Consider the following 469,904-nt stretch of genomic DNA (forward strand, 5'->3'; position numbering starts at 1 on the left):
ATAGTCTCGTAACCTCATGGCTTGTATTCTCGTAGTAATGATGCAATGGAGCCTCGTAGACTTGATGCTACGTAATCAAGTAGCCTTGTAATTCTTATAACATAATGCTGTTGGAGCAGATGGATCAAAAGAGAAAATTCCGACGAAGACAGATGCGTCAATTGGAGCCTTGTAGATGAGTAGCTTCGTAGTCAAGTACTCATGCAGACTTGTAGTCCTGTATCCTCGCAGTCACTTAAACTTGAGTTCTAGAAGCTTCGTAGCTCTGTAGCCTCGCAGGCATGAATAACTCCTAACCAGCTAGATCCTTTTAGACTTGTAGTCTTGCGGCTCATAGTCTCTTAGACTCGTAGCATTCTAGCCAAATATATTTGACGCTGACGAGACAAAAAGCAGTTGGATCCTATGACTTTAGAAGCTAATGACTTTTGGAGCCAAAATACTGTTGTAGTCAATGACTTTTGGAGCCAAAAGACTGTTGGAGACAATGAATATTGGAGCCAATGACTATTCGCGTCAATGTCTATTGGAGCCAATGTCTATTGGAGCCGATGAATATTGGAGCCAATGAATATTGGTGACAACGAATATTGGAGCCAAAAGACTTTTGGAGCCAAAAGACTGTTGAAGACAATGAAAATTGGAGCCAATGAAAATTGGAGCTAATGAATATTGGAGCCAATGAATATTGGAGCCAATGAATATTGGAGCCAATGAATATTGGTGCCAACGAATATTGGAGCCAAAAGACTGTTAGAGCCAAAAGACAGATGGAGCCTTTTGGAGCCTGTTGGAGTATTTGGAGCAATTGGAGCCAATTGATAATGTAGCCCATGAATATTGGAGCCAATGAATATTGGAGCCAATGAAAATTGGAGCCAATGAAAATTGGAGCCAATGAATATTGGAGCCAATGAATATTGGAGCCAATGAATATTGGAGCCAATGAATATTGGTGCCAACGAATATTGGAGCCAAAAGACTGTTGGAGCCAAAAGACAGATGGAGCCTTTTGGAGCCTGTTGGAGTATTTGGAGCAATTGGAGCCAATTGATAATGGAGCCCATGAATATTGGAGCCAATGAATATTGGAGCCAATGATTATTGGAGCCAACGAATATTGGAGCCTACGAAAATTGTAGTCAACGAATATTGGAGTCAACGAATATTGGAGCCTACGAAAATTGTAGCCAACGATTATTAGAGCCAAAAGACTGTTGAAGTCAATTACTTATGGAACTACTAACTGGTGGATACATAGACTTATGTAGACATTATATCCTAGCTTAACACTGACGATCGCATCCTATCGAGTTTAATGTAAGTGTGAATGTACCTCCTTTTCGTTAAATGAGCTTTCGTTTTGTAGAATGTGCTTCCTTTTTATTGACGGCGCGTCCAAAATGTGCTGCCTTTTTGATGGTGCTTCTATTTTTAATGTAGATTTGACTCTAGTATTATTGTACATGGTTCTTGATTTGACTAACGTATTATTCCATACGGTGCATGTATATAAGCGAGTCCTAGACATCGGGTCGCTCAGTTTGTTACTGACGACGTTGTAAGGATCACCTAATTTGATTCACTGGTGCATAAGTCACGTAATTACTTGATCTTGCGAACTCGATGGCATCTTTACCGACTTTAACGACGAATATGATGGACGTTGTAGCATCGTCTACGGGAACCTTGACGTCAGCGACGACTAAGAAGGTGCAGATCCCGTTGGCAACGAGGACGACAACATTGGAGGAGACTTCATCAGTCGTGGTACCACCAGCAGAAGAGAGCTTAATGACTACAGAGCTGGCTGTGCAGGAAACCACGACGAACAACGATTCGAACTCGATGGAGACTTCAATGGATGCTGATTTGACAACTAACGAACATCGGTGCTGTTACTGCGACAAGATTTTCTCAAACAACAGCAATGCTCGACGCCACGAGAGGAGCGAATGTGCCAAGAACCTATATCGCAAAATGTTTGTTTGTGAGAAATGTCATAAGCAGTTTGCTAGAAAAGATAATATGAAAACGCACATGAAGGCATGCAAAGGTCCTGCCGTGCGGCAGAAAGTAAAGGTTTCGGCGCAACAACGATGCATCGATGTGCATAAGAGTATGCCTGGAAATGGTACTACTGTTGCAACGCCTGTATCTGGATTAGGTCTGAAAGGCTCGTCTATATCTCCACGGTATCCTTGCAGCTACTGTGATACGTCGTTCGCATTTTCGCATGGCGCACGAAGACATGAGCGGAGCAAATGCATGAAGAATCCTTCTCGCATGAAGTTTCGCTGTGATGAGTGCCTTAAATGGTTTACTCGAATTGACAGTTTGCGACATCATGCGAAGAAATGTAAAGGTGGAGTCTGTGCTCCTACTGCTGAACTACCTGCCGACATTTCGACTCCTCGCTTTAGATTGAAGGCTCGTGAGCGTACAATCAAAAAAACAGATGCGCAGCAACCGATTGCTATGACGACTGAACATGGACCTAAACCTAAGACTGTGTTCGGAGCATTACAAGTGAACGATAATGGCTTCTACTTGGCGCAGACTGCATTTCGTGGAACGTTGAAAGACTACTATTATCTAAATACGTTCGGTGAGTCGAAGGATATTTGTACTTTTCTTGATGATATCAGACAGGACATAATCAATCAGCTTACTGATGACGTAGCAACAAACGGACCATTAAAATATAACTTGTGGTTGGACTGTTTATATGGAAAGCCATATCCGTTAGATGACAAAGTGAAGAAGTGTGCATTCAAGACATCGGCTGCAGTAATTTACAGTTCTAACGATGTGAAGCAAACTGTTAAAAACGGTATCCAGAAACTCTGTCAAGAAGAGGAGAACTATGTCAGTAAAGGTTCTGGTTGGACTCTGTCTAGTATAAACCGATTGGAGCTAAGAATTAGTCATTTCACACCGATGCGGAACTAAATGATTGATTATAAAGTTGCTGGCTTTCGTAAGTGATCCTGTAGTAGAATAGAAATTATGTAATAAATATTATGTTTGTAAAAGAACTTGTGTTGCTTTATTTCTCGGACCTGCCACTATTATATTTAATATTTTTTTCATCGATCAGAATCATACCAAGGACCTAAGTCGATCTAATTAATCGGTACATTGATTGGAAATTTATTTAATGATTTCTGAACGTTTTAGCGAATCTCTAGCAATATAATTACGAATTTTCCAAGATGGTGGTGTTGATGGCTTATAGGATGATGGTAGTAGAGGTTTTAAAGTCTCTTTAAGAATGATGAACATGGTTTATTGAAATTATTATTTTTTTACATAAAATTAAACATTATTGTATCGATCGGGTATCGAACCAAGGACTGAAACTGAACGAATCAATCTGTAAAATGATGAGTGATTTATTTAATGAATTTTGGAATTTTTCCCAAATTTATAGCTAAATAATTATGGATTTACAAGATGGCGGCCAAATGACAAGATGGCGGGTGTCACAGCAATAATAAATGATTACTGCACTCTGGCGGATAAGAACTAAACTAACATGGCATCATCGCACTCTCGCCGATGAAAACAAGATGGTGGTCTCCAGCAATGAAGACAAGATGGCGGACATGACGTCATACTAGGTGACGTTATATATGCTTTAAAAAAAAAAGTGTTGGGAGTCAGTCTGCCTGCAGCCACTGTGAGGAAGGATCGGTCGCCATTTTTAATTTTTTTTGCCCTCGTCGTGATCGAACCGAGGACTCCGAACTCCGTGTCTAAAAAGTACAATTTTTAAAAAAAATATATTAAAATTTTATTAATTTAATTTTTTTATAATTTTTAAAAAAATTTCATTAAAATCGAATAATAAATAAAAAAGTTAAAGATGGCGGGCGTAACGGAAAATGCAACGGTGACGTCATAATCCTATAAATGGCTTAACTGAGGCTTGAGTTAAGGATGCTTAAGCCAGTTTTAGGAATTTTCAGCCGCTGGGATTTTTAAGGACTAAAAACGGGAATTTTTCCCTCGAAACGGGAAATTTTTCCCTCGAAAAGAGAAATTTTTAATTTGTGGAATTTTTTGAGATTTTTTGGCGGAATTTTTTTCCACAGAAATGGAAATTTTGGCGAATTTTGAGGAATTTTGGGCAAATTTTGCCCAATTTTGGCGGATTTTGGCGATTTTTGAGGATCAAATTCAAGGTCAAGGTCAAAGGTCAAGGTCAAGGTCATCCAAGATGGCCGCCGTGACGTCACAATCCAAGATGGCGGTCGGCACCACAGGCACCACAGCCAGAAGCCATGTCCCAGAAGCCCCATTCCTATACTACTCACCTATGATTATGTTTAAGGGGGTGAGGTGGAATGATAGATTGAAAAACAACAGTCTGCCCAATTCTCTTGTCAGACTTTCCTCAAAGGGTTGGATAAACTCAGAACTGTTTATTAAGTGGTTCCATTTTTTTATTAGTTCTATTTCTGATGCAAGACCAACTGTTCTGTTGATGGATTCCCACAGTGCTCATATCGGACCAGAGGTAATACAAGTTGCTAAAGACAACCAAGTTAATCTTATGACATTCCCTCCTCACACGAGTCATTTTCTACAGCCGCTTGATGTGGGAGTTTACAAGCCTTTGAAGAGCAAATGGTCAAAAGAGCTCAATGAATTAATGCTATTGCATCCCAATGACAAGCCAGATCGTTCTAACTTTCATGAGATTCTAGGCCCAGCATTTGTTAAAGTTTTTCTCCTTCAAATATTGTAATTGCTTTCAGGAAATCTGGAGCATGTCCTTTTAATGCTGACACTGTTGCAAGTGAGACTTAAGCTCCGAGTAGACTAACATAATTTCCTCACACACGCACCTTCAGTGGGAAATTCTACTAATTGTCCACATAAGGAAATGGCTACAGATAGTCCAACAGAGTCACAAAGCAGTAGATGTGATGATTACCAATGCATGCCTAGGACTATTTCAGAGGAAGAAGAAATTAATCGATTACTGAAAGTGCCACATTTTCCAAAAATGAATAGGTCAGCAGAAGAAAGTCAATCTAAAAAAAAAAGAAAGACTGTAGCGAAACACCTTATCAAAGATAAGTCGGCTAAATGTCTCAACCCACCTGAGCCTCAGCCTGGATGTTTTGGACTTCAGAGTCGACCTAGCCATAATATCGAGAAGACACATCAGTTGATCACAGATGATTGGGAGTGTGGTGTGTGTTCTCAGTTCTTTTCAATGGACGTTTCGAAGAAGACTGGCGCAAAATTGATTCAGTGTTTTTTCTGCAGAGTACCATACCATGAAAATTGCCAGAAATGTCCTAACGACGACGTAGTCTACATGTGCGACATTTGTGGTGGAAAATCTGACTTCGATGATTCTGATTAAACATCTGCATGTTGAAGTAATTTCAGTATGTGTGAACAATTTTATTGTTGCGAAATTACCTTACCTGTGTTGCAAAATTACCTCCCTTATTGCAAACTTACCTTACTGCACAAGTGTTGACTTTTTCTTAATAATTAAAGAAATTGGGGTATTAAGGCCGTCATTTTGTTATATGAGGTTTATTATATATGTTTGTTGTATGAACAAGTGTTCTTGTATTTTTTAAAATTTATATTACAATTATAATTCATAATGTATTAGAATTACTGCAAAATTACCTTACTTTACCCTATCTCATGCAAGATAAGTCAGTGTAATTCTTAATTTTTGGAAACTATATGTTTTAAATTTAAAACTAAGCAATTTTATTTATTTATTGCATTATAGATAGTCTTGTGTCGGCTTAGAATCTCCTAAACTGATTGTTCATAAATAGCAACTGTCGAATCCTGATTTGAGACGTATGTATTATGGCATCATTCAGCAACTGAAATTGTATGATGCGTTTCTCCGGTTTATACTGCTTAAATACTACATAAATATCTACATAACTATGTACGGTATCTGTAACATACAATAACAATAGCTACAGTTTAAACGTATTCAATTGTGAGTTACATTGTGAAAAGTTAATGAGTAAGCTATAATTATGTGAACTTTTAATTGTACTCAAATTCATGATTACATCAGTTCATAAGACTAAAAATGTAGTTTTGTCTAGTGTGAACTCGAGTGAGTTCGAATAGCTCCCGGACTCCGCGGGTCCTCACCAGCGTGCAAATTGCTAACGCATACACTATAGACGCTCAAAGTTCGAAAGCAAACCTACCGATAAAAGCAACTGAGGTGGGTTGTTAAACCTGTAGCGGAGTCCCTCGGCCAGTTTCCATCTGGGCGAATTGTCAGTGATTAATGTCTCATTTCGAAACATGTCTTCTTCCTAGATCAGTCTCACTAAACTGGGTATAAACTGTGTAATAAAATTTAAAAAAAACTTAAATGTAAGATTTTACTACCTTATTTTTAATAATGAATGTTTTAATAATGATCGTGATTATAATTATTAATAGATATATATATATATGACGCTTCCATTTTTGGTGCAAAAATATCATGTATTATATAAACACGTTAAACAGGAATGTAATCGCCATCATGCAGACTAAGACTAAGATATTGTTACGAATGCGAGAGACCGGACCGCGAAGCTAGTTTTGTAGTTTTGGAGCTGGCTGGTGGCCCCGCACAGTCACTGACGTCATGCGCCCTCCATTGGCGTAAGACATGCCACGCGTGCTGCCTGGCTGGATTACAAGGGTCTTCGCTAACCCCCACGTCAACCACCACCCGCTCCCTGCGCGGCGCTGTGACTCGCGCGAGCTACCGATGCCCTTCTCGACACTTGGGCGTCGCCGTCGGGTCGGCATAGGATGACGTGACTGTCCCCAGCCGCGCTCGTCACTTCTAGAAGGGCGTCAGGGTCTATTTAAGCCTGGACGCCGGCCTCCACGACAGTGGCTCGGCGAGTTGGAGTGAGCTCCTCGGCGAGGAGAGGTGCGATGGCGGTGACGGAGTGCGACGAGAGTTCGGCGACGGAGGTCCACGAGGAGTGCTGCGGCGAGAGTTGCGCGAGGGGTGCGGCCAGTAGCGGCCGGTATTAAAGAGCACAAGTGCACGTGCACACCCAGTTTTCTACAGAACATTTATTTATTTTGTAGAGTTAAAAGTTCCTTTTTATTTAATTTTACCAGTGGCAGCTACCAGAGTTACACTCGTCGCTTTGTTTGCATCTGTCACGGACGTCTGTTTTTATTTTTTCGATTGCGGCGATACGGCAACGCTGTAGTGTTCACAATGGATCTGTGCACGAAACGCGCTGCCTGCATGCCTGCCTCGGTCCTTTTGCGCATGCGGACGAAGGAATTACGTCACCTCCTACAGGACATTCAACACTGGACGAGTGCACGACTCTGGTGTTCTCGTGATTATCTTCGTGTTTCGTTGCTCATTGATGTAGTTCCAAATTTCAGCACGCACAGCAGCACTGATCAGAGAAGTAAGTCATAACATATGAATCAGCCCGGTAGATGCCAGTATTGTCCACTCCAATACTATCACCCCTAGCCAAACAAACTTTTCGTTTTCAATTTTTTACGTCCAGTAGAAACAAGTATTTGCGTGTGGTTCAATGCGAGCGTAAATATCTTTAAATAATTAGTGTGAATGTGCGTTTGTAAAATATTTTTCTGTGCCTTACGCAGGACAACATTTTTCTGAGGTATGTTATAAAGTTTCCCTTTGTTATAAGACTTTAACTGTGAAAATGTGACTGCGTTATTTGGCGCGTATAGCAAACGTGTACAAGGGCGCCCATATGATAATTTGTAGGGGGGGGGGGGGGCCAGACTTAGGGGTATGAAGTATTTTTAATATTTTGGAAGACTAACTGCGGCTTGTTACTAGCCATAAAATAGTTCCAGTTCTGACCCTGTTAAAAGTTTTTGTCCTGTTACTAAAATACTACACCACAGTACTCATTCGCCATAAAAAAAACTTTACTGGCTACTTTATTAATTAAATATTAACTATTTTATGAAACAAATGATTTTTTAGCAACACAAATGCAGGAATACAGTCCTTATATTTTAGCAGCGTCTCGGGTACACGAATATCATGAATACAGTCTTTCAATTAATTGCTCTCTTTACCCCTAAATAAATGTCGCGTACAAATTAAATTAAAATAATTACAAAGTTTAAAACGTGTTGGTCAAAAGATTTAACTTTGGGAGAGTAACGATTTAAATCACAGTCAGAAAATAGTTGTTTTTAAATGTAACACCTGAACTACGCTTATGATTTTAGTCAAAAATTGTTTCACAATTAAATGAATATTACTATGTTTCGATATGAATCATAATTGCTTATCAGTAGTTGGAAAAGGGGGGTTCAAGAACAGGCGTAGGAGCCAGGAGCCGGCCGCCATCTTGGATGACGTCATCGGCGGCCATCTTGGATGACGTCATCATGACCTTTGACCTTGACCTTTGACCTTGCCAATCTATGCTAATCTATGCCAATCTATGCCAATCTATGCTAATCTATGCCAATCTATGCTAATCCGTATGCTAATCTATGCTAATCTGTATGCTAATCCATGCCAATCTGTATGCCAATCCATCTGCCATTTTGTATTTCTAGAAATTTCCACCAACTTCGAATCGTGACGTCACCGTTGCACTTTGTGTCACGGACGCCATCTTGGATTTGAATTTTTTTTTTCGAACTTTGAAATTCGATGTAAACATCAACCGCCATCTTGTTTTCGTCTGCTGGTGGCCGCCATCTTGTTTTCGTCTGCTGGTGGCCGCCATCTTGTTTCCGTCTGCTGGAGGCAGCCATCTTGTTTTCGTCTGCTGGTGGCCGCCATCTTGTTTCGTCTGCTGGTGGCCGCCATCTTGTTTTCGTCTGCTGGTGGCCGCCATCTTGTTTTCGTCTGCTGGAGGCAGCCATCTTGTGACGTCATATAGTTCTGTTGGTCGCCACCAGATAGCACCAGGGATTATTTTATTTTTTTCTTTAACTAAAATATTTTCAGTGCCGAGGCTGGGATTCGATCCATGGGACGTGAAAACGTCCAGGATGTCGTGGTTACGAGGCGGACACCTTGACCACTAGACCACGAGACCAATTGGGATATGGTGGAATAAATAATCTATATATGCTACGTACTGACGGCAAGTTTATGATAAATGGGGGGGAGGGTGTTTTTGCCTTCCTTAATGCATACCTAACGCGCCACATTTGAAATTAAATTATTATACAGCCGCCATCTTTAATTCCAGCACAGACTACCAGATGGCGCTAAATTCAAAAAATTAGTTGACAGAGGCGCCGCCATCTTGGTTCTCAAGTTGGCTGGTAGATGTCGCTAGTATCACGCGCCAAATTCAAAATTAGTTGCCAGAGGTGCCGCCATCTTGGTTCTCAAGTTGGCTGATAGATGTCGCTAGTATCGCGCGCCAAATTCAAAAATTAGTTGCCAGAGGCGCCGCCATCTTGGTTCTCAAGTTGGCTGGAAGATGTCGTTAGTATCGCGCGCCAAATTCAAAATTAGTTGCCAGAGGCGCCGCCATCTTGGTTCACAAGTTGGCTGGTAGATGTCGCTAGTATCGCGCGCCAAATTCAAAATTAGTTGCCAGAGGCGCCGCCATCTTGGTTCTCAAGTTGGTTGGTAGATGGCGCCACCGTCGCCATATTTTAGTTAATATAATCGATACCAGATGACGCCACCGTCGCCATCTTTAGTTCCTAGTGTTGCTACCAGAGTGTGCCACCGTCGCCATCTTTAATTCTTAAAGTTACTGCCGGATGGCGCCAAGTGTTATGTAGTCAGTCGAGACAGGTCGGGAACGAGTCGAGACAAGTCTAGACAGTCGAGACAAGTCGGAGGACAAGACGAGACAAGTCGGTAGCCTGTATTCACCAAGTTCTCCGTTGCCGTCACAGCCACCCGGGTATCTGACGAGTCCTAATTAATATACTCGTACACATCCTACCTCTATGACTTCTACAAACAGACTGACCATACCTACTCCAAAAGGACATGTATATATATTACACCCACATACAAAAATAAATTAACCATCGCTGAAACAAATTTACCAACATTAATTACAATAAAAAAAAGTCCGGTAAGATACTGTATTTTGTCTATAATTTAATAAATGATGATAGAGTATTAATAAAATATTGGTGTTGTGTAGAGTCTCTATCTTCTTCTCGTAGTGGCGGAAGACATCTCGAAGGTAGTGTTAGAATTTATGTATTAAAGCAATCACTCTAGCTGAGGAGGTTAATAACTTATAGTTACAACTTTTTAAAAATACTCTGAATTTAAAACAATTTTTATTAAGAGGGACCATTAAATGGTTTTTTGAAATTAAAGCAAACAATGTAAATGTTAAACACATATTTATTTAAATCTTATTACAAACAGCAAGGGATAAGAAAAATCACTGATTTAAAAGAATTAAATAATGAGTAATAAAAATACATAATATTCACACACTGCACATCATAGTGACAAGTCAACATAACCTATTTACATAAACCAGAAATCTAATACCTAAATATTAAGAATAACTACAAGTTACATAGGATATAATATACTCTGAAATACATATTAAAGAGAAAATTCATATAAATAATATTATACTTTGCTCAATAGTTCCAGAAGTAATGAACGTACAGCTACACGAGCAATCTCAACAGTTCTTTCATCACTAGTGTTTTCTGTGGAACATACTTGAGTGGTGTCTTCACTGATCGGACCTAGATGACTGAGATCTCGGGTTCGACTCTTGCGAGATGTAGGAAGGCGAAGCTGACGCCTGCGTTTATGCTGGACTGCTACTGATGTAGTAGGTGCTGGCGATGTGGGACTCATCTGGGTACAGCTAGATGATGTCTGGACTGACGAAGTCTGACCACATGCAGATGCTGGCGGTGACTGAATAGTTGAGGCACTGAATGTTGCAGAGAAATAATGTCATTTTTGCCAGTACTCACGATAACTGATGTGTGAAGCTGTGCTAGCTCTGCAAGGCTGATGCTAGTTCTACAGGTATGGCTGCAAGGCTGCAGTGCTGATGTTGTCTCTAGGATGCTGAATGTCAGACTGGTTGTAACAACCTTTGGTGTCGTAGTACACACAAATTTATAATTCGTCTTCATCACTATCCCCCAAGCCACTATCCGTTCCTTCATCCACATCTTCGTTCGCCTCTTGCGCTTCCTTTGCGGCCTCGATGCAGGTCATAACAGCCTGATATAAATAGGTAATAAATTCCTCTTCCTCAGGGAACTCAGCGAGAATGTTGAGGGTGGAGGATGTAAGGTGGTAATGTATATCATTAAAGTCCATACCTATGTAGCGACGTACTACCTCCATTACAAATTCCCGAACATCGTCCATCGTAACACTGTTTAAATTACAATCGCAAACACTCTCCGCGTAAACACTGGTGGAAGCCATGATGATAGGAGCGTGGTTAGAAGCAGACTACCACGTTAGCATGGAGATGTCGTCAGAGCCCCCCACACCACTGGGTGACAGTTACGGTGACTCCAGAACTCGCTCGAAATATCCTGCACAACACATTCCAAAAACATGATGTAGCCTATGGTTGACGGCACAAACACCCTGAGTGGCTCTGTGTGTTTCCTCCTGCCCGAACACGCGCTGCTGTGAAAGCCTCTTCCCAAGCACAGACGTCACTCCCGCAGCAGACAAAACAGGCGTATGCTACAGGAGCTAGAACAATTGAATAACCAAATATATTTAGACTACCCAACTACATAAATGACATGAGATAATTCCTGTGCGATAATCGTACTTTAAATGTTGTAATGTATGTATAAACATTAATCATTCCGAATTACTTGAAAAAAAAATGTAAGTGAGGTGTTATTCACCTTTAGTGCTTCTCGATTTCTGTATCTGCTACCCACGAATTAAATTGAGACGGGAAACCCCACCATTTCACAAAAGACCGGCCATTTCTTCGTTTGAGAACTTTCTCCACCAAATATGTGTCCGGATACATCGTAGGCTGGATCTCTTCAGCATAGAAGCCACCACGAATAGGCTTGTGGTCCAAGTCTTCGAGGTAGTAGGTCCTGGGTTCCGATTCACGAACGTGTGTCACACGGAAAAGTTCAGAACTCCAATTCGCCGTGAAACCTTTCTCAAAGACACCTTTCTGCTTGGAGATTCTCACAATGTCACCAACATTAGCTTTATGCTTGCGTGTATCTTTCTTCTTCGTGTTGGTGAATACAGTCCCAAGTAGACGATCATCCTTTACATCTTTAGGCTTCATGTTCGTGGTAGAATGCACTGTGGAATTATATTCACTTATAAGTTTCGACAAAAGATCCAACCAAAAACACCTCAAAGTCTTTTACAAACATAATATTTATTACTCAATTTCTATCCTACTACAGAATCACTTGCGAAAGCCAGCAATCTTATAAACATTTAGCCCTGCATAGACGTGCAACGACTACTTCTTAGCTCCAAATGGCTCCAAATGCTCCAAACAGCCTTCAAATGCTCCAACAGCTCCAAAAAAAGGCTCCAAATGCTTGACATTTCCAAATGGCTCCAAATGCTCCAAACGGCTCCAAATGCTCCAAATGTCTCCAAATGGCTCCAAATGCTCCAAACGCTCCAAATGTCTCCAAAAGGCTCCAAATGCTTCAAAAGACTCCAAATGCTCCAACAGCTCCAAAAAAAGGCTCCAAATGCTTGACAGCTCCAAATGCTCCAAATGGCTCCAAATGCTCCAAATGGCTCCAACAGCTCCAAAAGGCTCCAAATGCTTCAAAAGGCTCCAATTGTTCAAAGAGCTCCATCTTCAATTGGTTCCAACTGATTCCAATTACTTTTCTTATCGAACTTGGCATGATTACTAACATGTCTTTATTAGTATACATTTTGACTGGCAGTGGTAACGTATTTTGCACCTTTAAGTTATAAGTTTTATTTAGAAATCATATTTCGATAAATGGTAGATACCATTTGGAAAGAAAATATATTAATTTATCTTCAAGTTTATACACATACATTTAATTTAAGCCATTATTGTATGTAGCCAGCTTCCCTCAGTTCTTTGAGTATGAAGGATATTTCTTTAATGTTCGAATAGTTTCCTGCACTAAGCGATCCATGTAGTAGTCGTAGCCTGTCAACCAATATGTTAGGATCTTCCCATGAGGTATAATCAAACTCTTCTGCTGCGTTCATCATCCTTGCATGTTTATAATAAATATTATCTCTGGTGTCTATCGTTTTAACACCAACCTCAAGGTCACTTTCGTCATCGTGCCAGTGATTATCACAAGCTTGATCAGGATAATTTATTTTATTACGACGTTTCCATCGTTTTGGTCTCAAACCACCATCACAGTCTTCACTTTTGCATGCTTTTGGTGCTTCAGCACAATACTCAATCATGTCAGCCTTAGATGTGTCAGCACAGTCTTCGTTCACGCCAGCTTCTGATGTGTCACCACAGTCTTCAATCATGTCAGCACCACAAACTTGATCAGGATAATTTATTTTATTACGTCGTTTCCATCGTTTTGGTCTCAGACCGCCATCACAGTCTTCGATCTTACCTGCTTTAGGTGCTTCAGTACAGTACTCAATCATGTCAGCCTCAGATGTGTCACCACATTCTTCAATCATGCACGCTTCAGATGATTCATCAAAGTCTTCGACCTTGTAAGCTTCAGATGGTTCTCCATCTTTCTCATTTTCATGGAGACGACTAGATATTGGAGTAAATATATTTTCATTTCTAATGTGGTTACAACTACCTTCGTTTGTTTTAAATTTTAAATTATTATCTTCATCTAGATCAGTAATTTAAGCATTAGCTTTTTCGCCTTCGTTCCTCTTCCGCGATGTTGTAGCCCAGTCTTCGTTATCTTTATTCATCTTAATTGTACAGGTCTTGTAATGTCTATCCAAGTAATATCTTCTACCAAAGGATTTCTGACACTGACTGCAATGAAACGGTTTTTGACAAGGACCCAAATTACACTCGCTTCTCTCATGTCGTTTAGCATTCTTTCTCAAGGTAAACACCTTGCTACAGTATCTACAGTGATGACGTTTCGATACAGCATCAAATCCTAAATCGGAATTCATATTAGTTACCGAGACTAATGCCAGATGCAAACTAAGAGTTTTAAATTACCTAGATATATTACTTAAATAGAATTTTTTAATTATTTCATCAGCGAGAATTAATTTATCTCATTCAAAGGTACTTGTTGCAAGTAGTTCTGCTTTTCAACAACAGATGTCGACACGTATTGCTTGCAGGTAAATATTATTTCTTTCTTTCATGCGGGATGCAGGTTTCTCACTAACGATCGCAATAGAGGGATGGCATCGCTATACTCCAAGGAGAAGGTAGTTTGTTCTTCCAGTTAGTGTTTCTCAGGGTATATATTATTATTTGACTGAATAATGATTTTTTTTAAATTCCACCTAATAAAAATAAAATAGAAGCACTCAGAGAAAACCATCAGGGATGATGTCGTTTATAAACATCATAAATTACCAACTTTTTTTTTAAAAAAAGTCCAAATTTAATCCTACTTAAGCAATGAGTTCACAAGCCCGCTTGTGCTAGAACTCTCAAGTTGCTTAAGCAAAGAGTTCACAAGCCCGAGCGGGCTTGTGAACTCTTTGCTTAAGTAGGATTAAATTTGGACTTTTTTAAAAAAAAGTTGGTAATTTATGATGTTTATAAACGACATCATCCCTGATGGTTTTCTCTGAGTGCTTCTATTTTATTTTTATTAGGTGGAATTTAAAAAAAATCATTATTCAGTCAAATAATAATATATACCCTGAGAAACACTAACTGGAAGAAAAAACTACCTTCTCCTTGGAGTATAGCGATGCCATCCCTCTATTGCGATCGTTAGTGAGAAACCTGCATCCCGCATGAAAGAAAGAAATAATATTTACCTGCAAGCAATACGTGTCGACATCTGTTGTTGAAAAGCAGAACTACTTGCAACAAGTACCTTTGAATGAGATAAATTAATTCTCGCTGATGAAATAATTAAAAAATTCTATTTAAGTAATATATCTAATTTAAAACTCTTAGTTTGCATCTGGCAATAGTCTCGGTAACTAATATGAATTCCGATTTAGGATTTGACGCTGTATCGAAACGTCATCACTGTAGATACTGTAGCAAGGTGTTTACCTTGAGAAAGAATGCTAAACGACATGAGAGAAGCGAGTGTAATTTGGGTCCTTGTCAAAAACCGTTTCATTGCAGTCAGTGTCAGAAATCCTTTGGTAGAAGATATTACTTGGATAGACATTACAAGACCTGTACAATTAAGATGAATAAAGATAACGAAGACTGGGCTACAACATCGCGGAAGAGGAACGAAGGCGAAAAAGCTAATGCTTAAATTACTGATCTAGATGAAGATAATAATTTAAAATTTAAAACAAACGAAGGTAGTTGTAACCACATTAGAAATGAAAATATATTTACTCCAATATCTAGTCGTCTCCATGAAAATGAGAAAGATGGAGAACCATCTGAAGCTTACAAGGTCGAAGACTTTGATGAATCATCTGAAGCGTGCATGATTGAAGAATGTGGTGACACATCTGAGGCTGACATGATTGAGTACTGTACTGAAGCACCTAAAGCAGGTAAGATCGAAGACTGTGATGGCGGTCTGAGACCAAAACGATGGAAACGACGTAATAAAATAAATTATCCTGATCAAGTTTGTGGTGCTGACATGATTGAAGACTGTGGTGACACATCAGAAGCTGGCGTGAACGAAGACTGTGCTGACACATCTAAGGCTGACATGATTGAGTATTGTGCTGAAGCACCAAAAGCATGTAAGAGTGAAGACTGTGATGGTGGTTTGAGACCAAAACGATGGAAATGTCGTAATAAAATAAATTATCCTGATCAAGCTTGTGATAATCACTGGCACGATGACGAAAGTGACCTTGAGGTTGGTGTTAAAACGATAGACACCAGAGATAATATTTATTATAAACATGCAAGGATGATGAACGCAGCAGAAGAGTTTGATTATACCTCATGGGAAGATCCTAACATATTGGTTGACAGGCTACGACTACTACATGGATCGCTTAGTGCAGGAAACTATTCGAACATTAAAGAAATATCCTTCATACTCAAAGAACTGAGGGAAGCTGGCTACATACAATAATGGCTTAAATTAAATGTATGTGTATAAACTTGAAGATAAATTAATATATTTTCTTTCCAAATGGTATCTACCATTTATCGAAATATGATTTCTAAATAAAACTTATAACTTAAAGGTGCAAAATACGTTACCACTGCCAGTCAAAATGTATACTAATAAAGACATGTTAGTAATCATGCCAAGTTCGATAAGAAAAGTAATTGGAATCAGTTGGAACCAATTGAAGATGGAGCTCTTGGAACAATTGGAGCCTTTTGAAGCATTTGGAGCCTTTTGGAGCTGTTGGAGCCATTTGGAGCATTTGGAGCCATTTGGAGCATTTGGAGCTGTCAAGCATTTGGAGCCTTTTTTTGGAGCTGTTGGAGCATTTGGAGTCTTTTGAAGCATTTGGAGCCTTTTGGAGACATTTGGAGCGTTTGGAGCATTTGGAGCCATTTGGAGACATTTGGAGCATTTGGAGCCGTTTGGAGCATTTGGAGCCATTTGGAAATGTCAAGCATTTGGAGCCTTTTTTTGGAGCTGTTGGAGCATTTGAAGGCTGTTTGGAGCATTTGGAGCCATTTGGAGCTAAGAAGTAGTCGTTGCACGTCTATGCAGGGCTAAATGTTTATAAGATTGCTGGCTTTCGCAAGTGATTCTGTAGTAGGATAGAAATTGAGTAATAAATATTATGTTTGTAAAAGACTTTGAGGTGTTTTTGGTTGGATCTTTTGTCGAAACTTATAAGTGAATATAATTCCACAGTGCATTCTACCACGAACATGAAGCCTAAAGATGTAAAGGATGATCGTCTACTTGGGACTGTATTCACCAACACGAAGAAGAAAGATACACGCAAGCATAAAGCTAATGTTGGTGACATTGTGAGAATCTCCAAGCAGAAAGGTGTCTTTGAGAAAGGTTTCACGGCGAATTGGAGTTCTGAACTTTTCCGTGTGACACACGTTCGTGAATCGGAACCCAGGACCTACTACCTCGAAGACTTGGACCACAAGCCTATTCGTGGTGGCTTCTATGCTGAAGAGATCCCGCCTACGATGTATCCGGACACATATTTGGTGGAGAAAGTTCTCAAACGAAGAAATGGCCGGTCTTTTGTGAAATGGTGGGGTTTCCCGTCTCAATTTAATTCGTGGGTAGCAGATACAGAAATCGAGAAGCACTAAAGGTGAATAACACCTCACTTACATTTTTTTTTCAAGTAATTCGGAATGATTAATGTTTATACATACATTACAACATTTAAAGTACGATTATCGCACAGGAATTATCTCATGTCATTTATGTAGTTGGGTAGTCTAAATATATTTGGTTATTCAATTGTTCTAGCTCCTGTAGCATACGCCTGTTTTGTCTGCTGCGGGAGTGACGTCTGTGCTTGGGAAGAGGCTTTCACAGCAGCGCGTGTTCGGGCAGGAGGAAACACACACAGCCACTCAGGGTGTTTGTGCCGTCAACCATAGGCTACATCATGTTTTTGGAATGTGTTGTGCAGGATATTTCGAGCGAGTTCTGGAGTCACCGTAACTGTCACCCAGTGGTGTGGGGGGCTCTGACGACATCTCCATGCTAACGTGGTAGTCTGCTTCTAACCACGCTCCTATCATCATGGCTTCCACCAGTGTTTACGCGGAGAGTGTTTGCGATTGTAATTTAAACAGTGTTACGATGGACGATGTTCGGGAATTTGTAATGGAGGTAGTACGTCGCTACATAGGTATGGACTTTAATGATATACATTACCACCTTACATCCTCCACCCTCAACATTCTCGCTGAGTTCCCTGAGGAAGAGGAATTTATTACCTATTTATATCAGGCTGTTATGACCTGCATCGAGGCCGCAAAGGAAGCGCAAGAGGCGAACGAAGATGTGGATGAAGGAACGGATAGTGGCTTGGGGGATAGTGATGAAGACGAATTATAAATTTGTGTGTACTACGACACCAAAGGTTGTTACAACCAGTCTGACATTCAGCATCCTAGAGACAACATCAGCACTGCAGCCTTGCAGCCATACCTGTAGAACTAGCATCAGCCTTGCAGAGCTAGCACAGCTTCACACATCAGTTATCGTGAGTACTGGAAAAAATGACATTATTTCTCTGCAACATTCAGTGCCTCAACTATTCAGTCACCGCCAGCATCTGCATGTGGTCAGACTTCGTCAGTCCAGACATCATCTAGCTGTACCCAGATGAGTCCCACATCGCCAGCACCTACTACATCAGTAGCAGTCCAGCATAAACGCAGGCGTCAGCTTCGCCTTCCTACATCTCGCAAGAGTCGAACCCGAGATCTCAGTCATCTAGGTCCGATCAGTGAAGACACCACTCAAGTATGTTCCACAGAAAACACTAGTGATGAAAGAACTGTTGAGATTGCTCGTGTAGCTGTACGTTCATTACTTCTGGAACTATTGAGCAAAGTATAATATTATTTATATGAATTTTCTCTTTAATATGTATTTCAGAGTATATTATATCCTATGTAACTTGTAGTTATTCTCAATATTTAGGTATTAGATTTCTGGTTTATGTAAATAGGTTATGTTGACTTGTCACTATGATGTGCAGTGTGTGAATATTATGTATTTTTATTACTCATTATTTAATTCTTTTAAATCAGTGATTTTTCTTATCCCTTGCTGTTTGTAATAAGATTTAAATAAATATGTGTTTAACATTTACATTGTTTGCTTTAATTTCAAAAAACCATTTAATGGTCCCTCTTAATAAAAATTGTTTTAAATTCAGAGTATTTTTAAAAAGTTGTAACTATAAGTTATTAACCTCCTCAGCTAGAGTGATTACTTTAATACATAAATTCAAACAAGTAGTATAGGATAGCCGGTCCGGGCGCAGGCTTTAAGGCTGTGGTGCCGGTGCCGGTGTCCGCCATCTTGGATTGTGACGTCACGGCGGCCATCTTGGATGGTTGTGACCTTGACCTTTGACCTTGACCTTGAATTTGATCCTCAAAATCCGCCCAAATTGGTCAAAATTTGCCCCAAAATTCCTCAAAAATCGCCAAAATTTCCATTTCTGTGGAAAAAAGTTCCGCCAAAAAATTTCAAAAAATTCCACAAATTAAAAATTTCTCTTTTCGAGGGAAAAATTTCCCGTTTCGAGGGAAAAATTCCCGTTTTTAGTCCTTAAAAATCCCAGCGGCTGAAAATTCCTAAAACTGGCTTAAGCATCCTTAACTCAAGCCTCAGTTAAGCCATTTCTAGGAATAAGGATACCATGACCGCCATCTTGGATTATGTCGCCACCGTTGCAATTTTAGTTACGGTCGCCATCTTTAAAATCTTCATTTACTATCCGATTTTAATGAATTTTTTTTAAAAATTATAAAAAAAATCAAATAATAAAATTTTAATAAAAAATATTTAAAAAGCATACATTAACGACACGGAGCTCGGAGTCCGCGGTTCGAACCCGGTGGGTGCAAAAAAAATTAAAAATGACGACAGATCCTTCCCCCTAGGTGGCTGCTGGCAGACTGACCCCCACCACTTTTACCAATGCACATATACCATCAGGTAGTATGACGTCATGTCCGCCATCTTGTCTTCGATGCTGGAAGCCAACATCATTGTATCGTCGGCTAGAGTGCGCTGACACCATGCTAGTTTAATTCTTACCCACTAGAGTGCAGTAATCATTTATTACTGTGACACCCGCCATCTTGTCATTTGGCCGCCATCTTGAAAATCCGTAATTATTTAGCTAGAAATTCGGGGAAAGTTCCAAAATTCATTAAATAAATCACTCATTAATTTACATACTGATTCGATCGATTCCCGTCCTCGGTTCGATACCCGATCGTTGCAATAATGTTTAATCTTATGTAAAAAAAATAATTTAAATAAACCATGTTCAACATTCGTAAAGAGACTCTAAATCCTCTACGACCACCATCCTATCAGACGTCAAGACCACCATATTGGAAATGTGTAATTTTAATGCTAGACATCCGGGAAAAAGTTCAGAAATCATTAAATAAATTTCCGATCAATATACTGATTAATTAGATCGACTAAGGTCCTTGGTACGATCTAGGATGATGCAAAAAAAATTAAATATAACATCAATTTAACATAAAAGTAACAGGTTCGAGGAATTAAACACCGCAAGTTCTTTTACAAACATAATATTTATTACATAATTTCTATTCTACTACAGGATCACTTACGAAAGCCAGCAATATTATAATCATTTAGTTCCGCAGCGGTGTGAAATGACTAATTCTTAGCTCCAATCGGTTTATACTAGACAGAGTCCAGCCAGAACCTTTACAGACATAGTCCACCTCTTCTTGACAGAGTTTCTGGATACCGTTTTTAACAGTTTGCTTCACATCGTTAGAACTGTAAATTACTGCAGCCGATGTCTTGAATGCACACTTCTTCACTTTGTCATCGAACGGATATGGCTTTCCATATATACAGTCCAACCACAAGTTATATTTCAAAGGTCCATTTCTTGCTACATCATCAGTAAGCTGATTGATTATCTTCTGTCTGATATCGTCAAGAAAATTACAACTGTCCTTCGACTCACCGAACGTATTTAGATAATAGTAGTCTTTCAACGTTCTACGAAATGCAGACTGCGCCAAGTAGAAGCCATTTCGTTCACTTGTAATGCTCCGAACACAGTCTTAGGTTTAGTTCCATGTTCAGACGTCATAACAATCGGTTGCTGGGCATCTGTTTTTTTGGTTGTACACTTTCGTGTCTCCAATCTAAAGCGAGGAGTCGAAATGTCGGCAGGTAGTTCAGCAGTAGGAGCACAGACTCCACCTTTACATTTTTTCGCATGATGTCGCAAACTATCGATTCGAGTAAACCATTCATGACAATCATCACATCGAAACTTTATACGAGAAGGATTCTTTTTGCATTTGCTCCGCTCATGACTTCGTGCATCATGGAAAAATGCGAACGACGTATCACAGTAGCTGCAAGGATACCGTGCTGATGTAGACGAACCTTTCAGACCCGATCCAGATATGGACGTTGCAACAGTAGTACCATTTCCAGGCATACTCTTATGAACATCGATGCATCGCTGTTGCACCGAAACCTTTACTTTCTGCCGCACAGCAGGACCTTTACATGCCTTCATGTGCGTTTTCATATTATCTTTTCTGGCAAACTGCTTATGACATTTCTCACAAACAAACATTTTACGATATAGGTTCTTGACACATTCGCTCCTCTCGTGTCGCCGAGCATTGCTGTTGTTTGAGAAAATCTTGTCGCAGTAACAGCACCGATGTTCGCTAGTTGTCAAATCAGCATCCATTGAAGTCTCCATCGAGGTCGTATCGTCGATCGTCGTGGTTTCCTGCACATCAAGCTCAGTAGTTATTAAGCTATCTTCTGCTGGTGGTATCACATCTATTGAAATCTCCTCCAATGTTGACGTCGCCGTCGTTGCCAACGAGATCTGCTCCACCATTGTCGTCGCTGACGTCAAGGTTCCCGTAGACGATGGTACAACGTCCATCGAGTTCGACGTTAAAGTCGGTAAAGATGCCATCGAGTTCTCAAGAACAGGCAATTACACGACTTATGCACCAGATGAAATAATCTAGGTGATCCTTACACCGACGACGTCAGTAACAAACTGACCGACCTGCTGTCTAGGACTCGCTTATATACATGCACCGGATGGAATAATACGCTAGTCAAATCAAGAATCATTTACAATAATACTAGAGTCAAAACAACATAAAAAATAGAAGGACCAACAACGAAAAGGCAGCACATTCGGAAGCACCGACAACGAAAAGGCAGCACATTTGGAAGCACCGACAACGAAAAGGCAGCACATTTGGAAGCACCGACAACGAAAAGGCAGCACATTTGGAAGCACCGACAACGAAAAGGCAGCACATTTGGAAGCACCGACAACGAAAAGGCAGCATCGACAACGAAAAGGCAGCACATTTGGAAGCACCGACAACGAAAAGGCAGCACCGACAACGAAAAGGCAGCACATTTGGAAGCACCGACAACGAAAAGGCAGCACCGACAACGAAAAGGCAGCACCGACAACGAAAAGGCAGCAAATTTGGAAGCACCGACAACGAAAAGGCAGCACATTTGGAAGCACCGACAACGAAAAGGCAGCACCGACAACGAAAAGGCAGCACATTTGGAAGCACCGACTTAGAAAAGACAGCACCGACAACGAAAAGGCAGCACATTTGGAAGCACCGACAACGAAAAGGCCGCACCGCCAACGAAAAGGAAGCACATTTGGAAGCACCGACAACGAAAAGGTCGCACCGCCAACGAAAAGGAAGCACATTTGGAAGCACCGACAACGAAAAGGAAGCACCATCAACGAAAAGGCCGCACCGCCAACGAAAAGGAAGCACATTTGGAAGCACCGACAACGAAAAGGCAGCACCGCCAACGAAAAGGAAGCACATTTGGAAGCACCGACAAAGAAAAGGCAGCACCGCCAACGAAAAGGAAGCACATTTGGAAGCACCGACAACGAAAAGGCAGCACCATCGATGAAAAGGAAGCACATTAATTTGTCATTGACTCCAATATTCATTGGCTCCAATATTCATTAGCTCCAATATTCATTGGCTCCAATATTCATTGACTCCAATATCCATGAGCTCCAATATCAATTGGCTCGAATTGCTCCAAAAGGTTCCATCAGCCTTTTGGCTCCAACAGTTTTTTGGCTCCGATAGTCATTGGCTCCAATAGTCTTTGGCTACAATATTCATTGGCTCCAATAATCATTGACTGCAATATTCATTGGTTCCAATATTCATTGGCTCCAATATTCATTGGCTCCAATATTCAATGGCTCCAATATTCATTGACTCCAATATTCATTGGCTCCATCAGTCATTGACAACTACAGTCTTTTGGTCCCAAAAGTCTTTTGGCTCCAAATATATTAGGCTAGAATTCTTCGAGTCTAAGAGACTATGAGACCACATGGTTACAGAACTACGTGACTACGAATCTTCAAGTTTACGAGACTGCGAGGCTACAGAGCTACGAAGCCTCTAGTACACAGGTTTACGTGACTGCGAGGATACAGGACTACCAGTCTGCATGAGTACTTGACTACGAAGCTACTCGTCTACAAGGCTACAATTACAGCATCTGTTTTCGTCAGAATTTTCTCTTTTGCTCCAACTGCACCACCAGCATTATGTTATAAGATTACAAGGCCGTCTGCTTACGTAGCTTCAAGTCTACGAGGATACTTGGATACGTAGCTTCAATTCTACGAGGTCCTAAGACTTCATGACTACGCGACTTCGAGCCATGAGGTTACGAGATTACGTGACTACGAATCTTCATGTTTACGAGACTGCGAGGCTACAGAGCTACGAAGCCTCTAGAAAACGAGTTTACGTGACTGCGTGGATACAGGAATACAAGTCTGCATGAGTTCTTGACTACGAAGCTACTCGTCTGCAAGGCTCCAATTGACACATCTGTCTTCGATGGAATTTTCTCTTTTGCTACATCTACACCATCAGCATTATGTTATAAGATTACAAAGCTACTTGCTTACGTAGCTTCAAGTCTACGAGGCTCCAATACATCATGACTACGAGACTACGAACCATGAGGTTACGAGACTATGCGATTGCAAGTCTTCAAGGTTACGTCATCGCGAGGCTATAGGACTACGAAGCTTCCAGAACGCATGGTTACGAGAATGCATGACTAATTGACCGCATGGCTACGAAACTTTATGTCTCTAACTGACTACAATAGCACTATTCAGTGGTGAGAGTTAATTTATTTCATGCAAAGGTACTTGCTGCAAGCTGTTCCGCTTTTCAACATCAGATGACGTCATGTTTTGCTTGCAGGTAAAATAATATTTATTTATTTTATGCGGGATGCGGGTTGTTCACTATCGGTCGCATAAGAAGAATGGCATCGATTCTGGCTTGTACTAGAACTCTATCTTTGCTCAACAATGATAAGTTTACAAGCTAGCAGAATCAATTTATGTATTTTTTGTTTTTATTTTAAATTTTTTTATTAATTTATTTTTATTTTTATATATTTTTTTCCTGTAATTTTATGATATCAAAGAAAACATGTGTCGTTTTTCTCCGTGTGCTCCTGATTATTCTTGCCAATATTATGATGGTTTTCTCCGTGTGCTCCTGATTATTCTTATCAATATTATGATGGTTAATCCGTGTGCTTGCGATCATTCTGCGGTTTCGGTCAAAGGTCAAAGTCACACCCATCCAAGATGGCAGCCGTGACGTCGCAATCCAAGATGGCGGACCGTGAGAAATCTGAGAAGCACTAGCAGGAAGGACGAACTTCCTTCTCCTTGAAGACTATCGATGCCATTCTTCTTATGCGACCGATAGTGAACAACCCGCATCCCGCATAAAATAAATAAATATTATTTTACCTGCAAGCAAAACATGACGTCATCTGATGTTGAAAAGCGGAACTGCTTGCAGCAAGTACCTTTGCATGAAATCCACGCAGTCACGTAAACTCGTTTTCTAGAGGCTTCGTAGCTCTGTAGCCTCGCAGTCTCGTAAACATGAAGATTCGTAGTCACGTAATCTCGTAACCTCATGGCTCGAAGTCGCGTAGTCATGAAGTCTTAGGACCTCGTAGAATTGAAGCTACGTATCCAAGTATCCTCGTAGACTTGAAGCTACGTAAGCAGACGGCCTTGTAATCTTATAACATAATGCTGGTGGTGCAGTTGGAGCAAAAGAGAAAATTCTGACGAAAACAGATGCTGTAATTGTAGCCTTGTAGACGAGTAGCTTCGTAGTCAAGTACTCATGCAGACTGGTAGTCCTGTATCCTCGCAGTCACGTAAACCTGTGTACTAGAGGCTTCGTAGCTCTGTAGCCTCGCAGTCTCGTAAACTTGAAGATTCGTAGTCACGTAGTTCTGTAACCATGTGGTCTCATAGTCTCTTAGACTCGAAGAATTCTAGCCTAATATATTTGGAGCCAAAAGACTTTTGGGACCAAAAGACTGTAGTTGTCAATGACTGATGGAGCCAATGAATATTGGAGTCAATGAATATTGGAGCCATTGAATATTGGAGCCAATGAATATTGGAGCCAATGAATATTGGAACCAATGAATATTGCAGTCAATGATTATTGGAGCCAATGAATATTGTAGCCAAAGACTATTGGAGCCAATGACTATCGGAGCCAAAAAACTGTTGGAGCCAAAAGGCTGATGGAACCTTTTGGAGCAATTCGAGCCAATTGATATTGGAGCTCATGGATATTGGAGTCAATGAATATTGGAGCCAATGAATATTGGAGCTAATGAATATTGGAGCCAATGAATATTGGAGTCAATGACAAATTAATGTGCTTCCTTTTCGTCGATGGTGCTGCCTTTTCGTTGTCGGTGCTTCCAAATGTGCTTCCTTTTCGTTGGCGGTGCTGCCTTTTCTTTGTCGGTGCTTCCAAATGTGCTTCCTTTTCGTTGGCGGTGCTGCCTTTTCGTTGTCGGTGCTTCCAAATGTGCTTCCTTTTCGTTGGCGGTGCGGCCTTTTCGTTGATGGTGCTTCCTTTTCGTTGTCGGTGCTTCCAAATGTGCTTCCTTTTCGTTGGCGGTGCGACCTTTTCGTTGTCGGTGCTTCCAAATGTGCTTCCTTTTCGTTGGCGGTGCGGCCTTTTCGTTGTCGGTGCTTCCAAATGTGCTGCCTTTTCGTTGTCGGTGCTGTCTTTTCTAAGTCGGTGCTTCCAAATGTGCTGCCTTTTCGTTGTCGGTGCTGCCTTTTCGTTGTCGGTGCTTCCAAATGTGCTGCCTTTTCGTTGTCGGTGCTTCCAAATGTGCTGCCTTTTCGTTGTCGGTGCTGCCTTTTCGTTGTCGGTGCTTCCAAATGTGCTGCCTTTTCGTTGTCGGTGCTGCCTTTTCGTTGTCGGTGCTTCCAAATGTGCTGCCTTTTCGTTGTCGGTGCTTCCAAATGTGCTGCCTTTTCGTTGTCGGTGCTTCCAAATTTGCTGCCTTTTCGTTGTCGGTGCTGCCTTTTCGTTGTCGGTGCTGCCTTTTCGTTGTCGGTGCTTCCAAATGTGCTGCCTTTTCGTTGTCGATGCTGCCTTTTCGTTGTCGGTGCTTCCAAATGTGCTGCCTTTTCGTTGTCGGTGCTTCCAAATATGCTGCCTTTTCGTTGTCGGTGCTTCCAAATGTGCTGCCTTTTCGTTTTCGGTGCTTCCAAATGTGCTGCCTTTTCGTTGTCGGTGCTTCCGAATGTGCTGCCTTTTCGTTGTTGGTCCTTCTATTTTTTATGTTGTTTTGACTCTAGTATTATTGTAAATGATTCTTGATTTGACTAGCGTATTATTCCATCCGGTGCATGTATATAAGCGAGTCCTAGACAGCAGGTCGGTCAGTTTGTTACTGACGTCGTCGGTGTAAGGATCACCTAGATTATTTCATCTGGTGCATAAGTCGTGTATTTGCCTGTTCTTGAGAACTCGATGGCATCTTTACCGACTTTAACGTCGAACTCGATGGACGTTGTACCATCGTCTACGGGAACCTTGACGTCAGCGACGACAATGGTGGAGCAGATCTCGTTGGCAACGACGACGACGTCAACATTGGAGGAGATTTCAATAGATGTGATACCACCAGCAGAAGATAGCTTAATAACTACTGAGCTGGATGTGCAGGAAACCACGACGATCGACGATACGACCTCGATGGAGACTTCAATGGATGCTGATTTGACAACTAGCGAACATCGGTGCTGTTACTGTGACAAGATTTTCTCAAACAACAGCAATGCTCGGCGACACGAGAGGAGCGAATGTGTCAAGAACCTATATCGTAAAATGTTTGTTTGTGAGAAATGTCATAAGCAGTTTGCCAGAAAAGATAATATGAAAACGCACATGAAGGCATGTAAAGGTCCTGCTGTGCGGCAGAAAGTAAAGGTTTCGGTGCAACAGCGATGCATCGATGTTCATAAGAGTATGCCTGGAAATGGTACTACTGTTGCAACGTCCATATCTGGATCGGGTCTGAAAGGTTCGTCTACATCAGCACGGTATCCTTGCAGCTACTGTGATACGTCGTTCGCATTTTTCCATGATGCACGAAGTCATGAGCGGAGCAAATGCAAAAAGAATCCTTCTCGTATAAAGTTTCGATGTGATGATTGTCATGAATGGTTTACTCGAATCGATAGTTTGCGACATCATGCGAAAAAATGTAAAGGTGGAGTCTGTGCTCCTACTGCTGAACTACCTGCCGACATTTCGACTCCTCGCTTTAGATTGGAGACACGAAAGTGTACAACCAAAAAAACAGATGCCCAGCAACCGATTGTTATGACGTCTGAACATGGAACTAAACCTAAGACTGTGTTCGGAGCATTACAAGTGAACGAAATGGCTTCTACTTGGCGCAGTCTGCATTTCGTAGAACGTTGAAAGACTACTATTATCTAAATACGTTCGGTGAGTCGAAGGACAGTTGTAATTTTCTTGACGATATCAGACAGAAGATAATCAATCAGCTTACTGATGATGTAGCAACAAATGGACCTTTGAAATATAACTTGTGGTTGGACTGTATATATGGAAAGCCATATCCGTTCGATGACAAAGTGAAGAAGTGTGCATTCAAGACATCGGCTGCAGTAATTTACAGTTCTAACGATGTGAAGCAAACTGTTAAAAACGGTATCCAGAAACTCTGTCAAGAAGAGGTGGACTATGTCTGTAAAGGTTCTGGCTGGACTCTGTCTAGTATAAACCGATTGGAGCTAAGAATTAGTCATTTCACACCGCTGCGGAACTAAATGATTATAATATTGCTGGCTTTCGTAAGTGATCCTGTAGTAGAATAGAAATTATGTAATAAATATTATGTTTGTAAAAGAACTTGCGGTGTTTAATTCCTCGAACCTGTTACTTTTATGTTAAATTGATGTTATATTTAATTTTTTTTGCATCATCCTAGATCGTACCAAGGACCTTAGTCGATCTAATTAATCAGTATATTGATCGGAAATTTATTTAATGATTTCTGAACTTTTTCCCGGATGTCTAGCATTAAAATTACACATTTCCAATATGGTGGTCTTGATGTCTGATAGGATGGTGGTCGTAGAGGATTTAGAGTCTCTTTACGAATGTTGAACATGGTTTATTTAAATTATTTTGTTTACATAAGATTAAACATTATTGCAACGATCGGGTATCGAACCGAGGACGGGAATCGATCGAATCAGTATGTAAATTAATGAGTGATTTATTTAATGAATTTTGGAACTTTCCCCGAATTTCTAGCTAAATAATTACGGATTTTCAAGATGGCGGCCAAATGACAAGATGGCGGGTGTCACAGTAATAAATGATTACTGCACTCTAGTGGGTAAGAATTAAACTAGCATGGTGTCAGCGCACTCTAGCCGACGATACAATGATGTTGGCTTCCAGCATCGAAGACAAGATGGCGGACATGACGTCATACTACCTGATGGTATATGTGCATTGGTAAAAGTGGTGGGGGTCAGTCTGCCAGCAGCCACCTAGGGGGAAGGATCTGTCGTCATTTTTAATTTTTTTGCACCCACCGGGTTCGAACCGCGGACTCCGATCTCCGTGTCGTTAATGTATGCTTTTTAAATATTTTTTATTAAAATTTTATTATTTTTTTTTTTTTATAATTTTTAAAAAAAATTCATTAAAATCGGATAGTAAATGAAGATTTTAAAGATGGCGACCGTAACTAAAATTGCAACGGTGGCGACATAATCCAAGATGGCGGTCATGGTATCCTTATTCCTAGAAATGGCTTAACTGAGGCTTGAGTTAAGGATGCTTAAGCCAGTTTTAGGAATTTTCAGCCGCTGGGATTTTTAAGGACTAAAAACGGGAATTTTTCCCTCGAAACGGGAAATTTTTCCCTCGAAAAGAGAAATTTTTAATTTGTGGAATTTTTTGAAATTTTTTGGCGGAACTTTTTTCCACAGAAATGGAAATTTTGGCGATTTTTGAGGAATTTTGGGGCAAATTTTGCCCAATTTTGGCGGATTTTGAGGATCAAATTCAAGGTCAAGGTCACAACCATCCAAGATGGCCGCCGTGACGTCACAATCCAAGATGGCGGACACCGGCACCGGCACCACAGCCTTAAAGCCTGCGCCCGGACCGGCTATCCTATACTACTCTAACACTACCTTCGAGATGTCTTCCGCCACTACGAGAAGAAGAAAGAGACTCTACACAACACCAATATTTTATTAATACTCTATCATCATTTATTAAATTATAGACAAAATACAGTATCTTACCGGACTTTTTTTATTGTAATTAATGTTGGGAAATTTGTTTCAGCGATGGTTAATTTATTTTTGTATGTGGGTGTAATATATATACATGTCCTTTTGGAGTAGGTATGGTCAGTCTGTTTGTAGAAGTCATAGAGGTAGGATGTGTACGAGTATATTAATTAGGACTCGTCAGATACCCGGGTGGCTGTGACGGCAACGGAGAACTTGGTGAATACAGGCTACCGACTTGTCTCGTCTTGTCCTCCGACTTGTCTCGACTGTCTAGACTTGTCTCGACTCGTTCCCGACCTGTCTCGACTGACTACATAACACTTGACGCCATCCGGCAGTAACTTTAAGAATTAAAGATGGCGACGGTGGCACACTGGTAGCAACACTAGGAAATAAAGATGGCGACGGTGGCGTCATCTGGTATCGATTATATTAACTAAAATATGGCGACGGTGGCGCCATCTACCAACCAACTTGAGAACCAAGATGGCGGCGCCTCTGGCAACTAATTTGAATTTGGCGCGCGATACTAGCGACATCTACCAGACAACTTGTGAACCAAGATGGCGGCGCCTCTGGCAACTAATTTTGAATTTGGCGCGCGATACTAACGACATCTACCAGCCAACTTGAGAACCAAGATGGCGGCGCCTCTGGCAACTAATTTTTGAATTTGGCGCGCGATACTAGCGACATCTACCAGCCAACTTGAGAACCAAGATGGCGGCACCTCTGGCAACTAATTTTGAATTTGGCGCGCGATACTAGCGACATCTACCAGCCAACTTGAGAACCAAGATGGTGGCGCCTCTGACAACTAATTTTTTGAATTTAGCGCCATCTGGTAGTCTGTGCTGGAATTAAAGATGGCGGCTGTATAATAATTTTAATTTCAAATGTGGCGCCTTAGGTATGCATTAAGGAAGGCAAAAACACCCTCCCCCCATTTATCATAAACTTGCCGTCAGTACGTAGCATATATAGATTATTTATTCCACCTTATCCCAATTGGTCTCGTGGTCTAGTGGTCAAGGTGTCCGCCTCGTAACCACGACATCCTGGACGTTTTCACGTCCCATGGATCGAATCCCAGCCTCGGCACTGAAAATATTTTAGTTAAAGAAAAAAGTAAAATAATCCCTGGTGCTATCTGGTGGCGACCAACAGAACTATATGACGTCACAAGATGGCTGCCTCCAGCAGACGAAAACAAGATTGCGGCCACCAGCAGACGAAAACAATATGGCGGCCACCAGCAGACGAAACAAGATGGCGGCCACCAGCAGACGAAAACAAGATGGCTGCCTCCAGCAGACGGAAACAAGAAGGCGGCCTGCAGCAGACGGAAACAAGATGGCGGTTGATGTTTACATCGAATTTCAAAGTTCGAAAAAAAAATTCAAATCCAAGATGGCGTCCGTGACACAAAGTGCAACGGTGACGTCACGATTCGAAGTTGGTGGAAATTTCTAGAAATACAAAATGGCAGATGGATTGGCATACAGATTGGCATGGATTAGCATACAGATTAGCATAGATTAGCATACGGATTAGCATAGATTTGCATAGATTAGCATAGATTGGCATAGATTAGCATAGATTGGCAAGGTCAAAGGTCAAGGTCAAAGGTAATGATGACGTCATCCAAGATGGCCGCCGATGACGTCATCCAAGATGGCGGCCGGCTCCTGGCTCCTACGCCTGTTCTTGAACCCCCCTTTTCCAACTACTCTTATCATTTAGAATTAGCACAGATGGATTCAGTAGTCGAGGACTATAAGTTTATTTAGTGATAGTAAAGCGCAGAAAAAATTAGTTTATTATTAAACTAGACAATTTAACCAAAACAGTATTTAGAGGTTAAGGAATTAAGTGACACCAAAACCAATGAAATTAATCGAAAATTACTAAATACTGACACAACTCATACATCAGCTTTCCACAGAAGAGTTTAGTTCGGCGCAATTAATCCACACAAAACAACTGAACACTATGTCAACGCGTATTTTAAGAATATAAGAAGATCCAAATCGCAGTATAAATTTTTTTCGTGTCGTGTGGTGCGGGCCCCCCATTTGTGGTGCGGGCCCATAGGGTACAGCCTAGATAGCCTGCGCGTAAATACGGCCCTGATAAACCCTTAAATAACATGTTCAGTACCTAACTTCAGAATTAGTAGTACACTAGAACCTCGATTTTACGGAACCCGGACTCAACGAAGCCGCGATTTTACGAATACATTTTTCAGGAACCATCTAAAATTCGGAAAATTTGACACCAAAATATATTTAATAAAAAATTTAAATAACGCAATGAAAACATATAAAAATATTAATTTTTAATGCACAGCGTGCTCATATTTTAAAGCTAATACAACAGCCATTTACCGTTAGTGAATATTGTATAAGTTATTGCGGCATCAAACACAAAATCGAAAAGAAAAAAATGGACTAGGTACACTTTATTTGTCGCAAAGTTCAAAATTTCTTCGATTGAAAAATTATGTCAAGGCCGTAAAAATATTTATTTTACCGCAAATGAACTATACTCAACATTCCTTGCCCATTCCAACATTTCCAGCTCGTGAGCATAGCAACTTAGGTTGAAACCTTGTGAAGCGAGAGAGAAAGAAACGATATTGAGTAGCTACTTCCTCTCCTTTCCCGCTAATCTCCAGCAACCCATGCCATTATCTTGACATGTGTCGCATTCATTACCTTCGCTGCATCGGTTTCCCAGTTAACAACGCTCAAAAATGGTATAAGTGACGCAGCAAAGACGTGACGAGCGGATTTTCAACTAAGCTTTTTTTTAACTTACTATACAAACAATTAATTCCCTATGGCTATCACAAATTCAAGGGCTTCTCGCACTAAAATGTACTGTGTTTTTAATGAATGTCTGTCGTTACAGAGCAGCGTTTTTCTTCACCAAATAAGCCTATGATGCTATGATCACTTTTATGAAACAGTACAGGTGTGCACTGAACTGTGTGCTTGTTCTCCTCGATTATGTTACTAAAAGTGCGTTCACTAATATTTTCAAGCCGATCTGTTAAAGATTAACTGATAAATATGATAAGGTGAAGTCTATAAAAATGCAAGGTAGGGAATTCTTCCAGCTCATCAACCCGACTCTGGAAAGTCTCATCTGTGTTCAGTCGTCTCTGGCAAGGAGTGGACAAGTTTGCAAACTCAAATATAAATTAATTTTAGTAGCACGCGTCTTACGAAAAAAAGATATCCAAGAAAGGCATGTCGGACAACCTACTGTCACCACACAAAAGTTAACATGATGCAATGTGTGGTGCAACTGTGTTTAGTCGCTGTGATGTCACTTTTATATCACTCGTGCAATGAGGCAAGTTGTGGAATGTTAAAAAAAAATAAGGGGAACGCAGGGGAGGGCAGAGGGCAGACGGCAGTCTTGTTTTTACTATTTAATATTATATATATTCCGTTCAATAAATTATAACCTATATCTTCAGGGGGTGGGGTGTTTAAAATTTTATGAAGATAACGATTTTACGAATGCAATCCAAGCGACCGTGAGCGTACGTAAAATCGGGATTCCAGTGTAAATTGCTTCCGAGTCTACTAAAGGTAGCGGAATCCTTATACCTTTAAACACTTTTGAAGGGAAAAAGTGGTTTTCCTCTAAATTCAAAATTCCAACATAAATTTTACGTTGTAGACTTTTCTGAGCAATAATTATTATTTGAGTAACTTTAAAGGTGTAAGCTTACCTTAAAAATTGTGAATATTCTGAGCGGATGTGACGAATGAGGAAAACTAAGAAACACTACATAATAACAATGGTTTTTATCTTTACACTTTTCACTGATTTATTTACACTTAAGTTATTTATACTGACTGAATACACTAAACAAAATCTAGACCAGATGCATAAAACTGTAGACCTAAAGACTATTGAAAAATCTCTTTTTTAAGATATTATTTGTGAACATACACATTATTATGACGAAAAAGTAGCAAAACATTTCGCCGTCTACAAGCACATGTCAACTGTCGCGTCGTCTAACTCTGACTGGTCTAAATACTCTAAATCTGTTGTGTTGTGTTATCGCGTGAGCTTGGGTAGCATTACGAAGGGGAATGACTCGCCACGGGCGTTGCGCTTGAACAGCGTTTTCTCCCTGTACACAACACCTTATATCGCAGCAGCATAAACTAATGCTTGAACTAACATAAAAAATGAAGTAGACGTGTAAAAAACGATATACAATAACCACTTGAACCACTTCTACATAATACCGAATTTAAATAATTTTCTTTAAGTAAAACACCTGACTACACTAATTTTTTTTCCTTCCCTGAAAGCTAGGTGGGGGGGGGGGGGGGGGCACGCCCCCCCCCCCCTGCCCCCGGGTATGGACGCCCTTGAACGTGTACAATTTTTAAAAATCGCCATAATGAATTCCTTACAAACAATTTTAGCGAACAGAAAACTTACTACAAGGAAAAGTTAACAATTAAAAATTTAGGAACACTATGTCAGAAGAAAGACTTACTGCTTTAGCAATGTTGTCAATAGAAAAAAGACTAATAAATAGCATGCATGATTTTAATCATAGAGTCATCAACAAGTTCGCTCAGCTGAAAACCAGAAGAATGGATTTTTTTTTACAAATAAATAATGGTGCAATACCTTTGTAGCATTTAAGTTTGTAAAATCATATTTTTTAGCTTCACATTGCTTTCAGGCGCAACACTTTGATAAGCTTAAGCCCAGCCACAAATTTGAAAAATCAAGAACATCAAACATAATTTTTTATTATTTAATGTGAGGCTTGATCAGCGATCTACCATTTTGAATTACAATTTAAAATCTCTTTAAAAACAACTAGTCTGCTCAATAAGCTTCGTTGTGTTAATTCGGGCTACAATTACAGACATGAGTTTGTGTAATAAAGAAAATATATCTTTCACGACTCCAAGATAAGCAGTAACTGCTACGGTGCCGCACCAACACAGATAATGACACCAAAACAGGCTTCAAGAACGCAGTAAGGTAGGAGGTCTTTTTTTTTCTTTATGAGTGCATATGTGTTAGCATGTGTGTATGTATGAGTGTGTGAACACCCATAATTTAACATCACCGGCCGCTACTGGGTGCGGCCCAGAGAGTTGTGCGGTGTGTAAGGAATTGAAATACTGAGTGCGAGTAATTGATTAGTAGGCATTTTAAGTAATATTATGTATTAGCGTTGTAACTATTAGCAGTCAATAAAACTGTGCAAAAAATAAATAAATAATTGGACTATCCCTATACGAACCCAGTTCTTCCCAATCAACGATTATTAAAATCGTAACAATATGTTACCATTTACACAATTTTCCTTATTTGCGCCAATTTAATATATATTATGTTAAACACACGTAGTACTGACGCCGACCGCCAATGCTCCTCTGTCGCATAGACCGCTATGCCTCATCCACGTCTCGCAAAAGCGTGTGCACCGAACGCGCCCGTGCGCGCAGCAAAGTGCAGTTCGTGCAACGAGGCGAACGCCATACAACGAGTGCTACACCGGCGCAAGGATCCGGCCGGGTGTGGCATATCCTTCCGCCGCACTACAACAAATTGTTATAATTATGTTTTTCCACAGGATTTTATTAAACATTATTTTTTATTAATTAATAATTAAGTCTTTGCAAAATCATGTTTCAATGTGCGATTTGTCCCGAACCTGGCCGGTTCAGTTTCCCGCGAAATTCACACGTTTCCGCGGGAGGGCTGGCGGGGGAGGGGGGTCGTGCGCGGCGACACCTGCAGTGTCCTTCGAGAGCTCAACCAGGCCGGCAGCCTGCGCGCAACGCGGAACCTTCAACCTTTGCATTCACCGACATGTAGTTTTCCATAGTGTAATTTCTTTTCAACCTTTTGTATAGTTCCGCGGTCGGCCTAAATTTACCATGAGGTACTTAACTTAATTCAATCAGTGCTCCGAGATGAGTGTTTTACGTCATACGTAAGTACTGTGGGGAGAGTATGTGTTTGTACGTCGGCGCTTCACGCCCAACCTAGCCTACAGGCTACTTAGTTTTGGCCCGCACGGGGCAGCCAGCAGGCAACACGTGCCATCCAACTTAATAACGATTCAGTCCCTGGGACACACCTAGTCACCACGTAGAGTCGCCGGAGACACGGGCCTACGTGTTGCTAGCCCAGTTTATCAAGTGTAATGTGTTAGTGGAATAGTTGTTCGCCTAAGTGTAATTCGTCATGTCAGGGCTTATGTATCACCGTCGTACAGCAGTGCGCCACCAAACTTAATAACGATTCAGTCCCTGGGACACACCTAGTCACCACGTAGAGTCGCCGGAGACACGGGCCTACGTGTTGCTAGCCCAGTTTATCCAGAGCTAGGTATTAGTGTAGTGTATTGTGCTTCAAAATATCGTGTGCCATGTCAGTGTCTTTTGTAACTTTCGCGTCACGTATACGAGTCTGCCCCTCACGCGCATAAGAATCGTGAGCCGCCACTGAGGAAGTGAGCTGCGCGTGTGACTAGTCGCGTTGGGCAAACCGTTACGGCCAGAACGGGCAGCACCATGTATTGGGCTGTGCTGTATTAAATTCACCAACTATCTGAAGAGGTTTTGTGTTATTATTCAGGCGTCCCGAGTGGCCTCAACAGCTCGGGGGGCCCTACTGCGTTGACCCCTACCTCTAGCCACAAGGCCGAACCTTCCCTGAGAACACGAACCTAACAAAATCACGTCTATATAATCGGAGGTAGCGGGGACGGTGTCAGTACAATGAATCGTGAACATTGTTAAAAATGTACATTACTCACGTATATTATAATCACTCCTAGGTGCATTACCCTTCTGGATAAGCCCTAATTTCAATTACCTAACTGTTTTATTTAATGTAGACAAAACACATCCATATTCTCGGATAGCTATTTCTAACTATATTTTTCGTCGATATCCATTGGGTCCAGACTTATGTACGTCTCGTAATGACGCTATCAAGATACATACTCCTAACAACTAGTTTTTAATTTAAGTATATTTGGAAACTGTTCAATTGTGTAAGCTGGCCTCTGATTGGTCGAGAACTCAAATCACAAGCGTAAATTTTAATAGATTAGCCATTCCTGCCCTAGCATTTGGAGCGAGCGGACCTGTCCCTCTGCTACCATGCCTCGAAGAACTAGTTTTCAAGATCGCTACGAGAGCGGAATCTCCTCCGACTTCAAGGGCCCGATTTTCGCCGCGGAACTTCACGCACCAAGTGGATTCCCGGCAGACCTAGGCGCGCAGCTCTCGCAGCATCCATCACTGTGCAAGGCCCACTTCTCGCCCTACCTGGAGGACAGCAATAGGGCGAGAATCTACATGTGGAACTCACAGCAAATGTACAGTCTGCAGATTCTTGTGACGCTCTCGCAACCTCCGCTGCAAATCGACATCGAGGAGCAGGCGGTGCGCGTGTGCTCAGGTCCCACCAAATATGTCTCGTGGATCACATACCAGAGCATGCTGGCGGTCAAGCTGGACACGGCGCCGCGCGGCCAATACAGCCCCCTAGTAGTAACACCGAAACCGAAGATTGAAGTCTGGACGCAGACTGCGCCCCCGCAGCCTGCCCCAGAGCTGCGCCACAGCAGCTGCCAGACGGACCCAGCTGTGCGGAGTCGGCACCAGTGGTGCCAGACTCCCGCCCCAGCCAAGTGCCAGGAAACTGGCACCCAAGCAGCTGTTGTAACAGCTCAGAAGAGCACCTCTGCAGCTCTTCACGTGGCACAAGATTACTCTCCACTGCTGCCGCCGCCGTTAGCTTCTGCAGCTACACAGACTGCCCCCAAGGCGGCCTCGGCTGCGGGGAAATCGGCGCGGCAGCCAGCACAGGAGCAGCCCAGTCAGCGCCCACAAGATCACCGCGCGCCCTGGCACTTTGTCGTCCTCAGGGGCGGCAGAGGAGCTGGGGCACCTGCCGAAGAAGTCGACGCAGCCTTGCGCTCGGCCGGCCACAAACCGACCAGGTGCTGGCGCGTCTGCAGCAGGGCAACAGGGCGCCTCACTGGCCTCTACAGAGTGGCCTTCGCCACTGTTCAGGAGGCCACTCGCCTGCTGGAGGCCGGCCTTACCACCAGAGGCGCCCACTGCGCAGCTGAACCAGCCCACACCAGACAGCAGCTCCCCAGGGCCTGGGGCCCCACCGAGCTGCAGTCTACTCCGCGCGGCGCAGTGCTGCAGTTGGCAGAAATGTTAACTGCGGTGCTGAGCCGCGCTAGGTACACACCGAGCCAGCCGTGGGCAGAGGGGACTCGTCCCCTCCGCCGGCCTAGCCCCTCTTCCCGTTAAAGGGAGGGGGTCAGCAGCCCACGGTCTAGGAACCTCGCCACACACACAACACACTAGCTAACACAGTAAATCAGTCCAGCCTTTGCCCACACGCAAATAAATAAATCAACACGTTTTAATAACAACATATAAATCAAAACAAACTGAGCAGCCAAGGCCAACTGCTCAGCTTAAATTAATATTCACCCCCCTTCCCCCCCCCTTTGAATTTAAATTTTAAACTTAAAGGGAGGGCTGGACAACACACGAGTTTAAAGTAGAGTCACCACACGAAATTAAAGTAGATTATACCAGGTCATTTGCAACAAAACACAGCTTCGCAGCTTATTTAAAAGTCATTCACAAAAAGTCAAAACCGAATTCACATTAGGCAAAACAGGAGGTTATGGGTCGGCAGGAAGCCACCTGGTACTCCTTGACGTCGTACCTCCGTGCCTCTGGGTTAAAGCCCGGATCACAGCCCTGTCCGCAGCGCGCCGCGGCTTTGGGAATGACGTCACTTCCGCTCCGTGCGCGCGAGAGCAGTGCGCCGGCGTCCTGGTCTCCAGTCCCGTGCGAGCCACCTTCGAGGCTAGACGCGGCCGCGAGACGCTCCATAAACTCGCCGCTATTATCGCTTTTGGATTCTGTTCTATAGTGTGTATAATCTCTTTTATCGTTGTCTTTACCGTGTGCGTGAGTGTTGTTTTGTATCTGGCGTGTCCGCGGGCCAAAACACGTGGACTAACACAACTAGCCTGCACCGCACATTTCTCCAGCGCGCGACGTCCCTCGGCAGCTACACGGGCCGGACGGTCCACCCCTGCCTTCCCGCAGGAGGCTGCTCTACGCGAGAGAGCTGGCGCCGGGCAACACTAGAAAACGGCCGAGCGACGTCCGCCACGTCTCCACGCATTCTACGGAGGCGGGTACGCGACATTTGGCGCCCGTATGTGTGGCGAACTGCAAGTCCACAGGAGAGCGCGTGCAGTGCGGGAAAAGAGTGTACAGTGAGTGATCAGACAGCGTGAAAATCCACCTGGGACAATGGATGGATTCACTTATTCACCTAGACAGTACTTCTGATCTCATCAACGCGAGGACGCAACCATTCCTTTCCCACGTTTTCAACACCTATCAGTTTCACAGTTCAGCTGATAACGCATCGCCGTCTCCCGTCCCGCAACCGGATTATATTTCCCGTCGATTCACCACCACCCCCCTCCAACGGGATAACGCACCGTGGTACCCCCTCCTTTTTCACCCTTTCGCCGTTCTGCCATCGGTGATCTTCGGGGCGCGCCGGCGGTGTTCGGGCGGGCGCGGTGATAGCCTTTGCGGGCAGGCTGCGCAGACGGAGCGGCAACGTGGGCCCCGTGTTTGTAAACAATGCTGCCGCGCGGGTTGACAGTTACGTGCGCGACGTGTCAGCTACCGAAAGGAATGGACCTTGTGACAGGAGAGTGGCAGTGTCGGAACACGTGTACGTGCGCGCCACTGAGGCGCAGTGAGGTGAAGACAGAAACTGCTGAGGGTGTGTTGTTATGGGACAGGGATACATCATCAGAGCAGATGCATAGGGTAGCCCCAAACACAGCGAGTGCCGTGTACCGGGAAAAAGGGGGATGTGACGAGTGTAGAGGCTGCTCGGGCAACCGCGTCGGGTCGATGTTACCGAACCAGAATCCACCGTCGCCGAACCTAATTGACTGGGACACACCTACGAACTCGGCAGCGCCGCCAGTCGCGTACGCTGTGCGGGTTGCCACAGGGGCTGGGCGCATAGTGCTGCCAGAGTTTAGCGGGCTCGTGCACGAAGACCCACGGGAGTTTGTGCGGTGGTGTGAGAGGCGCATGTTACAGTGCAGTGTGCCGGTAGAGGAGTGGACCCAGCGCACAAGCGAACAGTTGCGTGGTCGAGCTCGTGAGTGGTGGACTCTGTGGGGGCGATACGATATGCAGTGGCGGGAGTTCTCCACGCGTCTCATGCAGCGATTTGATGACCGCCAGGCAGTCTTGAGCTGCAAGGCCCGTTTCTACGGCGAGGCGCAGAGGGACACGGAATCGGTGGAGAGATTCCTGGCGGGCAAGTTGCAGCTATATCGTCGCATAGCCCCAGGGGAAGCGCCGGAGCAAGCGTTGCCGGACGTGACCGCGTTAGTGCAGGAAGAATTACAACCCTTCCTCAGGCCGTATTGCAACGGGTCTGTTGAAGAATATGTGCGACAGGCCGTAGCCACGGAGGGCAACCTGCAGCGCCTTCTGGGGCGATGGATAACTATGACCACTCCCGGACGAGAGCCCAGACACGAGTACAGAGCGCCCTCTCTCCCAGAGGGAGACATGCAGCTCGAACGTCCACGGCAGATGGTAGCACGGGCAATCGAAGGCCCACCGAGTGGCAGACGACAGACCACCGCACCAGAGTGGCGGAACGCGGGGAATCGGCGGGACGGAGGCCGACCACCCCAGTGTCGCCTTGGATGCCCGCAGGACACGTTCCATTGGCACCAGGACTACCCAAGACAACAACAAAAACAACAACAACAACTGGCGGGAAACGGGCAGCAGGGGGTGTAGGACCAACAGTTCTGCCCCCCACACCACCTAACCTCCTTCCCGAAGCCACGGCCGAGACACGCATAACACTGGGACAGCTCACTACCCCAGACGACCGGCTGATGCGGGTACCCGTAACTCTGAATGGGAGACCGACGGCTGCTCTCGTAGATACAGGTGCGAGCCACGTGTTCGTGGCCCAACACTTGGTGCCGCCAGCGGACGTCACACTGCGTCTGGCCACGAGCACCGGAGTCGGGACAGCCATCGGGGACGCCATCATAACGGTGAGTGTGAGGGAGCTGGTTACCCAGACGGCAGCAGTTGTAGTAGAGGGACTCAGGGAGGACCTAGTGCTGGGACAGCCTTGGTTGGTAGAGCATGACACAGTGATAGCGCCGGCCTCTGGGCTAGTGAATGTTGGCAAACATGAGCGCCTGGCAGTGTATGCACTAGGTAGAGCACCACCTCCCCCGAGAGAGCCCACGAAGTTAGAAGATGTGGACAATGATGTACCCCCAGAGTATCAGGATGCATTCAGGCGGCTCATAAGGGAAAGGCAGAGCATCTTCGCCACTGCCGACCCACTCAGGCGCACAACGGTGACAGAACACCGAATCCCCACTATGCACGACCAACCAGTGTATGAGGCCCCCAGGGGATATGGTTTCCGCGAGCAACGGGTGATACGTGAGCAAGTGCACGAAATGTTGCGAGATGGTGTCATTGAACCCTCCAACAGCGCATACAACTCACGCATCGTCCTTGCTGCCAAGAAGGATGGGACCATGCGCTTCTGTGTGGACTTCCGTCCCCTGAATAGTGTCACCATTAGTTCTCCACCACCGCAGATCAGTGTGGACGAGGCCTTGGCAGGCCTGGGCAATGCACGAGTGTTCACGACTCTTGACTTACGTTCGGGGTATTGGCAGGTGCCAATACACCCAGGTGACAGAGAAAAGACTGCGTTCACGGTGCCCGATGGTAGACGATTTCAGTTCTGTGCCATGCCCTTCGGGCTCAAGTGCGCGCCGGCCACATTTCAAGCTATGATGGCCCGCGTACTGGAAGGGTACATTGGCCAGTTCGTGACAGCCTACCTCGACGACGTGATTGTGTACTCCAAGACCTGGGAGGACCATGTGCAGCACCTGTCCCTGGTCCTGGAGCGGCTCCAGATGCACCACTTGACCTGTGCCACACAGAAGTGTCACATTGGACGGAGAGAGGTGGAGTTTTTGGGGCATGTGGTGGATGCTGAGGGAAATCGTCCGCACTCGATGCACCTGGCGAAAATTACAGAAGCTGAACCCCCTAGAACCCGCAAGCAGTTGCAGAAGCTCTTGGGCCTCGCCAACTGGCTGCGGAACTATATCCCGCAGTTCTCCACGCTCTCTGCCCCTCCGACAGATCTTTTGTCACCACGACAGCGCTACCACTGGACACCGGCTGCACAGCAGGCGCTGGACAGCTTGAAGGCGGCTTTTCTCCGATGCCACACTCTGTCACGGATAAACCCCGAGAGGACGCTGTACGTGCAGACGGATGCGAGCGCCGAGGGGGTGGGCGCGGTGCTATATCAACGAGACGAAAATGGGGACAGGTGCATAATCGACTACGCCAGTGCCAAGTTCGGCCTCGCGGAATGGAATTACCACAGCAATGAACAGGAGTGCCTGGCTGTGGTATGGGCACTGAAGAAATACCGTCCCCACCTCGAGGGTAGGCAATTTGTATTGCGCACGGACAACCAATGCCTCACATGGTTGCGGACCCTCCAGGGGCGGAATGGCAAACTCGTGAGGTGGGCGCTGTTTCTACAGTCGTTCGACTTCGTTATGGAGCACGTTCCAGGAGTAGAAAATGAGCTGCCGGATGCCCTGTCACGGGACCCTGAGGAGGGATCGTGCCTGAAGGACGAGGTATCTTGGGACGAGATACTGCCACCTGGCCGTGAGACGGATCACCACCACCCAAGGGACCCAACCTGCCGCCTGCTTGCTCTAGGTGTAGACGACGACCCGCCTCCTGCGGACATGGTCGAGCTGAAACGTCGGGTGCACGATGCCCAACGCACCTCTCAGGATGCTGAGCGCAGACGCGCGAAGCAAATAGCGGAACCATGTGAGACCTGGACTACGAGGGACGGTGTGCTCTACATACGAGGACTGGGACCCGATCAGGAGTGGCGCACCTATGTCCCACCGGAGGCACGTGAAGCGGTGTTGCGCTTTATGCATGATCACGACCTGGCCGGACACCCTGGGGCAGACCAAACACGGCGGGCGGTCGGTCAGCACTACCACTGGCCCGGCATGGCCCGGGACGTGCGGGAGTACGTGAGGACTTGTGAGATGTGTCAAGAGCGTAAAGCGCGGCGGAGCGACGGGATGGAGCAACAACAGCCTCGCATTCCCACTACCCCTTTCCAGTCCGTCGCGCTGGATATCATGGGGCCATATCCCCGCACAGCCCGGGGCAAGAGATTCCTGGTGGTAGTGACCGATCTCTTTACCCGTTGGGTAGAAGCTTACCCCACCAGCAATGTACGGGCCAACACCATTGGGACAATATTGCAAACGGAATTCTTCCCACGTTGGGGCTACCCGAGAGACCTGCTGACGGACAATACCAGCCAGTTCGTCGGGAGGCAGTGGCGGGAGATGTGCAACTCGTGGCACGTCGAACACCGGACCACACCTGCCTACCACCCCCGAGCCAACCCGACGGAAAAGCGAAACCAAGAGTTGAAAGTCCAGATGCGCATAAGGCTGGGTAGCGACCATACTAAGTGGGACAACCATCTTGCAGAGGCTCTGTTTTGTATCCGTCGCAGAACCAATGCAGCCACAGGAATGACCCCGGCGGAAATGGTCCAAGGCCACAATTTGCCCTTGCCAGGAGAATGGACAGCCCACGGGGTAGCCGATGAAGAAGAAGATCCAGAGGAGCGCCGTCAACGGCGAGAGGCAGAAATGACAACAGCGCTCGAACACCAGAGAGCCTATACTCGCCAGATAACACCGCAGACGACCCGAATGCCACCGGAACTCCAACCTGGAGAACTGGTATACGTGCGCACGCAGCCTCTGTCCAGCGCGCCGAAGAACTACAGTGCCGGGTTGAGCCCCAGATGGTCGGGACCACACCCGATCCTTAAACGGCTAAGTAGGAGCACCTACCTAGTCCGCCTTGATGGACGGCGGGCGCGAAAAGTGCACCGAGACACCATACGGAGAACATCAGTCCCAGGAGAAAATTTGGTCTCTGAAGATGTCACCCTGGTAGAAGTGGACGAAACGCCTACTTCCGACCACTCGATCACACCCCGAGGCATGCGGGGCCTGTTCCATGCCACCCCCAGCCCCGAAACAGCGACCCTGGAAACAGCAGGAAGCTCGGCCACAAGTCCGAGGCGACGCCGTCGGAGACGCACGACGCGGACACAGATCGATGACGTCACCGGGATGCCCGAGGCGGGCGCCGATGCGGCGGGCGAACAACCTCTGGTGACCGAGCCGGACGAGGAGGAGGCAGATGAGCCACTCTCCCCCACCCGAGGTGGATGGGGACATGGTGCCTCCCTCGCCGATGCAGAGTTCAGAGTCACAGTCGAGGAGCCGGCTGAGACGACCCCGAGACGCAACCGGCGACGTCGGCGAGCCCCACGTTACTTGGCAGACTATGTCACAGGCTCGGAGCTGGACGCGTTTGTGTACGACAACCCGGCGAGTACGGGGCGAGAAAGGCGGCCCTAACTCCAACGACCGCCGTGGGAGAGGGCGTCCCGATCCTGCTGCCTCGGGTGGAAGCACGGATGGCATTGACCCGGGCTTATCCAGGGGGGGGCATCTGACGTCGTACCTCCGTGCCTCTGGGTTAAAGCCCGGATCACAGCCCTGTCCGCAGCGCGCCGCGGCTTTGGGAATGACGTCACTTCCGCTCCGTGCGCGCGAGAGCAGTGCGCCGGCGTCCTGGTCTCCAGTCCCGTGCGAGCCACCTTCGAGGCTAGACGCGGCCGCGAGACGCTCCACAAACTCGCCGCTATTATCGCTTTTGGATTCTGTTCTATAGTGTGTATAATCTCTTTTATCGTTGTCTTTACCGTGTGCGTGAGTGTTGTTTTGTATCTGGCGTGTCCGCGGGCCAAAACACGTGGACTAACACAACTAGCCTGCACCGCACATTTCTCCAGCGCGCGACGTCCCTCGGCAGCTACACGGGCCGGACGGTCCACCCCTGCCTCCCCGCAGAAGGCTGCTCTACGCGAGAGAGCTGGCGCCGGGCAACACTAGAAAACGGCCGAGCGACGTCCGCCACGTCTCCACGCATTCTACGGAGGCGGGTACGCGACATCCTAAAGGGTCGCGGAGTTTGATGCCAAGTTGCGGCATTAGGCCCCGCGGCCCTCATCGGCGATGATGTTATCCCTTTATCAGTCAGACGAGAGTCTGCTGAGGGGGTGCTTCATTAAGCACTGATACTGAGCCAGAATAGATTAGCCACACAGGACTATCAACAATAGAATTACACACCTAAATATACGTTACATTCAAAATGAGAAACTATTACAATTAAACTTTACATGAATAAATTATACATAAAAAGTACAAAATTACGTTAAAATCTCAACTCTCCCTAGAGCGGTCTCTTGAATTGCTACAGTTTGAAAGTTTTGACTCTGCCTAGAGCGTAGCTCACGTAGATACGTCTCTAAGATATGCATAAACTGTTCCTTCCAAAGTAAACAAATCTGTAAAACTGAATATTATTAAAAATAATCATTATTAAATTCTGGGCTGGGAATTATAGTTCATGTAACAGTACAATTTTAAGGTTTCTAAACCTTTGGTTTAAAATAATTGTTTGCCTACAAATGTGTTTGTAATGTCCGTATTTTTTGCTTCTGAAAACATTCCCTGCAAGAATTTAGGGAACCAATATTTACTTTATTATAAGCGTAAATACGTTTTTCTGGTTAATTTATACGGCCTAAATTGTAATAACATACTTTCAGGAAGGAATGCAGTTTTCTTGTAGCAAATATTTACTGTATTTAAATGCACACACTTCATTTTATGTATAGGTACAGGAAGCTTAGCTTACCACACAAAGTTGACATTTTCAATCTCAGCATCTCGCAAAGAAAAAATATAGATATCTATTAATTATTAAACTACAGTGCAGTGATAACATTAAGATATTAAAATAAACAGTAACGTTAAAAATTCAAATATTTAAATTAAGATAACATTTATTTATACTTTTTCAAAGGCCTGTTATTGTAGTGTACAGTATAGTGATGGGCAGAACGATTCTTTTGACCGACTCGATTCATTTGAATCAGTTCCATGAAATGATTCGATCGGAACGATTCGTTCATTTCGTTCATTTCGTTCTTTTCTGGGTATGGAGTCTGGTTCTTAGAAAGAGTCGTAACCGCATCATCCTTTCGATTATTAGTTACGCCGCTACTATTTGCAGTTTCTTAGAAGTTTATTAAAATTAATTTATTACTACTGTGTATTAGTTTGACGAGGCACAAATGAAGTACAGTTTAAAAGCAAAAAATGGTAAGTGTGGTGCACATTTGTAGTTACTTTACTGTCATTTTTAGTTCGCATGGTTTTTTAGCTTTTCATTTCCAAAGTATGTAGCTATATGTGAAAAATAAATTTTAAAGTACCTACATCGTAATAGTTCACATTTTTAGGTGTAGATGCTTTTCGTGTTAACCTGTTTTATTTTATTATAGTTTGTTCTCGTAAACACGCGCGCGCGGCGGTTACTGATTCTTCTGACTCCACTATGAAGCGCGACCTTGACTGACCCTTCGTTTCTTCGGCCGCCTCTCTGGTCCCCCCAGACATTCTAACCCTCTACACCCCATTCTTCCCCCTCCCCTCCCGCAGGCAGCGGCCAGCCGGCCAGAGCTCCGCCGGACTACCTGGTTCTGACAAGCGCCGCCCCTCAGTGCCACGTCGCGGGGACATTCTTCCCGGCGGCGAGAGTTTTACACGCAGCACTAGAACTGCAAATCCAGAGGGCGTGTTTTGATTCGGATCGTATCAAAAACTAAATGATATGAAAATATATACATAACTCAATAGTGGTCTGCCAAGTATGTTTTCATTTTCATTTAAATTTATTCTTTAAATCGCTCCTGATGTAGTCCAGCAATGATCAATGGAAATTGTCAATATTAAACTGTAATTTTGACGATCAAAAAAAAATTTCTTACTTTTATAGGTGCATAAACCTATTCGTACACTCGTTTCTTGAACTATACTTAAGTTTAACATAATTATGTGTTTTCTAAATAATTCTGGCTTGGAATAAAAATAAATGCATTTAAAATGACATTACTCAGATTGGTGCATGGAAAATATTACGACAAAACTAATTTAACTGTACATATTTATTTTTCATGCTTCTTTTTAAGACATAATATACCTAGGATCTTTTTTAATATACTTTTTTTGCAAACATCTATGAATTTAAATTGGTACAATCTGCAGCCACCTTGAGTAGTAAAAATTTGCTATGCAATAAAAATCACATGATTCATCAAGGTATCTGATAATACCCATCAAATATGTATAACCATGTTTTTTTCTAGGCTGGAAAATAAAGGTTGTAAGAATAACTGGAAAATTACTTTTCTAGTTCATTTGTTACACAACCACCTTACACACTGTTGAAAAACCTGTCATAATATTAAGTATTAAAAAAATTTATCAATTACAAAAAAGTATTGTGCTGTAACAAGAACAACATAAAAATCTCACTGTGGTTGCAATGTGAGCAATGTCATACTGATAGTATTGTTTATATTGGTAAGCCAGGGGCGTAGGAACCGGGGGGGACAGGGGGGACGTGTCCCCCTGAACTTTTTGGGTGGAGGGAACTGCCCCCCCCCCCCCCAAACTTTCTAGACCATGATATTTTTATTTTATAATATTATTCTTCCCAACTTTATTTGTAATTTCTTCACTCTCAAATTTTATCTTAAGGAAACAATAATAATTTTAACATCGATGTATCCAATGGTTAGATACAAAAACTGCTTAAAAAGTGCTATTTTGCACTTTTAAAATCAAAATTTTCCCGTGGAGGAGCCCCGGACCCACCGTCTTAGTAAGAGGGGAATGGGTTTACATGACATCAAAATCATTATTTGTACCCCCCAACTTTATGAACACAGCTACGCTAATGGGTAAGCCTGTGTTTTTTATTCCGCCTGAAAAACACTTGCTTAAAAGTATTGCAATTTTCTAAATCACACACATTTGTTTGAGGTACAATGTAATGCATGGTATTAGGAAAGAGAGAAGGTAAAGGCGCGCGCATCTTCCCCCCTCCCTAAGCCAGACGTCACGTGGAAACATCGTCTCCCGCCGAGCCGGGAAGGGAGCGCTGAGCGACTGCGGATACTTCCTCGCTGCTCTGTGGCTTACTCAAGTCTTTGCAGCGGGAAAATGTCATGTTATGCTGTGTTCGGGTGTAACAATAACAGAAGGAACACTACATATGGCATCAAGTTTTTTCGTTTCCCTACAGAAGAAAAAACTGCCAAGAAGTGGGTCGTTTCATGCAGGAGGTCAGATTTTATAAACACTAAAACAGACTATAGCCAAACAATGTATCAGAAACCATTTAAAATATTTGTTTTCTTGTTTTTTAATAATGCTATATTTCCTTTCTATCATTTCAACACGTATATGTTCAGTTCATTTCGCAAGTGATGCGTTTTACAAAACTCTTCAACAGAAATTGCTGAATTACTCACCAGCAAATTCGAGGAAAATACGGAAAGATGCGGTTCCGAGTTTGCCGTTGCCTAACAATGTTGTAATGAATTGCGACTATACTGTAGTTGCTGATTATATGAGGCATGAAAATACACCGTGCCCGATTGTTTTCTACAATAATAAATTGTTTGAATGGAGAATAATTTCAATAAGTTTATCGTGTAGCACAGTGTTATGCAAAGTCAATTTCATTTGTAATCACTGTTGCAGTCCACCATCGAAGAAGCAACAGGAATGCGAGACTTCTGTAATAGCTCATATTACAGATAGCGAGGCACCAGTGATATCAAAGGAGACTACGAAGAAATTGCATCTGCGCATCAAAGAACTGGAGAAGCAGGTAGCACAAGTAATTGTTGAGAAGGAAAATGTCGAGAGACATAATGTAACCTTGCGCGGAGAGGTCGAGGCATTAAAGAGGTGTAATGTGAAAGAACGTCAAAGTAAAATTCACGATATTCTATCACGTTTTTTTACATCAGGGCAAATTCATTACATATTGCATCCTGGATGTCGCATTAGTTGTTCACCAGAGAATATAGCATCAGCAATATCGCTTAAAAGTGTAAGTTCAAAAGAGTAGTATACGAATGTATGTTCTGGCACTGGCTTCTGGCTGTGGAGCGGGGAGCCGAGCCACATCTCTGACGTCACGTCCATCTCTGACGTCACGGCGGCCATCTTGGATGACCCTGACCTTGACCTTTGACCTTGGCCTGGAATTTGATCCTCAAAAATCGCCAAAAATGACCAAAATTGGGCAAAAATTGCCCAAAATTCCTCAAAAATCGCCATAATTTCAATTTTTTTTTAAAAAACTTTCCGCCAAAAAATCTCAAATAATTACACAGTTCAAAAATTAGGATTTCGAAAATCCTCAAAAGTCGCTTTGCCCTAGAAAAAACGAAAACTCCTAAAAGCGGCTTAAAACTCCTAAGAGCTAGCCGCTTATAAGCCGCCGACCTTGAAAATAAGGATGTCATGGCAGCCATATTGGATGATGACGTCACCGTTGCAATTTCCGTTACGTCCGCCATCTTTAACTTTTTTATTTATTATCCGATTTTAACGAAAATTATTTTAAAAATTATAAAAAAATCCATTTAATAAAATTTTAATATATTTTTTTTTAAAAATATACTTTTTAGACACGGAGTTCGGAGTCCTCGGTTCGAACCCGACGAAGTCAAAAAAAAATTAAAAATGGCGACCGATCCTTCCCCCCGTGGTGGGTGCTAGCAGACTGACTCCCACCACTTTTTTTCAAAGCATATAGATCGTCATCTAGTATGACGTCATGTCCGCCATCTTGTCTTTGATGCTGGAAGCCATCATCAATGTATCGTCGGCGAGAGTGCGCTGACGCCATGTTAGTTTAGTTCTTATCCGCTAGAGTGCAGTAATCATTTATTACTGTGACACCCGCCATCTTGAAATTTGGCCGCCATCTTGAAAATCCGTAATTATTTAGCTAGAAATTCGGGAAAAGTTCCAAAATTCATTAAATAAATCACTCATTAATTTACATATTGATTCGATCCGCTCCTGTCCTTGGTTCGATCCCTGGCCGATACAAAAAAATTAAATATAACATCAATTTAACATAATAGTAACAGGTTCGAGGAATTAAACACCGCAAGTTCTTTTACAAACAGAATATTTATTACATAATTTCTATTCTACTACAGGATCACTTAAGAAAGCTAGCAAATTTATAATCAATCATTTAGTTCCGCATCGGTGTGAAATGACTAATTCTTAGCTCCAATCGGTTTATACTAGACAGAGTCCAACCAGAACCTTTACTGACATAGTTCTCCTCTTCTTGACAGAGTTTCTGGATACCGTGTTTAACAGTTTGCTTCACATCGTTAGAACTGTAAATTACTGTAGCCGATGTCTTGAATGCACACTTTTTCACTTTGTCATCTAACGGATATGGCTTTCCATATAGACAGTCCAACCACAAGTTATATTTTAATGGTCCGTTTGTTGCTACGTCATCAGTAAGCTGATTGATTATGTCCTGTCTGATATCATCAAGAAAAGTACAAATGTCCTTCGATTCACCGAACGTATTTAGATAATAGTAGTCTTTCAACGTTCCACGAAATGCAGTCTGCGCCAAGTAGAAGCCATTATCGTTCACTTGTAATGCTCCGAACACAGTCTTAGGTTTAGGTCCATGTTCAGACGTCATAGCAATCGGTTGCTGCGCATCTGTTTTTTTGATTGTACGCTCACGAGCCTTCAATCTAAAGCGAGGAGTCGAAATGTCTGCAGGTAGTTCAGCAGTAGGCACACGGACTTCACCTTTACATATTTTCGCATGTCGTCGCAAACTATCAATTCGAGTAAACCATTCATGACAATCATCACATCGAAACTTTATACAAGAAGGATTCTTTTTACATTTGCTCCGCTCATGTCTTCGTGCATCATGGGAAAATGTGAACGACATATCACAGTAGCTGCAAGGATACCGTGCTGATGTAGACGAACCTTTCAGACTCGATCCAGATATGGACGTTGCAACAGTAGTACCATTTCCAGGCATACTCTTATGAACATCGACGCATCGCTGTTGCACCGAAACCTTTACTTTCTGCCGCACAGCAGGACCTTTACATGTCTTCATGTGCGTTTTCATATTATCTTTTCTGGCAAACTGCTTATGACATTTCTCACAAACAAACATTTTACGATATAGGTTCTTGGCACATTCTCTCTTCTCATGCCGTCGAGCATTGCTGCTGTTTGAGAAAATCTTGTCACAGTAACAGCACCGATGTTCGTTAGTTGTTGTCGATTCGGCATCCATTGAAGTCTCCATCGAGGGCGAAACGAAGTTCGTCGAGTTTTCCTGCACAGCCAGCACTACCGGGATTAAAGTCTCTTCTGCTGGTGGTATCGCGTCTGTTGAAATCTCCTCCAGTGTTGTCGACGTGGTTGTCAACGGAATCTGCTCCTTCTCCGTCGTAGCTGTCGTAAAGGTTCCCGTAGACGATGGTACAACCTCCATCGAGTTCGACGTTAAAGTCGGTAAAGATGCCATCGAGTTCGCAAGAACAGGTAATTACGTGATTAATGCACCAGAAGAAATAAACTAGGTGATCCTTACACCGCCGACGTCAGTAACAAACTGAGCGCCCTGCTGTCTAGGACTCGCTTATATACATGCACCGTATGGAATAATACGCTAGTCAAATCAAGAAACATCTACAATAATACTAAAGTCAAAACAACATTAAAAATAGAAGGACCATCAACAAAAAGGAAGCACATTCTGGAAGCACAATAAAAAAAAGGCAGCACATTTGGAAGCACCGTCAACGAAAAGGCAGCACATTTGGAAGCACCGACATCTAAAAGACAGCACCGCCATCGAAAAGGCAGCACATTTTGGAAGCACCGACAACGAAAAGGCAGCACCGTCATCGTAAAGGCACGGACCGCAAGTCCGGGTCATGTCAATATCAGACATATAGACCATAAACTCAGTACACGCAGGAAAAACGGAACGTACACGCAGGAAAACGGAAGGTACACGCAGGAAAACGGAATTTACACACAGGAAAACAGAACGTACACGCAGGAAAACGGAACGTACACGCAGGAAAACGGAACGTACACGCAGGAAAACGGAACGTACACACAGGAAACGGAACGTACACGCAGGAAACGGAATGATCACAGGCTCCAAAATTCATTGGCTCCAATATTCATTGACTCCAATATTCATTGACTCCAATATTCATTTACTCCAATATTCAATGGCTCCAATATTCATTAGCTCCAATATTCATTGGCTCCAATATTCATTGGCTCCAAAATTCATTGGCTCCAATATTCATTGACTCCAATATTCATTGGCTCCAATATTCATTTACTTCAATATACATTGACTCCAATATTCATTGGCTTCAATATTCATTGGCTCCATCTGTCATTGTCACCAACAGTCTTTTGGTTCCAAAAGTCTTTTGGCTCTAAATATATTTGGCTAGAATTCTTCGAGTCTAAGAGACTATAAAGCCACATGGCTACGAGTCTAAAATGATCTAGATATTTACGAGTTATACACGGCTTGCGAGGCTAGAGCTACGAAGCTTCTAGTTCACAAGTTTACGTGACTGCGAGGATACAGGACTACAAGTCTACATGAGTACTTGACTACGAAGCTACTCGTCTACAAGGCTCCAATTGCAGCATCTGTCTTCGTCAGAATTTTCTCTCTTGCTCCAACTGCACCACCACCATTATGTTATAAGATTACATGGATACTTGCTTACGTAGCTTCAAGTCTACGAGGCTCCAATGCATCATGACTACGCGACTTCAAGCAATGAGGTTACGAGACTACGTGAATACGAATCTTCAAGTTGACGAGACTGCGAGGCTACAGAGATACGAAGCCTCTAGAAAAAGAGTTTACATGACTGCGAGGATAGAGGTCATCAAGTCTACATGAGTACTTGACTACGAAGCTACTCATCTACAAGGCTCCAGTTGACGTATCTGTCTTCGACGGAATTTTCTCTTTTGTTCCAACTGCACCAACAGCATTATGTTATAAGATTACATGGATACTTGCCTACGTAGCTTCAAGTCTACGAGGCTCCAATGCATCATGTCTACGCGACTACGAGCCATGATGTTACGAGACTACGTGACTACGAATCTTCAAGTTGACGAGACTGCGAGGCTACAGAGCTACGAAGCCTCTAGAAAACGAGTTTACGTGTCTGCATGGATACAGGAATACAAGTATGCATGAGTTCTTGACTACGAAGCTACTCGTCTACAAGGCTCCAATTACTACATTTGTCTTCGACGGAATTTTCTCTTTTGCTACATCTGTTCCATCAGCATTTTGTTATAAGATTACAAGGCTACTTGCTTACGTAGCTTCAAGTCTACGAGGCTCCAATGCATCATGACTACGAGACTACGTGCCATGAGGTTACGTGACTATGCGATTGCAAGTCTTCAAGGTTACGTGATCGCGAGGCTATAGGACTACCAAGCTTCCAGAACGTATGGTTACGAGACTGCATGACTAATTAGCGGTGCGGCTACGAAACTTCATGTCTCTAACTGACTACAATATCACTATTCAGTGGTGAGAGTTAATTTATCTCATGCAAAGGTACTTGCTGCAAGTAGTTCCGCTTTTCAACATCAGATGACGTCACGTGTTGCTTGCAGGTAAATAATATTTATTTCTTATATGCGGGATGCTCACTATCGATCGCATAAGAAGGATGGCTTCGTTAGTCTCCAAGGAGAAGGAAGTTCGTCCTTCCTGCTAGTGCTTCTCAGATTTCTCACGGTCCGACATCTTGGATTGCGACGTTACGGCGACCATCTTTGATGGGTGTGACCTTGACCTTTGACCGAAACCGCAGGAATGATCGCAAGCACTCGGATTAATCATCAAAATATTGATAAGAATAATCAGGAGCACACGGAGAAAACCATCACAATATTGATAAGAATTATCAGAAGCACACGGAGAAAAACGACACATGTTTTCTTTGATATCATAAAATTACAGGAAAAAAAATTAAAAAATACATAAAATTCTGGCTTGTACTAAAACTCTATCTTTGCTCAACAATGATAAGTTTACAAGCTAGCAGAATCAGTTTATGTATTTTTTAATTTTTTTTCCCCTGTAATTTTATGATATCAAAGAAAACATGTGTCGTTTTTCTCCGTGTGCTTCTGATAATTCTTATCAATATTGTGATGGTTTTCTCCGTGTGCTCCTGATTATTCTTATCAATATTTTGATGATTAATCCGAGTGCTTGCGATCATTCCTGCGGTTTCGGTCAAAGGTCAAGGTCACACCCATCAAAGATGGTCGCCGTAACGTCGCAATCCAAGATGTCAGGCCGTGAGAAATCTGAGAAGCACTAGCAGGAAGGACGAACTTCCTTCTCCTTGGAGACTAACGAAGCCATCCTTCTTATGCGATCGATAGTGAGCATCCCGCATATAAGAAATAAATATTATTTACCTGCAAGCAACACGTGACGTCATCTGATGTTGAAAAGCGGAACTACTTGCAGCAAGTACCTTTGCATGAGATAAATTAACTCTCACCACTGAATAGTGATATTGTAGTCAGTTAGAGACATGAAGTTTCGTAGCCGCGCCGCTAATTAGTCATGCAGTCTCGTAACCATACGTTCTGGAAGCTTGGTAGTCCTATAGCCTCGCGATCACGTAACCTTGAAGACTTGCAATCGCATAGTCACGTAACCTCATGGCACGTAGTCTCGTAGTCATGATGCATTGGAGCCTCGTAGACTTGAAGCTACGTAAGCAAGTAGCCTTGTAATCTTATAACAAAATGCTGATGGAACAGATGTAGCAAAAGAGAAAATTCCGTCGAAGACAAATGTAGTAATTGGAGCCTTGTAGACGAGTAGCTTCGTAGTCAAGAACTCATGCATACTTGTATTCCTGTATCCATGCAGACACGTAAACTCGTTTTCTAGAGGCTTCGTAGCTCTGTAGCCTCGCAGTCTCGTCAACTTGAAGATTCGTAGTCACGTAGTCTCGTAACCTCATGGCTCGTAGTCGCGTAGACATGATGCATTGGAGCCTCGTAGACTTGAAGCTACGTAGGCAAGTATCCATGTAATCTTATAACATAATGCTGTTGGTGCAGTTGGAACAAAAGAGAAAATTCCGTCGAAGACAGATACGTCAACTGGAGCCTTGTAGATGAGTAGCTTCGTAGTCAAGTACTCATGTAGACTTGATGACCTCTATCCTCGCAGTCACGTAAACTCTTTTTCTAGAGGCTTCGTATCTCTGTAGCCTCGCAGTCTCGTCAACTTGAAGATTCGTATTCACGTAGTCTCGTAACCTCATTGCTTGAAGTCGCGTAGTCATGATGCATTGGAGCCTCGTAGACTTGAAGCTACGTAAGCAAGTATCCATGTAATCTTATAACATAATGGTGGTGGTGCAGTTGGAGCAAGAGAGAAAATTCTGACGAAGACAGATGCTGCAATTGGAGCCTTGTAGACGAGTAGCTTCGTAGTAAAGTACTCATGTAGACTTGTAGTCCTGTATCCTCGCAGTCACGTAAACTTGTGAACTAGAAGCTTCGTAGCTCTAGCCTCGCAAGCCGTGTATAACTCGTAAATATCTAGATCATTTTAGACTCGTAGACATGTGGCTTTATAGTCTCTTAGACTCGAAGAATTCTAGCCAAATATATTTAGAGCCAAAAGACTTTTGGAACCAAAAGACTGTTGGTGACAATGACTGATGGAGCCAATGAATATTGAAGCCAATGAATATTGGAGTCAATGTATATTGAAGTAAATGAATATTGGAGCCAATGAATATTGGAGTCAATGAATATTGGAGCCAATGAATTTTGGAGCCAATGAATATTGGAGCCAATGAATATTGGAGCTAATGAATATTGGAGCCATTGAATATTGGAGTAAATGAATATTGGAGTCAATGAATATTGGAGTCAATGAATATTGGAGCCAATGAATTTTGGAGCCTGTGATCATTCCGTTTCCTGCGTGTACGTTCCGTTTCCTGTGTGTACGTTCCGTTTTCCGGCGTGTACGTTCCGTTTTCCTGCGTGTACGTTCCGTTTTCCTGCGTGTACGTTCTGTTTTCCTGTGTGTAAATTCCGTTTTCCTGCGTGTACCTTCCGTTTTCCTGCGTGTACGTTCCGTTTTTCCTGCGTGTACTGAGTTTATGGTCTATATGTCTGATATTGACATGACCCGGACTTGCGGTCCGTGCCTTTACGATGACGGTGCTGCCTTTTCGTTGTCGGTGCTTCCAAAATGTGCTGCCTTTTCGATGGCGGTGCTGTCTTTTAGATGTCGGTGCTTCCAAATGTGCTGCCTTTTCGTTGACGGTGCTTCCAAATGTGCTGCCTTTTTTTTATTGTGCTTCCAGAATGTGCTTCCTTTTTGTTGATGGTCCTTCTATTTTTAATGTTGTTTTGACTTTAGTATTATTGTAGATGTTTCTTGATTTGACTAGCGTATTATTCCATACGGTGCATGTATATAAGCGAGTCCTAGACAGCAGGGCGCTCAGTTTGTTACTGACGTCGGCGGTGTAAGGATCACCTAGTTTATTTCTTCTGGTGCATTAATCACGTAATTACCTGTTCTTGCGAACTCGATGGCATCTTTACCGACTTTAACGTCGAACTCGATGGAGGTTGTACCATCGTCTACGGGAACCTTTACGACAGCTACGACGGAGAAGGAGCAGATTCCGTTGACAACCACGTCGACAACACTGGAGGAGATTTCAACAGACGCGATACCACCAGCAGAAGAGACTTTAATCCCGGTAGTGCTGGCTGTGCAGGAAAACTCGACGAACTTCGTTTCGCCCTCGATGGAGACTTCAATGGATGCCGAATCGACAACAACTAACGAACATCGGTGCTGTTACTGTGACAAGATTTTCTCAAACAGCAGCAATGCTCGACGGCATGAGAAGAGAGAATGTGCCAAGAACCTATATCGTAAAATGTTTGTTTGTGAGAAATGTCATAAGCAGTTTGCCAGAAAAGATAATATGAAAACGCACATGAAGACATGTAAAGGTCCTGCTGTGCGGCAGAAAGTAAAGGTTTCGGTGCAACAGCGATGCGTCGATGTTCATAAGAGTATGCCTGGAAATGGTACTACTGTTGCAACGTCCATATCTGGATCGAGTCTGAAAGGTTCGTCTACATCAGCACGGTATCCTTGCAGCTACTGTGATATGTCGTTCACATTTTCCCATGATGCACGAAGACATGAGCGGAGCAAATGTAAAAAGAATCCTTCTTGTATAAAGTTTCGATGTGATGATTGTCATGAATGGTTTACTCGAATTGATAGTTTGCGACGACATGCGAAAATATGTAAAGGTGAAGTCCGTGTGCCTACTGCTGAACTACCTGCAGACATTTCGACTCCTCGCTTTAGATTGAAGGCTCGTGAGCGTACAATCAAAAAAACAGATGCGCAGCAACCGATTGCTATGACGTCTGAACATGGACCTAAACCTAAGACTGTGTTCGGAGCATTACAAGTGAACGATAATGGCTTCTACTTGGCGCAGACTGCATTTCGTGGAACGTTGAAAGACTACTATTATCTAAATACGTTCGGTGAATCGAAGGACATTTGTACTTTTCTTGATGATATCAGACAGGACATAATCAATCAGCTTACTGATGACGTAGCAACAAACGGACCATTAAAATATAACTTGTGGTTGGACTGTCTATATGGAAAGCCATATCCGTTAGATGACAAAGTGAAAAAGTGTGCATTCAAGACATCGGCTACAGTAATTTACAGTTCTAACGATGTGAAGCAAACTGTTAAACACGGTATCCAGAAACTCTGTCAAGAAGAGGAGAACTATGTCAGTAAAGGTTCTGGTTGGACTCTGTCTAGTATAAACCGATTGGAGCTAAGAATTAGTCATTTCACACCGATGCGGAACTAAATGATTGATTATAAATTTGCTAGCTTTCTTAAGTGATCCTGTAGTAGAATAGAAATTATGTAATAAATATTCTGTTTGTAAAAGAACTTGCGGTGTTTAATTCCTCGAACCTGTTACTATTATGTTAAATTGATGTTATATTTAATTTTTTTGTATCGGCCAGGGATCGAACCAAGGACAGGAGCGGATCGAATCAATATGTAAATTAATGAGTGATTTATTTAATGAATTTTGGAACTTTTCCCGAATTTCTAGCTAAATAATTACGGATTTTCAAGATGGCGGCCAAATTTCAAGATGGCGGGTGTCACAGTAATAAATGATTACTGCACTCTAGCGGATAAGAACTAAACTAACATGGCGTCAGCGCACTCTCGCCGACGATACATTGATGATGGCTTCCAGCATCAAAGACAAGATGGCGGACATGAAGTCATACTAGATGACGATCTATATGCTTTGAAAAAAAGTGGTGGGAGTCAGTCTGCTAGCACCCACCACGGGGGGAAGGATCGGTCGCCATTTTTAATTTTTTTTTGACTTCGTCGGGTTCGAACCGAGGACTCCGAACTCCGTGTCTAAAAAGTATATTTTTTAAAAAAAAATATATTAAAATTTTATTAAATGGATTTTTTTATAATTTTTAAAATAATTTTCGTTAAAATCGGATAATAAATAAAAAAGTTAAAGATGGCGGACGTAACGGAAATTGCAACGGTGACGTCATCATCCAATATGGTTGCCATGACATCCTTATTTTCAAGGTCGGCGGCTTATAAGCGGCTAGCTCTTAGGAGTTTTAAGCCGCTTTTAGGAGTTTTCGTTTTTTCTAGGGCAAAGCGACTTTTGAGGATTTTCGAAATCCTAATTTTTGAACTGTGTAATTATTTGAGATTTTTTGGCGGAAAGTTTTTTCAAAAAAATTGAAATTATGGCGATTTTTGAGGAATTTTGGGCAATTTTTGCCCAATTTTGGTCATTTTTGGCGATTTTTGAGGATCAAATTCCAGGCCAAGGTCAAAGGTCAAGGTCAGGGTCATCCAAGATGGCCGCCGTGACGTCAGAGATGGACGTGACGTCAGAGATGTGGCTCGGCTCCCCGCTCCACAGCCAGAAGCCAGTGCCAGAACATACATTCGTATACTACTCAAAAGCATATAGGTATTTACATAACAAGTTAAAGTATCCATTGCCCGACATTAGTACTTTGCGAAGATGGGCTAGGTAGTTTAATTGTGATCCTGGCATTTTACTTGACGTTATGGCCCTCATGCGAGCAAAAGCCAATGAACTGACTGATTTTGAAAAAATCACAGTGTTGTCTTTTGATGAAGTGAAAATTTCCAGTAAGATATGTGTTGACAGAGCGAAAGGACAAATTGTGGGCCCCTACAAATACGCGCAAGTTGTCATGGTACGTGGCTTGATCGGTAAATGGAAGCAGCCAATATACTATGATTTCGATCAGTCCATGTCCGAGCATATATTAAAAGAAATTATACCTAAAGTACAAGAATGTGGTTTCCAGGTTGTAGTAATAATAAGCTAAATGGGTGGAGGAAACAGAGTGTTATGGAAACAGCTAGGAATTAATACTAAAAATACTAGTTTCTCGAACCCCAGTGACAGCAGTACAAAAATTGTCGTATTTGCAGATGTTCCGCACCTACTGAAGTTGGCAAGAAATCACTTTTTAGATAAGGGATTTGTTACAAATAGTGACGGGGAAGTAGATACAATATTTGTTGAGCAACTGCTAGAAAAATCAGTGCACGATTTGAAATTAGAGCCTTAGTTAACACAGCATCATTTAGAGGTGAAAGGCAGTGGCCGGCAAAAAGTTAAAACAGCAGTTCAGCTCTTATCGAATGGCGTATCTCAAGCTTTAGGTTACTTAAAGGAAAATAATTTAGGGACAGGAGATTCCACCGCCACAGAAAATTTTTGTAAAATTTTCAATGACTGGTTCGATGTAATGAATTCATCACAGCCTGATAATGCTTATGGCTCACATAAAAACCAGCAGGACAAAGTTTTAAATGAAATGACAAAGCTCATGGAAACTATCAGGGCAAAGGAGTTAAATTGCCTTTCCAAGAAGGTATACACATTTGTAATAAATCCATGCAAGATTTATTTCACTATTTAAATGAATTTTTACGTGTTCGAATCAGAACATCCTAGAATGTCTTTTTTTCTTATATAAGTGGCATGGGACACAAGAATAATCATCCGAATCCAGTGGACTTCAAATGTAGAGTGCAAAACTATATTCTCGGGAAACACTCTGCAGCAGTATTTTCTACCAAAACAAACACGGAAGACAAAATTCATATGCTGGAATTACGAACTTCGACGTAGCGGAACCGACACAATTACTGTTACATAAGGAAATTAATTTAACCTGCAAGTTACAGAACACAGTCAGAGTCAATACTTTAACTGATTCACTGGTTACATTCATGACTGAAGTAGAACTACCAAGCGAGGATATAACTTCAAGAGAAGGGGTAAAATACATCGCGGGTTATGTGGCATTTCGTTTCAAAACTAAGTATCCTGAGCTTTGTAAACTTTCATTAGAATCAGATAGCAGTAGCTGGATTAGTTACCTTTCATATGGTGGCCTTCTTATTCTGAGTTCCGAACTTATGAATGCCATCAAAATTTCGGAAGATAGATTTATTGCCATGCATGGCGAGTATGTTGGCAAGCGTATTAATGTTTTTGAAACACTCACTCACTCACTAATGATATCATGAATGCAATTGATGGGAAAGTGCCACGAGAAGTGATCCACTGTTTCGTCAGAACTAGGACTTACATTAGGGTTAGACAGCTGAACACGAAAGCAAAAAACCCAGAAGACGAAAAAAGGAAACTAAGAAACAAAATTAAGAAAACTACCACATAATCATGATGGTATACTAAGATAAGTTTTAGTTAACCGTGTCCATGGTGGAAATATGTTGTACAGTGCACAATGCCTAGTGGTATTGTTTCATTTGTACAGTTATAATGTTCAAGCATAACATATAGTATCATACTAAGACAGATAGTTTGTTAGCTTCATCGTGTAATTGAGGTGGATCTTTAATAATTTTGTCATTTATATAAAATTATTTTACTTTATTTATATTTTAAATTTATATGTATCAATTTTGAAAATTATTGTGTAAAGTTGTATTGTGACTGTCGTCTATATCTTAGTTTTTGTAGTGATTTGTATATAAAAAATTTTGCCATTATTATTTTGTCTCTGTTTAACATTAATGAACTAGTTAACTTTTTTTTTTTTTTTTTTTTGTTTTTTTTTTGTGAATTCTTGGATCAAAACTGTTTAAATATATCATTTTCAATAAATAACTTTGCCGTCAGCCGCGGTCTCGTGTTCGAGATCGGGCGCAGGTCCTAGCGGGGTGGCTGGCTTTCTTAGCGTTTACTGCTCCGGGAGGGCGCCAGGCTAGCTCGGTGTCTAACCGTGTGATGGTCGTGGGTTCGCTGCCCCAGCGTGGTCCGCTAGAACCGTCGGCGGAGGTGAAATTTGTTTCCTGATTGGGTTGGGTTGTTTAAGTTAATTTACATACACTGTTTTGGTTGTTCTACGGGTCGCACGTCGCGCACGGGGGGTGCGGGGTGGACTTTTAATTGTTCACGATTGACACTGGTTCATTACATTGGGCGCGAGGTTTACTCGGCGGTACATGACTGCCAATGGGGCGTCGGAACACGTAGAAGTTTTTATTACACTATGATTACAATTACACTTGATAAAACGGCACTCTGTGGTGCTTTTAAGTACACGATTACACTGCACACGTTATTTGAGAGGAGCACCTGCGTGCCTCTACATGCGTTTACTTAAGTCCTCACGCCAGTTGCAGTCGAGGGAGAGCGTTCAATTAGCATCAGCTAATTTCGTAATCTGTAATTGGCGACGCGCGGGCCCACCTGTGTGGACCGCGGCTCGCTACTAAATTAAAACACGTTTAATCTTGAAGGTAGCCTGTGCCTGTGCACTAGGCGATTAAATAAAGTTCTGGGGTGGCGGGAGACGGCCCGTACCGAATACTTCACGGCCCCACGTAATGCTTTGTGTGGGGCGTGTTAAATTGATGCGGCTGGGTTAGGCCCTACACCGGAAAAAGGACCGGGCGCACACGGGGAGTATTAAAAAGAGGTTTTGGTGGTGACTATAATTACCAGATGGACGTTCGGTGAAACAAAGAGATGCTGGCTCCCCGTGGGACGTGCGTCCGTCCCGGTCCGCGAGTCGCGCTGTACTGGCGTGCAGCCCTGGCGCGAGGGGAGGGGTGAGCTACCGGTCGCGCCAGAGTTTCTAAAGTCCGTTATTCGTAAAAATCTATATAATTAACTAATTTTAAGTGGCTCTAAATTCACATAATAAAACTTAATGATTAACTTAATCTCTATATATGTTTTAGAATTGACATTTAATAAGTTTGAATATTAGAGTCAAGCTGGAGACTGTCTGTTTCTTGAAAACTACTCCAGTGGCGAACGATAATGCTAATTTGGGGTGGTTTGAATTACGTCACATGTTTCACTACTAAATTTAGGCTGAAGGCCGCAAGGGTTGCACTCACAGCTGTTTTAGTAGAAAACTACACGTGAGTGACCCGGGCACTCCTACGTCGCACTTTATTAATTAGGGGCTTTTGTTTGTTTTTGATTACGTTATTATTGTGTGGGGAATTTTGTAGGCACGGGGAGTGCGTTGCATGCGTAATTAAAATGGTTCGCTATTCTCTACCTTGGGCTGCGGTCCGCTCACTTGACTCGGGTGGGCCATGGCTAGGGGTGCTTTCTGTTAGTGGAGCCGAGTACTGGCGGGTGCAGGTCGGGCTTTGGGGTGGCATTCTGCCGTACGATGTCAAACGCCCCCCCCCCTCGAGAAGCCCGACCTTGCGCCGCGAGTGGCTCCGCCACGTGAGGGGCGCCCCTAGCTTCGGCAGCAGCACTGCTTCAGCGGTGTCTGTGATGGCCGCAGCTGGTAGGCTCTGTTTCCTGGGCCCAGCATGGTCCCGCGTAGAACACCCGGGTGCTGGCCTGTTGACGTTGGCCCTCGGCGGCTGCAGTGGCAGGCTGGCCGAGGGGCGGCGTCGTGGCGCCTGTAGAGCGCAGAGTGCGCGCCTCCCTGGCGTGGCAGTATCAGGCCGGCTAGGGGTAGGCGTCGGCGATGGAGACGTGGGTGTTGCCGCATTAGGGTTGGCAGCACGTCCGTGCTGGCGGGGGCTGTCGCGGCCGCAGCTGGTAGACTCTGTCCCTCGCGGGTGGGTCGTTCCGGGTTGGCGACTCGGAGTTGTGAGTGGGGAGGTTTCTCCTTGGGGGCCTCCCGAGGTCGTATTCGGCTAGGTATTCCGGGCGTCGCCGGTCCCTCTGGGGCCTCCCCGTCCGTGGTGTTGGTGTGGGCGGTGTTTCGGGTGGTGAATGGGTCCGTGAGACTGCCGGCCTGTTTGGTTTGTTGTGCCTCAGTCGTTGGTCCATGGCGTCGGCCGCTTGCGGTCCGCTTGCGTAGGGCTGTCTCCTGCGCTCCGGGATACCTGGAGCTTCACTGGCCTTCGTGTCGTTGGGGTCGAACAGTTGGCGTGGCTCTGGTTCCATGCGCGGCGCAGATGTTCCCTCATCGGGTTCTTCTACGAACATACTGAATGTGGCGTCCGCGAGAGAGGCCGAGTGTCCCCATGCTCCGCGTGTTGGGCTTACCCAGTGGGTAGCGTCTGAGTCCTCTGGCTCCTCCAAGACTGCCGTCACGTCGTCCGGTTGGGGTGTCAAGTCCCCTGTCGCCATTTCTGTGATTGTTGCATGCTCGTACTCTGTCGTCCGCCCTTGTTGGTGAGGCGTCATTGCCTCGTGCAGGTTGTCTGGCGCGGGTGGTTGTTGGTCTCTTGAATTTTGCGCGCTTGTATCTAGTGTTGGGGGTGCGTCATCGAGGTTATCACTTGCGGGTGTTGAACTGGGACCCTCCTCCGGGTTGTCCGGTTCCGGGGGTTCGTCATGGCCTTGGTCTTCTGGTGGAGGTTCCCCGGGGTTGGAGGCGAGGCGTAAGTCGTCGCGGTGAATTTTTCGTACTAGTCTGCCTCCGAGTCGAACCAGGTACGACGTCCTCCCTAGAGGTCTCTGCACGGTGTAGGCCCCCCCCCCCCCCCAGCGGGGTGCTAGCCCAGCGCAGTAATTGCGCGGTGATGCGGACAGTGGGTGGACGCGAGCGTATACGTGATCACCTGCTCGTACCGCGGGGGGCTCCCGCGCGGTCTTGGGGGTGATTTGTTGCGTATAATTTGCCTGGCGCTGCCTGGCGGTCTTGTGCATTGCGGTCAGGCGCCGTGCACGCTCCCTCTCTCCTTCTCCCGCGTGTGGTACGCCGTGTGTAGCCCATTCGCCTGGCAGTGGCAGGTTGTTCCCATGCACCATCTCCGCTGGAGTTCGACCGGTCGCGGCGTTAACGCGGCGGCGGGTGCAAAACAATGCGTCGGCGACATGCTGGTCCCACTGGGTGTGGTCCTCGCCCAGTCTGAGGCGGAGTTGGACCTTCAAGTCCTAGTTCCTGCGCTCAGTGGGGTTGTCCCTAGGGTGGTAGGCTGGGGTGGTGTGGTGCTGGATGCTCATCCGGTTGCACCAATCTTGCCACTGCTTGCCCAGAAATTGGCTGCCGTTATCCGTCAGTGCTGATTGCGGGTAGTCCCACCGAGGCAGGAACTCGCGAGCCATGAGGTGGATGATGGTGGTGGCCCTCGCGTTGCTACAAGCGTACGCTTCTGTCCATCGCGTAAACATGTCAGTTACCACGAGCAAAAATCGTTTGCCCCTGGGTGACCGGGGGTAGGGCCCCATCACGTCCAGTGCGATGGTCTGGAATACTTGTGTCGGTTGGCGGGGTTGTTGTTGTTGCTCGCCATTCCGCCGGCGCGCTTTACGTACTTGACACACCTCGCATTCACGAACGTATTCCCTGACGTCCCTTGCCATCCCGGGCCAGTGATGGTGCTGTGAGGTTGCTCTCTGTGTTTGGACTGTGCCTGGGTGGCCTGCAAGGTCATGGTCGTGAAAAAAGCAGAGTACCGCCTCGCGCGCTTCGGGTGGCACGTATGTCTTCCAGTCCCCCGCGCCCCCTGGGGCGCGATTTAGGATTCGGTTCGCCTCGACTTTCCAGTTGGCGTGGGGTTCCTCTCCTAAACGACCCCGACGTCGGTTGGCCTCGGGAGACTGTTGTTGGGCTGCCAGTACCCTGCGGTCCAGGTCAGTGGCGGTGTTAGGTGGTGTGTCAGCCCCTTCATCATCTGTGATTATGCGTGTGCAGGTGGCAGGTAGGTGGTGCCAGCCGTCCTTCGGGGAGGGGGGTAGCATCTCCTCCCACCCCTCGGCATCCGTCACTTCGTGCTGGTCGCTCGGGTGCCTGGATAGCATGTCTGGCAGTTGGTTTTCGTCTCCTGGTACGTGTTCGACCACGAAATCGAACGACTGGAGTAGGAGAGCCCAACGTACCAGTTGCCCTTACGCCCTTGCATGGTCTGGAGCCAGGTGAGGCAGCGGTTGTCCGTGTGGAGGGTGAATGTCCGTCCTTCGAGGTGGGGACGGTACCTTTTGACGGCCCATATCACGGCCAGGCATTCCTGCTCGTTGCTATGATATTTTCGCTCGGCGGACCCAAATTTCACGCTGGCGTACTCAATGACCTGTTTGTTCCCCTGGTTGTCCTCCTGAAAAAGTACTGCCCCTACCCCTAGTGCGCTGGCGTCGGTCTGGAGTATTAAGGGGCGTTCGGGGTCAATGCGTGCCAGCGTATGACACCTGGTGAACGCGACCTTTACCTGTTCAAACGCCTGTTGGGCCCAGTTGTTCCAGCGGTAACGTGTCTGGGGGGACAGCAGATCCGTGAGGGGTGAGATTATGTGAGAAAAATTTGGTATGTAGTTTCTTAACCAGTTGACCAGGCCTATAAATCGTTGCAGTTGTTTCCGCGTACGCGGAGCCTCTGCCGCTGCGATTTTTTGCAGGTGGGATGGTTGCGGGTGGCTCCCTTCCGCATTGACCAGGTGTCCCAGGAATTCTACTTCTCGCGTGCCCAGATGACATTTCGCCGGGTTGGCCGTCAGGTGGTGGGTGGCAAGCCGTTCGAGGACTAGGGCAAGGTGGCGACAGTGGTCCTCCCACGTCTCCGAGAAGACGATGACGTCATCTAAGTACGCGAGAGTGAATTGGCCGAGGTACCCCTCCACCACACGGGTCATCATGGCTTGGAAGGTAGCCGGCGCGCACTTTAGACCAAAGGGCATTTCCCGGAACTGGAAACGTCGGCCGTCGGGGATCGTGAATGCCGTTTTCTCTCGGTCCTGCTGCCGTATGGGCACTTGCCAATAGCCCCATTTAAGGTCTAGTGTGCTGAATACCCGGGCCCTACCGAGACCGGCGACGGCGGTCTCGACGCTGACCTGTGGGGGTGGCGAACTGACTGTCACGGCATTTAGTGCGCGGAAGTCTGCGCAAAAACGTAAGGTGCCGTCCTTCTTGGCTGCCAGTACTATGCATGCGTTATATGGGCTGTTGGAGGGTTCTACTACTCCGTTGTGCAGCATTTCCATCACCTGTTCGCGTATTATTCGCTGTTCGCGAAACCCGTATCCGCGGGGCGACTCGTAGATGGGTTGGTCGGTGGTGGTGGGGATGGAATGATCGGCTACTGTTGTGCGCCGTAGGGGCTCAGTGGTTGTGAACACGTCCCGTTGTTCGCGCAAGATTTTGTTCACCGCGTCTTCGAGCTCAGGTGGGACGTTATGACGTAAGTCAGTGAGGGTCACGCCTCCGTCTGCCGGTGTAGGGGCCCGCCCTATGGCGTAGACTACGAACCTTTCGGACCGCCCGACATTTACTTTGGCGGGGCCTAGTTCTAGTACAGCATCGTGCTCGGTCAACCAAGGTTGCCCTAGCACGAGCTCCTCACTTAAGTCGCTCACAACGATAGCAATCGCATTAGTAATCAGCTCCCTTAGGCTTATCTGGACATCTGCGTACCCCATCATCTGACCAGCGTGCATGGTGGTGGCCAGGCGCAGCTCGCCCCGGTGTGGGCGGAGGGCGCCAGGTGGTACCAGTGAGGGGTGGATGAATACATGGCTCGCTCCCGTGTCCACGAGTGCAATGGCTGGCCGGTTGTAGATTTCCACTGGTATGCGAAGCAGGTTGTCCGGTGGTTGGGTCAGTTGTCCCAGTCTGGGTGGGGGGTGCCCACCGGGGGCCGTGTTGGTCGTCGCGTTTGGTTGGTCGTTGTTGTGGTTGGTGGTCATGTGGTGGGTTGGGGGACTCTGTTTCAGTTCCCCCTTGGTCCGTTTCCCGTGTGTTCCTCTGCGCGTTTCCCCTCTGTGGACACTCATTGTGCCAGTGGAAGGTGCCCCTTGGGCATCCCAGTTGGCAGTGTGGTGGTCGGGGGGCCGCGTTAGCGTCTGCTTGAGGTGACTCTGGCGCATAGAGAGGGTGTCGTCCGTCGGGGGGTGGTGCCCTGCGTTGTTGGGGCGGTGGTGCCCCTTGGATGGCTAGTAGGCGCCTGTCATTCGGTGGGGGTGGTCCTCCCGGTTTGCCCTACGAGGGTTCCTCCACCAGGCCCTCTGGAAGTTTTGTTCGGTGGCCACTGCCAGTTGGACGTAGTCTTCGACGGAGGTGGCGCGGCTTATGCGTAGGAAAGGCTGGAGTTCGTCTCTGAGTAGCAGTGTGATCGTGGGTAGTGCCCTGATCGGTTCTACGAGTGGTGATATCCGGCGGAATAGCTGTATCTTGTGGGCTATGAATTCATCAACTGGTTCCCCTTCCCGCTGCGTGCTACTGTAAAATTGTGAGGTGCATTGTATCAGTGTAGACCCGGCGTTGAAATGGTGGTTAAGGGCCTCGGTGAATTCTGACCATTCCATGTCGGCCCGTCCCCATCGTTGCCACCATTCGTGGGCGGGTCCCCGCAACCGTTCGCTGGTCCTCTCGGGCCACTCGTCGATGGTTATCCCACTGCGCGCCAGGCGCACTTCGCATTGATGTGTGTATGCTAGGGGGTCTTCGTGTGGTGCTCCGCTAAACTCCGGTAATTTTGACATGTAGTTCGCTGTCCGTGCCGTGCATGCACGTGTGGTGTCGGGTCGGGCGATTATCCCGCCCTCTGTTGTGGTGGTGGTGCGGGTTGCGTGTCCACACTCCTGGCACGGTTGCGGTTTCGTATCGGTTGCCGTGGTTGTTGGCATAGGTTGTAGTGGCATGGCTAATCCCGTCTCTATTTTTCCTTTCCATATCTGATCCCAATCTACTTCCCATGGTTCGTGTTCCATGTCTGTCCCCGGTGGTGTTTTGTTCAGTGGTGGGCACTGGCAGGTGCTCCGCCAAGGTAATGGGCCTGTCAGTAGATCCATTGCTCTAGGCCGTTGGCATTGTGTGCATGTCGCGTGAGCTACGTATGGCAGCATGGCGCGTGGTTAGGCGCGGTGTTGTTGACAGCTGAGCTCTGTTGACGGGGTGGGCGCACGTTTTCGCGCGCGCGCTGTGCAAGTCTGCGCGCGGGGTCGCGCTCGCCGGCTGGGCAGGTGCCCGGACAGCCGCACAAAACAGAGGCCGAGAATGGCCGCGGCTGTGGCGGGGGTGCGGATGGGCGTGTGAGGCGACGGCCGAGAGCGCCCGGACAGCCGCACAAAGCGGAGGTCGAAACTGTCCGCGGCGGAGAAGGAGGGGGTGCGGATGGGCGTGTGAGGCGATGGCCGAGAGCGCCCGGACAGTCGCACAAAGCGGACGGGTGGAGGATTGAAGCAGAGGGGGGGGAGGGTGTTCGGCCCTTCACACGAAAGAGAAAGCGGGATGGTGTGGAAGTGAAGAGGGGTTGGGGGTGGCCGCTGGGCTGTGACGTCGCTCGCCTGCGTCGCGCCTTCTGTTGGAATGTCGTGCGCGGGGGCAGGGGGAGGGGGGTTCTTTGTCCGCTGTTCCTGGCGCGTCAGCCTGTCTGACACTCGCGCGTCCAAAATGGCCGTTTTCTTGCAGTTTGTTCGGCTTTCACGTATTTTGTTCAAAATTTAGCCACACGCAGGAGCGCCATTTGCCGTCAGCCGCGGTCTCGTGTTCGAGATCGGGCGCAGGTCCTAGCGGGGTGGCTGGCTTTCTTAGCGTTTTCTGCTCCGGGAGGGCGCCAGGCTAGCTCGGTGTCTAACCGTGTGATGGTCGTGGGTTCGCTGCCCCAGCGTGGTCCGCTAGTACCGTCGGCGGAGGTGAAATTTGTTTCCTGATTGGGTTGGGTTGTTTAAGTTAATTTACATACACTGTTTTGGTTGTTCTACGGGTCGCACGTCGCGCACGGGGGGTGCGGGGTGGACTTTTAATTGTTCACGATTGACACTGGTTCATTACATTGGGAGCGAGGTTTACTCGGCGGTACATGACTGCCAATGGGGCGTCGGAACACGTAGAAGTTTTGATTACACTATGATTACAATTACACTTGATAAAACGGCACTCTGTGGTGCTTTTAAGTACACGATTACACTGCACACGTTATTTGAGAGGGGCACCTGCGTGCCTCTACGTGCGTTTACTTAAGTCCTCACGCCAGTTGCAGTCGAGGGAGAGCGTTCAATTAGCATCGGCTAATTTCGTAATCTGTAATTGGCGACGCGCGGGCCCACCTGTGTGGACCGCGGCTCGCTACTAAATTAAAACACGTTTAATCTTGAAGGTAGCCTGTGCCTGTGCACTAGGCGATTAAATAAAGTTCTGGGGTGGCGGTAGACGGCCCGTACCGAATACTGCACGGCCCCACGTAATGCTTTGTGTGGGGCGTGTTAAATTGATGCTGCTGGGTTAGGCCCTACACCGGAAAAAGGATCGGGCGCACACGGGGAGTATTAAAAAGAGGTTTTGGTGGTGACTATAATTACCAGATGGACGTTCGGTGAAACAAAGAGATGCTGGCTCCCCGTGGGACGTGCGTCCGTCCCGGTCCGCGAGTCGCGCTGTACTGGCGTGCAGCCCTGGCGCGAGGGGAGGGGTGAGCTCCCGGTCGCGCCAGAGTTTCTAAAGTTCCGTTATTCGTAAAAATCTATATAATTAACTAATTTTAAGTGGCTCTAAATTCACATAATAAAACTTAATGATTAACTTAATCTCTATATATGTTTTAGAATTGACATTTAATAAGTTTGTCTAAAATAGGTTTGAATATTAGAGTCAAGCTGGAGACTGTCTGTTTCTTGAAAACTACTCCAGTGGCGAACGATAATGCTAATTTGGGGTGGTTTGAATTACGTCACACGTTTCACTACTGAATTTAGGCTGAAGGCCGCAAGAGTTGCACTCACAGCTGTTTTAGTAGAAAACTACACGTGAGTGACCCGGGCACTCCTACGTCGCACTTTATTAATTAGGGGCTTTTGTTTGTTTTTGATTACGTTATTATTGTGTGGGGAATTTTGTAGGCACGGGGAGTGCGTTGCATGCGTAATTAAAATGGTTCGCTATTCTCTACCTTGGGCTGCGGTCCGCTCACTTGACTCGGGTGGGCCATGGCTAGGGGTGCTTTCCGTTAGCGGAGCAGAGTACTGGCGGGTGCAGGTCGGGCTTTGGGGTGGCCTTCGGCCGTACGATGTCAACTTACACAAACAAGAAGAAATTTTGTACGTGACTAAATCATTTTAATTGTATTCCATTAAGAAATATCTTAAACTATTTAACTATTAATGTGATCATTAGATTATTTTTTGCATCACACTATTTTTGACTATTTTGTACGTTAACTAGAGTTTAAGTATGGAGGTATGAAGTAGAGGAGTAGGCATGTAGAATCATTGCCGTGTTATTAGCTGAAACCAAAAACGGTGGCTACCAAAACAGTGGCGTTGTCATAATAAAAGCATTGGAAATTGCATTGTTGTTATGATAGCCAGAATAGCCTCAGCAGATAGGCAAAAGTGACATCACTTTATGGACTACATGCCTCCTCCACCTCTTCTTCTTATCACCATATGTTTAAGACTACACAAAATTATTATCTTTGAAAGATTTGTGCAATGGGAGTGCATAACTTGATGTAAGCTTTTGGACATACGCCATTGCTAAGCACATGTATGTCTGTAGAAGAAAACTACAAAAAACCAAAAGTCAAAAAACACAAAAAAAAAAAAAGCAAAAAAATTGCTGTTGTCAACAGGATAAATACACCACATTATATTCCATTACAGGAATATGGTCAACAAACTAAGAAAAAAAAAAAGAAAAATGGACAAAGCGAACGAGCACAATAATATTGAACCCCAGAAAAAAATTAGCACATCAGTTGAGACGTGACAAAAACACACCAAAACGAGAAGACGAAAAAATCACAATAGTTTTCCAAAACAGTAAAAAGCGACGTTTCGGGAACTGCGATCTGCTCCCGTCCTCAGGCTGAGACGCATATGGTACGAAAACAAAGGTGCGACTGAGTAGGGGCTGGAAAATTGAAGGTACATCAAGCTTACATCAAGTCACAAAATTATTGTCTGTGCTGACCAGCGAAATTTACTGTGTCAAGCAGGCGGGTGAGTTAGTCCGTTTTTATCCGAATCCCAGCGCCCTGCATTCAACATGACGCAGTGCGCAGTAGCACGAGATTCCAAACCGCTTATGCCTGCCCCCTGAATGTAATGTACTTACTTATGTACACAATTATGAACTGAAAAAAATTCAATACATTAAATGAAAACAGAGAGAGATATACACGTACACATATCAAAAACTATGAATTGATAATTATTAAGCCCATACAAATATTCAAATTCTGAATATGAATACAAATAATAAACTATCCACATTCGATTCAACCTCGAATGCTAACACTTCGAAATAACGAGTATTTGTATGTTTACGAACATTGACATAGCATATCTCGTGTGTTTGTCATAATGTTCACGGTTGAGATAAGTCATTTGTGTAATACAAATACCCTTTTTTGATGTTTTCATGGGAATTCATAATCAGAAACATAAACAATAAGCAACATTTTAAACATGCATTAAGTATTCACAGTTTATTACGCTATTGCCTCACTAAACAGTAATGGAGAAATTGTGCGAACTATTCAAAATCCAGCATATTTGACATTTAAAATTTGAAAGCAAAATATAATTTGTACTCGTCATACGCACCAGAAGTGGTAAAACATAAATAAAATGTCAACAACCATGAACTACAACTCCACAGAACATGAAAACTCCATTGCAATGGCAAATAAATCAATAGTCACAATCAATTTAACACAACGTGATAAGTGCAGCTTACTTGCTGTATGTATCTATTATGCAACTGACGTCAACCAGGGCTGCGCCCTCCCTTGAGCCTGATGTGTCTCCTGTTCCGCCAGCGTCACCACCCTCCCACCATCACCCTCTTTTTAACCGCCCGCCACGGTGACGTGTGCATGCGTGTGTGTGTGTGTATGTGTGTGAGCCACAAGAGGCGTTAGAGGCAGTGCGATGGCCCGGAAACGTAAAATAGTAATTAATTAATAAGTAAAGAAATAAAGGGCTATGTATTGTGTGTTTTTATCATTTCGCCCAGTGTTTAGTCTTAAGTCAAAGGAAGGACGGCGCAGCGCCACACGTGGCCGCTACAGGAACTACCGACGAATAATCTTTAGACAATAAATAATTATGTATATTGTTAGGAAATCAGATGGAAGTCTCAGAAATTGTCGTTTAATTATTACTAATTTTTAAAAGGGTAAACTATGTTAGTAATTAGATTAATTATAATTTAACAAGCTAGCTGGAACTCGAGTGTTGGAAGACGCCATGACAGCCTGTTGACCGGCCAGTCTTGTTCTTCCGCCGCCCGGAGTTGGACGCTCCCGCACCTCGTCGACATCATTGTTTGGTTAATATCTGATCCGTTAGCATCCGTTTATCATATATGAATCTTAATCACTTTCTTTCTGTCTTCGAGGCCTACTCCGGGTGGTAGACTGTTTCAATAAGAATTTAAGCTCCTCGAGCATTTTAAATTTAACTTCGTTACGTTTCTTTGGTCAGGCCACGTGGTGACTTGGCCCACCTCATAAATCGATTGTTTGCCGTTGGCTTTTTATCCGCTTCGCATGAACAATGTAGAGACGAGGAATGTTAAATAAATATCAGTTGTGAATCACGAGTGTATATTATTTCGGTCACGGGTGCCCCGGTGTAGTCCCCTGGCGTGTGGGATGCCTAGGGCCCACCTAGGTAAAGATTAGGGCATTACACGAGTGTACCAGCGTGCCTGCCGCTGAGAGCGTGTGTTAGGGGCCAATGAAGTGACGCCGTCCCCGCTGCCTGATTGGAATTTACGTGAATTAGAAATGTTTTGATTAATTTTGATCTCAAGGGCGGGGTTCCTGGCCTCGTGGCTGCAGGCAGGGACGCGTCGGCAAAGGGTTCCCCGGGCTGTTATGGCCTCCCGGGACGCCGTATTAGTAAAAACACACACGTAATTTTAACTGGTTTATTCCGTCGCACACGTTACACTTGACATGCTCACGCGACTGGCCGCTTCATCGTCGACCTATGCTCCACCTACACCACCCTCTCTTGGCGGTACTCGTTACGGCCGCTCAGTGGCCCGGCGGCTAGTACATTAAGAAGGGTAGTTACCCGGCGAGAGGTGAGACGAATGCTCAGGTGAGCGGCAAGCCTGGTTCTGCGCCCGAGAGAGTCTGGGCGGGGCGTGATATGAAGTACGCTTACGGCGGGTTACACAAAGTCACTAACACAGAAACAATACAATAAAATCACGAGGGCTAGTCCCGGGTTCGGACCAAGTCCGGGTGTCCCACACAGGTGGTTACACAATGGCGGCTACTCCGCGTGGTGGCGAGGGCCACATTATGCTGGGCGCGGGCACGGCGGAATCCGGCGGGATATCACGTCCGTGACCGTCGCATGTCCCAGTTGATGACTCGTCCGTAAACTTATTCTCGCGTTTGGCGCAGTGCCGCCCCGCGTGGGCGAAGAACTAATTCCCCGTGGGGGCTTTGATAGCGTGAGGCGCAGGCGCCACGGCGGGTCGCCTATTTAACTTATGTATCACAAGAAAGGCTCGGTGGCGAGCCACACATTATATTTAAAGACCGTACGAAATCTCATACGGCCGGTTAGGGCCGACCGGGAAGCTGTTGAAACGGTTTGACTATAATTACCTATTGTAGTTAATGATGAATTGGCGCGAGAGGTGAGTGCTTCCCGTGCGCGAGGCTGCCGGCCCTGGCGAGTCACCGATGACGACTGACTAACCTCCCTGGCCACCGGAGCCAGGGAGGGGGGAAATTCCGCGGGAAATTGCAGAGCGCGGGAAGATGATTTCGGCCAGTTTTGTGAATGATCCCAGTTTACAAAATGATTATTGAATTCACATTAATTATTAGTTATTTTACAAGTATTAGTTTTTGTTTGTTTTATCAAATGTATGAACAAATTATTTAGTTGCGCAGTGCCACACCCGGCCGGGCGCTTTGCACACGTAGGGAGCCGTGACTGACGTCACGTCGTTCGGGGCACTGCACTACATTGCACGCACGGGCGCGTTCGAGGCGCGGCACTGATCAGGTGTTGAGGACACATAACGGCCTGTGCTCTCAGAGGGAGCACTGACGGCGGCGTCAGAAGCATCAATAGGGTTGTGTGCCTCGTCGCACATGGGTGACGTCACGGCCCGAGAAAGGAGTCTCACCGGGTCCACGTGCCCACAAATCACGTGGTGGCGCCCAAAAGCGTGGGGCGAGGCACAACGCGAAACGACACAGAAACCCGGAGCGCGTGAGTTGTGTGGTTTTGCGCCGGAGCGCAGCGGAGCGGCCGACCGGTAACGGGAATTCCACCAGGTCACGTGGCCACGGAATGCGCGCAAACAACAGGTACGGACAGTAAGCAGTGACGAGCAGAAGTGACTTTCATACCGCAGGTACTAACATCTAGCATGGCATCAGTCAACGTAGAGAACTTGTTTAACCTAAGTGACTTGTACTGTATTGAGTGCACACGCCCGAGACACGTGGGTGGTGTGTCGGGAGCCACGTGGTCCGACACGTGCGTATGCTTAGAGCCGAAGGGCCCACCGGCAGATGGAGGGGTGTGTAAGACAGGAACGACCGTGGTAGAGTGCCTCAAGGGCACTGTCGAAGGATGTAGCGGACAGGCACACGAGGGAAGCTGGTGCCGGAACTTCAGAGCGTGTAAACACCTACAGTGCGCGGATGGGGTGGAGGCGGAGTCGTACAATGGCGGACAAGTTACGTGCAAATTGTGTCACAATGTACAAAGCTCGCACCACAGGAACACGGCTCACGTGCGCGACAGCAACGACCACGCGGCTCTCATACCACGTGGGAGGGCGATCCCGGTCGGGCCAGTCGACCTGCCGGAGTTCGTGGGAAAAAACTGTGACGACCTGGGGAAGTTCGTGCGAGTGTGCGAGGACCAGCTGAGGTGTTACGGGGTCCCGGAGACCAAGTGGTCGGAGCACCTTTTGGCGGGTCCCGATGGGGGACGCCAAGACCTGGTGAGCGCTCATCAGCGAGTTTGACACGGAATGGATGGAGTTTGTACGGAGGTTCTGGGCACGCTTCGCCGACATCCGCGCCGAGATGAAGGTGCGTGCTGAGCTCTACTGCTCGGTGCAAGGAGCCGCAGAGTCCACGGAGGCGTTCGTGATCCGCAAAGCACGTCTTCATCGACGCTTGTATCCGACGGGCGACCCCGACGAGATCTTAGCACACGTGGTCGAGGCCATGCGACCCGAGCTACGCCCGTACTTGTGCCAGGCGACCCAGAGGCCCTTAGAGGAGTTCATTCGGCACGCAGACGCTGTGGAGCAGGACTTGAAGGCGACCAGAACATCCCGAACGAGCCCAACGAACAAACGCTGCCAACCGGAGCATGAGACCCTCATCGTATCTGGTGCACTGGTACCTTACAGGCCGCCGAACAACAGCGTCAGGACCACTGGCAACACCCAAAGAGAGAACAGGGCCATGCCAGCCTGGTGCGACCGGACCATCGGAGAAGGGCAACCATCCAGGTGCCAGACGTGCCCGGGGCCGGTGTACCACTGGCACGAGGATTGCCCGGTGCGCAACCAGTTCCGGCCCGGAGGGGCCCGTGACGAGCTGGCGGGAAACGGGCCGCAGGTGGCGGCCAGGTAAACCGACCCACCCCTGTGTGGAACCCAGAACACTCCAACCCACCAACGCCAACTGGCTCCTTCTTGGGGCACGTGACCGTCACCGAGGGGGGCCTTATCTGGGTGCCCGTGGTGATAAATGGACGTGCCGTCAATTCCCTGGTGGACACGGCAGCCAGCAAAAACTGCGTCGCTGCAAGACTCCTCGAGAGAGACCACTTCGTGGCCCGTGTGGGCCGACTCCAGCTGGCCACCGCAGGTGACGACTGCGACACGCAGGGCATCGCGATGCTGCACGTCCAAGTCCGCGACCAGGAATCCACCACAACCATCCTGATAGTCCTGGGACTGCAGGATGACATCATATTTGGCCTTCCTTGGCTTAGCGAACAGGACGCCCACATTGAGGTGCGGACGGGATGCCTGCACTTCGGGACCCAGAGGAGGCGAACACTGCACGGCGTCGGACGAACAGCACCGCTGGCGAAAACCAAGGTCAGTCTCAACCAGTTCCGCCATGGTGTTCCCCCCAACCACCATACTGCGATGCAGTGTATGCTCGATCAACAGTGTCGTGTGTTTGCCTCGGCTGACCCCCTGAAACGCACGACAGTAGCAGAGCATGCCATACCAACTTACCTGCACGAACCCATATTCATAACCTCAGGGAGTTACGGACACACAGGGAGACAGATGATCCTGACGCAAGTACGCGTGATGTTACGTGACGGAATCATAGAGCCCTCCGAGAGCCCTTATAACTTTCAAATTGTTCTCGCCGAGAAAAAAGACAGCAGCCTGTTTTCTGTGTGAACTTTAAACCGATAAACAAACTAACTGTCAATGCACCCCCCCCCCCCCCACACACATGTTGAACATGGCCACCACTGTCGCCAGATTAGGGAGCGCATAAATGTTCACATCTCTTGACCTCAAGTCAGGATACTGGCAAGTGCCAATTCGCCAAGAGGATAGGCCCAAGACCGCGTTCACCATTCCCGATGCCAAGACCGTGTTCACCATTCCCGATGGTCACCGATTTCAATTTTGCGCAATACCCTTCGGCTTGCAGGGCACACCGGCCACATTTCAAAACATGATGACACGGGTACTGGGGGACTATTCGGGAGACTTCGCCGCAGCCTATTTCGATGACGTCAAAGTATGGTCACACACCTGGGAGGACCACGCCCACCACCTGGCGTTGGTACTAGAGCCGCTCGCAACTCATGGGCTTACCTGTAACCGCGAAAAATGTCACATCGGCACCAATGAATTAGATTTCCTCGGGCTGTTGGTAAACGCGGAGGGGAACCGACCTACCCAGCAACAGCTAGATACCATCCTAGACAAACCCTCATCCCGGACGCGTAGAAACTACAGCGGTTCCTCGGGCTGGTGAACTGGCTGCGTGCCTTCAATCCTGAGTTCTCCACGGTCGCAGTGCCAATGACAGAGCTGCTGTCCCCGAAAAAGCCGTTCAAGTGGACCCAGGCCGCGCAGGATGCATTCCTAGAGCTGAAAGACAGTTTCCTACAAAGTCACTTGCTGGCCCGACTCGATCCGAGCCGCCCAGTAACCGTATAAACGGATGCGAGCCAGGAGGGGATAGGCGCCATCCTGTTGCAGACCGGGGACGGAGGGGAACCCAGGATCATTGAATACGCCAGTGCTAAATTCGGCGAGGTCGAGAAGTGCTACAGTGTAAATGAGCACGAATGTTTGGGCATGGTTTGGGCGGTGAGTAGGTACTGGGCACACTTGGAAGGGCAGCACTTTACACTCCGAACGGACAGCAAGTGCCTGAAGTGGCTAGCGACAATGCAGGGGCGTCAGTCAAAATTAACACGCTGGGAAATGTTGCTACAGGCGTTGGATTTCACAGTGAAGCATGTCCCAGATAAAAACAATGAGCTTGCTGACGAACTGTCCTGCAACCCCGATGAAACCGTAGCGGCCCGGGACGATGCGGATTGGGACGAGCTGTTACCCCCCACTGGCGGGGACAGGGGTATGGACGTCCGAAACGACCCCCTACCCGCAGTGCTGTACAGTGTCGGCGGGAAGAATCCACCCACCCTCCCCCCTGGCGCCGAGTTGGATGATCTGGACGAGTTCGTGCGAGGCACGCAGCAGTTCGACGAGGACACCAGAGACATCATACGAAGGTGCGCGGAGTCGATGTGTGAGGGATACCGAGTGGTCGACGGGCAGGCAAATCTTTCAGCTGTTACACGTAAATAAAATCGCCGGTCACCCCGGCATGGATGAAACAATGCGGGCTATTAAAGAACTGTTTTATTGGCCCGTCATCGGCAGGTTCGTGCGCAACACACCTTACGGAGTTGCCGGCACTGCCAACGGTGTAAGGTGCGGCGGCCGGACGGTAGGGAACAGGTGCCGCGCTGACCTACGGAACCGTTCCACACGGTCGCACTAGACCTGATGGGGCCGTACCCGTGCTCACCTCGGGGCAAAAGGTTCTTGCTCGTGGTCACAGACTGCTTCAGTCGGTGGGTGGAGGCGTACTCCTTGCCGAACTGCAGGGCGGGGACGATACGTGGGCCTTGGAGACGGAGTTCTTTCCTCGATGGGGGTACCCGCGGGTATACATGCCACACAGTTCTCAGGGTGCAGGTGGGCAGAGCTATGCGCGAGGTGGAGAGTCCCACCACACACCACCCCGATATACCAACCCCGAACGAATCCCACTGAGGCGTAACCAAGACTTCAAGACCCAGCTGAGACTATGTGTGGGAGACGACCACACTCAGTGGGACCAACTCTTACCGGATATACTGTACTGCCTGCAGCGTCGAGTCAACATAGTTACCGGTGAGTCCCTGGCCACGCTGGTGCAAGGACGGAACCTCTCCTTACCCGGACAATACCATGTCGAGGGCTCGACCCAGATCGCGAGACAGTCGGCCCCGAGGGGCGAGTCAGAGACCTCGATGGAGCCCGCGAGGCCGCGCGACGTAACCAGACAGACCACTCAGAGAGTACACCCCGCACGACGAGACCCCCGGCCAACCTCGAGCCAGGCCAGATGGTGTACGCCGACACCACCCCGTGTCGGTCCGGAAACAGAACTTCTGCGCCGGACTTGCACCCAAATGGATCGGCCCCATCCCGACCGTGGACACGATCGGCCCCACAGCCGTGGTGGTCAAGTTACAGACGGGCCGCAGAGCAAAGTATCATCGGGATGCAATGAGGCTGGCGGTCGAGGAAGGGAATGAAGCGACACGGACCGAAGCGACACAGAGGGCCCGACCACGTCAACCCCCTCGAAAGGCGCCGATGCTGCGTTCCGGGGGTTCCCGGAGGAGGGATACACATCACCGATCAGGGCAGCAGAGGACACGCCTCAACCGAGGCGACTGGCCACAATTCCTGGAGATCAGCTGACACCCTTCCACGGGTTCCCACGAAATGCTGTGACAGGATGGATGGGGGAGGGGCACGAACCACAACCCATCGTCTGGGAGCCGGGAGACGACAAAACAGAACCGGTGAAGGCCGAGGAGGAATGACTGAAATGGCCACTGCACCTATCCTTGGCGAACTCGATGTTCCGAGTAACGATTGAGGAACCAGAGGAACCCGAGCAAGAACCGCACCCAGAGACCCGAGGGGGGAGCATCACGGGGGCTACGGCGGCCGGACACCACTACAACAACAACTTCGTTACGTTTCTTTGGTCAGGCCACGTGGTGACCTGGCTCACCTCCTAAATCGATTGTTTGCTGTTGGCTTTTTATCCGCTTCGCATGAAAAATGTAGAGACGAGGAATGTTAAATAAATATCAGTTGAAAATCTCGAGTGTATATTATTTCGGTCACGGGTGCCCCGGTGTAGTCCCCTGGCGTGTGGGACGCCTAGGGCCCACCTAGGTAAAGATTAAGGCATTACACGAGTGTACCAGCGTGCCCGCCGCTGAGAGCGGGTGTTAGGGGCCAACGAAGCATCATTAGGGTTGTGCGCCTCGTCGCACATGGGCGACGTCATGGCCCGAGAAAGGAGTCTCGCCGGGTCCATGTGCCCACAAATCACGTGGTGGCACCCAAACTCTGTATCCGCCGCCTTAGACAACCCTGTGCGATAGCAAAACAGATGATGCAATTTAAAAATATACATATGAAAAAATGTAAATAATTGTATTTGATTCCAGATGAAATTAGCATAAATCATGTTGAGGGCTGCGCGTACGTTCCCGGTGACTTTATGATGTTATACATGGGCGCCACCACGTGTAAGGGCACATGGACCCGGCGGAGTCTCTCTCTCAGGGCGTGACGTGGCCCAAGTGGGGACGAGTTACCAGCCCTTTCTACCCTATCTATCCAGACCTGGCCCGCTCTAGGCGTCGGGCACGCCACACTCCTAGGCTAAGTAGGCTCACTCACCACGTGGTTAAATAAAATACTCAGTTTTATTTATTTATACCCAGATTTAATTCCACTAACATGCTTCCCTCCACGCACGTTACACTTTACATGGTTAAAAAGCCTGAGGCACGAATCGACTTAAGTGAAGGCATGGTCCACACACGTGGCCATGCTATAGAGTATGCTTATTACACGATGGTTAAAAAACTCGACTGAGACAATTAATTATTAATGCAGCCCGCCGACCGAGAGCTGCCCCGAGGAATGACGGACGAAAGAGATTTAAGAATTAATTAAGATACAGAATTACTTGATCAGTGGTTCACAACGGTTGAGGTCCCCGGGGTGCTGGCGCGTCTGCTCTCGGTCGGTGATGAAGATGAACTCGGCGAGAGCTCTGCTCGTCTCGACCAACATGGCGCCTCCGCGCCAACACAATTACCGTTATTACATTCTGTGATTCCGTGCACCGGCGAAAGTTAAGTAAATTACAGATTAACATTAAAAAATATATAAAAATTACTGGCAATTTAAAGTTCGTTAATATTTACTTAGTTAATGATAATTTATATAAAAACATTCCTACTCTCGTCCAAGTCCGTGCCTATTCGGGTCCGCCCGGGCATAGTCTGTGGTTCTTTCAAGTAACATATTTAAATTAAAGAATACACAAGTAAACTGCACAAACACTGGGGCAAAGATGACTGAAAACAAAAAGGTTTACAAATACATTAAAACTTAGCAAATTAGGGGGTCGCCGCACTGCTTCTAAGCGCCCTCTTGCCGGGCTAGACACACACGCACACACGCACGCACGAGCGGGAGGTTTGAATAGAGATGGTGGTTGGGCGGTGTCATATCGGACTCAAAGGGGCCGCAGGCCCGGACGACGTCAATGTTTATAATGTTGCTGAACTAAAAATTTATCTGCCGTTAACAATGAAAACTCGTAAATAACTAGGGTTTAAAATGTAAATATGAAATTTTATTTATTAATTGGCTGACCCGGCAAACGTTGTTTTGCCATATAAATTATTTCTAGGGAATTTCTAGTGTAGTAAAAAAATAACTAATTGTAAGTTTGTAAGGATGTGGTATATGGGGATGCGGTGAAAGAGGCATGGAGCGCTGTGAACGATAAGGGAATAAAAAAATAACAAAACAACAAAAATGAATTTTTATAATTTATTTTAATTTACTATTTAAAATTATATATATCATTAATTTATTACGATAGTAACAGTAACAATCAATTACAATCTCTTAATGCTATAGCGTGAACAATCTTTTTGTTAGCACATCTTTAGCTAACACAAACAAACTGGATGGTTTACCCACTCGAGAGTATGCCACGTATAATTGTCCGTGAGAAAAACATGGTGTGCTCAAATCTAAGCCACAAATAGACATTGTTTGGCCTTGGGACTTATTGATAGACATTGCAAATGCCAATCTAATCGGAAACTGAATACGTTTAAATTGAATTGGCACATCTGTAGGTATAATATGGATTCGCAGTATTAATATATTTTCACATCGGAACTTGCAATTTAAAATGCTGGCTTCGATAACGGTTTTCATAATTTTTTTAATGACTAATCGTGTCCGTTGCCAGCCGTGGTGGGTTCAAATTACGAAGTAAAATAATCTGAGATCCAACCTTCAATTTTAAATTATGCGGTGGAATGCCTGGCAAATCCAGTGAGTTCAAAAACTCTGTTGGAAAATTTACATCTTCATTGGTCACATAAATAAAACTAATTGAATTACTTAATGATGAAAAACATTATAGTAATGATGTATTTAATCTTTGATTGTACACACATAGATATACATATACATGTAAATATTAGACTGTTTTACGAAAGGGAAAAATTTTATTTTGCTTAATTATATCAAAAATATATTGTTAGAAATGGTGGGGAAAAAAAAATTCTGTGGAAGTTACAGCTCTTATAAATGAATAAAAAGAGAAAAAAAATTACCCAATTATAATAAAAATCTAACCTAACTTTCACCGAATTTATTTTTGACCATTTCCAACAATATATTTTCGATATAAATAAAAAAAATTTATTGATTTTATAATAAATGTATAAGAATAATTTATACTTACAACACAAAAGCCGTTGTTGGCGGGAGCTCATGACACGTGTTGGGCACTTTTGAGGTTATGTAAATCATTTAATTAACTAATGGTGCGAATTACACTCAAAATTAATAATTTTATTAATTATTAATAAAATATGTATAAATAATTATATTCCAGCAAATTAATAATAAATTTACTTGAGAATATAGTTAATATGAGAGTTACACTGAGATAGTAAAATTATAATTGTAAACGTTACTACTACGCTTGATGCATAAACAATAATAAGGTCCGAAAACTGTGGAGGAAGTGAGAGAAGGCTTATTGTGTGAGAGAAACAGGAGACCGGCTTCGGTCTCATCCCTACTCCGTGCTGTTTACGGGGTGAGAAGTGACACGGGTAGACCCCTGGCTGGGAAGGTTGATCAAGTGTTAATTGATCAGCTATCGACCAGAGTTGAAAAATATAAAATTCTATTAAAAATTAGGGGATGGTGATAGAAGGGTGAAAATTTAGGGTTGTGTGTATTTTTTAATGCCACATTATAAAAAAATAAAATAATTTTGTCCAAAAAATAAAAAAGTTAGGGGTGGACAACCCTTATCACTTAGAGGTATGAAAAATAGATAGTAGCCGATTCTCAGACCTACTGAATATGCATACAAAATGTCATAAAAATCGGTCAAGCCGTTTCGGAGGAGTATGGTAACACTGTGACACGAGAATTTTATATGTAAGATTAATTTCTAATTTGTGACTACAACATTTGAAAAAAGATTCACATTTAACAAGAAATTTATTGCATTGGTTTTCATGGTATTTTGCTGTTTGCAAAAATTTTCTGAATCGATATGGAGAGTAGCACGTATTGGAAAATAAGGCAAAATGGAAGGTTGGTTGGTTAAGATAAGTTAGGTTAGATGTATAATTAAAAATAATTTTTATTTCATGATTTAAATATGTTAACAAACATTTTCGATATAATTATTGTAACCAACCTTTCACTTTAGTATTATTTGCCTAATTTTCCAGAAGTTGTTACATGATGTAAAAAAATTTTTTTTGTTGGATTTAATTCTTATTCTTACTATTAAAATTCTATTTTCATTTACGAGTATAATTTGGTATTCGTATTCGATTCAAACTAAAAACCCTAATATTCACACAGACCTAGTATTTATAAAATTGAAGCCGTAGGCAGCAATCAGTCTCAACAAGCCCCTTCCCTACCCCTGCATGACAAAACATGTTAGGGCCTATGCCCATGGCCGATTGTCCCTTACATGTTCTGCACATCAATCACAACTGCTTGCTCCCAAGAGGGGCCTCCAACGGTAAGAAGGGCGGAAAAAGTACTATAAAGAGAAAACAATAAATTCAAAAATGCTCACATTTAATAATACATATTCATAAGCATGGGTGAAACAGTATCTAGTCTCATACATAAAATGAGACATTAAATTCTTGCAAATATAAATAAAAATAAGTCTCAAAAGCACCTTGAACAAACTTCACTAGAATAGAAAATGATAAACATATGTGCCATGTGAACACCTTCATTAAGCTCTTTTACTAACTTTCTCTAGACTAAGTCCATTGCACCTGCAATAACGTAGATAAATGCACATCTTTGTCACATTACGACTTAATTCTTTACAAGATATAAGAACAAGAAACATTCATGTAACACCAAAGACTCAGTAGGCAGTGATACAAAATTACTTAAGGACAAACACGAATGGCCAATTATGAAACACCTAGTAACATACAGAAGAATACGTGAAAAATAACAAGCTGGAGAAATTAACATGAACTCATTGGGTATGTTTCACGAATCAATTACCCTAACTGGAGCTAAAATTTCCAAATACAAGAAAATGAACAGTCAGTCCTCAGCTTTCAAAATTGCCTGTGAGCTGTCTCACATTACTATAAAGGTAGAAACTGTTACCTTTAATTTTTCTAAGAGTAATGAAAAGTAATGTTTTAATTCATGATCTCAAGAACTACGAAGTTAGGTAAAAATTGTAAAATACTGACTGAGAATACTGAGTAGTTCCAAAACAAGAGTTACTGCAGATTTCCCAGAGTCCATACTACTGATGGCGCTGATGTGCAACAATGACGACGGTGAAAGACACTGATCCAGTTCCAGTACGATGAGGGGTCGCTGGTATACTCGATTCTGTCCACAGCTGTCGTCATAGACTTTTTCATAAGGTGTCTCTGGATTAAGACGGTGATTCAGCTTCGCTAGCAACAGTTCTTAGAATTGAGAACTAATTCAAGGTTGGTTTTCTTGTAGCAATTTGAATTTTTGTGTTTCGCCAGATCAGAATAATAATTTAGCTAGAGTGAAACTAATGATTTAAATTGACTGTTCGCATTATGGTCCTAGTCCACTACTAGTTCAAATTTTTTTTATGTGATCTAAATTTATATTTTATTCTTCTGTCATTGATAAGAAACTTACGTTCGAAATCATCTATTCATCGAAGTTAAATGTTATCAGATTTAAAGGTATCACAAGTTGTCTAAAGTTACTTTTTGTCCACAACTTGAAGTAAATTTTTTTAATCCCAGAGGTCTAGTTACTCCTTCCGTGTTAGTCAAACTTGGTAAAATAACAAATATATTATCAAACAATTTAACTATTGAAATATTTACACCTATTTTAATGGAATGAATTACTCTTGTTACTACTAAGCTGAATATACGGTAAGATACTGTAATTAATAGTCTGTGATTGCTGACTTCATATTAACAGTCAAAAAAATTATTCTGGTTTGTTAATGTCATAAAGGTGTAACTGCTATAAAATTGAAGTTAATATCAAATAATTATACCTATGCATAAAATTTTTCTGATATTAGTTTAGGTTTATGGCACTCAACATAGCTAGTTTTTATTTGCATGAGTTGGAGATTTAATTATTTTTTAAGAATTAAAGTTTGGCTCCTAGTATTGGCCAACTGGTGATATTGGTTTACACAAAATAGTATTTAACTGTTATGACTTACCCTTCCTTACAGTTCTTGAGAATCATACAATACAAACATTAATTTAAGCATACTTGTACATGTTCAAATAGCTGCCACGAACCACAGCCTGCAAAACATGAACAAAGCAACTCCAAAGCATAAACAGTGCTACAGGCTCTCATGTTACTTTAAGACGTGTTTGTTCACAACTCAAACCAAAAAAAATGCTGTCTATCCTCTCTTATGTCAAAAATTGCAACATTTTTATAACAAGAACAAAACATGAACAGGAAAAATTATGTTTTTTTACAACTACAATCTAACCATTGTGATGGCAAGCATCTGCCTCACGTAGCAGTGACCTTCTAAGTGCTCACTCTTGACGCAAGCCCGTAACACAGCGTTAAAATGTGCCAGTGACATCAACCAAACATCGCCATAATGTGCAAAGGTACAGCTATGTCCAAAGAATAAGTCTCTTCAGGTACCATAGCCCTTACCAGAAGCTATGTAAAAAGTGTCTCGTCCAACATGAAAAGACAACTGCTCTAAGAAACACGATCCGCAAAGGCTATAGCAAAACTGTATAGGCCCGACATTACGAACGCAAACACAAACCGCAAAGGCGTGAATACACCACTCATGGCTAGATGAGTCTGAACCAAACAAACAAGAAATGACTCTACCAAGCACGTGATAGCCAAAGGGAATTTTCTAGAGCAGAGCCAAAACATGAAATTTGTCTAAATGGGAAATTTAAAACCACTCAGAGTACTCACAAAGATGCATTGGCTGACCTTGCCCCAATGAACTGGGGAGCATATTGCTCTTCAGTGACCAGACCAAGAAGCAGGGTTGGTGCAAGACTCAACTACCAGTGCGCAGGCACAGGAGGGGAAGAGAGGGTAAGCCAAGAAAGAATCACTGGGTGAAGGGGGAGGGGAGGAGAGGAAGCATCTCTTAGCCTGGGTGAGGCTCTACGGAGTGCGGACACAAATCAAATCTACGTGGCTGGCGACCCCACCGCCGGCTCAAAATTACACCACCTCTTCCAAAACTGAAAGAAAATGGCATCAACACTGAAAGGATATATCACAGTGACTTGTGAACTACCTTTCTCACTAAATAAACTACTTGAGTACCCACATGACAGTGTCCTTTCAAATACTTGCATAACAGCATTCTAAATACCTATCATAGTGTGTGGTAAACTGAAACTGCAGGAACTCCAGTGAGAATGTTAGGTATTGTATGTCAATGTTAAGTAGGACTTGTCTTGTTACCATCATCTGTCTGTAACTCCCATTCCTTGTGCAGTTCTGACGACACTTCCGTGAACAACTGTTCCCACGTCCACACTTCATCCACCTGTGAAAAATATAAGTGACACTTAAAAGACAATTTATACATTTCAAAATAACAAAACAGTCATCAACAATTGAACAAATAAGCTATGCAGGTATTGCAAGCATTCAATTTTTTTTTTCCATTTGCCCATAATTATTTCATGTCTTTAGAGTACTTTCCCACACAAAGAAAGGCTAACAGTAGTTTTTTTTTAATCACAATCCTAATAAAGATGCAAATATTATGGTATTAAACTAAATAGAGACTGATCTCAAAATCAGACCAACCCCTACTTTTGGATGTCCCCTCTAATGAAAAATAATAAATTTATATATATATCAGAATTACTTTCACCAATTCATTAATATAAAATTATAAATTGCTACATTTTTATTCTATCATAATCTATATTGGCATGCTGCTGCATAGTTGTCTGTTTGGCACAGTGTACAACTTTGAGGTTTTAATTACTATCAGAAGTGTTTCTATAACCTTATGGAAAGTGAGATATAGATGTACCACATTTGAAAAAATAACAAACACCACGTAAATATTGTAAATTTTAAGAATGACTAAAATGCAAAATTCCATTTTGCTTAATGTGCCTACTACACAATTTACGTTAAAGTTACATCTAAGGTAAATATTTGGAACGAAAACAAGCACACCAACATGAGAAATAAATATTCACATGATGTATTCCTTTAACCACATATTTTTCAGAATCGTAGGCAGTCAGAAGTAATGAAACACTACTGATTCAGTCACTATATTCTTTTCTTTGTAAGCTGGTTAACCTGTAACCAAATATTCTGTTTACATTTTTCACCCGTTTGGTAATGGAGAAAAAAATACGTATATGGAAATTCATTTTACTGCAATATATTGTTACACTCGCCGACATGACCGCGATGCCAGGTTCGGAGCTGGCTAGCAGCCCTGCACGACCACGTGCGGTCCACTGACGTACGACATGCCATGTGGACCTGGCCACCGGACCACAAGGGTTGTCGCTACCACTCCTCCCCCCCCCCACGGCTACCCTTGTATCGTCCTGCCTCAGCGGTGTTATCTACCGCTGAGTGGCCTTGGGAATTCCGCGGGCCGCCACGCGGAATGGCGCAAATGGACTCTGCCCTTCTGGACTGTTCGGGCGTCAGGTCGGCCCGGGATGACGCGACTCATCACTGCCACTCTCGTAAGTTCTGGAAAGATGACCCACTAGTACTTAAGCAGCGACAGCGGCCTCCGCTGGAGTTCCGAGCGAGTCCCACAACAGTTCCGGAGTTCCGAGAGTGAAGGTGCAACTTATCAGTGAAGAGGGTGAGACACACACCCCCACTCCCCCGAGAGTGGCGCGACGCGTAGTTTGACGGGATCGTTGAGAGTGCGGAAACTGAGTGGCGCAAGACTGTTTGTGTGGTCAGGCGCAAGGTAAGGGGCGAATCACTGTTGAGCCTAGTTCTAGTGAGGAATGCGAACTGTGGAACTTGACAGACATTGAGTGACTTGAGGACAAACATTTTTAAGTGCCAGTGATTTGTGATCAGACATTTTTACGTACAATTACTTATTATTAATGTTAATAATAGTCCCGTTTTTTATTGCATAATTGTTGCACATTTTATACTAAAATCAAGTTTGAAATGTAGGGGTGCGACGATTAGGTGAAAAAAGCATTTTTTTTGGTTAGGTAAAGTTAATTAAAACAAAACCTATTCAAGGAAAGTACGTTAATTTAAAAAGTAGAGTATACAAAAGCACGACAAACAAATTAAATTAATAAGTCATGCAACAAAAACATTTTGTTCAACTTTAAATATAAAAACCAAAACTGTGATGCAAACGTAGTTCGGAGCGCATAACTATCGAAGTACACACCACGAGAAAGCGTGGGCTATCAAATGTAGTTAACTCGACACCAGACAGAGTGCGCTCGTTGCATGCAATTGATGAGCTGTCTGTATCGATATTCGACTACGTGCGCACGCTCTATACGGTAATCAACATAACCAAACATGAATGTCAACTAGCGCTGGCTACATTTTTATAAGCGGTACACAACGGCGACGAAGATGAAAAGATAAAAGTTATAACGTTAAAAACATCTTTAAAAGAAAATTTACACACTAGACAACTTCGTATTTCGGTTAATGCTCAGAATCTAAAAACATCATGCAACATTTATGCGAGAAATTTTTTTTCTCCAAATTTTTATGTCCTAAAATAACAGTGCGACGATTATGTGATAAACCACGGTAATTAATAAAACTGTAATAAAACTTAATTGGGCTATTCCTTACGAACCCAGTTCTCCCCACATAGGTCATAACAATATTAAATAAAGGTGCTCAAGACACATAACTAATGAAAGAAATTATTTTAACATTGTTTTATGGACGATATAACTAATGAAACACTTCTAACACAAAGTTGTTGAAAAAAGATGAATATAACAAACACTTTAATTTAATATACATCAAATGTTTATTAAAAATTCAATTTCTTTTAACACTGTGCAAATGAAAATTACTATATGAAATGATAAAAAAATATTTGACAAAAAAATTGTTTTTAATGAAGAACCTCTTGAAAAACTACATTGCATGTTAACTGTCTCTGGTCGTTCAATAATTTTCCTTGCTGTGGATTCAATTCAATATACCGTATATACTCGTGTATAGCGCGCCCTTTTTTCCCCTCAAGTAAAGGAAAAAAATAAGGATGCGCGCTATACACGGAAAAAAAAAAGTGGGGGGGGGGGGGAGGCGGGGAGGAGTGGAAGTCGTTAACTGCCGGGTGACGGGTGACGTTTCTGGCCAGCCCCCACACATACGCACAAGCAACGAGGCCTCTCTTTCTCTCTCTCTCTCACACACACACACACACACACGTGCGCGCGCAAGCTTGCACATCATGGTCTCTTGATTATTTTTAGACCTCCCCCCTTTACAGAAAGCCAGCTCTGAAGCTAGTAAAAAAAGTTCCCCCCCCCCCCTTGTCCACTTTTTTCGCTTCCTCCATTCCTCGTCCCAGCAGCGACCGGTGAGTCATCTAGTTCTCCGCGCCAGCTTAGCAACGTAGCGCAGCACACCTCCCTCCCTCCCTCCCACGTACCAGTTGTGACGATACAGCGCTTCATTATCTTCCGTCTACACAGCAGAGTTTAAGTATTTTCCTGACGCATCACCACACATCAATTTAAATAATCAGGTACCACAAAATGTTAGTAAAATTTACTCATGGGGAAAAAAATTTCAATTTTTTTTCTTTGGAATTTGTTGCAAAAATCGTGGTGCGCACTATACACAAGGGCGCGCTATACACGAGTAAATACGGTAAACCAGGACAGCAACCATATTGGCAGTGTGATTCTTACGAAAATGCTCAATTGACTAGAGTATGCAACAACATTGGCATGCTACAATTCAAATGTGCCATAAAATCTATTTGCGATCAATTAAATATTACCATTATGGCTGGAAAATTAACCCAACAGTGGTTGGTAGATTCATATTTGCAAGTGGCAGCCAACAACTTGAAATATATCAAACCGATATAAGCGGCCAAAACATGGAACACTAAGCCACGGCTCGCTACTTTATCAATGAAAAATGCTGAAACAATCGGCCTCATCAAAATATGATGCTATGCCCCCTTTGCATATTATCTTTGAGTCACAGACTCGGCAGCAATGCTAGGAGGAGTATGTTAGCAAAGATCAACGAAAACATTATAATGTAAGTGCATCAAAACCGAATTCATACAGCATTACAGAGCCCATCAGTGATTCAGTCAGTGATGAGAATATTAATGGTATATATGTATATACTAGAGACGCGCGAGTCTCGGTAATATCGAGAAATTATCTAGAGTAAAATATTCTCGATTTCGTCTCGAAAACATGTTAGAATTTCCGAGAATTTAGAGAATTTGTATTGCTTAGCTCTGATTGTCTACTTATGCATTTAAATAAAGCGAAGTTTTTACTTACACGTAAAAAAAGAGCTACTAGGTACGTAAAATAAAAACTATAATTAGTTACCACATGCCGACATAACACAGTGTATGTTCTATTGTTTATTTTCCACGTTCACGTAAAATTTTTTCAAAACAGTGACGTTTCACAATTCAAACGAACACCAATACATGTCGCACTTTAAAAATATACCATATTTTGAAAGAACGTCGCTTGGATTGCTAGCAACAACGGCACGGATACGGCAAGAAGTGAACACTCACTGTTTGTGTGTCCCGTAATCTATGGAAAGAGATCAATACTTTTTTATTTTCTTTTTGGGGTTAAGTTTAGTTTAAATTACCGGGAAATAAAGGATTGTACCAGTTTTTTTTTTAAAGTGATTTTCAGCGCTAATACATGTAATTATTAGAGTGGCTGATAGTTCTGGGAATGTTCAAGACCGTAAATTGTCGCACATTTGAAAATTTTATGAAAAACGAAAGGGTGAGGGTGAGTGCAAAGTGTGCAAAAAAACGCATTCAGACGCCGACTTGTTCAACAAGTAGTCTCTTGCGGCACTTGAAACTTCATCCAGCCGCCGAAAAGGATTATTTGGAACTAACAAAGGAGAAAGCTACAAAACAAAAAGTAAATTCTTATAGACAGTTATCAATCCAAGACTGTGTCACAAAGAAACAAAAAGTTAGCGAAGCTAGAAAAAACATAATTGACAGGAAAATAGGTGTAATGATTACATGTGATTTTCAGCCATACAGCATTGTAGAGGATCGCGGATTTAAAGGACTGCTCAATAAATTAGAACCAGGTTATCAAGTACCATCTTGCACTACATTTTCCAGGTCTATTTATTTACCGTGAAGAAAAAGCCAAACTTACAGAAGAAATAAAGAGAGATGTTGATGATGGACTTCAGTCTGTTTCATTTACTACTGACATGTGGTCATCCGCAAGGCAGGACAGTTTTATTTCTCTCACAAGTCACTATTTGACAAAAGACTTTGAGTTGAAATATCATGGCCTTGGAAATTACCACTTTTCAGGTTCGCACACTGCTCTGGCAATACAAGAAAAGCTGACAGCAGCTATAGACGAATGGAATTTTCCCACCAATTCAATTTCATTGTATGTAGTTACAGATAATGCTAAGAATTTCACAGCTGCCATAAACAAAACATCATGGATTCACACATGGTGTTTTGCCCACACACTACAGTTGGCAGTTCAAGATGTTAAAAGTGAACACAATGTTGCAGACCTTCTAGCAAAAGGCCGGGCAATCATCGTGGGACATTATCGCCACAGCAATATTGCTCGAGAAAGGCTTCATGCTCTGCAGCTAAAGTTGATTAAACCTGAACACGATCTGTTAAGAATGGTGCTGACAAGATGGAACAGTGAGTTTACAATGCTCTCCCGCCTTGTTGAGCAGCAGGTACCCTTATCTGCAGATCTAGGAGATTCAATGGCAGTAGAAAATTTCACATTGAGTGAGTGGAAGCTTGCTGCTAATGTAGTAAGTGTGTTACAGCCAAAAGAACAAGCCACAGGAGAGCTGTGTTACTCTAAATTTCCCACTATCTCTTCCAAAATACCTTTGCTGTATGGCATTGAGGCAACACTTTCTAACTATGTTGAAGATCAAAGAAACCCTGGAATTGCATTTGCTATCTCTCTTCAGAAAAGTATTAAATCTAGGTTTCCATTGTACATAACAGTAAAAGAAGACATGATTGCAATGGTACTTGACCCACGCTTCAAAAACATTTTTCTGCAAGACCACGAAAATCTTATTTGTGTGCAGCGTATTACTTCAGATCTCAAAGTGGTTGTTGGTGGCTGTTCCAGAAGAAAATCCATCAGATACAGTTGAAGCCACCTGTTCTCTGTGGAATACTTTTGAACATCTGAAGAAATCAAGCTGTTCCTCAGTAAAGTCACCAAGAGTTGAAAATGAACTTACCATTTATCTTGGTGAAAATGTTATCCCCCGATCAAGTGACCCTCTTGTGTGGTGCCAGCAGAACCAGTCACGTTTCCCTGCTCTTGCCAGAGTCGCAAGAAAATATTTGGCCATACCAGCCACGCAGGTGGAAAGCGAAAGGCTTTTCAGCAGTGCTGGTAACACTGTTACATCCAGAAGAGAGAATCTGTTGGCCGAAAATATAGAGCAGCTTGTCTTTTTAACAGCAGATTTTAAATGTGAGCTACCAAATAAAGTTGACTGTTTTCAATAATAGGCCTATTGAAATGCTCATGTGACTACAGTGCAGGCCTATTTATTTTTGTGGATTCATTTTTGTAAATTTATATTCTATAGTGTATATGTAGACCTTTCATTTTTTTCATTAAATAGCTTATACATGTAAAACTGTTGATATTTGCACATCAAGAATTACAAAGAACTCTAGAGGAAAGAGTAGGGTGGGCCCAATTTATTGTATCTAAAATATAGTTGAGGAAAACTTCACTGACACCAAATTGCAATTTTGAAATAAGAAAAAAACTTAATTCTCGATCTCGTCTCGATTCTCGAGAATTTTAGTATTTCTGTCTCGATCTCGTCTCGGTTTTTGAAAAGGACTTCTCGCGCATCTCTAGTATATACGTAACATATAATTTGGATGAAAGTCAGTCCACAACAAGATTACAGGAGACAAACAAATATGACACAAGACAGGAAAACTGGGGAAGGAATCCACCACATCTGTAAGAAGCCTGAAATTAATCTTGGAAATAATGGAAAACTGAAATCAGAATGGATGGGGAGGGATTCAAAACCAGGTCTTCTAGAATGTGAGTTCAACATTTTACTGTTAAGACAATTTGCTTTGTCTGATCAGTTGCTAGTCACGGATCAAAAATGTTTCACTTTTGTGAGATTTGTGATATAAATATAAAAAGTGAGCTTCGTTCATGCAAATATCAGGATATTGCTTATAATTTTACTATAGTAAAAAAGTATAAATAATAAAGTTTAAATAAAATGTTGCATTTATTTAAAACCTAATTCACAAAAAAAAATCTTTAATGTTGAAATTTCTTAAGTGTTAATGCATAGTAAGCCTGTTAAATTTTAAAATACATACATTAATTATGCTGAATTAACCTTGATGAAATCACACCTACTTACTATTCATTTCATAAAGAAGAACTTTAAAGAAAATTGTCAAACAACTGTCTAGCTCATTTCCATTTAGATTTTTGTAATATTTTACTTTTCCACTTTATTTTAATTTAGTTTAATGCACAGACTAATTAAAATCAATTTTCTACCTGTTTCACTTCATTACAGATACCTAAATTAATTTAAAAATTAAAAAAAGGCTTTATTTTAAATAAAGAAACCAGGTATCAAATTTATTTCATTATATATTAGTAGATTAGTAGCTATGTTTAGTACTAATGAAAAAAATTATCTTTTCCCCTCCCGTCTTTTACCACACGGATGATTTTGTGAAAATTCACAAATACAGATTTAGTAAAACAGCTATAGCTGTTCAAAATCATCATGTTTTAATTACATCAGGTGTAAAATTCCAAAAAAATTTTAATAACATTCATTTATGTTAAATTTTAATATTTTCTACCAAATAAAACATTATAATTTAGTGAATTACATAATTATTTTTTCTTAAAAATACTCACCCCTGTTACAACTTTAGAGGTGAAAGTTTAAGATACATTAATTAGGTAATATTCACCAAAATCTTTCATTATTTGATAAGATTATTAGATAGGACTAGGGTTAAATTTCGGTAAGTGGTAAAAAATGAGTTGGTAGATTTTGAATATTAATTAAATAAACCTGAGTACTGTACTGTACTTTCCACTTGATAAGATTCTGGATTATCAATTTAATAATAAAACCAAAAACTTTTTTCAACCCCTTAGCAGTCTATCTAAAAATGGTATAAAAACATGGTATGAAACTCATTATGTAGGTTATTCTTGCTTATTTTTTTATTGCCTGCTTGATTTGCATGTGATCTATTATTATAGATATGAGTTAATTTCCATTCACCCTTTCTTACCTTTTGCTTAATTCACTTAGAGATATTATTTAATACTGTTACGATTTACCGCGGGGTTCGTAAAGGATATCCCAATTAAAGATTTTATCACTATACAGATTTATTGATGGCCACTACTTATGTCACAATTAATCTTATATAATTGCCAAATAATCAATTGCACATAAAAATGTTGCCTCCTCCAGTCACTCGTTTCTCACAATCCACACACCTCGCTGGGCCGCACCTCTGGCGCAACTCTCGCCGCAGCGCCCCTCATGGATCTCCACCGCGGGACTCCGTCGCCGCACTCCGCCCCCGTCGACGCACTTGCCTTCGCCGAGATCCCACTCGACGCCTCGCTCGGAACTTCGCTTGGAACTCTGCCGCGCCCGCGACACTATAACCCGGAACTGAACTCTTCGCCCTGGAACCTTCATACAGGGACTTCGCTGCTCTATAAACCAGAAACTCCGCCGCGGGAAAACTCCCAACTCCACTGAACTCACTCACTCCCTGCCCTGGAACCTTCGTCCAAGGACTTCGCCACTCTGCCGCACCCGCGGCACTATCGCCCCTGAAGCTCCGCCGCGGGAAAGCTCCTGCCTGTACACACACACTCTCACACACTCTCACACACACACACACTCTCTCTCTCTCTCTCTCTCTCTCTCTCTCTCTCTCAACTCTCTTGCTGACGCCAACGTCCTCTTTTCATATATCAGCCGCCATTTCTGGAACTCACACGAGCGTGGCTGGTGCCAGTCGCGTCATTCCGCGCCGACACGACAACAAAAATCTCTTGAAACACGTGTTGGCGGCTCGCGTTACTCCGCAGTTGTCAGGTTTCGGATGTCAAACTAATGGCGCCTCGCGGGGTGTGAGGGCTGGAGGGAGAGGAAGCGGCGACCCAGGTGCGCACTGCACATCTCATGTTACGGCTAGCTCTGCACCTGCGCGTGACGTGGCCTTGCTAACGTTCGTAACAATACTATAAAAAAAAATAACATGCACACTTTTCACCCTCTTTGCAGTCAAATTTCAAAAAATTATAAATCCACAGTTTTTTGCACTTGTTGTAAATTCAGTGCTAGCCGAACAAACTAAATTTAGTTGGGAATGTCTGGTCTACAGAACTAACAATGCTAAAGAAATGTGTAGCTAAGGCAAATATGGCATTTCTCAACACTATTTGGATTTCTTCAAAAAATCTTTAGTTTAACCAAAACTGTTCCCAACACCTTTTCTCACCAATTGGAACTCATGGTTCAATTCAGTGACCTACCTTTATGAGTACTTAATTCACCTTGTTGAATTTTTAGACAGCAAGATTTTGAGGGTGGTGATGCTAGAGTACTTCATAAAATTGAGCAATGATGAGATTCTAGTTTTGCAATGCCAGGCAAAGTTCGTGGTAGAGAACTACAAACAAAAACTTTTTATTGGTTGGCATCTCTGGAAGGGTGTGCAAAACTCTCCGATTTAAAGACAAGGTTCAAGCTTGTCAGTGACTAGGTTCAAGCTTGTCAGTGACAGGAATTTTGCTGGACAGACAGAAAAACTGTTGAATTCTGCTGCATTTCTAAAAGCTGCAACAGGAGTGAAACTTGCTGTGACAGGCCAGAAATATTTTCTGAAACTGTCATCTTTGATGTGAGGGGATCCTGGAAAATCATTCTTGGAGAATTTCTTGTTCAATACATAAGAAATCATTTCAACAGCTCCAGAAATTGATGCTGTTAACTTACAGGATCAAGTCCAAGATGTGCCTTTACTTCGAGATCTGACATTTCAATAGTTTTCGGAGGACTACGCAACAAAACAAGCAGTTATGAAGTTTGAAATTAGGGAGTTTTGCTGTCGAAGAATGACTTTCTAAAATTCTCCAACATTGCAGTCAAGTATGTCTGGTTTCCAGTGTCCAACGTTGACAGTGAAAGTGCCTTCTCAACATAAAGCAGTACAATGAGTGACAAACACACATCTTTGCAGGCATAGAACATGGCGATAATGCTAGCAATGTGTTTTGGGGAAAACCAGTTTGCAGCAGGTAAACGTAAACTGATTTACTGAGATAGAGGTCGAAATTAATTTGTTTACTTTTTTCAACTAAATAAGCATGTGTTTCAGATCAATTCTGACTTGTTTTATAAATATATATAATCTTTAGAACTTTAACCTGAATCAATGCAAACTCAGTATTCCAGATTTAACTATAAGGTGTCATAGTTGTGTTTAAAATTATTTTTCTTGATAAATTTTGACCTAATAAAACAATTATTTACACATGTTTTAGTAATTTTTGCTCTTCTAAAAATACAGCCAAAAACAAAATACGGAAACTCATTCCCCATCAGCGCATTCCTAAATGCTTTGTGTAAACAGACACCACTGTGGTGGCAGGAGCACGGGGCCCCGACAGGTGGATGGAAGCTGACCTCCTTCACGTCTGCCTCGCCACTCAGCCTCTTGGTGAGCAGCTGCAGGTTGATGCCGTCCAGCGTGGAGAACACAGAGTGCTTGAGGAGATCCGAGTTCAGTTCCTTGTACATGGCCACTCTGTTCACAGCCATCCTGCACACACCAACTGCACTTCTGCACTCGTGTAAGCTGTGCAGGCAACACGTGGAACCCAGTGCCAGCAGTAATGTTCCAAGGTTGGCTTTTTTAAACCACAATGCTTTAAACCATGGTTTAAACCAAGTGGTTTTTATTTTAAAACAACACATGGTTTTTAAAGATATATTTTTAAATAGAATATCTTAATAAATTTTAATGAAAGGTCTAATTCCACTCTAATAACAATAGTTTGCTCATTGTGACTTACATAAACAAAAAAATATACACTAATAAAGATCTTACCAATTTAAATTATCTGAGTAAGTTGTAAATTATACCCAGCTAAATACTCCTCTAAAATTAAATTAATTAGTAAATTGTATTCAAAAGTGTAAAAAAAGAGAGGAAATTAATAATTTTTTTATTTTAAAATAATATATTCCTATTCTGTGGAAAATCCCCGACAGTACTGTAAATCCCCAATCTGTGGAAAACACCCATTCTATGGAGAATCCTCTTCCTGTGGGGAAATAACTTTTCTGTGGTTAACTCCCAGTCAGATGTGCTGATTTTCTGGACTTCAGTTCTTTGAGGTTATAACTTTTCTGGTTCAACATGAGCGGCAAAAAGCAGGCTGTTGAACATGTCAAAACCCAAAATATATAATGTACTAAAAAAAAAAAGATGGTTTCAACAAAAAAAAACACGTTTGGTTTTTTAAAGAATTTTTTTTTCCCAACCCTGAGTATAAACATCTGTTGTAGAGCTCTTATTACATCCCTAATTCCATTTCATATCACACAGCTTGTAGCATTGCAGAACCCTGCCCTCCCAAATAAATAATTTTCTTTTAAACTTCTTTCTGTATAAGTAAATATAAATAAGTCAATGTTTTTAGGGTGGTGTGTATGTTATGAGAGAGTATAATCAGACGCTATGGCTATTAATATGTTATTTTCGCTTGCTATGTGTTTTAAGAAGGTATTTTGTATTTTAACAGACGTTTTCTATCATTAATTTTTATGTAATTATTCACAAATGAGCCGTTGTTCTAGATTTTTGCCTGTTTAGGCCTAATTTTTCAGGTTATTTCTAAATGATTTTAATTTGGTAAAGTAATTTTTATTATAATTGCTGTTTATAATGTGCATTAACATGTTGGATGTTTCTAGAACATGGTACTGTGTCTGGGCTGGTGTTATGGTTAGAAAGAGAGGCATGAGAGGCCTGTAAGTGTAAGTGAGAAAGGAACAGTGCTTCCCCGCCAACCGAGATAAAGACGGTAATTCCCCCCCTGCATGGGAACTGTGTGATAACTGCTCTCTCACGGTGTGGGAGAGAGAACGAGAATGTAAGTCCCCGATTTCGATGTGAAATTGAAAAGAGACTGATCAGGGGAAGCCCATAGTTCTGTGTGTAAAAGGTTTTCTCATGTATTGTAACTCGTTCTCTGATTGGCTTGTATTTGTAAGAGTGTAAGGAGCGTGCGTGTGATTGGTCGGTGAGGTCATGTGACGTCTACTCCCTGCGTGGAGGAGAGTGTGGCAGGATTTCACCAGTCGTCTGTCGAACGCTGGACGAATAGGTCGCGTTCGATGGCTTCTCGCTAAATTATAATGTAATTTACGAAGAGATAATTTCACGTTGGTGGTCGGAGCCAGGCCTATTATTAAATCAACCTAATTTTCTTTTTTTTCGTTTCGGATATAACTTAACTAGAAATTGCGGCCACCTTCGTAGGCATTTTGGCTCGGGGCGAGATTCGTTTTTCGCTGGGTGCGGCCCTGTTTCAGGTCGCACCATCTTCGTGTACTTGCAGTAAAACATTACTGAAGGACTTCAATCTACGCTATTATTTTTCGGTAATTTCTCATCATGCGAGCTACCAGCAGTTTTTCGACGGGCAGATGTATGTGTGAAACGAGTGAATGAAACATTGGGCTCAATTTGTTTATGCATTCTAGTTGAAAAAATAAAACAACGAAAATAGACGCTTTAAATCTTTTTATTTTTGTAAGTAACGAACCGTTACAATTGGCGCCTGGCCGCGCGGCTTGAATTTGGACACGACCCTGAGATTAAGACGAACATTTCGGCAGCAGAGAAGAAAATATAAACATTCGTGAAACAGTTGGTGACTATGATAACCTCAAAGGACAAAAAATTCTACGACAAGTCTTGAACAGTTTAGAAGAAAACGGCGACGTGTTTCCAGAACTTTCGGCGTAGCTGAGCGGCGAATGCGGCAAGAGACGGCGCGCTGTTTCAGCGAGTGAAGTGTTCCAGAGAACCGGCGGAAAGCGGTACTTCGCGGGACAGAGCGACCCAAGGCGTCGTGGGACTTCAGGCCTGTCTCATCGCGGGACATCGTGATCGTCGCATCGCGGGACAACGTGGGATGAGTCGCCGATAATAGCAAGTGAAAAATCTAAGAGAAACTATGTTATTTATATTGGTTTTGTGAATTTATCTTGTATTTGTGTAAAATTGTGTAATTTGTGTATGTCAATATGGATAACACTAGTACCAACAGTAGCGAATCAGATTTTATAGGTTTTCAGGAAAATGTAGATGATTCTGAGCAGTCAAATCCAAATTTTGAGACAAGTTTAATTGAACAGGATTTTTCATGTCAACAGGAAGTAACTGGAAACATGGAACATCCTGCCGAAAGTAGTCAACAGAGAACAAATCAAACTGTTCATAGCCCAGTTGAGGTTATGGGGGGGTCAGACCAAATTATGCAATTACTATTGTCGATGAACCAGAAAATTGAACTGGGACAACAGAAAAACGAACAAAACAGTCAGGAAATGGCAAATAAAATTGAACTGGGACAACAGAAAAACGAACAAAACAGTCAGGAAATGGCAAATAAAATTGAACAGATACAACAGGGACAGCAGGAATTAAAACAGGAAATTTCACAGGTTAAAGATGAAATTCTTAACCAGGTACGGCAGGAGTTAGTGAATACAGAGGCCAAACTTAATAAAGTACGAACGGAAGTAAACGAAAAAATTTACAATTGTACACAAAGGGTCGAGAAATGTGAGTTGGTAATTGATAACTTACAGACTGGCCTAGAAAGCTTTAATGGGGAGGTGGGCAGTGTAAAGGAAAGTGTAGGAATAATTAAACATAATATACAAGAACATGTTGAAAAAATATCGGCATTACAGGAAAATATCAGTCAGGTTCAAATTAACATGGATAGGGACCACAATGAGCTCATTGAAGTACATGGTAAAGCGAATGCGAATGCTCGGGGTATTCTATTAAATGAAAGAGAAATTGAGGATGTCAAAAGCAAGTTTGAGGTTAACGTTGAAAAGGTTTTGATGGAAAATAGGAGGATTGGTAACCAATTTGAAAAGTTTCGAGACGAGGTTGGGCAGGAGTGTTGGAAAAAAGTAGAAGAAAAATTGGGAAAAATACGGGGAGATTCTAGTGGAGGGATTAGGAGTACAGTGCTTACTGTTGACGAAGTTAACATTTTTGAGAAAAGCGTACCAAAATTATATGGGGATGACAGAGGGGCAACCCCAATACAGTTCATCACAAAGTGTGAAAAGGTTTTTGGATATTTAAAGGGTTCAGATGAACAGCAAGTAGAATTGTTTGTATCAAAATTGGCAGGTGATGCATTGCAATGGGGAATGCAAAAGGAAAATGAGTGGAACAATTTTGCAGAGGCAAGGCAAGCCTTCCTGGAAAAATTTTGGGGAATTAATGTGCAGGATGATTTTTTTGCAATATTTGTTTTCAGGGAAACACCGAGGAAGGGATGGTCCCATGGCTAATTATGTTCGCAAATTACACAGTCAGGCGAAATACCTCAGTAATCCTATAGCGGATGAGCGGTTCATTTCTCATGTGGTACATCATTTCAACCGACAGGTACAAAATTGCATCCTAGGATTAAGAGCCAAAAGTGTTGAGGAGGTAGTGACGCTGCTCGAAACTCTCGATCGACGAGATGAGCGGGAGGAGGGGCTCCGTGGCAGGGACCCAGAGTACCAGGGCAGGCCGCAGGGACCACACAGGGAGAGGGCCCACCAACCAGGTTACCAACAACAACCTCCTCGCCCAGAACAAGGTAATGAAAGGGTACCCAGGTGGAGGCGAGAACAACAGCAAGAAGGGAGGGCACCAGAAGGGCAGCGACAACCACCACAACAGGAACGACGAGACAATAGGAATTTAAACCAATAGGGTGGGAGGATCGAGCCTCAGACCCACAAGCAAATGCAAGAGGGGCAGTATCACAATGCCAGGTTTTGCAAAATTGTAATAATAAAATTACCTCACATGATAGAAATGACTTATTACATGATGTTGAAGAATTAGGTAACCAAATTGTTCAAGGAAAAATGGGTACATGTCCTTATATTTTGGGGGAAATTAGTGATGTAAAAACAACAGTAAAAATGTTGATTGACACTGGCAGTGAAGTAACTGCGATGTCTGAAGAATTTTTTGACTCATTAGGAAATAAAATCACTAAATCTTTAGCAGTGTTAGCAGTATCTAATGTCACTATAGTAGGGGCTACCGGGGTTAGAAACAAAAATGTGAAAAAGCAGGTCCTGTTAGAAGTAAAATTAGGTGATATTAGCATGTGGATTGTATTCCTTGTTATAAAAGGGCTAAGTGTTAAAATAATTTTGGGAGCTGATTGGCTGCAAGGAAATGAAACTGTTATTGATTATTCACAACAATGTATATGTTTGATGGGGACTAAAATTGCTTTTGAGGTAGATGGGAAAACACAGTCATTTCAGTTACAAATGTTAAAGGGAGAAGTGGGTGCAAATGAACTAGAATTGGAATGTAATTTTTTAGAAAAGGCATATATTACAGAAACTGAGGTTGAACAAATTTTGCTTCAAGGGGGTACAAATCAGCAGCAGGCAGAATTAAGGCAGATTTTACAGAAACAACATAAAGCATTTGCTAATTTCCCAGGTTTAAATAATAAATACAGATGTGAACTAAAAGTAAGAGAGCATAAACCTTTTGTGCAGAGACAATACCCAGTCGCTTACAATTTGAGACCTGCAGTAGAAAATGAGATTCAAAACATGATTAGTATGGATATTATTGAAAGGCGTAGCTCGGAATATTCAAATCCCATGGTAGTGGTAAAAAAGAAAAATGGAGGGGTTAGGTTATGTTTAGATGCTCGAAAATTAAACCAAATAATAATACCAGATAGGGAATCACCAGCACCTATGGAAGAATTGTTGCAAAAGTTTGAGGGTTGTAAATATTTTTCAAAAATTGATTTAGTTGCATCATATTGGCAGATACCATTAGTTGAAGATTCTAGAGCCAGTACAGCATTTTTGTATCAAGGGAAAACATATTGTTTCAAAAGACTGCCATTTGGTTTAAATGTTTCTGTGAGTCATTTTATTCGAGGATTGGAAGAAGTTTTAGGGCCAGAAGTACTGGAATTAGTAACAATTTATGTGGACGATATCCTAATTGCTACAAAAACTTTTGAAGAACACAGCCATGTAATACAATTAGTCCTTGAAAAACTACAGGAAGGGGGCATGACCGCTAACTTGCAGAAATCAGAGTTCTTGAAAGATGAAATTACTTTTTTAGGAAATGTTGTAAATGCCCAAGGAATTCATATTGACCCTGATAAGCTGGAATCAGTCAGGAACTACCCTCCACCAGAAAACCGCAAACAATTAAAGAGACTAGTAGGGTTTTTCAATTTTTTTCGTAAATACATTCCAGGTTTCAGTCATATTTGTGGACCATTAAGGAAACTTCTTCAGAAAGGTCAGTGCTGGGAGTGGGGTGAAGTTCAGGATCAGGCATTGGAAAGGCTTCAACAGGAATTGGAAAGGGAGATTTTGTTATATCATCCTAAATTAGATGAAAAATTTTACATTTCATGTGATGCATCTAATGAAGCAGTAGGTGCCATGCTTTTTCAGATAAATCAGGAGGGGGAACAGATTCCAATTAGTTTTGCCAGCAGAGCTTTAAATGCAGCTGAAGTAAATTACACGACCACAGAAAAGGAACTACTTAGTATAGTATTTGCTGTTTCAAAATTTAACACATATATTTATGGAAGGGAAACCACAGTGTTTACAGATCATAAGGCCTTATGCCACATGAGCTCTTGTAAACTTTTACATGGGCGTATTACCAGATGGATCCTAGCCTTGCAGGAGTATAATTTGAACATTCAACATATACCAGGCAAAGAACAAGTAGTTGCAGATGCCTTATCCAGAGTATAGTCGCCGCACGGTAAGTTCGTACTTTTGGGAAGAACTGTTGAAAAATGGAACTAAGAATATTTGGTTTACTATTGTGCAATTTGTTTGACAAATAAATAAACAAAATAGGACGACATAATTTATCAAGCTATTACGTTTCCGTACGTGTGTATGAATACTGAAATAATTTGTATTTGTTAATTTTATATGTAAGTTTTTAAACACGCGTGGCAACGATATTTATCGGTATGTTGGCTACACACTTGAAGAAATAGTTCCTTAGTATGTAATTTTGAACAGCTGAAATAACGATAAATATTGCTGAAAATGTTTCACATATGTTTACTTCCAGATCCTGGAGTAATATTGTTTAATATATACGAAAGTTAAGTTATTTTGTTTACAGATGACGTTGCAAGCTGTTGCGGATGAATCACCTACGTAACTGTGTGTCGGCCCGAGCCATGTTGAACGCTTGTTTTTGTTTGCTCAAAACGACTTCTGATTTTCCGAAAACATCCAGTGTATTTGTGTACTAATTAATTTTCTAATTTTAAAGGGTTGTCTTAATTGTTGCTTGTAGTGAACTATTGCTTTTACAGTGTAATTTTGTGTTAGTTATTACGGTTTGTTAGGTTATTAAAATGAATGTAAAGAAGGAGACAGCACGATATTATCGACGTGGCACGAAGAGTTACGATGTTAATAAATACAGGTCAACTGGAACAGGGTGATGTCGCAGAAATGACAGCATTTCTTCTAGATCTGGGCGTCACGACCGTGAAAAAGTGAGTGACTAATTAACACGTTATGAAAGTATGTGCGTGAAAACGTTCCGTTAGGTTGGGGCGTGTTTGTAAAATAGTGTAAAAGTACCTTCCTCGCAGCTTTCTTGTTTTGAATGTCGGGCAAATTACAAACAGACACGTTCTTATATTTTCGTTTATATATTAGGTAATGTCCCACAAGAAAAACATATTAAATGTAAGGGCATGTACACAGATACTAACCTAACATAACCTATCCTCAACCAACATAATGTAACCTAACCCAACCCAAATGAGGTTTATTTACATGAAATTAGGTTTGGTAAATTTTGGTTAGGTTAGGAAACATAATTGTCAATAATTAGAATGCATTTTAAAAAACTTAAGTAGAAATTCAACTCTACGTAGGTTGTTGTCATGACTTTTTGTTAACACCTGTAACCATAAAAAAATACAGCATTTGAATATATGCTCAGGGTAAATGTGCTAATGTATGCTTTTTAATTACAGGTGTTCTGGATAACGTGTTTAGTGATATGTAATTTCTCTGCTGTGTTTATATGTGATTCTTAAACATTAGTTTCATTACAGGATATAACATAATATTGATGGTAGTGATAATTTATTGCTCAGTTTCGATTTATTTAATATATTTATTTTATTACAGATTCTTAAGTTAAGTTTTTTATGGCAACAATTTCTTTTCTGCATTGTACATACTTAAGTGATATAGTTTTTATATGAGACAAACCACATACACATAAAAATACACACTTACAGAAATGTTTAATGTATAACTTAGAATTTGAATTTAAAATTTATTCTGCTTGATAGAAAATAATGCCTCTAATTACAAAACACATGTTGGTTAGCCATAACCTTTAACCGATACTTGACTCGGTTCGTAGTGCCAGAAAAGTGTTACTAACTTGGGTAAATATGTAGTTGGGCGGTATTTGCGAAAAAAAATGTTAAAAATCCGAAAATACTTTTATTTTATGCTCTTCAACGTCCTCTTTTCATTAAAAGCGGCGGAGATAAGAAATTCAAAATACTTTAGGAGATATAGAATTTTTTAATTTTGCAATACAAGACCTGTGGAACCATTCGAGCGACGCCATTTTTGTTATTTTGCTGTGTGTTCGTGAATACGCGAATCGTCAATGCGTAATTAATAAAATGGTTGATTAGGTCAGGTCAGTTACATTACTAATACTTTCAAACTAAGCCGACATTAAAAATAATGTGAATTAATTTTAATTATTCTTTAGTTTTAAATTATTTATAATGTAACTGACCTTACATAACAAACTCGTAACAAAGGATGCACAGTAATAACTCAAGTATTTTTTTTGTTACTTATTACTTGCGCAACAATATCAAAATAACAAATAAGACTTTAAAATTAGAAACGTTAAAAACTCACCTAAGTTGGAGGCGGTAATTAAACACCGTTTTAAACAATAAATGAACTAAATAATCACGTATTGGTTCGTTTGAATTCTGGCCTATCACGAACAATCACGTGACATCATTATCCAATAAAAAAAAGTAGATACTCGTACGTAAACAAGAAACAATGATAATCGCCACACTAATGCACTGGTATTGTGATGAAATTTAAAAATTCGATATCTTCTAAAGTATTTGGAATTTCTTACCTCCGCCGCTTTTAATGAAAAGAGGAAGTTGAAGAGCATACAATAAAGGTATTTTCGGATTTTTAACATTTTTTTTCGCAAATACCGCCCAACTACATATTTACCCTAACTTGTTATTTTCTATTCACAAATGACCTCTCGATGTAATGGCAGTGATGTGCCTGGCACTCACGGCTTTAGGAAACTAACAGTTTACATAGCTACCTCATACTGAATAATTTCTTAAAGTTAAATTCTTCATAAATGATACTGACTTAATTTTCATGCTTTCAACCATAGCACTTTGTGATATAGTAATCTCGAAGCAGCAAAATTTCTTTTGTAAAACTTAACATCAATTTTTATAGATATTATGTGAAGACACAGCACCACGCTGGGTTTAAACTCTAAACTATAAAAATTTGCTTAGATTTTTTTATATTTAATATTTGAATTATTAAACATGGTGTTATGACATTTTCTACTGACATTTAAACAATTATAAAAATTGCAGTGTAATTTTATTATCCATTAATTACATCCCTATTTGACAGTTACCCAACCAAAACATTGCCATGTGGTAGTCACATGGTTTTCCACATGGCAATGTTATTGTTGATATTTGGCGGAAGGATACATAGTCACCTTGAAAATAGATCCCAGCTTGAAGCAGGGCTTCCTAAAAGTATGAACTTATCGTGCGGCGACTATAGTAACAGATTCCCAATCAGCAAGAGTAAAAGAGTTTCAAATTCGCAATTTAAGTAAACAGATAAAAGAAATAGAGGAGGGTATAGAGGAATTTTCTAAGAAATTGGCTGAAGAGGTAAACAAGAATTCCCGGTTAAGTAAGGTAATACAAGAATTAGAATCTTCAGATTGTAGAAATGTAATCAAGGAAAAATTTGTAATCAAAGATGGTCATTTGTTTCAAAATGTAAGTAGTGATATTCCTAAATGGGTACTCTGTGTTCCGAATAATTTGAGAAATGAAATATGTGCTCTAATGCATAATGAATGTGGTCATTTTGGTGTAACAAAAACTGTTAAATATATTCAAGAGTTTTGTATTTTTAGGGATATGTATAGAACAGTGTCTAAGTGTATCAAATCATGTTTGTTATGTGCACAAACTAAGGTAATGAATCAAAAATGTCAAGGTTTGATGGGTAATATTTTGGCAAGCAAGCCATTAGAAGCGGTGTGTGTTGATTTATTTGGACCTTTACCTAAAGGAAGAGGTGGTGTTAAGTATATTTTGGTTATGGTAGATGTTTTTTCTAAGTACTATGTAAAATTGTATCCTATTAAAAGGGCTACCCGCTCAAGTGGTTACTGAGAAGGTAATGGACATGTATGTAAAAGAGGTAGGCATTCCAGAAAAAATAATTTCTGATAATGGACCTCAATTTCGAAGTGAGCAGTGGAAAACATTGTCTAGTATTTTGGGTATTGAGTTAGGATACACTGCGGTATACCATCCAGCTGCTAACCCTGCAGAGAGGGTGATGAGAGAATTGGGACGGTTGTTTCGAGTGTACTGTAACGAAAATCATAGCCATTGGGCAATTGTTGTAAGTCAAGTGGAAAAACTGATAAATAATTGTTGGCATGAGAGTACAGGGTACACACCTGTTGAATTTATGTTACAGGTTTTGCCTACCACGAGATTGCAAAAGGCAATTAATTTTCCTGAAAATGAGGAAATGCAGTTAAAAGACAAGTTAGAAAATGCTAGGGAAAAACTCATGTACAAAGCTAGTGTAAGAAAAAAGAAATTTGATAAAAATATTAAGCAAATTAGTTTCAAGGAGGGTGATGAGGTTTTGATTGCTTCACATAAGTTGTCTTCGCTGATTGATAATAAGATTCATAAGTTTTTCAAATTATATGATGGACCATATCAAGTTGAGGCCATTGTAGGCCATAATGTGTACAGAGTGAATCATACGAATTGGCATGTGTCATTGCTAAGACCATGGAATATAAAGTAAAATGTTGTGTAGAGAATAAATGATGTTGAAATGTTTGTATATAAAGGTGTAAATTAAGAAATATGTTTTAATACAGTCTGAAACTTTACTGTAATATCTGTACCATTTAGTTATCGCTACCATTGTAAAGTGATACTTGTATTGTGGTGTGAAGTAGGTTAGCCGAGCTGACTAGCAGCTAAAAGGGTTTTAGTTGGGCGCCCCTTACCTGTCGGCTAGCTCAGGAGTTAGGAATGATAGGGAAGTGGGATCTCTCGGTCTGTTGGACCTACATGTCGTTCTATAGGTTCGGCAACACACATTCCTCTGCCTGGAATGACAAATGGAAACCCTGCTGAGGTTTCGGGGCATTGCTTGTCTGCTTGTAAAGCCATGGGTTCCCTGCAGAGATTTCTAGACGTGTTAGTGAGGTTTATGACACAGCCCTGTTGAGATTTCTGGGCATGTTATGTCAGGATGGGAGAAGATGGTACGGCTCCGCTAAGAGTTCCAAAAATATTACTGGATGGAGTAGTCTTTCCGCTGAGATTTCCAAGCCCGTTCTCTTCATAGAATAAAAGAGTCTGGTGATCTTGGTTCTGTGGAGTATTTTACCCCTAAACCATACCGTATAGTAAGACCCTGGTAACAGGATGGCCAAATGAAATGGAGGTTTGGTTGCGTCTTTTTGAAGACGGGTCAACAACCTGCCGTATGAGGGAGATAATGGATTCACTGTTGAGAGGGGAAGGAAGTTTAAAAATGTATTTGTCATTTCTATTCGTCGTATTGTTTCTTCATATATATATTATTCATGAGATCTTCAGTAATTATTCTATTAGAAAAATCTTCATAATAATCATAATAATAAAATTAAAGGCATCAGAAGCAGAAAGGTCAAATCAGAAGCTTGGTCAGCAGTCTGAGTTAGCAATGTTGTTAAAGTTTATTGGTGCAAGTATGAAGGGTGGAGGAATTTATTGATTCATAAATGAAAGTGAGGGGGTCCTGGTAATAGAGGAGTTATCCGTCGTCGTGCAGTTGTCTTGAGAAGGCGATTGTTGTTGTTCATCGTCAATTGGGGTTAGATGTGCCAGCTAGTGTCGAGGTGCTCCACAGCTGAAGTAGGTTGTCGTCGAGATTGGTTTCAGGTGGTCAGAGGGACGTAATGCCTGCAGTCCTTGTTTCAGCTAGTGCAGCTGAGATAGTTATGTTGTCGAGATTTAAGTTTGTCAGAGTTGTTGCAGTTTGTGTAGAAGTGTCCACAGCTGTTCCAACCAGATGTGAAATATGTGATAGGAAGATTATTCGTAAACCAGGAAACACTGCTTGAAATTTGTGAAGAGATTAATTTTGAAACTACTTGTATTTTGTATTAATAAAACTAAGAGAACATTAGGGATGAGGATTGTTGACTGTATCAAAACTGAAATATCATTTTTAAATTTAACAGAAAATTGGTATTAATCTTTGTAATTTAAAAAAAAAAAAAATTGTTTTTGAATTTCTTTTATTAACAAGAGTGTAATGACAGGATGCATTGATGTCTAAAGATGTTTTGAATGTATTTTGTACAGGTTAGTTTTTCACTTTTGTAACTTTTCAATTAAATGTAGTGTTAATTTAATTGAAAAGTTGGGGGGGTTATGTAGCATTGCAGAACCCTGCCCTCCCAAATAAATAATTTTCTTTTAAACTTCTTTCTGTATAAGTAAATATAAATAAGTCAATGTTTTTAGGGTGGTGTGTATGTTATGAGACAGTATAATCATACGCTATGGCTATTAATATGTTATTTTCGCTTGCTATGTGTTTTAAGAAGGTATTTTGTATTTTAACAGACGTTTTCTATCATTAGTAATTTTTATGTAATTATTCACAAATGAGCCGTTGTTCTAGATTTTTGCCTGTTTAGGCCTAATTTTTCAGGTTATTTCTAAATGATTTTGATTTGGTAAAGTAATTTTTATTATAATTGCTGTTTATAATGTGCATTAACATGTTGGATGTTTCTAGAACATGGTACTGTGTCTGGGCTGGTGTTATGGTTAGAAAGAGAGGCATGAGAGGCCTGTAAGTGTAAGTAAGAAAGGAACAGTACTTCCCCGCCAACCGAGATAAAGACGGTAATTCCCCCCCTGCATGGGAACTGTGTGATAACTGCTCTCTCACGGCGTGGGAGAGAGAATGAGAATGTAAGTCCCCGATTTCGATGTGAAATTGAAAAGAGACTGATCAGGGGAAGCCCATAGTTCTGTGTGTAAAAGGTTTTCTCATGTATTGTAACTCGTTCTCTGATTGGCTTGTATTTGTAAGAGTGAAAGAAGCGTGCGTGTGATTGGTCGGTGAGGTCATGTGACGTCTACTCCCTGCGTGGAGGAGAGTGTGGCAGGATTTCACCAGTCGTCTGTCGAACGCTGGACGAGTAGGTCGCGTTCGATGGCTTCTCGCTAAATTATAATGTAATTTACGAAGAGATAATTTCACGTTGGTGGTCGGAGCCAGGCCTATTATTAAATCAACCTAATTTTCTTTTTTTTCGTTTCGGATATAACTTAACTAGAAATTGCGGCCACCTTCGTAGGCATTTTGGCTCGGGACGAGATTCGTTTTTCGCTGGGTGCGGCCCTGTTTCAGGTCGCACCATCTTCGTGTACTTGCAGTAAAACATTACTGAAGGATTTCAATCTACGCTATTATTTTTCGGTAATTTCTCATCATGCGAGCTACCAGCAGTTTTTCGACGGGCAGATGTATGTGTGAAACGAGTGAATGAAACATTGGGCTCAATTTGTTTATGCATTCTAGTTGAAAAAATAAAACAACGAAAATAGACGCTTTAAATCTTTTTATTTTTGTAAGTAACGAACCGTTACAAGCTAGTCATGTGACTAACACAATGGAAAAGTACCCAGTTAGATGGCAATTAGGGGTTTGCAAAGCTTCGGGAAATCAAAATCAAATTTAAGACAATACTTTTGACTTCAATTTCAGAAAAATTCGAGAAATTTGCAAGATTAGAATACAGTATAAGTCCAATCTAACATGGGTGTTTGGGGACTTAACACCTGAATTATCTTCTATCTTCTAAACACATTTTATGAGTAAGTTTACCAGTCAAGTACATAAAAAATTGATTAAAATTGTCAGCACACCGATAAGCTTACAAGGGGTACGTACGAATTGTAAAATTCATTTCGGATGAGACTCAGTGTAATAGTAGTATACCTTTAGGGGGTTCACACATTAAAATAATAAAGTGCACTGGCCAGCCAATTCTGAGAAAAAACTTTAAAAATTTAAGCACAGTTTACATGTTAGTTAAGTTTCATTCTGGCCAATGACGCAGTTGCCCAGGTGGTATCGTACTTGCTTGCCGCCTGGGCGCTCCGGTTTCAAATCTTGCGGTAATTTTTTTTTTAATAATTAAAAAACTAATTAAATAATCTGTTTACAAATATTATTGATTTAAAGATTTCTTTTTCATTTTTTTAATAATTTTTTATTAGATATATTACTTATATTTAAATAACAGTAATAATTCAATCTTTCTAATAGAAAATAATATAACAATAATATCTAATATAAAATAATAATGGGTAATATAATAATTTTTTAAAAGGGCTTATAATAAATAAGTTAGATTTTTATTCATAAATTGTATTCATATATCTTGTTGTACAAACCAGAACCTGGATATCATCTTAAAAACAATGGGGAAAAATTTTTTTTGGCAATGTACAGTTCACAAAAGATTATTGTTTACATGAACAACGTTGTTGAAGTAGATCTGTTGGAAAACATAGATAAGATAATCAAGATAAACTGGGGAAATTGTTCAAAGTTTGCAGAGAAATAAGAATGATCAAACTGTAGAAAAATTATGTACAATAGTGGGGAAAGCAAAAGAATTTACCCCATTATCATTTTCAATAAAAACCATGGAAACTGAAAGAAACGCGACTATTCATTCAGATCATGTCATAACCGGTTTCAACCAAATATTTTGTAACTGTGTGAATGGAATATTTTAAAACTTGTAATTACATTTTAATGACAAGAGTCATTATAATTTTCACGCTTTGAATGCTACACTCTAAGATTTAAGAACAGAGTGGGAATTGTCTATACAACTGTATGGAATCTGTGAGATGATACTGTCCAGAGTTGGATACACACAATTATAAATAACTTTAAACAAAAAATGTATTCAACGTCAATGAATGTGGTACGTTTTTCAAAAATATGCTTCCGGACAAAACCTATGTTAACTGTAAAACATGCTAAGGAGGTAAACAAAGTAAGGCAAGGATGACAGTGTAATTAAGTGCCAACATGGATGACTGAAAAGTTACCTTTCATGGTAATTGGGAAATCAAAAACACTACAATATTTTAAAAACATGAAGGCATTACAGTGCAAGTATGCAAATAACAAGTCTGCATGGATGACAGGTAGCAATTTTGAAGACTATGTGAGAGCTTTGTATGCAAAAATCAAAAGATTGTGCTTTTCATGGATCACTGCCCTGCTCATCCCAAAGAAATGCCTAACCTAAGAAATGTTAAAATTTGATTTTTTCCACCAAATTCAACAGCCAGGTTACAACCAATGGATCAGGGAATCATGAAAATTCTAAAACAACATTTACGTTTTAAGCATCTTGTGTTAGGACTAATAACAAGGATAAAAAGTGCCAAAACTAGTGATTACAAGATCAACATCCTTGATACCATGCATTTCCTAGTTGCTTCATGGGAAATGCTTGAATCAACCACCATTGGCAAATGTTTCAGGAAAGTACGCTTTGGTGCTTAGCAAGTTGATAAGTTAATGATTGTATTTCTCCTCACAACTCTTTTGAGGACAGTGAATGAATTGCAGGTGCTTCTACATGCAGTACTAATTGGAAAACAATTCAATAGCAACTGAAATTTTAATGCACTTTAGAAGATTATGGTACAGCTGAACCAAAAACTAAACACGATTCAAGTGCACAGTACAAAGCCTGTTTAGCAGAGAACGAGATTGATGATGAAGGTGACTGTGCTAAAGGTGAAGCTTAGGTTATTTTTTCATGGGACTCAAAATTTTCCAGATAGTGTGTGATAAGAATTTGTGGGAATGTGACCATTTTTTCAAGCATCAGTCTGAAAATGTCTTAAAACAAACAACTCTGAACCAGTATCTAACAAAACAGTAACAAATAGTAACAGCTTTTTATTGCCTAGAGTTGTTTTGTTTTGATAATGGGTTTTATTTGTGCTTATTAAATTAAAATCAGTTTACTAATATAATTGTACAGTTTTTCCAGCTTTCTGGCAATAATGAGAATAGGTAAGTTAATTTTTGAGTTAGTTCAGTATGTCATTTGAGTGAAATTTGTTTTTATATAGCAATTGATTTTAAACTGTTTCCCTCTTAAGAAGTTTTCCCTGATAATAAGCTTTTAGCATCCATTCCATTCAAAAACATCTTAAAAGGATTTAACTGCACTACTTCCTAAATTACGACCATGATTTCTTCTGTTGACAATGACGCTGTAGGCTCAAGTACCAGAAAACAGATGCAAGAACATGCAAAGTCAACAAATCTTCAATGTTGCACTGGAGCTAACACATGCGTGCGCAGTAGCACCATCACAGGGGAAGGGGAACTACTAAGAGTTATACACTAGAATGGAGCAAAAGAAAACCAAGGAGATATGTAATGAGGCACCACCAAAGGATATTCAGATATATCTCACAGTGATCATCTACACTATAATAAAACTGTAGAACCGTTGTCTGTACATTGAAAATATTTGGCAAAACTGATTGCAGGTAGGTGATGTAGGGAGTGTAACACAATACAATAAGACTATTTTTCAAAACTTTGTCTGTTTGAACACACTAATTTCCAAAACTACTAGACCAATTTTCATGGGATTTTTACAGGTAACTTGAGCATAGCTTGGGGCAACATATAGGCTTTATTTCATCAAAATTGGGTCACTGAAAAAAAGATATCTCAATTTAAAGTTTTAGGAGTTTTCTCAGCTTAGTATAGTTTGTATAAATGACAAAAGATGGAGCTTCATTCGTTGATGTTTAAAAGGCGCTTACAAAAGTTTTTGGAATTTTACCTCATTGACACAATTACCATTTAATAGGGTATTTGATTATAGTTAAAATATTGACTTAAATGTTGTTAGCTTTACAGTAAACATTTTTCAAAACCAATTTAGCCAACACATTATTCAGAAATATATATGATTATTATAAGAAATCATTAATAAAATAATTAAATTCTCATGTTTGACCACGTGATTGAAAACGCACGGGATTGGTTGAATCTGGCATGACGTCATCTGCTTGCAAACAGTAAATGCCAGTCGAAGTTTTGTACGGTGCATCGGTGTTTTCTTCAAGGTTTTTTCGTCATATTAAGTAGTATTCTTATCTAATGCTGACTAAAAGTAAGAAATTATTGTAATTATTAGAAAAAATATGATGGAGACCAACTTCATTAAAGCTGACAGTGGAAACCTCCCGAGAATAGACGCAATAATGGTCGGACTATTTTTTAAAAACAATCCCGATTTTTATGCTGCAGTTTTAAAGAACGTGAAAGTAGCGTTGTAAGTGTTATTATAAATTATTAAAATATACTTTTAAATAATTAAGTAAATTAGAAAAGCCTAAAAACATTTTATTATTGCAAACATTTTATATAATGTTGACAGATTTATTGGTTTGACCATTCAATAACAAAAGTAGGGCTCCCGTTAGAACTAATTTAAAGTGAATAAAAATGAAATGAAGTATGTATTTCAATGTATATAGATATAAAATTATTCACCAAATTATCGTTTTGTGAACCACAGTTATGTCAACATTACTTTAATAGGTAAGAGTTCCGTATCGCATATCCAAATTGGTCTCTTGCTATGGATGGCATGACCCTGTACATTTTTGTTACTGTGGTACATAATTTTTCTGTTTTAGTTCGTCGAAAGATCCTGGATATAATCAAAATTTGTGATAAAATAATTACTAATGGTCGTAAGTTGAATGCACGATATATTTCACTTTTTATTCAAATCAAGATCATAATTCATTGGTAGATCACAAGTTTTTGTTTTATGCAGTATATTTCCAAGTACTAAATTTAAACAGCAAGCATCATTTACCACAGGATCAATAAATATAGGATCATGCCATTAGGGATAAACCTGGATACGTGATACGGAACACATGAAAGCATTAGTACTTGCTGCTATATCTTTCGGGTCTCTGCGAGCGAGCATTAACCACTTTTGTACGATCTTACAGTTCTTCGGAATGCTCACAAATATTTTCTCCTGTGTTTTAACGGACGTGTTAGTGCATTGTGGCACTATGCACCATTTGTAAGCCATTTCACATAGTAAGAATATCAAAGTTCTCACTAGCCGCATTGCGACGTGAAAGCTGACAGTTTGTTTACAAGCATGTGACGTCATGACATCAGGTGATCTGCAAACATGGCATCTCACCGTTTTGGTGGCTTTTTTATTCATTTAAACTTTGATGGTGATTTTCATAGAAAATAGATAACTTCACAAAGAATTAATCAAATTGCTTAGGTATTATGTCATAATGAACAATTTTAGACATTTACCTAAAACCTGTCAAATACCCTATTGTTTTACCTCAGTAAAAGAAGTATTTTCATAAGTTTACATCACAGACAGAATTAAGTGAATTTACAAATAAAATTAACATTGAATTTACTTGGCTAGGATATACGGATTTACTGATTTTGCTCTGAGTTTTGCATATTAAAAACTTAACAAATTTTCTTTGCTTCTTTCAATAGGTTTTATTTCTATTTGACTTCTTGTCTAACAGAAAATAATTTACTGAATTTGCTTTGTGATTTGTGTAGCTACTTATTACATTTTGAAACATTTTTGAAGTTAGAAATATATAAATTAGTGTTTAGGGTTCTGTTTATAAATAAAAGCCAGCTGAATGAAGTTTTTTGAAAGTCATTAAGAAATGAGGATGGGAAATCCTATACGGCACACTGTTATTTCAAATAAAGATGTGATTGTATCAAATGTCCTTAAATAAAGTTAGGTATGTATTTGTAAAAAGATGAAATTATTTCATTATTCTTAGCATTGCTTTAACCATAGTAAATAAAAGTGTAAAAATGGTATAAACTTAGTTGAATAGGCACAAGTATAATTTTTTTAAATTATCTACCTAATAAAATGAAAAGGAGGCAAGTGTGATTTCATTAAAGGTAAAATATATACTCTCTTATACAGTGTAAACTCTATATAACGACACTTAACGGACAGAGCATTTTTCGGCGTTATAGAGAATGGTCATTAAATGGAGAAAAATAAAAGATATCATTTTACTATTCTGTAATAATATGTATTTACTAATATAGTACACATTTTACATGTCTATAAAACCATGATAGCATCGCTTGATCTAGATCTTCCTATAGAGGTTTCTTTAATTTCTTAGCCATCCTCCTCTGCTTGCAGAATTTTTTCTTTGTTTTTCCATATTGTAGACACGGTAGAGCGGCTAAATCCAAAGCGTCTTCCAACATCACTGATCTTTTCTCACGCCTCTATTGAGCGTATTAATAAAACGTTTTTGTCAATACACAAAGATTTTCATATACTCACCATCAGGGGCGTAGCCAGGGGGGGGTTTTAGGGGTTCAAACCCCCCCCCCCCCTTAGCACCAAATCTTTAATTAATTTCTTAGTCATCACTCAAACAAATTTCATATTAAAATTAATAAAATTTTTACCATTACAATATTTAAATTTAAGTACCGAAAACTGCTAAAATAGCACTATTTTACACCTTAAAATCCAAATTTTCCCGGAGGAGGTCCCCTGGACCCCCCACTTTAATACGGGGAGGGGGAGGGGGGGGGCATGCTTCTTAACACCCCCCCATACACAAATCCTGGCTACGCCACTGCTCACCATGTTTACAGTTCGAAAGTCTGTAAGCAACTGCGATAATGGTAACGTGTAACAACTTGACAAAAGTCTAGTGACCGAGGTAAACATGTGCAAGTTCTTCATACAAAAACAAGAGACAAAATTTCTTAGAATCTCCGGTACGTCAGTCGAAGTAAACACATGCTAGATAATACAACAAAACAGCAAACAAAATAACGTACACAGCTGCAGTTCTTATCAACTTCGGTAAGTTAGAAAGTACTGCTTAATGATTTATAATGTTGTATTGTTGTCGTTAAATAGTGAGCGTGACGCTATATAGTGTATTATTGTATAGAAAAACCAACCAGTCAAGCAATTGCAACGTTTTAAGGAGTTTGTCGTTAAATCGAGTGACGTTATAAAGAGTTTACACTGTATATACACTCTAAAACATAAAACTTTAAATCAGATAGTTGATCTATACTAAAAATTAAAATGGCCTACACATATCCCTTTAAAAAAATATCAATCTTAATTCATTTGTTATGAAAAAAATCTTTTATGCACCTGACAAATTTATTGTGTCTTAATTTTTTTTGTAAAAATGTTTGGAATTAATCACATACTTTTCTTTCAAAAGTAAGATTATAGCAATATACTCTGAAATCGTGCATGCAAACCACTGGTTTAAAGCTAGTCATTCATATAGATCAAGGTGAGCACTGTTTCACTATCTGAGACACAACATATTTTCTTGGATATTATTATGCCATTGTACTGAGATTGCCATGTCACTGAAAACATGCAAGTGAGCCTGAACCTCACATGTCTGCAATGTGAGAGACCAGCACTTCGAGAGGACACTTACGATGGAGCATCTGCCACCTGCAGACCCAGCTCTTCTTCCTGCAGATCATCCAGGTCTGGGATGACAGGAATGTCTGGAACACACGACGTAGCTAGACAGAGACAGCAGAGTAGCAGGAGGGATGAGTGTGCTGCGGCTGGCCAGCTCAGCACGTGGACCGAGAGCAGGGAGGACATCACACCCTTTAAGGCCATTCTGCACCCCACCAGCTCCCCTTCCAGTCTAGTTACATGCACATCCCACCATGGAGCAGCAGGTATCCACATCATGTTTAGTTTAGCCTGTTTGGCAAGTCGATTTAAACCTCAACTATAACAGTTTGTGTTTTCTACCTACGAGTAAATATGGAGATAAACTTCAAACAGATAATTTAGGCCTAAAGTATTATTAGCATCATACTAGCAAGTGTCACATGCTGAACAAGTTGCAAAACATGAGAGGAGGAAATGGTGCTTATGAGTAAAGGCTGAAAACTATTTTTTACACTACAGCCTTCCACAGAATAAGAGTGGCCACTAACTTGTTAATTGCAGAGATCATCCCACTATTTTATAACAGTATCACATCTCCCTGATGTTGAAGGTATAAAGGTAGAAGTCTAGTGTTCACAGAAAAAATAAGACAATTAATTTTGGCTAAAAAATTCTTGAACATACATTATATCTGTAAGTGTTTGTGCTTCTTGTTTGGTATTATTTTTTTCTTTGGATGATATCTTTGCCTATTAATTCAATTATACTGAAACCACCACTTTGTGTTTGTTTTTTTTAAGTTTTAACATATATTTCATGTTTTGTTGAACGGGCAGTGAATAGGAATGGCAGCTAAAGGACTTACGCAGGTATTTCGCATTAGCTAAATATAATGAATTTTGGTGTATTAATAATTTTCTACCAAATTATGTAATTGTTCTGAACTTGTAAGCCAATCTGTGTGTAGCATTGCACAATGAGGATTTGTTATATACATATATTTTTTTGGGTCATAAGAATATTGATTAAGAATAACTTTGATATAAAAGATAATAATTATTTAATATGTAGATAAGGATTGTTCAGATCTGTTAAGAATTGTTAATTACTTTGGTTAAATTTCATGGAAAGCCTTAAAATACTTATTTCCTTGAGATACTTAATTATTAATTTGAGGGTTAACTCCAGTTCATAATAATTAATTTGGATATTTGATAATTAATTTCAGTAATTGTTTTGTTTAAAGCAGTATAGATTATAATTTTACAGGACATCATTTTTAAACAAAAGTTTCTAATATGGTATGAATTTCAACTTTGTTTACTAAATTTTGAACATTGTATTTGAATTTGTTGGGTAATTTTAAATTCTATTGGATATTGCTAGTGTAATATCTTAAGAATAGTCTGGAAGGTACAGAAGGAAGAGCGGACAGGCGTGACACTCTGGTGGCAGAAAGTTATTTTTCACTTTGTAAATGTGTGTTTGGGATTTACGCGTCAAGTTGTACGCACAGCTGTAGCGACCGTCTGGAAGGGTCTCTGGAGGCTACCACTAGCCAGCCAATCAGGGCGAGCGCTGGCGTCAAGTGATGTGCCCGTACGAATTTCCTTATATGGTCATGTTATGGAATTATGTGCGCTGATTGGTCAGTTGGCCCACGGGGTTGCCTCCCTTGTTTTCACCTTTACAAGGGAAGGAAATCTCGTTGACCAAGTCACTTGTTGCTCAACCGTCGCCGAAGCCGGTTGCGTCGTCGGCAAGTCACGACACAATGTGAGAATTAACTAAGGGACAATTTAACGCCTAGGGGCTGGGGCCAGGCCGTATTTTTTTAACTTAAGTTCTTGATTTTTCGGACAAATGTACTAGAAATTTAGGCCCTAGGCGTCGGCATCGGCCCGACTTCGTGTGATTTCGGTCCGCGATCGACGGTACCTTGAGTTATGTAATTAACCAAGGGACATTACTAAGTTTTTTTTTTCTTTGGCGAGTGACAAGACTCCTCGACCATCAACGGCAAGATGTATGGTGCTGTGGTATGTATTTGGACCTCATCCTATCAAAATTCAAAGACATCGTTAAAATTTGTATAAGAAAAGACAAAAAACTGTGCAAGTAACAAAGTTTTTCTAACTAAATTCATTTGTAAAATTGTGTACTGAGGCCATGTAACGATGAGAAAAAACATTTTTTTTTTAAAAGAAATAAACAAAGATAATTTAATAAACTCTTTTATTTCCAAATAACGTAGAACCATCGTAATGAAAAATCCCTAAGGAACATTGTTTGTCTTTGTTTTGTTACGTTTCTCTGTGTGCTTAGCCGGGCAAAACATACAACGTAACATGTGATTGGTCATTTCACATTAATTACATAGTATCAATTCACTCAAATTACAGTTTTTAAAGACTAAATTATAAAAAAAAAAAAACACAAAGAGTCACTTTAGCAACGAACAATTTGTTTTCCGTAAAGAACCTGAGCATTTGAATCTCAAGCTCCATCAGGAATAGATGCATTTTACGTGTTGTCGAAGAGCAGCGTCATTTTCATTTAGATATCATCAAAACATTGATCAAGTCTACTATAATTTAAAAAGTATTAATATTAATACTTCAAGAATATGAGAATTCTACGGACATTATAAGGAGTTAAAAAGTAAACATTTACTGATTTCAAACCACACAAGTTAATTGTCCTATGTAAAGAAACTTACTAGAGACTGATAATTTACTAGAATACTACTGGTGCCGCCTAAAAAAGGCACTATTTACAAGGTTAAAAGAACAAATTACATCAAATAATTTTGAAAGAAGAATCAAGGAAGGAACTATCCATACTGCCAACCGAGGGTAATGCCCGCTGCATAATCCAGAACAAGAAAGGAGGGCCAACAGCTCCTGATCGGACTTTGGGAGTCCTGTGTTCGAGGTTGCAGTTTTGAGATCATCCTACATACTTACCACGAGGCGTTCCCAGGATGAAGATAGGAGGTTGGTCACACACTTTCCAATCTACCAGGATACGTTAAATCTACTAAATTGTCACTCAAAGGTTGGTTTGTCACAAGAGACTGCTTGCACTCACATGTCCCTTTTTGCGGTAACACGAAGTACATTTTCTTATTAACTGATGAATTGAATAAATTTAAAGACCAACACAATTTCCACTTCTCAGTTCCCTAATATACACTATAATCCGGCAACTTTGTTTTCGACCTGCGCAGACCCCAATGTCAGGCGGCGGTCACGTGATTCTCTAGCGGAGTGGAGTGGAGGGGATCAGTTGACGGTTGTGCTTCCTGGATACGCCGCTCCCGAGATAGTTCTTCGCAGGTCGGTTTACACGATACGGTTTGCGTTATGGCTTCAACTTCAGGAATTAAGTCACGCATTTCAGCCGGTACACCATTACGTGGACAAGCAAGGGAAATCGTTTACAATGTTGTAACACATTTAAAAGAACAGAAACGTTTATATACATTAAATTACAACATCACAGAATCTGCAAGTGCGGCGACAGGTGTTTCGCAATCAACCATTAAAAGTATAACTGCGGAAGGTAAAATTAAAAGTAAAAGTAGTTTATCATTTTCCACACCCACGGGTAAGAACAAAGACCGAAAGAAAAGAATTGAAGTTGATGACTTTTCCGAATGTGTGATTCATAGGAAAATTCATGAATTTTATACCGTTAGAAAAACAGTACAGACATTGAAGAATTTGACAAAGTCCTTACGAGATGACGGTATTGTGAACTGCAGCAAAGAATACTTGCGCAAACTGTTGAAACGTCTCGGTTTTCGATGGAAAAAATGTCAGTCTAGAAGAAAACTTTTGATAGAGAAACCTGAAATTACCGCATGGAGAGGAAAATATTTACAAGACATCCGTGCGTACCGAAATGCAGGGCGGAATATAGTATATATAGATGAAACATATCTACACGCTACTCACAGTGTAAGTTCTTGCTGGCAATCCAGCACTGAACTGGGGGGCACAGAATCTATCGGTAAAGGGCAATGATTGATAATTGTGCATGCTGGTGGCGAACAAGGATTTGTCCAGAATGCGTTATTGATTTTTAAATCAAAACAAAAATCCGGTGACTATCACGATGATATGAACTATGCAAATTTTTCGTTATGACTAGAACAAAAGTTACTACCAAATTTGCCAATGCACAGTGTCATTGTTTTAGACAATGCTAGTTACCACAATGTTCAAAATAATAGAAAACCTTCATTAGCTACTATTAAACATGAAATTCAAGATTGGCTTAGGGAAAATAGCATCCAGTTTTCTCCTGACATGAACAAAGCAGATTTGTTGTGTTTGGTGAAACAGCATCCTTCCCCAAAAATATTCAAGGTAGACGAAATCATAAACAAATATGGGCATGACGTGATTCAATTGCCTCCCTACCACCCGGATCTAAATCCGATCGAGCTAGTGTGGGGGGACATCAAGAGGAAGGTCTCTGAGGAAATGGGTAACTCGTTAGACGAAAAAAGAAAACTATGTGAGAAATTGTTTGCTTCGTACTCCGTCGAACAGTGGAAAAAGTGCTGCGAACATGTTAAAGGTATTGAAGATGAATATTTCAGAAGTGATCGAATCATGGACATCGAAATCGACAAAATTATTGTAACCCTTCAATCATCATCTGATGAAAATTCAAGTGGAACAGATACTGCACATAGCTTCGATTCGGAATTCGACTCTAGGTAAGGTTAATATTTTCTATGGTTATTCAAAATATTAATTACTCTTTCTAATGGTTCTTTTGCAGCTGTATGTGATAACTATGCAGGTTGCATAGCCTATGCGAATTAATGTTCTATTGGCTTGATATATTAATATTAATTATTAAGGGGAATGGTGTACTTATACATGACAGCAAACATTTTGACCTAACTTGGTTGTCAATTTTGTTTAAGTTTAATTGACACATTACGATTCCGGGTGCATGTAATGTATAGTTTTTTTATGTCCAATTCCCTAAATAGACATGCAGTTGTTTCTCAGAGGTTCCAATGTCATATGAGACTTTCATCGGTGACAGTGACATTTCATTAATGGGATATATTTAGAAAAGTTAAGTGCATGCTTCTATAGATGTTCCCGTGCATCTGATCAATATGTTCATCTAGATATAGAAGTGTGAATGAATATGTATTTTTCGTAATTTTGAGGGTTTCCAAAATATGTTTCAGGAGTCTTTTCCCCCTCGATTACCGATATCGGACGTAGATTTCATTATTGCGTCAACCAAATGACCCCCATAATGCTGCGTCAAATGCAACAAATATTTCGTTAGCACCTTAAAATCCAAATTTTCCCGGGGGAGGACCCCCGGAACCCCCGGGGAGGAGCCATGCTTCTTAACACCCCCCATACACAAATCCTGGCTACACAACTGGTGCGAATACCTTTCAGCCTCATTGCGAAGCGAGTGAAGTGCGTTCGTGTAAGTTGTCCTTGAGGGAGGAGTGGCCCTCCCCTACCAGTAGACAATTCGGAGGGGTAGGAGGGGTGGAAGTTAGGGAAGGAGGAGCTGCGCGGAACAGAAACGTGCAAGGCCAATTACTAAGTTGCCGGGCTATAACGCTGTTTTTTTATGTCAAATGTTTGAAAGTATTGACTTGTAGAGATTGTAAGTTTTGGAATCACTGTGTGGGTTTGTTAGTTAACAATTTCAATTTAATATTTATTGTTTTACCTAATTTACAAGTTGCTTAGTTTGTCTGTCCCCACAGTAACTTGTATGCACCAGTAGTCCAGCTTAACCCACCGAGCTAACACCCATCTATCCAAGGAAGGCAAAAACTTTTAAGATATTTGCTCTTGTATTATCTAATGCTATTTGTATATTGTGTTCAAGATTGAGTTGAGACTTTTATTTGTGAAAAAGGTTGATCAAGCAAACAATTACATTGCTGACTTAACAGTCCGTAAAACCAAAACATGCGCGGAATTCAGTGTAGTATTATACTCCAAACTCTATGGTACTCGATTCATTGTGACTACAAATTTAATTTGTTAAATCATAATCTCTAAACAGGTTGTTATATGAAGTTCATAGTTTTCGAGGTTTAACAAATTATAACATTGAATTTGAAGAGATCTCATGAAGTTTTTGTTTTTAAATGCAATATTATGTAAGGCATCCACACTTTATTTTTAACATTTTATTAGTTTGTACAAATGTTTTATGTATCACCTTTTAACACAGTTAATTTTTGCATCAGATATTCTAGAGTCAACACTTAACTGCATTAGCTTGATAGTTTGTAACACCCAATCACATTATGACTTGAATATAGTGGATTTGAAATCTATCAAACAAAATTCATTACAAATAATTACTTACCTTATAAGGGGTGCCTACATAACATCACAATGTCATAACTGTCGTCCTGATACATTATGCTGTAAAATCACATGCTTTTGAAGAAAGAACTTTAATGCAAGTGCATGTTAAGATGGGTGAGCTGACCAAATTGATGACATGTACAAATCATATGTGAATTGCCACCTAGGTAATCAAGATTCAATTATGCATATTTAAATGCACTCATGGTGGTAGCAAAAAGAAATAGCATAGTAGTGACAGGCTACTAAAGAAATGGGGTACCCAATTGGAGCAGTGAATAGTGACAAATGAAGAAAACCCATTAATTAGCAAAAAATACTATTATTTATTTGTTACTCTACGTTTCAACACTGTACCAAAACTCACCATCATCTGAATCAACCTTCTTATCTTCAACATCACGAAAGCGTTCCCTTGTAAAAAAAATACACGTAATATCAGTGCTGAATATAGAAGGCAAATAAGGTACAATATCAAACACGCTAGTCACAAACTAAAATTCTCAGTAGTATTTTATGCAAAATTCAGTAGAGCTATGATAAACAAAACTAAGCTATTCTTATATGACACTGTACACCTAGCTTCGTTTGCATCGTTGCTTTGTGTGCTTTCTACTAAAATATAGTTTGTAATTAAGTGAAGTGAGCCAGTAGTTTGTGCATTTAAATGAGTCTGATATTGAAACAGCATCTACATTTCTTTCCAGAAATGCCATTAAGATAATACTACAGATCAGGAGCATATGAGCAGTGTGTGCTAGGTGTGTGGCACATGCCCTGCTGAAACTAGGACAGTTAAAATAATTAAAATAAAATATATTTTCTGCACACTCTGCCATAAACATGAGTGCCTTCAACTGTTTCAACCAGCCTAGCACATGTACAATGTAGCTAGACAAAGACAGCAGAGTATCAGGAGGGATGAGTGTGCTGCGGCTGGCCAGCTCAGCACGTGGACCGAGAGCAGGGAGGACATCACACCCTTTAAGGCCATTCTGCACCCCACCAGCTCCCCTTCCAATCTACAGTTACATGCACATCCCACCATGGAGCAGCAGGTATCCACATCATGTTTATTTAGTTTAGCCTGTTTGGCAAGTCGATTTTCATCTCAACTATAACAGTTTGTGTTTTCTACCTACGAGTAAATATGGACATAAACTTCAAATAGATAATTTAGGCCTTATAACTAAATTTTCAGTTAACTTATTTAAAAGACAATTTACTTTCTGGTGAAGCTTACAATGATCGTATAAACAAAGAACGTAACTCCTTCAGAGGAAAATTCAACCTGCTGAGGAGTTAAACCATGACATATTGAACTAAGTGTTACACATTATAAAGCATGTACGTAGTTTTGCTCCTTATGTTAGGAGCACCAGATAAGCAGTGAATGTTTCTACCTAGATAAAAAGATGACTTTATGAAGCACAACAATATAAATTTATTCATATATAAATTATTAAACAACTTGGTAACCCATCATTCACAAAGATGATTACAATAATGTATATTCTCAATATCAATTGAACAAGACATTCACATGCATTTAGCGTGCAGACTAGCTCTTAATGTACTCACCATCAGTAAATTACAGTTACCAGTTAAGTCAAATACAAACATGACAAATCTGAACGTGAGGCTATCATAAAGTGTTAACAAGATCTTATTGGGAGTGCCGCAGAGAAACCAAACAGGAAGACGATCATGGACGGATTCTTGTTATACAGAAAGCAAAAAATACTTAATTGAAGCAGAATTTGGAACGGGCGAAAGAAAGACGATACAAACAAAATCTAATCTACATGCCACTTAAAGACAACTAACACGTAAACTCCCCAAGTACTCACTTGTCCATGATCGTTTCCACAGCACTCCGAGTAGCTTACTGTCAGCCTCAAAAACTAAAGGCAGAAGAAGGAGCCGAGTTAAAACCAGAGTATATAAGGTGTAAAGAATAAATACATCCGCAGAAGGAAAATAGTTCCTGAAAGTGGAGGGGAGGGGAGCATGCGCACTACCAGACAGAATCAGGGGGAGTTTGGAGGCACAAAAATGGAGTGGAGGGAGAAAGGAGAGGAAGGGAAGTGACACTCGCTACCTAAGAATCAACCCGACGTTAACGGAAATAAAAACATAGCTCATGCAGTATACTGCACTGGATTAAATAAAAGGACAATAATTATATTTTATTATGTAATACCAGAAGACTTGAATTTACTAAGCAAAACATTACTCTTTGCATTTTAAATGAGAAATAATTGTAACATTTTGCATTGTGTGTGCTTTGCTTTATATTTAATTTTACATTCAAGTAATGTTCAAAATAAGTGAAGTTAAAAATTTTTTGGTTCTTCAGAACATTCAGGTAGAACATTTTGGAGAGAGATAGTAAGCCTGTCATTGAAGACTTACGTCGCTGATATGTCTTGAAACGACTACAATTTTTGACAAGACATTATAAATGCTAAAGTGTGCTGTGGACAAATATTCTCACAACTATAAATTTTGATTTAATTATTTTTCTTTCAAGTTAAAGTTCATAGAGTAATGACAGGTTAAATTACTGATGTGTAATAGTCTCTGAAGCATTTTTTTTTTTCACTATGGAAACTGAATTTAACACTGCTTGTTATATTGAAATTTATTGGACCTATACCATTTTGTTTTGTTAAATTTCACTTTTATTTCTCTTACTAAAAAAAACTAAGTGGGGAGCAACCAAATGGAATATTTCTGTTAGGAATTTTTGAATGGAATACTTACTTATGGTTGAACAAGAAGTGCTGCTTATTTTATTCATAAATAGTTTAAATAGGTAGTTATACAAATGGTTTGTGCGAGAAATTACAAATAAATAGCTTGAACATATTTTTTTAAGAAGATTGGTCATTATTAGTTAGTAGAGCCCACTCTTAAGTGAATTTCGTCAAAAAAGAGTTACGGAGTTAGTCAAGTTATAGACTCCATCAATTTAATGTTTCGTGACATGTGGATAATCCAGTCAAGAGCCACATTCTTAAACTACGTTTGAACTACAATATTTTGGAAAAAGGAAAACAACGACCAATCCAAGTGCTATGGATTCCTCGACGGTTCCTTCGAGAGGACTCTGGGTGATTGCAGCGAGACACCTCTCCAAATCATCTTCAGCTTTGTACACACATCTCACTGGACATTCATCACTACTGTGATTCACCAGATCATAACTAGTTCAGACAGCTGAACTCTCCACCAAATTCCCATTGTATTGTGGCATAATAAGGTATGGTCCATGGTATTTAAAACTTGTCATTTTGTTTCATGGTATATGTTGTGTTAGATGATATTAGTAACTAGTAATCTCTTTCGAATACTAGTCAGTTTAACTTGATGATTGCTGCTTTGATTTAACTCTTTACGTAAATTGTTAATAGATATTTGAAACCATATTTTAACATTACCTCTTTTACTGTTTCTCACTTTATCCCAGAGATGATCCCCCTAATATTAACTTCTTTTTTTTTATATACTGATTGAATAGCTGTGTAAGGTAACTTGTAATATTTGAACACTATCACACTTAACTAGATTTAAAAAAAAATTTAGTTAGTTAATATGTAAACATGAAGCCTACTGATTTAATTATTTAATACGAAATTGAATGCTAGTTTCATCCGTAACACTGGTGTCAATAGATTGTGTTTACCAAATTGTTTAATTTGTCGTTTAGTTTTTCGTAACTAAGTTGTTTTGATGAACTGGGAATACTCCTATGCTGATAGAGTTGTCATTTTTTTCAGATAATAAATAGATCAAACTACACTTTTATATTGTGTTTTAATCTTATACATATTTTAGTTTTACTTCAATAGTAGTTTGATTTGAGCTTAGTGTTTATTAAGTTTTCTACGGCGCCAAGGCTTAATGAATGTTATAGTTTTCTTTTTGAGTGATGATAGTAACCCAATCTTTGGAAATATTGATGACACTATTTCTTAAAACTTGAATTAAACTAATTTAAGACCGTAAAATATGTGTAAGGAGCTATTTCAAGAAAATAGATGTATTTTGATTGAAACAAAAAAGTTCTATGACGAGTAGTAGAAGCAACTAGGTTCTTACTGTTTAAAGTACATTGAACACAATTTGTTAATTACTATTATTTGAATACTTCAAACCTTGAAACTCAAATAGACATGATTTGTGAAGTTACCAAGAGTCTCGTGGTTTAGACGTATGACCCAAGAAAATTCTGATCTACCGAATATTTGGTGTTGAAAATTAAACCATACGAATTCTGAAATATGTGGTTATTCAAGATAAACTACAACCATGTTTTCTTTGTCAAGGTGAAATAGATTTTTAGAGGATCAAGATTTAAGTGTTGTTGGTTCTTGAAATCAGAGACTATAATTAGGGGATTAGGAAGAGTCGCCATGTGCAGTAAACCTACTTCTTGCACTCCTACTCATTGATGCATGAGAATTCTACTGTACTTCGCATCGGTTATGAAGACGTCTACAGCAGTATTAGCAATTTCATCGTGGTGATCAGCTACTGCAGCCTGTGGAATTAACAATACATCAAAAGATGTAGTGGTAATGAAAGAATTCTGCTAAAATGTATGTATAAAAAGCAGATTTGAGTGTATAACTAGGTACATGTTAGTTTGTAAGATTACATTTTATGGATAATTGTTTATAGTACACAAAATTTATATGTTATCCACCAACTAAATTTTCAATACATATGTGGTAAAGCCTGACATAAACTATCATTTTGTCTTTTACTAAGATCAGTACTTCCTACATTTAATGTTTATTTTCCCCCAGGAATCCTATATAAAGATAATAATTTCATTTTGATTTGCTCTGAGCTGAACTAGTTGGTTTTTCATGAAATAATATTCTTGAGTTACAAGTCTCTTGTTTAAATTAGATTTTCTTGTTGGATTTGTATGGTTTAACTTGTATATTATTACCAATTCAAAAGCCACTCCATTTTTGATACCATGAACAAAACTTAGATTACTTATTAGATTCATAGTGCTTTGTTGGTTGTGTAATCTGTGTTTGAGCGTTGAGTCATTGGGAACTCTATAATGTCATATTCGTTCTGATGGTGTAACCAACAACCAGTTTTTATTTTCTTCTAACCTTTGACAAATATTTTGTTGAAGTAAAGTAAAGTAAAATTTCCTGATTGGTTGGCACTAACACAAACATATACAAGTGATTACTCTTAAGCCTGAACTTGTTACTAGTTTTCAAGAGAATTATTATTTTACTGGGCATTTTTCTGACTGTGAAGATAGTCTCCTTGGATAAAATATGTTCTACTATTGCTGCTAACCTTATTTGGAACATAGGTACATTACAGTCTCTCACTGAAGCTGAGATAGGATTAGACAACAAGATTTCTTTACAGTGACTACCACTAAGTCTCACACATTTAGAAATCTTCTCAGCCTTAAGTATTGCAAGCATTGAATTGTGTTTGAAACAAAACAAATACATTAAAACAATTTTAAAGTAATGAACAATAATTTGAACAACTTTAAAATGTAAGATTTGGATGAAAACGTGATTTAATATGTTTTAACCACATAAGCAACAGCTCTCAATGATCCTTTGTTGCAAAATAGTTTTAGAAATAATGATATTAGTTTCTGCCCTAATGTAGAATGTAAATACTTATCAGCTTACTTATTTTTTGTTAACATAAAAGTAAAGCAAAATTATGAACAATAATAAATAGAATTGTAGCTGTACTGTATGCCAATTGATTTGAAACAGAGCTGCAACATTTTGAATGGTTGTAAATTTTTTTGTTTTGTGAAGTAAATCTTTTTGTTTTGTGAACATTATAACTATCATGGCTCATATTCTTGAGCACTTCCTATTTTGTGTGACTGTTGGATATATTAGTGCAAAATTTTACAGAATCATATTTGTCCACTGTATATGACACTGAGGGACATTATTGGTTGGTTATAATGAACACTTTTAAAGACATTGCTATACTGTAAATATATCAGCATGATTTTGGCTATGGTACCTGTAAAACAAAGTTTTAAGCTTAATAGAATATCAATAATTTTGTTTAAATTATCTCCACTGCAAAAAAGTAGCATTCTCTGTGTATTGGCTCAAGAGACGCTACTGCTACAAATGACTTCCTTGCCTCATCAAACAAATGAAACCAGACATAAATACATAACTCCAGCCATTTTTTATTATTGTTCTGGAGATAATCTGATGATGGATTTTCATTGTTGTTTAAAAGAAATGTAAGTACCTAAAAGAGTGTGTTTCTCGTGATTGTCACTAGTGTTGTCAGCCCAAGGTGTTTTGAAATACGGTGACTGCCATCCTGCAAGAGGTAGATTTGAGCATGCCATACCTTTCCAGTTATTCACCAAAATCTTAAAAAGAAGGCTACTGAAACTTTTTCTATAACTTTTCTGTAGCTTGATTTGTCTTCATCAAACATTTTGATTACTTGATTAGTTACCAAACAGACAGGATCCACCATAAACAACCTGAACGCGAGCTGCTTTATCGATGCTGGATTGCAGAATATTTCCCACAGCAGACTGTGGGATTAAAGAAAGACCTTTATTGTACTGTGTAAGTTGCAGAGACACTGTATAACCATGCCGTGAAAACCGCAGGTGTGCAATGGGTTTCACCACTGCAGTGTTATACCTGGGAGCTTTGTGCTAAGACACGAGTACCAAGGACTACTGTAAGTACAGTGAAACTATTCATTAGGCCTACATAAAATACTACCCCTGACTCTCCTCAGCAAAATATGTCAAATATGTATCTCCAGTATAATTAAGGACACCCTCAACATTCATTTATATAAGTGGCCTGTACAATGTGTTTGAACAACTATTGAACAAAAAAAAATCAAATGATTGTAATGCAGTAACAAAGTGAAATAAACAAAATTTTCAATACTACAATAAAAAATACTTACTGTTCGATCACATTGACTGCACTGCGACGCCTGAAAAATAATTCGATAAAAGTGATTATTTTACTTTTTAAAGTGTTAGTTTTAAAGGTATTGCTATGTATGGTCCATAAACATAACGCCCTGAATTACACCTATTATGTTTTAAAAGTGCTGATCAATTACCAAGCTTGCAGTGGGCAGAGTATTGAAAACCTCACAGCTCTCTGCAAATGAGGTAAGCATGAACCACCCAACAAGCAATTCAGTATGAGGTAATATACTTACAGCGTGGCTGTCCCATGACGTAGTAATAAAATTTCTGAAATACTTTTTTCAAACAGTAGGCACGTTCCTCTATTTACCCTGAAAACAGCGTTTCTGAATTCAAATTGGTTTCTGAGAAATCACTGTTTAAAACTTACCTTACAATGCGTGGCTGCCGCCATTTTTGTTTCCTGTGTGGGTCTGTGTGTGTATATGATTTAGAGAACGAGTTAAATCATGAGAATAGTTAATTACTTTAGGTTAGCTACGAGTGTGTCTGAAAAGTTTCCGACTTCAACAAGAAGATGGCAGCACTCAACAAAAATTGGAGAATGTGTTTGTACAAGCTTTGGAATATACTCTCTGAAATTTCAGCCATTTTGGACATGCAGTTTTTTTTAACAACTGTTTGCCTGAGTGTCTACAAAATAATAGTTTAAGAAGCTGATGGCGGCCTCATCAACAAAAATCTCTGTTCTCAGAGCACAACTTTTATCCTAGGGATCAAAAAAAAGTCAATTGGGTTTAGATCTGGTGAGAAAGGAGGGTGGTCAAGCAGTTCAAACCGCAATTTGTATCATCATGGCAACCGCTGAGATGTGAGCTGTTGCATTGTCTCGGTGAAACAAAATGTTTTGTTTCTGCAAAACTTCACTTTTTCAGCAATTTCTGCCTTCAGTTTGTCAAGTAATGATGCGTAGTATGCTCCTGTCACGTTTTTACTTTTTCAATTTATCACGACTTTCCCAGGCCTAAGGTACAGGTGTTTGCCTTTTTTGGAGCTGATTCCTCCTTCACAATTTTTGGTGTCGTAAATGTTATACATCACCTAAGCTGGTACAGCCATGTTTGGATTAAGCTTCCCAAAATATCATTGTGGTAAACGATGGTGCAGAGTCCTAGTACACAACGTCCAACTCATCTTTAATTTGCATAGGCATATTGCCTTTCAAAAACAAATATTCAATGACAGTTTGATACTCAATTTTTCATTTACACAAAAACATGCCCATAGTCTATGCAAACAATTGTTAAAACAAATACTACTCCAAAATGGCTGAAATTTCAGAGAATAGGTACATTCCAAAGCACACACATTCCCAAATTTTTGTTGATGAGTGCTGCCATCTTCATGTTGAGGTCAGAAACGTTTCAGACAACCCTCGTACATTAAAAATAGTTCAAAATCTTGATGGTTAGTTGGATTTAGTATTGCTACATTAAAAATACTGTAAAATATTTTTTATGGTTGCTTAGAATTAACCAATTTAATATGTAGCTATCCTGACCTAACGTACTGTTCACATGATTTCACAGTATTTTTTATGTTGCTATACTAACTCACTAACTGTCCACATTGTTTTTAAGTTGTGAAAATGGTTGATTATGTTTGGTTACCTACACTAAAAATAGCTAACCAAACATAATTGACTATTTTCACAATTTAACTAAAGCTCTCCAATCATATACACAAACCCACACGGAAAAGTAAACAAAAGACAGCGGCTGCATCAATGCACAGTTATTGTATCTATTAAATGTAATTTCTCATAATCCAGTAGAAATATATAAACAGTGTTTTCAGGGTAAATAAAGGAAGATCTCTTAGTATTCAAAAAACAGTATTTTCTAAATTGTATTATTACTTCAAAGAAAAGCCGTGTTGTAAGAATATTAATACATATATCTGATTTTGACATAAGTGTTCAGCCACCTGTTTCATGTTTCCTAAAAGATAGTCTTTAGATTCATTAATATGTTTTTAACAATAATACCTACTATATCATAAGAATGTTTTATAAAGGTGTGGACAAATTAAGTTTGATGTATGTTGACTAATATAACTTATTAGTTCTAACTAAAATATGAATTTTAACAATCTGAAATAACGAAAGTACTAAAATACAGAGTCCAATTTAAATTAAATTTAAAATTCACACACACCCGCACATTACTTTATTGTAAATAAGACATAACCACTCTGAAATAATTCATCCACTCAATATTCAAACTTAAGAGTCAGTAATACCCCTGGAGAAGAAGTTATGCGAGAGGTGATGTAACTTCCATTATAACAGAAAAACGAAGCTACCTGAAATTGTATAATTTTTTGTGTGTGTGCATGCATGCCCAATAAATGCTTCCATTTTGATAAAAAATATATATATATTTTAAATTGTGCTTTAAAAAAATAAATAAAGTTCCCTTAAATCGACAATTTTAAGTACAATAATTTTGCACTTCTGCAACTGGTAGATAAATTTTGCCAAACAAAGAGCAAAGTCAGTGAATTTTAAATAATGAATTACTTAATGGGAACTCTTAATTTTTTTTTGTTAAGTCATAATGATGGAAGGAGTAAAGTTCAACACCACCACTAGTGTCATGCTGATGTTCGTGGGCTACTCTCCGTCCGCATTCCTGAGCGTTGGTCAGACAGGGTGGTTGGGGGCGGGGGAAAGAGGAAGAGGGCACAGAGACAGGACAATAATAGCTGTCAGCTTTGAAGCAGAGGGAGGCTAGAGGTCTTTCCAGGTAGCAGCTTTGAATATTGAAAGGTAGCAGTAAAGATCGGAATCATTGGTGTTAGATGTGCCAGTGTCTTGGTACACTTACAAGTTTTCAAGGTGTCGAACTAGTGTAAAGATACTTTCATCATAGTATGCAAAAATACCACTTGTAATAAAAAGCATCACCCCTTTAGTTTCAGATCAGCGTGCTGACCACTTGACTCCATGATGCGAAAGATTTCGTAAATTCTAATTACTAGGCGGAGTTATAAAGCAAATTTGGGAAAGGGGTGAATTTGTGGAGATGAGATTTATTAGATCATTAACAAATAATAATTAGCGGAGAAATGTACCACTTTTTATAATACATTATGTGTACGCTTCATAATAAAAAATAATAAAAAATAATAAAAAACTAATTCCAATTTCATTTGCAAAATTTTCCTCTTAAATGACTATTGGTACTTTTTTTTTACATGACTAAGTATTCTGTATTATTTATAAAATCATTAACAAATAATAATTAGCGGAGAAATGTACCACTTTTTATAATAATAATAATAATAATAATAATAATAATAATAATAATAATAATAATAATAATAAAAGATAAAAACTAATTACAATTTCATTTGCAATATTTTCCTCTTAAATGACTATTAGTAGGGTCAGTTGGGGTAATTATGAACACGGGGTAATTGTGAACAAGCGCTACTAGCGCTCATGTGACAGTGCCTGATACTAAAAGGAAGTTGAAATCAAATGTTTACATTCCTGTTTACTGAATTACAACATTCCCGCCATTTTTTCTTTGAGGTTAACTGCATGATTTGTGTATTTCAAATATCTTACAGTTTAAAGTGATAAACAGTTTTTTAGTGTATGTGAATATCCTATGTTTCCATCATATTAAAACAAGATAAGTCTTTGTTTGAGTAAATATTTGACAATATATGTTTACTTTAACAGAATATCAATAATATTTTGCTCCAACACATTTTCAAGGACCTGCAGAACCATGTTCATAATTACCCCATACTTTTCATCATACGGGGTAGTTATGAACAGTTTGTTTTTGTGTTTTGTTGCATAGTAGGCCATATTAGTTAGACATTACTGCTTGCAAAATTTAAATTTTGAGCATTACCTATTAATTTACAGAGATTTTAACTCTAATAAACATGGTAGCATCAAAAGTATAACCTAACATTACATAACATAGAATAGGTAATAAGCAAAAAAACGAGTTAAATGTCCGATTCAAAGATGGTAAGCCAGGTGAAGACTGGTACTATGGGTTTATGAAGCGACATCCTAACATTTCACTAAAAAAAAACCAGAACACTTTCAAAAAGCACGGAAGAATGCAAGGAATCCGTTTGTTGTTTACCATTTTTTTGAGATGGTTAAGGATGCTTATGCAAAAAAACTCTGTAGAAGATGATTCAGGAAGCTTCATTTTTAATGCAGATGAAAGAAACGACCCATCCCGCATGAGAGGAATAGGGGAAAATGGGAAACCTCTCAGCAGGGTTTCCGATGGTTCTGGAAGGGATAATACTACAGTACTTGCATGCGTTTCTGCTAATGGTGAGGTTCTACCCTCTCTCATAGTATACAAGGGACAAGCTGTTCAACAACGGTGGATATCACCACAACCATATCCTGGAACTATGTATGTTGCAACCACTAACGGGTGGATGGAAGAGGTCTCGTTTTATGAATGGTTCACTAAGATGTTCATCACCTTTGTAAATGAAATACGTAAAAAGAAAGACATGGCACATAAAACTGCTTTTCTTTTTTATGATGGTCATGCAAGCCATATAAGCATTCGCATTATTGAGCAGGCAATCATCAACAATGTGGAGCTGATAAAATTTCCCAGCCACCTTACAGATCGTCTTCAACCACTAGATAAGTGCATATTTGGTCCAGTTAAGACTGAATGGGACAATGTTTTAGTTGTCCATGGTAAAACCAAGATGGGAAGTGGTCCTTCTCGTCTGAAAAAATCTGAGTTCGCGACATTACTGGGGAACGTTTGGGCAGAGATGAAAATGGACAACATTGTCAAAGGCTTTCAGTCAACTGGGCTGTTTCCTTTTGATAAAAAAAAACTACCAGAATATTTTTTTGATCCACGAGACCTGTCCCGATACAAACAATTTATTTTAGTGGAGAATGACAAATTCACCATCACTAAAAGCCAGGTGAAAGCTATTCTGCCGTGTCCAAAATACAAAAAAGCAGGAAGAAAATCTGTGTACAAGTTTAGTGGCAGTGTTAATGTGAAAGAGAAGTAAAAATTAGAAAATTTTGATTCATTCTGCATATTTTCAGTAATTTGCTTCTTGATTTTAATAAAATATGTTAATGAAATAAACATCCAATGTTGTCCCATTGACACGTTGTTATGGTTGTTGTAGTAGAATATAATAATTTCCTGATAAAAAAAACTCAAAAAGTAATCTTTGGATCATTGTGAAGTTCGTATTGGGGTAAATAAGAACAACGTAATTATCCTCTTGAATGATATCTGCAACTTATCCCTGCCAAATGTTTTTGTGTGAACTTTATGATTTTTATAGTCTACCATCCGTACACAGAGATAGATGTTCATAATCACCCCATAGTCTTCGGGGTAATTATGAACATCTGGGGTAATTATGAACAAGCATTTTCGTTACTTTATAATTAATCCACAGCAGTAATAACCAATTTTAATTGAGGTTTTGGAGTAAAACAATAGTTTTATGGAGGTTCTAAAAGGTTTTTCATGGTTCATATGCTCCTAAAAGCCATCAGTAATTGAAACTAGTAAAATTTGTTCACAATTACCCCAACTGACCCTACTTTGGTTGGGAAAATACTGCGCATCACGAGATGGCAGAAGCTGCCAAGCTAGAAATACAAGAAGCCATCAAAAGAGGACATGTTGATGAAAATGGAATTGCACTGTTGACGGTGGTTGTTGACGGTAGTTGGCCCAAACGTTCATATCGCACTAACTACAACTCTCTTTCAGGAATGATAAGATATATCAAATTACGTCTTTACATTCTCATTTCAGTATTTTAGTCTCGACTTCAGTGTATTTCAGACGACGCCGCTGATTGGCTTGTTTTCTGGGAGATTTTTGCATACATTTTCCCCCCTTCATTTTGGAGCTGCTTTATTAACACCTCATTTCACCTATATGGGTTTTCAAGCCTTAGATATCAAAACATACCCAAACATCTTCACTCTAGAGTATTATGACAAAACTATGAAGTTCTTATTGAACCTATGTATTAAAGTTATGATAACACTATATGTAGTATGGTTGTTGCGGTACCAACTGTAGACATATTTTTCTGCAAAGTTCATTGTTGAAACTTTACATCTAATAAAAACATAATGTAAGTAATTGGATACCGGTGTCAAATGCACACTGAATATGCGTTTGTATATGATGGAACGAATACATACATTGTTGCTCTAATAAAATATTTAATTGAGCACAATTACCAACTCAATGCTCAGCACTCATATGCTCTTGCCTCAGACTACATGTTAAAATGTTTATTGTCTCGTATCAATGAAATATAATATGCAAATAATATGTTTTGTTTCAGTATTCTTATGCATTTGATATTTTTCATTTTAAAAATATATTCGTATTAAAGTTTCCGGCAATTCTTTCACATATATCTATAAATATTCACGTAAGAGTTATATCATGCGTTTTATAATTTTCTTATGTACTTAACAGTCTACAAGTATACTTATGGTTTCATTTTTGAAGATACTTTGATTACCATTCGAGATAACATTATGTTTCATAAATCCTAATTATTATTAAGTACAGGGCATTCTGCTAAAAATAAACCTAACTATTTTTCTTCGTTTGATTTTTCAGGCAGCTTTCGTGGGTTTTTACATCAAAAAAGTAATACTTATAGGTGTCAAAAATAATTATTGCTCATTCTGTCACCGTGCAGAGGTGCGCAGTGAAACACCAAAGGAACATACCTGTTTCAAAAACTGGAATTCTGACCAGAGTTCTAGTAGTATGGAGGCAGCAATTATCGCCGAGGGGTTCTTTTCTAGTATGGACATGTACGGATGCATATATGCTAAAGTAATTGCAGATGGAGACTGTAGTATATACAAGTTGTCACACAAGTTGTGAGCGTCTAGTGAAACAAATGTATGGCTATTCGCCCAATACACCTCCTATACAGCATGGGAAGGTTAACGAAGAACGTGCACTCAGGGAGGTAGAAAATGAAACCGGGCTGAAAATAAGTCAGAGTGGACTTTTTGTACATGCTGATATTCCGTTCCTAGGAGCCACACCCGACGGATTACTGGACAACAGTTCAGGAATAGTAGAAGTGAAGTGTCCGTATGGTATGATGTCTGCGCACCCTACCGATGCCATAATGGCGGGAAAATTTAAAGCTGTGAAATTTTTGGAAGGAAATTACAGTATGAACCAATAACATAACTATTACTATCAAGTTCAAAGACAACTTCAGATCACAAAAAAATATTACTGTATTTTTTCCATTTGGACTCCTCTCGGGTTGCAAACCATTCCCGTAGAACGTGATGACAATTTCTGGGAGAACGAAATTAAAGAAAAACTTTGTACATTTTACATGGAATGCCTTCTCCCCGAGATTGTTGATCCCCGCTTTCCGCGCTCAATGCCAATTAGGAATCCCAAGAGTATCGAGGAAGCACAGAGAAATCGTTTGGCCAAAACTGCAAGAAAAAAATAATGAAAATCAAATGTATTTGTAGAAGCCACGTGATTTTGTTTCATTGTATTTTAAATATTAAATTAGCTTACTTTAATTAAAAATAATAAATAAAATGTGCTCATCATACACTACTGTATTCTGCATATCTTTTTAATGCATTATATGAACGACGACTTGTGTGTATAGCCACACAAACGCATTTCAGTTTTTTTATGTCAGTTATTGTTAATATGCACTAGGAATAAATAATTATTATTCGTAGCTGTAGTATTGTTGCGGTTAACTGATGAAGAATAGCATTTCTTTTCTCATTGTGTGTTATATGCTTGTAAAATTGTCATAGCTTAATACTTTTAATTTAAACTTTTGCCAAGTGCTGGAAGCAAAGCGACCAATTTATTTGTCTATTAAGATATTAATTACTAGCTGCAGTACCCGGCGTTGCCCGGGCTGAACACAGGGTGAAGGGGACATTTTTCGAAATCAGATGTAGTTAGTAATTGTCTTCTTAATTTGAATGTCAAGTGTGCAACATAATTTATATCACTTTCAGATCTCGACAGACGTTCTGCCAGTGTATAATTATTTACCTGTATATAATCTGTATGTAATCTAGACTCTATAAAGCACTATAGAAAAAAGGTGAAAAATAAGAGATTACTAATATTGAAAAGATTCCATTATCTAGCTAATGCTCGGCATGGATTGCAATGCCTCAATCAGTTTTGTTTCGTAATATGTTTGAAGTAGTTACACATATACAAATCATCTATCCATCTCTCTAAACATATATTTATCTCTATCTACATCTTTATATATCTATGTATCTCTCTATCGCTATTTATCTCTTTATATCTACATATATACATATATACCTCACACTATCTCTATCTCTTATATATATATAAATCTCTATATAGCTCTATACATCTATATATCTCTTTATCTAACCCATTTCATTCTCTATAGCTCACTCTATCTCAACTTATCTCTGTCTCTCTCTATCTAACTCTCTCTCTCTCTCTCTCTCTCTCTATATATATATAATATATATATAATATATATATATATATCACTCTATCTCTGTCTATCTTTTATATTTAAATAAATTGTGTCATGCGTGCGCACTTATACAACAAAAACAGACGAAGTGTTGTACAGGAATTAGCCTGTATATGAAGTGGTAATTGAAAAATCATAAAAAATTCCAGATATTTTCAAGGAAAAATATACGAAATCGCACACAACCGTTGCGTAGGGAGCCGACCGCGCGGCACTTTATTTCATGACATTGACTCCCCTCCAACACCGCAGTGACACCTAGCTGCAGAGCGGAGTGTGGGCGGGGCGCGGGAGCAGAGGCAGGCGGTGGTGGGAACGAGAGCGTCAAGAGAGACACGACGACGACGGACAGTTGCTAGTTACTGAATTACAAAGATAGAAAAATTAAAATATGTTGCTTAAATAATGTGGTTAATAAATAACGCGGTAAAAAGTAGCCCATCTTCATCAGGGATAATGTCGGCTTCTAATGGAAAAATAATTTTTCAAATTGGTCCAGTAGTTTCGGAGCCTATTCAATACAAACAAACAAACAAATCTTTCCTCTTTATAATATTAGTATAGATGTGGTTATGGTACTCAAAATTACCTGTTTTATATAACAGAAAATTTGCTATTTTCGTCTACGAAAACGTTCATTATGCTGAAAACTAACAGTACATACTCGTATTGGACATATTTTATTTGTGTTTTGTTTGTGACATTGCTTTTTATGACTCCTACATTTATAAGATTTTTTCCCGTTTAATTTGGTTGTGCCATACACATTTCTTACTCCTAGTATATAACTATTACAAAGGATTTACGAATTTGCCAACTTTACTACAAGATGTGGTTATTCTAACAATAATATGTATTTGTTTTACTGTGTACAGTTTAAATATTTGATCTATGAATTAACTATATTATGACTTCAAGATTTGTTTACTGTCAAAATAGGGTACCTATGTAATGTTTGGCAGATTTTTTGGGAATTTATATGGAAATGGATATGCTGACTTGTTTTTTTATTGTTAGGCTAAATTAATTTAAAGTGGTTATTACAATATTTAAAGTACTTTATATCAATACAGAAAATAAAATTTTTGCGATTGTGTTAACATGTTTTTATGTATAGGCTACTTAGATAGCCAATTCCTACCCTCTTTTTTTAATATGGTATTCTTAGTGCGTACACTTTATCCAAATAATTCTTTATAAAATAATTAATTATACAATTAAATAACGAAGGTGAACGTAAAAAAAGGCAGTCAATGACGTAAAGTTTATTGGCGTAAAGCTGGAAATAAATAAAACTTAAAAAATGTTTTCAAGTAAGCTAATGAGGGCTAGAAGTTTTTAGAATTCTCCCAGAGATCCTTTCGGTTAGGTAAGGTGCATAAGCTCATGGCGTGAACTGGGTTAAAAGCTGGTTTTCAAAATCTCAAAGAACACTAACTATAATAAAGCAGTGCTACTCTAAAAATCAATATAGTCTTACAATCTATCAATGTTTTCTTTTGCACACACTGCTTTATTATTGAAAAACACATACCTCAACGACGAAGTTATTCAGACGTTTATTAATAGCAACACATACCACACTAAACTCAAAGAACGCTGATTTACATAGCGCTATGTAAGCTACAATGAAAATTATTAAAAATAAAATCAATACCATAAGAAAATAGCATTGCTTGTAGAAAAAAAAATGTGTACATCACTAATTTTTAGAGTCACATATTATGGAATTTTTAAATAAATAAGCATAACTATCCATCAAAATAAAAAAAAAGGACTCGCAATTTATGAAAATTTTAAGTTCTGTCAGTTTATATTTAACGTTTAGCAAATCATAAAATAAGAGCAATTTTTATGAGTAGCCTTTACGTCGTCTCGTTGACGGTGAGGTGATTATAGATGGTTACGCACAACTCTAATCAAGAACAGGGTTTGGAGAAATAATCGGCCACGGCTTGTGCTAAGGAATCAACCCAACATTTGTCTAGAGTAATTTATGGAAACAATGGAAAAATTAAAGCAGGATGGCTAGACTGAGAATCGAACCCGAGTCTCCCTAAATGCGAGTCAAATGTGTTACCGTAGCGACATCTCTCTCGGTATATAAATCCCTTCATCAATGTCTCACGCTGTGTCCAGCCCCTGCCCCGAGCTCCCGGCAGGACGACAACTGTCATTCATAATGGCCACTCAAGTTTGTAGGGGCAGACAACCGGTTTGAGGATGGCTGGTCAAGGAAGAAGTGGAGATAAAGAAACAGAAGAAGCAAGTCTGCAAACTAGGTCCCCACCACCCCCTACCACCCTGTCACATTCCAGTCCCGCCATACAGCCACGCTTCGGAGTTTACCTGGGTAGTGTTACTGACTCTTAAGGCTATCAAAAGGAAAATAAACACACTCACTTGCCCGACTTGGTGGTGTCCTCAGCCCAGCCGCCAGTACGGCGGGCTCTCGGGGGGGCCACCGGCAGCGGAGACTTGGACTTCTGCAACCAAGTCAGCACTTAGTGGCGTACAGCTGAACACACTCAAGGCCTGCAATAACACACTTCACTTCCACTCACCGGCCCTGTCCCAGCAGCACTGCCAGGTGGGCTGTCCAAAACATCTTCTGCTACCGACGTTTCACTCCTGCTGGAAGAACCAAGCGCATTGGCAGCCCTGCGACCCTTCTGGGGTGGTACCTGCATTCAAAACCCCTTCACATTTAGGTAACCTAAACACTAGTTTACTTGCAGTATTACAAATACCTAACTGTGGTACAAATGTGTGAATTATTTATAGCTGAGGAAAGATATATAAATCTTCATTAAAACTCAAGTTATTTTTAAAATATATATATTTGCAACTGTCTAAGTGCCTTACTAATGTGTTGCTTATGAAATTACTGTGGTGGCAAACTGGCAAGAAGATGACAAGTAACCCAATCCAAGCTATGAACAGTTTATGGGGTAAAATGAATGAATAGGGTTCAATGTGGTGAGTGTATTGGAAATGCCTCTGGAAAAACAATCCATTTCAAGGCAACTTCTAATAGGTTGTGGCAGGGCAGATGCAGTGCTAGTGAGACCTGTGGAGGCAGTATGTAATACATAGTTGTCGGTGGAGCAGACTGGCGTGCAGGATAACATGACAAGTTGAAGATACTCACTGAGAAAACAGATAAGCTCTGAGCACAAGAATGTTTGAGTTGAGAATATAACTGGTATGTTGGGATAGAGGGACTGCAGAATAGTCGGGATGTCCTGGTGGACCGAGTGGAGTAGACAGTACAGTGATAGGAAAGTGGCGAAAGAAGGTAATATTCCTCACAATGGGAGAGAGAGAGATCAATTGTAGGTGCAGAAGGATGCATAACGAAGTCAGATGGCTTGAAGGAGATTCAATGACAATGGCGATGAGCACAGAGGAAAGCAGCACGGAAGGAAACAAGAGAGGCAAAGCATTGATGGAGGAAAAGCTGGAAAAGAAAATTTGGGCTGACGTTTTTGCAGATATTAACCTGGTGGTAAAAGTTTTGTATTGCATATCCAAATCTATCTCTTGATCCTAATGGCATGATCCTGAATACATTTATCCTGTGGTACATGATTTTTAGCCTACTGTTTTAATTTAGTACATCGAAAGATCATGAATATAACAAAAATTGTGATGTTACAATGAATTATGCTTGTATTATCAGATCAAATAAAAACCTGAAAATGAATTATTTTTACTTCCTAACATTGTAGTATAATATTTTTATTATGCCCAGGATCTTTCGACATACTAAATTAAAACAGCAAGCATAAGTACCACAGGATCAGTCATACAGGATCATGCCATCAGGATCAAGGGGTAAACTTGGATACATGATACAGAACAATTATCCAATTGGTTCCTGTTGGAAGAAATTGTGTTTGGTTCCATCAGATTTTAGAGTGTTCCATTGGATTCTCTAGGATTATGTTGGTCTCTGTTGCAAGATATTCTGTGTTAGTTTGTATTTCAGTTTATATCACTGTATTATTTACAGGGTCATCGAGAATGAATGCTGGGATTCCAAACTGTTAAAATATTTGGCATATTAAAATGTTAAGAAAAGTCAAATGTTTTAGACTTAGCTTATTACATGTCGATATTGGTGCCACTTTTAGTTCTGGTGATGTGTAGACAGTATTCAATCTCCTGCCACTCTCCTGACAGCCCAGTGTTCCGAGCCGGTGCACCTAATGACCTCTGACATCATTCGTCGCCTCGTCCGTGTGCAACAAAGAAATTCCCATGCGTAGCCAACTTGCAACTCAGCGAATGAAACTACACAATTATTTTTGAAATTAAAGAAATATGACAAATGACCACAGCTACAGTTGCAATTGCTGTAGCGACCCCTCTTTAAGGTGATGGATGTTTGTCATGTTTTCTGCATATCCAGTGTTTTTAACTTATTCCTACAGAAGACAGTAAAGTTTCTGTGTAAACTAATATGACTGCCGCGAGGCTTAAAACAATGAAGTGTTAGGTTATCTAAGCTAAATTACAAATATTGTGTAAAATACAGTGAAGGGTGGTAAGGTTAGCTACATTTAAAACACTTCAAAAGAGTATATACAGTTTAGGCTTGGTTAGCTAAATAAAACACTTCAAAAGAGTATATACAGTTTAGGCTTCGTTAGCTATATTAAAAACCAAAAAGACGGATTCCCGGAAAATTTTACTACCGTGTCTCTGCTGCTTCCTCAATACATGGAAATGTAATAATGGCAACCAATGAAATTGCATTTCAAGGTTACAAAATATTAATTTAAAAATATATTATGCTGCAAAACCCTAGCACGGGCAGAATTTACAAACATAAATAAAAAAAACGACATTAGTAAAACAATCAATAGTCATGTAAATGGAACAATTTTTAAACAATTTTTAACATAAACAAGCATGGCTACAAACACAGTCAAGTACTAGGCTCCTATTGGTTGCACAGAGCAACGTGAACGGAAGGGCTCAGCACTGCTGAGTTAATCCGTATGGGTCTGTCTACGTCTGTGTGCTATTGTGAAAACTCTGTTACGTCTTTGTGCTATTGTGAAAACTCTGTTCCGTAAGATCCGTCTCCATTTACATGATCCATCTCCGTTCCTGTGTCATTGTAGAACGGGCCATAGAAATCATGTTTAAAATGTAGCGAAAATAATCTAACTCACCACTCTCACATTATACCTACACTTTTTTTAATGTACTTAACCTTGACTAACCAGTTGTTAAAACTGTGAACAATTGGTACACTTCTTTTCTTAAAGAATTATAACGTCCTCTTAGAGAATAATTCTAAAATACAGAATATGAACAAAAAAAATTAAAACAATTTTTTTCGTAAGTCTTTATTCGGAATTACACAAAAAAAAAATTTGGGATATATTTTATGAATGCATCTCTCCCTGAAACAATTTAGTACACTTTTAAAACCCACAATATCCCCTACAATAAAAAAAAAATTGCCCCGTTCATAACACCGGGCGGAAACTTAAACACAAGTGTACGCAATCAATAAATGCATTTATTATTTGCACTTACGTACAAAGGTGCATTGGCATTTCGTCAAAAAATAAAGGAAAAACTGAACGACTAAATGCAGTAAATGCGTCTAATTTTTTAAGTTTCAACTCATTTTTATCATGTTCGAATGCCTCTCCACAAAAATTTAATTTCACTTTTTCTGACATAATTAATTACCTTCCTACTGGGAGAAAAATCAAAATTCTTTTTCCAATCCATTTTGGTGTTTATTAAGTTAATTATTTCACCTTGGTCAAGTTCTATATGTATATTACCAACACCAACAAAATGCATACTGTAGGATTCCATGATGGTTTTACACTAAAAACATCTAATTAAAAACATAAACCCAAGATAATAGACACACTTTTTTTAATTAAAAAAATCAGAAATGAATAAAAATAACTTAAATATGTAAAAAAAAAGTTCAAAAAATTGTTTAACCGGAACATAATTTTGTTTTAAATAAACGTACTTTAAATATACTAAATATTAACCTCACAAAAACAATAAGTATTTATTAATTCATAGGGATAAAAAAGAGGATTTTCCGGAAATAAAAATAATTCGAGCGTTAACTAATTGTTTTATTTACAATAGGTAAAAATCCATTATTTAGCTAGGCCGTAAGATCTTATGTATATACTTTTACCAACAAAAAAGTGCGCCGAATGACTGAAGTAGCTGACGCAAAATGTGCTTGATATGAATAATTTTTTCTTCATTCTCAATCAAAAAAAAATGTTTTACAATAAGCATACAAAAGTGAAGTTCTACTCAGCAATAAACAAGAAAAATTTAAGTTTTAAAAAAAAGTACCTACTTAAAACAAAAATACTAACTAAACATGGACAACTGCAGTACGATTTTTATTATAAATTTTAATTCATAGGGATCAAACTAAGGATTGTCCACACATAACTTATTGTTCCAGGGTTAGCCCAAGGCTTTCTTTACAATTTGTACCATCCACAATTTTAAGCTGGGCCGTGAGATCTTCTCTATATACTTTTACCAACAAAAAAGTGCACCGAATGACTGAAGTAGCCTGCGCAAAATATGCATGAATTTAATAATTTTTTTCCTTCATTGTCAGTCAAGAAAATTTTTTTTTACGATAAGCATACAAATGTGAATGTTCTACTCAGCAATAAACCAGAACATATATAAGTTTTAAAAATAAGTACTTAAAAAAAACACTTATTGAACATGGACCACTGCAGTCAGATTTTTATTATAAATTTTAATTCATAGGGATCAAACTAAGGATTGTCCACACATTACTTATTATTCCAGCGTTAGCCCAAGGCTTTCTTTACCATATGTACCATACACAATTATAAGCTGGGCCGTGAAATAATCTGTATATACTTTTACCAACAAAAAAGGGCGCCGTATGACTAAAATAGCCTGCGCGAAATGTGCTTGAATATTATAATTTTTTCCGTCATGCTCAATAGAAAAAAAAATTTATTTACATTACGCATACAAAAGTTAATATTCTACTCAGCAATAAACCAGAAAATATTTAAGTTTGAAAAATAAGTACTTATAAAAACACTAACTAAACATTAACCACTGAAGCCAGATTTTTATTATAAATTTTAATTCATAGGGATCAAACTAAGAATAGTCCGAACATAACACATGATTCCAATGTTAGCTAAAGGTATCATTTACAATTTGTACCATCCACAATTTTAAGCTGGGCCGTGAGATCTTCTGTATATAATTTTACCAACAAAAAAGTGTGCCGAATTGCTGTTGTAGCCTGCGCGTAATGGGCAAAAAAAAATAATTTTTTTCTTCATTATCAATCGAGAAAGAAATGTTTTACAATAAGTATACAAAATTGAAAGTTCTACTCAGCAATTAACCAGAAAATATTTAAGTTTGAAAAATAAGTTCTTCAAAAAACACTAGCTAAACATGGACCTCTGCATTCCAAATTTTTATGATAAATTTTAATTCATAGGGATCAAACTAAGGATTGTCCGAACATAACGTATGATTCCAATGTTATCCCAAGGCTTTCTTTACAATTTGTACCATCCATAATTTTAAGCTGGGCCGTGAGATCTTCTGTATATACTTTTAACAACCAAAAAGTGTGCCGAATGACCGAAGTATCCTATGCAAAATATGCTTGAATTTGATAATTGTTTTTCTTCATTGTCAGTCAAGAAAAAAATTTATTTACATTAAGAATACAAAAGTGAATGTTCTACTCAGCATTAAACCAGAAAATATTTCAGTTTGAAAAATAAGTACATAAATAAAAACAAACAAATCATGGCCCACTGCAGCCAGATTTTTATTATAAATTTTAATTCATAGGGATCAAACTAAGGATAGTCCACACATAACTTATTATTACAGCGTTAACCCAAGGCTTTCTTTACAATATGTACCATTCACAATTTTTAGCTTGGCCGTGAGATCTTCTGTATATACTTTTACCAACAAAAATGTGCGCCGAATGACTGAAGTAGCCTTCGCAAAATATGCTTGAATTTAATTTTTTTTTTTCTTCATTGTCAGTCAAGAAAAAATTTACTTACATTAAGCATACAAAAGTGAAGGTTCTACTCAGCAATAAAAAAGAAAATATTTAAGTTTTAAAAACAAGTACTTAAAAAAATACTAACTAAACATTAACCACCACAGTCAGATTTGTATTATAAATTTTATTTTATAGGGATCAAACTAAGGATTGTTTACACATTACTTATTATTCCAGCGTTAGCGCAAGGCTTTCTTTACCATATGTACCATCCACAATTTTAAGCTGGGCCGTGAGATCTTCTGTATATACTTTTACCAACAAAAATGTGCGCCGAATGACTGAAGTAGCTTGCGCAAAATATGCTTGAATTAAATTTTTTTTTTCTTCTTTGTCAGTCAAGAAAAAAATTTATTTACATTAAGCATACGAAAGTGAAGGTTCTACTCAGCAATAAATAAGAAAATATTTTAGTTTTAAAAATAAGTACTTAAAAAAAACACTTATTGAACATGGACCACTGCAGTCAGATTTTTATTATAAATTTTAATTCATAGGGATCAAACTAAGGATTGTCCGAACATAACACATGATTCCAATGTTAGCTAAAGGTATCATTTACAATTTGTTCCATCCACAATTTTAAGCTGGGCCGTGAGATCTTCTGTATATAATTTTACCAACAAAAAAGTGTGCCGAATGACTGAAGTAGCCTGCGCGAAATGGGCTTGAATAAAATAATTTTTTCTTCATTCTCAATCGAGAAAGAAATGGTTTACAATAAGTATACAAATTTGAAAGTTCTACTCAGCAATTAACCAGAAAATATTTAAGTTTGAAAAATAATTTCTTCAAAAAACACTAGCTAAACATGGACCAATGCAATCCAAATTTTTATGATAAATTTTATTTCATAGGGATCAAACTAAGGATTGTCCGAACATAACATATGATTCCAATGTTATCCCAAGGCTTTCTTTACAATTTGTACCATCCATAATTTTAAGCTGGGCCGTGAGATCTTCTGTGTATGATTTTACCAACCAAAAAGTGTGTCGAATGACTGAAGTTGCCTGCGCAAAATATGCTTGAATTTGATAATATTTTTTCTTCATCGTCAGTCAAGAAAAAAATTTAGTTACATTAAAAATACAAGTGAATGTTCTACTCAGCATTAAACCAGAAAATATTTAAGTTTGAAAAATAAGTACTTAAAAAATACTAACTAATCATGGCCCATTGCAGCCAGATTTTTATTATAAATTTTAATTCATAGGGATAAAACTAAGGATAGTCCACACATAACTTATTATTACAGCGTTAACCCAAGGTTTTTTTTACAATATGTACCATCTACAATTTTAAGCTTGGCCGTGAGATCTTCTGTATATTCTTTTACCAACAATAATGTGCGCCGAATGACTGTAGTAGTCTGCGCAAAATATGCTTGAATTTAATTTTTTTTTTCCTTCATTGTCAGTCAAGAAAAAATTTATTTACATTAAGCATACAAAAGTGAATGTTCTTCTCAGCAATAAACCTGAAAATATTTAAGTTTGAAAAATAATTAATTTGAATAAAACCAACAAAAACATTAACCACTGCAGTCAGATTTTTATTATAAATTTTATTTTATAGGGATATAACTAAGAATTGTCCACACATTACTTATTATTCCAGCGTTAACGCAAGGATTTCTTTCCAATTTGTACCATCCTCAATTTTAAGCTGGGCCGTGAGATCTTCTGTATATAATTTTACCAACAAAAAAGTGAGCCGAATGAATGAAGTTGCCTGCGCATAAATGCTTGAATTGAATAATTGTTTTTCTTCATTGTCAGTAAAGAAAAAAAATATTTACATTAAGCATACAAAAGTGAATGTTCTTCTCAGCAATAAACCAGAAAATATTTAAGTTTGAAAAATAATTCATTTGAATAAAACTAACAAAAACATTAACCACTGCAGTCAGATTTTTATTATAAATTTTATTTTATAGGGATCAAACTAAGAATTGTCCACACATTACTTATTATTCCAGCGTTAACGCAAGGATTTCTTTCCAATTTGTACCATCCTCAATTTTAAGCTGGGCCGTGAGATCTTCTGTATATAATTTTACCAACAAAAAAGTGAGCCGAATGAATGAAGTTGCCTGCGCATTAATGCTTGAATTGAATAATTGTTTTTCTTCATTGTCAGTAAAGAAAAAATTTATTTTACAATAAGCATACAAATTAAAGGTATACTCAGCAAAAAACAAGAAAATATTTAAGTTTGAAAAATAAGTACTTAAAAAACCACTAACTATACATAACCCACTGCAGCCAGATTTTAATTATAAATTTTAATTTATAGGGATCAAACTTAGAATTGTCCACACATTACTTATTATTCCAGCGTTAACGCAAGGATTTCTTTCCAATTTGTACCATTCACAATTTTAAGCTGGGCCGTGAGATCTTCTGTATATACTTTTACCAACAAAAATGTGCGCCGAATGACTGAAGTAGCCTGCGCAAAATATGCTTGAATTTAATATTTTTTTTCTTAATTGTCAGTCAAGAAAAAAATGTATTTACATTAAGCATACAAAAGTGAAGGTTCTACCTAGCAATAAACAAGAAAATATTTAAGTTTGAAAAATAAGTACTTAAAAAGAAAACTAACTAAACATTAACTACTGTAGTCAGATTTTTATTATAAATTTTATTTCATAGGGATCAAACTAAGGATTGTCCACACATTACTTATTATTCCAGCGTTAGCGCAAGGCTTTCATTACCATATGTACCATCCACAATTTTAAGCTGGGCCGTGAGATCTTCTGTATATACTTTTACCAACAAAAAAGTGCGCCGAATGACTGAAGTAGCCTGCGCAAAATATGCTTGAATTTTATAAATTTTTTTTCTTCATTGTCAGTCAGGAATAAAATTTATTTACCTTAAGCATACAAAAGTGAAGGTTCTACTCAGCAATTAACCAGAAAATATTTAAGTTTGAAAATTAAGTACTTAAAAAAAACTAACTAAACATTAACCACTGCAGTCAGATTTTTATTATAAATTTTATTTCATAGGGATCAAACTAAGGATTGTCCACACATTACTTATTATTCCAGCGTTAGCGTAAGGCTTTCTTTACAATTTTTACCATCCACAATTTTGAGCTGGGCCGTGAGAATTTCTGTATATACTTTTACCAACAAAAAAGTGCGCCGAATGACTGCATTAGCTGACGCGAAAAGTGCTTCAATTGAATAATTTTTTCTTCATTCTCAATCGAGAAAAAAAAATTGTTTTTCAATAAGCATACAAATGTGAAGGTTCTACTCAGTATTAAACCAGAAAATATTTGGTTTTCAAATATAATTACAAAAAATAAACACTATCTTAACATGGACCACTGCAGCGAAATTTTTATTTTAAATTTTAATTTATATGGAACAAACTAAGTATTTTCCACACATACCTCTTTATTCTATCGCTAGCCCAAGGCTATCTTTACAATTTGTACCATCCTTAATTTTAAGCTAGGCCGTGAGATCTCCTGTATATACTTTTACCAACAATAATGTACGCCGAATGACTGACACGGTCTCAATTTATATTGATATTCCATGTGTCGCAGTCATTCGCTCCCAGACGACGATATCTGACTGTAGATTTAAGGCAATATAATATACGTTTAATCACTAGCATTTTTCTTTTCAACAAGCATAAAGTTCTTAATGATTAATTTATCATATATATTATTGAGTGAAAACTATTTTATGCATGGCCTAAAATGTAATTTATGAAATGATTGTAGAAACTTAGAAGTTTCTTATACATTCATGTGTTTGCAATTGAGTGTACAATTTTACTATCTTCACACATATATGTGCTGACATAAAAAATTAAGTTTTGAAAATATAGAAATTTATTTCTTTTGTAGCTGGCTAGTAGTGTAGAGGCTTAAAATTAATCCCTTCCGTATTATTCAAGTACTCCATATGGGCAAATTTTGTACGCGAGGACACAATTACACTACTGCCCACTTGAATTTGGATACGGTCTTAAATGGATTGGATGACAATGAATCTACAAATCTAACTAAAGAAGCAAATTTACATGTATCAAAAAATAAATCATAGTTGTGCATACACCTACTGAAATGTAACAAAGGGTATGAAATCACTCGTTGCCTAAATAAGTTAATAAGAGTTAGTTACGCACATTCATACACAGATTCACGTTGTAAGCAGCCCACAAAATAATAATACATTTTTTGCATATTTCATTTCATGTTCGGACGGCACTTGTGATATGATTTCCGGGGACAAATACATACAATATATATTTAAGGCGAATAGCTAAGTTTTCCGAATGCATAGAAGTCTGGACCAGAGCCTGATTCTCGTCGCTGCAATATGTTGATAAACATTTGGAAGAATGCACGGGGATTGCTAGCATAGAGTTACTCGTGGCTCGTGTGAAATTACTATGATAACTGTGTAGGTAATTTATATTGTCGACACACAATAAGGTGATCCGGGCTGCATTTCCATAAAGGGAGAACTGTAATTATGCTAATTTGCAATATCTGCTACTTCCAGGTGAGGACTGTTTTTATCAGAACTTAATGTTTTTCTCAACGCTGTAGAGAAATTAATTTTAACTCATTCAAGCGATAGCCTTTGTTTATCATATAAGCGGAACCAATTCATATAGCCTGGGGTTTCTCTGTTTACAGCATAAGGTTTTTTTTTCATGTGTTCGTTTAGAAATGGAAGCAAGACTTTAACATTACTAATTGAGTAATCAATATGAATTGATTAAGTATTAAAATATACATGTACATCAGCTTGATTGTAGTATTGGAATTAATATAAATCATTAATTAATAAAGAAAATAACAGTTTGAAAAGATTCGAACCCTAATGGATACGAGCTATTATTGGTAGCCATCTATGTGGTTAAGTGTTGTTTAATGTGTAAGAAAAGACGCATCGCCGAAAATTCGCCACCAACAAAGTCGACAAACAAAATAAAATACATCGCCATCAAAGACTTTACTTTGGTAAGGACCTCTCTGATAGAATTTCCACCAAATACTAACTAATGATGGCCCGTTATCAGTTATCGTAATCATCGGCAATTTTTCAGATATGGCCTATTGGTAAAATAAACCTTATCGTTTAAACATTTCTTTACAAACTGGCCTGCTTTTGACATGGCGTCACGTCAGGCTGCTACAAGGACAAAAGCAGCAGAAAAACTGTTCTTTCGTAAATGGGAGAAAGATTTGGGAAGTAAGTTTATGGTGCTCAATATTTTTAACTGGCCGTTCTTAATTTACAGTGATTTTACGGCAAGAGCCTCTTTGCTCCTAGAGCAATAAATCTAACCCGCCCGTCGCTGCCAGGAAGTAGCGGGTTTGCTTGTCCCTTCCCCGCCCCCTGCTGACAAACCTTCCAACAACACTGCTGCGACCTTCCCCGCATGTTTTATTACCCGAATGGTAGAGTGACAAAAACACAAGCGACCGAAATCGTTCCTTGCCCACCGGCCGCTTAGTCGCGCGCGTGCACGCGGAGTGCAAAAACACAGTCCTTGCAGTTCATACTATTAAGTTTAATTAAGTATAATCGTAGTTTAAAGTGACTCATACAATGCCCAACACCGACGCAGCCATCTAAAAATACTGTCGTGCTTTGGCCCAGCGGGGCTCTAATTATGGTCTGATTTTTTTCCCTTTTTGGGGTCCCGAGACCCTAATTGGCGAAGCGCCCAAGAATAATCTCCTACACATTTACAATTCTTACTGATCAAAACCGCGGCCGTCACGGCTCCATCGCCGAGTATCACCGCGCGGTCAAGGCGCCCAACAATCGGGCCCCCTTCAGAGGGATTCGTGCTGCACAAATAGTCCAGGAAACCAAGACTTAAAAAGGCACAAACCTGTGAAAAATTTGTCCAAAGCTGAATTTTTGCACAGTTGTAGATTTGACTATGCTTAATAACATACCGAAAGTTTACCGCTGTAGACCTTGTGCGTATCACCGAAAATTTGCATTTAAGTCCTAGATGACAGCGACTTACATCAGTCCATTAAAATGCTACCCATTTGTACAATTTTTAATTTAGACTGTCCATAAAATTACCAAAATAATCTTGAGACTCTAATACAGCCATTAATGTTCTAAAAGCATAAATTGTTAATGTTAAAGATATGATATTAAGCGATTAATTCATGACATTTTTTTTTATCTTTGCCACCCAGATAAAAATACTATTTATACCAATTTGAAGAGTCCATTGCGAAAAATGTCCAAATAAATGTTTTAGGTTATACCTTTAGCTTTAAGACAGTATATTTATAAAGAGTCTAACGTAATTAGTTGGCTCATTAAAGCGGCCCGAGCGTTGCAGTGTACTGCGGCTGGACTGATTTCTCACGGCCACCGCCGTTCCGGCGCGGCATTGCGACACACTGCGTACTGCGACACTCATTCAACTTGGTATTATTTAGGGATTACTTAAAATATAGCTAAGTCATATGAGAAAGTGTATTTGTGTTACATGTAATGAGATATGCATTTTTTTCTTATATGAATGTTTTTTGATACAATAAAATTAACAATAAACGATTTCTGCTTGGAACTTGTAAATGAAAAACTCTAGAGGACCTCTGGTTTTATATCTGCATGGATTTATTCTGTTTCAAAAATTTTATTATTAAAAATATTTTTTTTGAAACATTTTTTTTATTTCTGATACATCGTTTTATTTTAGATCAGAACAATGCAAAACTTTTAATGTAGCCTGTATTCGACAAAATGAAAAATTATATATTTACTTCTTTAAAATCAGTTTACTACATAAAAATGGAATAAAACGATACATCGTAAATGTACTCTGAGTTTTTTTTTCACTTTTACAACATAATTCCTATAATAATAGGGTTTTTTTTTTCCAGAAAATAGATAAAACACGAGTTGTGTTATAAAACGTATAGGTAGCATTACATATTAATTTTTTTTAATAAGTTAATGTATTTGAGTGCTGCGCCTAGCTGACGTCGTTGGATTGCTAGTGGCAAAGAGCAGTGGTGGATGTTTTTGCAAGATTTTGACCGTATTTTATGACCCTACCTGTGAGAGGGTGTTCGTACTAGAAATCCTAACGGTTAGGGAAACTATCCATTCTCTGTAGTCACGTACGGGTGTGCTACTCGCGCAATATCGTCAAATATCACAACTTTCCGGGACGTTCGGTCATTTCTCGGTTACACCATAGTAAACGGAACAAAATCTTGTCTGTAGTCATTTAATATTCCTATTACCGTAGCAGTATGGCGTTTGAGGGCAAACCAAGTTTGCTGTATACTGAGAGCCTACTTAAAAAAAGTATTTATGGAGTTATTAAATTATTTACTAAACACAATTTTGTGGATCGTTTGGGAAATTATCATTTAGGACTTAACTGCTCGTTATTGGTGTGATCACAAGGGTTACATCGGTAAACTTTTGACATGTTACTAAGAAACGTTTATTCTACAACAGTACAAAGTTTCTGCTTTGGGATAATTTTCCAGGTTTCTTAACAGCGAAATTCGTCCCGACCCCAAGCCGACTTTGGCAACCTCACAGTAGTACACACTACACGGCTCGGATCGCTTCAGCGGTTAGACGAATTGTATGAGACACTTAAAAAATATACCAATTTAAAGATGAATAAATATGCAACAACTTTTACTTAAAGCGATTTCCATGTTGGGCTCTTTAAGTTTATGTAAAATGTATTTATATTTCCTTAAAATTGAATGAAAGTGAATTCGTTAACTTTTTTGATTTAAATTGTCTATTTTATAGAAAGATGTTTAAACTTTGTACTTTTTATCACTATCCTCAGATAGGGCAATGTTTCTAGATTATTTTGAATTCCATACTGTCAGTCTACTCCATAAACTGCATTTGCAATATCCATTATTGTGGATCGTTGCAAAAAATTGTCATTTTGGGCTTAACTGCTTTTTTTGGCGTGACGCACAAGGTTTGCATCGGTAAACTTTTGACATGTTACTAAGAAACGTTCATTCTACAACTGTACAAAATTTCTGTTTTGGGATAATTTTCCATGTATTAAAAACCTTTGTTTCTTTACAGCGAAATTCGTCCCGACCCGAGCCTACTTCGACAACCTCGCAGTAGTATACACTACGCGGCTCGGATCGCTTTAGCGGTCATACACATTGTACCAGGCTCTCAAAAAATAAACTAATTTAAAGTTTAAGAACTTTGCAACTACTTTTATTTAATGTTTTCACATCGTGCTCTTCGTGTTTTTGTAATACATATTTCCATTTATTCCTTTTTTTTATATATATAACACCTCTCCTCTAATATTATTGAATAAATAGCATATTTAGTCAAACGTAGTGAAAGATTTTTCAATTTAATCATTGAGAATAATGTTTTGAGTAAGTTTTGGTTACGTTATAGTACCATATTGTTGAGTGGTTAATAAAGTATTATTTAGGACTTAACTTCTCGTTTTTCGGTGTTCCGCACAAGGTTTGCGGAGGTAAACATTTCAAATGTTACCAGAAAACTTTAATGTTACTACTGTTTTAAATTTAAGTTAGGAGCAAATTTTACAAAAATTAAAAATCTTCGATTTCGTGGGAGTGAGAGTGGCCACAGCGCTTGCGGCTGTGGCTCTGTCGCAGTGCGTAGACGACATTGATAAGCTCAGGAGTCTCTAGTGATCCTATAAATTAAGCTAGACTTTTGAGAGATATGTCCCTGTTAAGCTTAAGAACTATACAATAACTTTTTTTCAAGAAATATTTGCGTAAGACCCTTTATTTTTAAGTGAATTGTCTTTTTATTGCCTTGACTGATGTAAAAAAACATATTTCATTAATTAAACATTTTTTTCTTACCTTTAATATTAACACTTAGAACTTTATTCATTATAAATGTGAGAATTAGTGCTTTAAGATTATTTTCATATAGCTATCGAGAGTCTACGGTAAAAAGTGCGTAAATGGGAAGCATTTTAATGAACTGCTGCAAGTCGCTGTCATCTAGGACTTAAATGCAAATTTTCAGTGATACGCACAAGGTCTACATCGGTAAACTTTCGGTATGTTATTAAGCATAGTCGACTCTACCACTGTGCAAAAATTCAGCTTTGGACAAATTTTTTACAGGTTGAAACCTTTGTTTCCTGGGCTAAAACCCCGACCGACTTCCTCCAGGAGGAATTCACAGCCCTACGACTGTCTGTCCATAACTTGCGGTTTCTGGAAAACCGCGGGACCAGGCAGAAGAGCGAGGGCGCCTCAGGCCTGCGATCCTGAGCGCATCCGCGCCCTACGCGAGCTCGCAGGCGGCTCATAAGAGTAGGCTAGACGACTACAGGCGTCCGGCGCCCCACGCAGTGCAGCAGGTGCCAGCGCTTCGGCCACTCACAACAGAATGGACTCGAGCTAGTTATTATTTCAACCATAACAATACAAACAATTTAAACATAATTTCCAACATGGCCTGCATTCCCTTTCTCTCATGTTTGCTGGCGACTCGTTGGCCACTACTCTGGTAACAAAATAAACTCAGTTCAGGCACGAGTAGGAAAAAACCATACACTGCTCCCAGTCCACGACAAATCTCTCTCATACCTTGGCCATAAGATAAACACAACAGGTCTTAAAGAACAATCATCCTCGGTGAGCTATTTATTAAACCTAATGTGTAGCTAGTATTAAAATACATAAACCACATGAAAATTACATTTATAACTAATATATTATTACGACAGGCTGCCCTCTGAACACTAACAGTCCTAATAATACAGGCAGCCTCAGTCCTTTTTAAGTTCGCTAGTTCACGAAGAGACCAGTCAGTCGACGCCAATATAGGTACTCGGGAGGGCAATGGGTACTACTGCCTCTCGGTCCGCGGCTCAGCGATATGGCCGCATCTCCAGGCGATGGTTCATCTCGTCCAGGAATGCCTGAGCTTGTGCCTGGTCCTCTCTCCTCATCTGGGTCCTGGGCGCAACCCCAGGATCAGCCACGACCAGCGGCCTGGACTGCGACTCGCTCGCGGCTCTGCTACTCGCTGGTGACCCGGTACCAATTCCAAACCTCTCCCTGGACTCCGGGTGTAGGGTACCCACTGCTGATCAGCAAACAGCGCTTTAAGTTGTGGTACTCGCCTTGGTCCTCAGGCGAGTAGGGACTCACTAGGCAGGTGGGTAGTTGGCAGACCTGGTTCCAATCTCCAACACTCGCTCAGTCTTCTCGGTCGCTATAGCACGGCCGTTAGGTGTCACATGAAACCAAGCCTCACGTAGCCAGACCCACCGACGCTCGTGCAATGTAACTTAGCCTCACACTAGAAACTGAGTGAATCACTCCGACGGCAAGTAACTGTCCATGGTAATGATGTGACCGTAGTTCACATCTTACAGGTCTGAAAGAAGACGTAAGTTATAAAAAAAATATTTAATAGCAAAATAATTGGTTAAATTCACTGTTTATTTTACAGTTTATTTTCAGTGATTGTGCACAATAGTTTTCTCTCAAAACCGCTCGCTTGAAAAGAGACTTATTATGAAAGCAATTATTTATTTAGAATCGTTAACTTGCATTAATGACTTCGGTTGTTTCCTAAAAATAGTTACATATAAGTCCAACACTATAATGATTTTCTATATTACACTTTGTGTCTTACAACTGTCGTTGCTTATAATGTGACGAAAAATACTAAAGAACAGCAGTCGGTATTTATTCAGAAGATCTCACGGCCCAGCTTAAAAATGTGGATGGTACAAATTGTAAAGGATACCTTTAGCTTACATTGGAATAATGTGTTATGTTCGGACAATCCTTAGTTTGACCCCTATGAATTAAAATTTATCATAAAAATTTGGAATGCAATGGTCCATGTTTAGCTAGAGATTTTTTAAGTAATTATTTTTCAAACTTAAATATTTTCTGGTTTATTGCAGAGCAGAACTTTCAAATTTGTATACGTATTGTAAAACATTTCTTTCTCGGTTGAGAATGAAGAAAAAAATTATTTTATTTAAACACATTTCGCGCAGGCTACTTCAGTCATTCGGCGCACTTTTTTGTTGGTAAAAGTATATACAGAAGATCTCACGGCCTAGCTACAAATTGTGGCTGGTACAAATTGTAAAGGATACCTTTAGCTTACATTGGAATAATGTGTCATGTTCAGACAATCCTTAGTTTGATCCCTATGAATTAAAATGTATCATAAAAATTTGGCAGGGAATGGTCGATGTTTAGCTAGAGTTTTTTTTAAGTACTTATTTTTCAAACTTAAATATTTTCTTGTTTATTGCTGAGTAGAACCTTCACATTCGTATGCTTATTTGAAATATATTTTTTTTTTTAGATTGAGAATGAAGGAAAAAAGTATTTAATTCGAGCACATTTCGCGCAGGCTACTTTTGTCATTCGGCGCACTTTTTTGTTGGTAAAAGTATATACAGAAGATCTCACGGCCCAGCTTAAAATTGTGGCTGGTACAAATTGTAAAGAAAGCCTTTGGCTAACATTGGAATCATGTGTTATGTTCGGACAATCCTTAGTTTGATCCCTATGAATTAAAATGTATAATAAAAATCTCGCTGCAGTGGTCCATGTTCAATAAGTGTTTTTTTTTAAGTACTTATTTTTAAAACTAAAATATTATCTTGTTTATTGTTGAGCAGAACTTTCAAATTTGTATACGTATTGTAAAACATTTATTTCTCGGTTGAGAATGAAAAAAAAAATATTTTATTCAAACACATTTCGCACAGGTTACTTCAGTCATTCGGCACACATTTTGTTGGTAAAAGTATATACAGAAGATCTCACGGCCCAGCTTAAAATTGTGGATGGTACATATTGTAAAGGTTACCTTTAGCTTACATTGGAATCATGTGTTATGTTTGGACAATCCTTAGTTTGATCCCTATGAATTAAAATTTATCATAAAAATTTGGAAGGGAATGGTCGATGTTTAGCTAGAGTTTTTTTTTAAGTACTTATTTTTCAAGCTTAAATATTTTCTGGTTTATTTCTGAGTAGAACCTCCACTTTCGTATGCTTATTTGAAACATTTTTTTTTATATAGAGAATGAAGGAAAAAAATATTTAATTCGAGCACATTTCGCGCATGCTACTTCAGTCATTCGGCGCAATTTTTTGTTGGTAAAAGTATATACAGAAGATCTCACGGCCCAGCTTAAAATTGTGGATGGTACAAATTGTAAAGGTTACCTTTAGCTTACATTGAAATCATGTGTTATGTTTGGACAATCCTTAGGTAATTTTATTCCCATGAATTAATATATTTATATGATTTCATTTTCAAGATTTTTTATTTAGTTTGACCATTATCTCTTAATTATTTTAATAAAAAAAATGGTTGCGGGTTTTAGTAATTATACTACGTGCTTATTAAATGATTTGCCATTGTTTTTTTTATTTTTTTTATCATTTCGCTATGATGTTTTTGGTTGCGGTAGTATTTTTCTTTGCCCATGACCCTGCGCCATCTTGTTTCCGGTGTTGGTGTTGGTATATACAATATAGAACTTTACCGAGCTAATTATTTCAAATTATAACTAGAGCACATTTGTCGAAGCATTAATTTGCTTCAACACATCATAGAACACATGTAACCAAATATTGTATAAGAACAATATAGGAAAAACAGGCCATTTAACATGGCGAGCGCTGGCAACACATGACTGCAGCGATCCTAGCGGCTTGTCCTGCAGAACGCCCGCGAAATTCAAATTTCCGTGTATTATAATGGGAGATTTCGGCACATTTTTTCTCTCGTCTTTTGAAAACTTGTCATCGTGAAAATGAATTAACCATCCTTGTATTGGTATTAAAACAGTGTTTCATAACTAGAACAAGTTTTTTTTTACAATCTACAAAGATTTATTGACTAAAAGATCTGAAAAATTATGTCATTTCAAACATAACAGACAAACTAAAGGACACATATGTGACACAAATTAACAATTAAATATACACTATATCTTTTACTTCGTAAATATTCCGCAAAAAAATTAAAAACATGTAAATTCCTAAAGCTGGGTTTACGATTTATTTCCTTAAGAATTATAACAACATCGAGCACACGATTAAGTCAAAACTACATTTTCCAGTTTATGATTGACATAGAAGTCGTTAATTCTAACCAATCACAGCACAAAACACATGATCGGCAATTGTTCGAAACGGAGAAGCAGGTTTGAAATAGGTTATTGACATATGGGATATCTATTTTTCGAAATGGATGATGATTACAAATGACAAATATACGAATTCTAACCAAAAATACTGCCTCGCTCGGTCCAATAATAAGACAACTTCCGGTTGAAAGGTTCCGGTTTGTTGTGATTGGTCGCTTCCCTTACATCTTAACGAAAAATATAAAATATAACCATTTCTGTTAAGTCTTAAGTCATCATATGGTTCGCACACAACCCGTCAAAATTCACACACGACAATCATAAACCATTCCACTAGTTTACATAGAGTCATATGGTGAGTACACGACTAAGTCTTAAGTCTTAATTCATAATTTTCAATCGTAAACCCACCTTAAGGAAGAGTTCATCTGGGAAAAAAAATTAAACACATACAAAAAAAATCATAGATACTTGTTCCAAAAACAAAAGTGAAATTTCTCAATATCGCTAGTATTACCAAACCATTTACAAAATTAAAGTAACTTAAATGTAGCTAACACAATGTAAGTTACTGTTCAAAAAAATTTTACAGTATAATAAATGTAGCTAACCTAACCAACTATTTAAGTTTTTTTAATGTAGCAAACAAAATTTTCACAACTGTTGAAATAAGTAAATACTGATGAACTCTTGAAATATAGCAGCAGGTCCAGATTTAGAGGTCTGGAGGCCTCGGGGAAACAGAGGAGCGGAGGCCCCCTGGCCACAAATTATTTGCCAAATAAAATGAACAATTTTTTTCAGTCGAGCACAATCAAATACGACATTCGGTTTATGTTGTAGATTACAAGATAACGATGAAAATACTCACGTCCGTAAAAATTCGAAAGGATTTACATTTATTGCACAATGTTCGTATGTTCGTAGCTTCTCAGACGCACGAGAATGTATCAAATTCCGGGATTCCCTGCTACAAGCACGCCACTCAGCGGACACTTGTCAATGCTACAGACAAAAAACAGATGAATCAGATACCATCGTATCTCATATCGACACGCAAATACGGGGAATAGGCTGAATAGGCATTTCAATATTTTACTGATTGCCTGATTGGAGTGAACAAATATAGATAAATTATTTCTGTTAATATTTAACAATAATATAATCATGCATGTACAAAGTACTGTAGGTAAAGATAAAACAGAGAAAAAAGAATATCAAAAGAAAAAATGGTTACTAGTGTGACGCCGTCCCCGTTGCCTGATCTGAATTTTAAGTGAATTTAAACTGTTTAATTAATTTTGGGTCTCAAGGGCGGGGTTCCTGGCCTCGTGGCTGTAGGCAGGGACGCGTCGACAAATGACCCCCCGGGCTGTTATGGCCTCCCAAGACGCCTTATTAATAAAACACACACGTACTATTAGCTGTTTTATTCCGTCGCACATTTTACACGTTACACGCTCACGTAACTGGCCGCTTCATCGTCGACCTAAGCTCTGCGCACGCCACCCTCTATTGGCGGACTTGTTACGGCCACACAGTAACCCGGTGGCAAGTACGTGGATAGGGGGTCGTTCCCGGCGACTTGCGAGTGGGGTGCTCAGGCGCACTATAACCTGTTCCGGCCTATGTGAAAGTCCGCGGACGCAACGTGAAAGGCGTGGGCGATAGGTCCCGCAAAATTACTTACGATAACACACTACACTATAGTCACTGTGGTTAGTCCCGCACAGATGGGTATACAAAGGCGGCTACTCCGCGTGGTGGCTGGGGCCACGTTATGCTGGGTACGGGCGCGGTGGAATCCGGCAGGATATCACACGCACGACCGTGGCACGTCCCAGTTAATGACTCGTCCTTACACTTAGGTACGCGTTTGGCGCAGTGCCGTCCCGCGTGGGCGAAGAACTATTCCCCGAGAGAGGATTTCACTGGCGTGAGGCGCAGGTGCCACGAGGGGTCACCTAATTGATTACGTATCACACGAAAAAGCCCGATGACGGGCTACACATTATATTAAAGGACCGTGCGAAATCGCGAACGGCCGATTCGGGCCGACCGGGGAGCTGAGTTAAACGGTTTGACTATAATTACCTATGGCAGTGACTGGTGATGTTGGCGCGAAAGTTGAGAGCTCCCCGTGCGTGGGCTGCCGGCCCTGGCGAGTGCTGGATGGAGACTGCCTAACCTCCCTGGCCGCCAGGGAGGGGGAAAATTCCGCGGGAAACTGCGGAGCGCGGGAAGATGATTTCGGCCATTTTTGTGAATGATAACACTTTATGAAATGATTATTAAATTAACATTAATTATTAATGATTTTATACTTATTAGTTTTTGTTTATCTTATCAAATGCATGAATAAATAATACCCTTGCGCAGTGCCACACCCGGCCGGGCGCTTTGCACACGTAGGTGGCCGTGACTGACGTCACGCCGTTCGGGGCACTGCACTATGTTGCGCGCACGGGCGCGTTCGAGGCGCGGCACAGATCAGGTGTTGAGGACACATAACGGCCTGTGCTCTCAGAGGGAGCACTGACGGCGGCGTCAAGTGTTTACTTGCCGGAATTTTAAAGATTTTTTTTCAGAAGTCTCTATTGTGGGGGCCCTCCGTTTGTGAGGGCTCTCTGTTTGTGAGGGCCCTCCGTTTGTGGAGGCCCCGGGGCTTTCGCCCCGGTTGCCCTTCCCTAAATCCGGCCCTGTACCCAGCCTAAACCTAACCAACCATTCAGATAAACTACAGTAGGCTATATACTGTAAATGTAGCAAACCTAACAAAATTTTCAATGATTTAAAAATTAACATATATTTGTTACGCCACCACGAGGACGAGCCTCGATTTACGTAATTCCCCTGAACAGGGGCCTGAAACCACCCCGAGCCCAGGACTTGCACATAGTGACTTTAGTGTTAGATTTCCGTGTTAGTGTTAGTGTTCGCCATCAGTCTTACATACGTGTCCATTTCAGTGTTATGTGTAAATCACCATTCAGTTATTAGTGTATCTTCTGTGTTACGCACCATACAGACTGCCACGTGCTAAGCACTATCCTTGTCGCTCACCCGAATCATCGTCACCGTAGCTCTCATGGTAGCCTGCACCCCTCGATGTGGTAGCCACCCGGAATACCGTCAGACGCTAACCAGTACCGCCATTCGAGGGCCGTGTGGGCGGAGTGAAGGTCGACGATGATACGGCCAGTCACGTGAAAGTGCCTTATGCTAAGTGAAGTATTGTAACGTGTGCTTCCGTAATAAATCAGTTAAGTTCACGTATGTCATTTTAATAGCATGGCATCCTGGGTGGCCTTAACAGCCCGGGGGGCCCTTTGTAGACGTGTCCCTGCCTGCAGCCACGAGGCAAAGAACCCCGCCCTCGAGACCAAATTTCCTTTCACGTAATTTAATTATCATCTTTTCAAGGCAGGCAACGGGGACGGCGTCACAATATCGAACTCACAAATATTTTAATCGAAGGACATTAAGCAATTAATGCATTAAATGCATTTAAAATTTTATATTTACTGTAACTGCTCAGATTTGAAAGTTGATAAGTACAAAATTACATTATCTTTTTCTATGGAATTAACTTAAACAATTTACCTAACTACAATGTGATTGTGATCCCACAAAGTAACTTGCCAAAACTAATGTTTCAAAACCTAAATTATTATAAAGTAACAGATAAACGATGAAATTCCTGGTTGTTATTTAATATTAGTTCTTTTATTCTCCTAGTTTTACGATCCACAATTTGCTGACCTGATTAACAGTCTGTAGCTGCAATTTTTACTTTATTTCCTTTCTTCCATTTCTGAGGTGTTCTACATAATTCATAGTTTTATTTGTAAATTATAATCGGTATGTACATATTTCTTGCAATTTTATAAAAATTATATAATTATATACATTTTGAATAAATGATAAACCTTTAATATTAAATAACTATTTCATTAATGACACTATATTTGCCCTTAAATGTACTGATTATAGATATTTGTTATTGATTATTCGAATAATACCAATAGTACATTGTGAACAAACATAAATCCTTTGAAATAATGGCTTCCATGTCATTATCTGCTTGTTACGAAAGTTATTGCTTGTTATTTACTAAAAAAAAAAAAACTTGTGTAATATGTGGATATGAAAACAAAAGATACCTCGAAACACTTGGGCATTGTTGTCTCATGGTCTTCGAGGATGGATCTAAATAACTTCGTTCCATTCATGAACTCAGGGCGAGAGTTTGAAGGATGGCATTCTAACTTGTGACTAAATTAATGCGTACAATTTCCGTGTCTTAGCTGTTATTATTCTTTTAAGAAAAGTCAATGTAAGTTAATAAACATTAATTCAATATGTAGCTTAATTTATTAGACTGGACCTTATTTCTGCTAGTTACACCGAACAAAAAAAAAACCTGTAATAATGAAGAAACAATATTAAAATAAAACGACATCTAAAAGTACACAATTCTGTTTTTATTTTTTAACCCTTTAAACTAGCCAATATCAGCCAAGTTCCAATTAAAAGAGCCAGCATAGGCAACAAAATGAACAAAAACCTGTGCAAACCCTAAATCTGATATGCTGAATTGCACGCAACAGAGCGAGATCCATGGTAATTTGTACAGTGTCTATTTGAAAGTACACAATTTGAGGTGGACGACAAGTTGATTTTTACTATTTTCAGTTGGCATGATAATCTGGGATCTGAAAACATCTCATTCTTACTCGACGTATTTAGCTTTATCTTTTCTAATTTCAAAAACAATTTTATTTTTTCATTGCTGGCTTTATTTCTCCGTGTCATTATTTCCGGGCTTATTTTTGAAAGAAGAACAAAATCCCTAAGTTGGCGAAGGGCTTGTTTAAGTTTGGTCCTTTGTATTTATACCTTTTAGCCTTTCCATCTCAGTTTGTTTCCACTGTGAGTCGCATCTCTCTCCTGGTTCTATGCGATAGGTGAGTTACATCAAATATTGTAGAAGAACAATATAGGAAAGTCGCCAAAAAAACGGGCGACACCTTGTGCAGCACATTCTATTGGCATGTCCTGCTCCTACAATATAAGCGCATTTGGGACAATGTTATTTTAGCGATTTTTATTTCACGTCTTTTAAAAGTTTTCTTCAATAGTTGTAATTTATTATGGCTGGAAAAATTTGTTCAATGTTTGGTTGCTACAATTACGATGTTGCTAACTGTTCGAAGTCGTTTTTTAGATTTCCGAAGGACGAACACTGTAAGTATCCCACTCCACTACTTCATAACCATGATAACCTTTGTATTGCCGTAGTCCGGGTTCTCGTGTTCGAGATCCGGAGTGGTTCCTAGCGGGAAGGCTGGTTTTTTAATGAAAGTGTGTCCGGGAGAGCGCCAGGCTAGCTCTGTGTCTAACCACAGGTTGGCTCGTTGGGTGCGAATGCCCCTGCGTGGCCCGCTAAGACCGGCAGCGGTGGACATTTTTGTAGGAATCCCTGGCTATTGATAAGTTACGGGCCCTACACAGCATAACACGCTGATTCCTGACTGGGTTCGGGAAGTTCACACAATAACGTACACGAGTTCAGTTTTGCACTGTCGTAAACACGTCGCGCACGGAGTGTGCGGAGTGAACGTTTAGTTAAACGAGTAGTTACACTTGCAGTTTTACAATTACACGATGCACATTAAATTTCCCAACAAAAATTACACTAAATTGACACTGGGCACTTTGATGCGCCGTCACTAATCTTAAATTCTCACGCCAGTCGAGGTTGAGGGGAGGAGGTCGAGTGGAGGCAGCCAATCCCGTCAATTGTAAAACGACGATACTCGGGCCCACCTGTGTGGACCGCGGCTCGATATTAAATTTATAAAAGTCTTTACGTCATTGTTGCCGGTGCCTGTACACTCGGCGATTATCCAAAAGTATTTGGTGTCGGGAGTCGGCCCGTGCTGTATGCTGCACTGCCCCACGTAATGCTTTGTGTGGGAAGTTTACATATTTAAGCGGCTGAGTTAGTTCATACACCGTAAAAAGGATACGCATGGGGAGTTTAAGCACAAAAGGGTTTTGAAGAATGACTATAATTACCAGTAGTGAATTTCGGTGAAGACAAAAGATGAGGACTCCCCGTGGGACGCAGGTCCGCCCCGGTCCGCGAGTCACTCGGTACTGGTGTTTGCCCTTGGCACGAGGGAAGGGCTCGGCGTTCTCTCGCGCCAAAGTTTTTAAAGTTCCGTTATCCGGAAATTATTAAACTAACAAGAGATTGAAATTGGCTCTAAATTCATACATTAAATAATAAAAATTAACCTAGTTTACAGTTGCTCTCTAATAATTATTTTTAGCAAGTTTACATTAATTAAGTTTGAATAATACGAGTCACACTGGAGACTGTTCGTCACTTGTTGACTGCTCCGGTGGCGACGTGCCATAGCTGTCTGTGCGGGCTCACACACACACACACACACACACACACACACACACACACACACACATATATATATATATATATATATATATATATATATATATATATATATATATATATATATTGGTGAGCTGTAACGATACCACCTATGAAGTCACTACAATAAATTGTGATATGGGAAACAAATGGTTGATGTTGCCACAACAAGAGAGCAACTCATATAGTAATACTTTGTCTCGTTTGATTTTTAGTAACTAGGTACTGAAAAACACATACAAATATGTTGCAAAAGAAAAAGCTATAATTATGAATAGTTTTTAGTAAGAAAATGATTTTATCTAAAGTTAAAGTAATTGATTTGAAATAAAATGCCCTGTTATAGAATTACAGTAATCAAGAGCTTTTTAATTCTTAAATTATGGGTATTACATGTGTTATCTGGTTTTAACTCTAGAAAAAGGCGGATTTTTTCCTTACATATATTATACATTGTCTTAACTTTTATAAATCATTCCCTAATATTTACGCCTGATTTAAAAAAATAAATAAAGTTTTTAAAGTTCGTATAAATTCTGGACAGATCTCCTTACTGTGTGTCGATCTGATTATCATGAACTTCTGACAAAATCAGTTCATTAGAATTTTTCAATGTTATGTATTCAGCTCTCAGCTCTCAAAACACAATGATGCAACACCATAAAATGTGATCGCAGGTATTTATATATTTTAGCGAGCAGCGAAGTAGCACGAACCAGACCTTAACTTCGGGTGTGTTCGGTACCGATCGGGGGTCAATCTCAGGCGTTTCGCCATCTTTGGTTTTTGTAGTTCAGTAAACGGTGCGAGATCGCGTGTGTTGTCGTTTGGATGGTGCTGCTGTTGTGCAAAGCTGGTAGAAATATTCTTTAGTGCTTTTAGGTAGTTGATTGTTGTTACTTGATGATACGTGGTGTATGGCTTGTTTGGAGCGTGTGTTTGTGTTTCTACGTGAGAAAATATTTCAAAGTGATATAACATGGAAGGAATGATTAGCCTGGTGCTCAAGAACAGTTTATGATGATTTTTAAATATTTGCTCTTTTGAGTTGTTTTGTAAAATCTCGCTTTGCCTTGTATGACAAAATAACAGTTAGGTGTTACAACTTCGTAATACGTACTCCGTTTTGCCTAGCGGAGTGTATTCAGTGGAAAATAATTTTACTGACATTCAGTTAAACTGTTTTGTGTTCAACGCCAACGCCGTGCCTTGCAGTCCACAGAGAATGTAAGTATTTATTTTTATGTAGAAAGATTTTAAGTTTTCTTATTAAATTAGTACGCTAATGATTTTTCTTTAGTATTATAACATTTGATCTTGAAGTTAATTCACCATACGACAGTTTACAAGTGATGTCCGATCTTTTTCAGCGAGGTGCCAACCAACTTAAGTTTCAGGGTGAAGGTCGCTCGCTATCTTCGTTCTTTCTCATCCCCACTTCATGCTCTTAAGACCTGTGATGCTAGCCAACATGCCGCGAGTAGTAATTGCAGTGACCTTGAAAGTGGGCACCGTTTCCGGTCCATTGTATGTGTGCACGGATAGGCGTATAAGTAACAAAACAAAAGGTCCAGGTGAGAAATGTCAAAGCTGAGAGCTACAGCCTTTGTGTCCTGTGGACTAGCACGTGGGGGGCAGCAGATGTAAGCTGCCGTGGTGATTTGGTCTCTCTCATCGCTCTTTGCCTTTGTGGCAAACGCCGTTGCCTCTACTCGGCTCAGAAAGCAGCTGGCGTGCCCTTTCGCATTCCAGACATTCTTTTCGCCTTCCCTCTTAACAGGCCGAACCCTCTTTTGCTCTACAGCGCCTACATTGTACCGTCAACGGCTCCCTCCTGGTAGATGTATCATGGTGCCGTACGTTGTGAGAGTTTGGTAAAAGGGTATATACTGTTAAATATGCAATTTATGCGTCTTAAACAAATACCAATAGAGCATGCAACTTACCTAGCATAAAATTCAAAGAGAGAAATTACGCAACGAAAGAAAGCCGAAGAATAGCGGTGTTGTCCGATACCAATCTCATTCATAACATAGATAAATCGTAAATATTTTACTTTTTAAGGCCAATGCAAAGTACCGTTGGTTGCAGCAGATTGAAATGAAGGGAAGCGGCCGTTTGTAAGTAAAATATGTGTTTTCTGTAATGACAAATGTCTTTGGAATCGAACCTGGAGGATGTGTACTAGTGATTAGGTAGCCGCGAGTTTGGTATGAAATGAGGAAAGGGAAATTAAATTGGAAGTGTGAATAAATATTTTGACATCAACCACGATTGTGTCAAAAATCAGAATAGGCCTATAGGAAATTAGTCGAGTATTGGCTTGCCGTATAATAATTAAACACTACTCGCATTCAGAAGGAAATGGGCTCGAATCCGCCCCGGCTGTCCTGATTTCTGATAAATCGTTTAATATGAGATGTTTGAAATGTATTATAACCCTTAGCGCCGGGGCACAGAGACGCTACTCATGTCCTCTCAGAGAGTGTACTCTCCTTCAGAGGTCGCCGCTCGAGTCCCTGTCACGCCCTGTGTTTTTTTCGTCGGAATAAAAATCAATAAATAGTGAGAGTTTTGGAGCGAAAATAGCTGCTTGTGTACGAGTAGGAATGAAGTTGTCATATTTGAATATATTTGGAATATAAAATAAGTGAAATTGTATCTACCTCTTTATAATCGGTAATGGGCACAATTTTATTCGTAAAAAAAAATTACGAATATGAATATATTCATATTTCCAAGTGTGAATACGAATACAGTAGTGTTCGTGTGAATATTCGTATACGCATGTTATAGAATTCGAATACGTACATAAATAAAATATTCCTATTTGCGTACTCGTATTTGAAAATATGTACAAAAATATTCAAATTCGCGTATTTGTATTCGCGTATTCGTATTAGCCTGTAGGCGTATTCGCGAATTTACCCCCTTCATTAAACTTACACAGTTTTCTCGAGCTCTAGACCACAAGTTTTTCTACATAATTCCCCACGTCCTAGAGCAAAACTTATAGTAAACACACCACTGGTCCATCCTCTACCTAAATTATATCAATTTAAAAAAATTAACAAGTTAATTACTCAAAAAACTAAAAACATATGCATTGTTATCTCGTAGGCAAAAGTATATTATGTGTGACATAACAAAGTGTACTATAAACAAAAATATATTATATTAAAGTTTAATTGGATCAGTTTCTTAAAAGTATGTATGTGTAAACCATCTAATCTTGGTAACGAACAAACTCATGTGTTCTTGTGGTGTTCATGTTGCAAATAAACTTATAATAGAAACTCGGACACGAAATTAAACGTAGAATGCCGAGCTTGATAAATAAATTATTCACTTTTCAGGTACATACCAATATTTCTGAATGCGAATCTCTCACGTACTTTCTGCTCCCGCCACAATAATTGTCGCTATCAAAAGCAGATACCTATTACCTGCACGAAACAACAGGAAATTTTAAACTATTAGAAACAGCTTCGTTAAATCCTCGGTTTTTGGCTTCATTTTCGATTATGAATTTTATTAAAATACTGTCCATCTTGATAAAATGCAGTTAATACTATAAAATTTCCGCACACGTTAGAAGTTATACTTTTGTGGTATTACTAAAATATGAACCTGAAACATTTTAAAACACATTGTAGCACTACATGTTTGTATATTTGTTTTTTCTTAAACGACTGAAATCAGTCTGTAAATACTTCTTACAAACAAACCTTAACATTATTGAGCTGATTCAACGTCATTATAGTAATAATATAGTTACTAGCGAACAGACGGTTAGACAGCCGAGATACCTCAGAGGCAGAATTGGAAGGGAACTTGTTATTTGTTTTGTTTAGCCTGTGGACCTTAGGAAAAAAAAAATTAGTGATGAGATTTGAACCATGTCCCTTAAGGTTTAATAGCGCATGCTCTACCGCTGTGCTACTAAGCCTGTTGATAAATTTAAAGGAAAATTATTTATTGTACATTGAATGCCAGTTTTCTTACCTACCTTTTTTAAAACTTAGTATTATTTTTTACTATAATTATTTTAGTTTACCAAATATATCCCAGGGTAGTTTCACTATCATAAAGTTTAATTTGGCACAACAATACGTTTTGTATGCAGCCTACTGTACTCAAATGTTTACGAAAGTGACTATATACGGGTTTATATTGCTGCTCGTGTGTTTGCCATCTTTGTGACAAATTTACTTTCATCGACTTCCGTTCCCTTTTCACGAAATTAGTCCTACCAAATAATTCTGAATACCGAAAGCTAAGATAGTTACACATAAAAACCTTAATGATTTTTTTTAAATACAAACAATTTTCCAGTTTAAATTTGCCGTAGTCTGTACCTTATGTTGCACAATTGAATACCAAAATAAAATAATATATATCTGATCCGGTTTGTTTGGAAATAACTATGATCAATTAATATAGGGTATTGTTATTTACTTCTAATTGTAATGGTGTGTCATGAAAATGATTGGCTTGTAAAATAGAAGGTATTATACAATATTTTTGTGTGAATTCCATAATTCACACAATTTACTACTGGGTCCATCATTTTTTTTTAGGATGGACTTGTGACATAGGTTTTCTTGCATTTCAGCTGTAGTTGGCAGTTCTGTAGTGAAAGAAATCTTAGTAGTGTAGAATGTTCCAGGTCCGTTAATTTTTAAAAATTTAATACTGTTACTGTTTTTTTTAGAAGGCGAAGTGCAACAGGGAAAGTATTGGTTATCTAGCCAGCTTCTACAAGCAAAACAGTCAGTTGTATGTTCTTACGGTACAAGCACGGGAATAAGGCCATTTTGACGGAGAACTTGCAATGCATGTTTAACACAAGGTGTGGTTCTTGAAGAAATGGCATAAGTAATATATTGTCTTTATCTGGTTATATACTAGAAAATGTAGGGCTTTAGTATACTTTACGATACCCGAGAAGATTAAATCATTATAAAAATAAAAAAAATTATGAATGTAGTTTCGCAAAATATATTAAACCGGGTGGGGTTGTAGTGTATAATAAGATGCCCGAAAGTTAGTTTCATAACGAAACATATTGTGTGCAAAACAAGCGTGTGAATTCCTCGCCCAAAACCCTCATATTCTCGCGCCTGTACCCTAAGAATGTAGGGGTGGTAGTGACGTCAGCACCGCCGTGTTGGCGACGTTATTGATATGGTTATGGTATCGCGTTGTAAACTACTACGAATTGCTACGTTTACAATGACTCTAAACCTTGAGAATGGTGTTGTTGAATGTGAGTGTTTGGCAGTGATCTCGCTGTGCCTGCACTTGGCGGCTGTCCTGACCCCCCCTCCCTCCCTACCTCACTCTCTCCCCATTGACTAGCAGCCCCGCCCAGGCTTCGCAGCTGTAGACAATCGAAGAAGTGGACCGATTACAAGGCCCCTTATCGTTGTAAGTTATGCCAACAGAACTGCCAAAACAGCTTATGTAAGCGATGGTCGATAATGCACGTGAAGTCAGTTTCGGTATTTTAATATGCTAGTCACGAAAAATCAAACATTTCTGCACTAAAGATATTTTATAACTTGTTACTGTGGGGTCCATAAAAAGGTATTGTATTGCGCAGCTTGTGCGCGCGGCATTGCTTTTCATTAGTCAATTTAGTGCCCACACACACGTGACACATTTGCTTGACCAATCAGCGTCAACATATGGCTGAAAGAAATTAATCAATGAATTTTGATACAGGTTTTTTTTTATGAAAACTTACCTATGCCGACAAACTACGATACAGTATGTATTAGGTCCATGGTCGGAAACTATTGAACAAACCAATCTAACAATAATATACTAGTCCCAACAATTTATAGGAATTTTTTTGTTGTAACAACTGAATTAACATTGAGTTTAATTGTGTCTAGTGCATTTTACGATTCCATAACGATAATGACGTTACAAATATGGCTTCGCTTACGTCATTTCCTATCTACATTCTTGCGGGATAAGCGCGGGGAACTATAAACACACTTTTATCATGTATTGCATTTTTTAAAATGTTATGTTTTATCGGTATAGTAAACTACACTAAATTCCCCTCCCCCGGATCTAGTCTATTGTACGATACCGATATTTCATTATCAAAGACACTATTTCTGTACATGATATAAATTACATTGGTATCATGAATTATAACAAAGTGCCCTATTTATTAGAGAACTTCATGATTCTGAAAAATAAATGTTGTGGGAGACGTTAATAATACCGGTATCGCAAAATTCACTAGAACGGGTGGGGCTGTAGTCTACTTCACGATACCGCGATAATTTTTCCTATAATTTATTACTTTCAATACCGCGAATATATTTTCAATTAATTATTACTATCAATAAATTATTTAATGGTATCGCAAAATGCAATAGACCGGTTGGGACTTTAGTCTTGTTTGTAGGAAACATATTCGCGGTATTGTAAATTATTACCTTCAATATATTAATAATCGGTATCGGAAAATACACTATACCGCTTGGGACTGTATTTTACTTCACGATACCCATGAAATATTAGCTCGAAACATCTCAATAGTAATTATTTAAATAATGGTATCGCATATTACACTCCAGTATACTTAATGATACCGTGAAATTATTTCTTATAATATTATTACTTTCCATAATTTATTTACGGGTATCCAAAATTATACTACACCGAGTAGGATTATAGTCTACTTCACGATACCACTAAAAATTTATTGGGAAATGTCTCTTTTTCTCCACATTAAATACCAGTATCCCTGAAGAACCTAGTTTGAAATTATATCTACTTTATGATTACCTAAACTAAAATTTCACCTAAATTAAATACGCAACTGTCACCTAACACACAGCACGACGTACACACAAAACAACTACAAAACACAAAAACTTCACATCCATTCAACCCCTTATCTTTTTGTTTTTACTGCAGTGGTTCTATACTATCAATTTGTCTCTTACAGTTTCAACATTCACTCCAAATACAATTGCCGTTTCTCAATTTTATTTTCTTATCTATGAAGCTATATTCAACCTTGTAAATACTATCCAAACAGCATTAGATAATAAACTTCATGTAGTTAGTATATTTTGTGACCTAGCAAAAGCCTTTGACTGTGTCAATCATAGTATATTGATTAAAAAATTGGATTTTTATGGTATTGTTGGTCAGCTTCAAAAACTTCTAATCTCATATTTATACTACAGACAACAAAGTGTAATGTTAGTGGATACCTGTTCCAATAAAAAGTTTGTCTCTCGCTCAGGTTGTATAGAGCATGGTGTGCCTCAAGGATCGGTATTAGGTCCCTTGCTCTTTTTTTTTTATGTTAATGACTTACCACATATGCTTGATGTAAGAGCTTCTGCTATTCTGTTTGCAGATGATACTAGTATCATAATACAAAACCTGTCTCGCACCCAGTTAATTGAGGAATCTGAAAATGTACTCAATCTAATGATTTCTTGGTTTAAGTCTAATAAATTAACTTTAAATTTTGATAAAACAAATTTTGTTAACTTCATAACAAGAAACCAAATGTATGAAGATATTAATATTTCTTGTTTAAATAAAAATCTACATCAGTCTCATTATGCGAAATTTCTGGGATTAATAATTGATGAAAAAATAAATTGGAAAAAGAACATAGAGGTATTATGTAATAAACTAACATCTGCATGTTTTGCTCTTCGCTGTATGGTTGGGAAAGTTGATGTTGAGGTTATGAAATTAATGTACTTCGGGTATTTTCACTCACTAATGCAATATGGTATAATTTCATGGGGAAATAGCTCGGAAGCTATTAAAGTCTTTATAATACAAAAAAAAGCCATAAGGATTATTTGTAATAGCAAGCAAAGAGATTCATGCAAACCACTTTTTAATAAACTATGTATTCTCCCATTGCCAAGTCAATATATCTTTTCAGTTTTAGTGTTTTTAAACAAAAATCTGAATATTTTTAAGCCAAATTCAGCAATACATCCATACGAAACTAAAAAATGTGATGACTTGCATATAACTCGGGCAAGAACTACTTTACAGCAGAAAGGCATATATAATACTGCTTTGAAGTTATTTAATAATCTTCCATTAACTTTAAAACAACTATGTAAAAGTAAAAATCTTAAATATAAATTAAAAGAATATCTCATCTCAAAAACATTTTATTCTGTTGATGAATTTTTAAATTGTATTGATAATCATAACTTGTGTGTTAACATCTGAATTATATATATATATATAAATATATGTATATATATATATAAATATAATAGTTATGTTATGTGTATATTCGTGTGTTTATGTTTAAAATATCTTTGTGTACGGACACCTTAATATTATATGTGTATAATACATGTATGCTATACCCCTTTAATTGTGATATGTGTATTTAATCATGATATTGTTTATAACTTTTATCTTACTATGTTATGGATTTAATTTTTATTTTGTATTGTATTGTATATACTGACATGTTCTACACCATTGAGCAATTGCTCATTCATGGTCGACGGAACGTAACTATAAATAAATAAAATAAAATAAATCTCGCGAAACGCTACCCGTTGTTCGTCCATTTACTAATATAATCTAAATCCACACATTCTTTCTCTCCACTGCACCTTTATAACAAACTGTTACAAATAAACACCTTGCTCTTCACTAGATACAATTACCTACACTTATTTGCACACATATTCACTACGATTCTTATAAAATTCTTAATACCTATTGTGTAGTTAAACTTATTTATTTTCTCAATGTGTATTTAAAACACTTACTTAACACCACTACCGCGTAAAATTGGTTTACTACCCCTAAAATTACAAACAAATGAACACACAAACATCAAAACACTTACGTCCGGTACTACCAACACCTTCACTTCTGTTCCAATACTATAATCCAATCTCTTTGGCATACTAAAATGACGTCATCGTTTTCCCCTTCGTTATTTTCAACCATTTGGAATCCGGTATCGTAAAATGCACTTGAACCACTCGGTCTTGGGAAAACCAGACAACCTCTGGCCATGCTGACACGGCATTCGATCAGGATCTTGTAGAATATGGAATCGAAACTGGATTCGTACTGCGATTCACCCCGATATATTCAGACTATTTTACTTACCTTGATATTCAGAAACTCCGTCTCTGCGAAGTTCCGATGTCTTCCTTCGGCTGGTAGTAGTCCTCGATCCAGCTCTCGTCGAAAATAGTTTCTTCTTAGAATTTTGAGACCCGTTGATTTCAAAGAATATTATATATCGTGTAGTCTTCTTTCCAAATTATTATAATCTTGAAGCTGTAGAGTCGATAGGATGATTTGTATCTAAATCTGGTTTAATTCTCGTGACGACGAAACTCTTCATTTAAATTTAATAAAATTTATTTTAGTATTAAATTTAATTAAAGTCGCACATATTTGTAAGAAATTTAAAATGATAAGTGCCTAAACAGTCAAAATCCAACAGAAAATAAGTGTCTCAGTTTTACTAAGACACAAAAAATTTTCTGTAATTTCAGCAAAAATTTTTAATTAATTTAAATGTATACTGCCTGCAAAGCATAAATCCCAAAATTAAATAAGTATCGTCATAGTTATACAGAGACAGATCAAACACACTTTATCAAACCTTTTCTATAATAATCATCTCGTACACGTTATAACAGGAAGCAAACTCTTAAGATATTTAATAAAAAATATAGCCTAACGTAAGTTCAAACATTTTCGTTAATGAAAACTCTTTCTGTAAACAACGTAATTCATTAAATAAAATGTAAATGTACGAACAAACGCAAATAGCATTAATTAAAATTTACTATTTGCTAAAATATATAACTGAAATATTCATGACTGCAAATGAAAAAAATATAATTTTTGAAATAGCTCATAACACTTGTAACAAACCCGTCTTTTGCTCTAATAATTTATAAAAATCTCATGATAAACAGTTGTCTGTTGTTTTTTCTTTTGTTAAGTACTAGGCCTAATATAACATTAACTGTTGGTAGCAGGGCCTTACGCTCACTTATTTACATAAAAATCTAACCCTATTTAATGTTGTTTTACTTGAAATTCTTTTCTTTTGCTTATAAAATACTTTTTGGTTTTCGAAATTACGTACTTTTTTTCATGCTGCTATCTATCGTGCCAGCTTTGGTAGCATCTTTTTCAGCAAAAACTGTTTACTTATCTTGAAAAATGGTTTCAACACGAGATCGCCATACTGTTGTTTGAAATGTTAAGTTTTCCATGAATTTGGTAATAGAAACTGTCCTGTTTCATAGATAACTCAATGTAAAGTTGATTTTTAGTATTCGTGTCAATAATTACAGCATTTAATAATAATAATGTAAGTATAAAAAATGGTGTATTTTATAAACAATCGAACTGTCTTAGTGTAAGTGGCTGTCATAGTGTTATTTTTTGACAAAGGCTGCTTAATATGTGTTACTTTTAAGAACATAATTTATTACTTTGTTAAAATTTGTGTTTCGCAGTTTTTGGGAGAAGTGTTTAGAACAGCACTTGGTAACATAGTTTGACCAAAAGAATGTATTCACAGCAGGAACATGATGCTATAGAATTTTTATACTTCTAAATACAATCTCAGTTATATGATTAGTAAATTAATTCAGGCAATGATGGAGTTTTAAAATTGATTCAACATTTACTCATTTATATTTAATATTTACTCATTTATATTTACTACTCAAAAACTAGTATATTAAAAAGACGACTGGTAAATGTTTGTTTGCAACTCTCAGCATGAAAAAATTTTTTCGATATGATCGGTACCTACAACTTACCGAGTTCGAGACGACATAGCCATCAGAATAACAGCTACAATTACAGATGGTGGTTATCACTAATATCATTTGTATCAACACGTTTTCAAAACACTGCTGCTTTTTAGATTGGATGGGACAATTAGATACTTATGACACAGATTAGCTGGTTGAAGACTAATCACGTACACCCACTGTAATCAAAGAATTAGCTAAGATAGTGTTAGAAAAGCTTATTTTAAGAATTAAATTTCTTAAAATATTTTAGAATGTAGGCTTAGTAAAAATTTTGCATTGTTCTGATCGAAAACAAAATGATGTATAAAAATATATATTTGATATTAAAATAAATTTCAATTTTTACTAATACAATTTTTGTAACAAATTTTTCAACCACAGGTAGAAAACTAAAGTTCTCGTAGAGTTTTAGATACACAAATTCCAAACAGAAATAATTTAGTGTTAACTATTATGTTGTACCAAAAATCGTTCATATAAGAAATTCAATAGAAAATATATCTTGTTAGAGGTAATTTAAATATACCCTATCATATGAATTAGATATATTTGTAATAATCCCTAGATAAGACCAAGTGTAATAATGAGTGTCGCAATGTCGCGCCGGTCGTGAGAGCTTACAGCCGCCGCAGTACGACACACCCTGCGACGCTCGGACCGCTCTAGTGAGCCAACTCATTACGCTAAACTCTTTATAAATATACTCTCTTAAAGCTAAAAGAATACGCAAAAACCATTATGAAGAAACTTTCGCATTGGGCTCTTCATTTATATGTAAATCGTATTTTTTTTTTCATCTGGGAGCCTGAGATACAAATACATATTTCATAAATTAATCGATTTATATCTTATCTTTAATATTAACATTTGGAATATTTTTCAACATTAATGTGTAAACTAGCGTTTCTAGATTATTTTGGTATGTTTATAGAGAATTACGTTAAAAACTACATAAATGGGATGCATTTTAATGGAATACTGTAAGTCGCTTTTATGTAAGACTTAACTGCTCGTTTTCGGGGATACGCACAAGATCTACAGCGGTAAAATTTCAGTATGTTGTTAAGCATAGTCGACTCTACCACTGTGCAAAAATTCAGCTTTGGACAAATTTTTTACAGGTTTGTGCCATTTTATGTCTTAGTTTCCTGACTTTTTTACTTCGTGGCGATGCTCACTCTGCATCTTGAACCTTAAGTGTTTTTTTGTGTGTGACTAATCTTCAAGGTCAGGCATCAGCCTGTTTTTTTAGGGAGGGGGAAATACAACTCCGCGCGGCCTAACTGCAGGAGTGCCAACGGGTGCGTGCAACACAGGCTCAACTACTGTACAGTCAAAGAGAAGAGTGTTGTTGGCAAATGCAATATAACAAATTCAGTGTTGCAAAACTGGATTTTTTTGGGTGTTGCAATTTACTAAAAAAAAAAAAAATTATTTTACAGATTAAGTTTCAAACTATCAAGTAACAAAATCTGAACATTTTCCATCGAGAGATTAGTTTGGTGGTTTTTACCAAATTATTAATGACTTATTCAAGCGACACTTATGACTACAAAACACATTCGACAATTGATTAATCGCTTTCATAATAAGTTATTTTGTTGTACCACATCAAATACAATTTATTAGGGAAAATGGATAGATAATTAATCAAAAATGGTTCTCCAAAACCCTAAATTATAAACTTTGAAGTGATATTTTTGCGAAATTATGCTTGTTAAACAACAAACAACTACAATTTTAAAGTTCCATGCTCAGCTATTTTACATAGAAAAATATAAAAAAATCGGTGAAATATGGCTTTAAACATTTGAACGGAAAAAATATCAAATGAGTAATACCTATATTAAAGTATTTCCGAGCCCAGGAGTAGAATTTAGTTGCTGGTGTAGAGGTCCGCCATCTTGGATTGTGATATCCCAACGGCCATCTGGAATAACCTTGAACCTCAGTCGCCATATTGAATTCAGCCATATTGAAATCGATTGCCCCACTCCGCAAACGTTGAACTTTTAGTTATGATCGCCATGTTTAATTTTTATGTCACGTCCGCTATCTTGGATGTGACACATTTTTTTCGATTTTGACGTCACATCCTCCATGTTGTTGTGTGCTGGAGGCTGCCATCTTGGATACCGACATCTTTGTTTCTGCTGTTTGTGCCTAGAGAGCATCAGAACCGCTCTTTCTCATGCACGTAAGGTCGATATTCCATTACCTGCCAATGTTGATGTGGTCCTTATAGACATATTAAATTTAATTTTTGTACAAACACATTGGAAGCGTGGTGATTCGAACCACTACAGCTCGGATCTCTGGGTTAGAAAACTTAAATTTTAACCGCAAACTTTAATCGAGACATTTACTAGACTAGAATTAAACTAGTTAATTTTTGCAGATGGGTATGATAATGATGTAGCAATAAAATACTTTTTTTTTTATAATTATCTGAGATAGCATGTTTTGAGGTATTCTTAGTCAGAAGTTACAGTAAATGACCTTGAAATCGTAATCTACGGGAAGGCCATGTAGGGTATTTAAGAAAGCCACTTCTCTTTAGCTTTTCAATGGATTTTGCATTTTTATCGTACTAAAATTAGGAAAAAAAGTTACAGCCATTCATGAGTGTGTCATTTTTAACGAAAAGTTCGATTTTTATTATCTGTATCTTGAACAATTTCACGAAATAAAAATCTGAAATTTGGCAGAATTACTTACCTTGTCACATGTCATTCTACCAAATTTTATCAAAATCAGGTCAACATGGTGATTGATCTAATACACAATTTCTCAGCATAAACCTAGGCCACAAACGTGTATGGCTATCGCAAACTGAATGCTAAGAGTATTTTGTTTTGTTGGCATAGGTATAGTTTTGGTGTCGCCATACAAATTTTGCCTTAACATGCCTAATGTGTAATTTGGTTTCGTTAGGGAAGGCCCCTTTGCTGTAAATTTCACCCCACATACAACACGTCGCATTTTTAACAGAATACGAACCACTGTATACCAACTTCCCCTCACATTTAAATTTGGCGCTTCCACTGGCCGTTACTTTCCAGATTCGGGCCATTGAGCACAAAAGTTTTAGATACAACTTTATAATGTAGTGAAACTGTTTTGAAATGTATTAAAAATAAAAACTATTTTGAAAATAACAGTTTGGAATAAAAAATTTTAAATACCTACATTTTCTGTTCATATTATATTTTTACTTCTAAGGAGACGTAACTGAAAACCTCCATCTTGATTTAAACAATTTATGCCATCAATTTTTATTGTATCAATTAATATAAAAATAAATTACTGTTTGAGCATAGCACGTAATGGAATGGGATGTCTTGCTTTAATAAGGACAGGCTGTTTTAAACAGGTTATTCTGTGAAATAGTATTTAGCATTAAATTATTTTTTTCTCGCACATTGACTACAACTTCCATAATATTTTTAATGGACACTATTTTATTGTCTTGGAAAAATCAACAAATAGTAGAATTAATTATTGAAAATATTATTTTCCAAATTTGTATATTCACATAATATTGTGATTCATCTCCACTTAACTATAAGCTGCACATTGACCTGATGTATAAATAAAATATACATTATAATTGACAATGTGTGCATCAATCTGGCAACAGTGGGAGCCATTCACTCTGGAGTGCGAACTAAAAGTGACACACTGCATAATCAGCCACCACTTCTAAGAAGCTCTCAGCGCTCGGGTTTGTTTTCCCCATTCATCTCGACGAGTGCATGTTAACACGAACGTCAAACGTAAAAGTTTAAGTTTTTGTGATGGCAGCTCCTTCACGAACTCTTCTTCTGAACCTCTGTGATGGAGTGACTATCGAGCTGTATCGATTGTTGGTGTTGAGCGTGAAGCGCAGATAAGATACCACACGGCGCGGCAAACAGCAGGCTTCAGAAAACAGCGCCGTTCGAGCCGTGTCCCGTTGCGTCTGACACACTGGGCCCGGGGCAAATGTTCAAACATTTCTCTGTCTCTCTCTCTCTCTCTCTCTCTCTCTCTCTATATATATATATATATATATATATATATATATATCTATCAATATCAATACTAATATTATAAATGCGAAAGTAACTCTGTCTGTCTGTTTGTTAGTTAGTTACCTTTTCCCGGCTGAACGGATCGTAATGAAATTTGCCAAGGAGATAGATTATATCCTGGGGATGGACATGGCTATCTTTTGTCTAAAAAAATAATATTTAAACGGGTTAAAAAAATATATCTTAATTTTATGTAATGTGAGTCATAGATATACAAACTGTTAAGTGTCATTCCTCTATGTCTGCCGAGCAATAGCTTTCAAGCAATTACGTTACGTTTTGCTGTTGTAAGGAATTTAGTAGAGAGTAAGAAAAATTAAAGCTCTGCATCGTAGTGTACCTCAATACACCCGTAGATGTCACAGGCAGTTTTTTTATTAATCGTTTTATAGTTTGCACATCCTAACTAATATTATAAAAGCGAGTGTTTGTTTGTTACGCCATGAAATTTTGCATAGAGATAATTTATGGGCTGGAGATTGACATAGACTCATTTTTATGTACGGTTCCAGTGGAATTTTGTAAACACCTCTAAAAATACGTAATTTTCTATTGTTACATTTTGTTTGGTTGATCGCAAGGTAAATTTATTTATACCTATATGTTTTTTTTTATTTAATTTCTTCTATATAATATTTTCTCCCTACCTAGGGCACCCATAATTCTTTTAAATTTCATATGTATGTTTTCAATGTCATTCGAGTAGTACAATTTTTTTTTGTCAAATTGGTCATTATTTATACTTTCTGTTTCATTTTGGAAACATACGTTTTTTTTAGGTATTATGACAAAAAAAATAGTTTCACTAACATTCTTAGGATTTTATTGTGTGGATAGTTTCAAGTTTTATATTATGTAGGTACTTAAATTCTTAAACTTATAAATGTCTTCGAAATTTATTCATAGGTTGGTAGGGCCTACATTTTTTTCTATTTGTCAATATTGTTATTTTTTTACAGTATTTGCAAGGAGTTTGGTTTAGTGTTTATAATTTATCTGCTGAGCGTCAAGCGTCTCTTATAGGCTGCCGAGACCGAAGACCAGAAATATTTAACAATTATGTAATATATTGTTGAAAATTTTGAATTTTACTATTTCAGGTAGGTTGATTTTTTTTATTAATTAGAGTAGTTACGTGTAATTGTCTTCTTCCTTTATTTAATATTAAACATTATGTTTGGTTGAGTGTGAAATAATTTTATTTATATATGTTTTATTTTCATTTAATTTCTTATATATATATATATATTGATTTCTATACTCCTTGGGATAAGCGGAATATGGCCACCACAGTTTTACATATAAACAAATCCTACAAATGTTTTAAACATTATGACTTAAATAAAAAATAGTTTCACAAACATCCTTAGTTTTTTTGGTGTGTATTTATTGTTTGTAGTTTAATATTATGTATGTACGTAAATTCTTCAACATAGTTATTTATTAATTTATTTAGAAAATTATTCATAGGTAGGTAATAAAAGTTTTTCAATTTGTCAATATTGTTATTATGGTAGATGGAGTACAGTAAATGCCTACATTCTTATATTCCTTTATATCTCTTTCGATTTGGAGTGTTTCCGAGCCATTCGGGGTCCTCAACATCACCCACCCCTCCTCAGAGGTCAAAGCCCCAAAATTACGAAAGTTCAAAATTTTTAAAAATCTTTCTCTTTCGATTTTTATTGTTTCCCAGCCATTCAGGGTCCTCAAAATCAGGAATTTAAAATATCTATTCTTTCGAGATGGAGTGTTCCGAACCATTCGATGTCCTGAACCTCCACCCCCCTTCCTCAAAAGTGCAAGTCCCAAAATTTCGAATAATTGGAGGAAATAATTATATTAAAATTAATTCATTATGAACTTAAGTGTCCGGGGCATGGTGGAAAATTTACCCAAAGACGTCTTCTCCATCAAAATTTTGGGAAGGGGGGGGGGGGGGGGAAATGCAAAAACCCAAAATTTAGAAAAATTTCAATTTTTTATTTTTATATTTTTTTTTTCGATGTAGAGTGTTTCCTAGCCATTCGGGGTCCTCAAATTAACCTCTCTCCCCCCCTCCCCCCACAAGGAGTCAAAGCCCCAAAATTTCAAAGTTTTAAAAATCTCTTTAGTTTTTGAGTGTTTCCGAGCCATTCAGGGTCCTCAACATATCCTCTCCTCTAGGGACAAAACCCCAAAATTTTGAAAATTTCAGAAATTTCAAATATCTGTTCTCTTTCAAGAGATAAATAAATATATATATATGTAGATAGAGATATATAAATAAATATATGTAGAGAGATGGATAGATTATTTGTATATGTGTAACTACTTCAAACATATTACAAAACAAAACTGAATGAGGTATTGCAATGCGTGAAAACAAACAAAACTAGTGTTAATTAAAATTAACTATATGCCAAAATATATGTATGGAATGTTTATGGCAGCAGATGAAAAAATACACACAAATTCTTGCAATAGTTCGAAACACTTCTAAAAAATAATTTTATATAACAAAAAAACTATGATTTTAGGATAAAGCAGTCGCCTTTTATTATTACTATTATTTAACTTTTGTAAAGTACTAGGCCTAATATAGCATATTAGTATGTTATCAAAGACTTATGTTCAGTTATTTATAGAAAAAACTAATCATCTTTTAATTTTGATTTACTTGCCATTTGTTTCTTTTCTTGTGCTTTTAAAATATATTTAGGGTCTCTGCATTTCATTTTCCTCTTTATGCGGCTATCTATTATTTCAGGTATCATCTTGTCAAGCCAAAATTGTTCATCTTTATAAATTCTTTGACCAAAGAAGTTATTGCTGCTGTAGGCAATGAAATCGCAATACTTTTTTGTTTGAAATGTTAAGCTGTCCCTGAATTTGGTAATGAAAACTGTGAGTTTTCTTGAGATGACGACTACCGTCTTGTTCTTCTAAACAATTCAAGCGCTTTCCTTTAAGTACATCTAAAAATTCATTTTCATCAATAGAAGGAAAACACTTTACCTCTACAATGCCATCACTGCCTACTAGAGCGTCTGGAGAAGCACCGAGGTTGTCTGAGACACAAATATTCCACACTTTTCTGTAGTCACACCAGTGATCTCTTCATATGTGCGCAGTGCGGTTTTTTCATGTAGCCTTCCAAATTTAACCGCCTCAGTATGTAGTTCTTTCTTGAAGAGAATGTTCTTCACAAGACTGTGGCAAGAAGTATGATGTAATCTTCGAATTACTAATCCAAAACTGGATGCTGTTAGACGATTCAGACGTGTTTTTCTCCAAAGTGCGTTGTCGTGCTGGCCTTGCGTATTCCTTTCATCACGTAATTTATTTAGTAATTCTCCCGCCTTCTTCTGCATTTCAACTTCAGGTATGTCTGGCTCTAAGCTTTCTGCTCCGTAATCGCTATCTAAAGCAATTGTACCTTTCTTATTCTTTTTAGACCATTTGGAATTAATGAACTTGTTGTTCAGACATTTTCTAATTTTTTCACGCCTAGAACACAATATTTTCAAAGTTTTTCCTGGACTTCTTCCGCACATTTTTTTTACACGCAATGGTGCCACGATGGACCTGATGAATGAGCGATTCCTGCTCCAATGACAACTGCAAGGGGTTGAAAAAAAAGGATTGGCGGACAAAAAAAAATCATAACTCTGTTCGTAGGCATAACATCGAATTCGTACAAATTATGTATTTTTCTAATAATTTGTATCTAAAACTTTTGACTGAAACAAATTTTGATTAGACGAACCATTATGGAAGGGGTTGAAAAAATAAGGGTTAAAATTTAAACAAAAATTCATAACTCCCTCAATAGAGACAATATTCAATCCTTTCAAATTGTTCGTAAATATTATAATTTTTGTCTAAAACTTTTGTCTGAAACAATTTTTGATAAGATGAACCATTGTTGCAGGGGGTTGAAAAAATAAAGGGGTCGAATTAAAAAAAAAGCATAATTAATGTACCATGTACTCTGTTAAATCCTCTCTGTTTTAGTGTGAAACCGTAAATTATTATGTACATGTTTCGTCTGAAATAATTTTTATACGACCAACCGCAACTGCAAGGGGTTGAAAAAACAAGGGTTGGCGAACAAAAATAAATCACAACTTCCTTCGAAGTCACAACATCGAATTCGTAAATACTATATAATAATTTTATAATTTTTACCTAAAACTTTTGTCTGAAACAATTTTCGATCGGGCGAACCATTGCTGCAAGCGGTTGAAAATAAGGGGAAGAATTTAAAAAAATTCATAACTTTCTAAGTAGATACACTATTACATCCATTCAATGAGTTTATAGAAGTTAAAAAAAATATTTACATAAGTAATAGTTACTTTGAAATCTACCTGTACATTGTTCTTCAACCCCTGTTTTTTTTTTTTTTTTTTTCATCCTTTGCAATTATAGTTGGCTGTATAAAATATTAGTTTAGACCAAACAAAAAAAATCGTATTTTCACTACAATTTATTAGACGCTCTAGCGGATGTGATATTCATCATGTTATGGGAGTTATTGCGGTTTTTCTGTTTTCGGTAACCCTTCCCCACTTCTACCCATTGGGTCGTATTTTACCCATTAACTATATTTGATGTATCATTTTGGAAGTTATTTGTAAAAAAATTGTGGCTGTTATTGTGTTCATAAAAATTTGATGTGTATATGTGTATATATATATATACACACACACACACACATATACACACATATATATACATATATATATATTTAAACTTTTGAGTTGACTATGGTTTTGGGGTCTGTGGACCATAAAACGAAAAACTATGTAAAATTTTTCCGGAAGTCGCACCGTGAGAACGGCTACAATAGGTAGCCTTTATTCGAAATCTACCTAATCATGGCAGGCGGGTAATATCAATTATACAATGCCATACTAAGTAATATGGACAAATGTTAAATAATGACTTAAAAATATATATTTTAAATATTATTATAAAATTTAAGGCAATCTTATATATATGTTTGTTTATTTTGAGAAAATAATTTATTATGTTGTGAAACTTTGTGCGTTGAATTTTGGAGACTCGTTGTAAAAAGCACTTGGCAATAAGGCTTGACACTATGAATGTATTCAGAGCAGGAACTTGATGCTATAGTATTTCTATACTTCTAAATACAGTCCCAGTTATATGATTTATAATTTTACTCGCGCTGTGATTGAGAGATAAAAAATTATTTAACTAAGTTAAATGTACTGCTCAAAAGCTATAAAAACAGTATAGAAAATTTCCCGCGATATGTACTAACATAAATAGCCAGATTGTTTAAGCATAACTGAAATCAAGATTCACCTGACCTTTACATTATCTAGCTGTAATACTTGGGTTTATAACCTGCATTGCTAATGGAAACGGCTAAAGTAACTTAAATTTTTGACCACAAAGAACTAAACCTGGCCGTTGTTCAAACCCGCAACCTCTTGCACCATTAGCTGGCAATCTACTGAGTACATAATGATAGCTAGTTTCAGTACCTATGTTAAAAAAAATTGCGTTTATTAAATGTAAAACTGAACATACATAACTACCACAAAAAACAAAGTGAAATACCAATTAAAAATTAGAATTGAACACTTTTTAAAATCCGTATAGGAAAATAGGTTTCCACCTTTAAGTTTGAAGCAACATATTGCAATACTCAATTTGCAAAAATATGCGCTTAATTTTACATTTTCAAATCAAATTCGCAATGGGGCTGACATTAACATTAATATATTTCAAATTCTAAATTTCGACACAACTCAATTCAATAGAAATGTATTTATTACCTCAAATATGTAACTATATTGTTTCATGTAAGAGTAATTGTTATTCTATTCCGATTAAACTCAGATTATTAATATTAATATATATATACATATACATACATGCATACATACATATATATATATTTATTTATTTATATTTGCTTGCCCCTCTTCCTCATTATCAATGTTACTTGTTTTCTTCTTTTCCTCCATATCTCGTTCGCAGCTTTCGCGTGTTTATTTCGTTTCCGTGGACGAGACGCCCGAGGTTTTCCCGGGATTTGTTTGCCCATCAATATTAGCATTTAAAAAAAAAACTCGATGAGCAAGTTTAATACATAAAGCTAAAATAGTATTTATTTCCACAAAGTTCACTTCACTTTACGTCTTCCAGCTGATGCTCACTCTGCCAGTTGAATCTTGGAAAGTGTCCTTGTTTGTGTGACTAATCTTCAAGGTCAAAGACCAGCCTACTGCTGCCCGAGGGGGGCAGACAGTTCCGCGCGCCATGGGTGTCAGCGGGTGGCCGGGTGCGTGCAACACAGGCACAACTACTGTACAGTTCGAGAGAAGAGTGTTGAAGACAACTGACTTATAACAAATTCAGTGTTGCAAAACGGGATGTTTTTTTGGGAGCTACAAATTACTAAGAAATTCGAAACAGATTTTATTTCATAGATTAAGTTTCAAGCTATCGATTAACAAAATCTGAAAATTTTCCGATGAGAGATAAATGGCGATTTTTACCAAAATATTTGCGCTTATTTAAGCATCACTTAAGACTACAACACACATTCGGCAACTTGCTTTATCGCTTTCATAATATGTTATTTTGTTGTGCAGATGGTACGGATCACATCAAATACAATTTAGTAGGGAAAAATGGATAGTCAATTAAAAAAAACGGTACACAAAAACCCTAAATTATCAACTTAGAAGTGAAATATATTGAATAATATGGTTCTTAAACAAAAAACGACTCCAGTTTTAAAGTATCCATGCACAACTCTTTTACATATAAAAATAAAAAAATCTGTGAAATATGGCCTTAAAGTCGTGATCCAATGCTAACGTAACGTCACGAAAAATTTTGTGATCGCCAGACAGTGTTTTCAAAAAAATACTCTAATGCTAAATTATTAGGTCGTTTCCAAATACTGTTTTTCAACAGGTTATAAAGTATGTAAATATATTTGTTTAAAATGCAAGATGTCCTTTTTGTAATAATAGCCAAAGTGGAGTAACAGACGATTTGCCTAAAGGCGGTTTGCCTAGACACGAATTCGTTACGGCGATTTGCCTAAAGTCATTTCGCCTAAAGGCGTTTTGCCTAACGTCGAATTGCCTAATGGCTATTTTCCTAAAGGCGATTTGCCTAAAGGCGATTTGCCTAACGGAATTTTCCCTAACGGAGTTCTGTCTGACGGCGATTTGCCTAACGGCGTTTTGCCTAAAATGTTACTATGATGACAAAACCTTGTTTTGCCCAACTACGATTTGTCCAACGGCGTTTTGCCTAATGGCGATTTGCCTAACGGCGTTTTGCCTAACCTAACCTAACGGCGTTTTGCTTATCGGCGTTTTGCCTATCAGAGGTTTGCCTAACGGCGATTTGCCTAACCGCGATATGCCTAACGGCGTTTTGCCTAACACCGAATTGCCTAATGGCTTTATGCCTAAAAGAGGAAAAATCGTTTTGCCTAACAGCGAATTGCCTAGTGGCGATTAGCCTAACGGCGTTTTGCCTAACGGCGTTTTGCCTAAAATTAGGCAAAACGCCTTTAGGAAAAAGACACATGCCTGAATTGGCGTGTATAAAATGGTTTGATTTTTTTTTTTAAACATGCTCTAATTTAAATATACAAACACAAGTACAAACACAAGTAATTTACAAAAATACAGGTTATCATATCTCTTCTTAGACTCGCTTGATGAATGCTCAAAAATAATTACTAGCTTATAGTTTTAACAATTTTTTTGCACATAATAATTTTTGCTATTTTTTAAATATTTAATTTAAATATTATTAAATATATTTTGAAAAGACTGATAATTGTTTGACGATAAGTTATAAAGTTGCACTTTTTTTCTTTATATGCAGTTCTGACAAAAAATCACAGTCAAAACGGGAACAGATAAAGAGAATGATGGTAAAATAATTTAGTGACATGGATTTTAAATATTAAGAAAAAAAACATTATGAAATAAATTTTTATCTAAAATAACCAAATGAAAAACTATTCACTTACTCCTGACATTTGTGTAATTTGTCTGTCTGCTAAGGGGACTCACAAATCATTATCCAGTTTAAGATAGTTTTTCTCACCATAATGTGGAAATATTTTTCAAATATCTGACAAACCAGTGAAAATTTTGGAAAAGGAAGAACTTGATTTATTGGAAGATTCCAAATGACTTTTATTTTAAAGCCATTTTTTAAAATAAATAAAATAGGTTTACCATAAAATATTACGGGAATTTAACAATATGGTGTGTGGATAAAGCCGCCACATACGAGAAGATCAGAAAAAAGACTATGTTTATTATACGAAATTTTAATTCATCAAGCATTAATAACTGTAGCCTACTTAATGTATTTCACTCGTAGTTTTCTGCAACGTAATTTATTATTTATTTTTTGAAACCTAAGCGATAATTGATTACCAGGTCTTCAAACCTATAAATCGTGATAATAAAATAATAACGCCCCAACTGCCTTGGCCATGAAGTCTGCTTTCAAATTTTATTATAATGAGAGTTAATTTATTCCTGTTGAAACTGGAGTTTTTAAAGTCAATCATCTCTTGCCATTCCATTTTCCAAGAATGAATTAAAGGGTGGTTTATAATAGCTATAATATACAATAATCTACTGGATACTTTTGTACAAATTTTCACAATTCTTGTGCCATTAAAATTAATTTTTAAAGAAAAGTGTTTGCTGTTTCCATTGTAAATAAAAATGCAGTTGTGCAGCGTCGCTTCACCAACGCTCGTCCGAGAGTGAGGAGTGGGCACTCAATATTACCCCTCCACCTCACCCTCATCGAGTGACCCAATATTAAGTCCCCTTCCCTTCTCCAACATCGACTTCCCCATTCCTGAACGTTGCACTTTTTTGTTACATTCTGACGAGTCATTGCCTCCACTTATCCACTTACTCTATCGGCTGTCTCGTTTCTGTATATCGAACCGTCTCGACTACTCTCCTGTGTACCAAAGAGTAAGGAAATTTAAAACATGAAATACTATACTCCTTGCCATATAGGTAAATGCATTCTACAAGTTTTATTTCGACTTGCTTGCTGCCTAGAAATACACACACACTCAGATTATATATATATATATATATATATATATATATATATATTTAAACGGTGACGACATGCGTGTGGATACCAAATATACCAAGAAAACCCACCGACCGACGACACTTTTCACAATTGCGGAAAGAAAGACGGGTTTAACTACGCCATGAGTATCCTAGTTGGGTCGGACACTTCTCAGGAACTAAGGCTCAGAATTCCTCAGCATCAAGAAGCGAAACCATTCTGTTCGTCACAAGCTCCAGCCGTCCACGCCAAGACAGCCGAGCTGGACAGCAATCACAAATCGCCAATCACTACCCAAAAATAAACAAATAAACGATCTGCCACGCCTTCATTAAAAGACAGGCCACGACGCGCTGTTACATTTTTAATTAATGTCACTAATTCAGCCTCCAGAATAATCGTCTTTCTAATTTATCGTTGAATTTTAATTTCTGGAATACACATTAAAAAGTTAAGGAAACAGCGCAATTATTTTCACAAATATTTCTAGCAGATATTGTGTTACGTTCGTCAGTTAACACAATAAAGGCCATGTTTGATTTTTCCAACCAAATTTGGCGAAAGGAAGAACTTGTTATACTGAGAGCTATCAAGTAACTTTAATTTCTTCAGTTGTTTTTTTTTTTAAACAAAAAATAAAAGATAAAGGAATTTTTTTTCCTGTAACATAACACTCCCGCAAAAAACAACACGATCTGAAAATAGACTGTATTCCACATTCCAATACTAATGACTCACAAAGTATCGGGGGGGGGGGGGGGGGGGAATATTTAACAATTTTTTTTTGTTGCAGGACTTGAAAAACCACTTTTGAAAACCTTAGACTTGAAACTAAGTTAAATTTAGATCTTTACGTCACACGTTGTGTGCGCTACAAAATTCTTGTTTTACGAACTAAAATCGTTGAACACGTTGGGCACTTGTTACACTTATTTACTACTTGTTCTGCAGTGAACAGCGAAAATACTATATATATATATATACATATATATATATATATATATATATATATGTATATATATATATATATAGTATTTTCGCTGTTCACTGCAGAACAAGTAGTAAATAAGTGTAACAAGTGCCCAACGTGTTCAACGATTTTAGTTATATATATATATATACATATATATATATATATATATATATATATATATATATATATATATATATGTATATATATATATATAGTATTTTCGCTGTTCACTGCAGAACAAGTAGTAAATAAGTGTAACAAGTGCCCAACGTGTTCAACGATTTTAGTTCGTAAAACAAGAATTTTGTAGCGCACACAACGTGTGACGTAAAGATCTAAATTTAACTTAGTTTCAAGTCTAAGGTTTTCAAAAGTGGTTTTTCAAGTCCTGCAACAAAAAAAAATTGTTAAATATTCCCCCCCCCCCCCCCCCCCCCCCCCCCCCCCCGATACTTTGTGAGTCATTAGTATTGGAATGTGGAATACAGTCTATTTTCAGATCGTGTTGTTTTTTGCGGGAGTGTTATGTTACAGGAAAAAAAATTCCTTTATCTTTTATTTTTTGTTTAAAAAAAAAACAACTGAAGAAATTAAAGTTACTTGATAGCTCTCAGTATAACAAGTTCTTCCTTTCGCCAAATTTGGTTGGAAAAATCAAACATGGCCTTTATTGTGTTAACTGACGAACGTAACACAATATCTGCTAGAAATATTTGTGAAAATAATTGCGCTGTTTCCTTAACTTTTTAATGTGTATTCCAGAAATTAAAATTCAACGATAAATTAGAAAGACGATTATTCTGGAGGCTGAATTAGTGACATTAATTAAAAATGTAACAGCGCGTCGTGGCCTGTCTTTTAATGAAGGCGTGGCAGATCGTTTATTTGTTTATTTTTGGGTAGTGATTGGCGATTTGTGATTGCTGTCCAGCTCGGCTGTCTTGGCGTGGACGGCTGGAGCTCGTGACGAACAGAATGGTTTCGCTTCTTGATGCTGAGGAATTCTGAGCCTTAGTTCCTGAGAAGTGTCCGACCCAACTAGGATACTCATGGCGTAGTTAAACCCGTCTTTCTTTCCGCAATTGTGAAAAGTGTCGTCGGTCGGTGGGTTTTCTTGGTATATTTGGTATCCACACGCATGTCGTCACCGTTTAAATCACTGTGCTACCATTCAACCGTCTCTAAAGACTTAATGTCGGCTGGACTTTATAAATACAAATCATAAATTGTTCATTCCATAAATTGGACCCAGCCCATATCGGGCCTCGAACTTCCCTCTGAAAACGGCTCATGACTTTCACGGCCAAACCAACACTAAGCCTTTTTTCGGGTGCGCACGGCCATGCAGAACTGAAAGTCTAAATACGTACAGGAACACAAATGCAGTTCGAATGACATCTGTACCGACTACTTCTACTTTATCATACCCTTCTGTCAACCAGTTATAATGAGCTCATTCAATTTTTACAGTTTTAAAACACAAACTAGTTTGCTATCAAATATCACCTATATCTTTCATACAATATTTCAGCAAAGCGCAAGGAAAGAATGCTGAAAATAGCTATTTATTTTATTTTTTTACTCGCGTGGTGTTTAGACAGAGAAAGGCGATATTTTAAGGTAATTCCCCTGCCATTCACACAACGGCGCCACTGGCTTGACGAGGCGAGTACAATGCCATCTCGTGTCGGGTAGGCCTACTAACTTTAAAAATGCACAAATTTTTTCTTCCTTGGCGACTTCTATAAGTATTTATATTTAATGGTAATGCCTACCTACACGTGGAGAAAATATTTGCTTTTTTTAGCTACGAAATATTTGTTTATTCATTACATTCCGGCTATGGAGCAATTCAGTGTTGCATTGGACCGTTGTGGTATTTAAAATTACATAGCAAACAATACCACAGTTAAAAGACATTAAGAAAGTGAGATACACATTTGGAACAAATTATTAAGAGTTACTTACGTTATGTAAGACAACTAGTTTAAGGATTTTTTTACATTAAGTTTGTACAGCTCCCTTAAATCACTTTAGGATACGCATAATGTTTTTAATTTATTGCTTGGTTTATAAGTAATATAAGAATATATAGTCATAAAACTTAAACAATTCCGATATGCTAATAAGTACTTTATTGTAATATATATTAAGTTTATAAAAATACTATGTTAGGAGATACCTTTGGGAAATATGTTTTTTTTTGAAGCTCTTACACATCGCACGGGAGAAAGATAAGAGTACGTTTCTAAGCGTGCGATGCCCCAGCGCGCGCTACGTAAACGTGCGTTGCTCCGAGCACAGAGCACAGGGCGTTGCCTTGTGCCTCCCGTCCCCTTCCTTTTGGCTGCCTTCCCCTCCTTCACTTCATTTCCTCTTTCCCTCCCTTTACCAACCACCCCCTCCCCGTCCCCATAGCCATCGTCTTACTGTGCCGTCGCCATTCCGCGCTTTTCGGTCTGTAATATATCAACTTGTGCTATCAACCTCTTTTCTTGTTAAGAGACCTAACCCGTCAAAGTTACTATTATTTAAAAATAACGTTTTAGTTATCTACTCATAAGTGCAACTATAAGAATTCATAATTAATAATTTTCAGTATAAAAATTAACAGTTACGTTGTCAGATATCACTTTCTTGCAATAGGTTTTAACATGTTCATATTTAATGTGTGCATAATGCAATGTTTACTAAATTTTGGGTTTCTTGTGGAACTGAACTAAAAACAAAAATATTGACTTGCTGAAGACATACTTATGCTTGTGTGTATATGCAATCATTGTTTTGCAATTATATGTCCGCAGTTCCTTCCTTTTAGCAGATTTTTTTTTTCTGCTGAAACTTCGTGTTCCTTCCTTGTTTGATTTCATCAGTTTCATCAGTTTGTTTGTTCTTATCCTTCCTGGCCTTGCTTTCTTCCAACACACACTCATACAATAGTTATATTTCTTATTTGGCCTATTAGACTTCATTATTAGAACCATAGACGGAATAATTAAAACGTGACACACGTTTATGCCAACGCATATTAATATTAACTGATATTTTATGATTGCGAAGTTTGTGTTATAATCGGGCGATTGATGGGAATACTTACGTTGTTAGAATTTTTAACGTTTGTCAGTAACTAAACATCACGAGTATAAATTTTATACCATGTTTTGGGACTCGAATGCTACACTGTAAAAAAAGTTGTGTGATTTCAAACAAAATGAATAGCAGTTAGTATAATGTTACACGCACACGCGTAACATTGTTACACTATCATCAATCAGCACAGACTCTTCTGTCACATACATTTAGCGTAAAATTAAAATTATGCAATGGTTTGGTAAACATGCCGTAGCTGTTAGTGTAGTTTTACTCCCGTGTTATATAAATTTAAAAATGCCTGCATCTGTAGGTAAATTTACCACAATTGTCAGTTAATTTTACTGCATCATTTTTTAAAATTTGAACTAACAATGAACATGTTAGTTTGCACTTCTTCCAAAAACATTTTACTTTTTGTAGCTTATAGCTATTATTGAACAATGTGTGCTGTGGATTAATTTTTAATTATCAAGTAACTACTTTCGATAATCTGAGTGAATTAGCGGAGGATCAACCCACAACCTTTAGATTATTAGTCAAGCATCTTAACCTCTTGACTATCGTGCATAATAACACTCATGAAGAAATGTGAATACGACTTTTGTAACCTAATGTATGAATATTAAAATACAGTGTACTTTTGCAGTTCCTTGGTCATTGTAAATATACTGTTACAAATTGTATACATCTAAAGTGTACTGATTAGAAATTGGGTATTAATTAATTTAACACTTGTAGGCTATGTGTAATTTCATATATGTATCCAAATATGTTATTTATCGAAGGAGTTATTGAAATAAAAGCATATTAGATTATGTAGAAATAATATTGTTAAATCACACAAACTGTACTTGTTTTTAAAATTACACTAGAAAAAATTTAAAATTAACAAAAGTTTGTGTATTTAATTTTACGAAATATTTTTACAGTGTGGGGGGAAACTTTAAAATAATCTGTAATTTTATCAGCAACTGTGTATTTGTACACATATCTTGAGTTTTTAGAGTATCAACTTACATTTGGTGTAACATTATACGATTTAATAGTAATTTTGAATAAGGAATGTGTAAAAAATACACCAACATAGAATGTGTAAATTTACACATTCTTTTACATTATATGTAAAGCCAAACAAAATATATTATGCTAAATCATGGCTGGGTATTTAAAAATTCCAAGAGTATATGTACGTAACACTATTCGCAAGTGTATTCGTCCACAGACCATTAATTGACAATGAAAGGAACCATGAATAACGTGAGTGCAACAAAGAAAGTGCATGTTGATACACATTGTCTGGTTTAACAGACAATGTAGAGATTATGATGTTACTATTAAAATTAATCTTTTAAATAGCTCAGAAACGAAAAAAAAACAAAAAAAAACCACAAACCCGTGCATAAATGGACGATGTTAAAATATTCGTCCAGAACAATAACAAAAACAGTTAATGTTACACACAGCAATTCAGTAATTGATGACATTTCCTTTTGAAGTGATCACTGCATTCATTCTTCTGAGCATGAACTGAAGTTTCTGTGTGGATCTTTCGGTTTGCTCAATTCTTCCGCAAAACACTCTTTAAGATTTTCTTTACTTGTAATCCTGTTTTTTCTCAGAATCTGTTTTATTATAGCCCGTAAGTGGTCCGACGGGTGGTGTTTGCAGGGCGTGAGGTGTATTGTACAACAGTCTTTCCTTGACGATCATTATTTTGTGAACTTTCGGGGTTGTTGCTGGGTTTTACGGTGTGGATGTCACCGTGAAAGTCGACACTGCCAATAATTATTATAAAATATTTATATTCTCAGGGTTTTTGTCACTTCCTCTCTCTCCAGTAGCGATCAGGAACACTGCTGCTGGTGTAATTATCCAGGCCGTTAGTCCAGCTAACACGTCACTGCAATGTGTTCCAGCTGAGAGAGTAATCATTCAAAAGAAAGTTGGTAGTGTTATATGATGTGTGAAGTGTGAACAATTACGTTAACTATAACCAGGTCTGTTTTAAAAGTAATTAAAAATATCATGAATAAAATAAAAATAGAAATAGCTGAAAAAATGTAATTTTAATATGGTCTTAACTGTTTGTGAAATTACTATCAATATGAAATTCACGTTGATTAGAGCCAGAGGATCAACCAAAGACAATAAAGTGAATGTTAGATTATTTGCCAGATCTGTATGTTTGTAAAGAAATGTTAATGGGGTCACGGGAACACATCAACTACCATGCCGAGTCTAGCTACAAGCTGTCGGAGGCTTGCTTCTCTCTTCTCTGGACCACCAGGTGGTCTACCGCGACACTGGAACGCTGGAAGGGCAAGCTGAAAGTGGTGAACTACTGAAGTTCTGGTACAGCCGGAGGTCTGGTAGAAGATCAGCTTCCCTCTCGTCCTAAAAACTCTGTTCAATTAGGATCGGTCTCACCAAGTGTAGTGACAGATCGTAGGTGGTGCTGCATCAGTCGTCAGGAACCACTACGAGGACGGACGGGACCGACGCGGAAGTTGGCACTAGATCGCCGATACTCCCTTTCTAAGACTTGTGCCGTGTCAAACTATTCTCCCAAACAGTGGGCTGGAGAATACTATTTAACATACGACCGCGGATGACGCGATTCTTCGATTTCTCGGGCGGCAACCAAGGCTTTGGTTCGCCCCAGTCCCAGAAACGTCTTCCCGCTGCAATATGGCGATGGTCTCTCTTCTCTTTTTCCTTCCAACTATTTACTGTCCCTAGAAACCAAAGAGCTATTGGGCAATCAGCAAAAAAAAAAATTAACTGCATAGTGAAATAAAGAAATGAATATCAGCATGTAAGTGTACTGAACTAAGGCAAATGAATAAAAATTCCAAGGAATAATACTTAGAAGACCCTGAGGTTAAAATGTGTTGTATCTGGCAATGAAGTGTGGTCTGTATGGCAAACTATGGTTGTCCTCTTAGAATAAAATATTTAAATACATTCAATTGGCTCACAAAATATACAATTAATTTACAATAATAATCAAAAAATTAACAACATAACTGTAAACAGTTTGAATGGTTACAGTTATATGTGCTATTAATGCCTAGTTTCTGTATGCTAGGCCTCAGTTTCTGCTGTAATATATTCAGATACATCATCTTATTCATAGTTTCAGGTATTACTTGCTAGTTACCAGTCCCAGCTGTCAACATACATTTGGATACCATTAGCTTCCCTGCCATACTTGATTATAGGCATCAGGTTTTTACTGTGTAGATATTCGTATTTCTTTCTCCACGAGTCGTTTGTCCGGTGAATCCAAGTAACAGTATTGGCAGTCATCAGTAAAGAACACCCACCTCCAAAACTTCGGTGGCTTGCTAACACACTGTTTTGCAAGAGCAAACATCTTTTCCTTGCTTTCTTTGCTTATAAAGAGCTTCTTCAGCCTAATGCGCCTCATTAGTCCTGCTCTGTACACCTGTCATCGTGTTTCGATGCTTATGTTCTTCCCCGTAGCAGCTTCTGCGTTAGATCGACGCACAGGACCAGGAAAATGAGGATTTTGCTGCACCGATCGCACAATGCTTCTTTCTTATCGTCGATTCAGCTTCCTTGGTCGTCCTGCGTCTTGGTTTGTTATTCACAGACGAACTAGTTTCATATATCTGGATAGTACTAGCTACTATTCCTGCAGTTTCAGCAAATTTTCATTGTGACTGTCCGTAAATATGTAGAGTTTCAACAACAGTTCATTTTCTTGTTTTGCTCATTCTACCGTGCAGGTGGCAACTCGCACACACTCAAGTTAACACTGAATCAGTGCACCCGATACGTTTCTGCCTCGAATATACCATTGAATATATATAATGTATATTCAATGATTATACACTCGTGATTCTACACAGACAACGAAGTGGACGATTACTATTGCGTTACTGTTTCCGACAACTTTTTAGAACACTTCACTTATTTAGTTCAATTTCACGACAATGAAACATATTTTATTTATTGCCTTATTTTAACTTACACTTAACCACATACATCTTTACTAACTAGGTACATGCAAAATAAACCTGATACATATTATAGCCTAAAATTTTCACAAATACATTTAAATAAAAACTGAACTAACATCAGTACAAATATGAAAATAACAAAAAATTAGCATAAAAGATACACATGAGCTACCTAAAATATAATATATTAAAGAAATATTATTAAAAAAAACATTTTTAAAAATCTATTTAATGCTAAAGTTATAAAGATTTTTAATAACCTAAACATTTATGAAAAAAAATAAGACACAAGCAATTTAAATATAATACCAATACATTATATTACAATAAATTATACGTATACACGTACATTCACACATATTAAATCACACATTCTGATACCGCAGGTAAACCTGATTATCAGGTTTAAGCAAGTACCTTAATAATGTTTTCTTAAACTCAGAAAGGGAATTTTGAAGTCTGATTGACTCGGGTAGTTCATTCCAGGCACGATCAGTAGTCACAGAGAAAGATTTTGAGTATACAGCTGTCTTATGTTGGGGGATGAGCAAATAACAGTTGTTTTCACGAAGGCAGTTGGACCGACGACTTGTATGAAACATGGAGTAGAGGTGGTGATATAGTATTTTTCTTGACTCTAGTCTCAACCAAGCTCATGGACGAATACTTTTGCGATTTGCGTGGGAGATATTTTCTAGTCAAATCTTTTCTTTTGTAAATTTTGCTGAAATGTTTACTCCTGTTTCCGGTTGGTGTTTATTCACCTCAAACCAGAATAAATCTATGATCACGCGTAAGACTGCACGGTTGCGCTTGGTGGAAGCCAAAAGACCAACAGCTGCTTTATCTCAAGGCTGTTGAAACTTTCACCGCGTTGCGGGTGTCTGCAGACCGCACTCGTAGACGGCGAAGCTTTGTCTTTGGCAGGCGAGCTGTGCTGCACTTTGGCTCTCGTTCACTCGCGCTCTCTTTACACTAGTGCACTCGTGCACTATGATTCTCAGATAGCTTACTAACCATTAACTTTTGAAATGAATTAGTATTGGAATTACAACATATCCGGACTCGGTCAGGTTGGCAACGAAATTGGGAATACAGTAAGAGGTGTTTTTTTCTCCAGAATTTTACGGGGGTTCCCATGAAACTGTGACCTCATGCTGTTTTTGCTACTAAACCTTCAAGCATCAATTTATCAATGTAATTCAGAGATAATTATTGTAAAGCTACAGAATCAGTATCATATGAAATTTAATCTTAATTTATGCATTTGAAAATAAACACCAAGAAGTTACGGTATTAAGGTTCTATTTATGTATCTTGCCAACTCATATAATTTACTTTTACTGGAGGACTGCCAAATATTGTTAATCCTGAGTTTAATCTGTGAAAAGTAACTGATAGTCATTAGGTTTAATTTCATTGGTGTAAATAATTCGTGAATATCATCACGTGCGCGTGTATGCCTACTGCCTTGTCGCCGGTGTTCGGGCTGCTGCGTGGGCGGCAGTAGGTCACGGCTGTGTTGCCGAGGTTACCCTGAGACAGGCTGGCTGCCAACTGGCGGGACACGCCCGTCTGGCGGTCTTGTTTAGTACAGTGTTTCGTCAAGAAATATGTATATGTGATAGGAAATAAACTTTACAGGTTTAATATTGTATCATGCATCACCTAGCTGTTACAACAAAATAAACGTGACTATGATGCAGTCTGACTTTTACTAATATTAGAGAGTATTAGATATATTAAATATATTTGGTGGCAAAATTGGCAACCAAGCGTAACAAGTAAAACATTCGTAGGAATGGCCCAAAAACAAAAATGAGGACTAGAACTAAGTCACCGACATGGTATTCCGCCATGATAGCAAATAAGCCCGTGTTATAAATATGTATTTTAAAATTAATGATCTGTGAACAAGTAGGCAGGCTCGCTCGGTGTTCAGCCTTCCGGCGCATGTCAGCGTGTGCCTCACTTGAAGTGAACATAGCTAACTGCAACATGGCACTACTTGCTTGCCAAAAGTAGTGACGCTTGCAGCTGGCACACGACTGAGGCTGTGAAGTTGCATATTCCGAGTGTTGATACCTACAGAGAGCGTTTCAGGGTTCGGGTTTATTACATTAAAATGTGATGTGCTCTAAATAACAAATTTTAATTAAATATATTTGGGTCTGCTCCACTACTCAACGGACTGAGGTTACCATGAAGTTTCCAGAGAGGACAGAACACACGTACTATTGTTACCATGAATTCAACGCCTATCGCCAGAGAGGACACAACACACGGAATGAGGTTTCCTCGAGGTCGTTTGTCGACAGAGAGGACACAACACGCGGACTATGGTTACCATGAGTTCAACGCCTATCGCCAGAGAGGACACAACACACGGACTGAGGTTTCCTCGAGGTCGTTTGTCGACAGAGATGACACAACACGCGGACTATGGTTACCATGAGTTCAACGCCTATCGCCAGAGAGGACACAACACACGGACTGAGGTTTCCTCGAGGTCGTTTGTCGACAGAGATGACACAACACGCGGACTATGGTTACCATGAGTTCAACGCCTATCGCCAGAGAGGACACAACACACGGACTGAGGTTTCCTCGAGGTCGTTTGTCGACAGAGATGACACAACACGCGGACTATGGTTACCATGAGTTCAACGCCTATCGCCAGAGAGGACACAACACACGGACTGAGGTTTCCTCGAGGTCGTTTGTCGACAGAGATGACACAACACGCGGACTATGGTTACCATGAGTTCAACGCCTATCGCCAGAGAGGACACAACACACGGACTGAGGTTTCCTCGAGGTCGTTTGTCGACAGAGATGACACAACACGCGGACTATGGTTACCATGAGTTCAACGCCTATCGCCAGAGAGGACACAACACACGGAATGAGGTTTTCTCGAGGTCGTTTATCGCCAAAGAGGACACAACACGCGGACTATGGTTACCATGAGTTCAACGCCTATCGCCAGAGAGGACACAACGCACGGACTGAGGTTTCCTCGAGGTCGTTTATCGCCAAAGAGGATACGTGTCATTGTTTACATCATGTAATGTTGACAGATTTACGGGTGAATTGTCAGCCCATGTTAAGTACGTGCGCGGAAGACTAAGGTCTGCGTCATCACTTCTCCACGGTGCCTCGCCGAGTGAGGTAGCCCGAGGGCTGAGGCAGGAAGGACTTCGCAGTGACCTTGACAATGGTGGCGCCAGGTGGCACGCGACCCCTCTCATGCCATTCTCCTTGCTCGTTCAACCACCCAACATCCGGAGTGTCTACAGAAATAAAACAACAGTTTATTTAGCCGTGTTCAGGAGAGTAAATATTTAGCTGCGACGAACATTAAAACTTAAAATTAAAATGTCCGAAAACATTAGTTACATTAAAAAAAAATCACTTTCTTCATCGTTATATAGTAATGACATTAATATAAAACGCTTCTAATGTGTCTGCATTGTTTTTTAAAACTTCGTTATCATAAGAGTTTCAGGTGCTATGAGGCATTTAACAATAAACCACCAGTGATTTAGCAAACCAGCTCACGTAACCGAGATTTACGAGACAACTCAACTTGATTATTTGATAAACGAGTAATTATGTTGTAAGCAACACGTTAAAAGTAAAGGTGGTTAGAGTGAAAGAATGGTACGAAAGGCGCTGACATGTCTGAGGTTAATAACTACATTTCAAGTGGTAAATGCATGTTTGTATCATTCAGCTGTGACCTTAAGAACTGGAGAAGTTTTTGTGTTCATGAGTTATTTTAACTCTGGCAAGAAGACCTGTTTAATATTCTGATAAAACCAGCTATACCCGATATTAGGGTTAAATCTCGTATCATGTTTGTGGGTGAATGAATAATTTTTTTAGTACGTGGCATAGTTTGCCAAAAACAGTGAAAATAACTAGTGTATTGGTTGTAAGCAGAAAGAATGAAATTAGTAAATAAAACAGGCAAATAAAACACTTTAAATTGTTTCTTCTAGTAGTACTCATAAGCGAAGTGGACCGTTTTGAGTGTAGAATCGAATGTAATGTTAATCCTGTCTCCCCTCTGTCCATTATGCTCTGTATCTTCATAACGGCACATTTTGTGGTCACTTATTGTGGTCGTGTGCCATCTGTACTGCGGAACTGCCAATCACAGAGTCTTATCTCGTAAATGGGATAGTATAACAAGTCGAAATTTTAAGTATTTTTCATTTCTATGTTCCTAAACTCAAAATTGTGTTTTAATTTTTTTTAAAGTGGACTCCTGTACTAGTGAAATAGTACAGAATTTTTTATTCATCAAAACACATGAGAATTATTTTTCATAGCTCGCTAAGAAGACGTATTGAATATTTTTATGGATTGTATCGATCGTTGGTGATAAAGCTCTTTACTGGAAAACAACGATAATTTGGGATATTGTATTTATGTTCAACCCAGAACAAATTTATATTCAAGCAAATACTGCCTGTCTAACAGTTGACAAGTTTAGACGAACCTATGTAATGTTTGAAACGGTACCCTCGGGACGGATTCCAGTTCGCTTTTGCTTGATTTAGTCTACACTCTGCTTAGTGCTCTAAGCGTTTTAAATACTGGTGAAATGTTACTGACCATTTTCAATAAAAATTGTGTATGCATGTGTGTTAACTTCATATTGAAAACGTCGGTGTTGCAGCTTTTATAGGCTTTCCTTGAATTTAATCCAGATATATTTTTAGCCCTACAAGCAGTTACTTTATCTTGACCTATTTTTGCGTAAACTAACCTCGCCCAGACACCAGCCCGTGCTGCTGAGTAGCTGATAGCCTGTATCGTTTGAACGGAGTCGAGAATGCATCCCAGAATAAGAACTCTGAGGCCAACCTTAAATAATTTTCTTCCTGAGTACGTATCATATGTTTAGTCTGATTTAATTAGTAGCAACAAAAAACGCCCTATCGACAAACTAAAATAAAAAAATGTTCTTTGAATGGTTTGTTTGCATTTATATTAATTTTCTTATTTATTTTCCTGATATATTTCCATTATTTTGGACATACACTATGTCAAGCGTACAGTTAGACAACAAAATTAATTTTACCTATTTTTTCAAAGCAGTAGAAGATACAGAAATTTGAAGAGTGGGTTTGAAAAAAGGAAAAAAAAAAAATATAAAACACAATAGTGTGACACTGTCAGCTGGCACATGGGTATTCAATAGTAGCTGTAGGCAACGTGGCTTCTCACGCAGTAATATATTGTCTTCATAAATAATTTGGAATTATTTTCATAACTTGGGGGAGGGGAGATTGGGCTATATTCCCTCCCTATTCTCCCCATGCTTCCGCAACTGATTAAAACAAATGTTTATTGTTAAAACAAATATTACTAATTGGCTTTGATTATTGACATTTGTGCATCCTTTAGGAGAATGACACATGAAAATGTTGTTAAATGAAAATTTCGGTACTGATGGCTGAAGTTGGGACTTATTATATGAGGAAAAGTAGACGTGTTCGTAGCAAGCAGTGATGTCTCCAATCGCCTGTTCACTCTCCCGTTGTGTCCGCTGGCTGAGTTGGCGTCCACGCGACTCGGGCTTTATGGAGCCAGATAACGTCACCGACGAGCGCGCGTGTGAACCTTGTACCACAGTTACTCACGCAGTGAGGCGCACATTCCCTTGGTTAAATAATGCTCCAGCAAAACTGTATATCTCGTTGCAGTAGTACTGGAAGTATACTTTCGTCCAGGCACTGCTATAGACAAGGGGTTAGACATTTGTATAGGCAGTATTTTGGAAGTGAAATTTCTTTGCTGAGGGGGTAACAATTTACGAGCTTTACACGAAAATTTCGATCGTATGAGGGGAAATAGCTAGGTTTGTGGTGGGGGAACTGGGAGAGGAGGGGAATAGTTAGGTACGTGGTGGGGGAACCGATAGAGGAGAGGGCACGGAAAGGTAGATATTATGTAGCATACTTGCTCTCTCGCTCTCTTGCGCTCTTGCGCTGTTTCGCTCTCTTGTGCTCTTGCTCTTTCGCGCACTTGCGCACTTTTATGTGCGCGGTTGTTTCTTGGGGGTGGACGTCGTGCTATCCGCACTCCGGGGCCGTTGGCGCAGTCGTGATCGCTGGAACAGCCTTGGGCGGGCCCCACGTGGTGGCGTGCGGCTCAGGTTGAACACTGCCATGCTGCAGGGCTGCGGGCTGATTACGAACACCATCGACGACTTGCGTTATTCTTCACGCGGTAACGAAACACGTATCGCATTTGGTGATTACGACCCACCTTGCGATATGCGTTTCGTTATTTTCCACGGTAACGCTAACCTGCGATACGAATCCATGACGTCAGAGGACAAGCAACAAATGAACAATTAATATGTTCGTCGAACAGACTATTTTGTCAGTGAATCATGACTACTCAGTGTTACTGAGAACAAAATAATCTTTTTCAATGCATTAATTTCTTAAATAAAGTCTTTAAAGCTTTTTTGCGGCCTTTTTTGTAGAAGTTTGAATTAAAAATGCAGTTAAAGATTTCGCGTCGTCATTGTGGCTAACTGCATCTTGCCATGTAAACATAAACATCGAACGAGAAGCATGTATAAATACTTCAATAGAACGAAAATGAGGCCACTATACAGGTTACAAAATTAAAGGAACAACTAATTACCACGAACCCGTGATTGTTTTTATTTTACCTATTATTGATATAATATGAAGAATGCAATTTAAAAAATATTTCAAGTTTGGTGTGCTTGTATAAAAACATAAACTTATACTTCAAAGTTATACATATATATGTGGTTAATGATATATATTAAGTAGTTATTAGCATACCTAATAAAAACAACACTTTTTAACATATTTCCAGTGGTGAGCTTTCTAGTTTATGTAATCTGTTCAGTTGAAATGTAATAAATATATTTTAATACTCATGCGCTTTCGTGGATTTTATATACAAGTGTTTTGAAACAATGTTTATAAGATATTTGTACCATTCGTAAATAAAAATAATTTTGCTAATATTTATATCAAATATTAGTTTTCTAATTTTTTTTCTTTAGTTAATATAGCCTTACAATTTTTATGTAAGCAGCAGCCTTCAATTACAATGGAGAAGGTATAGGCTACTTTTTTTTTTTTTTTTGTATTTTCATTTTTTGAAGTCTGTTTTAAACTCTTCAGTGTGTTGGGTTGCATATTCTAAGGATAAAATTAGGCCCATAATGTTTCAATTTAAAAATATTGACATTTTAAACAGTTATTAGATGCTCTTCAACTTCCTCTTTTCATTAAAAGCGGTGGAGGTAAGAAATTCCAAATACTGCCGTTCTTATTTTGCATAGAAGACCTGTGTTTATCATTCGACCGAGCCTTTTTTTATTTATTTTGCCGTGTGTTTGTGAATGCCTAATTAATGAAAATGGTCGATTAGGTCAGGTCAGTTACGTTATAAATACTTTGAAACTAAGCGTACATTAAAAATAATATGAAATTATTCAATGGTTCTTTAGTTTTAAAGTATTTCTAATGTAACTGACCTGACCTAACAAACCGGGACAAAGGATGAACAGTTACAACTCACGTAAATTTTTTTTGCGACTTATTACTTTCGCAACAATAAAAAAAAGACTAAAATTAGAAACGTTAAAAACTCGCGAAGTTGGAGGCGGTAATTAAACACCGTTTTAAAACAACAAATTAACTAAATAATCACGTATTGGTTCATTTGAATTCTGGCCTATCACGATCAATCACGCGACATCACTATCCAATAAAAAAATAGATACTTGTAAACAAGAAACAATGCGGAATGCCACATGAATGCACTGGTATAATTGTGATGAAATTTAAAAATTCGATATCTCCTAAAGTATTTGGAATTTCTTATCTCCGCCGCTTTTAATGAAAAGAGGAAGTTGAAGAGCATCTACTAAAGGTATTTTCGGATTTTTAATTCCGCAAATACCGCTCAACTACATATGATGAAATTTAAAAATTCGATATCTCCGAAAGTATTTGGAATTTCTTACCTCCGCCGCTTTTAATGAAAAGAGGAAGTTAAAGAGCATAGAATAAAAGTATTTTCGGATTTTTAACATTTGTTTTCGCAAATACCGCTCAACTACATATTTACCGATATTAAAAAAAATTAAAGTTGTTCTACTCAGAAGTGTATGCAGAATTTGGTTATGAGGGAGGAAGGGGGATGGGGAGGAGGAAAGTGTTATAGAAGCACTTAGCCTGCTGTTGGCTCTATTTTGGGGGGGGGGGAATATAGATTTTTCTTTTAGGATTTTGGGGGAGGCATATATTCCTCTTCCCCCTGCATATACCCCTGGTAGGTTCATTATTAAAACAAGACCGCTTATATATACCTTGTGTTTTCATAAGATAGCCAAGAAACCTAAGAGTTTTTTTATGCATATTTGTTATAATGGCCATCAGTCACAATCAATTACATATTATTTTACTTAATATAGTTAAATAAGCTGTTCAAAGGCTTCATCACATATTTTCAGAAACATTTGATTTGATCTCTAAATACTAGCTCAAAAATTGCTTCTGGTTAAACTTTTATAAAAATTGTTTATTTTAATATTCACACACATCTAAGCACAGATTTAATGGTTATTGGTTATTCTGATGATAAAGAGAAAGATAAGAACAGTGAATGATTATAACAATTCATAAGATGCAGAGTGTTGACTGGGGAGGTGCAAGGAATGGCGCAAGATGAATCATACTAAGTCAATATTTGTTCCTGAATTATCTAGCTAAATGCAATGTGTGTCATTTGATTTGTTTATACTTGTCTCAGTCTCAATAAACATACCTACAATGATTCTAAACTTACAATAATAAAAATTAGTTCAAAATCTTTTTTTTTATATTCGTCCACATGAAAAATGTCTATACTGTATACAAATGGGCTCACTGGCAACAACAAGCAGTTGTACCTGCTGGAACTTGCATTGATAGTCAGCTAGTCTAATGAAATTCTTCCATGTTATATCTTGTTTACACAAAAAAAAAGTAAAGAATGGTTATATACAAGCATTGTGAAATCTTTGACTGGAAAAACCTTGATAATACTTTTAGTCAGCATACTTTATAGAATGTGTATTTTGTTATTAGCACCTCCTTTATTATAACTCTGCCTCTATGATAGTGTTACCTATACAATTCATACTGGTAATGATCAATAGTACAATTTAAAAATAATAAAAAAATATTTGATCAGTTGAGCAGCATTCAAGAAAGATAGCTGGCAGTTGATAAGCAACATTCAAGAAAGACAGCTGGCAGCTGATGAGAAGCATTATGAATATGTGCTTCTGAAATGGTAACCAGCAATTTTATTAAAAATGCATCAAAGAACTTAAAGAAAAGTTAAAAGGCATGCTGGAGGCACGTGCTAGAAATTGCCAATTATGAGAAAAATGTTGTGTTAAGAAATCATTTTTTGTATACATGATTCCTTACAGACATGTGCATTGATTTTTTTTATTGGACAGGATATTAATAGTTAATATTAATAATTGTTTAATTATAACCATCCATGGAAAAAATTGAGATATTAAATAATACACTCTTTGTAAATATTTTTCGTTTAAAACCAAAACAAAGTCTGAAATTGCAAAATTTTAAATTAATAAACTTGTAATCATGAAGCAGCACACAAGCAATTTCCCATGTATGAGATTTACTTGAAATAACAACCTATCATTAAATGATTCATAGTATCTATTTTTTTACACACAAAAAAAACTATGGTTCAAAAAAGCCACTGCCAACTCTCTCAGGAGAATGAGATCATCTGCTCAAACCAGAAAACAAAAAGTTAACATGTGTTTAATAATCCAAGTTATACTCAAAAGTAACATGGAAATGAGTGAACACTATTTTCACAATTTCTTTAATAAATGCAACAAACTTGATAAAAAAAATGGATTTACACTGCTAAATTTGCAGCATAACTGCTTGGAATAGGATTATTATAAAACATGATTATTTTTTTCTTATAAGAAGTATTTTGATGATGTAAGTATAGCTAATCACAACTGATTGTGATTCCAAACTTAAAGTGTTTTTGAAGTTATTTGCTATAATAATAAAACTTGTTTTTGATATACTAACATGAACCAATATGGAAACAAAATCTGTTAAAATGCATGTTGAGAAGAAAAGAGACACACTTATCTTGCTTGTTAGATTATGTTTTTATTAATGTATATTGTATCTAAAGATAGCATTTTTGGCAAACAAACAGGTGCAATGTGGTTGATTGTACGATTGTAATGTATTGTAATGTATGCATACATCTTTCATTTTGTAGTTTCAAACTATTACATTTGATGAAAAAATATTCATCTCATTTGGTGATCTGCATGACATTTAAATGTCAAAGTATTTATTAAATTGCATAGCTCGTTTCTTCATATTTCTTCATTTTCTAAGGTTTTCCAACTGCTATGAGGGTGCAATCTGGCAATTCGAAGGGATTTTGATGGTTTCTTAACAATCTTCTCTTCCTTCTCCTCCAGTTCGATAGCTAGCAGAAAGGCAGCAAAGGCCATTGTGTAGAACCTGAAATATTTTACAAACATTAACTAAATTAGTGTAATATAGTTTGGTAGGCTACTAATTGTTAACACGAGGGCCTGATTAATAAAAATAATTTTTAAGATGGTATTATTGAGCTAATATTCTTCGATGTAACGCATAACTGCATTCATTTTTCTTTAATTTCTAAAAACAATTTTAACTTTTCGACTTCTTTTCCAACAATTCTCCATGAGTGTGTTGTAATTCTTCAAGCAGTTAAACTAGAAATATGCCATTTTAATAGCTTGTTAGGTTAGGTAAATCAAAAAATTTAATACATGAGAATGTTTGGTTGGCTTAAGTAAGCTACATTAAAAATACTGTGTGATTTTGTGAACTGTTTCTTAAGTTATGTTACCAACAAAAATAATAGGTATAAACTGTAGTGTGGTTGGTGAGGTTAGAGTTAGCTGTGTTACAATATATAATTCTTAAAAACTGTTAAAATGAGTTCACAGTATATTTAATATAACTATCATAACCTAATAAACTGTATACACTACTTTCAAGTATTTGTAGTTAACCTAATCAAACCAGCCATTCCCACCATTATGTTTGTTAGATAAATTAAAAATAACCAAAAAATAGTGTGGATCTGTATGAATGGTTAGTTAAGTCAGGTTAGTTACATTAATTATACTACAAAATATGTGTAGATGGTTGGTTAGGTGAGATAAGCTTAATTTTCTATTAGTAAAACAATGTTACAGTATTGATAGCCTATGTTAATTATTGGAATTAATGTCTGAAAACTAATAAATAAATTTAAAAAAAAAGGACAAGTAGCTTTTCACCAGATTTAAAATTTAAAATGTAGCTAACCTAACCAACTGTAAACATGAATAGGTTTGCAATACTATTTGAAGTGTAGCTAACCACACAAAACCAACAATTTAAACAGTAAACAACTTGAAATATCTCAACAGAAATAAGTATCAAGGTTAATAATAGGAACTCAAAATTACCGTTTTCATAAACTTATTTTTATAATAATCGGCTCCATTTGTTTTCAATTAGGTACCAAATGTTAAAAGTAAAGTTAACAAAAAAGTGCAAATGAATAAGCTCAAAGACAAACTTAAGTTTAACTACAGGTTTTCAAGCATTTAGGTAATGTTAAACGTGTAGGACAAATCGTCATAAAAAATATAACTAATCAAACATTGGGTAGCCATCAATTCCAAATTATTTTTTTCATTACATAAGCATACTGTTTCAACAAATACGGTTGTTGGGCAAATACATAGCTCTAAACATAAACTACACTTCAACAGCCTATTGTAACTTAGATAATTATTGGAATTAATGTCTGAAAACTAATAGGTATATAAATAATAATAAAAAAAAACATGGTCAAGTAGCTTTTCACCAGATTTATCACATTATACAATATTGTTAATGTAGCTAACCTATCAACGTACTTAAACCACACAATATTAATTTTAAATATAGCGGATTTCAAAAAATAATATTTACGTGGCAGAACTAATAAAACAGTAACACTAACCTCAAACATTTGTTTATGTTAAACTTCGCTTTTGGCTTATAATTCTGCTTGAAAATAACATTGAGTAACTATAATTTCGTTTTCAGATATCAAAAGGATGTTATTTTAAAAATTAGTGATATCACATACCTTAGTCCCTTCGTATCACCACTTGAAATGCTCGTGATATAACGTAGCTCCGGTGCGATAAATATCACTTGAAAAGTGTGCTCGCAATCAAAGTTTGCGATATATACCGCCACAACGTCATCAATATTCGAAGTTTAACGAAACAGGATGTGTTCGTAATCACGTTGCTGGTTCCTGCGATATTCTTCGCAAACCTTCGTTATTTATCGCAACTTATAACGCAAAGTGTGTGCTCGTAATCAGCCCGCTGGGCAAGTCACGGTGGTAGGGACACGCCTGTGCCTGAAACCACCCTGACTTTAGAGAGTATTTGGGCTGAGGGCAACACAACGGGGTTCAAGCTTATTGTTGTGCGATGGACCATATTCAAAAGAAAATATTGTTCTTTAATGTATGTCATATTAATTTCATTACTTGTGTAAATAAGTATTGTTAAACAGTGTTATATGAGTATTTTTGAGCTGTGTAAATAAATATTTCTGCTGGTATAATGCTTTTCACGCTTTAGTTTGACGTGGGTAATTATTTATTACGAATTATTATTTGATTAACTCAATCACACACCGTATTATAGTTAACGAACCCAATGAGTGTGTAACTATGTAAAGTTCAACTAAGAGGCGTGAATATTTCTCGATCGGATTGTAGCTGTGGGTGACTGTGGCTCAACAAAGTAGCATTAGGCTAGGTCCTATTCGTATGCCATGTTGTCACTTTCACATACCTACCTCAGACTACACACGTCAATTTGGACAATTAATTAAGCTGCATAAACTACCTAATTATTGGCAAGCTTCAAGTTTAAGAATTATTTAAAATCAAGTTTGTTTTAAATGTACTAGAAAAGTTTTAGTATACTTTTTTAATTCAAATAATCTACTATTTATTTGTGTGGAAAAAAGTTATTTAATTTACGATAATACCCGCTTCCTTACTATTCTCAATTATCTCTTGTTCTATTAAAAATATGAAATAATATCCATAGCTACTAAGCAAGAAGTTTCACTTCTGTCGCACGTGGATTCAACGCTCACAATTTTTTTTTTAAATACAAGTCCATATTCCCCTGTAATATAACGTAGCACTCATAATGTGTACAACAAACACCATGGATTATCAATCAGTATATTCAACAGCTAACAAGTTTCTGAACAGGTAACTTGAGAAATGTTTAACTAGGGGTGCCCACAAGAGGGGGTAACGACGCAGACTGCGTCATTAAAATTTCTTGGGGGGGGGGGGGGGGGTGAGGGTGGTTAAAAGACGAGAAAAAAGTATATATTATTTACATAATGATAGCTTCTAATGTGAAAATACGTTTCTGGTGCTTTGATAATTGAAAGGAATCTTGTCAATCAAATTGGCAACCCCGCACTTTCCTCATCAAAAGCAGTTATCTGTCGGTTCAGGCTGGAAATATTAGGCTACCTGATATGACCAAAATTATTATTAGAAAATCAGTTCAAATTAATGCAAAATGTGATAAAATATAATACTAAAAAAGTATAATATTATAAAATAATTGAGTAAATCATTGATAAAATGGCATAAAAAAATTTCGGGGGGGGGGGGGGGGGGCACCTCTGGTTTAACGACAGTCGTAATGGTCAACAAAGGGAAGGAAAGGTTTGTACCCTGTTTAAATTTCGTGCAGAATTAGGGGACAGAATTCTAGAAGAAGATAGAAAGCAAGCAGTCGAAAGTTTTCATGCATTCAGTAACGAAGTATTCCAAACATTGAATATTTCTTACATACACTGGCAATACTGCCAGTACCAACATGCTCCGCATTGAGATCAGGACATTAAAACATACCTCCGGTGTGCTATCACACAAGAGAGTGCGCGACTGAGTCTGCTCCATAGTTACCAACATATCGAAGTAGAACCAGAAGTATACTGAACAACCTCTGCACAGAAACATGCACTTTTTTGCACTTGCCTTATACATACATCGTCAAGTTAAGTGTAAATAAAATAAACCCATCAACAATATATTTTTTCTGGAATTGGTAATGTATGTATGTAAGTGCAATTTTTGTATTTATTTGCATGTTTCGCCATCGATTGAGAAATCCCTTAGAGTTAAGCTGAATTTCATTATTCATTTACAGGTAAAGAAACAAACAAAAAGGACAGCTCGATTAATTGTTATGCCTACCTTTTGATGATTCATCGAAACGAGTACAATCACACATTGAAATGTCGCAGATTGTTTCATCAGTTCGCCATTGATACGTATGTCAAAATCGAAACAGAACATCTGACATACGTTTTTTTTTGTTATGTTGGTTAACGGCTTTCGCCCACAACCAGAACTATACTCGCACGTGGTCAACACGGCTTATGGTCCCTCACAACCAGATGTCTTCAATATCTCGCTGCAAAAACCCGCCTCGTCTAGAGATCAATACATATGTACGAGTTCGTTAATGGGCAATAAATATCAAACCAAAGAGGTAGAAATTAAAAACAAAAAAAAAAACAGAAAAATCGCTGTAACTGTCATCATGTGGAAAATATCAGATCCGTTTGAACGTTTTACATCTTGTAGGAGTAATATCAAAATATTTAGTCTGAATAAATTTTTGATAACGACCAACCGTAACGGCAAGGGATTGAAAAAAACAAGTATTGGAGGACAAAAAAAATCATAACTCGCTTCGTAGACAAAAAATCAAATCCGAACGAGTTCTTTAAAATCTTACAATATATATATATATATTTATATATATATATATATATTGCTTTTCAAATATGTATTGTGTTTTATCGCATACAGTAGAACCCTGTTATAATGTTTTTCAAGGGAGCACAAGAAAAAAACATTATAAGCAGGAAAATGTTATAGGCAGGAAATCTCAATTTAGTACTTAACAATGTTCGAGCTTTGTACCAATGGACTCACCATATATATATATATATATATATATATATATATATATATAAAACTTTGGTCTGTAACATTTTTTTATACTACGAACCATTTCCGGGGAAAAAAAGGGGGGGGGGGAGACAATAAAGGGGTAGAATTAAAAAAAAAACTTATTTCTGTACCACGTGCACTATTAAATCCGTTCTGTTTTATTGTAAAACATTAAATTGTTATCTACAACATTCATCTAAAATATTTTTTTATGCGACCAACCAACCAGGGGTTGATAATCGTAATTCCCGTAGGAGGCACACTATAAAACCCGTTCGAATTGTTTGTAAACCAAATAAATATTATCAAAATTTTTGTCTGGAATAATTTTGATACAACCAACTATTGCTGCAAAAGGTGGATAAAGAGGAGTTAAAATACAAAAAGAAATTAATAAATCCCTAAGTAGATATACCATCAAATCCGTTCACATTGTTTGTAAATCTTATAATTTTTATCTTAAACAATTTATCTGAAACAATTTTTGATAATACAAACAAACCACTACTGCAAGAGGTTGAAAAAACATGGGGTTGAAATAAGAAAATAAATAAAACTGCCTTACCATGTACTCTATCGAATTTATGTTTATTTTTGTTTAACTTTTAAAATATTGTTCAAAACTTTAGTCTAAAGTAAATTTTATGTAACAAACCTTTATTGCAAGGGGTGGAACTATAAAAGTATAAATACAAAAAAGTCATTACTTTTTAAATATATATTATCAAATCCGTTATAATTTATTGTAAAACTCCTAAACTGTATCTAATACTTTTGGCTGGAACAATTTTTTTAAAGAAACTATTACTGTTAAAACAATGTTTGAAATTAAAAAAATTAAAAGTTCTAAGTATCAAATTCGTTCGAATTTATTTTTAACCATCTTGATATTACCTTAAACTTTTGTCCGAAAAAATTGTAATACGACCACTTATTAGTACAAGGAATGAAAAATAGTGTTTGAAGGTAAAAAATAATTGCATAACTACTTTAGTAGGCATAATATGACATCCGTTAATACATTAAATACTGGAGTTAAAAACATTCAAAATATTTTCGCTGCACGGAGTATGAGAATATGTTTAATAGATTTTTTGAATATTGGTGAACATATAGGATGTTAGGTAGGCTACATTCAGTTCTTAAAATGTTCTACGAGTTTATAGAAGTTTCCAAAACATTTCCAAAGAAATAGGCCCTTTAAAATCTACATTCGCGTATAGACTGTGCCAAAATGGATTTTTTTTTTTTTTTTTTTTTTTAACTCTTATAGCTTTTATGAACTAAGAAGAAGCTGTTGAATTATTGTCTGATGGGGAAATAAAAATGTGTTTTATTTATGTTTAGTAAGGGTAAGGCCGGGTTTATAAACAACGCAAGGAACAATAAAGTTCAAGGACTTTTAAAATACTCGTTTATAAACCAACCAACACACAAAAAAAGGAAAGCAAGCATCATCCAACCTTCAACTTCTTGCGTTGCGGCTTGCGTTTACATCTTCCATATTTGAAGAGAACAGTTTCTAAGACTTTTAAAGACGCAGACGTTAAGTACACAGAAGATCACGATGTTGTTTTTATTATATGCACATGACGTTTTCACTTGTTAAACTTCATACAGTGAAAGAAAATAATTATTTAAAAATAAATGATTATTTCTTATTGTTACTATTTACCGCGGGTTCGTAAAGGATAGCCCAATTAAAGATTTTATTACACTACACAGTTGTATTTGTTGCCACTACTTATGTCACTTTCAATTAATCGTATATAATTGCCAAATAATCAATTGCACTTAAAAATGTTGCTTCACCAGTTACTCGTTTTCACACACCGCACACCTCGCCCGGAAACTCCGCCGCGGAAAAACTCCCGACTTCACTCTCTCTCAACTCCGACTCACTCTCTCGAGGCCGCCGTCCTCGTTTTATCTATCAGCCGCAATTTCCAGAACTCGCGAGCGTGACCGGGGCCAGTCGCGTCATTCCGTGCCGACCCGACGGCAGAAATCTCTCGAAACACGTGTCGGCGGATCGCGTAACTCCACAGCTGTCAGGTTTCAGTTACGTGTCAAAGGCATTTTGCCGCGCGGGGAGGGGTGGGAAGGAGGGGGGGAAAGCGACAATCCTTGTTATCTTTCAGGCGCGCGCGGCGCATATCATGTTGCGGCAGTCAGCATGCACGTGTCCCGGCCTTGCTCACGTTCGTAACATTATGTTTTCATGATAAACATGAATCATCAAAAGAAGCCCGGGATTAAATTAGTTTTCTACTGTTTTACAAGTTAACATTGTAGTATTGGTGACTTCTTGAGACTTAAGTGCTTTATAAGCGACCGTAATTTTATTACGTTGATGCTTGTTGAATTTTGCGTTATTGCTTTCCTTACGTAGTTTATAAACCCGACCTAAAGCGATCATTCAGGAGAATAAAGACGAGTTCATTGACACGTGTTCAGGAGGGGGGGGGGGAAGAGATGGTGCAAACAGCTCATAGACGAGCGCCACTTGAGCCGGACATCGTGCAAACAAACCCATAGTCAGTGAAGCGACTACGTTATTTCAGGAAGACAGCGGAACACGCACTGAACAGCTCTTTTTTGCCCGCGAGCAGTGACGAGTGTCTGGCGCGGAGTAAACGGGCCGCGGGCACCAAACTACGAGCCAAGAAATAATAATAATAAAAAACGAACCGCATCGATGAGGTGCAGCGGCCTGGAAGATTCATAAAAAGACGGGTATTTTAACAGATTTACTTCATAATAACCAAGGTAAATAGCTATTACTGATTATTAACTACCCTCTGGATTAATTGTAAAGAAAAGTTCGTGATGGGGCTTTTTACGTCTCTCGTTTATTTTCATGGTACAGTGAAAGCTCCTTAATCCGGCACGTTTGGACCCCAAGGCCGTGTCGAATTATTGAACGTCAGTATCGTTTTAACGGAAATATCAAAGAACCAATAAAAAAAATAATCCTCAAAGTTAATGTTAATTTTAATTTAAAGTTCATATTGTTACGAACGTGAGAGACCAGACCGCAATGCCAGGTTCGGAGCTGGCTGGCGGCCCTGCACGGCCACTGGCGTCACGCGTCGTGTTACGTGCCGTTCACTGACGTAAGGCTTGCCACGCGCGCCTGGCCGGATTACAAGGGTCGTCGCTACCCCCTCCCCTTCCGCTCCCCGCGCATCTTCTCGCTTCGAGCTATTATCACCTTTAGCGGCCCGGGAATTCCGGGCTTACAGAGGCCGCCGTGTGGAGTGGCGAGAACAAGCATCGCCATTCTCGTTGTTTCGGGCGTTGGGTCGGCCCAGGATGACGCGACACGTCACAGCAGCTCTCGTCGGTTCGAGAAGGGCGCCACAGAGCAGCTACGCCGACAGCTACTGGCAGTTCTGCGACGGGTTCCGCGAGTTCCGGAGCTCGAGAGTTCAGAGAGTTCCGCGAGTTCCACGAGTGAAGGGAAGTGCGACATCGGCGAAGAGGGTGCGAGACGTCCTCAAGAGGGGCGCGACGCGGAGCGACGGGATCGAGCGAGTGCGACTGAGTGGCGCGAGGCTGTGTGGTGGACAGGCGTGAGGTAAGGGGCGAACCACTGATGAGCCTAGCTCCAGTGAGGAGTGTGAACTGCAGACTTTGACACTGAGTGACTTGAGGATAAATATTTTTAAGTGCCATTGATTGGCGATCGGACATTTTTAAGTACAATTATTTATTCGTAATGTAAATATTAGTAATTAATAAAACTGTAATAAAACTTATAAGGGCTATCCCTTACGAACCCAGTTCTTTCCACATATTGTGTAACAATTACAATAATGCATTTTATCTCACACTGTTGAAATATTTTGTCTGACAAATTAGTGGCTACTTACGGAAATGCTGGACGATTTGATAGTAACACGTTGATTTATTTATTATGGTTCTTCCTAATATACCGATACTTTAAAAGGGTCTCAATGTTACTATATTGTTTTTCGTTATGCGGCAGTTGCTGTGTATGTCTCAATGTATTTTATGTTTTGTTGTAAACATTTTCACCAGATTTTTGCTACAAGTTTTCTGCTAACTGGCCGACATGTTGACTCAGTGGCTGAAGCTGCTAGTTAAAAGCCGCTGGCAAGGAATCCATTGGGCAGCAATCAGCTGGCAAGGAACGCGTAAAAAGGATGCAGATGGAAAGGAAACAGTTGACTAGGAAGCAGCTGGCAAGTAAGTCATATACAAGGAACCCTCTGCCAAGGAAGCCATTGGCTAGGTAGCAGCTGGCGAGAGAGTCATTGGCTAGGAATCAGCTGGCAAGTAACCGTTGGCAAGGAAGCAGCTGGCGAGGATGTTATTGGCTAGGAAGCTGCTGTCAAGGAACCCTTTTTTAATACGTACAGCTTCAGTGAGAAGTTCTTCGACGGATGTTCCTTCCATCTTGGCACACACATATCCTGCCAACAACCAGTAGTCATGTATCTGTCCCACAGAGACAACACTTTTTTTTTTTAATAACACTGTTTAGCTTTCAGAGGTTAAAAAGTGTGACAACCAAACTGTACCAAAAAGGTATACTGATAATCAGCAATTTATAATGTCTATATATAATGTAAAATCTTAGAATAACATTTTGCAGTGTAGTTATATTCGACTTCTTACCGCAAACAAACAGCAAGTTGTTCTTGAGAACCTAATATTTTGCGCCAGTTTGTACTAATTATAATTAGGTATATCAGCAGCAATAATATTGTGAACAGTGCGAGAGAACCTTATGGCGCACGCGTGTTTGCATGCGTGCGAGCGTGAGGCGGAGCGGCAGCTGTGACGCTCCCCGACTGTCGTCTGGTAAAAGCCCTGACGTCATGCAACTTGATCCCACCCTTTTATTCCTTTATTGTTGAATCATCCCCTGGTCTGGCCCCATTAGGTTATTAGCAGACCGGCCCCAGATTATTGCCCATTAACGATGCGGGTTCGTCATGCTCCTGTCGATAGTGTGCTCTCTCTTCCTCTCTCTCCTCTCTGCCCTCTCTCCCCTCTCTCCCCTCTCTCCCCTATCCTCTCCAGCGGAGTAGCTGCAGCGCATATGTGGTCTGTCGCTTACTCGTCACATTCAGCACGAGCAGGACATTTCGGGTTCCTTGGCTGATAATAAATTTTCTGGTTAATGAAATAACCGTTTTCAGACGACATTTTTCCAATGCCGCAGAATTTCATGAAGATCGATAGAATGGTACTGGCATATTCGTTATATTAAAAAAAACTTACAGAATCGGTCAAAGAAACCTTTGTCCACATCTCCATGGCTCGTGGATTGGCACCAGACTGATGCACCTCCATCCCGCTGCAAGCATTGCTCACTGAAGTGGAGCCGTCATCCCTGACTGCAACTGGGCTATCCTTGTCGCCACGGCGGTCCCGAGGGGAACACCAGAACAGGGCCCCGCCTACCCGGGCACACACACGGTGTGCAGAGCTTCCGAGTGGGGTCTGTTTACGAAAAGCATTTAAGAGTTCGCTGAGGGCCGATAAGTAGTTTGGTTTCCAGATAACTGTGTTTTTATACCTACGAGTGAAAATTCCTAAAAGGCGCGTTTTAAGAGTAATTTTTAGGCATAAAATAACCGGTACAGATGATTGAACTTCATTTCCTCGCCATATAATGTTACGGTACCGCTCAATTTTCACAGTTTTCCTATGCCGGACGAGAAGACCGCGCCAGTCCAGAGTGTCGTGCTTAGAGGTGATACCGCACTAGAAGCACTTGCGAGCGTGGCATTATCATCCCGCCTCACACAGATACGCCCTCTTAACTCCGAGGCGCAGTCGGGAGCACCAGGCGGCCGAATGCCGCAGCCTCCAGTTATGAAGCTAACAAATTAGGGTGTAATTTTAGTAAAAAAAAAAAAAAAGTTATGGGAACTAAGCAGTTTTAATAAATATTATATCTCGGCCGTTGCACGAGACTAAGATATATTTAATTTAATAAGTGAAGTAAGCAAGCATGTCAGTGGCGTAAACCAATCAGAGCGCAGACTCATTATCCGTGCGTGTGACGCCACAGACATTGCTGAAACCCAACATGATAAGGCGTATACCCTTCGGCCTGAGATGCACTTATACTCTTCCCCTAACCTAGACCCCTCGCAAACAAAACTTAGGTGACTGTACTAAAGTTTTTTCGTAAGATTCTAACATTACTGATATTACCATTACAACTTAATTTTGTAAACATATACATATTTAGCTAATTTTGCAACCGTAATTGAACGCATTGAAAAATTGTAAAGGGTCCGTATTGAACCTGTGACTGTACAAACGTTCCACTAGTAAAACCAAGGTATCCCTTGTTTAGGTCCCATAGTTACAAGTGGCACGACGAAATTCCTTTAATTCGGTTTTTCCAGTGTTTTCATAATTCACTTAAAGCAAATGCTGGAACTGGTGTCTAGGATATGCCATGACCAGTCCTGCATTTTGTTCGTTGTGTGCGTCACACGAGTAGAACCATGCTCTGAAGGTATGGCGGTAGTGCCATCCTCACTCTACTCTAACTAACTAAAATAACTGGTATGATAATATCTTAAAAACCTCCCCCCCTCCCCTCTTTACTTTCAAATCTAGATTCCCACGAATTTAAAGTAACTACTAAACGTTTCAAAAGTTCACGTATTACCACGTTGGAACTAATTACAATAAAGCTTCTCAGCTCTTTCTCTCCTTCATTAATCACCCCTCAAAAACTAATCAATACAGGTGAAAAAAAAGGAGGTTGTGGACAGCCTGATAATGTTAAACCGGGACTCCGGAGTTCGATGCCAAGTTCGGGTATTTGGCGCTTGGGTCCGATATGGTGCTGATGAAAGCCCTGTGGCAGCTAGGAACTGCTTCTGAGATAGAAGAGAAACCCCTGGGACTTCTCCGGGTAGGCAAGTACTGCCGTCTTCGTCCGACCCTCTGCAGGGAAGCAGCATGTCCAACCTGCGTTTAAGAGTGTATTTTCCGTTATTATTTAGCTAATAATTACGCGTTTTCTCAACTGTTTAAATGAAACTTATAAGGTAACTACGTTTGCCTGTTAATAAATGGTTTTAACAGTTAAGAATGCAGGTATGTGATGGTTCTAAAAACTATAAATGCCTATTTCTTTTCAACCCTAGGATGAAATATAGTTTAGAATCAACCGTATGGATGCATTGTTTGTCTAAAAACTAGTTTTTAGAAATTTCATAACTTTTTTAAAAAAAATAAAAGTTTTTTTTTTACAAATTTGTGGAAATTAAAGATTTCAGGCATTGATGAATGTAGCAATTAGTAATCACTGAAACGTACTCTAAAGAAATTAAAACCTTTACGACGCCAGAAAATAAATACATATTCGTTTGAACTTATTATTAGCAATTTTAAAGTAATATTTATTTGATTATCATTTCAAAACTATTTGACAGAAATCCCTAGCGAGTGGCACCCTGTGGCCAATGTTTGAAGCTAATTCGCTTGAAGAGTGACGTGTGGGGAAAGACCGAAGCTGTCATAGTGAGCTGCTTGAGTGACAGTAAAGAGTGAAGGGAGAAAACAGTTCGTAGATACCAACTAAATACACAGTGGTCAGATTCATGTTCCGTTCTGATAACGGAGCACCAGTTCTTTTAAAGCGTTGTCCGAGCGGAGGATGCTTTCGCTGTTTTATTTGCTCAGGGGGTAGTTGGATGCACAGGGTTCGATTCCCGACTTTGTTGGAGGGGGGAGCCAACTAACTCAGCTTCGTCTGCTTGTTCCGCAATTCACGGTAACAGTAGGCCTAACCTTATAACAGTAGGCCTAACCTTATAATAATTATGGCCAGTAAGTGTTGGCTCATGTCCTATGTCGCTCATGCCCTCATTCAAACTGCTTATAATGTATTAGTTTATAAAAAAACCGATTTTTGATTTTTAAATTTTACTTTCGTTTGTCATCTTGTCGACAGCATGTAATTATAGAAGTGAAAACTGTGTATAGTTTGTAAGGAAACATGGGCTAGTTGTCACCGTCCCAGCATCAGCCTGGAGCGATTGTGGGGAACCATCGGAAAACAAAAATCACAATCACCGTAGCTATATACCCTCGGTATGTGAGTTACTATAGCCACAACACACGAAAATCTGTACCGGCGATCCTCGTACTTTCATCTACATGTTCGACAAGAGTAGCAGGCTCTGGAACTAACTGGACCAGGCGGCAAGGAAATAAACGACTTACTTAATGCCTGAATCTGTGTGTGAATGTGTGAGGGACTGGTGTTAATGTAGTATACGTATTATTATCTTGTGTTGGCAACGCGGGATTTTGTAACTGTTTATTACATTCGAGCACGTGTATGCCTATGCCTAATTATTAGCTACCTGTAAATTAGCTCTTTGGTTATATTTTGTATCTGTTACCTCTCAATCATTTTTCATGGTTAGTGCTGAATTATGCTTTCTATCTCATTAACTATTTTTATCATCAGTTATCTTTGTTTTCTCATTTTTTTTAAATTTTGATGTTTGATGTAATATCAAAAAAATGTGGTAAGGTTTACGAAAAGATTTACTGCCTTAACATCGCTACCAGTAAAGTTAATAAACAAAATAAATTAAGATAATCTATTGTAATATGGGGAGGTATGCTCCAATGTCTTACCGTTGCATCATCTTGCTCCATAACGAAGAAAAAACTAACTATGAACAATTACACTAGAATACAGCATTGTTTTGTTTAGCGAACTACCTTCTGATATAAAGTAAAAACAAATTAAAAATAAATTAGGAATATTAGTAAGATTGCTTTTGACTTAAAATAACATGAAGGGTAAAAAAATGATATTAAAGTTTTTTTCCATGTATGGGCAAATTTTTCAGCAATGTATAACGTTACTTAAAACAGTAGGTGCAATGAAAAATAAAAGTTTATACCATGAGTTAGCAGCTCGTCAGTACTTAGGAAATAAAAATCTCTTACATTTACGATAAAAAAATTTAATTTCATTGAAAGGCGTCATCATAGCTCAGCAAAAAAAGTATTGTTACGAGTGGGAAAACAGGTTCGAAAAGAATAGCCCAATTAATTAAATACAGTTGTATTTTTAACTGAAATTTACACTATTAATTAAATTACAACATATAACATATCTGTCCACTAATTAATCACTCCTTCAGTAAGACCACAGTTGACTCTACCCAGTGCAGCTCGGCTCGACGGTGGCTCTCCCTATGCTCGTCTCTTACTGCGCGCCTGTGTCCCAACACACTGCCTCGCACTACTCACTCGTCCGCCGCACATAACACTGTCTCCGCACACGAAGCCCGTCGCTCACCAAGGGCCCACTCGCCCTCTTCCCTTCACCCCTCGGAGGCCGGCGTCGCCGTTTTCATACCCCTGTAATGGTGTCGCTTTATCCGGGTCGACTTGTCACACGAAGCTCCCAGAATACCACTTCACGCCGGCGTGGCCCGGGGAACGTGCTGAACCCTCCAGAGGTGCTGATGACTTGGGTAGGAGCGGGGTGGGGCGCTATTGCTAATCCGATTGGGCGTAAGAACGATAATGTATGGCGCCTCACCCGCAAGAGAGCGCGCGGGCTGGTCTACCCTGCCTTGTTGCCCCGCATCCCCTCATCTGCTATCCTCGCAACATATGGAGAGTTGTGATTTAAAAAAAAATGTAGTTACTGCTTTAAATACTAATTATAAAATTGTTCAGGGTAAAGAGTCAGTGTATTGCATAGATTTGAGTAAAAAAAAATACATAGGTAATCAATATTTACGTTATATGTACATTTGAGTTAAAAAAAAAAAGTGGGTAACTAAGTACACGTGATAGAAGTGAAACATTTTGGCAATTCAAACCTCGGCTCGTACGTATAACATAAGGGGTAAAACAGCAGTGAGAATGAGAGAAAAAAAGACAATTTTCTAAAAAATAACAGTGCGGGTTTTTTGGCTTTCATTTCCTTTTTCAAGTATTTAAAAATCCTTCATTTTCTGTATTTATTAGATTTGATTAAAATAAAAATAAATTTATAAACCAGAATTAATAAAATTATTTCTTCAACATAACTGCTCAGGATATCAATAATTAATAATTAAAAAGAAATATTACTCACTTTTGAAATGCACCATAAAGAAAAACTGTACGTGGTACTGTAGTGTTCTGTTCAACTAGCCCAGAATGTCTGCGCTACACCTTCGTAAAGCAGTTTGAGAGAGGAACCGGTTATCGGCAACACAATCTTCGCGCGTATTGTGTCTCACATTTGTTGCCCTTGGACTCGCAGTGGAAGAAGGGTCTAACGATCAGGCAGGGAAATATACAAATGTTGAGCTAGATGGGCGCGTTGCCCTTGTCATGGGCAGCCTTAACAATTTCTTTTAAATGCAGTTGCGATTAACCAATGTTACATCGTCAGATTGGAGTCCTTGAATTTTTAAATCGTGCTTGTCGAAAGATCTTTGTGTTTTGCATATGCCTGTCTGATGTATTAAAAATAATAAATAGGATGCAGTACTATTAAACAGTGAGTAGCGCCTAAATGTAAAGAATTCGGGAGACCTCGGGAAAAGGTTAATGTTTAAATACCAACATTTATGTGGTGTGTTGAATGTATCATTTGATTCTTGAAGGCACTAGTTAATAATATATTCCTATTTACGATTTGCGGTATTTAGCTACCACTTTCAAATAAAGCCAATTTGTGTGTATTGCATTCGATGGATATTTATGTAAATATTTCGTTTTTACGAGCCAAATATGGTTATGTATTATGAAACAACTAGGTTAAACTAACATTGTTCTAGACCACCAACGAGCATCACTTTCCGTCTTTAATAAAATCTTTTATATCACGAATATCAAGACACTAAAGTACAAATTAGACGATTTTTATTAAGGCGTGTAAATATATTAAAGAGGTCTAGATCCTGAACCCGATCAGTTCTGAAAGAGACCTAGATCCTGATGTCATTCGTAACAACACTGCATTTCTTTGGTTTTATGCTGCGTGGTTGGTAGTCTCGGAATCGTTAGTGACCGATTTCAGAGAGATATATATAGAGAGAGAGAGATGTTTAACACGGGAGTGAAACCTCTGTTCACTGCTATACTCGTGGGTTGCCTGGGTGTATCGTGCAGACACGAAGCGGACGTGAACCGGAGCCAGCGGAGGGATGGCCTAGCGCGAGCAGTGCGCAGCGAGGACCGCCAGTAGTTGGCCGCGCGCCCTGGCGCGTGGGCCGCGCCGCTAATAGGCGGCCAGTTAGCGCCGTCCTCCAGCGGCGCAGCAGTCCAGCAGGGAAGACTTCGAGACACTTCAGTAGCCCTCCCGCACCACTGTGTGCTTCTTCGCAGCGGTCACCAGCCACACACGGATCTGTGATTAAACTCAGTTTGCCAAGCGTTATTATTTATTTCCAATAAATATGAAACAGTTTAACGATCGACAACATTTTAAGAGGCATCTAAAAATCTGATTTTTAATTCACTTAATAATTCCAATTAGTAAACTCGCACCTTATTAGTTTTCAAAATAACACCCGACGTGTTTCTGTGCAAGAAAAGTCATTTGGCGTCAACGTCAACTGCAATAAAGCTGTTTAAATAAATGTAGGCTACATGTATAAAAATTCTATGGCTTGTGTGTGTTGGCGTTGTTCCTGTTTGGGCACAGTTGTTTATTGCATGTAGCAACGTATGCAGTATCTGCTAAGTAACCAACACGTGTGTTAAAGATGGACTTTGTACTGTTTCTTTCTGCCCACCTGCTGGAAATGCGGTGAGTGTAAACTGATAGACCTCTGATTGTAAGCATGGGCGAAAATCTGTAGGATTCCCGGGGGGGGGGGGGGGGGGGGGGGAATTATAACGTTTATCATTACCATTTCACAGTTACGATTTTGCAATCGCAAGTGGGCCCCCTCAAAGAGAGGTTTTATGATTCCAGGGGGAGGGAGATATACGCCCATGATTATAAGCAAACAATGACTTAAGCTATCATCACTTCTATTCGCGCGTAGTTACAAATCATCTTCCTATTGCACGCGCGTGCTTGCCTCATCGCGGTCCACCCGTGTGTAAACGTCAGTGCAGGCGAAGAAGTGGCGCAGTGGTGAGGCATTGCACACACGTTCGGTCCAGCTCCCAGTTCGAACTCCTCAGTCCGTACCGACAGTTTAGACTGAACTGAAGCCTTACACACGATCAAGCCTATGTTTGCTATTAGTAGTATAGGATAGTATTTTCTGGGACTGGCTTCTGGTTGTGGTGCCTGTGGTGCCGACCGCCATCTTGGATTGTGACGTCACGGCGGCAAAAATTCCTCAAAATTCCTCAAAAATGACTCAAAATGACTCAAAAATTCCCGTTTTGAGGAAAAATTTCCCGTTTTATTCCTTAAAAATCCCAGCGGCTGAAAATTCCTAAAACTGGCTTAAGCATCCTTAACTCAAGCCAACGTTAAGCCATTTATAGGATTATGACGTCACCGCTGCAGTTTCCGTTACGCCCGCCATCTTTAAATTTACTATCCAATTTTAATGAAATAGAAATTTTTTTAAAATTTATAAAAAAATTAAATTAATAAAATTTTAATAAATTATAAATAAAAAACATACGTTAACGACACGGAGCTCGGAGTCCTCGGTTCGAACCCGGTGAGGGCGAAAAAAAATAAAAATGGCGACCGATCCTTCCACCACGGAAGTCACCTACAGACTAACCTACCACCACCAATAACAAGGTCAACTAGTATGATGTCATGTCCGCCATCTTGTCTTCGTCTGCTGGTAGCCATCATCATCATGTTATCGTCGGCGAGAGTGCGCTGACGCCATGTTAGTTTAATTCTTATCCGCTAGAGTGCAGTAATCATTTATTATTGCTGTGTCACCCGCCATCTTGTCATTTGGCCGCCATCTTGAAAATCCAAAATTATTTAGCTAGAAATTCGGGAAAAATTCCAAAATTCATTAAATAAATCACTCATTAATTTACACATCGATTCGATCCGCTCCAGTCCTTGGCTCGATCCTCGATCGATGCAAAACATTTAATTTTATGAAAAAAAATAATAATTCCAATAAACCATGTTCAACATTCGTAAAGAGACTTTAAATCCTCTACTACCATCATCCTATCAGACGTCAAGACTACCATATTGGAAATTCGTAATTGTAATGCTAGAGATTCGGGAAAAAGTTCAAAACTCATTAAATAAATTTGTAATCTATATACTGATTAATTAGATCGACTTAGGTCCTTGGTACGATTCTGGACGATGAAAAAAAATAACAATTTAACATAATAGTGACAGGATCGAGAAAAAAACAAAAACAACACAAGTTCTTTCACAAACATAATATTTATTACATAATATATATTCTACTACAGGATCACTTACGAAAGCCAGCAATCTTATAATCATTTAGTTCCGCAGCGGTGTGAAATGACTACTTCTTAGCTCCAAATGGCTCCAAATGCTCCAAACGGCCTCCAAATGCTTGACAGCTCCAAATGTTTCCAGCAGCTCCAAATGCTCCAAATGCTTGACAGCTCCAAATGCTTCAAAAGGCTCCAAATGCTCCAAATGCTCCAAACGGCCTCCAAATGGCTCCAACAGCTCCAACAGCCTCCAAATGCTTGACAGCTCCAAATGTTTCCAGCAGCTCCAAATGCTCCAAATTCTTGACAGCTCCAAATGCTTCAAAAGGCTCCAAATGCTCCAAATGGCTCCAAATGCTCCAAATGACTCCAAAAGGCTCCAAATGCTCCAACAGCTCCAAAAAAAAGGCTCCAAATGCTCCAACAGCCTCCAATGCATAACACAGCTCCAAATGGCTCCAAATGTTCCAAACGGCCTCCAAATGGATCCAACAGCCTCCAAATGCTTAACACAGCTCTAAATGGCTTAAATGCTCCAAACGGCCTCCAAATGCTTGACAGCTCCAAATGTCTCCAGCAGCTCCAAATGCTCCAACAGCTCCAAAAAAAGGCTCCAAATGCTCCAACAGCCTCCAAATGCTTAACACAGCTCCAAATGGCTCCAAATGCTCCAAACGGTCTCCAAATGCTTGACAGCTCCAAATGTCTCCAGCAGCTCCAAATGCTCCAACAGCTCCAAAAAAAGGCTCCAAATGCTCCAACAGCCTCCAAATGCTTAACACAGCTCCAAATGGCTCCAAATGCTTGGCAGCTCCAAATGCTTCAAAAGGCTCCAAATGCTCCAAATGGCTCCAACAGCTCCAAAAGACTCCAAATGCTTCAAAAGGCTCCAATTGCTCCAAGAGCTCCATCTTCAATTGGTTCCAACTGATTCCTATTACTTTTATCGAACTTGGCATGATTACTAACATGTCTTTATCAGTATACATTTTGACTGGCAGTGATAACGTTTTTTACACCTTTAAGTTATAAGTTTTATTTAGAAATCAGATTTCGATAAATGATAGCTTCCATCTGGAAAGAAAATATATTAATTTATCTTCAAGTTTATACACATACATTTAATTTAATCCATTATTGTATGTAGCCAGCTTCCCTCAGTTCTTTAAGTATGAAGGATATTTCTTTGATGCACGAATAGTTTCCTGCACAAAGCGATCCATGTAGTAGTCGTAGCCTGTTAACCAATATGTTAGGATCGTTCCATGAAGTGTAATCAATCTCTTCTGCTGCCTTCATCATCCTTGCATGTTTATAATAAATATTATCTCTGGTGTCTATCGTTTTAACACCAACCACAAGGTCACTTTCGTCATCTTGCCAGTGATCATCACAAGCTTGATCAGATTTATTTAATATATCACGTCGTTTCCATCGTTTCGGTCTCAGGACACCGCCACATTCTTCGATCTTGGCAGCTTTAGGTGCTTCAGTACAGTACTCAATCATGTCAGCCTCAGATGTGTCACCACAATCTTCAATCATGCCAGCTTCTGATGTGTCACCACAGTCTTCAATCATGTCAGCACCACAAACTTGATCAGGATAATTTATTTTATTACGTCGTTTCCATCGTTTTGGTCTCAGACTGCCATCACAGTCTTCGATCTTGCCTGCTTTAGGTGTTTCAGTACAGTACTCAATCATGTCAGCCTCAGATGTGTCACCACAATCTTCAATCATGCCAGCTTCTGATGTGTCACCACAGTCTTCAATCATGTCAGCACCACAAACTTGATCAGGATAATTTATTTTATTACGTCGTTTCCATCGTTTTGGTCTCAGACTGCCATCACAGTCTTCGATCTTGCCTGCTTTAGGTGTTTCAGTACAGTACTCAATCATGTCAGCCTCAGATGTGTCACCACAATCTTCAATCATGCCAGCCTCAGATGATTCATCAAAGTCTTCGACCTTGTAAGCTTCAGGTGGTTCTCCATCTTTCACATTTTCATGGAGACGACTAGATATTGGAGTAAGTATATTTTCATTTCTAATGTGGTTACAACTTCCTTCGTTTGTTTTAAATTTTAAATTATTATCTTGATCTAGATCAGTAATTTTAGCATTAGCTTTTTCGCCTTCGTTCCTCTTCCGCGATGTTGTAGCCCAGTCTTCGTTATCTTTATTCATCTTAATTGTACAGGTCTTGTAATGTCTATCCAAGTAATATCTTCTACCAAAGGATTTCTGACACTGACTGCAATGAAATGGTTTTTGACAAGGACCCAAATTACACTCGCTTCTCTCATGTCGTTTAGCATTCTTTCTCAAGGTAAACACCTTGATACAGTATCTACAGTGATGACGTTTTGATACAGCAACAAATCCCGTTTCAGGATTCATATTAGTTATTGAGACTAATGCCAGATGCAAACTAAGAGTTTTAAATTAGATATATTACTTAAATAGAATTTTTTAATTATTTCATCAGCGAGAATTAATTTATCTCATTCAAAGGTACTTGTTGCAAGTAGTTCTGCTTTTCAACAACAGATGTCGCCACATGTTACTTGCAGGTAAATAATATTTAGTTCTTTTATGCGGGATGCGGGATGCTCACTAACGATCGAAATAGAACGATGGCTTCGCTAGACTCCAAGGAGAAGGAAGTTCGTCCATCCTGTTAGTGCTTCTTAGATTTCTCAGAGATTATTTGACTGAGTAATGATATTTTTTTTTTTTAAATTTCCACCTGATAAAAATATTACAAGTGCTGATTTATTGGCAGAATTTCAATAATTAAATGCAACCTTGAATAAAAAAAATGACATGACTCATTAAGTAAAAAATTCTTCATGCAGAGATCAATTCCTCATCAGTAACCAGAAGCACTCGGAGAAAACCATCAGATGTCTAGTCAGGAATAATCAGAAGCACCCAGAGAAAACCATCAAAATATTGTCAAGAATAATCAGGAGCACACGGAGAAAACTACCATAATATTGTCAAGAATAAACGGGAGCACACGGAGAAATCCACCATAATATTGACAAGAATAATCAGGAGCACACGGAGAAAACCACCGCAAGTTTTCTTTGATATCATAAAATTTCAGGAAAAAAATAATAAAAAATAAAAATAAATTAATAAAAAATTAAAAAAAATAAAATTAAAAAATACATAAAATTCTGGCTTGTACTAGAACTCTATCTTTGTTCAACAATGAGAAGTTCACAAGCTAGCAGAATATATTTATGTATTTTTAATTTTATTTTTTTTAAATTTTTTATTAATTTATTTTTATTTTTTATTATTTTTTTCCTGAAATTTTATGATATCAAAGAAAACTTGCGGTGGTTTTCTCCGTGTGCTCCTGATTATTCTTGTCAATATTATGGTGGATTTCTCCGTGTGCTCCCGTTTATTCTTGACAATATTATGGTAGTTTTCTCCGTGTGCTCCTGATTATTCTTGACAATATTTTGATGGTTTTCTCTGGGTGCTTCTGATTATTCCTGACTAGACATCTGATGGTTTTCTCCGAGTGCTTCTGGTTACTGATGAGGAATTGATCTCTGCATGAAGAATTTTTTACTTAATGAGTCATGTCATTTTTTTTATTCAAGGTTGCATTTAATTATTGAAATTCTGCCAATAAATCAGCACTTGTAATATTTTTATCAGGTGGAAATTTAAAAAAAAAATATCATTACTCAGTCAAATAATCTCTGAGAAATCTAAGAAGCACTAACAGGATGGACGAACTTCCTTCTCCTTGGAGTCTAGCGAAGCCATCGTTCTATTTCGATCGTTAGTGAGCATCCCGCATCCCGCATAAAAGAACTAAATATTATTTACCTGCAAGTAACATGTGGCGACATCTGTTGTTGAAAAGCAGAACTACTTGCAACAAGTACCTTTGAATGAGATAAATTAATTCTCGCTGATGAAATAATTAAAAAATTCTATTTAAGTAATACATCTAATTTAAAACTCTTAGTTTGCATCTGGCATTAGTCTCAATAACTAATATGAATCCTGAAACGGGATTTGTTGCTGTATCAAAACGTCATCACTGTAGATACTGTATCAAGGTGTTTACCTTGAGAAAGAATGCTAAACGACATGAGAGAAGCGAGTGTAATTTGGGTCCTTGTCAAAAACCATTTCATTGCAGTCAGTGTCAGAAATCCTTTGGTAGAAGATATTACTTGGATAGACATTACAAGACCTGTACAATTAAGATGAATAAAGATAACGAAGACTGGGCTACAACATCGCGGAAGAGGAACGAAGGCGAAAAAGCTAATGCTAAAATTACTGATCTAGATCAAGATAATAATTTAAAATTTAAAACAAACGAAGGAAGTTGTAACCACATTAGAAATGAAAATATATTTACTCCAATATCTAGTCGTCTCCATGAAAATGTGAAAGATGGAGAACCACCTGAAGCTTACAAGGTCGAAGACTTTGATGAATCATCTGAGGCTGGCATGATTGAAGATTGTGGTGACACATCTGAGGCTGACATGATTGAGTACTGTACTGAAACACCTAAAGCAGGCAAGATCGAAGACTGTGATGGCAGTCTGAGACCAAAACGATGGAAACGACATAATAAAATAAATTATCCTGATCAAGTTTGTGGTGCTGACATGATTGAAGACTGTGGTCACACATCAGAAGCTGGCATGATTGAAGATTGTGGTGACACATCTGAGGCTGACATGATTGAGTACTGTACTGAAGCACCTAAAGCTGCCAAGATCGAAGAATGTGGCGGTGTCCTGAGACCGAAACGATGGAAACGACGTGATATATTAAATAAATCTGATCAAGCTTGTGATGATCACTGGCAAGATGACGAAAGTGACCTTGTGGTTGGTGTTAAAACGATAGACACCAGAGATAATATTTATTATAAACATGCAAGGATGATGAAGGCAGCAGAAGAGATTGATTACACTTCATGGAACGATCCTAACATATTGGTTAACAGGCTACGACTACTACATGGATCGCTTTGTGCAGGAAACTATTCGTGCATCAAAGAAATATCCTTCATACTTAAAGAACTGAGGGAAGCTGGCTACATACAATAATGGATTAAATTAAATGTATGTATATAAACTTGAAGATAAATTAATATATTTTCTTTCCAGATGGAAGCTATCATTTATCGAAATCTGATTTCTAAATAAAACTTATAACTTAAAGGTGTAAAAAACGTTATCACTGCCAGTCAAAATGTATACTGATAAAGACATGTTAGTAATCATGCCAAGTTCGATAAAAGTAATAGGAATCAGTTGGAACCAATTGAAGATGGAGCTCTTGGAGCAATTGGAGCCTTTTGAAGCATTTGGAGTCTTTTGGAGCTGTTGGAGCCATTTGGAGCATTTGGAGCCTTTTGAAGCATTTGGAGCTGCCAAGCATTTGGAGCCATTTGGAGCTGTGTTAAGCATTTGGAGGCTGTTGGAGCATTTGGAGCCTTTTTTTGGAGCTGTTGGAGCATTTGGAGCTGCTGGAGACATTTGGAGCTGTCAAGCATTTGGAGACCGTTTGGAGCATTTGGAGCCATTTGGAGCTGTGTTAAGCATTTGGAGGCTGTTGGAGCATTTGGAGCCTTTTTTTGGAGCTGTTGGAGCATTTGGAGCTGCTGGAGACATTTGGAGCTGTCAAGCATTTGGAGGCCGTTTGGAGCATTTGGAGCCATTTAGAGCTGTGTTAAGCATTTGGAGGCTGTTGGATCCATTTGTAGGCCATTTGGAACATTTGGAGCCATTTGGAGCTGTGTTATGCATTGGAGGCTGTTGGAGCATTTGGAGCCTTTTTTTTGGAGCTGTTGGAGCATTTGGAGCCTTTTGGAGTCATTTGGAGCATTTGGAGCCATTTGGAGCATTTGGAGCCTTTTGAAGCATTTGGAGCTGTCAAGAATTTGGAGCATTTGGAGCTGCTGGAAACATTTGGAGCTGTCAAGCATTTGGAGGCTGTTGGAGCTGTTGGAGCCATTTGGAGGCCGTTTGGAGCATTTGGAGCCATTTGGAGCTAAGAAGTAGTCATTTCACACCGCTGCGGAACTAAATGATTATAAGATTGCTGGCTTTCGTAAGTGATCCTGTAGTAGAATATATATTATGTAATAAATATTATGTTTGTGAAAGAACTTGTGTTGTTTTTGTTTTTTTCTCGATCCTGTCACTATTATGTTAAATTGTTATTTTTTTTCATCGTCCAGAATCGTACCAAGGACCTAAGTCGATCTAATTAATCAGTATATAGATTACAAATTTATTTAATGAGTTTTGAACTTTTTCCCGAATCTCTAGCATTACAATTACGAATTTCCAATATGGTAGTCTTGACGTCTGATAGGATGATGGTAGTAGAGGATTTAAAGTCTCTTTACGAATGTTGAACATGGTTTATTGGAATTATTATTTTTTTTCATAAAATTAAATGTTTTGCATCGATCGAGGATCGAGCCAAGGATTGGAGCGGATCGAATCGATATGTAAATTAATGAGTGATTTATTTAATGAATTTTGGAATTTTTCCCGAATTTCTAGCTAAATAATTTTGGATTTTCAAGATGGCGGCCAAATGACAAGATGGCGGGTGACACAGCAATAATAAATGATTACTGCACTCTAGCGGATAAGAATTAAACTAACATGGCGTCAGCGCACTCTCGCCGACGATAACATGATGATGATGGCTACCAGCAGACGAAGACAAGATGGCGGACATGACATCATACTAGTTGACCTTGTTATTGGTGGTGGTAGGTTAGTCTGTAGGTGACTTCCGTGGTGGAAGGATCGGTCGCCATTTTTATTTTTTTTCGCCCTCACCGGGTTCGAACCGAGGACTCCGAGCTCCGTGTCGTTAACGTATGTTTTTTATTTATAATTTATTAAAATTTTATTAATTTAATTTTTTTATAAATTTTAAAAAAATTTCTATTTCATTAAAATTGGATAGTAAATTTAAAGATGGCGGGCGTAACGGAAACTGCAGCGGTGACGTCATAATCCTATAAATGGCTTAACGTTGGCTTGAGTTAAGGATGCTTAAGCCAGTTTTAGGAATTTTCAGCCGCTGGGATTTTTAAGGAATAAAACGGGAAATTTTCCCTCGAAACGGGAATTTTTTCCTCGAAAACGGGAAATTTTTCCTCAAAACGGGAATTTTTGAGTCATTTTGAGTCATTTTTGAGGAATTTTGAGGAATTTTTGCCGCCGTGACGTCACAATCCAAGATGGCGGTCGGCACCACAGGCACCACAGCCAGAAGCCAGTCCCAGAAATTACTATCCTATACTACTGCTATTGCTTTTGGATGTATCGTTTCATCGCAGAATATGGAAGAAACTTTGGATGTCGCAGTTGCTCTTTTAGTTAGAAAATGGGGAAGAAATAACAAAGCGATCAAAGAATATAATGAAAAATGTCTGCCACGACACTTTGACGATGGACTGATTGTTGGTTTGGACTGGCGAGAGGCTGTTTTTACACTCGACAGTTCAGACTAAGGGCTCTATAGAGTTCACAGTCCGACTTGATGAGAAGCCAGTTCGTCAGTGCATTAGTTCCGACTGATCATTCAACCGTCCTTACAAACACACAGCAGTTCCGACTGGTAAGTTCAAACTATAATTCCGAGTATCGTGTGACGGGGCCTTTTAGAGGATCGGGTTCCAATCCCGTTTCAGCCAACCTGGTCTTAGTTTTCCCCAGCTTCACCGAAATCTCTTGAGAGGAGTGCTGGAATGACTTGTTACAGCAGGCCACATGCGATTTATTTTCGTCTCCTGGCTGGTGCAAGCCCGTAGCCAGGATTTTATGAAGTTAGGGTCTAGTGTAATCATTATATGGTTTTTATGAGCAAGTTTTCTTTATATGTAGTTGAATTTAAAAATAAATTTATCACACTAAAATATCACAAGATAGTAGACTTTTAGAACTCCAAAGTTCACGCTTAGAAATTTAAGTAAAGATTTTGCTTGATAAAATAAAACTGAGCATTTATAGGTATGGTTTTTATTTTTGTTTCATGCTTTGTTTTAATATCAAGTATTTGAATATTTCGCTAAAACAAGTCAAAAGTACATATACAAAGCTGCATTAAATATAGATTACTTGGAAACACAATTCCGGCCACTTCTGTGTATGAGGCATATCGGGATATAATGGGAAGGAAACACATTATTGCAGCCTTCCAAGGATTACTGTATTTCTTAAAAAATAATCTCTCTGTATACTTATGTAGCTAAGTTGCTTTAATTTTCTCATTCTGTATTTGCTTGTATTTGTTTTAAATCCTGGAAGGGAAGGATCCGGACCCCCTGGCTACGTCCCTGGCTGGTGTTACCTCGCTTCGTCGCGTTGCAAAGCCGAAAGGAAACGAACACAAACAAAAGACAGTCACGTCGCGTGACCACGCAGCGGCGCACCCGCAGTGCTACGGCGATGCGTGGCGCGGTCTCACCCGCCATCTTGGTTTTATAATTTTCTCGTCATTTACATTATTTTAGGGCTTTTTCTGAAAGTTCAACTCGACACCTCGTTTGCATTTGTTGTTCTGTCACTAGTACATTCAATACATTTCCATTAAATACAGCATGTCCATAAAAGAATGGCCCAGTAATAAAATTCAATAGTATCAGCAGTAAGCGTTGCGTTGTAGAGTGTTGGTTCAAGGTCACAAAGGGTAACTCTAACAGTTTTAGATAAGCGCATGCGCGAATACTGCTTTGTTATTTTCGCGCTTGCAGCGCGAAAGAATGGCTCTTCCCCCAATTAGTAGAGGGTGATTCTGTAAACTTTATTTGGCAACAGGATGGAGCCCCTTCCCTTTGGAATTTCTTTGTACGAGAGTGGTTGAACGTCCAAATCCCTGACCGTTGGATTGGTCGTATTGTTCGAGACGACAGAGCTCTTTTCCGCTGGCTTCTGCGTTCACCTGACACAACTCCATGCGATTTTTTTCTCCTTTGGGGCTTTATAAAACGTTCCGCCGCTACCTAATGATTTGCCAGAGTTGAACATAGAATTGACAAGGCTATTGCTTCCATTACTCCAGACGTGTTAACCAAGGTGTGGGAAGAACTTGACTTTAGGTTGGATGTGTGCCGTATAATGCCGTTTAACTTAAGGTTAGGGTTACCAGACACTGATAATTAAAAAGGAGGACAATATATATTTTTTAAGAAGTCATGAATTAATTAAAATGGAGTACGATATTTTACAATGCTTTGGCATTTAATACAGTTTCAGTATAACGAATCAAACAAACTACGCATATACAGCATATTAAAAACACGTTTTTTATGTGATAACTATTTTGAATACAATGGATTATGTGAATCACCAAGTACATCAATCCTATACAAAAAAAAACACATGTTCAAATAGTGAATAACCCAGTATAAACACACCATATCTAAAACGCAACATAATGTTACATATGCCACACAAAATAACATATATATTTGTGTATAACAAATGAATGTTATAGTTTGTTGCAGGAACACCAATAAGCCTAATATTTACATAATTAGCAGACATATGCATTTAATATTTTTCAGATGAACTAATTTTGTTTAAGATTTTAGGGTTCTTAAGCAGATATGAGTAAAAGTTTTCGCAGGTTGTTTCTTTGAAGTTGTAAACTACTGTGGTGATGGATTTGACAGTTTATGGTAGAAGTCGGTTTCTCTCCTTTGTCCACTGACTGCTTATCATGGAAAAAATTCTTTCAACCGACGCATTGTGTCCTGGTATTGAGAAAAAAAGTTCACATATTTTACAAAGTTCTGAGAATTGGTCTGAATTAGCGCATTCACTAAAAAATGTTTTCCATATAACATCCAAACTCCCATCAAAGAAACTTTCATCTTGTTCCTTGAGGATGCTGTCAAATGACAGTCCTGATCAAAAAGTCTGACATTATCGACAACAATACCCTTGTTCTTCAATTATGTAATGCTTGGTAACAAATCGTCGAATTCAATATTTCGTCTGTATTTCAAGTACATCCACTTGAAACACTGAAATTCTTCTAAATCTGTTGTCCATTTTTCTAAATAATTTATGCATGCTTCATACAGAATCTGACCTTCACCTAAAAAATCAGAACAGTGTTCTTCCGTACACAATCCGGCTTGTTTGCAATTATTAATCAGTTCTCTCACTTTCAAAGGAACAAAGGTGTGACGGTGCCTTTCTTTGAGGCAATGAAGTGTTGCCTCCAGATGGTTCACAACTTCCAAAATACAATTCCTTTCCTTTTCGATAGCCTGTATTTTTGAATCGAAAACAGTCATAAGAGAGTGCAGAAACCACAAGTAAATTTCTGAAAATTCATCTTCAAAAAATTTCTTGATTGTGTATGGTGGCTGTGGTTGACTAAGAAAGTAGGATTTCAAAGCTGGAAATAATTTAAATATTCGCTCAGTAGCTGGGAAAAGACTTAACCAACGAGTTTTACTGTGTGATAACAGTTGATAATCTAGATCAACTGAGTCGCAGAATTCCTTGAGAGATTCTGTGCGAACTGTATACACGGAAAAATAATTGAAAATTTTCATGACTATTGATTCAATATCATATTTAAGAAAGTCATGCTGTAATGTATTATGCAAAATATGTGCTGGGCAACTAGCTCCTACGATGTCTCTACCGAGCCTGATTTTTAGAAATGAATAACATTTCGTCCCTCTTTTCTGTTCAGCCCACCAAAGTTAACGTTTGCATTGTCTCCAGAATACGCAACACATTTCGAGGCAAGGACATATTTTTCTAAGGTCATCAAAATAAAATTTGTTATAGTATCTGACTGTTCGTTTTCTAGGGCTTGAATTTAAATTATCTTAGTTTTTGTCCCACCTTCTTTCCAGTAAAAATAGGTATTGAGTAAGAATGGGAAATATCTTCATTGATCCATGGTTGCTGGCGTCTGTAGCGACACCAAAACATGAAATACTTCCCAATGTCTCAACAACAATGTCGATTGCATGAGGAGCAATGACTTTTCGAATAATTGCTTCGGCTTTATTTCTAGCACAATAAATATTTTTTTGCAGTTTTCGAATCTCCAAATATTTTTCTGTTCAGGCTAGACGTACAATCCATTGACTTAAAATAATGGTGGTGTTTAATGGTGTGAAACGTCAATGCTCCTTCTGCGGCGCTTACATTACTGTTTACTTCATTTACAAAATAAGAACTTACTGTTGTAGTTTATGAAGAGCTGCGAACAATTTTCCTGTGTTTCTCACTACTCACGTGGCGTTCAAAGTCTGTAGAACCTTTATTCGATACCGAAACGTTAACAGTCGCACAACACACACTTAGCTTCATGTTCAGTTCTTCCACAAACAAAATTTGGGAATTTAGTTTTTAAAGTGTCACTAAATTTACACTTTGTTTTAGACATTGTTTCACACTACTACAAGTTAGCGCCGCATTAATGCATAAACAATTAGAAAATGATGTGGCTTTTACAAATGCAGAAACGACTTGTGGACTTGTGGTTGTTACACCACAGAATTCATCGATTCAACACAAACTAAGCATGCGCTGTGTCCTGCGTGGACGCGTTGAGCTGGCCGTTCATAGTTCATCCTCCTGCCATCTATAATTATTTACAATAAACTCGCAACACACCACACGTGCTTCTACATGTGCTGCTACCTGTCAAGCTGTCATAGAACTACTTACTAGTGGGGTGACTCTGCGGACAGCGCATTAGTGCGCACCGCGCGCTTTACTCAGAGTATAACTGCAGGAATTATCTCACTTTATAAAAAAAAGCCGGACATTTTGGAGCATTAAGGAAAATCCGGCCGGACGCAAAAAAATACATAAAAAGGAGGACATGTCCTCCTTTTGCCGGACGTCTGGTAACCCTACTTAAGGTGCACATTTTAAACATTTGTAACAATGTTAGTTAAGATTAGTTTACCTTCAATTTGATGTTTGATTTGTTGTAAGTAGTCTAAATTAAACTTTTGTATAGAATTGAAACTGGGACCTTATTTTATTGACATTCTGTATAATAGGAGTAAAAAGTCGTTCAGTTTTCGTAATTATCATAACTTGGGTGAAGTTTTACACTCATATATTACATTTGGTAAATATCTGTTGTAAATGTTAAGGACAGAACAACAAATGCAAGGGAAGTATCATGTTAAAATTTCAGAAATATCCCTTAAATAATAGTAATCACGAGAAAATGAAAAAAAAAAAAAAAATTGGCTGTCTGTAAAGTCTGTTTACGGACGATAGTTTAATTTGACGTCATAACAAAACATTGATGAAATGATTGCATACTTTTATGAATAAAATTGAATCATTTTATTTTAGCAATAAAAGAATAAGTACTTGAAATTATACTAGTAATCAGATTTTTAAAATGCAAGAATAATTAATCTTTATTGCCGAAATTGTTGTTGTAATAAGCAATGAAAACCACATTAACTTTTCACTTCACTTTATAAACAGTCGTCGAAACAGTTCACGTGTAGATGACTTGTAATTAATTTTAAAAACTGGCGTTTAGCTATAAAGTTTAAATATAATTATGAACAAGTTTTCATATCAATAAACTGTAATCAATCTATCATCAATTATATTAATCACCATAATTTTTTAGTCAATTGTAACATAACCTATTATTACTGCACTCGCCGACAGATGCTACTTGTTTTTAATAATAAAAGAAAAATACTTGAAACTATACTAGTAATCAGATTTTTAAAATGCAAGAATAATTAACCTTTATTGCCGAAATTGTTGTTGTAATAAGCAATGAAAACCACATTAACTTTTCACTTCAATTTATAACCAGTCGACGAAACAGTTTACGTGTAGATGTAAGTTGTGTGCTGCTGCTGTCTTTCTTCTCCTCGGACGCATAGGCCAATCGAGTGGAAGAGAGATATTTTCGGCGCAAGCGTACAATAAGCGTAACGGGACACAGCGTAACGGAACAATGTGCGTAACGGGACACTTTCGTGCGTGCAGCCGGCATTCATCGATTTATTAGACGTCGTCACGAAAAAAAAAAATAATATGGCGTGTGAGACCGAGTCTTAATAAATCGTCCAAAATTGTAGGAGGCACATGGGTGTTCTGTACCACAGCCAATCAACAGAATCAAAGTGGGAATCTGTTTAAAAAAAATGCTCTAAACAGATTCACAACAAGCAGTTTGGACGTTTTTTTTTTTTTAATATCATGGTTTCAGTTTTGTCTTATGAAAGCAACAAGAAGCACGAGCTAGAGATTTAACTAGGAAAGGATTGTTCTTGGTTACTAGTTGTAAGGCGCCTAAGGCGCCCCATTTGAATAAATGCTGAATATAATAATCACTTTAATTTAATGTGCATGAAATATTGATTTAAAAAATTCAATTTATTTTAATATTGTATAAATGGATATTATTATATATGAAATATAAAAAAAAATATTCGTCAAAAATTGTTATTAATGAAGAACCTATTTAAAAACTAAATTGCATATTGTCTCTGGTCATTCAATAATCGTCTTGCTGCGGAGTCGATTCAGTATAAACCAGGATAGCAGCCATATTGACAGTGCGATTCGTATGAAGGTGCCCAATTTAACAGAGTTCGAAACATTAGCATGCTACAATTCAAATGTGATGAGCGTATTTTAGGCTATATTTTTATGTTTGAACAGTTGTATATTGTTGTCATCCCTTTTTTAAACATAACTAGGCTTACCTTTCATTAGTAATTAATGCTAACAGTGTAAGCCAAGGTCGCTAACTTGTTAAAACAGCTAGGAATGAGACACCGACTAGTGAAACTGCTGAATAGTAAGTGACTCTTCAGGTTTGGCTCATGTGCTTGTCATTTTAAGCTATCCGTAATGTTTGTTATCGTTCTAAGATGCTTTATGAGTTCAAGTACTGTTCGTGCTTACACGTTATTTGTTCATATGAGAGCCGGGAAATATGCGACTATAGCACAGTAAACTTTAAAGTTGGTGTTCTTTTTTCATCGTAACTTATCAAAGGGTGGGGGTGAAGGGAATGCATCTTAAAACACCACCGGCGGTCTACTCTGGAAAACGATTATCACTTAAACTCCAGATAAAACATTTCTGCTTACTGAAAAAGTTTACTTCACCTGGAGTCAATGCCTGGGGTTGTGTAGATTTATTTATTTATTGAACTAATGGCGAAGTTTAGGCTTTTAGCCTTCTATTGCATTAACCATAGTACTACACAAAGTACTTCTGCAGCCCCCTAGGGCCTAAGTTCTAAGAGACTATAAATTTAAAGATAGTTTACTCCCGTGTAAACCCGGGAAACAGAACAGTTGCCTTCTGATTCCTGTTACTTATTAACAACCATCTGAAAATAGAAAAGGAATTATTAACCTGTTGTGATAATTAACGAGACTACACCCTTAATTCGTCATAGAAATTTAAAACTTTTATTAAGCAATAATACGTGATCACACTATCATCAAGCTCAAAGGCTTTATAGTAATAGCAACATAAGCGAGAGAAACGTATTACAGACGTAATCACTTAAGAGTGATCGCTAGCTCGTTTATATGAGACAAAAGATAATGTGTTACTCAATATAACAGCAAAATTACGGTACATATAAATACTTATTAAGATATTAACAACATATAAGCAATTTTATATAAATAAGCGACAACAATCAAGGTCACTTGGAGGAATGGTTACCCTGCACGCGACACATAGCATAACATGCTTTGTATACATCGTCAGTGACATGCTTCGCAATCATGAAACGCAAGTCAAATATGGACTCACACACGCACAGGCCGTGAAAATTTAAATATTGAAACAATAAACGCTCTAACGGTAATATTAATGATTATAGACATATTATATGCATACAAGAATAACTGTCAAACATTAACTTTTTGATCCAAGTGCAAGCGATTCACGGTCTTACGTGAATATAACACTACCGAGTTACAATTAGCGAGGCTAACTGGTGGCAAGGAGGCACGTAGCAATTACGTAATTTCAATACCAGACATACAACCCACGAATCACAAGAAGTTCTTGGCGTGGACCAAGCTCAAACATCACTAGTATTGAGCGTATTCGAATAGAAAACGGGTTAAAAAAAAACGTAGGAATCAGTGACAGCAAATAAGGTAGTTACAAAGCGCGTAACGATACGTTGACTCAGCGTGAAGACAAGTCAAACCACCTTCTACAAACACAACTCTTACATCGAGCAAACAATAGATTCACGACAAGGTGTCTACTTGACGGCCAGTTGCCAAAAATGCACATCAAGCCGCGGAGACAACTCAGGAGACGTGAAAGAATTACAATCACTAGTCAGGAAACGCAGCGTGCCGAATCTAGGCATAAACCGTGGAATCAAGTTAACCAAATACATTACGTTTGCTCTAATAGCGGAGTTGGAGAACCGCATGACGCGAACGTGAAACCCTTGCACATATTGTAGCATTTATGACCAATATGCGAAGGTAAGCTAATCTGATTAATTTAACATGCAATACAGCACGGGGTAGCTTAATTTCTGCTATACCTTCTATTATATCTATGGGTGCAAAAGTGGGCATGGCAGTTAGTGTAGCAGCAGAGAAGAAAGAATTCGCTACTTCACACACACGATATTAAAGTGCTAACAGAAAAACGCAGTTACTGACCTAATCAATTGCATTCTAGGTAGGAATGAACATGTTGCTGTCAATTGAATGAAATACTGAAAATACACGAATATTTCAGATATAAAATTACTTCACTTTGTAATGAATTTTTGATAATGTATCTTTTATACTTCATTTTCAAAATATTCAATTAACTTGTCTTAGTATTTGAAGAAGACACATTCTGTACAATTTTCGACATTATTGGGATCGAATTTTTCTTGTTAGAATAGTTTGGAAATCTAGTATTATAATAAAAATATATAAGGTAATTTTATATAATCTCAAAATTTCATGTTAATAGTCAGCTGATCGAGATAGATCACAGTAATAATGGTGCTCATATAACCATAACGTTGTAAAATGCCATCAAGTCACATAAAAACGTTTAATGATTATTACGTAATTAGACTGCTTAGAGAAATTGTTAGAATTTTTTTACCGAGCGAGATAGATAAAAAAGCATAGTTATAGATAATTTTAATACATATTATTAACTTAAATTATAAGTGGAGAAAAACCATCTTGCATTTTAATTTTAACCTATTTGCAATTCCGATCAATGTTTCATTTATATATTAATGTTTGAAATTTATTTCCTAACGAATGTACAACATGTCATTTAGTAAGAGAGTTTTTGTTTTGTAAGTTATTTGTGTTCGTATTATTTTTTTTTTAAAGTAAATAAATAAGAACTATGGGCCTGCCTACCGAGTTTGAAATAACCAAAGAAACAGACTGAAATATGAATTATACGTTAATATACGCCTAGAAATGAGATTAACTAAAATACTATATTAATAATTTAAATCAATTTTTGCTTAAAGATAGCTAGTATAGTGCAACAATCAGTTACATTTAGTAAAAAAAAAAAAAAATCCAGCAACGAGATTTCAGCCATGTCAAAAACATTTCACTTTACTTTAGGAATTTCACGCTTTTGCCGCTGTGCTGAAGACAGGGAGAAGGAAATGCTAAGATTCGTGAAATTAATGTTATGTCAGTTATCTTACATATTTTAAAAGTGGTGATTACTTGTTGGAAGGACTATTTAAGTTTACCAAACATATTCTACGGTCGTTTCACTATCGTCAAGTTTCAATTGGCAGACCAAATACGTTTGGTATGCCCCCCGTAGCTCACAAAAGAAAATATCTACGGGTGTATCCTGCCACACGTGGGTCCGCCATCTTGAAGACTCCCGCTCGTGGGGAATAGCAGAAAAATAGAACCACTCTAGTACGGTTTCATTAAGACTTTGGGTATAAACAATTTTATACCCAGGGTACAGAAATGTTACCTACACGGAAGTAGGCATGCTAGCTGAAAAAAAAAAACTGCCAAGGAAATGGGCATTGTGTAAGTCTGCGTGATGAATAGTCATGCCGGAAGTTATAGCGTATCTCATCTTTCCTTAGTAGGCATTGTGCATTTTAATGGGCATTTACTCTTTCTTTTTAATTCATGATTTCTGCCATTAGCACTATCCTTGTCCTGTTCTGTGCTCTTTTATCAAATATGTACCATAGAGTACAAGAGTTGTAGATACAACTTTATAATTTTTTAAGTATCTGAAATATTGTATTTTGCAAAGGAAAATTGTAATGAGAATTTTGAAAATCAATCTTTTTTGTTGTATTTCATTAAGACATTAAGAGCACCATGTGATAATATACAATGTTAACTTCCAAGGAAACGTAACTGAAAGACGCCATATTGGTTTCAACCAATTTTGCAAAAAAACAGAAATTAATGTTAAGAATTGGGCTTTTTGAGCATATTATATAGTAGTAGTGACTGCTAGAAATAGTTTTTATTTTGTGTAATTAGTTATTTTTAGTTATTTTCTTTAGAATAATTACAACTATAACATACTGTCAATATTCACTACTTTATGGTCTTAGTAAAATCAGCAAATAGTAAAACTTATAGGGCCGTTTTCACCAACGCCTCCTAAACACACCCTCAGCAAAGGACTGCTTAAGTTTAGGCGTTCCTTAAAGTCAATTATCACGAAATTGGTTTTCACCATCGTCACATCCACTTATGTAGGGGTTGCTTAGTTAGGGACTGGCTTGCCATAGAGCGAGAGTTCGTACAGATATAAGTACTAATAGTTTTCAGGTTGGTACTTCGAACTTTTTGTCACGTGACATACATAAGCCAATTAAATATTTTAACTAAACAGTAAACAAATATCTGAATGTTTATTAATTTCGCGGTAATTTGATGTTACGATGTTAGTGTATTTTCACGGAAAGTAGTAGCTATATGGTCGTTGCAAAGTAGTGTGAAAATGTTTGAAACAAAGAGAGTGAAAACGCAAAACTTTTCTTCTGATGAGAAAATGAAGGTGTTGAGCCTAGTTGAGAGGCATAAAAATATAATAGAAAATAAGAGGACGGATGCTGTTTCGAGCAAAGAAAAGGACGCAGCATGGGAGAATTTATCGCTATTGTAATTTTGTCTAAGTTTAAACTAAGTTTTAATAGCAGATGAAAATATAAAAAAAATATCAGTTTTTTTCCTTTAGAACATACAAAATTCCTTGTAATAAATGTTCTTTTAAGACTTTTCAAAAGAAAAACCTTTAATTACTTCCTTATTAAATGAGTTCTTAAATAAAAGTGGAGTATGCGAACATTCTCGAATGTATTTATAATAAAGGATTTCACATAAAGTTCACCTTAAAAATGTTCCACAACTTCAGCAATAACATTTATATCAAAAATAAAATGTACACCTTCGGTTAGTTCTTCGTATTCCTCCACGGCATCCATTTTATTTTTCTTGTTTTGTGACAGTAAGTGCCGCTTAAATAGTTAGGGGCCCGATTTCCACCACTTAAACTAAGGGATGCTTAAGATTACTTAAGAGTTCCTTAACTGTTGGTGAAACGATTCAATGTGCTAGGCAGCCCTTACACATGCCTTAAGCAGCTCTTAAAAGTTAGGGGACATTGGTGAAACCGGCCAATAATATCGAAAATTATAACTAACGATGGTATGCAATACAAGGTTTCAATATTAACAAGTCGGGTAGTATGAACGTGGCAGCAGCGGGCGCCACTTACTCTGTACTGCGAACTTAGCGTGAGTCATACTATATGTTGGAAACATCTTCGGTCCGACGCCCTTTCGGCATTATCGCTCGAGTCGTGGATTCGCTGCCTCCTGTGGTTCGGAGCCCGCTTGCAGTTGCCGTCATCCTAAAGGCCCTGTCACACTGTCAAATTTTAGCTTCCAGCACCTTCCAATATGTGATAAAGTTGGAGGGTTGTGACGGCACTGGTTTTCCATAAAATATTTTGCATATATGACTGGTTCTAAAATATGATGTATGCAATCGACAATCAAGAACGTGCCTAGCTAAAACGGAAATTTTATTCGTTTCGGTCACAACGTACCTTTGAAATGGCGAAGAGCACATGGGCGATTAAAGAGTTAATAATGTTAATATGAATGCAGTATGCAAAATAATTTTATGTGTAAAGAGGAACCTATATTTCTATATCTTAAAAAAATCAATGAATAATTATGTTCTTATTAAACGAATATTATTATGAGTTAAAATTTATACATGTTAAAAAAATTAAAAAATGCACCAATAGCGTAACAAGTTCAAAAATTCCATCCAGCACTGCGATGCGTTATTTAATTTTAAAATTGAAAAGTTTGAGATAGCTCAAACAAAAAATAAACTTGTTAGTGTGACATTATTTAAAACTTATCGGAGGTTATCTTTCCCAATTTAATTGATAGAAAAAAAAAATGGGAAGGCATTTTCCATTACTACTCGTCAAACTCTATTGTCAAATATAATTGGAGACAAATGTTTGACAGTAGGACAGGGCCTAAAGCCTATGTGTGTGTGTATGTGTGTGATCCATACTTGGCCTTTCACCTTCTCCATGAGCACTGGGACAGGTGTCAGGCGAGCCGACTTATAGTAGAAACTGAAACCATGTTTCGCGCACACGTGACGCTATCTGTTGGGTGGGCCCATAATTACTAGAAAAATAATCTCAGAAGGGCGGTAAAATCCAGTTTTTAACATTAATTTAACTGGTTGACGACTAATTGCTTAGTAACAGTAATTTAAACTGTGCGAGAAAACTTAATGCTGTTTTGTAATAAAACATAATGTTCTATATAAATTAGTATAAGATGCACATTTTTTTGGTTGCCTCACCAACAAATATGTGGCTACAAAAGTTAAGTGAGTTAATTTTGACTGGTTCGTTTGCTTGATAATAGCTGATGCATCACTTCTCACAATCAGTGCAGGTATGTTAGTGATATATGATGAAAGTGACTATCTAGATGTTGGGCTGAAAACTACTTAAAAAAAACTAGGTCTCGGTCTCGGCAATCAGAGTTTCTCCCCCGTGGCCCGTACAAGCGGAGAGCTGTGCAGCGGACTGCGGACTGCGGGCTGCGGGCAGTGAGTGCGCTCCGCGGAACACGAACAGGTTTGAGCTTCTATCCCCTCCAGCGACTCTTCTTCCGCTTCTCGTAGCGTTCGTGCGGCCTCCATCTGGCCAACTAGAAGGTAATTTAGTGTTGCAGGAGCGTGAAGTTCACGCGCGAGTCCATTTCGACTCGTAGCACGTAGCACTAGCACTGCACTGCAGTGTACAAGCAGTCTTAGTCCGTCAGCTAACTCGTACAGTACAGATAACTACACCTAAAAAACAAAACATACAGGGACTAGCCAAGTGTCCTTTAAGCCCACCCCACACGATGCCCATTTTCTGCTATAACTTCTGTTATACCCATGGGTATAAAAATTTTCATAAAAATTTGTATAGCAGAACCGCAGAAAGATTTCTTAACTCCATACACACGATACCTAGAATGCTAACAGAAAACCAGCCAACGCAGTTGCCGACCAAAGCAAACATATCAGGGGAGGATAAACCTGTCGTAGTCAACTTATCAAAATACTGAAAAAAAAGTGAAAGTTACACCTGTTTGAGGTTAAAAATTATGTAACTTGCGGAAATATTATTTGATATTTTATCTTATATTTTTCATTTGCAAATAAATAACAAAATTGGTTTAGTATTTAAAAACAAATTAAGAGCAATTTTGGAATTACAAATATATTTTTAAGTTGTAGGTTAATTTCAAAATCTAAAAATATATAAATTTAAATGATACAAGGGACATTGGGTTTACTAAATGTAGTTTATGTACGGTTTAAATTCTAATATTAATTTAATTATACAGTTAATCAAGCTAATTTCATTGTAATAGTAAAAAAATGCTACCGATTCATATATGTTATATATAAGATTTATTGATTACTTATATATTTAACTACATAATTAGAGGAATTGTAACTAATATTTTTTGTAACCCAGTGAGACAAATAAACACGCACATACCGCGTAATAAATTTAAATCTTAGGTGAAGAAAAACATTTTGCATGTTTTTTTTTACCCTCACAGGTGTGTCGCTATGAAGTATCAGTTTATTCATTATTAATTTATGGACACTCGTTTCTTAATAAACGTTGGCGTTTTAATTATAAAATTAACTTTTGGTTTAAATTATTTGTGAACATGTGATTTTACTTTACTTTTTTAAAAGTAAAAATAAATCTAGGTGCGTAGTACTATGAATAAAATCAATGGACTGAGACACCTAAATGTAGTTAATAATATTATATCATAAATTAATTCTAATAATTTATATTTGCAGAAAGCACAGTATGTACAATTTAATTATCTGGTATTTAAAAAAAAACTAAAAAAAAATTGGACTGATGAGGATTCGAACCACATTCAAAATCACCCTTCTACCGCTGCCATCGTGCCCTTCGCCACTACGCTACCGCAACTTCTACGAATGTGATAGGAGATAATGGGTAATATATAATGCAACGTATTTTCATAACGTATTTTAAAATTTCCGATTACTTCTTTCTGTGGCAATTTCAGCTTAACAAATATATTCCATAGTAGTTTTACTATTATAAAGTTTCATTTGGCATACCATTACATTTGTTACGTCCCTTAATGTTGACAATACAGACTATATACGGGGTTATATTGCAACACGTGGGTCCGCCATCTTGACGGCTCCAGCTCGTGGGTATAGCAGAAAAATAGAACACATTCTATTACGGTTTTGGCTAAGACTTCTGTTATGAAAACTTTTATACCCAGAGCCAGACCCCTTGGAAGGGTGCTGAAATGTTACCCACACGGGAGCAGGCGCGCTAGCATAAAAATTACATGAAAACTGCTAAGGAAATGGGTGTCGTGTGGGGCAGGCTTTAGGAAACAAACCAGCCGCTATTTATCGTAGTTAGGTTATAATTTATGAACTTATTTGCTGACGGTCATTAAATACTTTCAGGATTTTGCACAAACTTTTCTTGTACCTCGTTAATAAATTAACACTTGAAGTCCTCACCAATCGTGCTGGAACTTCGTATTGGTAGGTAAATCTTGATCGTAAACACACTTTTTTCTTTTTTGATAGGTAATTTGCAAATCAAAACTGGCATAGTATTAAAGTTACTAACTGAAGTTTCTTTACAAAAATGAACATTAAACGTTTGCCCATGGGAATAGGCGTACTGTGTATTCACCATAAAATGTTGGATTTTTAAATAATTTCAAATATTTTGTTGAGGTGGGTTTCTGTTCCTTCGGTAATATTTCTGCCTAGCGGCTATACAATAAGGGGAAATATATATTTGTGTAAAGTCTTTTAAAAAGAATTCTTCTGCTTTGGAATTAAGGCAAATGTCAGTCTATACTTGCTATTATTACGTTTAACTGTTACAAATATTAAAAAAATGTTAAATTAATATTGAAATAATATTTATAGATCTGATACCTCGCACATTGAGACGTATTACAAGTCACTCCTAAGTTACGTATGTTTACAGATTTAACAAACATTTGAATCACGGGAAATAGCGACTGGAACTAATCAGTGATTTTTTTTTCGAAGGAGTAATCGAATTTTCTCGGCTTGAAGTACGTCGCCGGTAACTTAGACAACTCATAACTAACTTTACTGTATGTGGTTAGTTGAACGGTGATCTGTGTGCTCATAGCACGAGACAGCAAGAGGTAACACGTGGATGGACTCAGTGGGCTGAGGGGTACCACTCCGATGTCACGTCGTGCCTGTTTGCTGCGAGGCCCTAAATGACAGGTGGCATAAATAAGGAGAGGGTGGGTGGGACTTGGTAGACTCTGAGGGCGGGATTCATAGTCGAAGGCTTGTTTGGCGAATAAGTAATAATTTATAAAGTAGTGCTTATTCTTCAAGTAGTACTTATTCCAGCAATGAATTCATAAACCTATACTTGACGAAGTAATACTTGAACAAGCACTACTCATATTGGCCATGCTGTACTTGATGAAGTATCTCAAAAAGTAAAGGACGAATTTTGTGTCAACGTAACGAAAGCAAATATACCGTTGTAAATACATAGTTTACCTGTTTGAAAATAAAAATGCCCACGTTTCAAACCGTATATGCGATTAAAATAATGTAATTAATACGTAAGATGATATTTATACTTTATTTGATAGTGAATGTGAATAACATAAATATGAACGAATTTACAACTACATAAATATGTTTTGAATGTTTGTGTTGTTAAATTATGTTGGCCATCTTGTGTCTGTGATCTATAAGCGGCTACCACGTGGTAGCGAAACAACTTTCGTGATTCGTGATGGCTAGTGAAAAAGAAAAGAGAGGAAAACATTATACTGATTCTGAAAGAATTTTGTTTAAGCAGTTGGTCTTAAAATACAAAGCAGTAGTTTCTTTCCTCAGTGCAGGTTCAATTAACGGCATGATAATTTGGATGACTGTGTTCTTGCTGAATCTGAAATATCGCTTGAACTCAGAATCATTATAACATTCGAAAGAGTTTAATGCATCTCGTATGTAGCGCTTTGGTGTCCGTACATTGACATGGTCCTCGTAAACTTCATCCGCAAGTTGTTCAAAATCGTCTCACTCACCAAAATCCATCACGCTAGCTGCAGAAGAGGTTATGTACGTAGCCTGTATTGTTTACAAAACTAAGCGGCAACGATTTGTTTTGTTTCTTTTCCCCAAATTGAATTTGTTTACTCTCTCAATTTTAATTTAATATATGGAAAAATTAACGGGAATTAATACCTTACATAACCTATTCCTTACAACAAACAAATCCGTACCGGTACTTGAGTCAACTAGATAGCCGACTTCATGAAGTATTACTTATATCAATGAATAAGCATGGCTTATTTGATTATGAATACTTGCAAACTTATTTCATGACTGTGAATTCGTATTGAGCAGTACTTATTTGACGCAGTGCTTCGTGAAGTATTACTTGAAGTAGTCCTAATAAGCAGTGCTCTTTTTGTTCGCTATGAATTTAATGCCATACTTGAGCATGCATATAAGCAGTACTTTTTTCAGGTATTGCTTATATTACCACTATGAATTCCGCCCTAAAGGTATTCACTCATACAAATAGTAAAGGGCAATTTAAAAACAAAATCCGAGAAAAAATGCCTTCAAAAGTTTTAAGCGTACCTTCTACTAATAATAATTATTGTTTTCTACGAGCAGCGGTGCACAACTAGACTAGCAGCGTACTCGCTTGCCAGTTAGTCCACCACCAAATGTGTTTAAAATGTTATATATATATACATAGTTTTTGTTTTCTATCAAATATATACGTCCACATTGTATAAAGAACATCTCCTGGCAAAAGAGTACCATGTACCAATGTAAAAAAAAAAACCTGTGTAATGAAAATAAGCACTAAAAACTATTAAATTATAATTGATTGTCAGCTAGTCGGTTAGGGTTCAATAACACAACAACACAAAAGGATAATTCTTTTAAATATTTAAATTAATTTAGAAGAGAGTAATTTTAAAGTTAAACAAAAAATAATTTGTATTTACAATATATCTACATTTGCTGCCTACTGTTTCCAGGTCAAATCCGATTCAATGCAGTTGTTACAAAACTTTTCTACGTATTCATGTTCAATTATACTGAAGTTTTACAGTTTAAATATCGACGTATCGACGCCGGGACGTGAAATGTCGCTCAGTCCTCCTGACTGTAGGCAGGCCTGTGTTGGTGCAGCCGAGGCGGTCGCTCCGCCGCTCCTGAAGCCAGGAGGCACAGAAACAAGACACAAGCTCGCTCGCTTCCATGCGCAAGGCTGGCCTGCAACTGGGTCACTTGAAGCGGTTTTTGTGTCGTTGGGCAGTGAGAAACTAAGTTCAACTCGGGTAGTTACAAGATATAACAGTGTTGAACATGACCTCTTTGGTCAAGTTTTTGGTCTTAAAATTAATTATTACAGGCGCGAATTGTCGTGGAAGTATGAAACCTAATCGCTTTTAAGATGTTCGACATAACCGTGTGACCGGTTTATCTAATAAACTATAGACAAATACTAATAAGGAAATAATGCCAATTCGCGGATCCCTTCTTAAAATGCATGCACCAATTCTGTACAGGTCTACTGAATGTTAGAAACGTGCAGTGTGTTCTTATTTGGATTAGTACCTACTCTACATTTGCTGCTGTGGGTGTGGGGTAAAGTTACAGGTTTCCTTGTTCATAACTACGCTATTTCTGTGTTAAGACATAACTAAGGTTTATGTATGTTTGGTACATAGCCATGACATAAAGCTTCTCAAAAGTGATCAAGAAACAATAATTTGTAAACATCCTTTACGCATCTCAGTGTGACTACAGCTGTGACCGCGTCATTTAACAGTAGAATAATGTAGATGATGGTTCCTTGCACACGCCAATAGGCCACCACAATCAGTATTGTGTGACTACCAAATGTCCATGTCAAAAATCTGTCAAAAAAAAAGTATCTGAAAATGTACATTATGAGCCAGAAAAAATCGAAAGCTAACTACTGCATCGATTTGAACCTATTTGAATAATAATGTATTTAAAGCTAAATCTACTGTAACAACATAAGGTGTGATATGTGTAATTTGCCGTGAGCCATCTGAAAGAGAAAATGCGGTTAAATTTTTAGGTTGGTGATATAATTAAATAAGCCATTTTTTTTTAATAGTTTTACTGCGACAATGCATGATGTGGGACGTGTCGTGAAGCGCGATGAGAGAGACGAGAGAGACGGGAGAGACGGCGCGCACGCGAGGGGCGAGTCTCGTTATAAATACCCCCGCGTCGCGCCACGCGGCAGATGCCCGGGCCGTCTGGCGGCGCCGGGTGAACTGTGGCGACTGCAGTTTCCTCGCCCTGGCTCCGTCACAGCTGTCGTCAGCATCAACACAGACCCGGACCCTTTTATACACCAAATATTCATGCACACCCAGGCTTTTGTTTACATTTACTATTCATACATACCCGGGATTTTGTTTAAATATAACTTTCATCTTAATATTCATACATACTCAGGATTTTGTCCACATTTAATATTCATACATACCTGGGTTTAGTTTAAATATAACATTCATACAGAACCGGGCTTTTATTTACATATGATATCTATACTCGGGATTGTGTTTACATTTAATATTCATACAGACTCGGGCGAATATTTACCAGGGGAAGTGCTTGCGGTACACACGTGCAGGGGAATCGCAGTGCGAACACCGCTCAAAGAAAGCAAACACCACAACTGTCCGTAACCCATAACCTTGCGTCACGACCCACAGCAACCGCGATAGAAGACACAGAAACATGCAAGTAATATTCAAAGTTCTTATACATTGTTTTCCCTATACCGCCTGAGAAAAAGGGGGCTCGAACCCCCCTTCCCCTAGGAGGGGTCAAATGGTTGTCAAAAGCATCCGGATACTTAGAAATGCGAGGTGGGTATGCTTTTCAGCATTTCGAAAAACAGAGGGCTTAGATCCCCTCACGGAAGGGTTGGACGGTGGTCAAAAGCCTCGGGAATGTCAATTTCAATGTACAGAACTTTTTTATTCGTAGCCCCAAACTTCGGGGGACGACACACAAAAATGAGAAAAAATTTTCAATTTCTTATAAATTGTTTTACTTACACGGGCTCCGAAAATTATTCAAAGTCCAATTTTCACCTTTAGGAGATTGCCCCTGCCCCCTTAATTGAAAGAAGGGAGGACTTTCACAGAGCTTTAATACAGACTAGCCCATGGAAACTTTCGAATGAGGGGGTGACGAGTTAGAACTACCAGCGAAACTTTCGTTCTTGAAAAATGAGTATGATACAGAACTGGGATTTAGCTTACATTTAATATTCATGTACACCCGTGCTTTTATTTACATAAGACTGTGCTTGGTGCATGCCAGGTAAATGATAATGAATTTCACTTGGCGAAATCTGCATTTCATGGAATGTTGAAAGACTACTAACTATTATCTAATTACCTTTTAGTGAGCCAAAATACATTTGTTCCTTAATTTATGCTTACTGATGAAGTAGACACTCGTGGATCTTTAAGAGTGGTATATACCCCTTTTTAAAACCAGTTATACATGCGTCCACTACTAGCCTATTTTCTCGAGAATTATGATAGCTACAGCTTCCAGATTATTAATCTGACGAGAAAAGTAATGCAGTTTTTCCAATATAGTTTTATATTTTGGAAATCGTGACGCAAAATATATTTAAAAAAATGGTAAAAACAAGCAATTCGTTGACGAATTTCTAGTTATTCGATGAGAAAAATTAAAATTTGAATCTATATTGGAAAAGATTATATTTTTCTGAACAAAATGGTATATTAAAAGTATAAGGTCACCGCATTAAATATCAGTTTATTTGGTTAGGAAAACTGGCTAATTTGGCATTTTCAGTGTCTGCCTTGTGCTGCTCGACGTGAAGGTTGACGCCAAGCTCCGGGAAGACGAGCAGGGTGGGGATGACACTGACACGCCTCAACGTCGCCCGCTGTAGGGGAAGTGCTGATCTGTAACGGTGATAAACCTCCCTCCTCCCTTCAACCTCCTCCCGCTACACAGCAACACCGTTTCTCTGAAGGATTCATAGTCCAGGCATTTTATGAGAAAAAGGGGTCGATTTACGGACAAATTGCAAGAAAAGGTTTTATTATATCAAAATTTGCAGAAAAATTTGTAGAATAACATATCCAAAATCCACCGAAATCCACTTTATTTTGGTAACGTTTTTTCCGGGATTTGTCCCGGAAAAATGCGGAATAAATTAATAACTGGAAAACGGTGCGTTCTACGAAGAAAGGTAGAGACACTAAAATTAAAGAGAGCCAAATTTACCATAACATACAAAAAATTTACAAAAATACACTAATAACTACTATTTTGTTTTCTGGAATTCGTCACGGAAAAACCTAAAATATTGAAATAAATTGAAAATAGCGCATTTTACAGCAAAATGTTTCAGGACAAAGTTAAAGTACACAACGATTTTCATAATATATTACAAATTAACAAAAATCAACACAAAATAGGTTTTTGGTTTTCCAGAAAATTTCCTGGAAAAAAAAGGACAAATCGAAAACGTATCGTACGTCAAAGAAAGTCGTGACTAAAATTAAAGACTTTTTTTGTATTAAATATAATTTAATTTCACCAAAATCTGCTCATATATATAAATGTATATATTTTTATATGTATAGTTTTTTTTGTGACTCGTCCTGGAAAATCTTTAAAAATTCAATAAAACGAAAACGGAACATCGTATTGAAAAAGTTTCGGTGGGACAAACAGAAGCACACAAGATTTCCTTTACCAGATCCTAAATTCACTGAAATCTGGTAAATAGATTTTATTTTGTGATCGGCCACGGAAAAAGTATTGAATATGTAGGCAAAATAACAGAAAGCATTGTATCCCATGTCAAATTGTCAGATCCGAACTATATTCATTTTCCATAATATATATTTAAAGTCACTTAAATTATATTCCTTTTTTCAGTTAGTGATGTGTTAAAACGTTTTTGAAATCTACCAAAATTATATTCCAGAAAACAAAATCAGACTCATTTCAACTGCTTATCGTTTGAAAGAAAAATTCGACACGTCCATTCTCACAAAACATACCATACAATTAAATTTACACAAGATTTCCAGTGACCTGTATCGAGAAGAAATAGAAAAATATACACACATTGGGATGCACTCTAACACACAATACTGAATAAACATGCATTAGGTAACATACATAAGTACCTTAATTTAAAATATAGGTTACCTAAACAAACATTAACGTGATTTTATATTTCTATTAATGTTAACAAACTGATCCAACAATTCGGAAAATTACCTACATATAAGCTCGAAATGTTATTTAACAGAATCATCCTGTTTAAGAGTGGTATATACCCCTTTTTAAAACCAGTTATACATGCGTCCACTACTAGCCTATTTTCTCGAGAATTATGATAGCTACAGCTTCCAGAGTATTAATCTGACGAGAAAAGTAATGCAGTTTTTCCAATATAGTTTTATATTTTGGAAATCGTGACGCAAAATGTATTTAAAAAAATGGTAAAAACAAGCAATTCATTGACGAATTTCTAGTTATTCGATGAGAAAAATGAAAATTTGTAACTATATTGGAAAAGATTATATTTTTCTGAACAAAATGGTATATTAAAAGGTCACAGCATTAAATATTTGTGTATTTGGTTAGGAAAACTGGCTAATTTGCATGGATATGTAGGAACACCCTACCTTAAAAGCCGTCACAGTAATTGCAGTCCTCGGGAGGTAATTCACGGTTTTTACAGGTTGATCCATGACAGTTTCCACAAGCCGAAGAACATGAGATGCCGTGTTTCCTAGAACTGCAGTTGGATGCACCGCAACCATCTTCCTTGCAAGTGCACCTGATTACCTTAAAAAGGCATTCCGGAACTGTTGGCTTGTCTGTCGAAATTGGCAAGAGAAGGTAGCCACATTTTCTCCATCCCCATTCTTCTGGATTCATCTTAATTCCCTTCCATTCTTGTATCTGATAGAAAACCCTTAAGAAATGGAAACGAGCTGAAGCACTAGTTGGAGGTAATTGTTCTGGTTGTACACATTTGGAACTAGTAGCTGCATTCTCACTAAACACTTTACAACGCAAAGTGTCGAGTGTGTCACTTCTTGACCCATTGTACAGGCGTACTACAGCTGTTCTGCCGATTTTACAGTGTCTTCTTTTGACACACTGGGAATACTATCTGAAATACTTTCGCAAGTTGCCTGAAGGCACTGTCATTCTGGAGCAGATCCAATGTTTTCCCCTTTCCTATACCATAGATGTGTGATGTGTCACATCCCATGAATGCATGACAGAAAAGAATATTACTACAAATTTCATCACCGAGCTTCAGCTTTAGCTCCTTAATGTGATATGTTTTCTTCTGCCTTTGTTCACTTTTTAAACACAAACAGTTATGTGTTTGTGAGCCAAAGTAGTAGAGTAAAAGGACAAGTAAATCTGTGTCTGTTCCTATAACTATTGTCAACTGTTATTTTGCACATTTTAAAGCTTCTTGGACAATGTAAATATCTGCATCACCTGGTGCTTCAACAACAGGACATTCTGCTTCGCGTAAATGTATTGCTAATAACCTTACAAATTGTCCTTTATTTCGCTCGTTCAAAAGAAACATATCTTTACGGAGTGATAGATGCATTTCTCCTGTGAATTCAACTACGGGTGATGCATTACCTCTTGTTCTTCTCATATGTGCTGTGTCTTTAGTACTGTGAGTTTTCCCATATCCATCAAATACAGTAGTTGCTAATCCATAATTTTTTAAGATGAAACTCACGTACAGCTGAGCGATCTCGTTGTATGTTGCAGTATGGGGCCAAGGTAACTGATGAAGTAAATATCCTCCGTCAATGACATATTTAATTTAATTTTATATATTTTATCGTTTGCAGAGTTATAACACATGGATACATAAAATCACTCAGTACAAGGGAATGGGAATTCAATCGTATAAATAGTAACTACATATACCAGCCAGGACAATAGTACACAAATTTTAAGCACAATTTGATAAAGGTCAATTATATAATGCAATTTTTTTGCCCATAATTTAATTCACGATTTATTTTGAAGTACAGTGCACGATTTCCGTTTTTTTTTGCTTTCGATAACTTTTTACCGGGACATTTCCTGAAAAACAAAAAAAAATTAAATGTTGATCTGTGTTAAATTCTCATATATTATGATAAACATTGTTTACTTTATCTTTTTCCTAAACCATTATGCTGTAAAGTGCACAATTTGCGATTTATTTCATTTTTAATATTTTTTCCGGGACTAATCCCGGAAAACGAAGCAGAATTTATAAGCTGATTTTCTTGAACTTTGGATATGTTATGGAAAAGTTAATCTTCTTTAATTTTTGCCTCTACAGGTTTTGTCATCACATGCACCGTTTTTGAGTTATTATTTTATTTCGTGTTTTTTCCGGGACAAAACCCGGAAAAAAGTTACCAAAAGAAAGTGGATTTCGGTGGATTTTGGATATGTTATTCTATGAATTTTTCTGCGAATTTTGATGTAAAAAAAACCTTTTCTTGCAATTTGTCCATGTTTTTTTCATATCTTTCCTGGACTATCATGGGACAGACGATTTCCTTGGCGAGTAGCTTGAAAAGAATCTTCACTCGGTAGCAAACTACATTGTAAAAGATTTTTAAGTCTGCTGATTCGATCAATGGTTCGTTAATGCTGTTTGTGAGCTTTCGCATAATATAAAAAAGACGCAATTATCTGTTAGTCGGTACGCATGGAAAAAAAGCAAGACAAATTAATCGGTAAGTTAGGGCGACTTTATTTAAGTGCGAAACGGAAGAAAAGAAGACCAACGGATCTGATTGAGTACCAGAAACAAAGGTAAGATATAGCGATACCGATATTAATTTTTCTTTTATCAATGTAAAAGAACACCGGAGAATTCCAAAACCGGCTAAAAACTATTTTAAGAAACATATTTTACAACTTAGTTTGTACAATGCATTTAATTTTTTAGAAAAATCCGAAGAGTTGAAGAATATGGTGCAGTTCAAGAGGAAGTCAACAGCACAATAACTGATCCCCAAACAGCTAACTTGACGGCTCATTTTTCTTTACCAGGATCAAGCAACGCAGGGAATGAAAATATGGTTCTGAATCCTGATGAGGAGTAAGTAGCCAGTGTTTTATACTACACAAACTGCGAACTGTATTTAACGATAACATTTATAATTAGCATTTTATTACGTTCAGAGTCTAATGAAAGGCTTAAATTTTTCATATAAATAATTTTCAGTTCAGTAATTGAACTTCTATGGATTTGTTCTTGGAAAAAAATATATATAGGCCTAGTGTTACGGACAGATTAAAGAAAAGTTAGATACTCGGTATTACTGTTGTATGCAAGTCATAGGAAGTTATTATGGCTTGACGACCATACATACGTCATCGATTATCAATTTCAATTAGTAATTTTAAAAAGTGAACTAATAGGGCATTTATTCAGTCCAAAAAAAGTTCATGTGACGTGAAAAATACTAGTGCTATTATAAAACAAGCCGAAAGATAATTAAATTAATCAGTATGGGTGAAGTTATGAGGGTGGGGGAATAATTGCGAGAATGGAAGGCAAGCTATTGATAACTCACTGTGTTCGGTTCCAAAAGACAGTTTCTTCATCCCCCACCTCATTTCCCTTGTTTGAGCGTGTCTCAGTTTACAAATGCGTTCGACTATCAACAAATTATTGTGTTACTTGTGGTAGCCGCTAGCTGGAAAAACGCCAGGAATCCTTACTGCTGTATGTTGCAATATTCAAGTGCGTCATTGGGTGATTGTCCATGTTTCCTTATAAAAAATATTGAGTGCGAAAAATTTTCGCCTCGTAGGCTTTCTAGTAAAGGACGATATACAATATGGCTCTCCTGCAAACAAAAAACATTCAGTAAATATATGACATAAATTATTATTGTTCCACGTAGCCTTTCCTTTTTTTTGAATGTTACTTCTTTGTATGCAAGTTTGTACGTGCATGCATGTGTATGCCCGTATCTCGTGCTGTACCTACATTCTGGAATTAGACTTGTCATATTAGTGTACAATAAAACTCTCTTACATCATATCCCACATTTACTGATTAGTTTGCGAACAGTGGTAGAGTTTATAGGCAGGATTATAGAATTAACTGAATATTTCACTACCTTTAAAGAGTAATTCATCAACATTTTGAGCGGAACACACAACTATAAAATTGTACTCAAATATGAGAGCCAAAATAGGAAATTTCGTTACTTTTGGAATTTTGATACTCAACATGTCACAAATATATTTTGTTTTAATCTTTGCAGGACAGTCACCAAATCGTACGCCAAACTTCAGCCACCAATCCAACTGCTGGAAACGGAAGCCGGTGTTTTTCATTGGTCCACGGAAGTGTCTGACACCATCATCATAGAAAACATCAACATCGTTGAAAACTTAATAAAATGGCGTATGAAATGAGCAGTGTTCAACAGGAAAGAAAGGTATTTAGAACAAACATTTATTGCTGATTTAGAATTTTTGTAATAAAACGTTTGAACCTATTTGAAGCCAACAACAACCTGCTAGAACCTAGTAAGAGCCATAATATACTCTCATGACATACTTAATGTTCCAGCAGTACAACATGGCAGGCAGTCCGAAGAAATAGTCATCAAATAGCTAGAAGACCAGGAAAAAATTAATATAAGTAAAGCTGGTCTTTTTATTGACCAAGAACACCCATTTCTTGCCGCAACACCCGATGGCCTTGTTGGCGAAGGTCGTCTCGTAGAAATAGTGTCCTGCTTCGGCATATGGAATGGACATAAATGAAGCCATGCGAGAAGGCAAAATAAAGTATTTGAAATATTCTGAAGAAAGTCCTACTGTCATTTCATTTAAAAAAGATCCTGAATATTTCTACCAAGTCCAGGGTCAACTTCACATAACCAGAAGGGATATTTGCTTGTTTGGCATCTGGACTTCGAGCCAAAATAAATTAAAAGTACCTATTGGAAATTTTCAGAGACGACACATTCTGGAAAGAAAAAAATGGAACCAAAACTCGTTTTATTTTACACACAATGCGTTCTTCCGGAATTAGTTGATCCTAGACACACAAGAAATATGGAAATTCGGGATCCGCCGCACATAACAGAGGCTATCAGAAGTCATAAGATAAAATGCATGGGAAAACGAAGATCGTCCAAAACAAAACCGAATATTACACCCTGATTACACTAAACGTGAACATTTTTCAAGCTTTTGCAGAACTTTCAAGGAAATGTTGGTCTTGGATAATTATTCAAACTAATTTTTATAGTGACCTGTTTGATTTATCAATCTAAGTCGCCTGCTCACTTTGCTTCATAAACTATCACCTTTCATACTGGAAATTATTCTTGCTCATTGTTTCTAGAACGTTTAACCATGCCAAGCATTTTCATGAACCTTCATTTTTAGTATGCCAGCACCTACGAGTGCATAAGAAAGTATAGCCCGTGTGGTCACGTTCAGTGGCTACCTAGAGAATCATTACCGTAATTATTTTGGATATGTAAAAAAATAAAATGTCTTACCTATAATGTAAATTTTAAAGCTGAGTTAAGTTTTCCAGAATGGTTAAATGCTCAAGTGAGCAATGGTGTTTAAAATTATAGAAGACATTGCTTGTTTAGGTGAATAAATACTGAGGTGTTCGTAACTGTTACTTTTGAAGGAAATTAATTCATTTGGCAGCCAATTGAGAAATTTTGTAAAATTTTTAAATGAGAAACAAGAGAATTTCATAAAAAGAGTGTTCGGTATGCATAAACTTCTTGTCTGGTAAGTCCTAACAAAAAGGAGAAACGAAATAAATGTATAATAGCGACCATAAAAATATTTTGCTTCAGTGGTAAGCTGAATTAAATTCTGTGTTTTGTTGTTTTAAAAGTGTGTGTGCATTAAATCGAATAGTATAAATGCCTGTCTAGTTAAAAATATAAAGCTTATGTACATTTTTTGTGCGTCACAGGTAAAAACCAATTTGTGTGTAATTCTACTAAACTTGTTTAAATAATCTGTTGTCGTTTACTGTATCGGATTTGTAAAATTATTTCTATTTAAGCATTTGTTTCTCTTAAATACCTCTCTAAAGGCCATCTACATACTTTTAAGATTGTTGGACTTTTCTGCAAACTGTTTTGAAAAAGGTTTTTGTGATGTAAAAATATTTGTGTTTAAAATGTCTATTATACCGTACAGTTTTTTTTTTTAAATTTGTCTTTCTTGGAAGTAACTCGTGCCCACGTTGGTTTAATTTATAGTGCTCTTTTTAAATTTATTTGTCTTTTATAACATAATGAACATTGTATATTGGTGTGAAACAAAATGTATGAATTACGTGTGAAATAAATACATGTTTTATAATGTGGAATTATGTAACGATTTTCTGTATAGTGCCTTTTTATACCACGTCCAAATAAAATATATGCTACCTGCATGATAACTCATTGCCATGACACAAGTGAAACAATTACAAATGAGATTATTCCATGTTATAAAAACACGAACACTTTTTTTAAAAAAATAGTACATAATATGTATGTATTTCGAAAAGCTTTTACAACTATCATTGACAGATGCGAGTTATAAAAAATACATAACATCGATTCGGAAAATATATTTAACTTCGGCAAGATTTGTTTGCAGAATAAGGTAATTTCATGTTCCTTGGAGGATATGTAACGTTTAATATCCACGTGACTTCGAAAATTACGATGTAATATCACTTTTCCCACTTCATGTAAAAGTTTGTGTTTTTAGCAAAAACATAGTAATCCATTTTATCTTTTTTTTTTTACTTATGAACTACTAAACACGCGTAAAAAAATGCTACCATTACGACAAACATACTTTTCGCGTTATTTGACATTTGAGTTGAATGAAACGTTGTATGTAGCCACTGTTAGCTCGCGCGGCGCTCCGCTCGTACGGGGAAGGCAGGCAGGCAGGTAGCAATGCTGTCGAGACATCCCGACCCGTACCGCGCCGTCATGAGGAGGGAATGACCATGGAGTGAGGGAGGGTAAACCGAGTCTATCCCCTCCACCGACATCATTTCGCCAGGACGCGCTCCTAGTAGGCCACTCCTCCAAGGCTAAACTCCGCCCAGGCTAGAAGTATTTTGTGCTGCTCGCGCCGGATTCTGAGTAGCCGCTTCTCTATATACCACTCTTAAAATATAACTTGGATTTGGACTGTATATATGGCATATTCATTCGAAAATCGAGTGAAGAAGTGCGCTTTCAAGACATTAAATACTCCCATTTACAATCCCGACCAGTTGAAGCAGTCTGTTTAACACAGTCTCGTGAAACTCTGTCGGAAACAAAAAAGACTACGTGTGGAAAGGATTGGGCTGGTCGCTGTCTTCGGTAAACAAATTGTAGCTGAGAATTAGTCAGTTCAAGCCAGTACAGAACTCAAAGCTTATTAGATCTAACTTGTGCAAGTTTTCATGTAGTAGAGTAGAATTTACATAATAAATAATAATTGTAAAAGTTTTGTTTTATTTCTAGAAAATGTAACTTAGAATTTTATGCTGAAACATCAATTTGATTTGTTTTAATTTAAATAAATTATAACAGTGCTCCTCAGTCTAAATAACCTTTTCTGGCCCCGGCCAAGGATAGAACCAAGAACGGTAATCGATCGAATCAAGAAATATTTTAATAGGTAATTTTTTTTATTACGATTTTTGGAAAAATTTCAGAATATTTTGGTTGATTACAATGCATTTTTAATATTGCTGAAAACATGGCATCGACAGCTTACTGAAGGCTGGTATATGGGGAGTTTTATCTGCTTTGGGTCATTTCGTCTTATTTTATTAAATAAGTATTTAAAAAATATTATGTATTGCCTCGATCAAGGATTGAACTGAGAAAATGAATCAACCTAATAAACATATTAATTGGTATTTTTAAAATGATTTTTGGAATTTTTTTCTGAATATTTAGGTTAATAATTACAGATTTTCAGATGGCCAACAAGATTGTGGATGCTAGGGCAGCTGACGGTCTTGTGATTCACACTACTGCACACTCTAGCGGGTTATTAATAAACCAATATGGCGATAGTGCATTCTAGCAGATGGAAATATAATCCAAGTTGACTGCCATGAAGACATGGTTGGCATAATAAATATTCCTTGGCTTGGGGTGGGGGGGGGGGGGGGGGGTTTGTCAGTCTGCCAGTAGCCACAATGGGGGAAGGACCTGTCGCCATTTATTAATGGAATGGCCTCGTCGGGTATCGAACTGAGGACTTCAAGGTATATGACTTAAATGTGTTTTTTTATTTTTTATTTTTAGTTTATCCAAAATGTAATGAAGTAAAATTTTCATGCATTTTAAATTTTTTCCGAATTTTCTGATAATAATTACTCTTTTTCGATATGTTGAACATGATGTCATAATTCAAAATGGCGGAATAAAAATTAGCGGAAAGTTCTATAAAACATGATGGTGGAATCCAAAATGATGGATATTTCTAGCATTCTGTGACGTCAGAATCCAAGATGACGTAATGGTTCAAGGCTAAGGTCGAAGGTCCCCAGTGGTTACTGACATTTAGTATATGTGGAATGTAAGCCACTTTGGGACATGTCAATACTGCGACAATTTTTGGGAAATAAAATGGGAAATTTTCCCGCAGAATGGGAATGTTTCCCTCAGAATGGGAAGTTTTTCCTTATAAATGATTTTTTAAATTTATTATTTTTTTGGTGATTATTTGGTTAAAATATTTTTCTTAAAAAAACGGAGAATTCTGAGTCATGTAAGCGAATTTTGTGTTAATTTTGGCCAATTTTGAAAGTCATGTCATCTAATATGGCCGCCGTGATGTCACAATCGAAGATGGTGGACACTGGCTTCACCTCCACGTGCCGGCACCAGTTCTCGGACTGGCATTTACATATTACTTACTACTTGTATCTTTTTTTTTTTAAATTTAGAATGAATGATTCCAATAATTTTTTTCAGTTAGGCGTATTTTTATTTCATGAATTCTATAAACAACCTTATTACACGTTACACGAAAGGCTCAGTTAAAACCACAAGCTCACTCACTGTTTTGTATCTTTTGTGATTTTAACTTTTAAATGTACTGTAGATAATAAAAATGTTTAATGTATAATTAAAGTCGTATTTTGTTCCCAGTATGATTGTGTAGTATTGTTTTGTTATACAATACTGTCAACATGCAATGAAAGTTATATACATAAAATCATACACATTTTCTCTGTTAAATGTTATGACTTTTCAGCAAGTTTGTCTTCCTGCTATAGTATCGCTATAGACATCTTTGCTTTGTTTGCACACCTTATTTTCATTACTAGTCACGAATTATTAGCAGCGATAGCAAACAGTAAACAACAAAGTTTCATTAAAATCTCAAATTATGTCTATATCTGTAGTATTAATTAAACGGACCGAATTAAAAAAATTTCTTTGAATGTAATTACAAGGGAAAAATGATTGGAAATGGTTATTAACATTATTTTGAACTCATAATAGTAGTTTTAAAATGTTTTATTTGTTTGTCTGTTTGTTCCAGCATCAATTGAAAAGAAATTTGACATATTTTTTTGAATAATTTGATTTATAGTAAGGTCTTTTGCAATTTTTAACACTAGTCTATATAATTATAATACCAGAATTCGACATCTCAGGTAGCGAAAAAGCGGGTAATTTAGTTTTTTTTTTAAATAATAACTTATTATGAGCTGTCAAACACAAGAAAATATATACGATATCAATAATAAACATACCAAGACTGCCAACCCTTCTTTTACCATTTTACGAAATTCCAGCCCTAAGGCATAGGTACCTACTTCCGAATGTACTCTAACTAGCGAGTACTGCTTTCTTGTTTTCTCGCTTGCAACGCGTAGGAATGGCTCTTTCCCCAATTAGTGTAGGGTGAACCTGTAAATTTTATTTGGCAACAATATGGACCCCTCACCATTTGAATCTCATTGTACGAGAGTGGTTGAACGTCAAAGTCTTTGACCGTTTGATTGGTCGTAATGGTCGAGACGACATAGCTCTTTTTCGCTAGCCTCCACGTTCACGTGACATGGCGCCATGCGATTTTTTTTTCTTTTGGGGCTTAAATTATCGTGTCTACGTTCCGCCTCTACCTAGTGATTTTCCAGAGTTGAGACACACAATTGAAGAGGCTATTTATTGCTTTAAATACTCCAGACGTGTTAACCAAAGTGTGGGAAGAATTGGACTTTAGGTTGGATGTGTGCCGTACAACTAAAGGTGCACACATTGAACATTTGTAAAAGAACGAGGTTACTTTACCTTTAATTTAATGTATGGTTTGTTGTCAATAGTCTAAATTAAACTGTTATACCATTGAAACCGGGACATTCTTTTTTGGACACTGTGTAGACAAACTGAGCAACTTAAGTTTAATTTATGTTGAACTACCCTGAACATCATACAACAAAGAAACATAGACATAGTTTGCTCATATATTATTGCAATTATGCAACAAAACAAACGTAAAAACTCGTTAAAAATTAATTTATGGCTGATATTTAGAATATTCAATCGCTTAAAAATTTTTGTTTCACGAACCTGCATGGTGATTCAACAGTTCAATCTTGTTCCACACTATTACTAATGTGTTTATGGCCTACAACTCCTGTATTTTTTTTTTTTTATATTTCGCTTCTGTCTGTAGGGATCACTCGATACTTTATTCAGTTTATTCGGTGACATCTATTTGCCTGTTGTATTCATATTTTATAAGTTTTTAACTACTACTTAATGCCTTATAACTTCAATATTTATTCACATACTTGTAACTTTAAAAAGCTTCAGCTTACCAACAATGCTTTAGACAGTTGACTGCTTCAACGCCGACATGCCTACCAACGGAGAAGTGTTAGGAGACGCGTGACCATGACTGAGTCCCTTATCATCCCCAAACTAAGAAACTTGCCGTTTGTTTGTACCATGTCGTAACAGGCGAATCATGTTCATTACAGTGCAGAATTGTAGCTCTACCCATACAGTAAATAAAAACATAGTTAACTCGAAAATGCAATTTGTGGCTCTCAGTTCCATTATTATAAATATTTCATATATATAATTTTTTTCACTCTTCGTTTTCTAATAATTTTTCGTAGGGTGACTATTAACATAGTTTTTCGTGGTATTTACATATAGTATAAATTGAGGTTGATATCAACAGGTTTGTATTTGGATAGTAATTTCTCAGTTTCATGTAATCGACCTAGTGTTTACAGACAGCCACGCCAGTGTTTGATGGAAGGACTCGAAAGAAGAGCCCTAAGCAGAAAGTTTCGTAGTGTTGACGCATGCCGGGGTCGCGGACATGATCGTCTGCGGGCGGGTCGGTATACCTGGCTGCTGATAAGATAAGCTCGCCCCTGGTGCTCGGTGCCTGGGCCGATATGGCGGCGCTCTGCAACCCGCTGCGGTGTGCCGCGGGTACAGTCATCGGGATTTTTGAATAGTTCTTAAAGATTGCCAAGATGGCGGCCAAGATGCCCGACAAGATGGCGGACGCCAATATAGCTGAATATATGGTAGAATTGACACTAGTACACTCTAACAGGTAAAAAATATAAATATAACGGTAGTGTCACTAGTGTTCCTAGCAGAAAGCATTGAAAACAAAGATGGCGGCCAAGACGTCCGACAAGATGATGGACGCTTAGATAGCTGAAGATTCTGGTGACTGACGCTAGTGCGTTGTAGAGGGTAATAAATAACCAATGTGGCGGCAGCGAACTCCAGCAGACGAAGAAAGAGAATCAACATGGCGAGTAGTTTAGAATAGCCGGTCCGGGGACATGCTTCAAAAATTCCTAAAACAAAACCTCCCGATTTCGTGTGAAAAATTCCAGTTTTGAGGGAAAATTTCTCATTTTAGTCCTTAAAACTGCCAATGGCTTCGAAATTCGTAAAAATGGCTTAAAATTCTTAACAACTAGCTGCTCTAAGCCGCACCTTCTCAGTTAGGATGCCATGACCACCAAATTGTATTAAGATGTAACTGTTGCAATGTTCATTATGGCCGCCATCTTGAATTGAAGAAAATTCAAAAATTTATAAAATTTATTAATAAAATTAAAAAAAGTATTATTTAATAAACACACATCCAGGAGTCCTCGGTTGGAACCCAGCGAGAGCAATAAAAATGACGCCGGTCCTTCCTCCACAAAAGCCGCCGGCAGACTGACCTCCCACTACAAATGCTAAGGTATATATCGACAGCTAGTATGACATGTCCGCCATCTTGAAAATATGTAATTCTAGGAAATCGTGAAAAATTGTAATATTCATAAAAAAATTAAATTTTAATAAAAATATTTAAAAACACTGTTGCACATTTAGTTATGGTCGCCATCTAGGATTCTAGAAACATTGCATATTTCGTTATGCCTTCCATCTTGGTCATGTATGACATAATCATTAGACACCATCTTGGATTCTAGATCGTTGCACTTTTCGTCATGCATGCTATCTTGAAAATCGGTAATAATTAACAGATTTTAATGGGAAAAAATTTAAAAATTTTAAAAAATCTAATGAATCAATTTTTAATTAAAAAATTATTAAAAACATGCACTTACGCCCTAGGTTCGAACCCAGTGAGGTCAAAACTATAAAAAATGGCGACAGATCCTTTCTTCTTGGAAGCCATTGACCGACTGACCTCCAACCACATATGCCAAGGTATATATATCGCCAGCTAGTATGACATCATGTCCACCATCTTGTTTTCGTCTGCTGGAGGCCGCCATTTTGTTTGCGTCTTCTAGAGTGCGATACCATCATGTTAGTTTATTATTTGCCCACTAGAGTGCAGTATTCATTTATTATTACTGAGGCGCCCGCCATCTTTAAATTTAGGCACCATCTTGAAAATACGTAATAATTAACCTAGAAATTCGAGAAAAGTTCAAAATTCATCAATACAAATCATTCATTAATTTACTGATTGAATTTATGGATTGCTGTCCATGCTTCGATCCTGGTCCGATGCAAATATTTTAATTTTATGTAAAAATATAGGTACTTATTTATTAAATTATGTTCAAAATCCTAACAGCAGCTTAGGTTTCTAGTCTACCAGCCTTCAGTAAGTCGATATGTAAGCCATCTTGCAAATTCACAATTATTAACCTAGAAATTCGGGAAAATTTCAAAATTCATCAAAAAATTAACTTAATAAAATAATGATTGGTGCGATAGATTTCCGCCCTTGATTTGATTCTCGGCCAGTGATAAGGATAACTAAAGCTTAAAATAAAATTTATATTCTGTTTCCCATTACCTTTCGTGGAGTTTATTAATCATTCACTCTAAGAAAAACCACTCTAGACAAAATACCTGTCGAACAAATTAAATACGGTATTAAATATGGAAGTTTAATGTTTTGATACTTAGAATACATTCCGACCAGTTCATGTAAAATGCTATATGTATAGGCCAAGTGTCTTCGGACCACGAGACCAGGTCATGAACAATGTCAGTTGTATAGACCAAACATTTTTGAACCATGAGACCAATCGTGTTCTGAGTACAGACTTAACGATCAACAATCAAAAAAGGAATCACAATTGGAAGTAGAATCAAAGAAAGGGAAGCACAATTGTAAGTATAATCAAAGAGAAGGAAGCACAATTAGAAGCACAATCAATCAACAAAAAGGAAGCACATTTGGAAGCACAATCAACGACAAGGAAGCACAATCGGAAGCTCAATCAACGAAAGGAAGCACATCTGGCTTGTTCTAGAACTCTATCCTTGCTCAACAAAAGAGAAGTTCACAAGCTGACAGATTCTGTTTTTCTAATTTTTCTATTTTTTAAATTTTTATTATTTGTTTTTCTCTGTGATTTTTCTGTTATTAAAGAAAATTTGCGTTAGTTTTCTCCGTGTGCTCCGGATTATTCCTGGCCAGACATCTGCTGATGTTCTCCGAGTGCTTCTGGTTATTTCTGAGAAATCAGTTTCTGCATGAAAAAAGTTTTAATTATTGAGGAATGTGATTTTATTCAGAGTTTTGTATAAATTGCTGAATTCCTATTACTAAATCAGCACTTGCGATATTTAAATCAGTTGGAATTCAAACAAAAAGCATCCATTTCTCAGTCAAATAATATGCTTTGAAACAGCTGGGAAGCTCTATCTTAAAGGACGAAATTCGTTCCTGATGTCTAGCGAAGCCTTCCTTCTTTTGCGATCGTCAGTGAGCATCCCGCATCCCACATGAAAGAAAGAAATAATATTTACCTGCATGCAACACGTGACGGCATCTGTTGGCAAGAACTGGGGCAACAAGTTCTTTTGCATGAGATAACTTAACGCTCGCTGATTAAATATTAAAAATATTCTATTTAAGTATTGGTTCCAATTTAAAACTCTTGGTAAACATTTGCTATTAGCTCAAGAAGTGGAATAATGGGGATTGAAGGTCAAAAATAAAATGCACAGCCTGTTTGCTAGGCACAGTATAAAATCCATTCAAAGTTATTGTAAACCTTTTAAATATTATAACAATTTTGTTTGCCGCGTTTTTGTGACCAACTATATGCTTCTGAAGTTTCTTGAATGCTCTACGTGGGTATATAAAGCTTTATTTCAGCGTACTTTCTTTCAATACAGAAATCCAAATGGGCCTATAGCTGTAGCCCGAACCGAGGTATCTTTTCTTTCTTTTTTAATTACGTCTTGTTGAGAGCGAGTTCGCCCGAGACGAAAACACACAATCACATAGAACACTGATGTTTGTTCTCCTGCTGTAAATGTAACCTACAAAACACCGTGCAGGGATTTACATAGTATGGTGATTAAGAGGCCTCGCTACAGCATGTCAACTAAGTTCTTGGCTCGCCTACCAAGGACAGATATAATAAAGGACTAGGCTTTACTACCGTCCCGTATTATACACAGTTGTCTTGTAGTGAACCAATCAGTGAGACGCGCATACTCTGACCAGCATTTGCGACGGCCTCTCGATTCATTCGAAGACATCAGCGAAAATAACGAGTGGTTCTCTATAGACACACGAATGAGCAGAAAGTGGGTGTCGAGCTTGAGCGGGGTCGACTTTTACTTGTGGATACACAGTGGACTAAGGGTACGCGCGCAGTGCAGGCAGGTTTTCAGATTCCGATAACCAGCGCCGACCGGCGCGAGAAATCTAACCCTTGTTTAGATACGAGTGCTCACGGTGCCGGCAGACATCGGGGCGTATCTACGGCTTGTCTGAGTCAGACGTTTTACCGGAATGAAATTTACATTCTGGTTTCAGACATCAGCGAGGTCGGCACGATAACTGACTGATCTCTGTATTTGTTGACATAATTGTAGTGGTCATACAAGTTACGATTATTTACGTGTGTTTAGCTGTGATTTATTAAGATGGATACTGAAACTCTAATATCCAAAGTGTTCCTTAAACCTGAAGTTTGGGACAAAAGAGACTGAATTCACTGACTCCATTTTATATCATATGACTACTTTGGCAATAATATTGTAATATTTAATGATCTGCAATTAGATGCATTTCCCAATTGTAAAGTAAATTTCTCTATACTTTTTATTCGAACATTATTTCTGTAAACCTACATGTTAATGTTTTATCTTGATGGCAGGTAAATTGTTATATTAAACTAGCTGACCCGGCAGACTTCGTACTGCCTAATTAAATTGCAATAAAGTCCTGTCAAAATGATTTGTAATGTGACATTTTTTTGGTCCTACATATTTTATAGTTGGGGCAAAAAATTATCCTGAACAGAACCGTCACCCTGGTGATAGGGTGTTGTGTAGAAGAAATATAATTAAATAAAACATATAAATAAAAAGATAAATAAAAAGAATAAGTAATCTCTTTATTGTTAATCATGTGAAACATAATAATTTTTATTTTCATTGTAGTGCATGATTAGATCGGTAATTAGCTTGGTTTGTACCATTTCGGGTTCTTCTACCTAAATTGATTCGTCTAATAGGAGGCATATCTATATTATAGATTATTTTGTCACATGCAATAATTAGCGATCATAGGTAAATAAACACTGCAAAAAACACTATATAGGTAAGAATTTGTTTCGTGTATAAGTTGACAAAAGCAAACTCATTAGGGTAGGTAACCTAAAATCCAAGAAAAAAAAACACTGACATTGACAGTTTATTGTTGTTTCAACTTTTTTAAAATTTGATATGACTTGGAGTCAAATCCTTCAAGCCGTATTTAAAATAGGGAAAAGAAGTAATAAAAACTTAAACTTATGAAATACTTTTGGTAATGCTGGTTTTGTTTGACTGATGTAATGACTTGAAAACTGATGCATTTTAAAGTAAAACAAATGAAATAATATCGCGAAGCCGACCAAATTGAACTATTCGATTTCGGTTAATTTTTTTTTTTGTTTATCTGTGCTCCAACGCACACTGTTTTGATAGATATGATTGAACTTTGTACAGAGGTAATAAAGTGCAAATTGACTCTTTGACGTTAGGAACATACCTACATTGTTTAAACAACACTGAGTGCTCGTTTTAGTTAGAAAACGTTTGTATGGGAAAAAGAAAAGGGCTGGTTTTAGGGGTTTTCCGGCAATTATTCGAATTTTCTCGCGCTAAAAACCTTCAACAAACATTTAAAAAAAAAATTGGCCAAATTGGTCCAGGCGTTGTTGAGTTATGCGCTTACCAACACATTTTGCGATTCATTTTTATATTATAGATTGTGAACTTTAATTTTGTTTACATTATATCTACTTTAAAACGGCTGCAACACTTATCAGTACAAAAACAGACTGGAATTGGTACATATCTTACCTCAAGGTTATTACAAACCGTTCTTCTGGGAGAATCTTTTGTTGATGGAAGTTACACCAACTCTTCATCAATCGATTTTAAATTTTGTCGAAAATGTAATAGAAAGTTTCTTTCGTCATTCTAAAATATTCACGAAATCGTTGGTCGTCTGCTTTCAATTGAGGAAATAGGTGATGATATTCGCCATATGAAGCTCTCAACTGATTAATTTCATGAACATCACGTTTCTTGGTTTTAATTTTAAACTAACATTTTCTGTAGCAATAAGCATACACACTGCCTCATGACTGCTGAGGTTGCGCAGTTGGTGCTTGTAGTCTGCCTCCACTGTGAGCCCCTACTGGAGCCGAGAGTCGGCGCCGGTCGGCGCTGGTTATCGGAATCTGAAAACCTGCCTGCACTGTGCGCGTACCCTAAGTCGTTATGCTGAGGCACAAGCGCCGACATTTTATAGTTAGTATATTTTATATTTTTAATTTACGCGTCTTTACTTATAAACTACACAAATTTTAATTTCTTAAAGAACATGTATTATAAAATAATAACTAAAATATTATATCACATATTTTATTTAAAGAAAGGTTTTGAATCACGTACTATGTTTTTAGGTAGAATAATTCTTGAAGCAATAGTAATCTAAAGAAAGAATTTCTTTGAAACGGTAAGTTTACTTGTCTCATTTTACAATTAAACTTTAGCCTTACTATTTTAACTTTAAATAAATAAAAAAAACGAAAGTTTGGATCTTCCACAATATGTTTATTTATAAAAACTGTATTAATGGGACTTGGGAGCCATTAAATAGTTTTTTTATTTTTTTTTTTTTAAGATAAACCTGGGATATAAAGCTAAATTCCTAAAAAATGCACTATGAAAGTATGTAGAAAATGATTGTTTGGTAAGTTAAGCTGAGCACGCTAGGCAGGGTGCACGGCTAGCGGCTCCGAGCCCCGCCAGTGCCTCGGGAAGCCGGCCGCGGCGCTAGTGGCTGCGTGAAAGTGTGGCGCGAGTCGTCGCCATTGTTTACGCGCTGTGGGAAGCGAGTCAGTGTACCATGCCGCCGCGCCCTACTTGCGCGGCTGCGCTGCCGCATCGCTGCGACTACAACCTTACACGCACAGCAAATACACTGGACAGCTCTGCGCTGGCAACACAGGCGAGAGAGTGAAAAACAAATATATCTTAGTTAAATTTTAAAATTAAATATAATATGGTGTCGAACATTATTAACTTCTATTTAAAAACTTAAAGAACTGGAGGTTTATATTTCCCATAAATCGGTATAAAGATTTAAAACAACTTTTTCCAAGAGAAAATAAAGTAATTTTTGTTATAGTGTTAGGTACCACATGTGTTAAACAGATGCATTGTTCATACTGGGCACACCGTCTGCCATTTATCGGACTGACGTGACAACAACGCCAGGCTTTCACAAAAAATTCTTGGAGTTGTCCGATATTGGTCTCCAGTGTAATTGCTTTAGCAAGGGGGAAAAAATACATGTGCAAGGTATTTTTACATGACAAGTAAAAATTTCCTACCATTAAGGGCCTGCCTACCCTGGTAAATATGCTATGTGCAGAGCTTCAGAAAAAAACATTGATTTGAAAACCGTTCAAGATATCTGAGGGGGGTCTGTTTGCAAAAATATTTTAAGAATACGCTGACGGCGGTGAATAATTTCGTTAACGCGTTTAGTTTAAACTGTATTTTCAGAAGAATGAAAACTGATAAAACGCGTGTTTTCAGAATAACTTTTATGCATGAAACACCTAGTACTGATTCTTGAAAGCACTAAAGGGACTTGCATATCTTTATTTTCATTTCTCTCGGATATAATGTTATGGTTACTGCTCAAATCTGAAAGTTGCTGTATGCACGACTAGAAGACTGCACGCCAGTTCAAAGCCATGCGCTTTTAGAGGCGATACCGCGCTACAAACACCAGGGAACGTCGCACTATCATCCCGCCTCACTAATAAAATACACCTCTGACTTAGGTGGTCACATAAAAAGGAAAAATCACACGACTATAGTCCATGAACATTTCAATCACACGACTATAGTCCATGAACATTTCGCGGTAACTGAATTATTAACCAACACTTGTTTAATAGGGTGGGTAAAAAAAGCTAAATTCGAGTATCGAATGTAAATAGTACGGAATAGTTGAGAATTTACATATTCCTTTAGTACGCGCAAACGGCTTGGCTTGATGCTTGGCTGCCTGTTTATGGATCTCTGACAATCTGATTTGGGAAAGCTTTCTTATTAAAAAAAGGCTATCTTGTTAAAAATGAAAGGAACGTTTTGTTTGGCATCCCTTAGACCCTAATAATGCATAATAGTATGTCAGGGGCTGGGTCCTCTTCGACACAGGACCCAGTTCCCGGACAAAACTATTATATTCTACCTAGTCCGGTCAAGTTAGACATGCAAGTTTACAAAATTTCGCATGGAGCTGAAAATTTGTACGAATGTTCGGAACACCATTATAAATGAAATGTGATAAGTCCCCATCGATCTGACATTTGCAAAACAAAATTATTCAAGGTCAAAGTTCGCAAATATGTTTTTTTTTTGCGTTTTTTTATCCAAACGGTAAGTTTTATCATAAAAATAGGTCAGACTGTAATTGTATATCATGCAATTATATGTAAAAATTGTATTTACTCTTTTTCTTCTAAGAGTCACCGTTTCTGAGTTATAACGATTCAAAAAGTTGAAAAACTTGTATTCTTCATAATATACACACGTTTCCACACGACCTTTGAGGTAGTGTACTTGGCGCGTTTTTTTTTGTTTTTTTTTTTAAACGTGGTTTCCCCGGTAGGCCTATTCCACGATCTGTTGTGATCCTGTTTAATTCAATACTATTTAATAATAAAGAAATGATACTATTGTAAATGATGAAAGCGGTGTGAATTTTAAGAAATTGGGGAAAATTATTCGTATTCATCTAATCCTTCTGCTTCCTCTTGTTCTTGTTCCTCCTCCTCTTCTTCTTCTTCCTGCTGGGTGCGAGTAAATTGTCCTAACAGCGATGAATCAGATGTCTCCTCGCTGATATTGTATGAACACTCTTCTGATGGCGAATCATTGGAGCATGACTGGCCTTGACAACTGGTACATGCTAATGAACAAAACAATCCCACGATTTTGCAGCCGCATTTAGCATTAAATATCTTTTTACAATTGCAAAAAATTGCGTTGAGAAGTTTTTCCGTTGCAGGTGGGAGTAAAGTGTGGATTGGTTCCAATGTATTGTCGATTACCTTCCAACCCCAGTCTTTTGAGACTAGTTGATTACCAAGCCACACTTGAACTTGATAATATACCCGAAATAGATGTTGAGATGAGCAGAAGCAGAGTTTGGAGGAAGACAAGCCAATTGCACTCGTTTGTTTACGAGTATTTTTTACAAAACATACGTATTGAAACTTATGTAAGCAGGTAATTTTTTTTGAAGCTCCATAAATAGAAAGAAGAAAGCGGAATTCCGTTGGTGATTACATCTTGTGGAGTAGAGTTACTCTTTTTAAAAACTTCAGCACAATGAACTAAATCTTGTTTCTCAAACATTTTCAAAACTGTTGTTTTATCCCTGTTATTGCGTGTAAAAATAGTATATGATTTTGTCACTTTGCAAAAGCAAATAAGCTTTTGGATGAATATATTTCCAACTGATGTTGAGCTTTCCCAGGTTTTTAAAATAAATAATTTTCTCGGTTGTAGTTCTAGCAGTAAGTAATATCAGTAAATCAACGTCTTCACCAACAACAATAATTGTATTTGTCAAGTTGAACTGTTCTATTGCTGTTTAAATTATCAGGACATCAGCATCATTATCAGCTTGTTTGACAAAAATATTTTTGGTGGTAAATCTTTCTTTCAACATTGAAATGAACCGAGACTTGTGAGTATTGGCAAGATATTTTTGTTAACTGGTGGGAATTGTCATAAATTGATCAAATAAGATATCAGACCATGGAGATGATGTAGTTTGACGACGTTGTTCGGTCGCCTTAATATTTTTCGTACAATCGGTATAGCAATCAAATACTACCGTAACTCTATGGCCAAAATGTCGACGTACATAATGAACGTATTTATCTAAAATAACGTTAAATGTTTCTTCGTAATCCCACACAACGTGGTGAAAATACATCCTTCATCGATGATGTATGTGCCATTAATGTTGTTAATATCAATGTTTACTGTTTGAAAACAATAGTAAATGACGTTGGAGACTAGTATTTCGTCTAATAGGCCTGGGAGAAAAGAGAAGGTTTACGACCCTTGCCACGCGGACAATTGAATAGGATACAGATGTTACTCAAGGTTACACTGGCGTATAAAATGAGGGACTGGGTTTCTTTCGAGTTGATATTCTCATAATTGTACTATTTTGTATGTATAAATTATACAGACCGATAAGAAAATACTTTTACTGGTATTACATTTCCAATGATGTATATACGCGGCGTACTTAGTTTGTACTGTATGGAAATGTATTTCGCTTATTTCGAAATTAATTCTAAGCGAAAACATGTATTGCAGCTCGTGTACTGTTTCTCTTGAAGGACGTTTGTAATTGATCGTTTTATTAAGTTGAAAAATTTAAACAAAATAATTAAAGAAACTCAAACTTCCTAGTAAGTTTTTGTAAAAAAATTACAACACACACACGCAAGACAGAAAAAAAAAACTCTAAAATTGATTAACCTTTAAATTTCTTCCGTTTCCTCCTTAGTTTCAATTGAAAAATTCTTGAAACCTGTGGCGGTTACAAGAGGAAGGGGATTGGGGGTAATATACCCCCCCCCCCCCCCCCGCATGTTATAAAAAATTTGCGACATTTTGGTAAAGGTTGTAGTTAATTTTGGTGATGCAGGGTGAGCTGTCACAACGCCAGGAACAACAAGATACACAGGAAGTGACATTTATATTGATAGTGTAACAGTCCAATCACCTAGTTGTTGACGTGTTTTTAATACACAAATTCAATTTAAATTGTATTTATTTATTTATTTATTTTTTAAATTACCTTTTCCGTAACAAATTTCTTGTACGGTCCTAGTGACCTTCCCCGAGCTGTGTGGGGCAAGTTCGCATGAAGCTCCCAGTTCGGATTGCTCAGTCCGACCTGGCAGTTTGGACTGAACGCGAGCTTTCCCCACACACGATCAGTCTTGTGGTTGCTGTTGCTGTTGGATGTATCATTTCATCGTAGAATATGGAAGAAACTTTGGATGTTGCGATTGCAGTTACTATTTTGGTTAGAAAAAGTAAAATAAAATAAGCAAAGCAACCAAAGAGTATAGACAAAGATGTATGCCACTACACTCAGCTGATGAACTGATATTTTGGACTGGCGAAACGCTTTTCCCACACACGGCAGTTCGAACTGAGGACTCTCGAGCCAACAGTCTGATCTGATGGAAATCCATCAGTTAGTCAGTCCATCAGTTCCGACTGATAAGTCCATCGTCCTTGCTCACACACGGCAGTTCAGAGAATTAAGTTCCAACTGATCGGTCCGAACTGATAGTTCTAATAGTGTGTAAGGACTTTAAGACTTACGGCTCGGTTTCACACGCCGTGTTGATTTTTTTGCCATTACATTTTTACGGCTATTTAAAAAATTATGACTTCGTACCATCCTTTCATTTGTTGTTCTGCCGCAAGTATTTTCAACACATATTCACTTAGTGTAATATAATGGGTGTAAAAAAAGTCGTGTATTCACTCATTTTCGTTACGCGCCTAAAGAAGTATAACTCCAAAAATTCTGTACTTTTTACAAAAGATTTATTTGGAAACCAGTTGCCAAGAAATAGTGTGTAATGCGACAAGAAAGGGGTAACTTTTTAGTATACTCGTCTGTGGTTATGTTCCATACATTAAATAATTTTTTAAGATAATACTTACGAAATTTGCGTATAATTTTACATTTTAATTGGTGTTTCATTTGAAGCATATTATTTTTAAACCATGGAAAATGTAATCGAATATTCACTTCTTGTACAATAATTTGGTTTACTATGCTTAGTATGTGCATAGTTAATACTGGCATGCTATTCAGGGAACGATTTACAAATAACATTTAACTGTTGGAGGTTCTGGGGCATAAATGCCAGGGTAAGAATCCAAACCCATTATTACTGCGAACCCATTATTACTGCGAACACTATTTTGTAGTGATACAGTTGTTATGTAAATGTACAAATTTACAAATATCTGTAATATTTCATGAATATTTCTGCTTCATTTACAGGAAAAAAATTACCGTGTAAGTGAATATCTGTAGAAACTATTTTGTGACGGATCAACAAATATGAGGGACATATCGAGTTGAAATAGTTTGAACAGCCCTTAAAAGAAATATTAAAAAAATGAACGTGGTGTGTGTGAGCGCACGTGAGGCATCGCTGGGAACAGCGAGCACCGTGCTGGACCATCCGGCGGAAGTGCCGTGGGCGAGGAGTGGGAGGTGCGGTCGGCGGGGCCTCCCACACTGCACCGCGACACGCACTTGTTGCCGAGCAGTCCAGCTCCCAGTTCGGATCAGTCGCTGCTGGACGTATCGTTCCACCCTTGGAACATGGTTGCAGCTGCAGTTGCGCTAAGGAAAAACAAAACAACAAAGATGTCTGCCACAACACTCGTTACACACTTAAAAACATGTATTAAATGCTAAGATAATCTGACATCGCGTCGTAACAGTAAGTATACATTCAGAACTTGTGGGACTTCAAATGCGTGTGAAGGTACTGCAATATAAATGAGGCGGGTAAGCGCACCGTAAAAAATGGTGTATTATGTATTGAAATATGTGAGACACTGGTGTATTTGCACCTCTTTACATACGAGTTTTTAACTTTGTGCACTAGCTTAAAAAATGTAAAAGTCCCTACTATTTACTTCCAAAGTTGTTGGTGAATTTTCACTCCGTGGTATATAAATATACTCATGTCATGATAAGAAGATTTCCAGTAAAACGTCTTGACCATCTTGCACGATGCAAAAGTAGTTCACGTTTAACTTTTTCAATGGGATTAGTAAGGATATACAATTAAACATATGTGGGCAATATGTTGGTGTATGTTCTCATATACTTGGTCGTTGCAAATTACTTTTATTTGACGTTTATATACAACTAAATAATAGTAATCGTAATAGGACATTTACGTATTAAAATTTTATGTTCGTCATAGTTCACTTATAGACGTTTACATGTTTTAACATGTTTATTATTTTAGTAAAAGACGTACATTTGTGTATTTTATCTGAGACCTTTAGAAACATTTGTGTAAAATCACACAAACTTGTTTTTTTCCTTAAAATGATAAAAAATTGACATTAATAAATATTAATTTGTGCAATTTTACGATTTTTTTTTACAGAGCAGTTGGATATTGTGACCTTAACATGATGTTAAGGCATTGTGGCATGAATGTAGTGGTTTTATTATTTGCACTCAGAGGAAAATTAAATCTGAGATAAATGAATGAATAAATAAATAAAAATAAAATAAAATTCTCAAATAATTGGTCTACTGAGCTTTGTAGTTTGACTTCCATTTTTTTTATTAGCTTAGCAAAATATGTAATAATAATTATCATCATCATATCGCTTAGCGGCTACTTTGTGTCTGTGCCACATTTTTTACATAATAAATTTTCCGCATTTTTAAATTTTTTTTTTAATGTGTTCACTGTCCTCCTACAAAAAAATCTAAAGAAAAAATTCTAACAACTCAAAATTTCTTAAAGCAGCTTATTTTTTCTTAGCGCAGAAAGGGCTAATTTTCCAACCGCTATCCGCCGACCTTATCTTGGTCGCCATCTTGGATTAAAAACATAATTCAATAAAAAAAGTTTTACGCTGAGTCCTTAGTTCGAGACTCGGTGAAAGCAATTTAATTGCAAATTCGGGGAAAAAACCAAAGTATGTTGATAAAGTTTAAATAAAAATAACACTGTTTTACGTCAACAAATCGTAAGTCATCGGCCCGAAATTGGAGAGTAAAATTAAAAGTAATATAACCTTCCTCCATAGTGACACTGACCCCCACCAGTAATACCAAGGCATATATTACTCTTATCAATGAGCCATCATGACAGACAGCCTTATTGGCTTCTATTGCCTGCTAGAGTGTGCTACCGCCATTTTGGTTTATGTTTTACCCGCCAGAGTACACTTACTTAAATAACCAGACAGTCAGCGATCAATATGTTGGTCGCCACCTTGAAAACCCGTAATTATCTCTCAAAAATTAGAAAAAAATTCTAAAAATTACCAAAATAAAGTACGTTTTAATATATTGATTAATTTTATGGGTTGCGATCCCTGATCGATATAAAAAAAACAGTAATATTTAGGTAAATTAAAAAAAATGTGTGTCCAGTTAAATGAAACTCCAATTTATTGATTCTTACAATAAAATAAACCGAAGTCCTGGAATCGATCTTAAGCGCTATTGCAAGAAACAAACAACACACAAACATTTTTTTCAAACAACTTTTTATTAATAAAGAATTTGCTGTTTTGAGGAAACATTTCCTACAAAAAAAATATAAAAAAAGCATGTGGCTTAAAAAATCATTATTAGAGGCTTACATATCGTTAAAAATCTAAATGCAAGCTTTTTGTGTCATAAACTTGGCCTGAAAACCTTTAGAAAAGGCTTAAATATCCTTAAAAAAGTTAAATTGTATCCTCTGTGGCCATGTCCCTGACCGAAATATATTGCGATAAAATTCGACACACTTCAGTTTTAGATAGTACTAGTACTAGGTGTACAATAACTATAAATGAATTTTATGCCATTCCTTCTAAGGGAGTTATATTTTGTGCTTAAACCCCTTATTTTTTAATCCCTTGAGCTAAGGTTTGATGAGTGTTATATTTATGGAAAAAAAAATGAATCAATTTTTTTTTGTTATTTTTAGACGATAAAATAATTTTAAACGAGTGCAATTTTATTTTTAATATTAAGCGAGTTATTGTGATTTAACAGTTTTTCAAAAACACTTTTTCTATTCTTCCTCTTAAGTCCGATTTTGCTCATTAACGAACTGGACAGAGATGTTCAGTGTTTATATTAAATGCACCAGTATGGAAATAATTTGTAGTAGTATGTTTTGGTATGTCTGGGGACAGGCTTCAGGCTGTGGGGCCTGTGGTGCCGCCCGCCATCTTGGTTTGTGACGTCACGGCGGCTATCTTGTATGACCGTGACCTTGACCATTGACATTGACCTTCAAAATTTGCCAAAATTAGTCCAAATTTGCTCAATATTCGCCAAAATGTCCAGTTTTTGGGGATAAAAAATTCGGCCATAAAATCTCAAAAATTTTGAAAAATTAAAAATTTCTCTTTTCGAGGGAAAATTTACCTTTTTTAGTCCTTAAAAATCCCAGCGGCTAGAAATGTCCATATTGAGGCTTAAGCATCCATGTCTACAGCCTCCGATAAGCCTCTGACGTCATCATGGATTATGACTTCACCGTTGCAAATTCCGTTACGGTCTTGAAAAACTTTAATTATTATCCGATTTTAATGAAAAAAATAAAAATTAATAAAAAATTGAATTAATAAAATTTTAATAAAAATATTTAAAAAACATAAATTTGCGACATGGAACTCTGAGTCCTCGGTTCGAACATGGTGAGGGCAAAAAAAATATAAATGGCGACCGATCCTTCTCTCATGGTGGCTGCTTGCAGACTGATCCCCCGCCACTTATGTCAAGGTATATATATATATATATAGCCTATATATATATTGTTAGCTAGTATGACGTGATGGGTTCTCTTCACGCAGTAGAGGTTACTTGTGTTTTGCCAACCTATTGGAGCTGAGAGAGACAATATTGTAAAAGGTTTTCTAAAATCGGCAATTAGCCAACTGCATACGCCTTGTCACATTTTTTGAAACCTCAGTTAAAGCAAGTGAAGTCATTCAGCGTTACTATCTATGAAAAAAAAAACCACCGTTTTAAAACGAAATTTTAAATATATTAATTGGTTTTTAATAGTGTTTTTTAGTTACAATAGTGTTGTCCTGGTGATGCGATATGAACATATGTGTCAATACATTTCTAAGATTGTCGTGTACTCACATAAGTATCACTGATAATGCGCTTATGCAGAGAAAACAGGCAGACAGAACACGGTAGGCAAATACACTAGAGACCAATATTTATATGCTAAAAGATAGGCGAGAGAGTTAAAAAAAACCTAACGGTAGGAGGTGTAGCTACAAATGTATTTTATAGATATATTTTAAAATTTTATATTTTTTTATCGGGTGTCAAACATGGTTTACTTCTTTTAAAGAAATTTGATTCACTAGAGGTTTATTCCCCCCCTCCTCCCAAAAAAAACACTATATAGCTATTAAAAAACTCTTCCTAAGAGAAAGTAGTTATTTTCGTTGTAATGTTAGTAGTTTATGTATTAAACAATACATTGTTAGTATTGGGCATACCGTCTGTCATCTATCGGACTGACGTGACAAAACGCCAAGTTTTCACACAACAATCTTGAATCCGTCCGGTGTTAAAGCGTTGTGTATTTTAATAGGCATTTACTATTTTCAATATACTGTAGTGCTGTCCTTATTTCAGCTTTGCTCTGTTGCCAAATATACCCAAAGAGCATAAATTTAGACACATTTTCAATGTAATGAAGATTTTTTAAATGTTTTTAATTTTAATTTTGTAAAATAAAATTTAGAACGAGAATGTTGGAAATTCAATTTCTTGTTGTACTTCATCAAGAGCATCATTTGATAATATTATATTCTTACTTCTAAGGAGATGGAACTGTAAGACGCCATCTTAATTTAAAACATTTTGCCTTTAAGTTTTTTATATAATTTAATATTTTAAACATTTGCTATTTGACCATATCAAATAATTAATGGAATGCGTTATTATAATGACCGACTGCTGCAAATATTTTCTCTTGTGATATAATAATTGGTGTTTAGAGTTAAATTTTTTTTCCATACTGCATACAACTGTAATAATACTGTCAAACAGACATTAGTTTATGGTCGTAGAAAAATCAGCAAATACTCGAAGTACTATTTAAAAAATTAAAACTAATCAAAATTATCGGTGGTATATAAAATAAGAATACGAATGGTAATGTCAACAAGCCGGGTAATATCAATCTGGCAACAGTGGATGCCATTTGCTTTGTACTGCAATCCAAGCGTGAGACAGACTTTATTCTGTAGTGTACAGCATGTCCATGAAATAATGTCCCAGTTATAACTTAAAATAGTATCAACTTTAAATGTTACAGTGTGTTAGTTCAATGTCACAATTAAAGAGTAACTAAAAATGTTTCAGAAAAGTGCATGCGCGGGTATTCCTTTTTTGTTTCTCGCTTGTAGCGCCACTTACTCAAAGTGGCGACTCCTCAGCATAAAGCGTTTTGTGTTTTGCAATTTGCTAAGAGTGAATCAATAATTTTAGTTCAAAGTGCGTTCCGTTTAAAGTTTAATTGTGTGATCCCCCATGTGGCAAAAACGTCCGCCGATGATATAAGCAATTGGAAACGACCGAATGTGTTCGCTGGCCTCCACTTGACATAACGCCATGCGTTTTTTTCTCCCTTTGGGGCTTAATAAAAGATCGTGTCTACGTTCCGCCGCTACCTAATGATTTTTCCAGAGTTGAGACACAGCATTAAAGAGGCCATTATTTCCATTACTCCGGACGTGTTAACCAAAGTGTGGGAAGAATTGGACTTTAAGTTGGATGTGTGCCGTATAAATAAAGGTGCACATACTGGACATTTGTAAGAAAAATACTAGGTTAGTTTACCTTCAATTCGATGTATGATTTGTGGTAAATAGTCTAAACTAAACTGTTATATAGCATTGAAACTCGGGCATTCTTTTGTGGACGCCCTGTATTTGCTGAAGCGGGGCTGGAGGCACGCGCAGGGCTTCAGTAATGGCATTTGGCGCCTCAACGTGTCGCGACAGGACTGCGGCCCAGTAGCTTCACTCGGGATACCCAGCACCCTGCATGTCTCCACTCGCCTTGCTCGAGACACGAGCAAGCCGTAGTGGCTTTTGTTTGTGTACGGTAATGCATGCCGGCATATTTACTTGTCGATGCATCATTATATCTACAATTATAATTTTCGGGGAATATTTTGCTGTGCACCACTGTAATAACATGGCGATACTTAAATTTTATTCCGAAACAGGTTATAATTTTTCGTTATTTTCAATGCATGCTGGAAAACTAATTAAACAAAAGAATGCTTAGCGAAGCTGTTTAGGATCCTGCGATCTCGTTCAACTTCATAAATTAAGGTCTGAGACTATTCTAACACTTAGGTGTAGTCGAACACGGCTTCAGATAGCTCTGATACCTTGGAAAATAAAAACGATGTAATGGAACACACAACTACACAGATAAATATTGAAATTGACGAAGTGTGCATCTATCAAGCTCGCCATGTGTATTATTACAGGAATTTGAGTGCATCAGAATAAATATAGAGAATGTTTTGATCAATCACTGGATTTTTTAATTTGTGACTAGAGATATTAACGACTGTTTAATTTTTTGCAACTAAATAGTGACACTATATGTATGGTAGGGTTAGAATGTAAAACTTAAGCCTAGTGGTTGCCAAGAATTTAAATCATTTATAACTCTTACTTTCTCATCCGTTTATACACACTTTTGACAACCTTGTTCCTAAAGTCTAACAATAATAATATCTTAGCTGTAAAACATTTTGAGAAGAATAAATAAGTTCTAACGAATATTATGTTTACATTTTTCGACAATATTTAACTATTATATTTGTTAATTTTGTAAATATAATAAAGTTTTGACAGTTAATGATTGTATAAATTTTCTCCAGCTTAATAGACCATATAAGACGTATTTTCCCCGGGTTTGCCTCGACTGTCTAGGGATTAGCATTTCTGGCCTTTAGCTCTGAGCACTTGGGTTCGCATCTCACTTCGGGAGTATTGCAACACAGTTAAAATTTTACTACCGTCTCTAATGACATCGTTTTAGAATATTATTATAAATTTTTCTCGTTAATGGTCGGTGACAAAGCAAAACTGAATATTTGTAGTGAGTACATGATCTCCCATGCTAGTATGACATGGTGAATATTTTTGCACAACTCCTATCCTTGATTATTTAGAGAATGATTTCAAAATATGAGAAGTAAAGGGATTGCCCAATTCAAGCGGACCGTGATACTAGGTATTTGAACGCAGTGTACAGTACATTCATTCGCACTTTGCAATACTAACGCTGCCATTGTTTGTGTGACTGTTGCCTAATATTTCATGGAGCAAAGAAGTTTTAAACACAATTTGGTAATGTTTCAGAAAAAAGTTATGTTTATGTAATTGTACAAAACATTATTGAAAAAAAGTTGAATTATTGTATGCTGTAAAAGGAAATTTTAATTTAGACTTCGGTGGGATTGGGGGGGGGGGGGGGGGGGATGCACCTTCTTGTTGTATTTCGTGAAACGCGTATAATTTTTACTTTTAAGGAGACAGAACTGAATATTGCTATCTTGATGTCAAATGCCGTTGCCAATTATTTTTTCACAGTTAAATATTACATTTTGGCTCTGTTCGAGAGTAGCTTATGATTTTAAGGAATGAAGGAAATGAATAGTGAGAGACTGCTGCAATAGTTTCACGTGTGAAATAATTTGAATTTAGTATTGAATTAGTTTTTTCAGAATGACTACAATTGTAATATTGCTGTTAACAGACACTATTATTCTAAGGGTTTAAAAATATATATAAAAAAAGTAGGTAGTACTTATTTGCACGCTCTAGAAATTATACTTCTATGATATTACTAAAAATTAACCTGAAAATTTTAAAACACATACTATGCCAGTTAAGAACGTTATCATGTGACGAGCTACGCAGTTCTTCCACCACCCCTACTCTAACGGAACGGTTTGTCTGTACCAAATTTCAGAATACCATTCACAGCTAAATTATAAGTAATTTTTAATAAAGTAACTAGTGAACAAACTGTAATTTCACCTTCTTTATATGATTATTTTGACTCGTACACCATTTTAATGTTAAGAAAAATAGATAATTTGTTTTAAATAAAGTTTCAAATCAACTAATGTTACCGTTAGGTTGGAATACTTGAATTTTTAAATCACGCTCGTCAAAAGATCGTTGTGTTTTGCATATGCCTGTCTGATGTTTTTAAAGTAATAAATAAGATGCATGGCTAATAAATAATGAGTAGCGCCTAAATGTAAATGAATCGGTAGTCAACGGTAAACGTGTATGTTTTAGTACTAACATATTTTGTCTTTTTTTAATGTATCAGTTCATTTTTGAAGGTACTAGTTAATAGTACATTCCTTCTTGCGTATTTGCTGTATTTATAACTACCACTTTCAAATATAACCAATTCGTGTGTATTTCATTAGATGGAAATTTATATAAATTAATATCGCGTTTTTACGAGCCAAAAATTGTTATGTAGTGTGAAACTAGTTTAACCTAACATATTAGATCATCAATGAACATCACTTACGTGTGTAATCAAATCTTATGAAAATAATTTTTTATGTCATGAATATCAGTACACGAAAATACAAATTCAACAATATTTTAATAAAACGTATAAATATATTAAGAAAACTAGATCCTGAACTCGAAGTGTTCGTTAAATAACCTACTGATATCGTCTGGGACAAAACTAAATTTATTTGGTTTCATGCTGTGTGGTTATAGTGTCAGAATCGGTAGGACCCGTTTCAGAGAGAGAGGGAAAAAAAAAACAAATAAAGAATTATGTTTAACCGGGGAGTGAAATCTCTACTTCTATACTCCTCGGACCTCCCATTCCTTCGCCCAGTCTGAAGCTAAAGACGAGCCGCAACGGTCGTATACTGTTCGTAGTGTTACTTTGAATTGTGGGACGAAGTAAAGATCTCGCCAAAAGTGAGGTTCTAATGTAATCCCCACTTCCCTACTTTTAACATTATAAATGTGAAAGTGTGTTTGTTTGTTTTTCTTTTACGCAGCAACGGAGCAATGGACCGACATGATTTTTGGGCCGGAGAGTGACATAGACTGCATATAATTATGAAATTTCATCTCTAAGGGATTGTAAAAGGGGGTACATTCAGTTATATAATCGAAAATCATAGGAGGTAGGTCATAGACGCGCAAACAGGTGAGTTTGTGTTATTTCTCTATATCCGCTATAAGGTTATGTAGTAAAGTCTGGCAACTTCCTATCCTTCTCTTTGGCGATGCATATCCGCTTAGTGAATCTCGCGACTGCTAGCGAAATAATAACAATAAATGGCGTTGACTTGAATTTGTGACGCGCTATCGTTTGGTGCATCCGTCACATCTTGCCCAAGAGTTATCTGCCTTCACACAACATGAAACTTAAGATTGGCGTCCCGGGTTTGCTGATGCATAGCCTTTTGCACAGAGTTATGCAATAAATGGGACTTTAAAATTAAATTTTCCGTTTTTCAAGTGTATGTTTACAGACTTGGAACTCGGTGGTGATGTTCCTTATATTATGTGTTTAGCCCGGGCAACGCCGGGTTCTTCCGCTAGTAATTAATAAATAATGCGAAAAAAGGTCCGCCCTACCGAAATTTACCGACATATAACAGAGTTTTATTGTAATGTGATGTATGAAGCTTCATGTTTACTGGTGGGCGTACGAATATTCACGATGAAGAATGCTGGGTGGACCTTCATTTGTGACTGATGAACTTTGCTCCGAGTGATTGTCATATTTTTCTCAAATTGAAGGATTATTGGGCCGGGAACCACTATTGAAGTGGCATCGAGCTGAAAGAGGATGTTAATGACTGATTCAACAACTTGGTGGTGACTGAGTATGCAGATAAGTTAAATAAAGATAAATATTTATGCCTGTATGGCTACTACGTATAAAAATAGCTAACGTATCATATGTGTTGTAAAATAAGTTTTGTTGTTTCATTATCTCAAAAATATACAAACACACAAACTTTCTTTACTTTTAAAATGACAGGCGTATATATTATTGTAGATTTTAATTTTTTTAATTTTCAATCCACCTGCAGATCCCCACATGAGCCAACAGCTCAAGGGATATAGGCCTTGTCACATTATAAACAAAAATTAATCATAGTTAAAATTGCGATAAAATAATCAAGTTTACAATTATAATGAATTTTGCTAATTTACACTCTAAACAAATAATCACAAATTGTATAATTTTCACAATTTACACAATACAACAAACAGTACATATTTATCATTTAATATACTCTGAATAATTTATAGGGTATCCTATTAATTATATAGCAAATTACATATTATTTACATAGTCATTACAAAGAGTTTATTTCACCAGCTAAATAAATATTTTTTCCTTTGATGTATTCTCTAACAACTTTTTTGAATTAATTAAAATTTTGTAGTAATATAATTTCTTTAGGTAGTTTAATAAATACTCTCCTTTTGAAAATAAAGTTGTGCTGTGGAATTTTGGTTTTAGTTTATAGTTATATCTTGTGATATATGGTCCAGTATGTTCAGATTCTACAAAATTATTTATATTAGCTTTTACAAATAAGAGCAACATATAAAAATATTAAAAAAAAAGGGAACATATTCAACTCAGAAATAAAGGTTTACATGAGCCTCTTGTATCAGCTAAACATATAATACGTATGGCTTTTTTTTTGCAATCTAAAAACTTTAATACTATTACTACAATTACCCCATATTTCAATACCATATATCATGTGTGTGTGTGAAAAAGTGCAAATAATGCAGTTCGTAGAGAATTTCTGTCTATAATTTGGCTAAGAATAAATTCTGAGGGTGTAGCAAGCTTTACTTAATTTATGGTAAGTTTGATTGATATGTTCATTCCATTTTAATTTATCATCAATATGTAAGCCCAAGAATTTAGTTGATTCAGTTTGACTTATCGCTTGATCCTGAAATTCAGATAATACTTGATCGAGGAGTCTTTTATTACAGAGCGAAATCAATATGGCGATGTGGTTAGCTATTCCAGTTGTATTTAGAAAAAAAAATAGATTTCCGGTCACGTGTTATTCATTTCCGGAGTGGCAGCAGTGAAATCCGATACGGAATTGACTGCTGCCACTCGAGTGCCAGCAGACTCTCTGATATAACGTAGTTCTTTACAGTAAGGTGAATATTTTACATTTACCATAATTCAGCTAACACCATAGACATTTTTCCTACAGAAGGCTGAGACAATATAATAATTTATTAATCCTAAATGTCTAATTTCAGCTTCCCCATGATTCAGCCAATGTTCGGTTAGGCAAATTAAGGTCATTTCACTATTTAAAGTTGAAAAGGCTACATCTAAATTCAAATATTGTTTTTTTATTGATTGTATATTTACATGTAGAAATTTTATAAGTTGTGTTTACATTTTAAGTTATCTATTTAATTACCGTTATCTAAATTAGTTTCAACCTTCTGTATAATATTTCGTAATTGAAATAGGCCATTAGAGTTATCAAAAGAATGGTCCATTGTATTTGTAATTAGTTTTTTTTTGATCTGTAACCCAAGGTAATTGAATTATGTTGTTATTGACTAGGTACTTTACTAGATATATTACTTAAAATTTTAGAGGCTAAGTTTCTCTTACCATTCTTATTATAATGCAATCCATGCCTTGTAAAACATGTTCTAGGAAAATCCCTAACATCTATTACTCGTACAATATTGTACTTACTACAGAGAGTCAGAATTTTTTCATTAGTTTTCCTTATCTCTATATTTACACATGAGTTATCCATCAAGTCAAATCTGTGTGGGATTGTACATACCGCCACTTTTGTGTTACATAATGAAGGTAATACAGATTTCAAACTGAGATACACATTTTTTGATTCATTCTTGAACACGTCATTTCCACCTGCTACTATTACTACCTCATCTTCTTTCTTGAGACATGTCTTGTCTTCTCTTATTCCTCTCACCACTTCAATTTATTATAGAAGCTCCTGGTTTGATGAGACTTGACGCTTGATAGTCTTCATTTACTTGATTAATTTCTTGAGCCAATCCTCTACATTGGCTATCAGCATAAATATTTATCTTATATTTTTTTTTTTTTTTGATTCTGCTTTATTCAGTTGGTTTATTTTACTTTGTTTTTTGATTTTTTCTTTTATACTAAGAATTTCATATTTGTTACATAAAGAAACAGCTGTAGTTTTGGTTATCAGTTATCACTTGTACTACTTTTAACCACTTCTGACCATGTTGTTTCTCTTGTCCGGGATTGGGCACATCTGTCTTGTTCGCTTTCATTTCTTTCTTTTACTAGATCTTCTCTTAAAATATTTATAATTGTTTTCAGTGATTCAATTTCTTCATACAATATTTTCATTATTTTGTCTTGTGGTTGAAGAATTATTTTATTCTTGGTTTTTTCTTGTTCGCCATTTTTGAGTATGTTTTGTTTACATTCGACACAATACCATTCTCCGATAACACTTTTACAGTCATCAACATCACTGCATTTGTTAAAATGATGCCACAAGTCGCATCCATCACATAGTATACCATTCTTTACTAGCCTTTTTACACTTTCCACATTTATAGTCATACACAATTTTGTCCTTTATCCCGACAAACTCTCGTACCTCCAATCCGGCCGCCATGTTACTTGCGTTTTGCTTAAACGACTTAAATCGGGCTGTAAATACTTCGAACTCATTGATATTTGAGCTGATCTGAAATTTAAGATTTAATAGAAACAAAAATTCATCGCAGAATTGTCATTCAACATGGCTTCGAATAAATGTAACAATTAATTTCAATTGTCCCTTCATTGTGAAGAATGCCGTGCTTTCTCTTGCTTTCGATGTTAACTACAGGATTATTTGAATTTGAATGCCAGCATTCTAACATATTTTTAAGTAAGGTTTATTTCTTATGATTATAAATGATAAAATATTATAGAATAGTTATTTTTGATGTGTATCATCTTAGCTCTCGGTTTATGGCATTTGGTAGGAGTAATTTTGTGAATGGAACGGAGTTCCAATGTGGTGGATGGCGCTAACCGAAGTCCACAAACTCGAAGGGAAACTTTATGATAGTTACTGTTTAATGAATTCTTGCAAGACGGGCAGTATTTTAATAAAATTCATTGTCAAAATCAGGTTCCAAGCCGGGGTTTAGAATTTTTTTCAAGTATTTTTCGTTTTTTCGGAGCCGTTTTATTATATAATTTGACATTTCACTCTGCAAATAAAATTATTCGATAGTCGACGTGGCTGCTCTGGCACCGAATTCTAGCGGCGGGTACGGAAACTTCTTGTGATTCGCGTCAAATGTAGTTTTAAACACAATTCGCGTAAATATATATCACGCTCAGTATTATTTTAAAGAATTCTACCTTAAATTTCGTGACAGAGTATCGTATTATAAATGTATTTGCAACACGAGAACACACTAATTTTGCTCGTTACCGAGGTTAGATTTTACACATCTCTGGCGAGTACCGAAAGACTCGCCTATAGCGTCTGTATGTCCTTAGATGTTCACGAAAACAACATACCCGCGATCTTTCTGAGGTCTGTCTCTAAAGAAGTATAACTTCCGGTCGCAAGTACCTACTTCCGTTTGTGCATGCGCGCGAGTAGCCGAAAGCTAAAATGTCACTTTAAACAACTTCTCTAAAGTACAACTTAAAAAAAAATATTTAATTAAAAAAGCTTGATATATTTTACAATCTCGTTCAAACTAAGGCCCCTTTTATGCACGCGTTTTATGTCGCGCGTCTTGTAACTGCATGGGAGGTAATGGGCCCGTTTATACAGTGTCGCGCGTTTTGACGACCGCAGTATTGCGGTCGCGTTCTGAAAAACATGCCGTCGTGATATAGAGAACGCCGCCGCAAAAAGCTGCTGGCAAAACGCTTGACGAGTTCTAAATGTATTGCTCCTAGTAGACGTGTTTATGCAGACGCGCGACATTGTTGCCGACTGCGATCTAGGCATTGCTGCCAATCGCTCTGACATAAACATTCAGTTCACAGTTGTGCATGGGTGACGTGTTAGTTCAGTAGTATAATGGAGTTCAATACGGAGCGTTTAATAGATGAAGTGAAGAAACGAAAAGCCATTTGGGAAACAAATTCGGAAGAGTATAAATATATTACACACCGGTCCATCTTTCACTCGCGAATGGCTGTTAGTGGCAGCATTGATTACAACCACTTCGCGCAAACCTGCCGTCGGATGAACGCGCGACACAAAACACGTGCATCAAAGGGGCCTAAGACATGTCGCTGGGTAGTGTCAGCGTGACGCTGCGACGCTGCGACGCTACTGACAGCCGTGGCCCCCCCGGCCCTGACCGTGGCCTGGGAGGCGGTGCCATCGAGCTGGTTCCCCTGCGCGACTCGAGTCTTCTCGTCGCGCATAGCGGTGACCGTCACGTGTCATGTGTAGTGCAAGGCCTGCCGAGTGCTTTCAAGAATTACTACCGGCTGTTCCGTGCCTAAAGGTTACCCCGAAAACACGCTATTTAGCCATTCTCACTCTTCTGAAAATACATTTTAAAAACGTAACTACTCATCCGCCCTCAGCACATCCTTGAATGTTTTCGTAAACAGGGTGGTCGCCCGAGAGGCATAGGCGAGCACGAGTGGTGCTGAGTGCGGACACTGCCGCGTAGCGTGGACGATACTCTTAAAAACTAATTATTATTAGGACCAATGAGATGACCAACACATAATATAGGCTGCTGCTTTAGAAGGTTGTAGCTATAGCCTAATCAGAGATATGTATAGCTAATTTATTAAAAGGGTGCCTGTACTTACATAGATGAGTTAGAAGTTATATTTACTTGGCGCAATAGAAAAATCTATGTTTAATTTTGCACGAAAATAATTAATAGAAATAGAATAGCAATAATAAAAGGACTGGAGCGATGATATAATTATTTACGTTTGTAAATTTTGAATTCAATCAAATTAAAAAAAAAATAAATACTCAGTGTTCAATATTATCTAATATAAATACGTGTATAAAATTAATTATTTAATTGAGAAAAATAATCGAGATAAATTTTAATTAATAATGAAAAACAATAAATATATTGATTCTAATTTATTAATTTTAATTATTAAACAATGACATAATAATTTATAGTTTTTAATACAAATAAATTATACATATGGGAAAATAACGTCACTTATTTAAATTCACATTCACAATTTATATCACTAATATCACAATAAATAAATGTTTTAATAATATTGACCAGCTTTCAATAAGAATCACTAAAGTATATAATTTAAAACCACATATATTGTTTATATTTTTTGCATGTAGCGCGCATCGTAAAAATTCATCCTCATCATTTTTTTCATAATGCGTCTAAAAAGTATAACCTAACCTCGCATTTATAAACACATTCTAGCAATAATTTTCACAATAAATGAATGTTGCTAGCAGTAATGTTCACAATAAATGAATGTTTTTATGATACGGACCAGTATTTAATATAAATCACCAATGTATAAGATTTTAAAGCATATATAATTTTATTTGTAATTAGTATTTTTTATACGTAGCCTATTTTAATCCTGTGAAAATTTGGTTGCATGGTGCGCGCGCATCGTAAAAATTCATTGTCATACATTTTTCCATAAAGCGCCTCTAACTCCAAAGAAAAATAAATCTGTTTAAGTTTGGTTAAAACATGTTTGTAGACATTCGCCATTTATGGCTTACATTGCATGCTGCAGGCACCGTGCACGGGTGTGATAATCGTACTGGTGGCGCTGCGTAGTGTTTCACTTACGAACAACTCGAACGACTATCGCGACCCACCGATCTCCGAGACACGGAGTACGATGGCAATTTCTTTCTATAACTACGCGTGATATTGTGTAATTAATTGCGGTTTCCCATTGATTAAATATATTATCATTACTCAGAATAGTTTATCGAAAGGTAAAAATATATATTTTAGTGGTCATGTGAATGATGTCAAGGAAGTAAAGAGAGGCGACGGTTTTTGTATTAAAAGCAGAAGTGATTTGGCAAATGTGGTTTGCTCTTCCATCCTACGAAGTAACTCATGTGTTAAATATTGTATCTCCCTGCATTAGTACATCAATATTTTTTAATATTAATTTCTATTATGTTTTTTTTTTTTTAAATCGGCGGCGGAAGAAATATTATAAATAGAAAATGTCCTTGCCCGGCAGGACTTGGAAACTTCTGTAAACGCGTTGCAGCAGTCTTTACTGAATTAACAATGAACGTATTATTTCGGAAACTGACGTCCCACAAAATTGTTCGTCTAGAACTGTAAAATAAAAGTTTTCTAAGTGAAACTGAATAAGCGACATATTACCTAAGACAGATTAAAAATATTCCATACCCTCAAACAGAAAATCTATGTGTTAGCATTGCAAAGCCATTTAAGATTTCTGTAACAAATAACATACGACCAGGCAGATTGTACGGAATGGTTCCATGAAAAAAACTCGGCATGGGCAAATTCTCATTAAATTATTTTAGTTGGTGTCGCCGCACATAATGTGAAATATGGAAAATATTTTAAATATGAAGCCACAGTCAATCACCAAAGAAAATATTATACAATGTAGGTGTACCTTCTTGTTGATAGTTCATGGCTTTGTTGAAGCCCAAATTGTGTTGTAGTTAGTGGAGGGAGGGCTGAAAGATTATTAAAAGTTGAGATCTCATTTGATGCAGTAATAAGTGCATAAAAGAAGCGGTAGTAAATATTAATTGTAATATTTATTTCTAGACTAAAGCAAAATATGAAATTAAATATTGTTACGAATTATTACAAACAAAAATAATAAATCGTCGTGGGAAAACTACTGGGTTCGTAAATAGATAGCCAAATTAAAGATTTTACTACACAGTTTTATTTATTGCCAATATTTACGTCACTAACAATTAATGTTCTAAAATTGCCAAATAATTAATTACGCTTAAAAATGTTGCTTCCCCAGTCACTCGTTTTTACACACCGCACACCTCGCTGGGCCGCACCTCTGGCGCAACTCTCGCCGCAGCAACCCTCGTGGACCTCCGTCGCGGGACTCCGTCGCCACACTCCGCCGCCGCCATCGCACTTCCCTTCGCTGAGGATCCGCTCGACGCTTCGCTCGACGCTTCGCTCGATGCTTCGCTCGACGCTTCGCTGCACTCGCGGCACTCTCGCGCAGACTCTCTCGCCCCGGAACTCCGCCGCACCCGCGACACTATCGCACGGAACTGAACTTTCCGCTCTGGAACCTTCTTCCAGGGACTTCGCCGCTCCGCCGCACGCCCGGCACTATCGCCCGGAAACTCAGCCGCGGGAAAACTCCCGACTCCTCACTCACTGTCTCACTCTCTGACTCCCCTCGAAGGCCAGCGTCCTGGCTTATATATCACAGGCGCCACTTCTAGAATTCGCGAGTGCGGCTGGGGCCAGTCGCGTCATTCCGCGCCGACCCGATAGCAGAATTCTCTCTAAACATTCGTTGGCGGCTCGCGTAACTCCGCAGCTGTTAGGTGTCATGTTAAGCTAAAAGCGCCGCGCGGGGAGCGTTGGGAAGGTGGGGGGAAAGCGGCGACCCTTGTAATCTATCAGACGTGCGCGGCATGTCTCACGTTGCGGCGGCTATGTGATTTCAGCCAGCCCAGAACCTGTGCGCCGCGGCTCTCCTTACGTTTCCTAACAATATTAATACAATGTCTTGTACCTAGTTGCAGATACTGATGTATAAAATAGGTATTGGTACATGTGATTTGTATTTTTTATAGTAGAAAACCACATGTATGTACATTAGGAAATGACTTAACGTATGTTGAGAGTTGCATTGATAAAATATAAACATTTTTTTCACTATTAACCTACACTTGTTTCAGTTAATATAAAATAATCAAATATTATAGTTATAACATGTCATGTATCAATATTGTAAGCCACCTGCGTTTATCCGTTTTCATCTAGTTTTGTTTTCTATTTTTATCTAACTTAACCCCACCAATCCAACATAATGTTTATTGAATACATGTATTACATTATAATGTTTAAATTATTGAATATGTTTTTATGCATTCTTTTAATAATAGATGACTGCAATTTTACTAGAAACCAATACATATAAACAATATGTTAAAATATTGTCAACATTTTAATTGATAGTTTGTGTAATACATATAATTATTTCCTTTATTGAATGCACCTGACCACATGAATTCGAGCACTGGCAATGCTGTAAGTAGTTTTCATTTCTTCAGCTGTTAATTTTCCATCATGAAGACAGTGGTGTTACATCAATGACTCCTTTGTTGGAGATGCATGTTTTATTTCCTGAAAAACCTTTGACAGCCAGGACTTAATCGCTACATTCTAATATACAATCCACAATCATTTGTAATGAATGTGTCTTGATATTGTACCGAACTATTTATAAAAAAATAACAAATTGTTATATGAACATCTATTTGTACCGCAACGTAGTTTTTCTTAATATAATCACTCATAGAACTTTCAAAATAACATTTTTACGAATTATTAAGAAAACATAAAATAAATAATAATTCGTCGTGTGGAAAAATACCGGGTTCGTAAAGGATAGCCCAATTAAAGAGTTTACTACACAGTTTAATTTATTGCCAATATTTACGTCACTAACAAAATTGCACTTAAAAATGTAGCTTCCCCATGTCACTCGTTTTTACACACCGCACACCTCGTTGGGCCGCACCTCTGGCGCAACTCCTGCCGCAGCACCCCTCGTGGACCTCCATCGCCGCACTCCGCCGCCGCCGCACTTCCCTTCGCCGAGGATCCGCTCGACGCTTCATTCGGAACTTAGCTCGGGACTCTCGCTGCACTCGCAGCACCCTCACGCAGACTCTCTCGCCCGCGACACTATCGCCCGGAACTGAACTCTCCGCCCTGGAACTTTCGTCCAGGGACTTCGCTGCTCCGCCGCACCTTTGAATATGTATACTGTATAGAAGTCGCCAGCCCAGGTTAAAATTTCTAATACGGTTTTGAGGTAGTTGGTTAATTCACCGCCGCAATCGCCACCATCTCTAGGGCATCGACTTGTGGTCCTTAGCGGACAAGTGTCCAACTCTTCAAACACCCCTTCCCCCCCCCCTCCCGGTTGAACGACCTTGAGCTGCAGTGAATGATAGATGGGGGGTGCGGGGAATGACAGCGGGCGACAATGCTGCGCTCTAACGTGTAAATAACAACTAAGACGATACAGGGCGTTACGGCAGCGCACTGCAGTGGTGAAGTTCCCAAGCTGCTCATCATACGCTTCTGAAAAACGTAGAGTAAATCCTATCCACTCGCGACTTCTATACAGTATATATATTCAAAGGCCGCACGCGCGACATTATCGCCCAGAAGCTCCGCCGCGCGAAAACTCCGGACTCCTTACCGACTGACTCAGAGGCCGGCGTCCTGGGTTTATAAAGGCCCAGGCGCCCTTTTAGAATTCACGAGCGCGGCTGGGGCCAGTCGCGTCATTCCGCGCCGACCCGACGCCAGATATCTCTAGAAATGCGTCGGTAGCTCACGCGGAGCCTCTTACAGCTGCCAGGTGTCAGGTTGACGGCGCTGAGACAAGGCGTCTCGCGGGAAGCGTAGGGTAGGAGGGGGGAAAAGCGGCGACCCTTGTAATCTACCAGACGCGCGCGGTACGTCTCACGTTGCGGCGGCCACGTGACGTCAGTGGCCGTGCGGGGCCGCCAGTCAGCTCTGCACCTGCGCGCCGCGGCCCTGCTTACGTTTCGTAACAATATTTACTGTTTAACCGTTTTGCTGCTCTTTGACATTTCTCGAAAGCGTGCAATGAGGTAGCCTTCTTTTTATATTTGTTTGAAAATATATTAGGTACGTATGTATTCAGAATTTTTGGGTTGTCTGACCTTTTTTTTTAAACGAAATGAAAATTATATTTTTGATGTGGTTGATGGTTACCTAAGTGAACCTCCTAGAAAAAAAACCTTAGGGATCTAATATAGCAGAACAACAATCAATTTATAAATAGTATTTTTTTATATTTATATTAAAATAAAAGCACATTACGCTGTTACAATTTTTTTCCCTTTGATATGAATGAATCGTGATGGCAATACGTTATCCGTAAGTTGACGGACCATATGTAAAAAATGTATAAAGGGATGTGGGATCCGTAAAGGTAAATAATTGTTGTGTGTGTGTGTGTGTGTGTATATATATATATATATATATATATATATATAGTTTTTTTAACAGATAAGTACTTTTGTTACAGCACGTAAATGTATGAATTCTCTTACTAATTTACAGCTTCTTTTTACATGTTTCCCCTTGACTATATCATAAAAGAAACTATGCACGAATTTAAGTAAAATTTGTGATTTCCGTGTTAGTAACATGTTATCCACATAGTTTGTACGTAAATTAACGGACTTCCTAATAGCGTATACATAAGATTTTTAAATTGATCATTTTTTATAAGCAGTGTAGGCATACAGCTTTAATCCCCTAATTTCCTTTGTTCATCTTCAGTTTTCCGCCTTGGGAATGAACAAAACACTATATCCGATTACGTATTTCTGTAAGCATTACCGTACCCAACCACAAATCAATTTGCAATACCGTTTCGCTTTTTATAACCATCCATATTGCTAATCGTTTAGAACAATTTCCCCTGAAGGCTGGCGACGCGCAGTCTCCCACCTCCTGCCGTCCTGCAGTTAGTTACCACGGTCGCCGCCAGAGCAGCGCGCAAGTTGCCTATAGAGAAACCTCAAGAACGGGCAAAACAATATGAATTCATTCTTTTGTTGCCCGTTCGTGAGGCTTCTCTATGACTTGCAACACCAGCAATGGCGTATTTTCACACAAATGTTTTAACCCAATCTTCCCCATTTCAACAATCTTCCCCATTTCAACAATCATTCAAAAAACGTATTTAAAGTTTTATTCCTCTAAATAAGCATTGTATAATTTTTGAATCTAATTCAAGTAAATTATCATGACTCGCTTTGGATGGTTAGTCGTTACTATAAATAATTAATCTTGTAGCCCAGCCACTCGTATGGGTAACGAGCGATATGGCTTATTGTTGAAGTCGGCGGAAATCCTGATTTCTGTTTGCAAAGTTTCCGACATCATTTATTCAGTTAGCTGTTTACGATACGTTAACTAAATAATATGAATAACGAATGTTGCCAGTGAGCTGGATATAATATAGCCATATTCCTTGGTAAAAGTGTACATTTTTATTACTCGTTGTCCACTGTAATAGTTATTTGGTTGTTTAGTTGGAATTCTATAGATTATCTCACTCGTAGTTTGCAAAACAGAGTATTCGGAGCTATACTACCCGGTTTTTTAATATTAAAAAAATATTTTTTTAACAATCGTTTTAATTATAAATAATAATATTTTTAAAATTCTACTTTTGCATTATTATTAGTATTATGGAAGTGGTAGCAATTCTGAAAGAAAATAAATAATTCTATGCAAAATTTAATTTATTGTTTCACAGGAGAATCTATTTGCAGCTGTCGGTCACTATTAATAACAAGAAACTCCATTAAATCATGTGCTATGCTCAAACAGAGCCAAATTTTTCAATATTAAATTATATTTAGACATTTGGACGAAAAATGGTGAAATTAAGGCTGCGTCTTTCAGCTACGTCTCCTCGAAAGTAAAAAAAAAAAAAAAAAGGAATATTATCACATGATACACTTGATGAAATACAAGGAAGCGTATTTCCGAAATTCTCATACCAAATTTTCCTTTTCAAAAGACAATGTTTCAGATACATATACAGTTGTGTGTAAAATGGTGGTGCTCCTTGGCGCATGCACACCGGGACAAGCAAGAGAGGCGCTGCGAACTGATGACGAGCGCTAGCGAGACTGGGCGGAGCGCGGTCGCCGGACAGTCGGCTCCGACCCCGCCTCCCGGGGTCGTTGACCCGGGAGGACGGCCCGTCCGCTCCCGGCCCGCAGCCTGCTCTCGCGTCGCTTCGTCCTTGACAGTATAGCTTCACCATTGAAGAACATCCCAGTTATTAAATAAACAGTGCTGCTTCAAGGTCACAGCATGCGCGATATACTGTTTTGGTGTTTTCTCGCAGCGCGAGTAGAGGGTGAACCTGTGAAACTTGGCAACAGGATGGCGCCCTTACCCATTTGAATCTCTTCATATGATAGTGGTTGAACGTCCAAGTCCCTGACCGTTGGATTGGTCGTAATGGTCGAGACGACATAGCTCTTTTTCGCTGGCCTCCACGTTCACCTGACATAACGTCATGCTATTTTTTTTTTTCCTTTGGGGCTTTATAACAGATCGTGTCTTTATTCCACCGCTACCTAATGATTTGCCAGAGTTGAGACGCATAATTTAAGAGGCTATTGCTTCCATTATTCGGAAGTGTTAACAACGTGTGGGAAGAATTAGACTTTAGTGTGCCCTTTAACAAAAGGTGCACATTTTGAACATGGAAAAAAAAAACTAAGTTAGTTTACCTTTAATTTGATGTAGGATTTGTTGTAAATAGTCTAAATTAAACAGTTATAATATACCATTGGCACTGGGACATTTTCTTTGGGACATCCTGTCAAGTGTAAAAGTTATTAAATATAAACCGTGCTTGGAAAAATTCGAGCTGCTCATATAATATATTTATAATATGTGTTTACGCCTGCGTCATCATAAACCTTTTTTTTTGTATTTACAGGTAACTACGAGTAATAGGCGAGTTTCTCAAACGTTCGATTCCGGGTGACTCATCTGCTTTGAGAGCATATATTGGACACATGCATTAACCAATTATAATCAATAAAAATTTTAATTAAAAAAAATAGTGATCAATAAACCAGTTTTTAAAAACTAAAAAAAAGGCTACGATATAACAAATTTGAGACGAAATAACGAAGATTAGTCCGAAAAAATCACAATGTCGAGGCGTATGGCATATTTATGCAATAGGAATGGCAAGAAGCGACAAGTTGAAGAAAGAACAGCTTGTGACGAGTGCTAAAAGGCGCCACTTATCGGTGCTGAACGGACCAGACTGCAGGGACAGAAATAAATCAAAGATGGCGGACGTCATTTAGAACTTCCTGCACGGCGTATTCACGTTAAAAACTGGCGGCCGCGTCCCGACACATCCTACCGCAACTTTATTCCCGTAAGCACTACCTACATTTTACTTAATTATAACTTACGAGTAAGTTTAGAAATTACATGTTATTTCATAATTTCAGTACAGTTCTTTTTAACGTAATGCCCAGAATTTTTAAACTAGTAATAATAATAACTAGTAATTTTTCATCTCATTTCAGTTTATCCGCGTGGTTTAGCGACTTAAAGTCTCTTCAGAACACGGAGACTTGGGTATCTTCCTACATTTGCTTTGTCTGCTCTACCTTGGCGAGCAGAAGCTGGAACAGCTGCTCTTCGAGAGCTAAAGTAATAGTGATATTCCGACGAGTCATACGAAAATATGTTCCCGACGATACGAACGAAATGATAATATTTTTTATTGACTTTAAGGTTGTTTCTACTATCGTTCACAGATCTGTGTTCTGGTGAGAGCCTGAGTGTAGGGTTTGAAAAGTAGAAGTCGGAGAAATAGTCCAGGAAACGAAGATTTCAAAAAGATACAAACCTATAAAAAATTTGTCCAAAGCTGAATTTTCGCTGAGTGGTAGAATCTTCTATGCTTAATAACACATCGAAAGTTTACCGCGTGTGCTGTAAATCCTAGATGACAGTTTCATACAGCAGTCCATTAAAATTCTTCCCATTTACGCGGTCTAGTGGGTGTTGCCTGGGCCCCGGGGGATTCCCCCCCCCCCCCCCCCCTCATTTTGTAGGGCCCCTGGCCCGCTGATAACAAACCCGTCGACGTGAACAATGCGGCGCATCAGCTCCCGAGGCGGCGGACTACTCAGAGCCCTTTCACACGGGCAACTCGATCGCCTGCAACTGAGTGGTGGGCGAGTCGCTATCAACTGCTGAATCGTTGACTTGATAAGGGATGCTCTGCGAGCGCTCACGCGGGAAACTGTCTCGTCAAGGTCGGACAACTCTCGAGCCATAGTTGCTCGCAGTTGCTCTCTCCGACAGTTATCCGCCACTGTTCCTTTCAGTTGCCGCCATGTCTCGTCAAATTTCCTTCTTTTTCACTGTAAAACATGTGTGCTACGTTTGATAACGAGACATCATTGAGCTGGTCACGAGTGGCCAGCCCTGTGGGAAATTTTAATATTGATTACACCAATAAATTTGTGGGGGAAAAAAATATGTGGTGCGAAACTTACCAACCTAGTACAATATCATCAACTTAGCAGAATTCCCAGGCCGCTAAAGGTGTCAATGACAATAGTCCGGTGAGGCCGGACAGGTAGGGGGAGGGGAGGGCATGGTTAGCCAGACCCTTGTAATCAGGCCGGGCACGCGAGGCATGCGTGACGTCAGCGCCCGTACGAGGCCGCTGGCCAGACTCGCTGGAAGGCCCGCTCAGGTGCCTGGCACGCGTCACAGCCTTGCCTCCTAGCACGCAGAATCCAAGAAACAGTCAAGATAGTTTCCCGCGATATGTATTACCATTTATAGCCGTATTGTTAAGCAGAAGTTAAATCAGGTCTCAGTGGACCTTTACGTAATTAGCTGTATTACTTGGGTTTATAAGCTACATTCCGTATTAACTTAAACCTGTAACCACAAAAAAAAAAAAACCTAACCTGGCCTGTATTCGAATCCGCAACCTCTTGCACCATAAGCTGGTGTTCTACCGAGTACACAATAGTAGCCAGCTTTAGTATGCTTATAAAATTGCATTTATTAAATGTAAAACTGAACATACATAACTACAACAAACAAAGTAAAATACCAACTGTAATTCAGAATTTAACAATTTGTAAATCCGTATGGGGAAATAAGCTCACACCTCTTAAGTTTGAAGCAACACATTGCAATATTCAAATTGCAAAAATATGCATTCAATTTTACATTTTCAAATTCAATTCGCGTTGGGGAAGACATTGACTTTAACATATTTCAAATTTTTAATTCCACAAAATTCAAGGATTTAAAATAGAATAGTATTATTTCAAATATTAAACTGTATTGTTTCACGCAAACTTAAATGTTATTATATTTCGATTAAACTCCGCGTGTTATTATATTTTTGCTTACCCATCTTCCTGTCAGTATTACTAGATTTTATTATTATCCTCCATATCTAGTTCGCAGCTTTCGTGGGTCTGTTTCGTTTCCGTGGACGATAAGCCAAAGATTTACCCGGAATTTGTTTACCTATTAAAACTAAGATAATAAAAAAAACACGATAAGCAAATTTAATACATAAAATAAAAATTCAGTTTATTTCCACAAACTTCAATTTACGTCTTCTTAATGATGCTCACTTTACCCCTTGAACGTTAAGTGTTTCTTTGTGTGTGACAATACTTCAAGGTCAGACACCAGCCTGCTGCTGTCCTGTTAGGGGGGGGGGGGGGGGGAGGTGAATACAACTCCGCGTGGCCTAACGACAGGGGGGTGCCAGCGGATGCGTGCAACACAGGCCCAACTACTGTACAGTCAAAGAGAACAGTGTTGTAGGCAAGTGTTGCAAAACAGGACATTTTTTGGGTGTAGTAAAAAAAAAAACAGATTTTATTTTACAGATAAAGTTTAAAACTATCAAGTAACATAATATGAAAATTTTCCATCGAGAAATTAATGGTGATTTTTTTTACCAATATATTAATGCCAAATTCAAGCGACACTTATGACTACAATACACATTCGGCATTGATTCATCACTTTGTTGTGCAGATGGTACCTATACCAGTTTATTAGGGATAAAATAAATAGTTAATAAAAAAAATGGTACACCAAAAAACCCTGAATTATCAACTTTGAAGAGAAATTTTTATAAACTTTGTGCTTGATAAACAACAACTAACTGAAATTTTTAAAGTGTCCATGCTCTATTGCTTGCTTACGTAGCTTCACGTCTACGAGGCTCCAAAGCATCATGACTACGAAGCTTCCAGAACGCATGGTTACGAGACTGCGAGGCTACAATTCTACTCTAAACAATCATGAACAATCTGTGAAGTACGGCCTCGCTGCAGAGTGAACTCGCCCATGTAGAGGAGCAGGGGCGTAGCCAGGATTTATTTTCGGGGGGTGTTTACCTACACCCTGCCCCCGTAATAGGGAGGGGGGGTCCGACCCTCCCCCGGGAAAATTTTGATTTTATGGGCAATCTGGTGCTATTTAAGCACTTTCGTAATTAAAATATTGGATTTAAATAACATTAATTTGTGTCCCGACTTGAAAATATTTTTAACGTGACACTGTTGAAAACTCATTGATGAATATTAAGGGTTATCGGCTGAAGGGTTCTTTCTTAGTTTCATTTAAGTGCATTTGCAACAGCTAGACAAGTGTAAATTTTGTCATAAGTACATATATATGTATATATATTTTATATTTCGGGGGGGTGTTTGGACACCCAAAACACACCCCCCCCCTGGCTACGCCCGTGTAGAGGAGGATGTTAATGCGGACGTGTGCGGGCGTGTGCGCAGCGTGATGGGATGATCGGCGCCGCGATGCCCGCCGCGACGGAGGCGCCGTACCGCGGGTCGCGGCTGCGGCCGCAGGAGGAGGCGCTGTACCGCAGCAACTCGAGCCTGGAGCTGCTGGCGGGCCAGCACCACCACCAGCAGCAGCAGCTGCAGCAGCAGCAGCAGCAGCAGGAGCCGCGGCGCGAGTACGGCAGCCACGGCTCGCTCGACGTGCTCTCCTCCTCGTCGGACAGCTTCTTCGCCATGCTGCAGGACTACCGGCCCGCCGTGCTGGGCGCGCTGTGCTCCGACCAGCGCAGCCCGGGTCCCGCCGAGTTCCTCAAGGGCAAGGTCGGTGCGCCTGCCTTTTCTTTCAAACAAATGCGCCCCGCCTGCGCATGCTAGATCTGTCACTGTGGCCTGTTGCATTTGCCGGGTGTGACTTCAGATGCCCTGTGGCGTGTTGCATGTACCCAGAGTGGCTTCAGAGTGTCTTTGGTCTGTTGCATTTACCCAGAGTAACTTCAGAGGCCCTGTGACCTATTTCATTTGCCGGGTGTGACTTCAGAGGCCCTGTGGCGTGTTGCATGTACCCAGAGTGGCTTCAGAGTGTCTTTGGCCTGTTGCATTTACCCAGAGTAACTTCAGAGGCCCTGTGACCTATTTCATTTGCCGGGTGTGACTTCAGAGGCCCTGTGGCGTGTTGCATGTACCCAGAGTGGCTTCAGAGTGTCTTTGGCCTGTTGCATTTACCCAGAGTAACTTCAGAGGCCCTGTGACCTATTTCATTTGCCGGGTGTGACTTCAGATGCCCTGTGGCGTGTTGCATGTACCCAGAGTGGCTTCAGAGTGTCTTTGGCCTGTTGCATTTACCCAGAGTAACTTCAGAGGCCCTGTGACCTATTTCATTTGCCGGGTGTGACTTCAGAGGCCCTGTGGCGTGTTGCATGTACCCAGAGTGGCTTCAGAGTGTCTTTGGCCTGTTGCATTTACCCAGAGTAACTTCAGAGGCCCTGTGACCTATTTCATTTGCCGGGTGTGACTTCAGAGGCCCTGTGGCGTGTTGCATGTACCCAGAGTGGCTTCAGAGTGTCTTTGGCCTGTTGCATTTACCCAGAGTAACTTCAGAGGCCCTGTGACCTATTTCATTTGCCGGGTGTGACTTCAGAGGCCCTGTGGCGTGTTGCATGTACCCAGAGTGGCTTCAGAGTGTCTTTGGCCTGTTGCATTTACCCAGAGTAACTTCAGAGGCCCTGTGACCTATTTCATTTGCCGGGTGTGACTTCAGAGGCCCTGTGGCGTGTTGCATGTACCCAGAGTGGCTTCAGAGTGTCTTTGGTCTGTTGCATTTACCCAGAGTAACTTCAGAGGCCCTGTGACCTATTTCATTTGCCGGGTGTGACTTCAGAGGCCCTGTGGCGTGTTGCATGTACCCAGAGTGGCTTCAGAGTGTCTTTGGCCTGTTGCATTTACCCAGAGTAACTTCAGAGGCCCTGTGACCTATTTCATTTGCCGGGTGTGACTTCAAAGGCCCTGTGGCGTGTTGCATGTACCCAGAGTGGCTTCAGAGTGTCTTTGGCCTGTTGCATTTACCCAGAGTAACTTCAGAGGCCCTGTGACCTATTTCATTTGCCGGGTGTGACTTCAGAGGCCCTGTGGCGTGTTGCATGTACCCAGAGTGGCTTCAGAGTGTCTTTGGCCTGTTGCATTTACCCAGAGTAACTTCAGAGGCCCTGTGACCTATTTCATTTGCCGGGTGTGACTTCAGAGGCCCTGTGGCGTGTTGCATGTACCCAGAGTGGCTTCAGAGTGTCTTTGGCCTGTTGCATTTACCCAGAGTAACTTCAGAGGCCCTGTGACCTATTTCATTTGTCGGGTGTGACTTCAGAGGCCCTGTGGCGTGTTGCATGTACCCAGAGTGGCTTCAGAGTGTCTTTGGTCTGTTGCATTTACCCAGAGTAACTTCAGAGGCCCTGTGACCTATTTAATTTGCCGGGTGTGACTTCAAAGGCCCTGTGGCGTGTTGCATGTACCCAGAGTGGCTTCAGAGTGTTTTCGGTCTGTTGCATTTACCCAGAGTAACTTCAGAGGCCCTGTGACCTATTTCATTTGCCGGGTGTGACTTCAAAGGCCCTGTGGCGTGTTGCATGTACCCAGAGTGGCTTCAGAGTGTCTTTGGTCTGTTGCATTTACCCAGAGTAACTTCAGAGGGGTTACTTGGAATTCGAACCTGGGCTCTCCGGTGTGCGACTCTCTTGGGCGTTTTTTTTTAAGTGCTTAAATATTCTGAGTCCTTTTTATTTTATTTGGTAGTTATTTATTGTAATTCCTAAGGGCAGCTCTAGTATGTAGGTAATAGTAATTAAATAAATGTACGCGGCAGCTCTTTATATATTCATATGTAGATGTTTATTTTATTGTGTATTATAATGATGGTTTGTTAACGACAATAATATAATAAAAAAATTGTTGTCTGTAAAGTCGGTTTACGGACGATAGTTTAACGTGATGTCATAACAAAACATTGATGAAATGATGACATACTTTATAAATATAATTGTATTATTTTTATTGAATTATCACTATTTTGTATGGATACAAAGAAGGAGTGAAATGAAATCTACAATTTAATTGAAAAATTTACTTTTATTTGCACTCATTAATTCAAATATGTTTATTACTTTAACGGAGAGATTATTTTAACTATAACTTTTATACATGTTTGCTATTTAACATCTTCCAATCTGTGTTATTCTGTTAAGGATAGGACGATGATAGGAAAAGTAGGAAAAGAATGGGAGTGTTTCAAGGATGATGTGAAGGAAAATGGCTTACCCAACACCAAGATGCAGTCAAAAATAATATATTTGCGCCACGGACTCTGCAGCAATGCTAGGAGGAACGGGTTAGCAAAGAGCAATGAAAATGTTACATTGAAATGCATGAAAACAGAATTACGCCACGGACTCGGTCGCAATGCAAGGAGGTTCAGGTTAGCAAAGAGCAATATAAAAAGAGCGTAACGGGACTCAGCGAAACGGGACAATGTGCGTAACGGGACACTTTTTCGTGCGTGCAGTCGGCGTTCATCGATTTATTAGACGTCACGTCAAAAAATCGTTAGTGAGCGGGATCTACACTTGGCTGATGACGCGGGCGTGTGGACTGTTCGGAACCCGGGCGTTGAGGCGAGCGAGGCGTGTGTCGCGTCTCGCGCGTCTGGCGGCCTTGACTCGCGGAGAAGGAGAATAACGGTCTGCCGCGGTCCTGGATTTCTGCGAGCGCTGCAGTGACAAAATGCAAATTGAGTGTGTTATGAATTTAACATTTTATATTGCTCGTGCATAACGGCGGGATGACATCACACAGGCGAGACAAGGTAACAGCTTCTAAATTAAGCAAGCTGTTAAATGAAAATATACGGAATATTACTTCTACGAGAGTTTTTTTTAGAAATGCGGCAAACATTTTTGCAGTTTAACCAAAGAAAAATCTTTAATGTACTACTGGTGGCTGTAACTTCCCCGTTTGACTAAAGAATCGATTTTCGTGGCAAGTGACTATGACTGTAGCATGCTAAAAAACTGCTTCCGCTCACAGAAGAATTACGAGTGGATAGTATTTGCGTTACAAATAAGTCGGATATCCACATCGGCGAAATTTTCTAATGAACAAAATCAAACTTAACATATTAATATTATTTTTTTAGGGTGTTAAATGGTAAATGTGATATATTTTTTTAAAAGATTATGTCTTTAAATAATTTTTGAGCTTGTTAGGCTAGGGCTGTCCATCTTTTCTTTGAAGCCAATAAGTGTAATGCTTAATATTGTAATATTTATTTGTAATTATTATATATATCGATTTTTAATGTATGTTCTTTATATAATTTTATTAATGGGTGCCGATAAATATGTTAATAACATTATAGGCTTTTTGGTAACAGCCTTTTGTCACGGAGTAACTGATATAACTTTGTTGCTAGTTAGCTGGTTAATAAATCTGCGAATTTTTCAACTGAAGTTAGTGAATATTATTGAGTTAGTAATATTTTTCTTATCACTCGTTTTCACGCAGTTCTCCTGTTTTGGTATTTGCAAAATTGTTGAATCATTTAAAATAGTCGCTCAGGAGAGTCGCAAATGTTCAGGTTTTATTTATGGGGCGCGCAGTTAGTGCGCTACTGGTTTGAGTTTTGCGACCCCTGACAGAGAGTGACGAACTTGATGTAAGTTTTTGGACATACGCCATTGCTAAGAACTTTTTCTGTTGAAGAAAAACTAATAAATAAAATAAATAAATAAAAATAAAAATACTCAAAAAAAGATACAAAAAACACACAAAATTAAGCAAACAATTGCTGTTGTCAACAAGGATATGAACACCACAAAATATTCCGAAACAGGAATATGGTCAGCAAGCAAAGAAAAAACAAAGAAAAAAGTACTAAGAGAACGAAAAAATCCCCACAAATGATGACAACACAAAAATATTGAAACCCAAAATAATTCAGCACAACAGTTGAAGCGAGACAAAAAACATGACAAAGCGAAAAAACAAACAAATACAATAGTTTTACCTAAACAGAAACAAGCGACGTTTCGGGAACTGCTATCTGCTCCCGTCCTCAGGCAGAGACGCACATGGTACGGAAACACAGGTGCACCTGTGTTTCCGTACCATGTGCGTCTCTGCCTGAGGACGGGAGCAGATAGCAGTTCCCGAAACGTCGCTTGTTTCTGTTTAGGTAAAACTATTGTATTTGTTTGTTTTTTCGCTTTGTCATGTTTTTTGTCTCGCTTCAACTGTTGTGCTGAATTATTTTGGGTTTCAATATTTTTGTGTTGTCATCATTTGTGGGGATTTTTTCGTTCTCTTAGTACTTTTTTCTTTGTTTTTTCTTTGCTTGCTGACCATATTCCTGTTTCGGAATATTTTGTGGTGTTCATATCCTTGTTGACAACAGCAATTGTTTGCTTAATTTTGTGTGTTTTTTGTATCTTTTTTTGAGTATTTTTATTTTTATTTATTTATTTTATTTATTAGTTTTTCTTCAACAGAAAAAGTTCTTAGCAATGGCGTATGTCCAAAAACTTACATCAAGTCATGCACTCCCATTGCACAAATCTTTTAAAGATAACAGAGAGTGACGAAGCTATGCTTGCGGGTCAGATTCTGTTCTGACAAGCAGGCGGAGGCCACAAATTCACAAACACTCAGAAAAAGAAGCCAAAATAAGTGACATCAGTTGTATATTCATCTTTCTTACTCATTCTTGTGGTTTCTCTAAGACATACTGTGAAAACCAGCAATCGCATATGTTAATCAAAATATTTTAAATCAATCTTTCCCATTGTAAGAATCATTCAATGAACACATATGGCCTGACTTACTACCACCACAATATTTTTTGTAGGGACAATTTGATTTGGACTTCCCGAAGTAGTTGTTACTTGCATGTGCAGCAGAAGTGTGTGTTGTATCAGAGTAACAGTGCCGCTGCTAATAGTTAGGCACAATTGATATTATTCACAACGTGTTTAATACGTTTTGGTGTGATGGTTGATTTGGGTCATGCCAGAATTTATTTTAGTAGTATACAAAAGGGGCTGCGGGCGCAGGGTACAGGGTGAGGAGCCAGAGGAGCCGACCGCCATCTTGGATTGTGGCGTCACGGCGGTCATCTTAGATGACCGTGACCTTGACCTTTGACCCTGACCTTGGATTTGACCTTCAAAACTTATCAAAACTTTCAAAAATTTACCCAAAATTCCATTAAAAAAATTCTGCCAAAATATCCCTAAAATTTTGATAATTCAAAAATTAGGATTTCGAAAAACCTCAAAAGTCTTTTGCCGTAGAAAGAACACAAAATCCTAAGAGGCTTAAAAACCATGTCTACAGCCTCCGATAATCCGCTGACGTCAAGACCTTGAAAATTAGGATGCTATGGCAGCCAGTTTGAATCATAACGTCACCGTTGCAATTATCGTTACGGACGCCATCTTGATAATCTATTTATTATCCGATTTTAATGAAAAAAAGTTCAAAATTGATCAAAAAATTAACTTATTAGAATACTGATTGATTAGATCGATTCCTGTCCTTGGTCGAAAACGGTAAGAGCAAAAAATAAAGAAATAACAGATCCTTCCTCCATGGAGGCTACCTAGACTGACCTCACATCACCAATACCAAGGTGTGTGTGTGTATGTATGTATGTGTATATATATATATATATATATATATATATATATATATATATATATATATATATATATGGTCAACTGGTATGACATGTCCGCCACCTTGTCTTCGTCCGCTGGAGGCCGCCATCTTGTTTTCGTCTGCTAGTGTGTGCTAGCGCCATGTTAGTATAATTTTCTGTTCACCATACCTTTGACCTCGACTGTTGGCATTGAACTTTGACCTTGACCTAGAACTTTGATATTGAGCATGAAATTTGACCTTGACCTTGAAATTTGACCTTGAACTTAGACCTTGAACTTAAACTTTGACTTTGTCCTTGATGACCATCATGGATCCGACATTTTATGTTCAGTAACATGCTACCAGGAGCTACCACCTGCTAGAGGACATTGCCACCATCTTGCTTTCGTCTGCTGGAGGACTCCATCTTGTGTGTGTACTCGACTTATAGAGTACATTACCATCATACTTGTTTAAGTTTTACCCGTAGAGTGCAGTAATAATTTATTATTACTAAGGTGCCCGCCAGCTTGGAATTGGGTTGCCATCTTGGTAATTTTTAATTATTTAGCTAGAGATTCGGGAAAAACTCCAAAAGTCACCGAGAAAATCACTTATTAATTTACATATTGAATCGATGGATTCCTGTCCTCGATTAGATTCTTGACCAGTGGCAGGTGTAACTAAATATTAAATATATTCAATATTTTGTTTTCCATTACCTTTCGTGGAATTTATTAATCATTCACTCTACGAAAATAAACTCAAGATAATATACCTGACCAACTAAATAAATACAGTACCGCTATGCCTTACACGAAAGTCTAGTTTTTGATTCTTAGAATAACCTTTAAAATGTTCATGTACAATACCATCCATACATATACACCAAGCGTCTTCGGACCGCAGACCGGATCATCAACAATGTCAGACATATAGACCATGAACACAGTACACACAGGAAAACGGAATGTACACACAGTACACACAGGAAAACGGAATGTACACACAGTACACACAGGAAACGGAATGAACATACACAGTAGCGGAAACACAGAGGCTTAGTTAGAAATCATAATACAGGAAATGAAACATTAAATTTTTACTTTCAATATTTAATTTACTTCTCAACATTATACAAATGTAGGTAAAACAAGTCATTATTGTATGTAGCCAGCCTCCTTCAGTTCTTTGAGTATGATGGATATTTCTTTGATGCTCGAATAGTTTCCTGCACAAAGCGAACCATGTAGAAGTCTTAGCCGGTCAACCAATATGTTTGGATCTTTCCATGATGTGTAATCAATCTCTTCTACCACCACCTTCCTTGCATGCTCATTATAAATACTTTTAATACCTATCACAATCGTCCCAGTGATCATAATAAGCTTTATCAGATTTATTTATTATAACACGTCGTTTCCATCGTTTCGGTCTCAGGACACCATCACAGTCTTCGATCTTGCCTGCTTTTGGTGCTTCAGCACAGTCTTCGATCACGTCGCCAGCTTCGGAGTCACTGTAGCCATCACCGTAGAAGGCATCGTCTTCACCCAGATTACCGTAAGAATTCGATATCGTTGATGTCGAAGTGTCTTCGTCGTCTTCATGCTTCCTTTTTAGGAGTCCATCATTTTTACTAAGTATGGAGGATCTACTGAATATAGGCTTGAATGTATTCTCACTTTTCAACTTTAAATATATGGCTCCGTTTCAAGGGAACTCCTTTAATCATAATAAAATTGTCACATGCTTGAAATGTCCTAAAGTGGCTAAGATACCTTAAAAAAATATTGAGCTGCTGAGCCAGGATCGTGACCTTTGACTTTGACTTTGACCTTCGACCCCACCCGCCATATTGGATTTTGTCGTCTTGAATTCTAGAATTTCCGCCATCTTGGAATCGAATGCCCAACTCCTGTGTATTGCATCTTTCGTTATGTCATCATCATCGAATGGTCCACACCTGTGCGTTGCATTTTTCGTTACGGTATCATCGTTGAGTTCCCCACTCTTGTGAGTTGCAACTTTTGTTATGGCCTTCCGCCATTTTGAATTATGATTTAACGCCCACAATTTTGAATTATGGCATCATATCCGTCATCTTTAAAACCTGTAAATATTAACATAGACTATTGGAAAAATTTTTAATTAATACAACTACAGACATCACTACGCATATTTAACACAAATCAAACACATTTATAATCTAGAACACCCAACCAACAAAAAAGGACACACACTTGGACGCACTTTCAACAGAAAGGACGCATACTTGGACACACACTCGTCATTTAGGACACATTCTCTGCATGTAGGACACATTCAACGAAAAGATCACACATCTGGACACACGTTCGTCATCTAGAAGACACAGTTGGACACTCGTTCATCATCTTGTTGGAAACTATGCTTGGCAGGCCAACAAGGACTTAAGAACAGGTGGTTGTCGGCAATGAGCACAACAGAGTTAGGTTAGGCGATCATTATTACATACAAAAATAATATTTTTACACTTAACAGACAATGGTGCTCTGCTCATAAACTGTGGCAAACCCCCCTTATACCGGGGTAGTCGCACACGTCCGCACTCGCCACGCCAGTCCCGTGTACGCGTCACCACTGACATACTGATACTGAGAGTGTAAAGAAATTAAGTTCAACAGACGCGCATCGACTGGTCTAACATTTGGCAAGTGCGCAAAAAAAATATTACCATACTAAATTTACCGACAGTCCTGGAAACTCTATCGTGATAGGTATAATAATGAATTACCAAATGAAACATGCTCAAACTTAAATACTGTAAAAATGCAAAGGGGCTTAAAAGGTAATTTCTAGGTATCATTTAAATTGGTATAATTAAATTCATGAAAAGGCAAAGGGGCTTAAAAGGTAATTTCTAGGTATCATTTAAATTGGTATAATTAAATTCATGACATGTAGCCACATTGGTATACAGACACTCTTGCACTGTAATTAATTCTAATCCAAAGTCCCAAAAAAGTCTATTACGGAGGAGGGGGGGAGGAACCGAAATAATGACGTTCTTCAGCCTAGATAATCCAACCACTAAATCCCGTCGCCGCACTCTGTTTTCAAAACACATCTTCTGTAAGTCATACCAGCCGGGGAAAAAAGTACAAAAATCCAGTTCTCACACTTAATTGTTACTGAAGCATACCTCTGAAGCCGGTGACTGCCGGGGTCGGGTGTAAACCCCACTCACTTTTTGCGCCTCTTGCATCACACTGCTTCTGTGGCCCGTGCACTAGGCCCACACTATCGCGCTCTCGTATACCACCACTTATTTCGCTTCGCCAAACGTGTCTTGGCATTACCGTCATATTGCCGTTAATTCGTGTTCACGTAACGTAACACAACTTCCCCATGGCTGGGGTGCTATTTCTACTCTCCACGAGCAGTTCCGCGGCCGGCGGTCAAACACACACTCTCCTCGCAAACAGCTGGCAGCCGCTTCACCTTGTCACGTCAGCTGACGTCACCCCCCTCCTCTACTACCACCCCTCACTCCGCTAGATCGTTCTGGTTACTTCTTGTGGGTCCCACTACAGAATAAGAGTACTTAACGTAAAATAAACCAAGTATACTATTAAAAAGTTACAATAAATAAATATTAACATACACCATTAAATAATATAAGCACATAAATAGTGTTATAAAAAATTAACTCATCTTAAAATAAACTTTACGCAAAATAAAAGTAATAATAATAACCAAGACTGAGGCCGCCACAAGTGGCCTCAAAACAAAGGGGCTGGAAAGCTTCAGTATTCGCAGTTCCCTGCTCGGTAACCAGTCCACAACTTCCTGATAACGTAGGAAAAACCAAAGTTAATTATATACAAAACCGAACAAATGAAACAAATGCCTCTCTTTGATTATTTACAATATAAGCCCCGGAAAGAAAATAATGAAATTAAATATACTTGTTACAGGCATGCCACCACAAGATTTTAAAAACAAACAAGCGAGTAAAAATAAACTGTGAGATCATAAAACATTTACAGCAAAAAAATCTGAACTATAGAATTAATATTATTATTCGCTTGGGATTACTAAACCACAAAGAGTGAGCGAGTTCAGGGTCCTAAACATTTACTGATGGCAAAATGTTACTTCAGTCGGGAATACTATCTCACATACGCTTGAGACACTGGCGAATTTCCTTATAAATGACTCGCCTGGTAGGATGTCTCTGGAGCTGGACTTCTCTGGACCACGGGAATGGACGCCGCCTTCTCCCGGCGTGGCCGCCTCAGCACCGACCCGATGTCGGTCTTCTTTGGACGAGTGCTCGCTTCCCTGCGGCACCTCGAGCAGTCCTTACTCGTGGAGAGGACTCGCCCGTGGTCTGGCCCTCGTTCACCTCCACGGCACGTGGAAACGCCCCAGCGGTACAGCAGCTCGTGAAAGGACCCGGTGGACCGCTCCTTGGAAGTCCCTGTGCCGAGCGAGTAGACCTCCTACTGTCAGCGAAGTCGGACTCTCCCGATGATAGACGGTTGCAGCATAAAGGTCCTTACAGGCATTCCAGCGCCTGCTGGTCCACTCGCGATGGAGGTCCCTCCTGGTTAGCGAGCAGTTGGGATGAGTCTTCAACGACTCGCTCTCCGACTCGCCGATATTCGCCCTTCTTAATGTGGCGAACTTCTTGCCGACACATCGTCCGGTACCTCTGAAATAAACCACTGGAACACGTAGTTATGTTAACATGTCCATGTAACGTAGTCTGGTGCAGTGATGTCAGACGGGCGACTAGCAACATGACGTCGTGGTGCTGGTGCTCGTGGGTGGGTTGTGGACCCCTGACTCGCTGATGGTCACTGAGTGAACAGCACCGCACCGGGAGCACTTAACATAGGTACCCGGGCGAGCTGTTCGATTCCTTGGAGACTAGTCTTGAACATTATTTAGTAACCTCTGCACGCTTCCGGCTCTCACAGCCTCACTCAGGCCAGAGTCGTTGGAACCTTTACTGGAGGTCAGTGAACCTGACAAAACAGTAATTGATATGCTGGGAAACAGGGGGTTGGTTCTAAATACCACTGACACTCAGCCAACGAAAAAGACACTCAGGCCAGAGTGGACATCTGGACACTAGTTCGTAATCTATAACACACATCATCTAGGGCATACATTTGTACACAGATAGGACACACTCCCATCATTTAGAAGACATAGTTGGACACACTCCCATCATTTAGAAGACATAGTTGGACACACTCCCATCATTTAGAAGACAGTTGGACACACTCCCATCATTTAGAGGACACAGTTGGACACCCTCTCATCATTTAGAAGACACAGTTGGACACATTCCCATCATTTAGAAGACACAATTGGACACACTCCCATAGTCTAGGACACACAGATGGACACACTCCCATCATCCAGGACACACAGTTGGGCGCACAGTGGGACGCACTCTTCATCTAGGACACCACAGTCAACGAAAAGGACGCACATTTGGTCGAAAATTAAACTTTGGTAAGATATGATCGCAGGATTTGTAAGGAAACGATGCCATCAGTAGGGATACGATCCTATCAAAGGGATACAATTCCATAAGTAGGATACGATCGACATGTACTGTAGGATACGATCGCATATGGTAGGGTAATATGTATTTTGCTCCAGTGACATTAGGCTACATCTGGCTACAAGGATACGAGGCTACGTGGCTACATGGCTTCATGGGTTCGAGGGTACGAGTCTACAAGGCTCCAACTGGCTGCAATTACGGCATTAGTCAGCAAGAGTTAATTCATCTCATGCAAAAAATTTATTGCACATGCTGTATTGTAAAAGCAGTAGCTCTTTCATGTGGGATGCGGAATACTCACTCACTCACGATCGTAAGAGGAGGGCTTCGTTAGACCTCAAAAGGAAGAAAAATTGTCTTGCAAGATATTGCTTTTGTTTTAATTCCACATGATAAAAATATCTTGTAAATGCTGATTCGGTAACATGAATTCAGCAATCAAACGAAATCTGAATCTCAACAGTAACCTATAGCATACATCTGAATGTATTCACTGAGCTGGATTTTGCAAGGCTTCTTTTGGACTCCGTGTGGATTGCGATGCATGTCCAGTTATTCCTGATGAAATATAAAGCTGTCATTCATGATTCCATTGGACAGACCCCTGCGAGTATAGTGCTTGGACAGGAGTTGAGGTTGCCCTGTGACATTAAGTTCGCCAAGAGCCAATCAGCACCACCGACTATGCCTATCATCTCGAGAAGTGTATGTACTCAGGCGCGACCTGAATGCTAACTCGACCGGATTTCAGAAAGACGATGTGCTATGTCTATACTACCCATAAAGGAAGTAAGGCAAATGCCCTTAACTTTAGGGGGCATGAAGTGAAACAACTAAATGATGTGGTATACCATATCCAGAGAGGAAATGCAGAACTATTGAAATTGGTGCATTTGGACTGGTTAAAGGAATACGCTTGAAGAGATGTGTTGTCCGGAACGAACTTAGTTAAGGGGAGGATCAGTCAGTGTTACGAGACTAGCGAGAAGCTCGCCAGCCTGCCGGTCTATTTTTTCCCTAACCTAACTAAAAACTTCGTGTATTTGGGAGGGGTCCGGGTTAGGGAGGAGACTAAATGCGTCTCAGGCCGAAGCCTATAGCTTTACTCATGCTGGGTTTAAGCGATGCAGGAAATGTAGCACGCATCATGTGCTAGGAGGGGTTTGGCCAGTCATGGCAGCGATTGGCGCCATGACTAACTCCCCTCACTTCTTAAATCTAGACTAAAAACTAGATACTTTGGGCCCAGGTAAAACCTGCATTGACACAGGGAAAACCCTGGACACTTACATGTGGGATGTAATAATTCATACATTAACTTCAAGCAGATTGGTTATGGGGAACTGTGGGGGGCGCTGGTTTGTTCGGGGGCGACTAGGTGTGGTTTCCCGCCAAGCTGCCAGCGAGCCTATACTAAACTACTAGAAGGGGAAAGGTATTTGTGTATGCCTCTAAATTAATTTATATTAATAAACATTTAAAATTAAGAGCTGTTTTTATTGGGTAAGCTACAAATTATTTAATTATTATGTTTGTCGCGAGTTGGTTCGTCGGGCTACACTCAGGAGTGGATAGAGCTTCAGGTTGAGCTAGGTCGGTTAGAGAAATTATCTAGTCCTTCCGTGCGCTTGCCTGCAGATGGGGCGCTGTCCACTATCGCTACAGCCTAATCCTATTAGCAACGACGCCTCGCTCCACTCCCCTCCTTCCCAGCGTTTTCTCATTTAACTCTCTGTGGCGCTGGAGGATTCGGAATGTTCCCCGAGCCCCGCCTGCTTGAAGTGGCTTATATAGGACGTCATTGTTCTGGGAGCTTCAGGTTTCAAGTCGACCCTGATGACCCGACACCTAGATGGGTTGCGAGACCATTCCGGAAGGGGTTCGAGGCGTATAAAAACTGCGATGCCAGCCTTCGAGACAGTGAGCGAAGTTAGACGACGAGCGACAGGCTTCGTGTGCGAGACTGGTGCATTGGGGACCGAAGCATCTGTGTGTTGTGTGTGCGGCGGACGAGTGAGTAGTGTGAGGCAGTGTGTTGAGACAGAGGCGAGGGGCAAGAGACGAGCAGTCGTGAGAACACTGTCGAGCCGAGCTCCAGTGGGGAGAGTAAATTGTGGACCTTATGAAAGAGCGATGAATTTGTGGATAGACAATTTAATTATTATAACTTAATAGCGTAATATTAGGTAATAAATAGATCTGTAATGAATTAATTAGACAACCTTTCCAAACTTGTTTTCCCACTTGTAACAATACAATAGTAGACTTTATCAATATCTTCAGAGTTTAAAATTGTCATTCCAAATCAAGTTGTTCAGTCTTTATGTTTTTTAGAATCTAATTGTGTCGTGTCAGATTCCCACTTCCCTTGTGCATCCACTATTTGAGGGTCGGATGCACAGTATTTAGAAAGTTACTCATTTGCTCCACTTCAGCAAGGAAAACTAACTTTTAGGCGTGTGCTTAACATATGTGCAGTGAGACGTAAAAGTAATTTCTTTCACCAACGGTGACGAGCAGCCATGGTGCAATGCTAATAAGAATAATTCAAAGCTGGCTGGAATTTGTTTTTTCATAAACTTTTTTTATCTGGTTAGAGGTTGTAGATTACGGGGACACAGAGGGGGAAACTTGAGAATTTAGCACTTTACTCTTTACATATGCTGTAATGAGCATAATCATAGCTGTTTTTGGTAGCTTTGTAAAATATACCTATACAGACATTGATTTGTTTAAATGAGTTGAACTAAATAAACATTACTGGGCCTTAGGTGTGTTTCAGAGTTGTTACTTCTACAAAATTGCCTCCATCACTTATCTTAACTAAAAAGGTTTAAGAATGAACATTTAATCAGTATCCGTCGAGCATGATAAACTTAAGTCTTACATGTACCAAAGTACCCTACCGAAACATTTGTGTAGTTATTCGCTGTTGCGAGCCTAAAAGTTGAAATAACTGGTAAAAATCGCTATTGATCTTTTTAATAAGAGCATCTGGTTCAAAACTAGCATCCCATAAACTCATTTCCTGAAGAATAAATTAGTTAGGAATTGTAATTTTGGGGCTACGAAGCAATATTTTTGGCAAATAATCTTATTATCTTATTGTGGATACAAATGCCCTCTTCTTAGTGGCGATGCGCATTGCAAACTATACAACATTAATCTACTTGCTTGCAATTTTGGAATATTTTTTTCCCTTTTAGTCTCGTTATACGTAATATGAACGAAGTAAAAACAAAAGTAGTCAGGTTAGTTGGTTCATAGTGCATACTTTGCAGTCTTACACTCTCATGTATTGAGCAGCGCTGACCGGTTAGAGATCATCTATGACATTGATTGTGATTGTAAGTCACTGAGCCTGTGTCATTCGTTTTAAATTACAATCACATAATGAGTTGCCGTTCTATTCATAACTTTGCAGAGCAAAAAAAAAAAAAAAGAGAGAGAGAGAGAGAGAGAGAGAAAATAGTTCTGCTGACCCACACACAGGCCCTGTCTGTAAACAGTTACCATCGGTCTCCGCGCAGAACTAGCGGTACTCGTGCTAACTAGAGCGACTCAGTGCACTGTCTGGTGTGGAAGGCGCAGCCCCCCTCGACCAGTTCTCGTGTGCCGAAGACAAAGAAAGAGGCGCAGCCAGAGGAAAGAGGCACAGCCATAGAAAGAGGCGCAGCCAAAGAGAGAGAGAGAGAGAGAGAGACAGACAGACAGACAGACAGACAGAAAAAAGAGTAGATAGCAAGAGACAAGAGGCAGAGAAAGAGAGAGTCAGACAGGGAAAGAGAGGCAGACATAGAAAGAAATAGAGACAGAGAAAGAGAGGCAGACATAGAAAGAGAGAGAGAGACAGATAGATAAAGAGAGACAGACAGAAAGCGTGGTACAAAAAGTTCGACGCCCACGAACCCTAGTACTCGTCCATAAACTACGCAAGTACGCGCATCCCAAACACCGGCATTAGTTGCCTGAGTAAGAAAGCTTGCCCATGAGTATACCGCACGTGTTTAGTTCCGGCTGGCTTAGGCAGTGGAATAGGGAGGGGGGGGGGGGGGGAAATTACAAATCAGGCAGTTGTAAAAAAGACTGTGCTGAGGTGGAGCGCAATATCCACGATCTCAGGGTACTCCACAAAGGAGAGGTACCATCTGCTTTTTTATTTGCACTTAAGATACTTTTATCTGGAAAGGGAAGTTCACTTATACATCTCTGATCGGGGCCATACCTGCGGGGTTCTGCTCGGCCAGTTCCTGGTCAAGCCTGATGCGCGCGAGGCATTGTGCCAGAGTTAGCTCTGCCAGGAGACGGCCTCGCCACATTGTCACACACTAAGTCTGAGTTAGAATCGCCGTCTAGTCGGGGTGTATGTGTGTCAGTGAGGCGCGATGATGAGCACGAAGCTCGCTGGTGCTTCTAGCGCGGTATCGCCTCTAAGCGTAAGGCTGTGAACTGGAGCGCAGTCAGGACAACTGTGAAATTTAAGCGGTGACCGTAACGTTATATGGCAGAGAAATGAAGGTAAAGGTTTACTGCTTTTAAGAATCTGTACCGGTTGTTTTACGCCTACAATTTACTCCGAAAACATGCCTTTTAGCCATTTGCACTCTTCTAAAAATACTACTGAAAAACGTAATCCGTTATCAAAATTACTTTTCGGACCCATTCGGATATTTTTTTAGTAGTTTTGAAATCGCGTTGTTTTTCCTGAAATTATGCTTACCGCGTGCGTGCCCGGGCAGACGGGGCTTGAAAACAGCCACTTTAATAAAACATATGGTCGCGTGTACTTATGTACGCGCGTTTGAACTTATACTTACTTGGAATGATAAAATACTAACTGAAATGGTGCATGCAATTAAATTAATAGAATTAAAAAAAAAGGTCAGGAGTAATTCTATGAATACCGTTGGTAATCAAATTAAAAAAAATAAATACTCAGTTTTCAATATTAATATAAGAACTTGTATAAAATTATTTTAGTAAAATAATATAGACGAATTTTGATAAATAATGAAAATCAATATATTTATACTCATTTTTTAAATTTACTAATATTAATTATTTATTAAAAATAATATAATTTATTATGCAAGTATATTAAACATATGGGAACATAACCTCACTTATGCACTAGAAAAAATTTATAAACACAATTTCTATATCTAATATCCTACTAATATTATAAACGCGAAAGTTTGTAAGTATGGATGGATGAATTTTTGTTACTCTTTCACGTAAAATCTACTGAATGGATTTGAATGAAATTTGGCCTACAGCTAGCTTATAACCTGGATTAACACATAGACCCCATATTAATATGAAATTCCATCCCTAAGGGAGTGAAAAAGTGATAATATCATTTTATAACAACAAATAATAGGTCATAGACATACAAATAGTGAGTGTCATTTCTCATACACATAGTAAGGACTGGCAAATTAATATTTTTCTCCTTGGTGAGACCAGTCCGCTTAGTGGAGCTCGCAGCGGCTAGCAAAATAAAGGCGCTAATAACAGTTTTGTTCTTAACTTCGTCAATATATATAGTTGCCTTGAATTTTAAACGCACCATCGTTTGATGCGTTTGTCATGTCTTTAATTTTCGTTTCTTTGTGCCGTATGCGTTCCTATACCATTCATCCGATTGCGATAAAATTTTGATTTGTTATGCGCATGCCCATGAAGGTTACTGAGACGGTATAACTATTTTTCAATTGTTGGAGCACGAATCGTGTCTTAAAATGTGTTTATTTCATTTTATATAGCGGCACTTCGTCTGTTTTTGTTGTATAAGTGCGCACACATGACACAATTTATTTAAATATAAAAGAGAGACAGAGATAGAGTGATATATATATATATATATATATATATATATATATATACACATACACGAGGGTTATTTTTTTTTCAACCTCCGATCGGCTGTAATAAAAAAACGGGAATGAATTGGGAAATTATTTTAATGTCAAAAGAAACGTACATCTTTACTCTATATTTCCACATAATCACCGTGCAGATTGAGGCATTCGTCGTACCGATGCACCAGCTTTCCAATACCCTCTGCATAAAATGATGCCTCCTGCCTATTCAGCCACGTTTTAACACACAACACTCATTCGGCGATGGATTTCTGCTGCAGTGTGCCCTTCTGCCTGTAAGAAACGGATGACTCCACGCAGCTCGCATTTCGCCGTACAGTTTATCGTTGCAGCCATGTTGACATTCCCATAACCAAGCTTCAACTGAGGTGTGAGTTGGCCGCTCCACATGGTTGGTGGAAGGGGGTAAACACTACGAGACGTGTCGATTCGTGTACGAGCGATTAGGGTATCGATTAATGGGCATGCCATGGATAAATGAAACTTTAATCACACTGCAGGGCACTGTTAAAACGTGAGATAGGGACGGAGAGATAAGCTGAGATAGAGCGAGGTATAGAGAATGAAATGGGTTAGATAAAGAGATATACCTATATACGTATAGAGCCATATAGAGACTTATATATAGAAGATATAGAGATAGTGGGAAGTATTTATGTAGATATAAGAGATAAATAGAGATAAAGAGATACATAGATGTATATATATATATACATACATAGATGTATATATATACATAGATGTATATGTATATACATAGATGTATATATATATATACATGATTTGTATATGTGGAACTACTTCAAACATATTACAAAACAAAACTGAATGAGGCATTGCAATGTAGGCCGAGCATTAGCTAGATAATGGAATCTTTTAAATATTAGTAATCTCTTATTTTTCAGCTTTTTTCTATATTGCTTTATAAAGTCTAAATTACATACAGACCAGGTAAATAACTATAAACTGGCAGAACAACGTCTGTCGGAATCTGAAAGTGATATAAATTAATTTTTCACACTTGACATTCAAATTAAGAAGACAATTATTAACTACACCCTGTGTTCAGCCCGGGCAACGCCGGGTATTGCAGCTAGTTCACAATAAATGTTTTTAATTATATAGACCAGTATTCAATATAAATCACTGAAGTATAAGATTTAAAAGCACATATTTTTCTGTAGTCTTTTTTAAAGGTAGATTTCAAACAAATACTACTACCTATTGTAGCCATTACCAAGGTGCGACTTTCGGATTTTTTTTATAGTTTTTCTTTTCATGGTCCCTATACCCTAAAACAATCGTCAACTCAAAAGTTTACATATATATCACAATTTTGTGGACACTATAACTGTCGCAATTTTTCTCAAATCAATTTCAAACTGATACAGAAAATGTAGTCGTGGAAAATCTCGGTCGAGTTCGTTAATGGGCAATATCCGAACAAAGGGGTAGAAATGGGAAAGGTTTTTGAAAAACAAGAAAATCGTTGTAACTACCATAATATGGATAATATTACATCCGTTTGAACGTTTTATAACTCGTAGGAGGAATGCCAAAATCTTTTGTCTGAATAAGCTTTTGATGCGACCAATCATAACTGCAAGGGGTTGAAAAAACAGGGTTGGCGGACAAAAAAATCACAACTACCTTCGTAGGCACAACATTGAATTCGTACAGATTTTGTATTAATCTCATAATTCTTATTTAAAACTTTCGTTTGAAACAATTTTTGATAATACAAACCATTACTGCAAGGGGTGGAAATAACATTAGAAAGACAAAAGGTCATTACTTTTTTTAATAGATATATTTTTAAAACCATTATGTTTTATTGTAAAACGCCTAAACTTTATCTAAAACCTTTGACTGAAATTATTTTTGATGAAACGAACTGTTACCGTAAAAACATAGTTTGAAATTAAAAAAAATTAAAACTTATTTAGTATAAAATTTGTCGGAATTTATTAGTAACCATTTTAATATTACAATTTCTTAAAAAAATATTTATACGAACACACATTAGTGCAAGGGATGAAAAATAGTATTTGAAGATAAAAAATAATTGCATTACTACCTTAGTAGATATAATATGAATTTTGTTAAAACATTTCATGCTGAATACATTAAGTTAAAAACAATCAAAATATTTTCGCTGCATTGAATGAGAATTTTTTTTTTTTTTTTAAAAACATTAGCGAGCATATACGATGTTATGTAGGCTGCATTAGGTTTTTAAAATGTTCCAGGAGTTTATAGAAGTTTCCAAAAAAATCTCCTGAATAAATAGGTATACTTCGAAATCTACCTACGCCCGAAGGCTGTGTCGGAAGGTTTTTTTTGTATATAGCCTTTTTTTCATGCTGTGAATATTTTGTCGCATGGTGCGCGCGTATTGTTTAAATTCGCTCATATTTGTTTTCATAACGTGCCTAAAGAAGCATAACTTCAAAAATAAGTAATCAAAAACAGTTTCCACAATGCAAACACGACACTTGAGCTAATGTTTTGGGCGTCTAACCAACATGGTTTCACACACTTACCTACCAAGTAATGATTCTGATGTGGCCATCCTCTGAATATGAAGGAGTCGGTAGTAGTCGAGAGGATGGCGGGTTATGGCATGAATAATTTTTAATGTTAAAGGTTAAGCGATCACACAAAAGATTAAAAAAATAGCAGTTTTTGTTGTGTTACAATTTTAAATTACAATATAAAATATAATTGGCATTAGAGAGTAAACTAAATTTTCTTTTACATTTATCTAAATTCTACACATATTCAAGATACGATCAAGTTTATATATATATATATATATATATATATGATAATGTAATTGACCTAAAGGTGTAGCGTACCGTTTTATGTCACGTAGTGACATTTCCCTTATATTTCATACATTTGGTAGTCTATGCAAATTTTCTGCCCATCCTGCGGCCCCCTAACCCGGCGAGCGGGCAGGCTGCCTCTCAGATCTCCCTCCGGCTGGATCCGTCCCTGGGCAGTAGTCCGAGCGCGCTAGGGAGGCTGTCTGGCCGGCTCCTCTGGTCAGGAGGCAAGTCGTGGCCGCCCAGAAGCGCTCACTGGGGAGAGACGGGAAGCTACCACCAGCTACCTTCGATGAGGGGCCGAAGGATACTTTCAAGGCATTAATTTCGTCTATTGCTGTCAGGACTGCATCGCAATACAACAAAAAAACACACACCACACACCACCCAACCAAACAACCACCCACCCACCCACCCACCCACCCACCAAACAACCCACCCACCACCACCAGACTGGGCTGCGGTGACGGAGCCGCGTGTGCAGGTGGAGCCGCCGCCGGCCTCGGAGAACGCCTCGAACGCGCTGGCCGAGGAGGGCATGGCGGCCAGCACGAGCCCCAAGCTGCGCCTGAAGCTGCAGCGGCTGTGGGCGGGCGCTCGGCCGCCGCGACCCGCCGCCGACGACACGCTGGACTCCGGCGAGGAGCGGCTGCGGCGGCGCTGCCTCGCGCACCACGACTGCCAGTCCATGGCGGCCAGCCTGGGGTGCGCGGCGCGCCTGCGAGGCCTGCTGCTGGGGCGGCGGCGCAACACCGCCACCGGCGCCTCGGCCGCCTCCATGGTGGGCGCGCGCGCCGCCACGCCCGAGGGCGCGCCCGAGCCCGACGAGGACCCGGGGGACGGCCGCGGCAACCACCTGCTCGAGAGGTGAGCGCTTTACACCCTTCCTGCTTCCATCACTCCGCCGCGTGTGCCTTGCCGTAGCTAGGGACCGGAACAATTCGCGGGTTCAATGACCTGCCGGATGAACTCCATAGTTCTACGTACACTCGGTCAAATGTCACCCACTCATTGGCTGCTGTCTTGTGAGACGTCCCAACGTAGCAGCCTGTGATTCGATAAAGCTTTGGTCGGGCGTTTCTCATTGGCCCAGAGTCACCCAGGTGAGTTGTGAGCCAATAGCAGAGGCAGCACTGAGGTATAACTATTTGTATTTTAGCCTAACGCGAAATGAATTCGCAAATTTTTCCAGTCTCTAGCCATAGGCCTCAAAACTGAACATAACTAGAGTTAGAAATTAATGACCTTTCTAGACGTCAGAAATTCGTTAAAATTACCAAAACAGCTATTAATAAAAAAAAATGTCGACTCGCCATTTAACTGGGCTGTATTTATACATGCCATTTAAAACTCAATGTTCATAACTAATTAACCCCCCCCCCCCCCCCAATTACCAATTCATAAATCCCTCGCCTCATAAGTCGAAGATTGTGTCTGCCCCTGTTTCTGAAATAATTTATCCATCTATTAAGGATTAAAATTTTGTATTGTGATATTCTGAAATATATTTTTGTATCCAAATTGATAAATATTAAAAAAAAACTCACTCAAAAACAATAACATATGGTTTAAAATATCCAGTTAATATTATTTGTGTTATAAAATTCATTTGAAATATTTAAAACTGTAGTTGATATTTTAATGTTTTTATTGAATATAACTGAAAGATTCATGTAAATATTAAGATTCGTGAAAAATTTGTAACTGCATTCAATCTTCAATTAGTTGACTAAAATAGTTGGATGTGAGTTTTCGACACATTTGTGCGTGAAAGTAGAAATTTAAGCTAACCCAGGTATGTGTGCTGCTTGTGAATTAGAAGGCTAGCACAGCATACCAATGGTTTATTTTTAACTCGTTCATTTGCTGTCGATAGGTTGTCAATTCCATTAAGACAAGATGACAAGTAAATCTCGATGAACCAGACGATAAATGCATCTGAAGTGAAGATCACGAGGTGTGTGTGTCGGCAGCTGTCCCTTCTTCCGCAACGAGGTGGGCGGCGAGGGCGAGCGGGTGGTGAGCCTGACGCGCCAGGCCGCGGGGCCACGGCGCCGCCCCCTGCACCGCCCTCACATGGCGGCCGGCGTGTCGGTGCTGGAGTTCCCTCCCGGGGACACGCATTGGCGCCACGGCACCTGCCCGTTCGAGCGCCAGCCGCGCTCCATAGAGAGCGTGGACCAGGGCGCGCTCTACTACCGCAACTACTTCCACGGCCACGGTGAGAATCCCCCCCCCCCCCCCTCAGCATGAGCACTAGCCATAGGGAGTCGCTCACTCTCAAAACTTCTTCCTCCATAGATATCGTCCCTCTCAACACATTTTCAGCTTGGTGCCACAAAAACTGCCCCAATGAGCGCATGGACCAGGGTATACTATACTACTGCCACTACTTTTATGGCTACTCTTATCATTTTCTTTTAGTTCTCCATATGGGCATTATGATACCTGTTGCTATGAGCACCACCTGCGCTATTGCAACAACTTCCATGGTATTGCTCCCTCTCAATGTATCTTCCTCTTTCTAGGTGATGTACACTTCAATAGTTTGGACCAGTATACATGTGACTAACGCAACTACCTCCACTGTCACGAAGTGACCTCTCACCATCATTACCCCACCTGAGCGCCACTACACAGTTAACATATGAGTGCCAACTACGCTCCATTGAGAGTGCTAACAGAGCTTGCAATAATATTCACAACCTGGGCGCTATTACACCAGCGGCGATACTGCGAGAGGTGTGCTGTACTAACACAACTACTTACATGGTCCTTTTACGCATCACCCACTAACTGCGTACCGGGTACCTGCAACTACGAGCACCAGCTGCACAGCATCGAGAGCTGAGCCAGGGCATGCTATACTACCGCAACTACTTCAATGCTATGGTGAGTCTCTCTTCAGCAACTCTTCCCCCATCCGAGTGCCACACCAGCCTTGACAAGAGCATGGATCGAGGTGATCTGCTACTGCAACTACTTGACTTCCACAGCTGTGGTGAGTTAATTTTTTAGCAGCTTTTCCTCCATCTTTGCGTCTTTGTATCAGCCACACATCCATGGACGGTGTACTATCAACTACCGCAACTACATGCACTGTCGTGGTTTGTCGTTCACTTACGGCAATTCTTCCCCCACCTGGGCGTCACGAGCTGGTATGAGCGCCAGACTTCATCCATCGAGAGAATGTATCAGAGAATCGTTTTTACCACAATTACATAGACTGCATTTTGACAGTGTACATATTGTTACGATTTATAATGTGGGGAGAACTGGGTTCGTAAGGGATAGCCCAATTAAGTTTTATTAAAGTTTTATTGATTACTAATATTCACATTAATAATAAATAATTGTACTTAACTATGTCCGAGTCTAATCACTGGCACTTAAAAATGTCTATTCGCAAGTCACTCAATTTCTGTCAAGTTCCACAGTTGCATTCTCACTGGAGCTAGACTCAAGTGGTTCGCCCCTTACGTCGTGTCTGTCCACACACACAGTCTCGCGCCACTCTTAAGGGGGGGGGGGAGGGGTTGTCTCATCTCTCACCCTCTTCGCCGATGTCGTACTTCCTTTCGCTCACGGAACTCTCGGAACTCCGGAACTGTCGCGGGAAGCCTTCTTTTCACAGACGAGAGAGCCAAACGCTCGATCGTGCATCTCGTTTTTTTTGTTCATTGTAACTCATGATAACTAATGGTCAATTAGGTTAGGTTAGCTACATTATAAATACTTTAAAAAAAATTGTAGACGGTTGATTTAGTTAGGATAGCTACATCAAAGATACTGTAAAATCATGTAAACGGTTTCCTAGCCCTGGATAGCTACATATTAAAAAGTTATTTGCTAAGCAACCATGAAATGATTTTACAGCATTTTTAATGTAGCTATACTTACCTATTATAACCAACCATCCACAATGTTTTAAAGTATTTATAATGTAGCTAACCTATCTTAATCGACCGCAAAATTTAATGCCACACCGGTTTATACAATGAGATAGAACGGGGGAAAAAAAAGCGAGCATGAACTTCCGGGAACTTCGGGTAACTTCCGGGAACTTCGGGTAACTTCCGGGAACTTCGGGTAACTTCGGGTGTGGCTCTCTCGTCTGTGAAATGAAGGCTTCCCAACGGTCGTGGGACTCGCTCGGAATCCGCTCGGAACTCTCGCGGCACTCTCACGGCAGTCGTCGCGGGTCCCCGTCGCCGAACTTCGTCGCGGGGACACGGCACTCCCGGCACTCCCGCCCTCCTTGAACCGACGAGTCGCGTCATCCTGGTCCGACCCGACGCCCTAACAGTACGAAAGGGGGGCGTCAATTCACGCTGCTCCGCGCGGCGGCCCGCGGAATTCCCAAGGCCGCCCAGCGACAGATAACAGCGCGATGAGAGGAAGGGGAGGGGGGTCAAGCGACGACCCTTGTAATCCGGCCAGTTACGCATGGCATACCTTGTGTCAGTGGATGGCGCGTGCAGGGCCGCCAGTCAGGTCTCTCGCGTTCGTAACAATATTTTAGCATACTTCTTAAAATTTTTTTTTATCATTTAACTGCATTGATCCGCGAATAAATTCTGGGCGCTAAGATCTTGCCTCTGTAAAAATGTGCCAATTTGTGTGAACCACTTCCTACGTTTTAGCAGTTATTTAGAAAATGATAGTTTGTTTTGGACTCGCGAAATGTGTGGTACATAAGCAGGACACTTTTAAGACGTAGAAATTAAAAAAAAAACCTAGGTCCAAAAGTGCTAATGATATTACTGGAGCCATTGTAGTTTACAATGAACTGCACTGTATCCCAGTATTGTGGAATGGCATTCCGGCTATCGCGTGCGGGGTAAATATCAAATGTGTGTAGAGTGAGTACATTAGGGTGACCAAATCATAAACTTGAGAAAACGGGACACATCCAAGGAGGGTTTGGGGGCGATACCCTCCAGCTAAAGGGGGATCCAGGAGCCTCCATCGAGACGTAATCATTGAAACATGTTCTTTTTTTTCTAATTTGAGACCTATAAATCTTTTTGAATTTACCTATGAATATGTAATTTAATTTAAATTGTGAGGCGTATAATAAATAAAAACAACAATTTTGCAGTGAATACTTATTTATTATAAGTATTATGACATACTTCAAAACCTGAAGCTGTGGTGGTGCTTGATCGTATGAAAGGCCTGAGTTAACTCAGCAGCTCTAACTTTGATTTCTTCATTTGAATCGTGTTTTATAAAATAATTTTCAAGAGACTTACTGCTACTTGGGGCACCCAGTCTGTTCGTATGTTTCACTGATGCGGTGTGTTGTTTTACATCTGAACGTCCACCATGAGCAATACTAAAAACAGTTTTGCAAACTGTGCACTCTGCTTCATTGTCATAGCTTCCCTTTTTAATGTACTTCCATTATTTAGAGTACTCCTCCTTAAACTTGCACTGACGCTTAGGCATAATTAGTAATTAATAACAATATGAGATGCACCAAACCAACACGTGTAACAAGACAAACACGCACACCCACAGCCACACTGACTTGTCTGACTCCGGTTGGATAGCCGCCTGCAGAATGGGCGAGTTCAACTGTCGAGGAGAGGGGAAGACGGCCCGAGGAGAGGCGCGACTAAAGTGTATCATCAACCCAACGTAAATACGGTACATTTAGGCGTCCCGGGAGACTTTTTCGGGACCCCGTGTACGATCGTTAAAAAACGGGACAATCCCGTTTTTACGGGACGTTTGGTCACCCTAGAGTACATGCAAGCATTGGTTGTAGCTCTGGATGTGTTGTATACGGTGGTATTGTGTAGTAACTAAACACAGTTCATTAGTGCATGCGCTATTGTACCGTACCTGAGAGCATGTCAGACGATACATGGCATTGCTTTGCAGAGCACCAAACTGCATGTTTCGGAATTGTTAGGTGTGTACTTTGCCCATGTCATTCCACGTAACATTGATTCATATTATTATTATAAACGGAAACTGCTCTAGTGATATACATAAATATTGTAGACATATGTTCATGGACATTTCTGCCTCTTGTAAATTATCTGCACGTGTAGCCACATTTTTAAAAAGTATATTTTAGATACAGATTGTATAAATCACAGCCTATCTCAATTCCTGAGGGATCACCTTTGCAAAATCGATTTGAAGTATTTTTGAAAATCTAATAATATTTTTAATGTTTATTACAATTTCGGTAGTAATTGTTTCATATTGTATAGTTCTTCACCTTCAAAAGGTTTTATGATATCCCCATCCCTTCCTAAAAAGATAATGATTGACCCCTATAATTGCATTAAAAATTTGTGCCTTCACATGTTATGGATACTTGAACCTTTTTGACGTGACAACGTCTAATAAATCGATGAACGCCGGCTGCACGCACGAAAAAGTGTCCCACTACGGATGTCCCACTACGGATGTATCCTGTTTACTCATTGTACGCATGCGTGGCATCTCTCTTCATGCTCATTGTACGCATGCGTGGCATCTCTCTTCATGCTCATAGTACGCATGCGTGGCATCTCTCTTCATGCTCATAGTACGCATGCGTGGCATCTCTCTTCCACTCGATTGGAACAACCATCGATTTGACTTTTCAATCATATTTTCGTAGTTTGAATTATTAATATTATATAATTTAACGATCGTCCACCGATTTTCAGCACAATCGGTACGGTTATTTAAAAGTAATGTTGAATATTCAAATACTTTTTGAACCAACAATGGTGTTTTACAGTTACACATAATAATTCAAATTACACCCGGGATCTTTTGCACAATGTTTTAAAAAAATATTGTAACACATTATAAATAAGTTTGGTGTATTTGGGATGCGTATTTGTTATAAAATCGTGTTATAAAAAATAATATTATTCCCCTACCGTGAACAAAATTTTTTATAAATGTGTATATAACATCTGAAACTATTATTTTTCAAGTATGGCCTCGTGGCCGTGCGGTGAGCATCGCTAACTTCCAATCCAAAAGTTGTCGGTTCGAATTCCGGCAGCTGCGAAATTATTTTTTTGTACTTGTAAAAATAAATACGGCGCACGCAACATTTCAAAAGTAATAAATATATTTTAATTAATGAATACAAATAAAAGTAAATTTATTAATTAAATTGTACATTTCATTTCACTCCTTGTGCAAATTTGCTGGACTTCAGTTCTTTGATTGTGTATTTTTTTTTGGTTCAACATGAGTGGCAGAAAAAGCGGGAAGTTGTATGGCTTTCATTTGAACATTGTGAGAACTAAAATACTTAACGTAATAAAAAACCTGGTTTAACAAAAGAAAAGTTTTTTTAAAGCCAATTTTTTTTTCCAACCTTGGTTAAAATTCTCCCACTAAATTCTTACGAAGTGGGTGCCTGTGAGCTGAATGTCTTTATTTCACACAGCCTTGCACTTCTCAACCAAATAACTACTGTCCGAATGACAACACACTTGAAGAAACCGCGCGACTGCCGCTGTCTTCTACAAGGCGCTCTGACGGACTCGCAGACAGGGAAGCCTACAACTCACGTTGTTTCGGTTCCCTACCACGTTCGTGCGACTTCGGATTTCTCTCAAAAATTTAAATTAAAAAAATCGAAGGGTTAGGTTAGGTCAGGTCAGTCACGACATGCTTGTTTTCATTGGAAACTTCTGACTCAGCGGCTGAAGTGGCGTTAATACCAAAACGCAAAACTTCGGAAATCTTCGGAAATTCTTGCAGGGAACCGAAACTACGTGAGTTGTAGGCTTCCCCTCGCAGACGGCGGTGACAGGTTGGTAGTCATTGGCGCGAGCAAGGTGCAGCAGGGCGTGGCGGTCGCAGCCAATCAGCTGACGGCAGCCTGCAGGCTCGCGAGGCGCTGTCCACCCCAAGCTTTCCCTCAATCTATTGGAAACATTTCAAGTCATGTTCACACGGCCACGGTTACGATTAGTCTCCAGATTTATTTTTACGTGTAAACACCTTAGCTCTCAGTATACGGCATTTGGTAGGGGTAATTTCGTGAATGGAACGGATATCGATGGGAACGGAAATGTGTAACGACGGTGCTATCTGTGGCGGATTGCGCGAACCGACATTTTTAAAAGAGATTAAAGGAAACGTTATAGCATTAATTTTTTAGTGAACTTTAAAAATATGGACAGTATTTTAATAAAATTCCTTGTCGAAAATCAGCTAGAAGCCAGGGTTAAGTATTTTTTCACGTATCTTTCGATTTAATCGAAGCAGTTTTATTTTAAAGTTTAACCTTTCGTTTTGCAAATCAAATGATTCGATAGTCGACGTAGCTGCTCCGGCAGCGAATTCTAGAGGTGGGTGCGGAAACTACTTGTGATTTGCGTCAAGAAATTTCGTTGTGAACGCAATTTTCTTATACTTATCACGTTCGGCATTATTTTAAAGAATTCTACGTTGAATTTCGTGTCTGAGTTTCCGATTATAAGTTTATTTGTGAAATGAGGACACGTGAATTTGCTCGTTACCGATGTTAGCTGTTTACATATCACTGGCGAGTCGAGTACTGAAAAACTAGCTAGTGTTACATTAAATAATATGGAGGTCGATCGTAAAACTAGTTTGCTCCTGGCACTCTGATATCCCTCCGCGTCTCTGGCGCCAGGACACTGTTCTTCGACCCCGGCGGGCAGTCAGCTGTACTACAGCTGCTAGGAACTAAAACTAACATCTGGCAACTGACTGATCGTGTCCGTAAATTGCTTCCACGGGGCTGTTCATATTTGAAGAATAATCTGTAACTTCTGTGATTGCATTTATTACGTGCATTCATGTATGTGTGTATGTTCGAACCTATTTAAAACGTGGAGATGACATTGCGTGCTGTTAACTGTACTGTATAATACACAGTTATTTTTGCATCCATAGGCACGCGTTAATATTAACCAAAGTTCGTGCTAGCTAGTTGTTTCCGTTTTTTTTTGTTTCGAAGAAGTTTACACTTGAAACTAACTATTCTAGTATGTTTTTGGGCGAAACAGGCGTGAGACAGGCTTTCGACAGGAATATAGGTCAGACGTCATTTTCAGATATTCAGATTAGGGGAAATGCTTAATAGTCTGTCAACCTGTAACCTGCCATAACTGATAAATCATACAAAAACAATTGCATAATTGCTGCAATCACTTAACGTGAGATAATTCTGAGGGATTAAAAAAAAACACGTATAAAGCGATTTGCTACCCTTGTGAAAGCGGAGACAAAAAAGTTAATTTACGATAAATCATAAAAAAAATTGATTGTCTGTAAAGTCGGTTTACGGACGATAGTTTAACGTGACGTCATAACAAAACATTGATGAAATGGTTGCATACTTTTATGAATAAAATTGAATCATTTTTATTTTAATAATAAAAGAATAAATACTTGAAATTATACTAGTAATCAGATTTTTAAAATGCAAGAATAATTAACCTTTATTGCCGAAATTGTTGTTGTAATAAGCAATGAAAACCACATTAACTTTTCACTTCACTTTATAAACAGTCGATGAAACAGTTCACGTGTAGATGTAAGTTGTGTGCTGCCGCTGTCTTTCTTCTCCTCGGACGCATAGGCCAATCGAGTGGAAGAGAGATAGATGCGGCGCAAGCGTACAATGAGCGTAACGGGACACAGTGTAACGGAACAATGTGCGCAACGGGACACTTTTTCGTGTGTGCAGCCGGCGTTCATCGATTTATTAGACGTCACGCAAAAAAAAAAAATTGGTTGTCTGTAAAGTCGGTTTACGGACGATAGTTTAACGTGTCAACGTCATAACAAAACATTGATGAAATGATTGCATACTTTTATGAATAAAATTGAATCATTTTTATTGAATTATCACTATTTTGTATGGATACAAAGGAGTGAAATGAAATCTACAATTTAATTGAAAAATTTACTTTTGTTTGCACTCATTAATTCAAATATGTTTATTATTTGAACTATAACTTTTATACATGTTTGCTATTTAACTTCTTCCAATCTGTGTTATTCTGTTAAGGATAGGACAATGATAGGAAAAGTAGGAAACGAATGGGAGTGTTTCAAGAAGTTGAATGTGCCTCGAAAACATCAAATTGATGGTTGTTCCAATCGAGTGGAAGAGAGATAGATGCGGCGCAAGCGTACAATGAGCGTAACGGGACACAAAGTAACGGGACACTTTTTCGTGCGTGCAGCCGGCGTTCATCGATTTATTAAACGTCACGTCAAAAAGAAAGATTCGCAAATGAAGCATTAACGGACTGCATTCCTTTGTCTTCTATGAAGGCACATGAGACAATGATAAAACTGTCACTGCTAGCTAACCTCATTAATACTGTGATCACGAACAATCTTCGATAATATCCTTCATGAATTATCATTTATATGCATTTTAAAGCTTTGCAAAAATAATAAGGCATGTGGTGTAGCACTCTTGGCCTCGACATTTTCAAGAAACCTTTCATGTCAATTCCGCATATGCAAGCGCAACTTTCGGCACCCGCATAGCATAGTGCAACGCAACAAGAGTGCTGCAATGAAGTTGTTGACAGGAGTGGCTATTATTTTAAAAGGCACAATTGTCACCCTAGAAATTTGTATGCTTTTTTTACTTTTCAAGTAGTGTCATATTAGAGAAATGATTTTCTGTCGTGTGCAAAATACAAAATAAAAATTTATTTTGGACAGTACATTTGCCGCACAAATAGCTGGCAATATTTGTGTGTGTTGGGTTCGTTGTCAGTAAAAATTAAATTGCAGCCTCGTGTGCTTCCTGCGAGTAAACATAAATATTCTATCTGCGATATATACATAATGTAAAAGTAAATTAACACACCTACCTGCTTTTCGTTTCCCTTTAATTTCCATTAGGACAGTATGATCGTTCCTATACATTTTTCTAAGTTTGGGTCGCTCTAATTCGCTGTACAATTTGTTTGTATAATCACACAACCTGAACCATTCTTTGTTTTCGACCTGACGGAAGTGATTACTTAAATACAAACACTCTCAGTAGTACCTAAATTAAAGATGTTTTCTTTTTAAATACCGCCAATTAAAAAGGTCCAGTTCAAAAATTTCACACAGTTTTTGCCTTGTAAATGTGCGGTAGAATATATATATTTTTAAATCTTTGTCTTCATTGGTGCCAACATGAAAAAAAAGTAAGCTATACAGATGGGTTACTCCGGGAGAATTATTGGCGGCCGAAAAACCATGAATTTTACAAAATTTTTTCTGCCTAATATATTTCAGAAACGGTTGGCTTTAGCGGTTCTTCCGCTGCTTGATGCTTGAAGAGGATTAACTTTCCTACAATTTTTTGTTGCCACAACTTTTCTGTGGTAGGAATACAAGCTATAACTTCCAGGAAGTTGACATTTTCCTCAGCTCTATAAAATAACTCAAATGAACGTAAATTTATTTGACTCTGGGTTCTTATTTATTGTCCTTCAAATAACCACACATTTATTGCTCATATAGTTGATGCGTAAAGAAGTGAATGGTTGAAATGTCTGAGGATTGTGAAGGAGAGAGTGGCTAGTGGTCCGGCCTTGGGGAGTGATATGAGCATATAGAGATGGAGGCGGATGGACACAAAGTTACGGCAGAAAGAGGAAGAGTAACCATAAATATATCTGTCCTTATACCTAAATAATTAGTTGAACTATTGCTTACTATCACACCAATATTTGATGCTCACTATATGGTTTATTTTAATATTATTAAGAAGTACAGTCGAACCTGAGTGAGTGAGAACTGGGTAAGCGATAAAACTCTTAAGTGAGAGTAATTGTCAGGTTCCGTTTTTTTAACCCTCTAAAACCTATATGAGTGAGAAACAGAAACCTCTATAAGAGAGTGTCGCTTTTCACTCATGGACCTCTATAACTGCGACAGCTACTTGCGACAGTCGAGCGTATTTAACATCTGCTATTTATAACTTATTCGTAAATTTCCTGGAACTAACATTGTGTTTATTTTCTTAACTTTCGAAGAACTAACATTCTTTTATATTGTATTCTGTTCGAATGGTCAAATGTATCGACTTATTTGTCGAACTTTCTACAATTAACAAGTATCAATTGCGAAGAAAGGTTCGGCACATACTCATAATGTTAAAACGAAAAATCAAGTGTTGTCTTTAAGTGATAAACTTAAAATGGTTAATGCTTTTGAATACAGTGTGAGCTTGGTTTACCAGAATCTACCTTTTATAAAATTATAAAATAGATTCTATAAAGTCTCAGTGCTCTGAGGGACACGGAAATATTAAGAGGAGTCGACTTTCCGAGTTTCCCGACATTGAAAAGTGCCTTTTAGAATGGATAAAACAAACCCTCGATAAGAACATTCCCATAAATGGAAACCTTGTTGAAAATAAAATCTAAAGACTTTGTTAAAATTGGGAATTCAGAACTTTTCAGCTAGTAATGGCTATTTAGAGGGTTTTAAAAAGCGTCATGATGTAGGTTTCAAAAAAGCAGCCGGGGAAAGAAAATATGTGGACCAAGACGTGTGTAACCAGTGGACTGAAGATCTGCCAAGTCTTTTAGAAGGGCATGTATGATCTAGAAGATATTTACAACGCGGATGAAACTGCTTCGTTCTTCAAGTGTCTTCCGGATAGAACATTCACTTTTAAAGGCGAAAAATGCCATGGAGGTAAACAAATAAAGGAACGTCTTACTATTCTTCCATGTGTAAACATGACTGGTACGGACAAACTTCCCCTTTTCATCATCGGGAAACCAAAGCGACCTAGATGTTTTCAAGGTGTCAAGACTCTACCTGTTGATTATGCCAGTAATACAAAAAGCTCGGATGACAAAGATATTATTTAAAGATTGGTTGAAAGAAAGTTAATAAGGAAATGAAGATAAAACGAAAAAAAAAATCGTGCTTTTCATTGACAACTATGCTGCTCATACGGACTTACCAGCCCTTGAAAACGTGAAATTTATGTTCTTGCCTGCCGATACCACCAGTAAACTTCAACCTTTAGATCAAGGTATCATACACACATTCAAACACTTTTATCGCAGAGAAGTCGTTAAACATAAGTATTATTACGTGCCTGGAAGAAAAAAATAGCCCTAAGATTAACGTACTTCAAGCCATAAAATTTGCAAGGAGAGCATGGTACACAGTAAGAGTCGTTACTATCAAAAACTTCTTCAAGAAATCTGGGTTTTCGATCAGTACAAATAAGCACGACTTTCTACCAGAGGAAAATGAGGTTGAAGTTGGACCTAGCAACGAGGAATGGGCCAAGCTTGAGACTCGTGAAACTACTGGTAATATGTTAACTCCAACCTTCGAAGACTTCATACAGATTGAGACGACGTGGCTACTGCCGGAGAATACATTGATGAAGATATCGTTCAGAATTGTGTGAGCACGTGTGCTGACGGAAATGACAGTGAAGATGAAGCCGACCAATCACATATTTTGAATACAGAAGTAGAGAACATTCCAAAGAAGCAAGACGCTTTAAATGCTCTGGAGGCGGTCCACAAGTTTTTTGAGTACTCGACGGTATTTGATAAAACAATATTTGATAAAATTTATGAACTGGAAAAACACATACAAAATGTAAAATCAGAAACGCAGAAGAAATTAACGGATTTCTTTAAGTAAATATTAGTGTAAGATTTATTTTGCAAGCATCTGTGACACATTCTAATGAATATGTCATACCTATGCAATACAAATGTATGTATATCACTACATATTTGCTGTATTTTTTATAAGTGAGAAAGGCCACTCCTGTACTTCTATAAGCTAGAAACTCGGGTTAGTGAGAAACCTCCATAAGCGAGAAAAAAAAAAATCGCGATCCCTTGAACTTTCGCTTATCCAGGTTCGACTGTATAACTTAAAACACGCACGCATAAGTACAGGCACCTTTTTTAAACATTGTAAACCCGAAATTATCTTATTTTTCAACCCCTTTTAGGGTTTATTTTGGAGTGGCAATAAAGTTAAGTTTATGTATTAACGTTAACCAGAGTCTTGCGAGTCCGATGTAACAGCCAACAGTTATTCTTCCTCTTCTACCCCCCTCCCTTTCCCGAAGTGCTTTAACTTTCCGCCAACGTATGTGCGTGTGTGCTTGTTAATTATGAAGTCAGAGCCTCGTCCTTGTAATTTATTTTAATTACAATTTATACTGCCAATTTTTCATTCAACGCCCAAATCTGATTGTTTCCTTTTCTGCTGCTAGAACAATATGAACGGAGCCATGATATGCACGTCTCTTACAAACGTTTAAAATAAAATAATTACATGAAATATAATATTATATTGCAAAAGGTTATCTCATTGCACCAAGACGACTTTTAACTTTTCTGTCACCGATCTGTTTAACATCCGCCATTCGCCAAAATATTTTAAAATATTTTCGTATTTTCTCGGGAGTTAGGTTGGATATTATACTGTTATACCCTTTTTACGTTTTTTTATACTTAAACCGTGACCGCATACTTATACCAGGACTTTAATGTATTCTCATTCCGTGCCTTTGCGTCTTTTCGAACAGTTTTAGTTGCATCTTCAGTTGACTCTGCGACCAGTGAAACCGTACCTGCCAGTCGCCCAGGCGTCGGCGCCACTGGCGATCATCTGCCGGAGGTCGGGTCGGCTTGACAAGCTTCTATGGCTGCTGGATTCCACTGTCGGACTGGAACCACAAGCACCCTCGGAAGAAATGCTCAAAACGATACACCGAGATTATTGCGAAGGACACTGTGCCGGAAACCCTTAGGTTGTTTGACTTGAAGTTGTGTCAGCTACATCGTGGCAATCACGGATCATCACGGATCGAAGCGACCGACTGGTGTTTCAGTGTGTGCACCTGCCACTTGCCCCTGGCGCCTCCCGCCGGGTACGCGCTGGTGTCTCCCTGGAGAATCATAACAACCGCGACAGCCCCCAGGGACATCAGGGGTTTATCGAAATCGGTTCAGTAGGACATACGTGATTGATAAGAAATCATCCATGCTTATTAACTCACATTTATATATTATTATTGTACTAAGAGTACTAACTTAACACACGAAGAAACCGTAGTGTTAGTTTTTAATAACCCTTACTATTAAGAATCACAAATAAAGCATAAAAGGTATCATAAATAGTGACAAAAATTAGCCACAAATATCAGAAAGACACTATACACCAAAATAAATATTAATTGCATTAGTATTTGTCAACAATAAATCTGGTCTTATGTACGCATTTTACTGTAGTGGGTTGGGGTATCATCCCATTATGCCTTTAGCGGTGTAACGCAGACCGTCCACGATTTCACAGTAACGAACGTTTATGAATTCATGTTGTTTATGTTTTGAGTCAAATGTGTGGCGGGGACAGAAGATTAGACACTGCCAATGTGATGACGCAACGCAAGACTTGTTGACGTCACCCTTCGTACTGTAAGTTTCCGAGAAGGCCGGCCACTCCGACTAATGAAAGAAGGCGCCCCCCCCCCTCCCCTCTACCCTTTGTCATTCACAGCTATGGCTCGTTACAGGCCATTGTCCGTCCAATGTAACTACCCCCCCCCCCCCCCCCCCCCGTGACTGTTACTCCAGCGCCTCTTTATTGATGCCTGCTACAGCGTCTGCGATATATGACCCCGAGCGACGTTGCCGCTACGTCTTCTATTTAAGTGCCCATGGGAGGGAGATATATGATACCACCCACCCCTTGCATTCACCTCAGGCGAGACTCATGATGTACAAACATAGCCAGGCGCTTTATTTATAGACAAGAGAAAGAACTTTTTGATTTTCTGTAACATTGTGTTATCTTAAAAGGACGTTGTGCTAGTCGTTTGTTTGGACCATTACACATGTATACAGTTCATGAATGGGTGCTGGACATATCTAGATGTATCTATTCAACATCAGTAGAAATTACGTTTGGCTGAATTAAAACTATATTAAAGGAAACAACTTTTTTTCACTGATAGAACTGATTTTCAATTCCAGTTAGATTACAAATAAGATAATTGTAATTTCTTAGATTAATGACCATATACCAGAAATGTTAGGTTGAACTAAAATAATGTGAATATAACTTACTTACTTAGGAGCTGTGTGTTGCTTGTATCTGAATATACTGGCCCCGGATAATGCTGATGGTTTTAAAAACTGTCATTCACCTGAGTATGCATGACAAAGTGACTATAGATTCGAATTACATGGCCTTCTGCTATGTTGTGGTGAAGGAACCACACAGATTTTAGGACTCATTTTGGAAATAAATTGGAGGCCTGAAAATGCCCAATCCAGCTCCTGGACCTTCGACTCATTTGAAAAGTGGGTGTGCTATGTAGTGAGTTCATAAATACTAAATTGGTTTATTTTTTTTCTTTTAAGTAAAAAAATGTCTTCACCTGAATATTTTAACAATTAGGATGGTTGTAGAGTGTAAATTTTTTCATCATTACCATTAGCAAATATTCTTTACCGTAACATTATTATAGTATATAAGTCAGCAAAAAGGTGTTTTTAAAGCAAAGTTAAGAAACTATATTTATTAAAAAAAATAGTCCTGTTAACAATCCAATAGACTGTCCAGGTAGCTAGACATGCCAGGCGTGTCGCAACTCAAACCTGTCTTCACACAAGCAAATCGACTTGATGATTAAGCTGGTTACAGCAGAGTTGTCGAGTCTGGAAGACTATTATCGAGTGACGCATTAGGTCCCAAATGGACCCTGCTTTCAGCCTGCAGTGCATCGGCAGATGCATATTATCTGATAATATATACATCCCTACGTGTGACTCGCTGACTGAACCATACAAATTCTAACCCACTTACAGATGAGCTAGAAACTTGAAATTTTTCAAGCTCATAGATCTTAGTCCATACCAAACAAAAATTAACAAATTAAAATTTTTGAATTTTCAAGCCCTGAAAAAATTTATAATTGCAACACACCTTTAGAGTAGGTGAGACTTTTATTGCTAAATGATAAGACATATTGAAAAACTAATTCCACATTCAAATTGGATATTGCTAAGTCTTTATTTTTGGCCCCATTACATTTTGTTGTACATCTCCATTTTTTAGACCTTAGATATAATTAATTGGATTATATAGGACCTTATTTTATACTTTATGTTGTGAATTTTTTCAATTATTTTCTTCACTTACAGACAGAATAATTTTCAGCGAAGTCACACGTAACAAGGACTTCTCCTTCTTTCAAGTTTGATTTGGTTTCATTATAAAATTGCTTCTGCACAAGAGAAATGAATGAGTGGGTTTTCAATTTTAACAAGGCTCCAATAAACTCTTCTATAAATTCATCTTTATTTTTGATGAGTGTCTCTAATGTGGATCTGTCTACAGACAACCATTGTTTGTATGTTATTTGATCAACCATTTCATCTTCAAACTTAAGGATCAGAAAATTTTTCAGTTTTTCTGTCCCAGGGCATTCTTTACAAATACTGAAATAACAAATAGGTGATGGAGGATTACACATGATTTTGTACAAGCAGTTCTGGTAATTTTGCAATGTTTCTTCATCTCCATCTAATACAAAGTTGTTCATTTTGGACGCAGTCATCGTCAACTTGACATTTTGATGAATAAGGCACACACAAACTTTATGGGTTCCACTCTAAAATGCAGTTTTGTGGCCTCAACTCGCAAAATTTTGAAAAGCCAATACAATTTGTTGGGTATTCCCCTTTAAACACATTATACATTTCATTAAGATTTGTCAAAATCAGCCGCTTTTGCAGGTGAGTTTTTTGTTCTCCGTCCTTCCGAACTGCAACAACAACTTTCTTTCCAGGCATCATCCTGCTGATATCATCCCTGTTATAAAAATTGGTGACAAGCTGAACAGTTTCTGGATTTAATGTTTTCCCTGGATTAGGGTTGGGGCTTGAGAGACAACTTTTTCTTTCAGTAGTTTCTTCACGGCCCTAGCCACATAATCGTTAACTCCAAACTCATTTACAATTATTTTTCGAGTCCAGCTTTGAGGCAATACTGATAGAAGCATCATTTTTTCACTTCTACTAGTGAGTTGAAAAAACTTTAGTTTTAACTGACTAATAATATGAGATAAATCCTTTTCATTTTGTGATTTTTCAGTATAACATTCATTTTGAGGCCCAATTAATGTCTTATCAAATGTTGCTTCAACTTGTTCAAGTTTTTGTTTAGTGTAAGAATGACTTTTAAGTTTCTGTTTCTTGATAGGGGATTCTCCTGTTCCAATGATTTATTTAAAAACTCTAATGATGAATCAGTATCTATATAATTACTGTCATATTTACTACTACTATCTGACATTACAACGTCCTCATCATTACTGCTTTCATGGTTTGATTCTAAACATTTTTTAAACTGCTTGTTCAGTTTTATTCTATTCCCATCACAAATTTTGGTAAATATGTAGAGTAGCGGTATTTACGAAAAAATATGCTAACAATCCGAAAATACTTTTATTGCATGCTCTTTCACTTCCTCTTTTCAAAACAACCGGCGGTGATAAGAAATTCCAAATGGTACTTTAGGAGAGATTGAATTTTTTAATTTTCATGTTGGGTGATATTTGTTAAAAAAAATTTAAAAATTCCGAAAAGACTTTTATTCTATGCTCTTTAACTTCCTCTTTTCATTAAACCCGGCGGAGATAAGAAATTCCAAATACTTTAGGAGATATCAAATTTTTAAATTTTCATCACAATACCTGTGACTGAGCTGAACTTAGCTCTATCCTGCGACCACCATTGTTTCTTGTTTACGAGTATGATTTTTTTTTTCGCAACGTAGGTGAACGAGTACATCATGTTATACTAATGACAAAGGAATTTTACCCGCCTCTAACTTAGGTGCGTTTTTAACGTTTCAAATTTTAATGTTTTATTTTTATTTTGATATTGTTGCGCAAGTAATACGTAAAAAAAAATTACGTGAGTTCCCACTGTTCATCCTTTGTCCCGGTTTGTTTGGTCAGGTCAGTTACATTATAAATACTTTAAAATAAACAACCATTTAAATGAATTCACATTATTTTTAATGTCCGCTTAGTTTGAAAGTAGGTATTTATAATGTAACTGACCTGACCTAATCGACCATTTTAGTTCCTACTGTTCATCCTTTGTCCCGGTTTGTTTGGTCAGGTCAGTTACATTATAAATATTTTAAAACTAAACAGCCATTAAAATTAATTCACATTATTTTTAATGTTGGCTTAGTTTGAAAGTATTAATAATGTAACTGACCTGACCTAATCGACCATTTTATTAATTAGGCATTCACGAACACACGGCAAACTAAGAAAAATGTCGCCGGTAGAATGGCTGCACAGGTCTTGTATTGCAAAATTAAAAAATTCGATATCTCCTAAAGTATTTGGAATTTCTTATCTCCGCCGGTTGTTTTGAAAAGAGGAAGTGAAAGAGCATGTAATAAAAGTATTTTCGGATTTTTAGCATTTTTTTTTCGCAAATATCGCTACTCTACATATTGATATTAACCCAAATTTTCATTCCTTCCACATCATCTTCAAATCCCAAGGAACACATCCAATTAGTTACATTTCTTAGCTTACCTGACTGATTATGTCCTTTTTGTTTGAAAGGATTACAACACTACACTGAAAACACTACCCAATTTATCTTTTCATCTTGATTAGTCATGGCTAAATAAAACACAACACAGCAACCACTAAACCTAACCTAACATAACCTAAACAGTACTGTTTAGTGAAATGGAAAAACTCAGCCACTCTTAGAGGAGTTTTGTAATAAACAATAACTTTTATATCACTCTGCAAGGCCAGCAATTAATTGGCTCAGTATTTTCAAACTGCAAAATTGCATACCTACTCTAAAGTAAGGTGTCAAAAACAAATATAGGCTACACAAGTCATGATTAAACAAAAGAGCTTCATTAAATATCCAATTATATAAAAAAAAACACATAGATAAAGAACATTGTTGTACAGCAGCATGGAAATTAGTACAGCCACAAATTTAAACACAAATTTACATTGTTAGTCATTTTAAAAATGTTACTGTCCTTACCTGAGTATTTAGCAGTCTTAGCACAGTCTACATTTCTTCTAAATTTTATTTACTCATGATCCCATCAATTCTCCACCTTGAAATTTGGCACTTACCTAACCAATATATGTAGGAATAACATACTTAAAAAAAAAAAATATATCGAAAATGGTGTTTTTTAGAAATTCAATATTAAAAATTTTGAAAACAATTAAAAAAATTTTTTTTTTCCTCTTAAGTTGGTCATGTTACATATCAAATTGAAACCCATTCAATGACCTTTAAAATTAGCTGTCAGACAGCCTTCTAGCACCATTGGTTGGATTGAGTGATCCAAAACATTAATAAATTGGCTATTTTTGCAATTTTCAAAAATTTATACAAAAAAACTACTCTAAAAATTTTTAGAAAAAATAGATTTATAATGTATTTAGTTGATATTACTAATTTACAAAAAAACATGAAAATCTAAGGTGTAGAGGTTAAGGCCTCTGGTTGATTTCATATGGAATGACCCTAGAGTTTATGGTTTACTTTAGATATTTTATCTAATGTAAGCTTTATTTGTTTCGTAATTTATTTTTGGCTGACAGTCTGAATGTCAGCATTAGCTCGTCACACTTATAATGTAGAGTTTTTTATTATGTTATTTTCTGACTGTTGTTTCTGTGTTTTTTTGCATATGTATTATTTTGACTGGTTTTAGAAATATCAGTTTGGGTGCTGGCACTAAAATTAATTAATGACTATAAATAAGTAAACATTTAAATAAATATTATAAAAGTGTTCAGAAAGACAGTCAGTTGTTCAGTAGAGGTTCCAGGTGTAGGTTGTGACAGCAGGCAAGCAGGACTTGAGGCACGCGGAGTGTGTCTGGAGCGACTAGAGTGTCTGGTGCTGGTTGCAGAGCACCAGAACTGGTTCGGCATGGATGAGAACCTGGGCCCGCTGGCAATCAGCATCCGGCGGGAGCGGCTGGAGGGCTGCGAGAGTCCCGGCCAGCAGCAGTACCACTACCGCCTGCTCATCAGGACGAGCGAGGTGAGACACATCCGTGCTGCTTCTTGCTGCCTGTGGTGGCTTGTAGAGGTGAACAATGAAGAGCATTTAAGAGGATTCATCACAGGGAAATTTTTTTTGCCTTGCCTTTTTGGTAGTATTCATATGGGAAGGGAAGGGAGGAAGGTAAAGAAAGCCATTGTGCATCAAGGCAGAAGAGGATGAGTTGTTAAATCAGCGGGAGGTCTGAAAAGGAGAGGGGGTTGGGAAGGTTTGGACAGTCTTACCATACAAGGTTAAAGTGGCTGAGAAGTAGGGGAGGGGGGAAAATTACCAGTGTTTCTCGTCTGTTAACCAGAATGTAGTTTGAGGAAAATGGGTTAGTTTGAATGTAATAGTTTTTTTTTATTTAGGAAATTCGCTGCTGCAAATTGCAAATATCACAATGTGGCTTCTGAAATAGGTAGTTTAACAACTCATATGGTGTTAAAAGTTAACTGCTCAACTGCATGAATTACATAGTGCACGGATGGCGAACCAATTACATGCGTGTGAGTGGTGGCATACAAAAAAATAATTCGGGCATGCCAATAATGAAAGAATCTATGTACTTAATCAGGAAAAACTAACTTTTTTATATTTGATGTCATGTGACCTTTGTATCAATGTCAGAACGGTAACATATTGCTTGAGAGAGAGAGAGAGAGAGAGATTGATACTACATATGGTTCCTACTGAAGTGAGGAATGGACGGATTGACAAGGCGTAAGCGATGCCACACTTCATTTTTCTTCGTTTTCTTTGTTTTCGTCTTCATTTGTTTTCGTTTGTACGTCATCAACTGCAATTACGTTTTTCAACATTTTCAACATTTTTAAATTTTTTTAAAATTGTATCCTTCGGCATGGCTAGTTTGCCAAAAAAACAAAAAATGCAAGATAAGTGTCAAAGGGACATTCAATTTTGGTGGACTGAGAAATATCTCCAGTTCAGCTTGCATTCTGCTAAAAGCAACAAAGTACGAGCCTAATATAAGATGTATGTAGTATCTAATTTGCAACAGAAAAATCACACTAACCTTTTCTTTTATTCAAATAAACATAAAATAGTAAACATTTCAATTGCTGTACAAATTTCAAGTTGCAAATATAGAGTTTTTAAGTTAGTAGCATCTAGTTTAATTTTCATCCATTATTATTATTATCACCAAGTCAAGATCTTTGATAGCACGTCATAACCACATTTTTTTTTCTTAAAAAAATTGCACGTTTACCATTAAAGGTTTGTCATCCCTAATATAGTGTTTCAGATCCAGTGTTTTACGTGACGTGACATTTTTACTGTCGTGGATTGTGGCTTGGCCTTGCGACTTATGGTTACACTTGTGACTGCTTCACATGATATGACTATTGTGGCAACAGGAAATATTCAAGATTCCCCATCCCTAGTTAATAGATTTTTAATAGTCTTTCCAATAACAAAAATGTTAGGTTTATGATTTTTTTAAAATCTTATTAGAATGGAAATGTATATTTTTATTATTAAATTATTATTATGCAACTCGGAAATGTTATTAGAGCCACATAAGAATGTTATGCCCAAGCCCTATTATGTAATAAAAGCGGTTATGAATTTTTAAAAATTTAATTTTAAGTGGTTTAATTTAAAAATGTTACTCAACATTTATTTAATTGTACATGAAATGTATTTAGACATATATTAGTATTGTAAATGAATTATAACAGGCGTAGTGTCTTGTTTAAAATGTTTATCATCAAGCACATTTACCTAATTGGAAAATGAATTATTTTGATTAGCCCTATGTTTTCCTGGAACAAATTAGGGGGTTACTTTGTGGGGCGGATGTTAAATAAGGTACCACAGCTATTATGATGTGTTAAAAAGAGGAATTTATTTCAAATATGTCATCTGTAAAGTCTAATAACTTTGAAAGCAGTATTATTTCAGATGAAACCAACTTCTTTCATTTAAAAAATTATCAAAAATTATGAAATTGACCAAAGGGAAATAATATGTTGAAGCCTAAAAATAAAAACACCAAGTAAATTTTTTGTCCTTCATACTAATATTGCATATTATACAAGTAGTATCCAGTCTATGACTAAATATTCAGTTCAGATCTTCCAAATGATAACTATAACTAGGCTCACCGGACAAAAAATTACACCCCTGGAGAAAACATCATAGGCATAATTTAATTTCATGTAACTCCGCCTCTGGACCTCTGGACTTGATAGCTGCCTGGATTTGTTAGGAAGTGAGGCACAAGGTTGTGCAGGAACGTCACATCCAGGTGAAGCCACTCGCTGAGGATTTGATCTTGCAGTTCCACCAAATTTCTGGGTTGCTGATATCAGCATTTTACCTGCTGTTTCAACATGTCCCACAGATTTGCAGTGGGGTTCAAGTCAGGTGATTTTTACAGGCCAATCGAGATGTAGTAGGGTGGGGGAGTGTTCACTAACTCTTATGGCACACTCATTTTTTGCTCACGCAACATAAAGTGCTCTCTGCTTATGTCTTTACCCTTCCCCATATTTTAATTTCCTTCAGTAGTTCAAGCACCATAGGTTAGGGCAGTATCGGGAGACTAATGATGCCTAAGGTGTGCTGTCGTCCTAGGACTCTGCGAGAACTTTTGTGGTGAAGCAAACTTTGCATTCTCATGGAAAGGGGAAGAGGGACTGAAAAAGTTTCAGATAAATACTTTTCTTTTTTTTAAATTTCAAATCAAATATCACAATATTCACGAATATTGAATATTTTTCAAGTAGAATTTTAACATTTATAGTGAATTTCATTTTTCACACCTCTCAGGTGTTCAAGAAATATTAATCCAACATAAAGTAAAATAATAAAAGAGAGTAATTCAGGCTATATGACATCCAAGATTAAAGTGGGCTTCAAACCACGTGAATGCTTATTGTGAGCTCATTAATCGGAACCGCACTGGGGGATGGGATCCAACGTGGCGTGGAGTCTCCACGGCCACCAAAGACACAAGGCAGTCATCACAGTGCAGTTACGGTTGTTGTTGGTGACTGTTGCAGCTGATGACTCTGAGAGGGTCCGTCCTGGAGGAAGCCATTCCGAACCTTAAGCCCCCTAGCAACAGCAAGACTCTGAACACCAAGGAGGTGTTGGAGTACGTGGCCCCGGAGATACAGCTGTCCTGGTACGTGTGTCTAGTGCTGAAAGTCTTGCTTATGAAAACTGTGCAAACATTTCAAGCATTGCTACAGAGTCATTTAGATACTGCTTAAATTCTGGAAACCTTGGGAAACAATTCTATAAAAAAACCTATTTGAACTCAATTGTTTTACTTAGTGTCACAGGTGTAACATTATCCGTTTACTTGCTCCAGTATTAAGATTAAAGTATATTTTTATCATGTAAGTTCAGAGTACAAATGTGTTTGCTTAGTGTAAGGGGAGTAAGTCAGAATATATAATTGCCATCAAATTACTAGTTCTGTAAGCTTAACAAGTAAATATGAAGATGATTCTGATTCCACGTTGCATGGTCATGCACATAAAAGCTAATTACGATGGGATAACCTAGCTGAAAGAAGACAAGGCTTCAAACCTCTAGTATGCAGAAGAGTCGTGTTGCTGATTGTCCTCAACACATAAGTACAGCTTTTTTTTAACTCACTTTGTGCTGCGAAGTCACTCTAGACCGGCTTCTGAGCCATTTGGGACCTGATTTTTCAGCAAGTGAATTTATATTCTAGCAGTGACACTCGGACTGGCTTGTACTGTCATGACTTAAGGCAAAGGTAAGTGTAACTCCATGTATTTAACCTGCAATGTTTTTGTTTGAAATATCCTTACTGAACTGTGCAAGTAGACCTTTAGTAAAAGTATAGCAGATTGCAGGGCCGGTGCAAGGTAAATTGGCGCCCTAGGCGAAAAACCTTAATGTCCCCCCTCCTCCCCAGCCGAACACCCCAAAAAAAATTTTCCTTGCCTCAAAATACATCACGTAAGCCTAGGATTTTGTCAACAATCAAATGTAAGCAGGCTTGTGTTTTTTTTTTTACTTTTTTACTTAATACAAATCATAAACAGGTCACCGTGGACTTTAAATAATTACTTATATCAATATAAACTTTCCAAACTGTTACAAAAATCCATTTTCATCTAGTTTCAATAATCGTTAAACATATTATATCAGCTGTTATGTGTCGTGCTGCGCTGCCCCCAGCTACTTGGCGCCCTAGGCGGTTGCCTAGTTCGCCTATATGGATGCGCCGGCCCTGGCAGAATGTGAAACATCAGTAGTTGAAACACCTACAATTTTTGTGAGCCAAGTTGGCATTAAGAGGTTCAATAAACTATCTGTGCCAGGCATTACAGAAAATTATTTTCAGCTATTGTAAAATTATGATTTGTTGCTAATTTCACTGCTTTGGTAAAGTTTGCTGCCTAGTAAGTTTTAGTGTTGTCTTTATTGTTAAATAAATTATTGCTTATTTAAATGGAAAATGAAGCATAAACTTATTTTTGGTAGCAAAGAACATATCTGTAGTGAGAAGCCTGCATGCGCACATGGGCCTCCAGCTATTTTGTATTTACTCATAAGGATATTTAGATATTTACGTAAGAGCCAGGGTGCAAATCTGTAGGATTTGCAAGGGGGCCCGTGGAAATTTCCAGGGGAGCCGCGCGGCCCAAGAGTTTTGACATGGGGTTAAACGACTTGTCATCTCTGGATACGGTGATGTATATTGCTCATATTTTGGCCTACATGTTTGCAATAAGCAGAAAACTTTAAAATATACAGAAATTTTTCATAAGACATAGTTTTGACATCAGACCTGTTTCACAGTCATGCTTTTGCAAGCGCAAGCGGGCGCCCTCAGTGAGGGACTTCTTAATTCCAGGGAAGACACTGCCCCCCATACCCCTACCTCCTACCCAGGATCTACGTTCATGCATAAGAGTATGAATTAGCTTAAGCTGGCAGATGAAACTATTGGAATCTATATTTTCAATGCTTTGGAAATTGGAGTGCTATAATTATTGCCTTAGGGGCCAGAATTCCAGCTAGCTGTCATCTGAGAAATTTACGAGAATGAGAAGGATGTTTATTATGCAACCTCTTTAATACATACAGTAAAGAATTTTGATAATCACTTTCACATGAAGCTGTATAGAGTTCAATTTTTTTCTTCGTAAGTGCTAACTTAATTGTGCAATAGTTAATAGTTACCAAGTTGTCTGTGAAGGTTTCCTTTCTGTAATTACAAATAATTTTGCTTATTATCTATATCTATATTAGTTACACAGGATCCTACTGGGTCCTGTAACAGGGTGGAAACCTAGGAGTTTTAGAGGCTCTAAAATGTTTTGAGATTTAATCAAAATAGTTGATAGTTTGATTTTACTACATGGCACTTTTGTACTCTTCGAAAAAAATCCCATTATATAAGTTGCCATAAAACTTGATATTCAGTATTTTTAAGAAATAAATTACTTATATTTAATTGATTAATTGCAAAACTGTTTACAAATCAACCCATGTTGTTGAACAACATGTTTAAACTTTGCTAAGTCAAACTAAGTAGGTGTGAAATGAATCAACATTCCCTTAGGTACTGAAACATTTTTTATTTATATATTTTTTCAATAATATAATTTTTTTGTGTCTAAGAGGGAGGCTCTGTGATTCACAAACTCGTGAATTAGATGGTGCACCGACTCTCAAATCGTTGGGCCAGGGAGCCTGCCTGAGCTGCTGTTTGCGTTCAGGAGCAGGGCTTCCCGGCTCTTCGCTGAAACCAGCGAGTCCATCACCGCCAACTGACAAGTGACTCTCTAAACAGTTAACAATCATGAAAAGGGGGACAATAGTTGCATATTACTTCTTAGACTTTGGAAAAATCATTAACTTGGTTCCACAATAATTTTGAAGTAGGAGTTGTAATAGTTTTCTTTAATTTTATCCAACTACAATTATAGAAAGACATAATGATATAAATAAAGATGTAGATAAATAAAAAAACATAAATGAAATAAATAAATAAAGATAAGTGAATAAATAAATGTATAGATAAATAAATGATAATTTCCTACAAAATTATTTGTAAATATTCCTTTTTTCTATGAGATATATTTTGCCTGGTAAATAAAATATATTGACAAAAATCATTTACAAAACTTTGGAAAAGTCAGATAGTGCAATTTCTATTTTATCCAGCATAGCTTGTATGAATGAAATTTACATATAAAATCAAACTCTGACTGAAATACTTAATAAATTAACACGAACAAGATTATAGCTCGGACTGTACAAAACAGACTCACTCTAACTACCAAACATTCAATATTACAGTACAATACTATCATCCTCTCTGTATGAATGTCCTGGGTCATCCCTCCCTCTAGTACTTGGTAAAGTCCTTGAGCTTGTCCCCCCCACCCCTCCTCCGACTAGCTGGGGAACTCAGCAGCCCAGTCCTGTCTGAAACACATACCAGTCTTGGGACACTGCTGAGGCCTACGCCTCAGTCAGTAAGGCGGGTGAGCAGAGCAGGAAGCACAGTACTACGGCTGTTACGGTTACTGGGAGTTGTTTTCTGTTTCTCACGAGTGGTGGATGTGTGACCAAACAAACTCGTTTCAACTTACTGTCAGGTTTCGGAGAATTATGTTTCGTTAAGAAAGATGTTAATTTGTTGCCACCATTGTTACGGTTACATGGACCCGGTGGAGACTCTTCTTAGGGCGTGATGTGACCTGCATTGGTACGAGATTCGGACCCTCCTTTTGTGTGATCCAGAATTTTTAAGACCTGGCTAACTCTCTAAGAGATGGTAATGTGGACTCTTTAGGCATCCCACATGCCTGATACCTGCAGATGGTCTGCATTTGGCCAGGTAGCAACACGGAATTCCCTATACGTTTTTATTCTTGTTGCAAGCACAGCCCTCCCTTGTACGTGACTTGCTTAACTGTTAACAAACCTGAAGGCATGAGTCGGTTTAGGGGTTGTATGAGCCACCCTCGTGGGTGTACTGAAATGCTCGTGGGCATGTTTGAAAAGTCTCGTTAAGAGCAAATAATTATTATTTAAGTAGTGTGCTGCCCGAGGCAGGCCCCGAGGACACAAATAAAGCAATTTGAATTTCTTAAAGTTGAAAACAGAATTACTTGGCCTATAACGGCAACGTATGAAGTACTGGGTGCTGGCACGTCCTACCTCGGCCAGTGACGGCAGACTGGGCGGCAGAAAGAGCTCTCTGGAGCTTCATGGAATCCCTCGGCCAAGTAAACAACCGTTAGACTTAATAAAGATTGCAGGCTTTCGCGGCCATTGTCTGGAGTTTCTTGGCTTCTGGGTTGTCGCGGTGTCGAAGGCGAAGATACCAGCGACGTTACAGCCGATGTTGCAGTCGTCATCAGGGAGCAGTTACTTACTTACTCACTAGTTACTCAGTTGGTAACTGCTACGTGATGATGGCGTCTACAATGTCGACTGAACAGTTAGACTTATTCCAGTTCGTGCCATGGCTATTTCAATGGAAACAGACAAAAACACACAACTTAGGCACAACCTCTTATGCCCTCATTATAAATTAACATACAGTAGTTAAGTAATTAAGATTCAAAATATTATTTGCTTCGAACTACTTTGGGCCACTTGGAATTGTTTGTCTCCATGTTTGTTAAATTTTTATAATTATTTAAATTTTGTTATAAGGGTGGTGCTTAAAACGAATCTGCTGAAAACAAATACTCTTGGGGATTTAATGAAAGAATTACTATTACATTACTTGTTTAGTTAAAAGGTATGTGTAGCACTGAATGGCTGGATGTGTTCTGGAGCTTTGGCGCACTGTTTGAACACTCACTGACACGGCGCTCATCTACTGCGGCTGTAGAAATGCCAGAAAAGGATTGGTGAAGGTCGGGAAGTGAGCGGAGTCTTACCAGGCTCATAGGTGCGAAGCCTCTGGACCCTTCTAAAATACTTTAAAGTTTATGTTTCAAGGCATTTTAGAATTTTCTGCCTTGAAACATATATATATATATATATATATATATATATATATATATATATATATATATATATATATATATATAATATAGATATTTTTATATTTATATATTTTTGGTTTACCTGCCCACAGGCTGGAAACAGTTGATGATGAGTACTGACTAACATTAACATAAAGTAACTAGGTCTAACATTTTTTGGTGAGAGTCATCTAAATTATTTGATAAATTTTCTGCACAGGTTTCCTTAAGTTGTTCTAAAATAAGACCTAATTAAATGATATTTAATTTACTTTCCCGTTGTGGTCCAATAGTTGGATAGTTGATGAGTAGTTAGGAGGCCTTGTGGCATCTGCTACTTCCTCGCTTCTTTTCGCAATCTGTCAGTATTTCCATAGCTGTGCCTACCAACTATCTGGTAGCTCATACCTTTTCCAACATCTTAGCCTGTCGCCATTTAATTTTATCCATCTTAATCTAATGCCGGAGGATCAAATGGTGAAGGATTGCAGACTAAATCGTTTAACAGCCATGCCTGAGGGGATCCCTGGGTTAGGTGACTTGAGCTAATTGCTAATCATAGGGGTTGGCTACCAACCAATTGATTGTGTTTTAAATATTGAAAAGAAAATCTATAACAGTTTTTTTTTTAATTTTTGCACGAATCTGAAAAGGGGGGAACATGTTCAGTTCCCAGTGGGGAACTGTGTTGATGTAGCATGGGCCAGAGCCAGTGGCGTGTGTGCGCAGCCTGCGGCTGGCCGTGCCGTCGCAGCAGACGGAGGACCAGCTGCTGAAGCTGGATGAACAGGGCCTCACCACGCACTACAAGGTGGGCGTGATGTACTGCAGCGCGGGGCAGAGCACCGAGGAGGAGATGTACAACAACGAGGACGCGGGGCCAGCCTTCCACGAGTTCCTGGAAATGCTGGGGCAGCGCGTGCGTCTCAAGGGCTTCCACAGCTACAAGGCCGGTCTCGACAACAAGAGTGAGTTCCCTGGCTGCTCTCGTGGGGCCTGTGCTCTACTCGCAAGTGTGCATGTCCACTTTCACAAGCTGGAATGGATTCTCTTTAAGTTTTAAATTAGCTTGTAAATGCTTTTTCTTCTAGAATGTATCCCTCTTTACCTGTATCACTTAAAAAATATACTTGATTAGTAGAACCCGGCAGGCGTTGTCTTGCCTGTGTATTTTTATTTTATTTTCATATAATTGCTAGTATTTAATGTTTATTGTCGGATAATATTTCCAAAGACAGTTTAATTCGTGTTATACAAATGTAATTTGCCTACAGTTAAATGATTAATAGTTATTCATATATCACTTACATTTTATTCTACTTTACCAATTATTAATCAAAATCACTAATTTTTAGGCCTGTGCAAACTAATAACACTTTGAAATAACGTATGTTGTTTGCTTACGAATACTTGACATAAGTTTGTCATACACCAACATTTGCTGATGAGATGTTTTTTGATGTTTAATGGGACTTCATAATTAAAAACATGAACAATAAATAACCTTTATAACCATGACTTTTAAAAATTTTTGTTTTTGCTGCTGTCTTGGTAAGAAGGAGACTGCTTCACATACCTGTGTATTAATTGAACTGTCAGTATTACATATTTTCACAAACTGTTATTGAAATTCGTGTGTTTTTTTACTATTAATTTTTATCTAGGACAAAGGAAATGCTTAATTAGTTTGTTCTGAACGAGATAGGGTGGGTCAGTACTAACCAGATACATTTACATGACTAGTTGCTTAGCAAGGTTGCTACAGGATTAGAAAACCAGGAAAAGTCATGGAATTTAAAACGGTTAGGGAATTCTGAGAAATGCCAGTGAAATCGTTACATATTTCTGGAATTTCTTTGTACTAACAAAAGTGAAACGGAAAATACCACTTTTTTTGACGTTTAGGTACCTCAAAAAATTTAGAAATGTGTAATATCACAAGGAGTCGCTATTTTGTGTCAGTGGAACAGCAAGTGAGAAAACAAAAAAATAAAGCAGTACTCCTGCATGTGCTTATAAAAAAATTTGGAAATGTGTAATATCACAAAATTCATTTGATTTTCCTTCTTTTCATGAATTCTCAGGCTTTTTTCTGTAAACACGTAATTTAACAAGGGAAAAAAAAAGTATTCATGCATGTTTGCTTAAAAGTTTGATAACCTTTACTCAATAGTTTCAGGTGAATCAATAGTATCATTTGCAAACATGTATTTTGGTCTTAAACTGAATTAATTTTACTACGCTGCCATTGTTTTGATGTATATAAATAATTCAACACTGAATTTTATTCCAGTAATTATGGTGATTGCTGGCTTCTGAGTGTAATAGAGATAGATTTACGAAGAGTTATTAAAAAATAGCAGAATAATGTTATCATTTGCGATGAGACTTAAATTCATAATATTTGTTGTGGTAAGGTTATTGAGACCGAAATATTTTCAAGGAGAATATATATTTGTGATTTCTGCAAAATTTATATATACTGGTTGCTTAGGTACGGCTTATGTGTTAATATTAAATCAATTATATGAATTTAAAAAACCGGACCGCACATATTTTGATGCCGGCGGGGAATAAAAATGGCCCTGGGAATAATTTAGAAATTCAAAACTAAAAACATTTGAGAAAGAACATCTCAATATTTGGCATGACCATAATCAGCAAATCTGCAAGGACGCCATTATGAAGTGAGTGACTTGTAAAAGCAGCTTAAAATCAGGTAATCTCAAATTGTGAAACGGACAACTCAGGTAGACTAAAAATAAATAATTATAGTTTATTATTTGTAGTTTAAATTACTTTACAAATTTGGTTATACTCATTCTATTAAGTGGTTGCTTCGCATTACTGTTAATTCTTCATTTTGACATCAAATTTAAAGTTGCATTCAAAGAATTTTTACTGATTAACAACTTAATGATTTTAAATTTTAAGGGAGTAAACATGCAACTTATAACTTTTTCTAGAAAAGAGGCTTTCCTTCAGAATTACCAATAATTAATTTCTATAGGGTGAGTTCTACAGAGTAAAAACGTATATACATAGGTGCAGTTGAAATCCTTTGCTAGTGTTTTCTTCCAAGAAAAGAGGTTTTACTTATATCTTGTAATCATTCATTTATTTTGGATTGCATACGTTTTAAGATGAAAATTGGACATTGAACGGCACATAAAACTGTCTTTTTCTGCAGAAAAATTGTCTACATCAAGTGGCACCACAAGATTGTTTGTGTGTGAAAGTTCAGGGGAATTTGTCAATTCAGATATGAAAAACCGGGAAAAGTCAAGGAATTTTGGAATTTCCAAGCTTGTAGCAACCATGCTTACATGCTGAGTTTTTGTTAGTTACGTATTTAGTTTTGTCAGCATCAACATCATTGGAGGCTGATAAGTACTACAACCCAAATAAGGAAGAAGGGGATAGTAATTGGTCACTGCCTACATTAAGGAACAGTCCCATTGCCTTGGAATGATTCCATGAACCCACATAAGACCAATGTTATTGCATTCTGGGTTTTGGGTGCTGGTAATGTGGTAGTTGCTGGTATGGGCTCAGGAGGTGGACCTGTGTGTTGCAGCTGACTCGACGGGCCTGTACTCGGTGTACGCACAGTACCACCACTGCGAGGTCATGTTCCATGTGTCGACGTTGCTGCCCTTTACGCCCAACAACAGACAGCAGGTGAGGTAGAGCTGTTGGCTCGAACCATTGCTTCCTGTACTTTCAGGAGGATAGAGTACCTTTTAATTACATTCTGAATCCGTTATTCAAATACATTACATATGCATTTTCAAACAAATGCACAACATTTTTGAAACAAGATTCTTTCTTCAAATACTTAAAAATAATATGAAAACTGCATCTGTTTTTTTTTTTTTTACATTATGTAACTTGGTGGATTATTTTTTTTTATATTTTATCTTCTACATTTCACTTGCAAAAAATATAACAATGTGGTTTAGTATTAAAAGACAAATACACAGCAATTTTGAAAATAACAAGTTTCAAAATATTTTATATATTACATAATATAAAATTTAAAGGATGCAAGGGAAATTGGGTTTGCTTTAATGTAGTTTGTTTATGATATATGTATATTACATTAATCAGACAGATATTTCACAGTAGTGGTGCACCGATGCGGATACCGATGAATTGTAATCAGCGATTATGGGTAGTATTAGGAGTTTTCTGCACACCAAAGGGCAAAATTCTGTGATAGTGAAACACAAATTCTGCGATAGAAAACAAGAAATTCTGCGATAAGAAATGTAAAGTTCTGCAATTTATTAAAAATAGTTTATCACGTTTGAAACATGTATATGTACAACCTAAAGAAGTCTAACTAAAGGGAATTATATTATTTCTATACATGTGAAATTCCTACCTAATGTAAGGCACTATACAAATGTTGAAATACAGCATTAATCATATTCTTGTGTTCAAAAGTTAAAACAATTGAGCATTTGTGAACTATCTATTCTTTATAAAGACTGGTATTGAAATGCAACATGTTGAGCATCTTAATATTTTCTGGTAACAGATTACGTCTGTTGTCTGAAAGAATGTCCTTATAAAATGAAAAACTTCTTTCACAGTCAACACTGTTGGTAGGCATGCATAAATAAGACCTTGCTATACCTGCCAGAACTGGACACCTGCCCTTTATGCTGTCCCAAAACTGGAATGGGTCTACATCTAAACAATCTGAGTCTTTTAAGATTCCACTGTAAGTAGCAAACTCTACTTCACAAGATGCTAGAAGTGACAATACACTAACATAATTGTTAAAATTGTGTGACAGCAGAATAGCTTTATTAGGGGAAAATATTATCACATATTTCAAGAAATTCCAACCTGGTTGACCCTGTGTTAGAGGTGGGTTGCAGAGTATCAATCGGCTACTTTGTAACTAATACACGCCTGTATCAAGTACTGCAAACGAATATAGTATTCAAGTATCAAGTACTTTAGTATCAGTTTAGAATTCACCTGGAACAACACCACGGCCAATGTGCGCAGAACCCGATCGCAGATGACGGTCACTTGGGCGGATCTTGTGAAAGGGGAGGGAGCGGCACGACGAATAAGGGATAAAGGGAAAGAATGTAGGCCCCAACACGCCCGAATATTCACCTTCGGCTCGGGTTTATTTATATATATTTATATTTCTCTGTTTATTTTAATGTAGCTATACTAACCTAACTAACCGTCCAGTGTGTTCTAAAGTGTTTTAATGTAGCTAACCTAACCGACCACTTTTAATATTTTAATTCATTTTTCCTGCGCAAAAATAAAACTTCGGGCGTGTTCGGGCAGGGACAGAGCTTGATGTACATCTTAGGCTTCTCATCAAAGTACGCTCAGTGCGCAGTGCGTGCTTCTTGCAAAGATTAAAGACTCCGATTACGAACGGCGTGGAAAGAGAACACCGATTGCTTTTTTCGACTACGAAGAATGTAGAATGAGAAAACTGATACCTTTTTAAGACTACGAAGAATGTAGAATGAGAAAACTGATACCTTTTTACGAAGAATGTGGAAAGAGAAAACTGATTCCTTTTTACGCTGGTGATGACGGGACGGAGGATGTGTAAACTGTAACGAGAATGATACCCTGTTGCTACCTGTTACTGCTACTGCTCTAGCTGATACAGAAGAGTCAGCTACTTGTAAAAAGTACATTACTGTATCAGTAACTGGTTGGAACTGATACCGAAAATTGCTGTAACAACCCACCTCTGCCCTGTGCTGACTGATATTTAGCCAGTTTTTCCAACAAGCTAACAAAAACAATTTTGAATAGCTGTTTTACAGAAACTGAACTTTCAGCAGGCTCTTCGTTAAAGTAATGGGAGTGGTCTGTTTTCGACTGAAGTTCAAGATAAGCCTTCAAATCTACTAGGGTGTCATACACTTCTGTTGCCTTGGGACTCTGACTTTCAAACTCTGTCAGAAGTTGAACAATTTTCCGACACATTTCAGCAATGAACTTCAAACAATCTGATAGTTTCTTCTGGTTGACATCATTTTGCACAACATCAACAACATGTGACAAAACATTAGATGGAACACTTGTATGTTGCAGTTCTTCCTCCAGAAATGACTTATAGACTTCAAGTGTAATTTTATCGTGGTACATTACTGCCTGAAACCATGAGTTCCAACGAACAATAACTGGAATAACAGGTGCTTTCACTTCCAGACCTCTATCTCTCAGGTAGTTAATGAACCTTGCTTTCCTGGCTGGTGCGTTACAAAATAACATTTTCATTGCACTCACAAATGCATCAACATCTTTGAATGTCTTTCTCCAAACATCACCAACTAATGACAGGATATGTGCAATACAAGTAATGTGGATGCAGTGAGGAAAAACTCCATTCAGTGTATCTTCATATGCCTTCAGGATATAAGCTGCATTATCAATTTATCAGTTACAAACCCTAAAACATTATTGTAGTCAATATTATAATTTGAAACTGCTTTTATAAATGCTTTGAGCCACAGTACAACTATTGGTTTTTTCCAACATGACTGTATCCACAAGAAATGGTTGAAGTTTTCCTTCATGTACATTCAAAGGTATGAAAATAACACCGGTACACAAAAAAATTTAAGTAGAATGTGCATTTGACCGGACCTACCTACGGGAATGTATTTTGGTCCGCTGAATCCGAATTCGAGGTCAGTTTGACCCCTACACCCTCGAAATTTCGAGAAAACTTCAAAAAACCGTAAAAATGATGAAAATTGGCAGTTTTAATGATAAAAAAATGTTTTGGAACTAAACTAAGCGTGATTTTCATGTATTTCGATCCGCTGAATATGAATCGAAACTTTATTGAGACCACGAGCCATTTTAAATGTGAAAAAATTACACAAAACTCTCGAAAATTCCGAAAAAATATAGTTTTCATGATAAAAAAACTTCTTCTGGTCCAATTCAGATAAAATTTTATATCTTTTGATGTCTTCAGTTCGCATCTTAATTTTTTTAGTCTATTCACCCTCTAAAGCTGGGCAGCCCCTCGGAGAGGGAGGAGCAGCAACCTGCCCAACCAGCAACCAGGGACATCATCACATCTATCTTGTAGCAGTCTCAGATTCTGATCCTCCTCTCAAAGCTTGGCCACTTCGTGTTAGGTATCTTATTGAGCTGATAATTGTTTCAACACGGAGTGGGCTTGCCTCTGTTCTGCTTCTGACTTGGCACTGATCAAGTTGATGACTGGTGTGGCTTTCTCTTTCTGGATCATGTAGTGAATTGATTTCAAATGAAAAGAACTCTTTTGTGTGATCTAAACCTTTCAATTGCTTTTTTCCAGTTTTTAAAGCCATTGCAAATAAATGTGGTTTCAATTCCTCTAAACTCTGAGTCTGACAGTTTCTGAAATTTAACTGTCTGAACACACATGAAACACAAAACACTATCTTTACCTTTTCCCACATCGTAATGTAGCCACTTGAACGTGTCAAACCATGAACTTATGCAAGGCCTGTCATTTGTTCTTGGGAACTTATATCCTGGGGCAGGACGAGAATGGATGATTTCAGCTGCAGCTTTCGAGTGGAGTTATTGTGCGAAGCACAAGGATTTTTAAATCAAACATCAATTTCGGGCGAGAAATGCACATTTTTAGGTGATGCACTGGCAGTAGTTTCGATGGCTTCATCTTTCAAATGAAGATCAAGAGCTGTGTCAGTGGGGTGGCACACATTACCACGGGACAAGTTGTGCTCTAGAACAGTTTCATTAACTTTGGACGAGCAACTTGGAGATGGAGAACTGTGACTGGAATTTAAATGTTCATGACTGTTACCATGGAGCTGTTTAGTCCTCTTTGGGTTTGACAACCATGAATCGAGCGTGAGCCGTTTTCCTGACATCTGTAAACAATTATAAATATAATTATTTATTGCAAATTATTGAATTAATTGTAATAAAATAGTATATATATATATATATATTTTTTTTTTGCTTTTTAAGTAGTAAATATAAGCTTAATACATATACCTCCAAAAAAATTAATAAAAGACAAGGTGTTACTTTATATCCACATCATATCACCACTCATTGGTTCTTAAGACCACGTTGTTAAAGGGCTATAAAACAATCTTCACTTACAGGTAAAAAAAAGTAAAGTGAGCGTTTTACTTTTCACGGTTGTACACAGAAAGGCTTAAGGCGACGGAACTTAGCGATTATATGGTAAGGGGGGTCTATTTGGATCATTTCAAGTATTAAGCCTTATAATAATTCAACATTTTAAGTGATGAAATACAAAAAAAAAAAAAAAAAAAAAAAATTACAATTTTTGCATAATATTAAATAAAAAAATTTTTTAGTTAACTCATTTCCTGATAAATAATTATTAACAAAAACACTGCGCCAGCATGAAAATCCATACATCGTGGGGCTATTTGGAGCAGGTATTTTTTTTTCTTAAAAGTGCACAATTAAAAAAAATAATGAAGTAAGAAATAGTGATTGGAAATTTTTAAAACATATCTACCACAAATATTTTCTTTTCCATAAGCATCAACATGTGTTCTCCTTCTGTACCTTACTGATGTATTTCTAGGAGATTCTTCCCAAGGAGTATTCCGATCTTAAACACAATAACACAAATAAAAGAAAATTAGCGTCAACCTCATAACAAATCTCAGTAATCTCACTCACATTGGCTAAGTCGTATACACAGAAAATGAACAAATGAAACCTTTGCCATTGCAGCACCAAATAATGGCATGGTAAAGCGAGGAGCGATAACGCGGGAGGAGAGTTGGCGCATTAGTTGCATTAATAGTCGAGAGATAGTGCAGTGTGCAACTGCTTGGTGGAGGGCCAAAAAAAAAAAAAAGGCTACTACACGGATCTCGTAGTGGTGATCTTAATGGTTATTATTCTGTAACAGTTATTTCTGTAACAGTTCTTAGTGAATAACAGGACATTTAAACCGTTATTGAATAACTGTTATTTAGAATTCTGGAAGAACTCATATTAAAAGTGGATGCTGTTATGGTATTATAACAAGACGAAGATTTGTTCTTACTAAACATTGAGTGTTTAATGCTATAATATTTAATATATAAATAACTTAACTAAGTACACACATTTTAATTAAAATATGGAGATTACCTTAAAAAATAATATTTACAAAATATTATACAATAATGTAACTGTTATTGTTTGATAACGGTTAAAATATAACAGATACCTACGTTAAATAACGCTCATCCCTAGATCTCGACCTCTCGACAAATCGCCGCTCTGTTGTTCTGGGCCATGGAATGGCTTGATACTCTTGACAGTAGATGTAGTACAATTTAAATAAAATACCATCTAGGAATTTGCAATCATTTTACAGTATATTGACAATCATAAATTTGATTTTCTAATCAATGTGAATCAATGCAACGATTGTAACTACTGGTTGAGAAAAATGTTACTAGGACCAAACATTTATTCTGGGAAAAGGAGGGGGGCGAAATGCTACTCTCAGCCCCCCCCTTCCTCATGCATAACAGCACGGGCAGGGTGGCCAGCCAACCGGGAAATCGGAAAATACGGAAAATAGCCAGGATTTCTTAAAAAACCAGGAATACCTGGAATCAACCAGGAATTTTTATTAGAACCGGGAATTGTTTTTATGAAGTAACGATCGCAATAACATACGGCTGTTAAATGAGCACGTTCACCACCCGTCAAAGCACGGCAGTATGCTCGTGAGCTATATTTTGTGAAAGTTAATTTGTTCATATTGCATTTAAAAACTTTTGTAGTACGTAAGAAACCGTTAACAATTCAGACTTCCATACTTATTATGTTTCTGTATTCAAAAGCAACAGCATTTTGGCTGAAAATGTTGTTGTAGGGTGGTAGTAATTTCTCGCACAGCATGTTGGTAGCATAGTTTTGTATGTATATTTGTTTTTACTTTCCGCTCATGTTGTTGCGTCACGGTATCACAGATACTTTTCTCGAGTTTTTTTAAAAGTTTAGTTGTGCTGGACGTTGTTTTGATTTTTTTAATCTAACATGTAATTGGCGCAGACTAAAAATGTCAACGAGTTCGGTCACCACATACAATGACAAATATAAGGAAAAGTTTCAATGGGTGGAGAAAGATCCAGAGTGCAGGACAAACGCTATTTGCAATTTGTGTAATGGTAAAATCAATATCGGTAGCATGGATGGGAAGAACAGCATTAGCCAGCCACGCAAGAGGGGCAAAACACGTGCGTTTGGTGTCAGGTAATTTTTGTGACGTGAGATTATAAATTTTTTTGTTGGTGGTAGGTTTTGTTTTAAGCAAGTTCATTGATTTAATTTTTAAGCCTATAGTTAAGTTGTCTATTGTTTAACGCCAATAAAACATCATATTGTGTGTGCTTTGTGTAACAAAAATACAAATTGTATGCAAATATGGATAAAAACCACCCTTGAAAAAACCTGGAAAAAACCAGGAATTTTATTATCCCAGAAGAGTGGCCACCCTGACGGGGGCGACTCGCCCCTGCTGCCCCCCTGTTCCGACGTCCCTGTATGTGGTACATTTCTAGGAAATATTACCATCTAGTGTAAATATAATAATGATAAAATTAATTTTAGGTAAAGGTTTTTATAAAGAAAATTTAGCACATTATACAATATATTTAACTGTTAATATAACATAAGACGTAAGTCAACTTAATACAATTCTATTTATTTTTTATCAATTCAAAAATTACCTCAGAGAATAGGAATAATGTTCTAAAATAATTTTTTTAAATTTTTTTTTGAAATTCTGGTAAACTGTTTTTGTTTGTTATTTTCTGGGAGAGTAAATTTTAAATTATTTGCCAGTGCAATTTATACCATTTCTTTATTAATTCTTCATTAAAATCAAACTTATATATTTTGTGTGAGCCAATTTATTTAGGATGAGTAAAGTTATTTAGCTATAACCAAGTTGTTAATGCATTGTCATTTGTTCTATCACTTGCAGCTACTGAGGAAGCGGCACATTGGCAACGACATAGTGACTATAGTATTTCAGGAGCCGGGCGCTCTGCCGTTCACACCAAAGAATATTCGTTCTCAGTTCCAGCACGTGTTTATTGTAGTACGTGTCATCAATCCTTGCACAGACAACACACAGTACAGGTATGTTTTGCCCACTTGTTTCTTTTTCTTGCATGTTCTTCTGTGATGATAATTTTTATAGTCTAATGAAGTTAACTTCATAATGTTTACTTGTGATGTTGTGACTGTGTTTGAGAGTCACTCTAGTACTCGTGTTTTCAATTCCTTGTTATCATTTCAGTGTCTCTTCAAATATGTACTCTTGAACTTATTTAATTTTAACCTGTGGGAACTGAGAAATAATTTTGAATCAACCAAAATATTGAATGAAAAATAAATCTGTCATTAACTACAGCAATTTTCCAGAACCATTTATTTTTGCACCTACCAAAAGCATCACTGGAATCTTGCTAAGCTTACTAATATTTGCGGTCATTCTTCAACATTTTGTTTGCAGTGTACTGAAAAACAGTAACATTCAACCCAAATAAATGTATGTTCACTCATTTTCATTTACAACCTGTTCTGTGTGTATCATTGGAATAGCAGACGTTTAGGTAAAAATTGATTTAAGAACATGTTTCATAAGCTAAGTATGTAATATGTTGTGGGCAAAAATTAGGCAAGTGCTACAATGAACATGTGGTACTATCTATACTGATACTTAACCTACTTGGGGTGTGACAATTTCTGTTAGGACAAAACGTAGGTAAATGTGGTTTATACTTTTATCCATGAAAAATAAATGATACAATAGTTGGAGAGTGAGTGATATAGATAGTGATCCAGAGAGGTGTTTGGCATTTACTAATAAAGTGAGTGTTAAGGTGTGTGTACTTTATAACAAAATAACGTTGAAAGTAATAGTAAAATGTAACTTATTTTGTTTGACTTGCATGCAAATACTTTGAAAAAGTTACATTTACAAAGTCTATTGTGAATGGTGTAGTGACTTATATCAACCAGTAAAAGAGTGGGTTTACGGAAATGTGTTTAATACAAGCTTTTAATTTAAGTTTTCATCGGCCTCTTACAGATATGTGAAATAAGTGTGACACATGTGCAGTAAAAATTAAACATGCAAGTAATGAGATGAGACAGCATTAGCGAAGTTAATGCAAGAACAGGCGCTACAATTAGGTGAGCCAGAAAGCTAATCACCAAAAATTAAATGACAGACTGGTAGGTGAACAAGACAGTAGCATTATTATGTTTACTTTCAACCTGAAAATACATTGCCAACACCCACTTTGTAGCAACAAGGTTAATTACTAATGAGTTTAAACAACATACAATATTTGTATTCACAATATATTAACAGAAAGAGCTATAATGTTCATATGGGGTGGAAATGATGCTTGCAGAGGTTCACAGTAAATTACCTTAATTGGATATTGCTTATAAAGCTTTTTTCAAGATTTAAAATACAGTAGAATCCCGCTAATCCGAACTAATTGGTACAGAACCCTGTTCGGATTAGCGAAAATTCAGATTAGGCGGAATATTGTCATATAATGCCATATATTGTCTTTTTGAGGCATATTTAGTGTATGATGTGTCAATTATGTATGAAAGGTCAGACGCAAAATACACCTTTATTATTTAGCGTACATATTTAGTATCATATAATATTTTTAATTACTCACATAGCCTAAACTGCAATTTCAAATATTCCTAGTTACGTGACAACATTAGGTCGAAATGAAGGGCAGTTCGTGAGTGTGTATTAGCGGAAGGGCACTTCAACAAGAGTAAGCAAAGCACCCATCCTCCTTCCCGCATAGGCTTACACTGCGCCACATGCTACTGTTGTGTCACCTGCTACTGCACACTTGCCCTGTGTTTTGTGAGCCCTTGTGAGCGGTGTGTAGTGCTGTTGGTAATAATGGCAAACAAGCGTAAACATAACTCGTGTACATTAAAAGAAAAACTGGAAGTGCTGAAAAGACTTGACAAAGGTGAAAGTGCCACTCCGATTTCCGATTGAAAAAGAACAGAGGTAAAATTGAGCAGTTTTGTACTACCACAAGTGAAGAAATTATTGAAAAACATAGCAAAATTAGTGTCTTCTTACGAAACATTGCACCAGGGTTTAAAATGTATAAACAATGCCTAACTGTGTTAGCCTGTTGCAACGCTTCTGCAACAAATTAGCTTCCACTGATGGTTATCAGAAAATCGGCAAAACTACGCAGTTTTAAAAACATGAACATGAACACTCTCCCTGTATTTTACAGAAACCAAAAGAAAGCTTGGATAAATCGTGTCTTGTTCCAAGACTGGTTTGAAAAACAATTTGTGCCAAAAGTAAAGGCTTTTAACAAAGAAAATGGATTGCCTCCTAGTGCTTTGTTAGTCATAGACAATGCGCCGTCACATCCTGAAGAAATGGAACTTGTTTGCGGTGATATCAAAGCCATTTTTCTCCCACCAAACATCACTTCAATTTTGCAGCCAATGGACCACGGAGTTTCGCAGGCTTTGAAACAGAATCACAGAAAAATTCTTCTTCATAGCTTGCTTGATTGAAGAACTGACAATCTTGCATAAACTCAAGAAAATCACCATCAGTGATGTCATTTACTGGGTAGCAGAAGCTTGGGAGAAAACACAAAAGGAATCTTTACAGAAATCATGGACAAATCTCTGGCCTGATTTAGAGTTTGTCCAAACGGTCTTCCCTCGGCAAAAGAAAAGTTTGAACGTCTTCAACTAGTGAAAAAAATTGTACCAGGTTGCGAAAATGCAGAAGAGTGCATTGAAAAGTGGACGGCCATTGACGACTGTGGCCACAGATGAAGTTATTGTAGTAGCTGTGCAGGGAATGTCAACTGATCTCGATGCAGACGACAGTGAGGAGGAAGGAAACGCACCGACTGATGTTTCTCACACTGCTACAGCCAGTGCCCTTGATCTGACTTTGCACTACGTCGAGCAACATGCCGATGCAACCCAAACAGATGTTATGTTTGTACGGCGTTGGCGAAACATGGCATCTTCAAGCCGATAAAGTGCATTGCGTCATAGGAAGATTACTGACTTTGCTTCTTAGATAAAGGTTTGCTTTTTTTTTGTTTTGTTTTGTATCAATCCTGTACAGAACATGAATTCTACATATAGTATGTAAGTATATTCAAAAATTTTCAATACGTACCTATGTATTGAAGTACTATGTACGTAATCCTATTTTTCTCTCTTTTCAGTTAGACAATGAAATAGATAAATTATAAGTTTCTTAAGAACATATTAATAAACGTACAACATTACTTGAAAAAAATTGTTTTTCTTTACTTTTCTTAGTTCTTAAATGTTATAAAAATTAATTTTTTTTGTCCTAGCCCTGTTCGGATTAGGCGGATATTCAGATTAGCGGGGTTTGGATTAGCGGGACTCTACTGTATGTTAAACGTGTAATAGAATACAGTGTCTTGTGATCAAAATCCCAACAAAATTTTCTGAAGTATCAAATGATGGAGAAACAACCTCCGAAAGATGTACTTGATAGTAAATTTCTTGAACCAGGTCATACATACATGGAGTGTGATTAGGATTTTGGGCTGATAGAGAAACTAATAATTTTGCAAACGGTGTGAAGAACACACTGAAAAAATTTAAAGTTGTACCAATGACAAAGAAGAACTTATTACCCATCAATGCAGTAAATACATAGTGATATCACCACCCAAAATTGACGACAGTAAAGCTCTTACATGGCATACCATTAGATGGATTCGTGTTGAAAAAATTAATCCAGTTTTTATATATTTTAAGGAAAAAATTAATGAAGATATTCAAATTTGAAGAGTGACCTATGCAAAGCAATGCAGTGGATGGCCAAAATGTGTAAAAAAAAAATTATGCAAAATTCAAAAATGTTGAATAACTGAAACTTCTAATTCCTCCAATCCACCATACATTTTTTGACTGTTTAAACCTGAAACTAACCTTGTATTTCTGAACAAGAAGAAAATTCCATACAAGAAAGTAGTGAAGATGAAGACAGGTGATTGTTGAGTGATGGAGAGTTGTGAATACAACTACAGACAGTAAACTCTGATGATCAGTGAATTTTTTAATGTGTTTCAACAGATACAGTCTTGGTTTGGTTTAAGAAGCATTCAAAATATGTTATAAAATTATATAGGTACAGAATGTCACTTATCTAGTTTTTGCTCAAACATGTATAGTACTCGCAAGTAGACAAGTAATAGATAAAACTCAATTATATTTTTTATAATATGCTTAACTTTACTACACATTTTTTTGGGGTTTATAATTATGTACATTATGTCTGTTTATAATAATTAGCAATAATTAGACCTGCAACATTGGTTTATAATTTAGTGTGCACGGTTATACTTAAATAGACATTTACTCAAAACGAGTATTGCATGACTTACCTGTTTTTTGGTCTTAGCCTCTCAAATAGCAGTAAAGCTACTTGGTAAAGGCTTAACTCAGGAATCACAGGATCTCTCTTCAGATGTATCCGCGTAACTAATTTTCCTAGAAAGATAATTTTGTTTTTCTCTTTCGTCAATAGATGATCTAAAAGAAAGATATTATTCAGATTTTGATAAGCAATTGGTTTGGCATTAATTTTAGGTAAACAGTGCGAAACACTAGTTTCGGTGTGCAATTTTAATTTTAATGAATTTCTATGTGCTGTTTTGTGAATATTGCTGAGCTCAGGAGACATTTTAGTGCTCAAGCAAAAAAATATTATTTAGGACTATAATTAAGTATAAGTGGAATTTTGGTTATTTATTTGACCCCTATTAGAGTAATGTCCTACCACGAGTCCTCTCTTCTTCCCTGTTTCTCTATTCTCCTACCCCCCCCCCCCCCTTATATTTAGAATTGCTTTATCTTTTAAACATCAGCTGATAAATATTTTGATCTGTTTGTTAGATGTTCTAAAAAAAAATTCTATAATAAATATTTTGGCAACGTCAATGGTTTGACCTCAAATTTATAAATATGTTTAATTTTTCCTGTGTGTCCTGATAGTAATTTTCTGTCTGAATTTCTGAGGTAAGATTCGACAAATCAGAATCATTTTGGTGATGACAGTTGTAAAACATTGTAAAGGTTTAAGATCAAACATTATTTGTTTTTCTTCAACCAAGGACTCACCACTGAAGTGGAATGAGAAAAGGAGAACTAAAATTGTTAAACTGGTTGCTAACCACATCTCTGTGTGCAGTTGACAAACAAAAAATTATCTCCTCCAAATTCATGGATTTTTTTTAGTTGAAAGAAAGCCTCAAATATATCTCTGTTAGTACATTTATATACATAGGCTATTCGCAAACTGCAGGAAATAACTTTGATGGGTGTCAGGGATGCCAAACGAAGTAATTTTTGCTAAGGGATATGTGTCGAAACCCTGCCGAGGTACAGGCACTAACAGAAGCACAATAATTTTAATTTTGCGGGCTACAGGGGACTATTCCATTGGCTGACAGGACGGGCGATCACAGTGCATTGACATTCAAACACACAGCAGGAAGCAAATGTTTAGAGATAGTTGATGCGTTAGCAACCAGCATTCTGGCGTAAAGTTTATTGGATGGTTGGTGTCGTACATTCACACGTTTGGCTTTGGGTGATTAACACAATGTTGACTGTTAGTGAGTTTGGTGCTGCAATTGCAGACTTGACAAACTGCAATAGCTTGGCAGACATATTCGTAGAGATGACTGATATGTTAATGATGTGTGGGCAGGCGAGAAAAAAAATGCTGAGCAGTGCACATTTACAGAGGTCTCTTTTACAGAAGACGCGCACCGAATAGGAAGACCTTTGTATGGCTTAATTAGCGACTGCCTGAAAATGGGAGTTTTACATGACAAAGGATGATGTACACCAAACTGTGTATGGCTGACTATAAACATCCAGCAGGATATGAATGCATGACACAGTACTAGGGTTAGGAAGTCCAGCCATATTGCCGTCATCCACGTGACAACACGGAGGTGTAGCAGTATCAAACAGTGGACTAAACATTGGTACTATCAAAAATTTAATAAAATCTGTATATTAGATCATTTATTCGAGAAATGGAATAAAATATTTATCCTTCTAGGAAGATGAGTTACAGAGTTAGAGATACAGCTGAGAAAGCATGGGAAGGGGGTGGGGTAAGAACTTTTGTAAGAGTACATCTCTAATAGTGATCTAACAACTGACTGAAATTCAGCTTTTACAAAATTATCACAAAGTGAAAATTCATTGGCTGGGCTAATGACTGATTCCTTCACAAACATATGCAATTTTTTCTGTATTTTAATGTTGAATTACAATTCTGTTGACAAGATGCAAAAAAAAAAAAATATATATATAAACAAGACAAAATTGAGAAAACGTTTAATAAATGGAACCAGAAAAGAGAAGACATCCACCCCCCAAGGATGAGAGAGTACTGGCTAATGTGAAATCCTACCTAACTTGAGAACCATGCGTTACATAGAAGGCCTAAACAAGCCAAAAAATGAAGGGGTGGCCTTGAACCCTTCTAATGATAGGCAAAGAAAATGTTTAATATAAAATTAAATGTTAACATAGTAAGAGTGAAATAAAATTAGCCTCTTAACTTTCATGGGTTGCAAACCTTGTCCAGATTAACATGCCGAAGGATATAACACCAGACTTCAAGATTTACGATGAAAAACTATTAGCTGCATACTGTTGTTATACATAAATATTAATTAGTAAAATAATTGGAAACTAAAATCAAGAAAATTTTCCTATTTCATTATAGCTATAATGTATCAATTTTTATTTAAGGTTATGAACAAATTTTAAATCGTATCATTTAATTGCCCCTTGAGAAGGATTTTATCATAAGCATTTTGAAACCAATATTTAAATTCTTACTATAAAAATCTGGGTGAAATTAACATCTGATGGAATTGTTTCATAAAATTTTTATGTTGAGTGTATAATCACCAACACCAATGATAATTTTGTTACAGTGTTGCTGTAAGTCGTTCAAAAGAGGTTCCTGTGTTTGGACCTCCAATCCATGAGTCGGCTACATTTTCTAAGTCCAAAGCCTTCGCAGAATTTCTTTTAGCTAAGAGTAAGTATAAATAATAATTTTTTCTTTAGGGTAAGTGTTTGTAGATGTAGCAAAAATGTACCTACCAAGTTCACTCAATTTTAAGACTCGCCTTTTCTACTCTTATTGAGTTAAAAAAATTAGGTGGCTGAAATAAAATAGCTTTTTATTTAACAGAGTTTATTCTATTCTAGGCGACACCTATTTATTGACTTTTAGAGATTTTAAATTAGGTGAAACCTACTGATGACTTCCTACACTTGTGGGCAAACTCAACATTTGTAAGATGTGTAAATAGAGAAAAAAAAATTTTTTTTAAATTTTTTTTTTATTTTCTAAACAGAATCAGCTTTGTTTTTACTGCAGTGAGTATTAATTTTGGTCATTTACCGTACTTCTGGTGAACTGCTTGGATGCTAAAGATGTTTCTTGTATAGACTTGTAGCTGCTTCACTTCTGTCATATCTTTCTTCTTCCATCAACAAACAATTAGTAGTTTATTAATAGAGACAAGATTTTATGGTTTTACTTTTAGTACAATTTAGGTTTTAAGACAGAAGATGTGGGTGTTATTGTTTTTATTTTAATAAAAGCTGTCTTGTGATACTTCACCAAAATAGTGGTAAAATTTTTATGCAGCATTTTTCTGTTAATATAATTTGTAATAAATTTGTCTAAAACAGAACTAAAAATAAATAAGCAAGCACTTGTGGTTTAAAAGTGATTCAATAAGAGACACACAATAAAACAAATTTAATTAACATTTCTGACCCATACACTTTAGAATAATTGTTTGTCTGGAAATGACATTCCTTAAATTTCAAAACATAAATCAGTTACTTTTCTACGATTTAAGTTTTGGTTAAATGCTACTTAATTCCATGATATTGGTGTTATGCGGTGTGTTGACATGCTTTTCGGTGTTATTTCAGTTTTATCGCAATCCACAGTATAATATTGTCCCTATTCATTAAGGAGTTGTTTATCTGCTGGGGCTGATAGAACAAGTGCCAGTAGAAGGCGGGCAGCCCCCTAATTATCTTGGCCTTGGAAGCCCAAGAACGCGGGTGTAACAGTAGTTCCTGGGCTGCCATTAGAGAACACAGAGGTCTGCTTGAGACTCCTTGGACCATAGAGGGGTTCGTGGACAGAGTTGGTAGAGGTCCAGTGAAAATAAGGTAAAGTGGTGGCTGTCTTGGAGCGATAACCAATAAGGTTGGTGGGCGGGCAGAAGACAACTGACCCCCAATGATAGTAGAGCTAGAGTGGCGGTTCCCGGCACCTGGAAACTGATAAGTCATGCGCACACCTGCTAGTACTAGAGAGGAGTACAAGTTTAAAGTGTCGCAAGAACACTACGACAATACGGAGGGACGTTACCTGAAGCAATGGGGCATGAGACAGGAAATGGATGGCCATCAATCAGCAGAGGCTAAGAAGATAAAACGAGCCATAATGCATGTTGAAATAAATAATAGAAAAACCCATAAATTATTGAAATGTATCTAATGAAAAAATAAATTAATATTCCTCATAAAACTATGATACTAAAGTTTTAATTTATTAAAATTTAGAAAAATATACTTTCCCTGGAATTACCCCAAACACGTCCCATCACTGACAACAGCCATGTAAACCTTTAATAATTCATAATTATTATTTAAATTTTTGTAGTATTGATGTATCTTTTTGTATTGTTTGGCATTTATATATGGTTCACTGTTGTTTCTGCATAGCCTGGTAATTAAAAGTTACAAGCTGGAGGGTTACCAGAATGTGTTTGAAATAGATTATGTTTGTGCATATGTTAACAGTAATAAATGCAGAGAATGCAGCTCACAGGTCAGAGAAATTTGCAACGATGGCGACCAGGACGAGGCAGGAATACCTCAAAGATCTCGCCGCAAACTACACCACTTCCATTGTTCTGGAGACGGGGCAGAAATTCTGTAAGTTTGTTTCTTGAAAAGTTAAGTGTGTTGTTTGGACTTTGTTTGATGTTGTGTACATGTAGTCACTGCAGGTAAACCCTCAAAGTGAATTATGGGAGACACCATGTTCCTCTAGCAAATCTCTAGGTTTGATTGGAATGAAAGTAATAAATCTAAACTTCATAACATAGAAAAAAAAATTTGTTTGTCATGGATTATAGTTGAAAACTCAAATTTTTTTTTTACACATGGAATAATGGAATATAACTTATTTTATTATATTCATATATTTAATACTAGTATTAGGTATTTAAGAGAGTAATTCTGTTTTTCATTCAGTGATGCAAAACGCTCATGAATTTTGGCGTGGAAATATCACATTAAAATGTCTAATCTGGTATCAATATTCCAGCACACACTGTAGTCCGACACCGATTAAGTCATACACATTTAGATTTTCCAGGTGGATTCAGGCTGTCGACCTTGGCTTCCAGGCTGTATTATTGCACTGCCTACAGTTTTAGTTCACTCAAGAGTTTATTGTTACTGTTAGTTTTCATTTCAGTACAGTGTGTTCTGTTTTCCAGAAGTTATGTTTTACATTTCACATTTTTACACTCGGTATTGTTGTTAAAATTTTATTGGCATTCATAAATCCAGAAAAATGGTTAATCTGGCACAAGCATGGTCCCGAGTATGTTGGATTAAAGTTTTCCCATTGAGTGCTGTGTGATATGGATTAATGTATTGTAACATTTCTATCTAGACTGCTCAGGTAGTTATCATGGGATATAATATAACATAAATAACTTTGTCATTTTGACATAAGTTTCACATAGTGGATGTTTAATTTTCTGTGTTACCTTATTGTATTTGTATGTAAATTTAATATAAGTATAAATGTGCAAAAAACAAATTTTTTGTAATTTTTAGTTTTTCTTTATGTTAAATGAACACCATAACAAATAACATTTTACAGCAGAAGTTATACACAGCACTTCGTTAGGTGCTAAACAAGTTTCATGTTACTGCATTAGTGTTACTTTTGTTCCTGGAATCTGAATTGGTAGGCCGAGTACACGCAGATTGAGGCTCGACATGTGACATTTTGTCTGATAGTACTAGACTGCCATATACTGTATTTATATAAAAGCACTGCACATAGGATCTGATGCAGTACGACACCACAAAGCTGTCGTGATTAGACACTGCCGACACGGGCGACATCGAACAACTGCTTCAACTTTGTTGCGAGCAGACTATCTATCATATGGCTGCAGTGTTCTGCGCATGCGCAAGTTTGGAAAAATGTCAACAAAGGCATGATGTTTATAGTTGACTAGTTAGTTTCATTGTTGCTTGAATATGAGTACGTAAATAGGTATTCTTTTGTAAAGTATTTCAATTGATTTTTTCTTAGTGTGGAGTTTTAATGAAAATCGATTAGTATGTTTAGTATGGAAAAAAATGTATTTTATATAATCCATCTTTGAAAGAGTGTCATGTCAAAAAATTTATTTCAAGAAGATGGGGAGCTATCGAAATCAATGGAAGCTCCAGGTTAGTAGTAACTTTTATTAACTTCAAAATTAATTTACATTAAATATTTGACTTTTGATGTTGCAGTTTATTTTTAGATTTAAATTTTTCGCTAACCTTTATAATAAATCACACGAAGTATTTAACCACACAGGCTTTTATAAACTGTATTTATAGATGAATACAAACAATGATACCAAATGATATTATAGCTCTTTGCTACCGTAACTATCATACTTATATCTTCAGGCTTGAATTTAACTGTACTAGGGGCTTACGATTCTGCCAAAATACTCTTTCGTTTTCAGAAAAAAAGTGTTTGATATAAATGTTTTGCACTCTGTTACCATTGGGCTACCTCTTTTCTGATTTATTTCCTCCTCTAACTGGTGCAAGTTACCCAAATCTAAACAATGACAATATGGTCCTGGAGAAAAAATATACAACACCAAATGTTTATCTCTGTCTTGGTCACATTGTGCTAAACACATCAAACAGAATAATGGTTGAGACCTTCTCAGGAGAAAGGAGCTATGCATTTGTTCAATACCCTAAATTTTTTGGTCATCATGCCAAATGCACACTCAATTTCTCTGGCATAATTATAAATTATGCTATTGTTAATAAGAGTTCTGTGGGGCAAGGGTCTCATGAGATGTGTATTTAGTAATACATATTGAGGGAAAATTTGACTTTTCAAATATGAATAATAAACTATTTGTATTCGATTAAGAATAAATACTGATATTCACACAGCGCATATGCTTGGGGTGGTGGCTTATTTAAAGTATCATTAAAATATTGTTTTCTAATATTGAATTACTGAATATCCTATCATCAATGTTTTGTCCCAGATATCCTACATCAACAGCTAAAAAGCTGCGTCCACATCTGCTACAGCTCTAAGACTATGGAATTGCCTTTATAATTTTATACAAAAAACCATAATCATTAGGATTTTCAATTCATATGTGCTTCAAATCAGTTGTGCCAAACAGTTAGAGAGGTCTGTACTAAATTGATTGTAAACGGTTCACGACCTCATTTCATTTTGTTTGTGTAGGCACTGGCATGTGTAGAGGCTACAATTTCTTCCCAATAGACTTGGTTTCCATGGTCATCTTCCCAAGTAGTGTGTGTAACAAATAACAATCGTGCCCGGCTAAGATGAGGATCTTTCCTTGCTCATACATAAACATTTGAAAAAATATTTAATCTGAAGTTGCAGGTAGTTCGATGCTATTTTTTTTGTATGATTATTAAATTACTCAAAATGGTTAATAGTTGAATGTAAATAAAAGAGTTTGAACTAAATTAAGAACTTACTTTTCTCTCAACGAAAATACATGTCCTTTACACAATATTCTCGAAAGAAACACTTTTTTAGATCGCACCTCAGTCCTTATGCCTTCATGAAATAATGTCCCTAGTGACCTGTTTGTCTGCTAGGTACTGAATAACATGGGAACTGGCCTATGCCGTATGACTGGGTTCTAAACATTCTTGTTGAAAAAGTTTCAAAGATGAATAAAAAAACTAATGTTAAAACTTAATACGGCATGACCCCGGCACCCAGACATGAAATTGTCTGTCTCTAGGCGCTCATAAAAATGTTGTTTGTGAGCCGCTGAACGGTGCGACCTCTCAGCACACACTCGAAAAACTGACTGATGAAGTTACATGCAACTGCATCCACCACACAGGGAAAAGGCAAGTGCGTGACCAATCACAACATAACTCTGAACAAGGACACATCAGTATAATAATTTCCTTTCCCATACAATGAGGCTTTTTTGGAAAAAAAAATAAAGCATGAAAAATTACTAAGTTCTTTCCAATTGGCTGGTGTAAAAGCGTGATAATTTTCTGTCCTCTGTGGGAGTGGACATCTGCCGATTTTCCCATCATAAGAATAGTTACTGTATACACTAGAACATCTTGGCAGCTGAAAAAAAAATGTCTAGAATCTTGGCTCTGTCTTCTCATGCACATATCTCTCATCCTTTCTTTTACCAGTACAATACACAATGTTATAGAACCACAATGATAGCTTCCAAATAAATCCAAATGTAAATTAAAGGCATAAAATACTATTGAAAGTAAACAATATACAGCAGTTCTTAAAAAAAATCAACATCTCTTACCAGAATATTAATTTCAATAAAATACAAATACCAAACTAGGTCGTCATTACCTTGAACTATATAATCAGCTGATGTACTGCATTACTTAAGTGTCATGTCATAAGAATACTCTGCAAAGTTAGGGAGGGCAGGGGTGTTCAATGCCACAAGTGACTTGACACATGTATGTGTAGAGATCTGAAGTGATACCAGTTGCAAGAAAAAATAATTGATTAATCTGACATTGATTTATGAAAATACAATACAATTTGTGAAATTTTCAAAAAAAATTGTCAAATTTGTAAATCTGATTGAAAGGGTTGAATTACGTGTGTCTTGTTCAGCTGCAGGATTGGAAAGGCTCGAAGGAGTGTGCGGTGTGTTGCAGCGATAATGTCGTTCAGCAGCAGCAAGAAGAAGGAGCGGGCGGGCAGACCCAGGTTCGTGCCTGGGCCGCTGCAGCGCGGGGCGATATGCTGGCAGGTGGTGCTGGACGACGGAGGGCAGTCCATGCTGGTCGACTGCTTCCTGGGCATCTCCACCGACACGTTCGTGCTGGTGGAGGAGAGCAGCCGCGAGATGGTGTTCGTGGCGCCGTGCCAGTCCGTGCTGGGCTGGCACACCCAGGCCAGCAGGTGCCTTGTTCGCTGTTCATAGTCCTGCTAGTTGCCTGGCATGGGTTGCAATGCCTCAATAATTTTTTTTGTGAATTCTTTGAAGTTGTTACACACAAAAAGCATTTCTCAGTCTATTTCACAAATTCTCTATCTTTTTATGTATATATTTATATCTTCTCTCTATCTCTATCTACATATGTATCTACCTCAATCTCTCTTCATATTTATATATATTTCTATATCTTTCCTCTATATACCTATATCTATTTCTCACTATAGCAAATATATATTTTTATCTATCTTTTTACCTGTCACAGGCGTGACACAGGTATATAAAAAGAGTGCATAATCGAATGCAACGTTTTAACAAAATTTCAAAGCAATCAATCAAGAACTTTTGGTGATTTAAGATTTTGAACAAATGAACATTTACATTTTTATTTTTTTGGCTTGCTGTTTCAATGTCAGAATCACTAATATTATTTATTGATGTTGATGTAGTACAGTATGTAAGAAGCAGTTGTGTGATAGTCGGTGGCGTGGGTGTTGCAGCGTGAGGGTGTACCACCACCAGGGAGAGTGCACCACCATCCACACGCGGGACGGCGCCGACCACGACGAGCTGCTGGAGATAGTGGCCAGGCTGCAGGCGGTGACGGGCGGCTGCGAGGCCAGGGAGCTGACCCTGAGACGCAACCAGCGCGGACAGCTGGGCTTCAACGTGCAGCCGGACGGGGTCGTCACCCAAGTGGAGGGCCTGGGGCCCGCGTGGCAGGCGGGCCTGCGCCAGGGCTCCCGCCTCGTCGAGGTACCGCTGCCAGCTGGCTTAGATTAGACACTGCTTGGAACACACAACTTTTGTGGCCTATCAGTGGGGTCTTGTGAGTACACGTACTATGGAGTCTGATAATTATTATTCTACAGGCTTGGAAATATACTATTATTTGTGCTGTGTGGTGCTGATATTAGGGGATGGTTTTTGTAAACAAAAATTTCAGCAAAAAAAAATTGTTTGAACCAAAATAACGCAGTATAATTATTGCTATTCCGAAACAAATTCCTGGCATCTGATATTGGATGATACAGTGAAACCTCGTTAATAAAATACCGGTTATTTCAAAGTTCGCGTTTATTCGAACACTTTTAATTCCCCTTCAGACTGGGATAGCATATTTAATGTCAATCAATGTATTACGAAGTAACCTCACGTCCGCTCACGTAGTGTACTATTGTTTTATTATCGGATAAACCGAATGAAATTTTAGAAACTTTAATCACGTGCACGCAGCTTCACTATAATTCTGTTAACGGCAAATAATTTGTACGGTAAATGGTCTACAGTCAAACCTCTATCTATCGAACTCGCATGTATCGATTGTCCATGTTTATCGTATACTTTCTACGGTCCCGGCAAAATTGCCATACAACTAAGGTTAAAAAAGTCCACTTGTACCGGTGTTCGAATTATCATTTTGTCCGCATTGATCGTACAAAATATGTGGTCCCGTCACTATAAATTATAATAGATAATCGTTTAACCATAAAGATTTTGCAGAAATAACCATTTATTAGAAAGAAACCGTCATAAAAACAGTAACGATAGTATACAGTAGTAAAAATCAACTTAAATCTGCAGCCAAGTAATGGAGCACGTAAATATGAAGAAAAGACAAATGAACAACAACTTACGATGAAATTGGATGATGTACCATAACTACAGTACAAACCCAATTGTTATCCTAACATAATTACCATAAAAAGAACTAAAGATTCTTTGTTATCTTTAAAAGATTTGTGCAATGGGAGCGCATGACTTGATGTAAGTTTTTGGACATACGCCATTGCTAATCTGATAAAATAAAAAGGAAAATCAAAGAATCAGCCTTCATTATTAGCAATAAAAATATTTTCAGCCAGCAGAGCATTGAATTAAAAAATATGTGGATCCCTTTGATAAAGAGAGAAACATCCCTGCAGCACAAAACAATAGCCAATATTCAACCCACCATAACCAATCCGCTTTAACTACATGGTGCACAGCCAATGGGGAGACAGCTCGTCTGTCATTGGCTGAGCAAGATGTAGCCATTTCTCTGATAAATACCCTCATTTTCCAGCCCCTTAGTCGCACCTGTGTTTCCGTACCATGTGCGTCTCTGCCTGAGGACGGGAGCAGATAGCAGTTCCCGAAACGTCGCTTGTTTCTGTTTTGGTAAAACTATTGTATTTTTTTTGTCTTTCCGTTTTGTCGTATTTTTGTCTCGTTTCAACTGTTGTGCTGAATTATTTTGGTTTCAATATTTTTGTGTTGTCATCATTTGTGTGTTTTTTTGTTCACTTAGTACTTTTTTCTTTGTTTTTTCTTTGTTTGTTGACCATATTTCTGTTTCGGAATATTTTGTGGTGTTTATATTCTTGTTGACAACAGCAATTGTTTGCTTAATTTTGTGTGTTTTTTGTCTTTCTTGTGTATTTTTATTTATTTTATTTATTAGTTTTTCTTCAACAGAAAAAGTTCTTAGCAATGGCGTATGTCCAAAAACTTACATCAAGTAAAGATTCTTTGTCGATACCATAATTATTACAGAAGCACGATAGCTACCACATTTGCACTACAGTTACAGTAACAACCGAGATGTATATTTACCGTGACGGTAATGTATTTATTTATGACATAATAAAAATAAAGAACATTATTGAAAAATAGGATGTTAAATTTTTATATGTACGTTTGGCACATGTTGCGAAGAAATAATGCGATCTGAAAAAATGCAGTACTACTACGAAAAGCGAAAAGGGTAATCGTGGATTTTTAGGTTATGTTAGTCTCTCTCGTTTTTCAGTAATATCGGCCGAAAATTAACAAGCATATCGGAAGTCGGCAGAAATGCTGATTCAACTAAATATTGGCAAAATCGGCTTCTTCAGTACAGCTGTACATTTGAGGACATGAGTAAACATATTTCAGACTTCAGGATATTGAAAAAGACTTTAATTTCCATGTAGATTTATTGTGCGTATGTTTTTTTTTGCAAGTGTAAATTGAATTAAGTAAAATACTTTAATTTTTATTTATTTTTCAACTGATTTAACTTTAATGACAAGTAACTGATATATTTCTGACACTAATTTTGATGTTGAAATATTTTTTAAAAATTCTTCGCGTGAAGTCCACTTCAGCATTAATTGTCTTGGAAAATGTTTTGGCTGCTAGTGATGTAGACACTGATGTCTTGTCTTCCTTCGACAAACTTTGCAGTGCAGTAAAGGACATTTATGCAACTAAAAAAGTGCAGAAAAAAATCAATGAATTTTTCAAGCCTCTTTAATTTTCTATTTGACTGATTTTCGAGTAAAAAATCAATACTTGATTTTGTCGATTATTATTAATGTGAGCATGATTTTGTCGATTATTATTAATGTGAGCATATGCACCTGTTAATACAAACCTCGTTAATACAAACTGCAAAATTTTAGGTCCCTTCAGGTTTGTATTAAAGAGGTTTCACTGTATTTATCTCTAGGATAAGTCTCAAACAGAATGGTACTGGTGGTATAAAATAAAATAGAGGTAAAATTTTTTAAAATTCTTGTTTAAAATATTTTTTTTATACAAAATATTTTTAAAAATTTACTGAACTTAAATGAATTTCATAAATATGGCAGTATTTATAATCCTATTTTATAACAAAATGATGTGCTAGGCTGCCGGAAGCAGACCAGCTCACAAATGGTAGGTGGCAGTGGGCCGGGCAGGGTGGATAAGGAAAGCTGGCTGTCGGTGACGTGGTGTGATGTGTGGCTGCTGCAAGGACTTCCTTCCTGAGCCACCATTACCTTTTACCCGTCCTCTTTCTCTCTTAGTTCAGCTCACTCCAGCCAGCAGTAGTATTCGTGAATACTAATGTATTTGCAAAAATTATGTAATTGTATTATTGTATTACAGTCAAACCTCTATCTATCGAACTCGCATGTATCGATTGTCCGTGTTTATCGTATACTCTCTACGGTCCCGGCAAAATTGCCATACAACTAAGGTTAAAAAAGTCCGCTTGTACCGATGTTCGAATTATCGTTTTGTCCGCATTGATCGTACAAAATATGTGGTCCCGTCACTATAAATTATAATAGATGATCGTTTAACCATAAAGATTTTGCAGAAATATACATTTCTTAGTAAGAAACCGTCATAAAAACAGTAACGATAGTATATGGTGGTAAAAATCACCTTAAATCTGCAGCCAAGTAATGGAGCACGTAAATATGAAGAAAAGACAAATGAACAACAACTTACGAATAAATTGGATGATGTACCATAACTACAGTACAAACCCAATTGTTATCCTAAGATAATTACCATAAAAAGAACTAAAGATTCTTTGTCGATACCATAATTACCACAGAAGCACGATAGCTACCACATTTGCACTACAGTTACCGTAACAACCGAGATGTATATTTACCGTGACGGTAATGTATTTATTTATGACATATTAAAATTAAAGAACTTATTGAAAAATAGGATGTTAAATTTTTATATGTACGTTTGGCACATGTTGCGAAGAAATAATGCGATCTGAAAGAATGCAGTACTACTACGAAAAGTGAAAAGGGTAATTGTGGATTTTTAGGTTATGGCAGTCTCTCTCGTTTTTCAGTAATATCGGCCGAAAATTAACAAGCGTATCTGAAGTCGGCAGAAATGCCGATTCAACTTAATATTGGCAAAATCGGCTTCTTCAGTACAGCTCTACATTTTATGACATGAGTAAACATACCTATTTCAGACTTCAGGATATTGAAAAAGACTTTAATTTCCATGTAGATTTATAGTGCGTATGTTTTTTTTTTTGCAAGTGTAAATTAAATTAAGTAAAATACTTCCATTTTTATTTATTTTTCAACTGATTTAACTTTAATGACATGTAACTGATATATTTCTGACACTAATTTTGAGGTTGAAATATTTTTTTTTAAATTCTTAGAGTGAAGTCCACATCTATTGAATGTCCGCATCTACTGAATTTTTTTGTTGGTCCCCTGAAAAACGATAGATAGAGGTTTGACTGTATAAACAAATTTAGATCCCTAGCTATGTGGACCCTGTCTATTTCACCTTTGAAACCAGGGGAAGGTCACTGTCTAGGTGAGATTTCGATCAAATAAAACCTCAAAGCATAATTTAATTATTATAGCTGAAATCTCGTCAGTCCATCTTCGTAGTACAGACTAACCACAAAAGAATGCAGGCTATTAAATGCAGTTCACTCGGCACGAGATAGAGCGTGCACGTTTGCATGGAATTGGTGATCTATCAATATTGATATTGGACTATGCGAGCTCACTCTATACTGTAATCAAGCTAACCAAATATGAATGAGTTGCATATAAAGACTACAAGATTGAAAACGTCTTTGAAAGAAACTGGACACAACACAAACTTCATATTTCTGTTAATTAAATAAGTAACTGGTAATATCCTAAAAATAATGGTTTTCAACTTTAAAATACATCATTTTATATGGGAAAATAAATTTATGGGCAAAATCTTAAACTGGGAAAAAATAAATAAAAATAAAAATGAAAACAATGTATGTAGTATTATTAATGGTGGGAACGAACCATTTGACCTTATTGGAGGGGAAATCATTGTAATGGTAATTACTGTATGTACTGTCTAGGTGAGTTCCTGATAAAACCAATCCTTACAGCAGAATTTATTTATTCTTGATAAAATTTTGTCATTGCATTAATAACTCATTGTTCATCCAATCTTTATAGAACATTTACAGGACTAAAGTAGTTATTCATAAGTACTTTATGCTAGAAGTATTAGAGAGTGTGGAAGGCAAAGTTGTAACACTGTATTTAGTAGATGCTGTTGATTGGTGTGTACTGTGTGTACAAGCAAGATGTTTGTTAACAGATCTGCAAGGTGGCTGTGTCGACGCTGTCTCACGACCAGATGGTGGATCTGTTGAAGACTGCGGTGGTGGTCACAGTTACCCTCATACCACCACTGCCCGACGGCTCTCTCCGCAGGTGAGTCATTGTGCTGGTCGCAGAGGCAACACATCACTTGTGTTTCACAGTTCTGTAGGCCTGTGTGAATATTCCAATATGAATAACAAACTATTCATATTCAGTTCGACTTCGAATACTAACAGTTCGAAATAACCAATATTTGTTTGCTTACGAATACTTGACAAAGCATACCTCGTGAGTTTGTCATATACCTACGTTCGATACTGAGATTGTCATTTGTGAGTTATAAATAGCCTTGTTTGATGTTTAATGAGACTTTGTAACCAAAAACATGAACAATAAGCGATGTTTTAAACATGCAACAAGTATTCTAAATAGACAATTGAAAACACTGCATATTTGTAATTTTAAACTTGGAAACAAAATATTATTTGTATTCTTTTCATCACACACACACCAGAAGTGGGGGAAAAAAAAAACCTCAACAACCATGGACAATCCATTGAGATGGGTACCTATTAAAAGTAGTAATCGTTATACATACTTTCAACGGCATATAAATCGATAGTCATAATAAATCTAACACCATGTGATACAGTAGCAACTTACTTGCTGTGTACATATATGACGAAACAGACGTTGCGACTTAAAAAATATATTTAAAAAAACGTAAATAATGGTTAAGATTCCTGATGAAATTGGCAAAAATTGTGTTTATAATATAGTTGAATTAAAATAAAATTTACTTGGCTGCCGTTAACAAAGAAAATTCGTGAATAACAATGTTTTAAAAACGTAAAACTGAGCTCATTTAATCACTAATTTGGGAATATAACATTTAAAGATTCATGTTTTTCGTAAAATAAATTGCAATGGATTTCACTTTAGTTTGCGGTTCTTGAAAATTTTCGGGATCAATATGTAGCAAATTGTGGACAATAAGGCAAACAGAAACTAAAATGAAAGGTTGGTTGAAAGTTTGGTTGGTTGGTTAGGTTAGTTAGGTTAGCTGCGTAATTAAAAAAAAAGTTTTTTTTTTCTTTTCATAATTTAAATATTTTAACAAACATTTTCCATACAATTATTGTATCATACTTATCTTAACTAACCTTACACTTAAATATTATTTGTCTAATTTTCCAGAAGTAGTTACATGATATGAAAAAATGTTTTTAGTGGGATTCTAGTGCTCATTTTACTACAGTAGACCACCCCTCAACTGTAATTCCCACAAACGGAACTCCCAATATCCGGAACTAATTTTCCAAAAAAATTAAAACATTACAAAACATCTCCAAAACATTTCTGTACTGGAACGAGGCGTTTTTGCTTTTGCCTGACTGTACATGTCTTGTAGGCGCGCGCACGCATGTCTGTCAGAGAGCTAATTATCGTCAGTCTTTCCTACGCATGCGTAAATACACCTTTGGTTTTCTTGTCGGACGTGAATTACTATAAAGATGTTTATGCTATAAGTAGTTTTATTGTTTCACTATGTCAAGTAAACGGAAAATTCGGGCTGGCCCGAGAGTATGTACACCGACTCCCACTATACACGCTGACACACGTGATAGCCAGTAACATTTACTTCCAACGTGTGATGCTTTCAGTTTATAGACAATAATTTAGTGTACAAATATGTATTATGTACATATTTGTACATTAATATGTGGTTAAACAGTCTACATTAACCTGAATTTCTCTATTTCTGTGTTTTTAAACGAGATGCTTGAAGTGTTATTCTTGTGTATGTGAAATGTAAACTGTGCGTGGCAGTGACTATACACTCTCCAGGAAGTGTGAATCACTAGCACGTCAACACAAAAGTAACACAACACTGCAGCTGTAGGCCTACTACCTCCCCCGAACCCTCTTCATCTTCCTCTTTGCTCACGCACACACCCACCCACAGAGATAACAAACACATGCTTGCCAGCTTGCTAGAATGAAGGTAATTCAACCAGCCCGGAAAATATTTACAGTACAACTTTGGCTATACTTATAAGTTTATATGTGCAGCATTTAATGGCTTTTTTTTTTTGCCTCCCTACCGCAGCTCCCCTTACCCGGAATTTTCCCATAACTGGAATAGACCTCCCCGCCAATGATTCGGTTGAGGGGTGCTCTACTGTATTCAGATTCAATATTCGTAGTCACAAATAATTTCATATTCTTATTCAATTCAAACTAAACAAAAATGATATTCACCTAGGTCTGCAGTTCAGTGAAACTCACTAACTTTTGAATAAGTAGTACTTACACATTTCATTCTGTCATCACAAAACTGTGTTTGAGATACAATAGATTCCCAATTATCCGGGGTAATGACGTATAACCGAAAAACACGGTTAAAGCAATGTAAAAAAAAAAAACTGAAATTTTTTTTCCAGACTATCTAGACTTGATGGCCACGCACGCACCACCTCTATGCATTGCACCATTCTAAAAACATATGGCTTCAGTTTGCCGGATAAGTTTCTCAATAATTGAGAGTAACAAACATTGTAGTGTGAAGTTAAATTCAAAATTAATAAAACTAACAATAACATAGAAAATTGTTTTAACTATTTGACCCTAATAATTTTGAACATACTGATTCACAACTACCAATAGTATGTTTGTATGTATGTAAGGGAGGTAATGTGTATAGCGAGAGATTAATATATTTTATATATGTTGCAGACGCATGACGGAACAGCTCATAAGAGCAGAATAGGTTTGCTTTTTGTGGGGTTTTGTAACTATTTTCATTTATGTCATGTAGTGGCAAAAAAATTGTCAAGATATTAGTCAGCATTTATCAGGTAATACCGTTATAAAAATAAATATTTATGTAGGTAAGTGACCACAGATATATGTACATTAAATATACTAGGAAATGTTTTAACTTTAACAATAAATATTGTTCACTGAATTTTTTCACACTACCAGCATTGCACAATTTCACTGGCTTAACTTAATGCTCAAGTATTCAGTTATGGTCCAATTTTGTGCACAGTCGTATGCTTGGCCTGCCATCCTGCTATGCACTCACTTATGTTTTATATTTAAGCACACAGTTTTAAAATAAAGTTATACACATTAAGGAGTAAGCAGTCCAATAGAAACTTGCTTTGAAGATGTCAAAAATGTGTTTAATTTAACTAGTAAACAAGGTAACTAACTGAGAGAGCTGCAAACCTTGAGTACATAGTTCCAAGACCATTCTTAGGTAGCTCCTCTTTGGTCAATGTATGACGTTGGTGTGAAGAGTGATCGTGATACAGCTGGGGTTTGTGGCACTTGTGCTTGATGCTGTGCCTCAGCTGAGTTCCTTCTTTCTAACCTATAGGGAATAGGTGAGGAGTTCAACCCTTATTCACCTCGGCTAATTTAGACTTAAGTAGTGATCTACAGCTACAGCTACAGCTGAAGCTGTATGTGAGAGCTTTCCCAGGCCTGTTTTGTTCTGTTCTTGTCCAACCTTCTGCTGGGCAGAAGGCTGTCGAGGGAAGCCCAGAGAAACCATTAGAGAAGTCGGACATTCCTGCAGCAATTTGGTCTGTGAATCTGTTTGAGACCTTGTATTGTGCCAAGAGACAATAATGAGCTTATATCTGCAATTGTTTGTGTTCATTAATGGACTATAAAACAGCGAATTGCACAAAAACTATTTAATTTGGCGACCGATGTCGCCAGATAGCAAGAGTACCCGATAGCACCACTTACCACCATGCCTTTGTAGAACAACTGACTTCCGGAGGAAGCAGGGCAGCCAACTCACAGCAGCCAAGTAGCAGCGCCACTATCGCCAGCAGCGCGGCGCGCGAGATTCAAAACTCAAGTGTGTTGACCAATGCCAACAATGTTTATAATGTCCAAGGTCTATTTACACGGAAACTATACAATATACATAACATACCGCCCACCTTGAAATCACCGATTTCAACAGTCACAGGGGAGCGGGCATAATTTCACTGCTGGCCGTTTGACAGTGCCTGTGACAGTGCGTACAGAGGCCACTCGTGCCACGCCGTCCGTTCCATGATGAAGATCAACAATGCGCCCCAGCGGCCATTGCAGAGGTGGAAGCCTGTCTTCCTTGACCAGCACCATCTGGTTGGGGGCAAGACCTGACGCCCTTTTCTGCCATTTGCTACGTTGTTGCAGCGTGTGCAGGTAATCCCGATGCCAGCGATGCCAGAAATCTTGATGTAGTCGGGATACAAGCTGCCAGCGATGCAAACAGTTCATTTTTACCTGACGTAAATCTGGTTCGGGTATTGTCACTAACGGTTCCAGCGTCAGGAAATGGCCTGGGGTCAGAGGAGTGAAGTCCTTGGGATCCGCACTGAGGGGACACAACGGCCTTGAGTTCAACACTGCTTCAACCTGAGCCAATACTGTGTTTAACTCCTCGTACGTTAGGATCTGCTCTCCTATCACCCTCCTCAAATGGGACTTGAACGACTTGACACCCGCTTCCCATAAACCCCCAAAGTGAGGAGCAGCTGGCGGGTTGAAATGCCAAGTCACACCAAGATGTGCGAGCGATGAAGCCACTGTTGTTTGATGGGAAGACGACGTGAGGAGTTGTTGTAGTTCGGAGAGCTGATTTCGTGCCCCAACAAAGTTGGTGCCACAATCGCTGTAGATGTCCGAGGAACGTCCTCGAAGTGCAATGAAACGTTTATAGGCAGCCAAAAACACATCTGTCGATAAGTCCGAGGCTAGCTCGATATGTACTGCCTTTGTTGCGCAACAGACAAACACGCATAGATATGCTTTCAGCACAGCAGCCTTGCGAAGACGGGCCATCTTAATCAAGAATGGACCAGCGTAATCAACCCCCGACCTTGAGAACGGTTTTACCTGCTGAACCCGCATAGCTGGAAGGTTTCCCATCAGCGGAGCAACTGATGATGGAGATGCACGAAAACAACGCACACAACGGTGCACAAGGTTGGTGATTGCACGCTTGTCCCCCATAATCCAGAACTTCTCCCTGAGAATGGCCTGGAGTGCTTGTATTCCCGGATGTTGATTAACTTCATGGTAATGACCTATGATCAGTCTTGTCAGGGGATTCGATTTAGGAAGAAGGGCTGGGTGCTTCTGCTCAAAGGGCAGATCCGAATGAGACAGTCTGCCGCCCACCCTAATCACTCCCTTGGAGTCAATGAACGGTAGCAATCTACGAAGTTGTGGGGAGGTGATTTGATCCTTCTTCAAGGCAATTAAATCACTTCGATAGCACATGGACTGAACATAACGTATCCAGAACTCTAGGGCAGTGTTTAGATCCTTCGATGACAGCTCTTCTATGGCCCGTCCTTCCAGTGGATGACGACAATTGTTGATAAATCTGAACAAGCAGGCAGTAACACGCAACAGCCTTGTCAACCGACTGAAACGTTCCAATAATGTGTCCAAGTCCCCAGGGGAGATAAAAGTTCCCAATGCCACTACCTTCCCTTCAAGCAGGATTACGTCAGAAGCCTTAATGCACGGAATACCTTCAGGCCACTGGTCCTCAGCCTTCTTCAGCCATGAAGGGCCAGACCACCACAGAGGATGAGATACAATTTGTGCTGGCAGAAGCCCACGGGATCCACAGTCTGCCGGGTTATGTTCAGAACGAACATGCTTCCACCATTCTGGACGAGTTAGCTCTTGAATGTGACTAACCCGGTTTGCCACAAAGGTCTTTAACTCATGTGGAGAAGAGTTTATCCAGGCAAGAGTTACCTGTGAATCAGTCCAGGCAGTAACCGAACTGAAGTGCAGTGTCGCTCCATAGGCATCAATGACATGGTGAAGCAGGCGAGCCAACAAAAGGGCCCCACATAGTTCTAAGCGAGGCAGCGACTGAACCTTGAGTGGCGCTACCTTCGACTTGGCAATCAGCAAGTGTACCAGAACTGTACCATCAGGGTTGTCAATGCGCAAGTACACAACTGCTGCGTAACCAATTTCGGAGCTGTCCGAAAATCCATGCAACTGGTAGGAACCTCCTGCCTGTCCTCGAATCAGTCGGGGAATGGTAACTGATGACAGTTGTGACAGCTGAGTGTTGAAGTTCTTCCAGTTGCTTAGGATGTCATCCGGTGGTTCAGTATCCCAGCCCAGGTTCCGTGCCCACAAGACTTGGATCAGGTGCTTTGCAAACATACTCAGTGGGGTGAGCCACCCAAGAGGATCAAAAATCCTAGCCAGATTTGACAGGATTGTCCTTTTTGTGGCATTGCCAGAACTAGGCTGTATCTTGTAGGAATATGTGTCCGATACAGGATTCCATTGCAGACCCAAGACCTTAATGACACAATCGTCCGAATCCAATGAAAATGGTTGTGGGATCTCAATATCCTCCACTGGCAACCAATCCAGAAGAGCTTGGTGGTTGCTCATAAATTTGCGCAGCTTGAAGCCTCCTTTTCCTAGGAGTGTTATAAGCTCCCTCTGAATGGTCAAGGCAGAATCAACCGAATTAGATCCAGTGACAACATCGTCAACGTAGACATCTGGAAGTAAGACCTGTGATGCAGTTGGGAAGTGCTCGGTTTCATCCTGTGCCAATTGTTGAAGTGTACGTAATGCGAGAAACGGTGCTGCAGAGACACCATAGGTTACAGTCTTGAGACGATAATCCTTCACAGGTTCAGCATCATTAAAACTCCAAACAATGCGCTGATAATCCTGATGACGAGTGTGTACACCTATCTGTCTGTACATCTGTTTGATGTCACCAGTGAAGACTACTACATGCAGACGAAAACTCAACAATAGGTCAACTATGTCCCGTTGAAGCCGGGTGCCAGTAAAGAGCGCATCGTTCAGCGAAACACCTGAAGAGCTCTTGGCGGATGCATCAAAAACCACCCTCAGTTTTGTAGTTGAACTTTCAGGTTTAACCACACAGTGATGGGGAATATAATACGACTCTGACGGAATCTGTGACTCTGTTACTTCTTCCATGTGACCACTAGCTACATAATCACTCATAAACTCTGAATACATGGCCTTCAATTTGGGATCAGACTTGAGACGATTTTCAAGACGAAGAAATCTGTTAAGAGCCTGCGGCCTTGACGCACCCAATTTCAGAAGAGGTTGCCGAAAGGGCAGTGATACACTGTAACGCCCATCTCTAGACCTCAGATGAGTTTTACTGAACCATTCCTCACATTTGACATCTTCAGGAGACTTGTGTGTTGTCGCAGGAAACTCCTCTAATTCCCAGAACCTTTTTACTACCTCATCCAAAGGAGGGTGTGAAGTGAGAAGAGAGATACACAAAGATGTTGCAGTCAATGATGGGACTTGTGTGTCCACCTGTCCCATCAGTATCCACCCAAGCACAGAGTCCAGAGCTACGGGAGAACCGTCAATTTTGGCCCCAGTAAGGAGTCTAGGAACTAACTCTGCACCAATTAACAGATCAACAGGACCAGGGGTGTCAAATGCAGGGTCGGCAAGTTTCAAATGTGCCACTGCACCACGGACCCTGGCGCTCAGCTTGGCACTTGGCAAATTGGAGGTGATTCTCGAAATTACAAATACATCTACTGCAAACTGGGGGCTCGTGCTACCAACTGGTGCCATAACAATGGAGGCGCATGACTTGGCCACATTCACTGAAGTGTTAGCTAAACCTTGTACTGGTAGATGAGATCTTCTACGAGTAAGCCTCAATCTTTGCAGACAGCTCTCTGTGACGAAGCTAGCTTGGCTGGCAGTATCCAACAGAGCCCTCACGACCATTGGAGTTCCACTTGAATCAAACACGTGTACCTGTGCTGTTGATAATAACACTGTTCTTGCTTCACTTGGTAGAGCGGCAGCAACTGCAACAGTTGCAGGGTTTGGTTCAATGAGTGTGGTTGAAGCATCCTTGCCCGGACCAGGGTTGATGGCTGTCTGTTGCTCGAAGTGCAACAGAGAATGATGCCTGGATCCACAATAACGACACGATGATGATGAACAATCCTTGGATGCGTGAGATGGTGACAAGCAATTCAGGCATAATTTGTGCTCCTTAGCTATCTTATATCTGTCCTTGGGACTACTCTTGATGAATTTAGGGCACTTAAAAACAACATGGGTACTGTTACAAACGCAACATGATTGTGGAGAGCTGACCAAACTTTTCACAGATTGACGAGCCTGTCTCCAGCTTGGCATTTGGTTCCTTGACTGTGTAGGTCCTGCACCTGGAACATGTGACCGAGAAGCTGTCACAGTTTCCTGGGCCCGACAATGGGTTTCGATAAAGGACAAAAGGTTTTTTACAGTTGGAAGGGCATCGGTTTGAGTAAGCTCCCACTGTGTTTGAAGGACAGAGTCTAACCGCTTGCACAAAATAGGGAGCAAAATCAAGTCCCATTGGTCTACAGGGACATCCAGTGCCCTAAGGGCCAAGAGGTTCTCGTTTACAATGGTTAACAAATTGCGCAGAGCCTTGGGTGAGTCAGACGCAGCCATTGGGGCCTTCAAGAGGGCCTCTACATGGACTGAGACAATTAGCTTCTTATTCTCGTAGCGGCCAACAAGAAGCTTCCACGCGACCTCGTAATTCGCTTCAGAGATCGGCAGAGATTGCACCATTCCAAGTGGTTCCCCATTAAGGGCGGTCTTGAGGTAGGCCAGTTTTTCCACTGATGATATATCAGCATTGTTGGCTACCAGGGTGACAAATAAATTAGAGAAATTAGCCCACTGCTGAGGGCTCCCATCAAACTTGGGAAGAGAGATTTTTGGAAGAGCCACACGAGATTTGCTCACCTGAGTAGTGGGTGTGCCTGGTGATACTACCTTGACCTCCTCAATGGCTTCCAATGTTGACATCACTTCGAAATATTTTTCTTCAAAGTCAGCCAAGCGTGCGGTGTGCGCCTCAGCATCGAATCCATCTTCGGTCGTTGCGGTTGTTTCAACGATGACGAAGTCCGTTTCGAACCTTTCTCGGACGCAGTGAAGGTCGCGCGCTGTGGCGCGAAACAAATTTATTTTTGAGCTATCACTGGGAACCATCTGCGCGAGATCAAAGGCTCGCTTAATACGACCTTCAGCAAGACGGATGCGCACCAGCGCCGACTGCCCTTCAGCCATGGTGATTGACTACCAAAGGGTTCAACGATCGTTTTCAAATGAAACGGAAGACATAACCTCAACCTAGAGGTTAGAGTCGTCGAACGAACTAGTTAAAACGTTTCAACCACAGCCGAGACACTGATCGCTGCTCCCGCCAACCAAAACGAGCACTTCAGAGTCACAAACTGTTAGTCAATGTGCGAGAATTCACTTCACACGAGGCTAACAACGCCGCGATAGCACGAACGAAAATTACACAAAAAAAACGAACGAAAATACCGGAACTAGATCCGGCCCGGAGGACCAAAAATGTTCATTAATGGACTATAAAACAGCGAATTGCACAAAAACTATTTAATTTGGCGACCGATGTCGCCAAATAGCAAGAGTACCCGATAGCACCACTTACCACCATGCCTTTGTAGAACAACTGACTTCCGGAGGAAGCAGGGCAGCCAACTCACAGCAGCCAAGTAGCAGCGCCACTATCGCCAGCAGCGCGGCGCGCGAGATTCAAAACTCAAGTGTGTTGACCAATGCCAACAATGTTTATAATGTCCAAGGTCTATTTACACGGAAACTATACAATATACATAACAGTTTGCCTGAAGAACTTTACATGTTGTACTAAAGTATATTCAGTGGAGTGCTAGCTTTTAAACTCCTTGATGAACTGACCTTGACAGTGTCAGCCTTGCTCTTATTCAAGGTGCCAGTCGCCCTTTACACAACGTTCAGGCTGGGAATTTTGGAGGGCATGTGCAAGGGTAGAGGACATGATTGGATTGCCTTGGCAGTGCTTAAAGCACCCAGAAAGGCTAGGAGGGTGGTTGTCAACAGTTGAATTGCCCGACAGGTGTGCCAACCATGTATGTGGATACTAGTCCAAAAGGAACTAATGAAGTGCTGTGGAGTTAATAAACTGATGTTCTTTCAGTATTATTGGAAGCACAAATGCCTTTATTGGTGGGTGAGGTATGTTTGTGCTTGTCCCAGGGGCTGCTCGGCACAGAGCTGTCGCCTCACCTGGGGCAGCTTCGAGGGGGACTACGAGAATGTGTCCTCTCCGAGTCCGGAGGAGGGCATCAGTCCCTCTCGCAAGCCCCAAGAGCCCCAGTCCGTTGTGCCGGGGAACTATCGGCGCTGGTACGAGCGCAACGTGTCCCCGCCTCGATCCAGCAACAGCTCGGGATATGGCACTGCCAGCAGCAACAAGTCCTTTACCGACTCTCGCTTTCCAGCTAATCCTGAGGTTTGTTGTGCGTGCATAGGTAGATGGTTTTTAGTTTTGCCCAGTTACGAAGAAAACCATTTTATTAAACTGTTAGTGGTTTCCTAAGTAACTTATTCTATGTTGCAGCTTCCATGCTGCTAGTAGGATTTCAATAGTTGTAATTTTTTGAACTTTATGTTACCAGTTATCACTGTGGGGAACAAACATATTTCATTGTTATGTATGATAGTTTTTAATTTTGAGTGTCACTAGCACGTCTACCGATGATCTTTGTTACCAGTTATCACTGTGGGGAACAAACATATTTCATTGTTATGTATGATAGTAATTAATTTTGAGTGTCACTCTAGCACGTCTACCGATGATCTTTATGTTACCAGTTATCACTGTGGGGAACAAACATATTTCATTGTTATGTATGATAGTAATTAATTTTGAGTGTCACTCTAGCACGTCTACCGATGATCTTTTTAATACATTTTACCTTTTAAAAAAAGCTGAAGCAGCATGAAAATAAGATTTTATATCCTCTGCCTATGTTTCATTGTGCCTCTAACAGTCCATACCTAAACAGGCAATGAGGCTTTTTTCATGTCAGATTTAATTTTGAGGCGGGAATCAGTGATGAGATTATTGACTTTTTTTTTTTTAACTTTTTAAATTAATTTATTTTTTTCAGAACTATACACTCATCAGGTTTCCAGCAAATGGGGAAAATCTTGAGAACATGGAAAACTCAGAGAATTCAAAAGTATATTCGAAACCTGGAAAAAAGAGAAATTATAAATATCTAACTTCTAAACAGAAATATATCAGTAATTTTCATACTATGGATAGCATGCCATTTTTTAAAACAGTATGTATGTTGGTCATCAAATAATTTTTTGTTAGTATTCCATATCTTATTTTCACTGACATTCCCATAAGGGAGCAACTTGGTCTTACTTTGATATAATTGAGGAGGAATCAAATATGTATATGTTTTTAGCCTGATTGCAGTTGATAATTGGTGTTGTTTTTAGGGATGTGTGAATCCTTGATTTCCAGTTTGGTTCGAATCCGATTCGAATCCCTGGCAATATTTGAGATATGAATCCGATTCCGAATATTAAGCACAGAATAATTAAAAATAACTGATTAATTTAAAAATAATGTGTTCTCTTTTTTCTAACTGTAACTACTGGCACTAAGATTCAAATGTTTATAATTATGTAAACTTAATTAATAATAAACACTTTAAAATATGAAAACCAAAACATATTCGATTCTCCAACTCAATCGTAATAAACTGCATGCCACAGGGATATCTCAGTTTTATAAACGTTTCAGCAAACTAAACCATTTTTTCTCCAATAAATAGCCAAGACGTTTTTTTCTTGTGGATATGTAATTGTTTTTAGTTTATAGTTTTGCTATACGACGAAATTCGTAATTATAGTTTAAACTCCCGAAATCTCGAAAATCTTTTAATGTCACTGTGTTAATTATTTAATATACATATCTTTCTTTGATACATCATATTATAAATTTACGTAATAGTAGCCTAATTTTATTTTTCACTGCTAGTATTTTTGAGTCGTATTAAATTAATTTATAACTTTTGTGAATATTCGTAATACTGTTCAAATCCATGTACGTACAATGATTCCGGGTTCGGGTAATTGTGGTTTCAAACCGTACCCGAAAATATCGGGTACTCGCACATCTCTGGTTGTTTTATTTCAAAGCTATATAAAACAAATACATTTGTGATCGTGTTTGAGACTGGATGTATTGGTTAATCTAGCGTTGATGTAAATGATAACAGTGCAAACTGTAGGCCTATGTTGTGCAGGAAGACTTTTTATAGTCAATTTTGCATGGTTTGCATGTTTGTTCAAATGTGTTTGGTAGTACTGATTTGTAATGTATCATATCTTTTATTTTGCCAGATGTACTGTTGAGTCAGGAGAAAAAGTTAAATAGTGTTTGCTGCATAGAGCAGTTTGGCCAGGACTCTAAGATACGTTGAGGATAAAACAGTACACCCTGGCATACCTGCAGTTAGTTGGCAGCCATGACAGTGGTATTGTGCCATGGGCTCTAGGGAACTCTGACCAGCTCGTCCAGCGGCCACTCGAGTGATGACCGCTGGTACGAGCTGCTGGACACTGTGGGCTGCGAGGGGACAGCAACTGCGAAGGTGGTTGTGGACACCCCTCCCCCACTGCCCGCGCGCCTGGGGTCGAGCGGTGGCAGTGCCTTCCAGCACGTTCCCCCCGCCCACAAAGCCAAAGTGCAGGTGTCTCACTCGCTGCCCCTGCCGCACGCCAGCTTCTCTCTGCCGCTCACCCAGCCAGATCTGCGTCCTGCCAAGGTGACTCTCTCTCTTCTAGCTCTCTCTTCTCTCTTTTCCTCTTCAGCTACATCTTTCCTTCGTGTTTTGTTATTGTCTGACACACAGGGGCTTACTCATACTAAATGTAGATCTGTCTACATGATATGCCACTAATTGTATTAGTTCTTGAAGCTGCAACCTTGTAATGTTGCGAGACCCTGCCCCAGTATTTGTTCAATAAATAAATATGATTTTTGTCATTCAGAAGGGATCAGTTGGTTATGTAAGTTCAAGGTCACATTTATATTATATCCCCATATGCCATATCTTGTTTTTAATTTTGATATTTTATTATTTTATTTCAAAAAGCCTTTTTCTCTAATTTTACTGGTTTTCACTTGGTTGGCTGGGTTACTTTTTATGTAAGTGTGGATTTTAATATGTTGTTTTCTTTTAATAGTCTCTTTGAAAATATAAATTACATTACTTATGTGGTTCATAGTGTGTTAGTGACAGGTTTAAATCATTGGACAATGGGTTTGGTAAAAGAAAGAAAGATGCATTGCTACACAGCAGCGCTGAAATGATAGACGATAATTTATCGCATACTGTGTAAGAGAGAGACTGTCATTCGCCAGGACTGGGGAATCCCATAATTCTGTATTAGATTAGAAAGAGACAGAGGGGTGAGAGAAGGACAGAGACATGTGAGAGAACTGGGGAAGCCTTCTAACTATCACGCGATAGTAGCTGTAAGAATAATATATGTAGCCAATAGCAAAGCAGTATTGCGGGGAAGTCCCTAACTAAGTGAATATGTCTGTAAGCTTGGTGATGTGCTGAGTTTCATCAGTCTTTGTTCAAGTACTCTGCCAAAAGGAGTTGCAGGCAAATAATTTTACATCTGGATGTCGGGGCCGTGCCACAGTAATTTTTAACCTGTTTTTAATAATTTTTCTTTAGGACGTTTAAATATAAATTGTATGCCTCAGATGTGCGGCATAGACCCGGGTGGTCCGCTGGTCCATTGGGACTTATTTTCCCATGCAACTGCGTACCTAGGCGACGGAGTTGTTAATATTGGAGCAGATGTTCTGTTCTAAATTCAATAAATCCAGTAATTTGAGGTGTAGGTACTGCAAATTTGTATTTAAATTTACATGCTTGTGACTTATTCATTTATACCTAATAATTAGTAGAATTTGGAAATTAATATGCAAAATTGCCTACAATTCATACCGCAGAACCGTTGCTGCGAGACCAAGTATCTCCGTGTGCAAATAAATTAGTAGGAAGGCTCATTGTTGCCTGAACATTCTAATAAAAGGTTGTCTTTTGATTGCTATTGATTTTCTAAAACCTCTGACCTATCATGAAAAATAAGCTCATTGTCTTACGATCAAATTCCTCTATAATTTATAAATTATTGTTTTTGTTACTATTTTGTATTAGTTTCACAGACTATTTATTTAATCAAATATATAACAAGTATTTACATAAGTATAAAACCATTGAGATAGTAATTAAAACAATTTAAAACTTCTGCTGACTTCCAAAGACAAATCATATATGTGAATTCCTTAAATGACTTAGTTATACTTTAATTACAAGGTTTTAATCTCTATGCTGTGAATATTTAATACCTATCTTTAACCATGTCATCTTTGCAATTTTAATCTTGCAAATTAGCAGCTTTACCATTATTTCTTTGTAATGGGTAAATACTTTTTAAATTTAATCCTTTTATGGCTGTGTTTGTGGGCCTTTACAAATGAATATTACAAATTCATCTTTTGATACATTTTTGACAATCAACATGTTCTACGTACTTTAAGTATAATAGCATATAGTTAAACCACTCATTGAAAAGTGTACTTAAGTTAACTAATGCTAAGAGATGAACTTTCTGCAAGGTCATGTCTTATACCAATTAACAGATAGTCTTGCTACAAACATGCTGGGAAAAAAAAAGCAGTATACAATTTTTTCAAAATAATTTTGCAAGTACGATTCAAATCATATGTAATGGCTTGGAAAATTTTCTATATGGACTGGAAAACTTGGAAAAGTCAGGGAATTCCATATTCAAAAATGTGTAGCAAACCTGTTACCTCAATCAATTCAAAATCGCTGAAAATTCATAATAGATAGTTCTCAGGGCGATGTTTAATCTTCGTGCCCCGCGGCTGGGTAGCTGTTTTGTTACATTTCAGGTTGACTCTGCAAAGCAACCCAAAATAGTAACAAATTTCTTGCAAACTTGGCATTTGTATGCAAGAACTTTGAAGCTATTTTTAAATAAATAAATAAATAAATTTATGTATATATATTTTAACTAGGGATGGGACGAATCCACATTATGGTCGAATCTGAATCCTTGTTCGAATTCTGAGTGTTTGTCATCGAATCTTGAATCCCAGTCCCACAATAAACTTCACTGCATGTTATTAAAAAAAATCACAATTTATTTTAAAAAATTACATAGGCCAATGTATTAAAAAAAATCGCATGTGTATTTATAAAATTATAAAATAAGTGCATAGTGTATACACCTGATATCAAATAGAGATAAATAACCTCAAAAACCACACACGTAAGTTTGCATCTGTTATATTATTGAAGGTTGGAAATGATCGAGTGGTTATGCTAATTGACAAAATGCAGCGTAGTTTATCTTATGTTTGTGCTATTTCCGTTACCTTAATAATATAGTTTAGGTATACAATTTTCAATTTCTTCCGTATTTACTTGTGTATAGTGCGCACTACGATTTTTGCAATAAATTCCAAAGAAGAAAAAAATTATAATTTTTTTTCCATAAATAAATTTTACTAACATTTTGTGGTACCTGTTAAGTAATTACTTATGAAACAAACGATTATTTACATTGATGTGTGGTGATGTGTCAGGGAAAGACTTAAATTAAATACTCTTCCACCTGAAAGCGAAACTTTTGTGGCATACTGTACCATCTGAAAGGAGCAAGCTAATCTCTGCTGTGTAGATGGAAGATAATGAAGCCCTGTATCGTCACAACTGGTACAAGGTCGGGAGGGAGGGAGGCTGGCAGGCAGGAACGGGACTATGACCATCAAGTAACCTGGACAGTTGACAGGACTAAACACCACCACTCCTGTCACGCTACGTTGCTAAGCTGGCTCGGAGGACTAGATGACTCACAGGTAGCTGCTGGGACGAGGAAGCGAAGGAAGTGGGCGAGGGACTGGTGACAACATTCTCTCTCTCTCTCTCTCTTTATATATATATATATATGTTATATATGTTATATATATGTTATATATATATATATATATATATATATATATATATATATATATATATATATATATATTAGTGGTGCACCGATGCGGGTACCGATGAATCGTAATCGGCGATTATGGGTACTTACCGATTAATCGTAATCGGCGATTATCTTAACGATTACTTTGCCGATTATTTACGTCCCGGCGTAATTAAGAAGGTTTTTACCGTGTAATATTTTGTTACACATTTTAGGACGAAATACCGTAATATTTGTATATATTACAAAATTCATCTAACTCCGTCATATCATAATTACAGATATTTCGTTAAGTTTAATAAATCTCATTGCCTCCAACAATAAAAAATACATTTTTCCTACACGTTTATTTACGTTTTGTCTTTTGTTTCTTTAGTGGCCTTGTTCATTACCTATAGCCAGAGACGTAAAATAGATGGCACGCAATCAAAATACCACAAACAGTTGCAGTGGATTCTATGACAATCGATCTTTTCGAGTCGTAGTAGCGGTTCAAAATCGTGGTCCCGATACCTTCTAGAGTTTATCACTGCATTTTACCAACTCGTTATAGGCGTCTTTGGTAACATTATCCGTTGTTGTGTTATTTGCAGGGGGGGGGACACTTCATATAGCAAACGCATTTTTCTAGTTGCTATACAGCTTTATCCAACATCTGAGCACAAAAATTATAATCAAAATACCACGTTGATTAAATAATTATTACATTTGTTTTAACATTTTATCAAATTTATGGCATAAATTGATATTGTTGAAATGAAAATAATATATTTACGTAAAAGAAAATAAACGAGTTTTCGTTGGCACGTTGAACCACTTGTTTATCCATCAACACTATAATTAATGGCATCGGCGTTGAATTAAGTGATATTAGGTTAATAAAAAATTTCTAAGGAAATTTTGTTTCAATCATGTTGAAATAGTAATCTCGTTAAATAATATCAATGATTTCATGAACTGCTTTATAAATCACTGTTATGAAACATGCCTGATTCAGCTACGTGTTGTGTTAACTACTGCTACAACAAGAGAAGAGATAATAATAATTAACTTTACTTTAAGTTTCCGCTTGACGAAACTAGGTATGTGTAAATTATTAAAACGAAACAAAATAAAAGTTTTGTGTAATTAAAATAGTGATGAGCATTTTGTTTTCATGCCCTACAGAATTTCCTCTTTTTAGGTAGTGTGTAGTCGCACATTGAGGACAAGCACACAATACATAAATACTTAGGTACTGTTCTAAATGTCACTGAGTCTCAAATTCTGCTCAAACTTGCTGCTTATGTACTTTAATTAGTCTAAATGTTTTGTATGAATTTTATTTTTAGGTCGAGAGGGAGGTGTGGGTAAAAATTTCGTAATGCGTATCCAAGTCTATCCCTTGATACTAATAAATGGCATGATCCTGTGGTAATGATGCTTGCTGTTTTAACATTAATTAAAACAGCAAGCATAATGTGCCACCGGATAAATCATACATGATCATGCCAACAGGATCAAGGGATATACTTGGATACGTGATACGGAACAATTACTGAGGTGAGGGTTGCGAAAAAATTAAGTGTCTTAAATTTTTATGTTGAAATTAAGGTTTTTTTTTCTTAATTTATTGCTACACACGTGTCTTCAAGAAGTGAAGATACGATAAAGATTTGTACTTTCACCTAATCCATAAAGAATTAGATGCCATTGGTAACAGCTTCATTTCAGTTTTTGTGAAAAAATTGTACATCATAGGCAGATAAATTTGCCAGAAATACACATTGCCTGTGTTAATGATTATATACTTCTGCACGTTTTTTTATGCATTTTGTTTGCGATTTGTAATGCAATTCGGTAGGTACCTACGAAAATCCTAACCTTAACTTCAATCAACGTGATTCTACTAGAACAGAAATTATTTCTTGGACATAAAAAAAGGCAGCGATTTATTATAATCCGAAAATATGTTACATGTTATGCATTTTAACAAATGTTATGCTACGTAAAGAAAACATTTTTAACCGAAATAAGGTTAAGTCAAACACTGTCCCGAAGGTAAGAAATTTACTTATTGTTTTAAAAATATTGCTCTCCTAAATCATTATATGTTACGTTTACCGATATTTAGTAAAATGATTTACTTATAAGGGGGAAAAAAAATAAAATCAATATTTTTATAAATATTAATGCATGCACGAAACAAGTCACAAGCTTGCCAACATTCAGTTGAAGCTGCAAATTTCCCTACTATTCAAATTATTGTTTTAAGCATATTAACTGCAAATTGTACTTTCTAGGATCAATGTTGTATTTAAATTAAAATTTACTTATAATTTGAAACGTAAGTCTTACTCCAGAAGGTACTTTATCTCGGTTTTAAGCCATTGCAACTTTGTTTTATTGTTTGTCAAGTTTGCGTTTTTGTATAGCAACTAGCGCATTTCTGAATAAAAAAAACGTAGAACTGCAATAGCATTGAGTGTCCACTCTGTACTAGTACTTTATTTACTCTATGGTTATTTGTATGTGACGTGATAAGTGAAAAAGTATTTATAATTTTATATATTCAGTCAACATAAATAAAATAACATGTGCTAGAATTGGTTTTTTATAATTTTTATATAATTATAGTGAGATGGCGAGTAGGGAGAAAAAAAGTGAAGTGTGGAAACATTTTTCTATAAACTCAAGTGAACAAAATAAAGCAGCATGTTTACATTGCTAAACGGTAATTTCTTGATGCAACCTTATGTGATAGTCGATAATAATGCTAGTTTTCCGCAACAAAAACTTACCCATTGTAAATTACAATTATTAGACTGTAGTTCAAGTTGTTTACAATAAATATTTAAATAGAAGTTAATTTAATTTACACTTTGCAATGACATAATAGTGTATTTTATATATTTTTATACTGTTATTATAACTGTATTCTCAATTTTACCTAATCTTGTTATTCAAATCACATGGGAATAAAAATTTTTGTGTGCATTATTACACTTAAAAAAATTTCATTATAATCGGTAACTGAATCGGTATCTGCCGATTATTGCTCTCATAATCGGTAATCGAATCGGTAATCGGTAAAGTCATATCGGTGCACCACTAATATATATATATATATATATATATATATATATATATAAATTTTGTTCACGGTAGGGGAATAATATTATTTCGTTTTTATAACACAATTTTATAACACGCATCCCAAATACACCAAACTTATTTATAATGTGTTACAATATTTTTTAAAACATTGTGCAAAAGATCCCGAATGTAATTTGAATTATTATGTGTAACTGTAAAACACCATTGTTTGTTAAAAACGTATTTGAATATTCAACATTACTTTTAAATAATCGTACCGATTGTTCTGAAAATCGGTGGACGATCGTTAAATTACATAATATTAATAATTCAAACGACGAAAATATGATTGAAAAGTCAAATCGATGGTTGTTCCAATCGAGCGGAAGAGAGATGCCACGCATGCGTACAATGAGCATAACAGGACACATCCGTAGTGAGACATCCATAGTGGGACAATGTGCGTTATGGGACACTTTTTTGTGCGTGCAGCCGGCGTTCATCGATTTATTAGACGTCATGTCGAAAACCAATTTTTTTTTTACTACAAATAAATACAAACTTTCAATCTAAGGGACTAATTCATCTCCAATGTTGGCAATAAAACAAACTTAAAAACAAAAATTCCAAATCATTATATATCAACATAAACTTCTCAAGTGATGAAAAGTGTCTTATCACTATTCTGGGTTTAGCCGGGCCAATCTGGAATTTAACAGGGACTACTAAAGAAATATAAGTATATAGTACAATAGTATTTAAAATATGTTGTAATAAACTGTTCATTTATAAAATAAATATAGATTAGCATTGGTCGTATTGAAAAAATTAATAACGGAATTGTACCAGTGAAATTTTGAATCCGAAATGTGACCTGCTGGAAAACGGTGCAAACACTGTACTGAAATGATAACCAACAGTAACAATAAATTCTGAGTGAACTCGAATTTGCGGCAGCATGGTGATGCAAACTGGCGACCAAGGTCATTATCCTGAATTCACCTAAACAAATCTGAACGCAGGCGGCTTGAATGGTGCCGGATTACAATATGTGCCTGCTCTTAGCCTTTTGCTGTATATGTGATGTCTGTGTGTATTTGTTTTTCTGCAAACAAATACATTGTTTCTACCTTAAAATGTTTATCAACTGTGGCAGGTAAATGGATAGATAAAAACATAGATAGGTTTAGGTACAAATGTTTATTTTTTATATATTCATTACTATAGAGTTGTATTTTTAGCAATATAGAGGAAGATATAGATAGAGATATGGAGAAAGATGTATACTTAGAGAAACAGAATTAGAGAGAGAGAGATATTTGTTTGTATAACAAACAAATTACGAAAAAAAAAAAAATGACTGAAGCATTGTAACGCATGTCGGGCTGTAGCTAGTAAAAAATAAAAATATAAAAAATACATAATATAAATGTAACATATCACTAATGAAATTTTTTGCAGGTGTCTGAGGCCACTGTTAAACCTCATCAGAATGACTCTAGCAGTACGCCATCAGACTGCAGCAATAGTAGAGTTGTTAATGATGGCCACTCAACAGACACCAGTTCTACCAGTGACCGACTGTGTGGGGCACGCAGTGAAGGTAACTCATTCAGTGCACTCTACAGCCACTTACTTAGTTTGCAAGTAAAAAAATTATTCTACCAAACTGTAGTCTTATCAACTATGCTTCTCAACAAAGGTGGTTTAAGCAAACATTGCATTTTTTTCTGATAGAAAAAATTTGGAGCAAGGTGTCATGATAATACGATTTTGAATTCACATTCGTGAGGTTCCAGGTTTGAATTTTGGTAGAGCCATCTTGATTTTGGTTTATCATGGTATCCTGAAATCACTACAGGCAAATTCTTGAGGCTTTTTTACTGTAAGTCCCAGTCGCTTATTTGTCAGGCATCTCTGAATAATTGTGTGCTTCTGTGTTTCTGCCCCAAATGACAATGTTGAAAAGTTGTGATATTAAAAATAAATAAATGAGTAACAGTACTTGTAATGTGTTTTTAAGTACCAGTTGTGCTAAGTACATTTCACATTTAACATTTGCCTTATGAGTACTATGAGAGTACACTTTCCCCATATTTCCTGTCATATTTATTTTTGTGGATAAAAAATAATACAAAAATGAATATACATGATTGGTCTATCGCAAGGCTTTGATTGTTTCTTATCTCTATATCTTGTTTCCAATTCTTCTTGTAAAACACTAATTTCTCTGTTGTGTGCTGTATTTTTCATTGTATTAGTAAAGAAATCCACACGTGTTTGAAATACTGAAAGCTGTTATTTGTCTTCATGACAGGTTATCTTACGTGATGGTACTGAAAACACTGTTAACATGGATTCCGCACATCTGGCGATACCTGTGCAATGGTTGCACAGAGTCCAGAGTGAAAGGGTTAGATGGAGGAAAGGGAAGCGCTAGTATTTTACAAATCGATTGATGTAGCATGAACATGTTTCTTTACCTTTGTATCAATACTTACAACCTTCACATGTTGGTGTTCTGTACCTGGCACCTGGCATGCTTTACTTTATGATATAGTCTCTTTTTATATACTATAATAAATTGTTCTCCCTTCTTTTGTGTTTAAAACTAATCTGACAAGTTCCAGACATTGACCCGTCTCCTAATTTTTCTGTCAGGGTGGTGTGGGCAAAAAACCACCAACACCTTCATCATCCCTGTAATAGCTGTCAGGTTCTAGATCTTATCAGAGTTTTAGCAGACCTAAGCAGTCTTTTTGTTTATAACTACTCTACACACACAATTAATTGCTTAATGAAATAGCACCCAAATATTTTATATTGTTAAAAAGCAATGTTTTGCTACTTCCCTGCCCAAGACTAAGTGGCTGCATGTCATATAAAGTTGTACATTAATTTTCCAATGTTAACTATTGAATAGCTGATTTGGTCTTTTATGCCATGTTATTATATACTGGAAACTAAGGTAAGTCAAACCTCTGTTGTACAGACAATAGCATTTCTCAATTATTGGTTTATATAACTGATTTGTCTGTTTGAACAATTGCAATCTCTACTGTGCAGATTTTACTGTGCCTAAATATTTATCTTAAAAGACAAACAGGATCTTTACAATTAAGGTTTTTTAAATCATGACTGTTACTTTGGGTAGCCATGGCAGCTCATGCCACAACTGATGGTGGATCAATAACAGCAAGATTTCTGCTACACTCATCATTTAATTGGGTTAGTCTTTGGAAATATATAGTTTTAAAAATAGTTTCATTTTCTCTGTAAAAATCACAACTGACCTAGTAAGAAGACCCTTAAGTAATATATGAATATAAGCCTTAGACACAAAAGTTTTGTTCTCTGTCAATGTTTGATTGGTAGCCAGCAGTATTTAAATGATCAGTTATTTTTTTTGTGCCAAGCAGGCACAGGTGCAAAGATGGTCATTGGGAAGTTGTTTGGCTGACTCTTTGGAAAAATAAATTAACAGTTTCTCTACCTATTTATGAAAATAAATGTGCAGAAAAAGCACTCGCTAAACAGATGTAACCTAATTCTCGGCAGACCACACTGGCATGCTGGGGTGTCTTGCTCAGCATGTTTCCTTCTGCTGCTCCAGTGTGCTCTCAAGTGATCCATCACATGACCGCTGGCCCTGAGGTAGTTGCGGGCCGCAGCGGCTGTAGTCAGGGATAAGCTGTGTTTGCTTCACTTCAGCTGCAGTGGTCCTCTCATGTAGCTGGCTGACTATTGGTTCTACAACTAGTGAACCACACTTTTGGTGCTTGTCAGGGTGACAGGGTTCCCGCAGACAGAGAAAATCTTGAAATCCGAGAAACCTTGGTGAATTGTAGAGGTGTCTTAAAAACTGGAAAACTTGGGGGTGGGAGGGGGGGGGGGGGGTTGACATAAGGTTGGTTACTTTTAGTATCCTTGTGTTCCATTATGTATTAAATACCAGTCTGTATTTTAATTACTAATTCATGTGTAGTTGAAAACCCAATTGTTTTCATAATTTAGTTTAACGGAAACTATCAACAAATCAAATGTTTATTGATTTTTAGTGATGATTTAAAGCACTATCATCTATAGTATGTATAGTCGTTCAACTGGTCACATTCAGGAATGTATCATTTCTAAGTTTTTTCACATACAGTGGCTTATATTTTTTAGACTGGGAATGTTAGTTGCATGTTAGTGCTACAAATTACAAATACAACTGCAAACTGTGGATTGTGCAGGAAAACATTTTACAGTAATTTTTTATGTGTGGTTGATGAGTGTTTCAATAAGTATTTGTATGTAGTTATCTTGCAAGATTGAATGAGACAGGAAAACTCTGAGAAATATTCTAGAGTAAGAGTGTGGGGACCCTGTGACATTCTGGAGCTGTTTGTATCTGCATAGTTGTTAAGGAATAGTAAGTAATCTTATTGCTAACCAGGCAATTGCGTTTGCTGAAGGAAAGAGGTGAACACAGTGAGCCTGTCCGTAGACGAGCTGTCGACGGGCAGCGGCAACGTGTCCCCGCGGCTGCGCCGAGCCAGCAAGCAGCAGGGCGGGACCCTGACGCCCTCGAGCGGCAGCAGTCGCAACCAGAGCCCTCGCCCCAAGGACACGGGGGAGGCGCGGCTGCGGCCGGGCGTGACCCCCAAGAGCAACCGCAACAGCGCCAACCTCGCCTCCAGCACCCTGCAGGAGGACCTCATGAGACTGATCAACCCCGACTACTTGGGCGATGCACCGCCGGAGAGCGGCGGCAAGAAGGTACCCACCTTCGGCTGTCCTGGGAGAGCATCAGGGAAAACATGGAAAATATGGGAATTTTCATAAACCAGGGAATAGTTAGAGGTCAGGAATTTAAATTAAATGGTTAGACCAAGGCTGTTCCTGTATCACAAACCTGTTGACAATGGGCCAAATGTACAGATTCAGCTATAAATCTAGTGGCCACTCGTAGTTCTTCTAGTGTATGTTTCATAGGTAGCTAAACGTTTTTTGAAGTGTATTTAGCGCTAGTTTGGACTTGCGTGAACAAAGTATAGTATGGAAGGCCACTAGATACGAAGACAGTCGTTCAACCGATGAGACCTAAATTGAATGAAGTCATGTTGTGACATCACGATATTGGCCACTAGTAAACGAGTGTGTGTTATAACGAGACCATGTATTCTTCTGTAATATTTATCGGGAGTTTTTTCTAACACAGCTATGTAATGTTTAGTTAAAAAAGATTTATACATATTTACTATCTTATCGAGCTGCTTGTGCTTGTAGATATTGTGATAAAAAAAATTTCTGTATGATTATCAAATCTTTACTTGAATTTCAAATATGATTAATGACAATAAATACTTCATTTATTGAAAGCTGAAGGGTTAGAAAAAGATGGGCATGGCATTACATCATAATGTCAATATTTACGTACTCTCGCATACAGTGGCAGATCCAAGAGCTTGAAGATTGTGTTAGTGTGATTTGCAAAGGGAGGGGGGGGGGGGGGATTTGTTCAGAAACTATTTCTTCAAAATAAGTAATTTTATAGAGTGCAAGTGGTGATCAGTTGGAGTTTCAGCTCCCACCCTCTTTTTTAACCCCTTAGGCACACCTCTGACTACAAATGCAACTAATATTTTTCATGTTATTGTGGGAGATCCCTTATGAATCAAGCTGTGTTTGAAGGCTTTGCAATACACCCTTGAACCATTCATGAACACAGACCCTTTTAAGCAATAAACTTTAACTTTAAATGTAGTGATACTGTACTTCTAATGCAACTGTAAAGTAATTACCTTAGTTTTTTTTGTAAATATATGTAATTTGGTAACCAGTGGCGTAGCTAGGATTTTTGTATGGGGGGTGTTATGAAGCATGCCGCCCCCCGCCCCCCCCCGTATTAAAGTGGGGGGTCCGGGGGTCCTCCCCCGGAAAAATTTGGATTTTAAGGTGTAAAATAGTGCTTTTTTAGCAGTTTTTGGTACTTAAATTTAAATATTGTAATGGTAAAAATTTTATTAAATTTTAATATGAAATTTGTTTGAGTGATGAATCAGAAATTTAATTAAATATTTGTTGCTAACGGGGGGGGGGGGGGGGGGGGTGAACCCCTAAAAACCCCCCCTGGCTACGCCCCTGTTGGTTACTACGTCTAAAGAGATTCATCTTCATTCATGAAAAGTAGTAGTTTTTTTCTTTTACATGCTTCGTAAATAGGAAATGGTGAGTACAGAAAATTTTTAGAGGTGAATAAAATTTTTGGTATTACTACTACAGGTGAAAATTGTATTTATTAGTATATATTTTTGATATAATATGCTAGTGTATCTCTTGCTTTTCAGTTGTTTAACCAGAATATTACCTACTGTATTTACAAACGTGGGGTCATTCTGCAAAGTAGCAGCTTGTGGGGAAAGAAAGAATAATAATAACCAAAGTTAAATGTTTGTTAGGTTAGGACAGCTAAATTAACACTACATATAACATACTTATTAAATATGTATTATTAACATAGCTGACCTAACCTAACTATCCTTTCACTTAAGTTATGTGTAGAGAGATGTGATAAAGTAGATATTACATATTTCTTTAAAAGATGTGTGTTATTTTTCTCAGAAAATTTTTTTTTCACACTGTTTCAACTGAGGTTTTAAATGATAATTTAAACAATATTTTTTTATGAGATGTTATGACTAATTATTATCAAAAGCCAGCTTGCAACTATTCTAACGAGAATCACCATCACCAAACTCATTAATCACCATTAACTGCTTCATAAATTCCAAATATTTGGCTTTGTCTTGTTATCAAAACAATAACTTTAATACCATGCATGTAGAAAGATTTTATAATTAATTTCAATAATTATTAGTCAAAAAATATTGTGACGTGCATTATACTCAAAACGTGTTTTTCATATCGAAGTTATCATTAGAAAATTTTTTTTGTCCTAAAATGATTTAGCAAGCTGATTTCGTCTATCAAAATTTTAAGGCAATGTTATAAAAAAAAGTACAAATTTAATAAATGTTCATAATACTATCTCAAAACAATTTACTCAAGAAATTTAAAATTGTGTAACATATTACCATCTCAAATTTTTTTTCAAGCACAAGAAAATTGTTTGCAGTTGACTAATTTAAAAAAAAATCAGCACTACCAACATGCCAAAGTCATTGAGTTAACAAAGATGATGGTAAAACAATAAAATCAAAATCACCGTAATTTTAAGTAGCTGGATTTTCCCTCATATTACGGAGCAAGCACATGATTATTTTGCACTTGTCTGTTTGGTGTGAGTTAATGTATTTTTTAAAACCTTTTTTTGTTTTCAATATAAATATTCTTTTTGATGACCCATTTGCCATGTACCATGAACATTTCCATGTTTAGTATGTTGGTTGGTAAAATAAATTTTGTGAAGTTAAAAATTTTGATGGTTTACAAATTCTTTTTATATGTCACTGCCCTTCGCGTAGCCTTAATTTGAATCTCTCTGCTATTTGCTTTACCATTTGCCCACTTCCAACCTTCAGTCAGAAAAGCATTGTTCTCATGGAGAGAATCCCTACCATACTCTCAAATTGTTGCTCAATGTAGGAATAAAATAATGGGGTGAAATGGCAGAACTGCGCGGACTCCAAACATTCGTCACTGGTGCCGGCTGTAACATGACTTGGACATTCTCTGTATGGCAGAGTGGAAGAAAGGTCAACCTGGACAGAACTGCGTTATCTCCAGCACCAAAATATAAATGGATACATAAGGGAGAAGACACCATTCAAACCACAGTTGAATCTCATGTTTAAATTACAGCACATTTCACAACTGATTGTGAAAGAAATACTTGTGACCACATGTGGTTTGTTTTAGTTTATGTTTCAAGATGTATGATAAAACTAAGTTATATACGGTAATTTCAAAACAAATTATACAAAAAATTTTATCTTGCAATGCAGCTATTATGAGGTAATAACATTTTACAGGCAGAATTCAAAAAGTAGTTTTTATGTGGTTCATAACTAAATATAAGTACTTCAATGTATTTTTAGAAAAATTCACAACATTCCTATTTTCACTTCAGATATTCAACTGGTAATGTATCCACACCAAATCCTTAAGACCTAAAGCAGTAGCACTGGATGCAAGTTGTAACTCAAGTAAACAGTTATCCTCCTTACCACCCGGTTATTTTATTACTAATGTGCAGTCAATAACACATTACACAAAGCTAAATGAATTACAAATTGCTGTTACAACCAACACTTCTTTACTACTACTGCAGGGATTTTCAAAATCATTTCTCACTGGCTATGTGTTGAACAAAATCAGGGTGTGGCTACTGTGGAAGGTAACTTAGTACCAAGATAAGCATCTAAACATATTACATTTGCTAAAGGTTTTTAGGTGAAAATATTTCCGTTGTGGACTTTTTTTTTTTTTTACATGAATTTCCAACAGGAATATGAATCTCTTTAATCTCAGGTTGGGTGTCACTTCAGCTGAGGATTTGACACTGCTTAAAACTCGAAAAATATGAAAACTACAGAGTTGAAGTAAATATACTTTAGTAGAGCAGACTTTGCTCGTGGTTGTCACCCAGTTTTAACATTTGCAATGATGACGTAATGAGTGTTGCTGGGGAGCATCAAATTGAAGTCAGGGAGAGCTGTAACTCCAAAAATAATAGACCGATTTGCGTTATTTAAACTTTAATTTGCTCGTGTGTGAGCTCCGAGTTGTAAATTAAAAATGCAGAGAAGTGTCGTTGGTTTCGAATGAGACAAAAAGTAGCAGAGAGAAATGAGCCAGTGGAGAAAAATGAGCCCCAATTGTGTACTTGAGCAAGCTCAACTGTTTACCTCGCGATAAGCGATAGGGAATGCAGAAAATAGTTTATGAATGGTCATGGATATGCTTTTTGATGATGATTCTGATGTTGATATGGAGTCAGTTGAGCCAGTGGTTGTGAACAATGGACCAAGGCTGCCGTGGTTTGGTGTCACAATTTTTCTGACGTTACTGCCAGACTTTCAAGTAAGACTTCATTGAATTCACGTCAAAAAATAAAGCAACATCAATTTGGTCAAATTATTTTATTTATTTCATACACATTCCCTTTCAGCGCGATGGAAATTCATGAAACAAACCCTAGTGTCTGTAGTTTAAAAAAAGCTTACCAAGAATGTTTGCAGTAGCAGCACAAGAAGTATTCGTGATGCTGGATGTGGTACGGTGCCTGCAGGAGGAAACAGTGGTGGTTGTGCCGTCTGCTGCGGGGAAAGTGCACAGCAGCAGCCGCTCGCGGGAGAATCTCTGCGGACCCAGCTCCCAAGACACGTCCGCGGTAGAGGTGATCCTGACGATGGCACGCCCGGCCACCGTCATCTCCAACGCCAGCACGGCATCCAGCCCGGCCCCCAGCGAGAACAAGCTGCTCAGCAAGGAGGAGAGGTCTGTCTCGCTTTGTTTCCATGGTACTGCTTTACTAGTTTTTACAGAATCTCTTAACTTAAAAATACATGAAAACAAGCAAAATATTTTATAGTGTGAAAGATAAGTCGTTTATTGTTTTGAATTGATGAGTCACTGAAAAAGTATTAGTTAAGATGCGCTTTCCCGGAACTTGAGCAGAGTTGAAGGGAAATTGCCTTACTATCAGCTTGCTGCCACTGTAGGGAATTAATTTTAAACCACTCTTACTGAAAATGATGCTTCATAATGTAACGATGCAGGCTGTTTCTCTCCCCACATAATGAAAAGTTTTATTGAAGATATATTATGTTTTTTTATTTAGGTTTGGTACATGGTTAGGTTGCTTGATAACTTGTATCAAATGAATATATATGCTTAAGATGGATTCATGGTTTTTGCAATGTGTTTTGCTCATATTTTGCTTAGCTCGTGTTTTTAAGTATTTCTGTTAGTTTTATTCATTTTATTTGACAAACCCATTTAAAGTTATTTTTAGTTATTTTTTACTTGCTTTTAATGTGGACAGAAATACCTAGCAAAGTATTTGGGATATTTTCAGTGGCTGTAACTTGTGCCCTGATTGGCTGATTTTTTATAGAGTTTTAAAAGCATGTAGGTGATTTGTTATTAGTATGTTGCACTACTAATTTTCTCTTTGGTGGCAAAGAAGGCAGCCATGACAGTAGTTACTTGGACACTTGCGGAAGCAGGATGTTTCGTGCGGCAGCTTCCAAAATATAACATTTTTGTGAGAGTTGGAGAAGAATTTCATACCTGTGGTCCGAACCAGGCTGTTAAACATTATTTTGGACAGTTTTCTTAACTTCAAATTTTGAACACTTGCAGAAGGTTAGGCCCAATGCAGCCTATTTTTGTAAATTGGTGGCCATGCCAAGACGATGGTCACTCAGCCATTTGTGAGGCGAGTTGGTAAGCGACGTGGGACTTAGTTATCAAATATCAAGTAAATATTGTGTCAAGTGAAGTACTGGTTGGTTTGAGCAAGTGAAGTTGTTTTCTGCAATTTTTTTGTTTTCATTATATACATGTTTTTCGGTGGTCAAGATATGGCTGCCAACATGACTTGTAGATTTTCGTGAAGGAGAAATAATAGAAGTTAAATCAGTTAAATTGTCAAGAGGAGATAATTTCATTTAATATCATCACTAAAAACAGTTAATGGAATTTACAGTATTTTCTGCACATTGTAAATATTTCCAAATGTTTTCATGTATGTAACAGTCGGACCTCATTGACTAGTCAGGAGGTTTGAACTGTTACAATATAAAACCACAAGCATTTACAATAAAATTGGAGCATGCTCCGAAAACCATGACTTATGAATAGCATCACTTCTTATAATACATTATTCAATTTAAAGACTATAAACATAAATTGTATTCCTAAAATTATAAGTAAAGTATGGGGTAAGTAAGTCTGTAAAGTTCAGTATTAGGGCCCTGAATAATTGTGTCTATGCGTTGGCACACTAACAAAACAAAGGCTTAAAATGCAATTTTTCTTATCAGAAATTTGATCTGCATTTAATATTAAATCACTTAGCTGAGAACAAATCTTTCAGTTTTAATATACCATAATTACCCCGCAGAAGAGTCACACTCTTAATTTTGTCAAACAAATCTAACATTTTCACTGTAAGGGTAAGGGTTCCTCTTGATATGAGTCATACCATACAGGGGCTTAGCCAGGGGGGGGGGTTTAGGGGTTTAAACCTCCCCCCCCCCCCTTAGCCCCAAATCTTTAATTAATTTTTTATTAATCACTCAAACAAATTTCATATTAAAATTAATAAACTTTTTACTATTACAATATTTAAATTTAAGTACCGAAAACTGCTAAAATAGCACTATTTTACACCTTAAAAACCAAATTTTTCCGGGGGAGGACCCCCGGACCCCCCGCTTTAATACAGGGGGGGGAGGGGGCATGCTTCTTAACACCCCCCATACACAAATCCTGGCTACGCCACTGATACCATACAACTGTCTCCAGTATAATACAAGTGAAGTCTTTATGTTCCTGTTTCAGTTTACTGCCACCTAAGAAAAGGCAGCACCAATGTCCTTCACCTTTCCCCTATCTCTCATTTATGGCCCTTCCACCCCCTCTGCCCTCACCCTAGCACTAACAAAAAATAAAAAGGAAAAGAATGCTGTTTTTTTATACACATGTTTCACTTCCCTTTTTCCCCAAGAGAGAAAAGACTGCAGACTATTTCCTTGTCAATTTTTTTTTGTTAATTTCTTCAGTAAAAACAATCACTCCCTTTACAGCAGTTTTGTCATGAATAAAATGCTGCAGTAGAAAGTGTAGGAAATCTCATGTAAAAACACACAGTTGTGTCAAAAACACCTGCCAAGATAGATGTGATACAGTGAAACCCTGATTATCCGTTTTCCAATGGACCATGAGTAAAAAACGGATAATCCAGGAAATCCTACAATGTGGGAACACACTCTAAAGTTACCAAATGCACAATGTATGTACTATTGCAAAAACTTTCAGTGAATCAGTTAGGTATTTCCATAAACTGACACCAGCAGCACACTGTATATACACTATCAATATTGGAAAATTATACTTCCTTAATTTTTTTAAATGAACAAAACAAAATAAACTTCAAATTTGTATGTTTTAAGCAAGTAATTACGTATGTATTATTCAAAATTTAAAAGGTACATACTCACCACATGTTATAAGATACACACTTCTTTCTTATTTATAATGCAGAGAAATTATAAGATGAGTTTTTATGCAGCAAAATATTTTTGTTGTTGGTAATCACAAGTTTGTTAAGAGTCGATGGAGGAATACCATAGCGCTTTGCGAAATCAACCCGTTTTTCGCCTGGATTTTTTTCAACAGCATTTATAATTTCTAAACGCTCTTTAATGGTTTTAACCTCTTTTGTAGGCCAATACATATCAATGAACCTTTACAAATTTCACACGTGCATTAGAGTTAAATGCGTAAAGCTAATTTACCGTAAACAAAGAAAATCTCGCGCATATACGGCCGGCCACGGAAACGCTAGGATGAACAATTTTGTCTATGTTTCTCACAGGATTTCACTGTTGCTAAATAGAAACGTGTTTACGTTGGGCTAGTATGTACATTACAGTATATCGACCACGGTTATATTGTTGTGTCGATTATCGCACAAAGCAAGAACTATCGTGCGAGCATTAGCTTTCGTCGGTTGTTTTATCGAAGTTGGTGAACCTGTTAGCAACAGCGTCATGCTCACTTTATTCGTTTTCTTTTAGTAATGGCCGCCATATGTAAATATTGGTATTGCGTGTCGTGTAGACACGCGTAAACTGGAATATTTCTCGGGAATTTGAATGTGAAATCGGTAAAAAGCCTGTAAAGTTCAACCCGTTAAACCGGGTTAAAAAATATTTGTAAACGATGGAAACGGGATTTTTTTAACATTGTTCTTGCGGGATTTTTTCGGGGCCACGGACATTGAACAATAAAACCGGGAAATTCTACAATGCGGGAACGAATAAACGAGGTTTCACTGTAATTGTGTACAGTGCCAGTTCACAAGGAGAGAGGGAAGGAGAACTATAAACACTGCCATGTGGCTACTGTTGTTTTGGAAATGAAGGAAGTATATATACTTCTTGTACTTATCTATTAACCACCTTCATACACAACAAAATACAACATTGCTGCATCCTACATAGATATACACTTGAGACTGCGAAACATTTTTACAAAAAAAAATCATCAGTTGTACCAACATTAGTACAAAACAATTCTCAACACATTAAATTTCCCATCACAACAGCTACATCAACTCATACACACGCAGCACTCTCTTCTCCTCTTTCTCTCTGTCTGTCTCGCTTTCTCTCTGTCTGTCTCTCTCCCTCCATCTGGTTTATTTTTAGATTCCCCCTCTTGCTGAGCCCTCACCCCCCTCCCCCTCTCGTCACATCACATTCTGCCTCATGGGTAGCCTTACAACAGGTGGCATACATAGCTTAACAGCGCATTTAATGATGCTTTACACTCACTGCTAAGGTATTTAAATCAAACCATTTATATTTACTCGTGACATATTTATTAAAACCAACACATGCTATTTATTTAACCGTATAGTCAACCACATCAGTGCAGTGTTAATTGTTTTTTATACCCAAAATGGAAATTTTCACGTATAGGTCACAGTACATTTTATTAAACAAAAAATCAGCTACCCATATGCGGGTAAATATTGTATAATAGGTGATATAACCACCTTCCTGGATGCTCCCCTGTAATTTAATTTCTGTTGGAGCAATCCTCTAACTTCAGTCAACCATTAACTGAAATAGTTACTATTAGAAACTTAATTAAGAGCGCACCTTCAGTATGTACAAAGTTTCAACATCAGGAACAGTTCTTGCCTTCCGGTGCCACGTAGATGCTACTGGTAGCACGCTAGTTCTCAAATATGTAAACACAACTTAAATAACTTGCTTAAGAAGAGGAACGCACCAATTAAAAGTTAACTGGGGATTTATATGTAACCTGGCTGAACTGTTACGAGCTCCTACCGAGGCTATGAACACGTACTACTTTATCTGTTTTCGACCTGTATTGCACATTTCTCGTTCGGTGTATTGTTCTTACAGTGTTAATGATAGTGTTATCTTTAAAAGATTTGTGCAGTGGGAGTGCATGACTTGATGTAAGTTTTTGGACATACGCCATTGCTAAGAACTTTTTGTGTTGAAGAAAAACTAATAAATAAAATAAATAAATAAAAATACCCAAAAAAGACAAAAAACACACAAAATTAATTAAACAATTGCTGTTGTCAACAAGGATATGAACACCACAAAATATTCCGAAACAGGAGTCGCACCTGTGTTTCCGTACCATGTGCGTCTCTGCCTGAGGACGGGAGCAGATAGCAGTTCCCGAAACGTCGCTTGTTTCTGTTTTGGTAAAACTATTGTATTTGTTTGTCTTTTCGTTTTGTCGTGTTTTTGTCTCGTTTCAACTGTTGTGCTGAATTATTTTGGGTTCAATATTTTTGTGTTGTCATCATTTGTGGGTTGTTGTTTTTTTTTCGTTCTCTTAGTACATTTTTCTTTGTTTTTCTTTTTTTGTTGACCATATTCCTGTTTCGGAATATTTTGTGGTGTTCATATCCTTGTTGACAACAGCAATTGTTTGCTTAATTTTGTGTGTTTTTTGTCTTTTTTGGGTATTTTTATTTATTTATTTTATTTATTAGTTTTTCTTCAACAGAAAAAGTTCTTAGCAATGGCGTATGTCCAAAAACTTACATCAAGTTAATGATAGTATCTCGCAGAATAGTGTTGAGCATTGAGTACGTCCTTGGCTACTGTGTAGCTGTTGCTGTCAAACTTCACAGTCTAGCGTTTATGGCATTCTGTTCCACCATCCGGAAGCAGCTGCCATGTCGTATTGTAAGTCCACCATTCACCGGTAGGAGCTCTAGTCTCACTCTGTGACATCAGTTTCATAACCAATTCTTAAATTATAAATTATGTTCAGCTGTAAATGTGAATAAAGTTACCAACAATGTCGCACATTATTATAATTAATTAAACACAAACAAAATTACAACAAAATCTATGAAAAAAGAAAGAATTGGTTGGGTTTAGGGAAAGAGCCGCACAATAAATCAAATCATTACTATATTTAATTGCTCTTTGAACTCAAAAAACTGCATAAAGAAACAGTGTTCTGAATGAACGCGCGGTGTCTGGGATGCTGGAAGGCAGTGCTCGGAGGAAGGAGTGAGGGAGCGTGCGGCCTGCAGGCTGTCGCCGCGGGCCACCAAGGCGGACGGGGGGCCCAAGCTGCCCCTGCCGCAGGAGATGGACTGGCCCAGCCTGGTGGACACGGCCACACGGGCCATGCTGCAGGTGCGCGACGAGGTCCCGGAGGCGGCCCGCAACGGGGAGAGTCTCGGCCACTGGGTGGACGACATGAGGCTGGGCCTCACCTCCGCCCCTAGCACGTGAGTCTTGTGTGCTGCTTCCACAGTTAATTATAGACATATAAATAAGTGGTTATTTTTTTAAGGTCATTACTAAGGTTTTATTTTTAGGGATAGGAACATCTACAGTCAAACCTCTATCTATCGTTTTTCAGGGGACCAACAAAAAAATTCAGTAGATGCAGACATTCCATAGATGTGGACTTCACTCTTAGATTTTGGAAAAAAATTGTTTCAACCTCAAAATTAGTGTCAGAAATATATCACACCTTCTTGTAAGTTAAGCCGTGACGCTCTTTTAATATTGCTGCCCAACCATTTGATGCAGAGAAATTTTCAATGCCCAACCTCAGGGCAATTTGCTTTCCTTTCTCTTTTAATATTGTACCATCAACAGGAATACCATTAGTTCTGGCCTGCTGATAACCACGAGAATAACACGTCTTCAACTTCTTTGAAAGTCGACTCTCTACCATTTTTTCTTTTTTTGCTTGTTGGCCCATACTTGCTTGCTTGTAAACGAATGTCGTCAATTTTTTGCGAAAATCGAACATAAAGTGGAGACTGGTAGGCCCAGGCGCTTAGCTGCATCTACACATTTTTCACAAGGGTTATTTTCAATTTATTCAATAATCCTAATTCATTCATCAAGTGTTCTCACCTGTTTACTATGCCGAGACATTATAATCGCTCTAAAACATTAACCTCACTTTTGCACATTTTATTAAGTAAACATTCACGCACATGTAAAGGGAACACCGATCAGAATCAGGAAGTAACATGTGCCATAGATTAGGATAGCATGCCCAAACAATGAAATACCGGCCTACAGAAATGCGTTCACGATGCTGCACAAGAATCAATAAATTTTCAACGCCACAGCGGACGCCATATTGGTTTCTTTGTACCTTATAAACGGGATGTCTCAATGCTCAGTCATAATAAGGGACATGTTTATTCTTGAAGTGATTTTATATACGTACTGTGGTGTGACACTGTTCACTTTGTGTACTCTCTTTACTGTGTACTCTTTTCCTCTGTAACGTTATTCTCCTTGGGAAATTATGTTGCTTTGATTATTATTATTGAGCGCCTTGTTTTTCTAATTATATATCAATACGGAATTACTGATGATGTCGTATAGTGATAATATTGCAAGACCCAGGAGATAACTTCTAGAAGAGAGAGACAACTGACATAAATTTGACATAAACAAAATAAAAACTGAGGATAAATGATAATAGAATGTAGTGTATAAATGTTGGGGGAAATGTTTCAGGTAAATATGTGAAACTGTAATAATTAAATATTAAAGTTTTGGGGCACAAGACACAAAACACATTTAATATAACATTAACACTGAAATGACACCTACATATACCCTTACACTGTAATAATATTAAATATACACAAAAACACACTGATAAATGCAATTAAATTGGTATTGACGGAAGTTAAGATAATAAAAATATGTGGATTTAATTTGGGGTGATTAAGGCAGACCTGGTGATGTTTAGATGTTTAACTGGATCAAACGTCTGGATTTATGGTGGGATAGATTGTTGTCCTCCTCCTCTTCTTCTCTCACCGATGTCTCTCTTGGGTGAGAGCCAGGTAGCCGGGTGGAGGAGGAGGTCGAGCTGCTGGTCTTGCGGCAGGATTCGCAGTTGGCTGGTGAAGGCGAATAGCTAGTGGGGTGAGGGATGGGACTAAACTATACATTGAAAAATTTCGGTATCTTTACAAGGAACTTTTTAATTGTCCTGAATGTCCAAACATACACTGAATTGAAACACGGTACACCCTATCGTCCAGAAAGGGGGGGGGGGGGGGGGGGGGGGACAAATTCCCTAGGCCGAGATAGGTCCTCGGATGGCCTAACTCGCGAAGGAGGGTTGCGAGCAGCAGAAAACGGATAGCCAGTCGTTCTGCTGCTCCCCCTATGATCGTCCTATGGCCAGTGGGCGGAATCCAGCCTCACTGGCCGTCGGGCCGATCAACTGACTTTCAGGTGGATGACCTCGTCTTTATATAGGGAGAAATGTGCGGGAACGAAGAAAAAAGAAGGGAGGGGCGAACTAACTCCTCTTTGGAAGGGATGAGATGCGTGTGCATGAATCTCGCCGAAATTTCCCTTCCCTGGTGGTGGAAGTATAAACTAGAGATTAATAATTAAAAAGAAAAGATAAACTCGACATAAATAATTATATGAAAATATATATATTCAATCCTATGTATTAAAAAGTATTTAAACTTGCTTTCATAACTTAACTAGTTAAATTTATACTATTATAAAATATAAATTCAGTTGGTAGATCGCCGGTCACAAGATGGCGTCACAATGTACATGTTTAGCTGTGGCAAGAGAAAAATATACATTGTTTACATAACTCGTCCATATTTACTATTATATTCTGAAGTGCATTAATATGTGTGGTTATAGTGACGTAAAAAATAAAGGGCGAAGATGGTTGGTTGCTTTAATGAATTATTCTATTGTTGGTCGCTTTGTTTATAACCTACGACGTCGCACAGATTCGTCGCCCCACATTACGTGAGTAGGCCTATTGCCGAAATACCTTTTTCCCTGAATTGCTTCTGAACTTATTAAAACTCGTTTAGGGTTTGATTATCACGTAAAGTAACGTGATATTTAATATAGGAAGGGCGGGCAGGCGTCAAGATTATTCAACAGTTCATTACTTGTATTCAATGAAAAATAGTCCGGAAACGATTTACTCAGATTTAAACATTAAATGTTTTAGTTTATGCAGTTGTATCTCAAGTGAACTCTTAAAATATATACCGCGGCTAGATAGTTCAGTGGGAGCATGATCCCTAGACATGCAGATCACTGGTGTATTATTCCAGCTAAATTATGTCATCAAAACAAATGTTAATTAGTCAGTGCTATTATAGACGTAATTACGATTATTCTGACACGTCGCACAGCTCGTGTTGCAAACAAAATCTCCAACAAAGTTATTAAATATTTGTGTGGCATCAGGAATATAATTGTAGATAAAATGTCGATGGCTTAAGCGTCCTTCTAATTATGGTAATAACTAATTACCAAGAATATATTTCCTGCCACATTTACTCACGGCACGCCCCGGCATCGTGTAGAATCGGATGCACTATTATTTACTACCACAAGTAATAAATCAATTAAATTATATAAAAATTTCTACACATCGGCATTGGGCTAAGCCTTACGAAGGATGCCTCAGACATTTCTTTCTTCTATTCTCTAATTTCTCCCTGTTGTACAAAAGTCTTATTGTTAGCTTTAAAAATCAGTTTACTGATTGGCTGTGGTAAAAACAACATGAGGCCTTCGTACACATGTACGTAGCAAGATACAGGTAAGTGAGAAAAATATAATGAATTAATAATAAATAACAAATACCAAAATATCTTTAAACAATTTCAAACAAATTCAGTTCATGATAGATTTCAAATTAAATGCTGTAAAAGATGTAATGTCTATTGTTGATGAAATTATAAATCAGAATTTCTATTGTTCGTGGCTGTAGCTTATTGACACTTATTCAACAATATTATATAATTATGACATTACAATAATAAAATATTAAAATATAACAATTAATTAGACAATAATAAATAAACAAAATCTGAACGAAAACTGTTGTTATCGTACAGTACGGTATAAAATGTTTTGTTTTTTACGTTACCATTTTAGCCGACATGAAAAAGTTTCGTACATAAATACAAGTCGATAGTGTGGCAACGTTTCGTGACGAGTCGATTTCATGGAAATATGGCACCAATGTTAGCCATCTACTTGTTGTTGACTATTCACTCGTTGCTATTATAAAATGGCTGCAGATTTAAGGTGATTTTTACTACTTCTGTATACTATCGTTACTGTTTTTATGACGGTTTATTTCTAAGAAATGGTTATTTCTGCAAAATCTTTATGGTTAAACGATCATCTATTATAATTTATAGTGACGGGGCCACATATTTTGTACGATCAATGCGGACAAAACTATAATTCGAACATCGGTAAAAGCTGACTTTTTTAACCTTAGTTGTATGGCAATTATGCCGGGACCGTAGAAAGTATACGATAAACACGGACAATTGATACATGCGAGTTCGATAGATAGAGGTTTGACTGTATTTGACTTAAAATGTGAATTTGAAAAGAGAGAAAAAACTAAATGTGCAAATTAGTTTTGAATTGAGAGTACACTTACATTTAAAACTCCATTTTAATATCCATTTTGGTATTAATGGTAGCCTCGTAAACTGTATTTCAGTTCAGAAATATTACGGAAAAACATTTACAGCAAATTTTATTTTAAAATAGGAAACTTTATTGATTTTATTTTTGTTTTGGTGTTGAAACATCTGTTTTCTCATAGATAGCATGTAAGGTGCTAATTTGTTGCATAGATTGATTATGTCTATTGATTCATACATCAGTGCAAATATTGTATTTACTTACTTTAAAATTCATTGGGAAATAAAGCCCATTTTTTTCTGTTGTAGTACACGGTTGTATGTCTTTATTTTTTTCTTGCTAGGTACTGGTACATGTGACAAAACATTTTCAAATACCGGTACCTAATTAATGGTTTGTTTTTAAGTTTAAATATCTGAAATTGTCCGTGTTCTCAATTGGTTACACAGTATTTTCAACTCCTGTTAGGTGAGCTAGTAATGAAATAACTGTGATTATGTGTTGTGTGTTCAAAGTACCTTGTATAACTTGTTCATGTTTGAGTTTTAAGTGCTCTAAATTGTGCATGACCAAATAAGCTAATTTTATTTACCATAAAAGTGGGTCTTTTGTTAATGTCAATAGTAAAGACCAATTATTTTTGTTTAAGATACATAAGATTATGAATAGATGCATAAGGCGCGGTGTTTGAGTGGTTAGAACACTCAACTTCCATCAAGGCGACCGGGGTTGCTCCCTGGCAGGAAGGGTGGTTGAACTAGGATTTGATTTTTCTCAAGGGGGGAACGTTGTAGACATTCATGTGATCTGTGGGTTTTCTTGAGGTACTCCTGCTTCCCCCCTCATTTCATTCCATCACTGCTCCATACCCCATTATCTCATCTCTCCTCACACATTATTCATGGTGGCCAGAATGACAGGTCTCTGCCTCAGGTTGGACAGCCGGTTCCTGTGAGCATGTCGCATTCCATCCATGTAGACTCTGCCTCAGACGGGACACTGCATGTCAGTTTAAATTTTCATACAAGATAAAAGTCTTTTTTAGTAGTGATGGGTCAAATCCCAATTTTCTTGAATCAGAATCTTGAATCCGAAAGAGTATCTCGAATATACCCGTCAAATCTGATTCTAGGTCTCAGGGATCAAAATATTATTTAGTATAAATGAAAACATTGTTGAAACATTCAGCCCTTTAAATGTTAATTTCACAAACTATGTTTCCAGAATCATTACATATAATAATTTTATTTATATAATCACATGTCAAAAGTATACTCTTGGGAATGGTAACATAGAATTCATAGTGGTAAATATAATTTGTTTAATACAAAGATATGGTTATTATGAAATAAAACAATTTTGGTAAAAGGGTAAAAAATTCATATACTAAAGAAGAGTTAATCATGTATCCCAGAATACCGTAAAGAAACAAAGTGAAGTTTTGAATAAAATAATACTGATGTTCAGTGTGGGTTGAAGAAAATAGCTTGGAAATGGCATATTCTTCCAAAATGTCTTTTTGTACGTAGTTTCTAAACACTTGCTCTTTTCTTGATTTAAATCCTTTAAAAAAGTAGTATGGTAAAAAAAAAAATATTCTGAGTCGCAAGTGAAGCCTTCCTAAAATTGTAATTTTAAAATTCCCTTTAAAAAGTTCATTTGGTGCTGTATAAAAATATGTGAAATTTTTCTTGGAGAATATTCTATTTTATAGGTGTGTTAAGCATGTACTAAATGAGAAAAAAAAGTTTCTATTTTATTTTCATTTTGAAATTTAGTGATCAAATTTTGTAATAGTTTGGTTTTAAAAAATGTTTTTATTGCAAAGTGACAAAAATATGGTTCCTTCAGTTTTGTATTACGTATTTAGGTTTGACTGTATTTTTAGGCACACATTTCATTATCTTGTCATACTAATTTACCCTATTTTTACATTATACACTTTTCTCTGAATGAAGAGCAATTAGGTAGCCATTCCTTTTAACCTTTTGACATTCATTTCATTTAGCCTGATACATTTTGACGAGGCTGCGCTGCAGTTTCGAGTTGCACCTTCTTCAAGGTTACACTACGTCTGGGCTGAAACTTAATGAGCTGTTGAGGGGCTGTTTTCTGGAGTATCGCATGTCTGTGACATGCTGGATGTGTGAGTAGCAGGGCGTTTTGTTTGCCCATGGCCCAGCACTGAGGGCAGCCTCATCAGCCAATGACTTCCTTCCTTCCCTTCGTCAGCAGCCACAGCTGTGGCTGTGAGGTGCCCTTCCAGTCACATAGTAGATAAGCCTAAACTGCTCTTTGACCTAGGCTGTGGAAGAGGGAACTGAACCCTCCACCAGTCCTCAGGTGCTGTGAGTGGGTCCGTAGGTGCTGTAGCTAATCTGTCCCTTAAATTTTGCATCATGCTGACGGTCACATCACAGAAAGCTCTTTGTCGCAGCCCGCTGTGGGAAAAGAATGTACCATTATTTCCTTTATATTTTCCAGCCTTCCCCACGTCTACTGTGCCAGAAATTAGGTATTTCAGCACATTTATTTTATTTTATTTTTTATTATAATTTTTAATTATTTTTGGAAATTTTATTTTCCATATAAAATGGTTAAAAAAGGGTGATTTACACTTTGTTAGGCTGGTGTACTCTACTTAGTTAAACTTTTCTGCAGTGGCCAATCTGATATTTTGCAAGGCTAAAGACAACGCTAGCAGCTCGGATGAAATTTCACCTGCTTGCAGTCACGCCCGGTCCCTGTAACATTAATTCCCTGCATGACTAAATTTGCATACAACAGCTCTGGTCGAGTTGTTACCTCTTCTCAGAGCCCAGCTTAGAGCAGCTCTTCCCGTCACGTCTTAGGTTCACTCATAGAAAGTCACGTTAGGGCGCGTTTTCCAATGCTGAGTGGTATCGTTTAGTCCCACCTCTTAACCCGCCCCCTAGCGAGTGTCATTGAAAGTTCATGAACACAGCAGGGCGAGTGGCCTGAGGCAAGGCCGTTCAGCCTCCAGAGCTGCGGTGCGATTTGGAGACATCCACGACATCTGACGAGCTCCTGTAGAACTAACCACCCCATGGCTGACAGAAAAGGGCCACCAGCGCTCCCTGGGCGCTTGAGATGAGTACTTCCATTCCCCCTCGCAGTTAGGCCGCCAGAGCGCAGCACTGGCTACAGCATAAGGACACAGGCTTCACCATCTCGACCTGGATAGAGTCGATAGGCGGTTGTTTTCGGAGTTGCTCTCTAGATAGCGCAGTGGTCGCGCGAACTTAGAGTTAACCACTCGGGTTGTGTTTTGTTCTCGCCCCGCCCCTTCGGGCATCTTCGGGTACCTTCGGTACACCCCCGCCCCCCCAACCTTTGTTCCAGGGCTGAACCCTGTTTTTAATTAAGAAACTTTCCGCGCGCCCCGGCACATCAGCGCGCGACCTCTTTCTGGCTGGTATACGGTAATCGTCGACGCGGGTTCCGGCAGAGATAGTCGCATTATGTAGTCAACATGCTACAAGGGATGAGATCCCTAGATTAGATAGTATAATATCGCTAGCCAGTAGTAAAAATTAGTGTTATATTTTCAGTACTTCTTCTTTTATTTAAATTATGATAAATTATAAAATTATTCTATATCTACTGCGTCGCGATTCGGCCAGCCAAGACGCGACACCTTCCGGAGTCACGACATCATCCACCCTGCTTTGGTGAGTTTTTTTTTTTCTACTTCCCTAAATTCCCCCTTCACCCCCTCTTCCGGCCTTTTGGGCCAATGTTTATCGGGACTGTCTGCAAACAGGTCTTATTCGCAAGAATGGATTTCTTATGCAGGCAGGGTCCAAGATACTTATCCAAGAGCCCAAGTCCGGGTAACTAACCCCAAGGATCAGTCGGTCCAAGAAACGGTTTCAAGATACACTCCTAGAGCCAGGCCCGGAGCTCTGGTAGTTTTTCTTGGGAGTCTTCCCAGCGCTGCTTCCTGCGATGGTCTAGGGACTACCGCCCTGGTCCTCTAAGGGCCTATGGCCACCTTTGGATCCATTCCCCACCAAATTATCAACGATTCGTGAGTGAAAACAAGCTTAAAAGTGTCAGCTTACGGACAGATAGGAAGATGTGAACTTAAGTAACAGGAACTTTTATATATATATATATATATATATATATATAAAAGTTCCTGTTACTTAAGTTCACATCTTCCTATCTGTCCGTAAGCTGACACTTTTAAGCTTGTTTTCACTCACGAATCGTTGATAATTTGGTGGGGAATGGATCCAAAGGTGGCCATAGGCCCTTAGAGGACCAGGGCTGATTTTTTGTTTAATAACATGTACTATGACTGCAAATTTTTCATTTTAAGTAAAAAAAAATTTACATTTAACTGTGTGGTTGAATATGTGTGTGAATAACCAGTGGCGTAACCAGGATTTGTGTATGGGGGGTGTTAAGAAGCATGTCTCCCCCCCCCCCCCCTGTATTAAAGCCAGGGGTCCGGGGGTCCTCCCCCGGGAAAATTTGGATTTTAAGGTGTAAAATAGTGATATTTTAGCAGTTTTCGGTACTTAAATTTAAATATTGTAATGGTAAAAATTTTATTAATTTTAATATGAAATTTGTTTGAGTGATGAATAAGAAATTAACTAAAGATTTGGTGCTAAGGGGGGGGTTTGAACCCCTAAAACCCCCCCCCTGGCTACGCCCCTGTGAATAACTAGCCTGTATTGATTTTTAATAATTATGTTACGAGTAAGTATAAATAGTTTAATTCAAATATCTCAGCAGTGCATTTAAAACATCATGAACTGCACCAAGACAGTTACCCGGCCATCGCCGGTAATAGGTAAGTGACGTAGCTGTCTGCCGCTGTGCTGGTGCTCGGCAAGAGGAGAAAATCTAAAAATAAACCAGCCAGAGAATGAGAGCGTTACACTCCTCAGTCATAACAGAGTAAACCCAAGTTATGTTATTATTTTGTTACACTTCCCTCTCTCTTGATGACTGGGGTACCTAGTGGATCTTTTAGTTTAAAAGGCAAAATAAAGATTTCGTCCAGGTATAAGTACCTCAATTTTTATTTAACATTTGATTACTTTCATAATATTATAAAATTAGATAAATTGATTGACATGTATATAATGATAATACATTGACATTGATTTAAAATTACATTATTAAAAGCATGGGCTGGCCCTTGTTAGGCAATTTCATTGATCATTAACACAATTTAAATAAAATTCTCAACAATAAATAGGTTAAGTTCCTTTCACAATAAGCACACTTGAGTGAATAAAGTCCTGAAAAAAAATTTATGGTGATCAGATTTTTTCAACATCGTGATTCAATACTATTCCGAAGATATAAAAAACTGAAGGGCTGGCGGTGTGACGATTGCTGGGCGAAGTGGAACTGCTAACTGGACGTCAGAAGGCCCTAGTCATCCGGCCCTTGGAACCTCATCTGGTCCTTGGAATCTCATCCGGCCCTTGGAACCTGTCTGGTCCTTGTACTCTGTCTGTGAACAGATCTGATACACACATGTTCAGGACTGGTTCACAGACAGTTGGCAAAATAGGCAACAAATGCCTTCTAACCACGATGATGGTCGGGCAATTAAGGTTGTCAAAACTCACCATACAGGGAGATGGCTTCCAGGATCAACCCGGGTGCAGAGCTTGCGAACCCGCAGTTGTCGCGGACGTTTCCATGATTCAAAAGAATAGAAAATATAATAAAGTATGATTAACGAAGCATCACTACTTCTACGAGGTATGCAGACTGACTAATTACTAATTACAATTATTAAAGTTGTAGGGATCACATCCCTTGCCTAGCTGATTACATCTTTAAACAACGACCGGAGTGAAGTCTTGATGCCGATGATGCGATGTGGTCAGTCTGAAGTCGCGGCGCGAAGTAAGTTTGGGGTGGCAGCGACTCATAATTAAAAGATGACGTCAATCAAAATAATAGGGGGGGGGGGGGGGGGGACTTCGGCTTCTAAACCGAAAGGTTTCGAAGATTACCGAGGGGCTTGTCGAAAAATACTGACTTTGATATCTTGAAGTTGGTGATACTGGCTGATGTCAGCACGACCTACTGAGATGTGTCTGAACCAAGTATAGGTCGACTCACATGAGGCAACTGCTAAAGCATTGTGCTTATGGACAGGACTAGGCCTGTGCTGTAGTGGCCTGGGAAGGAACTACGGGGTACTGGTTGCTGCGGGAAACGCCAGGGGGCAGGCGTTCAGCGGGCGTTCAAACACCCCGGGGGACATAGGCGTGCGCAGGACTTCAGTAGTGGTGGTTGCAGATTACACAACAGCCCTATCATTCATGGACCCGAGCCTAAAGCGGGCGGTCCGGGGGTCCTCCCCCGGAAAAATTTGGATTTGAAAGCGCAAAATGTTGCTATTTAAGGTGTTTCCGAACAAAAACATTAAATCCACAGATGTAAAAAATTTAACATTTTTTATGACAAATTATGGCTTTTAACGTATTAATCGCCAGGAAAGCTACTAAACTATTTACAGTTTTTAGCTTTGTTGAGCCATAAAGTAAATTGCACAAATTGTTTGCACGGAATTCATGCTGGTGGCTTTGAAAAACCGTACTTACATGTTTTCTGAAGACGCCAAATAAATGCTAGTAAATACATTCTCAAATGTTAAATTTTAAAATCAACAAATCAAGGGAGTTTTTGTAACATACCTCAAATATGTAAAATATTGAAATAATAAAAATACACAAATAAGAGTGGGCAAAAGTTTTAACTTTTGGAATACAACAAAAATGTTTTGTGGGCGACTGCATATAAGTCATCGAGTAATCCTTTTCGGGATCCGGCTTTTTAATTTTAATCACCCATTTATACATCATACAGACAGATATATACAGCAATTAACGAACCATAACAACTGTCAACTAGTGAAAATAAAATGATAATTAATTAATGAGTGATCCACGTAACAAACACAGGCTGTACTCGTGTACTCATGTACTAATTAGAACAGTAAACTGATGAGTAAACAGTAAGAGTAAACACTACACAGTAGTGCTACCTGGCGGACGGCGGCTATTATTCCGTGCGCCTGCCGAGTGGAGTGAACCGTGGACACCGAGCGCGCATTCTATGTAATTCGAGGAGAACTAGGAGAAGTATTTACATTTCAGAAATTTCGTAGCCGCGGCCCGCGTGTACAACACAAGTAATTGCACCTGGCTTGTTTCCGTGTGTATAGTTGGTTCGATTGATAATTGATATACTGATAGTGTTATGAGCACATATCTGTAACTCGACACGATTGGAAAACATATTTTTTTGTTGGAAATAATACGGTTTTTTGTAAGTATGTATTATTTCTGCTTGTAAAAAACAAAATAACGTTAACCCTAATGGTGGTGCCAAGGCACCTGTGGCACCTACCGTGCGCACGCCTATGCCGGGGGAAGTAATTTGCAACACTGCTGTAGGGGGCATAAGCATGGCATGTACTTTCCAAGACTATTGTCGAGACCTTGAGGCAGGCCGACCCTGGCCGGGGTTAGTGGCCGGTCAGTGCTCTGGGCAGTGTTCCCAGGAAAACTTGGAGAAGGGGAGGGGGTGGAAACTGCGATGATAGTGGGAACGAGGCTCTACTGAGCCCGGAGGCGTGACTGGACATTGGTGAAAATGACTCGAGATCATGCCATGGAGTGCTCACTTCAGGCGAGGTCTTAGAAACAGCCTGCCATGATAGCTTGCAGGACATAGCACAGTTATTGTCACGGCTCGGAGGCGAATTTCAGGCAACGTACGTGCACAAAGGCGGGGATAAAACGATAGCCAATGCTGGGTCATTAAATGGTAGGCAAAATTATATGCTGGGAAGTATTGGGGAGATAGGTCTAACAAAGAGAAACTGGTGTGTACAGGAGGAGGAACAAGTTTAAGTGTTTGCAGCAAGAAAATAAAATGACTGGAGACGGAATTTTTCAAAAATTCAAATTTAGAATTGTGCCAAAAATAATACTAATCGGCGGCACAAGAGTTAGTGTGTGTTGTGTGTGTGTGTGTGCGCGTGCATGCGTACGGGCATGGGCATCTGTGTGTATGTGTTCATATGCGTGCTTGTGCGTGTGTTTGCAAAGCAGATGGCCATGCAGTGTTTATGGTTCTCCCACCCTCTCTCAGCATTCTTGTTTTTTAAGAAAGAAATGACAAATAAATTGAGCAGCGTGCAATCTTTTCTCTCTTTGGGAAGGAGATGGGTAAAAAAAAAATACAATAGACAGGAAGAGACAAAGAACCAGTGCCGTATTTCTTACATGGCAATAAACTGAGACACGAACCATATGACTTCACTTTATTCTACTGAAGACAGATATAGGGTGCAATCCATATTCAAGGGCAACCCTTACGGTGAAAATGTTAGGTTTTTTGGCCATACTGCCTTGAAAAGAAAACATTTCTCGGGGTGACAGCTGAGGCATGGCAAGGCTGCTCCAAAGCCCTTAATGCTGATGCTGGTGGTCAAGAAATTTCAAAATGTTTTACAGAAAGAAGGTTACATGGTGGCTGGGCTTGGACCACGAACGTTGACTTGTCTCTTAACACATATTTTATAAGATTTGCGAGTCTCCGACTACAAGCAACTGCTCCTGGTTACCGCTGAAAGTTGACTGGCGAGATGATGGGAACAGCTTGAAGCTATGCAGGGAAGAGGCAGCCACGTGACATCATCGACCAATCACAACACATCTCTCATGTACACGGACATATCAGTGCACAAATTGCATTATCCTTGCATCAAAGTTTTTCATACAATTTCAAAGTTCCTTTTTGATTGGCTGGAGCAAAGCCCTGATAAGATTACCGCCTTCTGGGGGAGCTAACACCTGCTGATTTCCCATTTTAAGAATATATGCAGAAGTGCCAGAAGGTCTTGGTGCTGTTGTGTCGCACACATGTCTCTCGTCCTTTCTTTTACCGAAATAATACTCGTGTTCTGGAATGTCGCAAACACACTACGAAATACACACAAATAATTATAATTATAAAAATTACTTTAAAAATAATAAAATACTGCAACTCACACTTACTCAATACATTCGATCTTGTGAAAATCGGTAAAAACCTATTTAAAAGGCTGAAAATAATTTAATATCAGAAACTATTACAGAAATATTCATGTCAATAAATTACAAATACAACACGAGATTAACCTTATAACTGGCTGATTACTACCTTAACTGGATTATGTAATAAAAAAAACCACACTCTGTAAAATTGGGAAGAGCAGTTGCCTGCAATGCCACAAGTTCAAAGCTCCAAGATTGCGCTCAACTGCTTAGAACTTTGCCAGATAAGTCAACCCAGCCAGTCTGTCTTGAAGATGTATCATCTTGTAGAGTGTATGTTTCCACAGTGGGAAAATGGATTGTTGGAGGACAGCTTGCAGGCTCCCTAAGCCGCGTGCAGCCAGCGCTGCCCCACGATGCAGTGAATGAGTGCACCCTGTGCCCGCTAGCGCCATGAGACAGGGGCCACTCCCTTCACCAGCAGCTCATTGGACTTGGACCACTCGTACTCCACGTTGCTACCCCTGTAGCTCGCTGTCACTTCTCTTGTTAAGGCTTACTATCCAGTCAGTCCAGGCTGCAATATGCCCATAACGAGTACACGCATGTCTCGTTTCAAGTGAAGCTCCCACCATTGCTCAATCTCCACAGGGCCGGTTGACAAAACACTAACAATTTCTGCCAGATTGTTCACGAGTAGATATTTGATATATTCCCAACAAATCAAAACTGCTTCACTCAGCTTGACCACTGCATTTGCTACCTGCAGGACACGACTGATTGCTGATGTTCACTGCCTGTTTGTGTTCACTATGTACAATCACACAAAATATAGGAGCGCACACACCCCTAGAACAATCCAAGTAGGGCGCTCGACTCAGTGATGCGCACAGTATTAGATCCGGAGTCAGGAATGCAATCACATCTGCCATGCACTGTTTTATGGCATATCTGGCCGGTATGAGAGATAATTAGCACAACGCTGATTGAGTAGGCGGGGAAGGGAGGGGAAGAAGCACGGTCTCCCTCCCCAAGTGAGTCGCGATGGTCCAAGGTCATGCAGCAGCATTGAGCCGGAGGTGTATTGGGATGGTAACAGTGCAGCTGCCCACACCCGGGTGCAAATAGAGATGGGCGGCCGGGACCACAGCCATGAAGAGATAGAGAGGGATGAGGGAATTGACGTCTGTCCGTAGTCACATACATGACATGTTCAAGGTTTGTTGTGCCAAATTGTTTCTGGCCAGCAATGACTTTGAGGTACCAAGGGAAGTGCATCATAGAACTTTGTTTTCAACTAGTAATGCAATCTTTAATAAAAATTATGTATGCTCTAGTAAAGGTTTTTTGGGAATGTGCAAAATATATTAACATTTTTAAAGTAGTCTAAAACAGTCATTTGTATTTACATCTAGAGATGACTGTGCAATATTTATATATTAAAAAAATTTAAAAAACATTAGAAACTTTTGATTTTTTGCTGCTGATATTTGAAATTGTTATGAACTTTACTGAGCATGTCAGCAATTGTCAATTCTCTTGTATTTACCATTTTTTATGCAGCATTAACAAGGCTTTGTATTCTTTCAAGTCCAGCTTACAGTTTCTGTACTCTTTCTACCTTTGGGCATGTTTGTGTATGATCTTTAGCTTAACTACACTTGTACTCTAGACAGTGGTTTGAGGGGTATCTTCTCCACGGGATATACAGTAGGTAGCTATAACTGGCCAGCTGTTATTCAGAGAGGCTGTGAGGGTACTAGTAGTTGCTTGAATAAAAAACCCAATGCTTTTTTAAGTGTTGTATAGATTCTAGTTTCTAGGTTCTATCAGTTGTGGTTGGTGTGGTGACCATCAACTTCATTCAAATAAAATGAAGTCATTCCATCAGTAGTACCTGGAAATATTCCTTCTGTAGTCCAATTAAAGGGTTTGAAAAAGTATGTGTAACTGGGGAATTTCTTGATTTCAGGTTCTATCTTTGGACATGGGCAGTTTCCTGCAAGTTAATGTGTTGAAGCATAATCATTATCATCATCTTCATCATCATCTTCATAAACTGCTTCCAGCCTGTAGCTGGATCAATAAGTAAAATGCCTCCATCTTACCCTGTCACTTCACTATTCCTCATCCAGTCTTCTCCTCTCTCCTGCACTCCTTTTACTATCTGTTCTTCCTATCTCCTTCTTGGTAAGGATAATACTTGAGGTCCCACTATTGAGGGCATGCTATGCAACCTTTACGTATCACTACTCACCTCTCTTACCATGAGTCTAAAGCACAAATTTCTTACTATAACAACTTAGGACATTCTAAGGGTAAAATGCAAGTAGGATGAGGCCAGCTAATGTGTGTGTTTTTGAAGTGAAACTTCTAATGCGACTTCCAACAAGGTTGCGTTAAACGTTTAACGCTACCATGGAGGGGGTATGAAAGCACTGTTGCGTTAAACGTTCAACGCTCCTGGGGAGGGGGAATAGAAAGAGACAGAGCGAGAGTGAATGCGTGGCACTCGAACGCATGCGCGTAGTATACCTGTTACAGGCCAGCGCGAGCGTTAGCGAGTAGCGTTCAATATTCCAAGCACATGCGCGTGGTATTCTTGCTATGCAGCAAAGTAAACAGTGTGAACATCGTGAAATTACCTGAAATATGTACTTGTTGTTCTATTTTATTGTTCTATTTTAATTTATAATATTCATTATTTCATTTACTTGTTTTTTTAGTTTGATTTTATACAATATGATTTCACTAAAAATCAATTTCTACCCCTTCCTATTTTCATTTCCACATTACGAAGTTTCACTTCTTCCGCATGGAGGGACTCCATGCACTATTTCTTCTTCTTCTGTGTCGGAGCTGTCTTGCTGTGCATCTAATAAGAAGTTTCATTTTAGCAGTGGGAGATAAAACTTGATTTTTTTTTACAGTTCTTTATCGTTTGCAACTTTTTCTTGCATTTCTTATTCGTACCTCTGTGGTTGATCAGGCAGTGATAGTTGATAAAGAGTGTTAATTGGGACTTTAAGATAATTAATTTCCAACAGTGAAACTAAATTTATCTGGTGATCAAAAAAACTACAAGTGAAATTTGTAAAAACTTATGGCAGAGTACTGACTGCTAATTTGTACGCTGGATTCTTTTGTTACTTGCAACCTACAAGTGAAATGTGTAATGACTTTTGGCAGAGTACTGACTGCTAATTTCTACGTTTGAGTCATTTGTTACTTGCCTGGTCAGGCCTGTGATAGAGGGCAAGTGTAAGCGTAGCCTGGTAGCTATGTCTCCATCCTTCACTCATCTTTATCCCATAGTGTCCCCTTGGATCTGCAAGGTTGCAGTACTCTAGGTGCTGGCAAGCAACACCAAACTAGGGGAGAGAGAGTGTTGCTAGAAAGAAAGGGTGTTAATGGTGTGGTGGCTGCGTTCCAGAGGGCGGCGTGTGACGGAGCTGCACACTCACCTGGCCAGCCTGGAGTGCCGCGTGGCTCAGGAGACACGACTGCGGCAGTCCCTGGAGGATGAGGTGCGGCGGTTGCGCGATGAGAACCGTCGCCTGCAAGAGGAGAGCCACACCGCTGCCCAGCAGCTGCGTCGCTTCACGGAGTGGTTCTTCCAGACTATTGACAAGCAGTGACTGTACTGCGCTCCCGTATCGCCAGCTATTAGTTCATTCTATAAACATATCAGTATTTTGCAGCTTGTCTCCAACAGTATTTTTATTATTTCTTTTTTCTAACTGTTCAAATTCTTAATACAACTACTTTTGTTCCATAGTTGTTTCTACTCATCACAGATTTCCTGGATTAAATAGTTGTGATTATCTGGCAGGATTCTTAAATACAGAAAGGGTGAGTAGTGACATGTATTAGTATGAAAGAAGAAAAAAAAAACATGTTTCTAACAAACTGGTTAATATAAAAAAATTCCGTTACTTTCAGATATTCACGGTTTCTTTTCTATTCCATGTGTGCTGTTCTAGTTTGTCATAAAATATTCATGTTAAGTTTCATAGGTTTATGTTAAGGAGTGGCTAAAAGGCTGGGACCCAGGCGGGCTTTGCGCTGTCTTGACAGGGGAGCATAACTGTGACCAAAGTTAAAGTACTTTTAATGATCCTTTTACTTAATATTGGTTTTCATTTATAAAAGAATTATTAATTAATACTGTCCTCTACTCTTAGCAGTGTAAATTATAGTATCTAGCAAAGTATCATGTTGTATTTATTAATGCTAATGCATATGTTAAAAAAAGTGACCAGGGGCTATCCTTGCTGTAACTAACTCAATAACATTCGCTTTGCCATTGGTGGTTAAGAAGAATTGCATGTGAACAAATTTGTGTGAGGGGAGGTGGAAGATAGAGGGATTCCAAAATGCAACACAATAAATTATAGTCAAATTATATAAGAACAAATATTGTTAGCATTTATAATTAAAATCACTGGTGCTTCTAGCACAGTATTGTCTCTAAGCGCAAGACTCTAACTGGCACAAAGTCTTCTCATACATAGGGTGACCATATTATTAGATGGCAGAGAAATGAAGATAAATGTGTAATACAAGACCTTCTAGTACTTTCAAGAATTTGTGCAGGATGTTCCATGCCTAAAAATATTATTCCCAAAACATGCGTTTTAGACATTTTCACTCTTCTAAAAATACAGTTCAAAAACAAAATTTGGAAACAGAACTACTCATCTCATCTGCCCTCAGCATATTCGTAAGTACTTTTCGTAAACAGACACGACTCGCATATCTTGTTTTTAAATTGTGTGTGCCCAGGTAGGCAGGCCTTTAAATGTTAGTTTGGTGAGTTTTAATTTGGTTCTAATGTTATTGAGTAATGATTTACCAGTGTAACCAAAATGTATTCAAGAACTAACAGTAATTGAAACATATTGGAGAAACAGATAAATTCTAGCACATTTTAATTAGATGATAACTATGCAGTCTGGTTTTTGACAACTGTTTTACTTCCACTAATTATAAAAATTAAAAGAAAAAGTTATTTTCTTGGATTATTCAATCAAATTGTGCCCACACAGTAGAAAAATAAAATAAAATGTAATTAATCAATGCGTAGAGAACACATAGGGCACACACATGCATATAGAAATATGATAAGTACAAATGAGCAGGTGAGTTGCAAAACTATCCTTATCCACCAGAAGTGATATTTCAGGAAATAGGAAAAACTCATAACTTAAGTAATTTACATATTCTATGCAGCTTAATTTTTCTGGAGAAAGAGTGCAATAATATTAGTTGACTAATGAAATATTTTAAAAATCCAGATGAACCGCCCTGATTTATTCGAGATTGTAATATGGAAAAGGACAGTTTTGCAGCAAACTAGCATAAAACGACAGTTTTGGTATTAAAACACGTAATGGGGTAGTTGAGCTTTTTTTGTAAACTTTACAAACTTTAGCACTATGTACATAATGTTACACATAAAGCGGAAATGTTTCTTCTGGAAAGAATAAAAGTCTACACCACTGGATCATCTGCTTCATCCACATTGGTGCACTCTTCGATTGCGTTTCCATCTGTATGCTCGACTTATTCTTGAGCATCAAGAACATTTCGGTAGTATTCTAGATCTTCCAAGTCTTGCCAGTTCTTACCAAAATGTTTAGAAAGAAGATTATTGACATCTTTCAGTTTTGCTTTTTTTACAGGAACTGAGTGTAACAATGGTTCTGGATTAATATTGGCCACAGCCATGCCCCTTCTGATGATAGATGAAACAGTTTCACAATCTACTTCATAGTTGATTTCGCCTCTAACACGGACACCATTTTTAATTCTTGTTAGAATTATCCTCTTGCACATGATAACCGAAAGTGCCACTGTGCTGTAGGCTTGAGTACAATTTGCACAGAAGTTTTCCAGTCAAAAACAGGTACTTCCTTTCCAAGTCTCTTGACTGTTCCGAATAACTTGAAAATGTAAATGTATTCTTCTGGCAAACAAGCCAACCAGCTGACTGATCATAACTATCTCCCATTGGCCATACAAAGTATTCGATTGTTGGCTTATAAAGATAAATGGTGTGACATATTTATCGTTGAGTATTATTCTACGTATTTATATTACGTAAAGCATATTTCCCTACACATTTTAGAGCATATTAAGTAAATTAGCCTTGCTATTTATGGAGACCAGTGCTTCAGAATACACGATTTCGGATAACACAAAAATTTTTAGGATTGCATTAGTTGTGTTAGGTGAGGGATTGGTGTATCAGAATTTGTAATGTTAATTGTGTCAAGAGTTGTGCAGACTGCTGAAATAAAAACTTCACTGTGTAGTATTTGTTTTTTTATCTCAGATTATATACGGACAGCGGGAATTTATGATAACACAACTAAAGACACTGGGCACTCCACTTTACTCCAATATCCAGTTGTTTACAATATTCCGTTGTTTAATGTGTGTGTGTGTGTCCTCTTAGCTCTCTTTGAGATACTTTTTGTAACGTACGCTGGGCTGCAGGTAAACACTCAAAAATGAATAATAAAAAATAAGGGCTTGGAAACGTCGGCCCATAAAACAACACAACAAAAACAATTACCACAGAGGTGCCCAGACGTCGTACAAAGGAATTTACTTATAACCTACTAGGAACTCTAGGAGGCTATGTGGATCGAGGATGAATAATAATGAAATAACAAGGCTGCTGGTTTGATTTATATAACTGCACAAAAAGTTATACTGTTACAGGGGGAAAACGTGATTCAAGCCGCGGTTGAGATGCTGCGATCACAAATCGTCAGCAAACAGTAATTGAAGCCTGCGAACAAGCGCAGGTGCACTGGGTTGCACAAGATTACGTCGGAGTGTAGAGTAATGTAAACAAAATTAAATGAAAATTAAAAATGCCAATTTATTATTTGTTTTCCTTCTTTAAAAATTTAAAATTAATTTTAAAATTCAAAATTTGTGCCCAAATAATATGATAAACGGCACATTTGCTTTTACAACGTAGATAACATCAAAAAGTAACTTCGTAATGCTGCTTACATTGCATTAAGAACTTTAATATCTTCAATATTACAATATCCAATGGTTTAATATGTGTTTTTATTAATTTAAGTAATTAATAAGATTAATAATTCTGTTTTTTTTTTTTTTTTTTTCATAAGTTTAGGTAGACTCAAAATATAAGTTCTTTCAGCACATATGGAATAGAATGAAGAAATTAAAGTAACTCTTTAAGTTTCGTGTTCATCTGAAACTGGGAAAATTAGGTCTGTGTCTTGTAATTCACTCAGGTCTGACAGTTCTGTAGGAGGCAGTGCATAGTTATTATCCTTCTATAACTGTTGTCACACACACTATGTGCCTCTCATTGTTTCTGTTCAGACAGTGTGGTTCTGGCCCTAGTGTGTGTGTTTATTTCTATTGATAATTTATTTTTTAAAAAAAAGTTATGCAGTGTAACTGGAATGTGCTGGAACTAAAAAAAAATCCAAAACTTCTGTGGAAACATATTTATTTAGCAGAGGTGTGCACTTAAGCATCATCATCTGCTGAGGAGAACTATAACTGCTCAGTGCAGTAATTCGCTGCTAGATGATAGCAGAATAGCTATTAAAACAACACTCAGGATCGTTACAAAATGCTTTTAAAGTGATGTGCCTTGTGCATTCATCTAGGTGCAATTAGTCAAATGCAGAGATTTCATGTAAACACTGTGTACAGTAGAACCCTGGTTATCCCCAACTAGATCATCTGATTTGCGTCTCAACTGTGATTTTTATCTGGCCGTGTTACTTTTTAAATGAACACAACTGTTCTGTCATTAAATATTGCTGCTTGCTAAATACTGTTAACTACATCACTATTATTGTAACGCACCCATAATATTTTAAATGTTTAAAAGTACACAATATGTATATTAATTGACCTGTTTTGGTTAAAATAATCTTACGTAGTAAATGCTCACATGAACAGACTGTACACCTCTGTGCGCAGCACGTCATGTTGCCATGAAAGACTCACTTCCACTTACTGTGCTGGCTTGGAATCACCCGTGACCTGTTTGTTCTACTTACCCCTAAAATAAGGTTACTGCTAATGTTGTTCAGTTGAGATATTGTTGAGTGCTCACATTCTGACGTGAGGTAGAGTTTTTTTAAATTGTTTTCTTTAGTAAAGTACATAACTGCATTATGTCAGAAAATATTCAAAAGAGAAATAAAGTGGTTTGACAATTGATTGTAAATTATGAAACTACAGAAAGTTTTCAGAGCGAAGAGAAATTTGCGGAACTTGCAATTTAATACCGGGAAAAAATCCTCACATATTATCAGCAGCCAAGATAAGTATCTGAATGGTTTCAACAGGAAAGGTCTGAGGGCTATGTAACAATAAACCACCAGCTCTCATGAATTAAAATATAATAAAACCATAACTCTTAATTTTTCTAAAAATCATAGAAGTGAGTTTTGATTTTGTGCACTATTACTTAGAGCTGTACCAATTCACAAAATTTTGCTGGTATGCCGATACGCCAGTACAACTTCTGTCGATTCATCGATTCCAAACATTTTGGTTAATAAAATTTTATAAATTTATTAAATTACACAAAATAAATCATTCTAAGAAAAGAATGCAAGCAAATGCATTAGTATATAACATATTTTATTTTGTTTTCATTTGTTTGTTGATGACCCGTTAGTTGCTTATTTAAACATGAGTTTACTAATGGAGGCTAGAAAATGTAATTATTTAATATATAATTATATGAAATAAGATTATTTAATAATATGTAACTATGAAATATTTTGATTCACAAAATACAATGTTTAAAGAAATGAATTTAAATTATGCAATATTGCAAGACTTTGTACATGTTCACAATTCAAGACCAGGAATTCCAATACCATCTTAATGTGTGCGGCTGCGAAAATGTTTGGTACCAAACATTTATAAGGAAATGTGTTTCATGTGGTCGCTTTACATGGGAAACCATAAAAGTAATTTACATTATGTGAAGTCCTATATTATTTGGTTATTATTAGGGATGGGCGGGTCAAATCCTCAAATCCCACAGAATCTCTAGTATTTGAAAGATTCGGGATTCGAGGAAAAAGATTTAGGCTTTGAGGGAAAAAATTCCAAGAAAAATATTGGAGTAAAAATAGGAAATTTATCATGCTTATTAATGTTCATTTTTGTACTTTTTCCAACTCCATTCCCCAAAATATTCTTTTATTATTTATGTATTGAGTAAATTAAATACTCATCCGGAAAACTTAATTATGAAACGAATATAAATGTATAGGAGTTATGAAACAAATATAAATGTATAGGTTGACATTAAAGGACCCAAAAATATGGTGAAGCGCGAAATTTGCAGTAAACAACAAAAAATCTAACTGTTTTTAAAGTTATTCCCGAACTTTCTCAACTTTTTTTGTAAAAACAAAGTTTGGCGTGGTACACAGCTGTTAAGTGAGTTGATAGATGCTGTTTCTGAAATTGCCATGCAGAACGTCATAGATATTTTAACACAGGAAACAAATTTCAATAACAAAGTATTTTGATATATCTTAAAAATAATTTTACAAAGCCCATCAATTTTATTTATAAACACCACAAACGCGATACACAGCATGATTCTTTATGCTGTGATTGTACGTCTTGTATCTTCATAGCGTTGGTTATTTAGTGGGTAAAATAAAAGAAAGTATGGCTTTGTTTACAGGAAAAGCTGCAATGCTTATATTTATTCTTGGTTTTATGTATATTTCTTTCAAGAAATAATTGTTAATGGTATGTGAAGACATGTTACAATGTGTTTAACGTACTTTTAGACCCGTACCCATGGTTTCATTTACTTTATTTATTAAAACATCTAGAAATGTACACATTGTTTAGGATCTGCCCTGTTTATACCTAAAAATGGAGGTGGTGTACTGCTTCAGTTAGTACCTACTACATGTTTGAGTGATTTAACAAGTAAGTTATTTAAATTTTTTGGTTGAATTTATGAAAGTTATGGTGTTCTTATGTATATTTTTTGAGATAGTTCCTGAAACCCGAAACTGTTTTCTATTTTATAAAAACAATGAGTAATTCTGAAGAAAAGCCTTTTTTACAGTTGGTGGAGGGGGGGGGGGGGGACCTTGAAAAAGACTTTTTCTTAATTTCTTGGCATGTTTACAAATTATTCTGCAAGATGGCATCATGATACTTAGAGTAATTTTTCATTTTATCAATAATTGTTTAAGTTAGTTATAAATATAATAATGTGATATTATGACATAGGTGGGTTGGTATAGTTAGCGACAGTTAAAATAGTGTAAAGTCTTTAGGAATTACCAATTTAAAACGAAGGTAACAATCTCAGAAACAAACCAGTACTATGAAGAAGCATTTTGTGTTTGTTAAAATTTTTATTTTTGACTCTTGAAACGTAGGTTCGGATTTGGGGGGTGGATTCAAGGCACTCTTTGAGATTCAGATTGAATATTCAGATTCAAGAAAACATTTCTTTGCAGTTCAGCAAGTTGGTTATTTCCATTGTTTTTAATGGTAGCCATATTCTAAATAAAGCAAGTTTTTGTTCAGTCTAACTTGACTGTGCTGGCGATATATTTATTTACCATGTATTAGATTCAAAAAGTTATTAAAACATAAGATGCTTAAGTTTGATATTTACGGCTGGCATGAGTAGCTAAGAAATTATGTGAGTTCAAAGTTTGTAGTAGTACAAAAAGTGAAAAGGATACTGTTGAATTTTTAGGTAATGACAGGCAATTTTATTTTTCAATACTATCGGCCAAAAATTAACAAGTGTATCGTGAATCGGCAGAAATGCAAATTGAACTAAATATTGGCAAGATCGGCTTCTGTCGATTCGTATCGGCACAGCTCTACTACTACTTGTTGCCAACTAAGATTGTACAATCATCTATTTTTCATCACCTGATGCAATAAATACCAGTGTTTACATGTCACGAAAGTTATGAAAAATTGCCTAAAAGAACATTAATATGTTGGAAGTCAAAAAAAAAAAACTAGATTTTTCAACAGCTTTTTTTTTTTTTTTTTTTTTTTTTTTACTTGCATTTAGTTTTCTTTATGTCCCACTTTATTTTATGGTACACTTTAAATATACTAGAACAGTACTATACATTTTAATCATATGAAAATTATCTCTGAAAAATGGTTTTAGCTTTCTAACATGCAAATTGGATGTTCCTGCAGTTAGTAGATTTATATTGTATTATGTATTTAATTTAGATTATTACATTAAAAAAATAACAGTGTGATGAAGAAAAACTGTAAGATAATTTTATTAAAACATCCTGAAAAGTCATGTTAATGGTTCACCAGGTATTTGTAGTCAGCCTAAATACTTTACAGAGAGCAGGATTTATGTACTGTATGTACAAACTGTTTCTCTGGCCACAATTTCTGACAAAATTTAGTGAAGTAATGTTAAACTGACTATAATGTAAAGTGACTCTACACACAACTTATTCTAGCAATAATGTAAAAAAAAAAAAGAAACAAAATATTAATTTTTTTATGGCTGCCAAATTAAAACACACATTTTGTTAACATGCTTATGTTTTGTGCACTGGTATCAAATTTACATGTGAGTTCATTTTACAAATTGTTTCTGTTTTAAGTTGTTTAGTGTGCAGACACATTATTAATTTTTTTTTAATGCAATTTAATCTGTCGAAAAAGTCTGTCAGACTATGAAAATATTCAATTTTTTGAATATGTAATATGTTGGCTGTTACATAAATGTGAGAATGTGCCTTTATTATATATGTATATTTATATATGAATCACTAGTTGCCTGTGGTGGCTTAAACTGTTAAAAATATAAACAATGACACTTAACATCACGTAGTTGTATGTGTTAGCAGTGAGTTTTAGCTCACATAATATTAATTCTAATCAGCATGAATATGCTGTATGCTGAGTGTCTGCATGCTTGCTTGATGAATGTACATGATGGAATTGCATTTTGCCAGTTTTACTGACTGTTTAATAGCAAGAATACTTTGCCAAAGAATGTTTTTATGCAGCTATGATGTAAAATGTGTAAAGTACAAATATTGTACTTTTTTTATGCCTGTGTGGACAATCCAATTTGAATATAAACATCAAAATAATGTTGTATATTAGTATTAAATTCAAGTTGCAAGAGTAAGAACAACGATTTTTAAATAATATTTAGTGATAGTTCGTAAAGTTAGAGATAATAAATATGTGTATGTGCTTTTGCAGAACAGCAGTGAATATTTTATATAATGATTATACTTACAAACATTTTTTCAAAGAAATTTTATATCATAGAATTATTAATTTTGCTTTTAACTGTGCAATGTTTAAATTAATAGAAGCTAAATATATTGGCCAATTAATTGATTGAAAATGGGATTGTACGTATTTATAGTGTATCTAAAATAAAATTGAATATTCATTATTTTGAATAATATGTATTTAAAATTCAACCATAGCAAATTATGAATATTTTTGGTTTAGAAACCTTGCTACAAGAGAGATCTCTAATAAGCTTAAATTGAAAAGTTTTTGAAATTATTGTGGACATGAAAAATTTTCCTTCAGCTGTTACATAATTTCATAAGTAAAAAAGATAAATTTGTAATAATAAATTTTCATTCAACAATCTTGTTGAAATGATGTGGTAAACAGTCAAATATTAATTTTAATTTAATGTAGAAATGTTTTAATCAATTTGTTTCTTTCTTTTTAGACTGGATGAAAGATAAAAAAAAGTATATTCATAATTTTTTTTGTGTTGGGGAATTGTTGGGTTGGGGGGGGGGGGGGGGGGAGATACACTGAGCTAAGTACTGCAAGCTTCATATGCTTATTAAAATCATACTAGTATTGGTAGGTAAGTTAGTGACAGTTTTTGTGGTGAATTACATTGCTTGGCAAGTATTTTATTGAGTAATTTATTGAAAAGACAGAAAACCCTTTAAAGAACTTTTCATATATAATAAGCTCATCCTGTGCTCATTAAATAACTGAACCTTTCACAAGTTTATTCTTACAATAGCTTAAATTTGACAGCTCTTGAGAAACTTCTTACCAGAGTTGTAATTTATTTTGAAAATTATTTTCTGGCCTTGTGAAAATTTCAAACATTGTGCAGTATGTGTTAGAAAACTGCTGCTTTCTCCAAGTAGTCATCTATGTTTAAATTATAAAATACTGAAGAAGAGGTTGTGTTACATTATTTCTAGAGACCTGCATTTGTATGTTTATTGTACGAGACAAAGTGGTGTTATTTTTAGCTTAAAAGTGGAGTATTTTTTCCTCCAATTATTTTGCACATTTATGTCAATTTTCACTTAAAGATAACAGTTTTCTCTTAAAAAAATATAACTTGAATTATATATTTCAACAGCTTGTCGCTAGTATAGCAAAATTATATATCCATATACTATAATCCAATAAAAATGGCATAACTGTACATTATCCTAAATAATGGAAAATATTGATCTTTTGGAGAAGGCAGGTGTAACTATGCAAGAAGGAAGTTAATTACTGAATTTAAGTACTGAAATTACTGAAGTTAATTTTAATGCTTGTATGGTTTTATTCAGTTAAAAATTATTTATCTTGTATTGGAGGGTTTGTGTAAAAGTACAACCTCTAGTCATCATATTTCAGGGAACCCACAACAGTAATTTTGTTGAGTACTTGCTCTTCTGAAAGGAAAAGTTTTAAAAAAGGTACTATATTTTAGTATTACTTGTTTGGAAAAATGCTCTTGAAGTATGTAATTTTGCTAATCTGAAACAATGGTAAAATACTTGATATATCATAATGCCATTTAACAGAATCAACAAACACAATGAGAGAAACTAAAAAAAAATTCAGAATTCTATTTTAAATTTTTTCAGAAGAGCACCTACTCTAGAAAAATAACCCAGCATTCAATTACGATGCATACAGGCAAACAACATGTGGGTTCTTAGCTTTAGGGTGGAACTAACCTTAAAAAAATAATGGTTTCTTAAATAAAAGTATCTTATGTTACCTTTAAAGTTGGCAGAATCATAAACACCTAAGAAAATAAAACAGTACTGTAATGATTAACTTATTTTTCCCCCCTCAAGATTTTTGCTAACTTCTTTTAATACCTTCCGAGCCCGGTAACTAGAAAGTAAAAAATTGTTTATGTTTAAGAAAATGTTATTAAGAGTGAAATAATTGCATAGTGAAATTGGGCTTCCATATTGCATAATGACATAAGGTAAAATTCAGATTTGAAACTATTCAGCACTAGAACAAAATTAAAGCCATTCAGTCGGTTTAATGTAATTGTTTGTACTGAGCCACTGTTAATATGTAAGTTTGGTAGCTACAAACATGGGGTCTTGTTTTGATATGTAAAATGTGATAAACTTTGTTGATACAAGCACAGAATATTGAAAGAGGGCCACAGTCTAGTGTTTTGAAATGCACCATTAGTTTTACTGCAGAAACATTAGTAGATTTATACAGTATTTATAAGAGCTTTTCGGGTGACTCTTTCGACCGTTTTAAAGTGAAAATCAGCAGTTAGAAAAAGTAGAAGGGGCCCTGCCACAAACTTCATTAGCATTTCTTCTCCCTCCTCCTTCCCATGCCCTCCCATTTCTACAGCATTCAAAAATGTTGTCTGTCTCATTGTTTTGACTGTGCTGCAGTTCATTAGGCAGTAAACAACAGCTGTCAAGTGGCTCTGGGCTCTGTGACTCACTTTAGATACAGAGCATGTAGTTTATCAACTAAGCTGTTCACACAGCAAATAATGTTACAGACTGAAGAATTACCACAAGTGTCACATTGATCTGTTATGTAATTTTTTAATTTGCAAGAAAAAAATTAAATTTGTTAATCACTGTCAGTTTCTATGCATCAAAACTATCGAGAGCAGATTTTTAACTGCTAATGGAACTGGATGATTTTCATTGAACATTATTTTCCTTTCATTCTGGAATCCAGCATATGCATATTAAAATGCTGGACGACTAGTATTTTGAGAACGTAACAAAACCAACTGTTCAAGCGTCAAAGAATGTGGTAGCTCAGACATGGTCCACTTGTGACATGTAGATGTATGCCCTAACTGAGTCTATGGAAAACGAGTGCTATTTCGTAATCTTGACCAATCAAACAAGAAAATCTTTTTGCATGCATTTATCTACAGGGTTTTTTTTTTTTTTCTCCAGAAATTGCAGGCCATAAGTGTAATGGGTTGCAGGGAATGCCAAAATGAAGGAGCATATTTTGTTAAAATTACTTATGCTTGGAAAGCGGAAATGCTACATTGCAAAGTTACATGCGTAAACAGTATTGTGCAAATTGGAATTGACTGCATATCTCAGTGAGAAGCTCCACAGTGAAATCTGGGAGGCGAAGAAGCTTGTGAGTAGTGGCGGACAAGTGTGTGGACAGTGGTGGGCGAACACTGGCCACAAGAGGCTTGTGAGCATATTTTATTATTCAGTAATAACACAATCCCAGGAATTATGGCACTGGCAACCAACAGTCTGGTGTACACTGCAGTGTATGGTTATTTGTGGCATGTTTACAATGTTACTTAATTATTGTGCTGTTAAGCCCAACTTACTGTAATGCCTAAATCCACTTTCTTCTATACATTCTGCCTGAGTGGGTAGATGACGTGCCTCTAGCGGTGCATAACGATGCCCCAGACACTCAACATGTGCTGTAGGATAGCATCTCGACAACTCCTCTTCTGGAGGACATGGGGCCACTTTAAGCCCTCTCTGTGTAATATCAGTCAAGACATTTGTGGAATTAGAACTACACATACGTAACTGCGGCTTGTGAACATTTGCGTGATCCACCGCAACATGCTTCGCCACTGTAACACCGGTGTTGTGGTTGTGACATGCATCTGTTGTAAAGGTGAGGCATGTTTGGCACTGGGAATCTGCATGTGCGCCAAGCAGTCTGAGACGTGCGCTGGAACGCACGGCCTCATGGTCACTAGAGTGCCACCTATTGTACACCAGTTGCATTTATGGACACTTATTCCTTAGCAAAAACCACTTGTTTTGTATTCTATGCCCCCCCATTAGATTTATGGCCAGCAATTTTCGGACAGCCCGTATTTCACTAGCTAACAGGTGCAGCACTTACATTTACAAATCTGAATGCAGACACATGGCAGTATGCATAATATTGAGTCTGTGATTAGCTATAGTTTCATGAAAAAATTTGTAATCATGATAAACTAGAACAAAAGTATAGTTTAAAAAAAACTAAAAAAAAAAAAAGTTTTTATTAATAAAAAAACTAATAACAACAATGTAGGATTTGCAAGTTGGGTGGGGGGGGGGGGGGGGGGGGGAGGAGAGAATTTTGAACGTGGGGTTAACTGACACGTCATATCAGGATGTGGTACCCGTATGCTGTACACTGCCCATATTTTGGCCTACATGCATGCAATAAGAAGAAAACTTTAAAATATACAGAAAGTTTTCAGTAAGTCATAGTTTTGACATAAAAAAAAGTTTCACAGTCATGTCTTGCAAATGAAGGCAGGCCCCCCTTAGTGAGGGGCTTCTTAATTCCAGGGGCACCTGGGATCTACACCCAGGGGATGCTTGATATCATTTATCTTAAATGTTCTCTATCATTAATGTTAGGATATATTCATTAATAAAATAAAAAAAAGAAGAGAGCACCCCACGCTTTTAGTTGTACAGAGTTGTGGTGCATTATTTGACTGTTGGACAAAAAACTTAAATTTAAATCTAATTTTTAGTGCATTCAACAATAAAAGCTTTTTTTTTTTTTAGTTTTCTTAAACTATGAGTTTGTTTATTCTTTTTAGTCTCAAAATAAAATAAAAATATTGAATATGCGTAATTGAAACAAATTAAAAACAAAAATATGAGTGATTAAAGTATTTATTTGTTACAGTGAACTTAATCTTAGTCATTAATGTTCATGTAACCTTTTCATTTCAGCTAATATGTCAACATTACATGGAACTTTTCTTGTTATCTTAGAGCAATCATGTCCTTCTACTTGGAGACTATCCAGTGACTTTACGCGACTAAAAGCTGCATAAGCCTGTCCGGCAGCAAAGAGACGCGATCCCAAATAAACAACTGCATAATCTACAGTGCAACCTTGCATTTTATGCACGGTAGATGCCCAACTCAGTATTAATGGCAACATTCGCCTTTCAGCAGTACCATAGCTGTATTTCGCTAAAATTTGTATGTCTATTGGTTTAATTATATGTACAACATCTGTGCTGAAATCAACACGGACTGAAATGTCCATATCATGATCACTTGATCACTTGATCATGCCGGAAGAGTGGCCAAATAATTTCAGATATAGTACCCATATTGCCATTTACGAGACCTTTCCTCACAATATTCGACCTTAACATTACTTTAGCTCTGATGAAAATTCTTAATGTCTTAAGAAGTCTTCCTGTTTTGTTGATATCTTCGAGTATAACAGAATCCACATTATTTTTACCTAAATTTCATGTAGGGACAACAATCTGGTCTTGTGCTTTTATATTTTTCCCTTTTTTCTAAAAATAATGGAGTACTTTTTGATTGTGATTGTCCACTTGATTGTTAGTTGGGTAAAATCTTAATGCTTTCTCAATCGAGAATTTATTGGTAGCATCTGTAGAAACGTTTCCTAAAAGTATTGCAAGGTGCTCAGAGGTAAATTCTCCACCTCTTTAAAGAGTTTAGAATATTAATAAATGTATTGTCTCCTTGTTGCTGCATGTTTTGTTTAAGTTTGATCAGCTTGAAAAATCACCATAAATGTGTAGCTAGCTTCATATGTTCAGGTTCATGAACAACTTGTTTCCCTCACACAAGTGGCAGTTACATTAAATCACCAAATAGTAATACATTTAGGCCCCCAAAAAAATTGTTTGGACATTTCAGTTGTCGCAGACGAGAGTCCATCATGCAAAGCTTCTCATAAGGAACCATAGAAATTTCGGCTATGAAAAGAACATCTTGCCATAGTTGACGCATTACTCTTAAGTATTTACCAGTAAGAAGTGGCATGTTTACAATGACTCCGTCTTCCTGTACCGGTAGTTTCAGAAAAGAGTGTAATGTAGATCTACCAACCAATTGTGCTGCAACTACAGTAAGAGCACCTACTTTGACTTATGATTTTCCATAACAATGGTTAATTGATTTTTCAACAAGTTGAATAGAAAAGTATACCCTTTGCCTGCTCCACCTGTTACAAAAATTCTCGCTCGTTTTTCTCCATTAAGTTGGTTCTTTATACAATCTGTAATCCAATTGAATACATCTGATCTACATTCATGGCTTGTCGTGCCATTTGTAACTGCTTATCCATAAATATATCGGGCAAATTATTATTCTCAACCTGAGGATTTATTATCTCTTACTCTTATAAAATTTGAAATGCATGCACTTGATTGAATGCGTTTTCAAGCTGTTGGTCACATTCTAAATGTTGCTGCATGTTTGCTTATTACTTTCAGTTGATCTTCTTGAGCTAAAAAAGCATCTTTTACAATATCAAACCATTCTAGTAATACAATTTCTGACGAATAAGGCATGTACTGAATTCGCAACTGTAAAATTAGTTTTCTAAATCTGAAGATGCTATGAAGTATGGAACTCTTACAACAGCAGGGATATTCTTGCCGTCATTTTGCTGCAATCTCTCAAGGTGATTAGTTGACAATGGATATTTGATAGATATTCATAAGCGTCATGATCAACACCTTCTTCTGTTTCATTTCCTTTTTTTTATAGAAGGGTTTGAACAACATTGCAAACTTTGCAAGACTCGTACTTGAGAAATAATAATCAGAATGTTACAAAGGATGTTTTTCGTATCTTTAAAAAGTGTTGCTGCAGTATCCAGTGGTGTGTCAAGGTCTTGTCAAATTGCAACACTCTATACAGCTGTTTTGGTTTTATAGTGTTAAGAAACATACAACTTCGTGAACTATCACGTAAAGGAATGTGGCATAGATGAAAAGAACATTCAGAAGCTGATACTTTTCGTTCATTAACAATCTTCATACATGTCAGAAATAGTTTGCATGAGATATTGGATTCTTCACATTGTATTTGTTGCATTGCCTGCACTATTCCTGTATCTACTCCTGTGGGCTCTGCTTTTGACAAGTACTTGGCAATGTAGTATGCAATTGCTTCGTTTGAACCGCTTGGCTGAATATCCATATTGCCACTTCATATGTTCAATAGATCTGGATGATAACTATTAACCCAAGCATCTTCCTTTCGGCCTTTGAGTAGGCAAATTCTTCCTCCATTACGAATAAAATCATCAGAAGAATGAGAAACTATCCTATCTACATGTTAGTTCTAGGTAAAATAAAAGTTCTTGACCATCTTTCAAGTATATGTCTAGAGACTTGAAACTCAACAGGGATTTTCTTTATATTACATACACATTAACTAAGCATGGGGTTTTCCTAAAATCAGCCTCCAAGGTGGGTTACAGAAGTGTTAAAGATTTTATGGCTTTAAACCCTCCCCTGGCACATTTTCCACCATAACCCGACCTTTTGGATCGGAAACACCCCTAATTGAAAAAGCATCGATTTTTAAAATTTTCGAAATTTTGGGTCTTTAAACACTCCCCCCCCCCCCCCAACCCCCCTTCCCTTAGTGGCACAGTTGACCCCGGGGCAAAAACACCATGCCCACCTGACTTCATGGATACACAAAAATTTTGATTACCCATAGCTAGTGATGGGTAGTGGAAAGTTTCCTGTCGGAAATTTCCTGCCGAAAACTTTCAAAAATGGAAAATTTACAGACCTCATGGAAACTTTTAAAAAAAGTGGAAACATTGGGAAACATTGAATTTTTTTTAGCTGTAACAGTTGAGTGCTGTTGAGTATGTATGCAAAATTTCAACCGATATGGAACACATTGAAGAAGGTATAGTTTTAACAGAGTTAGCTCAGTACCGAAGTAGAGAAGGTATGTGGGCCAAAGAATTTCTTTGGATGGCGCTTGAAAAAGGTAAAATTGAACCATGTACTTGGTGGAAAGGTCTGTGTGGTCATACACAGCTGTCAAAAGTAGCAAACAGAATCTTAGGTATGCCAGTAACCTCTGCTGCTACAGAGAGGTCTTTCAGTACACATGGTAGTATACATACAAAACTAAGAAACCGCTTGACCACTGAAAGAGCAGGTAAAATATCATTCATTGCCCACAACTGGAAATTGTGTCACCACATCCTGGAGGACATTGAAAAATTGGAAAGGAAAGATACTATTACTGTCATTGTGGAAGACAAATGTGAGAAAGTATATCAGAAGAAAAAACTACCACAATGTGTTTTAAAAGAAGACAGTGCATCTTGTTCTAACAATGAAACAGAGGAAGAAAACAGTGATTTCAGTTATGAGGACAATATTGATTTCATTGGTTTATAAGACCCAATATGACTTAAATAAGGACATGTTTGTTTCCAATTCAGTTAAAACTGTAACATGTATGATTTCTTATTATGAATGCAACTAATTGTTGATCAATATTTTTTTTAGTGTTCTATTTGTTACAACTTATTTGTCTTTATTTCCAATCAGTTGATAAATTCTAATAATATAGTGTTAATATTTTCAAATCTATGTAGTCAAATATTTTAACTGTGATTGACCAGGTAATTGTTTTTTCAGAAGGAATCATTTCTGTTAAATCTGCAGTTAAGTATTCTTTACCTTAATTTTTCTTCCACTACATTAGCTTTTTGTAATGTTGAAAGCAGCTGATAAAATAATTTTCAGATTTAAAAACTGATTAGGCCTACTTGCAATGAATTTGTGAACTGTATTTGTAAAAAGAATAATTCCACCTAAATGTTGAAATTAATTTAGAACAGCACCCACAGTAAATTCTACGTCGCTAACGAAAGATATTTTAATGTCCCCTTAATACTGCAACTGTGAATATTGTATTTTACAATATGAAAATTTCATACAGTAGAGACAGTCACATGTCTAATTCTCTGAAATGGTTATTTATAAACCAACATCAAAGTTTCCTAAAATTTCCTATGTTTTTCGGTTTTTGGAAAGTTTCCATGAAAATTTCCAGGAAAATTTCAGATACATAAAATTTTGGACATTTACCCATCCCTACCCATAGCTTGAAATTAGTGGTTTTTTGACCCTCTGTGACCCCCACTCCTCCTTGACTCTAAGGTCTTAAGTTATCAAAATATTGTATTGTCAGAGGTTCTTTATACATATGCAAAATTTCAACACATTCGGATGTAGAAAAGTGGGTAAAAATTGAATCGAAAGATTTTATTAACATATATACATACAGGTCAAGCTAATAAAACTGTGGAAATAACCTGATTTGTGATGCTTTGAAGCTAAATTGTGATTCACATTTTTTATCTTTTACACGAATTCCTACACATATAGACTTTCGTTTTACGAATTTTATATTTTTCACAAGTGTCTTTTCAAATATCTAGAAGAGTGCATTGTAGAGAGAAAAAAAGCATGGAATAAAACTTGTTACAAATTGAATTATGAACAAAAATAGGCCTCTACAAAACTTTTAATATTTTTAATAGTTTAATTTTATTAGCTAATCTCCATATGCCCTGCTACTTTTGTGGTGACTCCAAGCCCTTCTAACAGCTGTCATTTACAGAAAGAGCCTACTAATTGGAAAACTACATGCTCTGCCTCTAAACTGCATCACTTATGCCTCTTTTGATTGCCTCCTGAACCGGCAGGGGTGTGACAGATGAGACCGGTTAACTTTTTGGAATGTGTGGGGAGACTTACTAATGAAGTAAAGTCACAACATCCCTCCTAGGTTCCTCCAACTTCTATGATTTCTCGTCAGTCAGCAAAGTTCATCCCTTACTCTTCTTCATTCTCACACCTAGGCGATTATTGCCAAACTTGTTACTATTACTTTTTATGCACGTGATTTTTGAATGTGGTAAAACTACATTTTTTGAATATTAATATCTGCTAGGTTCTCTTTGAAAAGAAGCCATGTAAATCACTCCTACTGAAGACAATGGCACCAAAAAACCTCTCGTGAATAATGTGCAATCGTAAGCCAGTGTTGAAGTGTTCACTATTGTGTCTTTTGATAACTAAATTTAATATTGCCAGAATTCTTCTGAACTTTAAGTATTAAAACAGTTTTGTTGTTATTTACAAATATGTTTATAGGGAAACCTGCTCAATTTTGCAGTTGCCCTCCGTAACATGTTTACTTTAAACATTGAGTTGCCAACAGATTATCAGTAAGTAGAAACTCAAAATTCTATCATAACTTACTGCCTTTTTATCTTTTGCATGACTTCCTAGTAAATAAAAAAGTGGCATAGCGCAATATGGCAGGGCATGTAGCAGCAGCTGCGATGAACACACTGTGACACTCGAGATGGTACAGAAATATGCACCACGCAATTTGAAATTGTTTGTTTTCTCAGATATTCAATTAAAAACCCTGATGTTCTTTCTGTGGTCGCTAGCCAGATTGGTGATAGTGCAGGCAACCCTGCTGCTAGGTCTTACATTCACTTCGTACAGCATGCTACCCACATCTTTAACCCTATCTTGTAGCCATGCTGGCAGATGGACCTGTTGTTATTAAGTAAAAACTCTGTCGTTACCACTGGAAGATGCTTGAAATATACTTGGCAGGCACTCATAAAACCTACACAATGCACCATTGTAGGCTTGTTTGGGCTTCAAGGGGAGGTCCTACATGTACTTCCAGGGTATCTATTATCTCACAAAGGAAATACCTTGTTGAAATAAACATTTATTTCAGTAAATCAGGGTGTCGTTTCCGTACTCCAGAAGTTTGACCACACATTTCATAAAAAACATTCTGATGTTTGGGTTTGTTGGTTAGGATTGAGTCAAAATTGGTCCCGATTGCAGTAACGACCCCTTCAATTTGACCCTTTTCCTGGTAACCATAAAGTTAGTAGAGTTTACAGATTATTCTTGGATTCTGTGCTAAATTCACTAATTAAACCACAATATGCATTTCCACCTCCAGTAGTAGTATTAGTCACTCTGCATAGGTGGACAAACTATCAAATACAGTCCATTATAAAGGATTCACTGTTATTTGTTTAATATTCTCAATTTTTGCTGTGGAATATTTAATTGTACCTAATGAATTATGTGATCTCAGCCAGTTAATGCGGTCAGCAGTAAATAAGTTCTTTGTTGTACTGAAAGGTTTTTGCAATATTCTAGCCTACTTCCAGAGTCATCTCACTGCAGATTGACTCACGGCTTCATTTGCATACCTACTTAACAAGCTTAGTGCCTTATATTACAGCATTGAAGCTATGTAGCATTTCTGGGTTTTCGTGATGTGCCTTCAAACATTTATGAATTTTTTATATATTGATGTTGCTGCTGTACCTTGAATTGGTCTATTGTAAAACCACATGTACTACACCTATCCCTCACTTAGCACGTCTTCAGATTGCGCAGATTCATTTAGCACGATGTTAATTTTACTGCTCTAGTCTTGAGTAGCTCGTCTGTAAATTTCAGTTAGCACGAACTCGGCAGGGAAAAAAGTGTTTCAACTTCTGTAAACAACAGATGTGCCATTTAATACAGTTAGCCAAACAAGGGGGGAAGAGATGCGCGCGCAGGTCTGTCTACGCTATCGGCTGTTGTACAAACATCAGGTATGGTAAGTTTAATTGCAGCTATGGAGTGTAAAGGACCAAATGTTTTTACGTCTGCACGTATGCCGCCGTGCCGTACCGTTGTCTGCTGGCCACAAACCGGGCTGTGAACTCAGTCTAGCCAGTGGCAGGGAATTCACTCAAACAAAAGCAACGTCTGCCCATTCAGCTGCCGGTAACTGTACGTGCTTAATTACTCATAATGCATCATTTTCAAGTATTTGAGACAAAACTAGAAGTATTACGGCACGCAGATTGTCATTAAGGCAACGCTTATGTTGGTCGCACTTTAGTTTTAAGCAAGTCAACTGTGCGCACAATCGTACGAAATAAGGACTCTTACCAAAAGTTTATATAAGTACGATGCTGTTGGTTGTACTAGCGGGAATATATTTGACATTAGATACCGGAACAGAAATGAACAGTTTTTTCACGTGGAAAAGGTTGTTAAATGAATGTTGCAATGAAAAAAATAATCATTGGCTTGAAAGGATTGGTGTGAACCAGGTGGTGATACGCGAATATGCACTTTAATTTTTGAAAAATTAAAATGTAATTATTCGGACAGTAATATTGGTTTCACTATCAGTAAAGGATGATTTGGAAAGGTATGCGATGTGAGTTGAAGGTCATGCCCGGGCGGGCAAGTCAGCCAGCCGACTGACGATAAAGTACATAACCACTATCTCCCGTTATGCGGTGTCGTATTTGTCATACAAAGTGCGATGGGAGGGATATAAAGATACATGGTGTGATATATTTATAGTTTAGTGTTATTCAATGCAATTATACTATGTAAAGTATATTTTCCTACACAATTTTGGAACAAATTAAATAAATTAGCCTTGCTTTTTATGGAAACTAATGCTTCAGAATACGTGATTTCGAATAACACGAGCATTTTTATGAACGAATTAGTCGTGCTAAGTGAGGGATAGGTGTATAGTGAAACTGTGTCAATTCTATGCTGAACTTTAAATTCATTTTACTTCAGTCATAATTCAGCATCAACAACAGTGTTTATGCATGGCTTGTAAACACTTTTAAATATTGCATATCAGTTTGGTTTCTTCTGCTGCAGGTAATAATTGGGTGTGAGTAAATAGTAGGCTAATTGTGAAGGTCTTAAACTCCCTAAAACAGAAAGATGTAGCCTATCTATTGATTGCTACCAGTAATTAGTAATGTTTTACGTTAAAATTTATTACAAATGGTAACTTATGACAAAAGTTTAGTTTAAAATGCATTTTAGAATTGTACTTTATGTACGTGCTTTTAAACTGTTACATTATAGTGTATTAATGGTTTGATGCAGAATGTATGTAATTTTATTAATCATTATTTATATTTATTTTTTGTATAAAGTATTTCACTATAAGTATTGTTAATGCAATGTTTTACTTTAGGAAATACAGCACTTATGCCAATATGAGCACTGTAAAGAGAAATTATCCCGTTAACTTCATGTTTGAGTACTGAGATGGGAATGAGTTTATTCGTTGAGTTATTGATGTATAGCTGAAAGACAGCAGGCAACAAATCAATCAAATAACAGTTATTCCTGTGCAAAAACACAGCCTCTAAAGTGTTTGTGTTTTCTTCCAAAAGACACCTTGAAATTATACAGTACGTACAGGCAGTGCTGCTGGTAATGGGTAGCGATCCGTGCTGGGCTTGCTCAGGACTGTACACTCTTGCAGGACTTCTGACCATTCATGAGCAAGTGGTGTCTCTCGAGTTCCACATGTGATGTCTAGTCATGTCCAGAATTACATTCCATTGGCATTTACATTGGCAAGCCTGTAAAGTCCAAGCGAATAGGAGTATGGTTTTCAACCAATCACCAGCTGCCACTGCGTATGGCTGTATGGTATCGGTGAACAAAGTTGACAAATGCTCTCACCGTGGGCATGATGTGTTCCATTGTGACTTTGGTTTCTCACTGAAATGTTAACTTGTGTGTGTTTCCATTTAAATGTTGTTGATAGTAATGTAAGTTAAAGTTCCGTGCAGTATGAGTGATAATTTTGCTTACAATCGGCTAATGAACCGTGCAAGACCTATGGAACATTACTTACATGGAAAATGTAGCTGCTTTGTCACAGCCATCTGTAAGAGTCCTTTTTATTTCATTTATTTATTATTTACAATAAGGAGACAATTTAAATGTAAAACTGTCTTATTTAGTACATGTGTAAGATACTTCATATATTATTTTTTATGTTTTAAGTGTTCTTATTTGTGCAAGTGTTTTGTAAATATGTGGTACATTTTGATAAAATATCCAGTAGATTGTTGTCTTCAGTAAAAATAATCTTGTCTTCTCAGTATTTAAGAAGATTTTATTTATGTTTTTTTGAGTATTTAATTAAGTATATTATAATCTGATTGACCAATGTTACATCATTGATCTTACAAAAGAAAACAGATACATTAATGTGTTGTGACGTATATAAACCGTAAATATGGGAAATGTTATAACAGAAAGACTGATTTTGTTGTTATATTTAATTTATTAACTACACATTCCAGTCATATTCATTATACACCAAGTTTGCATGAAATCTAGTTAAAAATATTATAACATTTTTAAAACAAAAGATGTCATTGTTTTGGTTAAATAAACAACTATTTGAGGTCCTCCATGTCATATTTAAAGGGTCTGTTTGAGCCCCAAGTAAAGCATAATGTTTACCTGATACTAGATGAGGTAGGTTTGTGAAGACATTTTTTTAAGATTTATTAATCACTAGATTATTCAAAGAGCAAGAGTAAGTTTTAAAGGTTATTCTCAGGAAACCAAACCTTTAAATAATTGTACATATGCAGTAATGTTACTTGCAAATACATTTGTATATATGTATTGTGGAACACATTGTCAATATTTATTTTGAATAATATTCTTTTGAAAGTATTTATTGTTAATAAATACTGTTTATTAAGTAGTATTATTAAATATGTTAGAAGAAATGACTGTAAACTATGTTAATAAAGTTTAATACTGTAAAAAAAATATGTAAAAATCATTTTCTTAGGGGCTCACCAATCTGGCACAAAATTGCAGTCAATGTTTGAAAAACATATTTTTACGGGAAAGTACTTCACGACTCAATTGTTTTCAGACTGCACGGGATGCTTACTTTCAGAACACTTCCTGTGTGGTAAAAATTTATTTGAAGACCTTCAACATAGCAGAATCCATTGTTTTCACACTACTGTCTTGGAACCTTCCAAAAAATTATCTATGAAATGACTAGACATCTGCGAATTGTGATTTTTCAGTTCGAATCGAATTCGAATCAAATTTCAAAAAAATTCACGAGTTTTGAATTTTTTTTAAATCGAATTTGAGAATATTTATTAAAATAACATAGATCATTAAACAATTTTAACATACCACCTTTGAAAAACTTGTCACATAATTCACAGTTTAAATCCAGTAACTAAAATTAAAGTGAGACTATATTGAAGCACAACCAGACTCTCAAAAATTGAAAAAAAAAAAAAATATTAAAATTTATATGTATGTAGCACTAACATAAAATCATACTAATTACTGTATTTTGTAAATTTACAGACTGGCAATCATTAGCGTGTTTGAAAGTTAGACAGTTTTAGTTGGTTATTTTATAAAGTGGAACATGGCTACGCACATTATTACAGTAAAACTTATTTCCACTTTTCATGGGGTCAAAGTAAAAACTTTAAAAAGCAGGAAAGTGTAAATAAAGGAAAGACCATAAAAAGTATCACAGCTTACCTTATTTAGCATGTTTGACTTTCAAGGATAAAAATATTAATAATAAAAATATCACAGCATAAGTGTAAGAAAGGGAAATGAGGTAGTTTTTCATAATCTCATGCTTACAGTGAACTTCTTTTTCTTAAATTGGATGTTGGTGAAGATAAATTCCCCTCAGTTTGTATGTGAAATGTTAAAAATTTCATCAAGGAGAGCCAAAAATCTGCTTAATGAGATTGTAAAGTGGAATGGGGGTAGTTATTTCTAAATTTCATCTAGCCAGGAAGAAGGGTAGGTTTAACAGTAATTTTATTTAAAATTCAATCATCAAGTGTGCAAAATTTAATAAAGAATAATGAAATCATGTTTTAAGGGTTATTAAAGGGTGACACAATTTCTGAAACTTCAGGTCAGCAGAAAGATGGGGGTTGCTATTTTTAAATCAGATGATGCAAATATATTTCCTCTTGTTTTTAACATTTATTGTACTTAATTTTATTTGTAGGTACCAACATTATGTTTTAAGGATGAAAAAAAGGAGTTGGGGTGGTTTTCCAAAATCTCATGTAGGCAGTAATCTTACACATTTTCCTAAATTATAAGTTAAACAGTAACTTTCTCATTTTGAATGTCTTTTGTGCATGTTTTCATCAAGAAAACCAAATTTCTGCCTTAAAGTGTGGGAAAGGGGAATGGGGGCTGGTTTTTTGAGATTCCCCTTTTTATAAATCAGTTGACAGTAATTACCCCTTTAATTTAAATGCAAAGTGTGCTAAATTTCATCAAAAAGTACAAATATTCTGTTTTAGGAGGGGGTGAGAAAAGGAGATGGGTGTGTTTATTTTATTTAATGTAGAAATAATTAGGAATAAATTATAGACAGTAAGTTTACCCTTATTTTGAATTCCAAGAGAAAAAATAAATTCATCAAGTAGTGTTGAAGTTTTGTTTTAAGGGGTAGGAACAGATGATGGTGGTAGGTTTTTGAAATCTCATTTATACAGTACTTTCCTCATGTTTCGAAGGTCAAGTGTGCAAAGTTTCAACTCAATCGGAAGAACGCTAGGCAAAAGCATAGAAAATGAACAAAATAGAAGACAAACACACATTCATTTTATTTAAGATAAAAAAAATACATTCTATTAAAATTGGGTAGAATGCTTACCCCTGATAAGAGCTAGGCATCTGCTATTCGCATCACCGGACTTGTTTGTATTTACTGGTTACTCCACTCAATTATTGTACATTCAAATATTGCTGTAAGGTATTTGATATCCTGAAAATCCCACCTTTTTGGTACTTAGTAATGAAAATTACATTTAGTAAAAGTTCACTATATGTAAAGTTAACATCTTGTTGGGACCTGAAAATATATATACTTTAAGTGAGAGATCCTTTATATTGTGGTTTCACTGTATGCATTGTACCTCTATGCTTGGGCTTTACGACTTCGTAGTGATTTTGCTGCTATCAAGATTCTCGGTGGAAATGTGACCTCACATATGTAGAGATAATCCCCTGTTTTGAGTCAAAGAAACTAAGTTATAATGGAAGATATATCAAGGTTATAGTAAGAGTGGTACTAGAGTTTTTATTGTAAAGTAAGTAAATTACTAGGAAAATTAAATTAGTACAAACACATTTATTTTGACAAAAAAAAATGCTCATGATGATAAACTAACATATCTCTATTTGATTGCAACAACTTTGAAATATTTTCATTCTTTAAGAAACCAGGTATCTGTGGAGAATGGTATATGTGTATTTAAGGCTATAAAGTCTGTTGGAATTCTCAAGAGGATATGAGGTAGCAAGGTTGGGCCAGAGGCGAGTCTGAATGAAGAAGCCATGTACTTGGCAATAGGATGCTATTGCCGTGTGATTCTCTAGACTGCTACATAGACCGCCTCAATAACCTCTGTCAAGAGCTGTTGTGAAACAATGTCTAGCACCTAACTGCATAAGTCTCGTCCTTACTGGGCTGGAACTGTGTACTTGTTAATACCCGCAACCCAGTTGCGTTCAAAACAGATGGCTAATAGTTCACAGGTTCTTAGGTAAAGCAGTAAAAGTTGACAAGTGCAGAGCTGGTAATCTACCATCCACAACCCCTCTCCCTCTCTTCTAACGATGTCTTGTCAAGAACTGCAACGTGGAGGAGAGGGTCACCTCCTTTTCTCATTGCTGATGCATTGTGATGTTGTCAAGGGTACTGGAAAAACCGAGCGCAGTGCAGGTTCATTTTTGGGAGGAGGGAACAAAAAAATATATTATAATTAACAAAACCATGCCTTTACCAATATTTTAAACTCTCAATTATCCATGTTGCTGAAAAGTGATGCTGTGGATGATCCAGAACTGTGGAGAATCTGCTAAGTTAGTGTAAATGCTAAAGATACATAGACCTACAGTAATAAACCACTCACTGTGTTGTGTTATTCAATATGGATGTATAATCACATGTTACAAAAACAATTATATTATTTGTTAAAATAAAACTAGTTTATCCATAAACAAGGAAGTTTTTTCACCAAACTAAAACTTTATAACAGAATATACCTAAGGAATTATAAAAATAGTATAAGTGACCAGCTAAAATTCTGTTTTCAATGGGTTATTAAAACAAACAAAAATTACCAAAGAAGGGCAAGTTATACTTATTTTAGCAAAAATCAAATCATGAGCACCAAGCCACACACGTAATAAATTTTAGCATAATTCACACGCACAGTCTATGCTCAGTAGCTTCTTATGGGAAAGATTGAATGTGCATTAAGATAACGATTTATTTTATGAGGGTGAATATTTCACAAATAAAATATTTCACAGTTTTTAGATCAAACACTTTTTGTCGTGGTCAAAAGAAAACAAAAATAAGGAATCATACCCTAAATGTTCTGACGACTACATCACATTACTCAACTCTTAAAACTCCTGTCATAGTCTCCCCTGCCTCCTCTCTCCTCGCCATAACTAAATTTCTAGATAGAAACTCCGGCTGCTTTCATGTGGGGCAGTTTATTTGAATAAACAATTTGTCTAATATGCTATTAGGATTAAATAGACTGAAAACATTCCATTCCAATTCACACATCTCCTGGCGTAAAACTCTATATGGAACCAGCATTCTATTTAAAAATCTGCTCCACACCAATATAATTTTGGAAAACCAGTCAAATAATTGATGATTTTCATAGACACAATATTGAACATGATGAACTTTCAATAAGTTAGATGATTGATCTGTTGTTAACACTGAAATGATGTAAGGCAGAGGTGACACATGGCCCCTGCATCGACCAACTGCCTGATGGCTCGTCTACGTGACGCGAGCAGCCATGACCGGGTGCGCTCGGGGTGTCTCCGGGAGACAACGAGCTCTCTACATGCAGTGATACAGCTGCTAGCCACTAACAGTTCCGGCGGAGGTAACTGGCCGCCTGCATATCTGGACACCCTGAGGACAATTAGCAGTGCACTGGCATGCAGGTTTAAAGACGAGCACATGTGACTAACGCTTACTGCCGGCAGCCTCGACCAGACGTAGAGCAGAGGACGAGATTTCCCCTTTTCCTGCACCCGTTCAGAAAATGCGAACACTGTGTTGGCTGTCAATTTGACTGCCAAAAAACTGATCACAATCATGACCACATCAACCTGTCCTAAGCAAAACTACTGTGTGCTGGTGTCCTTTCCAACTGTTTAAAGAATTGGGTCCCAGTCTAACCTACATTTGACAGCGACCCCTTCCGGATCTTATTCATTTTCAATTTACTTTGATTGCTTAACTATACTAAGTACACCACGTTTAGTTTTTCACACTGCCAATTACAACTATCCAGATATTCGCAGCAAGTCCGGCTCACATTCAAGGTCATGTGTTGCTTCCCGGGATTCTGCACTGCACAGTAGCTTGCACCTCCACTCCAGTGGAATGCAAGTGCAGTTCCTAGACAAACCTTCCTCATGGTGCTCATCATCAAATGGCATTAAGCTGTTGGCAATCACCTAATGATCAAAAAATTAAAAATGTATGAGATAAAATAAATAAGATCCCAGAAGTGGTAAAAACACACATTGTAAAAGCAGCCAGTATGTAAAGGCGGTATAAATATTAAAAGGAGTTAGGGTGCCACAATTATGCATCAGTAAATTAAAGATAGCTTGGCAGGAAATTTGTTTTTTAAGCATCTGGAAACAAAAGTAATTTTTGTCACACCATTAATAAAATTAAGTTTGAAAGTGATTGGTGAAAATATATTTAATCTAACTACAGCTATAAAATATTTGACAAAACTAAGTCTTGTAGAAATTTTAGGAGTGCTGTACTTTTGAACGTGGTCAATGGCAAGGAAGACGTGTGGATATTTTGTCAGGAAGTCTGATGCAGTGTGCTTCCTCGCACTTCCAACTGTACACCGACAATGATGACAATCAGGCCAGGCATACAAAAAATTTTGCACATGAATTAAAAAAGGCACAAGTGAACAATCACCATCGGCCCAGGTCCATGTACAAAAAAAAAAGTGCTTCTAAATTGTTTACAACATAACCTATTGCAAAGTATCTTGTGAGTGATTTCTATTCGTCCTGTATACACTATTGCTGAGCTATATTAACATGACTTTACTAGCATTTGCGTACCTGATAATTGACAAGGTGTCTGAATAAATAATAAGACATAAATAGTTGAAAGTTAATTCAGATTATTAATAAAAATGGGAAGCAAGGAGTCAACTGTCGGGCTGGGGCTCGGGCATGCCGGACACCAGCACCTGCACCCTGGAGAGCACCGTCTCGTTGGTGCTGTAGCACTGGCCGGCGCCGTACGGAGGGTGTATCTCCAGCACGTCCTCCAGCCGCAGCACCGGCCCGTCCTGCCTGACGGGGACCCTGTTCTGCACCAGCCAGGCCACCAGCCTGGCCGCGCGGCTCTCCACCTCCTCCGTGTTGCAGGTCGCGCCCCCGCTCGGGAACAAGTGCTCCAGGTCCGGCACACAGCCGCTCGTGCGCAGCTCCAGCGACTCGATGTTCTGCCCGGGGAACAGTGACAGTCCCACCTTGCCTTCCTCCTGGTTCATCAGGATGATGCTGCAACACAATGCAAGCCACGTCTCACAATTCTGCAAGGTTGGTGGGTGGTGAACGATTGGTATTGCCGCTGCCTTGAGGCAATGGAAATGGCATCCGAGTTGTGTGTTTACGTAACATTATGTATACTTGTACAACTAAACTACTAGTCCCCACCTCCCGTGTAACTATAGGTAAGGTAACTAACGGCAATGTACAGAGAAGGAAACCGACGGATAGAATATGTTGACTGAAGGAACACATTAAATTAAGTCATTCATGGTTGGTTATTTAGTTAATTGGAGAAGACTATTGTGCCGGAAATTAGGTACTTCGGCACTTTTTTTTTAAATTTTTATTATAATTGTAAGTTATTTTTGGAAATTTTATTTTTCATATAATTTGGTTACAAAAGGGTGATTTACACTTTGTTAAGCTGGTGTACACTACTTAGTTAAACTTTGCTACAGTGGACCAAGACACCTTTTCTCAGGGGCCAATCTGATCTTTTGCAAGTCTAAGACGACGTTAGCAGCCTGGATGACATTTCTCCCGCTTGCAGTCACGCCCGGGGCCTGTAATATTATTTCCCTGCATGACTAAATTTGCACACAACAGCTCTGGACGAGTTGTTACCATTTCTCAGAGACGAGCTTACAACAGCTCTTCCCATCACGCACACGTCTTAGGTCCACACATAGAAAGTCACGTTAGGACGCGTTTTCCCAGTCTTGTTGTTTTTTTTGTCCACCCTCACCCCCCAGTTTGGTTCTCAGAATTTAGCCCTGGATTATTGCCCTGATGTGAACTCGCCAGGCAGTGGCCTACTTCAAGGACGATTTGCCACAGAAAAAATATGTGCAAATATGGACCACACACAACATCTAGCGGCAGAAATAGCAACTTCTTCACTTGTCGCCAGCTAGTGGAGCTAACGCCCGCGACACCTTGTGACGACATTGCTAACCTTCCTCTTTCTTGCCGCCAGAGAGCAGCACTGACTGTGCCATTAGCCCCAGGCTGTAGCAGATGTCTCGGGCGAGTCGATCCCTTTTTGTTTCAGACACCCCTCAACAGGTAGCGCTAAAATCGGCCAGTGCTACCAACTTCGAGATATCGAAGTCGGAGTTTTTTTTGTGATTCCCACTCGGAGAACTTCGGAACCTTTCGGTCCGGACGCCCAAGTCTCCCCCCCCCCCCCCCCCAACCCATCTTTTGATTGAGTTATTCCATTTAATTACGAGACGCGGCCCCTCCAGACGGACTGTTTTAGGTTATCGGCGGATTGGCGAGATGCACAACAAGACTTCTGTCCGGCCGTAACCGATGATGTAGTCAATTAGACAAGGGATGCTATCCCTATAAATTCTTCAAGTAGTTTAGTCCCTCTGTACAGTACACAGCATAGTAGTTATTTTTTTTTTTTTTTTTTTTTTTTTTTGAAATTATGGAAACGCCCGTGACTCCTGCGTTTCCGCGATTTTCAGATCTGGACGTGCTACGCTTCAGACCCTAGAAGCCAACTTCCCTGTCTGGTGAGTTACTATCAGCCTTATTCCCCGACCTCCCCTTATCTTTTTGCGGGCATTTTCTGCCTAGTTTGCTAACTGTCTGTGTACCAGTTCTGATCATGTTTGATTCGGACTGTTCACAGACAGGGTCCAAGAGCCGGATGCGGAACTAGCAGAATTTTCGCACACTTCCTCTCCAACAAACAGGCGCCCTGACACCATGTTGACTGCTGAACTTCGGCCAGCGAACATCAGACCTCCGGTCCTACAGTATTTATGAACCTTTTGGAACATCATTTAAATTACTACGTTCGAAGAAAAATAAGAGCTATATAAAACTTGCGTTCTGGACTTTCACCATCTGAATTGGGATTGTTTATGCCACTGTATTTTTTTAAAATTTAATTGAGTTTGTTTGTTTATATTAAGTGAAACCTTTAATAATTAATTTAGGGCCAGCCCATATTTTTTAACATATCCGAGAGCTCTTTTAATTATGTAATTGAAATTGTATTTTAACATATTTTAATATCTGTTATACATTTGTCTCTCAGTCAACTGTTATAAGTTTCAACATTTAAATAAATATGGAGTAATTATGTTCAGCCGGAATCACACCTTGTTTCTGTTCATTCCTCATGTCTTTGTGAAACTAAAAGATCCACAGTTACAGCAGTGTGTAATGTTAATGATAATATTTATGTATTTAATCCGATTTACCTACACTGCCTCAACGTAACAAAAATGGTAGCATTTAGCGTGATTAACATTCTATCTGCTTTAGTTTGATTTATGAGCAGTGCTGTAACACTATGATTGATGGTAAACCTTGCAGAGATAAACAAAGACTTCATAGGTTAGCACTCTCGTGGTAAATTTTAATTTCAGGTTTTTTTGTAAGTTTTCCAAGTAGTTTCATTAGGAACATCTTCGCTGAGTCTTTGAATGGTTTTTGAAATATGGCAATACCGCTCACGGCCATGTGAATTGCAACCCCCTCTCTCACAGGATACCAAGACATTACGGAAGTCGCCTTGTTGTTTCCTGGGATGTATCCACAGTGCTTGTAGACGTGTGAATTTCAACACCTCCATCACAAGGTTGCCAAAACATAACTTCTGAGTCTCATGAAAATTTTTGGAATATAGACGCAGTGCCCGTACCCCTGAGAATCCCCCCCCCCACACACACACACACACAATCAATGCCAGTCTCTAGCCACAGCCCTTCTGGTATTGTGAAGCGAAACATTCTCCCTCACAGGGTACTAGGACATCTCTGTTAAATCACCGGACATTTCTTGGAATGTAGCCACAGCACCTGGGCCCTAGAAAATAATAACCCCCTCCCTTGTAGGGTGCCAGGACATATCTTCTCAGTCTCAGGACATTTCTTTGAATGTAGTCAGAGCACCCGTGCCTCCGAGATACACAACCCCCTCCATCCCAGGGTGCCATGACATCTGCTCAGTCTCTGGACATTTCTAGAATATAGCCAGAGCACCCATGGACCTGAGAATGCCAATCCCCTCCCTCACAGGATGCCAGGATATATCTGCTGAGTAATCTGGCATTTCTTTGAATGCAGCCAGAGCATCCATGGCTCTTAGTATCACAACCCCCTCCCTCCATGGTAACCAGGATTTATCTGCTGAGTATCTCGACATTTCTCGAATATACCCAGATCACCTGTGTCACTGAGAATCACAACCACTTCCATCGTAAGATGCCATGTCATTTCTTAGAATTTAGCCAGAGCACCCGGGGCCCAGTGAATCCCAAAATTCTTCCTCACAGAGTGCCAAGCTTTTGAGTCTCTATACATTTCTTGGAATGTAGCTAGAGTGCTTGTGGCCCTGTGAATCCCTTGCAAGGTGGCAGGACATTGTTGCTGAGATCAGGCTACTGCAAAAGAATACTTGAAAATTCAAAAAGCACAATTGGACATAAGACAATGAAACTGAAGAAAAAAGATGACCCACTATCAGAAATTCTTAAATTAAAAATTAAGTTTAAACAAAAAGAGAGCAGAAGTGTAAGATCAAAATTTTAACTATTTTTCCTAAGAAATTTAATGAATTTATGGTATCAGGATGACTAGAAAATCTTAAGTTCTGGTTAAAGTAAAAGGTAGAAAAACAGCAGTTAGTAGCATAACAAATTGAATGTTCAAACACTATTGATTTTTAGTGGTAACCTAAACACAATGTATCAGCTGTTCAAGATGCACTAA

At 38.1% G+C, this 469,904-nt stretch overlaps 3 protein-coding genes across 7 annotated transcripts in view; 1 reads left to right on the top strand and 2 right to left on the bottom strand.

The window, feature by feature from the left end:
- Positions 1-82,838: 82,838 nt before the first annotated feature.
- Positions 82,839-145,321, bottom strand: LOC134531058 (intraflagellar transport protein 43 homolog A). Of its 2 annotated transcripts, none has more exons than XM_063366573.1 (8): positions 145,227-145,295; positions 142,079-142,198; positions 141,918-142,000; positions 130,949-130,978; positions 124,350-124,396; positions 117,634-117,706; positions 97,076-97,224; positions 82,839-86,666 (listed from the first exon to the last, which is right to left on the bottom strand). In XM_063366573.1, exons 1-8 carry the CDS (start codon positions 145,266-145,268, stop codon positions 86,659-86,661), a joined length of 552 nt encoding a protein of 183 aa, XP_063222643.1. In that variant the 5' UTR covers positions 145,269-145,295; the 3' UTR covers positions 82,839-86,658. The 2 variants fall into 2 exon arrangements, with proteins under 2 accessions (XP_063222643.1, XP_063222642.1); XM_063366572.1 differs by having other exon boundaries at positions 82,840-86,666; positions 97,076-97,211; positions 145,227-145,321.
- A 22,719-nt stretch (positions 145,322-168,040) lies between these two features.
- Positions 168,041-445,159, top strand: LOC134531059 (signal-induced proliferation-associated 1-like protein 2). The gene is made up of 21 exons (XM_063366574.1): positions 168,041-168,453; positions 306,064-306,393; positions 327,013-327,395; positions 328,502-328,749; positions 347,466-347,599; positions 350,629-350,753; positions 356,329-356,567; positions 359,177-359,280; positions 366,590-366,747; positions 373,644-373,750; positions 375,544-375,678; positions 379,711-379,957; positions 380,492-380,747; positions 385,866-385,981; positions 395,990-396,245; positions 398,314-398,583; positions 406,382-406,523; positions 409,410-409,681; positions 414,156-414,364; positions 420,192-420,392; positions 437,059-445,159. Exons 2-21 carry the CDS (start codon positions 306,073-306,075, stop codon positions 437,261-437,263), a joined length of 4,128 nt encoding a protein of 1,375 aa, XP_063222644.1. The 5' UTR covers positions 168,041-168,453; positions 306,064-306,072; the 3' UTR covers positions 437,264-445,159.
- Positions 445,160-462,182: 17,023 nt separating this feature from the next.
- Positions 462,183-469,904, bottom strand: part of LOC134531060 (gem-associated protein 6-like) — a 21,297-nt gene continuing 13,575 nt past the window's right edge. For 2 of the 4 annotated variants that reach the window (XM_063366577.1, XM_063366575.1), the window contains exons 2-4: positions 465,867-466,182; positions 464,958-465,099; positions 462,183-463,303 (exon numbers count right to left, since the gene is read on the bottom strand). In XM_063366577.1, coding sequence (XP_063222647.1) covers positions 463,257-463,303; positions 464,958-465,099; positions 465,867-466,172 — 495 coding nt within the window. In that variant the 5' untranslated portion in view covers positions 466,173-466,182 and the 3' untranslated portion in view covers positions 462,183-463,256. Of the gene's footprint in view, positions 466,183-469,904 lie in introns of all 4 variants that reach the window. The other 2 variants (XM_063366578.1, XM_063366576.1) reach the window with 2 other exon arrangements.

The sequence above is a fragment of the Bacillus rossius genome, chromosome 3 (assembly GCF_032445375.1).
Source record: "Bacillus rossius redtenbacheri isolate Brsri chromosome 3, Brsri_v3, whole genome shotgun sequence".
NCBI lineage: Eukaryota > Metazoa > Arthropoda > Insecta > Phasmatodea > Bacillidae > Bacillus > Bacillus rossius.

What these genes read in the sequence shown, in the direction of transcription:
- LOC134531058 (XM_063366572.1), bottom strand. Translation starts at nt 145,268, where the DNA reads ATGGATTGGAAAAAGAATTTTGATTTTTCTCCCAGTAGGAAG. An exon ending in ATTTTTCTCCCAGTAGGAAG is followed by an intron (nt 142,199 to 145,226) that starts GTAATTAATTAT and finishes TTTTGAATGCAG; the next exon opens with GTACCACCCCAGAAGGGTCG. An exon ending in CAGGTGGCAGATGCTCCATC is followed by an intron (nt 97,212 to 117,633) that starts GTAAGTGTCCTC and finishes TGGTGTGTGCAG; the next exon opens with GATGGCTGTGAACAGAGTGG.
- LOC134531059 (XM_063366574.1), top strand. Translation starts at nt 306,073, where the DNA reads ATGATCGGCGCCGCGATGCCCGCCGCGACGGAGGCGCCGTACCGCGGG. An exon ending in CCGAGTTCCTCAAGGGCAAG is followed by an intron (nt 306,394 to 327,012) that starts GTCGGTGCGCCT and finishes CCGCGTGTGCAG; the next exon opens with GTGGAGCCGCCGCCGGCCTC. An exon ending in CTCACCTCCGCCCCTAGCAC is followed by an intron (nt 420,393 to 437,058) that starts GTGAGTCTTGTG and finishes GCTGCGTTCCAG; the next exon opens with AGGGCGGCGTGTGACGGAGC.